The sequence below is a fragment of the Felis catus genome, chromosome A2, assembly GCF_018350175.1.
Source record: "Felis catus isolate Fca126 chromosome A2, F.catus_Fca126_mat1.0, whole genome shotgun sequence".
Taxonomy (NCBI): Eukaryota; Metazoa; Chordata; class Mammalia; order Carnivora; family Felidae; genus Felis; species Felis catus.
The window spans coordinates 15,199,062-15,688,549 of NC_058369.1; the positions used below are offsets into that span (position 1 = coordinate 15,199,062).

Genomic DNA, 489,488 nt, shown 5'->3' on the forward strand with positions numbered 1-489,488 from the left:
TCTTTTCTGGGGTCCCCCAAAGAGGCGGCAGTTTTTGCTCGAGCTCCGCTCAGCTGTGTCCTCTGGCTGCCGAGAGACTGGGGGAGGTGGGGGGAAGGTATATGTCACACGCTGTGGAGACTGTGACATTGTTCTGCGGGACTGCGACCGTGGATTGTTCTGCGGGAAGTGAGGACAGGGCCGAACGGCAGGGAGAAATATGCCGGGACTTGAATTCTGTGTGTCACTAAATATACAAATGGATATGAGTGGACCATAGGTAAAAATAGAGACCCTGACCCCCAACATGCAGCCAGTACTAATCCAGGAAACGAACCCACAGCCCCTGTGTAATCAGTATCTGCCAGCTTCCCTACGTGTGTCCCCCTTCCAATGGAGGACCAAGGACAGGAGGCCAAATACGCTCCCCTAACCAATCACCTGGGATGTCTCCGCTTCCGGTTAGCCTGCCTCCAGCTCCCCGGGGCCCACCTGGATCCTTCTCATTCTCCCTACAAAGCTTCCCGTTCTGCCGCCTGCCCGTGAGTCTGTGCCAAAGGCAGGTGGTAGTGGCCGACCCCCTTGCTACAGAAAACTCTGCATAAATAGCCTCTGCTTGTCCTCATTTGGGTGGTTGTCCGTTACTTCCACCCCTGGCTCCTGCTGAGACCTCATCCGAGCCATCTCGCCGGGGACACGGGGAAGAGGAAGGCAGACTCGGAACTTGAGCTCTCTGTATGGCTCAGTGTCTGGGCAGGAGGCGATGCTTCACCGGGGCTGAGGCCGGTGACATCTGCGAGTTAGTCCAACATCTTCCCGATGCAGCACGGGAGTGGGGCTGAGTAGGAGGAGGGCCGTCTGCTGGCAGCGATTCCTCGAGCAACAGCTGTTTAATGTTTATTTATTTTGTGTGTGTGAGAGAGAAAGAGAGATGCGAGTGGGGGAGGCGCAGAGAGAGAGGGAGACGCAGAATCTGAAGCAGGCTCCGGGCTCTGAACTGTCAGCACAGAGCCCGACGCGGGGCTTGAACTCACGGACTGCGAGATCATGACCTGAGCCGAAGTCGGCCGCTCAACCAACTGAGCCACCCAGGGGCCCCATTGAATGTTTATTTATTTTGTGAGAGAGAGAGAGAAAGAGAGAGAGAGAGAAATGCGAGTGGGGGAGGCACAGAGAGAGAGGGAGACACAGTATCCGAAGCAGGCTCCGGGCTCCGAGCTGTCAGCACAGAGCCTGACGCGGGGCTCGAACCCACGAACCGTGAGATCATGACCTGAGCTGAAGTCTGAGGCTTAACCGACCACACAGGTGTCCCGTGAAACAGCTGCTTAAATGTCCCCATGTGCATGTGCTTGTGCGTGTTCGCATGTTTTCCCAAAATCATTGATCTTTACGGGAAGAAAGCCCACAGTGGCTAACGTCAGTGTTAGTAACACGTCAGAGTTTGGGGTTGTACAAGTGACCGGTATGGTGGGTTCTCCTTCCCAGAGAATATGTACAGAGTATGTGCACAGTTTTCTGGAACGCGGTCTGAATCCTGGCTTTATCACTCTCCCTCCTCGTGACCTTGGGCAAGTCACTCGGCCCCACTTTCAGGGTCGGAAAGTCCCTCCTGTGTTTAGTGCGTGGACATGTCCAAGCTATCCGATTCGTCTCAGCACCGCCCACACCCTCCCTACATCTGAGTACCCTGGGGTATTTGTTAAGCATACAGATTTCCGGGCCTCACCCCAGACCTGATGAATCAGAGTCTCGGGCAATGGGCGTGGTCTGCAGGTGACCTCTGTGCTGTTGAATTTGGGAACCTCAAGGTCACTGCCTCTCCGGTACTGGGGAGGTTACAGTGACCATCAAGGCCCGGTATTCTTCCTCACGGAGGGCTGGTGTGCAGATACATCCAAGGTGATGTAAATTGCGATAACCAGAGAAGCCGAGGAGCCAAGAGCTGTGGGAACAGAAAATGAACTCCAACCTGAGAAATCGGGGGGGCGAGGGGGAGCGGTTTGTAGGAAAGAAGTGCCTTGAGGGACAGGTAGAATTTCTTTCTTTTTTTTTTTTCTCTTTAATGTTTATTCATTTGTTTTTTTTTTTTTCAACGTTTATTTATTTTTGGGACAGAGAGAGACAGAGCATGAACAGGGGAGGGGCAGAGAGAGAGGGAGACACAGAATCGGAAACAGGCTCCAGGCTCCGAGCCATCAGCCCAGAGCCTGACGCGGGGCTCGAACTCCCGGACCGCGAGATCGTGACCTGGCTGAAGTCGGACGCTTAACCGACTGCGCCACCCAGGCGCCCCTATTCATTTGTTTTGAGAGAGCTAGAGAGCACGAGCAGGGGAGGGGCAGAGAGAGGGGGGAGAGAGAGAATCCCAGGCAGGCTTCGCCCTGTCAGTGGAGAGCCCGATGTGGGGCCCGAGCTCACGCCCTGTGAGATCATGACCAGAGCCGAAATCAAGAGTCGGACGCTCAGTCGACTGAGCCACCCAGGCGCCCCTGGAGAGGCAGAATTTCTTCATGCAGCCATGGCGAAAGGCACGGAGGTGACCAGCACGAGCAAAGACACTGTGTCCGTGGCTGCATAAAAAACCCACCCCAACGCTTAGGAGCTTCAAACACCAACGTTTATTATGGTGTCTGAATCCTCTGATCGGCCGGACGGTCGTAAGCATCTGGACCAGGGGTGGCCGATCTCGGCCCGGCTTGCTCGTGCCAGCGGACTGCAGACCTCTGGCAGGTGCTCTGGGGAGTGGCTGGTCTAGGATGGCCTCACTCCTGGCCCTGGCGTTGGCTGGCGGGGCTGGGGTGATGCGGGTGACAGAACCTTGCACGATGTCACCCCCGCCCCAGACTAGCTTGGGCTTTGGGCGGCACCGGGGCCCTGCGAGGGAGAGTGGAAGCTTGCCGGGACTCTCGACGCCTAGTGGGAGCTTGCACACCATCACATCCCGCTGCGTTCTATTGGCCAAAGCAAGTCCCGCCCCAGCCCAGATTGAAGAAGGAATTAATGACTCCGTGACTTGATGGGCCAGGCTGCAAAAGTTGAAAATCTACCACAGATCCCAAGGCAGGAAAATGCTACGGATTTTCCCAGAACACCAGAGAGCAGGTGTCTGTCGGGGGGCAACGAGAGACCCGAGGGGCCGTGATTGTGAGTGTCCAAAGCCTCCCTGTAACCAGGTCCCTCCCTTAACTGTTGAACACCCACAGTGGCCGGCTGCCAGCAGAGGCCTGCCACAGGGGAGGGGCGGTGGGAGCGTTTCCCCCACCTGAGAGGGGAGGAGTCTTTTATCACCGATGTTTCTTGGAATAATTGGCACAGGGTGATTTTTAAAAACAGACCGACTGCAGTCGGTCTTCGCGTTCTTTGAAAATTCTCTCTTTTTAAAACATGTTCACTTATTTTTGAGAAAGGGAGAGTGAGGGGGAGGAGGGGCAAAGAGAGGGGGTGGGGAACAGAGGATCCCAAGCAGGCTCTATGCTGACAGCAGAGAGCCCGATGTGGGGTTTGAACTCAGAGACGGTGAGATCATGACGTGAGTGGAAGTCGGACACTTAACCGACTGCACCACCCAGGCGCCCCTGTGTGTTTGTTTTTTAATTCTCTACAGATAATGCACTCCCTTATTGCGTGCTCCCAGGGCAGACCTCTCCCCCTGTCCCTCCCTTGATGGACTCCTCCCATAGACCCAGCGTCCACAGGGCAGAGCCCCACCTGAGGAGCCGGTGGTGAGGGAGGGGAAGACCTTTGCCCTCCACTGGAGAGAGGCAGAGAATCCACATGGTCCACGGGCCACTTATTATAGAGGCACAGGCCCATTCTAAAGCCCAGTGAGATGCCACTTGCCTAAGGGATGCATAGTACTGTCCCTGTTTCACGGGTGAGCGACCAGAGGGCCGCAGAAACCCAGAGATTTGCCCCAAGACACACAGCTGGGAAGGACACCGGAGGCTTTGACTCTGGACGTAGTAGATCTGTAGAAGGAAGGGGGTTTCTGTGGAGCATTTCGGGGCAGGGCAGCCCCCACTGATCTGGATTTTTGGAGAAGAGCCGTGGTGCCAGGGAAACCTGGCCTCAAGGCAGAGTGTGTTTAGCCACCAGCTCTGGGGAGAGGAGCCCTGGGTCATAGGGCTTGCCGAATGCTCTGGGATAATCACTCCCATCATGGCCAAGCTATGGACACGCTGTCCTGAGTGGAGTCTCGGGGAAGAGACGGTCTCGGGCGCCAGCAGAAGAGGCTCCCTCACACCGTGGCTGAGGGCGTGAATGAAGGAGAAGTGGGGGCCGGACTTCATCGCGGGAGTCAAGTGACACTGTGGACTGGTCCGTGGGTCTCCGGCTGATTCCGAATGCCCCGTGCTGTCTTGGATGGGCTGTGGCATCCTTGTGGCTTCTTGGTCATGCCTTGTCCAAAGCATCTGAGCTTCAGAAATCCGCAGCGAAGGATCCCCGGCTGTGGGTGGTGGGGGGTGGGGGGGGGGGGGTTGAACACTAGCTCTTCTGTGCTCAAGGAGGGAAAGTGTTCAAGACCTTCCCGAGAGCGGGGATTGCAAAACAACTCGTCTCAATGGTCGAAGAGGCTCTGTGGGCCCAGTGGATGAGCGAGAGGACGATGAGGGCTTCCTGACCTCGAGGACACCAGAGGAGAGGAGCTGGGGAGGCAGTGAGAAATGAAGGGACCCCCCCTCCATCACCCCAACTAAGCCTGGCTTCATGGTGGGGAGGCGAAGCCGAAGGAAGGGGGAAAATTTATTATTGACAAACCTATGCAGAACAATGACAACCAGATAAATGAGACGTTACTGTAATTTCAACATCCGTTGACATTTTGTGCTTTGTGATTTTTTTTCATGTTTATTTATTTTTGAGACAGAGAGAGACAGAGCATGAATGAAGGAGGGGCAGAGAGAGAGGGAGACACAGAATCGGAAACAGGCTCCAGGCTCTGAGCCATCAGCCCAGAGCCCGACGCGGGGCTCGAACTCACGAACCGTGAGATCGTGACCTGAGCTGAAGTCGGACGCTCAACCGACTGAGCCACCCAGGCGCCCCTGTGCTTTGTGATTTTTATTTGGAGTTACTTATAGGGAGGAGGCATGGCAGGCACGCCCAGGGCATTAAAGGGATTTATCCAGTCCCCCCCTCCCACCTCCTGAGCCGAGTCTGCCTCCTCCAGCTATGCAATCATTCACACCCAGCACCCGATTGAATCTCACATTTGTAGTTGGGGTGGGGGGGGGGTGGTGTGTGTGCTGTGACTTCCCTCTGGATCAGAAGCCCAGCTGTCCCTCTCTGAGGGCATCTCAGTAACAAGAGGCCAAGTTGAGGCAGAACACACATCATGAGGGCCCACACATGCCATCTGTGCAGAGAACGCCCACCAGCAAAGGGCGGGAACCAGAGAGAGACCAACCTGATCGTGGAAGACCTTCCGCGTTCCTGATTGTCTTCCCTGCTCCAGGACCCAAGGGCCCAGGGGAAGTTACTCGATATCGTTATTCCTATTCTCCAGTGGCATCTTATGGACCTCAGGACTAGGACGATGCCCGGCATGCGGCATCCACTCAGGCGTCTTATGGTCGGGTGGGCACCTAAGCAGGTGGGTACTTTTTGTGATGCGCTCTGTGGAGGACAGACTGGGCCAGACCTTCAGCGGGAAGGGAGGCCAGGAGAATGTGGCAGCAAAACAAAGAGCAAGATGTAATGATGGGGGGGGGAGGCGCCTTCCCCCCGTGCCCTTCCTCCCGGAAACTTATAGCCCCATCTGCGCACAAGGAGACAACATCCAACAATCCCAAGCCAAGGGACTTTCTTCAAGACTCCTGACCAGGGGCGCTTCGGTGGCTCCGTCGGTTAAGCGTCCGATTTCGGCTCAAGTCGTGATCTCACGGTTCGAGGGTTTGAGTTCCACATCGGGCTCTCTGCTGTCAACAAGGAGCCTGCTTGGGCTTCTGGGTCCCCCTCTCTCTCTCTGCACCTCCCCCACTCATACTGTCTCTCTCCCTCGCTCTCTCTCTCACTCTCAAAAAAGCCCCCAAACCAAAAAGACAATTACTGAATTGACCAAACTGTCGAGATCATCAAAAACAAGGAACTGATTTTGAGGAACTGTCGTTTATCAGAGGAGCCTAAGACAACTGAATGTAATATGGCACCCGGGAGGGGGTCCTGAGACAGAAAAAGGACATTCAAGAAAAACTAATGAAAGCTGAATGAGGACTGACGTTTACTGTACCCATGTTGGCTTCTTAGTGTTGACAAATGTACCATGGCAACATAAGATGTCAACGTAGGGGACCCCGGGTGTGGCATGTTATGGGAGCTCTCATCTACCGTCTTTGAACTTCCCTATGAATCTAAAATGGTTCTAGAATGAGAAGGCTATTTAAGGGGCGCCTGGGTGGCTGAGGTGGCGAAGCATCCGATTTCAGCTCGGGTCACGATCTCCCGGTTTGAGTTCGAGCCCCGCATTGGGCTCTGTGCTGACAGCTCGGAGCCTGGAGGCTGCTTCGGATGTTGTGTCTCCCTCTCTCTTGGCTCCTCCCCCGCTTGCTCTCTGTCTCTCTCAAAAATAAAGATTAAAAATGTATAAAAAAGAAGGCTATTTGCAAGGGAGTGAGGAGAAGAGACATTGTTTCCCAGTGGGGCGCTCAGGGACAGCTTTGTGGACAAGGTGTCATCTGCGCTGTTGAAGGGCATGCAGGTTTCGGTGGGACTGGGTTTGCAGTGGGTGGGGGAGCCCCAGCAGGGACTCAAGAGACGGAGGAGGGGACCTCGTTGTCACTGGGGCGCTGTGGACAAATAGCACAATGATCTCAGCCAGTGTTGTTTGCTTTCGACTCAAGGATTCTCTGAATCGGGAGGCGATTCGGCAGCCCCAGGGCTAATGAGAGCACCACCAGATTTCGTCTGCAGGGAGGGTGGTTCAGGGGGCTGTAATGCCCAGGAGCTCTGGGCCTGGGGCCAGGGCTGGGAGAGAGGGACTCCGTCTCCCCGCTCTAGGGAAAAAAGAGTATGTTGGTCCCCCACAAAAACCTGCACACAGATGTTTACAGCAGCTCTATTCATAACTGCTAAAAGTTGAAAGCCCCCGGGATGTCCTTCGGGAGGTGAATGGATGAGTAAACTGTGGTCCGTCCAGACCGTGGAAGGTCAGTGCTAACAGGACGTGAGCTATCAAGCTATGAAAAGACACCGGGGAAACTTACATGCATTTTACTCAAAGAAGCTGATCTGAAAAGCTGACACACCGTATGAGTCCAACTACATGACATTCAGGAAAAGACAAAGCCGTGGGGACAGTAAGATCCGTGGTCGCCAGGAGCTGGGGGGAGGAGGGACGAGCACGGGGGATTTTTAGGGCAGCGAGACTACTCTGGGCGATGCTGTGATGATGGACACGTGTCATCGTACATTTGTCCAAACCCGCAGTAAGCAGAACAGCAAGGGCGAGCCCTGATGTGAACCGTGGCCCGCGGGGGACTGCGACGTGTCACTCTCGGGTCATCGGTTACGGCCACAAGTGTCGCATTCTGGTGGGGGATGTTGATAAGGAGGCTGTGCGTGTACGGGGGGACGGGGGCAAGTGGGGGAACCCCTGTACTTGCCTCTTGAGTTTACTGTGAACCCGGAGCTGCCCTGGAAACAGAGGGTGGCCTCCAAGCCAACCTTCACAGAAAACGAAATCCGAGTCTGTTGAGGGGGGAGCAGGGGTCCGGACGAACCGTCTCCACTGCGGCCTCGGCCGCGGAGCCCCCCTTTGAAGACGCCCAGCCCCGGGCCGTCTGGGAGGCTCTGCCTTTACTGGAGTCGTTCCAGGGCCCGGGGGGGGGGGGGGGGGGAGGACAGCAGACGTTGGGCATTTACGGGACTGCTTCCTGGAGGAGGCTCCGCGTGAGTGGGCATTTCATCGACTTCACCCTGCGGCCTAAGCCCCACCCTGGCCCTCCCCACTTTCTCAAAGGTCCTCCCTAACGGGAACATTTTGTTAACTGTCACGTCCACACACGCAGTGCTCCCTGTTCGTGGAAGATTCTTATTCTTCTCATTCCATCCTGATTCCCAGATAATTGACCCGGAGGCAAAGACGAAAGCCCCAGACTACAGGACAGTCTGCCTTTTGAAAGGGGCCAAGCAATCGCTGGAGGACTGTGTGGCTGTTCCCCAGAGCGGACGACCGTGTGTCCTACGGGGAAGCCCGGTCCGGATTGTCCCCGGTGCAGATGGCAGCTGGCAGGACAGGACCCTAATTGGGAGAGGATCCTGCGACCTCCTCACCAATTAAATGTTTTCTCGGCAGCCGGGGACAGCTGCGTGAGGAACGCACTTGTAATCGCTCTGGGCAGCCGGTGAACGTTTTTCCGCCACCAGAAGTGGCCCTAGCGATCGTAGGAGGTATCGACTGTGCCTGCTGTACAGGCCTGGAAAATTGGACTCCGAAGCCAGAAGAGCGACATTAGCAACCTGGCTTTTTCAACAGAAGCTCTAACGAGGCAGAGCCGGGCCCTTGGGGAATAATTACTTCCAACCATCAGGAAAGTCGCCTGGGCCAGAAATAGGTGCTTGCTGACTCACAACTTTCAGAGGGGCAGAGAGTCTGGGGGTGAGGGTTTGGAACCTCTATCCCCAATCAGGCCCCTGGAACTGCATTCAAAATTGTCTCTCGAGACTGTTTCCTGGGGAGAGAGGTGTTTTTTTTTTTTTTTTTTAATGTTTATTTTTATTTAATTTTTTATTTTAAAAAAAAATTTTTTTTTCAACGTTTATTTATTTTTTGGGACAGAGAGAGACAGAGCATGAACGGGGGAGGGGCAGAGAGAGAGGGAGACACAGAATCGGAAACAGGCTCCAGGCTCCGAGCCATCAGCTCAGAGCCTGACGCGGGGCTCGAACTCACGGACCGCGAGATCGTGACCTGGCTGAAGTCGGACGCTTAACCGACTGTGCCACCCAGGCGCCCCTTTATTTAATTTTTTAAATGTTTTATGTATTTATTTATTTTTTTTTTAAATTTTTTAACGTTTATTTATTTTTGAGACAGAGAGAGACAAAGCATGAACGGGGGAGGGTCAGGGAGAGGGAGACACAGAATCTGAAGCAGGCTCCAGGCTCTGAGCTGTCAACACAGAGCCCGACGCGGGGCTTGAACTCACAGACCGCGAGATCATGACCTGAGCCAAAGTCGGCCGCTTAACCGACTGAGCCACCCAGGCGCCCCTTTTATGTATTTATTTTTGAGAGAGAGAGAGAGAGAGGCTCCCAAGCCTCTCCATGCAGGCTCCAGTCTGTCAACACACAGCCTGATGTGGAGCTCTATCCCATGACCTTGGGATCATAACCTAGGCTGAAATCAAGAGTCAGATGCTCAACTGACTGAGCCACCAAGGCGCCCCAGGGATAGAGCTTTCTATATCTTTCTTTTTTATTAAATTTTTTAAATGTTTATTTACTTTTGAGAGAGAGAGAGAGAGACAGCGTGAGGGAGGGAGGAGCAGAGAGAGAGAGAGAGAGAGAGGGAGACACAGAATCTGAAGCGGGCTCCAGGCTCTGAGTTGTCAGCGCAGACCCGGATGCAGAACTCGAACTCACGATCCGTGAGACCATAACTTGAGCTGAAGCTGGATGCTTAACCAACTGAGCCGCCCAGGCGCCCTAGAGCTTTCTATTTCTTGATTGTGATTGATGGTCACAGGATTATAGGCATCTGTCAAAACGGTCATAAAGCTGTCAACTTCAAAGGGTCAATTCTACGATATGTAAATTATTCCCGAATTGAAGCACACACAAAACACATCTGCCCCGTGTCCCTTGAGTCTGCTCCCCTCATCCAGACCTGGGTGGGCCTCTGCATGGTCCGATGCTAACAGCATGTCCTGCCTACAAATCCCAAGGTTCCTTGTATGGTTCTTCAAAGGAGGGGAAATGCCAGTACAGGATTTTTGAAAACTTGGAAATCTCTAAAGCAGTGGCCTCCCATAGTGGTCCCCCTCAGAACTCCCTGGGACCTCTGACACCCCAGACCCAGGCCCCACCTGGCCAGCGGTGACAGAATCTCTAGGGTTGGGACCCAGCCTCAGGACTTTTGAAGCCCTACCCTTGACCCCCCATAACCCCTCCCCCCGACCCCATGATAGTTCTGTGGTAACAGATTAGACCTACAGCTCTCAAGTCATGAGGAATGGATCGTGTTTTCAATCTGTCACTATTACATCTTTGGAGATAGTGTCAGAAGACTGCTTTTGAGGTCCTGTGCTCTCCCACTCCACACGCACCCCACGGGTGCTTGGAGCCCTCAGATTTCCATCTTGCTACTTACGGTGGGGCCTCCACAGTCTCCTCCCTCCACCAGCCAAGGCTCAACTGGGAACGTTGACCCCTGGGTTCCCACTGCCTTCCCCACCACCTGCCGCTCCCACCTCTGCCCCTGGAGGCAAACCGTTGCCCAGAGGAAGGAGCCTGGATCCTGGAACTGAACTCTGGTTCCAAGTCCCTGCCGATGGTGAGATTCCCCCAGAGCCCCTCCCCCGGGTCGGGGCAAACCACCCTCCCCGGATTTCAGGGTTCCCATCAACAAGATGAGGGAAAGGGGTATATAAGGACCCATTTGGGAAACTCAAGCGTTCAAAGCCTAGCTATTTTTTTTTTTTTTTTTTTTGAGACAGCGTGAGTGAGGGGAGGGGCAGAGAGAGGGAGACAGGATCCGAACAGGATTCTCCCCTGACAGCAGGGAGCCTGACGTGGGGCCTGAACTCACGAACTGTGAGATCATGACCTGAGCTGAAGTGGGAGGCTCAACCCACCGACCGAGACACCCAGGCGCCCTTCAAAGCCCAGCTATTTCTCACCTACGGTTCCCTGGAGGGCAGGACCCCGCGTCCTTTGTCTCTAGGTTCCCAGCAGGTGTCACTGCAGCGGGATACCAAATTCATTATTTGCCAGATCCGTGATTGCTAAACCTTGTGTCTCACGGGGAAGAGGACCAAGCTATTTTCAGGCTGGTGGGTGCAGGTCTCTGAAACAGCTGCCGGCTCCCGTGGGGAGGCTTCTGACGTGACCCAGATTTCTAAGTGCGCCTGTGCTCGCAGACAGGCTGTCGCCGTGGCCATGCCCACCCGCCCGACCAGGAGGAGGGCCCTGGGCTCTGCCCTTTCACGTGTTCTGTCCCTTTCCTGGGCAGCCCTGACCGGGCATGAGGCTGTCCCCTCTGGAGGGGAGAAGGGCGGGGAGGGGGGCACTGTGCGGAGTGGTGTGGCGTTTTGAATTCTCCAGAATTTTTTTTAAAGGGTCCTTCGTTGAATGTCGGCCAAGTGGCCGGACTGCCAAAAAAGCGATGACCTAGGCAGCGGCCCTCAGCCCTCATTCCCCCCCCCCCCCCCGAGCCCTAGGGAGGCCGCGCATCCCACCCGAGGGCACCAGTTTCCCATTCAGAGGGTGTGTGCTGTACTTGGCAGAGTAGGGGGAGGGAGGCTGGATGCCCAAAATCAAGGTGTCCCATACTCCCTCTGATGGTCCCAGGGAAGAATCCTCCCTTGCCTCTTCAGAGCTTCTGGTGAGACACCAGATCACTGTAATCGCTGTCCCTATCATCACAGGGACTTCTTCCCTTCTTCACATAAGGAAGGACATTAGTCACTGGATTTAGGGCCCACCCTAATCCCGTGTGACCTCATTTTAACTAATTGTATCCATAAAGACCCTATTTCCGAGTAAGGTCTAAGTTGACCTGAATTTTCGGGGGATGCTATATAAGCCAGTGTGGTATCCCTGCGGCTGGCCCACTCCAGGGCCAGGAGCCCCCTCCCCTGCCACTCTGCCCTGTGCCGTCACCCCAATACCTGTCCCGGGGCCGCCATAGTCCTGAGAGGGCATTTGTGCAGAGCCTGCGTGAACTCCGTTGGGAGGGCTTTTCGGGCAAAGTCTGGGCAAGGTGAGCTCAGCCTGAATCCGAAGACTTAAGTCAACTTCCAGCAGACCTTGGGAAGTCACTAGTCCCAGAGCCTGAAGCTCCCTGCAGTCCCACAGGCTAACAGGGTGACGTTCTAAGAGTGTGCACATAAAGATCAACTCCTTCCCCTCTCTGCAGGAAATTCCCACCCAGGATGATAAAGTTACAAACAGTTTTATTATTTGCCTCCTGGCAATAATTTTGATTATTCTGAAGATGCCTGCCTCTGAACTTTTATTTATCTGGCTACTAGCCTTCGCTAGGGTCAGGATTCCCTCCCTCCAAGCAGTAATTGCTCAGTGGGGCTTATCACACAGCTGTTTACTCTTAAACTCCATTCAAAACCTTCCTTGCTCTGTATCCCCCGATCCTCAAGTATTACATCAAAAACTCGGGGCGCCTGGGTGGCTCAGTCGGTTGAGTGTCCGACTTCGTCTCAGGTCATGATCTTGTGGTTGACGAGTTCGAGCCCCGCATCAGGCTCTGTGCTGACAGCTCGGAGCCTGGAGCCTGCTTTGGATTCTGTGTCTCCCTCTCTCTCCGCCCCTCCCTCGCTCATGCTCTGTCTCAAAAATAAACATTAAAAAAAAAAAAAAAAAAAAAAAAAACTCAGCTCAATCTCAATCTGTTCCTCACAGTTGAAGACCTACCTTAAACCGGACCCCCCAGATCCCATGTACATGGCACCCTTGGCCTTGATGCTCTGGGACAGGGGTCTCCCTTGAAGCAGATAGCAGCAAGTTGAGCCTCGAGGGCTCTGAGGGCTCTGTAGGTGGTATTTTACCAGGAGTCTCAGTCTCCTATATTTTATATTTATAGTTTATAAATATGTAAGTGCATGTTATTATGTATAAATACATATTTGCATATTTTACATTATATATTTGTATGTCTATATATATGTTTTAGAGGGATGTTTCTTTTAAAAAAATTTTTTTTAACATTTTATTTATTTTTGAGACAGGGAGAGACAGAGCATGAACGGGGGAGGGTCAGAGAGAGGGAGACACAGAATCCGAAACAGGCTCCAGGCTCCCAGCCTTCAGCACAGAGCCTGACGCGGGGCTCGAACTCACGGACCGCGAGATCATGACCTGAGCCGAAGTCGGCTGCTCAACTGACTGAGCTGCTCAGGCGCCCCGGGATGTTTCCTTTTTTAAAAAGTGCATTTATTTATTTTGAGAAAGAGTGTGTGAGCAAAGGGAGGGGCAGACAGAGAGGAGAGAGAGAATCTCAAGCAGGCGCCTCACTTTCTGTGCAGGGCCCGACACGGGGCTCGATCCCACGAACTGTGACATCATGACCTGAGCCAAAATCAAGAGTCAGACGCTTAACTGACTGAGCCACCCAGGCGCCCCCTGTATACTTCTATTTTATAAAGTCTGTAAAATGGGGTAACAATTCCCTACTTCACCCACCATATAGACTTGTGGGTTCCCCACTCACCCCCACTCCTGCACCAAAGAGGAAAATGGAGACCAGCAAAAATTCTCGTCAGCAGAACATACTCCAGGATTGAAGGGAACGGCTACCCACTTGGAAGATTTGGGGTTTTTTAACGGTGATATGTCTGCAAAAGAATCCTGTAAATTGTTGGCTGCTGTATAAACTTCAGGGACAATTATTAACAGATATTTTTGTCCCTTTGCCTTTACCTGGAAGCTTTTGAACCAAATAACAAAATCTACTAAGGCGAAACTGGCCATTTGTTGAGAAATTCTGGGCTCTTGACCAAGAGAGTCTTAACCTTTTATTATTTAGAAACCCCCACCTCCCTGGGGGCTCAGGATGGACCTGGGTGATGTCGGGTGCCAGGGAGCGGGGGATGGTTCTGGGCGTCTGTTTGGTCCCCCTCCAGGCCATCTTCAGCATTTACCTTGTCCCCATTGGATGGGAGCCACAGGAGAAATTACTGCGCAGTCAAAGCCAAGAACCTACCGTTTCATAAGTGGTACCTACTGAAAGTTTAGTTATCAGAACTGACTTCAGATAGTTTGCTTTATTTTTCATACATTAAAAAAAATTATTTATTTTGAGAGAGAGCGAGAAAGACAGAGAGCAAGAGTGGGGGAGGGGGAGAGAGAGAATCTCAAGCAGGCTCTGCACTGACAGTGCAGAGCCCGACACGGGGCTCCATGCCACGAACCTCGAGATCATGACCTGACCTGGAATCCAGAGTCAGATGCTTAACCGACTGAGCCCTCCGGGCCCCCCAGATAGTTTTTGGATAGGTATTTCATGTAAAATGGAGAAGAATGTGCTATTTCGGAGTTGTGCAGAATTCCTCTTAGGTTTAGGAGCATGCCGTGATGGCTTCCGGGAGCATCCGATGGGATTCTCGGGGCGGCGCTCTTGCAGATCCCGCAGTGGCCAACCCGGCAGCACGTCTGTGGTTTGGCCAAGGGAAAATCAAAACACAAACTCCTATATCACTTCCCCCAAGTGCTCCTACCACGTCTCGTAGACCTCGTTCTGAGTCAGCACCCAGTCAATTTGAGCATGGCATTCGGTCGCTATGCCTGTTTAGTTTTTGATGATGTAGAATGGTTCCCCTAGTTTTTTGGTCTCTGAGTATATTGATTTTTGGAGACGATTGGGCCTAGAATGTTCCACCTTCTGGAATTTGTCACATTGTTTCTTCGGGATGTCATTTTACTCGTTTCTCTCTCTTTTCTGCCAAGCGGGAGTTGGGGCTCAAGTCTCGATTAGATTCATTTTAGGCAAGAACACTTCACGCGTGTTTTTCAAATAATTTTTTTTTCGGATGATAAAACCGATTCGACATCATTGTAGAGAAAAAACGTTTTTAAAGAAGTACAGGGGCACCTGGGTGGCGCAGTCGGTTAAGCATCTTGACTCTTGGTTTCGGCTCAGGTCATGATCTCGAGGTTCGTGAGCTCGAGCCTCGCGTCGGGCTCCATGCTAACAGCACGGAGCCTGCTTGGGATTCTGCCTCCCTCTCTCTCTGCCCCTCCCCTGCTCGCTCTCTCTCAAAAATAAACATGAAAAAAATTAAAACAAATAAAAAGAAATAGAGATAGCCCATAATGCTACCATCCCCCAAATAAATGTTTTGGTACATATCTTGCCATTCTTCTGTTCTCTGGATATACAGAAAGAGGGAACAAGAGTGAAAAGACGTACGTATTATATTTAAAAACAAAATTAAGCTCACAGTCACTCTGTGTGGTGATGTGTGTACGTGTGTGTATGTGTGTGTGTATGTGTGTGTGGGTGTATGTGGGGGGGGTGGGGAGGGAGGTGGGTATGTGTGTGGGGGTGAAAGAGAGAGAGAGATTCATTATTTTATCAGTTTTCTTGTTGGGCATTTGGGGACTTTCCAACTTGCATCCTCTACGTATGGGATAAACATCCTCGTTCACAAATCCTCTTGTGTCCTCCTCCGAAACGGAATTTACTAGACCAGTATTATCACAAGATTTTTGACACACATCGACAGGGTGCCGCAGTTGAATAGGTTTTACATCTGCCAGTCAGGTACGAGCCTGCCCATTTTGCCAAAGCGGCACCAAACCAGAATTTTCTTTAAAAGATATTTTGAGAGGGGAAAACACAAGGGTAACTCATTTTAGGTTTCATACCTGATTATTTCAGGAAGCCGAGCGTACGTCCTCGTGCTCATTAGCCCGTTGGGTTTCTCTTTAGTAGAATTTTACCCGTCACTTCTTGTCTGAAGGGTTTTAAAAAAATCTATCTTAAGAAGACTAAGCTTGTGTCATGTCTGTTGTTCTCATCTGGTTGTAAAATGAAAAGCCATCTCAGGGCTCACTCTCAGCTGCTCTCTCCGTGGGACGGAGCCCACGACCTGCTGGGCAGAGCAGGGTCTGTGGTGCGGACACAGAGCCTGACACAGTGCCTGGCACCCAGGAGGCCCGCAGCAAAGGCTGGGTGCGTGTTGTCTTGGCAGATGTACACCCCCCAGGTGATCCCCGTAAGCCCTCAGGAGGCGTCGCCTTCCTAGGACCACAGGGGACCCTGTACGAAGCCACGAGGATGACGCTCAGCGCTCCTCCTGACCTTGCTTCCCCGCCTCCCACTTCGTCCCTCTCTCTCCATCTGCTCCTGGTGAGTCCAGACCTGTTTGGATTTGCCTTTCGATTTTTCCCTTGGCCGAACTACAGACGCGCTCCCCAGTTTGCTGCGGCCTGATCTGCAAAAGCCCCACCCCCAGAATCACCGTCAGTCAGTCCCGGATGCCTGGCTTAGAGGGTCGCGTCTCTGAAAGCTGCTGAGGGTGGGAGGTGCGATGCGTGCAGAGGCAGAGGCAGGCCTCCGAAGAAGGCTCAGTCCAGGCTGATCTGGGGCGTGAGGACACCCTGGGCAGACCAAGAACTTGGTGTCCTATCAGGTTGATTTTTTTTTTAAGATTTTATTTTATTTTAATTTATTTTATTTTAATTTATTTTATTTTAATTTATTTTATTTTATTTTATTTTATTTTGTTTTCTGCTTATTTATTTATTTTGAGAGAGAGAGAGAGAAAGTAAATGGGGGGGGGGCAGAGAGAGAGAGAGAAAGAGAGAGAATCCCATGCAGGGCTGGATCTCATGAACTGTGAGATCATGACCTAAGCCAAAACCAAGAGTCGGACACTTAACCGGCTGAGTCACCCAGGTGCCCCAAGCTTTTATTTATTATTTTTTTTTGAAGGTTTTTTATTTATTTTTGGGACAGAGAGAGACAGAGCATGAACGGGGGAGGGGCAGAGAGAGAGGGAGACACAGAATCGGAAACAGGCTCCAGGCTCCGAGCCATCAGCCCAGAGCCTGACGCGGGGCTCGAACTCACGGACCGCGAGATCGTGACCTGGCTGAAGTCGGACGCTTAACCGACTGCGCCACCCAGGTGCCCCAAGCTTTTTTTTTTTTTTTTTTTTTTAATTTTTTTCAACGTTTATTTATTTTTGGGACAGAGAGAGACAGAGCATGAACGGGGGAGGGGCAGAGAGAGAGGGAGACACAGAATCGGAAGCAGGCTCCAGGCTCTGAGCCATCAGCCCAGAGCCTGACGCGGGGCTCGAACTCACGGACCACGAGATCGTGACCTGGCTGAAGTCGGACGCTTAACCGACTGCGCCACCCAGGCGCCCCCCAAGCTTTTATTTTTAAGCAATCTCTACACGCAATGTGGGGCTCAAACTCACAGCCCTGAGATCAACAGTCGCACACTTTACCGACTGACCCAGCCAGGCTCCCCCCGGTGGATATTTTTAAAAAACTTCTTTAATGGGAAGGAAAGAGAAGGTAATTTTCTGTTTTAAAACATAGCGTGCAGAGAGAGCTCTTTTCCTCTATGTTCCCGGAGTGGCTTCTCTACACCTTGGTCCTGAGTTTTCTGTGTTGCGATCACCAGCGACTTGTCTCTTGCCTTCAGCGGGACTGTGAATACCGGGGAGGTGCGGGCTTGCCCCATTTGTCTGGGGTCCCCGGCACCTGCGGCCGTGTCTGCCCCATAGAAGGTACTGGAATGAATTGCTGACTCTCTTTCTATAAAAGGCTGTGGCAGACGCATGGGCTCAAAGGGAGGGGCAAGAAACCCACACATTGCTGGTCTCGGGACCCTTTGGATACCGAGGCCCAGCCCTCGATGGCTCGGAGCCACTATGGCTGGGCTGTGGGGGGAGGCTCAGAGGGGTATCCCTTGCCCCCCCCCCCCCAGCTGTTCCGGGATTTTCCCGTCTCTGCATCCCAGCTCACATTCAGCTCACCTTGTCCTGGATTAACTTTAAAACGCAGCAGTTCGGCTTGGGAGAAGAGAGGCGGGCAAGCTGGAGGGGATCTGAATGAGGCCTAGGGGCTGGGAGGGTCACCGCCCTTCGTGAACCCGAACAGCAGAGGCAGGAATTTTGATTAGAAACAGAGCAGCCCGAGGCAGAAGGGGCTCCAGAGGCCACCTTGAACGATTTACTGTTACTGTTCTTTCCCACTCACCTGCACGCTTTAAATCACTTAAGCTCTCTCTAAACATTTTTAAGAGAAAACAGCTCTGTTAGAAACCTGCTGTGGACAAAGCGAAAAAGAGGGAACACGGTCGTTTATTCTCCAGTTTTCTCCCTCCTGGTCCCAAAGTGGCACACACACACCCTTCCTGGTCCCAGGCTAAGAGACCATCCCTCTAGGGTCCCTACACCCTGCCCTCACCTTTGCAAATAGCATCTGTACTGAACTCTCCACCAAGGATCTTATTTGCTTTTGCTGCCTTTTATTGTCTGGAACCCTGACTGATACTGTTTTGTTTGGAACTTTTCCAAGTGCTGGTCACCATCTGGGAAAACCATGTCACCAACAGCAATGTCATCGGTGGCATTTGAGTTGCCCATTCAACTCCTCTTGCTCAGTCTGCATTTCAGAACAGCCGCATTCACTTCTGGGTCAATGGTGTTTTCTAGAATAATCACGCTCAAGCAGTTACGCGTTGAAATGAACGCCCTCTGTTTCTTCTTTTCCTTCTCCTTCCCTTCCTCCTCCTCCTCCTCCTCCTCGTGCTTCTTTTGCAATTGGGGCATTGTGTTTATTAAAAAAAAAAAATCATGTGTCTGGGTAGATTACTAAATTCAGGAGAGCCTCCTAAAATACCTGTTACAAATGGAAGTCACTGGGGCTGAAAGGCTGGGGAACCACTGCTGTAATCCTCTTCCCAGCGATTTCTGCTGTTTCTCCCATGCCAGAAGCCCGGACTCACACCACTATGCTGACCACAACCACAACAGGCACGTACAAATACAGCCAGTGCCGTTTGTCCGCGTCTTCTGTGAACTCTCTGCTTCACATACGCTTTCTCCTTTTAGCTTTGTCCTGCTTCTGAGTTGCTACTTGATATATAATACCTGTCCTCACTTCCCTTTGCGGCTGTGATAAAAAAAAAAAACCAACAGGACAATAAAAAGCACTAAACTTGTAGTGAAAAAACCACTATGGACATGATATTAACAGCCCCTCTTGGAACAGGGCGCGGCTGTACTCGCTTCCGGGTTGTCACCGATGGGTTGGCCACGAAGGAGAAGTCACTGGATTCTGGCATCACATGGACGAGCCTTTCCCACTCCCTCGTCCCACCCCTGTTCGTCAGAAGCAGTCCTGTCTCTTCAACGGCTCGTCTCCCCACGGCTGTCCCATCGGGACTCAACACTTACTTTTGCATTCGTGTGTTATTTGCGTAATGTTCCCCCAGTTAAAGATACAGTTTGGTGAGTCTGAGTGAGTGTATACGATCGTGTAATCACCGTCACGAGCCAGACCAGAACCACCCTTCACCCTAAGAAATCCCTGTGCCCCTGTGCACGCGCTCCCACCCCGCCACCAGCATCGAGTCACTGCTGGGCTGCTCTCTGTCACAGTTTCGCCGTTGCTAGAATTTCACGTAAATACTCTCACCTACAGTCTTCTGTGTTCGACTTTGGTTTCCCTTTCGCATGGTGGAGGGTGTTTTTGGTTTGTTTTTTAAGTTTATTTACTTATGTTGAGGGAGAGAGAGAGAAAGCATGAGTGGAGGAGGGCCAGAGAGAGGGGGGGAGAGAGAGAGAATCCCGAGCAGGCTCCCCACACTGTCAATGCAGAGCCTGATGCGGGGCTTGAGCTCACAAACCGTGAAATTGTGCCCTGAGCTGAAGTCAGCCGCGTAACCAACTGAGCCACCCAGGTGCCCTCCCCCCGCATAGTGTTTTTGAGATCCACCTGTGTTGTTCCATGTGTTGCTATCTTGTTCCTTTTCATTGCTGACCAGCATTCCATCATACGCACCCTCTACAGTTCATTCCTCCAGTCACCAGCTGATGAACACTTGGCTGCTTCCCGTTTGGGGTGGTGATGAATAAAGCCGTTGTACGCGTTCAGGCACACATCTCTGTGCGGACATGTATTTTTTCTTTCCCAGGTAGATATCTAGGAGCGGGATGGCTGGGTCATAAGGTCAATTTATGTTTACCTTAAAAAGACGCAGCCATGGGGCGCCTGGGTGGCTCAGTGGGTTAAGCGTCCGACTTCGGCTCAGGTCACGATCTCGCGATCCGTGGGTTCGAGCCCCGCGTCGGGCTCTGTGCTGACAGCTCAGAGCCTGGAGCCTGTTTCGGATTCTAGGTCTCCCTCTTCCTCTGACCCTCCTCTGTTCATGCTCTCTCTCTCTCTGTCTCAAAAATAAATAAATGTTAAAAAAAAAAAAAAAAAGATGCAGCCATATAGTTTTCCAGAGCGGCCATGCTGGTCTGCGTTCCCGCCAGCAACGTGCAGGGGTTCGTTGCTCCACATCCTTGTCAGCACTTGGCGCTCTCAGTGTTTGTTGTTGTTTGCTTTACCCATTCTAACAGCCATGTTGCCGTGTGTGGTTGTGGTTCTGCTTTGCGTTTTCCTGATGACTAATGACGAGTATCTTGTCATGTGCTTATTGGCCATTTGCTTATATATCTTCACTGGTGAAAAGTCTGTCCAAATCTTTTGCCTATTCTTGTACTGGATTGTGTGCTTTTTTTTTTTTTTTTTTTATCATTGAGTTGTACAACGTTATTTTTAATAGGTCAATTTTCTCTATGGCCCGGTCTGTGGAACGAAAGTCTGATTTCTGTCTCAGTGGCTGTATCTCATTCAGACAGATTGAATAATAGTGGAATTCAGAACCTGTCTCCATCCAAGTCATGCTGACCATCACAAAGTTCCTTTCATCCATTGTGCATTTTATTTTATTTTATTTTTTTAACGTCTATTTATTTTTGAGAGAGAGGCAGAGGGAGACACAGAACTCGAAGCAGGCTCCAGGCTCTGAGCTGTCAGCACAGAGCCTGATGCGGGGCTCGAACCCAGGAACCATGGGATCATTACCCGAGGCAAAGTCAAGGACTTAACTGACTGAGCCTCCCAGGCCCCCCTCCCCCCCCAATCCTTTGTGCCTTTTTAAAAAAATTTTTTAATGTTTTTATTTTATTTTTGAGACACAGAGAGACAGAGCATGAACAGGGGAGGGTCAGAGAGAGGGAGACACAGAATCTGAAACAGGCTCCAGGCTCTGAGCTGTCAGCACGGAGCCCGATGCGGGGCTCGAACCCACGGACCGTGAGATCATGACCTGAGCTGAAGTCGGACGCTTAACCGACTGAGCCACCCAGGCGCCCCTCCTTTGTGCCTTTTAAAACTAAAAACGTATTTGGAATCTGAACCCTAAACATGGTTGACGTGACTTTTACTTCTCTTTCTCAGGAATATAAACAGGCAACAGTACTCGTGTAAGTCAACACCCACACATAAGCTGACACTTGCCTTTTCTTTTTCTGTGTCAACTGAAGTTCGGTAATCACAAACAGGACTTGTAGAAATTGCTCTAGAGATATATTCCTTAGCTTCTTGATTCTCTGATGGGTCATTGCTCTGAGTCAGAAAACCCTTACATCAGGAAATTTACACTTTGGCTCAAATCCCTGGAGTTTCTGATTTTTCATAAGATGCCAAACATGCCAGGGACCCTTACACACAGTTCATCCCCGCTTCTGTGTTTCACCCGATTCCCTACCACGACGGACACAGAATGAAACTAATAATTTAGATAATTTAATAATTTACCATCTGTAGACTGCTCGCTGTGTGCCTGGCCCTAGGGACTTTGAATCCATTGTCTGACTTAATCCTCACATAAACCCTGAGAAATGGTGACTGTCATTATCCCCACTTACAGATGTGGAAGCCAAGGGTTACAGCGGAGGGGTAATTAACCAGCCCAAGGCCTCCGCACCAGCAGGGGCACGGCCAGGTTCAAGCCTGTTCCATTCTGTTCCAGCCAGAGCCCCGTGGCGCGTGCACAGAGGCCCATGTTGGCCACTTAGGTGGGCCCCCTTCTACGCCCTTCACTCTATTTGGAGAAGTTGGAGGCTAACTCTGTTTCCTAGACTCCTGGGCTAGAGGTCTGAATGCAAACGAGGTTCTGCTAACGGGCTGCCCCCACGCACGCTTGGGGGGCTTTACAGGTCACGTGGTGCTCCTGCAAAAGACGCTGAAGGCCTAACCTCCAGCACCCGGCGAACGTGCCATTATTGGGGAATAGGGTCTTTGCAGATGTAATCGGGTGAAGATGACGTCACTAGGGTGGGCCCCGATCCAACGTGACAGGTGTCCTTGCCAGGAGAGGAAAATGCCGTGTGAAGACAAAGACACACGGGGAGACTCCGTGAGACAACAGAGGCAGAGATTGGAGCCATGCAGCTGGGAGCCAAGAAACACCAAGGGTCCGCAGCCACCACGGGGAGCTAGGGAGAGGCGGAGAGCCTCAGAGGGAGCAGGGCCCCACCAACATCCTGATTTCAGACTTGAAGCCTCCATCACTGGGGGAGAATGAACGTCTGTTTTTAGGCCACTAGCTTGAGGCGCTTTGTTAGGGGAGCACAGGCAAACTGACACAGCGAGGTGGACACAGGGCAGAGGCCGCTGGCGGCTGACCCCGCGCTCACGGTGGCGGCATCTTCGTGGCTGCGGGCAGTCCCAGCAGTGTCCTGACTCCGGGTCTCAGCCGGGAGGCTGGACTTGAAGCCTATGGTTCAGGGGCGGCCCCGGGTCCCCACTTCCCCAGCCCTTCTTCGCTTTGTAGGCGCTCAGTTTCCGGTCTGACATCCTCTTCTGCCCTATTTCCTGTAACTGCCTTAAAAGAGGGGAAGGTTCTCATGAGGCGATCAGGGCAGGCTCCGCTAGACTGATGGAGGGGCGCAGGGCTTCCAACCCGCCTTGGCCTCCTGCTTTTCTCCCCCTGACCTCCAGATCGGGCGTTTTCTGGTCCTCCATCAGCCCGCATCTCTTTTGCAGAGCCCACATCCTACGGGTCACCCCCGCAACCTGGGCCGGATTGTGACAACTCGCTGACTCTGAGAACTACATTTCCCTGCCCCCCCCTTCCCCGTAGGGTTCTGAGTTTGATTGGGGCCAGAACTGAGGCTCTGCCAGACCCGAAGGCAGACGTGAAAGCCACGGCTCAGAAGGAAGGTTGTCTATTAGAGGCGCGGAGCGGGGGCAGGGCCGCGGACGCTCGAGCGTGTCCACACCTTCCTTGCTCGAAATTCTCCCTCCTCCACCGGGGATCACTGCCAGATGCTTCACCGTGACCCCGCAGAGCGGTGAGCCACCGCACCCTGGTTAGCACTTAGGATGGCCCATCCCTTCTCTGAACGTGCCGTTTCCCTGTTTCCCTCGTCCCAGGACCAGGGGTGTCGTGTTTCAGGGCTCTCTGTTCCTGTCCTCTGGGGATTATGGTGCGAGCGATCGGGGAGATTTAGTTCCAAGTCTTCCTCTCTCTCCTGTTTGCTTCCCTGATTGACGTAACTTTGACGCTCATTCTATCTGGAGGTCGGGTGCTGGGTCAGGACGAGCAGGGACTTAAGGATCGTCGCTGGCAGTGGGATCCACTGGGGACTGTTAGGGGCTAACTGATGCCTGCTGTACATTTCAAAACGCCAAACACCAAGGCGGATTGGAGGCTTGAGAAAACCCCCACCGAGAAATATCAAGCCTCTCATTCTGTCTTGATAGCTTCCCTTTTTCTTAGGGGATGAGGGTTGTGACGGTGATGGACTGTGGGCAGGGAGCCCACAGCTACTCAAGAAGCCGGGAACAGCCAGGGCAGATGACCCAGCGGCTGGGAATGGAAATGTTTTCTTGGTCATTTTTCCATCCGCTTATTTGGGCTTTAGAATGTGTACATCTTTTTTTTTTTTTTTTAAGTTTTTAAATTTATTTCGAGAGAGAGTGTGTGTGTTTGGGGGAGGGGGAGGGAGAGAGGGGGAGAGAGAGAGAATCCCAAGCAGACTTGTCACTGTCAGCACGGAACCCGACTCGGGGCTCCAGCTCGTGGACCGTGAGATCATGACCTGACCCAAAGTCGGACGCTCAACCGACGGAGCCACCCAGGCGCCCCGCGAATTTGCACACTTTGGAGTGAAGTGCGTGGCAACGCTCCGGAACCAGTCACAACTCTTTGATGGGTACAAACTGCTTTTGCTTACCAAAAGGACGCAGAACCTGGCTGGAAGAACCACTTGTCACACTTGAATGATCTGGCCCTAAGGACATTCCTGGACCCTAGGGATCCTTGTCACGTACCCCAGGTGACACTGCCTTTGCCCACAGACTGGAGAGTCCTAGGGAAACCCTCTCAGGAGCCATCCCAACCCTTCCGTCTCCACCTGAGGTCTCTGGGCCACACAGACCTTCCCTCACCTTTGGCTTCCGTGGCGCGGGGACGCAATCACATCTCTACAAGCCCCGGGAAGACTCAGGCTTGCTTCGCACACGCTGCTCTTGACTGCTGGCATTATCCTTGCAGACGGAGGCTGTAATTATACCAATCACTTTGCCGGATAGACCTGGAGTATCCCCGGTGATTAATGGAAGAGATTCACTCAAAACACAAGATGTTTCATTTTCTAGTTGGGTGTACAAGCACAATGCTGGGGAAATGTAGCCTGAGCGACACCAGATGAAATGTCTCCCCAGGTTCCTTTGAGTCCCGGGCAATTGGAAACAGCAGGGGTGTCTCCTTGTTTCTTTGGAATCCAAAATCATATGCGGGGGGTGGGGGGGTGGGGGGAGGTGTTAGAGGTCCCAGGTGATTTTAAAGCAAGTTTTTAGAATATCTAATTTCAAAAGCAATTCTCTGTAAGGTCACTATAAAAAAAAAGTTGGAAAAGGGGCGCCTGGGTGGCTCAGTCGGTTAAGCACCCACCTTTGGCTCAGGTCATGATCTCAGGGTTTGTGAGCATTGGGCTCTGTGCTGACAGTACGGGGCCTGCTTGGGATTCTCTCTCTCTCCCTCTCTCTCTGTTCTTCCCCCACTTGTGCTCGTGCTCTCTCTCTCTCTCTCTCTCTCTCTCAAAATAAATAAATAGGGGCACCTGGGTGGCTCAGTCGGTTAAGCGTCCGACTTCAGCTCAGGTCACGATCTCGCGGTTCGTGAGTTCGAGCCCCGCGTCGGGCTCTGTGCTGACAGCTCGGAGCCTGGAGCCCACCTCGGATTCTGTGTCTCCTTCTCTCTGACCCTCCCCCACTCGTGCTCTGTCTCCCTCTCTTGCAAGAATTAGAGTAAATACACATTTAAAAGTAAGTAAATAAACTTTTAAAAAGTTGAACATTATAGGAAAAAAATGTGAAAGAAACCAAAAGGCATCCATAATCCCACCAGCCACAGGGAACCCTTCATGGCATTTTAAAACATCTACTTCCATCCTTTTTCAGGGCATTCATATGATAATAGCTCTTATGCAATATTCTTTTTTTTTTTTTTTAACTTTTTTTCTGCAGCATACCCAGATTATTAACTATCCCCAGTCAACACATATGGAGCACCAGCTCTGTACCGGGATGGTTTGGTCACTCTATTGGTATTATCTCATTTAATTCTCTCAAGTACCAGAAGGAAAGATAGTTTGATCTCTCCCATGTTACAGATGAGGAAATCGAGGCACAGAAGCGTTAAAACACTCGCCACCCCAGGGCGCGCCTGGGTGGCTCAGTTGCTTAAACGTCTGACTTAGACTCAGGTCATGGTCTCATGGTCTCACGGTTGGTGGGTTCGAGCCCCGCGTCGGGCTCTGTGCTGACAGCTCGGAGCCTGGAGCCTGCTTCGGATTCTGTGTCTCCCTCTTTCTCTGCCCCTCCCCCACTCATGTTCTCTCTCTCTCTCTCTCTCTCTCTCTCTCTCAAAAATAAATAAATAAAAAAACAAGAACACCAACAACACTTGCTCCGGGCCACGCAGCCGAGGCAGGATGCAAACCCGCTAGCCTGGCCCCGCGCACCTGCTTGGCTGCTCCCACCCTGAGCCCTGGCCTCCCGCGCGAGCGCCCCCCACCAGCGAGCTGTCCACCTGCGGGAAGTGCCTGGCACGAGGCGTGCTGTGCAAACCCTTCCTGAGCACCTGTTACGTGTAAGGTGCTGTGGCTACGGCGTTGACAAACACAGGGTCCTGTCCTCAAGGACCAAAAGCGTGGCAGGGCCGGAGGGGACTCGGGGAAGGGCCCCCGGGGGGCCTCCGGCAGGCCACAGTGAGGGCGAGGACCCGCGGTTGGGGTGGCGCGGGTCCGCAGACCAGCTTGATCACCTGTAAGGGGGACGGGGCTTGCTCTGTGGATCCTGGTGAGGCCGACCCGGCCAGGGCAGTGCTCCCAGTCGGGTGGTGGGAGAGCCCTGGCCGCGGGAGGCGCCTTTGTTGCCACGGTGCTGATAGCAGGAGGGGACCTGTGAGAGAGTAGCCTCGGTGCAGGTGCCTTCTGCCGCTCAGCAGGGAGACGTTCTCGGTGGAAGGATAAGCCCAGGCAGGAAGCGGAGCCAGGACCAGCCCCAGGGGGCCGGGAGGACATCCCCGCCCACGGCCAGCTCTCACACTGCTGGGCTCTGGGAAGGCTGCGTTCGTCGCGGCGGGGAGGCTCAGGTCCGCCAATGCCACGCTGCCGGCCTTGGCCACTCATCCTCGGAGCCTACAACCGAGGGACACCGGGGGCAGGCTGGGCTGCCACTCCTGCGTCCCTCCCTCCCTCGTCTGTCCTCCGGTGCCGAGGACAGGAAAGCGGAGGTGTGGAAACACTTTGAACAGCCCGAAGCAGCCAGCCGTGAGGTCTAGAAGGGGTGCTTTCGCTTGCCAAAAAAGTAGGTTATCGTCATTAAAGCACATCTCTTGAAAATGGAGCCTGTCCCCTCTGGATTGGTGACTGGGCTGTGCCCCTCTGCTGTTAGAGACGGTGTCAGCGTCTGGGAAGCATGCCCTGGCGACCTTCCCCCCCCCCCCCCATAATAGCCACGACCACGGCCCCAGGCATTTCTTCCCGGAGGTGCTGGGCCCAGAGTTCCTGATGGGCTCTTTCAGCAAATGCACAGCATCAGGCAGGTTCGAGGATTTCCCTCTTGCTGAACAGATAAGGACATGACCTTTGGAGAGGCCAAGGCCATGCCCAGACGCAGCCACTGAGAGGCAGAGTCCAATTTTAAGCCCAGAGTCACGTAATCACACATGGCCCGCTCAGCCACGTGGTGACTGCGTCCCTTTGTGACACTTGGAGTTCCCATCGGCCTGGGAGCCATACATTTAAGTCCTCTAGGCTCATTGAGAGTAATTTAAAAAAATCTTTTAAATGTTTATTTAATTTTGAGAGAGAGACAGAGACAGAGCATGAGCAGGGGAGGGGCAGAGAGGAAGACAGAATCCAAAAGGCTCTGAGCTGTCAGCACAGAGCTCCAGGTGGGGCTCGAACCCATGAGCTGTGGGATCATGACCTGAGCCAAAGTCAAAGGCTCAACCTCAACCAACTGAGCCATCCAGGAGCCCGTAGGGTCATTTGGTTCAAGCAAAGCCTTCCTTGGCGGGGGGGGGGGGGGGGGGGGGGGGGGGGGGAGGGGGAGCAGCCACCAGAGAGGCTCGTGGGCTGTTCTGTCTTTTATCACCACCTACTCCAGGTGCCTGGGTTCTGTCCCTGCTCCATCCCCAACGGGCGCTCCAAGGACAGCTCCAGGAGTGGGGGGGAGGGTTGGGCGGCACCTGCCAGCACCCAGCGCTGCACCCTGAGCCTGAGGGAGGCGGGGAGGCTCAGGACACTGAGGCTGGAGGCAGAACTCCTGAGCCAGATGTCCCGCTCCCGCTTCTCCAGCCGGCTTCCCCCCTCCCCCCGCCACCTGCTATTCTGATGGACATCATCTACACCCCACCCAGTCCTGCCTCTTGCTTTTGCTCCTGACACCCTTCTTTCCGGGGACACACTACCCCCAGGTGCAAGGCCCAGCCCGCCTTCCTCCCTCCCGCACAAAACACCCCACTAGCCAGTGCTCCCTCCTCTCCACTCCTGGCCCACGTGTCTCACCGGTGAACGTCGGGGGGGGACCCTCCAGAGAGTACCCCTCCTGCTCTGCTGCCCACCCCTCTCCTGTTCCCGCTTGCCCTTTCGTGGTCACCTTTTCTTTTTGGTAAGGGACGGTTGCATCAAAGCTATCATATTGTCACAGGAGGCAGGAAACGATAAAGATGTAACATTTGTGGAAGGACGCTTGTAGAATAATATTAGCATTAGGCCTATTTCAGCTTTTTTTTTTTTTTTTTTTTTTTTTTTTGCTTATAAGACTATGCATAGCTTTTAAATTTTTTTTTTAAAAATTTTTTTTTTCAACGTTTATTTATTTTTTGGGACAGAGAGAGACAGAGCATGAACGGGGGAGGGGCAGAGAGAGAGGGAGACACAGAATCGGAGACAGGCTCCAGGCTCTGAGCCATCAGCCCAGAGCCTGACACGGGGCTTGGAACTCACGGACCGCGAGATCGTGACCTGGCTGAAGTCGGACGCTTAACCGACTGCGCCACCCAGGCGCCCCTTTTAAATTTTTTTTAATGTTTATTTTTGAGAGACAGAGAGAGACAGAGCATGAGCGGGGGAGGAGCGGGGAGAGAGAGGGAGACAAAGAATCCGAAGCAGGCTCCAGGCTCTGAGCTCTCAGCACAGAACCCAACATGGGGCTCGAACCCATAAGCCGTGAGAGCATGACCTGAGCCGAAGTCGGACGCCCACCTGACGGAGCCACCCAGGTGCCCCGACTATGCATAGTTTTAAATGCCCATTGAATGCCCGCATTGGCCGGTGGTCCTCACCACCACTGTCCCCACTTTCATTAAGAGCTCCGGCTCCTGCCACAGGGGTTTGTTCAGAGGACACACTGCCTTGTAGGGATCCGAACACAGGAACCCACCCCAGGCCCCCAAGAGTGGAGGTGCAGTGGTCGTGAGGGAAGGCCTCGCTGCAAAGGTGACCTTGGAGCAGCGGGCTGAAGGGGTGGATGGAACCAGTGGTGGGGCTCCAGGTAGAGGCATCAGCGAGAGCAAAGGCCCTGAGGGGGCCTGCCTGGCGCAGCAGAGGTGCTAGAGGGCAGCATGAGTGGCCCGTGCGAGTGGATGGGGGGAGAGTCAGAGCCGAGGTCAGGGGCGGCACTGATCACTGAGGCCTCGTGGAAGGCTTTAAAGGGCTCTGGGTTTTGCCCGGGTGGGCTGGAGAGCCTTCGGAGGGTATTGACCTGTTTTGGACTCACGATTGGAAGCATTTCTCTGGCTGCTGGGTAGAGAACAGACTTGGGGGACAGGACAAAAGCGGATGCAGGGAAACCAGTGTGGAGGAGGTGGGTGGGTCTAGTGGCCGGATTCTAGGTACCTTCTGAAGGACAGGCTGGTGGGATTTCCTGACGTCTTGGATGTGGGATACCAGTGGGAGAAGAAGAGATCAATGATGCCACAGCTGATTCTATAGAGAAACAATTTCCAAAGTGCTCTTGTGCATAGTATTCGAGTCTCCGCTGGCCCCTGGGAGGTGGGCAGGACTTCTCTTTATAGATGGGGCCTCTTGAGGTCCGGAAGGAGAAGAAGCTGTCACTGATCACAGGACCGTTTCTCAGGCCCACGTCACTGCTGCTCATGAGGCATTTTATCTCATTTTTTGTTTTATGTTATGAGAAAGCCCCAGAAGGGGAGCTGTGAAGGGCAGGAGGGGGGCAGCTGGGCTGAGGTCTGAGGGGGTTGCTGCACCAAGGCCAGCGTGACAGGAGTGAGGGCACCGGAGGCAGGGCAGGGGGGCTGTGGTCAGAGTCTGTCCCTGCGGCCCCCACCCTGCACTGTGAATGTCCTTCACCATCAACAGAACGACCATGTAATTCAGCCAGATGATGCCAGGCTGCATCATCTACCCTGTCAGCTCCCCTCTGGCGCTGGACCGCAGACTAGACTATTCATTCTCCCGCTCCGGCACTTTCTCGTGGTGGGCACGGCATGATTTGTCCTTGACACCAGAAGCCCCACTGGCCTCAGAACAACTGGGAACCCAGATCCTTTGAGGTAATCTCGGGAGGAAATGGTAGAAATGCGATACCTGATCAAGTGCTCACTCCTCTGAGCAGCTGTGAGCTCTAAAGAGGCATAAAATACCTTGTCACCCAGTTCATCAGGCAGGGTCCTGGCTGGAACAGAATCCAGCCCTTGTGGTGCCAGAGACTTCAGTGATGGGGCTATTATGGAGTTCGCGCAGGTGAAGAAAACATGGAGAACAGCCACAAAGGGGGGCTGTTGCTCCCTCTGGACCTGAAGGGGTGAGAAGGAAGCTGTGGTCATGGGGCCATGGGCTTGGCCAAGGCAAAAGCAGGGGCCATCAGAGAAGACCTTCTCTGCCTCTCCTCCCCCCAATGGACATCTCTACCAGTGCCTTGCATTGGCCAACCCAACCAGAATTTGGAAGGTGAGGGAAACTCTGGTGACATAGTCCTCAGGACCTGCCTCGTGGTGCACAGGGCAGGGCAGAGAACAGACGAGGGGAGAGGCAAAGAGAATAACCAACACACCCAGAGATGCCTTAACCCTGGGGGAGATGTGCGCTTAAACACCACGTCGATTGTTCATTACTGCTCTCCATAGACCGGGGCTTAAGTTGCAACTGGAGAAAATCAAGTTCTTGGGAAAGAACATCCCGGTAGGAATAGTGATGAGGTACTAAAAACCAGAGACTGAAATCCTGGCTCTTGAGGGTGTTCCAAAACAGACTGAAACAATCACTGACTTCAGATGTCAGAGATCTTCCAGAAGGCAGAGGGATAGACACAAGACCCTGGAAGTCATTCCTAGCTCTAGTATTAATCTATTTTCCAAAATGGCGTAGGTAACTTTGATATAATGGAAACAGAAGTCATTTGCAGGCTAACTATATACTAGCATCTAAACTCAGACTACTATTATGTAACCCTTTTCAGGGCAGACACATCATGGTAATTGGAATGGTGTAGATGGTTCTTAAAGTCCTCATAAATTCTAAATAATTAGAATACTTTGGAACCGAAAGGAATTCGTTGTAAACGATGACTAAACACGTTGCCTTCTTTTTTTTTTTTTTTTAATTTTTTTTTCAACATTTATTTATTTTGGGGACAGAGAGAGACAGAGCATGAACGGGGGAGGGGCAGAGAGAGAGGTTGACACAGAATCGGAAACAGGCTCCAGGCTCCGAGCCATCAGCCCAGAGCCTGACGCGGGGCTCGAACTCCCGGACCGCGAGATCGTGACCTGGCTGAAGTCGGACGCTTAACCGACTGCGCCACCCAGGCGCCCCTCACGTTGCCTTCTTAATGTGAAATATTTTTTTAAGAATGACTGCTTTTTTACATTTCTCTTTTCCTCCAACAAAAATCTAAGTTTCCACGGGAGAGCAGCTGGCCTTTTTGAATTGAGCAGAACTTGCCACTAATTATAAAGCCAAAGATCAATGCCTATCAAAAATCAAGTCAGCCTGGGAATCTATTTATTTTCCTGAGCTGTGTAGGCGGCTTTTTCTGATAACCTACACGCACTGTGGTGTCTGCATTTTGGAGACATTCTGTGTCTGAAAAGCACCCTACAATCCACCTTGCTTCCCAACACCCAGGTGAAGTCGATGGCATTTTCCTATCAGTCCTCTCTAGTTGCCCCGCGGGACAAAGGCTGGGCCACAAAGCCCTGGGTTCATTACATCTATCCAGACATGGGAGCCTACACCTGCAGTGGGGCCTGAAGGCTTTGCTGGGTGGTGCCATCTTTAGCCCCCGTGTCTTCCCCTGTGACTCTATGGCCGCCTCATGGTGTCTTTTGCCCATTTTGTTTCCCTTTCTCCTCTGGTGGGGATTTTTTTTAAGAGAGGACTTCAACTCAGAAGGGGTTGCATTCCGCTCCTTCTAAGGGAGGGGGTATTTGGGGCTGCTGGGCCAGCACCCTTCGTTTTGTAGAATCCAGGAAACGGGTAAAGAAGAGAGACTAACAATGAGATTTGGATGAATAGATATTAAAAACTAAGGCAGTCGGAGCGGCAGATTGATCTATATACGAGAGTCTGAGAGGAGAGGGAGGGAGGAAAGAAGAGAAGGTTGGGAAGAGAGATGGAGGAAAGACGAAGGAACGAGAACGAGACCAGCTCCCAATGGTGTCTGTCTCAAAGAGGTCTGGGGATCTGAGAGGGAGGCATTGAAAGGTCTGGGGAAAGATCTGAAGGAATTTAGCAGGATGTTTTTCAATTATTTTCAACTGTTGGCTTGTTGTTTATTGGAATGCAACCCCACCCATGCCAGGGTCACGTGTGGCTCTTCTGGGTTTATTCGGGTTTGTTTCTTTTCTGTGGGTGGAGGTGGAAGTCGTCCAGCCTTGCAGACTCTTCTCCTCCCCACTTCCTCCAACACTTGGCTCTGTCAGCCTCCCGTGGCTACCCTTCTGTCTCCCACTCCATTGACCCCTTCCCTTCTGCCCATAAACAAGCTCAGATCTCCGCGCTCGGAGACGGCTTCCTGCCCAGTCTTCTGCCCTACAACCTTCTTCCCTCTTCCTGGTTTCCTCTTCCTCCCACCCTAAATTAGGCTGCAGCGTCGGCTCTCAGGATCCCTTCCCACCACGGCCACGCGCATCAGGACCTTAGGAACGATGGCAGCTGGCCTCTGACCTGCTCCTCGCCCCCACACTTCCGCTTCCGGGGCAACGCCTCCCTCTGCCCTGCCTAACCCCTCAGCCTTTCCGGTTCCGGTTGGTACCCGCTCGTGGCCCCTCCTTCTACTGGGTCCTCCCACACCCCCCCAAACAGGTTACAGTCAAACCGCTGGGGCCCAGCCCGGCCTTCCTCCTCTGCCCCCCACTTCGGGCACAGCTGCTCCTAAACCTCGTCCGGGTCGCCCAGCCTCCGCCGTCAGCCTGTCCGCCTTTCTCAGTCCTCCTCTGGGTCCTCCTCAACCCTTTCCACCCCACTTGCTGCCATTCCCTTCTCCCCGGCGTCCTCGATTCCGCGTCTCTGCGGTCTCCAGCTGCGTTTCTCTCCCCGGAAGCCCCTCTTATAGTCCTTTCCCCCTGATTATAAATACGTCCCGAGTCTCAGCAACCGTCTCTCCGTTCTCGCTCCACATCGCCACCCAGTAGGGTCCCCTTTCTAGGGCTCCCGTGAAGGTTAAATAAGGGTGTGGGGAACAGCCTTAGCACGCGACTAGTCCTTAAAAACTGGAGTGATTCTTCTGCAGACGAGGAGGCAGTGTCCCCTGATGGTGGATTCGTGCCTCCCGCTGATGGGTGGCGCCTCCTTCGGTCACTCTCAGGCCCCTGGAAACTTCAAAGGAAAAAGCCATTGGGTAGTTGCCTACAGTCGAGCGGCTGTGGTTTCCACCGTTTTCCCTCCTTTCCTTTTATCGTGCCTTTTCTTTTAGTTCTGACGGCAAGAAAAAGGACGCGAAAGGAATTCCAACCGTATGAAAAGGCTTGTGCTGATGAATGAAACCAAAGCCTGTCATTCATGCGTTCAGTAATGTGAACAAGGTGGGGCGCCTGGGTGGCTCAGTCGCCCGGGTGGCACACTCCTGATTTCAGGTCACCATCTCAGGGTTTGTGGGATGGGGGACGGAGCGCCGTTTCCCAGGGCTCTGTGCTGATGGCTCAGAGCCTCCTCGGGATTCTCTCTCTCCCTCTCTGCCCCTCCCCCACCTGTGCACTCGCACGTGTTGGCCCTCTGTCAAAAAGACATAAATCAACTTAAAAAGAACATTAACAAGGGACACCCCTTGACTATTTCCTCTGTGCCAAACTGTGCTAAGAAGTTAAGATAGGGATTATCTCATTCAATTACTATGCAATTCCTATAAAATTACTCCGTGGGATAACCGCTAATATATGGTCACTCTTCCGCAAGTAGGACTTTTCTTCAGGAAATATTTGTTGTTCCAGGGCCCACGCTAAATGAGGAGGGACGGGAAAAAATTAATATATTGTCCTGGAATCAATAGGCAGAGGGCTGTGGAGGCAGAGACAGATGCATAAACAGAAACATGCAGTAAAATATTAGGCGAACGACCAAAAGCAACTGTTTAGGGTCCAGATGGGCACACAGGAGGGAATGGCCCCTTCTGGGTGTCATTCAGCTGGACAGAAGTCCTGGGGATTTCCAAAGGTTGGGAGAAAAATGGACCTAGGACCACCATCTCAACCAACACATGTTGTTGTTGCTGTTGTTGTTGTTGTTGTTGTTGCTGGTGTTGTCGCTAAACCAAGGCTCTCAGCTACCCTCCTTTCTCCCAGTCACCTCCCCTTGCAGGTTCCTCCCTGCACCCTCATTACCACGTTATCCCCCCAGGTTCTTGGGTGTGCTCACTCCCACCTTAGAAAGAAAAGCCCAGGCCAGTTGTAAGTCATAGACCCTTTCTTCGCATCGCCAGCACATGCTCACGCACGCTTACTTGAGAGAAGGCTACCACACTAACACCTTGACATCTTGGGGGGGGGGACCCAAAAGGCTGACCTTTGTGTGGGGGTGAGTGCCCAGTGGCATAGAGCCAGGGACCTAGGTGCAGAGGCAGATCCCAATTTCACGGTACCTGAAATTTCTACAGCTTGCGGGGGGGGGAGGGGGGGAGATCCCCTTAAAGAAAAAGACTATAAAAATATCAAACTGTTGACAATTTTGCCTAAGCACATGACCATGTGAACGCTGTGCTAGGGTCTCCCACGGCTGAGTGGCTCTGGAGTTTAAACTTCATCAGCTTCCTTATAAATCTCTCTCTGGGCAGATGTGGCCATGGGAAGACCAGACCCCACTTGAAAATCCGCGAGATCTTGGAGAGGGCGTGGGGTTCCACAGACCATGCAACAGGAGGGTCTGATCCGAATCTCAGGGGCTGGCCAGAGAGACTGACAGCTGGGTTATAATCTCGAGGGAGGAGAGGCCAGGGCGGCGGAGGTGCTAAAGGCAGCTGAGTTGATTCTGGAAAGGCCCGTCTGAGAACTCATGTTTATGGAGGGGTTGGGGAGGAGGGCCCCGGGCCTGCAGGGTGATATGAGCCGGCTCTTTAAAAGCTCTTAAAGCCTTAATTAGAAAATTACGATAGCGAGATCCCCTGCCCTCGCCTCCCACCCAGGGCACATGGTAAGATCTTTCCTCCACTCTGATTAGCCTCATTTTGGAGCTGGGAAAGAAGGTAATCAGAGGGCTGACATTGTACGAGCCACTTCAAGTGCGATTCAGAATTCAGCATGATGAAGGGAGTCGTCGGGTGCGTGATTATAAAGAAGTGCTCCAGGGTAATTAAGGCACTGAAGGTACAGGGCTCTCTGTTCAGGGGAGGGTGGACAGGGGCGGTCGGAGGGAATGCGCACAGCTCGGCACCACCCTGGACAGCTCCCACCTCTGCACAGGAACCAACTTCCCGCATTCCCTCACATCAGGCAGCTTCTCTTAAAATCCTTACAACAACCCTTTGAGTTAGGTGGGTTAGTTTCGCTCAGCTGCTGTAGCCGATCACCACAAATTTAATAGCTTAAAACAGCACCCATTTTCATTTCCTTGAAGTTTTGGATGTCAGAAGTTCGAAAGGGGTCTCGCTGGGCTAGAACCGGAGCGTCTGCCAGGCTAGGCTGTGTTCTTTTCTGAAGGCTTTGCGGGGAATTAGTTTTCTTGCCGGTTCCGGCTTCCAGGGGCTGCCTTTGTCCCACGGCTGGTGGCCTCTTCCATCTTCAAAGCCACCAATGCCAGGCAAGTCCTTCTCACGGTGACATTGACTTTCCTGCCTCCCTCTTCCACATTTAAGGGCCCTTGTGATTACATTGGGCCCCTCTGGGTAATCCAGAATATTCTCTTTATTTTAAAGGCAGCTGATTACTTCCCCTTTGTAATATAATGTGACACATTCACAGATTCTAGGAATTAGGGGATTAGGATGTGAACACTTCGGGGGTCACTATTCTACCTACCATGGCCGGTAATATATTTTTTTAAATGTTTATTTATTTATTTTGAGAGAGAGAGAGCAAGAGCGAATGGGGGGAGGGGCAGAGAAGGAGAGAGAGAGAATCCCAGGCAGGCTCCACCCTGTCACTGCAAAACCAGATGCGGGACTCGATCCCATGACCCATGAGATCATGACCTAAGCCAAAATCAAGAGTTGGACATGTAACCAACTGAGCCACCCAGCTGTCCCCCATGGTAGGTAATATTATTATCTCCTATTTTCCAGGTGAGGGAAATGAGGCACAGAGAGGTTATCTGACCTGCCCAAAGCCACACAGCTCATGAGCAGTAGAGTTGGGATTTACCCAGGGCATCTGATGACAGACTCTCTATTCTTTTTTTTTTTTAACTTTTTAAAAAAAATGTTTATTCATTTTTAAGGGAGAGAGGGGGAGAGAGAGACAGCACGAGTGGGGAGGGGCAGAGAGAGAGGGAGCCGCAGAATCTGAAGCAGCCTCCAGGCTCTGAGCGGTCAGCGCAGAGCCCCACGTGGGGCTTAAACTCTAAACCCGGAGATCATGACCCGAGTGGAAGTCGGAGGCTTAACCGACTGAGCCGCCCAGGCGCCCCGTGGACCCTTTATTCTTCACCTTTAAACTGTACTCCTTCCATTTGTCCCTCGTTCTTTCATTCAGTACTTTAGGAAAGGCTAATGTGTTGACGGAAAGAGAAGGATTTAAGGCAAGATGAAGGGAGCAAAAGGCCGACAGGAGAAAAAAAGAATGAGGGGCGGGGCAGGGATGGCTGGTGGCACGCATGCGCAGGGAGAGGCGCGCTGTGTACCCCAGGGCAGAGCCTTCTAGGTGCCAGTCTCCCTGCGTTAGGTCACAAGGCACCTGGATTCAAATCCCAGCTCCGCACCGATAGCTGTGTGCCTTCCAGCCAGTGCCTTGGCTTCTGAGTTTCCGCATCTGCAAACTCATAGGAGCGGAACCCACCTTGTGGGTTTGGCGTGTTAACGAACACCTACGTGAATCTCCCTGCCGTGCCTGGAGCCCTGACTGTGCCCCCTAAGGGCTGCGGTTACTCCCCCTCTCTCCTGGCCCCGGCTCCCCAAGGCGACCGAACTTTCTCACATGGGAGTATTCACAGAGGAGGTGGGGGCTGAGATTTGTGGCTCTGAGGAGGCAGATCTGAGGGCAGGGGTGGCTCCGGGTATCCGTTCACCAGGCTAGATGGGGAATCTATTCAACCCCCTTGGTTGCTTTTCAGGAGGCAGAACCTGGTGGCCAGCGATGGGTTACAGGCTGGAGGAAGCTGAAAGAAACAAGGAGCCCTGTTTCCTCTGTCTTGGGTAAGCCACATTCGATTTAATCAGGGGGAAGTGCCTCTGTGGCCGAAACGAATCTTAAAAACACGAACATCATCCTGTCTTTTCTTTCATTTCCCTCCTCCCTTCCTCGCATTTTTGTTTTTAGAAGAGGTTGCGAAAGAGGGACATGAAGAAGACATGAAGTGCCCATGACAGTTAGAATCCCTTGATTGCAAGCAACAGAATCCAGAATCTGGCTAACTTAAATGGAAGTCGCATTGGGTGGAATGATGTGGGGTGACACAGAATTGAAGACGAAGCTGAACTTCTGGGTCTCAGGAAGACAGGAGCAGGGCAGTTGTGGGGATCTGGACAGGAGAGAGGCATGGAGGGTCTCTTCGGGGCAGTGATGCCCTAAGGGGGCCCTTCCCACCGACCCCGGGCTGGCACCGGGCCCACTCTTCGTCTTTCCGGTAAGCAGTGTTGCTGGCCTCTCCCAGGACACTTGCTGGCCCTTTATCCCTCCAGAGCATCTGCAGAGGGGCAAGAGGGAGCTCTCCAAAAGAACCGGGCAGTGGAGAAGGAAGGAACGATGCCAGGAGGCGGACAGGTCGACCCACGAGGCACCTCCTACTGCGTCTGTCAATGTATCTTTCATCCCCAGCCCCTCCCTTCCAGAACATTCTTTCACATCTTCCTTCATTCCATTTATCCCGCAAAGTATTCTTTTAGTGGCCCACTGCCCCCCCTCCCCCCCCCCCCCACACACAGAGGAACAAGAAAAGTGTCATGCTTCTTGGTGCATGGGGAGAGAAAAATGCTTTCTCTGTGTTTCGTGATGGGGCCAACCGAGTTTGGTCGATACAGGACCCGGAGCCTAGTGATCTCTTGCTGTGTCAGCATCAGTCTGAAGAATATGGACCAGCGTGTCCAGTGTGGCACGGCCTCGTGTGTTACAGTCAGCCACAGGCTCAGCAACTTGCTCAAGGTCACAGGACAATTTAGGGACAGACTGGCTCACTACTGGCTCCTTCCATGAAACAACCCAGGCTTTTGGGGGGCCGTTAAGAAGAACCCCTCTTATCTGTCAGGCACAGCATTGCCCCATCCTGGGTGAGGATGTCAGTGACACCCCCTGAAAGGGCTGGAACCCAGCAATGGGGGGGGCACATGATGGCTGTTCTTGGGTTGTGCTTCTGGGAGAGGTGGCGCCAGGCTGGGAGTTCTGAGCAGACACAACTCTCTCAACAGTCGGTGCCCCTGGGGCTTCAAAAGGGAAAACAAAGAGGAAAAAAGAGAGAGACTCCTTCGATCTCTGATCTTCCAGAACAAGGCAAACTTCTCATTTTGAAAGAATCAAAACCCCAATCTGTCTCACCGAGAGACCAAAGGAAGACACAAAGTTCAATGGATTATTTTTTTCTTCAACTGTGGGATCCCACTTGAAAGCAAACGGGTTTCTTTCTTTGACAGAGAGGGACCAGTGCAACGGGAGTGACCCCAGCTTGGGGAATCCAGAAACGTGGTGTGTCCAAATGCACCCAGAACCTGAGGGAGGGTAGGCTGTTTCAGGGTGTGCTTGGCAGGTCATTTGAGCAGGGGAGGGGGTGCCATACTGGAAGAGGAGTTCGGTTTCCAGAAGAACTGGGGAGGGGAGGGGGTCTCCTGCTGTCTAGTGACTTCCAAATCACACCCTTTTGTTTCAAGGAAGGCAGAGCTGAGCGAGCAACTCTAAGCAAGGTTGGCCCTGCAGTGGCCCCTGGGCCTAAGCGTCCTACTCTCGAGTCAGAGGAATCTAAACCCACACACCTCATTTTGCCTTTATTATGTGTCATTTCTAGGCTGTCCCCACACCCAGGCTTTTCTTCATGAACAGGCCACTTGAGTCAAAACCACAACAAAACAGGGGGCGTCTGGGTGGCTCAGTCTGTTACGCGTCTGACTCTTGATTTTGGTTCAGGTCATGATCTCACAGTTCCTGAGTTCGAGCCCCACGCCGGGCTCTGCACTGAGAGCCTGGAGCCTGCTTGGGAATCTCTCTCTCCCCCTCTCTCTGCCCCTTTCCCGTTCATTCTCTCTCTCTCTCTCTCTCTCCCCCCCTCAAAAATGAATAAAACAAAACAAGACACAATAACGTGAGACCAACCAACAACATGAAGCAAAACCAGGAAGGTATTTTGCCAGGATAAGATATCTTAAGCCCAGATGCACATTGCTTTGGTATCAGGTAGAGCTCATTCTATCTTTCGGATACCTTTAGCCATCAGCTGGTGGGAGGTTTTCAGAGTCATGCGCACACATCACCTCCTCTGAGAGGCTGGCCATCCTATTCCGAAGAAAACAGGGCTGAGCACGAGAGAAGCGCCCCCACCCCGGCCTATATTAGGTGTTCCATAAATATTTGTTGACTAAATAAATGGCAAATGCGTTCGCGGGGGATGCACCCAGAGGCAGTCATTCCACAGCATTTCTCGGGTGTCCCCCCCCCGAGGTGGGTACAGTAGGCACAGTGTGGGAAGAGCTAAAGGGAATAAGTACCTCATGTTGTTTCCCTGGAGGAAACTGCAGCTTCCCGAACTGTAGTTTTTGGGACGGAAAAGAATGTACTTGGAAGTTATAGGAGTTCATGAACTTGTAGTAGAAACAGAGCAACAAGGGGACACGTCTGCAAGGGATTGGATTCATCCGCCAGAAATGCTCTGAGTGCTCAGCCTCACCCCTGCCCTCCCAGAGCCCCGAGTCTGGAGGGGGGAGGGAGGGGGGAGGGGAATGCCCAGAGACAGAAGGCAATTTAGGTTTCAGACTTTATTTATTTATTTAATTTTTTTAAGTTTATTATTTTGGGGGGGGGGAGAGAGAGCATGAGTGTGAGTGGGGGAGGGGCAGAGAGAGAGAGAGAGAGAGAGAGAGAGAGAGAGGGAGGGAGAGGATCCCAAGCGGCTCTGTGCTGTCAGCACGGAGCCCAGCGTGGGGCTCGAACTCACAAACTGTGAGATCATGACCTGAGCGGAAATCAAGAGTCGGATGCTTAACCAAGTGAGCCACCCAGGAGCCCCTAGGTTTCAGACTTTAAAAGAAACTGATTTAATGTGGTTTAATTGCCTTAAAATCAAGGTAGAAATTTGACCTCTAAGACTCAAAAAAATAAATTTTAAGTTAACGAAATTTATTTTATGGAATCGACTTTTGAAGCTGAGGCAGAGAGGTTGGAGATCATCCAGCCCCCCCCCCCCTACATCTACATTATTATCAGATGTAGAAACCGAGGCGCAGATTAGCCAACGAATAACTTTCCAGGTAAGAAAGAGGCTCATGTCCCTGGGTGGGGAAGTCTCAATCTCTATAAGGTCGTGTATGGTGGGAAAAGCATCCAACATGATAGCTACTTTGTGATGCCAACCTTAAAACTTCCAGTTATTTTGGGGCACCTGGGTGGCTCATTCGGTTAAGCCTCCGACTTCGCTTCAGGTCATAATCACACTGTTTGTGGGTTCTAGCCGCGCATTGGGTTCTGTGCTGACAGCTCGGAGCCTGGAGCCTGCTTCGGATTCTGTGTCTCCCTCTCTCTCTGCCCCTCCCCTGCTCGCACTCTGTCTCTCTCTGTCTCTCAAAAATGAATAAGCATTAAATAATTTTTTTAAAGGCTGAATTTAAGGGGCGCCTGGGTGGTTCAGTTGGTTAAGCGTCCAACTTCAGTTTAGGTCATGATCTCACAGTTCGTGAGTTCAAGCCCCACATTGGGCTCTGTGCTGACAGCTCGGAGCCTGGAGCCTGCTTCGGATTCTGTGTCTCCCTCTCTCTCTGCCCCTCCGCCATTCATGCTCTGCCTCCCTCTGTCTCAAAAATCAATCAACATTAAATAAATAAATAAATAGATAAATTTCGTACAGCATTGAAGCACAATGTGAGAGTGGATGTTGATCGAAGTGAGAGTGCACACTTGACCCGGTTCTCTTCACAAGTAACATGACCACGAACGATACGGAAAGACCGAGAGACTGCACGGGTCAGAAATTAAGGAGACGCTTGTGACGAAATGTGCCGTAACAGACGTCTCCCGGTTATGTAAGATGTTGACAACGGAAGGACCCAGACGGCGGGCATACGAAAATTTTTTGTACTACCTTAGCGACTCTTACACAATTCTAAAACTATTTGAAAACATTTTTTTTTTTTTTTTTTAAAGAGAAAGCATGGCGTGGTGGACTGTGTTCCTAAAAACGGTTCCAACAACAGTTTGGTTCCATGTGCTGGTCTAAAAGTTTGCCGCTTCCTCAACGAGAGGTGGAGTCTGTGTCTTTCCTTTGAATGGGGAGAGATTACTTAACTTCTCTGTGCCTCACTCAGTCGCCTCTGTAAGACAGGAGAAACACTAACGTTGTTTCAGTGTGACGTGACACGGGCCAGACACTCAGACAGTGCTTGGAAATGTCGGATGCCATTGTTGTTGCAGGGCACAAGTTAGGAACCCTGTCATCACAGTGGGACGCAAGGTCAGAGCTCAACTGGCAACCAGAGTAACTTGATATTGGATCTCTGGAGTTCCTTCAACTCCTGCTTCTGGGGACAATCCTTCCTGGGGGGTAGAGCTAAGTCTGGAGGTGGGTTGTGGTGGGGAGGGGGTAGAGAAGACAAGTGCAGATTCCAGGAGTGGACAGTAATGGGTCGTGCATTTGTTCAAGGAAGGAGGAACTCCTTTATGGGGGCGGTGTCAGGAGGGGGTGAGCTTGCACCTTGAAGGTCGGTTGAAGGTGCACTTGTGCAGACAGGCAGGGACGGGTGGCAGAGGTGGCACCAGGGCGTCATCAGGCGTGTTCTCATGATCTGCCTGAAAACAGACGGGGGGATGTGCTGATGAGCTCCAGGAGAGACGGTCAGAAAAGGAAGTTGGGGCCAGACCTTGAATGACATGATCAGGACTTGGGACCAAGACTCTCCTTTGCTTAGAAGGACCAGGCAAAGAATTAGTCACCAGATCATCTGGCCCCCACTCAGCTTCCTTGTCAATTCCCACCCCCATCTGGTCTCCCTATTTCTGTTCTCTTTTCTCCCAACCAGCCCACCCATGGTCAGACCTAACTTCCCGAAACGTGGCTTCCACTTAAGGTGTTCCACGGAACAGAGTCTGTACTGACGACCGTGTAAGCCTTTAGCTGCCAAAGGTCGTAACTGCTGAGTAGAGCGAGGGAGAGAGCTTGCTTGAGAAAGGAGCTGACACAGAGCTGGCAATGAAAGGGTTGAGAGAAAGATCCAGCCCTCCCCAAAGATACCATTCCATCCCCTTGATGGAGCGGGCTCAAATCTCCCCTTCAACTTTTCCGTTCATAGAAGTCAATACATTCCTTAAAAAAAAAAAAAGTCTTTAAAAAATATTTATTTATTTGGGGCGGGGGGATAGGAGAAGCAGAGAGAGAGGTGGGAGAGAGAGAATCCCAGGCAGGCGTGAAGCTGTCAGCACAGAGCCCGGCCCGGGGCTCGAACCCACAAACCATGAGGTCATGACCTGAGCCAGAGCCAGAAGCTCAAGCGACCTAGCCACCCAGGCGCCCTGGAGGGTAACTCGTTTTAAATCCAGGCTCGTTCTAAGTCATCTGGCGCCGTGTCCCTGACCAATGATTGGCTCAGGAGCGGTCATGTGACCACGTTCCTCCAATGAGATGTGAGAGGGGAGGTCTCTGGGAGGAGCCTTTGGGAATGAGGCTGCAGGAGAGGTAGGCCGTGTCTCTCTTGCCCCTGAGATGGCTTGGGCTGTGACACCTGAAATGGCTGCGTGGTCACAAGGTGCCACTACGCAGTGTGGCCAGCAGAGAAGAAACCTGGGCCTCTGACGACACCGAACGCGGACTGTCTCTTGCTTGAGGGTCACCCTCTTTTGCCTCTTGGTCCCTGAAGGAACAAATGACAAACGGGTTTCAGTTGGGGTTTTCAGCTACTTGCAACCTTGATCTTGCAGAGACTGCAGGAGGCCAACCCACCGCCATCTTATTTTACTGAGGGAAGAAAGAAGGCCCAGAGGGACAGCCATGTGTCCAGGTTTCAAAGCTAAGTCATGGCAGTGTGACTCAGGAGACCGGCCATCACTTCTAACACAGCCCTCCTCCTGTCATACCGCAGCTTCTAGAATCTTCAGCCTTGCCCTGCCCCGGCCAGCCCAGAGCCTTCTCTGTAGTCAGATGTGTCTATGGAAGCTCACCTGGTTGGAATCCAACAGGCAACATTCCATCTAATTAAGCAACTGTAAGCGGGAAGGCTGTATCTCCGGAGCCTATCTGTGTTTTGTGATGAGTCTTTATAAACCCTCGCTGGCTGTTGTGACGGGTGCCGGGGAGGTTGCTGAGACCTCGGTAAACAGGGTCCTGCTGGGCCACAGTGGGGGCTGTGGCAGTGTCTGTTTATAGAATCCAAAGTCTGCATTTGGATAATTACCTCCATGTAATTGTCAGATTAATGTCACCTGGGCCAGAAGGTCTGCGTTTTGATACTTAAGGAAAGAAAAAACAAAACCCTTTGGAGATGCCCAACGGCTGTGAACTTGAAACAGCCTGACTCCTAAAAATTGGGGAACCAGCGGCTGGGTGAGGCCAGAGCACAGCCAGCAGGGTGCTGAACAAGCAGGCTTGTGAATGAGGCAGAGGGGAGGCCGACAGAGAACATGTTGATTTTCCTGCTTTCCCCACCCACCCCCACAGCCCCAAACACATGCACAAAAGTGTGCAAGTCCTCTGAGAAGCCGGCAGCAGTGGGCTTCTGATCTGGCCCCCTCTGTCATGGGCAAAGTGCACGCTGGAAAATTCAGGAAGAAGAAAGCTGGGAAAAAGCTGCGTCTGAAAAGAAAGCGATTTCCTTCTCGAACACCCGAGCCGTCGCTCTTGTTACCCAAGGACTGTAATTCTGCCGCACGGAGGTAAATATCCTTCCCTCGAAGGGCTCCCCCAAAAAACCAAGGCTGGCAAGAGAGGTGCTGACTGCCCCTTACCCACCGCCCAGCCAGACAGAGAGTGATGCTGATCTGTGCGTGGGGGGCTCCCCCAGCAGGTGCTCCAGGGCGGCATCTCCGTCCAGGTGTCAAGGTCGTTTGGAGGGGGTGAGGTCCTCAGGCAGATGCTCTGCGGACAGGTGTGGGGGGGGGGGGGCTGTGTATCTTTATGGCCGCTGAGAGGCTGTGAGGGGTGAGTGGTGAGTGTTTGTGGGGAGGAGACAGAGAGTGGATCAGTCCTGTCCACAAGAGGGATTGTGTGTGTGTGTGTGTGTGTGTGTGTGTGTGTGCATGGGCATGAGCACATGCGTTCTCGAACACAAGACTCTGCAGGGATTTATGGGTCCCTGATTTATGGGTCCCTGGTGCTGCGGGAGGGAGCACTAGACCAGGAGTCTAGAGTCATGCTCCTAGAAATATAATGTGAGCTAAACACCTAGCTTATAATTTCCTCGTGGCCACTTTAGAAAAGAATGAAATTAATTTCAAGAATATATTTTATTTAACTCCGCCTGTCCCAAATATTATCATTTCAACATACGGTCAATGTAAAAATACATAAACAAGGGACGCCTGGGTGGCTCAGTCAGTTAAGTATCCGACTTCGGCTCAGGTCATGATCTCACAGTTCGTGGGTTCAAGCCCTGCCTCGGGCTCCGTGCTGACAGCTCGGAGCCTGGAGCCAGCTTCAGATTCTGTGTCTCCCTCTCTCTTTCTCTGCCCCTCCCCACTCATGGTCTATCTCTCAAAAATAAATAAACGTTAACAAAAAATTTTTAAAAATGTGTATATATATGTGTGTGTGTATATACATATGTATACATGTGTTGTGTATATATATATGTGTGTGTATATATATATGTGTGTGTGTGTGTATATATATATAAATGCGATCCTTTACATATATATGTGTATATATATATGTGTGTGTATATATATATATATATGTATATATATATATACAAATGCGATCCTTTACATTCTTTCTTTTAACAAAGTCTTCGAAACCTGGTGTGTGTTTTACGCTCTCAGCGGCATCTCAGCTTGGGCCAGTCACACATCTAGTGTTCAATAGTCACATGTGGCTCGTGGTTACCATACTGACCGGTGTGGGTTTAGAGACTCGAACTTGATTCCCTGCTTGCTTTCGTTCCAGCTCTGTAGCCCCGAGAAAATTACCTGTGTGGAGCCTCAGTGTTGTCATTGGTATAATGATATTAACAATAGTCCATCTCATGGCAGTTGCTTGGTTAGTGTCTTGTGTGTTGCTGGGGACCCAAGGGGCCAAGTCAGTGCTGCTGGACTGGCTGGTACAGTGGGGTGTTGGAGCCAGCTCATTCTGGTTTCCGAGAGTGCCTTGTTAAATACTCAGGAATTTCATAAATACTCAGGAGTTTCTCGAAATCAGCCAGGCTAAAAAAACATTTACACCATGGAAATGGGTGAATGCTTCCACATCAGTCCCTGCCCCTCCAGGGTGGATTGTTAAATGTGTGCACCCGCTGAACTTGGGTATATTTGCATGTGATTGAAGCGGTGAGTGTGGACCAGAGGCCGCTTCCCGGGCTGTTTTCCCCTTGCCGAGTCCTCATCGATCTCCACTGAGGTGCCCCCGGCTGTGTGAGCCCTTTTCCCACTGCGAGAGGCAGCACCGAGCTGCAGCTGAGTCGGCGGAGTCTGGAGTGAACCCTGGGTCCACTCTTCGCTCATCTTGTAACTGTGGGCAGGGTATTTAGCCTTTCTGTGTGTGCCTAAGTTTCCTCATCTGTAAAAATAATACAAGCTGAATTTCATAATGCGTGTGATTGCCGAATCCCTAGGTAGCACACCTGAAACGAATTTAATAGTATATGTCAACTACAATTAAAAAAGAAAAATAATAGCATCCGAGAAATAGGTTGCTCCTGTTGAGGGGTAAATACCATCCATGGAAAGTGAGAGAAAAGCGCCTGGTACATAGTAAGTGCTCTAAGACGGTGCCAATGAGTATCGGCGGATTCTAACTCTTGGTCGCTTCCGGCATTCCGGAAGGGGCGGGGCTTATGGCAGGTGGCGGCATCCGGAGGACGCGCTGGTGAGATGGTGGGGCCAGTTTGGGCCTGGGGCGGTCTTTCCTTCCCTCCCATCCTCTCTCTTTCTCATCCTGCCGCAAGAATTGACCACCTACTGTGTGTGTGTTCAATGGCGAGGGGATGAGCCCACAAAGCTGAGCAAAGGCTGATCCCTGGCCCTGTCCTCTTGGAGCTTACAAAAGCTCTTCGGGGGCTTCAATGATTTTTAACAGTGTAAGGGGGTCCCGAGAACAAGAAGTTTGAGAACTGCCGCGCTAGGGTATAATGGACAGGCCATTAACGTGGAGGCCAGAGGGCTTGACCCAGGTTCTAGCTCTGTGACATATTATTGGGTTTCTAATCCGTGGCCTCGCTTCTTTCTCTGTACAACAGGAGCGATAATGTGGATCACTGTCCCGGCCACCTCCAGGGCTATACAGCCTTTGTGATGCACATGGAATTTCATTCTTGCTCTTCTCACCAAAAGTGACATATTTTCCGTATTGATTAATGGTTCTTATATATATTTTTAATGTTCATTTATTTTTGAGAGAGAGAAAGAGAGAGAAAATGAGTGGGGAAGGGGCAGAGAGAGAGGGAGACATAGAATCCGAAGCAGGCTCCAGGCTCTCAGCTGTCAGCACAGAGCCTGATGCAGGGCTCGAACTCACGAACGGCGAGGTCATGACCTGAGCAGAAGTCGGACGCTTAACCTACTGAGCCCCCCCCCCCCCGGGACGCCCCTAGTTCTTATCATTTTTAATGGCTGCTTGTTAGTTCTCCAAGTAGATGAAAATAAGCACATTTTGAAGATAGCGAATTTCTATACATTGTGGTACTTGCAAAATAGTGACAAGCCAGCCCACCAAGGTGACCTGTGAAGTGTCACTTTATACCTTCGTGGCTTGGAAGAAGGGGCCACTTAACTCAAGTGGGTAGTGGGGAGGGTGTTGCTCTCTTTACCAAACACTTCCACTCCTATTTCAAGTACTTTTGGAAAACATGGGTGATTGGAAGTCAGGTGAAAAAAAAAACCCCTACTGACTTCAGGGTTCTTATTCAAAATCTATTCCTTTTCTTCCTCCCCGGTGGCAATATTTTTAGGATTGCTGGGGAACTCTGGATAAAGATGGGTTTAGGACTCCATTTGTCTCTTCACACTGATTCACTCAACAAATATTTATTGAGCAACTGCTACATGTCAGGTATGGCAGAAGGCTATTGGGATCCAGAGAAAAAAGGAACATCTTTGTTCTCAGGGCATCGAGGTGATGCAGGTGTATGAACAACCAAATATCATCAGTGCTGTGGTGGTAAGCGTGGGACATAGGAAGGAAAGTGGAGGTCTGACATTCACTCATTCACTGATTGTATTAGCTATCTATTGCTGGGTAACAAATTGCCCCAATAGTTGACTATCTAAAACAACAATGATTATTATTACAAAGTTTTGGTAGGTCAGGAAATCAGAAGCAGTTTGGCTAGGTGGTTTTGGCTTGAGGTCTCTCAGGATGTTGATGTCAGGATGTCAGCCAGAACTTAGTCACCTGAAGCCTTGACTGGAACTCAAGGATCTGTTTCCAAAATGGCCCTCCTCACATGGCTGTTGGCAAGAGGTGTCCGTTTCTCACTATTGAACCTGGACTGCTCCAGTGTCCATGACTTTGGCAGCTGGCTGCCCCAGAGCAAGTGATCCTAGAAAAGGAGGTTGAGGCCACAATATCTTTTATGATCGAACCCTAGAAATCATAGACCATCTCTTCCACCATATTATATTGGTACCAAAGCATAGGAGGGGACTACCTGAGGGGTAAATAACAGGAAGGGAGATCATTGGGAGCCACCTTGGAGGCTAGCTGCCACATTGGTTCATTGAATCCTGCAACTGCCATTTATTAAACACCTTCCAGGAGTGATACTCTGCTCGGGACTGGGGATACCAACATGGTTTCAATTATATTCAGGGACTGAGTCTGCTCAGTTTTGTATCTCTGGTGCCTGGAACACAGAACGTCTCATTAAAGGCTCATTTGTTCGTCAGAAGGAAGCAAAATGTAGGAGTTGGACCTCCAGAGCCCATCTGTTTAGGTTCAAATCTAGCCTCTTCCTTCCAGCTCTGATTCTTTTCTGATAAATCTTGTTTAGCCGGAGTTGGTTTCTGTTGCCTGCAGCTAAGAATCCTAACTGATACACTTGGTTTTTCTGCTAATCGCCTTTGACTAGCTCAGAATCCAATCCAGAATCCCCATGTTGCATTTAGTTTTTGTTTCCTTAACCTCCTTTAATCTGGGAGAGGTTCTCAGTCTTGCCTTGTCTTTTATGACCTTGGCACTTCTGAAGAGTACTGGTCAAGCATTTTTGTAGAATGTCCCTCAATTTGCGTTTGTCTGAGGTTTTCTTGTGATTAGGTTGAGGTGATGCCTTTTGGACAAGAATACCAGAAGTGACATTGTGAATGCTATCAGGGATGCGTGATATCAACATGTCATTACTGGTATTGTTGACGTTGATCCCTTGGTTAAGGTGATGGGTGTCTGCTTGATTTCTATTTTCCCCTTTGTATTGAATAATTATCTTGAGTCTATGGAAATATCCATTTCTCATTCATTGGCCCACAGATTTTAGCAGCCATTGATGATACTTTCGGACAACAGTTATTGCTGTGCTGTTTGCCTCTTGGTTTCCCGTTTCTGTCATTCCTTCTACATTTATTAATTGAAATTCTGCTCTGAAGTAGAACTGTCCCTTCCTATTTATTTATTCAGATATTTACTTAATCAGTGTGGACTTGTGGATGTTTTCTTTTTTCCTATGGGTTATAATCCATTACTATGATTATTCGTTGCTCAAATTATCTCAGATTTGGCCATTGGGAACTCTTTGTTTTAAAAAAAATTTTTTTAATGTTTATTTATTTTTGAGAGAGAGAGCAAGAGAGACAGAATGCAATTAGGGGAGGGGCAGACAGAGAGGGAGACACAGAATCCAAAGCATATTCCAGGCTCTGAGCTGTCAGCACAGAGCCCAACACGGGGCTCGAACTCACAAACCGGGAGATTATGACCTGAGCCGAAATCAGATGCTCAACTGACTGAGCCACCCAGGTGCCCCAGGAATTATTTGTTTTTTAGAAGTTTATTTATTTGTTTTGAGAGAGAGAGAGAAAAAGGGAGAGAGAGCATGAGCAGGGGAGGGGCAATGAGAGAGGGAGAGACAGAATCCCAAATTGGCTCCTTGCTGACAGCACAGAGCCCAATGCAGGGCTTGATCTCGCAAACCATGAGATCATGATCTGGGCTGAAATCAAGAGTTGGATGTTCAATTGACTGAGCCACCCATGACGCTCTGGCCATTGGGAGCTCTTAAGTTGGTTCTTATATATATGGGATAATTTTTAAAAATCTCTATTTTTTATTATAAAAGTAATACATGCCTGGGTGGAGGGCACATGGGACCTTTCTGTACTATTTTTGCAATGCCCTATAAATCTATAATTATTTCAAAAAGAAAGTTAAAAATAGTAATATATGCTCATTGTAAAAAAAAAAGTTCAGGAAGTACAGAAAAATATAAAAATCGTTATCTCATCCCTTAGACATAATCTCTGTCTGTATTCTCTTTTTTTTCTCTCCAGACTTTTTCCTTATCATTTTAAATGGTATCATAACACAATTATGGCAACTCTGAGACCAACATGTTCGTTTTGTAATGGAGAAAATACAGGCCAGGAAGCGGGAATTAATAAAACAGTAACACTACCAGCCCTGACTTCTGTGTCTGCCACCTGCTCCCAGGCCCTCCTGGTGCTCTGCCTCATCTAATTGCTGCCCCTGGGTGGGGTAGGGTGAGCAATACTGATCAGACAGGGTATCAGAGGGTCTCGATCTATGAAATCAGGGAGAAAAAGGTATCAATACTGGTTCGTAGAAACAGAAGGAGGTAAAGCCAATAAATTCAGGAGAGTGCACACAGGTCAGGCCGACTCTGCAGAGAGAGGAGGGGGGAGAGAGAGAGAGAGAGAGAGAGAGAGACAGAAAGAGAGGTGGGGGAGAGACAGAGATTATTACAGGGAGAGAAAAAAAGGAGAAAAACAGAAAACGTCGAATTTTTACATTCTTGCTACTAGGAGACCAGGCAGCCAAGAACTCAGTGGGTGTTTAACCAAACAGACTTAAGGTTTAGGTCAAGGATGGACTTCCCACCTCCACTCCGGGTTGCCCTGACAACCTCCTCCTTCTGGTATTGACATTATTGCGAGAAAGAAGGAAAAAATAGGCAGATGAAGTCATTAGAGGCGGAACCAACTGTGATCTGGCTTGCTTCATCATGCAGGCAGGTCCAGGGGGAGCCCAGGAGAGGCACAGGGCTCTTGGGCTGGGGCTGCAGACAGGGGCATGGCAATGGTGGACTTGAGCCTGTGGGCTGGACACTGAGGCTTCTCTGAAATTCTGGTGAAGCTGGTCAGTGTAAATTAAATCCCAGTGGTTGTGTATCCTCATTGTCTCTCCTGCTCTTGGAACTAGTCAAGGATGCTTAGAAGAAAACCTATGACCCCAACTTGGGAAATGGCCACCATTCCCTCTTCCAGATGGCCTCAGTTACCACATCCACCTGGACCTTAGAGCCCTCTCTTTGTTTCCAGCGCCCAAGAAGGTTGGGACCATCAGAGGGATGGTCCTAACCAGTAGTTACTACTCTCTTCTCTTTCCAGAGAGGGAACCCGAGGCTGAGACAGTCACTTGCCGAAAATCACCAAGCTAAGAAGTGTTCAGGAATTCAAACCCAGATCTGATCAAGTCAAGGTATGTGCTTGGTAATTACCTCACCCTGTGGTACAGAGCAGTGGTTCTCACACTGGAGCTTGTGGAAGGAATCCCCGACAGGGCTTGTTAAAGCACAGGGTGCTGGGCCCCCACCCCCGTTTCTGATTTGGTAGATGTGGGGTATGGCTGGACAATTTGCAGTTCTCATAAATTTCCAGATGGTGTTGATGCTCGTGATCTGGGGACCGCATTTTGAGACGTGCTTACATAAAGCAAACCATTTAGCCCTTGAACCTCAAATACAGTCTTTATAGAATAAAGAGGACTAGATTTGCAGTCTTTGATTGTGTTCTCAGGTCTCTGTGTGTTTCCAGAGGTGCTTTAGCCAGGGGGCAGGGGTAAGAGGATTGAGGGAGTTTATTATTTATTTATTTATTTATTTATTTATTTATTTATTTATTATTTTACATTTTATTTATTTTTGAAAGGGGGCGGGAGAGAGAGAGAGAGAGAGAGAGAGAGAGAGAGAGAGAGAGAGAGAGAGAGAGAGAGAGAGAGAATGAGTGGGGGAGGGGCAGAGAGAGAGGGAGACACAGAATCAGAAGGAAGCTCCAGGCTCGGAGCTGTCAGCACAGAGCCTGACCCGGGGCTCGAACTCATGAACAGCGAGATCGTGACCTGAGCTAAAGTCCGATGCTTAACCGACTGAGCCACCCAGGTGCACCAAGGGAGTTTAAATCATGGAGAGTTCGGGACCCCCATCCTTCCTTCAAGTAGCTCCCTCATACCTCTTCACATATTAGGGTTCTGTGTGAAATTTTATTAGAAAAGGGGTTCCTGTGATGAAACGCAAAGAGTTTATCAGCTTCTGAACTAAAAAAGATGTCAAAATGCCATTTGTTCCTATTATCTATTGCTGTGGTTTAAAACAACAATTTTTTTAATATATGATTCTGTGGGTGAGGAATCTGGGCAGACCTATTCCTCGGGGTGCCCACGAGGGTTACTCAGTGCCATACATCTGGTGTCCCGGCTGATCTGGAGGGCCCAAGATGGCGTCATTCACATGTCTGGAGCCTCATTGGGGGTGGCTGGAAGGCTGGGCTCAGTAGTCACTACAGACTGGAACATCTATCTATCTGTGGCTGCTCTAGCATTGGGGTCTCACTCAGGGGTGTTGGACTTCACAATGGCTTAGGGCCCAGAGCGAGTGTTCCAAGAGGCAGAAAGCAGAAAGCACCAGTCTCTTTAAGGCCCAGGCCTAGCAGCCACCATGGCATTGTTTTGCCATCTTCTGTTTACCAACAAGGTCAACGGAGCTCCCCAGCCCCAGATTCCCAGGGAGGGGACATCCACCCCACTTCCCCATGGGTGGAATGTTTTGTCGCTATCTTTGAACTGGACCTGACAAGCCTCATCCACACTTGAACGTTATTTGGCTGATGAGACCCTGGTCCTTGCGCCAGGTGTGGTAAAGGGATGTGAGTTGCAGGGGTGAAGGTATTTTGCATGGGGAAAAAATGATAATTGGAGGGTGGAGTTTAACATGTCCTAGAACGCCTGCTTTCGAAGTCAGTCATCTTGCTGGAGGGAGAAGATGGGCTTCCAGCCTCACGGAGAAGCCCGTGGAGAGAGAAACCCGGTCCCCCATCTCCACCCCAACAGCCCAGCCGAGCTCCCAGCCCACAGCCAGCACTGACTCGCCGATGTGTGAATGAGTCATCTAGGAAGGTTTGGTTCCTCCAGCCCCAGGCGAGCTCCTTAGCCGACACCATATGGAGTGACACGACACCAAATCGGGCACTGTGTTGGTTAATGTTATGTGTCAACTTGGTTGGGTCATGGTGCCCAGGTATTTGGTCAGACGTTATTCTGGATGTTTCTGTGAAAGTGCTTTATGGTTGAAATCAACAATTAAATCAATGGACTTTCACTAAAGCAGATTCACCTCCGTGATGTGGGTGGGTCTCATCCAATCAGTTGAAGGCCTTTATAGAACAAAGACTGACCTCCCTGAGTGAGAAGGACTTCTGCCAACAGACAGCCTTTGGACTCAAACTGCATCTCAGCTCCATGGAACACCAGTGTTTGATGAATATTAATAAGTCCTCCGCAATTAAAATAATGGTTCCATGGTCAATAAGTTTTGGGGAAACCCTTTGCCAAATGATGCTGTAAGGTCTCTGCATCGTAGAACTTCTCATAATTTGGCATGGATCTTTCTCTGTATAGCACCTCTGTAGCCTGGGGGGAGGCTGATGTGGGCTTGTTGTGAGCTTTCTGACAGCAAATCTTTATTCTGTTTTGAAAGTGGGTCACCCTGGTCAGTTTCCCCTTCTTTCAGAGGGTCTCATTTATGGGAGAAAAAGGGGGTCTTCTCGGGTGAAGGGAAAGCGATGTGTTGCTTTGTTCTCTTCCATCAGAGTGGCACTGTGGGCCCATGAGGGAAGACTTCCCAGTGTGAGAGCTGCTGCCCCAGTTCAGCCCTCCCCCAGCTCCTTAGGCCTGCCCCTTCTGCAAAGGAGTTTGGACCACTCCGTTAGATATTCTAGAGCAGAACCAATGAATTATTTACTGTTGTCAAAGGATGCTAATGAGATGCTAATGAATACATTTGTGTAATTTCAAGGCAATTCCTGGAGACTTCTTTCCACTCAGGGCTACTGGCTCTGCCCCCTACTGGCCTTGGGAGGTAGGAGTTGGCAAAAGAGTCCAGGAACTGAAGACTTCCCAGGCAGCTAGCTGTTCCTGACCATGGAGGCCAGAGGACTTCAGAAATTGCTTTTCTTGCCCTGCATCTTCCTAGATGTAGTTTTGAGGATGTGAAGAATGGACATCCAGAAGATTGTTTTACAACCACACAAGCAGGACAAGCACTCAAATCACTTCCTCCAGGATGTCTTCCCTGATCTATCTCTATTTCCTGTACTCTCCTTCCTCTCCAGGCTGAAGGATATGTCCATCCTCTATGTGTTCCATACTCCCTATTCTTTTTTTTTAAGATTTTATTTTTAAGTAATCTCTATACCCAACATGGGGCTTGAACTCACAACTCCGAGATCAAGAATTGCACGCTCCATCGACTGAGCCAGCCAGGCACCCCCTTAGTCCCCATTCTTACTGCCATCACAGATTAAGGGGAAGGGGGAGGGTTCAATAGTCTGTCTCCACCATTACCCCTGAGCTCTTGAGAATGTGCATTTAGTGTCTTTAAAAATTTTTTTTTAATGTTTATTTTTGAGAGAGAGAGAGACAGAGAGAGCACGAGCAGGGGAGGCGCAGAGAGAGAGGGAGACACAGAATCTGAAGCAGGGTCCAGGCTCTGAGCTGTCAGCACAGAGCCCAACGTGGGGCTCATACCCACGAACCATGAGCTCATGACCTGAGCTGAAGTTGGACACTTAACTGACAGAGCCACCCAGGCTCCCAGTGTCTTTTTCTCTCCTTATCTGCAGGACAGAAGATGGTGCTTGGTATGTACAAGCTGTTCAGGCATTGATGGGTTGAATTGAATTGTTCATGTGTGGTTAGTTCGATTCAGAAGGAAACTTGGTTATTTTGAGAGGGATTTGTCTTTGCCTTCGGATCTGCTAAGCAAATTTAACATGTAAGCAAGACTCAGGTGGAGAGCTGTTAAACATTCTTTAAAAAATCTTTCCCAAGCACTTTGGCAACCTCCGTTTGATGAACAGCTGGCTAATTTCATGTAATTTAAATGTATTTATAAGTAAGTCCAATAGGACCAATTTCTATCTGGCAAAATCTATTAGCTTGTCTCTTACGGTATGGCCTTAGAAGCCATTTGTTTTCATTTCATTTCATTTCACTTCTTTCCTCCCTCCCTCCCCTCTCCCTTCCTTTCTTCTTCTTAAGGTATTATTATGCAAGCTTCCCACTCTTTCAGGTGGACTTTTGCTCCCAAATTTGACAGAATAAGCAAGTATTGGGAAGCGTATCAGTGGCCATGTTTCCTGTCTTTACTTCTGTATCGCTCTGATGTTATAACTGACTGTGTTACACCAGAGATATCAGTTAGCTCTTGGTACTCACAGGGCAGGCCATGGGCTGACAGCATCAGCATCTCCCGGGAGCCTGCTAGAAATGCAACATCTCAGGCCCACCCCAAACTTTCTGATCCCTGGGTGATCCATACGCACATACATGTTTGACAAGCAGAGGTTCAACTAACCCTATCTCATACCTTCTGGATGATGTGCGGACTGAGCCAGGGGGAAAGTATTGAAAATATACTTCTTTGCGATTTGTCAGCACTAAGCAGCCTACACCTTTACTGGATCTACACACTGGCCACGTTGCCTTGCCTGCCCCGCCCTGAGCTCCTGGGAGGGGCAGCCTCACATACAGTACTAAGGGCTGCCATTACATTGTGCCAACGGCTTTCCGTGCATTCCCTCGTTCAGTCCTTACAACAGATCTGTGAGGAAGGTGCCACACACCTGTCCCCCTTGACAGATGAAAAAGCTGGAGATTAGAGAGGTGAAATGGTTTGCTTTTGGCCACCCAGCTTGGTGCAGTACCAGGCCAGTAACAAGGATCCTGTAATTGAGAGCTCTTAGCATCCTCCTCCTCTTTCTGGGGCCAGGGTGGTCAAGATTTAAACAGCTACAGAACGGTCCAGTTGGCTGATAAACCACATCTTGGTGGTCATCCTGTCTTTTCAACCCTTTGTGCCCAAGAGAACGGCATTTCCCTACCTGAGGCTGAGGGCCAGGGATAATAAATATCTCGTTGCCTGTCGCATCCCAAGACCACTCACTCTTCCTCTTCCACATTCTTCTCCTTCTCATCCTTCTCCTCAGTCTTCTCCTCCTCTTCCTCCTTCTGGTCTTCTCTGCTTCTCCTCTTCCTTCTGTGCCTCTTGTCAAGCACTTGAACATGGCTGAGCTTCTCTTTCTTTCCCCCTGCCCTCCTTTCACCCTGGGCTCCAGGTAGAGAATTCAGATGCTGTTGCTGCTGCTGGTGATGGCGATGGTGATGCTCATTGACGATGATCATGGTGATGGTGTGGTGATGGGTGGCCGATGGTGATGTTGATGCTGATGGTAATGGTGATGCTGATGGGCGATGGATGATGGTGCCGATGGTGCTGCTTATGGTGGTGGTGATTTTGTTGTTGTTGTTTTGCCAAACGGGATTTTCAGTCCCTCATCTCCCTTTATCATTCTTATCTTCCACCCTGCTAGGAGAGAGGTCGTTCAGTAGAAGAACATGAAACTCTGCCACAAAAGGCAGTCAGTCTTAGGGAGAGAAAGGGTGGTTTGTCGTGTAGATTTAGAAACTCTGTGGGTGGGTGGAGGGTCACGAAGGGTAAAAAAAGTCTACACGGAATGAGGAGGGAGGAGAGAGGGTGCTCGAAAGGAGGGACTCTAGGTGCTTCTCAGACACATATTCTGCTTGGTCTAGAAGGTGACTAGTAGAAAAAGGATAGATATGTTTGCCACCCTCTCTACTTGGGGTGTGTTTGTCAGCAGCCATTGGGAAGCCACTTTCAGATGAAGGACCTGTCAACGAATCCTGCTAGCCACTACGGGACATTGAGGGGCAACTGCATTGTTGTTACCATTAATATCAGCCCACCAGTTCCCGGGCTCCCTGCGTGTGCGCGACACTTAATTCTTTACGTACAAGATCTCTACACCCCGTAAATTGGGCAGAGTGGGAAACTGAGGCCTATGCTGTCTCTTATTTGTCTGCTGTGTAACTCGGGCTGTAAAACACTAAGCTGGACCTTAGGGAGGAACACACAACTTGTGTTCTCTGTATATAAAACTATACTGCTGATCAACGATCAGAGGAGTATGATTGTTGGCTCAGTTAATTTATTGTCTACTTGGGAGGGAAAGACATAGGCACATAAATTCAAGGGCTAGTTAATTGTACAAGAATGCAAGAGATGCCAAAAGATGGTATGACTAAAGGCCAAATTGAAGCCAGAGGTGTAGGTGCTATAAGAGCTTATTAACATTTATTGATTAAAATTGCAGAAACCACCAGAAAATGGGCAAGATACATTTCATGCATTTGCAAATAAATCCATGTCCCCTATAGCCCACTCTTAGATCAGAAATAACAAATTCGAGTATATTCCAGGCAAATTAAATTCAATACAGATCTTCCTGGACTTACCATGGGGTTATATCTCAAGAAACCCATCACATGTTGAAAATGTTGTAAGTCGACAAATGCATTTATTTATTTTTTAAAATATTTTTCAATGTTTATTTTTTTTAATTTTTTTTAATGTTTATTTATTTTTGAGACAGAGAGAGACAGAGCATGAACGGGGGAGGGGCAGAGAGAGAGGGAGACACAGAATCGGAAACAGGCTCCAGGCTCTGAGCCATCAGCCCAGAGCCTGATGCGGGGCTCGAACTCACGAACCGTGAGATTGTGACCTGAGCTGAAGTCGGACGCTCAACCGACTGAGCCACCCAAGCGCCCCGAATGTTTATTTATTTTTGAGAGAGCGCACAAAAGCACAAGTAGAGGAGGGGCAGGGAGAGAGAGACACACAGAATGTGAAGCAGGCTCCAGGCTCTGCACGGGGCTCCAACTCACGATCCGTGAGATCATGACCTGAGCCGAAGTCGGACGCTTGACCAACTGAGCCACCCGGGCGCCCCAAGTCAGAAATGCACGTAGTACACCTAACCCACTGAACATCACAGCTTAGGCTGGCCGAGTTTAAACATGCTCAGAACACTTACATGAGCCTACAGCCTACTTGATAATATAGTGCTAAATAGCTCATGTGATTTATTGAATACTGTCCCGAAAGTGAAAAACGGGAAGGTTGTAGGGGTGCAGGATGGTTGTCAGTGTGGTGGTTGTTCACCCTCATGACCTCGGGGCTGACTGGGAGCTGTGGTCACTGCACCTGCCCGGCATCCTGTGAGAGGACCAGACTGCATAGCACTAGCCCGGGAAAATATCAACATTCAAAATTCAAAGTACACTTTCTACTGAATGCATGTCGCTTTCTCACCATTGTCAAGTCAAAAAATCCTAAGTAGAACCATCGTATGTCAGGGACCATCTGTACTGTTTTATACATTCAGTATTTCTTCAAATAGGATTATCTTTTTCTAGAAGCAATCACAAGGCCTAAGAAGATTTGCAGCCACGGAAAGGATTCTTTGTCTCCCCTGTAATGAACAGATTAAAAACTTAATCCCAAGGTCCGCTTCTGTGTCCAAGTATAATTGTGGCGTGAGTCACTCCAAATGGGTTTTCTCATGAACACACAAGCACTATTATAAATGGCACTTTTTTGATGGGGGGAAACCCCACATTTAAAATTTTTTTTTTCAACGTTTATTTATTTTTGGGACAGAGAGAGACAGAGCATGAACGGGGGAGGGGCAGAGAGAGAGGGAGACACAGAATCGGAAACAGGCTCCAGGCTCCGGGCCATCAGCCCAGAGCCCGACGCAGGGCTCGAACTCCCGGACCGCGAGATCGTGACCTGGCTGAAGTCGGCCGCTTAACCGACTGCGCCACCCAGGCGCCCCATGGGAAACCCCACATTTAAAAAGTCAACAAAAGAGGTCACTTTCAGCAGACTCTGTACCCTGGAAGGGATGACCAAAATGGGTGCTTTTTAATATCAAGCACCTAGGAAAATGTTGATTTTACTCCAGGCTCCTCAAGGTCAAGACTGCTTTGTGGCAACCTTCAGAAAGACATCGGATCTTAGTTTCCTAGTTTCTCAGTTTCTTAGTTCCTGACCTCTCTGACGCTGGTTCTGGAAAGGTTATCATGAGTTCTTTGGCCCCTCAATGCTGCGTTTGACTTTCATTCAGCTCAGCAAGAACTGTTAAAGAATTATCCATGACACTTGTTAAAATGATGAGGGGGGCTTTGGTGAGAGATGTAGGGACCGCTGCAATGGGGTTTTGCAGTACAGATGGGGGACTAGGCTCAGCTGTGACTATAACAAGGAAAAGTGGGAATTTAGAGCCAAGGACGAGGGTGTGAGGGGTCAGTGGATGAGCTGAGATATAATCAAGGAAGCCGGCTGGCCTCAGCAGGGCCAAGAAACTAAAACATTTACCCAAAGCCCCATGTGCCAGGCACCAAGGGAGGCATTTTACGTGGGTTGTTGTACTTAATAGTGACACCATCTGGGCAAAGCCAATGCCATTTTTGTTGAAGGCGGGAAAAGCAAGGGTAGGGGATCTGTCCAAGGTCGCACAGCCAGCGAGTGACTACACTACGACTCTACCCGGGATCTGCCTCCTTCCTGAGCTTATTCCTTTGGCAAGGTGTCACTGAGGGTGTGCGCAAGCTTCAGTTCCGGTCCCGGGGTGCCTGGGTGCCTCAGTCGGATAAGCTCCTGACGTCGGTTCAGGTCGCGATCTCACAGTTCACAAGTTCGAGCCCCGCCTTGGGCTCTGTGCTGACAGCTCGGAGCCTGGAGCCTGCTTCGGATTCCGTGTCTCCCTCTCTGCTCCTCCTCCAGTCCTACTCTGTCTCTCTCTCTCTCCAATAAATAAAACAAAAACAATTTTTGTTTTTTTTTAAAGATTCAGTTCCGGTCCTCAAGGAGCTTGCTCTCTGGTGGCAATATCACCGATGCACACGCATCCCATGCCATTTCCTCCTCGCCTGAAGGGGGCCCGTGATAGACAGGAGATCTATTTCTTTCCTGTACCATCTTGGCACTTAGCAGTGTGCATAGACCAACTCCTTACAGTCAATAAAAGTAACAAATGCCACTTGTTGATTGTATATTCTGTCTGGAACTTGGCAAAGCACGTTACATAATAATCTCATTAAAAGATTTTTCATCCTCCGAGCAACCTAACAGGTGGGCACAATAATCCTCATTTTACTGACTGAGCAGCTGAGGCTCAGGGGGGCTGAGGAGCTCGCCCACAATCCTTCATCTTGAAAGCAGCGCAGAGCTGAGCCTCAAAGCCGGGCTGTCTCCGCCCCTGGCACGTGCTCTTGACCACTCACTATGACGTCACAAAGGCCGGGCCGCTCCCATTTGCTCTCCATCTACCGTGGACTCATGTCGTTCACGGCAATTTTGTTCTAAGAAGTCACCCGAGCGCTGTATGGGCCAAGACTGAAGTTTTGCTCCTAAGGAAAATACAGGGTTAGGTTCCTGAAAGCCTCTGGTCCTCGAGTTTTTGTCAGCTGATCAATTTCTCGTGGGTGGGTTTCTGCTTAGTGACACCTTGTTTCATATACGTTGTTGATTCGTTGGCGCTGAACTCACGGCCCACAGCCCTGTAATTCGGGCCGAAGGAAAGCTGCCTCACACACGTACTTTGTCCATGAGACACACATCCCAGCTTTATTGTGCTCGGGGCCACTAGCCAGCACTTTAGCACTTACTGTCCAGAGCCATTGGAGACAGTGAACTCACCAGCGAAGAGCACAAAAATGCAAAAATCATGGCACGTAACATCCTGGGAAAAGGGCCCTCTTTTTTTTTTTTTTTTTTAATTTTTTTTTACATTTATTTATTTTTAAGAAACAGAGTGAGACAAAGCGTGAGTGGGGGAGGGGCAGAGAGCGGACACACAGAATCTGAAGCAGGCTCTGAGCAAGCGGTCAGCACAGAGCCTGATGCGGGGCTCGAACCCACAGACTGTGAGATCATGACCTGAGCCGAAGTCGGACGCTCAACCGACTGAGCCACCCAGGTGCCCCGAAAAGGGCCCTCTTTATAGGACAAGAGCTGAAGCAGGGAGGTAGATTGTCACCTTGTTCCACCCCAGCTGGGAACGTGCATGGGATTGGGAGGGGGCACTCAAATTTTTCACCCCTCTGAGTATGTCTGTGAATAACACAAAAGCACCGTGAGTACTGATTTTGGGGGTTACACATAGATTTTAGGGAGATTTTGTTATTTTTTTCAAGTTTATTTATTTTTGAGAGAGAGAGAGCTAGAGCAGAGAGAGAGAGAGAGAGAGAGAGAGAGAGAGAGAGAGAGAGAATCCCAAGCAGGCTCCACACTGTCAGCACAGAGCCCCATGTGGGGCTCGAACTCACGAACCATGAGATAATGACCTGAGCTGAAGTTGGACGTTCAACCGACTGAGCCACCCAGGCGCCCCTGTACTTGCCAATTAAAAAAAAAAAATTCTTAATGTTTTTATTTATTTTCGAGACAGAGAGAGACGGAGCATGAGCAGGGGAGGGGCAGAGAGAAGGAGACACAGAATCTGAAGCGGGATCCAGGCTCTGAGCTGTCAGCACAGAACCCGACGTGGGGCTGGAACTCACGGGGGTGTGAGATCGTGACCTGAGCTGCAGTCAGATGCTCAACCGAATGAGCCACCCAGGCACCCCATGTACTTGCTAATTTTAAAAGATTGCATTTAAGGAGTGCCTGAGTGGCTCAGTCGGTTGAGTGTCTCACTCTTGATTTGGGCTCAGGTTATGATCTCATGATTTGTGTGATTGAGCCCCATGTCAGGCTCTGCACTGACGGTGTGGAGCCTCCTTGGGATTCTCTCTCTCCCTCTCTCTCTGCCCCTCCTATGCTTGCATGCTCACCCTCTCTCTCTCTCTCTTTCAAAGTAAGTAAATATTTTTTTTTAGAAATTTAAAAAAGATTGCATTGAAAAGACATGTACTGAATACCCACTGTGTGCTGTCCACAGTGGCAGATAGATAAATAGGACATGGTAAAGAGACTATTGCAACGGTCCAGGTGAAAGGGGAGGGGAGCCTCCGCTGGGGGGTTGTGGCGGGCAAAAGCGGAGGGCTGGGGAAATCTACCTGAGGGCAAAGGTAACAAAACCTGGAGACCGATTCCATGTGGAGGGAAGGAGAATGGGCCATGTCCTTGTCAGCTGGGTAGGTGGGTATCGCAGGATACTTTCTGTTACGATAAATAGAAAACCCCAGTTGAATGGGCATGAACAACGAAGGGCCTCCCAGGCTCCTGTGCATGGGAAGTTGAAAGGTGAGCGAGCCTCGGGCAGGGCTGGATCCGGCAGATCCTTCTGTGGCAACAGGACCCGTTACCTCTCCTGCCTCCAGTCTTAGCAGGCTCTCCTTGTGTGCTTCTGGAACGGTTGAGGCAACTCCTAAGGTTTTTATTCCCACACAGCAAGAAAGAGAATCCAGGTTCTAGTGTTCCCAGCAGAAGGCTTCTGTGCTGCCCTCTGAGAACTCTGGCTTAGGTCAAGTGCGCGCCTGAACTGTCTCCATGGTCAGGGGATGGAATGAACAGATTGGATTAAGCCAGACCTCAGACCTGAGGGATGAGAGGTCAAGCCCACAAGACTAAATGGCTCAGAATTGGGGCAAGGGATGGTCTTCTTGAGGGACGTCCAGGAGCCACGATCAGCAAAGAGGGAGGAACAGATGCCGCGGGGAAGTGTAGGTGAGAAGCCTATCTATCTACACCGTAAGTGATTTAATTATCAGGGCTGGAGGATTTTTTTTTTCTTTACCAAAAAACAATCCCTATAGTAGCAAGAATCTTGGGGTTTGCTTTAATCTCCATAATGGATGACTGAAAGCCATTCCCAGAAGACCTGAATCAATGTCTGCCACGTGACAGCTCAGGGAAGAATTTACACGGCTGTCCCAGCGATTTATTTTTGGAAAGGTCACAAAAGCGTGGAAATAAATGTCAAGCCGGAATTATTTATGACTCCTGCACTTCTAGGTCATTTCTAGTAAATTTGCCTTACCTCGTGAGGTAAGATAGAGGAATAGTCTTGTTTTTACACCAGGGGGAAGAAATGGTCAGAGAAATGGAGACTCCCCTTCCTGGAAATTCCTGACACGCAAGCTTTTGTATTAGACAAAGAGAAGGCAGAACAAGGTGGGGAGGGGGGGGGAGCAAGGAAATGAACAGAGGGTACAGAAGGGAGGCTGCGCTGATGGAGCTCAAATCTCTTTATTTAACAAAAGATCTTGATTTTTTTCTGCGTACGAAGTCATAGAAGCTGAACTACGAAGCTCCCTCTGGCTGCTGTAACTGATCACCACAAACTTGGTGGCTTGAACATCAGTTTCACTGGGTCAAAGTCAAGTTGTCAGCAGGGAAGCACTCCCTCTGGAGGTTCTGGGAGAGGATCTGTTTTCATTTTCTTTTTCGTTCTGGTAAAATATTCATAAAACGTACCATTGGAAGCATTTTTAAGTGTCCGGATCCGTGGCATTCAGTTAATTCATGTTGTTATGTAACTATTTACCACCATCCATCCTTCTGGGACTTTTTCATCTTCCCAAACTGAAACTTTGTACCCATTAAATAGAAACTCTGCATTTCCCTACCCTCAGCAGCTGGCAACCGCTACTTTCTGTCTCTATGAATCTTACTACTCTAGGTACCTCATACGGTATCATATCATATATGGAATCATGTAACACTTGTCCTTCTGTGATTTATTTCTTATGTGTCCTTAAGTGGCTTGCTTCATTTAGCGTAATGTCTTCAAAGTTCACACATATTGTAGCAGGTGTCAGAATCTGCTTCCTTTTCCAGGCTGAATAATATTCCACTGTATGTATATATCATATTTTATTTCGTCCATTCGTCACTCGAAAACACTTGGGTTGCTTCCACCTTTTGGCTACTGTGACGAATGCCTCTATGACCATGGATGTACAATGATCTCTTTAAGACCCTGCTTTCAATTCTTTGGGGGTATCTGCCCAGAAACACAGTTGCTGAATCCTATGGGAGAATCTATATTCTATGTTTCAGTGCTCACATCTCCTCTTCTGTCACAAACTTCCCTCTGCCTCTCTCTTATAAGCACACCTGTGATGGCATTTAGGGCTCCCCAGGATAATCCACGATAATCTTTTCATCTCAAGACTCTTAATTTAATCACATCTGCAAAGTCTCTTTGCCATATAAGGTGACATTCCTAGGTTCCGGGGATTAGGACCTAGATATCTTTGGGAGTCATTATTCAGCCTCCCACACAAGCAAATAGAAAATGCAAAAGGAACACAGAAATCTGTCATAAGAAGGAAGGCCCATAGAACCGCCCTGTCCCTAGAGATCATCACAGGAAATAGTTTACGACATATTTTTCTAGATTTCTTTCCATGCGTATACTAACAAATGTATTTCTTTTATTTCCTTTCCTCTTTAAAAAATAAAAAGTGGGGTAACTTTCTACACAGCCCAGCAAGTTGTCTCTTTCATTTAATAATGTATCTTTGCAGCAAGCTCTTTAAGAGCAAAAGGGATTTACTTTCATGTTACTGTCTTCTTTGATGTAAAAATAGCAACTTTCCAGTAAAGCAAATGACTTTTAGAAAAATTCTATTTGAAATAATCTCCTAGAAATGTCAATGTTAACTTTAATTCATAAGAGGAAAGAGAGATTTTGAACCAACATAAGGGTGGAGGCTACTTAGAATTTAGCATTTTGGGTAAATTAGAGAAAGGACACTCTGGTTATATATGGATACAACATGACATACCTGAAGGCTAAATTGCTTTAAGTGTGGCATGTTAATGTGAGAGTCAACGCTTCCATGGTATCCGTTTAAATTAAGTATCTAGTATCAGGGGTAGAGAGATCAGGAGATTTGGATTGGAATCCTGGCTCTGTCGTCAACTGGCTGTGTGGCTTTAGGCAGGCAAGCTGTATCCAATCCCTGGGCCTCAGTGTCCTAATCTTTGGACTGGAAGCTGTCCCAACTCCTAACGACCTTCCATTCTGCAACTTGGGAAGGGCACTATTCTAGCAGGCTAGAGATCCAGGGGTGAATAGCAAACCTTCTACTAACTTGCTTATGACCTTGAGCTAGACTGTCAGTTCTGCAGGGTCTCAGTGGATTCATCTGTAAGATGAGCAGGCTGGTCTAGAGAGTTCTCCAGATCCTTTCTAACTCTCACATTCTAAGGCAGTGAGTCTCAACCTTCAATGTGCCTAAAAATCCCCTGGGGGATCTTGTTAAAATGCAGCAGATTTGGGTGCCACCTGAGATTTGACATTTCTGGCAAGTTCTAAGGCGGGGCTGATGCTAGTCTGGAGACCACACTTTGAATAGCAAAGTATTTGGATTTTGAACTGTCCGGAAACGTTGCTAAAGACTTGGAAATGGGCAGAAGAGATTCCTGTGAATCCCTTGGCTGGAGTGCTGGTCTGGGGGGTGTATATAGGAGTATGTACCTTTGCTGGTCCTCTGTTGCTCACCTCTGTAAGGGAAGTTAAAATGTAGAATTACTATCCATTATGGATAGTAATGGGCTGAATCTTGTTTGAAAGAGGTGCACTTGATTTCAGCCCTGTAGAAAAAGATGGTTCTCAAAACATTACTTTTTTTTTTTTTTTTTGTCCTGTGGGATAACCACCAGTTTTGCGCGATTACCAAACTCATTTCAGTATTCCTGATTGCCCACATCTATACGGTTTTCAAAAATCTCCTTTATGTGGGTTTTACCCTTTTAAAAATCATATTTTAACACCACTGGTCCTTTACAGTTCATTCATGGATTCATCTTTGTAGCAAGAAACACTTGCGGGTGGGGGGTGGGGGAGAGGTTGGGTTGGGGGGTACAGAAAACTCTTCAAGGAAAGTGGTTGGTCAGGAATCCTGCCTTCCTGACTCCCAGCTCACCTATGCCCTAATCACGGTCAGATAATTCCCTTCCCAGGGCTATAAAGTCACGGAATATGGTGGGGAAAAGCTCTTTAACCACCATTTAAGGATCAAGAGGTCAAACGACCTACCCAAGCCCAGCGGGCAATTTTAGCTAAGCTGGGATTCGAACCCTGGCATCAGAACTCTCTCAGTGCTCTTTACACCACCTGCCATCCAGTTTATTCTGGGGCCACTAAGCTGATGTCCCTCACTCCTCTGCAGCAACTGGGGTAATCTGAGCCCCCGGTATCTGGTTTTGGTGACGCCAGAGACGGAGTGCACTACTGAGCCGGAGGGCGGGGCTTGGAGTCAGGAGGCGGTGCCCGGGAACGGGGGGGGCGGAGCCCGAGGCCGCCGGCGCCGGCGCCGGCGCCTCCGCCCCACGGGCTGCCGGGAGTTCGGCCTCGGCCCCGCTCCGCTTCCCCCGGCTCCGCCCCCGCCTGTCTGTGTCTGCGCCGGCCGCTACCGATAAAGTTGTTGTTCTGCCAACATGGCGGCGCCCATGGTGACTGGCCGGCCCGTGTTCGCTTAAAGGTGGGAACTGAGGCGTGAGGAGCCGCAGGCCAGAGCCTGTGAGCAGGTAAAGTCCAGACCCGGGCTCAGCGGGACGAGACACCTCGGGCGAAGAGGTCTCTGCCCTCGGATCTGGAGGTTCCGACTTGCTAGGGGCAGGAAGGGAAGGTGTGGGCTGGGTTAGGTGGTTCTGGAGCCGTGCAATTTCTGATCTGGGTAAGTCTCCGAGATCCCGGCCTTCAGACTCTTTGAGCCATGGACCCTGATGATAGCTCTGGACCCTATCCCATTCCCAGATGAATACACATGTACACGTAGATTTGTACTCAAGTTCCCTTGCTACTGCTCCCCTGCCCCGATTCATCTCTGGATCTTTGCTTCCTGGCCTGGGGATTTGGACTCAGCTAAAAGCCATCCGGCACATCTCCGTGGCCCAGAGGTTATTGTCCCTGCATGTTGAGGCTCGGAGGTTCTCAGAGATCTTGTGGGTCTACCTCCTTATCTTAGAAGATGAGATTCCCGACAGGAGATAATTTGCCCGAGGCCCCACAGGGAATGGGTCCTTGCAGAAGCCACAATCGGTATTTTTGGTCACAAAATTTGTTTTCGTTAAGATGCACTTTCCCTAGTGTATTCTTGCACATTTTGAAGTGGGGGGGGGGGGGTGCACACAAATGCCCTCCTGCCCTTCTTCCATGTGTTCTGCTGTTCTTTGCTTGTACTGCTCTTCCCTTAGGTTTCTCTGTCCATATGTGATTGTCGTTTTGGGTCCAGTTCTTAGGCTTTTTCTCTGACCATCTGTTGGTGCCTCCATCATTCTCAGAAAACAACCGTAAATGCCCCAAGTGAGGATGAGGTCAGGACCGACTCTAAAGAGGCGCAGAGGAGTGGGGATTGTTATTTTGGAAGGATGTGGAAGAAAAGACAGGATTCCAAGCATGGAGGCAAGGAACTGGATGAAACAGAGCTAAGGAAGAAAAGGCCAAGCTGATTGAAAACACAAGGCGTGAGCCACACCTTTCACATTGACGGAATGAGCATAGTCCTCTAATGAAATGGCCACACCTTGTCAGGAAGAGGCAGTGCCCTTTTTAGGACTTTGGTGGTGGAGCGGCGGAGAGCAGGGCCTGCTGAGCTCGGGGAAGTTCTGTAGTATATTGTCAAGGCAAATTGAACCAACGTTTTAGAATTTCTGAAAGAAAGGAAGTGAGTTTTATTCAAGGCCAAGTTAGGACAGCTGCTGGCACACACAGTCTTCACAAAGAGAGTGCTCCTGTGAAGGAACAGTTGGTGTAGGGTTATATAAGCTCTAGCAAGGAACATTTGGTATTGGGTTATATACTTTTTTCTTTTTTTTTTACATAAAAAGTTACAAATCCTTAGACAAAGAACATGTTAGAAAGTTGCAGAACTTATCTTACGCCTCTAGTAAATGCAGGGCTGTATAACTTTAATCTTATGGGAACCAGGGAAGTTCTCCTTATGTTTGGAATGCCCCTTTTTGGTTATTTCTTAAATAAAGCAGACGTGCGATGTGTGCTCAGGCAGAAATAGAGCCCATACTTTGAAGTTTCGCGGAATCACTTTGACCTTGGTATATGTTAGAGTATAGCTTTCCCCGGGAGCCCAGGAGCAGAGCCCACAAACATTAAAAGTAGAAAATTTCCTTTATTTTATCCATATCATAGCCCTGAGTATACTGTATGCTATGTCCCCCTGAGTCTAGGGGATTCCCCTAACTTTGGGCGTGAACTTTTCTTGAAGAGTCTTACTGCGTTATTACCGCGCGTGCTCCCCAGAGAGGTGGGATCGGTTTACATTTTCAGCAGCAGTGTATAGAAATGCCCATTTTTCATTTAGCAGGTTTTTGCCAGTCTGTTAAGCAAAAATATTTTCTTGCTGTTTTCATTTGCATTTTATGATTCGTTCTAAAGTTGAACTTTCTCATATGTTTATTAGACATTTACATCTCTTTCTGTTTTTCCTTTGCCCATTTTTTTAAATTAGGTTTTGAATGTTTCTCTTTTCATACGTAAACTCTTCATAGAGTAGGATAACCATTTGTTACTGCTGTTTTGGCAAAGATTTTGCGTCAGCTCATTTTTAGAGTCAGATTTATTAACGTTTTTGTGAGTTCTTCCATTGCTTTCGTCCTCAGGACAGAACATCCTGCACCTTGTAAAGATGTGTTAGATACTCATCTATATTTTTGTCTTGTTTTATGATACTTAAAAAAGTTCTTTAATCTTTATGGGATTTACACTGGTTTGTGGTTTTGAGATGGGGCTCCAAGTTCTAATCGACTTGTGCTTTTTTCCTTATGAACTTTAAGTTCTTTAAATGCCCAGATCACTTTCAGGATTCTCTAGTCTATACCACTGATTTATGTATAGAAGAGGTTGTCAGTGAGCCATGTGTTATGTAAACATATTTAAATTTTTTTATGTTTATTTATTCTTGAGAGAGAGAAAGAGAGTGTGAAGGGGCAGAGAGCGAGGGAGACACAGAATCTGAAGCAGGCTCCAGGCTCTGAGGTGTCAGCACAGAGCCTGACGTGGGGCTCGAACTCACGAACCATGAGATCATGACCTGAGCTGAAGTCGAACGCTTAACTGACGGAGCCACCCAGGCGCCCCTGTAAACATATTTAGAAAGCTTATTCTCATTGGGTAGACAGGGAGTGTTGTATGTGTTGTTTATGATTGGTGTATGATGAGTAAGTTACAGAGACAGGATTAGAATTTTCGGTGAAAGAATGACCTCCCTTTGTATGGCTCATATGGGTGATCTGTCTTCTCTCTTTGGGATTTCATTTCTCACGATGGCTAACAAGCATTGAAACCAAAAACTTGTGAGACTGCGGTTCTGGTTAATTTGTATTTTTGTAGTGTTTATTTATTTATTTTGGGAGTGGGAGGGTCAGGGAGAGGGAGAGAGAGAATCCTGAGCAGGCTCGTGCTGTGATCATGGAGCTGGACACGGGGCTCGATCCCATGAAAACCGTGAGATCATGACCTGAGTCAAAATCAAGAGTCAGACCCTTAACCGACTGAGCCACCCAGCCGCTCCAGATTCATTTGTATTTTTATAGTTTTGTTGTTTCCCCTTGTTTCTGTTGGGGAGAATAGTCCAGAGCCCTTTCGTTATGAGTTGTTAGGGAATGCAGTCCAGGAGAGAAATGGCAGGCGTCTATCTATGCCTTCTGCTGATTGGGAAATCTTTGGCTTGTTAAAGATAGGGAAATGATACCTTAGCAAGGGAGCCGTAAAATCCATGACTCCTGTGGATACTTCTAATTATGTAGAAACCCAACCCCTAAAAATAAATGCAGTTACCCTAACTGTACAAAGCGTCTCTATATTAGGTTGATCATATGGAGTTGCTGATACTCAACCATGTTCATACAGTTCACCCTAATATCTCTAGTCACATCTACATATTTTAGAATAGCCAAGCCCAGTGGATAGGTTTTGTTTTGTTTTTGTTGTCTTTCTGCTTCGACCCCCAGGGAAGCAAGAGGTATTAAATACAGTGAGACTTGGTCTGTCAAGAACTTTGGCAGACCATCTTGTAAAATGCCGACACTGGGATGCCATTTTACGGGAATGTGAAACCCACTTGTGTAAGCCTATGATAGACTCTCTTGGCAACATCCGTGACCCAGTACCTGTGTGAAAACAGGCCAGACGCTCGTAAGTGTGGAAAAAATGTTGAGAGAATCAAAGAACTAACACCAGCTTCAAGGTTCTTCCTTTCTTTCTCTCTTGGTTTTACTTTTGTGTCTTCACTCTGGTGCTTTTTTTTTGCATGGTTATGTAAGAAGGCAGGCAGGTGAGGCTGTTGAGTCATAAATCTTAAATATTTGACGAACCGTCACCTCAACCTCTTAGACGGGGATAAGACGTGAAAGTGCTTCCATGAAGTCATTTTTGGAATTCACCTCCTTGGAGGAGACCAATGAAGCATTCTGGCTGAATTTTGAATTGCAGCCAGATGTCCTGGTGGGCCCCAGCCTGTGGGTTGTATTCCAGAAACACCATGGCACTCACCGCTATCTTCCATGTATATTTACTTGTTTTTCTCTTATCTGCTGTTCTTTACTAGTTATGTAAGTGCCATGGAAGAAGAGAGTTGGGTTTTGTTCACTGTTGTATCCCCCGTGCCTAGAACAGTGTGTGGACCTAGTGGCACTCGATAAGTATTTAGTAAATGAATGAAGAACTAACTGAATAAGCACTCTTAGAAATAATAGTTATTTCTTGGCTCAGCTTACGGGTGTATATAACTTACAATACATGTGAAAAATGTTAATAACAGCTGCGAGTCTCTGGACTCTGGAGCTAGAAGGTGGGTGTTCAGATCCCTTCTGACATTTGAGCCTAAGCCCAAGCCAAGATGTGCTCGGAGCTCTTCTGAAGCCTGGGTGATGGGACGGGAAGCCTGCTGGACAGACCCTGGGCTGGGCCTAAAGGAAAGGATGGGGGGGGGGGGGCTCCTCGGCCTCCCGTGCACCCTGTGAGGCTGTGGCAGGAGCTGGCCCAGGAGGTAGTCTCCATTCGTTCCTGTGGGAGTTTTGTATGTTTGGTGTTTGGGAACGTTGACCATGTTATATTTTCCATTTAAAAGTTTGTGTTTAGCTCAGTCGACGCTCTTTTCTTTTCTTTTCTTTTTTTAATATTTAATTTTTTTTGAGGGAGACAGCGTGAGTGGGAGAGGGACAGAGAGAAGGAGGGACAGAGGATCCGAAGCGGGCTCTGTGCTGGTAGCAGCGAGCCCAGTGTGGGGCTCAAACCCACGAACCGTGAGATCATGACCTAAGCCAAAGTCAGACGCTCAACTGACTGAGCCACCCAGGCAGCCCAACTCAGTTGGAGTTCTAATGTGACATTTTCAGGGAAGGAAACCGTCAAGAGCCTAAGTTGAAAGCATGTGAATGTGCAGGGAATGCTGGGCTGTGCTGAACGGGAGAGTTCTGGGCAGTTCCTAAAAGAGCTTTCTGCCCTCTTTCTCAGGGCCTTCCCACCTTCTGGAGAATGGCTTCTGCTTGGCGGAGACTGGGTTTCTATGTCTGTTTCCTGAAAAGCAAGCTAAATGGTGGGCCAGATATCATCAGCAGAGGAAGGAGAGTAATCCCGGGATGTGCCAGAGGTATTTACAGTGCCACGGGGACGTGGACGAAAGAGTACACGTTGCAGACGAGGAAGGATGTCGAGAATTGGTGGCATAAACGAATAAAAGAAGAAACCTCCAAGATATCAGAAGCCGATGTGAGTATTCTGAGGGATTTTGAGGGGGTAGAGAAGAGGAGCCAAGAACTTGGATTCTGAAGTCAGATCGCCCGAGTTCAAATAAGGTATTAAGTGTGTGACCTTGAACCAACTGAATCTGTGCTTCAGGGTTCTTCTCAACCAGGGACAGTGCGAATAGCAGTGTCCTCCTGCTTCCCAGGATGGTTGTGAGGGCCGAGTGAGATCGGACGAGGATAGCGCTTAGAAGGCGTTCTGTGTGGTGCTTACACACAAGGTGCATGCAGGCAGCACCACACTGGGCATTCTGGAGCAGCATTTGGGGGGGGGGGACCCATCGAGAGTGAGGCCCTAGCAGGTGTTAGGTTCTTCATGGTCCATTGCGGGCCAGCGCACCTGGTGACCCAGCAGGGTCAGATGTGAGGTTCCAGGAGTACCCCTGGACCCCTCGCCTGTAGAACTTGTTTAAAACATTTATTATTATTGTTAGTTTTTTAAATATGAGAAGCATTCTTTAAAAAAAATTTTTTTTAAATGTTTATGTGTTTTGAGAGAGAGAGGGAGAGAGAGAGAAACAGAGAGAACACAAGCAGTGGAGGGGCAGAGAGAGAGGGAGACACAGAATCCGAAGCAGGCTCCAGGCTCTGAGCTGTCGGCACAGAGCCCGATGTGGTGCTCGAACTCACCGACCGTGCAATCATGACCTGAGCCCAAGTTGGATGCTTAACCGACTGAGCCCCCCAGGCGCCCCTCACCTGTGGAAGTTTAATCTGCATATTCTGGGAAGTACCTTCCTCTCCCTTGGCATGATGTTGGCCTCCAGCCATCATGGGTTGGGAGGTACCAGCCCTTCCCTGGTGTGATCTGGGGGGCTGGGACCCAGGCTTGCAGTGACAGATGTGTGAGGTAGTGAATCCTTGGCTTCCGCCCAGGATGTATCAGCGCAGCACCGTACTTGAGTAATTGGGTCTAGTGTTTGGTTGTAGCCGGTTTCCAGGGGGCGCCGTGTTGGAGGCTGGCTCCTTGTCTAGGAGTCCAGCCTCTGGGGGATTCCTCTTGGACGTGGTAACCCTCACCTCTTGCTGCTGGTCAAAATAACAAATGGGAGATGTCATTTGTTACATGAAATGGTGAATCTGATCAGAGCCAAGTGCCGTAAGGTCATTTACTCTTAAATTGTGACCATCCCTTTGTAATAGTTACCGAATAATACAAACCTTCTACATGTAGTTAAAGAGATGGGGCCAAAGGCAAGCAGGTGAGTAAATATAACTGCGCCAAAGTGCTCTTGACTACACTTGGCTGTTTCCCATCTCCTGATCCTCACTCTTTTTAGACTCATTCCTTCCGTGAGCGTGATCACTATGAAACATGCCGGGGGGTAGTTATTTGTGTTAAAGCGAACGATGGTTTCGGGCATTGGTTAGAGAGAGATGCGGTGGATAACAAGTGGAACGATAAAAAAGAAGGTTTGAGTATAACGCGTGATTGTACCGTGAAAGCCCGACTTCCGCCTGGTCAGGACGCGAAGAACCTTCACATCAACACGACCAGACTCACGTGCCTAAATGTATTTTGGAAACGAACTAGGGAGCAGTTCGCTTCTGAATGAGGAGAGTAAAATTCGCTTTTCTTTTTGGTTTGGATTATCCTTTAGTGGCTTCCACACATTTTAAAGTTGGAGCTTACTGATTTTGTGGCGCCTCCTTCTTCTTAAGTACTGTGTGGTTTAAAAAAAAAAAAAATTAGGTGGATCACAAGAAACTGTGTATCCCTAATTGCAGAAGTAGCTGAAGGGATATCGTGGGTGATCCCCTGGTGGCACCCTTTCAGGGTTTGGATGGGGAGTGGGCAGGTGGAGAAGGTGCTGTATGATGGATCTGGAACCCGGGCTCTGGAACCTGGGCAGTGTTACGGGCTCGGCCTCGAGACCTCAGCGTGCTCGCGGCCTTGTCACGTAACCTCTTCGATCCTCAGATTCTTTGCATTGTTTATCTCACAGAATTGTTTTGAAAATCAGATGAGCGGGGCGCCTGGGTGGCGCAGTCGGTTAAGCGGCCGACTTCAGCCAGGTCACGATCTCGCGGTCTGTGAGTTCGAGCCCCGCGTCGGGCTCTGGGCTGATGGCTCGGAGCCTGGAGCCTGTTTCCGATTCTGTGTCTCCCTCTCTCTCCGCCCCTCCCCCGTTCATGCTCTGTCTCTCTCTGTCCCAAAAATAAATAAACGTTGAAAAAAAAAAAAATCAGATGAGCAGATGTGGCCGAACACATTTTACAAGCGGAAATGTTACATAAATAAAAGGTACAAGAAGATAAAAATGTGTGGTGTCTTTGTCGGGAACAAAGAATACAGCCGGATGTTGGTGGATTTAAGTTTATTTATTTATTTTGAGAGAGACAGAGACAGAGTGAGGGAGGGAGGGGCAGAGAGTGAGGGAGAGAGAGAGAGAGAGAGAGAGAGAGAGAGAGAGACTCTCAAGCAGGCTCTGCACTGCCAGTGCAGAGCCCGATGTGGGGCTCGAATTCACGAAACTGTGAGATCATGACCTGAGCTGAAAGCAAGAGTCAGGCACCTGACCGACTGAGCCACTAGGCGCCCCTGGATGTCAGTGGACTTTGAAGCTTAATTGTCCTCACTCTGGTCTTAGATATATTTGAGGGACACCTGGGTGGCTCAGTCAGTTAAACGCCCGACTCTTGGTTTCGGTTCAGGTCATGATCTCACAGTTTGTGGGTTTGAGCCCCGTGTCAGGCCCGGGTGCTGACAACTTGGAGCTTGCTTGAGATTCTCTCTCTCCCTCTCTCTCTGCCCCTCCCCTGCACACGTGAGCACACGCGCACTCTCTCTCTCTCTCTCTGTATCTCTCAAAAATAAATAAACTTTTAAAAAAAGATCAAAAAAGATATGTTTGAAATACCCCCAGGTGAGTGTCTAGGAGACGAATGTCTTGCCATTATCGTCGGGATCTTCAGTATTAAAAGAAGTTCCACTTAATAAGGATTTTACTCCATGTCAGGCACTATCTGTCCATTCATTACCTCATTTAATCCTGAAACAACCCTGGGGATTTTTTGGAGGGTAAGAAAACAGGCTCAGAGGGAGGTTTGGTAATTTATTGAGATACATGCCTGGGACCTTCTGTTGCCTCACCTTTGATGCACAGAGTGCGAACTGAGCCCAGAGAGGCAGAGGAATTTGCCCAAGGTCTCACAGCTAGTAGAGAGGCCAGGGCCAGAACGAGGGCTCCCGGGTCCTTCTATCCGCCCCCTCTGGGCTCAGCAACAGCTCTGGAACTTAATCTATAAAGAGGCAGAAGTTTTCTTTCTCCTGACGTCAGAAGCTGACAAAAATAATAGGTCCCACTTATAAAAACCATCCTCTTCCCATTGCTTGCGATCTTAATTTCTTTTAAAGGCCTACATTCTTACACTTTTATATAATTACGGACATTTCCCTTTCAATCATATTCCTGCTTAGTTATACCATACGCTCCCATAATTCCTTCTTGCCATCCCCAGAGGAGAGAGAGCTCGTTTCATTATCACGGAGGAAAATGACTTAATTCACACAGAACAGCGAAAGGCAGGGTCACTGAATAAGCTGGATACCTTTTCTGCGATAAACAAAAACAGTCATAAATATCAAAGACTTTTGCTAGCACTGCTTTTCTATATACCTTCCGTAAGCTCAGTTTTGGGGTTTGGCTTCGTTGGTATGGAATGAATCGCTCAATTCTGCTATAAATGAAGTCTTTGTGGGACAGACCTCCAGAAAGGAGACGCTCAGGAAGAAGCTGTATGTGGAAAATGTTTGGGGCAAGATCGAGGGTTAAATAAACATAATATAAAAATGAATAAATATCACTAAAATGAAGACAAGGTGGTTATAATAGAAGAAAAATAGGCTTAATGTAAAAACTTAAAAGGAAAAATGAGAAATGGTTTATATCAAGGATTTTATTGATTTTTCAGATCCTCAAGAACTCTGTAATAGCTGTTTTCCCACGTCCCTAAATATTCCCAAAGAAAAGGCAATAAACCTAATCCATTGTGAGAAGCAGTGTGATTTGAATGGAGTGGACAGTTTGCTTACTTCTGTTTCTGCACCCAGTGACGGAGTAAGGCCTGGCGCCTCCTTTGAGGGACTGGTTTACACTGAGAGGATTACCTGTCGCTTTCCTTCTTCTTCTTCTTTTTTTTTTTTTTTAATGTATTTATTTTTGAGAGAGAGAGAGAGGGAGACAGAGCGCAAGCAGGGGAGGAGGAGAGAGAGAGGGAGACACAGAATCCGAAGCAGGCTCCAGGCTCTGAGCTGTCAGCACAGAGCCCGATGCGGGGCTCGAACTCACGAACTACAAGATCATGATCTGAGCCGAAGTCAGACGCCTCACCTCCTGAGCCACCCAGGCACCGCATGTCACTTTCCTTCTTAAAGACGGTCCAAACCGCAGGGCCTGTCTCCTGAGGTGTTCCTGAGGGTTACGGATCTGCAGTTTCCAGTTCAAGTCTGATCAGTGTGCAGCTTTCTGGAAATCAATTTCTGGAAAGCAGATTTATGGAAATCAATTGTGGTTGCCACTTGAGCATTCCATGATTTTCTGGTTTGGGTATTATCCAGACTCCTATGGATTCTCTTTTCCCTTTTCTTCCATCAGGCTGCTTGACTCACCACTCACTGGTAGTTTTTGGAGGATGGGCCTTAGAGAGAAAATTCTAGTTTATTTTGCCACACGTGAGAGGCCCTGTCAAAGGTTGATTGAGCTTCTTTGCCGAAGGAACTTTAAAGCAATGGGTCAAGTGAGATTTGGAAATACCCTGATTTCTTGTTTCCTCTGCTCCCCCAATTATAGCTGGCCGTGTCCATGATCAGCCATGCAAATACGTAGCAACAAATATACCACGACCACCTCTGTACACAAAGGAATGGTCGCGAATATTCTGGTTTGCGTTTGTTTTCATTACTTTTGTAGAAGCAAAGCCTTGAAGAACTCTAGCAGGGCTGGAGGAAGGGAGGAAGGATGGAAGGAGAAAAACAGAAGGTAGAAAGAAATAAAAGAGTGGCAATATCAGAAGGTCCCCGCCCTCAGAGACCAAACAGAAGCAGGTACCTCTTCTGCCTTGCTTCTGAGAGCCCTGCCAGGAGGGGATGTAGCCTGGGTAGGGGGAATGCTCCCGTCGCCTGGACAGGATTTGTTTAGCTGGGAAAAAATGCCCTTTAACGTATTCTGTGGAGGCCAGATATTAAGCTCCTGCTGAGAGTGGAGGCGGGGGGTGGGGGAGATAGAATGGGGGGGGGGGGTGTAGGGAGAGGGAGATGACTGAAACCCAGCCCGTGCCCTTGAAACACGGACCCCTAACTAGGAACCGGTTAAGTGACTGGTGTTCACTCCGTTTAGATGCACGTAGGCTCTTTCTGTTTCTCTCGACGAAGCCGTGTCTTCAGCAGCTAGAAGGTTCTCTCACCCTGGCGTGAGGCTGGCTGTAGCTCGCCCCTGGGAAGACAGAAACTGCCTTGCCTTGTTGTCTATGGTTTTCGCATCACTTTCTCACTTCAACTTTGTCTGTTGAAAGACGAGTTCACAGTACAGCAGAGAAACCCAGGACCCAAACTGGTGCCTCAGGAGTCCTGCTCTAACTGCTGACTCTGAGTCTGAATGCAACGATAGGGAATTTAGGAAGGGCTCCATTTTTTTTTTTTTTTTTTTTGAGATGTCACATCTGTGTGATTTAACTACCGTGTCCTTGAATTACATGGAAATGTGTCTTAGAGCTTCATTTGGAAAAACATAAGTTCTTTAAGACCTAGATAGAAACTGTCTTAAAAGAGAAGCTTTTAAAAGAGAGGGAAAAAAGGATTGAAAATATATATGGGTAATTAGCACTTTGGGGTTGTTTGGCATTATTTTGGACATTGTTTAGCTTAAACTTGGGCTTTGGGGGTGCCTGGGTGGCTCAGTCGGTTGAGGATCCAACTTCAGCCCGGGTCACGATCTCGCGGTCCGTGAGTTCGAGCCCCACATCAGGCTCTGGGCTGATGGCTCAGAGCCTGGAGCCTGCTTCCGATTCTGTGTCTCCCTCTCTCTCTGCCCCTCCCCCGTTCATGCTCTGTCTCTCTCTGTCCCCAAAAAAATAAATAAACGTTGAAAAAAAAAGAAAAGAATTATTAAACTTGGGCTTTGGATTTTGTTTTTTGACATGTTTGTCAGTTTATGGGAATATTAAAAAAATTTTTTTAATGTTTATTTTTGAGAGAGAGAGAGAGAGAGAGTGCGGGCACGTGCACGAGCTGGGGAGGGGCACAGAGAGAGGGAGACACACAACCCGAAGCAGGCTCCAGGCTCTGAGCTGTCAGCACAGAGCCCGATGCGGGGCTGGAACTCACAAACCGCCAGATCATGCCCTGAGCCGAAGTCGGACACTTAACTGACTGAGCCACCCAGGTGCCCCAGTTTTTGTTTTTGTTTTTGTTTTTGTTTTTTTTAAGGAAACTTTAAAAAATGTTAAGTTATTTACCTTGAGTACAATGCCAAAATACTGTGTGCATGCAGGGTCTCAGTAAATGCTTAAGATATACTCACTGTCATTCTTTGTCATTCTTTCCCAGAAATCAAAGCCCAAGTTTTACGTGCTTTCCATGTTCCCTTACCCTTCCGGAAAGTTGCACATGGGCCACGTGCGCGTATACACCATCAGCGACACCATTGCACGGTTCCAGAAGATGAGAGGGATGCAGGTAAGGAAAGATGCCTGCTGCAAGGCAGCCCTCCCCCGTCCGCCCCACCGAGGACGGCAAGAACGTTGTCAGTGTGTTCGAGGCAAACGAAGAAAACCGATTTTGGTTAAGATTACGACAGCTTTGAAGATAACCACAGAAGCTTAGCGTTTCCTTTTCTGCGTCAGAAGACATGATGAAGCATCTGGGTTAATGGGGCCGGTGGGGGGGGGTGGGGGCAGCCACGTGTCTGGTGTTGTGCAGGGATGAGGACGGAGGGGGGTGGGGGTGGGGCTAAATGTAGCTGCAAATGTTGGTAACACGGGACATCTTCTCAGAAGTTCACCGTCCCGTGAGAGTGAAACACATAATAGATAGTCACCGTGTAGGGGGCCGAATCCCCTAGAACAAATATGGATCAAATGCTGTGGGGAGGAAGTAGGGCCACAAGAGATTTTCCGCTTTCTATTTGATATTTGCTGTTCCCTTTGATATTCTTTAATGAGCATGGTTATCTTACAAGGGAAAACTTAAAATTTTTGCAAGGAAAAGCTATCTGGGGAGTCGTGCCTCTGGGACAGTTGGGAAAGGCTCCATTAAAGAGGAAACGTCTGGCATGGGTTTTGAAGGACAAGGTTAAATTTACCGGAAGAGGAAGAGAAAGGCCCTTCCTTGGCTGCTGCGAGTCAGTCCCTTTTACCCCATTGCCCGTTACCCCCAAAGCTTACTCTTTACTCTTTAGCAACGTGTCATCTGTAGAACGAGGTGGGGATGATCGCGATACCTTCTTTTAACCACTTACAGAGCGGTAGGGTTAAAGAGGGGTCGACAACATGGACCACTGAGCCAGATGGCCAGGATTCGAATGCCAGCTCTTAACGCTTGCCAGCTGTGTGCCCTTTGACTAGCTACTCAGCCTCTCTAAGACCTAGTTTTCTCTCATCTGTAAAATGAGAATAAAACAGTGCCTGCCCATTGGCCCGTTACAAGGATTCAAAGAGGATAGCTGTGAAGCACTTAGCACATGCTTGGCACATAGTACGTAACCCATAAATATTGGCGATTGCGAGCGGCTGGCTGGACCCTGTTCACAACATCTCCTGAGAGCCCACTGTGCCCATCTCTGCCCAACTCTGTGTTTACTGGTCACCTCAGTAGCTTGAAATCCAGCCACGGTGGGAGTATTCATACCCTGGAAATCAGCAAGTGCTCCAAATCTGGGCTTGTTCCTCCAGAGAGGCAGTTGTTAAACATTCACTGGCACTCCCAGTGGCTGCTGCTGTGATTAACCTGCTGGGGCCCATACCTGCCACCTCCCAGTTCTTTGTCACGATTTCAGAGAGGTACGCGCGTCAGTTGTCACAATTGGTTTGAAAATTGATGCTGAACTGACTTTGGCAAGAAGTATTCCTAAAAAGGAAGTCAAGTTATGATGGCTGTTTGTCAGTTGAAGAGTTCATAACTTTATAGTGTCAGATGCAGAGATCAGTGTTCCACTTTAATAGTCAAAAGTATTCGTCTTCCCGGTTTCTGTCGGGTGTTATTTTCCCCAGACGTTGCTTTCCATCATCGCTGCTGTGTTTATTAGAAAGGGACGGTGCAGAGTGAGCTGGCTGTTTGCCTAAAGTATCATTCTCGCTGAATGATTCTTGCTGTGGCTCTTTAACTAGATTTATCTGACGGATTTTTTGCACGCCAACTTTTTTTGAACAATTAGCGAGTGCATGTAAATTGCCGAAGGTGTAAGCTTTTGTGGCAAAATTGTACATTTATGATAGGGTACAGGTGGTTGAGGGGGTGTAGGTGGGATTCTGATTCCCTTGGATGGGATGAGATGTTCCAGAGGAAGCCCAAGGCAGAGCTCCAGGCCCAGAGCTCCTCAGACCCAAGAGACAAAACAGAGACCCCTATAGTAACTGGAGGCCAAGTCAGGCTGGATCCAGGAGCTGGACAACCTGCATTTGAACCGCATTCCGCCGCCTTCTTGCTGAGTGACCTTGCACAAGTCATTTCATGGCTCTGAATCCTACTTTCCTCATTTTTAAAGTAGGGATAACAGCAATCCTTGCCTCATGGGGTTGTTGTGTGGGTTAGATGAGATGGTACATGCGTGTGACATGACAGTAATCCCTTCATAAGTGTTAGCTGTGATTATTATTTTATTTTATTAAAAAATTTTTTTTGGGGGGGCGTCTGGGTGGCTCCGCCGGTTAAGCATCCGACTTCAGTTCAGGTCATGATCTCACAGTCCGTGAGTTCGAGCCCTGCGTCGGGCTCTGTGCTGACGGCTCAGAGCCTGGAGCCTGCTTCGGATTCTGTGTCTCCCTCTCTCTCTCTGCCCCTCCCTTGCTCATGCTCTGTCTCTCTCTGTCTCAAAAATAAATAAAAACATTAAAAAAATTAAAAAAAAAATTAAAAGAAAATTTTGTTTTTGCTTATTGTTGAGAGTGAGACAGAGTGTGAGCGGGGGAGGAGCAGAGAGAGAGGGAGACACAGAATTGGAAGGAGGCTCCAGGCTGTGAGCTGTCAGCTGAGGTGTGAGATCATGACCTGAGCCAAAGTCAGACGCTTAACTGACTGAGCCACCCAGGCGTCCCATGTGGTTATTATTTACATTGATTTGATTTACTCTGGGAGGTCAGTCACTGCCATGTAATAAGTGAACCCTACTCTCTTTGGCCTGGAGCACACCGCACCCAGTTACATCTTCAGAGGCAGCTTAACTGCAAAAATTGCTTGCAGTTTGTATTGTATGATTTGATGGCTGCCTAATGCCACTTTTTAATTTTAAACTTAAAGTCTTTTCTTTTTATGTTTATTTTTACTTTTGAGAGAGAGAGAGAGAGAGAAAGTGGGGACAGAGGATCCCAAGCAGGCTCTGCACCGACAGCAGAGAGCCCGACACAGGGCGCGATCTCATGAACTGTGAGATCAAGACCCGACCCAAAGTGGACACTTAGCCGACAGAACCACCCAGGTCGCCCCTAAGACCACCCTTTGCTTTTTGGTTTACGGTGCATCTAGGGCTCGCTTTGTTTCTGACTTTCAGTTGTTCTGTTTAAGATGATGAGCTTTTTGGGGCATCGTCCAGGTTCTGCTGAAATTAACTCCTTGTTAATTTTCATAAGCCATATTTAAGTCAGATCATCCTGTCTAGCACTCCAAACTTGGTGAAAACGTGTCCAGCCGGTTTTTAAGTGATACGGCAAAAGAGAAACAAATCTCGCTGTAATTGTCGACAGCATGAAAACCTGTTGAGCTTCCTGTTGTTTTAAAATCCATTCCCAGTGTCAGGACTAGTTCCAGAGATGGAGCAGCGGAGGATTCAGGTCAAGTTCAATGGACCTCACTCTAGGGAGGGAAGGAATATCTAATGTGGAATAACAACAGGGTCTGACATATGTATTCATTCATTTATTCACTATATAGTCATTGAGTGCCAGCTTTATTCTTTTTTTTTTTAATTCTTTTTTTTAATGTTTATTTATTTTTGAGAAAGAGAGAGACACACACAGAGCATGAGCAAGGGAGGGGCGGGGAGAGAGGGAGACACAGAACCCGAAGCAGGCTCCGGGCTCCGAGCTGTCAGCACAGAGCCCGACGCGGGGCTCGAACCCATGAACCGTGAGATCGTGACCTGAGCCGGAGTCAGATGCTTAACTGACTGAGCCACCCAGGTGCCCTGCCAGCTTTATTCTAAACCCTGGGATTTCTATCGTATTAAATAGACCTATCAGAGTCTTAGATTCAGCCTCAGTCAGTGGGCCTAAGGAAAGCCCAGTAAGCTCTGCCTTTTTCTGGAACTTGTTAACATGTTGATTATTTTGCTTTGTTCTTGAGTGGAAGTATGTGAAATAATTCTAAGGTACACGAAGAACAGTGTGGGAAGTAAAAGGCGGAGGGACCCGGGCAGCAGTTCTGCTCTCTACAAGGCCAGCAGGGACCTCCACAGAAATGCCTCTGTCCTCAACTTTCTCCACCTCAGCCACATGCAATGCAGTAGAGCATTTCTCCTTCTGTAACACACTCTACTCCCGGCGCAAGACCCCACATTCCAGACTCTCCTCCTGCATTTTGGCCTCCCCCTTCAGTGTATTCCACAAATTTTCCTGCTCCACTCCGTCTTTTGCATACTCGTTATCAGGTCGAGAAAGTTCCCCTTTACTCCTAGTGTGCTGAGAATTTTTATCGTAACTGGGTGTTGGTTTTTGTGAAATGCCTTTTCTGTGTATATTGAGATGGAATATAGTTTTTCTCTTTTATTCTGTTAATGTGATATGTCGATTGATTTTTTTCTAATCTTTTTTTTTTATTTAAAAAAAAAATTTTTTTTTTCAACGCTTATTTATTTTTGGGACAGAGAGAGACAGAGCATGAACGGGGGAGGGGCAGAGAGAGAGGGAGACACAGAATCGGAAACAGGCTCCAGGCTCTGAGCCATCAGCCTAGAGCCCGACGCGGGGCTCGAACTCACGGACCGCGAGATCGTGACCTGGCTGAAGTCGGACGCTCAACCGACTGCGCCACCCAGGCGCCCCGATTTTTTTCTAATCTTAAACCAACCTTGTCTTCCTTGTGTTCCTGTGTTCGTTTGGTCATAATGTTATTATTTTTTTAATGCATGTATTGCTGTACATAATTGGTTAATCTCCCTATGTTCATGAGAGTACTGCTCTGTAATTTTCTTCTTCTTAAAAATTTTTTAATGTTTATTTATTTTTGAGAGAGAGAGTGAGAGAGTGTGAGCGCCACACGAGCGGGGGAGGGGCAGAGAGAGAAAGGTAGGGGGGACACAGAATCCGAAGCAGGCTCTAGGCTCTGAGCTATCAGCACAGAGCCCGACGCCCGGCTCAAACCCAAGGACCGTGAGATCATGACCTGAACTGAAGTCTGGCTGTCAACCAACCGAACCACCCAGACGCCTCTGTAATTTTCTTCTCTAATGTCTTCATCTGGTTTTGCTATCGGGGTTATGCTGGCTCGTAAAACAAACTGGATGTTCCCTTCTTCCTGTTTTCTGAAAGCGTTGTGTATTATTGGTATTCTTTCTTTCTTACTGTTTAATACTGTTTAATAGTTCGACGCGGGGCTTGAACTCATGAACCACGACCTGCGCGGAAGTTGGAAGTCTAACCAACTGAGTCCGCCAGGCGCCCCGCCTCACTCCATCTTTCTACATGACTTTCCCAACTGTTGAGGCCAGCAATGAATGCCGTTTTAGCCTGTGCTAATTTGTCATATGGGAAACGGCATCTAATTTTGTTTTTAATTTACATTTTCCAGAGTACTGTCCTAGTGAGGCGGGGATATTTTCATATGTTTGTTGTATTTAATTTTCTTCTTCTCCGAGTGGCTTGCTTGCGTTATTTGCCAAGTTCCTCTTGGGTTGTTGGTCTTTTTCCTGTTCCTCTGCAGAATGCTTTATACAGCCTGCATTATTGATTCTTTGTTGGTTAAACGCACTGCAGATGTCTTCTCCCAGTCTGTGGTTTGTCCTTGATTTTGTGAGCCTGGCCAGACCACAAGTTGTAATTTGGGGGTGAGAATGGGTGAGAATGATGATTTGGAAAGTTCAAAATAGCTTTTTCTTTGGTTTCCTCTTATAGTAGCAAGTAAGTCGTGCATAGAGGGAAGAAATGAGACAGGAGGTGAGACAGGTGGGTCGGTGTGACCCCCCCATGCTCTCCCTCCTTCATGGAGACGGGCCTAAAAGCCACGGCCATCACCTTTCTCTTGGGGAAAGCTAACGCCACAAAGAGGTAACCAGGCACGGACACTCCCAGGTTAGACGCGGACTTTGTAAATGGAGAGACGGGTGGTTTGGAGGTGAGGAATCGATCTGGAATGAGGGCTTTAGTCAATGCGGTGATGACACCCGCCCGTCCCACCTCACAGATTTGTGGCAGGGTTCCCGTGAGGTGATCGTGAGAAAAACGGTCGCGCAGTTTCCTCGTGTGACCCAATTAATGGTAGCGAGAATAAGTTAGTCCTGACGTTTGGATGTTTTAGCAGGGGCTTCTTGAAGCCAGAGATCAGTTCTTTTCTTCCAAAAATCAGAAAAGACTGCCCTGCCAATTGGCTTCTTCTTAAACTCGTATAACGTCTGATGACACATTGAAAGCTTAGCACAGACGGCGATTTTGTCGCGTTTTCATATGTTGTATGCACAGAGGATTGGGAAAGAAAACGACCCAGCTCCCACCCCGGCTGGTCTCCTGGCACCCTCTGGGACAGAGGCAGAGTGATGAGGGCATCAGGATGCCCAGTCTCCCCCACAGGCCTGGGCTTGGACCCCTATGTCTCGGGCCAGAGGCCTCCGGGTGCTGCCCGCGTCGGGTTTCCTGCTTGGGCTTCTTTGCTGTTTGCTGTAGAGGAGGAGGAGGAGGAAGATGGAGGCTCTGGGCCTGACAGCTGCCTGGTCCTAATGTGATGACCGGCAAATGCGAGGAGGCGAGGGGAGTTGTGAGCAAGGGCACAATTACACGTGTGTCATTGGTTTTCCGTCTGCCGGCCGGGCCGCGGGTGTTCACGAAGCGCCCCGAGGGGCATCGCGTGGCCTTCAGTTTTCAAATTTTCGAATCTCTGTAGCTTCTAAAGAAGTAGAGAGCGGATTTCCAGGGCTTGTCCCCTCCCAGGTAATTTGAAGGGAAGAATGAGCGCTGGTCCAGTATCTTGATTAGAAAGTGGCCGATTCATCCGCCTTCCCGGGGCAGGTCTGCCCTGGGCCTCAGTACCGGTACCGTCGTTTGGATTTTTTTTACTCTGGAGCATTCACTTGGTTTTGCTCCACAGGTGTGTAAAAATGGGGGGTTATTAACACCTGCTGAACAACATTAAATGGTATGTGTCTTCATTTCTTGGAAATAAAGTGTTGAATCTAGTCCAGGGAAACTATGACACTCTGAAAATAGCAATTTTTTGAGCAGCGGTAACCATGGTTGCTCTCAGTTAGAAGCTCGGTTGGTTTCAAATATGAAGTTTTGTTTCATGATGAAAAGGCCAGAAAGCTGGTCCTTCCGAGGGGATTGGCCGACCCTTTTGTAGTAACAACTGTGTTAATTCTCTTGCCGTCCGGAAGGCAGGCGGCCAGCTGCCCCAGCTTCCTTCTGTTCCACCTTAAAAAGTTTCCTTACCTCGGTTGGATCTTACTTCCTGTGTCGGAGGAAGAACCGTTCCTTTGCCTGTTCTTGGTTTTTTTTTTTTCCTTCTTAAAAAATGTATTTTTAACTTGTACATACAATTCCATATTTCCACCCCCTTGAAAAAGAAGAAATACAGGGACGCCTGGGTGGCTCAGTCGGTTGAGTGTCCGACTTCAGCTCAGGTCGTGATCTCACAGCTCGTGGGTTTGAGTCCCATGTTGGGCTCTGTGCTGGCAGCTTAGAGCCCAGAGCCTGCTTTGGATTCTGTGTCTCCCTCTCTCTCTCTGTCCCTCCCCGACTCACACTCTGTCTCTATCTCTGTCTCTCTCTCTCTCTCAAAAATAAATAAACATTAAAAAGAGAAGAAATCTAGCATAGATGGGGTTGTGGGCCCCTTTGACCACCCGCTCCTGACCAGGCCCTTTTGGGCCGTGATCTCTGGCATGTTCCAGGCTAAGTCCCTTGAGAGCCTTATGTTGTCGCATGTAACTGTGCCCTCCCCTGTATGCCTTTCTGCCAGTCCTCTTGCCATCCATCCGGCCTGCCAACCCTGAGACGCCCACGGCTCCGTTCAGAGGGAGGCGGAAGGCCCTGTCACGGTGAGCCATGGGCATGTGGCCCCGGCCACACCAGAGGCTGGCCTAGCCCCGGCTCCCAGGCCCTGCCTTCTGGCCAGCTCTGGTCTGAGTTGCCAGGTCTCTGACCCCTGTGTTTTCTCCCCGTCAGTAGCTGTCCCTGACTCCCCTTTGATACCCCAAGTCATGGTAGGTTTGTGGCCTTGCTGGAGTTCCTGGGCGGCCCGTGGCCAGTTCGCTGTCAGCTCCAGCCCCTGCTTTGCTTTTCGTAGCACGGTGACCCCTGCAGACCACGTCCCCCAAGCCCTGGTGTCAGCTGGCCTCCAGCTGGTTGGGGACGAAAAGAAACTGGCAAGACTGGCACGCAGGAGGAAAGGAGAAGCCGGAGAATTTCTAGCGTCTTCTTCACCGATCTGGTTCCATCTGGGCAGACCCACCTGTTTCGGTTTCTGTACCTGATCTCAGCCTTTCAGCTGTCACCTCCCCTTTCCGCCTTTGTTCCTTTGGTCTGGAGGTGGTGGTGGTGTCCTGCCCTTCCAAGTTTTGGGGATGTCGTGCTGTGCCTCTTGGCTTCAATTAAAAGTGAGAAGAGTTTAGAGTGTTTGTTAGAAGAACGGCAGGAAATGATGGGTTTTTTTCACACACTGGAAGTTTATTTTCTAGATTTCCAAGTTAGAGCTGCTAGGGCTTTGTCTCTATTCTTTTTTTTTGCAGAAACAACTCCGTCCAGGGGCGCCTGGGAGGCTCAGTCGGTGAAGCATCCGACTTCGGCTCAGGTCATGATCTCTCGGCTTGTGGGTTTGAGCCCCGTGCTGGGTTCTGTGCTGACAGCTCAGAGCCTGGAGCCTGCTTCGGATTCTGTGTCTCTCTGTCTCTCTCTCTGACCCTCCCCGGCTCACACTCTGTCTCAAAAATAAATAAACATTAGAAACAAAATTAAGAAAAAAGAAAAGAAAGCACTCCTATCCAAGAAGAATTAACTCCCAGGGAACTGAGAGAGCCCAGGTGACCCTAACATATAAATCCAGATGTTGGCTTTGTTTTTTAGGCCAAATTGCCTAGTTGGCATGGGTGAGCTGTAGGTATAGTTACTTATTGGAACTGTGGGAGGATTAAACCAAGTTATGGGGCGCCTGGGTTGCTCAGTCAGTGAAGCATCCGGCTTTTGATTTTGGCTTAGGTCATGATCTCACGGTTTGAGTTGGAGCCCTGCATTGGGCTCTGTGCTGACAGCTCTCATTGGAATTCTCTCTCTCCCTCTGTCTCTCTCTCTCTCTGCCCCTTCTGCTCGCACTCTATCTCAAAAATAAATAAACATTTACAAAAATTTTTTAAAAAATAAATAAACCAAGTTACGGTGATAGAAAGGAATAGGAATTTCAGAACCAAAAAGGAGAGTTTAGAGTTCTCCCGGTGAACGTTGTAGATAGTCTCGGCCATAGGAAACCACAGGCGAGAAAGCGGGCATCCCGTACCTGGAATGGAGGTATTTGATGTGGTGTCCAAGAGACCAAGAGGTGAACGAGGCTCGCATAGAAATCACCTGACACGTGTCTTTTTATTTATTTATTTATTTAAAAAAAATTTTTTTTTAACATTTATTTATTTTTGAGACAGAGAGAGACAGAGCATGAACGGGGGGAGGGCCAGAGAGAGAGGGAGACACAGAATCTGAAGCAGGCTCCAGGCCCTGAGCTGTCAGCACAGAGCCCGATGCGGGGCTCGAACTCACGGACCGTGAGATCGTGACCTGAGCGAAGTCGGACGCTCAACTGACTGAGCCACCCAGGCGCCCCCTGACACGTGTCTTTTACATAGATGGGCTGTAACAATTTGACCAGCACATAGAATCTGCTGCCTGGAAGGAGGGGACAGGCTCTGTTATTTCATGATCTTGTTCGAGGTCTCCCCTTGGTTCCCTCTTGACGGTAGTGAATCCTCTCTAGCACAAGAGTGAGCTCTGCACTTGGCCCCTGGGTCTCTGGAAACCCAGGTACCGGAGCGATGGGACCCTTTCCTCTTCCATAGAGAGTTGGCTCACGGAACCTTTATTCCAGTGACTGGCCCGTGGCGGAAGCAACTGTTCTGACTTCAAGATGCGGAAAGGCCCTCCCGCGGGCTGTATTCTAGGGCAGGCGTTTGCTTTTTGTCAGGCTTTGGTAAGAATGAAATATTAAGAAGCTTTAAGATTTTCTAACTTGATTTTCATAGACAGCTTGGGTAACATGTGGGCTAAGACTCTTTTCATGCTAATTTCATCTGAAAACAAAAATAGAAAAATATTACGTAAATCCAGACTGGTTTTTGTGACTGTCTCTGTATTGACTTTATTTAAAAATACGGACAGCATCTAACAGAATGTTAATGGGCAGGAGCATTGAACCAGTGCCATTTGGCAGTTCCAACAAAGAAACCAAGTGGTAATTAAGTTTTCCCCTTTCTCGTGGAACAGTTACACAACAGTTCCATTTTTCTGCCAGTGAAGCAGCCTCGGGAGAATTGAAGCACAGCTGGAAGGTGCACTCCTGTGTCGTCCGTGGAAGCATTGCAGAACTTTCTAGTAATCCAGCATAAAGCCCCAAAATGGGACTTCTTCCTTCCTTTCCTCCCTCCCTCCCTCCCTCCCTCCCTCCCTCTCCCTCCCTCCTTTTCCTTCCTTCCTTCCTTCCTCCCTCCCTCCCTCCCTCCCCCCTCTCTCCCTCCCTCCCTCCCTCCTTTCCTCCCTCCCTCCCTTCCTTCCCCTTCCTTCCTTCCTTCCTTCCTTCCTTCCTTCCTTCCTTCCTCCCTCTCTCCCTCCCCCCTCCCTCCCTCCCTCCCTCCCTCCTTTCCTCCCTCCCTCCCTCCCTTCCTTCCCCTTCCTTCCTTCCTTCCTTCCTTCCTTCCTTCCTTCCTCCCTCCCTCCCTCCCTCCCTCCCTCCCTCCCTCCCTCCTTTCCTCCCTCCCTCCCTTCCTTCCCCTTCCTTCCTTCCTTCCTTCCTTCCTTCCTTCCTTCCTTCCCCTCTCTCTGTCTCTCTCTTCTTTCTTTTTAAAAATTAAAGGAAAAGAGAGGAAAGGCTGTGATGCTTAACAGTTGTTACAAGGGAATGTTTTTCGTCTATGGATTAAGCAGTGCTAAAGAGAAAGCTATATCCTTGCGAGTGTTTGTTTTACTTAGGATTCTTGGCCACCATGGACTGCAACCCGGGTCAGACCGGCTTAGCCAAAAACGGGGGGTGGGAGGGGGTGGGTGTGTTTTTACAGATCCTGATGTGTCTCACAGAATCAAAGGGAAATGTTGCAGGAAGAGGCCCACGGGGATGGGGACCAGGTCCTTGAAGGCTGCCTGTGTCACCAGTCTCAGTGTGCACACCAGCTGTGCTTTCTCAGACATCTCCTCCAGGCGGAAGGTGGGCTCGCCAGGAGCCCTGGGCTCGTATCCTTGTTCCTCCTGGCCAAGGAGAAAGGAGTCAAGAGTGTGCTGTTGCCCTCCCCGTCTTTATTGCCCCCACGCCCTACAGACCACAGACAAGCCCCGAGAAGGGTTCAGACACGGGTAACCGGAGGGACGGATTTTGTGACTGGCAGCCCCCAGCAGGACTGTGTGAAGTTAGAGGAGGAGCAGTTTCCAGAAGGGGAGGCCACTGTGGGGGAGGATGAGGCATTTTGGGCCTGCCACATTTAGCAAGAGGAAGGGAGACCTCGGGTCTGGAAGATCAACGAGATTGGGTTGTGTCTGGCCGGGTTCCTAAAACTTAAAGAACAGATACTCCTGGGGGAATGTCAGGATGTTTTCAAAAGCCATACACACATGCTTACACGCACACACACACATACTTACATATTTTGTACATGATATGTTAAACGAAAAAAAACCGCAGGTCATAAAATAGCGTATATCAGGTTCTATTTCTGAAAAACATAACCTATCTGGCTCCCATATACGTGTGCACATATTTGTATATCTATGCTTGAGTGAGAACGACGTGGAAAGATTCAGAGGCTGGTGGTGGTCTCAGGTAAGTCAAAGAGTTGAGAATGGGGGTCGGGGCCACAGGGAGAGAGGGTCAGCTTTGCTTTTGATGTATCACGTGTTGTATCGTTGCGTTTGTTAAAAAAATTTTTTTTTTTTTTACATTTCTTTATTTTTGAGACACGGAGAGAGCACAAGTGGGGAGGGGCGGAGAGAGAAGGAGACAGAATCCAAAGCAGGCTCCAGGCTCCGAGCTGTCAGCACAGAGCCTGACGCGGGGCTCGAACTCACAAACCGTGAGATCATGACCCGAGCTGAAGTCGGACGCTTAACCGACTGAGCCCCCCGGGCGCCCCGATTGTTTCATTTGTCAAAATGAGCTCGTATTACGGTTGTACCTTGGGAAACATCCCGTTAAGGAGGAAGAAAGGACCCGGTTCAGACTGAGCTCGGGACGGGTGTGGACGGAGGCACCGAAGGTGGCCGTGGGGTCACCTCAGGCCGGGAACCCAGGGCTTCCCAGCGGGATGCTGCAAGAGCAGCCTCTCCCACAGCGATAGGAAGCTGAGGTGCCCGCAGGGCTACGTGTTCCCCGAGCCTGAATCTCTTCCAGAAAGCACATGTGAGTGGATCAGACTCACCACCCCCCCCAGGGAGGCCAGGTCCACAAGGCGATGTGACCCTGCCGGGCACAGCCAGAGGCAGGGCCCGGGTGGCTGCTTCCTCGTGGGCTACCCGGCGACTCCCCCGGCTTCGGCCCGCGTGGCAGGAACGCTTGGGCTTGAAGCACCTGATACGAGCCATTGATTTTGCAGGAATGACTTTTCCTTTTATGGAAAAGCAGGCCAAATAGATGACTGGCCCTCTGAACCTCACGGTCTGTTCGGTTCGGTTAAGAACTTCTAGTGCCCGACACCAGCATGCTGCAGACGGTTGTCACAAGCAACCCACGCTCAGGAAGGCACAGGGCTGAGGACGTGGGTGAGGTCAAGGCGTCTCCCCGCCTGCTCTCATAGCCATCCAGATAAATGTGGCCAAAGAGGCCGGCTGAGGTCTTGACGGGGGAGCCAGTGGTGGGCAGTGTTGTGGGTGCTGAAGACCAGGTGGCAGGTGGCCGATGGCCAGCGCTGCCACGTACGGGGTGCCCGTACTGGGCACCGTGCTGCGTGTGCCCCTGACACGGCACGTCACGTCCACGATGCGAGGTGGCCGCTCTCAGTCACGAGTGGAGTAAGTAAGGTGCCTCGGGTCCCACTGCCGGTGAACGGCAGGCTTGGGTTTGGGGCTGTCCCCCGCCGGCCACACAGTCTCCTGAAGAGCGAGCCTCTCCAGGCATTTCCCACTCACTAGCCAGAGGGGTTTGAGCGGCTCTGATTTGGGTTAGGTGCATGGTCTTTGTCTTTAGATGGAATGATTCCAGCAGACTCCTCAAACCCATTTAAAAAGTAATGTGCCCAGCAGAATGGGGACTCTAAGACAAGTGGCTCTACTCCCTGGAAGGGGCCTGCCTGTTTTCTTCCTGTTTCCTGTTAAGTGGGGCTAGGGGGAGAACAGACCTGGCGGCTGGGAGGGGAGACGAGTCCAGTTTGGGACACTTCAAGTCATGGGTGCCTAAGGACCCGAGGCAGAGATGGTCATGGGCGATACTCATGTGCACTTCAGAGAGTTCTCGTGCCAGACGGAAAGATGGAAGAAAGCTCCAGGTGCATGGTGGGAAAGAAATAAGAGCTAAAACAAACAAACAAACAAACAAAAAACCCATACGTAAATAATATGATCCCGATCTCTAAAAATTGGATATAAATTTGCCAAATTTAACTCGTTATGTATGGCTGTATGGGAGAGTTACAAGTGAGTTTTGTTTTCTCCTGAATATTTTTCTCTGCGTACCCAGTTATTTATGGTGAAAATGCATTACTCCAAATATCAGAGGGATACTTTTTTTTAACAAAAGAAAACCAGACCTGTTTCTCTCGTGGAAAATGTCCTGTTTTGATGCTCACGCGTGATGAGGTAGTGGCAGTAAATGCCTCCGAGTATCGGTCACTGTCCCGAGGAACTGTGTGTGAACAAAAGCTCAGGTCGTCTGTATGATTACAAGCGAGACTGTCCCTTGGTACCACAGTACGTGTGTCAAGCCATGGCTCCTGTTCACAGCATGTAAGTCAGGTTGACGGAACTCGGTGTGGAAGCTGCGAGCTGAGCTACGTAACGGGTTGCCCATTTGCCGAAATGGGTAGTCACGAAAAATAGTCCACTCAGAGAAAATTGCTGTTGGTACCACAGTGTATATAACCTTCTAAATTCTCTCCTCTGCATACGTCATAGTAGCCAACTGGCTTTCAAAAGCATCGTTTGGAATCATCCAGAAAGGGTATGTTAGTAGGAGAGAATGCCTATTTATTGCCCAGAAGACAATGCTGCTAGAGGTTTTATTTATTTATTTATTTATTTATTTATTTATTTATTTATTTATTTATTTTTATTTATTTATTTTTTGATAGAGGTTTTAGCAATCTGCCATGACCGATGTTTCTCTTCTGGGTGCTAGGTCATCAACCCCATGGGATGGGATGCGTTTGGACTGCCTGCCGAAAATGCAGCAATCGAGCGGAATCTACATCCAGACAGTTGGACGCAAAGGTATGTATTTAGAGGCGTATTCAAACACACACAGAAACCTTAAACATGTGTACTAATCTGGGTATGAGAAACAGAGAGCCAAGCAGACCAAACATTGCAGTCTGCCAGGCGATAAACAGCGTCGTGTATATTGGCGTTTGGCTTTTAGCCTGCTGTATTCTTTGCTGAGAAAGGACAAAGAAGGTTTTGGGTATTCATTGATGTGTTCCGTCTGATGCTTTGTTGTTTGCAAAGTTATTCTTCCCCTGAGGATTTGCATTTGGAAGGCAAAAGAAGGAGACGGTTGCGTTTGTTCAATGTCTACAATGCTTCTCCTCTTCTTGACCATAGTGTGAGCTGTATCTGAGTCCCACATTGTAATTTTCTCTGAAAATTCTGTTAATTTTTGCCTTCGCTATGCTAGAGCAAGAGGAACTTAGGCATTCAATGTAGAAATATATGGCCAATATATTTTGGGTATGGCTTTCTCCAAGGGGGGGGACACACTCCCAATTCCACCTGTGCCTCAGGCTTCCACATATATGCGTATCAGCAGTGCCCATCCCTCGTACCAGAACGCAGTGGAATGTTCTGGGCTCACTCCAACAGCCTCTTTCACAAAGATCGGCGGCCCTTCCATACCCCATGCCTCTAGAGATGTAGAAGGGCAGTTCCAGGGCCTGTGTCCACGTCTTTCACCTCCCTTCGCTTTATCTTGCCCAACGCTACATTGCAAAAGCGTCCACTATACCTTTTTTTTTCCTCTTTTTTCTCCTAACCCCCAGCTCCCACTTTTTCCGTTATGGTTAATTCCAGATTAAATGGGAATGATGAAAGAAGGAAGAAAAGGTAGTCAAATAAAGTGGATCAAATATGGCACCAAGTTGACGTAAACGAGACCAATGATCGTGGAGTTATGATCCATGGGCCACATTTGGCCCTGCCTGATTTTATAAATAAAGCTTTATCGGAACACAGCCATACCCATTTGCTTACATATTGGCCGTGGCTGCTTTCATGATACAGGGGCAGAGTTGAGTAGTTGTGACAGACCATATGGCTCACAAAGCTGAAAACATTTCCCATCTGCCCCTTTACAGAAGAAGTTTACCAGCCCCTCCACTAGAAAATAGCAGTTAAGAAGGTGGGGGCGCCTGGGTGGCTCAGCTGGTTAAGCATCCGACTCTTGATCTTGGCTCAGGTCATGATCTCTCAGTTCATGGGATTAAGCCCCACGTTGGGCTGTGTGCCGACAGCACAGGGCCTGCTTGGGATTCTCTCTCCCTCTCTCTCTGCCCCTCCCCCATGCATATTCTCTCCCTTTCTCTCTCTCTCTCTCTCTCCCTCTCTCCCTCTCCCTCTCCTTCTCTCTCTCAATAAATAAACTTGAAACAAAGAAAAGAAGATGGGCGCTGAATCAGGCCACCTCAGTGCAAATCCTATCTTTCCTTGTTAGCCAATCATCTTGAGGAAATTACTTAGCGTCTTTGTGCCTCAGTTTCTCTCTCTGTAAAAGAGCAATAGCCATAGCCCCTACCTCATCTGAATGGGTGAAGATTAAGTGCTCTCTTAGTCAGTTGGCTGCTTTAACAAAAATCCCATGGTCTGGGTGGCTTATACACAGCAGACGTTTATTTCTTGTAGTTGTGGAGGCTGGGAAGTCCAAGACCAAGGTGCCCGCAGATTTGGTGTCTGTGAGGACCCCCCTCCTGGTTCATAGATGGCTATCTTCTCTCTGTGTCCCCACACGACGGAAGGGGCAAAGAAGCTCTCTGGGGTCTCTTTCGTAAGGCACTGAGCCCACTCAGGGGGGCTCTGCCCACAAGACCCAGTCACCGGCCAAAGGCCTCATCTCTAAATACCATCACCTTGGAGGTTAGGTTTCAACCTATGAACTTCGGGGGGACACCAACGTTGTCCGTAGCAAGCACTTTCCTGCAAAATGTCTAGAACAAAATAAAATAAGCTATTGCTGGCTAAGCAGAGATCACCTAGAGAAAAGAAAGACATATTACCTTATTTCCTATTATATGCAAGTTGATTAGTTCACTTCTTTCCTTCTATCTGAATTATTGGACAGTTTTTGATTTTAGCTTTTGACTGATAAGCACTAAACCAGGTTTCTTTCGGATTCCCACAATTTGTACATTAGGGGGTTTTCTCTTCAGTCGATTTTAAACTAATTTAAAGATTTTTTTAAATGTTTATTTACTTGGGGGGGATGCAAGGAGAGAGGGGGACAGAGGGTCTAAAGCGAGCTCTGTGCTGAGAGCAGAGAGGCCGACGCGGGGCTCGAACTCACAGACCGTGAAATCGTGACCTGAGTCGAAGTCGGATGCTTGACCGACTGAGCCACCCAGGTGCCCCCTGGAAACCTTTCGAATAACCTAGACTTCTGCTGCTTCCTTTCACATTCCCAAAGTGCAGTTTGTTTGTGGCTTTCCCCCTTCTGAAAACCTAACCCTCTTCCCTTTGTTTCACAGCAATATTAAACACATGAGGAAGCAGCTTGATCGGCTGGGCCTCTGCTTCAGCTGGGATAGGGTAAGTCCACCCTTTCTCCTGGAAGTTTTTGTTTTATTTTTATTTTTATTTTTTTTTCAACATTTATTTATTTTTTGGGGACAGAGACAGAGCATGAACGGGGGAGGGGCAGAGAGAGGGAGACACAGAATCGGAAACAGGCTCCAGGCTCTGAGCCATCAGCCCAGAGCCCGACACGGGGCTCGAACTCACGGACCGCGAGATGGTGACCTGGCTGAAGTCGGACGCTTAACCGACTGCGCCACCCAGGCGCCCCGGAAGTTTTTGTTTTAACGGAGGTCGTGGTTGCACAGGGGACGATGCACACTTACTTCATGTTCCTCCTCTTTGGGTTGGGAGAGGGCAAGGGAGGGAGGGAAGATTAGCACCCCACAAGTAAAAAATGGTAGTCCCAGAGGATAATCTGCCTGCAAACAAGTAATTTTCTGTGGGATTAAACTAAGAGAGTTAACTTCTTATTTAAGGCCACAGCCGGCTGGAATTTATGTGTGTCAAAAGCTTTACTCAAGGATTTCTCCTCTTCTCTGCAATAATTGAAAAAGACTATTGGAATCTATGTAAACATGATGAACTATCAACCCACTCGGGTTTTTTGAGGTGATTAGGTGTTAAGTTGATTAACCATTTATTTACCTTTGTTCCAAGTTTGAAATTGAGTCTCATAAGAAGCCATAACAATCTGTCACAAACAGCATTTTGGTGTAAAATACTTTCAAACTGTATATGAAACCGATGGAGAATTCTAGATGTGGGAGGAGTTCATGAAGACCACCTGGATGTTAGGGACACCAGCTCTTAGTTAGGAACACCCAGGTCACTGGGAACTGAGGCCTTCAACCCTTTGGCCAAACGCCCACCCCTTAGACACGGATGGTCTGTTAGGTAAGAGAGATTCCTGCCTGCCCCTTCCAATGTCACCGTCCCTTCACTACGGACCCTTCCAATGTCACCGTCCCTCTTAGCGTCTATTTGCTCCACAAAATGACTGAGGTTTGCATTGCTGGGCCTGTCAAGTTCAAGTTCACACCCTCCTCTTCATGAGAAGTGCCTGGAACAAACCTGAATGCGATCTTTCCCTTCTCCTTCAACAATTTCTTAAATAATTGAGATTCAGTGAGTACAGTGAAAAAAAGCAAAAGTCGAACACATTTGAACCAGTCCTTTTTAAATTTTTTATTTAATTTTTTATTTTTGTTAGCTTTAGATAAAGTGATGAGCCAAATCAAGTTCTAATGATTCCTGCCCAGAGCTCTCCAGAGATGAGATTCTAGATTCCTTGAGGGCAGAGATGTTAATCCTCTAGTCCTGTACAGGGACATCAGCCGTAAAGGGTTCAGGATAGTAGTGGATTGTTTTCCTGATTATCGTGGAAGATTAGAAAATACAGAAAAGTAAAAAAAAGAAAAAAAAGGAAAAAAGAAAATACAGAAAAGTCTAAAGAAGAACATAAGAGTCAGTGCGGCTGATTTAACATCCTGGTATGGTTCCTGCATCTTTTATTCTAGAATTATAAACATCTATGTCATTTACTTTTGCAAAGTGGAATTCATGATGCATATTTTTATCTTGCCTTTTTTTTTAACCTACTATTCATGAACATCTTCCCATTTTATGAAATATTCTTCGAAAAAGTGACTTTTTATAAGTGGTATGGTTTCCCGTCTCACAGCTATATAACTTATGCCACCTGTCCCTTATTATCATAACATTTAGATAGATTTAAAAAAAATTTTTTTTTTCAACGTTTATTTATTTTTGGGACAGAGAGAGACAGAGCATGAACGGGGGAGGGGCAGAGAGAGAGGGAGACACAGAGTCGGAAACAGGCTCCAGGCTCCGAGCCATCAGCCCAGAGCCTGACGCGGGGCTCGAACTCACGGGCCGCGAGATCGTGACCTGGCTGAAGTCGGACGCTTAACCGACTGCGCCACCCAGGCGCCCCGAGATTTTAATGTTTTTCTATCAGAAATATGGGTTCTCAATCCCTTTTGTCACATCTGAAGTCCAGAAAGCTCTAAAAACTGAAAAATTTTTAACTCATTTGATTGCAAAACGTGACCCGAACTGGTGTTTATCTCACTTAGAATGGATATCCCTATGTTTTCCTGTAGAAATAGCAATATAGTTGATTACCAGGTATTCTTCTAGACCTTTTTTTTTTTTTGATATCCCAAAAAGCCTTAATTCTGAGACATGTTTGACTGTGAGCATTTCAGGTGAGGGATTTTGAACCGATCGTTCAGTGTTACAGATAAATACACCCCACCACTACCACTGTCTGATGGGCACCTTCCATGGGCCAGGCACCCATAATTATCTCTTTGGGTGCCTAAAAAAGCTCTAAAATGCAGATACTTTTATTGACATCATTTTGTTCTGGCCACTCAAGTGGCAGGGCTTGGCCAGTCCACTGACCCAATTTGACTGTTGTGTTCACCCCCTACTCCTGGGGCAGAAATCTTGGTACACACATTTTCTTATTTCTTTAATGTGAATTCTCAAAAAAAAAAAAAAAAAAAAAAAAAAAGAAAAGCATGGATAAGTTTTAAGACATATAGGTATTTAAACGGAAGCTTAAAAAGTATAATTTGGCTTGTGGTATTTGAAGGTTTGAAGACCATACAAATTTATACTCTCAAGTTACTACATAGATGTTTTCATCTGTATTTCTTTCATTATTAATGATAGGGAGTTATGGTTTTTTGGGTTTTTTTTTTTTCCATGTGTTTAATGGATGTTTGAATTTGGGTGTGTGCGTGTGCGTGTGCGTGTGTGTGTGTGTGTGTGTGTGTGTGTGTGTGTGAGTGAATGATCTAATCGTGTCTTTTGCCCACACAGGTAAGGAGTGTTTGTTCTTTTCATAATGATTTTTATTTTGTTACAGATATTTTTCCTCATTTGCCATTTGCCTTGCATTTTGTTTATAGTGAGATCATTATTAGCATACAGATAGGTCCTTGGAAATAACTTCTTTGAGAATTTTCTTCTTAGTCATTTATGGTTTAAGTTTTACATTGAACTCAACTGTAATTATGTTAGTATAGGATATAAGATAAGGAATGAATATTTTTTTCTAAATAACCAACAATTGCTTCTATTTTATTTCTAAACAGTCCTTTTCTCATTAATTTAAAAGGCTACCTTTAGGGGCTCCTGGGTGGCTCAGTTGGTGAAGCATCCGACTTCGGCTCAGGTCGGGATCTCACAGTTTGTGGCTTTAAGCCCTGTGTCAGGCTCTGTGCTGACAGCTCCGAGGCCAGAGCCTGCTTCAGAGTCTGTGTCTCCCTCTCTCTGCCCCTCCCCTGCTCATACTCTGTCTCTCTGTCTCTCTCTCAAAAATAAATAAATAAAAAAATTAAAAGACATTAAAAAAAATAAAAAGCTACCTTTAGGGGCACCTGGGCGACTCAGTAGGTTGTGCCTCCGACTCTTGATTTCAGCTCAGGTCATGATCCCAGGGTTGTGGGATCGAGCCCTGCCTCAGGCTCTGTCCTGAGCTTAGAGCCTGCTTGAGACTCCCTCTTTCCCTCTCCTCGGCTCGTATTGTCTTTCCCTCTCTCAAACAAAGGCTACCGTTATTATAACTTAGTTCTTTATTTTTTATTATTTTTTTTAACGTTTATTTCTTTTTGAGGGAAAGAGACAACACGAGCAAGAGAGGGCCAGAGAGAGAGGGAGACAGAATCAAAATCAGAGCCTGACGCGGGGCTTGAACTCACGAGTGGTGGGATCATGACCTGAGCTGGAGTCGGATTCCCAACCGACTAAGTCACCCAGAAACCCCTCCTATAACTTAGTTCTTTTATACTGTCATAATACTTAAGTCTGTTTCTGTTCTTTTGACTCATTTATGATATTTATTACTCAACTGTTTATTTATTTATTTTTAAAAACATTTTTTTTTTCAACGTTTATTTATTTTTGGGACAGAGAGAGACAGAGCATGAACGGGGGAGGGGCAGAGAGAGAGGGAGACACAGAATCCGAAACAGCCTCCAGGCTCTGAGCCATCAGCCCAGAGCCTGACGTGGGGCTTGAACTCACGGACCGTGAGATCGTGACCTGGCTGAAGTCGGACGCTTAACCGACTGCGCCACTCAGGCGCCCCACTCAACTGTTTTTAAGTACAGTTGCTTTATGATTGGTTTTAATACTTGGTGGCAGAGGTTTCCTCTTATTGTCTGATGTAACAGTGCCATCTATACTGTCTTGTGTTTGTTTCTTTGATATGTTTTTTTCCTTTAGTATTTTATTTTTTTTACTTTTAGCCCTTATTTGTCGAATTCTTTTGGTACATCCCCTTGTAGATGCCGTTCAAACATAGTTTTAAGTGTCTTTTTTTTTTTTTTTATGTGTCCTACAGTCTGGATTTTGTTTCCTTTTTTTCCTCTAGAGATTTTTTAAAAATATGAATTTTTTTTTTTTATTCTGCCAGAAGGTAGCTTTAAGTTTTTATTATTTTATTTTTTAGAGAGAGTGAGCACGTGGGCACACTAGCAGAGAGGGAGAGGGAGAGAGAATCTTAAGCAGACTCCATGGTCATTGCAGAGCCCAATGTTGGGCTTGATCCTAGGACCCTGGGATCATAGCCTGAGCCCAAATCAAGGGTCAGACGCCATTTTTTCTTTTTTTAAGTTTTTAAAGTTTACTTTTGAGAGAGAGTTCGAGCAGGGGAGGGGGCAGAGAGAGAGGGAGACAGAGGATCTGAAGCTGGCCCTGTGCTGACAGCAGAGAACCCAACCCAGAGCTTGCTGTCACAAACCGTGAGATCGTGACCTGAGCCGAAATCAAGAGTCAGGTGCTTAACAGACTGAACTAAGAGGCCCCTAAGTTGTTTTTGATTTTGTTTTTTTTATGTTTAGTATCAACATAAAAAATAAAACGCTAAGGAACTTAGCAGGCAGTGACACTTCCTACTTTCTAAAACCTATTTTTCAGAGGGTTTTTTTTTTTTTGATATGAGATTTTAGGCCTAATTTATTCTTATATATTTTGTGATCATATATTATTATTATTATTTTTTTTTAGTTTATTTATTTTGAGAGAGAGAGAGTAGGACAAGGGCAGAGATAGAGGGAGAGAGAGAGAATCCCAAGCAGGCTCTGCACTGTCAGCACAGAGCCTGATGTGGGGCTCGAACTCACAAACCTCAAGATCGTGACCTGAGCCCAAGTCAGACGCTTCACTGACCGAGCCACCCCGGCACCCCGATCGTGGATTATTTCTTAAACTTTATGTTTGATATTTGCTTCTAATTTCAAGATCACATTTATAATCATTATTCAAATTGAATTATTCAAATTTAACGGGTTTTAGTCCCTATCAGTAGCCCTTTCAGAGCATGTCTGCCCATTTGTAAAATTTGGATTTGGAAATTGTGGAAAATTCTGACTGGTGCTTTTTCTGACCTCATACATTGTCTTCATAACTTGAGGATGACTTTTCTTTCCTTTCATCTGGGAACAGCAATTTATTGGGGTATGGAATTTTTTTTTCTTTCAAATTTCTGTAGTAGACCTTGATGCCGGATGTACTGTCTTTTTTTTTTTTTTTTAATGATTATACACTTACAGGAAGTTCCCGTGATAGTACAAAGAGAGCCTACGTACCGTTCACCCAGCTTCCCCCTGTGATAACATTTGGTAGGACTACGATATAATATTAAAACCAGGGAACTGAAACTGGCATGACACTTGTAACCAGAGTACGAGTCGTACTCAGATTTCGCCAGGTTTCCTTGCAGTCCCTGGGGTGGGTGCAGTAGGAGCCGTTCTGTGCCGCTTGGTCCCGCGTGGAACTGAGGTCACCGCGACCACCTGACCCGCCGGCCTTTGGCGGGGAAGCCCGAGACCAGTCCGCACGGTGTGTTGGTACTTGTCGTCATCGTGGTGCCCTCATTTGATGCCTGTTGGATTCCTCCCGTCTCCGCCCCTGCTGTTTCCAGTTTCCACCAGAGTGTACCCCAGTTTTAGTCTTTTCACTTGAATTTGGTCCGGTGCTTAGTGAGCCCTTTCGATCCGCAGCCGGGGGTCTTTCCCAGCGGCGGTCTTGTGGCCTCCGGTTCCCGAGAAGCTCAGCCGTCGCCGAGTGCTCTGCTCACTGTCCTCTCTCGGTCGCCTCGTTTCCCTCATTTCCTTGGTCTCTTTGTCCTTCTCTGCCTTTTGGAAGAATTCTCGTGTTTGCTTTCCGCATCGCCGATTTCGGTCTCTATCGAACCGGTGCCGCTTTGTGTGGTTTCTAATGCACATACCGATTTTGCTGTTGTGTTTTCGGATTCAGTCTTATTTTGTCTTATCTCCTTCCGTTCCCCCATTCCCTTTCTGACGCCTCTTCTTCCTTGATTTATTTTCTTCTTCTTTTGCCATCTTATCTCCACAGACCACGTATGTTCAGAAATTTTGAGAATATAAGGAAGTGCTCTTAAAAAATTATGATGTGTGCTTCCTGTGCTGAATCTTTTTAACAAGTAGGAATGCTGTGTTTTCCTTGTCTATTTCCGAGTCTCTTCATAGACACCTCACGGATTTTCTCCTGTATTTCCTGAGTGACCTGGACTGATACATCAAGTGAGGGATCCACCAGCCTGAGGTGAGGGGGAGCGGAAGCTCTTTCCTAGTCCCTGCATCATCCATTTCTTTCCGGGCCTGGGGAGTCCACCCTTCCTGGTGCGTCTTTGCCTTCGGTCTGATCTTTACCACACTTGGGAGGAGTAAAACACATCCCAGATACCCCTGACCCTGACTTCTTTAAAAAAAAAAATTTTTTTTTTTTAATGTTTATTTATGTTTGACAGAGAGAGAGACACAGAGCATGAGCGGGGGAGGGGCAGAGAGAGAGAGAGGGAGATACAGAATCCAAAGCAGGTTCCAGGCTCCGAGCTGTCAGCACAGAGTCTGACATGGGGCTCGAACTCACAGATTGCGAGATCATGACCTGAGCTGAAGTCGGATGCTCAACTGACTGAGCCACCCTGGTGCCTGCCCTGACCCTGACTTCTTGAAGTGCTGCTGAGCCACCACAACCAGAGGGGTCCACTCTGTGGGCTTTCTGCTTGCCCCATGGCCGATTGTCCCCTCAGGACCTTGCCCTTTCTTTTTTCTTTTTTTTAAAAATTTTTAAATGTTTATTTATTTATTTTTTGAGGGAGAGAGAGACAGAGTGCGAGCAGGGGAGGGGCCGAGAGAGAGGGAGACACAGAATCCGAAACAGGCTCAAGGCTCCGAGCTGTCAGCACAGGACATGACGCGGGGCTCGAACTCACAAACGGTGAGATCACGACCAGAGCCCAAGTCGGATGCTTAACCGACTGAGCCACCCAGGCGCCCCAGGACCTTGCCCTTTCAAGTAAGACGTGGCAGAGCCCTGCTTCTCAAGAACCCGGTCGGTTCTGAAGGATGGAGGGCGCTTGAAGGATGGAGGGTTTGGCTTCTGGTGCCTTTCTTCAGTTTGGTTCCTTCTGCCAAAAGTCCTTAACATTTTTGGCACAAGTCCGTGGCACCTTCTGTTGTCTCCAGTACTGATGCAGTCATCTTGTCCCCCATCTTTATATTCTGTTGGCCATTTTAATGGGAGTAATGGAAACACATTTAGATGCCTGTGTTCTTGATGCCCTCTTGCCCAGAAGCCCACCAGTGCTTTTTTTTTTTTTTTAAGTGTATTTATTTATTTAGAGAGAGAGAGCACGAGAGAGCACACGAGCAGGGGAGGGGCAGAGAGAGAGGGAGACAGACACTCCCGGGGCTTGATCTCAGGAACCCCGACTTGAGCCCAACTCAAGAGTTGGATGCTTAACCGACTGAGCCACCCAGGCGGCCCCACTGGTTTTTGATTAAATGTTACAATCTGTTTGGTTATATGGAGCAAAGTCAGGAAGGAGAGGAAGCGTGTATTTAATTGACTAGGCAAACCCGTGCCCTTTACGAGTAACATTCCCAAAGTCTCATAAAAACTGGATAATTCAGCAGATTACCAGGACGTTTAACGGGACAAGTAAACAGGATATTTTAAAGATGAGATTGCTGGGAAATGTCACCTTCCACCGCCAGGTGGAGAAAGCCAACTTGAACTAGGGGCATGGTCTCCCTGGTGAGATGTCCTGGAGGAATGATCCTGAGCTGCATCCTCAGAATTCTTACATAAGACGCTTAATTCTCAGGATTAAAAAAACAAAACAAAACATACATTTCTGGAATCAAGGCATGTCTGGTGAGCCAGAATGAGAATCAGGCTTTGCTGTTAACGTAGCACTGGGTTTCGCTTTTTCAGACGTTATTCCCGAAACAGCTTGGATCATCTTGAGAAAAAGGAAACTAAGAAACCGAAAGCCGAATTTGAATGGCTGAACAGCTACTTAGGGGAAGACTAGAGAGGAAATAAATTCCAAACTGTGCAAAGGAAGGCAGGGATGTGCTTCTTTGTGGGGCGTGCTTTGTGGCCTGACTGGCAGCCATCTTGTGGAGAAGGTGTGGGCTGCATTCTCCTCTCGGGGGTTCAGGGGATGGCCTCGGTGGTCATGAACTGGTCCTAGGGGACGGCCCCGTGAGTTCCTTGTGACAGATAACCCAGTTAGAGGCGAGTGTGTCTCTGACTTCTGTGCCCTCCCTTCTCATGAGTGCCCTGAGGCCCCAGCTGGTTCTAGAGCAGTCCTTGGCCATACATCTTGATCGCAGTAGACTCTGGGGCCCGAGTTTGATCTGGAATCACCTGGATAATTGTTTTAGGGGCAGTCCCTAGGATTTGCTTTCAAACTCAAGACGAGTATAAGAAGGAAAAAGTTCAAGCCAGATGGGAATCAAAGTAATTCCAAAGTCAGGAATCTGCCAGAGGAGGGCTTTATTATTTGACTGTGGTGCTTGCTGAGCAATCCCCAAACACACTCCAACGTGAAATCAAAGCCAAACAAGACAAAACGGAAACGTATTCTAGGACTTGGCATAAATGGTGTTTGGATTAACTTTTCTTATTCTCCTTTACTGGAGTAATCAAGAGTTGATTCTTGCTGAGTTTCTTTACTGTGGAGATCTAGGAATTGTTGTTTTTGTTTTTAAATGTTTTATTAATTTTTGAGAGAGAGACACAGAGACAGCGCACAAACGGGAGTGAGAGAGAGGGAGACAGAATCTGAAGCAGGCTCCAGGCTGTCAGCACAGAGCCCGACCCAGGCTCAAACCCACAAACCGTGAGATCATGACCTGAGCTGAAGTCGGTCGCTTAACCAACTGAGCCACCGAGGCGCCCCTAGGAGGTTTTATTTACATTCATCTTCATTGGATTTTAAATTCCTTTGTCTGATTTCCTTCTTGTATTTCTGGGTTCAGTCTTCTGTAAATGTTTGTGCCCAGTAATAAGACTGACAGCTGTGGCCATCAGTCCCAGCCAGGCCAGGCCAACTCGGGAATTACTGACCCCTAAGAAAGCCCTCCATTGAGGGACACCTGGGTGGCTCAGTTGGTTAAGTGTCCTACACACGGTTTCAGCTCAGGTCATGATCTCACAGTTCGTGGGTTCGAGCCCACATCGGGCTCTCTAGCTGGCGGCAGGGAGCCTGCTTGGGATTCTCTCTCTCTCCCTCTCTCTGCCCCTCCCCCACTCACACTGTCTCTGTCTCTCTCAAAAATAAATAAACTTAAAAAAACAAAAAAGTCATCCATTGAAACAAATGTAAATGTGCTTCCCCAGCTTCCGGAAGGCAGGCTGAGTCTCCCGGCTGGTACAGGAGGCGCCAACAAATTGCCCTCTATCAGAATTTTTACCAGGACAGGCTTTTGGTGCCTTCAAGCTTTTGCATGTTTTATCTGTCAGCGCTGCACAGCCTCCATAAAGTAGGGGGGCTGCTGGGGTTTCCATGGCATTTCCACCCCGCGCACTGGTCTCTCCATCTTTCTCCACTTTCACTGTCCTTTTTCCACTCCCTTGTTGGCTCTCACCTCTTTCTTTGACTTCCCTGCTTTCCTTTCCAATGCTGTCCTCCTCTCTTCTCTCTCTCCTCTTTCTCTCTCTCTCTCTTTTTTTAATATATTTTTTATTATGGAAAAATTCCAGCTTGCGCTCAGAGTGTCATAGAGAACCCCGAGGCGGTCATCACTCAGCCTCAACAGTAGCTGTTTTGTGACCAGTCTTATTTCATCCTTACCCTCCGCTCTGAATTACTTTGCAGCCAGCAAGAGGTCAGATAACTTTGTCTGTAAAGAATTCAGTATCTAGGGGCGCTTGGGCGGCTCAGTCAGTTGAGTGTCTGACTTCCACTGAGGTCATGATCTCACAGTTCATGAGTTCGAGCCCCGCGTCGGGCTCTGCGCTGACAGCTCAGAGCCTGGAGCCCGCTTCGGATTCTGTGCCTCTCTCTCTCTCTCTCTCTCTCTCTCTCTCTCTCTCTGCCCCTCCCCCGCTCATGCTCTGTCTCTCAAAAATGAATAAACATTAGGGGCGCCTGGGTGGCACAGTCGGTTAAGCGTCCGACTTCAGCCAGGTCACGATCTCGCGGTCCGTGAGTTCGAGCCCCGCGTCAGGCTCTGGGCTGATGGCTCAGAGCCTGGAGCCTGTTTCCGATTCTGTGTCTCCCTCTCTCTCTGCCCCTCCCCCTTTCATGCTCTGTCTCTCTCTGTCCCAAAAATAAATAAACGTTGAAAAAAAAAATTAAAAAAAAAAAATGAATAAACATTAAAAAAAAAAAAGAATTCAGAATTCAGTATCTATTGCTAGAAGATGAAGGGGCTCGCTCTTTCCTCCTTTCTTCCCTCCTTTCTTTCTTTCTTTCTTTCTTCCTTCACATTTCTGTTGTCACGCCTGAAACAATGAAGGACAACCCCCTCACGTCATGAGTTTCCAGCCATTTGGCCCGTTGCCTGGTTGCCTTGTAAATTCTTGTTTCCACCGGCGGCGTTCGTCTGCCTGCACTCCTCTTGCTGGTGCTTGTTCGGCTGTGTTTCTGCCCCACCCCCACGTGGTTATCGCGGCACCCTCTTTTCTGTGCAAGACACACCAGCCCTTTGGCCCATCCCGGCAGGAGTGTCCTTCCAAAGGCAGCGTGATTGGTATGATCACAAAGTGAAAATTATGTCTCCTTGCGGGCCCTTGACCATGGCATTTTGTTTACGTAGAGGACCCGGACATCTGATAGGGAGGAGTAAACTCCAGGAAATAATGAAATTTTAGAAGAGTTGAACGAATAGCTTAAAACAAAAAGAACTTGGGGGCAAGTGAGCGTCTTGAAACCCTGGCTGGGAAGAGTCCCGTTGCGAGAGCGGGAGCCTGGGAGCCGTGGTTGCCTTGGCAACGTGTCGCAGGCGCGCAAAGTGGCTCTCCCGATCTTTCCAGTCCTTCCGGAGGTGAAGCCGCTTGTCTGGCAGAGGGGGCAAATTCACCTTTTTCCAGGGGTTTTCCTCCGGGTGGGAGGGCAAAGGGGCTGGCTGCCTCTGCTTTAGCTCTCGCGGGTTGGCATTTCCCCTTACAGTGCCTACTGTTTTACAGGGACGTTGGTGCTGGGGCCTGAGGGTTAGTGCTCAGGACTGCGGTCACCTCGAGGTTGGGAACCACATCTCTGTGTGACTACGGGGCACACGAGCCTCTGACCTCCTGCAGAGCCACGCTAGTCCGGGACTTACAAGTCTGTGTTCCTTGTGCGTCTTTGGACTCTCCAGCCCTGACTATAGATGGAGGTCTCCTGGGCCCCTCTGTCAATTTAGTTATTCAAGGAAGTCGCTTGTTTTATCGAGTCCCCACGGGTGGTCACGAGCCCAGGCAGGCCATCCCTGTCAGGGACGCACACCCTGGCCAATGGCAGTAGAATTGCCCACTGGTTTCAGAGGCCTGGATTTTGGTGACGGGTCTTGCCTTTCACATATGGTGGGCATGATCTCTTGCCCCTCTGAGCCCCACCTTCTCTCCAAAGGAATGTTTCTTAAGGTTATTGAAGGGATGACCCTTCGATCACTCTCTAAATGCCTTAGAAAACAAGAGTGCAAAAGCTTTCTCTCCACAGGGGCGCCTGGGTAACTCAGTCGGTTAAGCATCCAGCTCTTGGTTTCAGCCCAGGTCATGATCTCGACAGCTTGTGAGATCCGAGCCGAGCCCCAAGCCCCTCGTTGGGCTATGCCCTCGCAGGGCAGAGCCCGCTTGGGGTTCACTCTCTCTCGCTCTCTCTGCCCCTCCTCTGCTCATGCAGGCAAGCTCTCTCTCTCTCTCAAAATAAATAAATAAACAAACAAAAAAACCGCCACAAAAAACCTTTCTCTCCACATCTGAATCAGGTCTCCCGATCAGTCTTGCACACCAGCCAGGTACAACCTTTGATAGAATGAGTGCCTGTAGTTGTATGGACACACTGGACTTTTAAGCGTGTTGGGAAGCAATATCTAGAAGATCTTAAAGGTGAAATTGTTACTCCATGAAATAACAAGGATTATTTATATGTGTACTTATCCAGTGGTTGTTAAACTCTGTGAGCCTCAGAATCACCAAGAGAGCTTGTTAAGCCCAGATTTCTGGGCCCCACTGCCAGGGTTTCTTATGTAGTAGATCTGTGATTTTGTTTTTCTGTTCAGAAAAAAGGATCTTAGGCATGACCGTGCTCCCAAACCTTATTAGTTAGGAATCAAAATACAGGCCTACCTTCAATTATTTCTGGCATAAAGTAGAGCGTAAGTGAATAATAAAAACAAACTATGAGAAAGCTGGCAATGTTTTTGCAAATACAGGAAGTATTTTTACAACTTCTTTAATCGTGCGATATTATACATGTATAGACTAGAGCATAAAACATGTTTGTAGAGCGACCACCTAGGTTACAGACTAAAAGTCTGCCAACACCCAGTTCTCTGTGTGCCCTTTTCTTTTAAAAAAATTTTTTTAAGTGTTTTATTCATTTTTTGAGAGAGAGAGAGAGCTGGGGGAGGGGCAGCGAGAGAGAGAGAGAGAGAGAGAGAGAGAGAGGAAGACACAGAGTCTGAAGCAGGCTCCACGTTGGCAGCACAGAGCTCCATGTGGGGCTTGAATTCATGAGCTGTGAGATCACGACCTGAGCCGTAGTCAGACGTTTAATTGACTGAGCCACCCAGGTGCCCCTGTGTGCCCTTTTCTGTTCACACCTTTGTCTCTCCTGCTGCAGGAACCACTGTTCTGACATCTGTGACCGTCACTGCCTGGATTGCAGTGTAGTTTTACCACCTACACAGGTGTTTTATACTCTTTTTTTAAAAAAAAATTTTTTTTTTCAACGTTTATTTATTTTTGGGACAGAGAGAGACAGAGCATGAACGGGGGAGGGGCAGAGAGAGAGGGGGACACAGAATCGGAAACAGGCTCCAGGCTCTGAGCCATCAGCCCAGAGCCCGACGTGGGGCTCGAACTCACGGACTGCGAGATCGTGACCTGGCTGAAGTCAGACGCTTAACCGACTGCGCCACCCAGGCGCCCCTACACAGGTGTTTTATTTTTTTATTTATTTATTTTTTTAATTTTTTTTTTCAACGTTTATTTATTTTTTTGGGACAGAGAGAGACAGAGCATGAACGGGGGAGGGGCAGAGAGAGAGGGAGACACAGAATCAGAACCAGCCTCCAGGCTCTGAGCCATCAGCCCAGAGCCTGACGCGGGGCTCGAACTCCCGGACCGCGAGATCGTGACCTGGCTGAAGTCGGACGCTTAACCGACTGCGCCACCCAGGCGCCCCTACACAGGTGTTTTATTTTTTTATTTATTTATTTTTTTAATTTTTTTTTTCAACGTTTATTTATTTTTTTGGGACAGAGAGAGACAGAGCATGAACGGGGGAGGGGCAGAGAGAGAGGGAGACACAGAATCAGAACCAGCCTCCAGGCTCTGAGCCATCAGCCCAGAGCCTGACGCGGGGCTCGAACTCACGGACCGCGAGATCGTGACCTGGCTGAAGTCGGACGCTTAACCGACTGCGCCACCCAGGCGCCCCTACACAGGTGTTTTAAATAGTTACGTAAATGAACTCATGTAGTAGGGGTTTTTTTTTTAATTTATTTTTTATTTTTATTTTTTTAAGTTTCTTTAGAGAGAGAGACAGAGACAGAGACAGAGACAGTGTGTGAGCAAGGGAGGGGCAGAGAGAGAGGGAGAGAGAGAATCCCAAGCAGGCTCCGTGCTGCCAGTGCAGAGCCCGACACGGGGCTCGAATCCCGTGAACCACGAGATCGTGACCTGAGGTGAAATCAAGAGCCGGGTGCCCAACTGACTGAGCCACGCAGGTGCCCCCATTGCAATTTTTATCCCAGACAGTTCCCCTGTATTGGTTTTCTATTGCTACCATGAAAATGACCACAAACTTAGCATCTTAAAACAACACGAATGTATTATCTCACAGTTTCAGTGAGGCCAGCAGCGAGGAGTCTGCAGACCTGTGTTCCTTGTCAGACCTGCGTACCTCATTCGGGGTGTTGACTGAATCCACTTCCTTGGTGGTCGTAGGACCAGGTATTCATGCGTTTGCTGGTGCTCAGCGGGGGACCGGGGTTTTCTTCTTTGAGGTTGCCCACACTCCTCCTGTTCCCTCCATGTGGCTCCCCCCGCAACGTGATTGGGTCCCTCTCATGCTTCCAGTCCCTCTGACTTCCCTTTTTGCTGTGTCTCTGACTGCAGCCAAAGAAAGATCTCTGCCTTTACCAGCCCATGTGATTCCATCGGGCTCACCTGCATAATTTAGGATACTCTTCCCATTTCAACTGCACCTGCAGAATTCTTTCAGCTACTAAGCTAACATGTTCACATGTCCAAGGGGTTAGGGAGTGGACATTCTACTGACCACATTACAAGTCTCAGTGGATTTTAAAACATAGATATCATGCGAGGTGTTTTCTCCGGCCACAAGAGGAAATTAAACGACACATTCTTGAACGAGCAGTGAGTCAAAGAAACCACAGAGACATTAGAAAATACTTCAAAACAAATGCACAAGGGAACACAACCTACCGATACTTCTGGGATGCGCCAAAAGCAGCGCCCAGGGGGACATTTATAGCTACACGTGCTTACATTGAAACATGAAAAAGATGGGGCGCCTGGGTGGCGCAGTCGGTTAAGCGTCCGACTTCAGCCAGGTCACGATCTCGCGGTCCGTGAGTTCGAGCCCCGCGTCGGGCTCTGGGCTGATGGCTCAGAGCCTGGAGCCTGTTTCCGATTCTGTGTCTCCCTCTCTCTCTGCCCCTCCCCCGTTCATGCTCTGTCTCTCTCTCTGTCTCAAAAATAAATAAACGTTGAAAAAAAAAGGAAAAAAAAAAAGAAACATCAAAAAGATGGCAGATCAGCAGTCGAACTTACAACTGAAGGAAGTAGACAAAGGAGAACAAACTAAATCCAAAGCTAGCGCAAGGAGGGAAATAATACAGTTCAGAGCAGAGATCAATGAAATAGAGAATAGAAAAGCAGGAGAGAAAACCAACAAAACCGGAAGTTGGGTCTTCCAAAAGGTTGACAAAATTGACAAACCTTTGGTAAGAATTTGTTAAGAAAGAAAAAGAAAGACTCTGATTACTAAAATTGGATAATGCAGATGAAATGGATGAAGTCCTAGAAACAAAACCTATCAAAACTGAACACACACAAAAAATAGGAAATCTCAACAGACCTCTGACTCTGAAGGAGATTGAATCAGTCATCAAAAGTCTCCAAACTAAGAAAAGTCTGGATGGCTTCATCGCTGAATTCTGCCAGTGTGGGAGCAGAAGGGTCCAAGCCACAGGAGTTTCTGTCCTGATAGAACTGGAATGGGCCAGTCTTTTGGCATGTTTATCATCGCAGAAGCTCATGGGACCTCCTTGTTCAAGAGTTTTTATGGAGCTTAATCTCCAGCTCCCCCCATCCCTTCTCCTTTCCAGAGGTTGGTTGTGTGGCTGAAAGTCCTAGCCCTCTATCTTCCCCATCCTGAGGCTATCTAGGGTCCCCTCCCCCTCCCAGTCACCTCATTAGCATAAGCTCCCTTAGGCTACAAATGACAAAACAAAACAACTATCAGGAAATTCTAAGGATTTTCAGAGCTTTGTCCCAACAATGGGGACAGATATTTTACAAATATATTTTTTTTTCAAAAAAAAAAATTTTTTTTTTAACGTTTATTTATTTTTGAGACAGAGAGACACAGAGCATGAACGGGGGAGGGTCAGAGAGAGAGGAAGACACAGAATCTGAAACAGGCTCCAGGCTCCGCGAGATCGTGACCTGAGCCGAAGTCGGACGCTTAACCGACTGAGCCACCCAGGCGCCCCACAAATATATTTCTTATTATATCACAGATTTCAATTCTAGAGGTTTGTTTTAGGGCCCAGAATATGATCTGTCTTAGCATCTGTTTTGATAATAATGTGGATTTGGCTATTGTTGGATAAAGTGTTCTGCAAATATCAATTAGGTTCTGTTGGATGATAATGAGTTCTTCCAGTTCCTGTTGAATTCTATCATTTGTTTTGAGAGGAGCATTGAAGTCTTCACCTATAATTGTGGATTTTTCCATTCTCCTCTCAGTTTTGGCAGTTCTTCACATATTTTACAGTTCTGCTGTTTGGTGCATATACATTTAGGATTGCTATGTCTTCTTGGTGATTTGCCCTTTTATCATTGTGTGATGCCCGTCTCTGTCACTGGTAATTTTCTTTGCTCTGAATTCCACTTTACATTTTACTTTGAAGTACGTGAAATATACTGAAAATATAGTAACTCTTCTCTCTCTCTCTCTCTCTCTCTCTCTCTCTCTCTCTCTCTCTCTCTCTCTTTTTAGAGAGAAAGAGTGTGTGAGTGGGGGAAGGGCAGAGACAGAGAATCTTAAGCAGGCTCCATGGTCAGCACAGAGCCCAGTGTGGGGCTTGATCCCATGACCCTGGGATCATGACCTTGAGCCGAAATCAAGAGTCAGACACTCAACTGACTGAGCCACCCATTTGCCCCTCGCCACTCTTCGTAGTCTATTTTATCTTACATTAATAAAGCCTTTCTTCCTTTCTTTTGATTAATTTCTTTTGATATACATGGTATATCTTTTTCAATCCTTTGATTTTCATTGTACTTTTTAACAGAATACAGTTGTTTTGTTTTTAAAAACCAGTTCTGCCAAACTCTTTTAATTGGTATATTTGCGCCATTTATACTTAATGTAATTATTGGTACGTTGTGACTCAATTCTGACAGTTTATTTTCTGGTTTCTTCTATTTTTTTGTTTCTCTGTTTTCTTTTTCTGCCTTTCTATGAATTACTTGAGTGTTTTTTAGATTTCCACTTAGATTTATCTATAGTTTTTTGTTTGTCTTTAGTGTAGCGTGTATAGCTTTTTTAGTTGTTGCTCTAGGTGTTATATAACATGTATAATGTATCACAGTTCACTGGTATGATCATTTTACCAGTTTGAATGAAATGTGGAAACCTTACTTTCCTTTACTCTTCCCCATTTGTAATATATTCAGAAAACTCAAGAGAAAGTCTATTGTATTTACCCATCTTTTTGCTTTTTTCTTTGTTCTTCATTCCTGATGTTTCAAGATTCCCTTTTTTATCATTTTCTTTCTACACAAAGAACTTCCTTCAACCATTCTTTAAGTGTAGTTTTGCTCGTAACAAATTCTCTTAATTTTTCTTAATGTGAGAATGTCTTGATTTCCCCTTCGTTCTTCAAGGATAATTTCACTGGATATCCAACTCTAGGTTGACCGTTCTTTTCTTTCAGCACTTGAAAAATGTGCCATTTCTTTTTGGCCTCTATGGTTTCAGATGAGAAATCTGCTGTCTTGTGTATTGTTTTCTCCATATAGGTAATGCAGTATTTCTGTCAGGCTGCTTTCAAGGTTTTCTTCCTTATCTTTAGTTCTCAGACATTTGATTATGATTTGTTTTGGAGTGGATTTCTTTGAATTTGTCTTGTTTGGAGTTTCATTCAGTTTCTTGAATATGGAGGTTTAAGTTGTTTTTCTAAATTTGAGAAGATCTCAACCATTATTTCCTAAAATACTTTTTCAGTTCCATTTTCTTTCTTCTCTATTTGTGAGATGCCAATGACTTGAATATTAGATCTTTTGTTATCCTCCCACATGTCCCTCAGGCCCTGTTCATTCTGGGGCTTGGGGAAGGGAGGCTCTGTTTATTTTTCTCCAGTCTGTTATTTCTCTTTTGTTCAGATTAGATAAGTTCTGTCTTCAAGTTCATTGATTCTTTCCTATGTCCCCTCCATTCTGATGGTGAGCCCATCCTTTGAGCTTTTTATTTCAGTTCTTTTATTTTCTAGTCCTAAAATTTCCATTTGGTAAATTATTTTTTTAATGTAATTTGTTTTTTTAAATTTACATTCAAGTTAGTTACCATATAGTGCAACAATGATTTCAGGAGTAGATTCCTTAATACCCCTTACCCATTTAGCCCATCCTCCCTCCCGTAACCCCTCCAGCAACCCTCTGTTTGTTCTCCATATTTAAGAGTCTCTTATGTTTTGTCCCTCTCCCTGTTTTTATATTATTTTTGCTTCCCTTATGTTCATATGTTCTGTCTTAAAGTCCTCATATGAGTGAAGTCATTTGATATTTGTCTTTCTCTGACTAATTTCACTTAGCATAATACCCTCTAGTTCCATCCACGTAGTTGCAATTGGCAAGATTTCATTCTTTTTGATTGCCGAGTAATACTCCGCTGTGTGTGTGTGTGTGTGTGTGTGTGTGTGTATACCACATCTTCTTTACCCATTCATCCATTGATGGATATTTGGGGTCTCTTTCCATATTTTGGCTATTGTCAATAGCACTGCTATAAACATTGGGGTGCACGTGTCCCTTCGAAACAGCATACCTGTATCCCTTGGGTAAATACCTAGTAGTGCAATTGCTGGGTTGTAGGGTAGTTCTATTCTTAGTTTTTTGAGGAACCTCCATACGGTTTTCCAGAGTGGCTGCACCAGTTTGCATTTCCACCAGCAGTGCAAAAGAGATCCTCTTTCTCCGCATCCTCGCCAACATCTGTTGTTGCCTGAGTTGCTAATGTTAGCCATTCTGACAGGCGTGAGGTGGTATCTCATTGTGGTTTTGATTTGTGTTTCCCTGGTGATGAGTGATGTTGTGCATTTTTCCATGTGTCTGTTTGCCATCTGGATATCTTCTTTGGAGAAGTGTCTGTTCATGTCTGTGCTGACAGCAGAGACCCTGATGTGGGGCTTGAAACCATGGACTGTGAGATCATGACCTGAGCCAAAGTCAGATGCTTAACCAACTGAGCCACCCAGGTGCCCCTGAAGAATTCCTTTAAGAGCCTGGATCTTATTTACCTTGTATATTAACAAGGATATTCTCTGGTACTGCTCCCGTGGGGAAAGGTGGGGCACTGCCTCTCTACTTCTAGCTAGATGTGGAAGTCTAGGATCTCCAGGTGGCCATCACTGACACTCTGGAGAAGGAGGACCTCCTCGTTCCAGCTAGGCAGGGTTAGGAGTATAGACTCCCCACTAGATCCCTGCTGATACCGCTCTGACTGGGAAAGGGGACATTGTTACTGTCCCATATGGACTCCATTGGCATCATGGAGGGGTGGCCTTGACACCACTGAGCGGGGATGGACTTCCTGACTCTCTAGGAGTCTTCCTGACTCCTCTGACACTCTGCCCTCAGGGAGAGGGAGGGATACTTCATTACTGCTGATTGGGGTAGAAGTCCAGACACCCTCTGTGGTCTCCACTGTCACCGCCAAGGAGGAACGTTCGTTAATGTCCAGTAGGGGTAGAAGTCTCGGCTCTCTACTAACTTCCTCTGACACCACCCTGCCACAGAGTTTGGGGTGCCTTGCTGTAGCCCCCCAACATTGTAAGTCCAGGCTCCCCACTAAGCCTCTGCTGGTGCAGGTGGGGCTGCCATTTTTTTCTGTGGTGTTGGCTAGAGTAGGGCAGTTGTTGTCTACATTTTCTTTCTTGCTGGGTGGTCTCTTCCTGGTATTCCAGCTAGGGAGAGCAGGCTTTTGTTTTTCCTCCGTTTCTTTTTTTAATTTTTAATTTTTTAAACTTTTGCTTGGCACTCCCCGACAGCTCTGGGTTACTGGTTTAGTCAGCTGCAATTCTGGGACTTACGAGGCATGAAGACGATCCACGGAGCTCCTGGCCGCGCCATTCCTCGGGTGCTAAGGTCTTTAACTGCTCTGCCTTCTCTTTTTCGGTTTTCAGAGTCTTATGTTTGTTTTATAGATGTAACGAGCAGGGTGTTGTACCTCGTGAAAAGAAGAGGGGAAAAAGTACATCCGTGCCGTCTTCCTACAAGAGGTGGCATATAGAGTGTTAAAAATCTCCCCACCTCCTGTGAGACTCTGATCTGTGCTTCCCTGCCCCTTACCCTTCCCTTAAAAACCATCGGACTAAAAGGTATTCAAGATAATTTGCTACACTGGTTTTTTCTAAGTTTACGGCTTTATTTCTCGGCCCGTGCCACATGTGACAGGTGTCAAGCTGTGACAGGCTTCTATTGCTCATTGTTTCTGGAGCTGGTGGGCGGCGGAGCAGCTCATCTTGCACACTGCCGTCACCGTGCTGCATCCGTGGAATTGATGAACTGATATTTCCTCCTTCTCTGGACCCATGCCCGTGTCTAACAAATAGCCTTCCTACTATTCAGGAAACCTGGAGAAGCCACGTCTCAAAATACCTTTCAGGTGAACTCTGTCCTGTGAATCCTGAAATTTTCAAAACCGTTGCAGATAAAATTAATGTTCTTTCGTCCCGGGGAAAATGGAACAGTTGCTGGGAGCTGGTTTGGCTCGGATGGTTGAAATCCTGGCAGCTGACCAAGCAGACGGATAACAAATTGCAATTCAAACCCATTAGTCTCATCTGCAGTTTAATGGAGGGCTTTCTGTTCCCAACTGGCTAGTTAGAAAAGCTGTCTGGATTGTTAGACCGCCACCACGGAACCCTTGTCGGCTGGCAAAGAACAATTACCCAGAAGTTAAGCAAATTGTTGCTTCTTGTCCGCCCGACTATGGGTAGTTGTCAGGACCTTGTGTGGTTTGTGTCGGGAGAGAGCATTTAGGTTCCCCATGAAAATGATAGTGCTCAGAAAATAATGGTCAAGAAAATAGCTAGAAGAGGAGCTCACTGAGCGAGCTGATTTCGGTTCGGAAAGACAGTGCGAGTTGTCTTTAACACCGCAAAGACCATGATTTTGCTTCCGTTAATACTCATTCCCTAAATTGGCCTCAAGAGCACGAAGAACGTGAGCCTTCCAGATTACGTGAGACTTTAGCCGCAGCCCTAGATTTGAAAAACACGACCTTTCCAAGTAAAACGCGTGTTCTAGAAAAGCACAGGGCCTACCTAGCATTTGCCATCTCCGGTTCTCATGTAGTGCTCATTTCCAGTGTAAAGTGGGCCCTGCGATGAAGGAGCATAATTACCCGAAAAATGAGCTCTTAGGCAAATGGTAGGTTCGTGATTAATTAATTACCCGGATATTAACACCTGTTCCCTCCACTCTGCACCAGAGAGGAGAACAGGGAAGGCAAGGGAGGCCAGGGGTGGAGGCTGGGCAAGGGTGGAATTGAACAGATGGTCGAAGGAAGAGGAACGAGAGGGAGTGGCCAGCGGGCGTCTGGGGGAATAACAGTCTGGCAAGGAGGAAGGGGCGGCCCTGCAGCCGAGGAGGGGGAGCCACCGGCCAGGCCTGTACACGACCCCCGGCCTTTCCCTGGTGATGGGAAACGGGCGAAGGAATGGAAATCAAGCAGAACCTGCTGGAAGGGACGATGCGCCGGGAGTGAGGGTGGGTGGCGGACTGCCTCCCTTTCCCCCCACGCGAATGGGAATGAGCGGGGATGACGTATGAGAGACACTTTGTGTCAAGGGAGGACAGGCCACGAGGAGGCCCGCTGTAGGGGGCCCCAGTCTTCTGAGCGACGGAGGAGAGGGCTCCGTGCCGCCAACCCAGTGCGGGTGGGTAGCCGGTGCCCGGTAAACGTCTGTGGAATAATTCAGTGAGTGAACGAACAAATGGGACCTCCGTGGGGTGGAAGACCCATCCCTTCTGTTCTCTGTGCCACCATTTTCTCTCTGTCGCCCTGGCCGATTACCGAGTCCCTTAGGACAAGGGTCGGAGACCCTTAGCGAATGGGTTTTCACGGGTGGATCAAATGAGAAAAAAACACAGAATTCAGAGCCAGCCTTATATACCAGGGAGCTGAGAAACCAATCTCAACGGATTTTTTTGTTTTTAAATCGTCATTTGTTTGACATTGTGGATGTTGCTAATGGACATAAACATGGTGTGTGTGTTTGTTTTGCCTTGGAAGTTGGAAGGTTCTGCATACAGGTATCTTATTAGAGCACTTCGTGTGGTGGGAATTGGGGCATTTCTCATGTGAACCCATACTTAGCAAAATTTAGTATGAATAAACCAGACTGCTTCTAAGAATAAATATGCTACTCTTTTAGAAAGCCTATTATGTTTAAGAAAATTAGCAAGGGCTCTGTCTCAAGGCTTTCTTTCTTTCTTTTTTTTTTAATATAGTGACACTTGACCACCTGAATTTTGTTATATTTGTTGCTTTAATGAAGATTTTTTTTTTAAGTTTATTTATTTATTTTGAGAGCGTGAGAGAGCGCACACATGTGTGCGTGGGTGGGAGAGGGGCACAGAGAGAGAGAGAGAGAGAGAGAGAGAGAGAGAGAGAGAGAGAGAATAGCTCAAGCAGGCCCCGAGCTGTCAGCACAGCCCAACATGGGGCTCTAACTCACGAACTGTGAGATCCTGACCTGAGCGGAGATCAAGAGTCAGATGCTTAACCACTTAACTGGTTGAGTCACCCAGGCGCCCTGCTGTAATGAAGGTTTACAGAGTACCTGCTGGGCACCCATCCTGAGCCAGACAGTACTGGCAAGGCAAGCTGACCCTTTTCAGATAACCTTGATCCTCACAACAGTTTCCAGATGAGGAAAGTGAGACCCAGGGGGACGAGCCATTTGTCCAGGGTCACCAGCGAGTCCACAGCAGACCCATGGACAGAGTCCGGGGCTCAGACTGCGGGCTTCAGCCTGCCAACCCCATGCTCCTGCTGGATAGCACCTTCCATCTGCCATCAGGAGCTGACAGCCTGTCTGGGAAAGTGAACAAAACTCGAGGACCAAACTCATAGGGGCAAAAAATCCGTTGGGTCCTAAAAGAGGGACGGATATATACTTGGCATTTCAGAGTCAGGTAGAATACAGGGCACTAAGCCTCCCTGGCATACCCCGTGGCCTGGGAAGCCCACCAATTGTCCCCCCACACTGTGGGGAGGGGGACTCAGTGATTCTTGGATGCACTCGGGGACCCACGTTCTCATCTTCGTGCTGGGCGTCTGCCTGGTGTGTCACCTGTGTTTTCTGATTTAGTCCTCACGTCCATCCCAGGATTTGGTCCGGTTATTGACCCCTTCTACCAACGTATTAGTTAGCTATTGCCGCATAACAAACCGTCCCCAAATATAGCAACTTAACACAGTAAGTATTAGTTACTTCACATTTCCTGCGGGATAGGAATCCAGGTGTGGCTTAACTGGGTCCTCTGGCACAGGTTTCCTTGTAAGGCTGTCACCAAAGTGGAGGTCTCCTCAAGAACTGTAAAATTGTAAGCTAGGGGCGCCTGGGTGGCTCAGTCGGTTGAGTGTCTGACTCCGGCTCAGGTCATGATTTCGCAGTTCGTTGGTTCAAGCCCCGTGTTGGGCTCTGTGCTGACAGCTCAGAGGCTGGAGCCTTCTTTGGATTTTGTATTTCCCTCGCTCTCTGCCCTTCCCCCGTTCGTGCTCTCTCTCTCAAAAATAAATAAAGATTAAAAAACATTTTTTTAAACCTGTAGGCTAATTCTAAGTAATACACAGTCACTGTATGAAATCAGTGAAGTTAAGAAAAAATTATTTTAATATTTATTTTTGAGAGAGGGAGAGAAACAGAGCACAAGCAGGGGAGGGGCAGAGAGAGAGGGAGACACAGAATCTGAAGCAGGCTCCAGGCTCTGAGCTGTCAGCACAGAGCCCGATGTGGAGCTTGAACTCACAAGCTGGGAGATCATGACCTGAGCCGAAGTTGGATGCTTAACTGACTGAGCCACCCAGGCGCCCCTGAAATTGGTGAAGTTTAGAAAACTGTTTATAGTTTTGAGAAAATCACCCATGGTCAGTGTCATCCTGAGACAACCCCATGTCTGTTTATGTTGGCGTTTTTTTCCCCTGGTATTCTTTTTATTTTTTTCATTATATAATTGGAGCCATAAAATACACTCAATTTTGTATCAAGTATCATATTCTCATGTCATTAAACGTTACATCGAGTTTATGTAAGGATATAATATTTAAGCCATTTCATTTGTTCTAGCTTTAGTGAACCTTGTACAGATATTCAGATAGAAAGACATCTTATGTAAGCATTTATAACACAAGTTTAAATATATGTGGCACATGTTTGGTTCATATAGCTCTCCCTGCTTTGAAAACACTCGTCACGAATGTCTTGTTAAAAAAGTCAAGGTGACATTGAGGGGTGCCTGGGTGGCTCAGTTGGTTGAGTGTCTGACTTCGGCTCGGTTGTGATCTCACGGTTTGTGAGTTCGAACCCCATATCGGGCTCTGTCCCGACAGCTTAGGGCCTGGAGCCTCCTTCAGATTCTGTCTCCCTCTCTCTCTCTGCCTGTTCCCCATTCGCGCTCTGTCTCCCTCTCTCTCAATAATAAATACACATGAAATAAAAAGTCAAGGTGACATTGAGAGGAAGAAAGCTTTTGAAGCAGTGCAGATACTGAGTCACGTAGACCCGTGTTTGGATCGTCATTTTGCCTCCTTGTAGCCACGCCACCTTAAACGGGTTACTGTGGGTCTCCATTCTCTGGTCTGTAAGATGATTATTTTACTCACTCGACAGCCACTTACTAAATATCCACTGCCCCAGGTAGTGTTCTAGGCACTTGGAATACATCAGTGGGAGGAAAAAAGACAACACTCTTTGTTCCACAGAGGAACCTTGAAACCAGTGGACTGGGGGTCAGGGGAGGAAGGGAGACAAAATGGGTGATAAACATAATAAATAAGTAATGAAGTATGATAGAAGGTCTTAAGTGGGGGCTCCAGGGTGGCTCAATCAGTTAATCATCCGACTCAGCTCAGGTTGTGATCTCCCAGTTCACGGGATCAAGCCCCACGTCGGACTCTGTGCTGATGGTGTGGAGCCTGCTTGGGATTCTCTGTCTCCACCCCCCTCTGCCCCTCCCCCTGCTTGTGCACTTGCTCTCTCTCTCTCTCTCTCAAAATAAATCAATAAACATTAAAAAAAAAAAAAGGCCATAAGCGCTATGAAAAGAAAAAAGGTAGAACAGGGTAAGGGCAGGCAGGAGGACCAGGAGCGAACTGCAGTTTGAAATAGGGGGCTCAGGCCCCTGCTGCGATTACCAGAGAGACTGACTCCTGGCATCGTAATAAGAACCGAACGACGGGCTCCTGAACGGCCCAGACCGAGTCCCAGTACTCCGTCAGGGCCAGGGAAATGCTTGCCCGCTGTTGTTACTCCTGAAAGGACAGTCACCCCGATTCCTTGATGTGATTCCTTCCGTATTCCCTCATTCCGCTCCCTTTTACCCAGACCTCCTGGGAGCGCGTGTTCGAGTCCGTCCAGGCACAGCCAGGCAGGCCAGGGTGTACTTTTCAAGGTGCCGTTTCACTCCCTGATGTCCCTCTGAGTCGAGAGGCCTGGGTTTCGGTTTCCCTTCTGCACGCCCCCCACCAAGTTGGGCAGTCCCCCCCCCGCCCCCGCCCCGGCCCCCTGCCCTGGCCGAGTGTGTAAACTAGCGTGCACAGCGCCCGCCTCAGAGAGCTGCCGTGGGGAGTGAGATGAGAGGGGGGGAAAGACCAGTGTGGGGAGCGCAGAGCTGTGCACAGACGTGTCCTGTCACGTGCTAAGACCCCACCCCCCCGGCCGGGGCTGTGCTGTGCCATCTGAATCCGCTTTCTCTGCCCCGCTCCTGCCTGAGGTCCCTGTTAGAAGCATCTAAGCGAGGCCTTAGGCACCTTCCTTGTCACTCTCTTCCCCTTGTTGGCTTGGCACAGCCTTTCTTCCTAGAAGCGTTTCTCCTCCGGGCAGAGAAGTGAGCTGTCAGAAAGTCCGACATGTTTTTAACATTTCTTTTTTTTTTAATTTCTTTTTTAACGTTTATTTATTATTGAGAGACAGAGAGAGACAGAGCATGAGCATGGGAGAGGCAGAGAGAGAGGGAGACACAGAATCCAAAGCAGGCTCCAGGCTCCGAGCTGTCAGCACAGAGCTGGACGCGGGGCTTGAACTCACGAACCACGAGATCATGACCTGAGCTGAAGTCAGACGCTTAACCGACTAAGCCACCGAGGCACCCTGAGTCCGACGTGTTTTTAAGCAGCCGACCATTGAGCACAGCTAGTTACCCAATCTGGTTGCCGTACCTGTTGTCACAAAGGCGGGTTTCAGGTGGTCACTTCTTATTGTGTCCCGACTGTGTCTGTCTTGGGAAGGCAGAGAGGGCAAGGACTGACTGAGAACGGAGGGTATCTGCTGTGGGCAGGACGGGCATCCAGGCAGGCGGGTGGAGAGATCCCTCTTAGAAAAGGACACTGGAGACCTTGCTAGAAATCACCTATCCAGGGGCACCTGGGTGTGTCAGCAGTCAGTTAAGCATCCGACTTCAGCTCAGGTCATGATCTCATAGTTTGTGGGTTCGAGCCCCACGTCGGGCTCTGTGCTGACAGCTTGGGGCCTGCTTGGGATTCCTTGTCTCCCTCTCTCACTCTGCCCCTCCTCTGCTCCCACTCTCTCTCTCTCTCTCTCTCTCAAAAATAAATAGTAAACATAAAAAAAAAAAAAAGAAATCTCCTATTGACTCGATTGTGCCCTTGGCTCCCGTCAAAGCTTGATTAAATTCTGTGAAGACAGGAAGGCAGGACTAGATCCTGTCTCTCATGCAGCATTTTGGAGGGAGATGTGTTGGGGGTGGGGGGAACCTCTTTGCGGGGATTCTCAACTCCGGCTGCACGTGAAGTTTCCGGGGCAGGGGTGGGACCCAGGCACCAGGAGCTGCTACTGCTCCTTCCCACGGTGCCGCCAAGTTCAAGAACCAGTGCTAAGTTTGGTGGACTTAATACAGGGGTGGCTGTTAATGTCCCACTCGGGCAGATTTCCCCCCTCTTCCTTTTGCCAGCACGGCAGGTGCACGGAACTGTGGACTGGAGCCTTGAACCAGCACCAGTGAGGAACATCTAATACAGCCTGGATTTTTTTTTTTTTTTTGTCTTAAGCTGCACAATGTGAATCCTGAGGCTGGCTTCTCTGGCCTTTGAGCTATGCTATACTTTCAGAACCCCTTCCCTCTAGAACTGGAGAAACAGAGAAGGAATAAAAAAGACGAGGTCATTACCATACATTTCCCTTGGCTCCGTTGCAATAAGGACCAGAGGTCAAAAATGCCTGGTAGGAAAGATCAGTCTTTCAAAAGGGCCGTGGGCCCCTCTCTCCTCCATTTCCAGCCTTCATTGTTTGGAAGGCAGGAGGCCCACAGACCGGGGAGAGGTGGCAAATGCCTTGTCGCTGGAAAGCGTGACACGTGGTGGTTGCTTGCCTTTCTTACCAGCGTACGTGGCCGCCAAACGTCGGACGAACATGCCGCCTTAGGTTTTTGTGTCATTGGTTGGATCCTGATAGCTACCCTGAATAAGGTGAGGTTGCAAGGCAGACGATGCATGATGGCTTTGCGTGATGTCAGCTGTTCTGTGATCTGGGACCGATGCCTGTCAGGGACGCCAAGGGACCAAGGAACAGAGACCCAAGTACACCCTGCTGGAGCAGAGGGGCGTTGGGGAGGTGACCTATCTGGCTCTCCCTGCCTGGGGTGGGTGTGCCCGAGAGGTGACGGAACGGCCGCGTGCAGAGTACTCCATCTGGTCATGTGTTGGCCCTTCCCCTCTTAAAGGCCACCTCTTTTTAGTCACAAGGCCGATATTTGGGAAGGGATAGCGATGGTGAGTGACAGTGACTTAGGTCCTCCGCTCTCCCTTTCGCCTTGTCCCAGCGGCCCCCGCCTCTGAGTGTGTGATAACGAGGCCAGTCTCACTGCTCCACGACACGCCCTGGGCCAAGCCAAGGGACGTGGCATCGGCCACCTCACCCACGTGGCCAGCACGCGCTCCGCAAACATTACTGCGTTTGTCCTCTCAGGTGGGATCCGTTACCCCAGTGTTCTCGACGGGGACACCTGGCTAGAGTCACAAAGCTAATGTCGATATGAGGACTCGAACCCGAGTCGGTTGGCTTCCAAGTGGTACGTCTTTCCCGTAGATCAGGCTCTCTCAGACTCTACTTGTGAGCAGCATAAGCCTGAGGAGACCTTCCGTGAGGTACATGGAAGGTGACTGACTGCCCGGATTCTTCCTTTACAGACCAAAAGCTGGTGTATGTCACGAACAGACAGGAAAGTAGGCCCAGTCTTCTTAGGCTTCGTCATGGCTAAATCACTGTGTAACAGGAGCTCCTGGCAAGGCCGATTTTGTTATTAACTCGTGTGCCTTGTGAGCTATGGGAGGCAGGCCTCAAAGGATGATGTTTGCTTTTTTTTTTTTTTATTTTTTTTCATGTTTACTTATTTATTTATTTTTTTTTCGAGAGAGAGAGAGAGAGAGAGAAAGAGAGACCGAGTGCGAGCAGGGGAGGGGCAGAGAGAGAGGGAGACACAGAATCCGAAGCAGGCTCCAGGCTCCGAGCTGTCAGCATAGCGCCCGACGCGGGCCTTGAACTCAGGAACCGTGAGATCTTGACCTGAGCTGAAGTCAGACACTTAACCGACTGAGCCACCCAGGCGCCCCAAAGGATGATGTTCGGAGCCTCACCTGTGTTCTGAGGGAGCACACCTCCTGCACTGGGCTCTCTGTTTTGCCGTGAGTGTGCAAAATACTTTAATGCTAAAAACCCGGTATCGTAAAATGGAAAATTGCAGCATGGAGGAATGAGTCCAGTTGAGATCCTCGATTCATAAATTTAGTCTCCTGACAGCTAGATTGTGCTTTCTGGAGTTCGGGGGGAAATAAAAGTCAACACCTTTATGTAGATCTACGTGGAGTACGGTTGAATTGCAGCTGTTTTTGGAGCTATAACTTTGAATTACTTGGTTTTGTTATAAAAACGAGTTTACAGCAACATGGGTGTTGGCTTGTTTGGAAAACAGGGCAGAGGAAAGCAGGGGAACGAAAAGGGGCTTGGAACACGGTGAACATCCTTCGCTTGACCTCTCAGGTGGTCTCACGTCGGGGGGGGGGGGAGTTTTTTACCAGGTTGGCACCGCCCCCCCCAGCTTGCGGGCATCTATGGTTGACAGGCCCACGGACACAGGGCTCCCCCTTGGGGTCACTGGCAACGCTGGGCCTGGAGGGGGGCCAGATTCCAACAGACGTTTATTTAAACTCTTATCTATTCAGCAACTGTCTCGTGGGAGGGGGTAAACTGATGTTGTATCAAGAAAAACTGTCTGCCTCTCCAATTTCAAAAGAGGAAATTTATTACGTGAAGTCATTACGTGAGATTTGCCAAGTCAGAAAACTACTTGGAGGCATACCATGTGATTTCAAATTTAGATCGCAGAATCAATCACTCGTTTCTCGGTGAGTAGCACTTTGCATACAGAGCGGGGTTGCAGACTTGATAGGTCTCTCTGCCTGTTGGTCTTGGAGTTGGTAGAAGGGTGGGGAGTTGGGTCCCACCACATAATTCCGGTGTACCTGAGAGACGTACTTCACAGAGATGCGCTCCCACCAGCTGGAGAGGGCAAGCCAAGTTAATTTACTTTGTTTCCACTTTTAGGGCTCTTTCTGGAATGCCCAGTAGAGAGTTGCTTTTGTTCACTGTCTCTTCATCTGCCTGCACAGGGTTTCTCCCCTTGGTACCGGTGACCTTCTGAGCTAAATAAGTTTTTGTTCTGGGGACCGTCTTGTGCATTGTAGGGTCCTGCCACCACACTAGAGTAGTGCCAGAGATGTTTCCAGGCATTATCAGATGTCCCTGGGGAGAGGATGGTCTGTGTTGACAACTCTTTTCTTGGGAGAAGGAAGGAAGCAAGGGCTGTTAACAACTGCAATCCAGCCGAACCCCACATAGATCTACGTAAAGGTGTCGACTTTTATATCCCCTTGAACTCCGACCCCTCCCCCCAAAGACCTTTGTCTGCAGGAGTGGGATTTAAGTAAATAGTTCCCCAAACATGAAATTTCTAGCCAGTTGGCCAAAGTTTTTAAAGCGGTTTAATTCCATCAAGATGTCTTTGATGATTTTCACTGAGATGAGGCATCAGACACCCAGAAATAGTTATTGGGATTTGGGGGGGAGGGGGTCTTTTAAATTAGCAAATCAAGAAAGGTTCCAGAAGGGTTCTGTGACTTTTTTGGGAAATGCATTTCTCTTCTTGTTTTTTTTTTTTTTTTCCTTCTTATATTTAGTTTTGAGAGAGAGACAGAGCACGAGTGAGGGAGGGGCAGAGAGAGAGGGAGACACAGAATCCCAAGCAGGCTCCAGGCTCTGAGCTGTGAACACAGAGCCCGACGTGGGCCTCGAACTCATGAACCGCGAGATCTTGACCTGAGCCGAAGTCGGACGCTTCACGGGCTGAGCCACCCCGGCGCCCCTCAGGAAATGTGTTTCTGAGCCGGGTTCAGCATGTTTGTGGTTCTCACGGGCCTGGCTTCTGGGGAAGCCTGGTGAGTGCTAGTTCGGGCGTCTCTTCATGAGCAGAGTGCATGCTATTGAAGGTGCCGGCTGGGCCCTGTGGGCAGCAGATGGGAGTAAACGGGCAGGAGGGCATATCCTGTCCTCAGGATCTCCTCTGGGCAGGCGACGCGGGGGGACAGTGGGAACGAGGTGAACACGTGTTGAAATCCAACTGTCGGGAGTGGATTATGGTCCTTGGAGCAGTGGTTTTCAAGCTGTACTCTTAGCAGCTGACGTTACTTGTTTTTCAAACAATATGCGCAGAAACCCAATATAAATACAATGGATCAGAGCCAAGTTTGAGGCCAAGGGCGCAAGAAGGGGGCCCAGAGTCCCTTATCCCTCGCCTCACCTCGCCTCACCTTCCCTCATTTCTGAGAACGCGCCTTGCGTTACTCGTCTGACTGAAAGGCTAGTGCTTGGTTGGATAGTGATCTTTTTTTTTTTTTTTCCCCGACTGGATCTATTGTCTTTTTTTCTAGTAAAAGTAATTTTCAAAACCATAAATCAAGATGAAGATAATAATGATGTTCCATTGCTGTTTAATTTTTCTCTCAACATGGAGGCAGATTCAGGGGCTGAGAACATAACACATGTACATACACATGTATATGTATATATATTCGTTTGAAGTATTTTGATATTCTATTATGAAAAACTTAAATGTATAGAAAAATAGAGGGGTGTCTGGGTAGTTTAGGCAGTTGAGTGTCCGACTTCGGCTCAGGTCATGATCTCACGGTTCATGAGTTTGATCCCCACATCCGGCTCACTGCTGTCAGCCCAGAGCCAGGTTCGGATCTTCTGTCCCCCTCTTTCAGCCCCTCCCCTGCTTCCACTCTCCCCTAATTAATTAACTAATTAATTAATAGAGAAAAGAGAACTGTCTTTCCCTCAGTGTAACAGTTGTCATTATCTTGGTCACATTTGCTTTATGTCTTTCCTTAAACTAATGGATAAGAATTTTAAAAGACGTTCACAGTAACAAGGTCTGGGAGTATTTGTACCCAGTTCCCCCACCCCCCACCCGCCCCCTGCCCCAGTTCATCTTGTGGACCATTGTGATTTGAATTTAATTTGTGAAACCTACATGAGGGATACAAATTTGATTCAGCACGCAAGCGTTCTTGGCGTCTGTGTAGTTTATTTTTCATTCAACAGTGCTTTGGGGATGCCTCAACCTGAGCAAAATGAAACGTACTAGAACATTGCTCCTGCCCTGGGTTTTGTTAGAAAATGGGAGTTCTTAGGTGGCTTATCTGGAAAATGGGTGGTGTGTGCCACGCCTGCAAGGTCTGGGGTGGGCAGGTGGCGGGGTGGACAAACGATAATAAAATATCAGATGAATTTGGAGGTTTGGGGGAACAAGCCCTCCCATAGTGTGCTGGTCCCATTCTGGAGTTGGCAGAGTGCTTTGTGCATGATGTCCCTGCAGACCTGATGTCCTAGGGCCTCGGGACTGTATTGTGTGGGTCACAGCCTTGGCATGGCATGGGGCCAGCCCACCAGGGGACAGCTCTAGTGTGAGCAAAGCCGTTACACCAGTGGGTTATTCACTACCTGCCTTGCAACTGGGAGTGGAGGAGTGATCAGAGTTGAATTCCTTGTTTTCTCAGAGTTTACTGTGCTATTTTAGCACATAAAAGGACCCAGGAATCTTACATGAGAAAAAATAGCCCATTGGGGGTTCCAGGAGATTAGCTGACACCTTGCCGGGTTCCTGTCACACTGGCCCTCCCATCCTGAGTTTTCAACTCTCTCTTCATTCATTCATTCATTCATTCAAAGAAAGATGGAGTTATATGCACTTTTGATAGAAGTATGCCTTGTATCAGTAGTCCATCCCAAATGGAACGATTTGGCCCTACCCTGCATTCATTTCTATGTTAGCTATTTTCTTGAAGTTCAAGAGCACTAGAAAAGAAACAATGTGGTATAGTGTAAGGGTTTTACGCTTACTTGAATTTATCAACATAGAGCTTGGTTAATCAGTAACTTATTTTTAAAGATTCTATAGCAAATGTGTTCTCAGGGCAGAAAACAGATTTTTGGAACCTCGGATTTAGGCTTGGAAATACAAGCCAGGTGATTTCTCACTAAGTTTAATTTCTAATAATGATTTTAATGGGTCTTCCTAAACCAGGCAACAGCCTGAGTCACGGAATATAAATGAGTCTGAAGGAGCTTCCAGGTCCCAGTTATACGTAGAAACACAAGATTTGTTTTCAAATGAGCGTCCTACTGAAGCAGGCAGATATTCGTCTTGAATTCTGTGATTGCTTTTAAAATGAACTATGTTCACGAATTAGCATCACGATTCCCAAAATACGTGCTGACAAAAATGGTGATACCCAATTTCATACAGTGTAATTCATCTGTTACTTGCATGGATGGGGGGAGAGGTGTGCAGAAACTGTCAGTTTCTTTTCATTAAACTGACCCTGGGAAAGGTAGGGGTGGCGTTTCAGCAACTCCTTTCTTTCCAGAATGAATTGCGTCTTCCCTCACTTTACGAATTGGTAGAAAATATGTAAGTTGGTAAATATTTTTGCGGTGTGATCGCTTTTCAAAATTGAATCGCGAGGCCAACGCATCTGTTGATACTGATGTGAGGGGGAAGGTTTACAATGGCCTGTGACTGATTTTTCCTCCTCTTTGGCAGGAAATAACTACATGTTTGCCAGATTACTACAAGTGGACTCAGTACCTCTTTATTAAACTCTATGAGGCTGGACTGGCCTATCAAAAGGAGGTAAGTTAAAGATAGCTGCATTTTATTTTATTTTATTTTATTTTATTTTATTTTATTTTATTTTATTTTATTTTATTTTAATTAATTGTAATTTTATTATTTATTTACTGTGAGAAAGAGAGCATAAGTGAGTAAGGAGGGGCAGAGAGAGAGAATCCCAGGAGGGACAGAGAGAAAGAGAGAGAAACAGGGCTTGCGTTTTACCCAAAGTGGGGCTTGTGCTCTACCCGACGTGGGACTCGAACTCATGAATTATGAGATCGTGACCTGAGCCGAAGTCAGTGCTTAACGACTGAGCCACCCAGGCACCCAAAGTTACCTGCATTAAAGAATTTTTTTATCTCCTCAGTCTTACTAGAGCACATCGTTGCTAATTAGCATACAGACCCTGTTTGCATAGGAGCAATGAAAATGAGCACTACCTCAAGTTCATGAAATCATTTTTAGCAGACCCAGAGAGTAACTACTGTCTGGCTTAGCACGGTGCCTCCAGAACGGGGCTGGGGCTTCTTAATTCTACCACAGAGTATCTGGTGCCGATAATAACATCATGGAGGGAGCATCGGCAGAGCGGAAGTTTCTCTACTCTTAGCTCAGCTAGGAGTGCCGGCTGGGCGACCTCACTCCAGGAATTGTGGTTTGTCATCTGCTAAAAGGGTGATAGCATCTCCCTTGCATGGCCTTGGGAAGATCAGAGGTGCTGTTGATTTTTTTTTTTTATTTTTTAAAAATTTTTTTACGTTTATTTATTTTTGAGACAGAGACAGAGCATGAACGGGGGAGGGGCAGAGAGAGAGGGAGACACAGAATCGGAAGCAGGCTCCAGGCTCTGAGCCGTCAGCCCAGGGCCCGACGCGGGGCTCGAACTCACAGACCGCGAGATCGTGACCTGAGCCGAAGTCGGACGCCTAACCGACTGAGCCACCCAGGCGCCCCCAGAGGTTCTGTTTAAAGAACAGCTATCATAGTGCCTGCACATCGTGGTCTCCCAAGAAACGGAGGGGCTTTTACTGCAGGGGCTCAGTAATGGTGGATAAGCCTCAGATGCTGAGAGAGAGGGAAACACTGCCATAGTGTGGCCGGGTGCTGTACTCTCCAGTATAGTAGTCGCTAGCAGCGTGTGGTTGTTGATATTTAAAGTAATTCAGATGGAATAATATTAATAACGGTCCTCAGTCACCAGCCACGTTCATGCGCTAGTAAGCTAGTATTGAATAGCACAGACACGGAACATTTCCATCGAAACAGAATGACCTACCAGCTGCACTGGTCTAGCCAATTCAGAAGTAACAAGTAGAAAATCCATTGTCCCTTTACGTTTGAGTCCTTCTCCTCTGACCAGAGGGATTTCATGACATAGAATCACATTTGCTTTTCTGCGGTCACATCACACAGCTGGGTCTTGCGGTGCACAGAACTTACGTAAGTGTTCTGTTTGAAGTTGAACAGTTTTTAGGGTGGTAGGGAGACCAACGCAGAAGCCTCGTGGTGAAGTTCAGAATAAAACCAAAATGCCGTAAACCTTGACGTCAACATCGTATGGCTGACCAAAATCAGGAGGTGAAACTGGGGAAGAGAAGTAGAAGCCAGCGTGAGGTGGTCCCTTTATGGTTCATAACAAGGAGGCATAGATCAGGAACTAGAGCTGTACGTCCGTTTTCTCATAGTTAGAAAGGTAGCTATGAAAGGTCAAGGTAGCAAAGACCCAAGAATGAGAAGAGGGGTTGGGGGTGGGAAGAGGGCTGAATGACCATGCGGAGTATCTCGTTTCATGGGTCAGTAGAACTGTCTAAAGATAATCTGTCAAAACTGAAGTGTAGTTTTATTAAAGTTACGATGGTAAACACCAGAAGAACTAACTGCGTGGAGGCTGCTCAAAGTGGGGGAATATTTTAATACCCATTTAAGATCGTTATGAGTGTTCTTTTTTGATACTCCGCCCAAACTCAACAAGCATTGGTTTCTTAGAGGTGAGTTGTGGTGTTAAATCTGAAACATCAGTGAACTTTTGTACTCTTCCATTATGATGCATCCGTCTGTCCTGCACGCTGGGTGGATTTTATTTTTTTTACCCACACATACTCCTGTAACATCACACATTGGTCACTTGGAAAACACCGGTAGGTGTAGTGAGTGACGTAGATCTTCCAAATGTTGACATGTTTCACCCCAGGAATATCATCAGAAGAGTTTTTAAGTGGTAGGAAGCTGTGAAGTTCATGGTGGCCGGATACGAGTTTTCTAAAATTCTGATTTTCACTTCATAGTTCAGATTTTATCATTGGCAGCAGAAACCATCCGTGGTTTTCCTTGGAGCAACAGGCTTGCTTTGTTTAATTTTGAGAAAACGTTTGTCAGACTCCTACGTGTCAATAACCATAGTTTATCGTTAGTCATTCTTTCACATGGAAACACAAGCTATTGAAAAAACTGGCTACTCCTTCCTGTTCACCACTCAGACAGTTGTGGCTGTGCTTTTTCCCCGAGACAACTGTCACTTTGTGTGGCCGCACTTCTTATGCCTGCGTCCCATTGCGTCGCAGAAAATACCAAGAGGACGTGTGTTCAAGTGTTAAAATGTAAGAATGTGAATACAGGGGGGCACCTGGGTGGCTCAGGCGGTGGGGCGTCCGACCTCGGCTCAGGTCATGATCTCACAGTTCATGAGTTTGAGCCCCGCGTCGGGCTCTGTGCTGACAGCTCAGCGCCGGGAGCCTGCTTCGGATTCTGCGTCTCCCTCTCTCTCTGCCGCTCCCCTGCTCATGCTCTGTCTCCATCTCAAAAATAAATAAACATTTAAAAATTAAAAACAAAAAGAATGTGAATACGTTTTATGGCTTTGTCAAGCACAGTATTAGTGAAACCGACTTTCCCCCCTTTCTGCTGAGTGCACAGTAGGGAAGGATCCAGTGACTGCTGGCAGAGTCTGGTGCCACCACCTTGATTCATGCTGAGGGCCGAAGGTCTCAGCCACCATGACGCTTGCACCATTGTTGCAGATGGGAACACAAGGAGAAAGGCAAACAGGGTGTTACTATTGTAACGAAAAGAGTTTTGATCTGCAGATCCCTGGCAAAGGGCCACGGGGACCCCCAGAGGTCACATTTGGAGAACGATTGTACAAAGTAAGCAGCCCCTACCCCGGCTCCCATCTTTAAGTTAAGAATATTAAAATGTTGATTATTTTAAAATACTATGTTGTTGAATAGATTGTAGTTTTTCGGAGAAAGTGTTGAGTCCCCATTAACATTTGGGATGAATTGACTGAGAATTTTGTGCAACTGGTCCATCCTGATGTTCAACCACTGTGGACTCTCCTGGGTCCATTTGATTTCTTTTAAAGTAAAGACTTAAGAAAAGTTGTTTAATGTTTATTTATTTTAGAAAGATAGTGTTTTTGTTGCTCGTTGTGGACTGAAAGGCTTTCGGTGTATTGATTTTTTTGTGTCCACTAAATTGTCATGATCTTAAGAAAAAATCATAAATAGAATACAAAAAACGCACACTTGCTGTATTGTTTGAAGATCAGTGTTAGCCCCAATCCGAGGTATTATTCCATGGGTCTCCTTTTATTGGAAAGCTATCTTCAAATTGGCTTTAACACCTAAAACATCTTGGTGTCCGTTGGCGTTCCATTCCTAGGGTTTATTTCAAAATATAAGCTTTTGAAATTAACATCAGAAAGCTAATTGACTTTAGAAAGCCTGCACATAGCATACTCTGTGAAGCGTATTTAGCCAAAAACAACCCGCATATTAATACCTTTCCTCTAATGGCATTGTTGTAACTTTTTTTGAAATAGGAAATAGCCTTAACCCTTAAAGACAGTTCTGCTTAGAAGCTGCACAAATGAACTTAGATTTAGGGAAAGCGTTTCAGCAGAGCATTACTAAACATAACTGTGGAGTGTTGCAGTCTTTTGTTCTTGACTCACCCCAGCCATCAAAATGCTCATTTCCTTTGCAAAAGGAATCTCTTCTTGCTCTTGCCAAACAAAAATATTTCCAGCCAAAAATATGAATATAAAGACCTCCGCTTGGCAGAATGTGAGTTTCACCTCTCTGGTTTAAAAGAAAAAAAATGTGGTGGATGCAGTTAGCGGGGAGGGTGCTGTATTATGCTTGGGCATTCTGGGGAATTATGGAGGCCACCTAATGTGTGGGTTTGTCTTTGGCCTCCTCCGTGATTTCGGAGGCGGCTGGTGACAGTGCTGATGGCACCCACCTGCGCTGGGTTTGCTGTGTGGCCTCGCGTTGGGGGAGCTACTGAGGGAAACACTGTACCAACAGGCGGCCTGTCCCGCTCTGCCCCCTCGTGGCTTTGGAAGGTGGTGACGGTAAATAACCGGTAGCCTTAGAAACCGTCCTCTCCGGATTCTGTCCAAGCCCAGGCCCCTCCTGGACGGAATGGAGCGAGATGGATTTTGAGAGTTCAGCCTTTTCATGCGATCTAGGTGGCGTTCCTTAATTACACATCGTTTTGTCAGGAAAAAAGCTAATGGACCTTAGAAAATCAATACCCTGAAACATCCTTCTGGAGCCTGAAGCTGCCTGAGAGCACACTCAGGAAAGGTTTTTGGGTAGTGTAAAAGCAGAGCCCGAGGAGAACGAAGCAAGGGAAATGGTGGAGAGTAGCCAAGCGCCCGAGGAGTGATGTGTGGGTCAGGAGACAAGGGTGCTAATGGAGGATGTGATCTAGAAGGGACTGGCACCCTGTGTGAAGGGTAAGACCCAGGAGGGGCAGAGGGAAGGAGCATCCTAGTAAAGGGAAGGAGGAGATTAGAAAGCAGGAGGTTTGGAACAGGAGGCACATCGGGGCGGCAGGTGTCACGCAGCTGCCGTGCCACAGAGAGGAGAAGTGATACGTGAGAATTGGAGGAGAAATTACCCCAAGAGTCTCCAACGGAGCCCGTGGTTGCCCACACCTCTGAGAACCCACGGGCCAAGAAGGGGAGGTGGGAGGAGGCAAAAATGATGGGACACCCCCCGTTATTGCAGAGAATCGATCCTTGTGAACATGGCCGATTGATGTTTATGATTGGGTCACGGGATGCGTTTTAAAGAGATTGTCTTTAAGTTTGTTTATTTTGAGAGAGACAGAGACAGCACAGGTTGGGGAGGAGCAGAGAGAGGGAGAGAGAGAGAGAGAGAGAGAGAGAGAGAGAGAGAGAATCCCAAGCAGGCTCCACACTGCCAACGCAGAGCCCGACGCGGGGCTCAAACTCACGAAACCTCCAGATCATGACCTGAGCCACCCAGGTGCCCCACGTTGTGCATTTCTACAAGACATTCTGAAAGCTTCCCACAGATCACTCAAACAAACAAACGAGCAAAAAAATAGGAATTCTGGTATTTAACCCTTGATCAACTGGGGAAATTCTCTGATCTGGGACGGTTCCTTCTGTGACATTGCGAGATAATTTAAGTGAGGGAAGCAGCGAGCAAGATCTGTTAGAGTTCAGCATGTTTGCAGATGTGTTAAGGATTTCACGTATCGATTTAATTACTTATTGATTTAAGGTTGATTTCAAAGTACAAGTACAGGCTGTATTTTACAAATAAGGCCAGTTAACTATAAAGGAACACAGAGTTGACTTTTAGGGCGATAGCAAGCAGAAGGGCCAACCGGAAAAGGGAAGGAAATGACGATAGTCAAGGAGGTTGTCCAGAAACAATAGTAATTGTCGCCAGACTGTGCTTGCTTACAAACCCGGATGTCCATCAAGTAAATGTTCAAGATGTGAAAATCAGGAATGCCGGGTAAGAGAAGACCCTGGTTTCAAGGGAAGCTGTATGATAGAGACAGTTTATAAGAGTGGAGACCCAAGGGGCATCCGGGTGGCTCAGTCAGCTAAGTGTCTTAACTTCGGCCCAGGTCACGATCTCACGGTTCATGATTCCGAGCCCCGCGTCGGGCTCTGTGCTGACAGCACGGAGCCTGGAGCCCACTTGGAGTTCTGTGTCTCTCCCTCTCTCTCTCTGCCTGTCCCCCGCCTCTGCTCACACTCTGTCTCTCTCCTTCTCTCAAAAATAAATAAACACTAGGGCCCCTGGGTGGCTCAGTGGTTGACGCCTCCGACCTCAGCTCAGGCCGTGATCTCGCGGTTTGTGGGTTCGAGCCCCGCATCAGGCTCTGTGCTGACAGCTCAGAGTCTGGAGCCTGCTTTGGATTTTGTGTCTCCCTTTTTCTCTGTTCCTCCCCTGCTTGCACTCTCTCTCTCAAAAATAAATAAAGATTTTTAAAAATTAAAAAAATAATAATAAACATTAAAAAAAAAAAAAGAATGGAGACCCGATAAAAGGGATTTGGGAAGTAGTTCCTGGGGGCTTCACAAGGCTGCACGTTCTGTGCATCCAGGACCCCGGCGGCCCTGCATGTGGCCCACCCCTGGGTCGACCACCTGTGGAAAGGCCGAGCCTGAGCCCTGCAGGTCTGTGGGTGGGCTGGCTTGTGGTCCTGGGAAGAAATGCGAATGGGTTCTCCCAGCTGATGCCTCTTCGATTTCAGATCTTATTTCCTTTGGTGCTTCTGCTCTCCCCCCAAGACTTTCACTGGGGGGAAAATTGGTTTTGCGTTTTGCCTGTATTTGTCTTTCATTCAACACCGGGGTTTTACGATAATGCGTAAGCCTCTTAGGAGCACATCTCCCTCGTTGCATTTTGTAACCTAGAGCCTGAGAGATGCCAGGCCATGTGGGAAATGTTGATAAGAAAATAAAGTCCTGTTTGTTTTTGCAGTCTGTGGTACTGTTTGCTTCTCCTGTCTCCTTGGAGGTTTGCTGGGGGCCGGAGGCAGAAGTGCTGCATGAAGGGCTTTTTTTCTTCTTTCTATTTTTTAAGTAAAAAAAAAAAAATTAAGTTTATTTATTTTGAGAGAGAGAGAGAGTGAGAGGGAGCAGGGGAGGGGCAGAGAGAGAGGGAGAGAGAGAATACCCAGCAGGCTCTGCACTGTCAGCACAGAGCCCGATGCGGGGCTTGAACTCATGAACCATGAGATCATGACCTGAACAGAAACCTAGAGTCAGATGCTTAACTGACTGAGCCACCCAGGTGCCCCGGGCTTTTTTCCTTTGTTCTCTATACAGTTTTAGCTGTGCCTCTTTTGCGGGTTGGGGGCGGTTCATGAAAGACTTGTCTATGTTCCTAAACAATACTTGGTCTTTTCCTTCCTTACTTTATCAGCCTAAAGTTTTTAGGTCTAAGGCACTTTTGCCCTCTATTTTGTCTTTCTATATTTATGGATTCAAGATTTTTCCGGACCCTGAAATGAGAGGGACAAATCATTCCGTACAGATCTTTCCCATCCCGCCTCCACGCTTTGCAGGCTTATTAAGCTTTTCAACTGGACGCCCTACGTTTCAGTTGTCAAAGCACAGCCCACAGATGGGTCAGTCTGTCCTCCACTCCTAATTTTTAGACATATCTCTGGATCAGTCACGGTCGTGGTGGGAAATAGGGAATACACCGGAAAGCAGTTATTGAAGAAGATGTAATAAAAAGACTGTTTTTGTGTAGAGTTTAGGGAAACCAGCAAGGGGTGATCAAACACCTGACATTGGCACCAGAGGGAAGCCTTTGCCACCCCAGGCTGACGGGGCCGATACTAGGACTGGAAGAACAGTAGCAGAGGCCTCTGTGATAGAGGGTGTGGCCTTTGGTACCGGGAGAGGAGGCCTGACTGCGAAGTCGCCCGGGGGCACCTCCCACTGGTTGAGCACAGCTGGAGGGCAAGGGTCCAAGTTAATGCCGCCGCAGAGGTCAACTTTCTGGGGTGCAGACCACGGCGGAAAGAGGATTTGGGGGGGGGAAACGGACAATGCTCAGCATCATCTCGTCTTAGAATTGCTTAGTAAAATTTTATTTCTTTCAGAAATTTTTGAGGGCCCCTCCCACGGGTGGCCCAGTCGGTTAAGCAGCCGACTTTGGCTCAGGTCATGATCTCACGGTTCCTGAGTTCGAGCCCTGCATCCAGCTCTGTGCTGACAGCTCAGAGCCTGGAGTCTGCTTTGGATTCTGTGTCTCCTTCTCTCTCTGCCCCTCCCCCACTCATTCTCCCTCTCTCTCTCTCTCTCTCTCTCTCTCTCTCTCTCTCTCAAAGATAAGTAAACATTAAAAAAATTAAAAATAAAAAGTTTTTTGAAAACAATGTGTCTCAAGTCAGGGTATTTCAGTGCCCAGACACATCTCCCCGTATTCATTGCCTTCTTTGTATTACGGTTTACCTTAATGTCATAAAGGAGTGAACTTTGACGGCAGAGGGATTTATTGTAAATGACGATAGGAACTAATTAGAAGTCTGGAGAGAAGCCTCATAGTGGCTAAGACTGCAGGTTCAGAGTGAGCCAGACATGTGTATGGGCATAGATCTTGGAATATTGTTACCTTTCGGGGGCAGATACTGACTTGGGAGAAGGCACCACGGAATTTTCTGGGATGCTGGGAATGTTCTTTATCTTGATAATGAGTGGTGGTAACAACTTGTTGAGTTGTACACTTCAGATTTGTCCACACTGCTCTCTGTATGTTCTACTTGAACGTAAACAGGAGTTTTTAAAAGTTGCAAAAAAGTTTTACAGTTTTGAGAGACCTGAGTTCCTGCCCTTTCTCTGTCACTGACTGCGTGACCTCAGGCACGTTATTTAATCTCTCTGTTCCTCAATTTCCTCCTCTGCAATCTGGGGGGGAATAATATTCTTACCTTCACTGGCTGGTCTATGAACTCACAAGTGTAGATAGTGTGCTGCATGAGGGGCAGGTTTTTTACTAACACCACAAAGGTCTCTCGCCCAGTGAGTGGCATTTGATAGTAATTCTTGCTGCAAGTAAAAATAATAAAGATAATATTCTTACCCCCAAATGTGGTTGTGCAGGATTGGAAGAGCCAACCTTACTTTGGCCCTTAAGCACAGCATCTAGCATACGGCAATCAGTCAGCAAATGTTAGCTATTTCTATTCAAATAAATATATTTGTTTCCCCTAAGACAACCTGATTCTGCGAAGTTCCAGGTACCATGTTTTTTTCTTTTCCTGTGTTTATTAAAATTTCCAATCACATAGGTTCATCTTTTGGCACAAGAAGATACCAAACTTGATTAGACAGATGCTCACAGGCTTCCTCCCAAACCTGTTTGTTTTTTTTTTTTTTTTAAAAAGATATATTTTGGGGGGCACCCGGGTGGCTCAGTCGGTTAAGCGTCTGACTTTGGCTGAGGTCATGATCTCATGGTTCGTGGGTTCGAGCCCCACATTAGGTCCTGTGCTGACAGCTCCGAGCCTGGAGTCTGCTTCGGATTCTGTGTCTCCCTCTCTCTCTGCCCCTCCCCCACTCACAGTCTCTTTCTCTCTCAAGAATAAACATTAAAAAATAATAAAATGATAAAAAGGATACTGGTTTTAAATTTCAATTTTAGTTAACATACAGTGCAGTAATGGTTTCAGGAGTAGAATTTAGTGATTCATCACTTACATACAACACCCAGTGCCCATCACAAGTACCCTCCTTAATACCCATCACCCATCTAGCCCGTCTCCCACCCACCTTCCTCCATCAACCCTCAGTTTGTTCTCTGTTGTTAAGAGTCTCTTGTGGTTTGTTAACCTCTTTCCTCTTCCTTTTCCCTTCCCATATATTCATCTGTTTTGTTTCTTAAATTCTGCACGAGTGAAGTCATACCGTATTTGTATTTCTGTGACTGACTTATTTCACTTAGCGTAATACATTCTAGCTTCATCTGCATCATTGCAGGTGGCAGAATTTCATTCTTTTTTGATAGCTGGATAATATTCCATTATATACCACATCTTCTTGATCCATTCATCAGTTGATGGACATTTGGGCTCTCTCCATAGTTTGGCTATTGTTGACAATGCTGCTATAAATATTGGGGTGCATGTACCCTTTTGTATCTGTATTTTTGTATCCTTTGGGTAAACACCTAATAGTGCAACTGCTGGGTCATAGGGTAGTTCTATTTTCAATTTCTTGAGGAACCTCCATACTGTTCCCCAGAGTGGCTGCACCAGTTTGCATTCCCACCAATAGTGCAGGAAGGTTCCCTTTTCTCCTCATCCTCACCAACACCTGTTGTTTCTTGTGTTGTTAATTTTGGCTATTCTGATCAATGTGAGGTGGCATCTCACTGTGGTTTCGATTTGTAGTTCCCTGATGGTGAGTGATGTTGAGCATCTTTTCATGTGTCTGTTGGCCATCTGGATGTCTTCTTTGGCAAAGTGTCTATTCATGTCTTCTGCCCCCTTCTTAAACTGGGTTATTTGTTTTTTGCGTGTTGAGTTTGATAAGTTCTTCATAGATTTTGGATACTCACCCTGTGTCATGCTGTTCGCAAATATCTTCTCCCCTCCCGTAGGCTGCCTTTTAGTTCTGTTGATTGTTTCCTTTGCTGTGCAGAAGTTTTTTATCTTAATGAAGTCCCAATAGTTCATGTTTGCTTTTGTTTCCATTGCCTTCAGCAACGTGTCTAGTAAGAAGTTGCTGTGGCTGAGGTCAAAGAGGTTTTTGCCTGCTTTTTCCTCTAGGATTTTGATGGTTTCCTGTCTCACATTTAAGTCTGTCATCCATTTTGAGTTTATTTTTGTGTATGGTATAAGAAAGTGGCCCAGTTTCATTCTTCTGTATGTCGCTGTCCAGTTTTTCCAACACCATTTGTTGAAGAGACTGTCTTTTTTTCCATTGGATAGTCTTTCCTGCTTTGTCAGAGATTAGTTGGCCATATAGTTGTGGGTCCGTTTCTGGGTTTTCTCTTCTGTCCCATTGATCTATGTGTCTGTTTTTACGCCAGTACCATACTGTCTTTATGACTGCAACTTTGTAATATAGCTTGGAATCCGGAATCATGATGCCTCCAGTTTTGTTTTTCTTGTTCAGGATTGCTTTGGCTATTCAGGGTCTTTTGTGCTTCCATACAAATTTTAGGATTGTTTGTTCTAGCTCTGTGAAAAAGTCTGGTGGTGTTTTGATAGGGATTGCATTAAATACGTAGATTGCTGGGGCGCCTGGGTGGCGCAGTTGGTTAAGCGTCCGACTTCAGCCAGGTCACGATCTCGCGGTCCGTGAGTTCGAGCCCCGCGTCGGGCTCTGGGCTGATGGCTCAGAGCCTGGAGCCTGTTTCCGATTCTGTGTCTCCCTCTCTCTCTGCCCCTCCCCCGTTCATGCTCTGTCTCTCTCTGTTCCAAAAATAAATAAAAAAACGTTGAAAAAAAATATTAAAAAAAATACATAGATTGCTTTGGGCGATAATAATTTTGACAATGCTTGTTCTTCTAATCCATGAGCATGGAATGCTTTTCCATTTCTTTGTATCCTCTTTAATTTCTTGCATAAGGGTTCTATAGTTTTCAGAGTACATATCTTTTACTTCTTCGGTTAGGTTTATTCCTAGGTATCTTACCGTTTTTGGTGCAATTGCAAATGGGATTGATTCCTTGATTTCTGTTTCTGCTGCTTCGTTATTGGTATATAGAAATGCAACCGATTTCTGCACATTGATTTTATATCCTGCAACTTTGCTGAATTCGTGTATTAGTTCTAGCAGTGTTTTGGTGGAGTCCTCTGGGTTTTCTACACAGAGTATCATGTTGTCTGCAAACAGTGAGAGTTTGACTTCTTCTTTTCCGATTTGGATGCCTTTTATTTCTTTTTGTTGTCTGATTGCTGAGGTTAAGATTTTCAGTACTATGTTAAATAGTAATGGTGACAGTGGACATCCCTGGTCCCGGTCCTAACTGTAGGGGAAAGGCTCTCTCAGTTTTTCCCCATTGAGGATGATATTAGCTATGGGTCTTTCTTATATGGCCATTATCATGTTGAGGTGTGTTCCATCTATCCCTATTTTGTTGAGGTTTTAATCGAGAATGGATGTTGTATGGGGCACCTGGGTGGCTCAGTTGGTTAAGCATCTGACTTTGGCTCAGGTTATGATCTCATAGTTCGTGGGTTCAAGCCCCACGTCGGACTCTGTGCTGACAGCTCAGAGCCTAGAGCCCACTTTGGATTCTGTGTCTCCCAATCTCTCTGCCCCACCCTCCCACTCATGCTCTATCTCTGTCTCTCAAAAATAAGTAAACATTAAAAAAATAAAAAAAAAAAAAGAAAGAATGGATGCTGTATTTTGTCAAATGCTCTTTCTGCATCTATTGACGGGATCGTATGGTTCTTGTCTTTTGTTTTATTAATGTGGTGTATCATGTTGATTGATTTGTGAATATTGAATAAGCCCTACAGCCCAGGAATAAATCCCACTTGATCATGGTGAATAATTCCTTTAATGTACTGTTGAATTCGATTTGCTAGTATTTTATTGAGAATTTTTACAACCATATTCCTCAGGGATATTGACCTGTAATTCTCCTTTTTTGTGGGGTCTTTGGTTTTGGAATCGAGGCTTTGTAGAATGAGTTTGGTAGTTTTCCTTCTATTTGAGAAAAATAGGTATTAACTCTTCTTTAAATGTCTGGTAGAATTCCCCTGGGAAGCCATCTGGCCCAGGTCTCTTGTTTGTTGGGAGATTTGTGATTACTGATTCAGTTTCCTTGATGGTTATGGGTCTGTTCAAATTTTTTATTTCTTCCTGTTTCAGTTATGGTAGTTTGTGACTTTCTAGTAATTTGTCTATTTCTTCTAGATTGCCCAGTTTGTTGGCATATAATTTTTCATAGTATTCTCTTATAGTTGTTTGTATTTCTGTGGTGTTGGTTGTGATGTCTCCTCTTTCATTCATGATTTTATCTATTTGGGTCCTTTCTCTTTTCGAGAAGTCTGACTAGAGGTTCATCAGTTTGTTAATTCAAAGAACCAGCTCTTAGTTTCATTGATCTGTTCTGTTTTTTGTTGTTGTTGTTTCAGTATCATTTGTTTCTGCTCTAATCTTTATTATTTCCCTTCTTCTGCTGGCTTTAGGCTTTATTTGCTTTATTTGTTCCTTTTCTAGCTCCTTTAGGTATAAGGTTAGGTTATTTGGGACCTTTATTTCTTCTTGAGATGTACCTGAGTTGCGATATACTTCCCTCTTAGGACTGCCTTTGCTGCATCCCAAAGGGTTTGGACTGTCGTGTTTTCATTTTCATTTGCTTCCATGTATTTTTTTATTTCTTCTTTAATTTCTTGGTTAACCCATTTATTCTTTAGTAGGATGTTCTTTAACTTCCATGTATTTGAGAACTTTTCAAATTTTTTCTTGTGGTTGACTTCAAGTTTCATAGCAATATGATCTGAAAACATGCATGGTATAATCTTGATCTTTTTTGTACCTGTTGAGGGTTAATTTGTGACCCAGTATGTGGTCTATTCTGGAGAATGTTCCATGTGTGCTCAAAAAGAATGTGTTTTCACGGGGTGCCTGGGTGGCTCAGTCAGTTGAGTGCCCAACTCTTGATTTTGGCTCAGGTCATGATCTTACCGTCTATGGGATCGAGCCCTGCATTGAGCTCTGTGGCTGACAGTGCGGAGCCTGCTTGGGATTCTCTTCCTCTCTCTCTTTCTGCCCCTCCCCCCTCAAAATAAATAAATAAATAAGCATTTAGAAAAAAAGAATGTTTATTCTGCTGCTTCAGGATGAAATGTTCTGAATATATCTAAGTCCATTTGGTTCAGTGTGTCATTCAAAGCCATTGTTTCCTTATTGATTTTCCACTTAGATGATCTGTCCGTGCTGTAAGTGGGATGTTAAATCCCTCTGCTATTATTATCAATTCTTTATGTTTGTTATTTTTTTTAATGTTTATTTTTGAGAGAGCGAGAGAGAGCAGGGGAGGGGCAGAGAGAGAGAGGGAAACAGAGGATGTAAGCAGGCTCTGTGCTGTCAGCGCAGAGCCCGATGTGGGGCTCTGTGCCTCTGAGAGAGGCTCTCACCACGCTTTTGCCAGCTTGTGTGAGGAAAGCGGCCGCAGGACCGCGCAGCAGTTCAGTTTACGTCAAAACAGCAGAAAGCCAGAACCCCTGCTCACTACCCTAAACAGCCTCAGTTCCCCACTCCTGTGCCTAGAAGCAGCATGGCATGTTGGTGCCACCCATCCCTCTTGTGACCAGGGGACCCTCAGACCTTGCTGTCACTCCTAGCATTCCTCCCGCTTTGCCACCCGAGCGCCTTTAAGCCAGGCACTTCCCCCACTGTAACGGACTTCTGAAAGTTAGAATTTTGTGTTCTGCTGCTTAAAATACTTTGCAGTAGCCTCCGTAACCAGGCTTCCTCCCTGCTGCCACACTTGTAGCTTTGTCTCCCCCAGATCAACTCTCCATAACGCCGTACCTTCCACAAGGTGGTCGCTTTTTTACCTGCAGACTGGCAGTTTTTGTTCTCTCAGACCTCTGATTGACTCTCGGGTGGTCAGAACGATTCGCTAACCATCTAGCTGCCTCCGAGGGACGAGACACGCTTAGGCTCTCCCTGCTCTTCTGCCGTCTCAACTCCCAGGCTCCGGAGCCTGTTCCAAGATGAAAGCATAGAGGTGCTCTTCCTTGTTACAGGTTGCTAGGGGTTTCCTTGCCGAGCAGTACTCCAAGGAGATGCCCTCAAGCCTCAGAGCAGAGATACAGAGATTCCGCACTTACGGATCTTCTCACATGTAAGAAGCTGAAAATGACCCTCTTCAGGATGCTCACCAGATTTTCCCATTTTGTTTTATGGGTTATAACAGGCCTTGGTCAACTGGGACCCAGTGGATCAAACGGTGCTTGCCAACGAGCAGGTGGATGAGCATGGCTGTTCGTGGCGTTCTGGAGCAAAGGTGGAACAGAAGTACCTCAGACAGTGGTTTATTAAGACAACTGCTTATGCCAAGGTGAGTGTCAGCCTGGAGGTGCCCCAGTTAGTGCCGCATGCGTTGGGAGGCAATGCCAAGGTCTTCTGGGTATCACAGAGACTCGCTGTTGAGGATGAACTCTGGCAAGGGCTCTTAGAGCCACAGGTGTGGCACATGAGACTCAGGACCGCTCATTTAGAGGGTGATGGATTTGGGTGTTTTAGGGGTACTTCCAGAATGGCCCCTGGAGGTCATCGTTGGCTGTTATTTGCTGACCTTTCAGCACTCAATCATTGTGTTGCCATACAGGCCAAAAAACATATGACTTTATTTGCAATTGTAAAGCGAGAAAGGAAAAAAAAAAAAGGCACCTTCGTTGGTATAGTACTAGTAAAACCTCCGGATAGAATGACATTTCAGAGGGTCCAGAGAAGACAGTCTAAAAGGCATGAAGAGATGGTCTCCAGGAAGCAAAGCCAGAGTGAAAATTAACTAAGCCGGGAGCCAAAGCTCTGATTTTAACTCTTGTGTCCCTGATTAACAGTATAAACTGGTGTGAGTCGGGAGGCTCCGTTTTCTCATCATTAGAAGGAGACGGTGGGACCAAGTGGTCTCTAAAGTGCCTTTTGGCTTTTCATGCGGTCGGGGATTCAAGGCAAAGCCAGCCATTGAAAGAGGGAGACTGCTTATTAAATCAACACTAGGCTGAGCAGAAGAACCCGTTCTGGGTATGCCAGAACCACTCCGTGCAAGATCCCCTCCAAGGTTACCAAGTTTCAGGATATGGGATTGAGGGATCGCTCCCGGAAACTCCAGAGACAAGTGACTAGAGCATATCAGGGATGTGTCCCGTGGCAGTTAGATCATCTCCATATTTTTCAGCTTAAGACTGGACGTAAACAGGATTTAAAAAGTTAAAGACATCACGAGACGGATAGTTCTATCCATCCGTAGCAGCCCGTGAGGTGCTCTGTCGGAGACAGAGTAGTGGACTGAAATGGACTTTGGGTCAGATCCAATACTGTACTTCCTTTTTTTTTTTTTTTTAAGTTTATTTATTTTGAGGAGGGGAGGGGCAGACAGAGAGAGGGAGAGAGAGAATCCCAAGCGGGCTCCGTGCTGTCAGTACAGAGCCTGACGCGGAGCTCAGTCCCACGAACCGAGATCGTGACCTGAGCTGAAATCAAGCGTCGGATGCTTAACCGACTGAACCATCCAGGCGCTCCCCCCCCCCCAATACTGTACTTCTTATATGCAAAGAAAGCACAAAGTTAAAAATAACCCCCGATCACTGCAAAACTTGGCTGAATTAGAACTTCAGCACACCAACTCACAATACCAGTGCCATATGGATATGTGACCTCCAGTTTTCTCACTCAAAAGACATGTCTCAAATGAGGCAGTTTTCCCATTATAATTAATCCGGAAGGTAGCAGAGAATAGCATATGGATTTGGAAAACTACCCATTAGAACTTGTTAACACAGTGCCTTGCTCCTTTTAAGCACACAGGAATATTGAGAGACAGAAAAACAAAGCTGAGGACCTTGCTTTGTATAACATCCCAGGCCGTGGGAGCCCCTGTCTACTCCACTGTGTTACTGGGAGGGAAGCCAGGTCACCCCAAGCTGACGCTGTACTAGGCATTGTGGGAAGGCCATCTAATTAGCTCTTTTTTTTTTTTTTTTTTTTTGACCATTGCCTCCAGTTGAAAATGTTATAATCTCACTGAGGGACATTATTCTTGAACTCATCAGCTGTGAGTTTTCAACTGTTCAGCGGAAATTGTTAGTTACCATGGTGATTCACCTGGTTCTCGCCGCACTCCTGCACAGGTTTATTGAAAAAGCTGCCTTTGGAGGTCAGCACTTCGTTTTCCCTGAAAATCGGGAGACCAGGGTGTGGTGTGAGAGTGGTGCGGGGGAGCAGAAACCTATGTTCACCGCAGGGCCTCTGCTGAGGGCTGCGTGTGCACAAAGCAGGACTCTATAAGGCCTAATAGAAAATGGTTATAACCAGATTGAGAGCAGACCAGAGACACGAGCAGACTGCACGGTGCTCAGAGATCTTGGGGTTGTGGCCCAGCCAGCAGTATGGAGTTGAGAGCCCCAAAAGGCCATATGTGAGAGGTAGGGATGACCCCCTAGAACCAAAGACAAAATCAGAATAGACTCGACTTAGTAAAAAACAAAAGTAAGCCTGACAGTTTCAAAAGGAACTCTCAGAACAAAACTCAACACCTTTAGAGGAGACCATATGATCTCGACTCCCTACATGGTTGGTTTTTTACTTGTGTGTCCAACATGTAATAATAATTTAAAAAAAAAAAAAAAGTACTAGCCTTGCAAAGAATCAGGAAACTGTGGCTCATGATCAAGAAAGAAAAAGGGGAGGGGAGAGGGGGCAGCCCAGTAGAAATAGATTCAGAGATGGCCCAGATGTGGGAATCACGAGAGAAAGCCAGAGACATCTGTTACATAAATGGTCTGGGACTTAAAGGAAAAGGTGGTCATAATGAGGGAACAGATGGTGAATCTCAGAAGAGAAATGGAAACTATTTAAAAAAAAAAAAAAGAGAACTGGAAATCTAGAACAGAAAAGCATAATATCTGAAACAGAAAGTCACTGTTTGGGCTCCAGAGGGATGAGGAAGGGTTAAAGCAAAGCCATAAAGCTGGAGGGGAGCTCTTTCAAAGGGAACATCATGCGTGGTGGCCCCAAAGTAGAAATGTATCTGATGACGTTGAGAAGCTGGAAGAACGACAGTATTACCGGAACAGAGAGCCAGGAGGAAAGACTAACTAGGGCTGGAGAAGCTGGAGAGGGTTAGGGGCCAGATCAGGCGTGTCCTTTTAGGTCTTAAGGAGTTTGGACTTTATCATGGAGGCCATGGGAGACCGTGGAAGGACTCTAAGAAAGGGAATGACACGGTCAAATGTGTGGTTTTTATAAATTCACTGTGGAAAGGGCAGTGTGGATGCAGGGAGGTCTGCTAAGAGGCTATGACAATAGTCCAGGTGTGTATGACTTAGGCTGTGGGTGGGAGTAGTGGGGGGAGATGGGTAGGTTAGAAAAATACTCAGATGGTGAAGTTTGCAGCACTTCCTCACCTATTGGACGACAGTGTGTAGGAGATGGTGTCATTAGGAAGGACCCTGACCTGGACACAAAGCAGATGACTGAGCTACTGACTGCGGTAGGGAGTCTGGAAGAGACGTAGTCCTGACCCTTTGAATCGGAGTGGCCCTGAGACTGTTGAGTGGAGATGTACAAGTAATAATAGGTGCTCGGATAAGTGGGTTTGAAACTTCAAAGATGAGGGGCACCTGGGTGGCTCAGTCAGTTAAGCATCCGACTCTTGATTTTGGCTCAGGTCATGATCTCACGGTTCGTGGGTTCGAGTCCTGCATCAGTCTCTGCACTAACAGTGTGCTCTCTCTCTCAAAAATAAACTTAAAAAAAAAAAAAAAAAAAAAGAAAGAAACTTTAAGGATCAAATGATAAGACATCTACCTTAAAACCTGGTATGATAGAAATAGCGTTGAATCAGTAAGGAGATCATGCTCTATAGATTAAGGATGAGGTCTCAGATCAACTGGTAATGCTTTTAGCTGCAAGTAACTGAAAACCTGAGCTATGGGTGTCTTAAACAGATGGGAGTTGATTTTTCCCATATAAAAAGGCCCAAGGTGCTGGGACTGAACCAGGATAGGGCTCTGAGTTGGCATCTTAGGGGTTCTCTCAGCCTTTTCCTTCCTGCCTTATCACCTCTTGGTGGCAAGATGGCTGCTGCAGCTCCAGATATCACATTTCCATGCAAGACAGAGAGAAGCAGAAGGGGGGCAGTGTGACTGTTTCTGTTACCTGGAAAGCAAGAACTTTCCCACAACTCCCCCAACAAAATCCCACTGAGGTTCTTTTAGCCCCAGTTATGTCATGTGGCTCCTCCCCAGCTTCAGCGGAAGCTAAGGAAAGCAGGTTCAGTCTTTTTAGCTTCTTTGGTCAAGCTGCCTGAGGGAAGGGGATGGCCAGCGGGTGCTGGGACGGTCAGTGAGCTGTGCCTGACATTGTCTTCTTTAGAATTTTGTATGTGTGACTGGTTTTGCTGTGCTGGGGGCTGCCTCTGTGCCCAACGGCTGGCGGTCTGCATGGGAGCGTGGCTGTGAAGGGGCCCTCCTTTCATTCATGTAACTTCCGGATTGGAAAACGATGCCTGATGCGCAAATCACTGGGAACCCCGAAATGCCGAAGTCCTTTATTAAGGCTGTTCTGTGATGTTATTGGATTTTTCTCCCCTCCTCCCCTTGCCCCTACCCGGTCTTGCTAGGACTGTTTGCTTCGTGAAATGTTGAGAAAACTGGCAGAAGGAGTATCCAAGGCACATGAATTAGTCTGGGCAGAGCTGTGTGGGCGGCATCTCGTGGGCAGCACCGCGAGGGGAGAACAGGGGGAGGAGGGAGGATTGCAGGCCTCCGCGCAGAAGGCAAAAGGGATTCGGGGTCTGATGGAGCGATCGCCTCAGTTCCTGCCAGCAGGGTGACAATTGGGAGGCGAGACAAATCGAGAGCCGGCTTCCCACTGGAACTTGTCTAATAGATTCGTGGTTTTGATTTCTGCGGCTGCCTCCTGTAGCCCCCAGACGCTGCCTCCCGCAGGCCCGCGGCCGCTGGGGCGCTGTTCATAGGTTCCTCTTTGGACATAATCGTGCCCTGATGGTGCTTGGTCAACCACCACATCACATTGGTGGGTATATTTGCCACATTTCCAGGCGATACCTGGCAGCTGCTAGAATATGAAGCAAGTCTGTGTGCCCCCTCCCTATTCCTACCTGCTTTTGCCCCCGATCTGATCGGTGCTCAGGCTTTTACCTTCCCCATCTTACTTATCCTTCACATTGTTCCTTTAAGCGTCGGTGTGCCTGTTATCCCCATTTTACTGACGTAGAAACTGAGGCTCTCACTGGTAATAAGTAATGGCCCTGGGATTCAAAATCGGGTGCTTGAGCTCTTAACCGGCAGTCTGTTCCACTTCTCAGGGAGCGTGAATTCATTTGTTCTTTCCCCCGATGTTACTGAGCCCCTGGCCAGACCTGGGCTGGGTGCTAGCAGGGGGTGTGGAGGCCAGTGTGGGAGACAGTCTGAGACTGAGCCGGCACGGCTCCCTGGGATCACCGTGCCGACGCAGGAGAGCACATCGGGGCCAGGAGGAGGAGCCCCAGGTTGGCCCTGTGTGGTGAGGGAGGGCGGGAAGTGCAAAATGTCTATTGGGGAACGTTTGATCGCCTTCCCGACGGGCAGGAAACTTCACGTCTCCCAAGTGTTTCCAAGTAGAATTTCTGCTGGTGAGAAGTGGCTGAGCAACGATGAGCCTTCACGAAATCAGGGGAAGTGGGAGGGACTGGCCCCACCTCCCTGCCCCCTTGTGCCCCTCCTCCCCCGATTTCACCTGTGAGTTTGCGGGTAAAGGTGGAGGTGCCTTTGCCAGAACGCACTGTTTGCGTTTGAGCCTGCAGAGAGTAAAAATATGGGGTCGGAGAGGCAAGGGGGTGAAGGAAGGGGGGGTGGGTTTTACAACAGGAACTTTGCGGGGAGCGGGGAGCAGACCCGAGCTGAAAGACCGCCCCAGAGAGGAGCCAAGGTGCAAAGCTCCAGTCTCCAGCACGTGCCCCTGGGTGCTTAAGGGTCCCCTGCCCTCTGGAATGGGGACCCCTGGGCACCCTTGTTCCAGTCCTGAGGCCTTGAGATGCTTGTGAAAGCACTTGGCTGTCTTCCGGAAACCGGGCCTGGTGCCTGGCTTTCTGCCCTCAGATCCGCCGTCAGCCCCAGAACAGAGGCTGGCTCACAGGTGACGCCAGAAGATGCGTCTCCGTGACACCAGCCAAGTCACCCCCGTGCTGCTGTGCCCCGGGAGCTCTGTCTGCAAAGGGGCTGGTCGGTGCGGTTTGGCACCTGGGCCACACCCCGCTCCCTGCCCCCGAGAGGGACCCTCGGCACCAGGGCCGCCTCCTGTATGTGCGGCCTGGGCCTTCACGGCAGGGGTGTAGACGCAGATTAGAGGCTGGCTGCAGAGGCGAAGTTTCCAAGAACCGGGAGGAACGAGTGAGAAAGATCTAATGAGCCGTCAGCTTCTCTGCAAGGCCATTGGGATAAAAAGCTGAGAGGACACCAGCCGGGGCCACACTGAACGATGATGCTGGGGTTTATATACCGCCAGGGTTTTCTCTGAAGAGCCCCGTGGCTTTCAAGCTATTATTGGGTCATCCCACCGTGCTCCTCTGTGGTCAGCCAGGCCTGAGCGTGGCCTTATGCGTCCACCTCAGAAAAATGTTTTATCAGCTGCTAAGTGGTGGGTAGGAGTGTCTGAGCCGTGCAGGCTCTGGGCCCCGGAGCCTGGACAGCAGCACCCAGGACACCCTGAGCGCCAGCTTCCTGCTGGAGTCCTCCCCCAGACCCCGGTTGTCTCTTCTGGAAACCGCAGGCTCGGCTCTCGTCCCCAGGATCTGGCTTTGACACCCTGTCTCACAAAACCAATTCGTTGTTAAATCTGCTCCTTCTTACGTAACATCTCTTACTTCTCTCTGTTCTCTGTATTCCACGCCTCTCCAGGATCTTGCCTCTCCTAAGCTGTAAGGTGAACTCAAGTCCCCACCTTCCATGCTGTCCCGTCCGCACTCCGATCGTCGGCCTTCTCACAGGGAAAGCCACCCCCTGCGTCCCTCAGAAGTACTTCTGGGGATGGTGGTGGGCAGGGCTCGGGGGAGGTGGGGGAACAGAGGCATAAGGAAGGCAGACGACTAGAGGCTGACAGTTCCCCAGCGGTCCCCGGGCAAGCCTCATGCTGTCTGGAGTGGATCAGGAGACTTGTGTCCCCACCACAGCCACAGCCAGGGGTGACAGTGAGACCTCCGGGGGGCGGGGTGGCTGGTTGGTTCTGTGCAGGCCTTGGAGGGAACTTGGGCTTGGAAGGGTTCACCAGAGTCGGTGCAGCGCAGGGCCCCGGCTCAGATTCGCGAAGCCACAGTGGTTCTGGATCGTGCCGGGATGACACTGGCAATTAGACTTCCTCCTAAACCCGGGGCCTTCGTGTTCACCCCGAGAAGGCCCCCCGCCAGCGGCCGGTCACATCTGTATGTGCTCTCCATTAGCCCAGTACCCTGTGAGTTCCCATTTCCCCTGGCCCTGGGGCCTCGCGCCCACCCTGGGTCCCTCCCGTCTGGGACTTGGGGACACCCCTGCCTGCACAGCGTCTCCAAAGCCCTTGTGAAGCAGACACACAGGCTTCCGGTTGGTACGCACGGTCAGCAAGCCAGAAGCTTCTGTGTTTGTGTTGTTTTTTTTGGTTTTGTTTCTAAGCTAGAAGGAATGACTGCAAAGGGAGAAGGAGAGAAATGATACCGTTGACCCTCGGACAAGGTGGCTCGAGGGTCAGCGCCCCCGACCCCTCCCCCATGCAGTTGAAAATTCACAGGTGACTTCGGAGTCCCTAAAAGCTTTACTAATAGTCTACTGTTGACTGGAGGCCTAACAGATAACATAGTCAGTTGATGAACACATATTTTGTATGGTGTCTGTGTTACATACAGTAGTCTTACAATAAAGTAAGCCAGGGAAGAGAGAATGTTAAGGAAGAAAGGAAAATCACAGGGAAGAGAAAATACGTTTTATGGTGCTGGGCTGTATGGACCAGTGCAGTTCAAACCCGTGTTCAGGGGTCAGCTGTAATATACTTCTTAGTATATTGACAATGAAAGAAATTGTAAATCTGATTTGGAAACAATGAAGGCAGAATGAACATGATGTATTGCCCTTAAACCCTGAGTGGGGTTTCTGTGCTCCTGGCCAGGTGCTTTTGGGGGGGTAAAGACCTCCTACCTTCTTGAAGTACTAGCCAGGACCCCGTGGGACTAAGGAGATTTATTAGCGCCTCGTTGTGGGGGGGTCCCTGGGTGTGCCAGGGCGGGCTGGGGAGTTCACTGATCAACTCAGGGAGACATTTGGATTTTAAAGCTAGAAGAAACTTGAGCAAACAGTGCACAGGTCCCCCACATTTAGCCCACGGTCTCCCATGCTTTTTAAATCCCTGCCCTAATGTGAAAAACAAAAATGCCAGCAAAAAACCCTCATGCTTTTGAAATTACAAAATCAATATGATACCTAGAGACAAATGAAAGGGATCAGGCGTTGCTTTCTCTTAAGCATTGTGCATCCCGTCCTCCTCCCGCTCCCCCAGGGGACTCGTGGCCAGCTCGAGGTGTCCCGGAAAATTACAGACCCGGCCCATTCCTCATTTTATAACTGAGGCCCCCAAACCCAAGAAAGCCAGGGCCCAACTTGAGCCTCCCGTGACCCGGGTCTCCCTGCTCTCCACCAGCTCTTAAGCGAGGCGTTTCCAAGCACCCCGTACAGAAGGAGGGCATGTGTTGTGGGAAAGCCGGCCATGAGCACAGTAGGAACTGTAATGGGGACAGGGAGAGGGCACAGATGGCCAGGCGACGGAAAGCGCCGTGGTCGGCGGTTTTCTGGTTTGTTCTTGCTGGCATTGGCTTGCTGGCCTCTGAGCTGAAGCTGTGTCTTTTTTGTCACCATCTCTGTCCGCCCCAACGTCCTGTCCGTCCCCTGGACCTTCTGAGCCCAGCTGCTGGGAGAGCAGGGACACTGATCCGTGACTGCCGCGCTCTGAAGGAGGCAGGCGTTGGCAGCCACATCTGTGGTCATAACGGTATTGTTGTGTTAGTCAAAAGAAGGGTCCCTCTTATAGAAGGAGGCGGTTTTCCACAGTATCCTTCCGTTTCTCTCTGTATCTTGTTTACTATTCCAGGGTGGCTAATTTTGAGTGTCAGCTTGGCTCGAAATGAAGATTTAATCCTGTCGACAGCTGTAAGAAGTTGCGAACTCTGATAAATTGCAAACTCTCCTAGTTCAAAAAGAGTTTACTAATGGCATGATCTTAACTGTGTGAAACGTATACAGGAGCACCCACACCCGCACTACGTTTTTTCAGCCGTCACGGCATTGGCACTAACATTTTATGTGCCGCTAACAAAAATGGTGTCAGAGGCACCTCTGGTTGTAAGATATGTCCCCACTGCAGAGTTTGTGGGGGAAAATGAGCTTCTTTGAATTAGTGGACGATAGGGTATAAGTGGATTGAAAAGATATGGAATAAAATATTAATAGTGACCCTCCCTGGGTGTTTATATTGATTGTGGGAAACTGATACTTTTCTTCATCCGTCTCCATATTTTCCATAATGACTTATCATTTTGGTAGTCAGAAAACAGAACAGCCTGAGAGCAGGGTTATGTCAGCATTTATTTACATATCTTCTGTAGACCTGAGTGCCTTGGAAGGGATGGTCTTATCTTCCTGCAAGTTTTTAGTTTATAGGCAGGCTTCCAACTTGAAGGTAATTTAATGGAATATTCCCTGGGACCGCTGTCCCCATTTTCCCCCCCCTTATTAGACCAGTTAAAAGCTTTCAGTCTCGCTCCCAAGACTCTGCCTTCCCGGAACAAAACCGCCTTTTCAGGCAAGGGTATCCCAGGGCCGCAGATTGGGCCGAGTACACTGCGATGTCTCCCTGCTTGCTCCCCCTCCCGTGGGGTACAAGGCAGCCTCTCTTTTGGCCCCTCGACCCAGGGGCAGTGAGGTCACCTGAGTGGCTCTGGGAATCAGAAGCAGCCTCGTCCAGACAGGTGACTGTCATTGGGGGAGTTTGTCCTCCGTCGTCTGCATTCTTAGGGGCGTGGTGGTGACATTTCAGAACCCGTAGTTACCAACCCTTGAAATTTCGTGGGATTAGAACTGCTTCGCTGTCAGAAAAGTGCATTGCTTGGGCCTGAAGGGGGGGGGGGGGGGAGACGGCTAGGTGTGGCCTGAGTTAATGTGACGATACCTGGATAAGAAGAGACTACCCAAATTGGTGGCTGCCACACCAGCTGATTTCCTTCCCCGCGTCCTTTCCCACGTGGCCGTCTCTGGTGATTGTACCCGGAAGGCGCTTCCTTCTTTCCAGCCACTCGGAGGCTGTTTGATAGCACTTGGGGTGTCCCTCTTTCACTTGGCTCTGAGATGCACACGCGACGTATGCGTGGGCTGCTTGGGGCCTCTTTTCCTTCGACCCCTGCGGTCCCAGGTATGCACACCTTGTTGGCAAGTCGCTTACCATCAGCAGGATGTCTTGCTCAGAAATGATCGTTTCCCTTCTGGGTTAGCAACACCTTCGCTGGAATTGAGATTCCTGGATAGCAACACTGTTTTACCACGACAAGTGGATCTTGCTAGAAATACAGATCACATTTCAGAAGAGAGGTTATAAAGTACAGCTATCAGAGGGAGGTGAACAAGGTAAATATTATGCCAAATGAGCTTTTTATATATTTATTTTTTAAATGTTGATTTTTTTTTTCAACGTTTATTTATTTTTGGGACAGCGAGAGACAGAGCATGAACGGGGGAGGGGCAGAGAGAGAGGGAGACACAGAATCGGAAACAGGCTCCAGGCTCTGAGCCATTAGCCCAGAGCCTGACGCGGGGCTCGAACTCACGGACCGCGAGATCGTGACCTGGCTGAAGTTGGACGCTTAACCGACTGCGCCACCCAGGCGCCCCTTTAAATGTTGATTTATTTGAGAGAAAGAGTGTGAGCAGGGGACGGGGAGAGGGACGCCCACGTGGCTTGATCCCACAAAAGGCTTGATCCCATGACCTACGCTAAAGTCAAGAGTCAAACGTAACCAGTGGAGCCCCCAAGGCACCCCCAAATGAACTTTCAATGTAGAAATCCTCGTGTGCGACCTCATGCCAGAGTCAAAGCAGGAGAGGGGGGCTAGGCTGTGGGACCGTTTATTCCTCTAGAATATTCTAGAGGGGACATCTAGATTTTTTATGAACACCCTACTGCCTTCAGAATCTGTTTTCCTTGATTACAACTCATATATGCTGTGTCTTTGGAGGGACTACTTTGAAATGATTTCAGAAAAAGAATAAGGAAATCTTGGCAACAAGATTAAGTTTTAGAAAAAAATAAATACAAATTATAATTCAAACATAATTGCTATTCAGGTCACACTGATTTAGAAGTAGGCTGTGTTAAGACTATTAAAAAGTGTCTGTTTTAATTAAATCTTATTATTAAATCTTTCTCTTTCTTTCTCCCTCAAATCTGTGTCCAGCTCTCAGGGCTCTGGTTTCTGAACTCCCTCTTAGTAGCTAATAAATGCACTTTATTTCTCATTCTGCCTAAACTTTTTTTTTTTTTTTACAAAGGTTTTATAAAGTATCATGTTTTTATTTAAAAAAATTTTTTTTATTATTACGTGTATTTGTTTTGAGAGAGAGAGAGACAGAGCATGAGCAGGGAAGGAGCAGAGAGAGAGGGAGACACAGAATCCGAAGCAGGCTCCAGGCTCCGAGCTGTCAGCGCAGATTCTGACGCGGGGCTCGAACTCAGGAACTGAAATCATGACCTGAGCCGAAGTCAGACGCTCAACTGACTGAGCCACCCAGGCGCCCCTAGTGTATCATGTTTTTATAACAGTTTCTTCTGGAATTCTTATTTCTGGTCCTGTCGCACCTTGTGCTTAATGCTTTGGCTCGTGTACTGTCCTCTCTTGGGAAGTGTGGGTTTATTCCCAGCATTATTTCTGCTGCTTTGCAGAAGGAGTCCGATCAGACATGTCATGTTTAATTCTCTTATCATCCCCAGCCCTTTCAGTTTAAGCTTTGTCTTTCTTATTTCCGATGGTGCTTTGTATCCTCGAAGCTTTTTTGATTGGATGTGCAGGTCAGCCCATCTCTTGTTGGTCACGTTCTTAAACTCTGGATCCTATTCAGATTCACTAATGCAGTCGTGTTTCAGCTTCTCAAAGCATCTTCATTCCAATGGTGTACCTACGGGGCAACGGTGGCTGTACATTCAGACCATCCTGGTGGAAATGATCATAAGGACCCTTTGCAAATAACAGTGCTTATATGTATGCTACGTAATAACCACAGGGAAATGTTACCATGTGACTTCAGGTGAGTATTAGTACAGTCATTGTTGATAAAAACTGAATGAGAAGCTCCTTCATGTGGTTAATTCCTAGGTTTTGCAGCTGGAAGAAGCTGCCTTTTGTTTAATGAAATAAAGATACCTGAGGTGTGCCTGGGTAGCTCAGTAGGTTAAGCGGCCGACTCCAGCTCAGGTCATGATCTCACGGTTTGTGGGTTCAAGCCCTGCGTCGGGCTCTGTGCTGACAGCTCGGAGCCTGGAGCCTGCTTCGGATTCTGGCTCTGCCCCTGCTCCGTGCGTGCTCTTTCTCTCAAAAATAAAAATAAACATTAAAAAAATAAAAATAAAGTAAAGATACCTGAAAACAGTATAGGGGCCCAGAACGATATCTGGATAATTCATGATTTTGGGTCTGCCATTGACTTAGTCGAATGAGCCATTTTTGTTTTCATTTATTAATGGGAGTTGAATAAGTGAATGGTTGCCAAACTGTGCCAAAGCCTTGGTATTGATGGAGAGGGCTCGGAGGAGAGAGCAGGGCATCTCCTGGAATGGTTCAGCATTCGGCTCTTACATATATATCAGGTTTCCTCTGATTTCATTGGAAAGATGATATTGGGGCACCTGGGTGGCTCAGTCAGTTAAGCATCTGACTTTTGGTTTGAGCTCAGGTCATGATCTCACAGTTTGTAGGTTCGAGCCCTGTGTCAGACTCCACACTGGCAGTGCAGAGCCTGCATGGGCTTCTCTCCCTGCCCCTCCCTCACTCACTCCATCTCTCTCTCAAAATAAATAAACTTAAAAAAAAGTGATTTCACAGCACTTTTAAGAAGAGTCTCAAAACCTGCTAGTTCCCTAGGTTTGGGATTCTGTGAACCTGTAAGATTTCTACAAATTGGAGTTGGCCAAGGTGGGGGAGGGAGGCACTGCCAGCTGTTTGCCAGATGTAAGGACAGGACACGAGATAAGATGAAGTCCAGCTACTGCCACCGTAATTGCCCCCAAAAGAAGGAAGGGTACATGAACTCAACAAAAGACCCCAGAGAAACAAAAATAGCCCTTTGGATTGAACAGCTGCATAGTATAAAACACTCCCCACATTGTCCCTGATCTGGTGGAGATGAGGGCGGGGGGCAGGATGAAGGAGAAGTCCTTGGGGGTCGTTGGGCTGCGTTCTCTAAATCCCCGTTCATCAAAAATCAGTGACGTGTAACACGCTTGTTTTCCAACGGGAACCAAACGGGGTTTGCTGGGTTGTTCTCAAGATGTTGATTTCATTTGGTTTATTTTTAAAATTTCTTCTGGTTTTAAAAAATATTCATAGATCTGGTAAGGTTTTAAGCAGGCGCCCCCCCCCCCATAATTAGCATATCAAAACCTTCATATTTCATTCTATTCAAACCTTTTGTCCTCACTGAGATTCGAATATTTCAAGCAAAGCACCTCTTCCAAAAGTATCTCAGCCTTGACAATTCAATCTAGAAGAAAAACACGATGAAAGGACTGACATCCTAGTGACTCAGTAATGCAGAGGAAGGCTGAGTGTCACGTGCAGTCACCACTGGAACCTGTCAACTCAGAATTTTCCGTGGCAGGAAGGAATAGAATGGGATACGGAGACGATCTTCACATCATGTAACGCAGGTTTTTACCACATGGAAAGACACCAGCTCCCATGAGACCACATGTGGGTTTGCTTGGAAGTTAAATGGAACTTATTGATTATTGGAGAGCAAAAGCCGTGGGTCGTTTTCAGAGTTTATCATGCACTGGTTATGTGCTTGCAGGCATTTAAGAACCCCCCTCAATTGTTCCATAAATTAGAAAGCTTTCTAGAACATGCAGTTTCCCCAGAAGATTGATTACTAGTTTATTAATATATTGTTTTATGATATGTGATTACTATATTCAAGGTTTTATACTTTTGTTACGGTGATGTGTCAAGACAGTACAGTATCAGCTAGTAGAGATAGCTATGGAGATGTTGAAACTTTTTAAATCCACTGGTATCAGTTAGGAAACACAGTTGCAAACAACCTAAAGTTACTCGGGTTAATTTCAGCCACAAAGGAATTGATCAGAAGAGGATCAGGTTACTCACCTTTGGGTGGGAAGGCTGGAGACCCCGGCTTTGGCAGGAATCAGGGAGAAAAAGGGCAGGGCTGAGATTGTGCCCAGGAAAAGGTCCGACCCCTGTCAGTCCCAGAATCTCCGGTCTCTCCCTTCTAGTGCCCCTGTGCCTCTGGGTCCCCCCACAGTGTTCCGAGACTGTGATAGGTTACAATCAGTGTTTAGCTTGCACAGAGGGGGAGAGTGGGACTGGAAAAGCTTCCACAGTTGGTGGCGCTCACCATCTCGGATTGTCCCCAAGAAAGAAGAGCCTGTGGGTGCTGGGCAGCTAATGCAATAGAAATTCACCGTGCCACTGGGGAGAACAGTTGAGGAAGAGGCTTCGCAGTTAAATGAGGGCCGAGTAATGTACTAAGGACCAGAATTTTTGCCCTGGCTGCAGTTAGCTAAGTGAGGATGGGCGGATTGCTAAGCCTCTGGAGGCCTCTGTGTCCTCATCTGTACAGAGAGGGAATTTTAGTCACATCCTCGGCCCTATGACCCTATAACCAGAGACTTCTTTCCAGCAGTAAAATTTAAAAAATAAATGAGATAATAAAAGCAGGCAGAGTCGTAATAGGCATCTCTTCAAAGTTAGAGGATGGTAAGTGGACACTATGTGAAACCCGGACACGGGAGAGCTGCATTTAAGTACGTTGATGGCCAGGTGATCATTCCACAGCAGGTGTGGGAAGGCACGGACTTGCGGGGTGACCCAGGGAAGATCCTGGGGACTTGTATCCTCATCTGCGAGGTGGAGATACTACCACTGGACCTGCGCTGTTGTGAAGAGGGAATTCGGCATCGATCGTAGAAATGCCTGGCCCGTGGGAGGCTACTTGGAGGTTACTCCCCCCTGCCTGGTGGCCGGGGGCCTGGCCCTGCAGTGCCGCTTGCCCGCCTCTCCCTCCAGTGGAGGGAGTGACGTGGGAATTTAATGAGCACCTGTCCAGCACAAGGCACAGTCCTGGGCTCTGGGCCCGGCCATGCGGGGGTTGTAAAGAAAGCCCAGGGAGTCTGAAGTTGAGTCACGGGGCTTACAGGCCGGCGTTCCCCTGTGCCCTGCCCTCCGGGAGCCTCCTGGGGGTTACAGCTGCCACTTCTGCAGTGCCAGACTTAGTAACTTGTTCTGCTGTTGCGTTTTCATTGCAACACGAAACGCAGATCACCATATAAAACAAGTATATAGCTTATCCATTTATTTTATTTATTTATTTATTTATTTTTAATTTTTTTTTTCAACGTTTATTTATTTTTTGGGACAGAGAGAGACAGAGCATGAACGGGGGAGGGGCAGAGAGAGAGGGAGACACAGAATCGGAAACAGGCTCCAGGCTCTGAGCCATCAGCCCAGAGCCCGACGCGGGGCTTGAACTCACGGACCGCGAGATCGTGACCTGGCTGAAGTCGGACGCTTAACCGACTGCGCCACCCAGGCGCCCCAATTATCCATTTATTTTAAAGCAGCCTCCTTTGGAGGTCAAGATGCTGAATTTTGCCAGCACCCCAAAGACCTCCCCATACGCCCCTTCCCAATAATAAATGTCCTTCTCTGCCTCCCAAGTAGCCACTGCCCTGACTTTTAGGATAGGCACTTCCTCGCCGTTTTCCCTAGTTGTGTCATCCACGTGTGCCTCCCTGTACTCCCTCCCTTTAAAAAAAATGTGTTCAAATAAAAAAAAATTCTTACCCTCCCTTTAAAAAAAATGTGTTCAAATAAAAAACATGGTTTTCAGTTTATTTATTTATTTTGAGAGAGACAGAGACAGCACGAGGGGAGATGGGGGAAGAGAGAGGGAGAAAGAGAATCCCAAGCAGGCTCTGAGCTGTCAGCACAGAGCCTGATGTGGGGCTCCATCCCATGAGCCATGAGATCATGACTTGAGTCGAAACCAAGAGTCAGATGCTTAATGACTGAGCCACCCAGATGCCCCTCTCCCTTTTCTTTTCTTTAATTTTTTTTTTTAATTTTTAAGCGTGTATTCATTTTTGAGAGACAGTGGGGGAGGGGCAGAGCGGGAGGGAGACCCAGAATCCGAAGCAGGCTCCAGGCTCCAAGCTGTCAACACAGAGCCCCATGCGGGGCTTGAACTCACAGACCGTGAGATCGTGACCTGGCTGAAGTCGGACGCTTAACCGACTGCGCCACCCAGGCGCCCCAATTATCCATTTATTTTAAAGCAGCCTCCTTTGGAGGTCAAGATGCTGAATTTTGCCAGCACCCCAAAGACCTCCCCATATGCCCCTTCCCAATAATAAATGTCCTTCTCTGCCTCCCAAGTAGCCACTGCCCTGACTTTTAGGATAGGCACTTCCTCGCCATTTTCCCTAGTTGTGTCATCCACATGTGCCTCCCTGTACTCTGTGGTTTATTCTTACCCTCCCTTTAAAAAAAATGTGTTCAAATAAAAAACATGGTTTTCAGTTTATTTATTTATTTTGAGAGAGACAGAGACAGCACGAGGGGGAGATGGGTGAAGAGAGAGGGAGAAAGAGAATCCCAAGCAGGCTCTGAGCTGTCAGCACAGAGCCTGATGTGGGGCTCCATCCCATGAGCCATGAGATCATGACTTGAGCCGAAACCAAGAGTCAGATGCTTAATGACTGAGACACCCAGATGCCCCTCTCCCTTTTCTTTTCTTTTTTTTTTTTTTGATGCCTTTTTTTTTAAAATTTTTAAGTGTGTATTCATTTTTGAGAGACAGTGGGGGAGGGGCAGAGCGGGAGGGAGACCCAGAATCCGAAGCAGGCTCCAGGCTCCGAGCTGTCAACACAGAGCCCCATGCGGGGCTTGAACTCACAGACCATGAGCCAAAGTCAGACCTGACGTGAGCCAAAGTCAGAAGCTTAACTGACTGAGCCACTCGGATGCCCCTGATGATGCCTTTTAAGTGTATTAATCTACAGGTTTGCCTCTTTATCCCTTTCTCTTTCTTATAATTTACCAGTTGAATAGCCAGGCTGTGTGGCCCATAGAGTTTCCTGGGTTTTGCTGATTGGACACTCATGGGGCAGTGTGACATGTCCCTGTGTCCTCTGGAGCCCCTGGCTCCTTTTATTACACCAAACACAATGTCTTCCATAGAGGAAGGAGCTCGGTGACCATTTTGTAATTGAAGTTGATGGGTACGTGGAATCTTTGGTACATGATTCATTCATAATTGAGATACCACATTCCATTTCCTAATTTCCAGAGCCGCTGGTTACTTTGAAACAACTGACTTCTGGGGCGCCTGGGTGGCTCAGTCGGTTAAGCATCCGACTTCGGCTCAGGTCACGATGTCATGGTCCGTGAGTTCGAGCCCCGCATCGGGCTCTGTGCTGACAGCTCAGAGCCTGGAGCCTGCTTCGGATTCTGTGTCTCCCTCTCTCTCTGCCCCTCCCCCGTTCATGCTCTGTCTCTCTCTGTCTCAAAAATAAGTAAACGTTAAAAAAAAAATTAAAAAAAAAAAAAAGAAAAAGGAAAAACTGACTTCTAGGAAAGCCTCATTTTTTTTTTCTTTAAAAATTTTTTTTTAAGTTTATTTATCTTTGAGGGAGAGAAAGAATGAGCATGAGCAGGGGAGGGGCAAGAGAGAGGGGGGGAGAGAGAGAGAGAGAATCCCAAGCAGGCTCAGCACGGAGCCCGGGGCAGGGCTCGAACTCACGAGCCATGAGATCATGACCTGAGCTGAAATCAAGAGTCGGACGCTTAACCGACTTGGCCACCCAGGCGCCCCAGAGAACCTTGCTTTTAGATGGAGTATACACTGCAGTTCTAACCCACTTACTCGTTTTTCTCTCTCATGCATCTTTAGGACTGTAGATCCAAGACCGAATCCTGGAATTCACCTTACTCTCTGGGTTATTCTAAAACTAGTCGTTTCGTGTCTCAAGCCTGTGTTGGCAGTAACAGAAACTCTTACGGGTTTCTAATACTTGCTTTTGAGCTTTCTCAAACCACGTGCACATACGTAGCTGTGCAAATTCGTGTTCCGTTTATGTCAGTCAGGAAAGGGAGAGGTGGGGAAACCGTTGTTTATCTGAAAGAGTCAGGAAACAGGCCCTTTCCATCGGGTCAGTATTCCAGCCAGTGGAGCGTTCATCTGTGCCCGTGATGTGCATGGTTAATCAGTTCCTGAAGCATCCTTATCCAACTAGATAGATGCACACTACACGTGGCCTATAATTGAACTTTGCTTTGATGAGTCAAGATCTTATACTTCCTCAAGCCATCACCATCAGTGATTTTTAGACACCCCAGAAGTCACATTTAAAGATGAATCTGGTATCAGGGGCACCTGGGTGGCTCAGTCGGTTAAGCATCCAACTTCGGCTCGGGTCATGACCTGCCTCATGGTTCGTGAGTTTGAGCCCCGCGTCGGGCTCTGCTGACAGCTCCGGGCCTGGAGCCTGCTTCGGATTCTGTGTCTCCCTCTCTCTCTCTCCCCCTCCCCCACTCACACTCTGTCCCTCTCTCACTCTGTCTCTCAAAAATAAACATTAAAAAAATTTTTTTAAAGATACATCTTATATCAATTTTTTTTTTTTTTTGGCGGTCTTTTGTAACTTTCTCTTCGATTAGAACGCTTGCTGCGTTACAGTCACGGGATTGAGGCCTCTTGAGATCCCTAAGAGAGGAAAAGGAAGTGACACCAATGAAGTTGAAAGGCCGCCGAAGGGCCCCTTGAAGAGCCAGGCTCATGGTGCCAAGCCCCTGGGAGGATAAGGCCACGTGTGCATTATCGGCCGCATGGCCACTGGGACGGGTCTCCTGAAAGCAGAGAGCCTTGGCTATTCCAGATTGTTAGAGACGGGCTTCCTCTTTACTCTCGGGGGGAGGGGGAACAGAGGAAAGGGGGCTGGTCTCTATATCACCTTGACAGGAGGCCCATATCTCAGTTAATGCATATTTTTCATGGATTCAAAGGGTCCACTACCCACCAGGAGCTGTGGGTGCTGCGTACCCGGTGGTGAACCCAAACGAGCCCGGTCCTTGCTCTCTGGGAGCTTACAATCCAGAGGAATAAGCAAGCAGACCAAAGAAGAGATGGGCGATGAGGGAAGTGGAATAAGGAGAAATGAAGGGGTGCTTTAGACAGGGCGGCTGGGCCAGGCCGGAGCATTGCCCATACCCAGGCCGTAGGGCAGGCTGGGTGGTTTTTGAGAAACTGAAAGCATGTCCCTTTTTTTTTTTTTTTTAAGTTTATTTATTTTGAGAGAGATAGAGAGAGTGGGGAAGGGGCAGAGACAGAGAGGGAGAGAGAGAGAATCACAAGCAGGCTCCACGCTGTCCGTGCAGAGCCTGATGCAGAGGTCAGACTCACGAAACTGTGAGACCACGAACCTGAGCCCAAACCGAGAGTCGGATGCTCACGCGACTGATCCACCCAGGTGCCCCTGAAAGCACGTCCCTTTAGTTGAAACATAATGAACAGTCGGAGCCGGAGTTCTGCCACCTTCTCAAATGTTCGCTCTTTATGCGTAACTTGATGCGGAACCATTAAGTATTTTAGATTTCCCCTGGAAACCACCCCCCCCCCACCCCCGGCTATGATCACAAGAAGTTGGAATGTATGTATGCCATTTGAACATGGCTGATTTGCTCCTGATTCTACTTAAAACAAGCAGCTCTAGGTGCCCTTGATCGTGTCCCGGGATATTGGGCACGTGTTCCTAGTACAAGAGAGTGTCATCAGCATCCTGTAGTGTCCCAAGCACAGATCACCGGGAACTCTCAAGTTCTAAAACTTACCTTATTACACTTTTTCTGTATCTTCTTTATCAGCTATTTGGTTTTCACGGATCTCCTTTCCACATTACCAGGTGGGCGTTAAAATACACACAGTTTCTGCTTGATTACATTTCATTATTAAAAGGTATTTTTTTTCATCTTTCACGAGGAACAGTCCAGAAACGGGAGAAGCCTAGGAGCGGTCGTTGGAAACGACCTCCAAACACCAGCAGGGTGGCTGGGTCTCGGCGTTGAGGATCGTGCTGAGTGTCCCATCATCACTAGGTTCATTGGTGGCAGAAAGGAAGGGGGCCTGCCTCTATTAAGCCTTTGCGCGCTTGTCGTGTTCGAAGGACAGCTTGAACTCACCGAGGCTTTCCGGTGCTCTCCCCCTTCCGTGTGGCACGCACATGTCTGACTTCGGTTTTCATGTCAGTGTAGCCCTCTATTCCTCTTTCGCCTTCTTGTCACTCGAGACTGATGGCCCTGCCGCAGGAAGGCTCACCATGTCGCTGAGCAGCCAGTAAGCCCTGTTCCAGAACAGCACTCGCTGTTCCTTGCGCCCTGCTGCGGGCACACACCCTGTCGCCCCACACGCGGTAGGATTTGCTCGTCGCCAGCTTTCGTTCCTTCACCTGCTCCATTTTCCATTACCTGTCTGCTTTCAGATTCCCCTTCACTCTCCCTGTCTGTCCTTTTTGGAGCCTTTCTTTCCTCACTCACTCCTGTGACGTTCCTTCTGCTCAGGGGGTTCATCCACCCACCTCTTCCCGTATCTCTCCCTGTTTCTCACTCCGCTCCTTCTCTTCCCGTCCTTCCCACAATTTTTCTGCTTCCTTGCCTCATCTCCAGGACCCATGTCTCACCTTCCGTGATGCTAATTGCATCTGGCATTGAACTTTGATCAGTTACCCGACTACCAGCAGCAGGCTGCGTGCGTGCATTGTTTAGGCTTCACGGTAGAGACCCAGGCACGTTCTGCTTTGCATGTGCGCGGGCCCCCAGCGCCTAGCTGGGGTCCCGGTGTAGAGGGGTGGGTGGCTAATACATTGTGGTGGAGTAGAGAAACGAACGAAAGCATGGCTGGCCAGCTCGATGGGGTCCATTACATACAGTTTCTGGCTCAGAAGAAATGTCTGGATCTTGAAGCCTCCAGACTCTATCACATAGATGACACAGGATGGGTAGCCAGATGACGGGTATAGGAAATGCCCTGTGTTGTTTATCGCATGACTGAGTGCGAATCTCTGTGCTGGAGGGGAAAGAATGTTAGTAAGTGTGGGTTGTAGTTCTGGCTCGTTTGCTCCTACAGCCTCTCGTCAGAAAGTATAAGCTCTCTGAGCGTAAGTTCGTTGATTTGAAAGTGAGCTACCCTACCCCCGAGTATGTGGGAAGAGATGTGTAGAGGCACCGTATGAATCACAAAACACTGGACAAGTAAAGCATTGTTGTGTTGCCTTTATTAATCGTAATACAATTAAGAATTTAAACTTGGACTCTTTGCGGCACTTGTGTGTTTCAGCCGATTAGACGTCTGTTGATTTCAGCTCAGGTCATGTTTTCACAGTTTGTGAGTTCGAGCCCTGTGCCAGGCTCTGCACTGATGGTGTGGAGCCTGCTTGGGATTCTCTCTGCCTCTCTCTCTCTCTCTCTCTCTCTCTCTCTCTCTGTCTCTCTTCCTCTCAAAAATAAATACACATTTAAAAATAAAATAAAGGGGCGCCTGGGTGGCTCAGTCGGTTAAGCGGCTGACTTCGGCTCAGGTCATGATCTCGTGGTCTGTGAGTTCTAGCCCCACATCGGGCTCTGTGCTGGCAGCTAGGAGCCTGGAGCCTGCTTCGGATTCTGTGTCTCCCTCTCTCTGACCCTCCCCGTTCATGCTCTGTCTCTCCCGATCTCAAAAATAAATAAACGTTAAGAAAAAAAAAATTAAAAATAAAATAAAAATAAAATAAAGTTAGACTCTTCACAATGTAAGTATGTGATTTGCTTTTAAACCCATCTGTTGAAGGAATGTGTCTCATCATCAAACGCTGAGGGACAGCATGTAGTTGAAGCCATAGAGAGTAACTTATAGAAAAGCCTCCCTTTTATAGGCATTTAGGAGTAAAAGTAGACAGAACAAATAACAGTGAAAATAGATACGCACTTCTTTAAAAAAAATTTTTTTTAATGTTTATTTTTGAGAGAGAGACAGAGTGTGAGCTGGGGGGGAGGGGGGCGGCAGAGAGAGAGGGAGACACAGAATCCGAAGCAGGCTCCAGGCTCTGAGCTGTCAGCACAGAACCCACTGCAGGGCTCGAACCCATGAATCATGAGATCATGACCTGAGCCAAAGTTGGATGATTGACTGAGCCACCCAGGCGCCCCTATTTATTTATTTTTAATGTTTAGATTTGAGAGAGAGAGGGAGAGAGAGAGAGAGAGAGAGAGAGCCAGCAGGGGAGAGGCAGAGAGAGAGGGAGACACAGAATCGGAAGCAGGCTCCAGGCTCCCAGCTGTCAGCACAGAGCCCGACGCGGGGTTCGAACTCACGGACTGCGAGATCATGACCTGAGCCGAAGTTGGACGCTCAGCCGACTGAGCCACCCAGACGCCCCTAGATACACACTTCTAATAGCAAATATTTACACAAATCAGTGTGATGGTTTCCTTTATGCTGATACTTTTAATGCAGAGATGTAATATATAGTGTTCTATTTCTGATACAGGTGAGTTGTAGAATGCCCATCCCCATGAGCTGCTTATCTTAGAGTTTCAGAATTCACAAACTTGAACTTGTTTTGCGTACTTCCCAGACGGTGGGAGAGAAAAACGCACTCACTACATTCATCAAAGATGTTAGTTAAGGTCTTTCTTCCTTAATTCCCTTCCTTCCTTGAAACCTTGGTCCCCTCCGAATAGAGAAAGCGGTCAAACCCATCTCACCGCATTGAGTCGTGCTGAGTGCGTCTGTTTCCGACCCTCGCCGACCTCCTCGAGCTCCTCGGATTGGCAGGTGGGCAAGAAGGGCCCTGCATCCGGGGCCTCTGTTGGTGTCGCGCTTTTCCTGCCTCAGCCAGACCCCCCCATCGTGTGCTGTCTCTGAAGTAATCCTGCCTTCCTCCTGTCGCCCCTACAGGCCATGCAGGACGCGCTGGCAGACCTTCCAGAATGGTACGGAATAAAAGGCATGCAGGCCCACTGGATCGGGGACTGTGTGGGCTGCCATCTGGACTTCACATTGAAGGTGATCAGGCAATAGCGTCCCCATCCATCAAAGCTCCCAGATGCCCTTCTGCGGTCTCAGAAGCCGCTGAGCCCATCAGCGGCTCGGGACAGCGCCACGGCCCTGTCGCGTGGAGAAACACTGCCGGGCGTACGCGGAATCCCAGGCTTCGTGGTGGCCGCATTTTTAAAGCGCAAAGAAACAGAAACGGACTCTGATCACATGCTTCTACTTGACCCACTGTGTGCCGAAAATTCTCACTTTAGGATGCGACCAGTAACACGTGTCTTGAGGGATTAAGTTTGCATTCTGGTTTTGGTCCAAAGTCTTTGAGATCTGTGCTCTCACACTTTCAGTAATACTGGCCACTTCCCAGGTGCCCCGTGGCCTCATACTGCTAGTGGCCACCCTCCTGGACAGCGCAGATATACAGAGCTTTCTGCGGGTCCACGAGCTCCCGGAAATGACGCGTGCCATGTCGTGTGGGCATTTTCCCGAGCAGCGGGCCCAGGGCTCCAAGGGGTTCATGTCACAAAGCAGGTTAAAAGCCGACAGAGCCAAGGTTACCGCCATCTCGGAACTGGGCACCCTCGAAGCTGGTAAGGACTGGGGCTTACCCAGGGTTCCAGAGAGCTGGCCTGTGCGGAAATGCTGCTCAAAGGTCACTACTCAGGGCCCACATACTCTGGAAGGTGTCCCTCAAACCTCTTCCTCGTGGTCCCTACAGACTAGATAGTTGTCATGTTGTCGTGTCTCACCTGGTGCGTTCTGTGTTTGTTTTTCAATTCTGATGTCTCTTTCCTGCTCAAGGCTTTTGTGCTCTTTCCTTTAGCTCCAAACTCATCCCTCACCTTAGGCCAGATCTGGAGGAGGGGACAGCAGCCAAGACGCAAAATTGACCTGCCTTTCTAGAGTCTTCCTACCGGCAGCCATAGTGGTGTCCCCGGGGTGGAGCTCACGCTGCCCTGTGCCATCTCCCCCACGGAAGTGGTCCTCCTCCCCCCAGTGGCAGACATGAGAAGCCCCCTGTAAGAGAGCCAGGACTTGGAAAAACAAATCCTGAAACGACCAAATCCTCTTAGCACTCTTCAGAGAAGGTGGTCAGATTTCTGAATTTCAGTCCAGCTGCCACTTTTGTTCCAGCTCTCAGGGCCATCTCATTTGAGGGTCCCGTGCATTCGACTGGGTCTGGTCCCCGTGTCGAAGGCCTTTGCTCCTCAGCCAGGGTGAAGGCCGTGGGCCTCTGAGCCGTTCGGCCGCCTTACGTGGGACGTCTTCCGTATTCTCTCCCTTTCCCAGCATTTTTTTATGAAAATGTTTCTGTCTCCATTCCTGGGCCCACCTAAAAATGAGATGTCTCAGGGGAGGGGACAGGCCTGGCTCCATAGGTGACACCTGACTGGCACTCAGGCCATAGTGTCGACTTGCATGTCATGGGCGTGCAGTGAGCACATTTGAAGGATCGTGTAAAGGGGGGGGGGGCATCTGTCCCCTCTAGGTCATACAATTTGCATTCAGTTGATGCCTAATGTATGCCTCTTCCTTAAAAGGCATTTAAGCAGCCCTGGGAGCACTCAGTCATGAGCTCAGCTGTCCTTTCTTTCCTTCTTCAAAATGGTATTAGCCTCAGTGACTGTTTTTTTTGAGTAGAAAAGTAGATGCCTCGGGGCGCCTGGGTGGCTCAGTCGGTTAAGCAGGTGACTTCGCCTCACGTCATGATCTCACGGTTCGTGGGTTCGAGCCCCGTGTCGGGCTCTGTGCTGACAGCTCAGGGCCTGAAGCCGCTTCAGATTCTGTGTGTGTGTCACTCTCTCTGCCCCTCCCCTACTTGTGCTTTCCCTCTCTCTCTCAAAAATAAGCAAACATTAAATAAATAAATAAATAAATAAATAAATAAATAAATAAATAAATACCCCAACTAATCAGATCATAAAATGGGCATAGGACTTAAATAGATTAGGAAAAAAAAAAAAGATGCCTTTAATTTTTTTCTTTTACCTTAAGTCCTGGAGGAAAGTATAGCCCCTTTGTCAGGACAGAAACAACATAGTGTTGATAGTTATTTTTGATTCGTGAGCAAAGGAGCCAGGGAACGGGGAGGGCCTCTTTCCCAGCATGCTTTGACCACCTGCGCTTGGGGGCCGCCGAGCATGCCTGGCAGGGGGCATCAGGGAGGGCTTCTCCAAGAGGAACTCGATCCTCTCCTCTCCTGCCCGTCTCTGCCCCTGCCAGGGGCCGTCACAGGGCCCCACGTGCCTGGGACTGTAGCCAAAAATTGGCCCCAGTGCTCAGAAGGGACAAGAGGGGAGGGAGAAGGGGATGTGGCCGGGGAGCACGGCAGCCCGGAAGGAGCACTGAGGAATGGAATGACTCTGTTTTCACTTGCCAGGTGGACGGGCGCGTCACGGGAGAAAAGCTGACGGCCTACACGGCGACCCCCGAGGCCATTTACGGCACCTCCCACGTCGCCATCTCTCCCAGCCACAGACTCCTGCACGGGCACAGCTCTCTGAAGGAAACCTTTCGGAAGGCACTCGTCCCTGGCCAAGGTGAGCTGGCAAGTTCAGGCCACCGCCGGGATTACACCTTAGGGACAGCGCTTCCCAGGTTCACGGTCCTTTCACATAGGTCGTCCTGTGTGATTTGTCCTTCACCTGGGCCTGACTTGGTACTATTTTATTTTATTTTAATGTAAAAAATTTTTATTTTTTTTAGGTTTATTTATTTTGAGAGAGAGAAGGGTAGGGGCCGAGAGACGGATCCCCCGTGGCAGGCTCCACACCATTAGCAGAGAACCCGATGTGGGGCTTGAACCCATGAACCACAAGACCATAACTTGAGCTGAAATCAAGTTTGGACGCTTCATTGAGCCACCCAGGTGTCCCTAAAAATTTTTTTTTAATGTTTATTTATTTTTGAGAGAGAGAGGGTACACGTGAGCAAGGGAGGGGCAGGAAGGGCGAGGGGAGGGAGATTGGGAGGGTCTCAAACAGGCTCCATACTCCACGCGTAGCCCGATGCAGGGCTCCATCCCACCACCCTGGGATCATGACCTGAGCTGAAACTAAGAGTCGGACACTCAACCAACTGAGCCACCCGGGCCACCCCTGCTTCTTGAGTTTCTGACCAAAAGCTCAATTCTCTTTAAATATAATCTAGATTTAAAACCCTTTTCTGATAGGAATCGAATCTCCCCTTAATGTATAATTCCATCCTCAAATACAACTCTCCTGATGACGGCGACAGGGAGGAAGCCAGTGAGAATCAGAGGAACCATTTTCAACAAGTTCATTTTAATATTCTAAAGAATTCCCACCGTTATCTGGGCAGATGAGCAGAGCAGTCCTCAGTACACGCCTTCAGTCCGTGGGTCAGGCTGACCTGGAATCGGCCCAGAAGGTGCTATCGGTCAGTGTGGATTTGGGGAGTTTCTGTGCGTTAGTCCAGATTCTGTGGTTGCACGCAACACAGTCCATCCCTGGTCAACCCAGAGGACAGAGGGAACATGCTGGAGGCTGTGGGAAGCTTGCTGACCGGCAGGAACGAGTCGGGAAGAAGACTTGGCCCAGGGCAGCCGTGGGGTTTGGCAGCTGGAGCTGACAGTCTGCCGAGCGTCACTGACTGAATGAATCGGCTCCCACCTCGCCCTCAGTGCTGGGGCACTTGGTCCAAGATTCCTGTTGCGGGGAAAGGTGTCTGAGTGGTGTAAGTGAGGCCCTTGGCCTTTTTCTCGGGCAAGGGAAGGGCGGACACATTCCTTGTTAGACCACCAAGACTATAACCAGTGAGGAGGGGTAGCTCCCCCTCAACAAACTCGGAGGCTCTTACCAGAGGAAGGCGGTACGGGCCCTGGGCAGGCGAAAGGAAGTCCCCCATCCGTTAGAAGTAGGTCTCCAGAGAAATGTAAATATTTCTGTAAAAATCTCATCCTTGTTCTCTTTTCATAGACTAAATTTCAACCCAGAGCACACAGTCTGAATTATCAGGGTCTGAATTATTTGACTACAGAAACGATAGTCATGGTGATGTCAAGTTTCTGTTTGTTCGTTTGTGTGTTTGTTTTCATTGCTATTCTTAAAATAACCAGAATGAAAAATTTCCAGGCTGGAAAGATAGACAATGTCATCCCAACCTCCCTTCGCTTGAGATATAATTGCTGGGGCACCTGGCTGGCTCAGTCAGTAGAGCACACAACTCTTAATCTCAGGGCCATGAGTTTAAGCTCCATGCTGGGCATGGGGCCTACTTAAAAAATAAAAATGAATAGAGACTTAACTGGTTACTTCCAGTATAAAGCCAGGTTCAAATCAGTGAGCACTCAGGAAGAGCCTGCTCCGCGCTAAGCACTCAGGGACGCGCAGAGGACCGCAGGTCCGCCTTCTTCCGCGGGGTCACGACAGGAGGGCCAGATGCACGTGCGATTCACTCTGGCACAAGACGGATCTCATCTGCTGTCATCTCTTGTTACATCAAAATGGAAAACAAGACTTGTGTTAAAATTTCGGTCCAGTGTAGCCCTCTCTGGTTTACTTTCTACCTACTCACAAGAAATACTGGGTTCTTTTCAACTGTTCGTTTAAAGGGAAAACTCCGAGTTTTTAACTCTCAGGAGCAATTTGAGATTCTTTGTGGGCTGTGACGGTTGAATGATATCTAAAATCAAAAGACAAAAAAAAGGTAAAAAATCTAGCTCTTGGGTTTTGTTTTCTTATGGTGAATCTAGTGACACAAATGAAAATGAGGTCATGTTAACAGGGGCTTAATGAGATCATATATTCTAAAAGATGGAGGGGTGCCTGGGTGGCGCAGTCGGTTGAACGTCCGACTTCAGCCAGGTCAGGATCTCGCGGTCCGTGAGTTCGAGCCCCGCGTCAGGCTCTGGGCTGATGGCTCGGAGCCTGGCGCCTGTTTCCGATTCTGTGTCTCCCTCTCTCTCTGCCCCTCCCCCGTTCATGCTCTGTCTCTCTCTGTCCCAAAAATAAATAAACGTTGAAAAAAAAAAATTAAAAGATGGAGACCCCTCCTGGGTGGCTCAGTCCACTAAGTGTCTGACTCTTGGTATCGGCTCAGGTCATGATCTCAGAGTCATGAGATCGAGTCCTGGGTTGGGCACTGAGCATGGACCCCCCCCTTAAGATTCTGTCTCCCTCTCTCTCTCTCTCTCTGTTTCCCTTTGTTCCTATCCCTGCTCATGCGTGCATGCTCTCTAAAATAAAAATTTTTGAAAAAATGTATATATAGGAGATGGCGTTCCTGACATGAGAGGCACTGTATCAATTCCAGACATTTTAATGTGTAAGAAATTAAGAACTTATTTTAGCAGGTGCAGAGAGTGATGTTTTCGTGATCATCGTTTCATGATCGTCGTTGTATTTTAACCGCGCATGGTTCACTAGCTTCCTTCTCACCTCTTCTTAATAATCTCTGAAATAATTCCATATGGAACATTCCGCCCAGCGCTCAATGTTCCAGTTCTAATTTCCAGCGTGGAAATAGCCTCTTTGCAGATATCAGCGTATTCAAAGTCTCCAGGTTATTTTGCGCGTCAAGCCTCCGGATTTTGACGCGTGGCGTTCACTAGTGATGTCAGGCCAGCGCGGTGCCTTGGGTATGAGGGTTTTTCCAAAACTCACACTTAAAGTCACCACACGAATATGGCTCTGTGCCTTCTTTGGCCTCTGAGGTTACATTCTAAACCCAAACATCACATCGCTGTTGTCATTTGCCGTTGCCGGCCGGCTCAAATCAGGCGAGCGGCTTGTTTTTTCCATCCAGCGTCCGTCCGGTTTTGAGGGTGACTAGTGACCACTGAAAGTCAGGGCAGCACTCAGTTGTGACGCACTGGATCCCCTGCAGGAGTTGATGTTCTCATACACGAGTCCCTGCAGCCGCTAAGGGGGTCTCTGTCTGTCAGCTCCTGCATTGGCACAGGATGGCCAAGGTTCTGGTCCCAGAGCCGTCCTGTGACTCAAGGAGGGACACTCGACCGTTGTGAGTTTGGCTTTCCCAGCGGAGCGGGCAGGGCGGTTGCGGAGGCCCTGCGGGTACAGAAGGAGCCCCGAGGGGCTCGGAGGAGGAGGGCGACACACGTGGATGGGGTGATGCTTGGGTGACAGAGGAGTGGCATGCCATGAGTTTAGGTAAGAGACGGTGAGGACAGGAGAAGAGCAGTGGTCAGAACGGAGGGGCCGGAGCAGCTCCCAGAAGCGTCTGGAGGGCAGCGAGGGCAGAGGCTTGGGGACGCCGCCCTGATTCCTGGCCGGGCCGACTGGGTTGCTGATGTCATTGGTGAAAAGTACCGTGTTCCACTCAGCCTCCTATAATTTGGCATAGATTCCTTTAAGAGAGCAAAAAGTCAGGTGCTTCCCTCCAGAGTTCTTGAAATGGAGTTTATTTTCATCATTGACGTTGCCGCCTCCCCTCAGCTGACCGCCTCTGACTTAAGTCGTGTTATGTAAGCTCTGACTTGATGGAAGCCACAAACCATAAAAAGCATCAATAGGGAAACATCACCAGAGTTCTAGAAGCTGTTCTGTCTTTTCCTGGCGTCTTTTCTTACATTTCTAATATTAAAATATTCAAACCCTGAGGCTTTGGAACCAAACATTTCAGTGCTGAGTCACCAGTGGTCTACGTGATGCGTGTTTTTGCCCAAAGGGTAAATGAGGTCTCCCCAAAGGGTTCCTCAGAACGCTGTTGTTGTCAACAGCATCAGAGAGCAAGAGCCCCCCCTCCCCGGGAGCCCCGGAGCGTTCAATAATTGCTGTCGTCGTCCCCTCTTCCTGCTTAGTATCTGTGTGGGGACAGAACCTTTGCTCTACACCGTGACTGCCTAAGAGAGGAGAGCAGATGGCGTGTTTCACACTTACATGACCACACAGCCCTGTTTTCCGCAGAGTATCCCTGCACGGAGCCCGCTTTGCTGAACACCGAAGGGAATCCATCTGCCTGCTTTTTCCCAGAGGGCACGAAAGACCTGCTGGCTTTAGCGGCGGGCCCCGGGGAGCAGTGGGCACCTTTTCTGCCCGGGACATTTCCTTTGCACTGATGCGTTTGGGAGTTAGGGAGCCACTGCAGGAAATGCTTCGGTGACTTGGGGTTTCTCCGTGGCTTCCTTGTCTTCCTGCTTTGCGTTGCCAGCGCCTGACCAAGGAGAAGGACGGAGAGCTCTAGACCTGGTCGGGAGCTTCAGATTTGATTTTGATTTTGTTGTTTCTAAGAAATAGGTTTGGACCAGGGACAGCATGCAAGTTGCTGGTCTGTAATCATTACGGGTCTGCCAGGTCTTAAGTTCACAGACTGATTTGTTTTTCCTCGTTGAGATATAATTCACATACCATGAAATTCACCCTGAATTTAATTTTTTTCGTGTTTATTTTTGAGACAGAGTGTGAGCGGGGCAGGGGCAGAGAGAGAGAGAGAGGGAGACACAGGACCAAGCAGGCTCCAGGCCCTGAGCTGTCAGCACAGAGCCCTATGTGGTGCTCGAACTCACACACTGTGAGATCATGACCTGAGCCGAAGTCGGACGCTTAACCGACAGAGCCACCCAGGTGCCCCTCCCTCCTTTTTTCCTTGTTTCACCCTTCAAGTGCACAATCCCGTGGTTGTTGGTCTATCCACAGAATTGTACAACCGTCCGTCAGTGTTAGAACATTTTCATCACCCCAGAGAGATCCCACAGCTCTTAGCAGCTGCCCCTAATCCTACAGTTTCCCCCAGCCCTGGGCAGCCACTAGTCTACTCGCTTCATAGATTTGCCGATTCCGGACATTTTGTATAAATGGAATCGTGCGGTCTTTGTCCTTTTGTGACTGGTTTCTTTTCACTTAGTGTAATGTTTTCAAGCTCATCCATGTTGTAGCCTGTGTCCGTTCGCCATTCCTTTTTCATTTCAGGATAATGTTATGCATTGTACTCATCCGTTCATCGGTTGATGGACATGTCGGTTCCACTTTCTAGCTGCCGTGAATGATGCCGCTGTGCACATAAGTACAGATTTCTGCGTGGACGTATGTTTTCATTTCCTCATATATGTATCCAGGAGTAGAATTACTGGGTCATATGGTAGTTCTGTGTTTCACTAGTCGAGGAAGTGTCAGACTTTCCCGCAACAGCTGCACTGTTTTACGTTCCGACCAGCAGCGTCCGAGGGCTCCGATTGCCCCACGGCTTTGCCAGCACTTGTTACTGTCCTTCTTTTTGAGTATGATCATCCTAGTGGGTAGGAGTGGTGTCTCACTGTGGTTTTGATTTGCATCTACCCAGTGGCTGACGGTGCTGAGCATCTTTGCATGTGTTTATTGGCCATTTGCATACCCTCTTTTTTAATGTGGTTTTTTTTTTTTTTTTGAGAGAGAGAGAGAGAGTGTGTGTGTGTGCATGCACACACGCACGTGGGCACGCAAGTTGGGGAGGGGCAGAGAGAGAGAGAGCGAGAATCCCAAGCAGGCTCCACGCTCAGCTTGGAGCCCGATGCGGGGCTGGAACCCATGACCCTGGGATCAAGACCTGAGCCAAAATCAAGAGTCAGATGTTCAACCAGCCGAGCCACCCGGGCGCCCCCATTTGTGTATCTTCTTTGGAGAAATGTCTATTCAGATCCTCTGCCCGTTTTTTAATTGAGTTGTCTTTCTGTCGTTGAACTTTAACAGTTCTTTACATGTTTTAGGTACAAGTCCCTTATCAGATATATGATTTACAAAGATGCTCTCCAGTTCTGGGGGTTGTCTTTTCACTTCCTATCTTCCATGTCGGTCTTTAGTCCGTTTTTGAGCTAATTTGCATATATGGCAAAAGTAAGGATCCACCTTCATTCTTTTGCATGTGGTCACGTTTTTTTAATATATGTATTTTTAACATTTATTCATTTTTGAGAGACAGAGAGCAAGCAGGGGTGGGGCAGAGAGAGAGGGAGACACAGAATCCAAAGCGAGCTCCAGGCTCTGAGCTGTCAGCACAGAGCCCGACGCAGGGCTCGAACTCACAAACTGTGAGATCATGACCTGAGCCAAAATCAAGAGTCGGATGCTTCACCGGCTAAGCCACCCCGGTGCCCCTCCATCTTTCTTTTTAAAAATTAATTAGTGTTTTGTAAGATCCAATTAATATATGTATATCACATGAAAGTCAAAGTCAAAGAGTATTAGCAACAGCAGGAGCTTCCTTCCCCATCCCCGTGGAATCCTTTTAGGTGTGTTACTTAGGCTAGGAGTTTGGTGGCTATGACAGAGTCCTGACAACACGGTGACTTAAAAAGACATAAGTTTGTTTCTTGCCCGCATGAATCTCAGAGCGAGTATAACAAGTCTGCTTTATGAGTCAGTCACGGCCAAGGCTCTTTCGGCCGTCCCACTGTGCCCTTCAAGGCTCTTGGCCTTCCCTGTGTGCTCTGAGACGTTCAGCACATCGTCTGCATTGCGTTAAGTAACCAGCAGAGAATGAAGGGCGTGCTCCTTCCCTCTGAGAGCATGACCTAGAAGTCGCTTCTGCACGTACCCCGTGGCCACACCGGCGGAACAGAGGCGGAGCAGTGCTGTCGTGAGCTGTGCAGCCGAGCGTCCAGCTAAGTGTTTTGTTGCTGAGTCGGAGGGAGAGGCAGGTCCGGGGTCAGCCTGTGCCCCACGTGTTTCTCTGGTACAGCCCTCCCTGTGTCTGGGTAATGGGCCTCCCCTGCTTCCCCTCAGCTCACCAGTTCTCGACATTACCTTGCGACTTTTACTGTCACACCTCGTCTCCCGTCCTCCTCCTCGCGTTTTCTCGTGACCGCAGACTTCACGTGTGTGCACGTCTTCTTTGAGGAGGGGCCGTACGGAATCGGAAACCCCGGGTCTCCCCTTTGGGAAATGGCAGCACTTAGGCGGCTCGGGCAGCAGGTGCCTCCCAGCTGTGGTACCGTGGGTGCTGAACCTCTGCCCTGGAGACCCGTTTGGGTTGCGTGTCACTCTGTCCCCACCCTAGCCCACCCTTTGCTTCCTCACCCCCCCCCCTCCTGCCGCCAAGGTGAAAGGTGAGAAGAGCCGGTTTAGGTGCCTACAGAGCCTATCTTTCCCTCTTTGAAATGAATAAATCTAGGGGCGCCCGGGCGGCTCAGTCAGTGAAGCGTTCACCTCTTCATTTCGGCCCAGGTCATGACCTCACGGTTTGTGAGTTCGAGCCCTGCATCGGGCTGTCTGCTGTCAGCACAGAGCCCACTTCAGATCCGCTGTCCACGCCCCACCCCCCCGCCCTTCCCTAGCTCGCACACATACACGCACTCTCTCTCCCTAAGATACAATAAACATCAAAAAATAAATAAATAAATCTGACTTCCTGGGCATATTCTAACTTTGGGGTTTGTAAAACATATTTCAGATAAATTATAGAAAGTCTTAAAACACGGCAAATGCAGGTAGTAAGAGTTCACAAATTATAACTGCGGTCAGTTGCTCATGTTGCTGTAAGCGCAAGTGAGCTCGCCGATTGTTTACCACTCCTCATCCCTTCTTCCTTTGGGACTGCGTTTGCGTCTTCATGCTTCCATTCCTGCACATCGTTAGTGAAGATTCATCTATTAATGGCTCGTCTCCCTGCTGTGGTAGTTGTAACAAGCTTCATTTAAGATGGCACACTGTTTGGATAATTCCAAATTAAGCGTTTTGTTACGACCACATAAATACCATTCACAACTGAGCCAAGGACACTATGGTTACTTTTTCCTTTTGGTAGTACTTTCTGTTTTGCCTGAAGTTAATGATGTCTTCTTTTTTTTTTCATCTGCTTTGTGTTCTTTGAATTTCTAAGTCTTCCCACACCCTCCTAGAGGCTCTTTGAAACTCCTCTCAATACAAGTTTTCTACACACTCCAACCTGTCAGATCAAATGTATTGATCCCTCTTTTCCCCCCCGGAAGATGCTTCTTGGGCCCTCTATCCTGCTCAGACCTGACCTGGTCACTCTCTAGGCCTCTGCTGCCCATCTGCTGCCTAGGGCTTCCCTCTTTCTTTGTTCTGAGAGTGTCCCGACCCTCTTTCCTTTGTTGGATCCTGTTTCCTAGATCCCGTTTCTGTCTCTTTCTTAATTTACCCCTTCGTTTTGCTGGAACACATCCTCTGCTCTCTCCTGAGAAAGAGTAAGTGGGAAGAACTGTTCTGTCTTTGTATGTCCGGATCTCTCCTGCTCTCTGCTTAGTTATTCTCTACTCTCTTATCCACTTCCGTTTTCAGGTGTTAGGATTTGGAATTCCAGACATCTCCTAATCATCGTAGATTTTTGTGTTGCTTGTTCTTCTGTATATTTGAGGTATTTTTTTTTTAATGTTTATTTATTTTTGAGAGAGAGAGAGAGAGCACATGAGCAGTGGAGGAGCAGAGAGAGAGGGAAAGAGGGGCTCAAACCCACAAACCAAAAATGCAAGATCATGACCTGAGCCAAAAATCAAGAGTTGGCCACTTAACCGACTGAGCCACCCAGGGGCCCCCTGAGGTACTTTTCAAAAGGAGAAAGGGGTGGCGGGAACGTCTTTTACCATCTGGAAAGTAAACACGCCATTTCACTTCTTTGGTTGTGAGCACAGCTGAACATTTTTGTGTATTTGCTTCACCTTTTGACTTTCTACTGCTGTGAATTATCCATTGATAACTTCGGAGAACAGATTTTTTTTAAACCGTTAGCACAAGACACAGAAGTCCCAGTGCTTATTTTTCTCCCTTATCTCCTCTGAGACTCAGATGGTGTGAGTACCCCAGCTGTCACTTGCTCTTGTTTTCAGACTGCCTCACGCCCGTGACGGCCGTGAACATGCTCACCCAGCGGGAGGCCCCTGTCGTTATCTTGGCCAAAGCTGACTTTGAGGGCTCTCTGGATTCCAAAATAGGTGAGTAGCTATTAAAATATAATCAGGATAATATACTTAGCAGGCTTCCGATCAAAACCCCAGGCTGTCGCGGTCAACTGCAATTGCTCCCTGCTGACTCCATGGTCTGTTTTGCCTCTGGAAAAAAATGATATGCCCGTCATTTAAACACCCCTTATTTAATAACTACGTTTTGAAAATATACCCAGGAGTCCACACCTTGCTAGTTGCTATTGGGAGTAATAAAAAGTATCCGGCCAGCAGAGCTAGTTGGTGAGACGCATACGTATGGTACGGGGAATAATACAACTCAGATGAAATCTGATTTCGGAGCTCCTAGAACCAACAGCAACTGTGGAGATGGGGGTTCTGAGCACGCATGATGGATTGGGCTGGGTTTTGGCAGAGGTCTGTGGGGGAGGTGAACTTGAGCCCTCCAGGGAAGGGACCGTGACACACCAGTAGGGTTAGAGGTGCATTTAGAACTGTGCGTTGGATGTCCCCTGCGGCCTCGCTCATCCCTCGCTCATCCTCAGGTGTCGTCACCTTGCGGGGCTCGGGGATGAACCAAAGGCTGAAAACTAATGACAGCGCGTGCAAAATCCGCCCTTTGGATGGGCCCGAGCACCCCTCTTCTCCAGTATTCCGGCTGCAGATCCCAGCCACTCTCAAAGTGCCAAGAATCTGCAGAGAAAGTTCCTTCCACTCTCAGTTTCGTGGCACCCAGAAGAAATAGCATTTTTTTTTTCAACGTTTATTTATTTTTAGGACAGAGAGAGACAGAGCATGAACGGGGGAGGGGCAGAGAGAGAGGGAGACACAGAATCGGAAGCAGGCTCCAGGCTCCGAGCCATCAGCCCAGAGCCCGACGCGGGGCTCGAACTCCCGGACCGCGAGATCATGACCTGGCTGAAGTCGGACGCTTAACCGACTGCGCCACCCAGGCGCCCCAGAAATAGCATTTTTTTTTATCAACATCACGTTTTCCCTCCCAATTCCCAGATCGGTTTTTGGCAAAGTGATTTGAAGAACCAGCCAAACAGAAAATGGACATTAAGGCATTCGGGCCATTCCCTTCTGACCATTGGAACCTGGAAAATGTGTTGCTTGAGGGACATAATTCCTTCTATTTACTCTTACGTATTTTATAACTAGTAAGATTCATTAATACAATCAGCCAAGATAAACAAGAAAAGGACCTCTTGTTGATGTGGCTTTTTGCTTTTACAGGGGGTGAGGGGAGGGGTGGAGTTGGAGTCAAATTACTGGCACAGTATTGAAAATTCTGAAAGAAAAAAAAAAAAGTCTGATTTTTTTTTTTTTTTTTTAGGATGTGCCTGGAAATAATTTTTCCTGTTGTCTTGAATTCCCACAGTTACATTATTAACATTTGCTAAGTTACTGCTTCTTGCCTTCCAAGAAGAGCAATAGAAATAAAAAAGAGATAAAGTGGTGTTTTTGCCATTTCAACTGCATTTTACAAAGTAGTTCGTGTCCGGGGCACCTGGGTGGCTCAGTCGGTTAAGCGCCCGGCTTTGGCTCAGGTCATGATCTCACAGCTCATGAGTTCGAGCCCCGCGTCAGGCTGTGTGCTGACAGCTCAGAGCCCGGAGCCTGTTTCAGATTCCGTGTCTCCCTCTCTCTCTGCCTCTCCCCTGTTCTCACTCTGTCTCTCTCTCTCTCAAAAATAAAGATTAAAAATAAAATAGTTCACATCCTACTGAGCCCCACATAACCCACACTGTGGTCCAGGGCATTCTTTATGTGGTCAAATGAATTTTTTGGCCACAGTGTCTCCTTTCGAACATTTCTCCTCATTACCCCAAACCATACGCTTTGGGAGGGTAGCAAATGGACACTTTCCAGTAATATTTATTGCTTGCCATTTGTCCTCACCCTTCCTTCAAGTCCACTCTGAACATTTGTCTGCCTCGTTAGGTGCTTTTTGTCAGTAATCTCAGCCGGAACACCACAGAACTTTCCATCACACCGCGGAGCGTTCCGTCTCGCCAGGGAGCTTTAGGACATGTCTCCCAAACATTAAATCACCCTCGTAGGGCGGTGTTCCAAGGAGGTCGCCCGTGGAAATGTGACCGAAAGCACTGTATGTGTTGCCCTTAGTTTTCTCTCCCGGTGGCCACGTGTCGCGTTGTGTCTGCAGGGACGTTAGCAGGTGTCACGGCTGACCCTCCAGCAGGAGCTCTCAACCAGGGGCGATTTGGCCACCAGAGGACGTTTGGCAATTCTGCCGCCATTTTTCTGTCATACTCGGGGAATGCTACTGGCTGAGACCAGGGACGCTCCCCAACATCCTACAGTCCTCGGCACAGCCTCACAGCTAAGTCCAGGAGGCCAGCAGTGCCAGGATTGAGAACCCACCACGGGCAAGCTTGTGTGTATGAATAGCTGAAGCCGACAGTAGGCCTTGGCCCTCTGCATGAGTGATTTACTTATGCTCACCTCCGTCTCCAGGGCATATGTGGGTTGAAGAATAAATTTCTGTTCGGAATGAAGGTACCTTTGCCTTTGGGAACAGAGCCCAGCGTGCAGAAACACAGTTGTCAGCTTTCCACTTCCGGACCGAGTGGATTTTTCCGGGGTGCCCGGAAATGCCGGGGTGCCCTGCGTCTTGCGAGAATGCCACGGTCCTTGGTCACTGAGGGAATTCAGACAAGAGGCTTCTCCAGATGCTTGTGCTTCCCTGTCTCGGTGACACAAAGCACCCCGAGTCGTGTGTTTCAGAATTACAGCTCTTCTTGAAGCACAGAATGAAGACTTTAAGAAATAGGGGGGTGGGTTTCTCCAAGACGGTGCTCCTTTTTCCCGAGGAATGCGCCGTGGTTTTGTAACTTCTGTAGCTAATAGAGGGTCTCCCTCGGGAAGCTAAAGCCGAGGGTGTTAGTGCTGTCGATATCTCCGTGACTTGAGCATTTGCAAAGGAGGTGTTCTATGCTTCTTCCCCTTCTGAATAGGAATTCCCAGCACCAGCCCAGAGGACGCCAGCTTAGCCCAAACCCTGGGCCTCCCCTACTCCGAAGTCATCGAGACTTTGCCGGATGGCACAGAGAGACTCCGCAGCTCTGCTGAGGTGGGTTCCCCGTGGCGCGGGCCTGACAGCTTCTCAGATCATGACCTTGGCCTGGGATCTGATGAGCTGTTTTCCTTCAGGTGCAGATTACAACCTGCCATTTCACTCATCCCTACACCTAATGGTCTTGCAGCCTCGTTTCTTAATCTTTGAAAACAAAACAACATTCTTGTCTTCAAGATCTAGAAATTTGTCACCTCTAAATCAAGCCTAATCCTAGGTTCGTGGTTATCGTAGTCATTCTATTTTGGGAATCTCCTGCTGGAAAAAAAAAAAAAAATCTCCCCTTCTGGGAAAACTGATTCCCTGGGAGAGTGACTGAAATTGGCTGTTCTCCCCAGATTATTGACTTGTTTCTACCTCAAGTTGAACTCGCCTGTGGAAATGAACACTGAAGTTGAATCGCGTTTATTCATTTGGTCCAGGTGGTAGGTCTGGCAGGATTTGACCTCAGCCTTGCAGTTGCCCCAGGCCAGGGAGTATGATGGAGGAGGTAGGGTGAGGGCTAAGTGGGAAAGAGCAGAGCTGGTGCTTCTCGAACTTGAGCGCACCCCAGAGTCGACGGGCGCCTCGTTCGGACCCAGAGTGCCTGGCAGCTTCTGACTCAGCGGTCCCAGGTAGAACCCAAGAATTTGCACTTCTAGTAAGTTTCAGGTGCTTCTGTTGCTACTACTGATCCAGGATCCTTATTTTGAGGATCCCTGGCCCAGAACCTTGCTATTCAAAGTGTGGTCCCCGGACCGGCCGCACAGGCATCACTTGCTAGGTGTGGAGACTCTCAGAGCCCCCTGAGTCTAATAAGATCCCCCATGAGATCTGTGTGCTTATTGAGGTTTGACTCTTCTGGTTTAGAGCGCTGTTTCTTAAACTTGGCCGCCCTTCAGAAATACCTGGAAAGTGTTTTAAACTACTGATGCTTGAGTCCCACCCCAGAAATTCTGATCTGACGGTTACGGGGTGGGAGGCATGGATTGAACATCAAGCGTGTTCAGAGCTCCCCGCGTGATTCTCTTGTGCAGCTGAGTCTGGGAACTGCCGGTGTCACCTAGTGAGTGCCTCCCTGGCCGTGTCTCTGAATCGCCCAGGAGATGCTTACTGGCCCCAGGCTGGGTGATCCTGATTCAGTTAGACCTGGAATTCTGGGATTTTCAGGTTTGGGAGTCCCTGGCTATGGGCTATTTTGTAGATATGTATACAGGTAGACATATACAAAGAATAAGAGTGTGGCCAACTTTTTTTCCTTATGCGAGTGACGTTTTCTGACTTTGTGTTTGTGCCTTCACTTTGTAAACGGTATCTCCAGATGTGAGTCATGCTCTCAGATACGGAACCTTAAACCTTCTCTTCGACCGTGTTGGGGCAGGCTCCCTGGAGGAAGTGCAGAGCCAAAACCAAGGTGCCTGTAGCGGAGCCCTCGATGTCTCAGCAGGGCAAGAAAGGAGGCACTCGTGGCCAAAATTAGGCTTCTGAAGTGCCCAGAGAGATACTCCCTCTTTAGTATGGGACTGACGTGAATGAATGCTCCCTGGCTTGTTCGGATAGGTTCAGGTGGTCCATTGAACCCTCTCCAGGCTCTAGACTGAATATCTAGGACAACAAATGCTTTTTGGCAGGTGGAGGGAGAACAGGTGGTGAGAGGCTCCTGTCATCCGTGAGCCTCTGGGATGTAAAGACAGTGATACGTGGAGGAGGTAGACTTCCAAGAGAGCTTGTGATCGTTTGCCCCGTCATCGTGTGATGGCGGGGGTGTGGAGTGTGGAGTGCGGGCCTTGCCGCGGTCGCGAGCACTGCGTGTTCTTCGGGAGACCCTGCAGACCCCAAGGACGGGGCTGCTGTTGATCAACAGCTGCACGTATTTCTGCATATGCCTCATGCTCGTGAGCTCCTTGTGGGTGGGGGGCAGAGCATAATTATCTTCATGCCCCCAGTGCCCGGCAGAAGCCTGGCACATAGTAGGTATGCGGGCCGTCTTCAGTGAACCAATTCCGGGGTCCCCTGAGCCCCCCATTGGCATTCTATGCCGGTTCCATTCTTACCATTAGTTTGGTTCTGAGAAGGGCATCAGATGAAAAGAGAAATTCTATTTTCAACTTAGAAAGAAATTTTTTTTTCTTTTTTTTAATTTTTAACGTTTATTTATGAGACAGAGAGAGACAGAGCGTGAACAGGGGAGGGGCAGAGAGAGAGGGAGACACAGAATCTGAAACAGGCTCCAGGCTCTGAGCAGTCAGCACAGAGCCCGATGTGGGGCTCGAACTCACGGACCATGAGATCATGACCTGAGCCGAAGTTGGACGCTTAACCGACCGAGCCACCCAGGTGCCCCAGAAAAAATTTTTTTTAATATTTAATTTTGAGAGAGGGAGAGATAGAACATGAGTTGGGGGGGGGGGCAGAGAGAGAGAGAGACAGACAGACAGACAGACAGACAGACAGAATCCCAAGCAGGCTCCAGGCTCCGAGCCATCAGCCCAGAGCCCGATGCGGGGCTCGGACCCACAAACTGGGAGATCCTGAGCCGAGCCGAAGTCGGATGCTTAACCGACTGCGCCCCCCAGGCGCCCCTCTCTTTTCTACTTGTGTTTCACTCCGCTGTCTCTAAATCGAGAGCATTTAAACAGAGAAGAAGTGGTTCTGGTCCTTCCAGCTGTGGCTCCAGTTCGTTCCCCTGCTTTGCCTGAAATGCCTTCGGCTTCAGGATATTGAACCTTTTCTCTTCCAGATTATGTTTCCCCCAACAGGGGACTGGTCATTAGAAATGCATATCATGCAGTTCTTTGTTGGCAGCTCAAAGCATTTGATGTCTGCAGTATCTCGGGGCTCAGGTGATGAGGAGAGCCGCGGAACTGGAGCCGGTTTGCCCGTTAGACACAGTGGACACGGGGCGTGGGGCTGACGGTGCTTTTAGGGGCTCCTCAACAAGGTTTTCACTTCTTTTAAAACCAGAGGGAAAAAAGCGAACTTGTAGGATTTCAAAATTTCATTCGTTTTCATTCCACACACTCCTAAAATACAATTGTAACAAACGTTTTTCAAGTTTGTTTATTTTGAGGGACCGAGCACAAGCAGGGGAGGGGCCGAGAGAAAGAGAGACAGACTCCCAAGCAGGCTCCACACCATCAGTGCAGAGCCCAGCGTGGGGCTTGAACTCACAAACCGTGAGATCGTGACCTGAGCCGAGATCAAGAGTCAGACGCCTAACCCGATGTGCCACCCAGGTGCCCCATAAAATACAGTCTTTGGTATTATCCTAGGGAGGAAGGGGCCACAAAGATAGAGGCACCCGGGGCTCGTGAAGACACAACATGGCCCTGCACAGACCACACACGAAAATCGCACTCTGGTGGCATGGGGGTGGTGACACCTTGTCCCTGGGGAGGGAAGACTAGGATTTCTCTCTTTCCCCTTGCAGTTCACAGGCATGAACCGGCAGGATGCGTTTCTAGCCTTGACCCAGAAAGCCCGGAGGAAGAGAGTCGGTGGAGACGTGACGAGTGACAAACTGAAGGACTGGCTGGTCTCGCGACAGCGGTACTGGGGCACGCCCATCCCCATGGTCCACTGCCCGGCCTGTGGCCCCGTGCCGGTGCCTCTGCAGGATTTGCCCGTGACCTTGCCCCACATCACAGCTTTTACCGGCAAGGGAGGCTCCCCTCTGGCCACGGCTTCGGACTGGGTGAACTGCGCCTGCCCGAGGTAAGGGGTCCCCAGCACCCTGCTGGAGTCTCAGACTCTCGGCTCCCTTGACCTGGCACTTCGACCGGACTGGAAAGAATATGCTAGGTCTCTCGGGACGTTGGAGAGAAGGGACTGGAATCTGAGGCCTGGCCACCGGGATGAGCACCCTCTCCTCTCCTCTCTGAGCCAGAAGCAGCAGCGGGTGTCCATTCACATCCTTGCCAGAAACACCTGGTCCCATTGATGGAAAGCCGCACGTGTTCAGCATAGCTTTGTAAAAGGCCACTTCCTCCCATTTCGTATTCCAGAGAGCTTCTTGGAAGCAGAGAAAATGGTGTCTCCTCTCTGCCTTGGTTTTCCCACCTAGAGGCTTGGTAACAATGGAGATTTTCTCATAAGTAGCAGCGTGGGAGCTACGAGGGTGTGTATGCTGAGGGGTTTCGCTCTTTAATATACTGAAACACCTGCTCGTTTTGGAAGTAGGATTGTTGCACCGTCCGTTCCCCGGCGTATCTCAGATGTGATTCTTGTGATACCAGACCGGCTGATTAAACAACTAAGTAACGAGTACCGGCTGTGTATCTTCCTGCTTCCTTCTGTGGAGAAGCCATTTTTTTCTGGGCCTTACAGATCGCGATGAGGGTGTTAAAATGTAGTCCTCTGCCAGTACAGAGCTGAATTACGAGGTTGGTAATCAGGGAACCATAGTGCAGTTGCAGGGCCCAAGCTGGGGAGTCGGACAGTAACGGGTCCAAGGCCTGGCCCTGCCTCCTAACTAGCCATGCGGCCTTGGGAAAGTCACTTAACTTCTCTGAGCTTCGGTTTTCTTACCAGAAACTAAACCCCCTCGAAGGGCCGCTCGGGAGGCTAGAATTGAGACATGTAATCCTGCACAGTGACCCTTACCAGTCAGTGAATGGAAGTGTTACCACTGTCCTCCTGGGTCCTCACCCAGCTGGTTTTAAGATAAGGCTTGTGGGCAGGAACATAGGGAGCTCTGGGTCTTTTGGGGGTAGAAACGTGGGCTCCAGGAGAAGCCAGCACACCCTCCGTATTGATAAGCGGTGACAAAAGGGTCTCTCTGCCGGAGACACTGGTGGCCTTCGGCGCACCAGCTGCAGCAGCCCAGGGCCCTTGCGGTGGGGAGAAGGTTTCCTCCCCTGGTTGTGGATTCCTGGAGGTCAGAGCGCAGGTCTTTGGTATTGGTCCAGGCTCCCTGGACGATTCTAGTGAGCATCTAGGGCTGACAGTCACGGAACCAGCGTGTCCAGTGGTAAGGACCGCAGGTGCCCGAGTCCAACAGGTGTGGAGTCCTTACTCTTGAGCTCCAAGACCTTGGGCAGATTGCTTAACCTGTCTGGGCTTCGGTTACTCGGTTACTGCAGAATGGGGACACGAGTAGTACCTACCTCGTAATCCCCGGCGTTCCCGGGATTAAATGAGAGAATGCCTGGGAAGCATTGGGCTCATTGCCTGCCACCCACCCCCGCCCTCGTTAGTACCGTTGGCGCTCCTAATGACAATACCATTGTCACTGTCACCAGCACCTGTCTCTCCCACTTACCAAGTAGCCTGGCCACATCACCAGCTTTTTGTGTCGGTCGTAAAATATGTTGGTGTCCTCAAGTCCAATGTGACCACTAAAAAGAAAATCAACCTGGCAAGCTGTAGGCGGACATTCCTCCTTTGATCAGTTGAGCCCTGAATTTTCTTCCTGACTTGTACACCTGCACTAATAGTGTGGGAGAATAAGGAACTTTTGTGTTGTAATTATTTCCCCAAATAGTGTCTACGTTCTGGTTGATTGCTTTCCAACTAAAAAGATCTGGCTTTAATTTAGAGATGTGCTGTTGCGCTCGGCGGCTTCTAGTAGCCCCGGGCGGTAGGAAACAGGATTCCCTCGGGCTCCCTCCCCTAAACATCTGCCCCCAGGGCCCACCGCTGTCCCCAGAGGGAGGCCCCTGTGAGTCCCAGAGCCCCGCCAGATCCGGGGCTTCTGTCTCTCTGCTCAGCTTCTATTTAATAAGCAGGAGCTTGGGGGGTGGGGGGGGGGTGGTGGTGATGGCTGTCTCCTTCAGTACTATCTGTAAAGGCAGTATGAACTGCTTCACAGATGCAAGCTCTAAATGCAAGCCTTCTTTTATTTTTAAATTAAAAGCAGACTCATGCCCTTGCATGCAAAATGAGCAGAAGATTCATCAGACCCTCTTGAGGTTCCTCACGAGCCTCCTCAAAATCTCCAAGAACCCCCAAGGACTCCGACTGCCAAAAAGGCAGCTATTTTAGAAGGGTGGTTGGTCCTACATCTGTGTCTCAAAAGGCAGAGCCTGGAGTCAGAACTGTGTTCTCCAGCAGTCCTTCTCCCTGCCACAAAGGGCCCCTGTTCGCAGCTGGTGATAAATGGCGCGACCCATCACTGCTGATCCAAGCCTGGAGGAGTCTTCGGGCGTGGGGGCAGGGAGGCTGAGCCCTTCCTAGGCTAGGCCGGACTAAGGGCGCCCTCTCTTGGGTTCCTGCAAGTTATAGGATTTTTGCACCCGGTTTGTGTGGTTCCGTGGGCCCATCACACTGGGCACGTGCTTCGGGACTGGTTCAGCCGTTGGGCCCTTGTGGAACCTTAGTCCTCCCCAGGCATCCCCATCTCGAGGATTGCTTTTTCTTTTCAGCCCTTCACACTCCAAGGATCTCACTTCATTTGCTTTCTTGAATGGTAGGGCTATCTTTACCCTTCTGTATCCCATCCTTCAGCAGGGGGTGTGTTGGAGGGGAGCTTCTGATTTGTGGCGTTTGCCAATTTCTATAGTGTACGTACTTCTGCAAGGGCTAGGTTCGGGCTACTGTCTCGACATGACTTGTCACCGAGCCGGGAAGACGTGTGAACAGTTGATTCTCACAAGCCGGTGTGAGAGGTGGCCCCAGCACGCCACTGCCTTTGGACCTCCAAGGTGACCTCTCTTCCCAAGGTTTCGAATTCTGCACCCCTGGCCCTAGTAGAGATAGGGAAAACCCAAGTTTATTCTTTAGCACATCTACATTTGGTTTTCAACTTCTCTTTATAAGTCGATTTCCTTCACAAGTATCATAAACTAGGCATTGGCTGAAGGCAATCTTGACACGCCTAAAATAGAAGTTAACGTGCAAAAGAGACCCTCCGGGCTTATCCTCTTAGGTTGTTAGATTTTCTACCAGGTAAAATTCAGACAAGTGGAGGATAACGCTTTTACTTGGCGAAGGTTTAAATTTTTATTTGTAAATTTCTTCAAAACATCATGTACCGAACAATACAAAAGGAGAGTATCCTCTGAATTACCAATCCATGATGAAGCATTGTTCTTGGGACATTCTAAATTGATATTCAGCTGTCATCGCTTTCCCAAAAGCTGGTGGAAAAACTGCATTAAAATTTAAACATTTTAAAAGAAACTGATGAACTTCCTTTATTTTTTAGGTGCAAGGGAGCCGCCAAGAGAGAGACAGACACAATGGATACCTTTGTTGATTCTGCTTGGTACTACTTTAGATATACCGACCCGCAGAATGCTCACAGGTAAAGCCTTGCTGAATCCTTTGAGCATGTGTCAGTTTGGGTCCTCCAAGAAGCAGACACCAAGATAGAGTCATAGGTCCAAGAGATTTAGTGAGGGCAGCGCCTGAAAGGTTGGGGGGGAAAGGGAGCAGGAGCCGGTGGGGAGAGCCCTTATAGACCACAGTGCGGGTCCCATGCCGAGAGGGGAGTGGGAGGAAGGAAGGAGGGTTGCGTCGGAAGAGTCTCAGACCACAGTGCAGCTCTGAGAATGTCTTAGCCAGGCTGCCAGGAAGCCCCGAGCAAAGGTTATCCAGTAGAAAGTCCCAAGTCCGTCAGTGAGAAATAAGCCCACTGACCCAATCAAAGGAGGCACTCGGAGACTTGGAGCACCATGAAGCGAGGCTTTAATCAACATTCAGCGTTTTTGCAAGAGCAGGTGTCTGATAGAAAGGCATGCTAGGGGGCGGTCACAGCAGATAATTTATCTCCTAGCCTGCAAGTCCCTCCCCTGGTTCCTCATTGGCTGAGTACTACAGAAGTACCCCCCTTACTGGGGGTGGGGCGTATGCCCATGTAAGGCAAAAAGTAGTTCTGATTGGAACAAACTTACTTTCTCTGAAGTGGCACAGAGACTTTTAGTCCCTTCTTTGTTCTTTGGAGCATGCTCATTGCAAAGCCCGCAAAAATAAGCCTGAGAAACAGAGAGGGGAAGAAGAACCCGGAAGTGAAGTGTCCCAAGGGTTTGGACTCCATTATGGGGTGGGGGTGGGGGGCTGATATATACTTGCAGTAGGTTGTAAACCTACTGTTAGCTAAACAGCACAGCTTTTATTTGGTATTGAATCCTCTCCCTTACTTCTTACATCCCCTCCCTCTGGGAGAGCAGGGGCTGTAGGGATACTGAATGGTCCCAAAGGCACAACGCCTGGAAGCCGCTGGTCAACTGCTCACCTTGACGCCGGCTCTCATAAGCGAGTGTGTCAGATTATTAAATTAGATTCGTCGCAGCCAAGCAAGCCCCAAGTACAAGAAAAATTAAAAAACAGACGAAGGAAGAAAATTCTGTCACAATACCCTTCTTGGCCCTGTGGTGAACTGCGTTGTAGGGTTATTAAGATGTAATGTTTTACTTAACCGGAAGTAATGATGGGAGGGAAGGAAGTAGGGAGTGTGAGAGAGCTAGGGAGCATTGCCTCTGGTCACATACACTCGGTAATTTCTAAAATCGATAAATCAATAAAGGGTGGAATTGCCGGAAGAAACGGCTACAAGAATTCCAAGTGGCTAAGCGGGAGGCGGGGTGGTGCTCACGAAGGCAGGGGGCCGGAGACCAGTGTTGAAATCGCAGACCTCTCGGTACTGCCTGAGTTTTCAGCCCTGTGCGTGTTTCTTAGGCAAAGAGAAATAAATGAATAAGGGAAAGAGCTGTAGGGAGAGAGGGTAAAGAGAATGAGCGAAAGAAGGCTGTCGCAGAGCACTTAAGATCGCACCCACCATGCATCAAAGACCTCGGCAGCCTGCTGTCATCCTCCAGAGAACCATTGCTCTCCAGCCCCATAGTCTGCATATCAGAACGCACCCCCCCCCCACTCCTTTTCCTTCATCATTGCAAAAGAATACATTTCCAGTGAGGTGGGTGCTCTGGCCCTCCCCATGCCAGAGTCCCGCCCTGCGAGATGGCCAGTCTGTAATTTGAGTTCAGGCCATCCAGGAATGAGTGGACCCTGAGTAAACCATAGCCGGCTAAGCCACGATACCCGGGGACTGCCGCGGCCGGGAAGAGGGCCCCTTTTCTGGCTCTTCCTTCTAGAAGGAGCTGTTGGCACCATCCGTCCGGTAGCAGCTGCTCAGAATGCCAGGGCCGTCAGGCTCTACCTGTCAGAATGCTTCAAGGAAAACCTTCTTACAGAGGATGAAAGCTCTACATCAGCGCGGACCCTTGACTGGCGAGAGACGCCTCTGGGGCCTTCACAGCCCCCCCCTCCCCCCCCCCCCGATCTGGGAACACCCTTTAGCACATCATAAGAATGCAGCTGCTAGTTTTAGCACGGCTTGAGTGCTTACCGCCTGGCTTCCAGGGTAAATCCTGGGGCAATGGCTACTTTCCATGTCTTAATGCACCCCACACTCGTGTTCCCGAGGAGTCTCACCCTTGACCTCCCTTTCTCTTCTGGCACATGGATCGGCAGGTGGATTTTTCTGAGGAACCGTTATTCACAAAGAACAAAAGTTGTTTGAGTTTTACCAGAATTCTGGCATGGTGACTGGAGAAAACCCGGCTGCATGAAGGTGCAAATGCGGGCGGTTGGCCAGGTTTACCTGCTGAGCGGCAGGCTCCGTCTTGCGGCCGGAGCCGAGTCCGTGCTGGGGGAAAAAAATTGCTTTGAGGTGTAGGGAAGAGAATTCACCCATATTTGAAACCACGGAGTACAGATCCTCCGAAGGCAGAGCCTTACTTCATTGGATGAGCTCAAGGAAGCACATTATCTTGGGGTTAAAGGTCCTCAGCCAGGGGTGCCTGGGTGGCTCCGGTCAGTTTAGCGTCCGACCTCAGCTCAGGTCATGATCTCGTGGTTCGTGGGTCCGAGCCCTGTGTCTCGCTCTGTGCTGACAGCTCAGAGCCTGGAGCCTGCTTCGGATTCTGCGTCTCCCTTGCTCTCTGCCCCTTGCACTCTGTGTGTGTCTCTCTCTCAAAGATAAATAAACATTCAAAAAAGGTAAAGGTCCTCAGCCAGCTCTGCTCCCCTCCCCACGACACACGCACATGCACACCCGCACACACCTCTGCATACTCACAGACTCCCCCCTTCAGGGTCCCAGCCAGAAAATAGAGGGAAGTAGTACTTTCTTTACTCCCCAGGGAGTATGAGGAGGCCTTTCGTGTAGGATCTTTGTCACTGATAGCATCCGTTAGGTGAGAGAGAGATGTTGGCCCGATTTTGTGATGGTTACCCTAACTATGCTCCTTGCACGCAGGAGACCGTATACAGGCTCTCGCTGACTATCTGTGTTTTAACGCTGCTTTTAAAAATAAGATTGAATTCCTGTTTTAAAATGTACATGTAGTGTCTACCTGTTAATCTCCTCGTAAATGCCATATTGCCCCCTGTTGGTAAGAACTCACACATCCCAATTGCCTTATCGGAATAAAAACTACAACATAAAGCCACGTATTCAAATATGCATTTTACAGAAATACCTCTTTCCCAGAAATACCTTTTTTTGCTGCTATGTTTTCCTCTTGTCTCCATTTTATATGGAAATCGGCATTTGTTAAATTGTCAGCAGCAACTTCTGAAACAGTTTTCATAAATTTCTGAATTTAACACGGACCTGACTTTCCTTTAGTAGATAAGTTTTTCTCCTACAATATTTTTGAAAAGAAAACAAGTGTTTCTCTGACATAATCTGTTTCAGGGCGTATGCAGATTACAGTGGGTCTGTCTGATTTATGTAATTGAGGCAAAGTGGGTTTTTAAAAAACGACCGTTTCTCTTTCTTCCAGCCCTTTTAGCGCCGCCTTGGCAGATTACTGGATGCCTGTGGATTTGTACATCGGAGGGAAGGAACACGCTGTCATGCACTTGTTCTACGCGAGATTCTTCAGTCATTTTTGCCATGATCAAAACATGGTCAAGCACAGGTGAGCATTTATCCCCCTTTGCCAAAGAACTTGGTTCCGTGAACGACAACCGAAAGCAGGTGCCAGTTCTTCCGGGGACCAAGGTAAATGGAGGTCGTGGCAGACTTCCGGTTTTCAAGTGTACTTGGGAGGTCACTGTCAGCCTTCGCCGCGTGAAGTGCCATTTCTGTTGCTTCGTTTCACTTCTAGCCTGTGAGATTGCCCGTTCGCACAGAATCTTGCCCTCAGCTCTTGTCTGTTTAGCGGAGTTAAGTAACTGAGCTGTTTACTTGTGAGGCAGAGACAAGCGCTCATAATGTTGCATGGCTTTTTACAGTGTCTCGTTTCAGGTGGTGTTTGTCATCTGGCCACACTCGATGTAAGCTCTTTTTCTAAGCCTGACTGAATCGTGCCTGGATAGATGACGCTGAGAAAAGCAGATAATGGATTAAAGCTGGGGAATCCCATTGTAAATCCATTGATAAATTTTCTTCCTATTGGCCTATAACCTATTCCCCATTATGGTCAGCAAGGTATATGTGCGCTTTTTCCCCCCATGAAATACGTCATATATATATGTATGTATATGCGTATACATATATATGTATATACATATATACGCATATACATATATATAATATTGCATGTACATGTGATAAATATATATGTATATATTGTATATATGTATATGTACATATGTATATACATATACATATGTATATATGTATATGCATATAATATGTATATTGTATATATGTATATGTGTATACATATATATGTATATACATATATACGCGTATACATATATATAATATTGCATGTACATATGATAAATATATATGTATATATTGTATAATGTCTTATACAATTCAAAGAATAAAGTGAACATCGCTGCACCCTCCTTCTCAGTTTGAGAAAGAGTATTCCAGTCCCTTAGAACACCCAGGGTCCCCTACCCTGTCTTACTCTGTCCCTACTCACCGCCCCTCCCCTGGCCAATCCCTATCCTGCATTACTCACTTTCTTCTCTTTATAAATTTATCACCTCTGTATGTAGTTTTGAAACAGTGTGTGTTTTTTGGTTTTCTTGTGTGTGAGCTTTATATGTGGAGAATCATATTTCGTGTATTCCCTCTCGCTTTCCTCGCTCAGCATTTTTGGGGGCTCATCCACACTGGTGCACAGAGTTACGTTGCGTTTCTGTTTCCCCGCTGTGTGGTAGTCGCTCACGTGGCGTGGAATTTCCAGCGCAGAACACAGTTTATGTGTCCATCCGCCCCTCGTGGCTGGTGGAGTGTTTTGTGCAGCGATGAGCCAAGCCAGACGGTGAGTGTTCCGGTACGTATTTGCTGACATACAGTGTTAGCATGTGTCTGGCATGTGTCCCTAAGAGCCGAGCTCCTGAACCGCGCGGGGTATGCACGTGCCCGACCTCACTCAGGAACACCCCGCTTGTTTTCAGACTGCTCACATAAACCTGTGCTCATGCGAGCAGAGATGAGGTCCCCGTCACCGCACGGCTCCTTCACGTCCACGTTGGTTACCTGATGGATCCGTTTGTGGGTCACGGTTGAAATGAGAGACATTGAGCACTCAGTGAAGCTTAGCAGTTATCAACGTGTCTAGGGGACCGGTGTGTTTTCCCTTCCGGTAAATCCCTGTGTCCTTTGTGCGTTGCTGGGTTGTCTTCTATTGACTGTAGGAACTTTGAAAATATTCTGGATGCTAATCCTTTTCCAGCTATATGTATTGCAAGTATTTTTTCCCGGGTCTCAATTTCTCTAATTTTTATGGTGTCTTTTGACGAGTAGAAACTCTGAAGTTAATGCAGTAAATTTTAATGATTTTTTTCCTTTCGGGCTGTTTGTTGCTTTTAGTGTCTCAGTGCCCTCAGTGGGCCAGTCCACGCATTGCCTTGCTGATCTTTAGTTGCCTCTCCATCAATGTCATGTTTCTGCGTATATATACAAGGGCCTGTTTATAGGATCTTTATTCTGTCTGTTGGTTCGTTTGCTTTTTGCTGTGCTTGTTATTTATTGGCTTTATTTTAATTTTACAAGCCTTACTGTTTGGTAAGGGTAGTCCTTCTACTTTGTTCTTTTTCTTTAGGAACAGCTTGGCTGTGATCAAATCTTTTGCCCTTCCATATGAATTTTAGATTCACTCTGTCACATTCCACAAAAATATCTATTGGGAGTTTAATGAAATTGCACTGAGTCTGGATACTCACTGATAGCTTTTCTCACTCTTCCTTTTTTTCTTTTAAATTTTTTAAATGTTTATTTTTGAGCAAGAGAGAGAGAGAGAGAGAGAGAGAGAGAGAGACAGAGCATGAGCAGGGGAGGGACAGAGAGAGAGGGAGACACAGAATCTGCATCAGGCTCCAGGCTCTGAGCCGTCAGCCCAGAGCCTGACGCGGGACTCGAACTCACGAACTGTGAGATCGTGACTTGAGCTGAAGTCGGACGCTCAACCGACTGAGCCACCCAAGTGCCCCCTCACTCTTCCTTTTTATGTCTCTGACCTTAACATCTGAAATCATTTCCTTTATCTGAAATATATATTTTAGAATATCTTTCATCCTCTTTAGTGAAGGTCCATCTATTAGCTTTTATTTGATATTTCAACCTCATTTCTTAGTTTACCAGCTCAGTGACACCTTTAAAACAATTCTTTTTTTATAACTTGTCTGGCTTTTTCACTTATTTATCAGCAGGACAATAATTTAGGTTATTTTGTCTGCCATACCATCAGGAGCATAATTCCTGGGTTTTTTTTCAATTACGGTTGTATTTTGTTTTTTGTATCTTTAATTCAGCATCTGTTACACTATTTGTTTTTAATGTTTATTTATTTGTTTTGAGAGAGAGAGAGCACACTCATGCATGGGAGGGGCAGGGACAGAGGGAATCCTATGCGGGCTCCACGCTTACTCAGTGCAGAGGCCAACCTGGGGCTCGAACTCACAACCTGTGAGATCATAGCTTGAGCTGAAATCAAGAGCCAGACGCCTAACTGACTAAGCCACCCAGGCACCCCTTAGACTATTTTTTAATTGCAGAGAAAAAAAGGGAAAAAAAAATCTGATGATCTCTTTGTCCAGATAACCCATGTTAACAACTTAAAAATGCAAAATAATAAAGTAATGCATGTCTAAGGTTAAGAGTTTTTTTCTTAACTGCACAGAAACTGAACATTGAAGTCTCACTCCCTCCAGGCCAACCTCCACCCCTCCCCCCTCAACCTGTTAATGGCTTCTTTTGGTCTCTTCCAGAAAAACATTTTGCATTACCTCCATGTTTCTGTTGATAGACTTATTTTTAAAACGTGACATATATTACACACGTGCCTTTTTGCTTTTTTGATTTAATAATATATCCTAGTGATCCTTCTACATCAGCATGTGCCGACCCCCCATCCTTTGTAATTTACGCACAGTACCCCATCATAATGGATCTCCCGTGATTTATGTAAGCAATCACCTATTTTTCCAATTGCTATTACAAAAAAAAAAAAAAGAGTCAGGTGACTCTCACTGTCTGTGTTCTCAGCTGGTATTTGGGTTTATATCTGTAAGTCCAAGTCCCGACATGAAAATGCTGGGTCAAAGGATATGTGTTTTTAAAATTTTGATATATAAAAAATATATTACTTTAAAAATCTCAGGGGCTCCTGGGTGGCTCAGTTAAGCGTCCAACTTTGACTCACGTCATGATCTCGTGGTTCGTGAGTTCAAGCCCCGCGTCCAGCTCTGTCCTGCTTCAGATTTTGTGTCTCCCCCTCTCTCCGCCCCTCCCCCGCTCATGCTCTGTCTCTCTCTCAAAAATAAATAAACACGAAAAGAAATTTTTTTAATCAAAAAATAAATAAAGAAAAAAGAGAAAGGAAAGAAATGTCTGAATAGACTCTAAGGGGAAAAAAAGACCAACTTATTTAAAATCTGTTAATAGAACTTTGTGCGTCGCCGCAAACCTTCTGTAGAGCGTGGCAATCGCCTTGTACAAATATCTGACCTACATCATATATCTTCTATCTTGCTAGTCAAGAGCATGGCTATATATAGATGTATGTGTGCGTGTGTATTTGAATGTATAAAGGATATTTGACTTAAGCATATCTGTTTGTAGAGTGCCTGGGTGGGTCAGTCGGTTGAGTGTCCAACTTCGGTTCAGGTCATGATCTCATGGTTCGTGGGTTCGAGCCCCGCACTGGGCTCTGGGCTGACAGCTCGGAGCCTGCAGCCTGCTTCATATTCTGTGTGTGTCTCTCTCTGTGCCCCTCCCCTGCTCATGCTCTGTCTCTCTCTCTCAAAAACAAGTAAACATGAAAAATAAATAAATATCTCTAGTAACGCAGACTACAGTCTAGTTTCTGCAAAATGAAGCATTATGAAAGCCCCCTCCCTTCACCCCCCCTCAGACCTGCTCCCTCTCTCTGTGCACACACACGCAGATTACGAGTCTGTGGTACAGAAAACGCATTTAGTTTATACATCAAATTAAATGCTGAAAATAATTTTCTTCTCATTAGTCCCAGAGCCCTTCATGTGTCAAAATAAACTGATTGCATCAGAAGGACAGTGAATACATTAACAGCATTAACCCTCAGTCGGAATGTTTGTGCCTTGAAACTTTTCCCATTCTGCCTTGAATTTCTTCTCTGTGGAAACTTCTTTACCTCATCAGATAAAACTTCCCCGTGAGGATGGGAATTGTGTCCTGTTGCTGTGACAGTATCGTGGAGACTGTACATTCTCAGTGGATATTTGTTTAAATTGAGTTTAAGCCCTTGATATAAACAGATAAAAGTTTATGCTTTTCGGGGCTCCTGGCTGGCTCACTCGGTCGAGCGTGCGACTCTTGATCTCTGGGTCATGAGTTCAAGCCCCATGTTGGGCGTGGAGCCTACTTAAAAGAAAAAAATGAAACGAAAGAAGTTTATGTTTCCACAAGGAAGTGTCCTCCTTGGGCTAGAGAGAAAATTCACCATGAGAAACGTTTCCTTCTGATGCAGGTCTAGAAACGAAGACCATAAATGATTTCTGGCCCCAAGGCCCATTTGTGCTTCTGAAGTTATTTGCAGGAGCAGTGAACAAACCAATAAATGAGTCAATGGCTAACTATTTTAAACTATAAGACAAGGCCTGGCTACTTTTATGACTCCTGTACAGTGGTTTGAGAACTATATTCGAGGAGAAAAAAATGTTTGCGGCGTTCGGATGTAATTGTCAAGTCCCGTTTGGGGTAGGACTTGGTGTCTGTTGAAATGAATTTCTAACCCACAGAGCCTCCAGACCCCTGGAACTTGCTTTTCCATCAGCCTTAAGGGACAGCTGTCCGGTGTACTTCGAAATATACCTGTGCAGTATTTTGTGTGCGTTTTTATAAGTTCTTTACGAGATAGTAAGATTCTATTCCGTGCCCTCCCCCCCCCCAAAAAAAAGGAGACATTTATTTTAAGTACTCAAAATCTGACCTTGAAGAAGTTGCAGGAATTCCCCTTATCTCCGTGTCTCAACGCAGTTGTTAGGGTCACTCTCCTGCGAAATCACATCAGGGCCAGGACAGCCTCTGACCATGGCCTTTTCATCAGGGGTGTCTCCACAAACCAGTCGGCCTCAAACGAAATGAGTCACCCGCCTTCTGTGGTAAAATTCAGGATTCTCCAGTCAGAACGTTTGAAGACCTTCAAACAACTTTTTCCAGCTGGCCTAGGAGGAAAAACTGAGACCTGTCAACCACGGGTGTATTTGTGTCTCTTTATTTATTAGCTGTTTTTGCTGACACGTATCTAAATCAGAACTTTATTTTTTCGTTCTTTCTTTTTTTTAAAAATTTACTTATTGTTTATTTACATCCAAGTGAGTTAGCAGATAGTGCAACACTGATTTCAGGAGGAGATTCCTTAGTGCCCCTTCCCCATTCAGCCCATCCCCCCCTCCCACACCCCCTCCAGGAACACTCTGTTTGTTCTCCATATTTAAGAGTCTCTTCTGTTTTGACCCCTCCCTGTTTTTATATTCTTTTTGCTTCCCTTCGCTTATAGTCATCTGTTTAGTATCTTAAATTCCTCATATGAGTGAAGTCATATGATATTTGTCTTTCTCTAATTCCGCTTAGCATAATACCCTCCAGTTCCATCCACGTAGTTGCAAATGGCAAGATTTCATTCTTTTTGATTGCCGAGTAATACTCCATTGTATATGTATCCCACATCTTCTTTATCCATTCATCCATCAATGGACATGTGGGCTCTTTCCATACTTTGGCTATTGTTGATGGTGCTGCTATAAACCTGGGGGTGCGTGTGTCCCTTTGAAACAGCACACCTGTATCCCGTGGATAAATGCCTAGTAGTGCCATTGCTGGGTCGTCGGGTAGTTCTATTTTTAGTTTTTTGAGGAACCTCCATACTGTTTTCCAGAGTGGCTGCACCAGCTTGCATTCCCACCAGCGGTGCAAAAGAGATCCCCTTTCTCCGCATCCTCACCAACATCTGTTGTTGCCTGAGTTGTTAATATTAGCTATTCTGACACGTGTGAGGTGGTATCTCACTGTGGTTTTGATTTGAATTTCCCTGATGATGGGTGTTGTGGAGGATTTTTTCATGTGTCGGTTGGACATCTGGATGTCTTCTTTGGAGAAGTGTCTATTCATACCTTTTGCCCATTTCTTCACTGGATTATTTGTTTTTTTGCGTGTTGGGTTTGATAAGTTCTTTACAGATTTCGGATAGTAACCCTTTATCTGATACATCGTGTGCAAATACCTTCTCCCATTCCATCAGTTGGCTTTTAGTTTTGCTGATTGTTCCCTTTGCTGTGCAGAAGCTTTTTATCTTGATGAGGTCCCAATAGTTCATGTTTGCTTTTGTTTCCCTTGCCTCTGGAGACGGTTTGAGTAAGAAGTTGCTGCGGCCAAGGTCAAAGAGGTTTTTGCCTGCTCTCTCCTCGAGGATTTTAATGGCTTTCTGTCTTACATTGAGGTCTTTCATCCATTTTGAGTTTATTTTTGTGTCTGGTGTAAGAAAGTGGTCCAGGTTCATTCTTCTGCATGTCGCTGTCCAGTTTTCCCAGCACCACTTGCCGAAGAGACTGTCTTTATTCCATTGGCTATTCTTTCCTGCTTTGTCAGAGATGAGTTGGCCATACGTTTGTGGGTCCATTTCTAGGTTCTCTATTCTGTTCCATTGATCTGAGTGTCTGTTTCTGTGCCGGTACCGAATACTGTCTTGATTACAGCTTTGTAATACGTCTTGAAGTCCAGAATTGTCATGCCTCCAGCTTTGGGTTTTTTTTTCAGGATTGCTTTGGCTATTCGGGGCCTTTTCTGGTTCCATACACATTGTAGGATTGTTTGTTCTAGCTCTGGGAAGAATGCTGGTGTTTTTTTGACAGCGATTGCTACGTCTATTTCTGTATTACTCTTGGTTAACGTTTGGTTAGCCCTGTCCTTCCGGGAGGGATTTGAGGCTACTGCCACTCCCTGTTGTTTTCATTTCTCACCCCCCTGGCCACCATCTAAGATAGTTATCTCTAGGAGCACCTGGCTGGCTCCATTGGTGGAGCGTGTGACTCTTGATCTTAGGGTCGCGAGTTTGAGCCCCGTGGTGGGTGTAAAGATTACTTTAAAAATAAACAAACAAGCAAATGAATGTAGTAATGATAGCCTGGGAGCCCGAGGCCTCTGTCCCATGTCCGTGTGGGCCACTACCTCGCGTGTGGACGAGTAACCTGTTTGGTTCTCAGGGGCCTCACGTGCGAGGAATTCTGTCGACTCTAAGCACTGGATTTGCTCTGTAATTCTGGCTAAGTTTCATCAACTTACCACAAAGTCTTAGGTAGTTCTAATACTCTTTCCTGCTTTCTAAGTGAGTTCTGGCCCTCTTTCACACTTGCACATTTAGGTCTGTGCTCTGAGGTTTTCATGGATCTCTTTACCCTCCACCAGAAGCTGGCCTCCGGTCTGGGTGTGCCCCCACATGGGACAGCACGTGTGCTGTTGTGCATCAGAAATACCAGGTTACTGGGGCGTCTGGGTGGCTCAGTGGGTTAAATGGCCGACTTCGGCTCAGGTCATGATCTCACAGCTCATGAGTTCGAGCCCCGCGTCGGGCTCTGTGCTGACAGCTTGGAGCCTGGAGCCTGCTTCAGATTCTGTGTCTCCCTCTCTCCCTGCCCCTCCTCTACTCATGCTCTGTCTCTCTCTGTCTCAAAAATAAATAAACATTAAAAAAAGAAAAAAAGAAAGAAAGAAATACCAGGTTACTGATCAAGCCAGAATTAACGTCCCCGGGAGATTTGCCAAAGAAGATACGCAAATGATGAAGAGGCCTACTCTAAAATGCTTCCCTCTCTGGTAGTCAAAGAAATACAGTGAAACAGAAGTGAGGCACCATTTTCCGTATAGCAGAGAGGCTGGGATGAACAGCGTCCCCTGTGCTGCGGGAAGGCCGTTTGGAACAACCTTTACGAAAAGCAGTTTGATGATATACGGCGAGAGCCTTAGAAACATTCACACTTTTGGACACACTAATTGTACTTCTAGAAACCTAGCCCAAGGGAATAATCAGAAATGCAAACTTATGCACCCAACTGTACACGTGTTATTTCAAGTAGCTACACGTTTAGATATGCCCTGTCGCCCCCACATTCTGAGAAAGAGTGAATAAAGGCTAGCCCCTGTACAACTCTTTAAAATTATATTACGTGGAATGTTTAGTAACACGGAGAAATGCATCTGAAGTACCTAGAACTGAAAAAAAAAAAAAAAAAACATGATACAGAATCATAGATGCAATTTGGCAATATCTCTGTATTTAAATGTACACACGCATATATACACATACGCAGAGCAAGAGAAAAGACTAGAAAAAACTATGCCAACATGTTAACACTAGTTTTCTCTGGAAGGTGAACTTATTGGTGGTTTTCTTACTTTTTAAGGCACTCCTGCTTTTTTTCCAGAGTTTTTACAGTGATTGTATAACCTTATAATAGGAAAAAAGAATAAAAAAAAAAAAAAAAAAAGCAATCATTTACAGCCTAGATTCAGAAGCAGGGAAGTACCCGGGAGGAAGTACCCAGGGGAGGGCTTTGGCTGTGGCTGGACATCCCCGGGACGGAAGCCGCAGGGGCGCGCTGCAGAGAGGAACGTACCCAGCTCATCCCTGAACTGCAGTAAGGAAGCCTGTCTCTCCCTCTGTAAGGGACAGTGGTGAGGGACGGCGGTAGGCCCAGGAATCCTGTCAGGTTTTGTTGCTCTTAACTGCAACTCTGGGGAGACACGACATTCCCCGAAGTGACATTCTCCCTGTGGTTTGTTGTCAACCAAGAACAGTGGCCTGCTGATCACTGAGAACGCCACGGGCTCCAGTCCCCCAAGCTTTTTTTTTTTTTTTTTTTTTAATTTTTTTTTAACGTTTATTTATTTTTGAGACAGAGAGAGACAGAGCATGAACGGGGGAGGGTCAGAGAGAGAGAGAGAGAGACACAGAATCCAAAACAGGCTCCAGGCTCTGAGCTGTCAGCACAGAGCCCGACGCGGGGCTCGAACTCACGGACCGCGAGATCATGACCTGAGCTGAAGTCAGCCGCTTAACCGACTGAGCCACCCAGGTGCCCCGAGTCCCCCAAGCTTTTATGTGTCTCTCTGATCACACCAGAAATGAGCCTTGGGGGCAAAGGAAGGGAAGAGAAACTTACCTTGGGTCTCACCATATCAGTAAGGGCTCCTTCCATGCTGCTAGCTGGTTGCTAAGAAATAGAAATGTAGTATTTTTTTAATGTTTATTTTTGAGAGAGAGAGAGAAAGAAAGACAGAGAGTACAGGCGGGGGGGGGGCGCGCAGAGCGAGCGGGACAGAGGATCTGAAGCGGACTCCATGCTGATAGCAGAGGGCCGGATGCGGGGGGAGATCATGTGTGACCTGAGCCCAAATCAGACGCTTCACCGACCAAGCCACCCAGGCGCCCCTAGAAATGGTAGTATTTTAAGAATGAGCTATTGCTTAATGCTCAGACCTGGGCTAATTATGTGATTCTGACGGCCCTCAGCACAGGGCAAGGAAGAGGAAGTTTGCAAAATCAGTCTGAAAAGTTGTTAGAGATTGTTTTCAGAAATCCAGGGCTTTCTGTTTTCTTCTTTCCAGATCTATACAGGGGCCGGCTGACCAGGCCAGGGAGTGGGCAGCGGGCTGTCCAGGGCCTCCTGAGTACGTGAAATGTCATCTGCAGTGGCTAGTTGGGGCTCTGAAGAATCCTGGGATTCTGTTAGCCACATCCCAGTTAATACATTCCTTTGTATACAGTCTTTATATATATATATATATATATATATATATATATATATATATATAGGCACTTAAAATAGCCTATCAATCCATGTTCTGAAATTCCTTATTTATCCTAATAATTACTGGCCCTCCCCACCCTGCCCTTCCACCTGCCCCCCCCTTCCCACCTTGGTGGCACAAAGGTGGCTTTCCATGACCAGCCATCAAGGAAGTACTGAAGAGAACATCACTCCCCATGATTCTGCTCGCACATACCCGTGCTGCAGCAAACGCGGGGTGGTATTTTTTTTTAATTCTTTTTTTTTTTTTACTATATTATTTATTTAGAGAGAGAGAGAGAGAGAATGCAAGCAGGGGAGAGGGGGCAGAGGGGGAGACAGAGAATCTTAAGCAGGCTCCACGCTTAGCACGGAGCCTGACATGGGGCTCAATCTACGACCCTGGGGTCATGATCTGAGCCCAAATCGAGAGTCGGATGCTCAACCGACTGAGCCACCCAGGCGCCCCTCTAGGGGTGGTATTAAGGGCGCAGCAGGAGAGTGGGGACAGAGCAAAGAGCGCAGCGTTGCCTCCATGGCAGTGAAACCAGCCGGGCCCCCGCAGGCAGAGACCCTGCGTGACGCCCACCTTTGATGCTTCTACGCCAGAGGGGTTTGGGGGTGGTTTCAGATCTTCCACTTCCTTATAAAGCCCTCGGCTGTACACGCTCACTGTGATGCATGAGTAACTCAGTTGCTTCTGCAAGTTTGTCCCCGGTGCCATTTGTCGAGTGAATGAATGAGCACGTAGGGAATACGTTACACCGGCTGTGAATCTGAGTAATGAGCTTGGCGATGGTGTGACCGCTGCTCCCGCGGGACCGGGTTCCGAGCTCAGCGGGGGCCCTTGACGTCCTTGTCCCTCATTCCCATGCACCTCGCGCCTCCATATCACACTAGAGCGTCCTCCTTATGGCGTTGATGGTTATTTCTGAGCGTGTCTTGGCCCACCGTTTTACTGTAAGCCTTCTAACCGCAGAGTGCTGTGTACCCGTTTGTGGCTCAAATACACGTTGAATGAATACACAAGTGTGGTTCCTCATTCCGAGCTACACTACTTGTGGGTGGATGTGACCGGCTTCAGCCACGAGAATGGGATTCCCAAGGTCCGGTGGATCATTCCCTGGAGCCCTGAAGAGTGGGGGATGGGGGGACCACCGGGGAATGAGCGGGGAAGTGCCCCTTCCACTGTGAAATCCAGTGTTAACGCTCTTGGGCTCTTGGGACCCTACCCCCCCCCCCGACTCGTCCCCTTGCTCCCACCCACCTTCCTGCGAGCTTAAGTGGATGGAGTCTGAAACCGCTCACCGCGCCTCTCCCTGCAGAAAAGTCACGGCCCCGCCTGGGAGCCATAGTGTCCCGTGCCTGCCCTTTATCGGCCTTTCTCCCTCCACCTCGTGTCCCTCTCCACGTTGTCCCCGCCTCTGCTGCTGGCAGCTTTATTTCTCCTCTCGTGGAAACGGCGTTCATTTAGCTCAAACCAGTGAACGATATCGAGCACCCACCATGAACTCAGCACCGGAAGGAGGCTCGCGGGAGGAGGGCAGAGGAGCAGCCTCCTTGAATACATAATAAAATTTAGTATCTGCCGGGCCCGGCTGCCAGGACCACACCGGACACACCGCCAACGGCCAGCTCTGGGGACAGCCTCCAGTGTGTACAGGCCCCTGGGATCCCTCACCCTCACCTGGAAAGGGTTAGAAGTGGTTTTGAGACAGGCAGAACTAATCGATGGTGTCAGCAGCCAGGCTGGTGGTGACCGCGGTGGGGAGGTGGGGCCTTTGGGAGGTTGGTGACGCTCTGTGGCCATCACAGGTGTGCTTATGTTGTGAAAATTCATCAGGTGTTACTCCCAGGATCCGTGTACTTTTCGATATGTGCGCGGCACTTGATTTCGAAGTTTACTTAAAAAAACAAGACGAAGAAGAATGGGAACCCATGGGGCCCCGAAGAGCCTCTGGAAGTAGGGCCACGTGCTGGCAGGTGCAGTGCCGTCCGTTCCCAGAAGGTGGCAGCATCGAGCCACCTGATAACCTGCAGAGGCCAGAACAGGATTCCTGGGTTCTCACCCCCCACACCCCCCCCCCCCCCGGTCCCCTCTGGAGGCTGAAAGCTCTGCGGATTTTCACCATACTGCTCATCTTTGTCTTTGGGATCCAGATTCTTCCCTCCCTCCTTCCACCCTGATTTTTAATTTCCCCTAAGAGCTACCAAAGCCGTCGCACTCAGAGTGGGAAAGGAAAGGAAAAACCTCAAAAACTCGTGCAGACAGTAACAGAAATTCATCCCACTGGCACCAGGCACAGAGGAGAGAAAGCAACGGTCTGTTTGTTGTTGTTTTGTTTCTGTTTCCTGTGAGGCTGCAGCATGAAAAATTAATCCGAGGAAGGTTCCAGCCTAAGAGGTGACCCGGTGCACCCTGAGTGCAGGCGCAGATCGGCCCCGTTGACCCCACCGATGCTCCGCGAAGCTTGGCGGGGGCAGCCCTTCCTTGGGAAATACTGGCTCCGTGTGCCTGGTGCTTTCGAATGTGTTTGTGTCCAGTCTGTTTCTTGACCTGCCCGATAAAAAGTGGCCATATGACTTGATTTTGTTTTAAAACTGTTGCCGCAGAGCGAATGGGATGGGGTTAAAATCCTGGAATCGGATGGAAGGCAAAGATGCCTTCAAGAGCCAGCAACAGCAGCCACCCGCGTCTTCCACCTGTGTCCCACCGTCCTTTTGTCTGAATGTGCATATTTATGCGTTCGTGCACCCGTCCACGTTTTCACCACGTCTCCTTTTGTTGTTGTTGTTGTTTTTTTGAGCTTGCCTGTTGGGCACAGCACTCAGTGCCGGGGACAGAAGGAAGACCAAGGGAGTAAAAGTCCTTACCGTGATGGGCATAGGGCCGGATGTGGACTGGTCTTTACGTTGTAATCACGGCACAGCCCGGACACGCTTCTCACGTGGTGTGTCCCAGATGCCGCGGGATACAAACGAGGGCCTGGGGACGTGTGCAGGGGACAGAAGCGGCCACCCAGAAAACGGAATGCCTGAGTTCAGAGGTGCAGGGCGAGTCCCGGTTTCCCCGGGAACGCAGGCTGAGACCGCATTCCTGCCGGGGGGCACCTGATCCTGGGGAGCGTGACCCGTTCTGGGGACAGCCAAGTGTGCGCGTGACCTCTGCGAGGAACAAGCAAGTGGGTTTAAAGTGTCAGAGACACCAGGCAGGTAAACAGGGCTGATGGCAGAGGAAACCCCGCGCTCAGTCTGTGGGGTGCGGTTCTCTGAGCTTCCTGAGGAGAATGCAGACAGGGGTCCTTGGGCATCAGAACCCCAGCCTGCTCTGGATAAAGCCTGCGTAGCCCGAGGACACAGGTCCCTGTGGCGTTTGTGCAGGTGTTCCGGGAAGCCGCAGACACAACTGCTCTCCCTTCAAGGCGCTTAGTTATTCAAATGCGGTGTAAGATCCAAGGGCATTTGATTGTTAAGTAATTTGTCCTGTTTTTCTGTACAAAAGACTCCTATTTCCTAGGAGTCTTGATGGGACGTGAACTGTGGCACCAAAGGATGCCATTCTGCCAATGTGACTTTGCCGGTGGCATGTCATGAGCGTGGTGGGAGGAAGGCAGCTTTCTGACTCGAATGGGTCTATTATGAAGATGGGTTTTAGAGGCTGGACAATGATATGATGACTTCTGTGCACATGTGGGGTTTGTTCCAAATTCACATGGGAGCGTGCCGGATGGCCCCTGTGACGCTCAATAATAACACTGAATAATTTGCACAATTGTGTAACATTCGACTTGAATGTTATGCATAGTGGGTCTTTTCCACCGTGGAAAAAACCTCAGGGAGCCTGGGTGGCTCGGTTGGTTGAGCGTCCGGCTGTTGATTCCGGGTCCAATCTCACCATTGTGCAACCGAAGCCCGCGTTGGGCAAAAAAAAAGGATAAGAAAATCCCTCTCCACCACCCTCGCCCTCGCGTATGCCTGCGTGTATACACAATATACACTCCCAAGATTTTAAAATATGAAGGCTGAGAATCCCTTCTTCCGAACTGGCCCTCATCTCTTTTCCGGTCGGTCTATCCCATGCTACCCCCTGAGTCCCCGGCACGTTTCCCCTAAACGGCACCTGTCCGCACAGCCGTTGGACAAGGGCCACACAGATACAAACCAGGGGCCCGCCCAGCAGCCTTACTCAGTATCACGGGTCACCGAAATCCCACGGTCTTGTGTGAGAAACAAGGGTCCTGTTAACTTGACCGAGCCAGCTCCTGCCTACGACGCCAGAACAACACTTGTAGTCTGCTGGGCCTCTGAGGTCGTGTGGTTTTTTTGAACTTCTAAATAGCAGCCGCCTCGCGTCCGTGACCTTGAAGCAGCAACGGGTTTGTCTGTTGAAAGGTGCGTCGTGCTGCCGGCGATGCTTGGGAAGAACGTGGCTCCCGCCAAACGTTCCTACCTCTCAACAGACACGAAACGCGCACGCGTTACCAGCACTTGTCTCCGCAAATCATTCTTGGAGTTTGGAATAGCTCTCGCTCTCGTGCTTTACAACGGAATCAGGTGGATTCTTCAGAATAAATAAACCGTTTCAAATCGGAAATCACGTCATTTCCCCGTCATTTCAGTGTGAGGGTCAGCCTCTCCTTGTCCCCTTCGGAGAAAAAGTTTATATTGCAGGATTCATCCAGGAAAAGTGACTGAAACCATTTTTTAGAAAACGGGCACTATAAACAAATTATAACCCATGGGCACCGCAGACTACTAGAGAGCCGTTTAAAACCGAGATAGGTCTGGGGGCGCCTGCGTGGCTCAGTCGGTTGAGTGCCTGACTTCGGCCCAAGTCATGATCTCACGGTTTGGGAGTTCGAGCCCTGCATCGGGCTCTCTGCCATCAGCGTGGAGCCTGCTTCGGATCCTCTGTCGCTCTCTCTCTCTCTGCCCCTCCCCTGCTCGCTCACACATGCCTCTTTCTCTCTCTCTCTCTCTCTCTCTCTCTCTCTCAAAAATAAACATTAAAAAAACTGAGCCTTGGGGCGCCTGGGTGGCGCAGTCGGTTAAGCGTCCGACTTCAGCCAGGTCACGATCTCGCGGTCCATGAGTGCAAGCCCCGTGAGCCCCGTGTCAGGCTCTGGGCTGATGGCTCAGAGCCTGGAGCCTGTTTCCGATTCTGTGTCTCCCTCTCTCTCTGCCCCTCCCCCGTTCATGCTCTGTCTCTCTCTGTCCCAAAAATAAATAAACGTTGAAAAAAAAACTGAGCCTCTTTCCGTAATTTGACTATTGATGAAAGCTCTGCTATAAACATTGGGGTACATGTGCCCTAATGAATCTGCACTCCTGCATCCTTTGAATAAATTCCTAGTAGCGCTACTGCTGGGTCGTAGCAGGTTCTATTTTTAATTTGTTGAGGAACCTCCAGACGTTTTCCAGGGCGTTGATGGGGGTGGGGGGCGGTGAGATAGGTGATGGGCATCGAGGAGGGCACTTGTTGGGATGAGTGCTGGGTGTTGTATGTAAGCGATGAATCATGGGAATCTACCCCCCCAAAACCTAGAGCATGCTGTATATACACTGTATGTTAGCCAACTTGACAATAAATTATATAAATAATAATAATAATAATAATAAAACAAAAAAAAGTGAAAACAATTACAAAAGGAAAAAAAAACTGAGATAGGTCTATATGGACTGTTGTGGAAAATCCATTCATATAGTTGAATGAAATACCAGAGTCATATATGTGAATTATGATCTATTTAAATCTGCCAAAATTATACAAAACTATATGTATGTATATACACACATAGGCATTCAGAAAAGTTTCCAGACGTTTCCAGGTGTATTTACCATGCTATTAATAACAACCACCTCCTCAGAGGGGGTAGGCCTAAAAAGAGGAGGTTCATGTTTGAGTTTGAACAGAAGGTCTATATGCGTGGTTAATCTGTAGGAGTCAGTGTTTTTTTTTTTTTTTTTCAACGTTTTTTATTTATTTTTGGGACAGAGAGAGACAGAGCATGAACGGGGGAGGGGCAGAGAGAGAGGGAGACACAGAATCGGAAACAGGCTCCAGGCTCCGAGCCATCAGCCCAGAGCCTGACGCGGGGCTCAAACTCACGGACCGAGAGATCGTGACCTGGCTGAAGTCGGACGCTTAACCGACTGCGCCACCCAGGCGCCCCAGTGTTTGGGTTTTTTTTTAAGAATGTAAGCGGTCACTGTGCACAAGGTTCATGGAAAAGCAGCCTGCTTGAGCAGAGCCCCGACTTAAACCTCCCTGTGTCCTCTCGAGCCCCTCCTGACGCTGGACTCAGCCTGTAGCTGACATCAGTGTGGTTCTTTAAAATTTCCAAGTATCGGGGTACCTGGGTGGCTCAGTCAGTTAAGTGTCGGTCTTCGGCTCAGGTCATGATCTCACGGTTCGTGAGTTCGAGCTCCGTGTCAGGCCCCTCTGCTCTCAGCACGGAACCTGCTCTGGATCTTCTGTTCTCGTCTCTCTCTGCCCCTCCCCTGCTTGCGTACTCTCTCTGTCTCTCTCAGAATAAATAAATAAACTTAAAAAAAAAAAAAAAAGCCGGGGGAGGGGGTGGGGCCCCTGGGTGGCTCCCTCAGTTGAGCGTGTGACTTCAGCTCAGGTCACGATCTCACAGCTCATGGGTTCGAGCCTCGTGTCGGGCTGTGTGCTGACAGCTCAGAGCCTTTTGGATTCTGTCTTCCTCTCTCTCTCTGCCCCTCCCCTGCTTGTGCTCTCTCTTTCTCTTTCTCTCTCTCAAATACAAATAAACATTAAAAAATTTTTTTAAAAAGAACTGCGGCAAATTTAAAAATAAAATAAAATTTACAAGTATTTTCATGCAATCATTTACTGTAATCTTACCAACAAGACTTTGACAGATTTTTAGTGTTTCCACTTTTCAGATAAGCAAACTGATGTTAAGAACAAGTAAGGGACTTGCCTTGGCTCATAGAATTCATTGAGGAGGAAAGAGATTCAAATCCAGGCCTTCCGAATCTGAAGCCTAGTGTTCTTTCCACTTCGACAAGTAGAAAGTAGCTAACACCTGCCGATCTGACTTCATGTTCTCAGTCACTTCTTTATAAGGAGCTGTTTGCTCCAGTTGGATTTCCAAGTGGCATGGGCCAGACTACCTGCTTTTATGAAGAGCAGTTGTCTCTATCCATCAGCCGGAAAGGCTTCTATTGCTGTCTTCTGGATGCTTCAAATCCCTACCAATCGATTTCTTTTCCCTTTATCTTTTCTCAGAGAGCCTTTTCATAAGCTGCTGGCCCAAGGCCTTATCAAGGGGCAGACATTCCGCCTGCCGTCTGGACAATATCTACAGAGAGAGGAAGTAGATCTCACAGGTGAGAATGGCCCATCGGTCCCTTCTAAGTACTCGGGGAGAACGAGGCCAGGCCTGAGAGCCATTGACAAAGCAGGTGCTCGCCCGGGCCTCGGTGGGGTGGGAAATCCCGGAGAGGGCCCCGTGGGTCTCAGGTCTCCAGGCCTGCTGTGCCTGGTGGCCAGTGCCCTCTGAAGGCTGGGGCTGGGATGGCCACCTGCTCCTCAGCCCCAGCCCCATCCACAGTCCGTTCGCTTCTGGAAGGGTTTTCATTTGTACACAACAGAGTCAGCCCGGGCATCACCTCATGCCCTTGCTTGTGTTTGATAGCCCGTCTCAGGGACAGAGTCCCCAGGTCCAAGAGACACTCTTCTAAGCCTGGGGCACTCCCAGCGTTTCTCTCTAGGTGGTCTCTAGGCACGTGTCGGAACCCCGGAGCGGCCCCACCCAGCACTTCCCTGTGGAGCACCTCTCCCCGATCGCTGGACCTCCCTCTTCTTCCAGTGCTCCCGAGGCTTTCCGCTGCCATCCGTGTTTTCACTCTTCCTCAGGGGTAGTTCCTCTTGCCAGATCTTTAGGTGGCACGGTGAGGATGTCGTGTGCACCCAGCATACCCTTGAAATCGATGACATGTTAGAAAATGGAGGGGGGGGTGGGGAGACAGAGAGGCAACTGTGAGAAAACCCCAGAACTCTGGCCATTACGTTTAGAAAACCCAGTGCACAATGGATGAGATCATGTAAACCCAACAACCCCCTAATGGTAGGCAGCCTTCCAAACCAAACACTAGAGAGAAGGTTTAGGTGGAAGCCATCAACGGAATTACCTAATTATGCAGTAATTTATCAGGGTTTGGAATGGTCCGTGGGACGGAAGAAAGCTTGAAAAGAAACTGACAATATTTCTCCAACAAGAAGCCAAATCCAGGGGGCATATAAATTTCAGTTGTTAGTGAAGTGCTCTCTGTGTTCTGGGCAGGGCTGCCGTTGTACGGCTGTGCAGTTTGTGCACTGCTCAAAGGCACCCAGCCTAAGGGGTGAGCAGGGCCCGAGATCCAGCCTCTTGCCAAACCATATACCTCAGGGCCACATTTGCCAAGAGAGGGCACCTTTTTCTAACTTCTCAACTGTTCTGCCCGGATAGATGCCTCTTTCGTAAGTTGCACAGTAGTGCTGGAAAGAGTAGCTAAGCCCGGAGGAGGCGTGCAGGGTAAACGGAGCAGTGGTTCCCTGAGCCTCACCGCAGCCTGGATACAGCAACTTCAGTCTCCCTCTGCTCTGATGTCATGGGGCCAGGCAGCGTTGTGAGCTCCTCTTCCCTTCCCACGTGGACTTGCCCCCTCGAAAAAACACTTGGGTCAGCGAGGCCAGCCTTCCCTCTCCTTAATGGACGTGCTTCTGCGGAGTTAGCTTTTGGGTACACACATCGGTCCCTTGGGACTTTGGTTGCGGTCAGAGTCTGGGTGTGCTTGTCTAGAAGGAACAGAAACACGCCCAAAGGCAGGTGGACGCAGGACGTAGGGATATCACCCGAAGCCAGCTGTAGGGGCTCCAGCCGGGCCTCGCCGCGTGCAGGCAGTCCCCAGGCGCCACCCAGATGCCGGGCCTAGAACTTTCTCTTCTCTCCTTCCCTGCCCCTGTTTGCTCTTCCTCCTCCTCTCTGTTCTTCTGCCCTGTTCTCCCTCCTCCTCCAGGCTGGGCTTCTGTTCCCCCTGACTTCAGGTTACAAGGTGACCTCGGGGACCCGTGATGCCACGTCCTGCCCCATCTCCTTAGGACTTTATGGTTCCAGCGCCCAACAACATTGAAACGGGAGCTTCTGTCTCTTAGTTGCGGTTCCTGGGAGAGCCCTTAGCCTTCCCAGATGTCCTTCCTTGTCCCAGCCCCCGGGGCTCGGCCACACGCTCACCTCATCCAAACCTAGCCATGTAAGGCCTTGTCTGGCCCGGTGGTGTGTGGGTGGGGAGGAGACACTCCCGGACAGCAGGCCGTGGTGGGCGGGCACCACAGGGCACACCGCATTCAACAAGAGCCCGGTGAGGTGAGCCCGCGGGTCCCGATGGTGCGAGAGCATGTTTTCGGTGACTGACGTGACCTCTTGGAGCGCTTTGCTGCTCTTGAGACCCTGACCGGTCAGCTGCCGGCTTCCAGGGGAGACCCCGAATCCCTGAAGGAGACAGCAGAATGTGCAGGCCTCTGTTTCCCTTCCCTTCCCTTCCCTTCCCTTCCCTTCCCTTCCCTTCCCTTCCCTTCCCCTTCCCCTTCCCCTTCCCCTTCCCCTTCCCCTTCCCTCCCCTTCCCTTCCCCTTCCCCTTCCCTCCCCTTCCCTTCCCTTCCCTTCCCTTCCCTTCCCTTCCCTTCCCTTCCCTTCCCTTCCCCTTCCCCTTCTCCTTCCCCTTCCCCTTCCCTCCCCTTCCCTCCCCTTCCCTTCCCCTTCCCTTCCCTTCCCCTTCCCTTCCCCTTCCCCTTCCCTTCCCTTCCCTTTTTCTATGATGTGTCGCAGAGGGAGAGAAAGAGGAGAAAGAGGCGTGTCGAGTGAATGAGTGGGATTCTTCAAGCGGACGCTTTTAATGGCTCTTAGTGGACGTGCTGTTGCGGAACCCGTTCCGAGCCGCACGTGCCGTCTCCGTGTGTGATTTTGGTGTCCAGGGTCTGTTCCTGTTCACGCAAACACGAAGGAGACGGTGGAGGTGACGTGGGAGAAGATGAGCAAGTCCAAACACAACGGGGTGGACCCCCAGGAGGTCGTAGGGCGTTACGGCATCGACACCATCCGGCTGTACATCCTCTTCGCCGCCCCTCCCGAGAAGGATATCTTGTGGGATGTGAAGTGTAAGTCCCCTGCCCCTTCCCGGCCCGCCTCCCGTGTCCTCGCCCTCGGTCGCCCAAGGAGTTTCGAGGAAGGAAACGTCTTGGCCGAAGACAGCAGCGAGGGTTCTAGGAATCCGCCCCGTGAAGCGAGGAGCGGTCTGTCCGACATCCTGCACCGTCCTCAGACCAGCGTCCCCGGAGGTGACGGGCCTCACAGTCACTGGAGGAGCTCGCAGCAAGTGCGGCTTCCCAGTCCTCGCCCCAGACCCGCTGGCGGCGTCGGTGGTGGTGGGGGGGGGGGGGGGGAGGGTTGCCCAGGAACCCGCCTCCGCCAAGTCTGTGGCGTTCTGACTCAGGTTCCTCCAGGACCCCTCCTGAGAACGCTGCCTGGGAGCCACGCTGGCTTCCAGGCAACCCCGAGGCCCTCTGTGGCCCACGGAGGCCAGTCCCCTCTCGATCCGCCCTGAAAGGTTTGTTCTGGCGGATGAGTCCAGAAAACCCTGCCCGGGGCCTGCTCCTGGGGTTACCTGGGACTTCCTCCACCGCCCACAGCCGCCGCCCCGTCCCCCTCAGGGGAGATTTGTCTCTCCAGAGCTGTTTAGATCTGAAAAGGCATGAGGTAGAATCTTCTAGGGTATCTGGCTATCCCAGAATCAACGGTCCAGGGGTCACTCAGTTTTCTTCCTGTGGTCTGCCCCACGCGCTCTGGAAAGGAGAAATCAGAGGCGCTGCATCACTGTCTTTTTAAAATACATAGATATTTTTTTGGTGGGGGGAGAGAGAGAGAACGAGAGAACGAGTGGGGGAGGGGCAGAGAGAGAGGGAGACACAGAATCCAAAGCAGGCTCCAGCCTCAGGGCTGTCAGCACAGAGCCCGATGCGGGGCTCAAACCCATGAACCTCAAGATCATGACCTGAGCCGAAGTCAGACGCTTAACCGACTGAGCCACCCAGGCGCCCCCATCACCGCCTTGCTCAGCGCGCCGTTTCCAGTGATACGTGTGGTCTGGAGCAGTAGTCACAGGTGCCGGTCCCGGAACTGGGTGCGTTGGAATCACCAGGGACCTACGAAGTGCAGGTGCCGAGGCTTAGGTTCTGTGGGGACACCTTTGTGACCGCAGGCCTTCCGAAGCGGGGCAGCTGGGCCCCGAGGCACAGCCTGGCCCAGGTTTCTGAGCTTGTCGTGGGCCGGGGGCCGTCGGCGGCCACTCTGAGGGGCCCTGCCGTCCGGTGCTCTGAACGCCTGGGGCTCTGGGATGTGGTGGAGTCGGTGCCGGTCTGAGTTCCCGGACTCCGCAAGCCAGGGTGGCCCCTGCAACCTGCCCTCGGGTCACTCCGTCGGGGCGCCGCGAAGTGTGTGTTCAACGCACAAGTGCGTCTCTGGGCTGGGGCACAACTAGATCGGTCACTCGTGCGTGTGTCTTTCCCGTTCTCGCTTCCCGGCTCGAAACAGCTGACGCCCTCCCCGGGGTGCTAAGATGGCAACAGCGTCTGTGGGCCTTGGTGACCCGCTTCATCGAGGCCAGGGCTTCTGGGACACTTCCCCGGCCCCAAGTGCTGAGTAAGGAGGAGAGAGCCGAGGGCAGGAAGCTCTGGGAGCACAAGAACTCGGTCATCTCTGAGGTGAGGAACTTTCCGGGGATGCTGGTTCGTTCTGGGCAGGAGCGCTGATGATGCACTACACGCGAGGCGAACGGAAACAGAGGTTCAAGGTTGAAGGGGCCCGAAGAGACCGTTCTTCGGCCTCCTCACTCCACAGATGGAGGCAGAGCTGAGGCCCAGAGACCGGGCTCCTCCAGGCTAGACGCCCGGCAGAGGGGGGACTTGGGCGCCCAGGCACTTTGTCACACGGCATCTGTGGGAGCTCTTGTGGCTTCACTTTTGCACACACGCGATTTGTTCGTGTTACCTTCTTAGAGAATAATATTTTATTGTCCAAGCCACCGTCATTTTATTTTTCCTTTTCTAGAGATTTTATTTGTAAGAAATCTCCACACCCAGCGTGGGGCTTGAACTCCCGACCCCGGGATCAAGAGCTGCGTGCTTTACTGACCGAGCCAGCCAGGCGCCCCTGAATTCATTTTAAAAGATGCTTCACTGATAACAAATCCCTTTAAATGTTTTATCTAGGAGTTTGCTACAACACCGTGGCATTTGCCTTTTTAAGAACTTTGTGGAAAGAAATGTCACATGTCTTTGAAAGAAGGCGTTTAGGAGATCCAAAGGCATTTTTTAGTGGGTATGAGACACCCCAAATACTCCTTAGGCTGAAGTTTTTCTTTTCTTTTCTTTTCTTTTCTTTTCTTTTCTTTTCTTTTCTTTTTTCTTTTCTTTTCTTTTCTTTTCTTTTCTTCCCTTCCCTTCCCTTCCCTTCCCTTCCCTTCCCTTTCCTTTCCTTTCCTCCCTCTCTCCCTTCCTCCCCTTCCTTCCTTCCTTCCTTCCTTCCTTCCTTCCTCTTCCTCCCTCTTCCTCCCTCCCTCTTCTTTTTTTCTTTCTTTCTTTCTCTCTCTCCCTTTCTTTTCCCTCTTTATCTCTTTCTTTCTCCCTTTCTAGAATTGCTGATTTGAACTTATAAAGTCAGCCAAGGTCACTTTTCCGGACTCTGGTAACTGATGACATTGAAGGCACAGGGTTTTCATGAGGCTCTGGGCCCAGCATGGTCTCATCCGGTGACACTTCTTCAACTTTTTTCCCGTCCCCTCTTCTCTAGTGCAGAGAAACAGAGCTCACGGAATTGAATTCCACGATGTGAGTGGTGCCTGAATGATTGTTTTCATACCACAGATGTCCTCTCTGGATCTGTCACATTCTTCGGTTCTGTCAGATCATAGAACTGGGTCACCTAAACAAGTTGGAAACTCTTAACATCCTTAGACGTGTTGTTTTTCTATATTCTTGGCCATGGTCAAAATTGAAAAACGCACCAACAGGAAGAAGCTGACAAGTCCTATTAGTGTTTTTATGTTGAGTCCACATTTGAAAATGCACAACTCACCTTCCCCTGGCCCCTAATAACCTTTATTGTGAATGAAAGTCACGGGGCCACAGAGGAGCGACATCCTTTACCCCATCTCCGGTCTGCTGTTGTTTTGAGGCCTCCTCGTCAGCGGGTCCTGCCTCCTGCTCGGCTCGTTAGCAGCGTTTAAAGTCCCCACTGCGAGGACCAGCACGGCCCAGATGTGGGGGAGCGGGACGTGCTGAGTAGTGGAAACGGCAGTGACCCCGATTTAAAAAATCTTTGTGCCGATGAAACATTATCGTGATTATTCGAGACAGTGAATCCATTTGTAAATACCTTTGCAAGCTTCATGCAGGTCACATTTTTGGCGTCGTCCGTTTGTTTTGTCGTCGTCATGTTGTGCTGGTTTTTGGTGGCAAGCTTAAAGAGATGTTGAAGAAAGTGTGTAATTCAACTTTTACCGATAGGTGACTGCCCATTTCACAGAGGACTTCTCACTGAACTCGGCAATCTCTCAGCTGATGGGATTCAGCAATGCCCTCCTGGTAAGTGGCCCTCTTGTCCTCATCTGCTGATAGCACAGGAGGGCAGGTGGCTTCCCGCCACATGCTGAGGTGGCCTGCAGGGTGCCGGGTTGCGGACAGAGAGCACCATGGTATCATCCCCTCGGTGTGGCTCTCTTATCTTAAAGAAGCATTTTTTTTCCCCATAGTCACAACCTAGTTTTAGAGCTGGAAGGTTCTTTTTTTTTTTTAATTTTTTTTTTTAATGTTTATTTTTGAGACAGAGACAGAGCATGAACAGGGGAGGGGCAGAGAGAGAGGGAGACACAGAATCTGAAACAGGCTCCAGGCTCTGAGCTGTCAGCACAGAGCCTGACGTGGGGCTCGAACTCATGGACCGTGAGATCATGACCTGAGCCGAAGTCAGACGCTCAACCAACCAAGCCACCCAGGCGCCCCTAGAGCTGGAAGGTTCTTAAAGATGGGCTCAAAATAACTTTAAAAAAAGGGAGGGGGACACCTGGGTGGCCCAGTCGGTTAAGCGGCTGACTTCGGCTCACATCATGATCTCACGGTTTGTGGGTTCAAACCCTCTTGCATCAGGCTCAGGGCTGATGGTGCAGAGCCAGCTTGGGATCCTCTCTCTTCCTTTCCCTCTCTGCCCCTTCCCCCACTTGCGTGCTCTCTCTCTCTCTCTCTCTCTCTCTCTCTCAAAATAAATAAACTTAAAAAAAAAAAATTCTCTCGCCCAGCGACTCCCCTCCCTCCTGCCCCCCCCCACCATGGTTTGCCTACGAGGACCTGACGCCCAGGGGGGTTAGATGACGTGTCTGGTCGTTTAGTGACAAATCCATGACTGCATAAAACTTACCATTTTTAGTGTGTTAAAACATGCCACGTTCAAAGGTAGATAAAAACTGGGGAAAACATTTTATAACAAAAATATCGGACATAAGGCTTAAGATTCTCAATATATAAAGAGCTCTTCACATACGAATATGAAATACCTAACCTAAAAGTGGTCAAAGGATGTGAAAGGAGGTAATTCACAGAAGGTAAGATAGAAATAATCCGTAAACTTGGCAGAAAAAAGTATTTGCCTCACTAATTATCGTGAAATGCAAATTAAAAACGCGGTGCTATTTTTTTTTTTTTTTTTTTTTTTGCCTATCAAATTTGCGGAGACTTTTTAACATAAAGTCTGTGCTATTACAAAGGCACTGAGACCGTGTTACATATCAGCAGTGGCCATGGTTGATGTAACTTCTCCAGGAAGCGCTTTGACTTTGAGGTCAGTAGTCGTGCAGTTGTTTATGTCCTTTGATTCAGGGGTGCCCACTGGCCGGTGACTCGCAGTCACGGAGACATAGAACCCCAGCTGTCCTCAGAAGGGAAAATCGGGAAATGACTCCGGTCGTATCAGTGAGAAGGAAATACACCACCGCCACTCACACTGTGCTTTCCAGGAATACTTAGTTTCAGAAACTGTTCGCGATACAACAGCAAGGAAGAACACACGATACAACAGTGTCTATGTGATAAAAACTCCAGTCAAGCCAAAGGGTATATGGGCAGATGTGGAAAGTCCCGTATTTTTGCATTTTTGGAGACCGGGATAAAATACATCAGTTTTCTTCTGGGTTGGACAACGCATGAGTGATTTCGCGTTTCCGAAATTTTCTTTGCCGAGCGTGTGTGATTTTTTTAATTGGGAAAAAATGGCAAATATTATAGAAAAAAGAAATTAAAAATGAAATGTCTACTCGCTGACCGTTCCATCTACAGCCCTTCTGGTTGACTCTCTGTACCCTCACCCCTGGAATTAGATTCCAATCTCTTAGGCTGTTTTGCAAAGATCATAGAGGCATTTTTTTTTTAATGTATAGGGGTGCCTGGGTGGCTCATTCGGTTGAGCATCCAACTCTCGATTTCAGCTCAGGTCATGATCTCGCGGTTTGTGGGATCGAGCACCGCATCGGGCTCTGTGCTGGCAGCATGGAGCCTGCTTAGGATTCTCTCTCTCCCTCTCTGCCCCTCCCCGGCACAAGCCCCCCCCCCCCCATATAAATATAGAAACATTTTTTTAAATGTACAGTATTTTGTGAGGGGCATCTGGGTAGCTCAGTCAGTTAAGCATCCAACTTAGGCTCAGGTCATGATCTCTCGTCTCGTGGGTTCAGGCCCCACATCGGGCTCTGTGCTGACAGCTCAGAGCCTGGAGCCTGTTTCGGATTCTGTGTCTCCCTCTCTCTCTCTCTGTCCCTCCCCCATTCGTGCGCTCTCTCTCTCTCTCTCTCTCTCTCAAAAATAAAATTAAAATTTTTTTTTAAATGTATAGTATTTTTGGCCTCTCTCTACCTAGCAAGATGTATATCATGGGGGCTTCCTACTTTTACTTTTAGCAAACCTCATAAAATTAAACCAAAATTGTTTTTGTCACACTTGTTTTGTGAACATAGACTGGAGTGCCACCATCTCGCCAGGCTGGTTTTTATCGGGACGCGCCCAGCGTGCCTTGACAACCTCCAGCCTCTGGGAAACTCAGTGATGTCCTTCCCACAGCCACGTCGGGATGGCCTCTCTCCTTCCCCGCCGTCCTTGGACCACACTCGCCGGTTCACACCCTGCTTTGCTCACCACCGTCCCTCCCCTGCACCCTGTGACACCCTTAAGTCCTCTGTCCCTTGTCTCCCCAGTTGATAGTAAACCCCTTGAGGGCAGAGACTGTACCTTTCTGGACGTTTTATCCCCAAAGTCCAGCATAGGGTAGGTACCCCGTAAAATTAGATGGGCGCGTGGCTGGGTCACCTGGCTAGCTGCACTGCAGGAAGAAACTGGGTGTTTACAGTAAGTGGCAAAGCTGTTTAATAGAAGGAGGACCCCTGAGACCCCCGAGGGGGCAGAGGGACCCCTGTGCTAGACATTTGCACGTTGCGAAACCCGTGAGCAAGCCCGTGTGCGTGTCTCACGGGCTCCGAAGCACCCGGGAAACCCAGCAGAGCAGCTAGGAGTTGCACTCTGATTTCAGACAAAGCTGGATGCTCTTGGGAGCTGCGTTGCTTGGTTAACCACCTACCTGGGGGCAGGTTACTCACCCTCCGTGACCCTTGGCTGCTTCATCCGCCAGGTGGGGGAAAGAACACTGCCCCCCAGCGGTAGCTGTAGGAATCAGATGAGTCAGCCTCAGACTGAGGGCGTAGTACGTGCTCAGTTAAGAGTGGTGTCTTTGCTGTTGCTGCTGCTGCCCTCCTTGTCATACTAGGGTTAGATGGGGGACATTCTTCGTCCAGAGCAAACGGATGGCCAGGAGGGTTGCTGCTTGCCTGCCTGTGTCTCTGGACTTCAGATACATGGATGGCCTTCCTTCCCCAGGCTTATTCTGTGTGCCTCGGTGTTCTCACATTGTTCTTTTCTCTTCCCCAGCAAGCCTCGCAGAGAGTCGTTCTCCACAGCCCCGAGTTCGAGGACGCTGTCTGTGCCCTGACCGTGATGGCTGCCCCGATGGCCCCTCACATCACCTCGGAGCTCTGGGCAGGTAGGTGGGCGTGTCCTCATCTGACCCGTTACTGCTAACCAGGACGTGCTCCAGCCTCTTCTTGAACACGACCCGGGGCTCAGATGTCCTCAGGCGTGGGGTCCGACATTTGGCATCCGTACCTGGGACCCCTCTGTCTTGTAGTGGGAGTGGTGGGACTTCTGCGTGGTCACCCCCGCCAAAGGGGAGGACACTTCTCCGCTTCGGCACTCTGTGCCCAGACGAATGGGAATATTGGCGTCACCACGGAACACTCTCTCACAACTCAGTATCCCGCTCTCCCTATACCATGACCCCATGTTATCTTTTTAAGGTGGAAACTCGGGTTTAGTCCCACTTTATGGATGGAGAGCAGGGCACCTAGAATTATGGTTGTGGGTCTAAACCTTAGTCGCTCAGACGGGGATTCAGTCTCTCCAGCAGCCCATTATTGCTGAACTGGGCACCGAGCCATGTCCCCCTGCCCGAGGCTCAGGTGAACCGGCTGCGGAAGCCTCTGCCCCTCCCGCCCTCCTTGGAGGTCCTAGTTCTGGAGCCTTGGGGAGTGACTGGAGGGCCTGTTTTTAACCACCTGCTCGGTGATTCTGATGTGCGGGCAAGCGGGGGGGACTGTGGCCCTCTGCTGTTAAGACCTGGCCCTCACATGAAGGCCTAAGGCAGGACCTCATGCACTTTTCCTCTCGTAAGGCAGCCCCATGAGAACGCTTTTCAGGGCCCATTGGTCATTCTCCAAGGCTATCGCTAGAAACACTTATGTCCTCTCCTTTTAAGAAATAATTTAGGGGCGCCTGGGTGGCTCAGTCGGTTAAACGGCCGACTTCCGCTCAGGTCATGATCTTGCGGTCTGTGAGTTCGAGCGCCGCGTCGGGGCTCTGTGCTGACAGCTCAGAGCCCGGAGCCTGTTTCAGATTCTGGGTCTCCCTCTCTCTGACCTTCCCCCGTTCATGCTCTGTCTCCCTGTCTCAAAAAAAAAAAAAAAAAAAAAAAAAAAAACGTTAAAAAGGAAATAATTTAAACATTCTTCACACTAAGCTGCCTTCAGTAGTTATTTCTTTCTTTTCCTTGTACTCATCTCTATTTTTTGTTAATTTTGATACGGGATTACCTCTTCAGGTGGTATATGAGGTTCATCGTGGGTTCCCATTTTCGATTTTTGGACACTCAGACCACTTATAATTATACAATATCGCTTTAAAAGTTGAACAGCTATGTTTGTGTCCACATGCAAAATCATTTCCTTACAACACATATCTAGACATAATGCTTGCTCCGAAGGGACATAAAATACCCCTTGAGAGAACGCAAGCGGGAGGGGGGCAGGGGATCGGAAGCGGGCCCTGTGCTGACAGCCGCGAGCCCGACGTGGGGCTCGAACCCATAAACCGTGAGATGGTGACCTGAGCCGGAGCCGGATGCTCCACCGACTGAGCCACCCGGGCGCCCCAAACTACTAAGGCTTTTGAGACGCATTTTCAGATCAGCTTCCAAAAATTCTCTGGAGCGCTGGCAAAGCTGCTCGGACGAGAGCATCCGTCACGATTCCCGGTGTTTTGCAAGGACTTTGCAGCGCCTCTGTGGTAAACTCATCCCGCATGCTGGAACAGCCCCGCCTGGGCCCACTCCGTCCCCCGGAAATCCTGAGTGACACCCTCGCTGAGCCTTGGCTGCCGCGAGGGTGAGCATCGGGGCCGCACGCCTTCCGTGGCCAGTGTGGGTGGTTAAGTCTTAGAGGGGCTCGGGCCCCCGGGCCTCGGCCTCAGCGTCAGAGGCCTAGTGTGGCCTGCGGGGACGGACTCAAGAGAGAGTGTGCGGCACAGGTCGGCCACCCTCTACACGGGCTTCCTCCGATGAGGTTTCCCCGGGTTAGCAAAAAATTCACTTCCGAGTAGTTCCAGTTTGAAAACGAGACACATCTGTCAACATTTTGATTTTTTTTTTTTTTAACCCGTAAACGTTTTTCATGACTGCATTAATTGTCCACAGGCATGACTTTGGTAACTGTTCCAGTCACGCGTCTAACACTCCTTCCATCGTCCACTGTGGACAATTCTGTGCGTAAATCTTTGTTCCCGCTTCAGAGGATGTCCTTGAAGCGGGAAGGTTAGGAATGTTTTTAAGACTCTTGATGTATGTCGCCAGATTATTTTCCTGAAAAGTTATCCCCGTTTCCACTCCACGCCTGTTTTTCAAGCATATGTTCTGTTTCACTGATTTAATTATTGGATTTTTCCATACGGTTTTAACATCTGGTGGGCTAGCCTCCCTTCATTCCTTTTTCATAATTTTTTTTAGCTCCTCTCACCTGTTTTTTCTTCTCAGTAGAACTCTGGTATAATTTTTTTTTAATGTTTACTCATTAAACATTTTTAATTCATTAAACTATTTGAGTTTATTCATTAAACTCTTAATGTTTATTCATTAAAGTCTTTATTTGAGAAAGAGAGAGACAGAGCACTAGTGGGGTAGGGACAGAGAGAGGGAGACACAGAACCCGAGGCGGGCTCCAGGCTCTGACCTGTCAGCACGGAGCCCGACACAGGGCTCAAACCCACAAACCATGAGATCATGACCTGAGCTGAAGTTGGACGCTTAACTGACTGAGCCACCCAGGTGCCCCTGATTTTATTATTAAAATGCTTGGATCTTGATTGAAATTTGGCTAAACCTAGAATTAATTTGGGAAGGTCTCCCATTTTTACCCCTTCCAGACTTCCATCTGGTCTGTCCCTCCCCTCCCCCGTTTTCTTTAACTTTTATTTTTAAGTAATGTCTCCACCCAACATGGGGCTCAAGCTCACAACCCTGAGATCAAGAGTCACATGCTCTACCGACTGAGCCAGCCAGGCACCCCTGCCCTTGTCTGGCCCTTTATTCTAGATTTCCTTTGTGCTGAGTCAAGTTTTGTAGTTTTTTTCATGTAACTCCTATGCATTTTTTTTTTAATGTTCATTTTTGAGAGAGCAGGAGAGGGGCAGAGAGAGGGTGGGGGGCGGGGTGGGGGGGAGGACAGAGGATCTGAAGTGAGCTATGCGCTGACAGCAGAGAGCCTGATGTAGGGGATGTGGGGCTTGAACTCACCAACCATGAGATCATCACCTGAGCTGAAGTCAGACGTTTAACCAACTGAGCCACCCAGGTGCCCAGTCCCATGCATTTCTTAAGATTATTCTCAAGTGGGTTTTTTGTTGTCGTCGTTCTCGTATTTTGTCTACGCTCTCGTGACTGGAATATTTTTTCTTTTACAATTTTTGACTGGTAATGGCTGGCATGTAATTTTTTAACATTTATTTGCGTACTTATTCTCTGACCCAGATTCCCTTCCAATTTCTCATACGTTGTGTAAGGGCTAAAATCCTCTTAGATTTTTTAGGATGCTGTGATCAGCAAATAAGGATAAGCATTGTCTTCCTTTCTAACGGTTAGAAAGGTCTCCGTGTGTGTGTACGTACTGCTTAGAAAACCCTCCAGGTCGTTCAAGAATGCTGGTGCCAGACAGCCCTGTCTCACTTCCAGAAGGAAAGGGAACTAATGCGGGGCGCCTGGGTGGCTCAATCAGCTAAACATCCGACTTCGACTCAGGTCATGATCTCACGGTCTGTGAGTTTGAGCCCCGCATCGGGTTCTGTGCCGACAGCTCAGAGCCTGGAGCCTGCTTGTGATGCTGTGCCTCCCTCTCCCTCTCTGCCCCTAACCCACTCGCATTCTGTCTCTGTCTCTCAAAAATAAATAAACATTAAAAAAAAAAATTTTTTTTTTTTTTAAGCAAGGAAACTCACGCTTCCCTGTTGGGCTTGATGTTGGCTGTGGGTTGAGGCTAGATATTCCCTATAATGTTAAGGAAACAGCTTTCCATCCTTGTTTTCCAGAACTGATATTAGGAGTGGGAGCTGTATTTTACTTAACATCCATTCTTCCAGCGTTAAGGTGTTTGTATCATTTGCTTTTAACTTCCCCCCTCTGCCCCGTTGATATGACTTAGGTCCAGTTAATCGATTGCCTAATATTAAACTCTCCTGGGATGGATTTCTCTTGACCGTGGTGTTGCGGACTTGTAATGTACCGTTAAATGCTATCTGCTAGAGTTTCATTTAGAAATTGGCCGTTATTCTCCTGAGGAAGACCAGCCTTTCTCAGTAGGCGTGGTCAGGTTTAGAAATGAGGGTTTCACCGACTTCACCCGATGAATTGTGTTGGTTTCCTTCTGTGTTTTGCCTTGTCTTAGACTATAAAGGATGAGTCGTTTGCCCGTTCTTTGCGGAATAGACAGAGTGCCCCAAAGGGAGTTTGGTACAGGCCCTGCTACGCTGTTGCCGTATTATGCAGCCTTTTCTTATCTCCTGGGGAAGGAAACCTGGCTCTTTCATTTAGCATTGGCGGCCACATTACGTTTTTTAAATGGCGTGCTGTTCACTCTTTCCTAGTCTTCCTTTGCTCTAAAGCAAACCAGTCTAACTTGCAATAAACTCCCTCTTATCCTGGAATATACATGTCTCTTTTATCTTCTTTGTCCCGCATTCTCTGTTTTCCTCCCTCATTTCATTTCTCCCACAAAAGAGTAAAGTCAGTGGGATTTGCTGAAACCCCCTCCTTGGCTGCCCCTTCAGTTGCATTGCAGGGTGGTGGGGGAGGGGGCAGGCCGGATCTACTCTCCCCAGGGCCCCCTCCCTACCCGGCAGGTCTTAGGATATGAGTTTGCACTGTGGGCGTGGCCCTGCCAGTCTGTCCTTCAGCTATGCGACAGGATCCTCAGCAGACCTATGCTAAAGTATTAGGATAGAAAGGCCTGTTCTAGACCTTGCTCCATGATTCTCCCTACACAGCACACATGGCTTTTGTGAGCTGTGTTGCTTTTGTGAGCTGTGTTACAAGTACGTATAGCTTGAATCTTAGTTTTGCTACAGTGTTTCATTCGGTCGGTTTATAGAGCATGTATTATGCGCCAAGCTCTGTTCTGGGCCATCTGTGGGAGAGCTGGCGAGGGCCTTCTAGTTAAGGTCTTCCCTCAAGCTTTACAAATTCATGGCAACTAATTGTGTTTTTGTTTTTGTTTTTAATGTCTGTTAATTTATTTCGAGGGAGAGAGCGTGTGTGTGCACACAAGAGCAGGAGAAAGAGAGAGAGAGAGACTCCCAACTGGGCCCCGTGCTGTCAGCACAGAGCTCCGCGCGGGGCTCAAACCCACGAACCGTGAGATCATGACCGGAGCCGAAATCAAGAGTCAGACTCAACCGACTAAGCCACCCAGGTGCCCCCTAATTTTGTTTTTTTTTTTTAATTCAAAGAAGTAATGGGAAGCCTTTGTCTCCGGGCTCTCCCCCTGTGTGTGTGTGGCCCCCTCTGAATGAGCAGCAGGGGCCATAACGTAGTCAAGTGAGGAGTCCCCACACCTGGTGTGGCAGTCTGGTCATTGACTCACAGGCAAGGGTCAGGTGCCCTCAGGAGAGAATGGAGATGTGACCCCTCCCCGGCCCTCCCAGAACTTAAGAGGGCCAGCGTCTCCAGGTGTGGGAAGTCCTTTGCAGACAGAAGCCCTGTGTCGCGAGGAGCTTCATTATTTTTTTTTTTTAATTTTTTTCAACGTTTTTATTTATTTTTGGGACAGAGAGAGACAGAGCATGAACGGGGGAGGGGCAGAGAGAGAGGGAGATACAGAATCGGAAGCAGGCTCCGAGCCATCAGCCCAGAGCCTGACGCGGGGCTCGAACTCACAGACCACGAGATCGTGACCTGGCTGAAGTCGGACGCTTAACCGACTGCGCCACCCAGGCGCCCCAGCGAGGAGCTTCATTATTGTCATCTCACACCGCCGGTCATTCTTGAGCCAAGGCTTTGCACGGTTTTCACACACACACGTGCCTGTTCTAGAAAACTCAGCTTTCACGTTGGCTTCAGGTTTCATTCCCGCATCTTTGGAAGGTAACTCAGAATGGCTATAAAAGGGAACGCGGCGAGGGGCGGGATGGTCAGAAATGGCCATTTCCCAGAGTTCCCGAGAGAAGCAGATTTTCACAGGACAGGTTCTCTCCCAGAGAGCAGCAGAATTGAGGCCGGCGCCCTAGGGGACGTCCGGAGCCCTGTGGGCTAAATGGCCGCCATCGCTGTGGATAAAAAGGAAACATTTCAGAGGAGCTTGAATAGTCCCCTACCAGTCCCTTCGAGAGCCAGTGAAGACCTTCAGTAGGAAACAGAACCAATGTCTTGGCAGTGGGCGAAAGCTGTAACAGGATGAGGAAATCTTTTTTCCTTCCTGAAGTTTTGGATCTAAGAAGCTCAAGACACCACGTCTGAATTTACACAGTTCTCTTTTGTGCACCATAATAGGGTATGGTCCTAATCCAGAGAAGGGGTGGTGGCTGCTCGCTTAGGGCAATTTTGTGTATTTGGAGTCACTGATACTGTTTCCAGACGAAGGACACAAGGTTTCCTTTGGTGGTGGACAGTAAAAAGGCAGAAAGTCACCCACCAGGGAGCTTCTTGGTGGTACTGCGGTTGGAGATCTAATTTCATCATCCTGAAAAATGACTTTTCTAACCGCCAACAGCGTGGATGGATCCCAAGGGGATTATGCTGGGTGAAAAAAGTCAGTCTCAAAAGGTTATATATACTCTGAGTCCATTTATACATAACGTTCTCAAAATAACTAATTTATAGAGAGAGAAAACACAGTAGTGGTTGCCAGGGGGTTTAGGGACTGGGCAGAGGGGGTGGTGGCCATGAAAAGGGGAACACAAGGGGGCACCTGGGTGGCTCAGTCGGTTGAGGTCAGGTCGCGATCTCACGGTTCATGAGTTCAAGCCCCACATGGGCTCTTTGCTGACAGTGCAGAGCCCGCTTGGGATTCTCTCTCTCTCTCTCTCTCTCTCTCTCTCTCTCTCTCTTTCTTGGCCCCTCCTCCACTCATGCTCTCTCTCAAAATAAATCAATAAGCTTCAAAAAAAAAAAAAGAATTTAATCTGACACTAGAACTCCATGCATGTAGTCCGTGAAATGTGTATCTGTTTCTATGCAGATGTTGGCATTCTGTATCGACACTTACGGGCGGGCGTACCCGTTCTGTTGTTTACCAGCCACATTGTGTCCCGCCCTACGAAGGCTCTGTAAGTCATCTGGGTGGTTTTTCTTTTGCTATTTTTTTGTGCTGCTTTGGGGTCAGCCCCCTGTCCAAACTACGAGTTATTTAAAATGTGGCGGTAAGCTCTCTCTCTCTGTTCTTCTGGCCACTTTTGTGGTTGCACAGGGAGGTTTCTGTCTGGACTCCTGCCTCAGGCTTTACCTTGTGGGGGCTTCAGGTCTTTCATCAGCACCTTAATTGTGAGGTCACAGCAAGGTGACCCTGTGCCCCCCGCTTAGGCGTTCCGAAGTGACTCGCAACCCTCAAAGCCCCAGGCTGCCGCCACGGATCCATTTTTCCTCGTAAAAGTGGCTGTAAAATAGTGTAGTGTAGCATTTTGCCACACGTGTGTGTTATGTTCCTCAATTTCAACAAAATTACAAACGTACAAATCGTGTGTGTGTGTGTGTCCATTGTAAAGGAGAGTAAGTTCTCACTGATGGTCTGAGGGCATTTTACGTACGAATACGCATGTGCGTGTCAGCGTCGTTATTTCAAAAGAAAGTCATCAGGACCCCTTCTGTGGGCAAAAGCCAAAATCTAGCGGCATCACATCCTGTCCATTTCCTTGGAATCGCCAGGGCTGGATGAGGCTCGGGGGGGGGGGGGGGATCAGAGGCCATGGAGTCCCCAAGCCCACCCTTACGTGTGTGTGAGAGCGCGGGGCCGGGGTGGCAGCCGGCCTGGTGACGGCCAGCAAGAGAGGCCGCCGGCCACAGACACCCTGACCGCCCCAGCACTCGCTCCCGGCTGCCACGGCGGCGTGGCCACCTTGCCAGTGCTCCGCGCACGAGAGGAGGCTCAGTTCAGCTGTTTCGGCACCTTGCCTAGAAGGTCAGTGACAACAGCTCTCCTAGAGGAGGGGTCGGAAGGGGGTGGGCCATAGGCAACAGCCGCCCCCGCATGGTAGCCTTGTGTTCCACGGCCTTGACACTTCCCAAAGTGTTCAGACTTTGTCCAGGTGCTAAACCCAGAGGCCAGCTCTCGACCCGGACTGTGTCATGTAAAGAAACCATTGTTTTTGCTATGCAAATGTTGGGTATTTTTACCTCCCTAAAGAGTAGAGAGGCAAAAACAGGGCCTAGAACCAGCCGGGAGTTTCTGTTCCTCCCCGCTGAGCAGGATGGCCCCACCCCTGTCTATAGGGAAACCCTGGCAGGGACCCAGGCTGCTATAAATAAGCATCCTGATCGCTCCAGGAAGGCCGGGCTTCCTCATTTTTTTTTTTTATTGTGGAATTTGTAACAGCTTCTGCCCAGAACATTTGTGTCCGAGGCCCTTTCATCTCCCAGGCATCCTGTACAATTACCATGCGGAGGGTCTGGAATCCGTCCCGCTGCAGCTGGGTCACAGGACAAGGCAGACTGGGCCAGCCTGCTAAAATAAAGACGTGATTATCTCCCTCCTGTGACCTCTGTCTTGTATTTAGATAGGAGTCATAATAGCACCCCTTCTGAGGAACAAGCAGGAAGCTCCTTTCGGCTTCGGCCAAAACGCACATCTGTCAGGAATGGAGTAGGTCCATTGGCAAGTGCTGGAACCCCGGGGCACAGGGGCCAGCCGGGCCCCAGGAATACATCTTTGATGCCGCTCGATTCTCAGACTCTGGCAGGCGTTCACTTCCCTCAGACCGACTGGCCGCACGGGGTTACAGCGAGAGTGCCAGAGAGTAAAACATACAATAAGCAACACATAAGTGCGCGATACCAGCACAAGAATCACGACAGAGGTGCCCGGAGTAGAATGGGTTAGCGCCGCTCCAGAGTGCGCCGTGGACCCGGGGCCGGTCTGGGAACCGGCTGTGACAACCCACGAGGAGATAAGCAGCCTGAGCTTACAAGGTGGATCACCTCTGCCTCTACGCACACGTCGGGGGGTAGGCCGACCAGTTTCTTTGAGGAGCACGACCCTCTCGAGGAAGCCGCACGTTGGTCCACGCTCTGGCCGAGCTCTACCGAATCGCGGACGGCCACTTTGAGGAGCTACTTGTAAGAGCGATGGAGAATCCAGAAACCATCCCGACTACAGGGTATTGGAAAAGAAAAATCACAAACCGATAGGGAAGGGGAGGTTGACTCTGCCAACCAGGTTTGGAAACTTGACCGTGTAATGTTCTTTCACGTCACCCACAAAAGGCACAGCTGATTCAACGGGGAACACAGAGAAACCCTACAAAGAAACCAGAAGAGGGGCACCTGGGGGGTTCAGCCAGTTAAGCGTCTGACTCCTGGTTTTGGCTCGGGTCACGGTCTCACAATTTCGCGAGTTCGAGCCCCGCGTCCGGCTCTGTGCTGGCAGTGCTGTGACTGCTTGGGATCCTCTCTCTCTCTGCCCCTCCCCCACTTGTGCTGTCTGTGTCTCTCTCAAATAAGTAATAAATTTTAAAAGGTAAAAAAATAAAAAGACAGGGGCGCCTGGGTGGCGCAGTTGGTTAAGCGTCCGACTTCAGCCAGGTCACGATCTCGCGGTCCGTGAGTTCGAGCCCCGCGTCGGGCTCTGGGCTGATGGCTCAGAGCCTGGAGCCTGTTTCCGATTCTGTGTCTCCCTCTCTCTCTGCCCCTCCCCCGTTCATGCTCTGTCTCTCTCGGTCCCAAAAATAAATAAACGTTGAAAAAAAAAATTAAAAAAAAAAAATAAAAAGACAAAAAAAATTAGAAAAAAACAGAAGAAAAATCTTGAACTGATCTCACAGTGTGGGAAACCTTGATTTCAAAATACCCTTTCAAATTACTGAAGTATTCAATGTTTTTGGTAGAGAATCTGTTAACACATTAAAAGAAAGAGGGCCCCTGGGGATCTCAGTCGGTTAAGCATCCGACTTCCGCTCAGGTCATGATCCCGTGGTTCCTGAGTTCGAGCCCCGCATCAGGCTCTGTGCTGACATTTCGGAGCCTGGAGCCTGCTTCGGTTTCTGTGTCTCCCTCTCTCTCTCTCTCTGCCCCTCCCCCACTCACGCTCTGTCTCTGTCTCTCAAAAAATAAACAAATGTTAAGGAAAAATTTTTCAAGAAAGAAAGATCACCTGTGCTCCCACCTCCCAGATACAGTCACTGCTGGTATTGTGTTCCATTCCCTGTGACCTTTTGTCCGTTCATATAAACATTTACTAAAACTGGAGTCGTGTTATGTGTGCTATTGTATACCATCCTTTCCCATGAAATTAATCACTTTTATTTATTCTTTAAATGTTTATTTACTTTTGAGAGCGAGAGAGAAGGAGCACACACATGTGCAGGGAGGGGCAGAGACAGAGGGAGGGCAGGAGATCTTAAGGGGGCTCTGAGCTGTCAGCACAGAGCCCGACGCAGGCCTCAAACTCACAAGCCGTGAGACCATGACCTGAGCTGAAGTCGGACGCTTAACGGACTGAGCCACCTAGGCTCTCTAATTAATTATGATTTTATTTTTTTTATTTAAAAAAAAAAATTTTTTTTAACGTTTATTTATTTTTGAGAGAGAGAAAGACAGAGCATGAACAGGGGAGGATCAGAGAAAGAGGGAGACACGGAATCCGAAACAGGCCCCAGGCTCCGAGCTGTCAGCACAGAGCCCGACGCGGGGCTCGAACTCACGGACCACGAGATCGTGACCTGAGCCGAAGTCGGCCGCTTAACCGACTGAGCCACCCAGGCGCCCCTCTAATTAATTATGATTTTAAAGGAGTGAAGCAAAAGGAATACAGAACTCCATATACAGCATGATCCTGACAGTAGTGGGTTGTTTTGGTGGGGTTGGTTTATATATATCCTAGCCATTAAATACATTACTGTCTTCCCAAACAAGAAGCTTAAAAAATGCTGTCCAGATGAACATGATTTTCTTCTTTATAGTCTGACCTTTTCTGCCAGGAGCGGGCATTACTTGTGCCATCGGGGAAAATAAAACGTCGTCGGTCCCAACACAGCGTCCCTGGCGCACTGGTGTTGGTGGGATTCATTCCCTCTGCGTCGGAGCTGGCTTCAGACCATTCGCTGAGGCATGGGCTCCTCCCTCAAACGCATCTTCTGGGCTCAAGGCTAATGACGAGGAGGAGGTGTGCAAGGGCCACCCCCCGGAAAAGCCAATCACAGCGTGAGGAATGCCGCCACGTTCACGGCCATCCCCCGTCCAGGGCCCGCCTCCAGGAGGACGAGGAGGCTGTCAGGGTGCGGCCGCACTGGTAGTGCCCAGGGATCTGCTGTCTGACGCGTGTCTTTCCTGCACGTTTGGGGGCCTCTCTTGTGCTCATGAGATCGGCAGCGACTTTGCAGGCCAAGCCTTTCCTGCTCAGAAGCCCCCGGCTGAAGTCCCCGGGCAGCCCTGCAGGTGTGGAGCCCGCCTGTGCCTGCTTTGGGGCCGCAGCACGACGCGCTCTGGGACGCAGACTTGTGGGCTTTGATTCCTCACCGCCTCCTCGGGTTCCACCCACCCGAGCCAAGGCCAGCTCTTTCCAGTTCAGCCCTTGGCAGGAGCCCCTCTCGAGAAGAGGTCGAGTGTGAAGGCTGAGATCCCTCTGAGAAGGTCGAGAAGGAACGCCGTGCTGTTCTCAGCATGTGGGCTCCAGTGATGATGAGTAAAAGGACCCGGCGGGAGGTCCTCGCGGACCACAAGTAATCACAGGCGGAAAAGGAAGCGAGCACAGCTCATTATTTTGGGATCCGCTCTCAGGAGCACAAAGGCATCCCTTCATCAACAGAACCGCAGAGACCAGATCAGTGGCCTTGTTGTTCCCAAAATGCACACTTTAGAACCACGTGTCCACCCATCTTTACAGCTCTGGGCGCTGTTGAAAATAGTTGGGGGGGCTACCCATAAACCCAGGCCAGAGTAAGTGGGGGGGCACCTGGCAGGCTGTGAAAAAGCCATAGTGCGGCCTCAGGCAGCTCCACGCCGGGCTGTGCCGGGGCGAAAGCGACTCCCCCTGCCCCCCCCATGAGCCCTGCGTGTTCAGTGACCCTCTGTGCCTTGGCATTGCAGGCCTGCAACAGGTCCCCGGGAAGCTGTGTGCCCACTATGCCTGGGACACCGGCGTGCTGCTTCAGGCGTGGCCGACCGTGGACCCGCAGTTCCTTCAGCAGCCCGACGTCGTGGAGATGGCCGTCCTGGTGAGTCTGTCCCGCAGCCCCAGAGTCTGGGAGTCTCCCGGCCCCGCGCGAGACCCACAGCCACTGCCTGGGCCTTTCCAGCCTACCCCGCCCTCAGCCTGACCGTCCCACCCGTCTTTGCTTTGCACACTTCAGTTTTGAGGTCACCGCATACCAAAAGCTTGTGAGCATAAGATACTCAGGGCCCTCCAGGGATTAGAAAGTGGAAAATAGAACCCTGTCCTGCGTTACAGGTTCTGATCGTCTTGTTCTCCAGCCGTGTTCCAGTCTCCCCTTCCGTCTGTTTCGTTCAGCTGCTCTTGGTTCATTTAGGGAGGAGGGTGAGAGTGAGGAGGTGGGCAGAACAGGAGCACCTCACTGAAAAATCTCTTTCAGAAAGGCTACATCAAATTTCTTTTGCGGGGGGGACACCTCGGTGACTCAGTCAGTGGAGCTTCCAACTCTGGATCTCAGGGTCGCGGGTTTGAGCCCCGCATTGGGCTCCGTGCTGGGCATAGAGCCTACTTAAAAAAAAAAAAAAAAAAAAAAAGAATTTTTTTTTGGTAAATTGCATCATTGTAGGTACATAAAAGACATTTTTTATTTCAACCTTTTATAGAGCAGGTAACTCTAATAGTTTATCTTTTATATGATTGTTACATATGTAAGCTGATGTGGCTGAACTGGGGGACCTCTTAGCACACACGTCTCTGAACCACGTATGGGGCCAGGTCATTCACATCCAAAATCAAAGTAAACTCTTCTCACTCAGTGAAGTAGGTGTTTCCATTCTCAGTGCTTGCAGTGGAGAAATCAGAGAAGTTGGTCGCCTTGTCCGGGTTTATTGATTCATCAGTAGTTCTCAAGTTACCATCAGGCACAGTGCTAGGCTCTGGGGATACAAATCAAACAGGACACACAGGGTCCCTAATACCTACAGAGCTGTAAGCCGAGTGGGAGAGACAGGAAAGAGAGAGAAAAAGGAAAGAAAAATATTACTGCAAATTGTGAAAAAGGCCATGAAGACATCACCCAGGGGCTGAGGGAGAGCACAGCCTCCCAGGGCCCCGGTCTGCCAGGCAGGTGCAAACCCTGCCCTTCTGTGTCTGTGCAAACCCTGGGCCCAGCAGGGGGGTGGACGTGTGGAGAAACGGCTTCATGCGGGAGGCTCAGCCCCTCAGAAGCCACTCTGTCTCCACGCCACCTCCCCTGATGCTTGGTTCCACGCTGACCCCGCTTTGCCTCCCCCACGGAGAGGAGGACATGGGCATGGCCTGGAGGGCTTCTTCCAAAACTCTCAAAGTCAAAAACAGCTCTGTGGCACAGAGAAGCCGTTTCTTCTTTACTTTAAGTAATGTCTGTAAGAAAGATCTCAGGGCGCCTGGGTGGCTCAGTCAGTTAAGCGTCCAACTTCGGCTCAGGTCATGATCTCGCGGTCGCGTCGGGCTCTGTGCTGACAGATCAGGGCCTGGAGCCTGCTTCGGATTCTGTGTCTCCCCCTCTCTCTGCCCCTCCCCCACTTATGCTCTCTCTTTCTCTCTCGAAAATAAATAAACATTAAAAAAAATTTTTTTTAAATAAGAAAGATCTCGTGGGCCCCTGAGAACACGTCCTCCGCACATGGAGAAATGCCAGCTTGAGGAACTGGAGGTTTAGCCTATGCAGTATCATTCCACTTTGATCGCTGCAGAAAAGAAATTTCATTTTGGTAATTGGCGAAATGGTTTCAGATTGTCGTTGAAATGAAAACTCAGAGTTTAAAATGTTTACAAACAGGACTCCCTGCGGGTCTACCCAACTTGAGCACCTCGGGCTCGGGGCACCGGGCCGTGTGACAGACCTCCTGTGGAGGCCTGCATTCTGTGTCCATGTGATCTTTTTTTTTTTTTTTAATTTTTTTTTTCAACGTTTATTTATTTTTGGGACAGAGAGAGACAGAGCATGAACGGGGGAGGGGCAGAGAGAGAGGGAGACACAGAATTGGAAACAGGCTCCAGGCTCTGAGCCATCAGCCCAGAGCCTGACGCGGGGCTCGAACTCACGGACCGCAAGATCGTGACCTGGCTGAAGTCGGACGCTTAACCGACTGCGCCACCCAGGCGCCCCTGTGTCCGTGTGATCTTGACTGGCGCCCCGGCCAGAAATGGGAGCTGAGCACCATGCAGTGTAATTCAGCGTGATTCGGTCCGGCTCGAGTTCTCGGTGCCCACGGCATGCAGGGCCGTGCCCAACACTAGGGATACTGAGCCCAGGGGCACCGCCTTCTCTCCATGCAGCGTGGCGCCCACGAGGGACGGTCTAGGGGGCACACAAATGCCACACACAGACACACACACACACACACACACACACACACACAGGGAGTTTCTGGAGACTCAAGGTTAACACGTGGAGCTTGGGAGCGAGACTCTCCTGCCCGTAAGTCTCCGTCTTACAAGATACTTCCATAAGCCTCAGTTTCCTCAACGGCGAAGTGGGGGCCACACAGTGGCTGCTCTGTCTAGTTGTTGAAAGAATTAGATCGGATGACGCCAGGAGACGCTTAGCTTGCTTCTGGACACACTAGTGACAAAACCCACTAACAAGCAGTGAGCACCGACTACGGGCCAGGCACTGCCCGAAGAACTTTCGAGATCCTGACTCATTTACCCCCACACAGCTGCCCTGGAGCGGGCCCCGTTTTACCCATGTCACATACATGACTAAATGACAGGCTCCTGCCGGTCCTGCTTGCTAGGTGCTCGTGTCGGGATCACCGCTTCGCACAGTCAGGGCATTGACGGAAGGGGACGTGGGACCTTGGCCGTAAAGAGGAGCAGCATTACCCTAGTGCAGAAGACGATGCCTGCTCGGCAGAAGCAAAGGGGGGAGCGCCCTCGGGGACATTGGGACGGTGAGCCACAGAGGGGGGCTAGAGCACAGGCACAAGCAGGGCATCAGGGCTGGGGGCTGGCAGGGGGCTGACGGGGGGGAGAGAAGATCCATGGGGTCATCCCGACTCCACTTGTGGGGCGGGGCCTCAGGCAGGTGGCTTCCCCTCTTGTGCCTCGGCTTTCCCATCCATACAATGGGCACGCAGTGGTCCTGCATGTACCTTACGAGGCTGCAGGAGGATAAGCAGGTTTGCTCGGGTGGATTGCGTAGCCCAGCACCTGGCACAGAGCGAGAGCTCGGTCGGTGGGGGCTTTCCTTGTTTTTCGCTGTGGCGGGGCTGCCTCCGTGTCGGTGAGCAGCCGCGGGTGGGGCGAGGGCAGTGCTCATGGTTTCCAGCTTTTCAGTTGGAAAAGTCCAAGAGAACAATGCCGAGGCCCCGGCCCAAGGCTGTGGGTAATGGGGGTGGGGGGGGGCAGTGGCAAAGATGGAAGGGCAGAAGCTTGTGAAGCCACCAGAGACCAAAAGATTCTTCTAAAGTCAAAGAGAGCTTCTTCCCCTTTGGGCCCCTGAAGGCCAAGTCCGGGGGCATCTGTTGTCCATTTAACTGGTGCCTCATGCCAGGAGGTGGAGCATGATAGAGACCCACCCACCGCGAAGGGACTGCCCTTGCTAGGGCGACTCAGGGGAGTCCCAGGGCTCCAGAAGCCATGAGAGGGTGCCTGGGGCCGTGTGGGAAGGCCTGCTGGGTTCAGGGGAACGATTCAGCTCCCCGGACAGGCCTCACCAGAGGGGCCAGCCCCCAGGTCCCCAGGGAAGCCCTGGGTCTGGAAGTAGGGTCGTTGTGCCGAGCACATCCCACACCGGCCCCTTCCATCGTGGCCGGGAGTAAGGAGGTGTAAGGCTTAGTGAGCTGGTCCCTTCGGACAGGTGATCTTCCTCAACAGTCCGGAAGATTCCATCCTTAAAGAAGAGAAAACTGAAGGTCCCACGGCTTGTGAGTCCAGGCCTGAGAATCAAGCCTGAGTCTGTCTGCGCAAAAGCACTCACTCTCTCGCTTGCCCCGGGCCCCTCTTCCCTGGGTAAGATCCGGAAGCAGAAGCTGGAGCTGTGTGACTCATTACCAAGTTCTGAGAAGGCCGTGTCCGGGGCCCCCAGGACTTCACGGGGGGCACGGCTTTGGTGTGACAGGGTGGGAGGTCTCAGTCAAAGCAAGCACAGGGTGGTGGAAGAAGGTAGCTCCCGATGGCTTAGAAACAAGAAGGCGGGTGGTGGGGGGCACAGTCCTTTGAGCAGCAGCCCTAGCTCTGCCGTTTTAGGACACCAAAACCCTGCGTCCAGGAGACTCACGCTTTTTCATTTTACTTTTATTTTTTAAGTTTATTTGTTTTGAGAGAAAGAGAGCGAGCGGGGGAGGGGCAGAGAGAGAGAGAATTCCAAGCAGGTGCCACACTGTCGGCACGGAGCCCGACGTAGAGCTCCAGCTCTTCGAAACACGAGATCACGACCGGAGCTGAAATCCAGAGGCGGACGCTTAACCCGGCTGAGCCACCCCCAACCCCGAGACTCACACTTTTTAGTTGTTCTTTTTTAATGTTTATTTATTTTTGAGATGCTGAGAGACAGAGCATGAGTGGGGGAGGGGCAGAGAGAGAGAGGGAGACACGGAATCCGAAGCAGGTTCCAGGCTCTGAGCTGTCAGCACAGAGCCCAATGGGGGGCTCGATCCCACGGACCGCGAGATCATGACCTGAGCCGAAGTCGGACGCTCAACCGACTGAGCCACCCAGGCGCCCCTAGACTCACACTTTTTTAAAAGAGCCACGTTTTTTTAATTAATTATTTGTTCGTTTATTTATTTATTTTTAAGTTTATTTCTTTTGAGAGAGACAGAGACACTGCGAGTGGCGGGGGGAAGGGCGGCGAGAGAATCCCAAGCAGGCTCCGTGCTGCGTGCAGGGCCCAATGCTGGCCTCGAACTCACAAACCTCGAGGTTATGACCTGAGCCGAAACCAAGAGTTGGACGCTCAACCGACTGAGCCACTGGATGGAACCAATCCCAGGCACCCCCCCAAAAAAGAACCATATTTTAGAACATTTCAGGACGTACTATTTTACCATATTTGGCTCCCGCGCAGTGATACAGGGTGATGCAACCAAGAAAAATGCCACCAAGTTCTACATAAATCTGAAAAAAATGAGGCAGGTGATTAGGGACACCTGATAGGCTTTGGTCGAAACTTCAGAGACTATTCCTGGTAACTTTTCATAATACAGTGACTGCATTTTCCTGGTAAAAAAAAAAACCAGGAGCATCAGTGAAAGAAGTGTTGAGTGTTCTTACGGGACCAGTGGGCTTGGGGATTTGAAGCATGGCTGTTGAGAAGCCACCAGGGCCGTGAGAGCACTTTCCCCCGTGCCCACATCAGTTCATACTTGCTGTGAAGTTTGTCCGTATTGAAAAATCCTCAGTGAATACCCACCGACGTCTGCAACTGTACTGGCCCCTTCTCGGCAAGGAGAGTTAAAGTGATGTGGGCCCAGGTTCCCGGTCGCCGTGCCCGGGCGCCCCCTTTGCACAGGAGCCAGGCCCGTGACAGGGAGGTTGCCTGCCTTCCGCACGAGCCGGCCCACCCGCGGCCTGGGTAGAATCCTGGGTGACACAGCCCTTCCCCTCCCCCGGGGAGCAGCTGAGGGTGTGTGACCTAACTTCCTGCGCAGCTGGGACGGGGCCACGCTCGGGAAGCACAGGTGCACTGGCCGCAGGTGCCGGGGGCCCCCCAGCCTCTCCCTGCCCGTCTGGGTGTGTTGGGAGGCTGGGCACGGATGCCACCCCTCCGCGGGGAAGGTGCCTGCCACTCTCAGGACTTTTCCTCATCGCTTGTCTCGGCTTCTCTCCTCAGATCAACAACAAAGCCTGCGGCACAATCCCCGTGCCCCAGCGAGTCTCGCGGGACCAGGACAAAGTCCACGAACTCGTCCTCCAAAGCGAGCTGGGTGTCAGGCTCTTGCAGGGGCGAAGCATCAAGAAAGCGTTCCTCTCCCCCAGAACGGCCCTCATCAACTTCCTGGTGCAGGACTGACGGCAGGGAGGAGGAAGGGGGAGGGGTAGGGGGGCGCTGGCCCAGGGTGGGGAAACGACGGATGTCTTGAACGCTCACCCTCGTCCTCTGACGGACGGGTATGGGTGGTGAGCCTCTGTGGCGGGGCCTGGTGCAGGGGTGGGGACGGGTGTGGGCAGAGCAGAAGGACTCTCGAAGGCGGAGGGGTGGGGCAGCCCCTGCAGGTGGAGGAAGCCATCTGACCCCGCACGAAGCCACCAGAGGTACGGCCGGGTGTTTGCAGGAAGGCGAGAAGAGAAGTGAGAATGCACGTGTGCCTCTCGAGCAGCCTGGGAGCTTCTGACCCCCAGAAACTGCACGGCCTTCGACACACCCCGGGAACGGGAGGGCGAACTGAGGACCCACGCACGGCATTTGGGTCGTGTCCAAATGCCCAGATTGTGGCATGGACGCTGCGGTCTTCAGAAGCCGCTAGGAACCAGAAGGCAAGCGGGGCGGGTCCCTCTACAGGTGTCCCCGCCTCCTGGGGTGAAGCACCACTTCCTACCCTCTCTCGGGGTGTGACATTTGCTGTGCAGTGAGGCAGGACCACGCCGGGTGGGACCTCAGATGGAAGCAATCGCAGGGCCGACCGCAGCCCCGCGCGGTGTCTGCTCATGTGGGCCCCAGATGCCGCCACCGCCGTCGATGTGGCCCCTGGAGCCCATCGTGAGAAGCGCGAGCTCGCCGCGGAGGAGTGGCCCAGAGCCACCGGGTGTTGCCTTCTTGTTCAGGCCGCCACCGTCTGGCAGCCGGGGAGGCGGCTGGGGACGGACCCCTATCGTTGGTGTCATTCGGATAACCGGGTCCTATGTGATGTCAGCAATTGGGTGCTCTGAGCAGAAGCGGCCAAAGCCACTGATTAACATTTAATGGGGAAGTGGAGGAGAATCTCGCCATTTTGTGATGCTGAAAATCTGTATTTGTTTTCTGATGCCATTTTTCTGAGGTAACCTCAGATGAGGTAGCCTGCAGTTGAACAGCTAACAGATGACTTTTTTTTTAACGTAATAAAATGTTTGTCATGTGCGACTTTGGGACATATGTGTGATCTTGGAATAGCCACCACATTCCAGTTCTAGGAGTTAATCAGGAACAGACTGAGGTATTCTATCATCGTCGGAAGCCTTGGCCGTATGCCTGACTCCACATGGAAAGTTCTAAAGTGAGGTACGTGTAGGACTTACAGACATGGGAGACAACACTGATTCAGAGATACGAGTAACAGCCGTTTAGTTACTGATTCTTGAATGTGGCTCAACTGAATACCGTTTCTGGTCCCCGTTAAATCAGAAATTCTGATTTAAGTGGTCTAAGGTGCACTTGGGCATCAGGGAATCTTAGAAGCTGCACGGGTGATTCTTTTTTATTTTATTTTTTTAGTGTTTATTTATTTTTGAGACAGAGAGAGAGAGCAGGGGAGGGACAGAAAGAGAGGGAGACACAGAATCAGGCTCCAGGCTCTGAGATATCAGCAGAGAGCCCGATGCGGGGCTCGAACTCATGAACCACGAGATCATGACCTGAACCGAAGTCGGAGGCTTAACAGACTGAGCCACCCAGGTGCTTCTGCACGGGTGATTCTAATGGACAGCAAAGCCTGGGAACCGCTGGATTAAGTCGGTGGATTTGAACCGTAATATTTAACTAGTTCCTCCTCTCCCTATCTTCAGCTTCGCTGGGATGAGTTTGGTGTAGGACCAAAACATCTGGAGGAGGACAGCTGGGAAAGAAGGGGAAGCAGGGGCCAGAACTCTCCAGCAGGTACTTGAGATGTTCCCGGAGCTGACTTGGGTAGACACAGCCCCATTCCACAGACTAGCACCTGTGGGTTAAATATAAGCGAGTGGATGAAGATATTTATTTGATCCAGGGAGGGAGGGAGGAGTGAGTGGTTTTGGTTGGTTGTCCTCTTTGGCCCCAAAGTGAGCTGAGTGGCCTTGAACGACAAGATACGGGTAGTGGGGGAAGGTCCTTTATCTGCACATAATCTGGCCAGAGCAATGGGCCATTAAAGCCTCAGGGCTGCTGCACTAACCACTGTGGCTTTGGAGAACTTTTTCTCCAAGAGGATAAATCTTTTGAAAACAAGAGCTCCGTTGGTACTCCTTGAGATGGTTGGTATAGAGGAAGAAAGGAACGAAAGGCCAATCCCTGGGGGTAGGGAGGAGGGGTGGGGAAGCCTCTCAGGGCTCTCTTAACTGCCTCGATGCAGGGACAGGTAGTGGCTGACTGTCCGAGAGCACGGTGTGGGGTCCACGGGGCTGGAGGCAGAAGTTGTTGCCAAGCCAGTGGGAGATCCAGGCTCACGGGGCGATGGCAGGGTTTTATCTGTCAGGGGGCGGAGTGAAGAGAGTTTGCCCACAAGGAAAGCGGTGCCGGGAAGCCCCACGGCAGGTGCCACTACGGTAGGCGCCTAGGTTTGCCAAGGAAAACGAAATTGATCTCGGAGACCCTAAAGCAACAGATGAGCCGAGAAACGACTTAGACATGCTTCGTCCCAACCTAAGTACACCCCCCCACCCGGAGCTGGTTAAGGAAAATTGGGTGCAGCCGGAGACAAAGCATGGTTTATAAAAGGACGTAAGGCCAAGGATGTTTCTAAAAAACATGTACGATGAAATTTTTCTCACGAATAAATCAGTATACTTCCGCGGTGTGATCCTGACCGTGATGTTTTTAAATTCCCACCCTTACGGGGCGCCTGGGTGGCACAGTCGGTTAAGCGTCCGACTTCAGCCAGGTCACGATCTCGCGGTCTGTGAGTTCAAGCCCCGCGTCAGGCTCTGGGCTGATGGCTCAGAGCCTGGAGCCTGTTTCCGATTCTGTGTCTCCCTCTCTCTCTGCCCCTCCCCCGTTCATGCTCTGTCTCTCTCTGTCCCCAAAATAAACGTTGAAAAAAAAAAATTAAAAAAAAAAAAAATTCCCACCCTTACAAAGACCGAAGGAAATTTGCCCACAAATCACTGGCTGAAGAGTCCTACACGTAATTTTTTTCCTTGTTTCCTTTTTTTTTTTTTTTTTTTTTGCATTTTCTAACTTGTATTGGCTGTGGGGTTTTTCATTAATGGGGGGGGGGGATATCAAAATGGACAATTTTTGAAGATCCGGATGAGCTAAAGGCCTACCCCCCACCCCTTGATTTTTCTTTCTTTTCTTTCCTCCTCTCACAGTATCTAGTTGCCACTGGGGAGCACCCCAGTTAGGAAGACATTGGCCCTTTGTCGTGTGATGTGGAATCCAAAGCAAAAAGCAGCCCCCGTAAGGTTGCTGTTTGTAGTCAGTCACTCCGCGTGGGCAGGTGTGGGAAGCTCCTTCTCGTCTCGCAGACTGAGGACAAAAGAACAGAAGGTAACCTTCCCTTCACGGAACTCTCCTGTTCTCGGCGGATGAACTGCTGTGGCAGCCGAGGGCGTGGGCTCCGGAGCCAGCCAGACCAAGGTTCTGGGACTGTGTGTCCCAGCGACCAGGTCACCTGCCACCTCAGTGATCTAGGCAAGCCATGGGAATGTCTCTGAGCCTTTGTTTCTTCAACTATAAAACAGGGGTAAAAATAATGCCTTGGGGTATGAGGACAAAGGGAGATTGTGTAAAGCACGCGGCACATAATAAGCTCTCAATAAATGAGAGCGGCTTGTTATGAGTAATCTTGCCCGACTAAGAATAGGCTCATGGTCTAGAATGGGATTATCTTTGGTCAGAAAAAAAGGGAACATTTAGAAAAAATAGGCAAGCCAGGCCTGTTGAGGAAAAAGGTTGAAGCAGTAAACTTGGAGGAATTTTAATCCTGTTGGCAGAATCAGCCTTTTATATGGTATTTTCACCTCGTGTCCGGAAACCTTAGTGTTACCTGCTTCCCTGATCCCATGCATGCTGGTTAGTTTCTTGGAGCTCCACCTGGGTGACAGTGATACCTCTTTGGGGCTGGACACCCCCTTTTCCTTAAGAGGTAGCTCAGGCCACAGTCTGATGAGGGTCCGGGAAGCTCCCAACCTTCTTCGGGCCCCACTGTGGCCATCCGCTTCTGTCCCAAGGCACACAGTGACATGGCAAGGAACGGAGCAAGGGACAAAAAGCCAAGAGCTGGAGACCGTACACGGGAGCCTCGCTTCAGCCCTTAGATCAAGTCTGATTTGGGCGGCGCGGCAGGTTACGAGCGGCCTCTGCAACTTTTCCTCGATAGTAGTTATTGGAAGGGGAGCCTGTGACTTGCTAGGGGCGACCTCTTGACTCACTGGAGCAGCCGTCTTTCTTACTGAGTCAGCTTCCTTGGTTTGGGGTTTACTGATCGGTGGCCTGAGGCTGCCGGGAGCAATGGCCCAGTGGTGTCAGATGGAGGAGGTCTGGGGCCACGTGGAGAAGTCCACCAGAGACCGTGGCAGGCCTTCCGTGGCCTAGGGGGCCTCTTGGCAGGCCAGCACTCAGACGAGATGGCCTCCAGACCAAAAGCTGGGCATCAGAAGTTTTCATTTACAGGCGGTTTGGCTCCTGAACTGAGTCGCAGAGGAGTTATGAGGCCACCAGGGCCCACAGACAGGCCACAGCGCGCAGCTGGCCTCCAACACTCCTGCTGGGCCAGCGTTGGCCACCACGGACCAAGGCCGAGTTAGGGCATGGCTCCCGCACCGGCTGTCCCCCTCAGCCTATCTCCTCCTGGGAGCGAAGGCAAGGGGCAGCCACGGCTACAGGGCTGTGCCCCAAACACCACTCCGGGGGCTTTGCGGGTGCTCTGGAATTCGGAATTCCCACCTGGGAGCCACGGTGTGGACATAATAACCCACATCCTATAAATAAGAAGCCTAGAAAGGCACAGTGAACTACCTAAGTCGTACCCACTAGGGACTGTTAGAGCCGGAGTCAGCCCCACATCTGCCTTTCTGTTCCCAGCTCACGCTCTCTCCACAGACCAACCTGCCTGCCTGGGAGGCAGGAAGGGGGATGTCTTGGGAGGAGGTACAGCTCGTTCCTGCTCTGTCTATCCGGAGAATTCTGAACCGGAGCTCTTGCTCCCGCAGACTTGTCCTTCCTTGCACAAGGGGCTGGGCTTTTGTGCCTGAATCTGTCCGTCACTGGCTGCGGGTCACTTCTGGGGGCTGTGTGTTGGTGGGAGGGGGATGCTAAATAACTTCCTGGGCACGTGGGGGGGGGGGGGGCTCCCGTCAGCTCAGGGAAATCTCTGGAGAAGGGCACAGCTGAGCAGCCCGCCAGCCTGGAAGAGGACTCACCAGGGTGGAGCACCCAAGGGGACCACCACGAGGAGAGGGGGCAACCGTCCAGGCCTGAGAAGCAGCGAGTCTGTGGGTGAGGACAGGCTCTAGACAGCAGCCGGCCTCACACAAGAGGAGTGGAATGCGGGCTGGAGTCTGAACAAGCCCAGCGGCCTCTGACCCGCCTGGTGCCAGCGTGCCAAGCGGCTCGGGGCAGTGCTGCCGGCCTCAAGGCCGAGGAGAAGACCAACCGGAAGGCGTTATCGTCCCCCTTCCGCTGATGACAAAACTGTGGCTCCAACAGGCCGGGACTTGTTTGAGGCCGTGACCGTGAGCAGTGAAGACTCCGATCTGTGCCCATTCCGCTCAGAGCGCCCGCCCCTCCCTCGTAGGACTAGCCTGACGCTTCTGGCAGCCAGTCCAGCGCAGGACGTAAATCGTCCCCATGGACGAGCCCCACCGCGCCCTAGAAGGTCAAGGGACGGCGCAGGGTAGACAAAATGGGAAGGGTTTGCTCTCCCCTTTCTCCCTGCGAGACAAAGGAGCGGGAAGAAGGAGCAGAAAACATCTGTTTCGTGGGCTGGGTCCCTGCCCGACCCTCCGAGGGTGGGCGGCCAAAGGCTCTCATCCAAGCCAGTGAGTCTGGAGATTGGAATCTGGGATGACCGGCAGTGAGCAAGCGGGGAGCCCCCCGAGGGTGGGTGGGTGGGCAGTGCTGGTGCCGGCGGGAAGGGGAAAGGCCAGTCCTGGGGGGCAGAGGCCCCAGATCCAAGGGTGGGGCCAAAGTCGTCCGGGAGGATCGACCCGGTCTCCTCCGTCTCTGGACCGGCCCGCAGGAGGGAGGGGCGCAGGGATGGTGAGGCCCTGGGCGGGAGGTGGTGGCCGGGCCTGCTGAAGTCACCCAGCTGGCCTGCGACCCAACACTGATGACTCACCTCCCCCAGCCTCAAGCCCTGAGCTTGAATTTCAGTTCTTGTTCGGCCTCCGGAAGAGCATCGCCTATGCCAGACGCCCCGTGCGTGGGACCCACGGCCTGTGATCCCTCGATTTCAGCACCAATAATGTTTACCTTGTACTGGGAACTAATCACGTGCCAGGCGCTGTTCTAAGTGCTTCACCACAGAAGGGGCCTTGCTCGGTCTACGCAGAGCACATGGCAGAGCTGTGGTTCTGACCCTTTTCCACCAAATCGCTTCCCAACGGCCCACGCACTTCCTGGATTTTCCATGACGGTCCGGGTTTCTGTTTTCTCTCCAGTTGTCCCCCAAGCACCCTAGAACCTACCAAACCCGCACGTCCTGATCTGTGGCTGGGAAGGTCAGTTCGCTGCGGGTGCACACCTGGGTGAGGTCTGGGCTCTCTCTGAGCCTGGGACTGACCAGTCCCAGAGGGCCATCACTTCTGGGAGACAGACAGAGCCAGCTTGGCTCAACGCCACATACTGCTGGGAAAATCTCACGGACGGAGATGAGGAGACTTGGCCTGGGCAGCCCTCATGGCAGCCGAGGACAGTGCCTTCCCCTGGTCATCCTTTCCACGCACGACAGAAGAACCTCATCTGGGAGTACTGAGCTTGGCCGGCCTGGCCCCACGCAGAGGAGAACTCACCCACCTCACCCCTGCAGCTGCACTCTCACGAGCTGCCTGCAAAACCCAGAGAGAACGGCGTCCTGGGGAGGGATTCCCCTTCCTCGGACTGGAAGCCGAGGGGAAGTCTGGAGAGGGTATAATGGACACTGTGCGGACATCTTCGTGAATATGGTATATCTCTCAGTTCCCCTCTTGGAGAATGTACTAGACCACTTAGCTACCAGTTACTTCATTATTATCTGCAACACCTTCATGGTGTGCAAGTACCTTGACCGGCCGTTAGTATCTCAATTGTCTTGCCATTCATCTTTAGCAATGAAACATTTTAGTTGTCAGCTAACTGATAATGTAACTGTGACACCTAACCCCTAAACCCCCGTGGTCTCCCAGCAAACCGCCTTATTCCTCATTCCCATAAATCTAATCCTCCGGAGAAGGAGCAGGGGAGGAAGTTCTGTTCCATTCTGTTCCGTTCCGTTCCATTCCGGCTTGACAGAGGGACCCAGGTCGATGCGGGCTCCGTCCTGTTCAACTCCTGGCTTTCAAGTTTGCTCTGGACGTTGACATCCAGCCTGCAGATGAGGAGAGAGAGGTTTGGCGTTTCACAGGAAGGGTTTTTGTTGTGGTTTACGTTTATTTATTTATTTTGAGAGAGAGAGAGAGAGAGAGACAGAGTGTGGGGGGGGGGGGCAGAGGGAGAGGCATAGAGAGAATCCCAAGCAGGCTCTGCACTGTCAGCACAGAGACCGACTCGGGGCTCGAAGTCACGAACCGGGAGATCAGGACCCAAATCAAGAGTCAGGTGAGCCAAAGTCAGGTGCTTAACCGACTGAGCCACCCAGGCGCACCCCTCCCAAGGAGATTTTTACGTGCCAGGTCTGGAAGGGGCATACATCTCTTCTGGCCTCTCTCTCCTGGCCAGAATGCGGTCACCTGGCCTCAGGGGATCTTGGAAGCATGGTCCCAGCTGCAGCCCCTTCCTGGCCATAACTCTGCACGAGGGAAGGGGAACCTGTGTGTGGAGGCAGCCAGCTGCCTCCGCCACCGTCTTCACGTCCAAACTCTCGGTCAAGTGTGCATCTTCGAGATCTTCCCCGTCTGCTACCCCGTGCAGTCACAAGCATCTCCTGAGTGACCACTGTTTACCTTCTAAATCCGTGAGAGCTGCTAGCCGTGGCTCCAAAACTGCTTGTAGTCACAGACCCGCTCCTCCCCTGCCCAGCCGATGCCCGCTCTGCCCTCTGTCGGGGCCTCGCCCCACGGAAATGCATGAAATTGCAACCTGCCTGTGCCATCTCGTAAGTGACTGTAAAGGTTGGTTGATTGGTCCCCAAGTCTCCCCTGTGAGTGTTTGGAGGATGCGGGACATTTTTAATTTTTGTTTTTTTAATGTTTATTTATATTTGAGAGAGAGAGAGAGAGAGAGAGAGAGAGAGAGAGAGAGAGAGAGAACAAGTGGGGGAGGGGCAGAGAGAGAGGGAGACACAGAATCCGAAGCAGGCTCCAGGCTCCGAGCTGTCAGTGCAGAGAACCACGCAGGGCTCGAACTCACGAACTATGAGATAGTGACCTGAGCCGAAGTCAGCTGCTTAACCCACTGAGCCACGCAGGTGCCCCGAAGGATGTGGGACATTTTGAAAGGCAGAGAAAAGCAGGCGTTCCAGATGCCCTGCAGGAAACCCGGGAAATTCTTCAGATTCCTGCTTCTGAAGGGTCACATTTGTTCATTCAGAGTGGAAATGTGGCACATCCCTGAATGTGTCGCTGTGTTGTGGTCCTGGAGATTTGCACTTCACCCCCCCCGCCTCGCCCCACCTACACACACACACACACACACACACACACACACCGCATACATATAGCACACACACGAAACACATAAGGCCATCTATCTTTGCCTGACAGAGGGCAGACTTCACAGCCACGTGACGAGGGGGCTGTGGGGAGGGCAGTTCAGTCTTGACAGTGGATCAGAGTCACAGCTTTCGGTCAAGGAGGTGCCTGAGGCGGCTGCCACAGTGGACCATTACGCATGAAGGACCCCCATCCGCACCAGTGTTCAGGTGGGACCCCGTCACCCGAGACATCGAATGGCACAGGCTTCCCTCCTCCGACAGCACCCACCTAGGGTGGGAGGCGTCCGTGTTGGTAATAAGAGGACGGTAACCGTAATCAGGACACCATTCCTAGTGGCCGCTGCAGATTGACCCATTGCCTTCGTTCCAGGCGCGGAGCTCGACAAACGGGCTGGCAGGTGAGACAAGGCCCCTTGGTCAGAGTCCCAGCTCTGCCATTTCCTGACCCTGAGAACTTGGCAGGTTACTTAACCTTCCCGAGGCTCCGTTTCCTCGCCTGTGCCAATGCGGTGACAGTTCCAACCTTGGCATCGTCGTGAAGATTCTGGTGTGTATAAAAAGGCTCGGAGCCTAGCCAAGTACCCTTACAGTGATACGCTTGATCCCGTTTAATCCTCACACTGTGGGGGGCTTAACAAGCAGGACCCCACTTCACAGACGAGCAGACTGAGGCTGGGAGGTGTCAGGTAACCCGAGATCACCAGCTAGTAAGTGGCCGTAGGTGGGTGCTGTTGAGTTCTGTTTCATGATCTGGGTGCTGACTGCAGACTTTATGTGAGTTATTTGTGTTGTGCGCTCAGTACGTGTGCCTTTTCTGAATCTGTTTCCTCAGATGTTTCCTTTTTTGAAAACGTATAACACCAGAGACAAAACCAAAACAAGCCAGTCGTGACCCACCCAGCGTGGCATCGGGTACCATCTACCTCCTCACAATTTTTCCCTTTCCACAGGGTACCACCAGGCTGAGGCAGGGAATGAATGGGCTCTGGTATACAGTAAGTGCTTAGCACACACTAGCTCCCTTCCTCCCCGCTCCCCACGTTCCTGGCAACATGTCCGTTCCACCGGGGTATGATTGCTAAAGTGGTTCGCAAGAGTGTCTCAGCCTGCACGGCCCATGGAGAGGCTTCTGAGGGCATTTTGGTAATGTCCTAACAATCCGTGCATTTGGGGGGCGGCATGCTCCTATAGACAAGCCACAAAGGTGCCTGCTTCCCTCCCCCCCACCCCAGGAGAGTGGAAAGAGTTTAAAATGCCTAGGCTGCCTCTTCTGTAAGGTTACAGGTATGGTTGTATAGGTTGCACACTGCACAAAGATACCTAGTCGGGGGGAACAAGCCTTGTGCCCGCAGGACTATAACTGCCCAGAGCAGGCAGTTTTTCTCATTCATATAAATATGTTACAGAGGGGATCAGTGGATTTGCCCCTCAGCCCCTAAGCAAATTCTTTCCTACCAATGCCTCTCGGCTTCGGTGTCCTCAGCATCAGGTCAGAATGAGCTCAAACACTGACCTTCAACATTGGTCCAAAGCGCTGATGTGATTCCAAGGGCGGAGAAGTGGTTTACAGACTTCTGGGTGAGGCTTGGGGGTGCAGTACAACGCTGCGTTCTGACTCAGGCCCTCCGCGGGCTCTTTGACCTTGAGCACGCTGGCTACAACACGGCCAAGACGTTTGTGTCCTTAATTACCAAACTGACCCGGCGACGCCAGCTGGTAGGTGAGATGGGCGCCCTGGGAGGGAAAACTGTTGAAAATAGCCTGGGGATGTCTTGTGAACTGAAAACTCACGTGCGGCCCTCGATGACAGCCTGGGGATTTCTTGGCAGCCTAACAAGTGGATCTCCTGCAGCGTCTCCGCTGAGGCTTTGGTTCTGGCTCCTTGTGCCTGGGCCGCCACAGGATGGGTTTGGGGGGTCAGTCCCACGGCATTGGTGGGGCACAGCGGCCCCTATGTTGCAAATATAGTTGGTGTGTGTTTCAAGTCTTGATAGGCAAGCACCAGGCTGATCCCAAGGGCTGGAAGCCTGCGGGGGAGGCAGCTTCAAGGCAAAAGGCCACGTGGAGAAAGCCGCCAGAGGAAGCACTATGGGTTTATTTTAAGTCTAGAAAGAAGGAAGGCTGAGGGAGCGTCATACGGTGCAGAAATCAGGGCCCAGAAGTCCCTGGCCTTTGCTTGGATATCACCCCTGAGGCAGGAATGAAAAGGAACTAAGTGTTCTACTTACCCTAATGCTGGGGCCAGAACCCAAGAGAGTCAGGAAGGGGAGAGGGTTGGGGACAACCGTCTTGGCTCAAATACGACCCATTGGCTATGTCGGCGGTTCCAGACCCTAGCTGTGGATCAGAACGATCCTCTGTGGGCCAGAACTAAAGACCACTGGATGGTGGAATAATGCAGAGATTGCCCAACTGTGGCCCATTGGCCAAATCTGGCCCACCACCTGTTTTTATAGATAAAGTTTTATTGGAACACTGCCATGCTTAATCGTCTATATGTTTATCAGTGGCTGCTTTTGCACAGAGTTGAGAAGCTGTGGCAGAAACTCTGTGGCTCACGGAACCTAAAATATTTATTATCTGGCACTGTACAGAGAAAGTTTCTTGACTCTTGGAACGATGGAAGAGGCTCGGAGGGTCTAAAAACTTGGGTTTAGTTTTGGGGCACCTTTCTCCTACCTGGTGACCTTGGGCAAAGCGTTAGACTCTCCAAGCCTGAGTATCTTTATCTTCCTTAAGTTGGATGGTAATGGTCTGCCCAGAATGGTTTACCCAGTTATCATGAGCATCCAATAGGTTATACATCTATTATATTTCTTTGTATTTTTTTTTTAATTTTTTTCAACGTTTTTTATTTATTTTTGGGACAGAGAGAGACAGAGCATGAACGGGGGAGGGGCAGAGAGAGAGGGAGACACAGAATCGGAAACAGGCTCCAGGTTCTGAGCCATCAGCCCAGAGCCTGACGCGGGGCTCGAACCCACGGACCGCGAGATCGTGACCTGGCTGAAGTCGGACGCTTAACCGACTGCGCCACCCAGGTGCCTTTATATTTCTTTGTATTTTTTAATGGTTATTTTAATGTTTATTTACTTTTGAGAGAGAGAGAGAGAGAGGGAGAGTACGAGCGGGGGAGGAACAGAGAGAGAGAGAAAGACACAGAATCCGAAGCAGGCTCCAGGCTCTAAACTGTCAACACAGAGCCTGACGCGGGGCTCAAACCCACAGACCATGAGATCATGACCTGAGCCGAAGTCGGACACTTCACCGACTGAGCCACCCAGGCACCCCAAAGAATATTTTTTTCTAAGAAAAAATTGTCTTTTATTTTTACCCAAACACATACCAATTCTGGTGTTCTTGATTCTTCCTGCAGATCTGACCTTTCATCTGAGATAATTTCCCTTTAGCCTTAAAGCATTTTCTTTAGTGTTTCTTATCGTGGTTCTACTGGCAGTAAATTCTCAAGTTTTCTCAGCTTTTGTGTGAAGAAAATGTTTTCCCTGTACTTTTCACTAGAGACTTCTGGGTTGACACGTTTTTCCTTCAGCATTTTAGGCGCCATATTCCGTTGACTTCTGGTTCTTTGTTTCTGAGGAAAATCAGTCACCTTTGTTGTCCCACTGAAGATGCCCTTTGGCCTTTGGCTATTTTTTTAGATTTTCTCTTTAACCCTGGGGCCCCTGGGTGGCTCAGTCCGTTAAGCGTCTGACTCTTGGTTTCAGCTTAGGACATGATCCCACGGTTCTTGAGTTCGAGCCCCGCGTCGAGCTCCACACATTCAGTACAGAACCTGCCAGGGAGTCTGTCTCTCTCTCTCCCTCTCTCTCTGCCCCTGCCCCCACACACACTTGCTCTCTCTCTCTCTCTCAGAGTAAATAAATAAACTTAAAAACAAGATTTTCTCTTTAACCCTGTATTTCAGTGGTTTGAGCTGGACCTGCTTAGATGTGGTTTTCTTTGTATCTGCCCCGCTTGGGGTTCATGAAGAGTCACGGGTCGTCGCTGGGATGACCTGGGCTTTGCGTCGTCCTGCCCCTCCCCTGCCCTCCCCTCACCACCCCTTCCTGCCCCTTCCGCCTTCCTCCCGGGCTCCCGCTGTCCGGACGAGGAAGAGACACCCACAGACACAAGAGCAACGGGTGTCTGAGACCCAGGGCAGCCCTGAGAGAGAGACGACCCCACAGAGGGTTTTTCCCTAAACACCTCCCCGGAGTCAGGCCCTCCGGGGTGTGTGGGCATCCACGCAGAGCCGCCGTGCCCCCCTCAGCGCCGACGTCTTGGGTTCGGATGCCTGCCCCCCCTGCTTTCCTTCCTTTTCCTCTCAATTTGGAATCCAGATGCGAGCCTGCTTTTCAGTACAGGCTTAGTGTGAGGTCTGTACGTACACGGGGGCGGGGGGGAGGGCACATTTTCAGCCCAAGTGACCCACTGCTCCCCGGGGGACGACAGTGCCTCACCAGGGCCTTATCCAGGCCCTTCCGCCTCCCCATTTATTTATTTATTCATTTATTTATGTTTATGTATTTATTTTGAGAGAGAGAGAGGTGAGGGCGAGGGGCACAAAGAGAGGAAGAGAGAGAATCCCAACCTGACTCCACGCTAGCAGCGCTGACCCCGACGAGGGACTTGATCCCACGAACGGTGAGATCAGGACCTGAGTCGAAATCAGGATTCAGATGGATGCTTAACCAATGAACCACCCTGGCGCCCTGTGTCTCCCCATTTTTCAATCCATCTGTGAGAGGGGCGCCTGGCTGGCTCTGTCAGTAAAACATGTGGCTCTTTTTTTTTTTTAATATGTTAATATTTATTTATTTCTGAGACAGAGAGAGAGACAGAGTGCAAGTGGGGGAGGGGCACACAGAGAGGGAGACACAGATTCCCAAGCAGGCTCCAGGCTCTGAGCCGTCAGCACGGAGCCCGACGCGGGGCCTGAACTCAGGGACCGCGAGATCATGACCTGAGCTGAAACCAAGAGTCGGACGCTCAGTGGGACTGAGTCACCCGGGCGCCCCCAAAACATGCCACTCTTGATCTCAGGGATGTAAGCTGGGGTCCTGTGTTGGGTGCAGTAATTACTTAAAAATAAAATAAAATAAAATAAAATAAAATAAAATAAAATAAAATAAAATAAAATAAAATAAAATAAAATAAAATAAAATAAAATAAAATAATAAAATAAAATAATAAAATAAAATAAAATAAAATAATAAAATAAAATAATAAAATAAAATAAAATAAATAAAATAAAATAAAATAAAATAAAATAAAATAAAATAAAATAAAATAAATAAAATAAAATCCATTCGTGAGAATAACCAGCCGGGATGAAGGTTTAACTGGTGGGGGTTCCTCCCTGAATCTGGAATAAGTCCAGAACCCCTGACCAGCCCTGGGGGGCTGCCTCCTGCACCCTCGGTCCTGCCCCAGCGGCCACACGCCCCTTCAGTTCCTGCGGGGGGCGGGGGCACCTCCGTGCCCTTGCACCACAGCACCCTCCTGGGTTACTTTTTATTTTTTAAGCGTATTTATTTATTTTGAGAGAGAGAGGGCACAGCGGGGGAGGGACAGAGAGAGAGAGGGAGACAGAGCCTTGTCCCTCCTGCCCTACAGCGCTCGCCCTCCAGCTGGCACTTGTACCACCGGGAACCCTCAATCCCCTCGCGTGACCGTCCGTGTGCCCCCGCCGCCCGTGAGGCCGAGTGCCACACGGGCGGCGGCGGGCCCGGCCGCCTTGTTTCCCCGGGGCAGCCCCAGCGCTTGGCGCGGGGCCTGGCACCGAGTCGGCGCTCCGTAACTGTTGGTCGAGCGAATGAGCGGAATGCCATCGCGCCTTCTCCAGATCTGCGTCACCGTCACCGTCACCGTCACCGGGGGATTCTGACCACTCCTGGGGGCGCTGGTTGGAGGGGAGCCACGCGGGCCGCCCGGGGCCGGGAAAGTACCGCAACCCAGCAGTGGCAGCCACGGAAGCTTCTTCTGTCACCATTCTGGAGACCAGAGGTCCCACCTCGAGGTGTGGGCGGGGGCCCTGCTCCCTCCTGGAGGCTCCCGGGGCGGGGGAGGGGGAGGGGCGGGGGGGAGGGGGAGGGGGGCCCTTCCTTGCCTCTGCAGCCCCTGGGGACTCCGCGTTCTTCCTTCTTCTTGGCTTTTGCACCTGCCTTACACAGACCTCCGCCCAGCGTCACGCGGCCTTCTCCTCCCGCGTCTCTGTGTCTCTTTGCATCAAGACGCGGGTCCTGCGGGACCCTGGAGCCGCCCTACTCCCACGCGACCTCACCTTCACTAGTTACGGGCCGCAGACACCGCCGTTTCCAAAGGAGGCCACCCTGTGCGGCTCCAGGAAGGGCGTGACTTTTGGGGGGAACACTGCCACCCGGCACGGGCCTCCCACCCTTCTTTCCCGGCTGCTCTCTCTAACCTCCTGCCCGGTTTCCACTTCTGCGGCCCCCACGCCTCTCTTTGAGGAGGGGTCTGGCAGACCCCCCGCCCCCGATTGATAGGGACTTCACAACCCCTTGAGAAAAGGCAGCACCAGTTTCTCGGTAAATGGTAAAAATGACCCCGCTGCCCCCCACCCCTGCACCCTCCTTCCTCTCCCCCTTCCCTGCCCTCTGACCTCATGGCACCCAGAGTCCCTGGTTAGGGTCGGCAGGGCCAAGAGCAGGAACCGCCCGCTGCGCCCCAATGCTCTCGGTTTCTCCTTGTGAGGTATCGTTGTCGCCTCGCACTTGAACATGGGAACGGCCAGCCCGCCGAGGTACCCATAACGGGGACACACAGTCGCCCGGGGGGACGGGACTGAGACAGGCTGGGGCTTGCCATGCACCTCTCGGGAGGGCGTCCGTGTCTCTTCAGAAGGGGACAGAGTGACGACCCCAGTTACAGCCGGGCACTGGCATGAGACTAGAAGACTGACCTCACCCTCCAGGCAGTGAACGCCCAGGCTGTTTGCTGCGCTCCCATCGATTTCTAGACGCTTCGGGTGTGTTCTTTTGGATTCTCGGAGACGCGAATACTGAGATGGGATGTGCGAGGGGCTTATGGGGGGAAATAGGAGGGAGATGAAGGAAGGCGGGAGAACCCCCAGACTGAGCCTTGCTGGAGACTGCCTTCCAGAGGGGTCCTCACGTCAAAGCACCTGTTGCAGGGGGAGGGTGGATCTTGCAGGAAAGGGCCTGGGAGCAGCGGGGACGGGTGGCCTCGGTGCACCTGCGTCCAGAGGGTGGCATCTGGGCACCAGGCTATCGCGCCCCCCACAGCAGGAGTGGGGAGGGCTCGCCAGAGGCTCCAGACGCCCAGTCCTCTCTTCACCCTGCTGTCAGCTTGCCGCCTATCCTGGGGCCTGCCGGGCACCCCGGGGTTCCCACCTAGACCAGTTCCCAAGTGGTTGGTGGGTGCAGGGGGGAGGCAGCCGTCCCCACCCGGGCCTGCAGGGCTGCCTAGGGTGGAGGTCACCCGAGGACAGCCAGCCCATGGCAGTGGGAGTTTCGATGAGGTGCTTTAACGTCAACGAGGGTCAGCTGTTCTCAGAGGAAACCAAACCATGAAATCTTTTTCAACACAAAAGGCCCATTTATTTTGACAAGGAAAAAAAAAAAAATAGTGGCTCCAAGCAGCCCTCAGATGTGGCGAGCGCCCCGTGGACGCCCGCTATGCCTTGTGGTCCGTCCACAGCTCTCGGACGGCATGGAGCAAAGCTTTTTCCATGTTTTTGGGTGGTTGTTTGAAGTCTCTTTATTTTTGAGAGGGGTGGGGGGAGAAGGGCAGAGAGAGAGGGAAACACAGAATCCGAAGCAGGCTCCAGGCTCTGGGCTGTCGGCACAGAGCCCGACGCGGGGCCCGACCCCGTGAACTGTGGGATCATGACCTGAGCCGAAGTCGGATGCTTAACCGACGGAGTCACCCAGGCGCCCCTGAATTTTTTTTTTTTTAACAGGCTTTGAGAATAGTGAGCATTTTGAATTTCCCAGTATTTCCCATGTTGAGTTCCGCATAGATTGCTTGTGCCAGATTGACCGAGCATGACACAGGGCTTTGGCCTTGAGGCTGCATTTTTGGCTGAAGCTTAAAGGAGGGGGCCGAGTGGGCATGAAGTCTGTGTGAAGTGACGCAGGTGAAAATAAGCAGGTCATTCTTCCCTCCTGCGTCCAGGGCTCACATTCTCCGAGCGGCCGTCACCTCTCGCAGGTCCTCGGTCCAGTCCCCCGGCAGCATCGAGGGGCCTCCCCGGGCCGCCCTCCAGCTGGGAGGTGCCTTGCACCCGACCACGCCGATGAATGAAGATGTCCCAGGCCCTTTTACCTTTTTTTTTTTTTTAAGTTTATTTTTGAGAGAGGGAGCGAAAGCACGAATGGGGGAGGGGCAGAGAGAAAGAGAAAGAGAGAGAATCCCAAGCAGGCTCCACACTGTCAGCAGAAAGCCTGATGCAGGGCTTGAACCCACGAACCGGGAGATCATGACCTGAGCCGAAGTTGGACGCTGATGTGACGGAACCACCCAGGCGCCCCAGCACTTTTTCCTTTTGGATGTAGTGCAAATGTCCCCACGTCCTCTGCCCGTCTGGAGTTTCCCACTCCTTTATTACCCACGTAAAAGAGGTGCAGACCCGAGCCAGGAGCCTGAAGCTGGCCCTGCCAATGACCTCCACGTGGCAAGGCCCGCGGACCCGAGGCAGACCCGATCTCCACCCTCACAGAGTTTGCAGTCCAGTCCGGCCTCTTTGTGGGCACACGGTGGTGTTGGAAACAGAAGGCGTGGTTCCCATCCGGACGTGGTGGGCGGCAGCCTCAGCTTCCCCTCCAGCACAAAGGGGTGGATAACGGAGCCTCTCCGATGAGCTGTCACAGCCGTAGACGGAGAGGGTGGCGCTGAGCGGGCACAGAGGAGGCGCCGTGGCACGTGAGCGATCGCGGTTCTTGTCGTGGCTCGTGCGCGGCTCCCACGCCGGCCCCAGCGTGGTGGCAACCGGGGGGGAGAGTGAGGCGGACCTCCCGGGATGTCAGCGAAGAAAGGGATCCGGGGCAACCAGTCGTTTCCAGCAGCCCGGTGGAGTGTTCGAGAACGTGCCTGCCTCGTGGGTTTACCCCGCGGAGATGCTTGCAGGGGTGGGAGATGGCTTGTGAGTCAGCCGTTGCTACGGTGTGTGTAACAGCAAACGTGTGAAAGCTGCCTGGAGGCCTGTGAATAAGGGATGGGTTAAAAAACCCGTGACCTCCCCAGAGAGTGAAATATCAGCCCTCGAAAGGAACAAGCAGCTGCGAGTGAAATGACGGGAAAAGATCTCCCAGAGGATCGTTAAGTGCCAAAACGCGGGGGGCAGCGCGGTTTTGCGTCGTGTGTTACCAAAAAGGCAAGCAAAAAAGAAATGGACATGCCCGTGTACTTCGGTGACGTGACGGTGGCTGTCTCCGGAGGGGGCCCCGGCCGGCTAGTGCTCCGTGGGGGGAGGGCGCACACTTTTCACTCCGCGCTCATGGACACCTTTTGCATCTGAAGCGACGGGCGTGTGTCGCTTATTAAAAGATACGAAAGAGCAAGCAGAAATCGGAGCGGATTCGTAGAGAAGCGCTTCGGTCCACTGTGTCCCGCTGAACACCTTCTGGGGCTCTCAGAGCGGATGGCGCGGGGCGGGTTGGGCCGGGGCCAGCGGGCAGCCCCCCTCCCCTGTGGGTGTGTGGGAGCCACGTGGGGCCCTGTGGCCAGGCACATGCCTGCAGCTGGGCCTTCCTGTGTGGCGCAAGGCCCTGGGCGCGGGGCTGAGGCCAGTGGAGAGTGGGTTCCAGGAGCCTGGCGGAGGCCGCGCACGCACGGCAAGGTCACGGTCCTGATATCTGGGTCTGGCCTGGGCCGCTTTCCAGGGCAGACGGTCACGACACAAAGCACCAGGAGAAGGCCTCCGTCACATCTGTTTGTCTCCATCCACGGGCCAGTTCCACAGTGCAACTCAAGGCTGGAGCCGCCAGGGTTCCGGGAAGCGGACTGGGAGGGGCCAAGGTTTCCTGGCCTGTTCTGGGCCCCGGTGGGATGGAGAGAGCCCAGAGGAACCTGGGCTCTTAAGTCTTCATCCATCTGCTCAGCTGAAATATAAAGATTCTTTTCAGCGTTCTCCCTGAAGTGGCCCTCCAGCTTTGGGACACACACGGCATTGTGTGCAGGGACATTCCCTGTGGCCAAGCAAAAGCGACAGAAAGGCCCTTTCAGTTAACTGCGAAATAAGCAGGGCTCTGTCTAAAGAACAGGGGCCCTTTGCCTCATGGGCCCCTTGGTAATTCACAGGCTGGCCGGGCACCGTTTACAGCCTGCTGCAGTCTCCTGGATTCGGGTGTTTTGAATGCCTTTTTGTCAACAATTCTGTATGCACACCTACATAAGAAATATGCATGCATGCATGCAAACACGTATTCTTTTTTAAATTTTTTTAAATTTATTTTTGAGAGACAGAGAGAGAGAGAGAGAGAGAGAGAGAGAGCATGAGCAGGGGAGGGGCAGAGAGAGAGGGAGACACAGAATCCAAAGCAGGCTCCAGGCTCCCAGCTGTCAGCATAGAGCCCGACGCGGGGCTCGAACCCACGGACCGTGAGATCACGACTTGAACAGAAGTTGGACGCTCAACCGACTGAGCCACCCAGGCACTCTGCAAACAGATACTCTTTTTAATTTTTTTTAACGTTTATTTATTATTGAGGACAGAGAAAGACAGAGCATGAGCAGGGGAGGGGCAGAGACACAGAATCCGAAGCAGGCTCCAGGCTCTGAGCTGTCAGCACAGAGCCGGATGTGGGGCTCGAACCCACAAACCGTGAGACCGTGACCTGAGCCAAAGTCGGACACCCGAGTCGGCGTCCTCGCAAATAGATATTATTAAATCAAATATCCTTTACACATTCAAATACACATGCACACATACATCTGTATCTAGCCATACTCTTGACTAGCAAGATAGAGGATATATGATGTTGATCAAATATTTGTACAAGGTGATCACCAAGCTCTACAGAAGGTTTGTAGTGACACACAAAGTCCCAAGAGTAATAACGTGGCCTCCTTTCTTTGTCTCTCCAAATCTAGGTCACGGTTAAGTCCAATCATTTGTTTCCACCTGTAGATGATAATGCCTGTACTCCCTTTTCTAATGTGACCCCTTCATTTATTTACCAAGCATTTTGAAGGGGTGCTACCATGTGCCAGGTGCTGTTCTAGGCTCCCGGGACATAACAATGAACAGAAGGGCCAATGACCCATAGCCTGGGGAGGTTTGCATCCCAGTGAGGAGACAGACAGTCCCTGCCACATCAGGTGGGGACAGGGATGGAGAAGAGTTGAGAAGGACTTCCTGGAGAAGGGACCGCTGGGTGCAGACCTGAGGGTTGTAAGCCAGGGAATCACACGGATATGGGACCTCGGGGGAGGGGGGCAGGGTCTAGGGCAACTGTGTTGCCCACTCTGGTTCCATTGCACTCACTTGGCAGACCCAGCGCTGGTTGGATCCAACTCTCCACCTACTCCATACCCACATGTGTGCAACTGAACTTGGCCAGAGAAAAGCATGCCACCGTGCTGGCTGGCCTCATTGAAATCCATGCCCCAGATCTCAGGGTGGGGGTTGGGAGCGAAGGGGAAGCCTCCGTGCTTCCATCAATTCGGTGCTTCTCCGGGCCCTTCGCTCTCCCAGTCCCCCAGATGGCCAGTTCCCCACAGCAGCTCCCCTGGCCTCACTCTCAGCTAACTCTTCTTACTTCCTGTTTCACTGAGAAAACTAATCAGAAGAGCCTCCTACCACCCCAAGATTCCAGCCCCTTACATACCTCCCTACCTGACTCTTGCCCACATCCTCCCTGTTTCCATGGATGAAATCTTCAGTGGAGCTTGGCCCTCTCTGCTACTCAGGTGTGCCACTCCAAAAATCCCCTTCTCTCTCTCCTACAAGAGCGATTCTCCTGCCCCAACCCCCACCTCAGGGGGCCATTCCCATCAGCACAGACACGTGTACCATTTCCCATATTAAAAAAAGAAAAAAAAAAGTCTAGGGATGCATGGGTGGCTCAGGCGGGTGAGCCTCTGACTCTTGATTTTAGCTCAGGTCATGATTCCAGGGTCATGGGATTGAGCCCTTGCCTGGCTCCATGCTGAGCATGGAGGCTTTTTGAGATTCTCTCTCTCTCGCCCTCAGCCCCTCTCCCTAGCTCACACTTTCTAGCTCTGTGAAAGAAAGAAAGAAAGAAAGAAAGAAAGAAAGAAAGAAAGAAAGAAGAGAAGGAGAGAGGAAGGAAGGAAAGGGAAAGAGAAAGAGAAAGAAAGAAGAGAGAAGGAGAGAGGAAAGAAAGAAAGAAAGAAAGAAAGAAAGAAAGAAAGAAAGAAAGAGAAAAAGAAAGAAGAGACAAGGAGAGAGGAAGGAAGGAAAAAAAGAAAGAAAGAAAGAAAGAAAGAAAGAAAGAAAGAAAGAAAGAAAGAAAGAAAGAAAAAGAGAAAGAAAGAAGAGAGAAGGAGAGAGGAAGGAAGGAAAAAGAAAGAAAGAAAGAAAGAAAGAAAGAAAGAAAGAAAGAAAGAAAGAAAGAAAAGAAAGAAAGAAGATAGAAGGAGAGAGGAAGGAAGGAAGAGAAAGAGAGAAGGAGAGAGGAAAGAAAGAAAGAAAGAAAGAAAGAAAGAAAGAAAGAAAGAAAGAAAGAAAGAAAGAAAGAAAGAAAGAAAGAAAGAAAGAAAAAGAAAATCTCAAAAAAAGCCTCTCTTGATGGTATTTCCCCCTCTATTCCACTTTGTACCCTACAAAGCTCCTGAGAAGGGCTGTTTAGAGGTCTGTCTCCAACATGGTTCCTTCCATTCGCTCTTCCTCAAGTCTGTGTTCAGTGAGGCCATCACTGGTGGTTGTATTCAAAATGGCGCCCCATCCTCTTCCTTATTTCATCTTTCACATTAGCTCCCCTCACTTTCTAATGTCCTCCACAAGGCATGTATCTGTTTTCTCTACTGACCACCCTGTCGCACTGGGATGGAGATCCAAACAGACAGCCACGTCTGCTTTGTTCACTGTCCTATCCTCAGCACCTGGAAAAGGGCCCAAGGCCTCCTAGGGGGGTTGGAGGGAAATTAGGAGGTAGAGGTGGCCAGAGGCCGGGTCACATCGGGTCAAGGGGAGGGTCTTACTCTCTTCGTGGTTCAGGATGCTGCTCGAGGGTTTGGAGCTGGGCTGAAGGTATATGATCTGATAGACGTTACTGAGATTCTGGGCAGGTCAAGTTGAAAATTCCGCATTTCACCAACGTGTTCACGGGCACGCACTTTTTCTACCCACGTGTTCATGCAAATAAGCTTCAAGACTCAGGGAAAGCTGTGTGTTGATTATGGCTTCTGTTATACAGGCAGGGCCGTGGGGGACGGTCGCTGCCGTGGAGTGGCTTTATTGGTAAAATAGAACGTGGGACATTTCTCATTCAACAAAATATCATCAGCAAACACTTAAACAAAACCATCCATGCTCTGCCTGCTTAGTGGTAAAAACATTTAGGTCTTTCGTATTTTGCTTTTTAAGCAACTGATGTGCAAGTCTGAACACAATTTTTGAGATTCTAATCAACGGATGTTTCCGAGCACACAGAACAGACAAAACCGGCCTACGTTAAATAATCACGGCTCGGATTCTCAATGTTGGGCAGAGACTTGGAAAGCATCTCTGCCTCTGGAGTGTTAAACGGCAGCAGTAAAATACCCAGTGGCCTCCTGGCCGTGCCCGTCACTTCCGAGTACCCCTTCCCAGTGGTTTATGGCCCCTGGGATGCCATCTTTAAGAGCTGTTTTGTAAAGGTTTAAGGTACTCCACTGACCGGGAGGGGACAAGCCAGTCTGGTGAGGACATACGTAGATGGTGGGTTCAGGTGTGTGTCTTTAGATGCTGGAGATGGCGTAGCAGTTTCTAGAACCGCAGGGGGGACGGGGAGTAAGACCCGTGACTTCTGAGCACTCCGGGCAAGGCAAAGCGGGGTGGGGGGAGCGGGTAGGGACCAAGGATTATGGGCTCAGGTGCTGCCAACTTAGCATGAAAAGAGAAAACTGATTTACAAGAGGCCCTGGCTGGTGTCTGTGGCTCTAGTGTGAGGCTTCCCGGTACTTTGTCAGCTACGTTCCTGGTACTCAGGGGTCAGGTATGCTGGGCCGCGGCTTTCTACTCTGATAGATGCCCTCACCTCTCTGTATACCAACGGCCACTGCCACAGTGCCCAGAGCAGAAGCCTGGGACTTGGGACTCTAGTGGTTCTCAAGTGTGGTCCCTGAACCTCCATCAGCATCACCTGGGAACTAGAGATGCAGCTTGTTAGGCCGCACTCTAGAACCGTCGAATCAGAAACTGGTGGTCCCAGCAACCAGTGTTTAATAAGCTCCCTAAGGAATTCCGATGGGTGTTCACGTTTGGGAACCACAGGTCTAGACGGGTTCCAGGTGCAGCTGCTGCTGCTGGGCCCAGGGCCATAGTTGGAGAATCACTGTTCTAAAAAGTTCACAAGCATATCACTCCCCTTATGAGTAAACCCAGTGATCAATTAACAAGTCTTACTGAATACAAAAGGATTGTTTAACAATTCTCTCTGGTCCAGGGGATCATGGGCAACTTTTTAAAAGTTGACGCGTCTTGGGGCGCCTGGGTGGCGCAGTCGGTTGAGCGTCCGACTTCAGCCAGGTCACGATCTCGCGGTCCGTGAGTTCGAGCCCCGCGTCGGGCTCTGGGCTGATGGCTCAGAGCCTGGAGCCTGCTTCCGATTCTGTGTCTCCCTCTCTCTCTGCCCCTCCCCTGTTCATGCTCTGTCTCTCTCTGTCCGAAAAATAAACGTTGAAAAAAAAAATTTAAAAGTTGACGCGTCTTTGTATTGTTCGAAGTTGTTACCATAAACATGTATTACTTTTGTAGATAAAAAAAAGAAAGTTGAAAGACTTTGTAAAGGTAAAAATACCTCATTCTGTGTAATTCTTCACAGCAGGGCTTCTCAAACTATTGTGCAAACAGAGCACTCAGGAGTCTTGTTAAAATGAAGATTTTAGGTTGGATGGTTGGATGGGGGGGCGGGGTCGTGAATTTCTACATTTTCAACAAGCTTCCTGGTGATTACAGCATACTGACTCACATGCAGTATACTGACTCGGGTAAACCACACTTTGGGTTTACAGAATACAGCGCACTTTTTACCTAGATTATCTTGTTTGTTCCCTGTCAGTTTTGGCAGACGGATTCGCTAATTCACATGTTCAACCATTAGATACTACTATGTACTACTATGTACTATGCACGGGGTATACAGATAAGGTCTCAATGAGGTGGAAAACCCACCGACCATGACCAAAAAAAAGAAAAAAAAAAAAAAAAAAGCATGTAAACAGATACATAAATAGTGATCAGATCTGATGAGAAAAGAGGGTGCTGAAAAAGAAGGCCTCTAGGAGGGGGTGATTTCAGCAAAGATGGGAAGGACGAGCCACGGAAGTTCAAGGTCAGGCTCTGGGCGGACACCAGGAAGCTCCTGCCTCGGGAACACAGTGGCAGAGGGGCCCCCCAGTCAAGTGGGGGGGGGGGGGCGGCAGGGTCCGCCAGGGCCGAGGGCCCTGATAGGGAGCGGATTTCAATCCAGGCTCCGGGGTTAAGCACTGCGAGTTTAAGCAGGGAAGTGACTGGTCTGGTGTTCGCCTTAGGATCACTCTGGCTGTGCAAATGAATGACACCCAGGCAGGGTCGCCTCGGAGTTGGTGCCCGGAGCGCTGGGCCAGGCGGGGGCGCCCAGGAGTCAGGGCCGCTGCCCCTGCAGTCGTGCGGACCCGGGGGTGTGTGTGGAGGGGGTGGGGGTGGGGGTGGAGGGTTGGAGGTGGGGGAGGGTCAGGAATCCCCTTAGGAATAAGGAGGCACCGGGGCACGTGTTTTTATTGCTGCACTGAGCCCCTTAAACGCGCGCGCTCCGGGGAACAACGTGACTTTTTTCTTTTCCTCCTTTCAGAGGATCCGGGCTCCCACGTTGGCGTCTGGGACACTTCCCCCTGAGTGCCCGAGTCTGCCCACCTGTTAAAGAGAACTTCGGACCAGCCCCGGGGGGGGGGACATCCCGGGCTTCCGGTCGCGCACCCCGGGCAAGCCTGGAGGCCGGCCCGGCCCGGACGGAGGCGGTCTCGGGCGGCACATGGGGTCGACTGCCCACCCGGGAGACTGAGGCACGGTGGGGCGAGGAGCGCGGGCCCTCGGGACTCCCGCAGACTCCGAGGCGCACGTCGCGGGCCCCCGCGGGCTGCCCAGGCCGCCCACCAGCGGTCTCGGCGCGGAGGCCCCCGCCCAGCGCGCCCAGGGGCGGGGCCGGCCCGGAGCCCGGGAGCGGCGCGCGGATCGCGGGGTGGGGGGAGCGCGGCGGCGGCGGCCGGGGCAGCCCCCGCGCGGTGCCCGCTCCCGAGCCGGGACACAGCCCCGCGTCCCCCCACAACGCCCGGCCGGGGAGCGGGCGGCGGGGCCTCGCTGCGCGGCGCAGGCCTGCCCCGGGGCGCCCGCCGCCGCCGACCCCGCCCCTCGGCCGCCTCCCCCGCCTCCCCCGCCTCCGCCTCCTCGCGGCCCGGGACGCGCCCGGCCGGCCACCGAGCGGCGGGGACTGCGTCCGGCGCGCTCACTTCCGCGTCCCGCCGCCCTCCGGCCCGCGCGCGCCCGGTCGCCGCCGCCATCGGACAATAGGCCGCCCGCCGCGGCCTCCGTGGACTTCCTGCCCGGCCCGGGCCGGCCGGTGCGCCGCTCCCCGCGCCCCTCCCCGCGCCCCTCTCCGCGCCGGTCGGGGAGCCGCGAGCGCCCGGCGCCCGGGACGTGCCTGCGCCTCCGGCCGCCGCGCCTCTGCCGCGGCCGGTCCGGCGGCCTCCACCCTCTCCCGCCGAGCCGGCTTCACTCCGGCTCCCTCCAGAGGCTGCGCTCGTCGTCCCGTTTCGGACTTTGATTGCTTACGGAGGGGATTTGTCTTCTTCTATTTCTTTTTCCTTTTACGATTTGAAAAGGAGAAAAGAACGCACGGCAAGCTGGGACGGTGAAGCGCCACCAGCTGCCCCCACGTGGACACCTCCGAGGCGAAAGGGAGTTGGACGCACACTTGGGCCGGCCGGCCTTGAGGCCTCCACTTCGGCCGGACTCCCAGGCCTGGGGTCATGACTCTCAGGCCCGGCAGGTGGAAGGCGTTGACTGTCCTGGGCTGGACCTGAGCCCCGGCCCCCGCTGCAACAACCCGCACCCCCGCCCCGCGCTCACCGACACACCGGCCACCTGGGCTAGGCTCTGACTCGCGCCTGCGACATGGATAAGTACGGCGACCTGGGCCTGGAGGCCAGCAAATTCATTGAGGACCTGAACATGTACGAGGCCTCCAAGGATGGACTCTTCCGAGTGGACAAGGGGGCAGGCAACAACCCTGAGTTTGAGGAAACGCGCAGGGTGTTTGCCACCAAGATGGCCAAGATCCACCGCCAGCAGCAGCAACAGCTTCTGCAGGAGGAGACCTTGCCCAGGGGGGGCAGAGGTCCGGTCAACGGCGGGGGACCCCCAGGCCCACAGGTCCGACGGGATGCCGCTGTGGGCCACAAGCTGACCCCGGATGGTGCTACCAAGCCCCCTCTCGCTGCCTCGACAGCGGGTCCTGGGACGGCCACCGCCGTCGCCTCTGGGCAGCCCTTGTATCCACCCCAGGACCAGAGGGCCAGGCCGTATGTCCGCAGCGGAAGCCACGGCAGCCAGGACTGTGGCTCCAGGGAGAGCCTGGCACGCTGGGAGGTGTCTGCTTTCCGCCAGCCCGGCCCCTGCGAGGATCCTTCCTGCCTCACCCACGGAGACTATTATGACAACCTCTCTTTGGCGAGCCCAAAGTGGGCTGATGAACCGGGAGTGTCCCCCAGCATCAGGGTGGGCGTCGGGAGTGGGTGGCCTGGCACCCCAGGGACTACTGAAGCACCACTGTCCAAACCCTCTGGGGACCATCCCCTGTACCAGCCTCAGCTGGCCCCAAGCTCCAGCCAGTCGTCAGAGATCGGCCAGGATGGCGGTGTTGGTGGCCGCGGCTGTGAGAAGCCAGCCGGGCTTTGGACTACCGCCTCTTCCCAGCGGGTGAGCCCCGGCCTTTCTTCCCCTGGCCCGGAGAACGGGGCCCTCAGGGGGCCCACTCAGCCCAGGACCCCTTCTTTCTTGGCACCCTTGGCCCAGAGCTGCCCCAGCCAAGGAGCTCTTCCCAGAACAAACTTGGGCGTGGGGAGCGAGGTATCGGGCACCACGCCCAAACCCACTGTGGACCCTCAAGCCTGGTTCCAAGATGGACCCAAGTCTTACCTTTCTAGTTCCGCCCCAACAACCTCACTAGCCAGCGCGGACGGTTTGCCGTCGGGTGCGGCCCCTGGACTGGGTCCCAAGCCTGTCTGCACAGACCCTGGCATTGGTCCCAAGCTCAGCCCCACCAGCCTTGTCCATCCGGTGATGTCCACCCCGCCTGAGTTATCTTGTAAAGAAGGCCCCTCCGGCTGGTCATCTGATGGCAGCCTGGGGCCTGGGCTCCGGGAGAGCCCCAGTCCCCCCAGGGTGAAGCTGCCCTGCCAGACCCTCATCCCGGGCCCCGAGCTTGGGCCCTCAGCCGCCGAACTGAAATTAGAAGCCCTCACTCAGCGTCTGGAGCGTGAGATGGATGGTCACCCGAAGGCCGATTACTTTGGTGAGTGAGAGATCGGTGGCATTGCCCACCGTGGGTGATAAGGTCCCTGCGTTTGGGGGAGGGGCTCCCTGTCGGGGATGCCGTCGCTCTCCTTGAGTGGCACTCTTTTTTGGGGGGGGGGTGGCTTCCTCTCTCAGCTGCATCTCCTGATTCAGAAACTTGAAAGCATCCCTGAACAGAAAGCGGATCTTGCAGCTGAGGCATTACGCACGTGCAAAAGGCGAAGCGGGGTGGGGTTGCCCACGACCGCTCTCAAAAAAGGGAAATGCCGGGACGTCGGATTTCAGGGGTTCTGGGTGCGCCCTCAGAGCCTCTTGGCAGTGACTGGCTCATGCAGGACTTGAATGGACAAGCGTCTGGGGGCCGGTGCTTCTGGGCCAGGCTGGTCTGGCTATTTGAAGACCAGTGGTTGGGCAGGGGCTCTCTCTGGCCGTGTGTGTGTGTGTGTGTGCACGCACACAGTTGCACTACTAACACAGAAGACTGTTCTCGAGCCGTGGTTCTCAAAGTGTAGTCCCCGGACCAGCCGGACCCCTTCACTTGGGGACTGGTTAGAAATGCAAACGATACAGGGCCCCACCCCACACCTGCTGAAACTTGGAGGGGGGACGGGGCGTGGGGGAGAAGGGGCCGGACACCTGTGCGCTAGGTGTCTCCTAACTCAGCCCCCACCCGAGGTTCCAGCCCCGCAGCCAGGCGACATCCACAGCCACGGCGCCCAGTGGGGTGGAAGACGCTCCTTACCGGTTTTTACTCACAGTTTCTGGTTTTGTTTTATTCTCTTTTTGGAATCTCAAACTCTCGGAGACTGCGGGCTTCAGCCTTTTCTTTTTCTCTGTGCAGGGCTTGGAGGCAGCCGTCTTGCCCTGTGGGGTAACGACGTCGTGGTCTCATGGGAGAACTAACTAGAAAGCCTGTTTTTAGAAGAGTCCGAGGGTTGTTTTTGTCTTTTTTTTTTCTTCCGTTTTTGAGCTCTGAATAATTGGGGTCTTGATTTCCCCACCTGAGGGCTGAGAGCCTTGGGAAGCTGAGTCCCGTGAGGGTGGCCGCTGTGCCCCACGGAGGAGGGCAGGGCACTGGGAAAGGCCTACCTGTTTTTAGCCTGCCCTGTTCTCCGTGAATGACCGGCTCTGGCCTAGGGTGCCTGGAGGGACGGGGTCCCAGGGGCCCATGGGTGCACTGTGCTCCTTATCCTCCTGAAGGCTCATGGGACCAGCTCTCATGACACAGTGGGCGCTCGGAAACTGGGGTGACTTCTTTGGTTTATGTTTCAGAGCGCATGGCACTGTCTTACTGCTCTGTCTTTTCCTTTGCAGATTCCCCCCTTGGGGAATAATACTTAGCCGGAAACACTGGGTTTTAAATGTAAACTTATGCTTAATTAAAAAAAAAATTGTTTTTAATCTTTATTTTTGGGAGAGGGAGAGAGACAGAGCGGGAGAGAGAGAGGGAGACACAGAATCCGAAGCAGGCTCCGGGCTCTGAGCTGTCAGCACAGAGCCCGACGTGGGGCTCGAACTCACCAATGCAAGATCATGACCTGAGCTGAAGTCGGATGCTCAACCGACTGAGCCATCCAGGCACCTCGCTTAGGTTTAATTTTTATTTTCAAGGTCGTTAGACAACAAAACAGCAGTTTTATTTTGTCAGGGAGGCAGGCTTACACACCGGATCGGGATCAAGGTATTCGCTAACACCAGTCATTCAACATGTATTTACTGATCACCTGCCTTGGGACGTGCTCTGTTCGAGGCCTTGGCCTGCATAGTGAACAGGACAGACGGTGCAGTGGAAGGAGACAGGAGATGGACCAAATAAGTAATCAAGCCCTGGGGAGAGACAGGGGTGGAGGAGGAGATGGAACCCCGGGGCGGGTGTTGGCAGGGCGGTTTCCGGTTTTAACTCAGGGGGTCAAGGAACGCCCCATCAGGAAGGTGGCATTTGAGGAAAGGCCTGAAGGAGCAGCATTTGTCCCAGGAAAGGGCGTTCTCGGTGGGCAGATGGCAGGGGCAAAGGCCCTGGGGCCAGTCTGTGCTGCGCCCTGTGCTGGACGCTTACCTTCTACCATTTTATTTACTGGTTGAAAGCACCCAGGGAAGCAGGTTCTGTCATTATGCCTCTCGCCAACTAGGACGGTAAAGCCCAGGGAAGTTAGATTACTTAACCGAGGCCTCCCGGGTGACGCCGGGTGGGGCTGGCAGTTGAGCCCTGCGGTTCGGCCGTGATGCCCATGCCTCTAACCAGCGTGGCCAAGCTGCCTCCCAAGCACAGATGCGGAAAACTGTTTTATGTCAGTACTTATTTACTCGTCTGCCCTTGTTTCTGTTTTTGTTTTTAAATTGCGGCAAATGTCACCGTAAAATTAACCATTTTAAAGTACACGGTTCAGGGGCGCCTGGGTGGCTTAGTCGGTTAAGTGTCCGACTTCAGCTCAGGTCACGATCTCGCGATCTCGCGGTCCGTGAGTTCGAGCCCCGCGTCGGGCTCTGGGCTGATGGCTCAGAGCCTGGAGCCTGCTTCCGATTCTGTGTCTCCCTCTCTCTCTGCCCCTCCCCCGTTCATGCTCTGTCTCTCTCTCTGTCTCAAAAATAAATAAACGTTAAAAAAATTTTTTTAAAAAATAAAGTACACGGTTCAGCAGCATTTGGTACATTCACGGCGTTTTCCAAACACCAACTCAGTTTTCAAAACCTTTTTGTCACCCCGAAAGGACACCCCATCCCCCCACGAAGCAATTAATTGCTCCTCACTCTCTGCCCCTCCCAGCCCCCGGCAACCGCCAATATGCGTCCTGTGTCTATGGGTTTACCTATCCTGGATCATTCACATAAGCGGGATCGTAGTTTCCTTTTGGACGAAGCGTCACATTTGTGTGTAGGAAATTCAAAAGGCACAAAAACACGCACAGTGAAAAATTTGTATGCTTCCTACCTGGGCTTCTGGTTGAGCGTCCTGGGTGTAATGAGTGTGTGTGTGTGTGTGTGTGTGTGTGTGTGTGTGTGTGTGTGAGCCATGGTGCTCCGTGCTGTCCGTCTGCTCTCTGTCTTTGCCACTGAAATCGTGCATCTTGGCAGCTGTCATACATCGGCACGTGTGGAGTTGGCTCAGCATCACCACTGTAGAGACGTGCCCCGGGTCACGTAAACGGTCCCCTCTGGTGGCGTGTGAGACGGGCCCGTGTGTAGGACGCAGGCCCAGCTTTGGGATAAACTCCCCGGGGGGTGGGGTTGCAGGGCTGGGGCCTTGGGCCCTTTCTGTGTTGCCTCGCTGCTGTCTGCAGAGATTGCGCGGGGACCACAGTGTCCCCCACCCGGGGGGAGGGGCCCCGCACTTGCTTTGACAACTGGGGTGCCACTCGCTCTTCCGTGACCAGCCGTGTGGCCGAGGAGGAAGTCTCTCACCGGAGCCTCTGGCGGTCAGTTCTTGGTCCAGCCCTGCCACGTGACCTTGAACAAACCCGGTTCCCTCCCAGGCCTCACCGCTTCATCCGTGGCGCGAAGTGTGTGGACCAGCTGAGGGGCTCACCACACGGATGCCTCCCCTTCCTTAGATCTGGCGTTATTTGGAAGATTGTGTCTGCCCCACATGCGGCATTTCTTACATTACGATGCACTTTTTTTTTTTTTTTAATTTTTTTTTCAACGTTTATTTATTTTTCGGACAGAGAGAGACAGAGCATGAACAGGGGAGGGGCAGAGAGAGAGGGAGACACAGAATCGGAAACAGGCTCCAGGCTCCGAGCCATCAGCCCAGAGCCCGACGCGGGGCTCGAACTCCCGGACCGCGAGATCGTGACCTGGCTGAAGTTGGACGCGTAACCGACTGCGCCACCCAGGCGCCCCGATTACGATGCACTTTTATTTGCAAATAGAAGAATATCTTTCGAGACAGGGCTCTCGCCAGAGACTCAGGGTAATGTAACCATTACCATCAGAGTGGATGTGGTTCCAGCCGGAAGCCAAGCAAAGTAGATGTTTGGGTTGGTTACTTAGGCCGTTTCCTGGGTCTCACAAAGGCGTCCCTTTGGGCGTTTACACTGTGGGAAGGGCTCGTGAATCCCTGCTGTTGCCTTTGAGAACACGTAGGTCTGAAGACACCTCAGTTTCCAGCAATTGGTCAACTCCTCTCCAAGGACGCTTCTGGCACTTTCCTTGGCCGTCTTTGTGGGCTGGGTACGACGTGGTCGTAGCCACCGCTTCACCCTGCTCTTTCTTCTGTGTTCCCCGGTGGCCCCTTTGTGTCTTTCCGTCCGTGCGGAGAGAGGCAAGGACGGACGGACTCTCGACGCTGCTTGGAGAGTGTTAGTGGTTCGCCCGGTGCAGTGTGGCTCCTGTTTAACACCACTGTTTATACGGCAGAGGAAGAGAAGAGGTCACCGTCCCTTTTGTTGGCTCTTCCTGGCCTCTTCCTCCATGGTATCCACTGTCTTCCTCACACTGGTTCCCTCCCCACTTCCCAAGGAAAAAGGGTACAGATAAGCCACCTGTCACAGCCTGGGTTTCCCAGGAAGCTGACTCAGACAGTTTAGAGGACAGGGGGCTCCCCAGGGGGTGCCCTTGGAAGGAGGGGAAGGACGCAGGCGTGGGTAGAGGGGGGCTTCAGCTGCAGTGCGGGCCTGACAGGCCTGGGCCCACCCCGCAGGGAGCTCGGGAGCTGGAGAAGCCCTTCAGAGCTGTCCCGAGTTGGGGCAAGATCGCCAGGCCTTCACGCTCCCCCGTAGATCAGTCATCCATGGTGGGCCGCCCTGGGAAGCACTTGACCTTGGGCGAGGCGGCCCCTTGTGGCTGGGACAGAGCCCGAGGGGAGGACAGGCGAGGCCTCCCTCCGGCTGCACCCCCGGCAGCCAGGCCACAGCCCCTTCGGTGAAGGGGGATCTGGGCAGCCCATCAAAGGGGCCACCGCAGCCCCCGGCATCAGGCAGACCAGACCCCTTTTACAGTGACCTTTGGGCCCCGTGGGTCTAATCCTACTGACCGTCCGTCGAGTGCCTGTGACGCGGCTGGCGTTGGGTATGCGCTCTGTGTTGACTTTCACAGACGCCGGTAGTCTCTGTTCGCAGTTGGGAAACTGAGGCTCGGGACTTGCTCAGGACCACACAGGCGTCAGTGGTGGTGCTTCCACCCCATTTGGGCTCTGACGGCTCCTCTGGTGGGACCGGGCCGTCTCTTAGCTCTGTGTTCGTCGGCCCCTCCAGATTCACTCCCCACCCAGCTGCTGCGGGAGCATCAGTAGCACCCCCCACCCCTGCCGCCATGCTTTCCCTCCCGGTGGTGGGTCTGGGGGTCAGAGAGAAGCCCATTGAAGCCCTGCAGGGGAAGGGGCTCTGCCAGACTCGGTCAGGCACCAGGGGCTGCAGAGGCAAGAAGAGGATCGTGGTAGGGTCTCCAACACCCAGTGAATGGATGGAGCCCCCCTGCCCTGCCCCGCATGGACACAGAGAAGAGGCCGGCTCTGCCCTGAGTTTTCCAGTCTCCCCTGGACCCTCCTTTTCTTTTTTTATTGTTTTTTTTTTTAACGTTTATTTATTTTTGAGAGACAGAGAGCAGGAGCGGGGGAAGGAGACACGGAATCCGAAGCAGGCTCCAGGCTCCGAGCTGTCAGCACAGAGCCCAACGCGGGTCTTGAACTCATGAGCTGTGAGATCATGACCTGAGCCGAAGTCGGCCGCTCAACCGACTGAGCCACCCAGGCGTCCCATCCCGTGGGCCTTCCTGACACAGAGGCCGACCCGCCTTTGCCCAGGAGCCTATAACCAGCCTACAACCTCCTCCCGAGAATGGCCCTGCCTGCGTGCCTGGTCTTTAGTAGACCAGGTAGCCTCCTCAAAATCAGGAAGGCACGTGTATTTTGAAAAAAATGTTTACTTATTTATTTTGAGGGAGAGAGAGAGAGCATGAGCAAGGTAGGGGCAGAGAGAGAGAGAGAGAGAGAAAGAGAGAGAGAGGATCCTTAGCAGGCTCCGACGTGGGGCTCGAACCCACGAACCTTGAGATCACGACCTGAGCCGAAATCAGGAGTCGGATACTTAACGGACTGAGCCTCCCAGGCGCCCCAGGAAGGCATATGTTTTGTAGCTTTTTATGAACGTGTAGTATACACATAGGGTAGGTGCCCACAAAGTGAACGCACCCGCGTGAGCACCCGCGTGACAAGATCGAGGCAAGAACGTGAGTGGCGGTGACAGCACACGGCTTGCACTGTAGCCATTGGGCCCACACTCAGGCCCTCCCCTGCCGTACTGTGCTCACCAGCCCCATCACACCGGCCTCGCTGCTGGTCCCCAAGCTCCTGGAACTCCTCCGTCACAGGGTCCCTGTCCTCAGGGACTTCCCCAGCCGGCGCCCTTGTGGCACACAGAGCCGCCTGCCCCTGTGACCCTACTCAGGGAGGGGGTCTCCAGCTGAGCCCTGATGAACCCTGACGAGCCCTGACCTCGGTTTCCCACAGCGTGTGCCGTGACCCTCTGCGGTCCTCCCTCTTTGGGATAGTATGTTTCTCCTCTATTCCTCTGTGGCCAGGAAGGAATGTCTTGTTTTTTCCATTAATAGTTGACAGCATGGGAGCACTTGGGTGGCTCAGTCGGTTGAGCGTCCAACTTCGGCTCAGGTCGTGATCTCGCGGTCCGTGAGTTCGAGCCCCGCGTCGGGCTCTGTGCTGACAACTGGGAGCCCGGAGCCCGCTTCGGATTCTGTGTCTCCCTCTCTCTCTCTGCCCCCTCCCTGGCTCTCTCTCTCTCTCTCTTTCAAAAATAAACATTAAAAAAAAAAAAAAACTTAAAAAAAAAAACGAATCCACAGCATGAAATGGACCTTACGATGTGGCACTTCTTGCCGGAGTGTTTTGGTTTTTTTTTAAAGTTACATTTCTTTATGTTTTTTGGCTTATGACTCCCACCCCAGGACGCAGAACTGGGCAAGAAAGGCCCAATTTGGGGAGTGAGGAAAGCGGGCGTCCCGCGCCTGATTTACCAGTGGCCCCGGGTGGGACACCGGACACGCCGCTCTCCCTCAGCGCGGAGACAAAGCTGACCTCGGAGGGCTCGTCCCGGCCCGAAGGGCTGTGGCTGTGGCTTTGGGGACCCTCGGGTGCCTGGATTTTAGCGGACCGAGTAACCGGGCACAGCACTGTCAGCGGTGGTGGGAGCCCGGCCAGCCTGGCGTGCCGCGCCCCGTCCGGGCCTCTGGGGAAGCAGAGCGCTTCCGTGTCTTAAGTTACGCTTGCGTTTGCTACGGCGAATGGTAATCGTTTTCGTTTTAGGGGATCTGGAAAATACATCCAGTGGAAACGGGAACCATAAATCCCTGCCATGCCGGCCACCCTTGGAATAATCGGCGTTACAATTTTCTGCAGAGGTTCCGGTGCACGGTCGTGGCTAGAGCCCGCTGCGATTCGGGGCGCGTCACGTGCTGTCATTCTCGGCTCCTGGGCCGGACGCAGAAGCCTTCGCTCGGCTGGAGGTCCCTTTGCTCCGCAGAGTGCGTCTGAGGAGAGTGAGATTCGGAAGGAAAGGTCTCTAGGAGGGCGAGCCACTGGTGTCACACCGGTCGCCCCCCCTGAGGCCTTTTGAGGCTCTCACTCTAATTAAACTCGGGGTCCTCAACTTAGGGGGACAGTAAGTAGCACTGGCTGCGGGGTTCGCTGACCTTGTTTTTGCTGGCGTGGCCCAGGCCTCCTCCCTGGACTCCTGTGATGTCCTTGGTGGTGCTGGGTCATCGGACACTGGAGAGTGGCCTCAGGGCCCGGCACTGTCAGGGCCCCACAAAGTGGGTGCTCGGTGGCCGTCTGCTGGAGGAGTGGAGGGCCTTCCGCTGCGGTGTGAAGGGAGCAGGGAAGGGATTTGTAGCTGGGGTTACGGCCCTGAGATGGTTTTGCTAAAGCGTATTGCCCTGTGCCAGGCACTTTTCCGTCATCTTACGTGCGTCGGCTTGTTCGACCCTTCCGATAACTGTATTTCACTAGCCCCGTTTTGTAGGTGGGCACACTGAGGTCAGGTACCCTGGTGAATACATTTGTTGAGGAGCGTGGCTGACGGAGGGCTGGTTCACCTGCTTCAGGTGAGCTCGAGCCCCACTTTGGGTGAGCCCTGCTTCCCTCTCTCTCTGTCTCTCTCTCTGTGCCTCTTTCTCTCTCCCTCTGCCTCTCCTGGGATTCTGTCTCTCTTTGCCCCTTGCTCACTTGCACCCCCCCTCAAAAAAAAAAAATAAAGAAAGAAGGATCAGTGTCAACCCCAGACTGTGTGTGATGCTTAGAAGCAAACGTTGGACGAAATGATGCTTCGGGCCCATCGGGCAAACTGAACAGAAACCTTTCCCGAAAACAAAGCAGGCCTCCAAAATTCCCAAGGCCCATCAATGGCGGGGGTAGTACTTGCCAGCAAATATTTATATCTGCTTCAGGTTTTGTTTTTCACTTGTTGCCTCCCAGGGAAGCCAGTTGGACACGGAATGTCAGGGTCACGTTGGAAGGCTGGAGACTTTCTGCTCGAGTGTTTCAAAGGGAATACTTTAGGGTCCACAGCCGGGCTATTTTTAAGTTTTGAGAGCCATGAGTTTAGACTTGGCCAAGTTCCCTCCTCATCTTTCTTGGTCTGTGACTCAACTCTGCGCGTCCCAGGAGAGCGAGGACTGGTTACTCCCGGTTACTGGAAGTCTGTTGGGAGCATATCAGGGACCTTCATCTTTTCTCCCCCACGCACGTATCCGCAGCATATAAAAGGTTCTGGAAGCCTGCCCTGCCGCTGTCACTGGAGAGGAGGGGCCTCGAGTTCAGCGTGCGTCTGCCCTTCAGCCAACCCTGGGAAATGTAAAGACCCAGGTAATTTGAGGACGGGTGGCTGAGGCAGCCCGCTAATAATGCAGGCCCTGAGTCTGGGGGCGCACACACATCCCAGCGGGCTTTGGCCCGGACAGCATGTGACGGTCATTTCGGCATGCACACGGTAGCACGCTTGCTTGCCTTTTGCTGACCAAAGTCCCTCTGACCATAAGAGCAGCCTCCCTGTTCTCTCGAGCCCCCCTTCCGGCAGGGTGGGACCAAGTTGTGGCCGTGTTTGCTCACACGATGGTCAGGGCTCGCCCGGGGCATCCGGGTGGAGCTCTCGCGTCTGCTGAAACATCGCCTGGCCCGTTCTCTCTCCCCCCTCTGTGGCTTGCATCGCTTCCTGATGAGGCAGGGAGGTGGCGAATTTGGAAAGATGGGCTCAGGGGGCAGCCCCGCCGACCGCTGGCCACGGTGGACTCCAGGGCGTCTGCTGACAGAGTCCCCATCACCGTCAATGTGCTGGCGGCCGGCCTGCCTGTGCCACTCACCGACGGTGCCAGTTTGGGCATCTGGCTTCTCGTTTTTTGCCCTCGGTTTCCTCACCTCATGGGGACTGGATGTCCTGTGCTCTATCATTCTGTTCCCCTCCCGGTGCCGCGAGCCAGTGATGGGTTCAGGGCTCTCGGCAGAGAAGCCCGGGATGGAGAGCGCGTGAAAAAAACGTGTGTGTGAGCGCACACTCCCTGGGCAGGCAACTCTTAGATTTGGCCCTGCCGGGTCCCTCCTTCAGGTCACTGTCCCCAACCAGGGGGACCCTGAAATGCCCTTCTCCCACTAATAATGCTCTTAACTGACTTCACTCGTGAGATCAAAACCACATTCTTGGGGGAAAAACACTTAAGCTCATGTAAAGTGGCACTTGAGAATAATAAGGAAGATGAGGAAGTAAAATCCAACACCGAATTAATGGTAAGATTCGAAGTACAAAACACAGGGCCTGGTGTGTAGAAGAATAAAAAGTTAAGATGTCTCGGGGGTGCCTGGGTGGCTCAGCCGGTGAAGCGTCCGACTTCGGCTCAGGTCATGATCTCGAGGTCTTGGGTGCGAGCCCTGCGTCGGGCTCTGTGCTGACAGCTCGGATCCTGGAGCCTGCTTCGGATTCTGTGTCTCCCTCTCTCTGCCCCTCGCTCACTCGCTCTCTCGCATGTTTTCTCAGTCTCTCTCTCTCTCTCAAAAATAAATAAAAACTTAGAGACGTTAAGATGTTTCAGTCACAAATCCACCGTTGGCTCAGCAGCAGTGGACTGGGAAACCGTGGAGGCCACAAGGCCATTGCTCTGTCCCCTTGTGCCCGGCGGCGGTTGTGACTCTCTGACAGCCGATCAGGGCAGAAGGCTGAGCTGCTCGGGCCGGGACTTGGGTGCGCCACGCGGCTGAACCTTGGAGGTGCTGAACCCCCGGTGTCTTCTAAACTTGGGAGACGCTCTGGACCTTGGGGTGGACTTGACACTTGGCCACGTTTTGAGGAGAAGGGAATTTCAGCCAGAGAGCACGAAACCGGGGTGAGTCTCTGGACCGCTCTTGCCTTAGCTTGGCCGGGTGGGGCTCTGGAGTCCTGAGGCTAGGGTTGTGGGCGTGACCCCCCAGCGACCGGGTCACTGGCTCTCCTGCTGGGTCCCCGGGGCTCTCGGGGCTGCCCCTCCCCCACCTCTGTCCGTCACCACATCCAGTTCCAGGCCCAGATGACATACTCCCTCCACGGTCATTAGGGAACACCGACTGTATACAGGAGGCGGAATTAGGATTTGCGGGGCTTGCTTTGTGCCCAGACCTGTTGCTTAGCTCCGCTTGCTGGGATGTGGGCTCCATGAGCGGGGGCGAGGGGCGTCCCTTCTGTTCGCCCTTGTGTGCCGGGACCCAGGGCAGTGGCTGGCACCCGGCAGGCGTGCGGCAAAGACTTGCTGAAATCAATGAATGAACACCGTGGCCAGCAGAGGGATGAGGAGAGTCCCCGACTCCCTCCCGAGTGCCGGCCCTTTGAGTGGGGACGTTCCTGCTGTGGTGCACGCACACCCCGGGGCCCCTCCACGCCCCACGTGCACATGCCGGGGCGCGCGTGGGAGGCAGGCACACCTCACCCTGACCCGGAGGCACCCGGACGAGGTGCCGCCCGGGTGGAAGATGCTCCGGGTAGCCCAGGACCGGAGTGGCCGGAAGAGGCTGGGATGCCGTGGTCCGGGTGGCAGAACTGCGGGGCCCAGAGTCCCGGGGAAGTTTGGACAGGAGCAGGGGGAGGTGCCGGCAGGCAGACGTGTGTGTTCTTATCTGAGAGGGCGTTCATCTTCTCCTGAAATCAGAATTTGCGGAACTGCTTGTGGCTCTCGATCGGCCCCGGGCCGACTCTTCGACGGCCTTTTGTGCCTCAGTTTCCCTGTCAGGAAAACGCGGGCATGGCTGGTGGGAAGACTAAATTAATTAACGTAGATCTGCACTGTCCAGCAGCTGGGAAGGACTTCAGAGTGTGCCGGTCCCCGTGAGATGTGCTCTAAGGGTGATATCTCCTCTGGGCCAGACTTGATATGGTGAAAAAAATGTCAAACAGCTCATCAATATTTTTACATTAGTTCTGTGTTTAGTGTTTGTTACTTTGTTTGTTTATATTTGAGAGTGCAAGTGGGGACAGGCAGAGGGAGAGGGGGGACAGAGGATCCCAAGCAGGCTCTGCACTGACAGGAGAGAGCCCGATGCGGGGCTCCGACTCACGAACCGCGTGATCATGACCCGAGCCAAAGTCAGATGCTCAACCCACTGAACCACCCAGGCGCCCCAAGCCCACAGGTGCTTAAGATGTAGTCTGTCCGGTCGCCACCGCCCCGTAACGAGCGCACTGAGGCTGTGTGCCCGCCGCAGGAGGAGACGAGACGGCCCTCACAGCCCCTTGAAGCGTGTCTGTTCTGATGGAGGAAGAAGGTACTCTGCGATCTGAGCAGGTGGTCCTCGTAGCTGAGCCAACGTTCCAGGACCTTAAAAACACACTCAGTTTCGCGAGGACAGGAGGGACATCCAGGGGGACTGCACGTCCCCTCGCTGTCCTTCGAGAAAGGAAAGATGGTGTTTGTAGTAAGGGAGGTGGCAGAAGGCCCCCCGGGACTGGGCTCCTCTGGGCCCCGGCCAACAGGGGCCCGCACCCCGCGCCTCTGGCTGGGCTGTGGAGGCCTCGCCTGGGTGGTGTAGGGAGGGGAGCCGAGATGGGTGGCCTTCCCAAGGAGCCTCCGAAGGCCCGATTGTCTGCGGCCCGTTCCGGCGTGGCCGATGCCTTCCTCTCTGGCGGCGGGGCTTAGACGGAGGCCCTTTGGGGGCTGGCCTCGGAGGTCAGTGCAGTGTTAGAGCCAGCCCTCCCTCCTCGGCCCGTGGCCCCCGGCCGCCACCCCTCGGTGTGGGTGTGGGGCGAGGCAGCCCTGCCCTGGTTTAGAGCCAGAGAGCAAAGGAAGGGAAGGGGGAGGGCAGCAGGAAGAAAGGCTCCGATGCTGAGGAAGCCAGCGGGGCCTCAGCCCAGCTGTGTGCTTTGTTTGTGGGGTTTCAGTCTCCGCACTGGGTATTGGAGGGCAGGCCCGGGGCCTTTCTGCCGCGTGGCCTTTTCTGACCCGGCCGTGGTAGTGGCTTTGTGTCACTTCTGCTGCACACCGTTGGCGAGAGCAGTCACCTGTGCCTGAATGGGGGAGGGGTGGCAGACTCCCCACCTGTGGATGGAAGGAGCGTCGAGGAATTTGTGGCTGTGTTTTTATTTTATTTTATTTTATTTTATTTTATTTTATTTTATTTTATTTTAATTTTATATTTTTTTTTAATTCTTTTTTTCAACGTTTATTTATTTTTGGGACAGAGAGAGACAGAGCATGAACGGGGGAGGGGCAGAGAGAGAGGGAGACACAGAATCGGAAACAGGCTCCAGGCTCCGAGCCGTCAGCCCAGAGCCCGACGCGGGGCTCGAACTCCCGGACCGCGAGATCGTGACCTGGCTGAAGTCGGACGCTTAACCGACTGCGCCACCCAGGCGCCCCTTAATTTTATATTTTAAAGTCCACTTATTTATTTTTGAGAGAGAGAGAGCATGAGCCTGAGTTGGGGAGGGGCAGAGGGAGAGGATCCCAAGCAGGCTCCGTACTGTCGGTGTGGAGCCCAACGTGGGGCTCGAACTTAAGAACCGCGAGGTCATGACCTGAGCCGAAACCAAGAGCCGGACGCTTAACCGGCTGAGCCACCCACGCGCCCCGGGTGGCTGTGATTTTAAAAAGTTACATGTAAGCACAGCCTGGAATGTGTCGTTGGGTGAGTTGTAACAGATGCTGGCGCCCGTGTAGCCCGCCCTCCTGTCAAGGTATAGTAGAGTTGCAGCCCCAGGAAGTTCCCTCCTGCCTCTTCCAGTCCGCGCCCACCCCCAGCCGAGCACTTTTCTGATTTTTTTCATCGTTTATTAGTTTCGCCTGCCCTAAAACACAGCATAAATGGACTCGTGCGGTGTTCGTACTCAGCCAATATCCTCACTATTCACGGATTCTGTATTTGCGAGTTTGCCCAATTGCTAAGATTTATTTGTCACCCCAGAATCGACTCGTAGCGCTTTGGCGGTCATTTGGGGACACGTGCGGAGGGGTGAAAAATGTGAGTGGCCCCCCACACACATTCCCGGCTGAGGGTGAGCGGGGTGTTGCTCTGCCTGCTTGTTTTAGCTCTCACACTGTAAACAAGTATCTTTTTTGTGGTCGTTTTAGTGCCATGGTCTTTGCATTTTTATGCTCTTGGTGGTTTTTCTGTATAAAATGTTCCTCAGGGACAGTGCTGAAGTGCTGGGTGGTATTGGTAAACTCGAGAAGGCTGTGATGTGCTTTAACAGAGAAAATACCTGTGTTTGATAAGTTTCGCTCAGGCATATGTCCTGATGCTGTTGGCCGTGAGTTCGGTGTTAATGAAGTCAACAATATATGTTAAATAAGTCATCTTTAGGGGCGCCTGGGTGGCTCAGTCAGTTGAGTGTCCGACTTTGGCTCAGGTCATGATCTCGTAGTTTGTGGGTTCGAGCCCCTCATCGGGCTCTGTGCTGACAGCTCAGAGCCTGGAGCCTGCTTCGGATTCTGTGTCTCCCTCTCTCTGTGCCCCTCCCCTGCTTGTTCGTGCATTGTCTCTCTCCTTCTCTTCCTCTTTCTCACTCTCTCTCAAAAATAAACATTAAACAATTTTAAATAAGGTGTCTTTAAACAGAAACACAGATAAAGCGAGGTTATGTACTGACTGGTTGACGCCAGTGTTACGACCAGAGGCTGGCGGGAACCTAACCCTGTATTTCCTCCGGGGGGGGGGGGGCCGATGTTCACTATTCGATAATTCGGCATTTGCGGTGACTTCACGGAACATTATGCCGCGAATATCGAGCAGCGACTGTAGTCCTCTTTGGTCTGGCACCGGTCACGCAGAGAATGTCTGTGAAATTCATCTCTGTTGCTTCTGTGTGTCAGGTGTTTGTCTTTTTTTTCCTTTTGTTTTCTTCTTAACCAAGTAGCATTCCATTCGGTGAGTACTCCACACTTTATTTTTCCATTTCCCTGTTGAGGAATGTTTGTCTTTCCTTCTGGGGCTGAAGGAGAAGTCGGCTATGGTCATTTGTGTCGAGATAGGCTTTCACTTCTGCTGGCTAAATACCTAGGAGGGGAGTGGCTGGCTCATAGAGTAGGAGTGTGTTTAACTTTTTCAGCAGCTGCCAAAAAGTTTTCTGAAGGGACTGGGCCATTTAGCCTTCCCCCAAACAGTACGTGAGAGCCCCCGCCCCCTTTCCTTCTCGATGCGCTGTTTCGGGGGGTTTCTTTGGGCTCCGCTGGCTGCTTTCTAAACTGGCTCCTCCGTGAGGAGGGCACTTGGCTGACACCCTTCTAATTCCTTCTGTTAAAATAACTGTCTTCACAGCCGATTTTTCAACCCTTTTTTGGTAGTTACTATGGTCTCAGCAGGGGGTTGATTTTTTTTTTTTTTTTCCCACCAGCTTTCACTAACGCGGAACACTTGCATGGTTTTGCCATGTCCAAAAACTCACGCGCAACTAACCGTGGGAAAGTCGGAAACTCTGTGCCGACAAAAACGATGTGTACAAGGGACCGATCGTTCCACTTGGGGGCAATCACTGTTAAGAGGGACTTTTGTTCTGACACACAGCTTTTTAATTTTTAGGCATCTGAGGGAAGGAGAGTGAACTTTGTTGGAGCGGTGAGTCCCTGGTGAGAATTATCCTGGTGAAGGGCCCCAGGGGGGGGACACACAGCTAGAACTCAGAAGCCAGCGAATGAAGCCTTTTCCTCTTGAGTTGCTTGTTTCTGGTTCTTGCCGGGAGACCTCGTGTCACCCTGGTGGCTTGATTTTTTTGAAGGCCGGCCAGAGTTTAATTTTTTGCAGGTGAACATAGGATCAGAATGGAGAGCTGGGGGCCCCTCCTCCCCCTGGGCCTCGGGAAGCTCTTCTCCCGACCCTCCGAACAACCCCTCTTCGTTCCTCTGGGGAACCAGCAGTGGGAGGGGGAGGGGGCTCTCTCTCAGGGGCAGCCAGAGTGGGAGATCGCTTCTGGTGGTTAGAGAGTCTTTCCTTCCGGGGGCACCTGAGCGGCTCCGTCGGCTCAGGTCATGAGCTCACGGTTCATGAGTTCAAGCCTCGCATCGTGCTCTGTGCTGACAGCGTGGAGCCTGCTTGGGGTTCTCTCGCTCCCTCTTTCTCTGCTTCTCCCCTGCTTGCTCTCCCTCTCTCCCTCTCTTTTTCTCAAAATAAATAAAAAACCTAAAAGAAAAAAAGAAAAAGAATTTTCTTCTGTCTGGCCAGCAAGCAGTCTAATTTAGGATCTGATCCCGTCAGCAGCTGGGACGATCCCGTGAAAACAAAACCAGGTCCTGTCACTCCTGAGCCCAGAAGGAATCCTCATGCCCTTCTTCCCGTTCCTCACTCAGCAAAATCACGTCTGTGTCTGTACTGCAGATGGCTGGCCTACTCTACAGATTCTAAACGACATATTCTCAGAAGCAATGCTTGTGTCTTTGATCAGAAAGGGGAATTGACGATGTGCCCCCTCTTAGCCTCTCGGTCAAGCAGCAGACAGGTGCGAAGGCCCCTGGTTTGTGGCGGGGACTCGGACCCAGTCCCCCCACGTTGTTCCCACTCAAGGCGTGGGGCCGGTTACGGAAGGAGGGCTGTGCCCGGCGCTTTACCAGCACCATCTCACGTTTCCGGCGGCCCGCAGAGCGCCTAGTATCGTTTCCTGATTCGAAGATGGGGACAGAGCAAGGAGGTCACTCATCCAAGGCCGTGCATGGGGTTAGCTGCAGAATCAAGAGAAGCGTGCTTCCAGACTCTGTGTTTGTCCCAGGGGCAAAGTGTGGGTGGTGGTACCTCCCAGCTGGCACGGGAGGGGGAGACCCTCCCCAGCCCGCGGTCTCCTGCTCCTGACTCCCTGGGGCAGCGGGCGGAAGAGAAGGAGCCAGGGCTCTGGAAATTGGAGAGCACCGACATCCCTCCCAGCTTGAAGTTTCCAGCACCTTCATGTTCTTTTCCTTCTCTGTGACACCCTTTTTCCTTCTTTGGTGAATGCGTATTTAAAGCATCTCTAAATCAGCCTTGTGTTCGTCTAAAATCTTTTTTTTTAAGTGTTTATTTATTTATTTTAAACATTTTTAATGTTTATTTATTTTTGAGAGAGGGTGAGTGGGGGAGGGGCAGAGAGAGAGGGAGACACAGAATCCAAAGCAGGGTCCAGGCTCTGAGCTGTCGGCACAGAGCCCGACGCGGGGCTCGAACTCACGAACCGTGAGATCATGACCTGAGCCGAAGTCGGACACTCATCAAATGAGCCACCCAGGCGCCCCCAGCCTTGTGCTACAATGAAAAAAGTTTAGGATTTTATTTTTCCTTAAAAAAAAAAAAAAAAAAAAAAAAAAAAAAGGCTTTTCTTTCTGGTTCCACTTGGATAGCTGTGGCTGTGGCATTGGGCTGTTGTCTGAGGTGGGGGTGTCTCGCTCTGGAGTGAACTTACGTCAAAGCCTCTCTGTGCCTCAGTATCCCTTCTGAACCCAGTGTGCATCCTGCACTCAGCCTTGCTCTGTCGTCTGTGGTTGGGGTGTGGGATGGGATCCTGGTCCAGATAAAAGGACATTAGTGGGACAGTTGGTAAAATTTGTAAGATTTGAATAAGGTCTGTAGATTAATGCATATATGCATATCCGTATATGTGTATATGCACACATACATGTATAGGCAGGTATGGGTTTTGTCAGTGTTAATTTTCTGAATTTTGGTGATTGGAATCATATAAATACTAACATTTGGGAAATCTGGATAAAGGGTATATAGGAAGCTTTTGCAGTACTTAAAAAAATTTTTTTTGTAAGTCTGAAATCACATGAGAAGACCCTGGAAGGTGAACAGTCTTGGGGGTGGCGGGGTGGGTGTGGGGTCAGCAACTCCATGCATAGGCTGGCTGTGAGGCCACAGGGTGCTCTGAGGACTTGGAACTCTTCCCGTAGGTGTCAGAGACTGAGCATTTTTGAGCAGGAATATGATGTGGTGAATACACATTAAATTTAAAACATTCTTTAAGTCTTAAAAAAAAAATCCCACCACTATTTCTGAATATGAAGGTAACATATCTTCATTGTAGAATGTTTTAAAAAATGCGTAAGAGCTTAGGAAAAAGGGGTGCGTGGTGGCTCAGTCGGTTAAGCATCCGACTCTTGATTTAGGCTCAGGTCATGATCTCACGGTTCGGGAGTTCGAGCCCCGCATCGGGCTCTGTGCCGACAGCTCAGAGCCTGGAGCCTGCTTCGGATTCTGTGTCTCCCTCTCTCTCTGCCCCTTCCCTGCTCATGCTCTGTCTCTCTCTGTCTCTCAAAATAAAACGTTTAAAAAAAATTAAAAAAATAAAATAAAATAAAAACCACTCATAACCGCTCTTCATAGCGTATCTGCATGTGTAAATATATTAAAGAAAAAGAAAAGAAAGCAACCTACTACGTACTGGGTGGTGGTCTCCCCTCCCTTTGTTTCATTTAACATTGTATGACGAACATTTTTCACGTCTTAAGATGAATTGGGCAGGACTGTGTTGTCCGCCACATGGGGCTATTTAAAATTAAGTTTAAGTTCATCAAGATTAAATGTAAATTAATTAAAATGAAATGAAATTACAGATTCAGTTACATGTGTCCTAGCCACATTGCTCAGTAGCTGCCAGAGCTGACATCGTGGGCAGTGCGGAGAGAACATTCTCCTCACCGCAGAAAAGGCCCTATTGGACGGTGCTGCTCTCGAATAGTTAAAACTTCTAGAATACGTAAAAGTTGCCCAGCGTTTCTTTAGCTCTACCTCTGCATTTGGGGTTTTATATTCTTTTCTGGTTGGCACACTTCGGCGTCTTAATAACATTTTCGTGAGCTTGCTTGTTTCTTTCCTAACAGCTTCGTGGAGATGTAATTCACATCCCATAACCCACCCTTTGAAAGTCGACAACTTAGCGGTTTTTAGGATGGTCAGAGTTGAGCGGCCGTCCCCAGTATCTGATTTTAGAACACCTTTATCGCCCCCAAAAGCAAGTCCCCACCATTAGCAGATGTCTCCCTGCTCCCACTCCCCCCCCCCCCCCCCCATGCCAGGCAGCTGCTAAGCTACTCACCGCCCCTGTGCACGCCCATCTTTGGCCGCATGTTGTTTTTTTTTTTTTTTTTTTTGCTTAGGAAAAATCGTCTTAAATTGCTGGGTCAAGTGGTGTGAAGGTTTTTTAAGGCTTTGGGTACGTTGTGCCGCCCTGCCCTCCGGAAGGTGTTGCCCACATGCAGGCTTGCCCCAGCAGCGAACAGAGATGCCCTTTTCCCGGCATGCTGGGCGACGCTGTTGTTCTCATTGCTTTTCCTCTTTGCCGGTGGCCCAGTGCACGTGGCTCCTGACGTGGTAGAACACGGTTTCCTGTGCTGAGTGGCCGTTACGCGTCAGATCAGATTTGGGAAAGGTTGCTGGGGGGGGTGTGCCTTGAACCCTGTGTACCCCTGGGGAGCGGAGGGCAGGGAAGGTTGGAGGCCAGAGAGCGGGGGTGCCCTGGGGCAGGCGCGAACCTGCAGGCAGTCTGGCAAGGCTCGCTCTAGTCTGCAGTGATGGGGAAACTGATGGAAACTTCCTTCCCCACCGCGATGCAGCGAAGCCATCGCTGGTTTTGAGCAGCTTTCGGAGTGAAGAAAGCGGACTGGCGCAATGACCCCGTAGCCCAGAGTGGCCTTAAATACTTCCTTTGTGGCTTGGGGGGAGTTCCCTCCGCCTGACCCTGGAGCTTCGGGGTGCATGGGAGAGAAGGCAGAGGCAGGGGAGGCCCGGGAGCCTGGTGGAATGCAGTTGGTTGTGTTACCTGCATCCATGGCTCTTGACCTTGGCTGTTCCCTTAGACTCATCTGAGGTGCTTTGGCCACGCCCCCAGACTGGCACCAGAGTCTCAGAGGTCATGGTGGGCATCTGCACTGAGCGGCATAGCCAGACTAGAGAAGTGACCGTCTGCATGGGCCAGAGGACCCAGCACCCACTGCCTCTGGGGGTTTTTGTGAGCTTACGTGGGGCCAGGAGGAAGACTGTTGCCGGGGTCATTGGTCCAGCTCTGCCCCAAAAGCTTGGCCCCTCTTCCAGAACCTGTTGACTCCCAGAGCCACCCAGGTCCGCAGGCTGCAACCTTCGGCTGAAGACAAGACCTTGCTCGACTTGTGTCCAGAGTAACTTGTTCAGATGTGCCCCCAGGGAGACCTGCCCCCTCCCTGCCAACCCCCAAGCTTTGATCGGATGCCGTGACCCTTGCCTGGATCCCTTTCCAGCACAGTAGGTGGTTCGTGGCTGTGCGATCCCACATGACACGCAGCATCCGGGTGGAGTAGAGAGGATGTCCTGTGATGGCCACAGCGGGGTCGGGCGGCTCCCAGACGCGTCCCTTCCTAACTGAGAGAGGGGTACTCACCGGGATGGGATGAGGCCCAGGTGTGAGCTGGGGGGTGCCTTCCCCATGGGCTAGCCCGGTGGAGCCTTCTTATTTCAAACCTTATCATAACAACAAAAGGTGCCAACCTGGTCATCACCCGGGTTGGCTGTGCGTTCAGGTAAGGGAAGGCTGCGGGGTCCTCTGTCTGGCTGTCCGTAGGAAGGAGGCAGGAATCCTGTGGCCAAACCTCGCGCTAAGGCTGCTTTGCTGGCCTCCTTGTTTGTAAATCCAGCCTCTGCAAGGAGTGGGGAAGGTGCCGTGGCCCTAAACCTGGTTTGTCTTTGGCTGTGGGTGCGCGAGAGATCAGTCAGTACCAGTTTGGAATAACCCACTTCGCGTGGAGCATTGCCCAGGCTGGGTGGTGTCTGTATTCGGTCAGTTATCCTGTGTAATTGGTTCTCAAATAGCCTTCCTGGAACTTGTGGACAGGGGCTGGAATGTTCCAGGAGGCAGAGGGAGAGTAGGCTCTGTCCCACCCAGACCAGAGTGGTTTTCCTAGTGTCTGTTATATGTAGTTGAGTTTCCACTGTGTTTTTTTGTTTTTTTGTTTGTTTCTTTTTTTTGAGAAAAGTTTCTCCTGCTTTAAGCATTTTGAGAACCACTGCTGTGCACACAGAGAGGCCAGCCTGAATTGTGTTTCTCCAGTGCCGGTAACCTGCAGCCAAAACCACGGCAGTGGTGGTAATGGTAATAATAAAATGTCAAATTGCTGTAGTAGTAAAACTTGTTTGTTTCCTTCTGGAGAGTTGGAAAGCTCTTAGGAAGGCCTGTTTTATTGCTTTGGCTTCTTAAGGACATTACGATCCGTCATAGCGTTAGTAGGGGTTGTCGCTGGTGCCCGGTTTTTCCGCTAATCACCTGGAAGACTGGAGAGAAAGCTCTGGACGAGGGCTCAGTCGGTGAAGCATCTGATTCTCGGTTTCGGCTCAGGTCACCATCTCGTGGTTCGTGAGTTCAAGCCCCACGTCGGGCTCTGTGCTGGCAGCACGGAGCCTGCTGGGGATTCTCTCTTTCCCCTTCTCTCTCTGCCCCTCCCCCCCCAAATAAATAAATAAACTTAAAAAACTAAAAAAAAAAAAAAAAAAAAAAAGAGAAAGCTCTGGAAAACCGCCCAAGGCCCTGGCCCGCCCACTATGGCCTCCCGGATGACAGCCGGGCTAGCCTGGGAGGGGCAGATCCTGTGTCGAGGTAGGGGCCCTGTCTTCCAGGAGGTTCTGGCGGGGGAGTGGCCCAGGACGTCTGAGCCACATGGGTCCGTGACCGTCTTGGAGCCTCCATGGAGGAAACCTTGGCCCCTTGCAGCCCCTGGTGAATCCTGCCTCCTACCTTCGGTGTGCAGAGTATCCTCCTTCTCCAACACCACACACACCTCCTGGGTCAGAACTTCACTTCCTGTCACTTCCCGTGCTCCAGGGGGCCCTCCCGGGAGTTTCCCTGCGTCCTGTCCCCGCCTCCGGGCCCTGCTGGCTCCTTGCCGGCCCATTAATCATCCCACAGTTGTGCGCGTGCCTCTGGCTTTCCTGTCTCTGCGCCTTCTCTTACCTTTTCCTGAACCTGGCTCACCCTCCCCTCCCCTCCCTTCCCCTCCCCTGCCTCTGCCGTTTGAATGCATTCAGCGTTTATCTGGCACCTGCCGTGTATGGGGCACTCTGCTGTCCTTGTGTTTGTGGGGATGCTAAAGTAGAAAGCCAGGCCTCTGCCCTCAGCAGGCTTATTCTCCAATAGGTAAGCCCTACCTGGGCCACAGGCCGCAACAGACGGGCGGATGAAGTGCTTGAATAATCCTCGGTGGCTCTTTGCCTCCCGTTGTACATCATTTAAAACAGGAAACTGTCCCTAGTCCTTGCCCTTTCCTGTGGGAATATTATGATCTTTAAAAGAATCCCATACAGCCACTTTGGAAGACAGTTGGATGGGTGTTTCGTGTTTTTTTCTTTAACCAAACTAAACATACTCTTACCATACAACCCAACAGTCTTGCTCCGTGGTATTTCTCCAAATGAACTGAAACTTACGTCCACGCCAGCATCCGCTACGTGAATATTAATAGCAGCTGTATTCGTAATTGGCCAAGCTTGAAGGCGACCCAGATGTCCTTCAGGGGGTGAACGGAAGGTCCATCCTTGGCCCTTGGAAGGATGGAGGGCCCTGGAACTGTGGTCCATCCAGACAATGGAATCTTATTCGGCGCTGAACAAAAATGAGCTATCAAACCGTGGGAAAACATGGAGGCACCGTAAATGCGTATTACCGAGCAAGAGATACCGATCTGAAGAGGCTACATACTGTACGATTCCACTCCCACGACGTTCTGGAAAAGTAAAACTATGGGGGCAGTGAGAAGATCGGTGGCTGCCAGGGGTTGGGGGAGGGAGGGAGCACTAGGTGGAACACGGAAGATGTTTAGGGCAGTGAGACTCTCCTGTATGATGCTGTAATGGTGGTTACGTGTCATTCTCCTTTTGTCCAAACCCACTGGATGGTCAACACCTCCTGTAAACTACGGACTTTGGGTGATGATGTGTCAGCGTAGGTCCATCAGTTGGAACCAATGTAGCGCTGTGGTGGGGGGATGGTGATAGTGGGGGAGGCCGAGCATGTGCATGGGACAAGAAAATACGGAGACTCTCTCTACCTTCTGCTCAATTTTATTTTTATTTTTATTTAAAAAAAAAGTTTTAATGTTTACTTATGTTTGAGAGAGAGAGACAGACAGAGCGTGAGCAGGGGAGGGGCAGAGAGGGAGACACAGAATCCAAAGCAGGCTCCAGGCCCTGAGCTGTCAGCACAGAGCCCAATGCAGGGTTCGAACCCACGAATCGGGAGATCATGACCTGAGCCGAAGTCGGACGCTTAACCAACTGAGCCTCCCAGGCGCACCCCCTTCTGCTCAATTTTAATGTGAACCTAAAACTGGTCTCACAAATAAATTCTATTAACAAAAGTGCCAGAAGCAAATAAGCCAAACTGACAAATGTCATGTTAAAAAAAAAAAATCACCCCGATCTATTGGTTTTTTTTTTTTAAGATTTGTTTTAGGTTTATTTATTTTGAGAGAGGGCAAGCATGAGTGGGGGAGGGGCAGAGAGAGAGAGAGAGAGAGAGAGAGAGAGAGAGAGAATCCCAAGCAGGCTCCATACTGCCAGCACAGAGCTGACTCTGGGCTTGAACCCACGAACTGTGAGACCATGACCTGAGATGAAACCAAGAGTCAGACACTTAACCGACTGAGCCCCCCGGGCGTCCCCAGGGTGGTGATTCTTGAGAGACGGGAAGGAAATGAGGTGAGCTCTCTGGCTGTTGCAGTGTGCTGGCTTGAGAGAGTGTCCACACTGCACACAGGGAGGGAGAAGTTGAGGCAGAGCCCGGTGAGCTCCGTGTGTTGAAATGCAGCTGACAGTCTGAGGAGACAAAGGCAGCGACAGTTCATAGGACTCTAGCAAAATCTTTACCAGGCGTGTGTCTGATAAAGGGCTCATAGCCCCATTATAAAGGGAATCCTCACAGCTCAACAAAAAGAAGAAAAATGGGCCAAAGATTGGGACAGAGCCTTCACCAGAGAAGGTGCAGGATGGTAAGTCAACACACCGGGGAGGTGCTCAGGTACGACACCGTTAGTCAGTAGGAAAAAGAAAATGAAACCACAAGGAGACAGCACTAGGGACCTCTTCGAATGGATGAAATTAAAAAGACTGTCATTCCAAGTGTTGGCAAGGATGCAGAGAAATCAGAACTCTAACAAGCTGCTGGTGGGGCTCTAAGATGTTAGAATTTCTCTGGAAAAACAGTCTGGCGTCTTCTTAAGAGGTTAAACATACGCTTATCGTAAGACCCAGCCATTCCACTCCTAGGTCTTCCTTTACCCGAGAAAAAAAGGAAATGCATTTCTATACAGACACTTGTATACAAGCAGCTTTTTCTGTAACAGCCCCCAACTGGAGACGCCACAGGCCTCTGTCATCAGGGGAGCGGATAAACAGGCCGTGGTATATCCAGGCCATGGAATACTACTCAGCGCCGAGAAAGAATGAACTCTTCGTGTGACGACACGGGTGAATCTCAGAATAATTATGCCGAGTGAAGGAAACTGGATAAGAAAAGAGGACATATTCTAGAGTCCACTTGTAGAACCTCTAGAAAACACAAACTGAGGGGCGCCCGGGTGGCTCAGTCGGTTAAGCGTCCGACTTCGGCTCAGGTCACGATCTCGCGGTCCGTGAGTTTGAGCCCCGCGTCGGGCTCTGTGCTGGCAGCTCGGAGCCTGGAGCCCGCTTCGGACTCTGTGTCTCCCTCTCTCTCTGCCCCCTCCCCACCTCCCACTCACACTCAGTCTCTCTCTGTCTCTCAAAAATAAACATTAAAAAAATTTTTTTTAAATCTTATCAACTTGTACACTTCAGATGTGTGACATTTATTATATGTAACCGCCACCTCCTGAAAGCTGTTTTCAAAGAGGTCCCTCCGGCCATGGTTTGGGGCACGGGTTTCAGGCAGTAAAGTCTAACTGCAGGGGGAGAAATGCATATTCCTTCCTCTTGTCTAAACATTTGGTTCCTTCTTTCCCTCCCTTTCTTCCTGGTTGACGCGCTCCGATGATGATAGTGACACGTGATGACATTTTCTTTTGTTGTTGTTGTTGTTGTTGGACGTTTCTCTAAAATCCTATAGCTGAGGGGCCACGTGAAAGCAGAGGGGTCTGGTGGCCTTTCCTCTTGCTGAGCCCTGCTTTGTAAGAACTCACTTGCGTTTCTTCCCTGTACCTGCTGCCACTCATACTCGTGACGCTGGGACATCAGGTCTGGGGGCCCTTCCCACCCCGACCCGCTGGCCGTCCCAAGATTCCGTTCAATTCTGACACCATCTACCTGTCGGTAATAAATCCGAGTCCCCACGGCCCCCTCCTCAGGTTTGATCATTCGCTAGCACAGCTCACAGAACTCAGGGAAGCATGCCTGCCAGTTTATTTTGTAATAACGTGCATGATAAAGGACACGGATGAACAGTGGGGTGAAGGGATACATAAGGCGGGGCCCGGGAGGGGCCCGAGCCCAGGAGCCCCTGCCCTGTGGAGTCAGCCCAGAAGCTCTCTGAACCCCGTGCTTTGGGGATTTTTATGGTAGCTTCATGTAGGCAGGATGGATCGTTAACTCGTTTCCCAGCCCCTCTCTCGTCTCTGAAGGATGGGGCTGGGGCAGAAAGTTCCGAGCTTCTTATCACGGCTCGGTCTTTCCAGTGACCAGCCCCCATCCAGGAGCCCACCGAGAGTTGCCTGGTTAGAACAAAAGACGTTCCCGCCGCCTAAGAAACTCCAAGGCATTTGGGAGCTCTGTGTCAGGAACTGGGGTCATAGACCCAATGTTAGAAGGAACGGGGACAGAGGCCAGTATATATATGTATATACGTGTGTGTGTGTGTGTGTGTATATATACACACACACACACACACACGTATATACATATATATATCGTATATATATGTATATATATATGATATATACATGTATATATACATATATCTGATTTCATGAGCTGGAGCCTGTCCCCAGCCCTGGGCACTTAGTGAACTCACAGTGCAGGACCGTAGGTGGGATTGGTCAGCTCAGCTATCAGAGGTGGCAGATTCTGGTTGCCCGCATCCCTGGGTGACGGCTCCCTGAGGACTGTCACCTTGCTCACTGTCATCTTGCCGGCATCTAGCGGGAGCCTGGTTCTGAGTGAGTGACAGAGAAGTATCTGTGGGCTGAATGCTTCGGTGGCAGTGTCCCTCCAGGAGGGCAGGAGGAGCTAAGTGAGGGTCTGCATGGCAAAGGGAGGCGGCTTGGGGTGGGGGTGGGGGGGCTGTGGCTGGGGTCCCAGGCGGGAAGACAGCCTGTGCGCTTGGGGATAGGGCAGAATGAGTGGTGGGCCAGGGTGGTCAGTGGGAGCTCCGGGGCCGGGCTGGGCTTGGGGCCGCATCCCTGAGCATGTGGTTTGTTGAGGGTGAGGAAGGAGCCCTCTTTTTTTCTGAGTGTGGCAGGAACCCCCCCAGCCTCCAACGCGGCAGGGATAATGGGACCTTTGAGTTAGAACGTGGGCTCATGTCACATCTCCCAGACCGTGTGCTCTTCTGCAAGTTACAGCACTTTTCTAGAACTTGGCTTTGAGAAAGGGATGAAAACTCCCAGTGCAGGGTCTGGTAGGTACATTATTCCCTAGAATATGAAATTTACTTTTTTGCCCCTCGCGAAGGAAGACTAGATCTATTTCCTGCCCATGAAGTACTTTTTTATTTTCTTTTTTTTTCCCCCCTCTCTTTCTTTTCACATTTTCTTTATTTTTGAGAGAGAGCGAGCAGGGAGAGGAACAGAGGGAGGGGGCAGAGGATCCAAAGCAGGCTCTGTGCTGACAGCAGTGAGCCCCATGTGGGGCTCCAACTCACCAACCGGGAGATCATGAGCTGAGCCGAGGTCGGTGCTCACCCAGCTGAGCCACCCAGGCGCCCCCGTGAAGTACTTTTCTGTGCATTTACCACAAGGCACAAGGATGAAATGCTTTCCCACCTACCTGGCTTCTTATGGGCTCTTCCTCGCTCTGTGACCGACGGCTTGGAGCATCAACGCCTTCCTTCCTTGCTTTGTGTCGGTGCTGGATGATCCGAGTGGCGGGAAAGGAGGTCAGCAGCCCGGAGGACGCGGGCTGCTGGAGTAAGAGAAAGTTCCCGGGAAGCAGAAGTCAGTAGGTCAGAGCCCTCGGGCGAAGAGGAAACCAAAGGAGAGCGTTGCCGTGCCGGCTACGGGGAGCGAGAAAGACCTGAGCCGCCGTGATAAAGTAGCAGGAAACCCCCGGGTGGCCCGTGCACCTGTTCTTGTCCACTCGATGACGCTGTCCTCCTGCCATTGGCTTTACGAGCGGGGGTGGGAGAGGGCATCTGATCCCATTCCCCAGATCCAAACAAGATGAGCACACGTCCTCGATGGGAGGCTGGCCTCTTCCCACGTCCGCCCCGTGCACAGGTAGAAGGCCTGCCCACACCTCTGCGTCTCACCCTCCTCCGCTGTCTGCATCACTACGTTGGCTTAAGCCACGAGGTCACCGTGGTTAACGGGGAAGAAGTGATGCTGCCTCGGCCATGGTTTTGTTCCGTGTTTGTGAACAGAGTTATAGTCCCGGGGCTTTGACCCTTCCATCCGGTCCGTGGATGGTCTGCTTTGACTGTGCTTTCGCGGCTGCCTGACGCGCCAGCCTTTGTTGCTTGTCATAGCGAGCTCCGGTCAGGTCGGTCAGCGGGCTTGGGACACTTGTCTGGAAGTGGATCGCGGGATCACCGAGTAGTATAGTTAATACCATCCCGTGGCCTGATATTTGATGGGTGTTTTTTTAGAGAGCGTTTCTTCTTCAGGATCACATTTGCTGAAGATGGACGGGAAGGGCACTGGGGAGTTTGCGAGGGTGTTGGAAATATTCTGTATCTTGGCCGGGGCTTGCCTGATGTAGGTCATTTGTCAAAACTCATCGGATGGTAGACTTTCCGTTTGTGCATTTCACCGTTTGTGAATTTTCTCTTGAAAAAAAAACAAAAAACAACTGTCAGCAAATAATGAAGTCTTCTTAATGGTTTGCAGGCTGACATGTTTGGGGCTGAGGCAGACTGCTCTCTGCACCTTACTTCGAAATGCATCAAAAATAAGAAGGGTTGTTGGGCTGACCGACGGCAGAATGATCACACCCGGAGAACTGGGGTGGCGGGCGTATGGGTGTTTCCCCCACGATTCTTTCAGCTTTTCTGCGTGATTGAAAATTTCAGGGGCGCCTGGGTGGCTCAGTCGGTTAAGCGTCCGACTTCAGCCCGGGTCACGATCTCGCGGTCTGTGAGTTCGAGCCCCGCGTCGGGCTCTGGGCTGACGGCTCAGAGCCTGGAGCCTGCTTCTGATTCTGTGTCTCCCTCTGTCTCTGTCCCTCCCCCGTTCATGCTCTGTCTCTCTGTCTCAAAAATAAATAAACGTTAAAAAAAAAATTTCCATAAACAACTTCCCGCCAACAGCTACTTTTCCTGGCCGTTCCTACAAACGGCCTCGCCTGCTTCTTGAAGGCAGTGTTGGTGAAGTGAGTTGAGGGCCCTGGGCTTGGTGAGCCCTCTGTGAACCTGGTGCTTTCACAAACCACGTGTTAGCTTTGAGGTCGACACAGTTCGTCAACTTGAATCGATAGGGCTCTGAAACACAGGGCTTCCATCCTGTAGGCGGAAGGCTGGGCATTTGCAGCCTGAGAACTGCCCGGCACCAGCATTAGGAAAGGGTGCTTGTGGGGCGCCTGGGTGGCGCAGTCGGTTAAGTGTCTAACTTCAGCCAGGTCACGATCTCGCGGTCTCTGAGTTGGAGCCCCGCGTCAGGCTCTAGGCTGATGGCTCAGAGCCTGGAGCCTGTTTCCGATTCTGTGTCTCCCTTTCTCTCTGCCCCTCCCCCGTTCATGCTCTGTCTCTCTCTGTCCCAAAAATAAATAAACATTGAAAAAAAAATTTAAAAAAAAAAAAAAAAGAAAAAGAAAAAAAAGGAAAGGGTGCTTGAGCCCCCGCCGACCGAGAACACAGGCTAGTTACCAGCTGGACTCTGGGGGAGCTCTGCGTGTGTATGTGTTCAAAATTTTAAGGTTATGCCATATATTTAAACATAGGCAGACGGCTTTGACACTAGACCTTTTCTAGCCTAGAGAGAGCACTTGCTCTTGTAAGACTTTTTTTAATGTTTATATTTGAGACAGAGAGAGAGAGAGAGACAGAGTGCAAGTGAGGGAGGGGCAGAGAGAGAGGGAGACAGAATCCGAAGCAGGCTCCAGGCTCTGAGCTGTCAGCACAGAGCCCGACACGGGGCTCGAACTCACAAACCGTGAGATCATGACCAGAGGCGAAGTTGGCCGCTCAACCGACCGAGCCGCCCAGGCGCCCCAAGCAACCCCTCTTTGTATTTTGGCATATTTACTCCCTGAATTTTTTGTTTTAATTTCATGCATCATTTACATAACTGTGATGTTTTTCATTTGACTGCAATGAAGTTCTTTGAAAAGGAAGCCCCAGCGACTCCTTTATGCGGACTGGCCCAGAGCCTGGGCTACAGCCGCAGAGATTCTGGGTTGGTCTAGACAGAGAGACTTCCCGCTTACTCACAGAGTACGATCCTGGGACGACTGGAACTTCTTAAAGAGCCCGTTTGACATGGAAGCAACTTTTTGCTGAACACAGTAGCGTTATTGCATCCTTATGTGTGTGCCTGGCCATTGAACGTCTGCCAAGTGGAGGGTGCTGTACCAGGTACTCTTGGCGTGTCCTCTCCCCGTAAACCTGCCAGGGGCTGCCATCATCCCACCCTACGGGTGAAACCCCAGACGGCGGGGAGTTCAAATGATCTGCCCTAGTCACATAGTGCATGGATTGTGGGGAGCGGGCTCCATAGACAGCTTTGTCGCTGAGGCAGGACCAACTCCAGTGAACTTGGTGGTTTGCAGAGCGGCCTTTACGGCCGTCGGCCACTCCTGGGAACACGCAGGTGTTCCTAATTGAGAAGTGATGCTCCCAGAAGTTTCCAGGTTAACTCACGCCGCGTGGGAATCGAGTGGGCGGGGAGGCTAAAGGTTAGAGGCTAATTTCTGTTTCATCACGTTGCTGTCAGAGCCGGACAGGGGAGAGGGAGGGAGGCCTGGGGACTTGAAGGGGCAAAGGGTGGGTGTAGGGTGCCCGGCAGGGGAGCCTGTGAGCAAAGGCTGAGAGCTGGGACCCTGGAGGGAGCTTGTTTGGAGGGTGAGGGGCAGGGAAGGGCCATGGCCTTGCGGCCTGCCAGACGTGGGGCTGGTGGCCTGATACGTCTGCAAAAAGTGAGGCTCATCAGGGCACCTGGGTGGCTCAGTAGTGTCTGACTCATGATTTCAGCTCAGGTCACGATCTCACAGTTTGTAAGTTCGAGCCCCACGCCGGGCTCTGTGCCGGCAGAGCCTGCTTGGGATTCTCTGTCTCTTTCTCAAAATACATGAATATACTTAAAAAAAAAAAAAAAAAAGTGAGGATTGTCAACCCTAGTTGGTTCCCATTGAGAACTGAAGGAAAGGATTTTGTTGAAATCGCCCGACCCGCATGCTTGGCAGGTTATGATCATGGTGCGGTGTTTTTGGATGCATCTGATAAACAGTGGGGGCCTTTGAAAGCTTTGGGCTGGGGCGTAGATCGGCAAAGCAGAGATTTTTCTGAATATCAGCACGCCATTATGGAGGTCGGCATGGGGCTCGGGAGTGGGGTTCTGAAGGCCAGCTCCTGGAGTTGAAAAGCGGATGGAGAGAGAGAGAGAGAGAGAGAGCACGATCTCAAGGGAGTAATCCACTCGATTTGGTGATGGTCTGGTTATGGGGAGGGACAGGCATCTCACTTTGTTCATTGGCTTTTCTATGACTCAGTTTACTCTGTCTCTCGCCCTGACTCACTGGCGTGTTCTTACTTTGCAGGAGCCTGTGTGAAATGCAGCAAAGGGGTGTTCGGGGCCGGCCAGGCCTGCCAGGCCATGGGGAACCTCTACCACGATGCGTGCTTCACCTGTGCGGCCTGCAGTAAGTGTGGGGCACGTGGGGGGACAGGGACCACGGGGACCAAGAAAGGGAGGACAGGGGAGAGCATCCATCCTCGAGACACTTGACCCAGGCCTTCCACAGTGCCACAGAAAGGCAGGTCGGGGGCCTCGGGAGCCCCCAGCCCAGGGCCCATCGGAGGGAGGAGACGTGCCAACGATTGCCCGGGGCCGGCCTTGGTGAAGCGATGAGTGGGTTCCAAGCAATCTGTGATAACGTCAGGTTTGTAACGCCTATCAGAGGTCTCAGAAGGGTTGAGGGGGAAAGCGTTGGAATCTTCCATCATCTGCCCCATTGTCCGTCACCTCCCCCACCGTGGGACCAGCCCATCGAAAGTCCGTCAGTTACTCCAGTGGGAGGCGGGGCCCTTTTATAATTCTGGGACCCCACTCTTTGATTTGGAGGCTCCTCTGTGGGTGTGAAGTGTGAGCGTGTGCATGAATGCCCGTGTGTGCACCAAGGCGTCGGTGCCTGTGAGCGCACACGCCTAAAGGCCTCTCCACTCCGTACACGCAAATTAGGAGACCAGGCCTGTGCTCAGCCCCGCGGACTGCTCATTGGGTTGATGGCAAGCGCAGTGGAAGATTCTAGCCCATTCGGGATGTTTGCCAAGTCTGACCAGATCAGGAATTGTGCTTGTTTTATGGTCTCTACCGAAGGTTAATTTTGAGGAGGATTTTTTAGAAAACGCCCCGCTGATGTTCTCTGGTCCTGTGCTGAGGCTAGCAGCTATCAATGACAAGGAAACAGTACGATAAAGCCAGAGCGTCTGGGACAAAGGGGTCTTGTTATCTGGCCCAGCGGTTCTCAATCCTGGCTCTTCACTAGAATCCCCTAGGAGATTTTCTTTCTTTTTCTTTTTTTTAAAGTTTATTTATTTATTTTTGAGAGAGAGAGAAAAAGTGATAGCAAGCACACAGGGGAGGGGCAGGGAGAAAGGAGAGAGAATCCCAAAAAGGCTTCGTGATGCCAGCCCAGCGCCTGATGGGGGGCTCAAACTCATGAACCATGAGATCATGACCTGACCTGAGATCAAGAGTTGGACTGAGCCACCCAGGTGCCCCTCCCCTAGGGGCTTAAAAATTTTTTTTTTTAATGTTTATTTGTTTTTGAGAGAAAGAGAGAAAGAGAATGAGCCAGGGAGGGGCAGAGAGAGGGGGAGACACAGAATCCAAAACAGGCTCCAGGCTCTGAGCTGTCAGCCCAGAGCCTGACGTGGGGCCCGAACCCATGAACTGTGAGACCATGTCCTGAGCCGAGATCAAGAATCCGACACTTCGCCGCCTGAGGCACCCAAGCGCCCCTCCCCAGGGGATTTTAAAAGCCAGTGATGCACCAGTCCCATGCTGACCAGCAAAATCAGGAGCGCTGGGGGTGGAGTTTCTAGAATGGGCCAGAGTGCTCTTCCTGTCTCCTCAGGCGACTCCAGGGTGTGGTCAGGCCTGAGTGTCTGGATTAGTGCCAGCCCATCGGAGAAAGGAGGGGGAGGGATTTGCTCTTGGCTGGTTTGTGGCACCCTGAGAGCCTCCTGCTTCCCAGTCTAAAGTCAGCCAGCTGGGTACGGACCCGGCTCCCAGCCTGCCAAGCTGTGATGATGGCTAGGCCTACGCCCGGGTTCGAAACCTCATACGTGCGTCCTCACTGCGATTTCCCATAAGACGCGTGCCGGAGAGGCCACGGTTCGTGCGTTGATGAGTATTCCCCTTTGCGGGGAAAACGCGAAAGCCTTGGAGGTGAGTCGGAATTCTGCTGAGCATCCGCAGTGGAAATGTGGGCGTCGTCCGGGGATCGGTTTCCCTGGGCCCCTGGCTTTTCCTTGTCTTTGAGCCACACCGCACCGTGTAAGTTGTAGGATCCTGGTGGCGACCACGCTTCTTGTCCCCAACGATGCAGACTGTGTCTGGTGGGGGGTGCAATTGCCGGTCGCCCTGTGGAGGTTGGCTTCCCTTCTGCTGGAGCAAGTGTATTTCAGGACTTCTGCTGGCCACGTAGCCCGAGCTCTCTGCGCTATCCCAGATGTAACGTCTTCCTGCTGCCCGCGCTAACCGATCAGTTAAATTCAATCTTTGGCCATGTGTTTGGGTCTTATCTGTACAAGAGTTGGGATCCTGCCTCTTGCTAAAAAAATTATCTTTGGGACGCCTGAGTGACTCAGTCGGTTGAGCATCCGACTTCGGCTCGGGTCATGGTCTCGCGGTTCATGGGTTCGAGCCCCGCGTCGGGCTCTGTGCTGACAGCTCGGAGCCTGGAGCCTGCTTCGGATTTTGTGCCTCCCTCTCTCTCTTTGCCAGTCCCCTGCTTGTGCACTCACTCACTCTCTCTCTCTCTCTCTCAAAAATAAATAAACATGGGGCGCCTGGGTGGCGCAGTCGGTTAAGCATCCGACTTCAGCCAGGTCACGGTCTCGCGGTCCGTGAGTTCGGGCTCTGCGTCAGGCTCTGGGCTGGTGGCTCGGAGCCTGGAGCCTGTTTCCGATTCTATGTCTCCCTCTCTCTCTGCCCCTCCCCCGTTCATGCTCTGTCTTTCTCTGTCCCAAAAATAAAATAAAAAACGTTGAAAAATAAATAAATAAATAAATAAATAAATAAATAAATAAACAAACAAACAAACAAACATAAAAAAAAATTATCTTTGCCTTTTGGCTCCTACAACTGGTTCTCAATATTTGCTGTTTTCCGGGGAAAAAAGAAAATATTAAGTGGAAGCCGTCTTTCGTCTCAAGCAATGGCCATTTGAACAAAGAAAGGTTCTCGGGGGTCAGGGGTGGGCACCGAAAAGTCAGTGGGTGCCACTTGTGGCTGCCTGACCACCTGTCGGTTCCATGACGGGTTGAATTTATCGTCAAACGATGGCAGGTGCAAACACAGCTGGTTGGGGATTTTCTTGGTGTAGCCTCTAAGGCCCTTGTGGTCTGCTCTCTGGCTTAATGCTTCCCGTAATTTATCACAAACTGAACTCTTTTCTACTTCCTTCTCCCTGATCACACTGCCCCCTAGGTCTGCTCTCCCCACTCACTTCATACATGTAAGTTCTGTCCAGCCGTTAGAGCACCCAGCTCAAAGGCTGCCTCTTCCAGGAAGTCTTCCCCGTTCCCCTAGCAGGAAGAAACCGTCCTCCCCCCACCCCCCTTGAACTTGAACTTGGCATGCCCTGCTTTCTGACTGGTGCTGTCCTGTAGACTGTGAGGTCACTCTCTGTGACTTTGGAGCCGGCAGGCCAGGCCCTGGAACAGAGTCGTTGAAGAGGTGAGGACAGGACTCCTTCAGAAAGCGAGTGCCACACATTCCTGTTGGCCAAGGGCCTGCACGCTCCTGTGGTGCGTGAACAGACAGCTTCCCCCGCGCCCGCCGGGAGCGGTTGGAGACCCAGGCACGCGTCTGAGCGGCGTCTCTTGGGCACTAGAGGTGATGTGCCCTTGTGCGGTTGACTTATTGCTGCCCTGTCACTATTTTCAGCAGCAGGAGGCACCTGGGTGTCCTGGCCCTGCCGGTCCTCAGGTGCATCTCTGGGAACACCGGCCCCGCGCAGATGGCTCGGCCGGGGCCGGCCCGGTCCCCCCCCCCCCCCGTCGCTGGTAGAAGAGCACATGGGGGCCCAGAGAGGGGAAGAGAATTTCTCAAGATTGAAGACCTACCAACAGAGCTGGCACCGGAAGCCAGGGCTCCTGGATCTAATTAGCTTTGCATATCCCACTTTCTCTGGTCGGTTAGTGTGTATGTTAGTGAGTATACAGGTGTGTGTTTTCTGTCTTCCCATTCCATTATGAAGATGATCTAGCTTGGGGTGCCTGCGTGGCTCATTTGGGTAAGCATCCCACTCTTTTTTTTTTTTTAATTTTGAGAGAGACAGACATTGTGAGTGGGGGAGGGGCAGAGAGCGAGAGCGAGAGAGCGAGCGAGCGAGAGAGGGAAAATGCCAAGCAGGCTCCATACGGTCAGCACAGAGCCCGACGCGGGGCTTGAACTCACGAAACCGTAAGATCATGATCTGAAACTGAGTCGGACGCTTAACTGACTGAGCCACCCAGGCACTCGCCCCGCCACCACCCCCCCCCCCCCCGAGAATTTCAAGGGCAGAGACCTGGGTGTGTGATTCTAGCACAGGTGTTTTTACTCGTATGTTTTCCCTTCCAGGTTTTGCCCAGAGGTATACCCGGCTTGTAGACCTGTGATCATAGCATATAAGTCATGTTCTGTCCTTTGTGGTCGAACGTGCCGTGGACCCATCCGCGTCTCTGCAGTCTGGGTCATGATGATTTTAACAGTCGCAGAGCAATCGGCTGCGTTGTGCCGGAGGTCTATGGCACTCAGCTCGTGTGGGGTTCGCCGGTTGTTCCGCAGAGCCCGCCCCCTGCCTGCACCCCCTTTTTCCTCTGCTGAATTGTTTCCTTGGTGTCCTGCCCAGAAGCAAGCATTCAGGGTGCGTCGTGTGGACCTTTGTGTGGTCTGCTCAAATCCCTCCTTTCTCAACTGCTCCTCCGGGGGCGGGGGGCCAGTGTGTGTGGTTGCCATGGCGATGTGGGGCGTCTCCCTTCTCCCCGCCTCGGGTCCTGCTCTCCAGTGGCTGTGCCCTCAGCGGGATGCCCCGAGAAAGCCATTGGCACAGTGTGGAGCAGGAGGAGGGTCAGCGCAGGGGGCAGGCATGGCCTTGGCCAGCGGCCACGCTGTGTCTGACGCCGGGTGTCGAGTGGCCCGAGGAGAAGCTGGCGCCCGGCTGTGGCCTGAGAGAGGTAGAATGAGGCGGAAGGAAAGGTGTGGGTCTGGACGTGTGGGTCAAGAGGGGCTCTCCAGAGTGGGGCTCTGGCACCTTCCAGAACAGACGGTGAGGGAGAAGGAAGGCAAGGCTCTGTGTCCTTGCTGCAGGCGGTTTTAGATCTAAAACGTCAGCTTTTGTTGTTCCAAGACTAGACAGCCCCCATCCTGGAGTCCAGGTGAAGCCTGTTGGCCATGTGCAAGTTCGTGGTTGCTCTGATGTTTCCTCTGTACCAGCTGGAAATGAGCGATCAGATAGGAGATTCCATGCGTGTTCTCTCCCTCCCTGAGGCCCAGAGAACACGAGGGCCCGGGCCTGGGCGTGGGATGGGGGGCAGGTCCAGGTGGACGGAAACTGTTGCCCACATAGGCCTGGGCTCAGAGAAGGACCACTGCGAGTCAACGGCGTCCACTCAGGGGACAGTGTTGGGATGTGCAAGTCACGGCCAGAACAGGTGGCTCTCAGTGCCGTACCTAGTGCTTCTACCCGGGGGGGGGGGGGGGGGGGGCGTGCACGGTGACCTACCCATCATGCCTCGGGGAAAGCACACCGTAAAGTGAGGACCGTATGCTGTTGCCCGTCCCACCTTCCAAAAACCAAACACTGGTGGAGGTGAAAGATTGCGAGTGAATTTCATAGTGAACTCTTACCTCTTTAGACCCAGTCATGGGAGTCTGAGTTACGAAAAATCTGTATCTAGAAGTCTAAAAAAAGCTCTTCGTCATTACTGCAGGTAAGGAAAACAGCCAGAATTAAGCCCAGCGTCGTGGAACAGGGGTTCTTGAGTAAGCCAGTGGTTGGTGATTGGTGGTCCATCATCCAGTAGGTTCTAGAATTGGGAGGGTGCTCGTCAGCTATTTAGTTTTCTTAGGAAGTTTAAATGCTGCCTCTGAGATCATGGGTACTTTCTTTTTTTGATGTTTGCATATTTATTTTTGGGAGAGAGAGAGAGCCCGAGTGGCAGCGGGCAGACAGCAGAGAGGAAGACAGAGGATCCAAAACGGGCTCTGTGCTATCAGCACAGAGCCCGACGTGGGGCTCGAACTCACGCTGTGAGATCATGACCTGAGCCAAAGTCGGACGCTCAACCGACTGAGCCATCCAGGCGCCCCGTGTTTCCTTTTTTTGTTGACTTTGTATGCAACCTCATCCACCCAGCGTTTGAAAACGCTCACAGATTCTGAAATAGCGGAGCCAGCACTAGGGAGGTCTTGCTTTAATTCACAGCTGGACTGCTTCCTTAAACCAGTAATCACAATATTTATAAGTAGCTTGTAGATGAGCTGCCCAGCTTGCTGTTGACCTGCCCCCACACCAAGCCTTCCACCCACGGGAGCTCGCTAAATCTGGAACAGTCCAGTGAGTTCAGCATTATTATCGGCCTCCTTTCACAGGCAGGCAGACAGGGGCTTGGGAGTGTAGTTTGCTTGTGGCTGGTGACCTTGCTATTAAGTAGCGTGCTCCGCGCCCGAGCCCAGGACCGTGTGGGCCCACAGCCTTTGCTCCCGCCACCGCGTTAGTGTCAGATTACCCCTTGCTCGGAGAGAACGCGTGTCAGAGACAGGACGCTGGCTGCGCATTGCACTCTTGTGTTGGGGCTGTGCGGTGGCAAAAGCTGGGTTTTCAGAGATTCTCTGGTTGTGAACGCAGGAGAACAGCCTGAGGCGTGGAAGAGGGGAGATACGAGAGACCTGGATTAAAGGCTTTGATGCCTGAATTTCTGAGCCGTTGACTCACACCAGTGTTTCTTGCCACATTCAGCAGTTGTGAGTAAGCCGCATGAGTCAGCTGGATCCAAGGAAAACGGCGGGGATCAAGAATGTGAGAAAGGAAGAGTAGGCACGGGCTCAAGGAAGCCAGTGGGCGAGGAAGAAATCAGGAAGCAGCCAAAATAGACGAGCCGGGCAAAGGGCTGTGTGGGTCGGCAGAGGGCAGAGGGGCAACATCGACTTGGTGCGTTGTTACAAGGGTCTCTTGTGTTCGTCTCTAGCAAAGCCCGTTCTGCCGAGGCCCCTGACTCGGGGCCAGACTTGGTTTCCCAGATCAGACTTTGTGGGTCCAGAGGCCGTGAGGTCCCTGACAGTGGGAAACATCGGATTCTTCGTGCCTGTGACATTAGCAGGGTCTGGGGTATCGGAGCCCTGTACTGTAGGGGTGACTCCCGCGTAACCCACGCCTACTTGCGACACGTATGTTCCAGGTGCGTGACAGCACACACACACGGTTTGGGTGGGTGTTCCGGTACGTGGGGGGGCACCGCGCCCTAATTAGCATGAAGACATTGTACCTGGTGCCTCATCTCTGAGCCAGAATTCTGGGTTTGGGGAATAAGGTCTTTTTTGGAGGTCTGAACTTTACTCTGGCACCATAGACGCTACTTGGGTCTCTGGCTCTCTTGCCAAGAGTGTCTGTTCTTTGCTTTCTTAAATGTTCTGTCTCTCAAATATTCTCTTAAATTTCTGTCCCCAACCCTGGCCCCGTGGTGGTGAATTCAGTGTGTCGGCTGGAATGGGCCACAGGTGCCCGGGCGTTTGGTCAAACATTATTCTGAGTATGTCTGTGAGGATGTTTCGGGAGGAGAGTAACAATTGGTAGGCCGAGTGAGTGAAGCAGATTTTTTTTTTTTCCCCCCTGACACGGGTGGTCCTTGCCCAATCAGTTGAAGGCCCGCACGGAACCAGAAAAGCTGACCTTCCCACAAGTAAGGGATTTCTTCGTGCCTGACTGCCTTGAGTAGGGACATCCATTCTCCCTGCTTTCAGACTGGAATGACACTATCAGCTCTTCCAGGGCCTGTGGCTTGCCTACGGCTGATCTTGGTGCCCTTGTCAGCCTCCATAATCATGTGACCCAGTTCCTTTTTTTTTTTTTTTTTTTAATTTTTTAAATGTGTATTTATATTTGAGAGAGAGAGAGAGAGAGAGAGAGAGAGAGAGACCAAAACAGAGCATGAGCAGGAAAGGGGCAGAGAGAGAGAGGGAGACACAGAATCCGAGGCAGGCTCCAGGCTCTGAGCTGTCAGCACAGAGCCCGATGTGGGGATCAAACTCACGAACCACGAGATCATGACCTGAGCCGAAGTCGGACGCTTAACCGACCGAGCCACCCAGACACCCCTGAACCAATTCCTTTTAATAAATCTCTCTGTTTCTGTCTGTACATATACACATGGGCACGTGCATACACGTGCATGCACACACATATGCACATACCCTCCAGGTTCCATGCCTCTGCAGACCCCTGGCTAATAAGGACCCTTTCGTATTTCCTCTGCATTGTCTTCCCTTCCCTCCCTACCTTCTTCCTCCTTTGTGTCCCCTCACTGACGATTTCTTTGCACCCACAGCCTCCATCATGGAATCCATGGGGCTTCTGTGCTCCTGTACGATGCAGACCCCTGACTGCACCTGCACGGATCCTGCTTCCGAGGCTTGTGTGCATGTGCATGATGGACATCCTGGGGGATCTGCCACAGTCACCTGGGAATGTGTCTGTGTTTGCCTCACCACCCACCCCCCCTTTACCTTCCTTTGGCCTGTAGCTCCCTATTTCCTGAACTCTAGATTCGAAGCATCCACTGTGGCAGCCAATGGCCACACGTGACTTTTGAGCACTTGAAATGTGGCCAGTGTGACTGAGGAATCGAATATCGTATTTTATTTTGTTTTCTCTTGAGAAAAATTTTTAATGTTTATTTATTTTTGAGAGAGAGGGAGAGGCCGAGTGCAAGGGGGGGAGGGGCAGAGAGAGAGAGGGAGACACAGAATCTGAAGCAGGCTTCACCAGCGCGGGGCTTGAACTCCCGGAGCCTGAGATCATGACCTGAGCTGAAGTCGGACGCTTAACCCACTGAGCCACCCAGGCGCCCCTACATCATATTTTGTTTTAATTGAAGTTTTAAATTTAAATAGCCACATGTGGCCAGTGGCTGCCATATCGCACAGTGCAGGTAAAGTCTCTGATTCCTAAACCTTATTAACTCCCTTATGGATATGAGATGATCGGTGAAGCTTATTATGTTTCGTACTTTATACATCGCAAAGGTAACCCTCACCACGTGGCTGCCAGACTCAGTTCCGAGAAGGCACCAAGGCTGGGTGGCGATCCCGTGGCCCGGTTTTCGAGGACCGGATGCACCTCCAGGGCACCGACCGGCCTGGGAATCCGGCAGGTGCGGTGCTGGAGCAGAGAGTGCAGGCTTCCCTGTGATCAGGGCAGTGGGGACAGCTGTGCCCAAGCAGAGCAGCACAGCCACCATTGTTGGGTTGAACGATGCCAGCAGGGTCCCGGGAGGCCCCATTTGGGGAAGACCCTTCTGGTTCTTATGTGGATCCCTGCTGATCCCTCCCGACTGTCTTGGGTCCTGTTCGCTGGCCTGCCATCTCCATCCACACAGCCGGCCTCTGAGCACAGCTTTGTGGGGACCAGTCCCCGGCTCAGAGGCCTCTGCCACTTCTTGCCTTAACAGCACAGTCCAGTTCCTTCGCTTAGCATTGAACCCATTCCTTAAGCCAGCTCGGACTCCTTGCCTGTCTTCTGTCTCGCCGCTGCCTCCTCTACCCGCCATCCCGCAGAGCCTCCTGGCCCCACGGAACATGCCCGCCCTTCCTGGTGCCCGTCACCCTCACCTTTCATCCCCACCTTGGTGAATGCCGCTCTCCAAGGTGCTGTCCTCCTGTGTTTAATTTTTTGAGGAATTGTTTCGCCAAGTGGCTGCAGCATTTTCCATTCCTACCAGCAGTGTGTGAGGATTTCGGTATCCCCACATCCTTGCCAACACTTGTGATTATCTGACCCTTTGATTCTTAACCATCCTAATGTGAAGTTGAATCTCAGTGCGGTTTGGTTTGCGTTTCCCTGACTAATGATGTTGAGTACCTTTCTTTAAACATTTATGTTTTGGGAGAGTGCAGGTAGAGGAGGGGCAGAGAGGGGGAGACAGAGGATCTGAAGCAGGCTCTGTGCTGACAGCAGCGAGCTGGTGCGGGGCTCGAACTCACAAACCGTGAGATCATGACCTGAGCCCAAGTCAGACGCTCAACTGAGCCACCCAGGTGCCCTGATGTTGAGTATCTTTTCACGGACTGATTTGCATGTCTTATTTGGAGAAATGTCTGTTCAGATCCTTTACCCATTTTTTCATTGGGTTTTTAATCTCTTTATTTTTGAGTTTTGATAGATTTTATATGTGTTGCATATGAGTCTCTAATATATGATTTATAAATATTTTCTCTCCTATGCACTGTCATTTCCCTTTCTTGATGTTCTTATTTGCAGCACAAAAGTTTTAAATTTTGATGCAGTCTAATTTATCTATTTTTTTTCTTTTGTTTCTTGTGTTTTTGGTGCTTTGTATAAGAAAACAGTGCCCAACCCAAGGTCATGAAGACTCATGCCCATATTTTCTTCTGAATGTTATAGTCTTAGCTCTTAAGTTGAAGTCTTTAATCTATTTTGAGTTGGTTTTTATATGGTTTGAGGTAGGGGTTCCACTTCATTCTTTTGCACATGGATATGAAGTGTTCCCAGCATTGTTTGTTGAAGAGACCACTATTGGGACATCGGGGTGACTCAGTCAGTTAAGCATCTGATTCTTGGTTTCAGCTTATGTCATGATCTTACAGTTCCATGAGATCAGTGCACAGCCTGCGTGGGGTTCTCTCTCTCCTCTGTCTCTCTGCCCCTCCCCACTTGTGTGCCCACCCTCGCACTCTCTCTCTCTCAAAATAAATAAACACGAAAAAACAAAGAAAAAGAAAAGACTACTCTTTCTCCATTGGATTGTCTTGGCAAATGTGTCCAAAATGAATTGACCCTAAAAGTAAGGGTTAGTTTCTGGTCCCTCAATTGTTTTTTTTTTTCTATTGCTCTAGTCAATTATCTTTGAAAGAGATTTAACTAATAAGAAAAAAATCTCATTTATCCATGCAGTTGTTGCTATTTCTGGTCTTTTTCATTTCTTGTTTAGATCCAGATTTTCATCTGGTACCATTTTCCTTCTTAAAGGCCTTCAACTTTTTTTTTTTTTTAATAGTGCAGATCTGCTGGTAATGAATCCTTTCAGCTTTTGTATGTCTGAATTCATCTTTATTTCGTTTTTGAGTTTCAAGAACATTTTTTCTGGGGCTAGAGAATTCTAGGTTGATAATTTTTTCTTCTACTTTAAAGATATTGTTCCAGGGGTGCCTGGGTGGCTCAGTCGGTTAAGCAGCCGACTTTGGCTCAGGTCATGATCTCACGGTCCGTGAGTTCGAGCCCCGCGTCGGGCTCTGTGATGGCAGCTCGCAGCCTGGAGCCTGCTTCGGGTTCTGTGTCTCCCTCTCTTTCTGCCCCTCCCCTGCTCATGCTCTGTCTCTGTCTCTGTCTCTCTCTCAAAAATAAATAAACGTTAAAAAAATTTTTTTTTAATTTCTAAAGATATTGTTCCATGAGGCACCTAGGTGCTCAGTTGGTTAAGCGGCCGACTTCAGCTCAGGTCATGATCTCATGGTTCATGAGTTTGAGCCTCACATCGGGCTCTGTGCTGACAGCTCGGAGCCTGGAGCCTACTTCAGATTCTGTGTCTCCCTCTCTCTCTGTTCCTCCCCCGCTCACACTCTGTCTCTCTCTCAAAGGTAAATAAACATTGAAAAAAAAATAAAATAAAGATATTGTTTCATTGTTTTCATCAGAAATCCGATGTCCACTTTATCTGTTTCTCTATAGGTAACATATCTTCTTTCTCTGTCTGCTTTTAAGTTTTCTGTCATTGATCTTGAGAAATTTGATCATGATGTCTCTTGGTGTCTTTTGTATGTTTCCCATGCTTGGGGTTTGTTGAGCTTTTTGGATGTGTGAGTTTATAGTCTTTGCAAATCCGGAACATTTCTGGTCGCTGCTTCTTCACGTTTTTCTGCCGCGCCTTCCCCCTGCCCTCTCCTCTCCTTCAGGGACTATGTTACCCCTTTTGACGACTCTTTGTTAAATTCAATAAATTGGCCTGTAAATTAAATCTTAATTAAGGTTGTCTCACAGCTCCCTTATGTTCTTCTTATTCTTAAAATTCTTTTACATTTTGAGGAAGAATGTTTCATTCTCAAACGAATGTTTCATTTTGGCCATTGAGCAGCCAGTTTTTATTATTATTAAGCCTTTAGATCCACTTATCTTTTCCCTTGTAGTGTGCAGTGTCCTAATCCCATCCAGAGTGTTTTTCATCTCCAATACTTTAGTTTTCATCTTTGGCCACTCATTTTGGGCATTTTTAAAGATTTTCCATGTCGCTATTTAACTTTTTGGACATATGAAATACGGTAACAATAACTTGTGTCTCTTTTTCTAGTGACTCTAAGATTTGTGTCTGATCTGCCTGGATTTCTGTAGACTGACTCTTTTCTTAATTATGGGTTGTCTGTCTTGCCTTTCAGTGTGCCTGGTAATCTTTGACTGGATGCCAGACATTGTCAATTTCACCTTGTTGAGTCCTGGGTATTTTTGTATTCCTTTGAATCTTCTTGAGCTTTTCAAGGATGTAGGTAAGTTATTTGGAGACAACGATGTTTCTGGAGCAGAGGGCTCCAGGGCAAAACCTTCTTGAGCATTTCACTCAATACCCAGTACTCACGGATTACAAGTTTTCCCACTCTGGCTGGTGGGAATAGGCACTGTTTTCGGCCCTTGTCAGTGACTTTCTCCCCCGGGCTTGGTTAGTTTCTTCACAGGCATGTGCTGATCCAAGACCTGCCGAATACTCAAAGGAGACCCTCTGCAGGTCTCCAGGATTTTTTCTCTGTACAGCGTTCTCTGATCCAGATGATCATTGTCTGGAGTAGTAGGAATGGAAAACAAAAGAGAGATGGATTTGTAAAACTGTAAGGAAAAAAAAAAAAAGACTTGGGAGCAGCCAGTGAGAAGAGAATTGGGTTGGGGAGCAGGTCTACTCGTAGCGTGGTCTCCGACAGTGTGGTCAGTAAGGCGAGAAGCGCAGAAATTGTGACCATTTAGAAACGTTTGCAACAATTTGACGGAGTAGATTGGAGCTTGGCTTTGATGTTTCGTTGTCCCACACTGTTGTATTTTCCAAGAAAAGAAGTCTGACAGATGGAAATGAAAAACAAAACAAAAACCTGGCCCTTTACCGCAGGTAAACTGAGAAAGAAGGGGCGACCGGAAGGTTTGGGCAGAGAGAGATGGGGGCGGATGAGATTTTTAGCTCATGTAGGTTTCCGGTGAGGAAACTGAAGGTCTTGATGGGATCCTGGCAACAGTGACTTCCGCTAAACACTTAGTATGAGCAAGCACTGCATTGGGCTCCCTACTGCGAACCCCCTGCTTTCTCCCTCTCCACAGCACTCTCTACCAAGGAACCCCCAGGGCCGGGTGACCGGCCGACCTCTGGTTTCTGGGAAAGTGGCAAAGCCAAGGACCCTCCCCTGTGTGCTTTTCTGTTTTCCACCTTCTTCCCGGTTCCTCGGCCCCCTGAGGCTGCGCGAGCCTAGGAAATCCAGGTTGATCGGTTCATTTGCACGGAACCAATTTGATTGGCTTTTCACTTGGTTGGTATTAGGAGTTCATTAAGGGTTAACCTGTTCTGGACGAAGCTGTTTGAAGAGGCAGATCGGGGAGAATTTTGTTCGATAAAGCAAAAATGTTCCCTAGCTGCCCTGGTCACAAGTGGCCACTGGCTACTTGAAATGTTCTCGTTCAAGTCCTTGAACTGAATGTTCAGTGGTATTTTATTTTTAATTAACTTAGATTTACATAGGAATGGCTACCTAGGGCTGGGGACCAAGGCAACCAAGCTGGTAGAAGTGACCGTCTTGGGACAGCACAATAAAAATAAAATCTAAACAGTTGCTAATTTTTACAATAAAAACGGAATCTAAACAGTTGCTAATGTGTACTTCCTTTCTGCAGGGAACTCCTCTCATTGTCCGGAAAACCTTGCATTTTTATTTTTCTTCGGGAAGATATTCTGGACACTGAAATTTGTGATGAAGTCTTCCAGCCAAGGGCCAATTACTTTTCCAGAGTAGACGAGCCGTTTCTATTTCTAGAAGGAAAGGAGAACGTTAGGTTTTATTTGTCAGGTCAGACGGCCGCCCTCTCTTTGCGACACCTGTAACTGTTGTCACAGCTACGCTGGCTTCATCCACATTTTTCTCTTTTCAGCTGAAGGGGGCCCTGAAGGCAAATATAAAATAGCCACTTGCTGTCCGTAGGAGGTGGCTTTTTGACGAGTTTGTACGCTTATTTGTCAATATTTTGTAAACTGTTGTTGTGATGGAAAAATAAATAGCAACTATGACTCTTCCAGAGCTCTGGGAAAACTGTTTATTTGGTATGGTTTTGGTGTGCACGTGACTAGGTGTTTGACCAGGAGGAATCACGTTAAACGGGAATGCTGGTTCAGAGAGCAGCCCGGGGCAGCCCCTATCGGAGCGGTTCTCAAAGTGTGGTCCGCGGACCAGCGCCTGCAGCGTCACGTGGGAAGGGGCACGTTCTCAGGCCCCTCCCAGACCTGCTACGTCAGAGTCTCCGGGGATGGGGCTCGGCAGGTGGTTCTGAAGCATGGAACTAAGCCCCTCGACCCTTCCATTTTGTCCTCTGTACGAGCACTGACACAGCCACGGCTGGCTCCCTGGTGTCGCGCCTCTAGGCGGGTGCCGCTGTAGGAAGTGAGTGAGGACCGCGGAGCTCATCCCCATGCAGGGCAGTGGAGTGAGGAGGAGGTTTGATCGGGAAGGCCAGGAGATCCGCCTTTCCCCTGCCTAGTTGACAGATACTCCTTTGGGTTTGTTTGTTTGATTGATTTAATTTAAAAAAATTTCATTTATTTTTGAGAGAGAGAGAGAGAGAGAGAGAGAGAGAGAGAGAGAATGAGTGGGGCTGGGGGTGGGGGGGCAGACAGCGAGGGAAACACAGAATCCAAAGCAGGTTCCAGGCTCTGACCTATCAGCACGGAGCCTGACGCGGGGCTTGAACCCACAAACTATGAGATCATGATCTGAGCCACGCAGGTGCCCCACTTTTTAAATTTTTTTTAAACATTTACTTATTTTTGAGAGAGAGAGAGCACGCGCACATAGGGGAGGGGCAGAGAGCGGGAGAAGGAGGATCCCAGGCAGGCTCTGCAGTGTGACCACGGCACTCGTTGTGGGGCTCGAACTCACGAACCGTAAGATCATGACCTGAGCCTAAATCAAGACTCACCCAGGCGCCCCGAGAGATACTCCTTTGGGGACAAAGAGGGTCTAGTGTGGTGGGAAGTGTGCTTGCTGACTTTGCTCCAGAGAGCCGCGTTCAAGTCCCATCTCTCCTACCTCCTTGTAGCCACAGTAGGTGTTTGCCTGACTGACTTGGCTGTTGCATGAACAGGGTAGGTGGCGTTAAACTGCGTCAAGTACAGGTCAGTCAAGTACAGGTCACGTTGTTGCAGATGAGTGTGCGACAACGACCCGAGCGAGCCAGCTGGCTGCCTCCACCAGCCAGCCTGGAGTCCGTGCGCTGTGCGGTCCCACCTGTGCTGGTGCTGGCTGTGGTTTGGTGCCACCTAGTGGTGGTTGGCTGCTCCCAGCGTGTACGACCGTGGGTTCCGGATCCGGCACCTCAATGGAATTTTGAGGACGGTGAGGGATTCCAGGAATTCCCAGGTTAGTTGGTGTCTGTGTCATTGGCCAGATCTGGAGTGAATCAGCCTCAAGAATACTTTCCCTGCCTGGCCCCACCTTCCCCTCGTTGTGCCTGCACTGGAAGATGGGAGCCAGTCACCAAACACATTACAGCCTCAGGAGGGCCGTCACAAGGGACTTTTATAGAATTGTCAAGCCAGTGAAGTGAGATACAATGTAAAGTGCCCAGTACATAGAAAGTGCTTTAATATAAGGGGTTTTTTTAATGCTTATTTTTGAGACAGAGAGAGAGAGAGAGAGAGAAAGAGAACATGAGTGGGGGAAGGACAGAGAGAGAGGGAGACACAGAATCCGAAGCAGGCTCCAGGCTCTGAGCTGTCAGCACAGAGCCCAACCCGGGGCTTGAACTCATGAACTGAAGTTGGACGCTTAACTGACTACGCCACCCAGGTGGTCCTGTATCACATTTTTATGAAGAGAAAAGGAGGGGCGCCTGGGTGGCTTAGTCAGTTAAGCGTCCGACTCTTGGTTTCGGCTCAGGTCACGATCTCACAGTTCGTGAGTTCAAGCCCCACATTGGGCTCCGTGCTGTTAGCTTGGAGCCTGCTTGGGATTCTCTCTCCTCCTCTCTCTCTGCCCCTCCCCTGCTTGTGCGTGTGCGCATGCGTGCTCTCTCTCTCTCTCTCTCTCTCTCTCTCTCTCTCAAAATAAATTAATAAACGTTAAAAAGAAAAGGAAACCCAGAAAGTTGGGAGTGGTCCTGGGGTGTCATTTCCAGCGATTCCCAAGGATAATTAATTCCTGTGTATGTGCCCTGCTCCATGATACTGACGCGGGAGTGTTATTTTTGCCTCATTCTGCGCAAATGGCTTCCATGCTTGCTGCAGCCTGCAGGGGGCGGTCGTGCACCTCTCCATAGAAGGCACATGGTAGGACAAGGGCAGAAAGGGGGGTGATGATGCCGTGACATGTGGCAATGTTAACGTTTCTTAAACTTGTTAATATAGGAAAGTTCTAAATACGGCACTTGAAACCCAGAAGGCGATCAACAGATGTTAGGTTTGTTTGTGTTTTCTCCTACTGATAAAATACTACCAAATGTGGTGTGGGACCCAGTTTCTGAACTTAGATGGTCTTTTAAGACTGAGCTAAAAAGTGGAGTTTGAGTCCTTCAGAGCACGCCCACCGTTTTCCCGTGGGGAGCCCTCAGTTATTTTAAGATTTTGTTTTTAAAGTTGATTTTGAGAGAGAGAGAAAGAGAGAGAGAGAGAATCCCAAGCAGGCTCTGTGCTGTCAGCACAGAGCCGGACGAGGGGCTCAAGCTCTCCCAAACCGTGAGACCGTGACCAGAGAAGAAATCAAGAGTCAGACACTTGGATGCTTAACTGACTGAGCCACCCAGGTGCCCCCTCTATAATAATAATATAAATTATATATTATTAATAACATAATTGATATATAATTATTATTATATTACCATATATTATATAATATATGTTAATATATAATTGATATATATTAATGTTAGTGTATATTAATAATATAATACATTACATATTAACAATATAATATATATTATATATGTATATATTGTAATGTATTGTATTATAATATATATTTTATTATATATTATTATTATTATTATTATTATTATTATTCCTACTACTACTATTATTTTGGAATAAAGGAAAAGCAAATGTAGCCTTTAAGCCCTTCCTTTGGCCCCTGGGGTCTAGACACAGGACTTCTCAGCTCTGGGGATTGGCAGCCACAGTATTTGTCTAGCCAGCTGGGCAGTTTTGTAAAGGATGATTGAAGTCCTACCTGCTCATTCTTAAAAGTTTGGGGAAGCACAGGACAGTCTAAAGAAGCAAACAATTAGCAAATACCTTCCTCCTCCCCGCAACCATGCAGTTACCCTGTATGTCCACCAGAGGCACTATTGGTCTTGGGCAGATTTTTTTTTTTTCCAGTCTTTTTTTTTTTTTCTTTGAATTTCTTCTTTACGTAGTTGAAATACACAGTTTTTAGATCTTGCTTTCTTACTTTTCATGTTATTACTTCAGGGGTTTCTTTCAACAATTACAGTATTGTTTTTCAAATTGCTGAATACAGAATTCCAGAGAAACATGCTATAAGAGCGTATAAAAGCAAACAGTGAAATTCTAATACCATCTCCTGGTGTCCCTGGTACTAGAAAAAACTTTTCAAATGTTGAAACGTCTAAAGCAGTAAGAGAAATTCCCCTTAATGCAACATACCAGTGCTGCATTTACTAGACACTTTTAAATAATTATCCTCTTGAAAGCACACGCGGGGGCGCCTGGGTGGCTCAGTCCACTGAACCACCAACTCTTGGTTTCGGCTCAGGTCATGATCCCACAGTTTGTGGGTTTGAGCCCCACATCTGGCCCTGTGCTGGCAGCACAGAGCCTGCTTGGGATTCTCTGTCTCTCTGCCCCTCCCCTGCTTGTGCTGTCTCTGTCTGGTATTTTGAGTAACCTTGTATAGTGAAAGCATTTGCAGCATCACTATAGCAGTTATTTGAACGGTATTTTATTTTATTTTATTTATTTATTAAAAAAAATTTTTTTTTAACGTTTATTTATTTTTGAGACAGGGAGAGACAGAGCATGAACGGGGGAGGGTCAGAGAGAGGGAGACACAGAATCTGAAACAGGCTCCAGGCTCTGAGCTGTCAGCACAGAGCCCGACGCGGGGCTCAAACTCACGGACCGCGAGATCATGACCTGAGCTGAAGTCGGCCGCTCAACCGACTGAGCCACCCAGGCGCCCCATTGAACGGTATTTTAAATGAGACATAATATTGCATCATTTAGAGGTGCTGTTTTATATAATCATTTTTCCTCAGGTTTCCAATTTGGACCTAAGTAAATATTTATCCACATTTCTGATCCTTTCCTGAAGCGAAGTCCCAGACAGCCACAGTGAGTCAGAGAGAAACATTTTAGAGTTGCCTCCCCCCGGGGGGCAGTTTATCATTTTACATGCTCATTAAGTAGCTTACAGAAATACGCAGGGACAGCAGTCATAAACGACTGCGGTCATCTGAAAAAATCTTTGTTGATGTTATAAGTGAAAAAACTCTCGTTTGAATTGCGTTTCTTAGACCACTAGAGCGCTCAGTGCTCTGGCGTGTTTAATAATCTTCCTCTATGATTTTGGAACAGAGGTAACATGCCCTCTATTAACACACAAAAAAGTTAATTCCCAGCTCAGGCTCCTTAGAACTTCCTGGACCCTGTTCCTGGAATCAGAGCTCAGTGTTCTCAGCATTGGACCAGAGGCCTCATCTCTGTCTAGGAAGTCGTGTGCTGTTTCCAGATGGCCCACTGCTCTCTTCAGTGGCCGCGTTGGAAGCTGCAGCTTCGGCTCTTTTCCTCTCAGAACCCAGGGGCAGCAAAACAAGGGAGTCCCGCTCACCGGGCTGGACTTGGACTTTACTTGTGGTCAGACAGTGTGGGCATCGTCTTCCTTCGTGGTGGGCTCTTTGTGTCCTTGTCGCCTTGGTTGCCAGGGAGGGACTGGAGGCTCTCACCCAGGTGCCTAGTGGGGACAAAGAGTGGAGAGGGGATGCTCTAGTTGGTTATCATTTTCCTTTGTAAAACTTTGAATTCTCTAGAATGTTCCCATAGAGGGGAAAGTTATAAGTAAGTAAAATGATTAAAATGAACTTCCGTGGCTGTAAAGGGGGTTCTGTTAGTGAACCCTGAAATCACTTAGCTGTAAGTGCTCATTCTTATTACCCTAGTTTCGCAGAGTCAGGAAACACTTGGGAAGGTTCTAGAACCTTCTAGAAGTGAGGGTAACTAGCTTGAGGGAAGGACAGGAGAAAAGGTTTGGAGAACCAGAGACTTGCATTGTGGCCTTCTAGCGTATGTCCCATTGTGCGGTATTTTTAACCTTTGCCAGTCTGACAGACAAAGCATTGTATATTCTTTTTTTCTTTAAAAAAATTTTTTTAACGTTTATTTATTTTTGAGAGAGAGAGAAACAGAGCATGGGCAGGGGAGGGGCAGAGAGAAAGGGAGACACAGAATCCGAAACCGGCTCCAGATTCTGAGCTGTCCGCACAGAGCCTGATGCAGGGCTTGAACTCATGGACCAAGAGGTCATGACCTGAGCCGAAGTCAGATGCTCAACCGACTGAGCCACCCAGGGGCCCCATGGAGTGAGTTGTTTTGTGTCCGACTATGCAGACGTTTTCTCTGGGTTGTCATTTGCCTTTTGGTTTATAGTATTTCACCTAAAGAAGGGGTGTGTGTGTGTGTGTGTGTGTGTGTGTGTGTGTGTGTGTTTGTATACAGTTTCAAAACTACAGTAGGAAATAACTTATATTTACCTACCATCCAGAATGCACGGACATTTCTGTGTTGTCGTCTTGGCTTATTTCTTATGAAGGAAGTAGGATGTTACAGATGAATTGGAATCATCCTGACTCCCCTTCCTGTATTCCATTTCCCCCTCCCCCAGGGCAGCTGCTGTCAAGAATGGAACGTGTGGATCCTTCCGGTTCCAGTTTGTCTTCTGTTATCACACCTATCAATATCATAAAGGGTCCACAGTACTAGTTTGTGGGTGCAAATGTGTGTTCGTGCTTTAACTTGTTTGTATATCATGTTAATGCGTCGTTGAGCAATCTGCCTTATTTGCACAGCGGTGTGTTTAGTTCGATGCATACTGACGTATACAAATCTAGTTCATTCATTTTGACTGCTGTGTAGTGTTGCATCCATTGACTATAACTTCCACAGTGTATTTTTTTTTTTTAATGTTTACTTATTTTTGAAAGAGAGGAAGACAGAGCAGGTCATGGGCAGAGAGAGAGGGAGACACAGAATCCGAAGCAGGCTCCAGGCTCCGAGCTGTCAGCACAGACCCTGACATGGGGCTCGAACCCATGAACCGTGAGATCCCAACCTGAGCCAAAGTCGGACGCTTAACCGACCGAGCCACTCACGTGCCTCTCTTCCTCAATGTGTTTTATCAGTTTTTCTATACGGGTGGATGGGGACGTGGATGGATGCTGCTGGCTGTCTAGGTTTTCACTGCAGTGCTGTAGTGAACAACTGTACATGTCCCTTGGGACATCTTCTCAAGGGGCGTCCTTAGGAGTATGTGGCGGGTAATGTGGATTTTCAGCGATATGGGCTCTTCCCAAATTTTTGCCAAAGGGCTCATGCCAATTGGCACTCCCACCAGCAGCATGAAAGGCTTTCTGTTGTCCCCACACCTTCATCAAGACTCTGTACTGTCAGGGGGCGCCTGGGTCAGTTAAGAGTCCGACTCTTGATCTCCGCTCAGGTCATGATCTTGTGGTTTGTGGGTTCGAACCCTGCATCCGGCTCTGCGCTGACGGTGCAGAGCCTGCTTAGGATTCTCTCTGTCTGTCTGTCTCTCTCTCTGCCCCTCCCCCACTCGTATGCACGTGTGTGCTCTCTCTCAAAATAAATAAACATTTAAAAAAAAAAAGACTCAGGGGGCGGCGCCTGGGTGGCTCAGTCAGTTGAGCGTCAGACTTCGGCTCAGGTCATGATCTTGCGGCTCGTGAGATTGAGCCCCGCGTCAGGCTCTGTGCTGACAGCTCGGAGCCCGGAGCCTGCTTCGGATTCTGTGTCTCCCTCTCTCTCTGCCCCTCCCCTGCTCATGCTCTGTCTCTCTCTCCTTCAAAAATAAATAAACATTAAAAAAAAAAAAAAAAGACTCAGTACTGTCAGGCTTAGTGATTTTAGCCCATCTGGGAATGAGATAGCATCTCATGGTTTTAATTTGCATATCCTGATTGCTGGTGGGCTTGAACATCTTTTAAAATAGTTACTGCCTAGAGTTTAACAGATTTTCTCTTCTCTGCACCTTCGTTGCTTCTCCTCCATTCATTTTTTCCTTTGGGTTGTCTTGGTGGGTTGGTGTTCTTTATGTTTTAGATGCTAGTGCCTTGTTACATGTATTGTAGCCATCTTCTGGCTTCCAGCCGGGCTTTCTTTTTATCTCTTCAACGAAAGCATTCATTGCCTTCCATTAGACCAGTTGGTAAACCCTCCTCATATGAGGCTCAGTTGAAACTACATTATATCCCCAAGAAGTGCAGCATTAAAATTCAGAGCATTAAAAAGTTCTTTAAAAAAATTTTTTTTTTCAATGTTCATTTGTATTTGAGAGACAGAGACAGGACATAAGCGGGGGAGAGGCAGAGCGAGGGAGACACAGAATCCGAAGCAGGCTCCAGGCTTTGAGCTGTCAGCACAGAGCCCGACGCGGGGCTCGAACCCACGGACTGTGAGATCATGACTTGAGCCGAAGTTGGACACTTAACCAACTGAGCCACCCGGGCACCGCGCGTTTTCTTACGATACTTTTCCTTTTTTACGCTGAGGTCTGGAATCCATATGGAGGTTTTTTTGCTTTTGTAGTTAAATGCATTTCCTTTTTTGTGACTTTGCCTCTGCACTGATAACTCCCCAAGTCGTCTATAAGCTCCAGCAGGTCGACATCACCAGGCTTTTCTCTGTCACCTGGTGCTCTTTGCTTGCTCTGGGAGTCCCAGGTGAGGCACTCAGTAGTTTATCAAGGTCACGTCTCTGTCCCAAGCACTGTCAGTGTTTGTGACGTTGATGACTTTGCTTTCACGTTGTGGACCCTGGCTCCAAGGGGCGTCATTTCACCAGTGTAGACTTCATTCAGTTTTTGGAACTTCCACGTGTTTCAATGCCACTGGCCCTGGCAGTATTCTCAGATCTGAGAATGCTGCTTGCTGGGTCACAGCCCCAGGGTCTCCCGTAAAGACGCTCCTGCTTCACCTTGAACCTGTGACCCTGTATTTTTTCATTAGGGGTCAATGGAATTGATAAAGTATGCTGTTCTTGTCAGCGTCCTAGCTTTACGGAAACTATAAAGCGACATCCAAGGAGCCCAGGGTGCTTTGTATTTTTCCCACTCCTTTTTTGCCCCATTTGGATCAGGAGGAAACAGGAAAAGTCATTATCCGTCCAACAATGTGTATTTTCCGTGGTTGAAAAGATTTGAAAAGATACACAAAAGTAAGGAGAATAAAGTTGAGCTGTTGGGGCGCCTGGGCGGCTCCGTCGGTGAAACATCCAACTTCAGCTCCAGTCATGATCTCGTGGTTCGTGAGTTCGAGGCCCGCGTCGGGCTCTCTGCCCCTCCCCTGCTCGCACGTTCTTTCTCTCAAAAATATGTAAGCGTTAAAAAAAAAAAAAAAAAAAAAAAAAAAGGTGACCAATTTACAGGACTTTCCTGATAGGTTGTCACCAATGTCCCCTGGAGAACCCGTCAAAGATAACGTCCCAAATACCTGCGGGAAACGGCTCCCCAACGGACTATAGGCCGTACCCCCACTGAGTGCACCTCTGTCGTCCTGTCGCCAAATGTCTCAGTGGTTTCCTTCTCAGCAGAGTGGAAGTGGGGGAAGAGGGTGTGGGATGAGTCCCAAGGCAGTGCTGGGGTCCCCTGCCACACGGCACCCGCCAGGGGCCTGGTCTCCCGGCCTCAGCCTGCCCATCGCCACGGCCCCGGCCACTGGCAGCTTTCAGCAATCACGGACCGTTATCGACAGTTGACATTTGTTTTGCACGTTTGTTTCTGCTTAAAAGCATTTCACCTTTGTTCCTCCTTTTTTCACCTCGCATCAACATTTTCTTCTTACGCCGCCTTTGCGTTTTCTCCTCAGGCCGGAAGCTGAGAGGAAAAGCCTTTTATTTTGTCAACGGCAAAGTGTTTTGCGAGGAGGACTTCCTGGTGAGTTCGGCCCCGGACTTGCCCTGCCCTGAGTCGGGACCGGAGTCAGGGGGAGACTGTGGGGAGGCCCAGGCCGGGTACAACAGTGTGGTTTCTCTCCGGGGGTTCCCGTGCTGGTGGAGAGCGGGGCGCTGCCGGAGAAAGGGGGTCCTGACTTTCCTTCTGAGGATGCCCGGGGTGGTGCTTGTCCCCGAAGCAGAGGACAGACCCCAGAGCTTTGTGCTTGGGAGGGACTCGGGCTCACTTGGCCTGTCCTCCTGTGCTCTACTCATTTTCGCCTCCCCCACCTCTCTCTCTTAAACCTGTGCCCTGGGGTTCGGGCCTGCGTTACCTTGAACCCTGTCTGCTCTCTGCGGGCATCCGGCCTCTGTCACGCTTCAGAAGTCCACCCACGGGCCAGGGACTCCCAGACCCGAGCTCCAGCCCTGCCAGCACCTGCCGGCCAGCTGCTGACACCTCAGTGGCCCGGACGGTCCCCCAGCCTTTCCATATCCACTTGTCTGAAGCAGAAACACCAGGTTGCCTTGGGTCCTCATCCCTGAGATCTGTGTCCTAGGTTCGTCCTCGGCCCCTCCTCCTTCCCACCTCTCCCACAACGTGGCCAAGCATTGACCCTTGTGCCACCGCGGCCTCCCTGGGCCCCGCTTAGCTTCCCAAAGCCAGTGTGGCTCAGCCACGCTACCTGTATGTCAAGCCAGCCCGCCCAGGCCCCACGTCTCCAGGGCTCGAAGCCTGTGCAGAAGCTGTCTGTGGTCCAGAGCCTACCTGGTGTCTCTCCCGTTCCACTGTTTGTAGTTGTGTGTGCCTGTGTGTTTTGGTAAAGTAAGGTAGAGAGTCTTTACCGAGTTTCTTTGAAACTGAAGGCGTTGGCTAACCAGAGCCAGACTTGAATTTGAATCGTATCCTTACCCCTAATAGGCTGTGTGACCTTGTGCAGGTCGCTTACCCTCTCTGAGCTTCCCTTGTTTCCATCTGAGAAATGGTACGGTACATACCTTGTTTTAAGAATTGTCTTAAGGGGCGCCTGGGTGGCTCAGCCAGTTAAGTGTTCGACTTCGGCTCAGGTCACGATCTCGCGGCTCGTGAGTTCGAGCCCCGCGTCGGGCCCTGTGCTGACAGCTCGGAGCCGGGAGCCCGCTTCGGATTCTGTGTCTCCCTCTCTCTGCCCCTCCTCCGCTCACATTCAGTCTCTGTCTCTCTGTCCTTCTCAAAAATAAATAAAACATTAAAAACATAAAAAATGGGTTTAAGGACTAGAGTGCTGGTGTCAGGGTGAAGCCTGCGTCAGAGTCCCCTGCAAGGCTTTGTGAACACGCGGATCACCGGGTCCCACCCCAGAGTTTCCCAGTCAGTAGGTCCGGGATGGAGCCCAAATGTGCATTTCTCACAAGTTCCCAGGTGATTCCGGGGGACCCCTCTTTGAAAACCACTGGCCTAGAGACAGAGCCTGGCATGTCGTGGGTGCCCAGACGCAGCTGTTGTCAGGGCGAGTGGCATCAGTGTTAGCAATGGCTCTGTGGCATGGGATATTTCGTGATTCATCCCACAACCCACATCCCACAACCTGTGTTCTGAGAAATGACAGATTCCGGCCTAGAGGGACACATCTCTCTGTGAAGGTGTCGTCCTCGTGACTGGCGGGCAAGTGGCCGGGCCATCTGTGCCCTGACGGGCTTACCTTTGCTTTCTTTCTCCTCCGCAGTACTCCGGGTTCCAGCAATCTGCCGACAGGTGTTTCCTTTGTGGACATCTGATCATGGATATGGTGAGTCAGTCGGGTCACCAAGCGAGATTATGGCAGCAGGGGGAGGGGGGAGGCGGTCACAGGAAAGAAGAAATCGGTAGTTGAGAACTGTGTTTCCTACCCTTGTTTGTGGTCGCATCTGGTTTTATTAAGAAAAGACCCCGTGTGACACAGGTCCGCTTGTCCTAGGAGAAACCCCGTTGTTGGCTTTGAGCGGCCTCAGCATCCTTAGCCGTGTAGTCCCCACAATGCTGTGTTTCTGATGATGTTCTCTCCTCTGGGCTGTTGGGATCACACCGGCCTCCCTCTCGTTTTCTGTGGTCCTCGTGGTGTCCCGGGTGAGACGCCAGATGCCAGACGTCATCTGCCTCGGAGTTGGGTACAGAAAGTCGGGTAAACACGATTCTTGGTCCCCCACGTTCTGCCTGGCCCCGTCTGTTCCTAAGATGAGTTTGGGGGACGGGGGCGGCTGTCTTTAGTTCTGAGACAGCAGAGCAAGAAACAGCTGGCTCTCTGAGCTTGTCTTGGGCCTCGGTGCGTTCATCTCTCCAGCGGGGACGGTTTTTCTTTCCTGGTCTCCTTATTGGGTAAGGTTGTGAGGTTAACAAACACAGAATACTTAGTCTGTCTGAGGGATCAAATTGTCCAGCACTGGAGATCAGCCCTTAAGAATGTCTTTAACGCACTGGTCGAAGAAAATCATTGTACGATACTCTTTTTAAAGTTTCTTTGATTTGAAACATTTTTTTTTTTATTTGAGCAAGAGAGAGAGAATCTTAAGCAGGCTCCGTGGAGCCCGATGCTGGGCTCGATCCCAAGACCCTGGTATCATGATCTGAGCCGGAATCAAGAGTTGAGCCACCCAGGCACCCCTATAATCTTCTTTTAGTTGGAAAGAATTCAATCCCTCACTAAGCTGACCCATTCATCCCATTCTGGAGAAGGGAATTGCTCATCATTGTTGTTTTTTCCTTTTACCTTTTTGTTGAGAAACAGCTCACAGAATAAAGGGTGTATGTTTTAAGCGTACAGGTGAATGAAGTTTTACATGGGCATATACCTGTGTAACCACCACCCAGGTCAAAATACGGATGTTTTGGGGCGCCTGGGTGGCGCAGTCGGTTAAGCGTCCGACTTCAGCCAGGTCACGATCTTGCGGTCCGTGAGTTCGAGCCCCGCGTCGGGCTCTGGGCTGATGGCTCGGAGCCTGGAGCCTGTTTCCGATTCTGTGTCTCCCTCTCTCTCTGGCCCTCCCCCCGTTCATACTCTGTCTCTCTCTGTCCCAAAAATAAATAAACGTTGAAAAAAAAAATTAAAAAAAAAATACGGATGTTTCCCACATCCCACACCCCAGAAAGTTCCTTCTTGTCTTCCTCCCAGTCCAGACCCCCTCCTCCAAAGGTCCCCTCTCTCGCTCCAGATTCATTTTGCTGGTCCTGGAACTTCATATAAATGGAATCATACAGTACCGAGTCCTTTGGGTCTGCCTTTTCTCCCTTAGAAAATGCTTTTGAGCGTGGAGAGGGGGGCAGGAGCCTGGGTGGCTCAGTCGGTTGAGCATCTGACTCTCGATTTCAGCTCAGGTCGCGATCTCATGGTTTGTGAGTTTGAGCCCCGCATTGGGCTCTGCACTGACAGTGTGGAGCCTGCTTGGGATTCTCTCTCTCTCTCTCTCTCTCTCTCTCTCTCTCTCTCGCACGCGTGCGCGCGCGCTCTCGCTCTCTCTCTGCCCCTCCCTCACTTGTGCACACATACCTGCGCTCTCACTCTCTCACAATAAATAAATACACTTAAAAAAAAAAAGAAAATGTTTTTGAGGTTCACGCATGTTGTTGCCCGTGTCCGTAGTTCATTTATTTTCATTGCTAGATAGACTCCCATTGTATGGATACAGCAGTTTGGGGGCCTATTATCCAGCCGATGGGGATTTGGATGGTTTCCAGTTTGAAGGCTATTTATGAATAAAGCTTCTGTGAACACTCTTGGGCGTATTGTTGGACACAGGCGCCCATTTCTGCCGGCTCTGTGCTAACATGTATAACACAGAGGTGAACTGAGCCCTCCCTGTTCACGAGGAGAAGCCTACCGTTGTCCCGGGTCTGACACACGACAGTGGAGCTCAGCCCCTATGAGAGCTGGGTCCTCGTTAGTAGCCAAGACCTCCCTGGGGAGCATGGCTCTCCACCCACTTCCCCAGGGGAGGCAGGCGGGAGCCCACACCCTCACTCCTACCTTCCACGGATGCCAGCCAGTCTCCATAGGGATCTATTTCGTTAGGAGAATTTGTCCTTGATTTTCGAGTCCTTCTAACAAACCCTCCACATACGAGGTCAACAGTGTCCAAAGTTATGAATGCGATTATACCCTATTCTTACTTCTGGGTATCCTAAGCCTTCTTTGGGCCTCAGAGCACCTCATTTACCTATTGCTGCATAGTAAACCACCCCATGATGCGGTGGTTTCAAACAACAGTCATTTGGGGCGCCTGGGTGGCTCAGTTGGTTAAGTGTTGACTTCAGCTCAGGTCATGATCTCATGGTTTATGGGTTTGAGCCCCGCAGGGGGCTCTGTGCTGACAGCTCAGAGCCTGGAGCCTGCTTCGGATTCTGTGTCTCCCTCTCTCTCTGCCTCTCCCCCGCTCCCACGCACGCTCTCTCTCAAAAATAAACATTAAAAAATTTTTTTAAACTCCAGTGATTTATTTATCGTGATTCACGGAATTAAGTCAGGGCTCAGCGGGATGATTCTTCTGCTCCGTGTGGCGTCGGCTGGGGTCACTCACTCAGCTGCGTTCAGCTGGTGTCACAGTTGAGTGCCATAGATGGCCTCTCCCCTCCAGGCCTTTCTCTCCGAGGCTGCTGACCTCATTCAGTAGTCTAGCCTGGACAACTTCCCTTCTAGAGGAAGGGAAGCTGTCAGACTTCTTAAGTCCTCAGCTCAGAAATTTCTGAACATCATTTCTTCCTCATTCTGTTAATCAAAGAACATCACAAGGCCAGTCTCAATTCACGAGATGGGAAGATCTCCTCCACTTTTTTTTCTTTTTAAGTTTATTTATTTATTTCAAGAGAAGGGGAGGGGCAGAGAGAGAGGAGAGAGAGAGAATCCCAAGCAGGCCGTCAGCACAGACAATGTGGGAGCTTGAACCCACGAACCTCGAGATCATGACCTGAGCAGAAACCAAGAGTCAGACACTTCACCGACTGAGCCTCCCAGGTACCCCTCTTCAAAAATTTTTTAACATTTATTTTATTTTTGAGAGAGAGACAGAGCGTGAGCAGGGGAGGGGCAGAGAGAGAGAAAGAGAGACAGAATCTGAAATAGGTTCCAGGCTCCAAGCTGTCAGCACAGAGCCTGACGTGGGGCTCAAAGTCGGGAACGGTGAGATCATGGCCTGAGTTGAAGTCGGATGCCTCACCGACTGAGCCACCCAGGCGCCTCTCTCCTCTTCCACTTCTTGAAGTGAGGGCCAGCCTTGCATACAGGAAGGGAAAGAACGAAGCTTTGGAACCATCTCTACCCCACGAGGATAATGCGAAGTTGGACCTGGGCCCTTGCCGGTCTTCTCTAGGACTTGGAAACTTTTGGCAAATGCCTGCCCGGTAGTGACCCCCTCTTTTAAAACCAGAACCCTTCAGGCGTGCCTGGGTGGCTCAGTCAGTTGAGCGTCCGACTTCGGCTCAGGTCACGATCTCGCAGTTCGTGACTTCGAGCCCTGCATCGGGCTCTGTGCTGATGGCTCAGAGCCTGGAGCCTGCTTCTGATTCGGTGTCTCCCTCCCTCTCTGCCCCTCCCTGCTCATGCTCTGTCTCTCTCTCTCTCAAAAATATATAAACAGTTAAAAAAAATTAAACCAGAACCCTTCACTGTTGCCAAGAGTTTTTACAATGCAGAGAAAGATCCCTTCAAAACCATTCTTGGTTCTCCAGGAGAACCAATGAGTTGTCCAATTCTTTGTATAAACCATCTGTGTCCCTCACCTGCCCCCTTAGTAGAGTGGAATACTCCTAGCCTGCAGGCTGAAACTGGGCATTTTCCCACAGTAAAACGAAAGATCACAGTGAGTCAGAGTGCACTTTAGGCACGTTGTGGGTTAAGTTAATTTCAGGGTCCCTTCTGCCAAGACAGCATTAGCCTGGGAGCAGAATGCATTCCAAGGTCCGGATTGCCAAGTGGACTTTGGAAGCCCGGCTGGTGGTTCTTCCCACTTTGGCAGCTTCCTGCAGATTGAAAGGGGCCCCGAAGGTTAGTGCCACACCGGAGGGAATGAGGAAGCTGGAAAGCTGAGCCTTCAGAGCACACGAAGCCCCCGGCTCGCCCCCTTGGCTGCGGCGTGCGAGGTGTGGCGTTGGCCTTGGTGGGGGAAACATTGGGCTCTGGAGCACACCTTTCCTGCAGGTGTCACATGCACCAACAAGGTTTTCCTCAGTCGTAAGCCCCCTTCCTGCTGCCTAGTTGAAAGCATTCTGTGTGGCCCGCCTCCGGGGCGCTGCTAACTGTCCGTGCGTTCCTCGCACCCGGGCATTTTAGCGACATCCTTGCGGGTGTTGACCCCGTAGTTCAGCTGTTCGTGCTACGTTTCGTGGCACGGGTGGTCACAGAAGTGAATCTCCTATTGAGTCGGTGAAAATGCTTTCAGCGGCAAATTATAGAAAAACCCAGACTTGTTGGAACGCAGACCAGTGGCTCTCAGACTTTCGCACGCATTGGAATCATGGTACGAAAACACTACGTGTCAGGGTTTACCCTAGAACTTCTGATTCTGGAGAGCCGGGCTGGGGCCTGGGAATGGACATTTTTTAACACGTTCCCGGAGGGTGTGGCTACTGCGGGTCCAGGGACCGCGCTGTGAGATGCGCTGACTTGATAGGAAAGCTGTATTACGTCACCCAGCAACGGGCTTGGAGGCAGGCAGTTCCGCCGGGAGGTAATTTGCTCACCGGCTGACCTCACCAAGGGTGTTCTTCACATCTCTTCTCTCTCCTACCTTCTCTCGGCTCTGTCCTGGTTCCAGGACTGCCTCTTACCTCTCCAGGCATCACAACCAGATCAAATGGCACTAAGGCTTGTGGAGCCTTCTCTCCGTGTCGGGTTTAAAAACAACAGCAACCCAAGAGGCTTTGCTCAGGCTTGGATTTGAAGTAATCCGTGGTCGAGTCACAGTTCGTGGATTATCCCGCTGTGGAGTGAAAGCCGCTTAGAAGGGGCACCTGGGAGGCAGACGCGAAGGGGCTTGGGATGGAGACCTCCGTGGCCCTGCTTTGCATCCTTTCCTGCAGAGAACCCCCTGAATTCTCCCCTGGAGGGTTACGCACAGGAGAAGGATCCTGTCTGACTTCCTCCTGTGGATGCACTTACCTAGATTTGCCTTCCCCGCCCTGCCATCTCTTGACCTTGATCCAAGTGACTCTGGGATGGGCGTGTGCCGTGCAGCGTGATTGCGCCTGCGGTCCCTCGGCCCGACGCGTTCCTCTCCTTCCCGCCGTGCACGCCTTCTCCAAAATCCCCGCCGAGCCCTGGCCTCTCTCGCCTTCTGCCCCCCAGATCCTGCAGGCCCTCGGGAAGTCCTACCACCCCGGCTGCTTCCGCTGCGTCATCTGCAACGAGTGCCTGGACGGGGTGCCCTTCACCGTGGACTCCGAGAACAAGATCTACTGTGTCCGAGATTACCACAAGTGAGGAGGGGTGGGGCGGAGAGGGGCCGCGCGTGCGGGCCACGCTGATCTCACGGAGTGAGGGACGGACACCCGCCAGGGCGTCTCCGCAGGCCTGTACCTTAGTCCACAGTCGGGAGGTCGGCTGATGCCGGTGCAGACGGGAGGTGGTTACAGAACCACGTTTACTGGAAAACACAGAGCCCCAAAGCCCTGTGATCAGATCCCCTCGAGGCTCGGGAGGCATCTGTCAGGCCCAGTGGCTCCAGCTTTAACTTCCAAAGGCAGCGATTCGGCGCTGGGCACCGCCACCCTCGATCTGCCTGGGCCTGTGCCGGGCACCCGGCGGGAAGCAAACAGGGCCGTCTCCATCCCTAGTAGGTTGTGGGGAGAGGGTCCGGGTATGCTTGTTGCCGCCGGAGAGCGATCCCGCGGCACGACTGAAACACCTCCCAGAGAATGAGCCGGGCTGCCTGGATGCGAGGGCTGGAGGGGTTCGCTTGACGAGCGATGGGTGGGAGGCCGGCCCTGAGGAAGGCTCCGGGGTCTTGCCTCCCAGAGACAGCACAACACTCCCTTTACTGCTTCTGCGCTTCTCTCGGCAGGGTGCTGGCCCCCAAGTGTGCAGCCTGTGGGCTTCCCATCCTTCCACCCGAGGTAAGGCGCTCTCTCACACCTGCTCCTGGCGGCTCCCTGACATGAATACGTCCCTCGGGTCGCTTACAAAGATCTGTGTCCTGTCCTTCTACCTTCTAGAAAGTCCTCCTGGGGCGCCCGGGTGGCTCAGTCAGTTCAGCTCGGTCGTGACCTCACAACCCCGGCTCAGGTTGTGATCTCCCAGTTCACGAGTTCGAGCCCCGCGTCGGGCTCTGTGCTGACAGCTCGGAGCCGGGAGCCCGCTTCGGATTCCGTGTCTCCCTCTCTCTCTCTCACCCTCTCAGAAATAAATAAATAGGGGCACCTGGGTGGCTCGGTCGGTTGAGCATCCGACTCTTGACGTCGTCTCAGGTCACGATCCCAGGATCACGGGATCGAGCCCCAGGTCGGGTTTCGCACGGAGCGTGGAGCCTGCTTGCAATTCTCTCTCTCCCTCTGCTCCTCCCTCTCTCTCTCTCTCTCTTTCGCTCTCTTTCGCTCTCTTTCTCCAAAGTAAATGAATAAATAAAGTATTTAAATAAATAAATAAGTAAACATTAAAAAAAAAATCAGAAAATCCTTCTGCAATCTCACCTCTGACCCTAATAGTGTCCTCACCAAGAAGGCCCTTTCGTATTAACTGGCTTCCCCAGCCCAGTGCCCTTCTTGTGGCCCATTCGTCCCTACAGTCGTCCAACTGCCTGACTTGATAGTGACTCGTAGATTAGAAGGTGAGCAGAAAGCCTGCCTTTCATTCATTTTCTCTTTTAAAACCTCACTCTCCACGTAGGTGGTTTTCTCAGGGTTGACCCTGACGTTGCAGAAGGTGTGGCTGCTGTCCCTCCGACTTCCTCTCTCATCGGTTCAAGGTGTCCTTTTTCCAGCCGGTGTGGGACTTCACTACAGAGCTGTGCTCTTCCGAGGCCACCTACTTGTCGCCTTGGGAATCTCACGGGTCCCCCAACCGGCCTCTTGTTCTTGCTTTCCTTCCGTCCAGGGCTCAGATGAGACCATCCGCGTCGTGTCCATGGACAGAGACTTCCATGTGGAGTGCTACCACTGCGAGGTAGGCGCCTCCCTGCCCGGACTCCCCAGGCCCGTTTCAACAGTACAAGAGGAAGGCATCCTGGGTTGACTGGGGCCTGAGGTGGTCAGCAGGGTGTGGTCGAGGGCTGCCCTCCAGAGCTGCCCTCCAGGTCAAGGGGTGCAGCCTGATTTGTTCACTGCCAGCCCTGGGGACATTTGCTCATCGTCCTCTCCACACGTCCAGTGCCATGCTGTCCCGTAGGAACCCGAGAGCCCCAAATTCAAATCGTGTGGGTACTTCCGTTTTCTAGTAGCCGCCTTAAAAAAGTAAAAAGGGGGCGCCTGGGTGGCTCAGTCGGTTGAGCGTCTGACTCTTGATTTGGGGTCAGGCCCTGATCCCGGGGTCGTGGGATCGAGCCCCGCATCAGGCTCCGTGCTGAGCGTGTGGAGCCTGCTTGAGATTCTCTCCCTCTCCCTCTGCCCTACTCCCCCACTTTCTCTCTCTCAAATTAAAAAAGAAGAAAAAAGAAACAGGTGGGATTCATTCTTGCAATATTGTATTCAACCAGCGTATCCAAAACGTTATTTCAATGTGTAATCGATACAAGGGTTTTTCATGAACTGCCTTACATTCATGTCCTGCCCTAAGTCTTGGGAGTGCGGGGTATGCATTTGCAGACGCCCTTCTTGGTTCTGACCTGACCGCCCCGTTTCAAGTGCTCCATAGCGACCTGCCGCACCTCCCCTCGGCTGGACCGCACGACCACGCAGCGCCCTCTGCTGGTTCCCCGGGGCCGCTGGCCTTGGGGTCGGTCTTGCAATCCTTTTGTTCTGTTCTGCTACCCCCTGGACATTTTTGCCTCCCCCCCCCCATCCCCCCAGGACTGCGGCCTGGAACTCAACGACGAAGACGGCCACCGCTGCTACCCCCTGGAAGACCACCTGTTCTGTCACTCCTGCCACGTCAAGAGACTGGAGAAGAGCCCCTCCCCTGCAGCTCTCCACCAGCACCGCTTCTAGCCGGAGCCTCTTCCAGACCTCGCGTTGGCGACCAGAAGCCAGCGTCGCAAAGCCAGACATCTGCCTGCTAATTCCAGTGGCCCCACGGGGTGGTCACGGGGGTGGGGGGGTGGGGAGGGGGGCCAGGCAGGTAAGTTTCTGTATACGCGTGGGGCGCCGCTCCTTCAACCTCCCTGTCTGGTAGGTGTTACTTTCCAAGTGCCTTTCTCCACTGCCCCGCCCTCATCGGATTACTCAGGAAGATACTCTAGCAGGTGCATGGCGTGTGACACCCCAAGGAGCCCTCTGGGCCCCTCTGGGAACAGCTCGTGCTTTAGAGGGAAAAGTTTGCGCTGAGCCTACTTCTCGGTGTCCTCTGAGGAGGGCTCAGCTGCCGATACCTTCAGCCCTTCCCTGTCCCTTTAGGAAAGCACCCGCACCAGACATTACCCCCGGTGCCGCACCCCCCCCCCCCCACGCACACGACATGATTTGAGACTGCACCCTCGACACGCACATGCAGCGTTATGGGAGACGTCTCTCCGCCCCAGGGACTCCGCTCTTCTGTCGGATGGCTGCAGATTTTAACCGCATTGTGGCAAGAGAGGAGCTGTGCCCGTGCTCTGTGTCCGAGGAAGAACGGCTTGGTAAACCGGAGCCGAGCTGTGGACTGAGCGAGCCGGGGTTTCCTCCTCATATGCTGACAACGTCTTGCCTGCTCCTGCAAATCTTCACGCCCCGACAGGCAGCTGGGAGCCCGGGCGGAGGTTTGCCCCGTTCGATAGCGAGGCGTGTTTGGGACGAGAACTTGGGTGCGGGTACCAGGCGTCCTTTGCCCTCCTGTTTGCACCGTCCTCCTCTGAAGCTCTCGAGAGTCTGGGACTTTGGAGTCGCTCCCACAGAGGCAAGTCTCAGGATCCCGTGTGGGGACATCTCTGGGCCTGTCGTAGCTTATCTAACCACGGGCTTTGGGGAAGCCTTGCCCGTGTGCTGAGAGCTGGCGTATACACGAGGAGACTGTGTGTGTGTGTGTGTGTGTGTGTGTGTGTGTGTGTGTGAGACAGTGACATCTCCAGCCAGCACGAGACGGAGAGCCTCAGGAAAAATCACCATGTTCGTTTTCCACCGCGTCTCGTCTGTCTCTGGCCCAGTGCTTGGCTCGGGCGTGGCCTGCGAAGAAACCCGCAGAAGGTACACTGCTTTGGTCTGTTTCTTGTTTTTCGTTGTTTTCCTCTGCTTGCGGTCTTCCACGCGCACAAAAATACCTCACAGGTCAGGGCTTCACCAAATCGCACGTCGGGAGGAACTCGGCCGTCACGCTGAACTCAGAGATGCCTCCGTGGGTGCGTGAGGGGTCTCGGCCTCCGCGCGGGCCAGACTCCCGCGGGTCAGGGCGCTGTGATCTCAGCTGAAGGTCAGCTGAGAGTGGATCCAGTTGAATGTGGGTGCTGTTGCCCGACGCGTTTCATCCTGTCGGTTCCCCGGGGTGGCGAGGGGCTAAGGGAGGGCCGCACCCGGGCAGGATTTCGGGGCCACCTGTGCACTGACGTGTCACACTCCTGAGGCCAGACGTCAGTACGCCCGGTATTTCGATGAAGAGGCGGTGTAAAAAACTTAAAAAAGGAGGTTGCCTGCCGTTCGCCCTCTCGGCCCGTGGGGAGGGCGCCCTGGCCTCGGTGTTGTTGCCGGAGGTCGGGGGTCACGTCACTGCTGCCAGCTGGTCTGGGAGTATCACCCTGGCACGCGCTCACCACCGCCTCCCCGCCTCGCACCCAGGGCAGCAGGGGCCACGGAGGGCGGTCACCAGAGCCCGAGGCCCACGGGACTCGCAGACTTTACAGTGGGCCCGGCTCCAGTTCTGCGCCGCGTTTTGACCCGTTTCGGGGGCGGTTGCTACAGGAGGCACAGAATGGGCACCGTGAGTTGCCTCCTATGTTTATTCAGTTCGTTCTGCTAGAATCCTTTGGTCAGATGTCCCTTCAGCCCAGGCTGCGTGCTCTCATCGATCCCATCCCACAGGCCGAGCCTCCAGAAGCCTGGCGCCGCGTGGGGCCGGGGGCCTCTCTTCCCAGCTGGGCCCAGGAAGCCAGCCGATGTGTCTCGTCTTTGCCAACCGAGGAACGTCTCTGGCCTTGCTGACACCCCTTTGCTCTGATTGCAAGTCGGGCAGAAAGTGAAGAAAACTGCCTGAGAGCGACTGTCAAAAGCAGGGATGTGTGTGCAAAGTGGGTAACTAGGTTAGTTTTTTAAAAAAGTCTCGGGATTAAATTTTCTAATTGGGATGTTTTAAGTGGCCTTGATGGACGTGATTGGGACATCTGCCAAAACGGGGTTTTATATTGTTAAGGAAGGACAGTAAGAGAATTTCCAGGTACCCTAGAAGTCCGAGCAGCAAGTTCTCTTGTGGTCCGGGGCCCCGGGGGGTGGGGGGGCGCGGGTAGGAATCTCGCACCAGTTCCACTTCTCGGGCTCTTGCGCGAGAGCCGTGAAGAGATGGTCGCCTAGGCGGTTATCTCTACGTGGTTCTGTAAGCTGTTAGCCAAACAGAGTTGTAATGGGGTTGTATTTATAGGCACCTAGAAAGAAGACACAAGCACCTGGTAAACCAGGATGAATCCATTTGTTTGAACAGGTAGAGCGCGTAGCCCTTCCTGAGTTCCCTAGATAGCTCTTGGGCTTCAGATAAACCAGGAGAATTAAGGTTTGATCCCGGACCCCAAAGCCAGCCTCCGGCCTCCTCCCCTGCCTCATTTTGCCATTAGTTTTTTTTCTTCCCCACCCCCTGCCCCTTCCCCAGCGAGGGCCATTCAGAAACCGCCAGGGTGGTCCGAGAAAAGCCAAGAACGTAGTTTGGCCTGCTGTTCCCCCTCGCGGTTACTCTCCCACCTGTCGGTGGGTAAAGAGTGCTTTGTTCATCCCTCATCGCGGAAGCGTGTCTCATCCCGTCTGGGTAACCGCCTGTACGTGGCAGCGGGGTGTCCCCCTTTCTCCGAGGGCAGTGTTCCGGTGCAAACCTCGCTCAGCCGAATCCACCGAGGTTGTGCTGTTGAGTCCTGGGCGGCGAATGCAGTAAGGAGTTCTGATCGCCGTCACCCGCCGCCATCACCCTGTGGCCGTGGGCTGCAGTCACGCTCACACGAGGAAAAATGTCAGGACCTGAGAGAATGACTTGGAACCCCCCCATGCTTGGCAGGCTGGTTTGTGCGGGCCATTTCCCGTGCGTGGGGAAGTGTGGCAGCCGTGATGCCTGCCGGTTCCCTCGAAACCACGTGTGCAAGACTTGACCCCAAATCCGCCTTGTTGCTGGATGCACCTGTCACGGCTCTGTCCGCCTTTGTGCCAGGAATACGTTCTAACTTCCAGGTGATTTGAAGTCAGTCTTAAAAGTAATAGGCTAAAATGAGTAAAATACAGTAGCTCTTTGTTCTGAGCCGGAGCTGGACAGGTGTGGGAAATTTCCGTATAGTGTATGAAAATTTCACCATGCGGGGAAATGATTTTCCACTGTATCTCGTCTTCTACGATAAAAAAAAAAAATTCTTCAAAATTGTACTGTTGCTGTAAGATGATTCAAAATATCATGACAATAAACTGCGTCAATTTGTAGCCTATTAAAGTGCCCTCCAACATGATGGTGGTTAACGGGTTTTCTTTTGTGTGTGTGGAGTGTGCAGACAGTGCTTTTCGCTAACTGGGTTTGGTCTTCTTTTGGAGCTCTGGCTCCTTAAAGGAACGTATGGGTCAAAACTATGAAAGGTCCAAGAGCTAATAAGGTAGCATGCGGTGATGTCATGGATCCTGCTGGAAGTTACGAGACTCCTAGGTCAGAGACAAAGGACAGGTTAATGCAGCACCAGCAGGAAGCGTTTTCTGTTTGTTTTTTTGTTTGTTTGTTTTTTTTGAGAGAGAGAGTGTAAGTGAACAGGGAAAAGGGTCAGAGAGAGAATCTTTTTTCATTAATTTATTTATTTAGAGAGAGAGCATGAGCAGGGGAGGGACAGAGAGAGAGGGAGAGAGACTCTTCAGCAGGCTCCGCGCCTTCAGCACAGGGCCCAACGCGGGGCTTGAACTCATGAACTGTGAGATCATGACCTGAGCCGAAACCAAGAGTCAGATGTTTAACCAACTGAGCCACCCCAGGTGCCCCGAGAGAAAGAGAGAGAAAGAAAGAGAGAGAGAGAGAATCTTAAGCAGGCTCTACGCTCGGTGTGGAGCCCAACACAGGGCTGCATCCCAAGACCCTGGGATCATGACCTGAGCCGAAATCAAGAGTGAGACGCTTAACCGACTGAGCCACCCAGGTGCCCCAGTGGCATTTTACTTTATCGGCATTTACGCGGACTCCCTGGGCCCTCGTACCTCTAGGGCCCCATGAAGAGGGCCAGGTGGTCCCTGCACGGGCAGCAGGCTGCATTGCAAGAGGAAACCCAGGCTCAGGAAACCTGAGTCTTACGATGACTGGTAAGCCTGCCTGACTTTGGCTCCAAAGAGAGACACTGTGTCTACCACCCAAGACCATTTACCACACCAGCATCCTTGAAAAGACATCTGGAATTGAGGGCGTGCCTAGCTCACAGGACGTACTGGAATCCAAGCGACCCTTGGAGAATGAAGAATTGGCAGTTTCTTTACCTGGGTCCTTAGTCTTGAGATTGGATGTCGTGGTGCAGTGGTGGTGACTTTGTCTCCTGTGAATGTTTCTTTCTGGGGAGGTACTGATCAAAGCATCCCAGAGGTGAGTGGCCCTCTGGGTGTGAGGCAAGCTTGCACAGGAAGCACAGGAAGGCAGAGTGAAGGGCTGCGTGTGCGCCTGTAGGCCTTGGGGTGGGAGAGACGGCCCCGGACTTGCCTTTCATGGCTCAGTTCCCGGGCTGCTTCAGGCTTCGGGTGAGTTCTCGTGGCCACCAGGTCTGATGTGCCGGGGACACGGGGAGGCCGAGAACGAGTTGCTGACCGTCATGGTGTCTTACCGGGAAATAAAACCCCTTTTTACGTGACGAGAGAGCACGTATACTGGTTTTACAAACACGGGCTGCCATTTTCTTATGACCCTGATGCTACAAGGGATGAAACTACCATCAGGGAACAAGGTGGTTTGGGCCAAGGTGTGCCGGTGCCCCAGGCGTGGGGATTTGTGGTGTTTGATTTGTGGTGGTTGCTGGTTTCTGTGCTGTCCATACTCCCGTCACGGCCAAGTTCAGGCTGTCAACATGACATCCCTGCCTCTGGAGCTGGGAGGCGATGGCAAGGTCATGAACAAATGACTCCGGCCTCCTGGGCCACGTGGGGCTGAAGCGCTGGGGGAATCTGGCTCGGTTTTCGGTTCTGTGATCGAAGCAGTAACAACAGGAACAGCTGACATTTATCGTGTGCTCGCCATGTACTAGGTGCTGTTCCAAGGACCGTATTCTTCATAACCTTCCGTTTTATGGACAAGGCAATGGAGTCACGGAAGGGTGAAGTAACTCTCCAGACGTGAAGTACCCAGAAAACTGAGGCAAGACTTCACCCCAGGCCGAGTCTCACCCAGCGGGAGCTGTTGCATCGCTGCGGCCGCTGGGAGCAAGAACTTGCCTTTCAGTGGCTTTGTTCAGGAGAGCCACTTGGCCGGAAGCACTCATTGCAAGGGGCAGGAGGGGCCTGCCGCTGCTCTCTGTTGGAGTCTGTATGGGTTTCTTATTGTTCTGGAATAACCAAACGTAGTGGCCTAAAACCACACAAATCTGGGGGCGTCTGGGTGGCTCAGTCGGTTAAGCGTCTGACTCTTGATCTCGGCTCGGGTCACAATCTCACGGTTGGTGAGGTCGAGCCCCGCATTGGGCTCTGCACTGACAGGGAGGAACCTGCTTGGGATTCTCTCTCTCTCTCTCTCTCTGCCCCTCTCCTGCTTGTGCGCACACACGCTCTTTCTCTCCCTTGAATGTAAGAAAACACACACACACACACACACACACACACACACACACACACAAATCCGTCATTCTACGGTTCAGGAGAAATGGGCTTTATGGAGCTCAAATCAGGGTGTCAGCAGAGCCGAGTTCCTTCCAGAGGCGCTAGGGGAGAATCCATCCCTTGCCCTTCAGCTTCTAGAGGCCGCCCACACTCCTTGGCTTGTGGCTCCGTTCTCTGAAGTCTGTTGTCACACCTCCTCTCTCCCCACCCCTCCCTGCTTCTTTCTTGTTCGGCCCCGTGTAGGGTTACATTGGGCACGCCCGTGGGGTGTAGGATAATCCCCTCGTCTGGAGACCCTTCACCACATCTGCAAAGCTTCTTCTGCTTATAGGATAAACTATTCATAGGTTCTGGGGATTAGGCCATGGACGTCTTGGTGGGGGAGCGCTACTCAGCTTACTACAGAGTCCAACAAACTTTTCAGATGGAATGACAATATCAGGGGATCATTAGGTGCAGTTTCTTCAAGCATTGCTAAAAGTGGGCTTTGCATTTCCCCTGGATTGAAAACGGAAGTGCTTCATATATGAAAGCGACGTGGCCAGGGCGCCTGGGTGGCTCAGTCAGTTGAGCACCTGACTGCGGCTTAGGTCACGATCTCGCGGTTTGTGAGTTCGAGCCCCGCGTCGGGCTCTGTGCTGACAGCTCGGAGCCTGGAGCCTGCTTCGGATTCCGGGTCTCCCTCTCTCTGCCCCTTCCCCACTCATGCTCTGTCTCTGTCTCTGAAAAATGAATAAACATTTAAAAAAATTAAAAAAAAAAAAAAGTGACGTGGCCCACGGATCCTGGGTGTAGAAACACACCAGAATTGGTCGTACTCTGTGGGAGAGAAGTAAGTCAGTGGTCTGGGCCAGGAGAAGTCCCAGGTCTGTGACACTTGTAGGAGAGGCCCTGGTTACCTGGATGGTCCCGGCAGCCTGAGGCACTTCCATCACTTGGTTATATTCATGCCCTTCCAACTGATCCCGGCCCTCGAGGACAGGCGGCTGTGGGCCCCGAGTTGCCCACGGGACCTTTGCATTTACACATATAATCTCACTACAGGGAAAACATAGCTGAAGACGTCAGTTTATATTATTTATGCTTGCCTGATTTCTTACTCTGAACATGGTTCTCCCTACAATCTGATTTTGGCTGGTTAGGCATTTAAAACCCCCAGAAGAAAGTGTTTCTGCCTGGATTCGTTTCCATTTTCCATCCTCGCCGAGTGTTCATAAAGGCCTTGGCTTGTCTTATACAACTGGCAAAGAAAGGCCGACCTTTGTGTCTGTGTTCTGTGGTGAACAGAACTTCCAACGATGACGTGTTTAGGGTCCAGGGAGGAGCTCTCTGCAGGGCGATGGCTGTTCCGTCTTTTCGTGGAGCCTTAAGAGGTAGGCTGCCGATAGGCTCACAGCTGGCGAGAGGAAGCGTCACCAGGATTAGAGACGAGATCTGATTGCTAACTAGCAAGGGAGAAAGGCTGGGGTGCATACGTGATCGCCATTTCATGCCCAGATAGGGAATGACCCTGAGTCCACGCATGTGGTAGTCCTCTGGTGCATAGTAAGCACAAGGCCAGGATGGCTTTGGGGTCAAGAGCCCAGACTCAAGTTCTAACTCAGGCTCCACCACTTAATTGCTCAATGACCTTAAGCAAAGTTTGTTCCCGCACACGTAAAAATGGGGATCACGACTGAACTTGCCTTATAGGGCTGTTGCAGGATTGATCGAATTAGTCCAAGTAAAGAGTTTAGAGCTCTTAGTTGCTAATAAGGGTGAGAGGCTTGAGGACTTAGTTGATCTTTCCATTGGGAAGAGCAAAAAATAAATTACAAATGGATTAAATGGAAAAAACAATACAAACATAAAAGAAGTTGAAAAGACCACGTATGTAATAAAAAAAACCATAAAGTAAAATATTGGTAAATTGGAATATACAGTAGTGGATTTACAGTACTTTAGGTTCAAAAACAGTATAAGGAAAAGGTAAATGATAAACTGGAAGTTTGCAATGTGTTTGAGAGCTAAAGAGTATCCTTCATATATTAAAAAATCTAAAAAAACTGAATGCATACATCAAGAGAAAATAGATATATCAAGTAATACATGTAAAAGGAAGTTCTGTTTTTCTCTTACAAAGATTGCAAAGAAATCATAGTGAAATCTGTAATATTTAGTGTTGGTTAGCAAGCAAGAAAATGTGCTGTTAATGGAAGTGTGTTGGTTTAATTTTTTTGGAGGCAATTTGAAAATATGTTCCAAGTATCATTCCACATCCAGAAACTTAGAAGACATATGAGAAGTAACACAGCACTATCTCTAAGAAGCGCTAAGGTGATAACCCAAATTCCCAACCAGAGGGTAATGCTTAAAATTATCTAGTTCTTGGATGGGATAGCTTCCAAGTGTATTTAATGACCTTAAACCTCAGAAAGCTAAGGGGCCCAAACGGGAACACAAAGACATACCTAGTACACGCTCAAATTTGGAAAAATACACGGGTAGGTATATCCATATTAAAAAGCATGGAAAAAAAAAAAAAACATCTAAAAGGAAAAAATCATATTAACAGTAATGATCTCGGGATGGGAATTATTTTTATTCCAAAATAGTTTTCTGTATTTCACAAATTTTCTGTAACTTCTTCAAAAGGGAGAAAAAAAGTGATATTGGAGAGCTTTCATTGACCGATGTCCTAGTCTTGGCCAGTCCACTGGTTCGGGTCCCCTTTCCTCCACAGAGATTTCCAGACCTCAGGTCTTCGAGGCAGGCATAATAATGCACTCTGCTAGGTCACCTGGGGTCATCTCACTGTAAAAACACGCCTGCCTCGGGGCTTCCCGGGGGACTCTGACGGCAGGTGGCCTGTGCACGCGGACCGCTGCGTGGTCAGCGCGCTGCGGCCCGCGCGCAGCCGCACTACAAGCGTCCCGTCCCCGCGGCGTGTGAGCGCCGGAGCCCAAGCGGGCCCGTTTCCCACGTCACTTCGGGGCTCTCCGCCCCGGGGAGAGAGGCCAGAACCGTGCCTCGAATGCGCTTTGGTGTCATCAGGTGGCTAACCTCCGGCCACAGCGCGTCCCCCACTCCAAGCTGCCAACTTTCCAGGTGCATCTTCCTTTATGTACCCCTTTTCCAGGGGCTCCTGCATCATCAATGGGAAGCCGTGCACTTTACAAACCACCTCGACTCCTGGTTCCCAACACAGCTGAAAAGATGACGTTTCGGGCAAAGTGGCGGTAAAAGTCAAGATATTTAACCCTCACACTCTAGCCAGGGACCTTTCTAGGGACACCCTGTAACTTGATCAAGCCCAGAAGGGGCAAAAAGAGCACCTCGAGCCAGCCAGGAGTCGAACCTAGAATCTTCTGATCCGTAGTCAGACGCGTTATCCATTGCGCCACTGGCCCTGTAGCAGCCCAACCCTCCCTGTGATGTAGATCACCCCTTGCGCAGCTTCCACAGGTTCCCCAGCACTGGCGCAGCATTTCCGCCCCCGGGGACGCGGCGCCCGCCCACGTCTCTCACCGCCCCTCCTTTCCCCAGCAAGCGCCCTCCGCCAATCCACAGCCGCAACGTCACGGCGTTCTCCGGCGCGCTCCAATCCGCGCGCCGTGCAGCTTCTCTAGCGGGCGCGGGCGTGCGCACAAGTTTGTCCGCGGCCGCCTCCCGTCCGCTCGGGTCGAATGGGGCGGGGAAAGGGGTGGGGCGAGCCGGGCGCTGCGGCCGCGGAGCTGGGTGAACGGTAGCGCCGTGGAAGAGGCGGCGGCGCGGGGCGGAGCGGGCGGAAAGAGGAAGAAGGAGCTAGTGGTGCACGATGGCGGCGACGACCTACGAGCGGCTGAAGCTGTGAGTCCCGCGGACCGAAGGGGCCTGAGGGGTGGCGGGCGGGGCGGCAGGTGCGGGCCGCCGCCTCGGGCAGGGCTCCGGAGTCCCGGGGCTGCGGGCCGGGTGCGGGAGCCCCTGGCACCCCTCGCCTTCCCTGCCCGGCGCGGCCCGTCCTGGAGCTTGTAGCTTGCGGCCGCCCGAAGGCCCCGCTGGAGTCGCCACAGGCCCGGGAGCCCGAGGATGACAGTCTCGCCGGCCTTTCTTCGCCCCGCTCGGCCTCAGCGCCCACGGCGGGAGGGCGAAGCTGCAGCCCGGCTTCCAGCGAGCCCGGGTCGGCGTTGTGATGCGACAAGCTCGGGGCGTGCTGCACCCCACCCACTTTGTTTGTTGGAGAGGTGGCGGCTAAATTTATCTTTATCGCTTAGTAGAGGAAGAGAGAAGTTTTTTGTGTTGTTGTTGTTGTTTGTTTTTTTCTTCTTGTTTAATGGACCCATGACAGCACGTTAGAGTCCACACGCAAATGGACAAACCTTTAACTGGGCATCAAAGCCCGCCTGACCAGCCTTCAGGATGCAGGAAAAAAAGAACCGTCAAATACTCTTGAGATCCTAAAGGGTTTACCTGGTTTCAGCTATTATGCAACTCAAGCACGAAGCAGGTTAAGTTCGTGTTGACAGCCAAAGGCTGTTCTTGAGAATTTTGGCAGTGCAGGTGGACTTTTCCGTAAAGCCAAGTTCTTGAGGCTTTGAGAAATAGGCTCTGGTTGTTAAGGTTGTAAACTAAGTGTTTGTAGGTCCTTTTGGCTTGTCCTGGATAAATAAAAACACATTTCCCTTAGCATTACCGTGAGCTCTTTGGTTCTCTTGCGTCTGAATAACTTTCTTCTACTTTGTGCTTCATGCTTTCCCTCTAGATTGAAAGTCCACTTACCCTAGTGGGAGAATGTCCTTGGCCTCAGAAGCTAATGCCATTTGGGGGAAGCTTACCTATCCCTAAATGAGTTAAAATACCTTGGGACTTCGGCAGAGGTATCACATTTCCTTTGTAGGGATAGGAAGACATCCAAATGTGGTTTGGGCACTTCCTCTGCTCCCTGGAACCTCAAACTCACATAACTTTCTGGAAGGTTCAATTTAAAGTTAGGGATACAAAAGTGGGAGTGAGGTCATCTACTCGACGTGAGGTATTTTGCAGAAAAGGTGATTCCTTTCTCCTCAGCCCACTCCCTTTGCCCCTTTTGTGTGCTGTAATTCTCTTTGAAAACCTCGGCTGCATTTCCCTCCGCATTCTCCTTGCCAGGTTGCCTTATTCTCTCCCAGTTGCCCCTTTGCAAGGTGATCACCTTGCTGGTGAATGAATCCAGCGAAATGTCCGACATGTCTTTGACTCCGGTACCGGCTGGGCGGGTGTCACGTGTTCTCGGCTGGCTAACTGGGCTATTGTTGACTATCTGAAAGTCACCAAAGGGTTTAAGACGATCCTACGGCAGGTCTCAGATGTGTTCAAGCAGTAGGGAGCCTTGGCTTGTTGCAGCTCAGGGTTAGGTCAGGGAATGCAGTTGAGTTTGTGGCAAAGATTGAATGGGACGGAGAACTGGAGAACTCTGATGATTGCCTATGTGTTGTCAAGGAGGCACTAAAGTCACCAGTACGATCTTTAAAAAAAAAAAAAAAAAGGCTCTATATCCATAAAAGAGAAAGGAAATTTGGCCCTTAAGTGGTGGGGATGGTGCTTTTGTATTGATTTTTATAGAAGTGGAAACTATGAATTTGAGTGAGAAAGTAAATCTGGGGTTATGTGAAAGTCACTCCTTGATTTGTTGGACCTCAACGTTATACCTCCCTCCCCCCCAACAAAAGTTTTGAGCGCTTGTGTCAGTGTGAGGCCACCATTTTTTGTGTGTGTGATTTTTGCATTTCTTACCAAGAAGTTCGTGAGTTGGAGTCTTTGCTCTTAATCCTTCTTTTTGGCCCTTTCTGCTCCAAGGCATGCTGTTCAGGGTTTTTAAATGTGGCCTCTGACCTAAGGGATGGTTTTTTTTAGATGCATTTGGGAGTGGCAGTAGTTTCTGACCCATGTAAGAATTAGTAGAACATAATAGCCATTTTTATTTAAAAATTATTTTAATTTTTTTAATGTTTGTTTATTAAAAAAATTTTTTTTAAATGTTTATTTATTTTCAAGACAGAGAGAGACGGAGCGTGAACGGGGGAGGGTCAGAGAGAGAGGGAGACACAGAATCCGAAGCAGGCTCCAGGCTCTGAGCTGTCAGCACAGAGCCCCACGCGGGGCTCGAACTCACGGACCGTGAGATCATGACCTGAGCTGAAGTCGGACACTTAACCGACAGAGCCACCCAGGCGCCCCTAATGTTTACTTATTTTTGAGAGAGAGAGAGAACACAAGCAGGGGAGGGGACAGAAAGAGGGAGGCACAGAATCCGAGGCAGGCTCCAGGCTCCAAGCTGTCAGCACAGAGCTGGACGCAGGGCTTGAACCCATGAACAGTGAGATCATGACCTGAGCCGAAGTCGCAGGCTTAACCGTCTGAGCCACCCAGGCATCCCAGACATAATAGCCATTTTTAAAAACATACCTATAGATGTTTCAAGAAAGATCCATACAAGAGGTGGTTTGATCATTTATTACAAAACTGCTGTTACTGCTCAGTCTGTTACAGTATTGAAGTGCTGGGGATTTTAAATAATAATTTGTTCTGCAAGTATCTCACCCGTTTGCAGTCTGTCTCTGTCCTGCTATGACGTTCACCTTGCCCTGATTTTATCCTCTGCTCCCCTGCTTACAGTCTCCAGTTCCATCTTGCCTATAGGGCTGAGCCCACATTTCCTAGTCATCCGGGTCTGGTCTCTTCCCAAGCTGTCCCTTAACCTTATGTCCCCTAATTGCCCAATGCATTTTTCCCCCTTCCACCACACTTGGCCACCCTCGTTTAGCCTCAGGGTTGGGCTTATTTATTTTTTTTTTTTTAATTTTTTTTTTAACGTTTATTTATTTTTGAGACAGAGAGAGACAGAGCATGAACAGGGGAGGGGCAGAGAGAGAGGGAGACACAGAATCTGGAACGGGCTCCACGCTCTGAGCTGTCAGCACAGAGCCCGACGCGAGGCTCGAACTCACGGATCGTGAGATCGTGACCTGAGCCGAAGTCGGCCGCTTAACCGACTGAGCCACCCAGGTGCCCCTGGGCTTATTTATTTTGATCCTTCTACCCAAATGCCTTCTTCCTCTCTCCCCTCTTTCCGTGCTGATCACATCCATGGGCCCGTGGTAGGGCTGAGAGATGGCAGACGGTGTTAGTCAGAAGAGACTGAGAATCAAATGCGGACCTTGTTCACATGCTCTGTGTTATGGCCACGTTACTTAATCTCTGGATCAGTTTTTCATCTGTGAAATGAGCACAGAACTACCTCACAGGATTATCATAAAGACTGAAAGAGTGTAAATGTAATTAACAGAGACTCACTTTCTCTAAGAAGGCTTTCCCCGCGTCTTCCCCTTCACGGAGCTCCCATGACAGTCTGCTGTCATGGAGACCGGACGCCGAATGTGCATCTGGTTTGCACCTTCTACCTGTTAGGATTGACAAGCGGTATATTATTATCTCACGGACGGGAGGGCTGAAAGTAGCCTAAGTCTGTCGCGCTGTTTGAACCTCTCACTGCCACCTGGAAATGATGAAATCACTATAGTGCATATTCTTTGTTGCAAATAGGTAGAACATATTAGAAATGCCCTAACGTTGATTCTTGGCTAGTCCTCGGTACCAAGCATAAAGCCTCGTGCAGAGAGACCCTCCCTGAATCACCTGGGTACATGAACTTGGCAGTGTAGAGTGTAGAGGTAAGAGTAGACGTACGATGTAAGAGGGAGACGTCACCAGCATTCAAAAAGAACCCAGCCTGGGGTAATTTGGGATGTGTTCTGTTGAAGTAGCAGCAGCTGAGGTCATTCCATGTATATGATTGTCTTTCCAGTGCCTCTGAAGTCATAGGTTGATGTATATCCTCTGTCATCGTTGGAGATGGAGATCATTGCCCTTGGCGAGCCATGCCACGGCAGAACTGGCCTTGGAACACAGCAGGCCCAGAGTCCAGAGATCTTTCCATTACACTGCATTATTCAAATTACCTTTTTTTCTTATCAGATTGCTTTCACTTTAGTCCCTGGATGGTGCCTGGTACAGAAGCGAGTCGCTTAGGTTTGAAAACAGCTGACGTGTCCATTTGGATTTTTAATATAGAAAACAGAATGTTGATATATTCAGAATTTAAAATTCTTTTTTTAAATATTATTTAAAACAAATTTTTTTCATGTTTATTTTTGAGAGAGAGAGAGAGAGAGAGAGAGAGCAAGCGGGGAAGGGACAAAGAGAGAGAGGGAGGTACAGAATTCAAAGCAGGCTCCAAGTTCTGAACTGTCAGCATAGAGCCCAACGCGGGGCTCAAACCCACAAACTGTGAGATCATGACCTGAGCCAAATTCGGGTACCCTTGACCTGAGCCAGATTAGGACCCTTAACCGACTGAGCCATCCAGGCACCCCTAAAATTCTTTTTAAACATCCAGGCCATTCTAAATAATCTACCTTGTGACTCCTTTTTCTTTTCAAGTTACTGGTGTGAGCATGAGTAACGTCAAACAATGAAAAATGTGAAATTACGACATGATTACAACAGAAATCCACTCTTGGAAACATTTAAGGCACTCCCTGCCCCCCCCCCCCCCCCCCAGCCCTTTAAGAGGTCAACTGAAACAGGTGTAAGACAGGAAATCCTTTAGAAAGTGAATTCGGCTGCCGCTTGCCTCTGGAGAAACACTGTTGCCTTGGTTAGCAGGTCCCCTTTCTTCTGAAGAGTTGGCCAGGGTTGTGAGGTCAGTGGGGCAGATGTGATGCAACCCTGAACAGATACGAACTAAGCTGCCCGGCGACGAAGACACAGGCGGTCTGCGCAATACAAGGAACCATCAGCATATTCACACATCTTTTTGTAAGGAGGGATGGAGGGAAGGGAAGGTTATAAATTTGGGCACGGGTAAGCGGAGTTTGTATCCAAGGTATTAGTTGGGTTGGGGTTCAGGCTAGAGTGTCTAAGTTAGTGCTAGGCTGCGTCATATCACTTGCTGCTTGTTTTAACTGCGTATTCCAGAGCCTCACATCAAGCCTACTGAGTGAAAACTCTCTGAATGTGGGGTCTGGGAATCTGCGTGTTTAACTGGCTGTCCCAGTGGTTCTTACGCACACTACAGGGTATTTTGGGGCCGTGTGAAGCAGAGAGAACTAAAGCATACCGGTTGGTGAGTAGAACAGCATTCTTTGGGAGGCTTGGGGCCCTGGAAGATTTTGCTGTAGATCAGAGCTTTGCAGTGGATGAGAGCTTCAGATTAGGCGGCAGTTAGACCTGGGCCTGTGAAGGAGTCCAGTTTGGGGAGATAATGGGTTTTAGGATGTGCAGAAAATAGGAGGGCCCTCAAGGTTCTGAGGAAGAAGATGGAACTAAAATGAATTAGCTTCCTGGAAATATCAACTCTTTGGGATCGTGTTGGGCTCCTGGGTTGTCTGGGATGAACCTGGGTTCTAAGAGAGGTCCTGAGCAGTGGCTCAGTGAGGAGGAAACCCCGGGGCCCAAAGGGCAGATGGATGAGGGGTGATGGGAACACCTTCTGGGTGTATGTGTAGTGGGCTCAGAGGACCGACCCTCTTTACTGTCTGAGTTCTTACTTCTTGCCAGCCAGATCTAGTAAAATGTTACTCCTGTATGTTTGGAACGAGAGATGGGGTAATTTTGATTATGAGGATTTTGATTTCTTTATATAAGATTGTTGAGAATATGTTTTTTTTGCTACAGTTTTGTGACATGCCAGTTGACATGCTTCTGCGGAAATAGTAACGTTATTTTAAATTGTGCTAAAACATACGTAGGATTTATCGTCTTGACCATTTGTAGGTGTACACGGGTCAGTGGCATTCACGTCGTTCAACCATTCCAGCCACCCATCTCCAGAACTCTTCATCTTGCAAACCTAAAACTCTGCACTCATTAAACAGCTCTCCATTCCTCCTCCCCTGGGCTCTGGCAGCCACCATTCTACTTTGTATGTGTGTGAGTTTGGCCCCTGTAAGTACGGTGGAATCGTCCAGTGTTTGTCCCTTTGTGACTGGCTTATTTCCACTTGGCGTAACGTACTCAGCGTTCCTCCATGTTATATTGTGTGTCAGAATTTCCTTTCTGAGGCTCAACAATACTCCATTTTATGTATCTACTCCGTTTTGCTTCCCACTCATCCGTGGATGGACGCTGGGGTTGCTTCCACCTTTTGGGCTGTTACGAATACTACTACTGGGAGCATGGGTGTATAAATATCTCTGCGAGACCTTGCTTTCAGTCCCTTTGACTGCATACCCAGCAGTGGAATTGCCGGGTCATAAGATACTTCTCTTTTTAATCTTTCTGAGATCGCCGTGCTGTTTTCCCACAGTGGCCACACCGCTTCATGTCCCCACCAGCAGCGCACACTGTTCCAGTTTCTCTACATCCTCACCAACGCTTGTTTTGTTTCTCGTACTAGCTGTTGTAATGGGTGTGAGGTCAGCAAATGGTAATATTTTGGAAGTGGGTTAATTTTGCCCTCTGGTTGTGACAGGATTTTGAAAAGGTTAGTCGTTGCCTGGAAATGTCACTGTTACGGGGGGAAAGGGGGATGTTTTCAGACACGAGAAAATCATATTGCCAACTCTGAAAAAAAAAATATTTTGTGTTTCTATTATAATTAAATCTGTTGCTTTTAAAATTTGACAAGGGTAGTTTTTAAAAAGCACTCTTAAGAGCTCGTGAATCCCAGTTGGCTATAAGATTAAATGCATTTCTATTAAGTATAATAGAATTGCCTTCGTGGAGTTCAGCTTGTAGTCCTCTGAATTTTCTTTTTTATCTCATATGTGGGCAGCAATCTATGAAAGCAAAACGGTCAGCCAAATGAAAGTAGTCAAAAGAGGAAGTAATTATTATTTATAAAGTATTCTGCTTTTTCGATGTATCTTCCAGAATACGTATCCTCTTACTAGAGAGCAGAACTCAGGGTGGAAAGAACCGAGGTAGTTGCCTTGTTCAGTTAGAGTTTTTGGTTCATGCCTGTGGGATCCGGACCACCTCACCAGACAGCGTATATCGGACCAGAGCAATTTTGAGTGTATGATATTACTGTGAACTTCAGACATCTCATACCATCAGCATAGTTAATGACCAGATAACCTTCTTGGATGGAGTCTTCTTGCCTTGACTTGCAAAATCTAGTTCGTAGAAAAAGTAACGTGAGAGAGTTTAATGAACTGAGAGACTTCACAGCAATTGAGGGCCATTCTTTTGGCTGTAGAGAGAGGACCGTCTCCCAGATTTTCGGTTATCATGGCGTCTTCTGTCTCGGCGTCCATATATTTATTAGCTTGAGAACTCAGTGTAGCCTGTCGACTGGTTAATTTTGAAAAGCTCCGGGCGAGATGGTCAGCGGCGACGCTTTGTGGACTTTCTGATCCGAGAGCCACCGCTTTTGCTCCCTCTTTGTCTTCCCGTTAGTGATACTGTGCCCTCCAATCCAGTTAACATTTGACCTGTCAAGATCTTTCCTTAGCTAGGAGAAAGGAAAACAGTTTTTTAAATACTTTTTACTTTCCCCCCGAGCCAAAGAAGACATGAGTTAAGCACCATAGAAAAAACCCCAACCATGGGGCGCCTGGGTGGCGCAGTCGGTTAAGCGTCCGACTTCAGCCAGGTCACGATCTCGCGGTCCGTGAGTTCCAGCCCCGCGTCAGGCTCTGGGCTGATGGCTCAGAGCCTGGAGCGTGTTTCCGATTCTGTGTCTCCCTCTCTCTCTGCCCCTCCCCCGTTCATGCTCTGTCTCTCTCTGTCCCAAAAATAAACAAACGTTGAAAAAACAAAAAAACCCCAACCTGATGTAGGTATTTGCTGACTAATTATGTTATATTCTCTAAGAATACCGAGGGAGCTTCTGCTGTCTTCTTGTGCGAAATACCACGGGGAATGGACAAGCAGAGTCCTTGTCTGCAGAGACTTGGTGGTCTGTTTGGTGGAACTCTAAAAGGAAAAATGATAATGAAGCCGCGCACGTCAGCAAAAATTGCCCACCGGATGCTTTACTCCAGTGTTTCTGGTGGTTAATGCTGGAGAGCCGCAGTTAATTTCACCAGCTTTTGAAATGAAATCCCTGGAGCATAAAACTTACCAAGTACAAGTTACTGGGTAAAGCTCAGATACTTCGGGTCAGTGTCAAGGCCAGTGAGAGAAGGGTGGGAAGAGGCAAAGAAGAGGAAGACAGCAGAGGAACGTGTAGATGTCTCTGAGTTGAGACGACACCTGCTGGGATCCTCGGTGGGGTTCTGAGTCCCCACGCATCCTTACTCTTGGAAATGCCCACCAGCTGGCGGTCACTGTGCATACCTTCATCGCTGCAGTTCGTAAGCCGTTCTCAAGAACGTTGTCCGAGCAGGCTGGTGGCAGCACCGGCGGCTTGGATGCTAGCCGCATCCTCCGAGAGGCAAGATCCAGCAACGGTCCGAGCACCATTGGGCCAGAACTCTCTGTCTTGATCCACATAACTCTTATTTTTGTTTTTGCTATTTTAACACATTTTTAAACTTAAATTTTTATTTTAATATAATACCTGTCTATGGCTCAAAAGTAAACAGTACGCAGAGCTTATAATAAAAAAGAGAGCACCCTTCTGCACTTCTAATTCCCTCTGTCCCAGAGACCTCGACTTTCAACGTTTTAATCTCTCTCTTTTGGTATTTTACTCCACATTTTTTTTTTCAAGATTTTATTTTGGGGATGGGGAGAGGCAGAGGGCAAGAGAGAACCTCAGGCAGGTTCCGTGTCCAGTGGGGAGCCTGGTGTGGGGCTCGATCTCCAAACCCCAAGATCATGACCTGAGCCAATCCAGAGTCAGACACTTAACCGACGGAGCCACCCAGGCGTCCCACATGACTTTTTTTTTTTTTTTTTTTTTTTAAATGTGCCTGTTGCCAATTAATCTTCACTCCCTGTGACAGCAATAAGATACCTCTCAAACACGCTGGGTAACTATGAACTCAGTTTCTTCTCTGAGATTTACCTCCGGGAGCCCAGTACCCTCTGCTCTAATCTGTGGACTAGTTTTTCTTTAGGCCGGTTGCATGGCTGTTGTTCTGGACAATACCTTTGTTCAGAGAACTTCTTCTACTTCTTTCCTGTTTTGGATTCTCAGTCTAACTCATTCCATTTTGGTGAAACAGACTTTCCCTTCTTTCTAAGAGTGAATGGAAGGAATCTTTTGAGATGTTGCACGTCAAAATGTTCTCATTCTGTCCTCATGCTTATTCGACAGCGTGGGTGAGTATAGAATTCGCAGTCAGAAATCATTACCCTGTAGAATTTTATTTTATTTTTTTAATGTTTATTTATTTATGAGAGAGAGACAAAGTTGTGCGCAGGGGAGGGGCAGAGAGAGGAAGACACGGAATCCAAAGCAGGCTCCAGGCGCCGAGCCGTCAGCACAGAGTCCGACGCGGGGCTCGAACCCACGGAGTGTGAGATCATGACCTGAGCCGAAGTCGGACGTTTAACCGACTGAGCCACCCAGGCGCCCCCTTTTTTTTTTTTAATTTTTTTTTTTAATGTTTATTTATTTATGAGAGAGAGACAAAGTGTGAGCAGGGGAGGGCCAGAGAGAGAGGACAGAATCTGAAGCAGGCTCCAGGCTCTGAGCCGTCAGCACAGAGCCCATATCCTGTAGAATTTTAAAGACCTGCTGTTGACTAGTCCAGTGAGTGTGCTGTCGCTGGTTAATCCAGTATTGTGGCTGTTGAATATTTCCATGCTTCTTTCTCTTAATTTTTTTTTTTTTTTCTGGTAACTTTTGGATTGTCTCTATGGTGTTTAGAAGTTTGATGCTTACTGTGCCTTTGTGTGTGTGTGTGTGTGTTTCCGTTTGGGGTTTATTATTTATTTTTTTTTCTTTGAAATATTTTCTTGCTTCTTTTTCTTGTGTGCTCTTTTGGAATTCCTGCTGTGAATGTAGGTTGGATATCCTGGATCAGGCTCCTCTTTCTCTCTTTCCCCTTCCCTCCCCCCCACCTTCCTCCCCCTTCCTCCCTCACCCCCTTCTTCCTTCCTGTGCTTTCCTGTTTTATAGCTCTTATCTTTTTATTCTGTTCTCATGGAGAGTTCTTCAGTTTTATCTTCCAGCCTTTCTGCTGAATACTCAAATTATTATTTCTGCTCTCAGTCCAAGAATATGTTCTTGCTTTTTTTATTTTTGAATAACAATTTATTTGGGCTTTTCTTTCTTTTTTTTTTTTTTTTTTTTAATGTTTATTTATTTATTTTGAGAGAAAGAGCATGAACAGGGGAGGGGCAGAGAGAGGGAGAGAGAGCTCCAAACTGTCGGTGCAGAACCCGACGCAGGGCTCCAACTCATGAACTGTGCGTTCATGAACTGAGCCCAAATCAAGAGTCGGATGCTTAACTGACTGAGCCACCCGGGTGCCCCTGCTCTCCCTTTCTGAACGTCCTTTTTTTTGGTCCCTCTGTCGTGAATGCGATGTCTTCTTTCTGAGGCTCTCGCCTATAAACGTGTTTTGAAGTTACAGTCTGTTCCCGGCATAGTTTGTTTATCCAGTATTACTTTTCTGTTTGTTTTGGACTCTGTCTTATGTGATGGAAGCTTTTCCTAGTATCTGACGATCCTTGGTTGTCATTTCATGTTGAAGAAGGAAATTGATCGGAGGGTCTGCTTGTGGGTCAGGACATTTCAACTGGTGGCCTTCGCTGTAGAGTGATCGCACAGGAACTCAGCTCTTTGATGAAGCCACAGGTCGCAGCTGCTGGTCTGTGCTTTCGGGACAAGTTGATTTAGAGGTGGTGGCAAAGCTCCTGTGGGGGCTCAGGGAGAGGGGTGATGCGAACTGGTCCACCGGCTCTCTGGGAGTCTGACAGAGGAAGAGGGTTGGATGACGTTCCCAGGCTGTGGGTGGACCCTGTCCACGTCTCCTGGTTTCATCTGGCTGTCTCACCCTGGTCCTCAGCTGTGCCTGATGTGTGGAGGCCAGAGAGCATCTTCCGTTAACGGTTCTTAAGCATTCAGTCCCAGGGTCGGGGAGGGCAGGCGCCTGCTGTAGGTTTGGGTGGGGGTCTGAGTGCTTCTTACACCCCCCAGGAACCACCTCACCCCCACCCTAGTCCTCACCGCCTTTTCCTTCCGGCGCTTGAGGCTTTTCAGCATTCTGCTGCTGGAGTCCGCCTGCTTTGTTGGCTCTCGGCCCGTAGGTGATTGGACTCTGCCGATTGGTGAGTCAGGCCATTTCCAAGCACTGTCCGTCTTCCAGACCTGCATTTGAAGGGCTAGTGTCTGCCCCACGGCCTGCACCCACCTGTTGGTACCCCTTAGACTCTGTGTTCTCCAAGAATATCTGGGCTTTTTTTTTTCTTTTTTAATTTTTTTTTTTAACATTTATTTATTTTTGAGACAGAGAGAGACAGCGTGAATGGGGGAGGGGCAGAGAGAGAGGGAGACACAGAATCGGAAGCAGGCTCCAGGCTCTGAGCCATCAGCCCAGAGCCCGACGCGGGGCTCGAACTCACGGACCGCGAGATCATGACCTGAGCCGAAGTTGGACGCTTAACCGACTGAGCCACCCAGGCGCCCCATGGGCTTTTTTTAATGGAAGGTTTTCACTCTTGGAAATTCATTTCACTGTACTTCAGTTAAAGTTTTAATTTGTTGATCTCATTTCAGATGTGTCTGTCTAGACTGGAAATGTTATATATGATATTTTTCATATTCTTATAAAAATTGTCAAGTAGCAAGGTGTAACCAGCACTTCATGCTATCTTAAAGCCAACGTTGTCTTTTGTACTAAGAGCTTTTTTCTTGTTATAGACTCATATCTACAAATAAGAAAGACATTCATAATTTTTATTTTCATTCTGTATTCTGAATATTTGATAAATCAGAGGTCTGTTTTATGTGGTCTTCATATTTGGGGGTATATATTTAGTAGGACGTGCTTTGGTTCCAGCACCTACCTATCAAAGCTAAATTGTTCAGATGGGGTACATGTGGCAAAGATACCAGTACCTTCCGTTGTATTATGTCTTTACAGTGTGAATTGAATACCTTTTCTGGGCCTGTGTCACCGTCCTGTCAAGAAAGTTTGCAACTTTTCTCCCTTCCCTCTTAAACGATGTTTTTGTTAATAGTAAAAAGTTGTCCCTTTTATTCTTTGCAAAGGTACTTCGCAAATGCCCGCTTAATTCTCGCTGTTCTGTGAGGTCGTGAGGGTCAGCGTTGGCGTCCCCAGGCTGGATGAAGGGTTGATGTCGCGGGGCGGCGATGGGTGGGGGCAGGGGGCTGGCGGCATTCACCCCAGGCGGAACAGTGACGATGGGAGTTACTGAGACCCACGTGGGCAGGACAGCAGAGGAGAGGCCGTCTGCCAGGAGGCGGTGAGGGGCCATAGTTACAGGGCGACTTGGGGGCGTACGGGGATGTGTGGAATTTTCCCTTTTTCCGTGGCCTTAGGCACTGTGCCTGGTTGTAAGTAGCCCATCGGTTACTGAGGGCCTACGGCTCTTTCCAGGTGGGTGGCTTCATAAACCTGTTTGCACCACCCGTCCGTCTTCCGCTGCTGGCCTCTGTGGGCCCTTTTGCCCTGTCAGGTGCCCCTTGCTCAAGCCTGTGGCCTGAAAGCAGCCCGGCCCGGACGGAGATGTCCTGTTGACAGAGATCCCTTGTCTTTGTTCACAGCCGCCAGGAGCGTTTTCACGTTTCATTTAATCCTCAGGAGGATTGATCATCTGCCCCGCATCCCCACCTTGGCCGAGTCACCCTAGATTTATTAATTTATTTTTTATAGCGGTTCCCTCTCAAATCACCGAATTACTTCCTTGCGCACTGATTGTCTCCCATTAGAACGTAGGCTCTGTGAGTCAGGGACTCTGGACTGGTACCCAGAACAAGGGCTGGCAGGAGGTGGACACTCGGAACTTGGCCAGCATTACGTCGCTGGTAGCGGGCAGGGTCAGGGGCAGAACCGCTGTACTTTTGACTGCAGACCTTGAGGCCTTTTCAGTGCGATGCTCCTAACACAGTGCTCTTCTAAAGTGTTGAAGGTAGCGTTTCGATCAGAGGCTTACGGTCAGTTATGTGAGTGCTGGTTTTTGATTGCCCATCCCGACGAGGCCTCCATGTGTGTGTTGACTGGCCGTGCTTCTGGGGGGTTGCTTTGCCACTACTGGGACGAGAACAAGTCACAGGTAGTTCACTTGATGGGGAGGCAGCATTGGCAACAGACTGCTCCTTATCGGTGCTGGAATCATTGTTTTAAAAGTTAAGACCACAGAGGAGAGATTCTTTGTTGTTCCTCAGATACTGGAGGTGGGACAGGAGGTCTCAGGATAGCGACAGCAATTGTATGAAAGTATTTCACGGGGCTCTCTCAGGTCCTAAGCCTGTTTAAGCCTCAAAGAATGCGGTAGAACACCCGTGCTGCACGGGCAGTCACAGGGTTTAGTGGGTGGAGATTGGGGACTCTTAAGAGTGAGGCTCCGCAGAAAGGCATCTGCTTTGGAGACAGAACTTTCTTTGAAAGCTTTTTTTCTTCTTTTTCTAATGTTTATTTATTTTTGAGAGAGAGAGAGAGAGAGAGAGAGAGCGAGCGAGCAGGGGAGGGACAGAGAGAGGGAGGAGACACAGAATCTGAAGCAGGCTCCAGGCTCTGAGCTGTCAGCACAGAGCCCAATGCGGATTTCGAACTCGCGAACCGTGAGATCATGACCTGAGCCGAAGTCGGACGCTTAACCACCTGAGCCATCCAGTCGCCCCTCTTTGAAAGCTTTTATAAAGAAGTCTTGCTTTTGAGGTCTGTTTTTTTATTAATTTTTTCCCTATTTATTATTTTTACTCTGTTACCCACATCCTAGTCACTCGTGCTTGTGTAATACTTACCACATGGTTAGGTCTTCAGTAAAGTTCTTGAATTACTCTTAGAGGGTGACTTACATTTGCACAAAACATCTGCAGGTAACGACTGGGGTGTTGGTTTTGTTTGGTTTAGTTTCGATGATTTAAGACTAGCTGACTACCCTGTGAGTAGATTGTCCGGCACTTTGTCATAGTCCTGTTGGTTGGTTTCAGGACTCTCACTTTTTTTTTGTTGTTTTGTTTTTAATAGCTTTATTGGAAGTACCAAGTTTCCTGACATATAGAGTAAATTCCATATATTTCAGGAGTACAGTTTGATCCGTTTGGACGTATTTTTACACCCACAAAACCATCCCCAGTCTGAAGATAACGGACACCTCCCTCACCCTGGAAAGTTTTCCTCGTGCCGGCTCCGCCTTCCTTTCCCCCTCCGTACGAGTCAAACCCACAACTCCCCTGAGACCCAGCCACATTCCACCTCTAGGCGGTCACCCAGGAGAAACAGAGGGGAGGACACGTCTGCCTTAGACTTGTAGTAGGATGTTCATGGAACCTTTGTTAATATCCCAAACTGGAAGCAGCTCAGATGTCCACCGGCAAGTGAATGGGTCAAGAAGCTGTGATGTGTCCACCCACTGGAACGCTCTTCAGCATCAGGCCAAGGAAGGAACGGCTGTATTTCGTTTGAGTTGAAGACTGCCGTTTTTAAGGCAGATTTGTCTTCTTTGTTGCATTTTGCTTAATTTGTATTGAAATTGATTGATTTCCATTCCCTTAGCAACTCCCCCCCCCCCCCCCATCCAGTGGAGGAAACTAGCCTAATATTAAAAAGTTGGTTATAGATGAAGTATAAAAGGATGTAAGTTGTGTTTGGCTACTTAAAGGTTGAGAACTTGTAGTCAGTAATGGTCAGTACAGTTTCTGTAATCCCACATAGCTTTTTTTTTATATATATAAATTTTTTTTTTAATGTTTATTATTGAAAGTCAGAGAGAGTCAGAGCTGTGAGCAGGGGAGGGGCAGGGAGGGAGGGAGACACAGACTCCGAAGCAGGTTCCAGGCTCCAGGCTCCGAGCTGTCAGCACAGAGCCCGATGCAAGGCTCGAACTCACAAACCCCGAGATCATGACCTGAGCCGAAGTTGGATGCTTAACCGACTGAGCCACCCAGGCACCCCATTTAATGTTTATTTATTTTGAGAGAGGGAGCATGCGAACAGGGGAGATGCAGGGAGAGCGAGAGAGAGAATCACAGTCCAGTGCGGGGCGCAAACCCACAACCGCGAGATCATGACCTGAGTTGCTATCAAGAGTTAGATGCTTTACCAACTGAACCACTGATGTCAGTGATGGTTACATGGATTTGTATAAGATTTTTCACGGGCAGGGCAAGTGGAATAGAGGAAGTAGAATTTAAAAGGAAAGGAAAAGGGGTGCCTGGGTGGCTCAGTCGGTTAGGCATCCGGCTTTGGCTCAGGTCGGGATCTCACGGTTCACGGGTTCGAGCACAGAGCCCAATGTCGGGCTCTGTGCTGACGGCTTGGAGCCTGCTTCGGATTCTGTGTCCCCCTCTCTCTCTGCCCCTCCCCTACTCATGCTGTGTCTCTCTCTCTCTGCCAAAAATAAACATTAAAAAAATTTTTTTAATGTGTTTCTTAGTATTTTTAGCTAATACGTCTTGCTTGCTAGGTGTCAGATGTAATTCTAAGTGCCTCTCACAGAAGCTCATTTTATCCTCACCCCAGTGTTGTTTGCTGTCTGATAGGATCCCTATTTTATGAATAAGGGAACCGAAGAACAGAGGGTGAGTAACTTGCCTGAGGTCACACAGCACACGGTCCGGTTCTGTAGACTGGTCCTGACTACCGTGCTACATTCTGCATCGTGATGGATATAATAAATTAGAATTTATTATGATTTTCTTGTGGGAGTCAAGCGGGGGTTCCCCCCCCCCCCCAACAAACCTCCTGAGCGTAATACACAAGGGAAAAGAGTTACACCTTATGTGTGAGGACAGCAGAACTGTTCTTCGGTAGCCGGGAAATCAGTGTGATGTCGGATGTAAGCACTGCTGAAATTCTTACAATAAGTAGCTTTTTAAAAAGTATTCCTATTTTTAGAAGTCTCCATTTTGTCTGGTTTAGGTATTTATGGCTTTACATTTCTTTTTAGGCACATCACACCTGAAAAATTTTATGTGGAAGCTTGTGATGACGGAGCGGATGACGTACTTGTCATCGATCGCGTGTCCACAGAAGTCACCCTGTCAGGTATTTCACAGCCAGGGGCAGAGGCGGCCGGCAGGACTTTGTACCCAAGTTGCCCGTGTGGTCATTAAAGTAAACGCCACAGGGGTGTGGCTCCTGGAGCTGCAGCGGCGTCTCACATTTTAACCCCTGCCACCTCGTTTGATTTTTATGCATTCATCTCGGGCTTCCTCCATTTCATGAAAAAGGAGGAATGGGCTTGAAAATTTTCCCGTCTGTAAGGCGTTAAAAACATAATTATCTCTTGACCCGTTCCCTCATCTGTGCTCTAACAGGATTGGTTTTGTTGATGTCTTACTTCCTTTCTAGCTGTAAGATTTAGGGTATTTGAGTGTAAGAAAGTTGTTTGAACATTAAGTGTGTGGAATTTTAACAGCTGCTTTTGATTTTGACAATATTCATGACTATGAGGATAATTCAGTAAGTGGAAAATTGTATATATATACGTACATATATATATGTCTAGATATGTGTCACTGACTAAAACTCACATTTTAGGCAAGTAGTGTTCCTAAGCTGTATCTGTCTACATCTTGTCTCTCTCTCCAGTTATATTTTGGTTTTGGTTCTCCGGGGTGTTGAAAACAATTTTTTTTCCCGATTGTATGGAACACTGATTTCTGATCACATGCGAAATAATTTTGGTGACTAATGTACCAGGTGGTATCACATTCAGAATGTCATATTTCAGTTGTTTAAATATTCACCTCTAGACAGAGTCCTCTGTATGTTTTTTAAGTGTGATATTTGAGTAACCAAAGAGTAAGCGTTCAGTAAACAGTATATATCCTTTGAGTGGAGAAAGTGAAATATGAAAATACAGAGGATAGTAAAGTTTAAGAAGGAGATGGCCATAAATTTCTATTTCCTTGGTTACCTGGTTATTTTGATAAGTACCATCCATAGTTTTTCTTTGACCAGATGGAATTAGAGGTCTGTTTTCACTTGATAATTTGGCGTTACCTATGTCTATTAGCTGGTAGCTGCTTTCTTGAGAGAGTGTGAGCAGGGGAGAGAGGCAGAGGGGGAGAGGGAGGGAGGGAGGGAGGGAGGGAGGGAGAGAGAGAGAGAGAGAGAGAGAGAGAGAGAGAGAGAGAGAGAATCTTAAGCAGGCTCCACAGTCAGCATGGAGCCCGATGTGGGGCTCGATCCCATGACCCTGGCATCATGACCTGAGCTAAAACCAGGAGTGAGATACACAACTGACTGAGCCAGCCAGTCTCCCTTCAATTATTTTTGACCTTTCAGTGACATTTCTTTGTAGGTAGAGACCACAGACCCATTTGAGGGGTCAAAGCTGAAGGTCATGAATAGCTTGGACGTAGGAAGGACACCAAGGGGTCATCAGTAGACATGAGGAGATACTTGGACCGGAAGCCAGTGGTGATGAGGAGCTGACTCACTCACGCTCGCTCTGCTAGTTGTTTCCTGTTGTTTTGTTTTCTTTTTTTTTTAACTTTTGGGAATCCAGACCATTGCCATGAAAAGAGGGGTTTGTTTGTTTTTTCCCTCCATGAAAAACTAACGTGTATTCTTGGGAATTACCTGTTTTATTGCTTTTGTACTCCAGTTAATGTAACTTAGAGCTCCATCAATCAATAGTACCTTAAGTTTATCAGATGATCTCTGTATATTCAGGATTTTCTCTAAGCTTTTCGGTGCGCTGCCCCATTTGTCATGTTTGGTTGTTGTGGCACTGCTGAGTAAATTGAATCACAGAGAAACAGAGGTGAATCTCAGACTTTATTCAGAATTACTTTGTTCAGGATAACAGGACGCTGATTGGCAGCGGCGTCTCAGAATGAGTTAGTTCTAGGATGGTAATGAAACTAGGACTGGAGGAGACATTGGGCAGCCCCCCCATGGCCGGCCCTGAAGGAAGCTGGGAACAGCTGTGTTTCCCTGTAGGCCTCGCCTCCTTTGTTCGCCCCTGAAGTGTGAGTCTGGCAGAGGGAAGAGAGGTGGATGTGGCAAAGGCAGTCCTTTGATGGGACCGGAGGCCCGGCCTTCCCCGCTTCGGGGGCATTGTTCCCTAGACTTCTACAGGTGTGTTTTGTGAAACACCCAGGCTGAAAGTTGAATAATCATGAAATGAGCCCTATCATCGAAGATGCTCTTTTACTAATAAGGGCGTTATTGGTAAAGTCACGGTTAATGGTGGTGCCTCCCTGCGCACCTGTGTTTCCTTCCTCCCTTGTCCCCTTGTCCCTTGGGTCTCATCCACATTTGTAGAGGCGGACGGGCAGGCCTGTGCCTCCCATTAGTTTCATGTTGAGATTAAATTCATGCCCCCCCCCCCCATTAACTTTCTAACTCTCTTAAATAGACAGGGACTTAAGTTTCTGGCAAGAAGTTGAATAAATTTGGTCGAAAAATGACCATAGAAGTATCCCACGATTTACCTGTTGGGGATCCTGAAGCATGTTACTTTGGGCACCTGACTCTAGACAGCAGAGGCCTTTACATGTCACATGGACATATGATTTCATATTTTGCCAACATGGAGGTCTAACACCGATGAAGGACTCCTGCTTCCTTAGCACAAATCATTGTGCTTAGGAATCCTTAGCACAATATTGATTGTGAAGTAACTTCTGAAATCAGATTAAATTTCCTTTTCTATCAGTGAGCTTTTTCTTTGTGATTTTTCTTTTCTTTTCTTTTTTTTTTCTTTTAAAGTCAAGAAAGATATTCCTCCTTCAGCTGTCACAAGACCAATATTCGGTATCCTGGGCACAATCCATCTGGTGGCAGGTAAGAACATCAGCTAAGACGGGCGGAGAAGGTAATTAAACTGACACGGTAGAAGACGAAGGCACGCTCCCGTTGTGCTCTAGGCAATAATGTAGGTCAGGTATTTGTCATTAATTTCGAGAAGTGACATATTCCAAATGACAGGTGGTTACATTTATCAGCCAGAGGTTCTGCTAAACAGAACAAAACAAAACAAAACAACCCACCGGTTTTGTTTTTGCTTTTATTTCAACTAGAGTTGAAATCCTTAGTCATCTAGACCTTTCCTCGTAAATTCTAAGAGTACTTAAATAAGCATTTTCATGTGCTGATGGACCAGAGTATTCTATACCATCAGTCCCATATCGAGGTTGAACATGACATAGTGCATGATGTTGGAGAATATTACTTGGTTCTGAGTTACTAAGGAAAGTGATTTTGTTTACCTAAATGCCGTTTCATTGAATTTAAAAAAAAAAAAACTCCTATACTGTCAGGCAGCGTGCTAGAGGTTGAGTTAGAGAAGATGCTGGGCCCTTTTGTCCTGCAGTTTACAGTCTAGTGAGAGATGCATGTAAGTTGGGAATTAGCACAGTACAGCGTGACTGGTTGTGGGAGAGAGTTGTACAAGGAAGACTTCAGGAAGGGCACTTGTGGGTAGAGCCTTGAACAGGGCTTCAAAATTAATTTCATGGTAAAAGCTTAGTTTGTTTTATTTGCGGGAGGAGGAGGTGGCCGGGATCACGGCTGGGGTTCACGGTGCTGCGATGGCTTCTTAATTCTGGACAGTTCACCTTTGTGATGTTGCAGTGACTGATTATATTGCTCCAGTACGTTTCTCTGCCATTTATAATGACTTCAAGGAGATAGGGGTGGTATAGACGGGACGTTATCTATCCTGCTGTGGTCAGATCTCATGACCCATGGTGTTTAGCTACGGACCGGGAAATACATTAACAGAAGCCTCTGTGCCTTGGGGATGGCGAGAGAGAGAAAGAAGTCTTTTACTCTCCATCTGTTAAGATCACTGCCTTTGCTTTTATTTTTTTGAGAAACAGTTTGACCTTTCAGTAGGAACTTTTCTAAATAATGTGCTGTTCTTTCTAGTCACAAATCATAAGATCCCTTTTAAAAAAGTATGGGCTTTTTTATCTGTATGGCACAGTGAGGTCTCGCCCTGCCAGCCTTTAGAGTTTAAACAGTAAGGAGTAAGGCTACTTTTGGCTTTAGAGTTGCCTATTTTATACTTCTGTGTGTTTGGCTCTGCTTTTTGCAGGTAATTATCTAATTGTCATTACCAAAAAGACAAAAATAGGTGAATTTTTCAATCATGTAATCTGGAAAGCAACAGATTTTGACGTCCTTTCTTATAAGAAGACAATGTTGCACTTAACTGATATTCAGGTAAGAACTGGACTCACTTACTAATTGCAGAACCGGAAGCAGTACCATGGGGGGGGAGGGGAGGGGAGGGGAGGGGAGGGGAGGGCAGAACAAAGGATTTTGATGGATTTCTGGTAAGCCTAATTATTTAAGCAGCGCAGAGAGCGAGGTTCCCCTACATAGCTTTATACCTAGCCATAAAATGTACTTTTTAAAAGTCCTTTGTATGTTTTATTGGTCTTTTTTTTTTTTAACTGACTCAAGCTCTTAAATTATGACCTTTCATATGTATAGAAAAGGACAAACAGAAAACGAATCTCTGTCCAACAGCCAGATTTAACTTCATATCCTTTCTGCCAAGAAATAAAATATGAGATGCCTTTGAAGTTCCGCTCACTCCATTTCATTCCCTCTTTGTCCGGAGAAAGCTTTCTTTGCTTTTAACACACATGAATAGAAGTGTGTGTGTATATGCCCAAACAGCCCCCCTTTGCGCGATTCCCGTATGCCCGGATTGCAGTTACTGTGGCGTAGGAATACAGCCCCCCAACAGCGCGGTATACATTTCAGTTACCTTGGTATATGAACGAACAGATTCTTCCGGCAAAGATGGGAGTGCAAAGAAACAAAAAGCGGCGACTCTAGAGGTGAATTTCGGGTTGAACATAAGAGGGGTGGAGAGGCTGTGGCTGACCCTGGGAACGCCGGCCCTTGAGGAGGCTCTCGGCGCACGGCCAGAAGTCTTAGTGAACGTGAACTTCTCCATGTTCACGGGGAAGCTGTTGTGAAGAAAAGGTTGAGGATGACCCAGAGGAAGCGATGCCGGCGAGAAACTTCACCCGGAAGGAACTCTCCGGGTGTCCCGTGACGTTGGGAGCGCAGGGATGAGGCGTGGGGAGCGGGCTCAGACTTGGAAAGGTGTAGGACGATTGACCAGGGGTAGAGGAGAGACTCTGCGTCATAGGTTTATGCGAAGAAGGTAAGCACCCTTCAAGCGACTCTTGATCAATGGTTTACAAGAAGGAAAACGTTTTTAATTTGCAGCGTTTCTAATGTTTTAAGTTACAGGGTAACTAACTCACCGTGTCGTGTCCCTGGAATTACTGCAACATTGTGTGTCCACTCTACTGGAAGTAGAACTTAAAAAATTAAAAATAAACAAATTACAGTGTACTAAATATTAGCTTCAATACTTTTTCATTTCCCTGTACATTTATAACTTAGAGAGTTTTTAATGTTTTGGTAAAAAACTTTTAAAGCTCACATCACAATTACAATTTTTCCCATTGATTATTACGATGGTTAAGGTGATCAACTTTAAGATCCCATGGTCATTCACAGTCCCACCCTCTCATGCAAAATCAAGATCGCCTGTATTCATATTCAAACAGTATTTTTGCTTGAAGTCTTTTTTAAAAATTACATGGGTGGTATCACCCTGTTCTAGTTCTTGAAAATTACTTTTTTAAGTCAGTCCTATGTTTAGAGATTGACACTGAGTGTTTGTCTTCTAACTATGATTTTATTTACAGTGTTTACTTTTTCAAAATTTTAACTTGTATTTTTAGTCCCAAGATTACAAAAATATTGGCTTCCAAAAGAAAACGTAGGATCCTAAAACATGTAACACGTAACTCTCCCATAGTAGACATTTCTAAAAATGAGCCCCAGCACTTGCTGCCTTGTTGACCACATCAGACTGTAGGACATGCTCCTATACTACAAACTTAAAATTTCTTTTTTACTAAATATGTTAATATATATTGACATATTCATTTCCTGTAAGGCATGGTATTTAAGGCAATAACAATGATTGTATTTATTTAATAGCCCAATACCATTGACTTGAACAATTTTTTCTTGTTGTTGTACTTGGTTGTCAGGCTGTGCAACTAATTTTCACATTGTTCACTGCATATAATTGGCTTATAACTTTTGTTCTTAAAAAAAAAAAAAAAAAAGGTGTGAGCCCAAATGAAAAATTCCGTAGCATGTAGGTTTGTAACATGCACATTAACGTGTTAATCGTTTGATCGTCCTCAAACATTACCGAACATCAGTTGTTTTGTGAAACAAGGATAAAAATAAACGTCAATCTGGATATTCATTGGGAAAGCCGGCTAAAATACTTATCAGAAAGTAAAGATCAGTCTTATTTTTACTGGACATTTCTTTTTCAAATCTTTGCATTAAAAAAAAAAGAATTTCATTCCCTTCCAGCCCAGTGAAGTTTCATAGGAACGAGGACGGTATTATTCCCTTGTTATTTACTCGCTGTGTTATCTGGCCTCGTGAGTTTATGTTTTTCATTTGTCAAATGAGGGTAATAACACTAGCCCAGCAGGGGTGTTACGAAGAGGGAAGAATCTGTCTCCAAAAAGTCTGGCAGGAGGTCATAACCTGAGGCGGTGGTGTTGTGTTAAAATAACTTGTGCCCTTTAGAGTAAAGACTGAAGGATACCGAGGGCAGGAGTTCGACCCAGTCATCTAAGGTAACAACACCCTATGCTGTTTATCGAACTTCCTCCGTGTCAGGAAGTGGCCTCAGTCCTGGGGGACGGTGAGCATCGTCCTCCCTGCCAGTCCTTATGCCGGCGACGGTTAACAGGGCCGCACTTAATGTTTCTGGCAGATTCCTTTTCAAGTATGAGACAGACTGATCTAGTTCTCCCTTTTGTTTATAGTTACAAGATAATAAAACTTTCCTAGCGATGTTAAACCATGTCCTGAATGTGGATGGGTTTTACTTCTCAACGACATATGATTTGACCCACACCTTGCAGCGGCTGTCCAACACGAGCCCAGAATTCCAAGAGATGAGTCTTTTGGAAAGGGTAAGCTTTGTCTTCAGTTATTTTTACTTATTTTAGGGTTCTTAAAAATGTGTGTATTTTTATTTTTTGCGTTCTTCTCTTTTTTAAAAAATGTTTGAGAGAGAGAAAGTGAGTACAAGTGGGGGAGGGGCAGAGAGAGAGAGAGAAACTTCCAGCTAACAGTGCAGAGCCCCACAGAGGGCTAGGTTCCATGATCCTGGGATCGTGGCCTGAGCTGAAATCAAGAGCCACATGCTCAACCAGCTGAGTCACTCAGGTGCCCCTTGGGGTGTTTTTTTTTTTAAGGGGCATATCTCTATTTCATCCATAAAAATGTTTATCGATTTTTCTCAATCCTGGCTGTGTCAGGATCCTGTGTGGGGTTGAAAACATAGCACGTTCTCGGTATCCATCACAATAGCAAAGTCGGGCTCCCAGAATCTGAACGTGTTACGCAGACAGGATTGAGAACCACCGGTGTAAAGTATTCAGAAATCCAGTCTAAACAGACATGTTGGTAGTTTCCTGGCTCTCAGTGTTGGGTAGTAGAACGGTTGTTCATGTTAACAACATAATTATATTACAAAGTTAATGTTCCAGCAGGCAGTGTTCTTTCTGCAGTGGTGTCATTTGCAGTTTTTGCAACTAAAAAAGTAAGAACTTACTGATTTAAGAGCTTGAAAAATACCTTTTTAAGGTGTTTTTTTGTTGTTTTGCCTTTTTAAAAAAAATTCTTTTTTAATGTTTGTTTTGAGAGTGCATACATGGGGGGGACAGAGAGAGAGAGAGAGAGAGAGAGAGAGAGAATGAATCCCAGGCAGGCTCTGTGCTTTCCACATAGAGCCTGACGTGGGGCTTGATCCCACGAATCATGAGATCATGACCTGAGCCAGAATCGAGAGTCGGACACTTAACCGACTGAGCCACCCAGGCGCGCCCTGCCTTTAATTTTTTAACCTGAGTGTATCTTTAAAAGTAGGTCTCAAATGATATCAACCTAAAATTCCTGCTCTTCAGGAACCTGGATAATTGCTGCCTTGATTTTTTTTTTTTTTTTATTAATGAACCTTAGATGTGTTTAGGGAGCAGACAGAATTTAAAAGGTTGCTGTCTTACCTGTTAGGTTAGACCATATGGAATTGCCAGTAATTGATCATTTTTGACCAATAAAAACGATAATTTCATATAGTTCAGCCTAAATCAGTATTTTAGTTGGCTCTTCTAAGATATTATATTCTGATCTAGTAAAATCGTATGTGGGCTTGGATGCAAATTTAGATGTAAGCTAAGCAATCGTGAAATTTGGCTTGTAACCACAGAGGCTGTTGCTTTTAGAAGGAGTTGCTCTGTCACATTCTCCATCTGTTTATCAAATGTCTTGGGATGCCTGCTGTGTACCAGGCACTGTACCAGCCAGTGGGGACACAGAGGGAAAGGGACGGCCCCTCGTGGGAGCCTGCAGTCTCCTGGGGAAGCACAAGTCCGGGCAGTCACAGAACAAGGAACCATAGCTGTCATGGAGCCACGTACCAAAATGGGGTGGCTTCCGAGGGAAACGTGGGTCTCCCTGGGTCTGGGGGAGTTGGGGAGGACTGCAGAGGAAGGTACTCTTGAGCGGATGCTGAATTGCTGAATAGGCCTTGTTGGTCAGGGGACAGCGGGAGAGGGAGGCTTCCAGGCGGGGATGGTGGCGGTACTGTTGCGAAACTGAGAGGGAAGCCATCTCACGTGTTGGGAAGTGAACTTGTCAGCTACTCAGACTCCGTTAAAGTCAACGCAGGAAATCGTGAAAGTGACAAATGAGCCATATAGACCTTAAACATTGTATCTAACTTAAAACGTAAAATTTTACCCTGGTCGATTTTTTGATATAGGACTATAAGCTTTTCTTCATTTGGGCTTCCTCGATTCCCGCGTAAAGTACATCCTTAACACTTTCCAGTTTGAGTCTGTAAAGATTCGGACACCCGCAGAGTGATCTGTTGGCAGAATCCTGTAGATTCTGTTTCTCTACCTGCCGCTCCTCTGGATCCAACAGCAGCATTATTTTAGCAGCTTGCCTTTTACCACTTTCAATTCCATATCGTTCAGCCGTACATATGTAAAAAGTAGTTTGTTCTTAAGCCCTATTTCCTTGATGTGTAAGACATTTAGTTAATTTTGTAACGATGAATAACAGGTACAGCGGGCACACGGCGATTGGGGCACACGCCTGAACCTGGGAGGTGTGTGCTGAGCGAGGCTGAGGGCGGCTGACTGCCAGAGCCCCCCCCCCCACCCCCACCCCCTACCTCCCGGGGACTCGGTTGTAGAGGGGCAGGGACAGTGCCAGTGCTGTGTTGTGTAAAGAGAATGGAGAGAATCGGTTAATCCACTGTGTTGCTGAGGGGACCTCTTCTGCATTTATCGTTTGAAAGAGTGGCCAGAGATGCCCTCAGGGAGTTGACGGAGGGGCTGGCGGAGGTTTGTTCTTCAGGGGACAGCGAGCCACTGAAGGATTCCCAGCAGCCAGGAGACGGGTCCCATTGGAGAGCTCCTGCCCGGCAGCATGCGGAGGGAAGGGTGGGGAGGGCAAGGCTGAGGCTGGAGGTGGGGTGGGGGAGGCTGTTGTGGTAGTTAGATTGGAGTCAAGTGTTGGCCAGGGCAGTGGGAGCAGAGATGCAGGAGATAGGGTGGATTTGGAAGATTTAGGAGGACTTGGCAGTTGACTACAGGTAAGAGAAGGACAGATTCCAGAGGACGCGTGGGTTTTTCTCTGGGCCCGCATCACTGGCCTGAGCTGGGGAGACCTGAGATACCCCGAGGAGGGGCGGATTTGAGGGGAGGTTCTGCTTGGCCAGTCAACGAGACCTGCGTGTAGCCACCAGGTGGAGACATAGATCGTTTCATAGTTTTCTCTCCATAGAAACTCAGGTTGGCAGGAGACATTTTATTAATTTTAAATCTTCTCTCTCAGGCAGATCAGCGGTTTGTATGGAATGGTCATCTTCTAAGAGAACTTTCTGCGCAGCCAGAGGTGAGGTCTGCTAGATAAAACCTGCTTGTCGTAGTCCAAGTTTTAATTGAATACGTATTACAAAATGGCGGCCTAATCACCAGGGATTTTGGTAAACACTTCTCATTGAACTCACTTTATAACTTACAACCTTTGACAGGTCTACCCCCTCCCATTTTCTGGTTTGAAGAAGCCCAGTTAATTTACTCTGATCTCCTACAGAAGCCTTAAAAGAGAAAAAATACTTGCATAAAAATGCATTGCTTTCTATGAGTAAGGAGAGAGAGAGAGAGAATGGGCCTCGGTGGGTGAGTGATGGGAAGTGAGGGGCCCCAGGAGGTCCCTGGGAAAGTGAGAGCTCTGCGTTGGCCTTCAGTCATCCAGGAGAGACACGCACAGATGTCACCTTCCTCTGTCCTTCGTTCGTGCACATGCGGCGTGAACAGGGAAGCCCAGCCAGGAAGCGTAGCATATTGAATCTGGGTACATGGGTTTGCCCAGTGTCTTTACTTCTTGGCATTTGCTGTGCTTTTTTGGAAGAGGCGTATGAGCTTCCAGCAGTTAGCAGGGGTGTCTCTTTTCCCTGGAGCAGTCGAGTCGTCCTCAGCAAAGAGGACGGGAAGGGGGATAAACCTCCTGCAGCTTCACGTAGCTTTTAGCGTTCCAGAATCTGAACACTTAGGCCCAAATGATCGTATCACGTTCTTAAACGTTTTTAATTGAAAAGACAAGGGGACATCAGAGACATTTTTTTTTTCTTTAAATAGAAAGTTATCCATAAGCTTCATACCTGGTTGTATTTGCATGTTACCTCCGTGACGTGCAAATATTTTTGTATAGTATGAAAATATTTTACGTAGCACCTTTTTGTTTATTTTGAAAGCATATTTATTCCCAAATGTAACGTGTCCCTTCGTTTCAGGTCCACCGGTTTGCTCTTCCCGTGTTACATGGCTGTATCCTTACATAGCGTCGCTCCTCGGTTATCTGGCAGTCTTTATGTCGGTATTTTTCATGGGGCAGATTTAGGAACAATCCCAGTTGTATGAGGAAAGCATTTTAGAATTAATCGAAATTGCTTTTGATAACAAAATCAAACCGCCATTAACATAAAAAAATCTTAGAATAGTGGTTATACATGGGTCCCTTTCCTTTTTTTTTTTTTTTTTAATGAGCTCTTTAGACTGAATTATTCTCTCTGTTCAAGAATTCTGGGGCTGGCGGTTTAAAGAAGGAGTACGCACACTTTGTTTTGTCTTCATTCGATTTTGTCCCAATAAACGAAGTAGTTCAAAGAGTAGTTTGAGCCTGGCTATTAAAAGGAAGACTTTCCCTTCCCCTTAAAAAAGTTAGATTGAGGAACTAGGGTGACAAGCGATGTGGAGAGGAGAACGAACATGAAAAATTATATTGGTTATGCGAAATAACGAATCTGTGAGAGTAGATGCTACACAAAGAATAATGCTCACTGGGGAAGGTCTGCGCACATGCAGAATTAATCATGAGTATCCAATTGTAAGTTCATTTTATATTTTTTTAATATTTACTTATTTTGAGAGAGAGCGAGTGTGTGCTCGTGGGGCAAGGGCAGAGAGAGAGAGAGGAGCCCAAGCAGGCCCCGCACTGTCAGCGCAGAGCCCGATGTAGGGTTCAGTAGCAGGAAGAGCAAAATCATGCCCTGAGCCAAGATCAAGAGTCGGCTTAACTCTTAACTGACTGTGCCACCCGGACACCCTGTTGGTTCACTTTAAAAACTTACCAGCGACATCAGGATTAAAATAGGGAAGCAGAGTGAGCTGCCGTTAAGGGAGAAGTCTGCCACTGAGTGCCCATAGTCAGCACTGTGATTTCCCTGCAGAAACGGAGGTGATCTTTGTATCAGGTACCCCCAAGAAGTTTACTAAGGAAACAGTCTGTGATTTATATGCTCATTACGTTAACATGATGTCTTTAAATTATTCTTGTTATACTTAAGGCAGAAAAAGTTTGGAGGAAACACTTTTCACAGTTGTGGGAGAATAAAAATGAGAAACTCTGGGGATAAAAGCTCTTGTTTACTCGGTGTCTGTGCCCCCTCCCCTTCCCCGGAATATTTCTAAGTTCTCCTAAAACTAAAATAAACAACATATCTAGGTAGTGCTTTTAGGGGTTTGGGACAGTTGTGTGTGTGTGTGTGTGTGTTTCTAAAATGACATTGTGAATGGACAGATGGACAGCAATATCAGATGAGATTACTTTTTCTGGGTGATTTTAGAAACAGCCTATCCGTTTGTTTAGCTTTAAATCTAAAGCCTTAAATTCGCCTTTGTTTAACGCAGTTTCAGTGTTTGACATGCATGGAGAGAGGCGGGAACAGAGACCTGGAGGCAGGAAAAGGGGAGGTGGGAGCCACTCGTGGGAGGAGCCGAGTCCAGGTTATGCCCGGCCTTGTGGGCTTTGTCTGCACTGTAACCGTGACAAGAAACTTGGGATTCGCCGAGAGGACTGGCATGGTGAGACGGTCACTGTGACGGAGACAGAGAACAGGCCAAAGGCGGCCATGGGAGGATACAGGGGATAATTGGGAGACAGTTGCAGTAATCCAGGTGTGAGAGGTCGTGGTACCCGGGACCAGGACGGTAGCAGTGACACTGGTGGAGGTGGCCAGGTTCTAGAAGCTTCTGACAGATTGTACGTGGGGAATGCAAGAAGGGGGTTTAGCATGAATCCGAGGTCCATGGCCAGAGTAAGTGGAAGGGAGCCCTCCTCTGGAGGGTGGAAGAGCCTGGAGGCGGGACGGAGGCCAGAGGGTCCGGAGTCCCATTGGGACGCGCTGAGCTTGAGGTCTGTGTGGCTTCTAAGTAGGGGTGTCATGGAAGCGGATGGATTCAGGGACTGGCCTCTGCGAGGGAAGTTCACGTTGGAGATGTAAATTTGACAGTCCTCTGGGCACAGACGGCATTTAAAAAGCCGCAAAGCTGATGAGCTCATCGAAGGAATACGCGTAGAGAAGAGAAAAGGTCTTGGAGAAACAGAGAAGGTGGCCTGGAAGGAGTTCTAGAGAGCGAGGAAATGCTAGAGCCACGGACTGTAGGCCTCAGTGAGGACAAAGGGCCTGTGGAGTGGGGGCGTCGGTGTGAGGGAGCGTGAAGGGTGGGAGAAATGAAAATGAAGCAGCCAAGGCCAGTGAGGAAGAGGGGACCACGCAAGTGAGCGCGAGGTCCCCGAAGCAAGTGAGAAGACCGTCTGCAGGCGCGGGGGTCGTCGGGTGCTGGTTGGTCAAATACGGGCATTCGAGAGGGACCTTACGTACCTGCTTCCCCCACCCTCCTCCCCAGATGGGAGATGTTACCAGATGCCGACGAGAAGGATTTGGAGAAGGGGAAAACGGAAGGTGAGAGCACAGTCACACGCTGCAGTGATGTCTGTGAGCGTGTGACAGGTGGAGGCTAGTGCCCGGGCCCTCTGCCATTGTGGATGGGAAGCAGACGTGTGTACGCGGATGCTAGTTGGCAGACAGGTGTGGTGGGAGCACGCGGGCCTGGCTCTCATTCCCCCAGAGGAACAGGAAACAGTGGTGTGAGCGGAACGAGAGAGGATTGTTGCAGGCTGAGAACGTGTGGCATGGGCACCCAAGTGGCAGTGGATGGCCCTGGGCGGAACTCACTGGTAAAGACCGGAAGGAAGTAAATGTACTCACGTGGTAGAAGTTACATCATGGGGATGAGATGCTGTATGATTTTTACTTTCTCGTTTCTTCCGTGCTCTCTGGATTTTCTAAAGTGTATGTAGATTTGTCTTGTAATCAGAGGAAATGATTCGTAAAGCAGTCAGTCATATTCTATGCTACGCTTAGTTCTCTAAGGGCAGGCTCCTGTCTGACTCATCTTTGTGCCCTGGCCCGAAATAGGGAATGGGTGAATGAGGGAAAGAATAAATACTGCCTCGGATTCTTCTTCGGTGCTGTGGGTTCTAAGGAAAAGTGAATTGGGAGCTCAGGATGAGTCAATGTTACGTCTGATGGTGTCAGGTCAAAGAGAGGGATGAATCATTAGGAATTCATACCGCTCGTGTCCCTCAGTACCATCATTTTGAAAGTGACTTGGCATTCTCTTGTGAACTTACCAGAACTTCCCCTGTGCCTACCCAGTAGGTTTATACCAGGAGGTGTTTACGGGAGTGTTCACAGCACCACTTACTAACCTAACGTGAGTTCCGTCAAAGAAGAGTTAGGGCTTTCGCAGTGTGGTCCTTACAGATGGCGCAGGGCACTGAGGAGGAGGGGACTACTGGCTCACGCTGTCCCAGCATGAATCTCGGGAACCTACTGGTGGAAATAAGGGCTGAAGTTTATCAAGAATGTGGTGCTTTTTTATAAAACTCAAATATAAGCAGGCCACGTGTTCTTAAGTCACAGTCGCGGGTGGTGAAATTAAAAAGGCAGGATGAAGGGGTGCCTGGGTGTCTCAGGTTAAGTGTCCAACTCTTGATTTCGGCTCAGGTCGTGAGCTCGTGGTTCGTGAGATCGAGCCCCACGTCAGGCTCGACATGTCTCATGTCTGTGCTGACAGCGCGGAGCCTGCTTACTTCTGGGCAAGAAAATACTTGGATGCGTTGGAGAAGGAACAGATAATTAGACTCAGGGTTTCGGTACTGTTCTGAAGTTGGACAGTAAGTTCGTAGATAATTTGAGTCAAGTTACATGTTAAGAAAGTGTTACCTATAAAAAAGAAGCATGGGGCAAACCCAAATAAATGAGGAAGGAAGGAAGATAAGGCCGTTGAGACGATGAAAGAAGCCTTTCTGTTACACGTACAGACAGATGAAGCAGTGGTAGAGACCAAGAGTCAGAGTCGTCCTTTAGAGAACTTGGCACTTCCTGATACAATCAGATGACAAGTATAGCCCGTGGCCTGGCAGTGCCGTCCCCATGTCCGGGTGCAGGGACGTTTGCCGCCCCACCGATGCCAGCTAGAACCGGAAGCAGCCTGGACAGTAGGACGGACAAGCCAGTGCGGCCAGTAGGCACGCGGTGGATAGAACACGGCCGTAGCAGCAAGCGAGCCGCACGCGTGTCGTGGAACAGATACGGCGAGCCCGGAGAGCATACGCAGGAGAGTTCCTTTTATGTGAGAAGGGTTAAAAACGATCCGCCTCAACCACAGATTGCTCGGTGCAGAGCTAGAAAGACCAGCGAGGGAGTGATGGGGCTGAGTGGGTGGTGGCCCTCACTTGGAGGGCGGGACGCAGGGGAGCTAGATGCAGGGGGGTGACTGACCACTCTGGGTGCGTGGGGGTGCTGGGGGCACACGCGTGGGTGGGCGTGTGCGTGTATGTGATGGTTTTTGTGACGCTCAGACATCCTTCACCGCGATCGGCCGTGTTGGCCAATTCTAAGCGTACAGTTCAGTAAGTGGCATTTCATTCATAATGAGGCACGAAGAGCATCAGACCGTCTCCTTCAGCCCAACCGCAAGTCCTCTGTCCCTGAAGCAGTAGCTCCCCAGACGTGGCTGTTTTTGTAAATACTTCGATACACTGTGTAGTTTTTTTCTCTTTATTGTATCTCCTAATAACACCGTTTTAACGGAAGAGGTCCGCCCTCTCCAGAAGCTCCTTCACCCTGGCCAGGAGGTGGAGAGGCCCGTGCCCTGGGAGTTTGCAGGGGTGGAGGCCTCTGCACGGCCGAGCGGGAGCGGGCAAGTGTCCAGCACGTGCCATTGCCGGGTCTGTTGGGGACACAGTTTTTATGTTAGGAAAAGCTTTTGAGGGAGCTGCTCTTTTTCCATCTTCAGTTTCACTTTTCCTGTTTCAAGGAAAAAGTAGAGTCAAAGTGTGTTGGTGGATAATCCTTAATTCACAGTTTGATCTGTAAATCTTCACAGGCTTACCGTTGTGGGTACTTTATATTCGTAATTAACGAATATGACGTATTTTTGTTTTTCTTTCAAATTGCAGTAGCCAGGTCCCCCCTCCCCCCCCCCTTTTTTTTCCCCATTTCTTACTTGAAGGCAAAACTATTTTAAAGTTACGTTTTTCATTCAGGGTAGGTTTTTTGGTGATGTGGGTAATACTTTACTTTTAGAAAGCGGCTGAGGCTAGCAGGGAAAGGAAATCATATTATTTAAATAGAAACAGTGTAATGAACCACTTAAACATACTGTCTGTATGTCCTTGTATACAGGCTTGCTGACTTGACCAAACTTCACAATTGAATAGCACAGTGCTAAAGGCTCGTGAATATTCACGAAGAACGCCAAAAGAATGCATATTTTTCACCCTTTTTTCTTCCTAAAGATGGAGTCGTTCTGGCTGGGGTAAATGGACTCAAATGTCACCTGGAAATAATGCATACGATTTCTATGAATGTTATATTTTTCTTAATGGAGCTAAGTTATTACTATGCACTCGTGTTCTATTAACGGAAAATACTTTGATTGGATTCTCATCTCGAGGAGGAGTTGTTTCAGAGCTGGTGTGCGCTATTATGTAAGAGGTGAGGTTAACTTTGTCAGCGTGATTCAGTACCGGGTGGTCTCTATCCCTCATCCATGTTTTGTCCTACGGTGACTCGAATGTAACCTTTCGTATTCTGTTTCCATTATCATTTGATAGCCTCACTAAATACTTATCTCCTGCTTCATTATAATAATTAGGTAGGTCTTCTGTGCTTTAACCCAGCTACTGCAGTTACAGCGGAGGTGTTAATGAGACCCTGTAGGCTGCTGCTTACCGCTTTGAGAGGAATTGTTCGTGTTATTTGCCGGATGTCTGAAAGCCAGCTGGACTCTGAGTAGTTCTCAGTAACCTAAACTCCTGTCAGAAAGTATTTTCTCTTAATTGCTTTTGGCTCCTTTGCATGCATAAAGCTAGACCTTTGACCGTATGCCTGCAACTTTAAAGATTTACGTTTTGAGCATTTAGCCCCTAGGGTTTGTACTAGCAACATGCTAATTTGCTTAAACCCAGCTTTTAAAAGCTGCCTTGAAAATTAGGGACATTATGAAAAGGAGTTTCTCTGACTCGTCTTATTTATTTATTTTTTTTTTATAGGCCAGGCTATATCGGAATGAAATCCTATGGACCGTTAGATAAATTGTAGAAGTTTTAGGCCAGGAAGTTGTCAAGGTTATTCCCTTATTACGGGTGAAATAGCAGAAGAAAGGCACTTAGTAAGTGACCTGGCCAAGATCGCAGAACCAGAATTGGAGTTAGCGACTCCTTCCTGAGTAGATTGTTTTGGATGGAGACATATGTTGAATTAAAAATTTTGAGTAAGTAATGTATTCACATAGTTCAGGTATCAAAAAGTATACGCATATGTGCAGCAAAAAACATTTCTCGTTTTTTGAGCCCATCCACTCGATATTCCTCCACTACCAGCCAATCAGTTGTTAGTTCCTGTTTATCCTTCCAGATCATTTTTACGCTGTTTCGGTTGTATGTTCTCCTTCTCCTCTTATAGACATTGATTTGTATGCTCTGCCCATTTTCTTGCACCTTGTTTTTTTCTGTTTTTTAAATCCATATATCTTGGAAATCTTTTCATAAAGGTCTGCCTCCCTTCCTCTCTCCCTCCCTCCCTGCACCCTACCCCCTCCATGCACACCGACCTCACTCTCATTTCTAAAAGTATTCCTTAATGGGAATTACGGAAAGAACCAAGTATACGATGCTTCTGACAAGTAATTTTAGCAGGTATTGAGTTCTTAAAAAAAAAAAAAAAAAATTAAAAAGCCGGGAGGCACGCCTGGCTGGCTCATCGGTGGAGCAAGCGACTCTTAATCTTGGGGTCATGAGTTCGAGCCCTGTGTTGGGTGTAGAGATTACTGAAAAATAAAATCTTAAGAAAAAGAAAAAGTGTTGAGAAAGCATTTCACTGCTAATTTGATTCAGTAATTTTGTCCCCATCAATATTAACAAAAACAGCTACCAACCCTCAAAATGTTGTTTGATAAATAGATCAAATAGAAAGGACATTAAGAAATATGAGGTGGTTAAAAATCTATTGATTTAAAAAAAATTTTTTTTAATGTTTATTCATTATTGAGAGATAGAAACTGAGCATGAGCAGGGGAGGGGCAGAGAGAGGGGGAGACACAGAATCTGAAGCAGGCTCCAGGCTCTGAGCTGTCAGCACAGAGCCCAACGCGGGGCTCGAACTCACCAACCGTGAGATCATGACCTGAGCCGACGTCGGACGCTCAACTGACTGAGCCACCCAGGGGCCCCAGAGAATTTGTTTTTTCTTGAAAATATTTCTCAAGTTTGAAGGACGCTGTTTTAGAGGAATTGTGCGTGTACAAACAACTGACACATTAGTGACCCACTTCACCTGTTTATCGATCGGTCGTTAATACCCCCCTTAAGCCTGTTCAGAGGAGTGAGCCGCTGGTAGCTTTCTGATCATGGACCACGTGTATGTCTGAAATTTATTTTTACAAGTACTTTCTCACTAACTACAGTCGACTTAATTCCTTCTTAGTTAAACTGGATGTGTTTCTTACGTCATAAATACCGTTAACTTTAACTTTTTTCCAATTCAGGAATTGATTCTGAAGGCCATGCAGCCAACTTTGTAGAAACAGAGCAAATTGTGCACTACAATGGGAGCAGGGCTTCTTTTGTGCAGGCAAGTGGCAAGTGGATGTGTCTGTGAGGCAGCCCGCCAGCTGCTGCTTTTGCTTGGATCGTAACCTTCTGCGCTGTTGTTGAAGTTGCCCTCCTCCTTGCTGCTTTTTAAAGCGGCACCGTCTACAATGTGGAAAAAGTTCACTCAGTGCAAGCTACTCCGTTAACCTGGCACTCACCTGCCCGTGAATTGAATCCCGAAGGAGAGGGGAGGGGAGGAGATTCAAAGGTTACGGAAGGGGAGCCGCCTGTCTGCCCCACCCTCCAGACTTCAAGGCGCTGGTGATGGGGCCCCTGCCCGTGTGATGGCTTTTCCCACCCTGCACTTCTTCGTGGGACAGCCTGTCTCTTGCTGTCTCCTTGTGGGGTCATGGGTCATTTGCTGCTCCAGAGGAACAGCAGTGGCTCAGGCTATTCACAGGTTCATGAACTACTCATTCGGGAATGAATAAAGCAGTTTTCTGGTTTTATCATAATACCATATTCTGTAAGACATAACTTACTAAGTTTTACTTGTAGATAAATTGACTTATTTTAGAGTTTAGGGGAAACAGAACTGTTTGTTGCCCAGGGACCAGGTACATAAGACCAAGGAGAAAAAGTCCTTTCCGAATACATTCCTACAAAATAGGAACTTGGGGAGTAGGCAAGTTCACGGACTCTTTCATGGTTGTAGGTTGTATTTAATTTTTTTTCCTTTGTAGTCAGTGACACACACGCGCCCCTGACAGTAAGTTAGCTGAGACAGTAAGTTAGCTGAGACAGGTGTGTGTGTGTATTTTCATATTTTCACATTTCTCTCTCTTTTCTTTTAGACTCGAGGGTCAATACCACTTTTCTGGTCTCAAAGACCAAATCTCAAGTACAAACCGCTGCCGCTGATCAACAAAGTAGCAAATCATGTGAGTATCTTCTGTGCTTTTTTCATTGGCTAAAAATAGGAGCTGAGTGGCATCATAGTTTGCATGTGGAGCACATACTTATTTCTTGCACGTCAGAATCCAGCATCTCTGCCGCCTCTTTCCTGGGTTCTGGCGCCCAGTGAACCTCTGACCCACGGGCTGTAGGGACGGCCTGTTGGAAATGCAGAGAACAAGCTGATCGAACGGGATGGCAAATTTGGGTTTTTGAGCTCTCGTAACATTTGCCGCTTCGTGCCGTTCCGAGTACCTAGTGTATTCTGTTCGACGTTGTGCGCAGAACGAAAGTATAGTATTGCAGCTCAAAATTGAATGGCTTGGAGTTAGTTTATCACACGGTATTTAGAGGACCTGGTCTCAATCTTAGTGCCAGTCTCTTGAATATACAAATAGGACGTTTAAAGAGATCCTTGAAAAATTGTATAAATGTTCTTATAGTATAATCTGGTAAAGTGTGTAACCCTTTTTTCTTTCTAGATGGATGGTTTCCAAAGGCATTTTGATTCACAAGTCATTATTTATGGAAAACAAGTAATAATCAATCTGGTATGTGTCTTACATGTTTCTTGGGGGGAACAAAACAAAAAAGTCTTAAAATATGTAACATCTTTCATTATAACTGTTTTTAAGTGTGCAGTTCAGTGGTATAATGTGTTTTACAGTGTTGTGCAACCATCACAATTGACCGTTGCCAGAAGTTTTCATCATACCAAGCAGAAACTCAGTATCCATTAAACAGTAACTCCTCTCCCGTCAGCCCCTGGTAACTGTTCTACTAGCTCTCTCTATATTTTCCTATTCTAGGTACCCCACGTAGGTGGATCATAGAATATTTATTCCTTTGGCTCTTGTTTCTTTTACCGACTTAATGTTTTTAAGGTCTGTCTGTCCATGTTACAGCACGTATCAAAATTTCATTCCTTTTCAAGACTGAGTGACACTCCATTGTATGTACCATATTTCGTTTACCCATTTGTCTGTGGATGGACATGGGGTTGTTTCTGCATTTTAGCTGTTGTGAATAATGCTGCTCTGAACCCTGACGTGCAAGTATGTAGTTGAGTTCCTGCTTTCAGTCCTTTTAGGGCTACACCTAGAAGTGGAATTGCCGGATTGTATGATAGTTCTAGGTTTAACGTTTTAAGGAACCGCCGTCCTGTTCTTGACCGTGGCTGCACGTTTTACATTCCCAACGGCAGTGCACCCGCATTCCAGCTTCTCCACATCCTTGCCAACAGTTGGATTTTTCAGGATTTGTTTTGTTTTTTGATTATAACCATCTTTATGGGGGTGGAATGCTATGTCATAGTGGTTTTGATTGGCATTTCTCTGGTGACTAATGACATTGAGCACCTTTTCATGTGCATTTTGGACATTTGTAGGTCTTAGGAGAAGCATCTTCTCGAGTACTTTGCTCACTTTTTTTTTTTTTAATTTTTTTTTTTCAACGTTTATTTATTTTTGGGACAGAGAGAGACAGAGCATGAACGGGGGAGGGGCAGAGAGAGAGGGAGACACAGAATCGGAAACAGGCTCCAGGCTCTGAGCCATCAGCCCAGAGCCCGACGCGGGGCTCGAACTCACGGACCGCGAGATCGTGACTTGGCTGAAGTCGGACGCTTAACCGACTGCGCCACCCAGGCGCCCCTGCTCACTTTTAATCAGGTTGTTGTTTTTGTTGTTTTGTTGAGTTACGGTAGTTCTTTATATATTCTGGAACGAATCCCTTCGTAGAGATGCTTTGCAGATATTTTCTCCCATTCTTTGGGTTGTTTTTGAGAACTGCTAGTTGTAGGTCTATTCAGATTTTGTTTTTTCAAGATTAATGTTTTGGTAGATTGTTTCTAGAAATGTGTCCATTTCATGTAGTTGTCCAGTTCATTGACATACAAATGCTCATAGAATTCTCTTATGAACCTTTTTTATTTCTTCAGAATTGGTAGTAATGTACTAGAATCATTCCTGATTTTAGTAAGTTGAGTCTCTCTTTTTTGTCTTGGTCATTATAGCTAAAAGTTTGTCAATGTTGTTGATCTTTTCAAAGAACCAAATTTTGGTTTCAATGGTGTCTCTCTGGTTTTCTGTACTTTATTGTATTTATCTCTGCTCTAATCTTTATTTGCTTCCCTTTGCTAGCTTTGAGTTTCATTTGCTCATCTCTTTCTGGTTCTTTAAAGTGTAAGGTGAAGTCCTTGATTTAAGGTCTTATTTTTTTAATGTGTATGTTTATAGTTGTAAATTTCCTTTGGTGTACTGCTTTTGCTGTATTTCATAAGTTTTGGTATATTTTTAGTTGTCTCCAGTTATTTTTTAGTTTCTCTTGTGATTTCTTCCTTAACGTAGTGTTTAAGAGTGTGCTGTTTAATTTCCACGTATTTATGAAATTTCTGGTTTTCCTTGTTATGAGGGTTAGCTTCATTCCACCGTGATCAGAAAACATACTTTGTGTGACAGTTATTTTAAACATAGTTAAGACTTGTTTTGTGGCCTAAACATAATCTATCTTGGAAACTGTTCATGCATGCACACTTGAGAAAAATGTATCTTCGGTGGTGTTTTGGGTGGAGTGTGTGTTTGCTGGGTCTGATTCGTCTGTGGTGTTTAGCTTCTCTGTTTTCTTGTCAATCTTCCGTCTGGTTGTGCTCTCCATTGTTGAAAGGGAGCTGTTGAAATCTCTAAGTGTTATTGTAGACATGTTTATTTCTCTCTTCAGTTCTTTCAGTGTTCCTTCATGTTTTTGGGCTCTGATGTTTGGTGCATATATATCTCGCGTGTTTGAGCTTTTTGGTGAATTGACTCTTTTATCACTATATAGTGTTCTTCTTTGTCCTCATAACAGGTTTTGACTTAAAGTCTATTTAATCTGATGTTGATAGAGCCACCCCTGCCCTGTTTTGATTACTATTTGCACGGACTATCTTTCCATCCTCTCCTTTTCAACTAATTTGTGTCTTTTGATCTAAAGTGAGTGTCTTGTACAGCATATGGTTGGATCAGATTTTTTAATTCATTCTGTCTGTGCCTTTTGATTAGAGAGTTAACCCATTTATATTTAAAGTAATTACTTATTTGTAAAGACTTATTTCTGCCATTTTGCTCTGTTTTCTGTATGTCTTTTTTTATCCCTTGTCTCCCTCCATTACTGTCTTCTTTTGTGTTGAAATGTTTTGTACTTCTGTATTTTGATTACCTTCTCGTTTTCTTTTGTGTATATTCTACAGATACTTCCTCTTTGGTTACCGTGAGGATTACATATAATGTCATGAAGTTATAATATTTAATTTGAATTAAAGGTTCAGGTTGATACCAACCTGACTTCAGTTTGCTTACAAAACTCTACTCCTGTAAAGCTTTGTCCCTCCGCTTTATGTTATTAATGTCTCACATTACATCTGTTTCCTTTTTGTTCCCAGTAACATAGATTTATAAATTTCTTTTAACGCATTTGACTTCTGAGTTCTGTAGAATATAAAAAACAAAACAAAACCAGACATACAGACCATTAAGGCTGCCTTTTATATTTGTCTTTGTCTTTACCTTTGTGGGAAATCTAAATACCTTCCCGTGGCTTCCGGCCGCTCTGTACGTTTTTTTTTTTCATTTCAACCTGTAGGGGACGCCTTTAGCATTTCTTGAAAGACGTTTTGCCACATAGAGAATTTTTGGTCTCCGGGTCTCTTCTTCCAGTACTTTATAAAAGTTTATTTATCTATTTTGAGAGCGAGTACGTGAGCACAAGTGGTGGGGGAGGGGCAGAGAGAAAGGGAGAGAGAGAATCCCAAGCAGGCTCCACTCTGTCAGCGTGCTGTCAGTGTGGAGTCCTAGGAGGAGCTCAGACTCCCGGACCATGAGCTCGAGACCTGAGCGGAGATCAAGAGTCGGACACTTAACCAACTGAGCCACTGGGAGCCCGTCTTTCAGTACATTAAACATATCAATCCCCCTGCCTTGTGGTCCCCAGGGTTTCTGAAGAGAGACTGACCTGTAATCGTATTGAGAATCCCATGTCTGGGATGCGTCTCTTCCCTCTTGTTGCTTTCCAGGTCTCGCTCTGTGTTTCAGTAGTTTGATTATAACGTGCTTAGCGTGGGTTTCTTTGGGCTTAGCATACTTGGAATTGGGTGATCTTCTTGGATTTGAAGATTTATGTCTTTCATCAAATTTGGGAGATGTGGGGCCATTTTTTCTCTTTAAAAAAGATCTTTACTCCTTTCTCTCTGTCTTTTCCTTCTGGGACCCCCATAATGGGTGTGTTATCCCTGGCGGTCCCCAGACATCTCCTGGGCACTGTTCACTTTTCCCCATTCATTTCTCTGTCTGCAGCTCAGACTCGGTTATTCCAGCCACGTCTCGTCTTCCACTGTGCGATTTGATTTTCCTCCCGTGCAAATGTGCTCTTGAACTCCTCTCGTGAATGTTTGGTCTCCGTTTTGTACTTTTCAGCCTCTAGACTTACTGTTTAGCTCCTTCAAAATTTTTGTACTTCACTGGTTATCTTATTTTATTCATACACTGTTTTCCTGGTTTCCTTTCATTCCCTGTTTTCCTTGAATTCTGAGCATATTTAAGACACTTGTTTTAACCTTTTTTCTGATAAGTCTTCTGCAGGCGTGATTTCTGTCATTTTACCCTTTTCCACTGACTAAGCCTTGTTTTTCTTTTTTTGTGTGTGCCTGGATATTTTTGTTGTTGGAAGTTGGGCCCCGGGTGGGTTGTCATGTGGTAACTCTGGAAGTCAGGTTCTCCTCTCCCAGGGTTTTACGGTGTTTTTGTTTTCGTTTTCCTTTCAGTTGTTGAAGGCTGTAGCAATCCATTTGTTTTGAGACCTGTCCAAACCATTTTTGAAAAGACTATCCCCTTGTTGTGTGCGCTCACTGAAGCCTCTGTTCTTTTAGCTCGTGTTCAGCTAGTGTTTTGACAGAGATTGCTTTGAATGCCGGGAACTGAAACAAAGAATAAAACAAAAAAGAGAGAACAGCCCGTCTCCCGGACTGTGCAGACTGGTTCTGTGCTGGAACAGTTTTCCGCTGGCTGCCCAGGCTTGCTCGAGCGCAGGGGGGTCGGTCTGAGGGGAGGGCCGTCCCTAGGTCTTCTCGGGCCTTTGTGAGTGTGCATCTCACCTGGGTGTACACGTGGCTCTCTAAAATCCTCCCCCTACCTGGCTGCTTTGGAAGGTCCTAATTTCTCAAAAAGCGTCACCCCAGCTTCTTTCTCAGGCTGTAGACGGTCTCTTATGTTTCCCAAAACTCCCTGCTCGAGGCATCTGATGGCCCGTGGCGCTCTTGTAGCCTCCGCCTCCCTCCTGCTTGTGTTCCTGGTTACGTGAGACAGAGACAAACAGGCCAGTCCTTCAGGTGAGAACAAAACGCACAGGGCGATTTGCAAACAAAGGCTGGTCCTCTCTCCAGTTGGAGGAGGGGAGCTGAGAACCTGGTTGCCGTTTTTTTGAAGTTTATTTATTTTTATTTATCTTGAAAGAGGCAGAGACAGTGCAGCAGGGGAGGGGCAGAGACAGGGAGAGAGAGAATCCCAAGCAGGCTTCACACCGTCAGTGCAGAGCCCGACGCAGGACTCGAACTCATGAACTGCGAGATCATGAGCAGAGTGGAAACCAAGAGCTGGACGCTTAGCTGACTGAGCTGCCGAGGTGTCCCCTGGTTGCTATTTCTTAACACTTAAGACCGAGACCCTCACTGCCCCAGGGATGGGGTGGGGTGAGGGCAAGGAGAAATGGCACAAAACCGTCCCACAGTTTTGAAGAGAGCTTCTTTCTGATTGGGCATTTGCTCAGTTGCCTCCTAAACGTTTGGTTTTCCAGAGCTCCTACAAAGTTGGCTCAGACGGCTTCTGTTGTGTCAGCGTTTCTGTGAGAGTACGGAAGCTTGGAGCTTCCCGGTCCTCCATTTTGCCGATCTCACTCTCCCCTTTTAAAGGAACTTAAAAGAACGCTGTGGTGTTTTTGTTTTTTTACAGGTTAACCAGAAGGGCTCAGAGAAACCGCTGGAACAGGCATTTGCAACAATGGTGTCTTCCTTGGCGAGCGGAATGATCAGGTACCTCCCTAGAAATCTGTGCAGGTCTTTTCAGATCAGATGTGCACGTACATGGCCTGCAGCGCCCCCCCCCCCCCCCAGTGGATGCCTGAACCCGCACACGGCACCGAAGCCCGTGGGTACTTTCATATGCATACCTGTGATAAAGTTGGATACGTAACATAGCACGGTAGGAGATTAACTAAGAGCAGAAGATGCCAGTAACTAGTAATAGATCGTTAAAACAATATGCTGTCATAAAAGCTGCGTGAACGTGGCCTCTCTCAGAACATCTGGCTGTGCTGTGGTCGTGCTCCTTGTGACGCCGTGAGATGCCAGGTGCCCACGTGATGAAGGGCGCTGAAGGTTGTGCCGACCTGACCAAGTGTCAGAAGGAGGGCCATCGGCTTTCGGGCCGAAGTTGGTTGCAGGGGACTAAACGCGTGGAAAGTGAAACCGTGGATGAGGGGAGACTGCTGTATCCACGAGTTCGTAGCTCTCACTGGACACACGGGTGTCCCCCGCCCCCCAGAAGTTTCTTTACACCATCTCGCTTTTACAAGAGCCCTGTTAGTACCTGTGCTCGCCAACAGAAAGAAATCCCAAGATGAGTTTTCCCTTTTACAAGGAAGTCACGACCGTACTGATGAAAGTCTTCCGTAAAACAGCATGGCCTGGGGCATAAGGCGAACTTCTGGAAAGCAGGGGCTGCCCTTTGCTACTTTAGGCTCCTTCATAGGAAGCCTTCTTCTGGATGGCAGGGGAAACCTGTATTCCATATTTCTGCCTTTTTTTTTTTTCCGATGCTGGATCAAAGCATGATTACGTTGGCTTGAAATTTTCTCTGGCATAATTGATATTGCAGAGTAACTTCTTAACGGTCAGATTTTAAAGTACTTCTGTGCAAGTTTAGTCCCTGATCACAATCCCCTCCTTGAGGCTTTGTGTTGCCTGGCCACGAGGTCGCGAATTTCAGTTCCTCGTGATTGCTTGGTGTGGTGTCTGTGGTCCTGAGCGCCACCCGAGTTGAAGAAACGTCCACTTGCATGGTGGCCTCGTCCGGAGCAGTGGCTTTGCCTCTGCAGGTCACCAGGCAGCGTTTGCAGACTCTGTGCAGCCTTGTGCAAAGAGGGGGGTCCTGAAACATCAGCAGTTGCCCTGTGGGAAGGTGCAAGGTGGTGAGCCCATTTGGAGCTTTTCTGCAGCAAGAAACTGGGCTGGAGGGGGGCGTGTACTGTGGTAGCAGATGGTCACAGGCATGGGGTTGGGGGGGAGACTTTCCAAAGAAATGGAATTGGGTTATTTGGGGAGAAATGTCTTTAGCCTAAGAGAAATATTTTCCTAATTTTCATCAATGTTTGTTTATTTTTTTTGAGGGAGAGAGCATGTGTGCACGAGTGGGGAAGGGGGTGGGGGGGCGGCGGTGAGACACAGAATCCGAAGCAGCTCCAGGCTCCGAGGGCCGGATGTGGGGCTCAAACTCACAAACTGCGAGATCATGACCTGAGCCAAAGTTGGATGCTTAACCGATTGAGCCACCCAGGCGCCCCTAACCTATGAGCAGTTTTAAACATGCACAAAAATAGAATGATACAGTGAACCTTTGGGGAAGATTTTCAGTGTATTTTGTCCAGCTCAAAAGCTCTGGCAAATTCATCAGACCTCCCTCCCCCCACCACACACACACTCCACGTACACTTCTGCCTTCTCACAGTAGAACTTTCTTACACCCCCTTCAAAGGACTCCGAGGAGGGTTCCTAAGCAGGGTGTGCCTCAGAGCCCTCAGAGGAACTTACTCAAACATACCTTAGACCTGGACAATTATAGTCTCTGGGTTTGGAGTCCAACATGCATATTCTGGGAAAAGTTTGACTTCTGGCCCCTGGGCATACCCCTTGTTCGGGCCCTCTGCCCCAGAGGGCTTCCACAGGCCTGCTTGCCTCCGTGAGTTCGTAGCAGCGGCTAACTTGGAGAACTTGAGGCATAAGTCAGAGTCTTAGGTTATGCCCTTGGTGTTCTGGGGAACTTGGAGGGCACCTACTGCCCGCACCTGAAGAGGGAACACCCAGAGCTATTGTCTTTTCCCTCCCGTGAGCTCTAAACACCACCAGACAGAGGAACATGTTAAAAAGTATATAATTTAGGAAACATATAATTTTATAATATTTATGTATACACACAGACGCACACACATACATATATATATGTACACATACGTGCGTATATACACATATACACACATACATATGTATATTATAGATTCGTGGGTTCGAGTCCCACATTGGGTTCTGTGCTGACAGCTCAGAGCCTGGAGCCTGCTTCGGATTCTGTGTCTCCCTCTCTCTCTACCCCTTGCCTGCTCACATTCTCCCTCTCTCTCTCTCTCTCTGTCTCTCTCTCTCTCTCTCTCTCAAAAATAAACATTAAAGATTAAAAACTATATATGTATAGTTTTTATTTAGTAGGTAAGTATTCTGGCAGGGAGAGAAGAGCAGTCTGTTTGTTACAAAGTGAAATTAAATGGCGGACTTTCTGTCCCCTCTCACTTGTCTGTTGGACTTACTCACTTTTGAGTTGTTTAATGATTGTTGCTTCGAGTAAATTAAGTAAATTAAGTTGGTGGGCTTGTGAGTGGCCCAAGGAGAAAGGTCATACAGTTGCCCTGCTGAGGAATGGTGGGCCTCGTTAGCAGTGGGAAGTTTCTCTTTCGGGAACTGGGTGGGAAAAAATGAGCCGTGCGAGGTGATGTGTCTCTAAGGGTTTCTTCCTAGAACTTTGAAAGAGGTAGAACCGCTGGACTGTCGGGGTCAGAAGCAAAACGATGTATTTATTTATTTATTTATTTTTATTTTTTATTGTATTTATTTATTTATTTTTTAATTTTTTTAATGTTTATTTATTTTTGAGACAGAGACAGAGCATGAACAGGGGAGGGTCAGAGAGAGAAGGAGGCACAGAATCTGAAACAGGCTCCAGGCTCTGAGCTGTCAGCACAGAGCCCGACGCGGGGCTTGAATTCACGGAGTGTGAGATCATGACCTGAGCCGAAGTCGGCCGCTTAACCGACTGAGCCACCCAGGCGCCCCCTATTTTTTTTTTTTATTTAAAAAAAAAAATTTTTTTTTTAACATTTATTTATTTTTGAGACAGAGAGAGACAGAGAATGAACAGGGGCGGGGCAGAGAGAGAGGGAGACACAGAATCGGAAACAGGCTCCAGGCTCTGAGCTGTCAGCACAGAGCCCGACGCGGGGCTCGAACTCATGGACCGTGAGATCATGACCTGAGCTGAAGTCGGACGCTTAACCAACCAAGCCACCCAGGCGCCCCAAAATGATGTATTTAAAACCGTTCACTGTCCAACTACAACTGTGCGGCTCATTCTTAGAAGATATAAATGTGATTTTAGAAGGATAGAAGCTTAAGAATCCAAATGCATTGAGGTGCTGGCGAGCTGCTTCAGTCCTGGAAGCCGGTCCAGGGCCGTCGCTTGTGGGAGCAAGCACTGGGTGGGAGCACTCCAAAGGTGACTGTCACACTGCCGCTCTTGTGAGAGCTGCCTTCGGAAACACTCACCACCCCCCCCCCCCAGTCTTCTCAGAGTGTGGCCTCTTGGCTTGCTAGCCCCTGTTACTGTACTGATTCCTAAGGATGCCGTTCTCCGCTCGGTGGGAGAACCACTGAAGCAGTAAGAAACCACACCGCCCCGGGGTGGGAGCCTCCCTGGATGTGTGGACAAGCCCACGCTCCGCCGACGCTCCTTTGGTCTGTTGGGACTTAGCGGGGGTCACATGAGAGCAGATATGCCTCGTCTGAATTTCACTCTCTGGACCAGAACATCATGCCCTTCCAGGCCTCTTGCTTTATGGCTTGACTTGATTCCTGGCTCCCTTGACTTTCAGGAACTAGTCCGTGATTTTTTGCCCCCTCTCAGTTGGCAACATTTTCCAGCTCGTGGTAGGACACCTCCACCGTCAGAGTGTTCTGACTTTAAGAATTGTGCCTATTAAATATCAGAGAACCGAAAACGACCCGTGACGCATTGACAGAAGGTTCTCTCTGCCACATCTGTGCGAGATGTATAGATACTGATAAAGGATGTGAATGGTTTGATTTGTTAAAGCGATGAACAGAAACTAACCAGCCTGGGGACCATGCTGCCTGTGTTCCTCTCACAACCCCTAGGGCAAGTCCGACACTCCGTCTGATCCTCCTTGGACGGAATTGAGCTGGACCATTTTGAACATTTTAATCTGTTTGAAAAATGATAAAAAAAAGGACCCTATTCTTTGTCAATCGGGGTAGAGAATAAATAAACACTGGGTACTCCATACTCATTTGGACAAGGCTCCCTTATATACCCGATGCTGTGCCTGAGCTCACTTCTGCATTTGCACGACTTCTATACTCCTGTCGGAGGGCCCCTAGAAGAACATGTGAAGATACGTGTGTGTGTGTGTGTGTGTGTGTGTGTGTGTGTGTGTGTGTGTGTGAGAGAGAGAGAGAGAGAGAGAGAGAGAGAAGGAGGAGCACTCTGCTCGGACAGAGAGAGGAAAGTCAGCTTATGAGCATAGTAACGGCAGAAGGAAAAATGACTCCTCTTTGCTCATTACCTGCGGATCTTTTCTTTCGGCAGATACGTTGCCTTCGACTTCCATAAAGAATGTAAAAATATGAGATGGGACCGACTGAGTATTCTGATGGACCAGGTAGCAGAAATGCAGGATGAGCTAAGGTAAGCTGTATCTTTTCCTGTGGAGGTCGAGGGAGGAGGTCCGCGTGTAGATGGAGCACAGTTATCACACATTGTCTAGTGGGCCTACGAACACAGCGTGCCGGGTTGACCGCGCTGGTTTGGACTCTTAGTTTTTAGTCCCTTTTTTATTGGAAAGATGAGACTTAGTGGCTTAAAAATATTTTTAGGTTCTTAAAAACAACCCAAGGCCAGGTATTTTCACATTTTTATGAATCCGCTTCCACATTTACAAAGTTTCCCTAATTGGAGCTAGCGTACTACTATTTTATATTCCGTTGTTTTGACTAAACATTCCATCACGGATACTTTGATATTTCGTCGTTACCCTACCTGGTCTTCGTAATGATGGTGTTTAACGGCTTTTCTGTACTCCCCCGTGTCACCCTACAGGCTCAGCTAAGTGTTCCTTTTCATCCTAGGCATCCTGGCTTGTTTCCTTGTCTCTTCCCCCCACAAAACATGTGCTGCAGCGAATCACCCTGGGCGTGTCTATTCTCACTTCTGTTCGGTGATTCCCTAAAATAAAGTCTTGAGAGCAGGGCTAATAGTTCAAAGGGTCCGAATAACTTCATGGTACTTTCCGAACGTGTTTGGCAAGTTGTTTGACGCGTTGGCCTACGGGTTTACTGTCCTCTAAGCATGGGTCAATCTTTACTGATTCTAAAGACAGAAGAAGGGATCTCTAAGTCGCTCTGTCATTTTTTTCCACCTGGGCATATTTCTGACCCCGGCAACCCCCGTGCGTTTTTTCGTGTCAGTTCCACAGTAACACAGTAAAACCTGTCGTGTAGGCATTTCTCAGTTTTTAAAAATGTTTCTTATGCGTATTAAGTAGTCGGCGACGATTAGTTAAATCTGCTCTTTTTCTATGCGGTTTTGTCATGAGCAGCTAGTGAAGGGCAGTTGACGTGCACCATTATTGGGCTGCAGTGACACTGACCGGACCTGGGACGCTATCGGAGGAGGTGGCTCCTGGGGGAGTAATTACAACGAGATTACTTCGTGGTGTTCATCGTTTGCTCGGTCCCACACGCTCCGTTCAGCGCTGCGTGTGTTACGCGTTCCCGTGGGGACCGGGAGCGGCTAGACGGGGTGCCGTCCCCTCCACCCTGTGGGTGAGAACTTTGGTTCTGAGAGATCAGGGCAATGACTTGAAGTTACCCAGCCAGTGAGTGGCCTAAGCGGAGCTGGCTGCTCACTGCCAGAGTCCACGCTCTTCCCCGCTACGCTGCACGTTGTCCAGAGTTTGAGTTCAGAGCATTATCTGAGGAAATTGTTAAAAATGAATGAGACCCAGGAACTGAGAACCGTGATTGGCTCCGGGGTGGACATGTGGGTGGTGAAGGGGAGAAAGGGAACCTCATTTTTCAGGTAACACCGTATTGAACTTTATAAACTCCGTGCTTTTGCATATTTAACCCAGGATTCTTAACGCACAGTTTCCAGCCTTTGCTTGAGAGATGCTGACTAGAGTTCATCTCGAGGCCAAGTGCGTTCGGTTTTAAAAAAAAAAAAGCTCAGGGAATTCCGATACAGACGGTGTAGGGACCGTGCTTCGAGAAGTCTGATCTACAGGACGTAGATGAACAGCTGTGTCGGAGGGGGCCTGCTCTGGTCTCGGGGACGCCCCTCGGCCCTGCCGGTTCGTGTCTCGGGGGTGCCGCGGTGCGTGTTTGGACAGGGGCTGTCTCGCCTCGGCTTTTCAGACGTGTTTTTGTTTTTTTTTTTTTTTTGCTCTGTACTAATCAAATACCCCCCGGGCCACACGTTGCCCTTCCGAACTTCTCATTTGCCGGTTGTCCACCATGTTGCAGACCATCGGCAGCAGGGCGCTCGTGCGTCGGACTGCCTTTGCTATGAGGGTGTTTATACAAATATGTTGTAGTTATTTTCTAGTGGACTCCGCCGGCATGGTGGTGGCAAGCCAGGAGGGCGTGTTCCGCAGCAACTGCATGGACTGTCTGGACAGGACCAACGTGATCCAGAGCCTGCTGGCCCGCCGCTCGCTCCAGGCCCAGCTCCAGGTGCAAACGCTTTTTTCCTTCCGTCAAGTCAACAGTGCAGCCCCGAAGTAGCGAAGCTACATTGACGAAATCGTTACCAGCCAAAACAAACAACAGAAAACATTTCACCTTGCTCCCCACCCTAAACCACCTGTTTTCGGTTTTGTGTCTTTCCACCTGCGGTCGGTATGTGTGTACGTGGTGTCGTTTGTGCGTTCAGATTTTATTTTTAAGTCAGCTCTACACCCGACATGGGGCTCGAACCCACAACGCGGAGGTCAAGAGTCGCAGGCTCCACCTGCTGAGCCAGCCAGGCGCCCCGTACAGTTTCTGATATTTCCTTTTCCTCCAGCGTTATACACAGCCATCATTTTTAAGAGTTGCACTTACTAGGTTGTTGCATTTTCGGCTTACAAGTAACACTGCAGAGAATATATCTTGGTGTGTTATTTTTATTTTTATTTTTATTTTTATTTATTTTTTTTAAATTTTTTTTTTTCAACTTTTATTTATTTTTGGGACAGAGAGAGACAGAGCATGAACGGGGGAGGGGCAGAGAGAGAGGGAGACACAGAATCGGAAACAGGCTCCAGGCTCTGAGCCATCAGCCCAGAGCCGGACGCGGGGCTCGAACCCACGGACCGCGAGATCGTGACCTGGCTGAAGTCGGACGCTTAACCGACTGCGCCACCCAGGCGCCCCAATGGTGTGTTATTTTTAGCTGGAATGCTTCCCTTGGGGTTCATTCCTAGAAGTAGAATTTGCTGCGTCAAAGAGAACACGCTCTCTGAGAGGGTCATGGCACTTTACACTGGTAAATTGCTCAGCATGGTTGGTGAATCGGGTTCATGGAACTCTTGCCGGCCTTACGTGTTCTTATTTAAAACTTTGTTTTCTGTTTTAATAGAGTGGTGCCTCAAGGTTAAGTTTTCGTTTGCATCTCTTTTATTACTGAAGCCCAGAGTTCAGATAACATTGGCATTTATTATGAGGGGGCAAACAGAATGCATGCCAAATGGCTTCCTGCCCCCGATGGTTAGCTTTGTTTATGACAGTCCAACTTCGTTTATGGTAATTTTACGATACCAGGAATTGTGGAAGCAAAACACCTCCTTTAAAACGAATTGTCCTTGACTCCTGGTAGGTAACACAGGCCAGAGGAGCGGTTTCCCTGTTGGAGCATGCTCTAGTTTGTGTTGTACCTTGTCCTCGTTCATCTGATGGATTTATTTCAGAGTGTATTTCTTGATGGAAACAATGGTAGCAAGGAAAGAAAAAGAAACAATAGTAACGGCGGTGGTTTCCAAGTCCGATAAACAAAAATCTATTTAGTAGGTTCTATAATCGGTACTTAACTATTTCACACGCTAAATGCAGTACTAAACAACCTAAGCCACATTTCCAAGACTCTACGCATCAGTTCGGCTCTGGTGGGGACTCCAGGCATACCTCCCCCCGACCCGCCCCCGCCCCCACCAGCTAAAGGTCATGGAGGGCAGGTGGAAAGGCCATTCTGGGGTAGAAATGTGGGAGGTGTGGTCTCAGGTGAACGGTGAAGATGGGGGTTCTGAGAGGGCTGAGGTCCAAGACAAAGACCAGGGCAGGGGGTGCTGATCTGTGGTCAGTGACCCCTGAAGGGGGGTCCGCGGCAGGATTCGGGATGCCAGGGAATCCTCTGAGATCCTCTGAGTCTGTGGGGAGGAAAGGGAAGGCTGGAGGTGACGGGAACAGCAGGGAGGCTAGAGGGTGCAGGCGGTGGGAGGTGGGGGTTGGCAGGGAAGGACGAGGTGATGGCTGGGGTGCTGCCGCTGCCTTCCCTTTCCCTCCCCCTTTCCCTCTGCCCCTCTTCCTGCAAGGCCGGGGGAGTGCTGGGGCCCGGGGTGAGTGGGGGCCGCGGGACAAGGAGCCCTCAGAGGCTCCGTGGCCTGGCCAGGGGCACGGGTGGGGGGACGTGGGGAACTGGAGCGCCCCCTGTGTGCAAGGACAGCATCTCTGCCTGTAGCCGGGAGCCGCGTGCTACCAGCCGGGACTGTCTGCTCTTCCCGAGCTGTGTGTGCGAAACCCGTTACGCTTGAGCACGGTGTGCTTCTTATTCCAGAGACTGGGAGTGTTGCACGTGGGACAGAAGCTTGAAGAACAACACGATTTTGAGAAGATTTACAAAAACGGTAGGTAACTTCTTTAATAGGGGCCGGGTTACTCACGTTGTGAAAGAGATTCATAATTTGGATTTAGAGACTCTGGCTCTCACGTTCGTCATCGTCAGTTGACTTTTCCTTGTTCTCACAGCCTGGGCCGACAACGCAAATGCGTGTGCCAAGCAGTACGCGGGCACTGGCGCCTTGAAGACGGACTTCACCAGGCAAGCCGTGCTTTTCAGCTAGCACTTGAGACCCGCGGCTCTCGCGTCTGGTGCACACGTTAGGATCACCCGGCAGCTTTGGGACGGTGGCCAAAGCCCAGCGCCCGGGGCCTCGGTTCACAGCAGTCAAGTCGGGCTCGGTGGGGGGGTGAGGCCCAGGCGCCGGTGGCTTCCCGGCCTGCCAGTGGTTCTGCTGCGTGGAGAGCGAACGGCGGCCCCTCGGCCCTTCCCGAGCCCTGCGGAGCCCCTGGGTCAGTGGGGTCTGACTCGGCAGGGGCGGGGCGGGGCCTGAGGTTCTGTGCCTCAGGGAAGCGGCCGGGGATGCCGATGCCACGTTCAAGGGCCACGCTGCCAGTGAGAGGTTAAGACCTGGTGAGTTTGGTTTTCTGCCAGACGGATTCTCTGGGAACAAGTGAAGATTCCTAGACTCTGCTGTTCTAACCACCTCACCTGGGCCTCTCATCTCATTTTTTTCCTTCTTTTTTTTTTTTCTTCTTTAATGTTTGTTTATGTTGAAAGAGAGCATGAGCGGGGGAGGGGCAGAGAGACAGGGAGACACAGAACCCCAAGCAGGCTCTGCGCTGTCAGCACGGAGCCCGACACGGGACTCCGTCTCCCGAACCCTGAGATCATGACCTGAGCTGAAGTCAGGAGTCGGACACTTGACGCATTGAGCCACCAGGGATGATTTGTTTTTCTTTAATGTTTTCATTTTTGAAGGAGAGAGAGACAGAGCATGAGAGGGGGAGGAGCAGAGAGAGAGGGAGACATAGAATTTTGAAGCAGGCTCCAGGCTCTGAGCTGTCAGCACAGAGCCCGACGCGGGGCTCGAACCCACAGACCGCAAGATCATGACCTGAGCCGAGGTCGGACGCTTAACCGGCTGAACCACCCAGGCGCCCCGGGATGATTTTTAAAATGTCTGTAATTCACTTTACGCCCGTACCACATACTTTCCAGCCATAAAACTGGGGAGGAACGTAATACACAAATCTGTAATTTGAGATTCACCTCTTTTGACCAGAACCGGGAAGAGAACGCAGCTGGGACTGGTCATGGACGGCTGGAACTCGCTAATACGCTATTACAAGAACAACTTCTCCGATGGCTTCAGGCAGGTAAGTCTGTACTTGCTGCTCGTCTTTGCTCATTCGGCCGCTGCGTCTTTGTACTGTCCCTGAGTAATGTAACTACATCCAAGTGGGGAGTTCTTAATCTCCTGTTTTCTGTTCTAGGATTCCATAGACTTATTTCTTGGGAACTACTCAGTGGACGAATTAGAATCTCATAGTCCTTTAAGTGTTCCACGGGACTTGAAATTCCTGGCTGTAAGAAACCTTTCTGTTTTTCAAGTTTGCAAAAGCACTGTGTCTGATTTGATTTGAAACCTAATGTGTGGTCCTAAAGGGACTGTAGATACTTGGTTTCCCTGAGGAGAAGACGAGGGAGAGGCGTAAAATAACTTTGGTGTCTGTGTTCCTGCACACTCGACTGCCTTCCTGAGAGCACACGAGCCCGAGGGAGGGTGGAGGGTCTCTAGTTCCAGGAAGATTCTACTCCCATTTACGCTGGGGGGTTGCGGGAGGCACACCTGACATGTGGAAGGCAGGGTATGTTTTTGACACTTGTCCCCTTTGTGACTCCTCTGTTCACCAGACTTAGCTGGGGCTTCTCTGGGGTCTCCTCCAGCGGGCAGAGGGTCCCGGAATGGAGGGGGCTGGCACCTCCCTCACCTGTCAGGGCCATCGCCTCGCTTCTTCAGCTCTTGTGACCTGACAGTTTGGCGACTTGGGCAGTTGGGGTCCCACCGCCTAAGTAATGATGTTTTGCTAGAGAAAGATACTTTGTGTGTTAGATTGCAGAAGAGTCTTACTTACCCTTTTTCAAGCGAAGACCCCCGCCGGTCGAGCAGAATTCTCGCCTGATGGTCTCTCTCTCTCTCCGTTTGCCTTTCCAGTTGCCTATTATCATGGTTGTTGCCTTCTCGATGTGCATTATCTGTTTGCTGATGGCTGGTGAGTCTGCCCTTATTTCACATTCTTGCATTAACTTCTGAGAACGTGGGGCTTCCTTGTACGGCATCTTGAGATTGTGAGTCTGCTCAGCCCTTGATGTCCCCTGCTGGGTTCAGTGAGCCGAGCGAGCAGCTGTGACTGGTCCTTACATGTGAGGAAAAACACATACTCACTTTTACTGATAATTGGTGTTGATTTATTTAAGATTTTAAAATATTTTTCTTTTTTTTTTTTTTAAGTTTATTTTGAGAGAGAGAGTGAGCAAGTGCACACATGTGTACGTGCGAGCGGGGGAGGGGCAGAGAGAGGGAGAGAGAATCCGAAGCAGGCTCCAGGCTCTGAGCGTCAGCACAGAGCCGGATGCAGGGCTCGAACTCACAAACTGTGAGATCATGACCTGAGCTCAAGTTGGACGCTTGATTGACTGATCCACCCGGGTGCCCCTGATGTTTTAATCTTCATAACTGTGTGTGATTTTTTTTCACAAGTGAAATATTATACATTTTTTGTAACCTTTTTTTTTTTTTCACTGAGCAATGTAAACATTTCCCTGCATTCTTTATTTTTTTGTTGTTTTTTTATTTAAAAAAAATTTTTTTTTTAATGTTTGTTTATTTTTGAGACAGAGACAGAGCATGAACGGGGGAGGAGCAGAGAGAGAGGGAGACACAGAATCGGAAGCAGGCTCCAGGCTCCGAGTCATCAGCCCAGAGCCCGACACGGGGCTCGAACTCACGGACTGCGAGATCGTGACCTGAGCTGAAGTCGGACGCTTAACCGACTGAGCCACCCAGGCGCCCCCTGCATTCTTTATTTTTAATGGCTGCATTAAAATCCATTTATGAGGGCGCCCTGGCGGCTCAGCCGGTTGAGTGTCTGACTCTTGATTTTGGCTCAGGTCGTAATCCCAGCGTCGTGGGATTGAGCCCCACGTTGGGCTCAGCACGGGGCGTGGAGCCTGTGTAAGATTCTCTCCCTGCTCGCACTCTGTCTCTGCCTAAAATTAAAAGGGAGGGAGGAAGGAAGGAAAAGAAACCCATTTGTGGGTATGTAGTTTATTTAAACAACCACCTATTAGTAGACAAATAAATGTTAATAATTAATACACTATCACTAAATTTTATCACATGGTGAGCAGAATTCCCCAAGAACTTGGGCTTAGGCATCTTTGCTGTTTTTCTCTTCTCTCATTATTTTCCTGTGTCACTGAAGCTGATGAGCACTTGGGACTAAAGTGTCTCCGTCGAGGGTGGTGCGGTGCTGTGGCAGTTGGAGGCCGGGACTCGGTTGCACTGGGCTCTCGGCGGCTCTGGAGGCGGGCCTCCTCCGGCCTTCCCCCTCCGTCCGGGTCTGCGGGCCGGCTTGCCGGGACGCCGCCTGGACGTCCCCTCCTCACCGCCGTCTCAGATCACGGCAGAAGTCTGTGAGCTGAGGACCCTTACCCGCCAGCCCCCTTACACGCACGCGCACACCTTCTTGCTGGCGTGGTCCCTGTAATCCCCTCGGTGTTCGGCACCGTGGATGGTCCCGACGTGGGGGAGGGAGCCCCTCTTGTTACTCTAGGGCAGGGGTTAGCGAGCGTATTCTGTAAGAGCGAGATAGCGAATAGTTTAGACTTCCCAAACTACATGGGGTCTCTTTAAAAATGTAAAAACCGTTCTCGTTCACGGCACGAAACGGGCTGCGGGCTCCAGGGCACAGGGAGTGCCGTGCGGCATAACTGGGCTCCCGTGTCCGGTTCAGGGGCAGGAAGGACGAGGCCGGGGTCGGCCAGCAAGTGCGTCCCACGAGTCCTCAGATGCCCACACTCTTCACTCCCTACGTGCTGGCTTTAAAGCACCGCCTCGCGGATGCCCCTTTCCGGGAGCCAGTCAGTCCGCTGTTGAATTCGTTTTGTTGCTTTGATCTGTTCTGTGTCTTCTTGCCTCTACACCCGCGTGTCCCCGTAGAACCTCAGGGAGCTCGGCCTGCACAGACGGACAGGTCCTTTGGGGAATGTCCCGAGGCGGGCTCGGGAGGACCTGCCTTTCTTCTTTGTCCAAGAAGAATGTTCAAACTCAGGGGGGTGAAAATTAGCAAGTGTATCAGTTTGCGCCTGTTTTTGAGTAAAAAGAGACTGCCGCTACGGTCGGCAACGACTCCAGGCAGTTCATCGCTATAAAATCGTGGGTTGGTGCACCTGGGTGGCTCGGTCGGTTAAGCGTCCGACTTCGGCTCGGGTCATGATCTCGCGGTCCGTGGGTTCGAGCCCCGTGTCGGGCTTTGTGCTGACAGCTCAGAGCCTGGAGCCTGTTTCGGATTCTGTGTCTCCCTCTCTCTGACCCTCTCCCGTTTATGCTCTGTCTCTCTCTGTCTCAAAAATAAATAAACGTTAAAAAAAAAAAAATTTAAGTCGTGGGCATTGTGTCTAGGTGGGACGGCGTCTGGTTTCTAGCCCATGAATGGGAAGTAAGTGAGCAGGACCCCTGACCGCTCACTAGGGGCCTGCGTTTCTTCCCTGGCGCCCTCTCCCTGTCCCTCGGCCTGCGCCCGCGCCTCCCCGCCCGCAGGTGCCGACGGTCCTATTGCAGGGAAGAAACGGCACCAGGTTCAGGTCCTCAAGTTGGAGAACACACAGTAGGTCTTTTCCCACTGCTGCCAACCTTCGTGAACTCTATGCGTTGTACCAGGAGAGTTGTGTGAAATACGTCCTTAACGTGATACTGCGGAGTTTTGCTTTATACGCTTTGACACGCAACTTTTCTGAAGCATGTATGTGTTTGTGAGGTTACTTTTCGTGCAGGTGTTTTGATTGTAGCGAATGTATTAGTAATGGCCTCTTGTGATATAAAGTATATAATCTAAAAGGGATAATTATTTGCGTGATGTAACACGGAATAGTTTAGCCAGGTGCTTCTTCTCAAGGTGTGGCTCCTGGACCAGCGGCATCGGTGTTATCTGGGAGCTTGTTAGAAATGCAGATTCTTGGGCCCTGGCCCAGACCTGCTGAGTCGGAATCGCGGTTGGGCCCAGCAGCTGATGCCTTACGGGGCCCCGGCCGGGACTCTGATGCCAGCCAGAGTTCGAGAACCGCCGGTTCAAACCTTAGTTGAGAGGCTCTTGTATTTTTCCCGTAGATGTGCTCATAAACTTTAATGTTGTCGAGACTGAACTTTTAATGTTTAAGCATCAGACTTAAATGTTGCTAAACAGCTGAAACTAGATGTGCGATCAGTAACATGGCTTTTATTTATCAACTCTGTTTGTATCAACAGGTGACACTTGGACAGAAACACTGGCCTATGTGCTCTTCTGGGGAGTCGCAAGCATTGGAACATTTTTTATTATTCTTTATAATGGCAAAGATTTTGTCGATGCTCCCAGATTGGTCCAGAAAGAAAAGATGGACTGAATTTGTGTCTGTGGAAAGCGGCTCGGCTTAGAAGATTCCGTCATGCAGAACTGGAGTCTTTACTGACCCGCTTTCCACATCAGCCCGAGGTCCTTTTAAAGCCTCTCTCCAGAAGCACAGCTGTGCTCCGTGTGGGGGGAGGGGGGGTGACCTAGAATCAGCCTGACGTTCCTGCCTCGGCGACCTCTTCACTACTGGGATGGCTCTGTTTATAATTTGAAGCTCTTCTGTAATTAAAGGGTGACCCGCATTCAGCTCCTGGAATGGAAGGAATCTATTCCTTGTCGATTCGATCAACTTTTGCAGGATAAGTAATATATTTAAGAAATCTAGCTTCTTTCGTTATTTAAAATGGTAAAATTATTTTTCTAGCTCAGTTTCCTTATGGTCGTTGTAGAGGCCGTTGCTGTTAGCAAGCGGACTTCGCCACACCTCTTTGGACTTTCTTCAGAGTTTGAGCATCCGCTAGCTCGACTGTTGGTGCAGAGCACGTCTTTCGCAGCCGTCGCGCAGTTTGACGGAACAGCCTGAGACTTCAAGGAGTCGGGTCTGGCGTTCTTCTGAAGTTTCAGTTGGGCTGTCCTCTGAGTTCAGCTTGCACTTGCGTATGAAGAAGAAGTCCAGATAGTACTTTATCTTTTGTTAAAGGTGTAAATGAAATCAAAGAATGTAAAGCCTGTGTCTTACGCTAAAGGTCCAAAGCCGCCTCTGTTTTCAGGATTTGCCTCCGTGTGGAGGATACCCCTCGACTGGCCAGCGGTCCCTCCCGGGCGTGCTGGTTTCTTTGGGGGTCGTTCGTCGAGACACGCAGGCCTCCGAGAGGCGCTCGTGCTGGACTTGGGGTTGCCCTTGGAGGCCGCAGCTGCTTCCCACGCATGGCACCACCCGCGCTCTCCTCTCCGTCAAGGTTTTGTTAGCTCCCGATCAATAAGTGTGTCTGCAGTGTTGCGCTTCTGGTAGTTACGTTAGCGTTCTCCAAATCAAGGACCAACTTCAGTGTTAATTTTTGTGCAAAAACGAACCTGAAAAATCTGCTTTAGAAGCTGTGCATAGTTCTAATTATAAGTTGGACTGTGTATTCAAACTGTAATTATGAGGTTTAAATATTAGAAAAGTACGTAGGGTAGTATAATCGCCACTATTTTAAGGCAGTTCAATTAAATACGGCTACGGTATTTGTGTTGTGCTTGAAAATATATACAGTTTATTTCAATTTCAATAGTAATACCTTATGTTGTCCTTAAATATCTCTCAAAGCGCCTTGATTTCAACATGAATTTTTTCCCCCCGTTATCTTTTATAAACGTTAATAAGAGACGTTGCTTCTAGAAACTCTGAAAGAGATAATAGCTGGACACCCTCTGTAGCTTAAAACTCAGTCACTAAAATTCACAGTAGGGCAAGTCATTCTTAGAACTACCTATTCCTGACACGTACATAAGCGTAATCTGTTCCAAAGACGGAATGTGTGAAACTTGGTTCGTGTCTACTGTGCTCCATGACTCGAGTGCTACCGGGCATTTCACGGGAAGGACTTCCTCCCACGACCACAGCAGAGACCACCTGAGAGCCGCCGGTGCCCACGGACTGATGCTGGTGCGTCCGATCTGAAGGCGTCCGTGTTCCAGAAGCCTGCGGCGATTGCATTTCTGAATCCGTGTACTGTGCACCCGTACGTGAAAATAAACGTCCTGTTCTTTTCTACCACCGTTGCTGTCGTTCCCACACTTGGTCTCGAGAGGGGTGTTCTTTTTTACCGGAGAATTTTTTTTTTTTTAATATATTTTTGTTTAACGTTTATTTATTTTTGAGACAGAGAGAGAGAGAGAGAGAGAGAGACAGAACATGAACGGGGGAGGGGCAGAGAGAGAGGGAGACACAGAATCGGAAACAGGCTCCAGGCTCCGAGCCATCAGCCCAGAGCCCGACGCGGGGCTCGAACCCACGGACCGCGAGATCGTGACCTGAGCTGAAGTCGGACGCCCAGCCGACTGAGCCACCCAGGCGCCCCTACCGGAGAATTTTTAAATCATGCCAGGCAGCATGTGCTTGGGCTTCATAGAAAATCGGGACAGTGCAAGTGAGCAAGAAAATTAATGGCTTCTGAAATCTGGCTTTTCAGTGATCGCTTGAGAAATTGTGCTCCTCCTTTATTTTTTAGTTACAGATAAAAACAGGGAAACATTGGGGCACCTGGGTGGTTCAGTCAGTCGAGCGTCTGATCTGGGCTCAGGTTATGAACCCGTGGCTGGTGAGTTCGAGCCCCACGTCGGGCTCTGTGCCGACAGCTCGGCGCCTGGAGCCTGCGTGGGATTCTGTGTCTCCCTCTCTCTCTGCCCCTCCCCCGCGTGTGCTCTCTCAAAAATGAATAAATGTTTAAAAAAAAAACAAAGAGGGAAATAATTTAGTAACGTATGATGTCCGTAAAAAGGTGTTCCCTGCCCGCCCCCCCCACCTCTTGAGTTGTGGTCTGTTTTTCAAAATGATATCAGGTCTCAGCTGGGAAGTAGGACTGTGTTGCTTATTAGAAAGTGGTCTCTGGGGCTGGGGATGTGTCTGAATGAGGCGGGAAACGCCTCGGCGCCTAGGAGGCCCTTGCGCACGGGAGCGAGGCAGGAGTCCCTGGAGATGGTGTGTGGGTACGCCGTCCCCCTCTGAACCGAGCAGAGCTGCCTCAGGCTGCGCCAGGCCGTCCCTGGGGTCGGCTCTCTGCGTGGGCTACCGCGGCCCCTGCCCCGCACATACGGGTGAAGACAGCTGTCCCTGTGGCTTCCTGCAAAGGGGCTTTCGAGAATCTCTCCCACCCGTTCCCCGTGACCTTGTGTCCTTCCCGGAGAGCCCAGCCGGTGTTTCGTGCCTGGTAATCTCTAGCTCCTTCCTTCCGGGGGGCGAAGAAAAAGGGTATGCTTCTGATTGTACTTCAGTACGAGAGAGATCTCGTAGTGTGTGACCCAAGGAATCTGTGCTCTGTCTTATTTGTAGCTACAGAATGACAAGCGTTGTCCCATTCGGGATTCAGGGACCACGGGTGGGGGTGGGGAGAGGCAGGGAAGATCCCCAAAGTTATGTGATGCAGACTCCTCAGTCCTGATGGAATGGGATTTACTTTTGGTATCAAGATTGGAATTGGAGGTGTGCCCAACCCAGAGCCTGGATAAGAGGGCAAGAAGAATGTAGGGGTGTGTGTACAGAGGGGTGGCTTAACAGCCTTTTAAAAAAATGTTTATTTTTGAGAGAGAGAGAGACACAGAATCCAAAGCAGGCTCCAGGCTCTGAGCTGTCAGCACAGAGCCTGACGCGGGCCTCGAACCCACGAACCAGGAGATCATGACCCAAGCCGAAGTCAGGCTCAACGGACGGAGCCACCCAGGCGGCCTGGGGAAGCGACTTAAACAAATTAGCGTCTTGGGGTTTTATCATCCAAGGGTCCTGATGTCAGAAGAAAGCATCCTAATACAGATAAGTTATGGTAGGTGTTTAAAATCTGCTCCTTGGGAGGCTCTCCCGACATGGCAGCCTGGCCCATCAAAGCCAGCAAGACCGAAGTGCCAGGCTTCCGTGACCTAACCTCGGACGTCCTGTCTGCCGGATTCTCTGCAGCAGTTCTGGCGAGCTCATTCTGCAGAGCAGACCAGCGCCCTGAGTGGCACAGCACCCGGGTGACATGGGCTTTGCTCACAAGACCCTGCGGTTCGGGCAGGGCCTCGTAGGCATCCCTCATCTCTGCTGGGTAGCCCCTGGGGCCCGCAGTCGGCTCTCACCTGGGAGGAGGGGAGGGGAGAGAGGAGCTAGGAGGTGGAGGGAGGAGGGTGCAAAGATGTCCCCGTCGTCCCTGCTCCCCGTAGCTCCCGTCCGCCTTCCCTCGGTCAGTAGGAGAATCACGAGCCATGAAGGTACAAGGTAACACGGAATTGTTCTCTAAACTGGCTGTGCCATTTCGAGGCCTAGTGGCTCCCGTGGCTACCAGTGCTCGGGAAGCCCGACTTCCTGACTTTTTAATCCACCGGGTATACAACGGCATCCCATTCTGGCATCTCTCCGATCACCGGTGAGACAGGAGCATCTTTTCATAATTCTTTGTTGGGTCGTTGCTGTTCCTGTTCTGCGCCTTGTTGGGGTCTCTTGCCGGCTGCTGTTAGGTTGTTTGTCCTTACTGATTTGTGGACGTTCTTTATATTCTAGAGAGTAGTTCTTTGTTGGTTTTGCGTGCTACACACTTACGTCTTCTCCCGGCAGCTCATGCAGGGAGGGCCCCCGTGTTCACCCCTCAGTGGGGTTCTGGTTGCTCTTTGAAAACCATCTAAGCTCCTTGCCTGGCCCACAAGGTCTTTCTGACCAGACCCTGCTCACTCCCACCCCCGATCACTCTCCCCATCACAACCACAGGCCTCCTTCCTGCCCTTTCCCACCTCCGGGCCTTTGCACACGCCGTTGCCTCCTCCCGGACAGACATTCGGTCCGCAAAGCTCCTCAACCACCGGACTGATGCACTGTCCCTGCCACACCGCCACTTGACCCATGTATTGGCTTCTTAGAAACGGTCACCATCTGTAGTCCTCTCGTTTGTTACCTTCACTGTGACTCTCCCCACCCCCACCCCCCAGAATGTAAGTGCCATAAAGTCCAGGGACTGTGTCTGTCCTGTTCAGCACTGTCCCCAGCACCTGCCTCCGGACTGACTTGTACGATCTCAATAAAGGCTGATCCTGTCCACGTGGGCAATAGAAGAGAAGTGATTCCCATGTCAGAGGCCGGTCGAGACATTCTGGTTAAGAATTTCCTATTTGTCGGGGCACCTGGGCAGCGCAGTCAGTTAGCATTCAACTCTTGATTTCGGCTCAGGCCATGATCTCACGGTCCACAGGCTTGAGGCCCACGAGGGGCTCTGAGCCGACAGTGCGGAGCCTGCGTGGGATTCTCTCTCTCCCTCTCTCCGCCCCTCCCCACTCACGAGCTTTCTCTCAAACTTTAAAAAAAAAAAAAAAAAGAATTTCCCATTCGTCAATGATGTTTTTTTTTCTGCAGCAATTTAGAAGGGCTCATACCCTGTTTTAAACCCATCGAATTAGACCTTTATAATTTTTCTCTTTTTTTTCTTAATTTTTTTTATAGTTTATTTTTTGAGGGGGGCGGGGGGTTGGGGAGAGAGAGAATCCCAAGCAGGCTCTACACTGTCAGCGAAGAGCCCAGTGTGGGGCTTGAACTCAGGAACCGTGAGGTCATGACCTGAGCCGAAACCAAGAGTCAGGCGGCGCTTAACTGACTGAGCCACCCAGGCGCCCTTTTCTGATTTTTCTTACGGACTCTAACCATCGCCTCCCGTGAGGGTCACACTGCGTCAGTGTGGCTTCTCTGGCTGCCTGAGGAGGGAAACGTGGGGAAGGTGACAGAAACGAGAGACTGGGTAGATTCTCTTTTATTTGCCATGTTTTCAAAATTAACTCATCTATTTACATAATGTGGGCATATCTCGTGTTACGAGAGGGGGCTCAAAACTGCAGCCAGTACGTGACAAAAACCTACAGAGACACTTGTCAAAGGTTTTATCTATGACAACAATTGCTGAGCACCCAACCATCTCCCTCCCTGATTTCTTAGAGCTAAGTCAAGGACCGTTAATGTCTGCAGCATAAATAGAAAACTCTCTGGAGTCCGTGATCTGGCCACGACGTCGTGGTGACTGTTACGTGGATGAGGGTGGCACATCCCTTTCTCTCTCCAGCCTAATGGGGGAAGGTGGACAGGTGTCAGATGACCACTTTGGTGCAGCACCAACAAAGAATTTTTTTGAGACACGACTCATTCCTGGTTCAAGAGGACTATTGAAGAGTGCTCTGTTCTTCATGAAGTTCACAGAAACCAGAATAAAACCGAATGGGAGACCTGAGGCATTCTCACCTGGAGCACATTATTCTAGAACACCGTGACCTCATCCGTCCGACTTCCGTGAGCAAGCATTATTCTGTAGAAGTGGCTTTTCCATGCCATTGGAAGTGCACGAAAATGCTTTCAAACGTTTAAAGGTCACTTAAAAAAAATTTTGTTAACATTTACTGTTGAGAGAGAAAGAGTGTGAGTGGGGGAGGGGCGGAAAGAGAGGGAGACACAGAATCCGAAGCAGGCTCCACGCTCCGAGCCGTCAGCGCACGGAGCCTGACGCGGGGCTTGAACTCACGAACCGTGAGATCGTGACCTGAGGTGAAGTCAGACGCTTAACCGACTGAGCCACGCAGGCGCCCCTAAAGGTCACTTTGGACGCAAATGTTCCTACGTGTGTGACACATTACGGAGCCCTGGTCCTCCGGGTGTGGCCCGGGTGGGGCGTTGGGAGGTTTACATGCTCACAGGCTGTTCGAATGGGAGGCGAGGTGTGGAACCACAGAATAAAGGAATGATTTAGGACAACATTCGTCTCCAGGGTCCTGAGGATACTTGGCATTTGGGGCTGAGACACCCTGCTGATGACGGACCCCAGGAGGGGCGGCCCGTGTTGTAAGACCGTGACCATGACTGGGGCCCGAGGGGGACCCGCTCCGCAAGGATTCAGGAACGGAGGGCTGTGTGTTTGCCACTGAGTGTACCTACTCTTCAAGCCTTGACATCTACAGTTTTTCAACGCTAGACCCTCTGCTGAGAAGTCCGAAGGCTGAGTACTTGTGCTTGATAAATGCTGGTGCATTTTGAAGGCTAGTGATGACCTCCTCGTAAGTGGCCATCAGGTGCAACGGGGAAGCAGTGACAAGACGGCTTGTAAAAGGAGAAGACCTTTCTGGTGCCTATTTTTGTTATCTGGGCATTTATAAATACACGAAAAAGAAGTCGAAACAAAACAAAACACTCCAGCCAACGTCCCAGGGGAGTGTTTCAGTGTCTTCGAAGATGTCTGTACAAATCTTACCCAAAGAAACTCGTGAATTCTGTATGTCGGTGAAGCACAGAAGGTTTGGGGGGGGCCCCTCCCCCCTCAGGAATAACCTTGACCTGCCGATTGCCGTGAAAAAAGACAGGAGACCCTAGCCTGGTAGACTAATGCTGAATCATAAATACAGTGCCTTCGGTTACAAGATGCTCTGTTTGAGTTACATATACGCTTTAGAAAACTTCCGTACAGGGGCGCCTGGGTGGCTCAGTCGGTTAAGCATCTGACTCTTGGTTGTGGCTCAGGTCATAATCCCATGGTTCCGAGGGTTCGGGCCCCACATCGGTCTCTGCGCTGACAGTGTGCAGCCTGCTTGGGATTCTTTCTCTCCCTCTCTCTCTGCCCCTCCCCTGCTCATGTTCTCTCTCTCTCTTTCTCTCTCTCTCAAAATAGATGGATAAACTTTAAGAAATGTACAAATATTTTAAAATCGATTGTAAGTGATGCTCGTGGTCTTTGCTATAAAGAGTTGGCCACCGTGTCCAGGTATGACGTCATCTGTGGGAACGTTAGATTTACTTTCACCCTCAAAGCGGCTCTGGCACCTTTCCTAACGCGTAAGGCACTGGGGCAGGGGCCGGCTGCACGGACTGCTCACGGGACCACGCCCGGGGCTTTGGGGTCGCATCCTGTGGTTGGGGTGACGGGTCGTCGACCCGCTGTGAGAGACCTCAGATCACAGGAGCGACCCCAAACAAAGGCCTCCCTTCTTCGTGGCCAGCCAGTCCTCTTAGTGAGAAACACAGTCCTGGCGTATTCAGTATGACTGAAAACAGAGAACTGATTTTGCACCAGTGACATTCAGATGGCTCATCTCAGGGCGCTTAAAAAACCTCTCTTCACACTGATCTAAAAGCACCTGCCCTCTGTTATGTTGGGATTTCTTCAGGGGGAAAAAAATTGCTTAAATTTTATCCCATAAAAATTATAGTCGAATTTCAGCCCACGGTGTGCCCGGATTCTGGGGCTTCCCTAGAATCGAGAAAGCAATGGTCTTCAAGACTGGCCTTGAAAAGCCCGTGTCTTTGGCGGAAAGGAGCCAGCTCGGTGCGACCTTGGGGGCAGGCAGAGGGGAACAGGGGCCGCTCCGTGGATGGGCATGGGTCCTCCCGAGGGAGCCTTCTTCCTCCACACCCTCCTAATTCTTCTTGATGGGCTCAGGAAGATGACGGGTTGAGTATTTCTGGAGTAAATATGCTTAAAGGCAGCCAAGGAGATTCCGCCTACAAATACAGCCGCAGAACAGTGAGCGGCCGACCAGAGTCTCTGGGAAGCCGAGTCCTCAGGCCACAGGAGGCGTGTCTCCCCTCTTGAGGCAGCGCACGATGAAGGTCCCCAGGGCCACCAGGGGGATACACATGGTGGAAGAGGCCACGAGCAGGCCGATGATGGCCAGTGCGTAGAGGGGGTAATCCTTGGTCACAAGCTGACCCTGAAAGGAGAAACCAAGAGTCAGCGGGAAGAGCCACCACAGGCAGAGCCCCGCTTGGCGGAGAGCATCTGGGGCTGGGCATCCTTACATCTGGGGCCACCTAAATGGAGGGGGCTTAACCTCAGCCCCGTGCTGCCCAACAGGACCTCGTATGATGTTAGAAAGCTCCATCTGGGTGCTGTCCGACATGGTAGCTAACAGACACAGGTGGCTACTGAGCCCTTGAAATGTGGCCAGTGGGCGTGAAGCACGGAACTTTACATTGTGCTGAATATTCACGAATTGAAATATTAATCACCGCATGTGGTGGTTGGCCGCCATCTTGAACGGCACAGCCCTAGTCTTGGGAGGAGGCTTGGCGGACGTCTGGATTGAGTTGGGGGATGCTTCCCTGAATGCAGATGCATTAAAGCTGATGAGAAAGGAGGCCAAAAAGCCAATAAATGCCACCTTTCCACGAGGGGGCCGCAGAACAGCTACGGCCGAGGGATCACAGGCCAACCGCGCGTGGCTTGTCAACCAAAACGCGCTCGGAGTGTGGTGTGGGAACCAGCCCACAGACTTCCTGTTACTCGTCCTATGACTTGTTGTAGCTGTTGTTGTTCTGTACTGACCGGTACAGAAACCGGGGGAAGCCTTTAGAAGCTGTTTTAGCAATGTGACAGCTTCGTCTCGTATCTGTTGATACAAGAAATAATGGAGGCTTGTAGTCCCTACGTGGTTTTCTGTGTACCTTCTGCCTTTTCAAGGGATTCACTGCTACTGCTTTTGACAAAAGCGTCAGTCTGCTCTGGGTTGGAGAAGACACCCCGGTCCTTCTCCTGCCGGGAGGCAGGTGCGGGGGCACCTCGCAGCCGCCATCAGTCACCTGCTCACTTGGAGCAGCGTCCTTCACGGCCACCATGCACGCTGAGTGCTAAGGGACAGCGTCTTCTACCCATAGGAAAGCAAATGCCAACTGGCCTGCAGGATTACTTTCCTCCCAGCGTAAATGTTCACTGTGAGAGTCTGCCTACACGTAAGGGCAGCCAAGGCTGGCCCTCAGGCCAAGTGCATTGACAAGGCCGCCCTGGTTGTCAAAATGCTGACACACGGCGCTTCTGGTCGGTGAACGGCAGTTGCCTGTGGCCTGAGTGAGCCTGTTGCGTCCCAGCCACACACACACCCAGAGCCAGACCCTCCCGGGATGCGGTGATTTGAGTGCTAAGACGGGTCCTCTCGGGCACCTGCCGGGGCTCAGGGACCATGCCCCGGAGGCTGGCTCTGCCTTTCCCCAGGAGGCTAAGTGGACAGAGGTCGGAGGGCCTGAGGCTGAGGAGGAGGGTGGAGGGCGCAGCCCCGGGGGCAGGAACCAGCGCCTCTGCAGGGGGCTTTCTCCCAACCCCCGGGAAAGGCCCCCTGGGAAGTTCTAGAAGGAATCTTACTCTTTAAGGAGCGCACGTCGCAAAACTCAAAGCCCAGGTCTGCTCTCCTGGGCTGTTTTTAAATACCCGGGTGGTGTTTCCATGCCGCGACAAATAACCTGCCCACACCGCGGAAGCGGATCTTTGGTTTCAGGAAACTTAAAGCCGCTTCTGGAGAGTGAGCCCGGGGGCCCCGAGACAGGGGGTACCTGGGAAGCGTCCCAGGCTTGGTATTGCAGCGTCCCCGTGAGGATGTAGTCACTCAGGTAGAAAACAAAGAGGCTGATGATGAGGAGTGGGCTCACGCCGGCCCACATGGCCTTCCAGTACCAGTTCAGGGTGCGGCCAGTCATGGCCTTGAGGTCACTTTCAAATCTATTTGGGAAACGGGGAGAAAGTCTGGATTACGCACGCCGTCGGGGCCGGGGGCGGGGGGGGGGGGGGGGGACGGGGCTCCAGCGTCCACATCCCTGTTTGTTTAGGAAGATTCTGTTCTGAGCGCCACTGAGCCTTGGGCACGACCCCTCCGGGGTGTCTGACCCCTCCTGGGCAGAGGGGGTGTGGGGTGGGGCAGGGGGAGGAGCCGAGGCCACCACAGAGCAGGGGAGCAGAGCAGTCCCCCCAGAGTCAGGTGCACGTCAGGAGATAATCTTCCCGGGGCCACCTCCAGATGAAGGCTGCCGGTGTGGACCAGAGGGCAGTTCCCGGAGATAGCAGAAGCCAACAGCCTGGAGGGTCACTTATCAAGCCAGACCTCCACGCTCGGGGACCCCGAGGGGCAGCTCTGCCCCCACCCCTCCCATCCTGGTATCAGCGACTCTACTGCCCAGGAAAACGCTCCCAAGAGAGGAATCTCTTTTGTACTCTGGAGCCACAGCAGGTTCTGGGACAGAGGGAGAGCCAAACCTGGGAATGTGGCACTCTGGCCAAGACCCGCCGGAGCGGGCGTAGAGAGAAGCCAGAGCAGTGCCCCCCAAAGGTGGCTGCTCTGGGATTTCGTAGTCTGCACACTACGTCTCCCCCCCCCCCTTTTAAAGAGCTAATCACGTTTCCTAACACAGACTCAAGTATGGAAAGTGTCTTCACTTTGGGAAATACTGACCCAGCCATCGTCACCCCCATTTAACGGCAGCAGGCACCGAGGCCCTGGCCGTGAGGTCACTTGCCCCAGGGCACCCGGGTAGCGGCAGACCCAGGCCCAGACCCGGCTTGGCCTGCTGTCTCCCGTGCAGGGCCTTGAAACCGCACCCAAAGCAGAAGTGGCCCTGAAGAGGGGCGGGGGTGGGGTGGGGTGAGACGGTCACCAGCTGCAACCACAGCCACCTGCCGCACTGGGGCCTGGGGCTTGTCCTGAGCTCCCACCTGACATGGCGCTGTTGCTAGATGTTCACTAGATGGCGCTGTCTCCCTCCCCGGTCACTCCCGGATCCTGCCACTTCCACACTCTATGGGAGACGCCTTTTTGGTTCTCCCTCCCTCCAGCCTCACCACTTAGCACCACCCCTTTGCATGGACTTGTGCCCTTTCTCCAGCACCTCCAGTGGGCCCTGGGTTCTGTTCCTCTTTCCTCCGCCTTCTCCGTTCCTGGGAAACACCTACCCTCTTAGGTGACCCATCTGTTTCTCCCTCTAGACTGGCATTTCCCGGGGGACCAACTTGTCCCAGTGTTCCCAGGACTTCCCCAGTGTTAGCACTGGACAGCCCGCACCCTGGGAAAGCCCTCGGTCCTGGGAAAGTAGAGTGGGTCACTCTAGCTCGAATGTCCCCAGTAGGTAGCAAATGGGAGGTAGGCTGAAAAAAGGCTTCCTTGACCAAAACGGTTTTGGCAAGGCTACCATTTATACCCCGTCTTTGAGATTCCCAATCGTCTTCATGGCTCCAGGAAGTCCTAGAGGAAAGAAATTCTGACTCTGTTTAACTTATGTCTTGCAAGTTATTTGATCATGGACATCCTTCAGCATGGCACGGGACCCCAGTGCTTCTGGGGACACAGTGGGAAACGTGGCTCAAAGGGGTCTGGTTTCTAGAATGTCATGGCTGGTGCTGCTCCCTACCCCCACCCCCCTCCAAACCAACGTGGAGGGTGGGAAAAGACTGAGGGTGGGGGGGCACAACTTGGCTCACCTGTCTGATCGGCTCATATCTGAGCAGTGCTTCCCAAATGCTCATGTGGACCCCTCCCGTGTGAACGTGTAGGATCTGACTCACCGGGCCTGGGAGGGCCCGAGGTCCCGCATGTACGATGAGGCTCCCCCCTGGGCCCACGCGGAGGAGCAAGTCTCTCTAAACCAGTGGCCTCAGCCCGGTGGCACAGCCCGTCACCCAGGGGGGGGATCTACAACATTCCAGTGCCCGGCCGTGCTCCGGGATCGAGAGCCTGACATCCTGAATCGGCCACGTTTTTTTTGGTTTTAAGTTATCAACTGGACTTTGGTCAGCGTGCCCGAAAAATACTGATGTTCACCGAGGGTCAGAGTATGTGGTGCCTGGAGGTAAGGGATCCCTGCCCCCCTAAGCCGCTGGGGCCCGGCACGATCAGCAGGCGAACGTCCTATAATAAAAAGTAAAACCACGGGAAATGGGGAGAGGAGGTGTGGGCGGGAGCGAGGCCGAGGATGAGCTGAGAGATGAGGGCAGAGGGAAAAGCCATGCCAAGTGGAAAGGGGAAGGCCAAGTGCACGTGGGAAGGGGCTGCTTTCCCGGTGGGGCGTGGCCTTCGGGGCATCCCCACCCCCTGCAGGCGTTGGGGGCGGGGCCTCCTCACCGCCTCAGCCCGAACACGTAACACACGGCGACGATCTCCACCAGGACTATGAGCAGCAGGGGCAGCGTGGCAGCGTAGTCGTTGAATATGTCGAACCAGTAGTTGCCGGCCTCCATGGTGAACACCAAGCCGATGACGCAGTTGACGAGGCACACCAGACCTGGGGCCACGAGACCGCACGCTCACCTGCCTGCCACGCCCCGCCCCCCCATCCAGTTTCCTGGGTGGCCGCAGAGCCGCCGACCCCGAGGGGACTCTGCCGGGGACCGGCCTCTCTGCGTGTCTGCCACGGGCGTGTGTGTTCCGGGAGGGGTGGGGGACAGCAAAGGTGTCCCGGGGAATGTGTGTCAGATGTCACTGATGTTAATTCTCGGCGCTGTCCTGCAGGGGGGCCCTCAAACTCGAGGGGGAAAGAAAGTTGTGGGCACGGCTATCTGCGGGGGGGGGGGGGGGGGGGCACCCAGCCTGTGGGTCTGGTGATTCTGTTTATCCCAACTCAGCCCCTGAGCTCCCGGGAGGTGAGTCGGGGCAGAGGGTTTGCCCTGCAGGGCATCCCGAGGACTCCCGTGTGGCGGGAAGAGGGAGGAGGGAGAGGAGGGGCAGATGGGAATGTTTACCCAGCTCCCACTACGTGCACCCCAGGCACCTGTCAGGCATTGGATCCAAAAGCCTCAGGAGCCCCCTTGACAGATGGGGAAGCCAAGGGCTCAGAGATACGGAGTAAATTTCCCAACATCCCACGGCAGGTCAGCGACGGAGTCTGGGCTCAGACACTGGCCCTTCTGCCTCCAGAACCCGGGACTTTGTCCCGGTCTCCTTTGGCTGACTCCCTCGGGCACTCCACAGAGTATCTGACTCGCAAGTTCCCACCTCCCACCTGCCCGTCCCGCCATCATACCAAGTGCCGTCACTCACCAAGCCCCAGTGCCATCTTGAGGGGACACACAAGGCCAAGGGGCTACGTGCTGGCCGGGAGCTAACGGCACACAGGATGCTGCTACAGAGACCAGGTGCAAGGGGAGATGCTAAGTGCTAGAAGGTTCCGACGAAGGGTGGGCAGCTCCGCCCAGGCGGTCAGGGCTTTAAGGCGATGGGGTGGGAGCTGGATTGGATTTGGGCTGGGAGAGGGGATGTCCCGGATGCGGTGGGATGGCGCCATCGGGGGTAGGGTGGGGGCCTAGGCGGTAGGGGGGAGGGGGGGCGGCCACGTACTGACGGGAAGGGGTGGGCAGGGGCTCTCGGGGCAGGGGCGGGGGCTGGAAATGCTCTGTGTCTCGACCTAGGCGGTGGTTACTTGAGCGGGAACGTGTGAAAATGATTGAGTTTGTGTTTAAGAAATGTACACGTTTGTTAACACGGCAGTGGGAACAGCGCCAGGTCGGTGAGTCCGGCCTTTCCCGGCACTGGGGCGGCCACTGCGCTGCCTGGTGAGGGAGAACCAGATGCGTGGGTGAGACGCACACGTGCCAGGTCCCCACTGCCCGAGAGGCGGCGAGAGCCACGGCAGGACCGCTAGGAGGTCGCCACCCCCACCAGCACATGGCCCCGCGGCAGCTTGTCCGTCTGCTCGCGCCCCACGCCCCGCCCTCCCCGACCCCCATGTCCTCCTCGGATTGGCCCACTCACCGGAGATGGCCTCCTTGGGCAGGTGGCTGGAGATGACCTTGCTGTCGGTCAGGGGCGTGAGGATGGCCGCCGTGTTCCCCAGCATGCTCCCGATGCCCAGCATCAACAACATGAAGAAATAGAGGACCGACCACAGCTGGGATGCCGCCATGTTCTTAATGGCCTCGGTGTAGACGATGAAGGACAGGCCAGTGCCCTGGACCGCCTGCCCGTGTGAGAAGACACCAGTTAGACACCCCAGCGGACTTACGGCTCCTTGAGCCCGCCCAGTGCTAAGCATCCTGGGGGGCCCTGGGGACTGGTCACGAGAAGCCACATGCCGAGGCTGGGTTTTCCGTCTGCAGACCAGCCCCTCGGGCTTAGCTGGGCTGGATAGAAACGTGAGTCGTCGGGAGTCCGTATTTGCAAAGCGCGAGGAGCACTGGGTTCCCGCACGTCTGTTCGGGATGAAATACAACAAAGATCATTTCTGCTCCCGGTATCATGACTGACTAGGTGCTCCGAGGCCTCGGTGGCTCGGAGCTGAGGTGGGAGGGGGGAGCCAGAGCAAGAGGAGCCCGTAAGGTGGGGAGCTGGCCTGGCCAGCAGGCAACCCGGAGGGCAGTTGTCCCGTGGCCAGATCCCCGCCGCGACAACACCGTGGTGGGGATACTGAACCGCGGAGACAGAACCTAGAGCTCCCTGCTTAAAGACAAACCTCAGAAGGGGTCGAAAGAGGTCATGCATGAGCTGGGGGTGCCCCCTGGCTACCGGCAGCAGAAGCAAACCCTCTCTGGGGGACAGCTCCCCCGATTTAGACCCGCAGGACCACCAGAGATGATCAAGCGGCGAGCTTGCAGACGGATTTGTAAACCCACGAGAAGACAAGCCACCATAAGCAAAGAGTCAGCGGGACTAAGGTCTAGAACACTCTTCCCCAAGAATGGCAGACGCTGGGGCAGCAGATTCAGAACATAGGTCAGCTCCATGGCAAACCAGTGAGCACAGTGGGATTCGCCAGCGCTGGGTGCAGACGAGAGGGGGTGATCGCTCGTAGGGAATTTACAAACAGTAACGAAATTACTCAGGTTGGCTTTTTATCATTACTATGAGCCAACACATTCGCAACAGTGATCAAACATTCCTCCCTTGAGGACAGACTGCCTTCCACTCTCCTGTCCAAGGCCACCAGTGGATCAGCTATGTATGACGTGTTTTTCTCGGCGAGAGACAGAGAAAGAGCAGGGAGTGAGAGAGAATCCCCAGCAGGCTCCACGCTGTTCGTGCGGGGCCCGCCCTAGGGCCCCGTCCCACAAATCTTGAGATCGTGACCTGAGCCGAAATCAAGAGTTGGGCGCTCAACTGACTGACCCACCCGGGCACCCCTATGCATGACATTTTTAAGAAACAAGATAAAATGACCAAGATAAATGTATGACAAGAAACCATTGGAATGAAAAGCAAATTTGAGAGTAAATAGCGTCTAAAAACATACTGGATGAAAAGACCACTGACAGCTCAGGACTGCTTGCACCTGAAAATTAGTGGACTTGGAAATATATCCCAGGGAGGAATCCATAATGAAGGAAAAAAAAAAAAAGATAAGAAGGTGGGAAACCATCAAAGAGTGGCCTTGCAGGGTGGGATGAGAAGGTCCAGCTGGAATTCGGAACGGGGAAGACAGGCGGAAGTCAAGGCGATGATTACGAGGACATAGGTATGAATGTTCCAGAACTGGTAAGATACACGGGTCCGTGGATCCAGGAAGCCCAAGGTCACCCAAGCCCACCCACGCTGGATAAATAAAAATGCATCCACGCTTGGATTGCGGACGCCAGAGTCCCAGAGAAGATGACAGGGAAATTGGAGGGAAGCCGGGTCCTTTGAAGAAGGACTTTCGAAGAGCAATGGCGGAAGCCAGAACCACAAGGCAAAGATCTCCAATGTGTCAAGGGAAAAGAGCTGTACACCTGGAACTAATATGACACTGTATGTTAATTAGACTGAGATTAAAATTAAAAGCAAAAAAAAAAAGTTTATTTATGTATTTTGACAGCGAGACAGAGAGAGTGAGCATGAGCGGGGAGGGGCAGAGAGGGAGGGAGACGCCAAATCCCAAGCAGGCTCCAGGCTCTGAACTGTCAGCACAGAGCCCAACATGGGGCTCGAACCCACGAATGGCGAGATCAGGACCTGAGCCAAAGTCAGATGCTTAACGACTGAGCCACCCAGGTGCCCCTAAAGGAAGGCATTTTAAGGGGCTGCTTGGAATTCTCTCTCTCCCTCTCTCCCTCTGCCCCTCCCCTGCTTGCTCTCTGTCTCTCAAACACGCATTTAAAAAAGTGTATTTTATTTATAAACAAATAAAATTAGGTGGACAAGGTGAAAGCGTTCTAAAAATCCTTGTTCTTTCTGTTTGGGTGGGAAGTCACGATATTGTTGAATTTCAGATTTTGTTAAGTTAAATACGCACAGGAAAAATTCGGAAGGAGAAATACACTGTGTCCCTTTCCAAACAGTAGAGAATAAAGTGGAACGAGGGGGAGAGACGAACAAGAACAAACACAATCGGGGGAGAAAAAGCCCCAGGTTGAATAAAGGAATAACCACGTAATTCTTGGACGCTGAGCCAAGCTTAAAAGTAAGTCAGGAAAACCCCCAAGTGTCCAAAACAAAAAGGAAATTTGAAACGAGTTCACGGAACAGGAACCGAAGCCCACGGAACCGATCAAGGCCTTGAGGGCTGTGGCTTGAGGGCTGGGGCTGTGACACCCGCCCAGGAGGGGGTCAGGCCACAGGCCGGTGTGAGCAGGGACCCGGGAAAGACGAAGCGTGGCCCCACCCGTGAAATGACCTGATAAGCGAACGTGATGCCACCAAATGCAGGTGCGGTGGGGATTGGCCTTTGAAGCTCCTGAGCCGTGGAAAAGTAGCTCTGGGGGCCTCATGACGAGCTGTTTAAGCTCTTTAGCTACATCTTTGGTTGAGGAACCAGACATCGTGAGCCACGTCTTAAGAGAAGAATGCACATGATCCCGGCGTGAAGGCGATAGAAACCACTCTAGGCCCGGGATCCTCAAACAGGGCCCCCGTGGATGGACTTGGGGGGGGGGAGGAAAGTTAGTAACAAAGGCCTCTCGCTGGGTCAGAACCAGTAGGTCCTCGCCCCCACCCCGCCCCCCCGGGGGCAGTGGCTGCCGAATCGAACAGGCGGCATCTGGGAGGCAACGCACAGGTCTGACACCAAAGGCTGACCGGAGAATCTTCCTTGGCTTCTCTTGGAGGAGAGAATCGGGCCGAGATCCTGCCTTACCGTGGCCAGCTCTGATTCCAAGCTGCAGTTCCTAATTTGTGGGAGCACCTCGCTGTATTTGCCGGGGAAGGCCGAGGCTAGGTAGCCCTTCACCTGCTCCAGGTTGCTGGCTGTCAGAAAGCCATCTTCAAGGTCAAAGGAGTTGGTCAGCAGCAGAATCACCCTGCAGAGCGGAATGCCGGGTTGACCTTCACTGAGTAGAAAGGCCGCGGTCGCCAACCCCTCTCTCGGAAGCCGGGGTGCTGGGGTTCCCTCCCCTCGGATTGGGCAAGGTCTCTCCAACAAAGGGAATCTGTTGATGGGTGACCTTTTTTTTCTTTTTTAAAATTTTTTTGATGTTTTTAAAAAGTTTATTTAAAAAATTTTTTTTCAACGTTTATTTATTTTTGGGACAGAGAGAGACAGAGCATGAACGGGGGGGGGGGGGGGCAGAAAGAGAGGGAGACACAGAATCGGAAACAGGCTCCAGGCTCCGAGCCATCAGCCCAGAGCCCGACGCGGGGCTCGAACTCCCGGACCGCGAGATCGTGACCTGGCTGAAGTCGGACGCTTAACCGACTGCGCCACCCAGGCGCCCCTAAAAAGTTTATTTAGTTTTGAGAAGAAGAGAGCAAGCAAGCAGGGGAGGGGCAGAGAGGGAGAGAGAGAGAGAGACAGAGAATCCCAAGCAGGCTCGCGCTGTCAGCATAGAGCCTGACGCTGGGCTCCATCCACAAACCGCGAGCCGAAATCAAGAGTCGGACCCCTGACCATGTCACCCAGACACCCCGGTTGGTGACCTTTTAAAGCCCGGGGTGACCTTGAATGGCTTTGAGGGAGCCTGAAAGAGGGCCAGAGATGAGAAACCAACCCACACAGCTAGGCCGCTTAAACCTCTGGGCCCGCATGGTCCGACAGAAATTTTGCAACGATGGGACCGTTCCGCGTCTGTGCCGTCCCACGTGGCGGCTGAAGCCTTGAAGGCGGTCGGTGTGACGGAGAGACCGACTTAAATTCATTCACATTTCAGTGGAAACCGGTTTCGACAAAAGTGCAATGAACTATTGGATGTAACTAACATTAATTAAACCAGTCCACATTTAAATCTGTCGTCGGTGGCCCCTTGGGGCTAGTGACTGCCGTATGGGACAGCCTAGTCTGGATGATGTTTATTATACGTTGGATAAGGCGGGCGGGCGGGGGGGGGGGGCAGACAGGAGATTCTGTAATGGCCCTGGCTCACCCAGAGGGCTCTGGGTTACTTCCAAGGTCAGGGAGACGGGGCAGAAGACACCGAGGTTTGGCTGTTCAGGGCCTCCCTGTGCTAAGAGCTTTGGACGTACGAAGCTGCCCTCAGCCCTCAGGCGGGGTGCCCGGGGTTGGGCCCCGGTGGAGAGCCGCAAAGCCGGTGTCCTCTGTCCCACGCCCCTTGACTTCCCCGTGCCACCTCTTCCCAGGCGGCTCTCAGAGCTTGGGGGACAGCGGGACGCACCCCCAACCCGAGGCCCCGGGGCTCACGGGGCGGCTTACTTGTTCAAGCAGCTCTCGTAGTTGAAGGTGGCCTTGAAACCGTAGATGGAGAAGGTCACGACGCTGGCAAAGATGGAGGTCGAGCTGTTGATGAGGGACACGATGATGGCGTGCTTCTGGCAATCGGTGGAGGGCTGGTTGTAGCTGGCAAAGGCGATCAGGCTGCCGAAGCCCAGGCCGAGGGAGAAGAAGATCTGGGTGGCCGCGTTGATCCAGGCCTTGGGGTTGGCCAGCTGCTCCAACTGCAAAGCCGGCAGGGACGGGGCTGGGGGACCCGGCCGGGTGGCGCTCCCCCGCCCCGGAACCCACCGACCGGCAGAGGGCGGGAGGCCCGGGGAGGGGGAGTGATATGTAAAAGGAGCCCCTGATCCATGACCAGGCACCGTGCGGGCCCGCGCCCCCACGAGATGGAGGCGGTGTGGGCTGGGGCTGGAGCTCTAGGTCTGGGATGACGGTGGGGGGTCATTTGGAATGTGGGGGGCATTTGCGGGGGCGGGGGGGGGGCCACCACAGCCATCTTGTTTCCAGGCGCCAGATTTGCCAAATGAACTTGTCCCAAAGGCGATAGTGCCCCCCCCACCCTCTGGTGACTGATGAGCGTTGGCTGTGGGGCGTCGGGGAGCGGGGGGGGGGGCTAGGGAGGGATCACAGAAAACCCTGCGGGGTGTGGATTCACCTCTGTAAGGGAAGGGGTGCGGGCAGGTGTGCGGGAGGGAGAGAGGTGGCTGGGTGCTAAATCCGTAGACTGCCAGGAGGGTGTGGGGTGCAAGTGGGGGCCGGGAGGCCAGATGCGGGGCTGGGGTAGCAGTCACTCGGGGTGGGGGCGGGGGCGCTGAGGAGGAGGAGGGTGGGCGGACCAAAGACTCAGTGTCCCAGAATGAACAGGGCTTGGGGTCGGCCTGGCTGAGGAGGTGACCCAGTGCCCGTAGGTAATCCACACCGCCCCCACCCACCTCCCTGGGTCTTCCCCCTTTCCACCCATCCTGGAAGATCGAAGGTCCCCTTCCCCCCAGCCCGTACCTTGGGCGTGAACATGTACGCCAGGCCGTTGGTGGCTCCGTGGAGCGTGAGGCCCCTGACCAGGTAGATGATGAGCACACAGTAGGGCAGCAGCGCGGTAAAATACACCACCTGCGGGCACCAGAGGGCAGAGTCACGTCCTGGAGACACGGTGCCGACAGTGCCCCTCTTGTCCCTGCGACAGACCTGAAGGCCTCACGAAGCACCACACTATCACACGTCCAGCTGGCAAGGCATCAGTGCAGGGGGGCTGGGTTTGAGTTTGGGCCGGCGGAGAAAGTGGGGAGGTGGGATGCATTTGCCCACCTCCGTAACCGCCGGGCAATCTGCTTCAGGAGAAACAGGAGACCTCTGCCTGCCACTCTCCCTTCAACTGGACCTTATTCCAGAAAGGATTTGAGGCCGGGGCGCCTGGGTGGTTCGGTCAGTTAAGCGTCCGACTTCAGCTCAGGTCATGGTCTCACTGTTCGTGAGTTCGGGCCCCCCGTCGGGCTCTGGGCTGACAGCTCGGAGCCTGGAGCCTGCTTCGGATTCTGTGTCTCCCTCTCTCTCTGCTCCTCCCCCACTCATTCTCTCTCTCTCTCCAAATAAACATAAAAAGTTAAAACAGGAAAGAAAGGATTTGAGGCAGCCCACGAAAATATACCTAGCACATTAACATTAAAACAATGTTATTTTTTTTAAGTTTATTTCTTTATTTTGAGAGAGAGCGAGGGGAGGGGCAGAGAGAGAGACAGAGAGACAGAGAGAGAGTCCCAAGCAGGCTCCACAGTCAGCACAGAGCTCTCCCCGGGGCTCGAACTCACGAACGGGGAGATCATGACCTAAGCCGACCTAAGTCAGACGCTTAACCGACTGAGGCGCCCTGCTTTACATGGTCTTTAAAAGAAAAAACAAAACCAAGAGAAACCCCCAAAAAACCCGGGGGCTGGGAGCAAGGCACGTCTCTCCAGAACGGAGCCCCGAGAGAAACTTGGCCCTGAGCGGAGCTTGTAAGGGAAACGTGATGACGTGGGCGTGGGGAGCGTGTCCCCATCAGGAATATGACACAAACTCGATGAGCTGATATTTTATGAGCGGCTTCGCTGTCGCGGGGTTGAACGCTGGACGTGAATGGCATTTCTGGTCGACCAAATCGTGTTCCTGCGGACACGACACGTATCACGAGTCCGGTGGTGTTCGTGGTGGTTTGGGCGACCGCCTCACGCTCTGGTCCTGCTGACTCTTACACGGCTTCGAACACGGATCTGCCGGTGCCCGGATGCCCGTCCGGGAACTGGCGCTTTTCCTCCCTATCGACTGCGTATGCCCCCCAGAGCCCCTTTACTTGAAGCCCAGAAGTACTTCGCGAAAAGAATCTTGCGAAGGCGGTGTTTGCTTAAGGGGTGGGTCCTCCGGTGAGAAATGTGCCTGGGGGCCCATGTCCAGATGGGCCCGGAGCGCACTGGGCCCTCCCCTCCCGCTGAGGCATTGGCACCACCTTCCCGGCCACTCCCGAGGCCACCAGAGGAACAGTGTGTGCCCCCTCACCCCAGGGGACGGCAAGCAGAGGTGGGGCGTGTCTTTTATCACTGATCCCTGAGGTCATCGTGACTTGAGAAGTCATCCACCCAGCTGGGATGACGGGTATGGGGCGGAGACAGATGAGAGCGAGGGCATCGGCCAGCGTGCTGAAGGACATCAAGGGCAAGAGAGGAGGGGTGACCGATGTCCACAGCCAGGGGACACTTTGAGGACACGGAAGGCAGGTCCCTGGAACTTCCCTCCTTCCCCTCAGGTAAACAAGTGTCCTGGGGGGGGGGGGGAGGGGCTCTCCGGGCTCCCTCCTCCCTCATCAGGGAAGCTGGGCATGTGGCCCAGCCTACACCACCGGGAGAAACCATTTCTGACCAGTCTGCAACAATTCATTGGAGGGGAAAAAAAGGAGATTCCAAGAGAAGAGGCCAGGAAATACTAGCCAAGCTTCGAGATGGGACAGAGTGAGTAGCTGCGGGCTCTAAGTTCTTCCAGAGAAGGCTCACTAGTCTTTTAGCTTGGCCGTGGGACGGGGCGCTGTTGGGGCTACGATGCTGGCCGTCACGGAGTCTTGGAGACCAACAGAAGACGCCAGGCACAGTACTGGGCTCGTCGCAGGGTGCCTAAGATGCTATGGGTCATTCTGGTCCTGCTGCCTCAAGAGAAACACGGTGGGGCTGGAGGAGGCGACGCAGGCGGTCAAGACGGTGAGGGCAGGTGGCCTCTTAGGAACTTCTGAAGGGAAAAGTTGGGATGGATCAAGTCACCAAAGGTACGGAGAGAGCAAACAGGAGGCGATTCACCGGACAAGAGGGTGGGGAGTCTTAGGGACAAAGCTGGGTGTGTCCCAGTTCTGCCCTCACTGGTTGGTGCCCCGGGGCAGGCTCCTTTGCCCCTCCGCACCTCGGGTGAGTGGGAGAATGAAATCCACTCGGAAGGGCTTTTGCAAGACTGAGGCAAGGCGCACGCCCAGCCCGCAGGGGACCGGCTAGGAGTGAACGGGTATGAGGCGGGTGTCACCGGGGGTCCAGGGCGCCTGCCACAGCTTGAGAAAGATGGCAGGTGCTGGAAACACTGCAGGAAAAACTTTCCACCTGGGGCAGATTAGAGTTCAAGAGCATCTCAGCCCCCTCCCGCGCCCCCGGAAGGAGTATAAAGCTGGGGGTGCACCAAGGAGAGAAGGTTTGGAAATCAAGCCTGACCAGCAGCTCAGAGCAAAGGTTCTCAGACTCAGCTGCAGATTAGAACCCTCCCGGGGGAAGCTGTTAACATCCCGAGGCTCAAGTCCCTCCCTGCCCTGATCACTCCAGGGCCTCTTGGGGGAGGACCTGAGATATCAGAGTTCTAGAAGCTCTCCACGTGACCCGGATGTGCCGTGCAGTTTGAGAGCCAGCGGGCCAGGGTGTCTGGGGGACGTGCGCAGTCACTTAAGGCTTTTAAAGAAGGGAAGACTCACTGTCCAGGTGCTCGGTGCCGCTCGGGTGGTGTGGCTTTGGGGACAGCTGCCTGGCACAGACATGCTCATCCGTGTAGGGACCGGGAACGCCCCCACTTCGAGACCGCAACTTCAAGCACCTCCGGCCACGTTCACGGTTGCCTCGCAGGGGATTCGTGCCGGTGACGTCGCCGCTGCCCTCCCCCTCCCCCCCCAGCACAGCTTCTGCGCCCTCACGAGCACGGCCCAGGTCCCGGGCGGGGGGCGCTGTGCGGACCCACCTTGCCGGTGGACTCGGTGCCCCGCAGGATGCAGAGGTACACCACGAGCCAGGCCAGGAGGAGGCAGAGCCCCTGCTCCCACTGCACGCCCCCGCTGTCCTGGATGGACGGCGAGATGTTGAGGGTCTTCCGGTACCAGAAGTACTGCGTCGAGGACGCCTTCTCGCACTCCTCGTCGTAGCCTGTGCGGTTGCTGTTCAGCGGGCACACGGACCACGGCAGGGGATCCTTGGGGATCAGAACAAGCACACGGCCAGGTGAGGGCTGGGGCCGAAGGGCAGAGCGGGGAAGGACGGGAGTGGGCCTGACGGGAAGGGTGCCTGGTCCCCAAAGGACAGGAGCATCCGAAGGCAGACAGGGACCAGGAGGGCCGGTCAGGGGCACAGACGGGCTTAGGGGGAGGAGAGAGGCGGGGAGAGGGCTTTGCGCACCTTCCAACCCCACGGGAGTTTGTTGAGGATCACCTGGCTCTGTCGTGGGTCCGAGACACTGGACCAGACAGACGACGGCCAGACCGTCTACGAGAATAGAACCCACAACCTCTGCAGCAATGAGCCCACGGACTCCAGCCACAGCATCTTGCAGGGAGTGGCCTGGAGTGGGGTGGGCAGGACCTGGGCAGTGACAGCCAGTGTCCCTAACTCACGTGCTCCCCGACCCCAGACCAAGCGGAGAAAGCCCAATCAGCTCCCCTCACCGCACAGACAGCCCCCCCTACCCCAGTCCGGGCACACCGGAAGCCGTGCCTTTTTTCCCACTGACACACCTTCCCCATTCCTCTCCCTGCCCTGGGGTCTCTGCCGAAGGCAACGATCGCAAGCTCTGGATAAATTGCTTCGGTCTGTTCTCATTTGGGTGGACTTGGCTTATTTTCACACATTCCTAGCAAGTCCTGGCTTGAATGAGACTCGGGTCCTTCCCTCACTAACAGGCGGTGGGGACTGGCTTCTCCCAGGACAGACGCTGGGTTTAGAAGTCAGGCAGGGGTGAGGTTCAGCCTCCCTGCAGCCACCTTGTGTGCCTAAGACAGAGAGAATCCAGCACTGCTGACTTCAGTGGAGCCTGAGTCAAGCTATACCTGAAGCAGTTCCCCTCCTGGATTTTGTAGATAGAGTCAGTAAGAGCCTCTTCTGCTTCAGCTAGTTTGAACTGGGTTGTCTGTCACTTGGGAACAAAAGAGCCTAGAGATGTGTGCACAATGAACAGGATAGAAGTGGGAGCTGAGGAAGGGGGGGCGGTGGATTTAATTCTGGCTCTGGGGGCAGGGGGCAGGGGTTAGGAGTCCCACTTCTGCTCTGCCAAGCCCCACATCAATCACTATTGCTTGTTTCTGGGTCCCGTAAGCTCAGATGTCATTAGACAAAAGTTCTCCACTGACAGAAGCAAGTCCTGGCCCACTGGGTTCCATCTGTGTGTTTCAGGGGAAACAGACGTCACCTCATGGGCCAGGGCCACTCTACCGATGAGCAGCTGGAGCCCAGCTTTGTCCACCTGGAAAATGCTCGGGACCTGTGCAGGGGTCGGGGGTGGACCCCCGGCCTGTTGAAATTCGAGTCCGTTTCTAGCTTTGACCAGAATAGTTCTGAAGATGGTCCCCAGCAGTTCCTTCCATGGAAAGGCGGCATTTACGGCCCCTCCCTGTGAATCTGGGCTGGCCTGTGACAGAATGCAGTGACGTGACGCAGTGCCCCTTCCCATCCCGGGCTTCCTGGGGCCTCGTAGCCCTCATGGTCACGCTCCTGGAAACCAGCTGATGTGTAAAGACCTTTGGCCATACCGCTGGGCAACAGAGACTCATGGAGAGAATGGCCACGTAGAGCCAACTGGGATGCTCGGCGGCAAACCAGCGCCATGCCCCAGGCAGGTGGGAGGGTCCCTCGTGGGCTTGGAGTCTGGTGGAGCTACCCAGCCCACAGCCCCTTGGGCCACTGGTCCGTCCACTGGACCGTTGCTGAGCCAGCCTGGGCTGGCCTGGTTCCCAGCCTCGGCTACGTGACTGAATCCCGGGGAGAAGGGAGGCTTTAAAAAAAAATACGGTGCCCAGGCTGCACCCCCAGTGACTCTGACTGCATCGGTCTGGGTGGGGCCCGGGCCTCGGAGGTTTGAAAGCTCCCCCAGGGGGGAGGAATTTAAGCGAGTGCAAGGACTTACGAAACTGACCATTTCCCAGCAGCCAGCCTCCCCTCCTCGGAATCAGTGGGTCAGGCTCGCATTTTGTATCTGTTTTTCTAACAGCCCCCGGTGCTCCTTGTGGGCAAGGTCCTAGGCAGGAGGCTGGGAGGCCTGGTAGGGGGATGGACAGGCTTCAGCCCCTGCGGCCAGGCTGCTGGCGTCCAGTCTCACAGCTACTCAGTTCCCCTCCGCTGATGCGGGGCACCCCACATCGCAGGGCTGTGGTGACGGTTCCTGGGTGATTACCTCTAAAGGGCTTGCGACTGTGCAGGGCCCTGAGCTGGCTTTGAGGGAGCGACCGCTGCTTCGGGTACTATCATTACGTGACCACGGAGGAGGGCTCCAGAGTGGGGGAACTAAAGGAGAAGTCCCCGGGGCCTGGGAAGGACAGACCGAATGGATAGTCGAGTGACTTTCAGGAGTTGCTGGGCCTTGCACTTCTGAGACTTAGGAAAACGTGTCTCATTTCTTGAGACAACCTTATTTTCACCTTGGGAAGATGGTCAAATATTCCTGATTTTGTTAGAACACGACATGTTGCTTCTACCTTTGGAAAACTGTTTCTATAAGTATACAGAGGCATAATGCTGGCGATGCATATGGCAACTCTTCAGTTGGAGTTCCATTGTGCAGTGCACCACCCGCCCAACTGTACATGATAGCTCTGCACAGAGGAGGAGGAGTGGCCACCAGGGGGGAGAGTCAGAGGAGCTGCTGTTTCCACCCAGAAGGTAGAGGAGAGGCAGGGCTGTGGCCAGTCTTCATGGAGTCAGGGAGAAGATGGGGGCTGCAATTAAGCTCAGAGCAGAGAGCCCTTCCTGTCAGGGATGCACACGAGGCATTTCCCCATGGGGCGACCCGGGTAGGGTTGACCGGGTGGCCAGAGTGGGGCGTGGATGTAGCATCTTCCGAGTGTAGATGCCACGTTCTGACCACTGAAGTCATTCACCCGGGCATTCCTCGGGGCGCCAAAGGCTCCCGGCTGTGCCCAAGTGCTCCAGAGCGTGGCCCCACAAGTTGGGGTTAATCCACAGTCGCTGGTCGGCCCTGCCTTGCTTTTGGACCCTGGGGACAGTGTCTGTCCTGCAAAGGCCGGGTTCAGTGGCAAAGGGCGTGGCGTCTGCCCGGGGAGCTTCTGTCCGAGAGGGAGGAGGCTGCTGGAAGGCAAGCCGGGGGAGCGGGGAGGGGGTCCCCGAGAGTGAAAGGCAGGTGCCGAGGAAGAGCCGTGAGCACGGGCGGCAGAGGGGAAGACTCCTCTCGGCTTGGACACAAAGAGCACCTCTCAGGGAGGAGTTAGGGTTCTCGCTTCTCTACGATGTTCGGCCCCATCCCATGTTCTGCCACGAGCGTCAGCTATGGCCGTAAAACAGAAATACAGGTTGAAAGTGTTCATCTTTGGGAGTAGCCCCTGCTGTGTTACAGGGGTGCCGACGGTCGTTCTAGAAGAACTTTGGTCTGCAGGGAAATAAATGTGGGGGCTCCGGCTGGAGCCAGGAGGCTGGGAGGACAAGCGACCAGAGCTGGAAGGGGGAGGAGGAGGGGAAGGGGGCATGAGTGGGGGTGAGGGGCGTGGCAGGGCAAGTCCTCCCGCTCTTACTGGGTTGGTGGCTCTCTCCATCCACACATCCTCCCCTGGAGCATCTGGTGGTGCTTCATACTTTGGGGGGGGGGTCGTCACATCGTCACATCTTTCAGAATGTGACGCAAGCCAGAAACCCGCTCCCCAGAAACGCGCACACACGCGCGCACACACACACACACACAATGGCAGGGTCCCGTGGATGCCTGGCTCGGGAGCCCTCCGCTCGCGTGGGGTGCTCAGCCTCCCCCAGCCCCTGAGGCCGCCGCCCCCCCATCCTCACCCCTGTCCCCCCCCCACCCCACCCCACCCCCCGCCTCGGGGCGTGGCCTTGCTCTCTCCTCTCCCTGCCCCGCTCCCCGCGCCCGCTCGGGCACGGGCTCGCTCACCTGGAAGGAGTGGAAGAGGTACCAGAAGGCCCAGGCGTTGATGATATTGTAGTACGTGGAGAGAAAGAAGGACACCACCACGCTGGCGAGGCCTGGGAGGGGGCAGACGCGCGCTGAGGACTCCCGCGTCCGCCTCTCTCTCTGCCCCTCCCCGGCTCACCCTCTGTCTCTGTTTCTCTCTCTCTCTCTCTCTCTCTCTCTCTCTCTCTCAAAAATACATAATAAAAAGGCATTAAAAAAGCAAACTTAGCATGAGAGGCAGGCTGTCATTGACAAGTGCCACCCTGATGCTTGACGTCACAGGTGCTCCCCCCTTGGCTTCCCTGACGCTGAGTCACTTGTGCCAAACCCTGCCTCGCAGTGGCCGGGGACGGGGGTACGTGGAGGGGTGTCTGGAGTGGAGGGGCCTGGAGCCCACACCGGGCCGCCCCCCCCCCCCCCCCCGTCAACCCAGAGCCACCGTGCGCATCTCCGCCCACCCCCACCCTCGGGGACATCTCGTTGGCCGTCTGAAATTGGCCGGGGCGGAAGTGTTTACACCACGGGTATCAGGGGATGCCGCAAACAGGCCTCCCCTCCCCCACCCACCCCGAGAGCTGGCCGTTAAACATTCACCAGCGCCCCTGCTTGGCACACACGTCCGGTATCTTTCCTATTAGGCAGCAAATGCCACCTCTGAGAAGCCCTCTGTGATTGATTACTCGGGCGGATCGTAAAACCACACACCTCCTTGTTAAAAAGTAACAGCCCTTCGCGATGAGGAGGCAGTTCGGGTTCAGAGATGATGCCCGAGGCCACGGACACACTTCTTCTGCCTCCGAGACTACATGCCATGCCAAGCATACACCCTCCTTGCTCCTGAAACACCGCTCTGCTTCCCTGCCTACCTGGCTGGAGGCGGGAGGGCTGAGCAGAAGAGACTGTGGCCAAGGGCTGGCCAAAGTTCCTCCCGCCCACAGGCAGCCCTGGAACGTGAGGGTTGTGCAGGGCGGGTTAACTAGCCATCGCCGAGAGGCGCCGGGGACGCACCAGGGGACCCGGGAGGCACAGCGCACCCAGCGCGCCACCCATGTCCCCCTCTGCTTCCCCGCACTGGAGACATTAACGGGCCACCCCACGGGCCCTCGGTGGTGCAACAAAGATAACACGAGCTCGTGTGCAGGTATCATACAGGCTGGCACCCGGCACGTAGTAGGTGCTCACGAGAAGGAGCCATTAATCATTAGCAAGGAGCAGTTAGAGCTCCCAGAGCGGTAGCTGCTGGGAGACTGAGTTGCAGCTCCTTGGCTGGGCAGCTATTTCCTTTTACAGAAGAGCCAGCTGAGGCTCACGGAAGAGAAGCAGTGTGGTATCGGCCCCCCAGAGGGTGTGCCTCCCCCCCTTCGTCACCAACCTGCGGGTAAGGGATCCAGCCCCCGTTGGCTGACATCCCGCGGCACCCCCCCCCGCCCCCCGCGCTCTCTCTTGGGCCTTGCGCTCGCCCCTTGCTCCGGCTGCCCTGCCAGCCAACGGGCTCCCACCCACACCCCCTGCTGTCCAGGATCCAGGAGAGTGCCCACTTACCAACACCACCAAGGTAGGGGCTGATGGTCCTCCAGGCACCGATGCTGCCCTGCCGCATGCGCTGGCCCACTGCCAGCTCCAGGTACAGGAGGGGCATGCCCTCTACAACAAGCATGATGATGTAGGGCACCAGGAAACTACCTGCGGGTGTCCAGAGCCAACACCAGGCCATCACCGATGAGTTTAACTCCGGAGCCCACCTGACCTCCATGCACATCCACCCTCCCTCCGTTCCTTCCGTCTTTCCACTTGTCCATTCATCTTTCTACCTTTCCACCCACTCATCCTCCCACATCTCCACTCATCCTCCATCCTTCTGCCCTCACTCTCTCCCACCTTTTCCACAGCCCACTGTTCTTTCATTCCCCTCGCTCGTACATCACCTATCCATTTTCTTCTATTCATCCATCCACCCATCCAAGCATCCATCCATTCAGCCACCCATCCAAGCATCCATCCATCCACCCACCCATCCACCCACCATCCAACCATCCATCCATCCAGCCACCCAGCCACCCATCCATCCAGCCAACCAACCATCCATTCATCCACCCACCCACGCACCCATTCAACCACCCACCCACCATCCAACCATCCATCCATCCACCCAGTCACTCATCCATCCAACCAACCATCCATCCATCCATCCACCCACCCATTCAACCACCCACCCACCATCCATCCATCCATCATCCACCCAGCCACCCATCCATCCAACCAACCATCCATCCATCCATCCATCCACCCACCCATCCAACCATCCACCTATCCAAGCATCCATCTACCCACCCACCCACCCACCCACTCATGCATCCACCCATTCACCCATCCATCCTCCCACCCACCCACCCACCCATCCATCTATCCACCTACCCATGCACCCATTCAACCACCCACCCACCATCCAACCATCCATCCAGCTATCCAAGTATCCATCCACCCATCCACTTACCCACCCATCTATCTACCCATTTACCCATCCACCCACCCACCCACCCATCCATCCACCCATTCACCCATCCATCCAACCAACCATCCATCCATCCATCCATCTACCCACCCATCCATCCATCCATCCATCCACCCATCCAAGCATCCATCCACCACCCAACCATCCATCCACCCACCCACCCACCCACCCATTCAACCATCCACCCACCATCCAACCATCCATCCATCCATTCACCATCCAACCATCCATCCATCCATCTACCCATCCATCCACCCACCCATCCATCCATCCATCCATCCTTCTATCCTTTCTATCTTTCTCTTTCTCCATCCAGCCATTCATCCATCTGTGATAACATGCAGACTTGCTAGTTAAAAACTTTAAATACTTCCATCCTGAGTAGTAAACTGCCATTGTCCCAAGCCCCTTGAGTGCCTCCCTCAATGCCTCAGCTGCCCCAGCCCCTCTGCCAGAAACCCTATTCCATCTTCTGTGGTAGCAACCAATGGCAGAGGCAGGGGCTTGGTGTCTACGCATGGGGAGACAAGCGGTCCTCAACAGACAGAGCCTAGGCCACCATCTCCTTTTACAGAGCACCTCCACTGTATGTGTATCTGTTTTACACAGTGGCCCTCAGCTTAACGTTTTGTTTTAATAAAGAGTACTATGGCTAACGCAAACCCACCGGTTCCTCGGGGCCGTCTGCAGATAAGAGCCTGTGGTGATAGTACGGAGCCAGGGGGTGTGGATGGACTATGGAAGCCCTCCCCACTGCTGGCACCTGGACAGAGGCGGGCAGCCTGCTGGGGGCTCCCCACACCCCTGCCCTGCACAGCCCTGTCCAAAGCTTCTCCTGTGAGCCCCGCCCCTCCTTCCCTGAAGTCCTGCTCATCCCTCCCCCCTGCTCCCAGCAACTTGGCAGAGAACCCGGGAAAAGGTCCCAGAGGAGAAGAGGGCAGGACTCCTGATTAAAATAAAACCCTGACATTACAGCTGCAGGGATTAAGGGCAGGTTACAGAAGGAACTGGTTCCAAAAGTGTTCAGGTAAAGAATGAAATACGTATGCTTCCGTGAACATCGAATATTTACGAAAATGCCTCCGTCGTGCTTACGTGTTGCCCCAGAGCCTGCTTTCCTCCCCCGACCACAACACGACCATTTGTGTCACCCTCGTGTAGCTGTACGTCATCCCACTTGGAAAACACACCCAGATTCATTTCATTGGTCCTCGGACACTGGGCTGTAGCTAGGTCCCTGCTATCATGTAAAAAAAAATTTTTTTTAATGTTTTTATTTATTTTTGAAGGAGAGAGAGACAGAGCCTGAGCGGGGAAAGACCAGAGAGAGAGGGAGACACAGAATCCGAAGCAGGCTCCAGGCTCCGAGCTGTCAGCACAGAGCCCGACGCGGGGCTTGAACTCCTGAACCGTGAGATCATGACCTGAGCTGAAATCGGTCGCTTAACCGACTGAGCCACCCAGGTGCCCCGGGTCCCTGCCATCCTCAACAGAGCAGTGGGACCAAGCTTGGTCCACGTGTTCGGTTCTCTCCTCGGGACAGAGATCCCAGAAGGAGAGTGGCTGGCACCAGGGCCACGCAGAGATCAGGCAGAGTCAGCTCCCACCGTGGAGAGAAAGCCACGGCCGTGCGCATGGGACCACCGGGCCTCACATTCCCAGCCTCGTCCTCCCTGCTCACACGGGGGCCTACGACAAGCGCTACCCTCTCACTTCTGGACTCTGTTCTGATGACTGCCAGGCCCCGCCCCCTACCTGCCCCAGGGAAACGTGTTTGGACGTCTTACCAGGTGCCTCTCAGCAGCAGAGAGTCCAAGAGGCCGGCTGCTCTTGGACTGGAAGGGGGCTGCCACCTACAAACCCAGCAACATTCAAACCCTCAGTGGTTCTAAGAAAAAGCTCATTTTCCCCCAAGGCGTTAAACAGTAACCACAGGAGGCCTGGCAAGGTCTTTGACAGGGCCGGGCTGATGGCCCAGTGCCCACGGGAAGCTGGAAATCCAAGGCCCGTGCCCAGGTGGTAGCATGGGGGCTCTTGAGGCCTGCCCATCAGTCATTTCCATTATCCATCCTCCAAGTATCCAAACGCACGATCCCAGCGAATTTGCTCAGCCACTATTTTCTTTTTTTTTTTTAATGTTTATTTATTTTTGGGACAGAGAGACAGAGCATGAACTGGAGAGGGGCAGAGAGAGAGGGAGACACAGAATCGGAAGCAGGCTCCAGGCTCTGAGCCATCAGCCCAGAGCCCGACGCGGGGCTCGAACTCACGGACCGCGAGATCGTGACCCGAGCGGAAGTCGGACGCTTAACCGACTGAGCCACCCAGGCGCCCCAGCAACTATTTTCTTAACGGGTGATGTCAGAACAACTGAACACCCACACGCAGAAAAAAAAACGAATCTCCACCCCCATCTCCCATTTTATACCTCCTCCCCCAAATCTCAAAATGGATCACAGACCTACGTGCACAGCTCAAAACTATAAAGCTTCTAGAAGATAGCCCAGGAGAACATCCCTCTGACCGTAAGGCGAGGCAAAGATCTCTTGGATACCACGTCGAAAGCACTGTCTATGAAAGAAAAGTATTGATGAGTTAGATCTCATTTGAAAACTGTGTTCCGTGAAAGGCACGGTTAAGAAAGTGAAAAAGGCAAGCTAAGAGGCTGGGGGGGGCCTTCTGCAAAACACGTGTCTGGAAAAGACTTGGTGCCTAGAATTTATAAAGGACTCTCAAAACTCGACAATGATGAAAAAGAAAAAAAGAAACCCGTTCAAAAAAGGTACAAAAGGGGCGCCTGGGTGGCCCAGTCGGTTAAGCGTCCGACTTCAGCCAGGTCACGATCTCGTGGTCCGTGAGTTCGAGCCCCGCGTCAAGCTCTGGGCTGATGGCTTGGAGCCTGGAGCCTGTTTCCGATTCTGTGTCTCCCTCTCTCTCTGCCCCTCCCCCGTTCATGCTCTGTCTCTCTCTGTCCCAAAAATAAATAAAAAACGTTGAAAAAAAAATTAAAAAAAAAAAAGTACAAAAAAAATACACGCATGGCAAATTAGCCCACGAAAAGATGCTCAACACCAGCTTGTATCCTGAAAACGAGCAAATGTCAACCAAATGAGACGCCACCACATACCTCTTGGGATGAACCGGCTAAAGTAAGAAAGGCTGAAAGCACAAAGTGCTGGCGAGGCCCCGGGGCGAACCCACCCGCGCGTCGCTAGTGGAATGCAAAATGGTGTAGACACTCTGGGAAGCGGTTTGGCAGTTTCTTGTGAGGCTAAGCACTCACCGACCCTACAGCTCAGCGAGTTGACTCCAGCGTGTTTATTCTAGAAAAATGACAACGTACACTCACACAAAAAACCTGTATGGGAATGTTTACAGCAGCTCCCTTCAGAGTCGTCGGAAACCGGAAACAACTTAATTGGCATCCAGCGGGCCAGCGGATAAGTAAATTCTGGGACAGACTACTAATTCCCGCAACAACATCGGAGACTCTGAGAAGCATGATGCCGTGTTAAAGATGCCAGATTCAAAAGGCTACAGACTGGGGCGCCTGGGTGGCTCAGTCGGTTAAGCGGCCGACCTCGGCTCAGGTCATGATCTCGCGGTCCGTGAGTTCGAGCCCCGTGTTGGGCTCTGTGCTGACAGCTCGGAGCCTGGAGCCTGTTTCGGATTCTGTGTCTCCCTCTCTCTGACCTTCCCCTGTTCATGCTCTGTCTCTGTCTCAAAAATAAATAAATGTTAAAAAAAGAAAAAAAGGCTACAGGCTGTATGACTCCATTTATGTGACATTCTGGAAAAGGCAAGCCTGGGGGGACAGAAAACAGACCTGTGGCCGCGGGCCCTTGGGAATGGGAGGGCTGACAGTAAGGGGTGTTACTGGGTGGTGGGAATACAACCATACATTCATCAAAATTCATAAAACTACACCAACAAAAGTATTTTTCCGCACGTAAATATATCTCGCTAAGAGAAAAATCAGTTTTGTGATCAGTTGGAAAACGAGCCCACTAACCAACCCTCTTCCCACTGGAGTGCTCCCCATGCTCCTTTGATGTAAGACCTCTGAGGGGCACCTGGGTGGCTCAGTCGGTTAAGCGTCCGACTCTTGATCTCAGGGTTGTGAGTTCAAGCCCTGTGTTGGGCTCTGCACTGGGTGTGAAGCTTACTACATTAAATTAAATTAAATTAAATTAAATTAAATTAAATTTTATGAAATAAAACCTCTGACACTGCCTTAGCATGAGGAGACCCTATCATCAGGGAAAGGCCTTCACTCCCGTGTGTCTGGATGGGGCACGTTGTGAGAGATTCAATATGCCCGCACATTCCCTGAAGCTGCTCCTGTGAACGGATTCCTGTCTCCCCCGCCCGTGAATCTGGGCTGCTCTTGGGACCAGCTCTGTCCAACAGGATGTGGGGGAAAGGACGCCGTGATGGTTCCAGAGCCTGGGCCTCAGGACGCCCTACAGCCTCACCACCACCTCTTGGAGTGCGTGCCCTGAGGCTGACACGTTTGGAAGCCGGTCCAGGGGACCCGGGGATGAAAAGCCCCACTGGAGGAGAACCGAGGGCCCATCCAACTCAGCACCAAGCGCACACGTGTGAGGGCTTTCCAGCCGCCAGTGGATGCCACCATGAGAGCCAGGCCCGATGAAGCCGGCAGAGAACTTCCCAGGCACCCACAGAACTGTGAGAAAGAATTCACTGTTTCAGCCTCTACTCCCCCCCACCCCTATTGGAATTTGACCAACGACCCCACCCCTGCCCTCCCTCCGGTCTCGCCATCACGCATGGCACCTAAGGTCACATCTCGTCTGTCAGCTTCGACGGGACGGCCTCCCAGGCTTTGTGTCTCATGACCTTGACTTGTTGGACGCTACTAGCCAGTTATTCTGTGGAACGTCCCTCGCTTTGGGTCTTGGCAGGAACCCTGAAGCGATCTGGGTCTTTGTCCAGAGGCACGTGATGCTGCTTCGCCCCTTTCCCGGCCAGGTTTACTTTGCTCACTTGGCCAAGGTGGGGTCTGCCACGTATCTCTGGGGAAAGTTCCTGTGTGCCCCTTAGAAACGATTCCGTGTCTTGCCGGGAGATATTCTGAGATGAGGTAGCCATCCTATTGCCCACCAGACCTGTGCCCTCTAGATTTAGCTGGAATCTTGCCGGGAACAACAGTCTCCATGTTGGTTGCCGCTCGGCGACTTTCTAATTCCATCCTTCCTTCTAAGTCCTTAAGTTCTAGGGTGGCCTGTTGAGCCGAGATGGGTCACAACAAGCGGGTGGCCCGGCCCCGTGTGCGTCTGCATCACTCTGGGTGAGGTGGATGTTTACAGTCACTGAGGACACATATTCCGAGGATATAAAGACAGTTCTGAGCCTGGAGAACTCTTGCTCGCGGCCAACTCCCCAGCACCCGCCATGATGTCTCGGCCGCGGTCCTCTTGGTGGTTTTCTCGCGTCCGCTCTACAGCTGCCCGCGACAGCTTATTGTCAGAGAAGCCCCCTGCCCTCCCACTTGGGCAAACCGTCTTTGGCTTCTCCTCACACCTAGAATAACACCTGCACTGGCCTCTGCGGCACGGGGCTGGTGGCCTCCCTCACGCCGCTGCAGCCACGGGGCCACGGGGCCCTTCCTGTGGGGCCGGCCTCTGCACGCTCGCCCTGGCTGTTCCCTCAGCCTTCCTCAGAGGGGCCTTCCTGGTCTGCCTCAGGGACAACAGTCCCCACGCCACAGTGAGCCTTCAACCCCTCACCCCGCTGGACCTTCCTTCTGAGCAGTTACCCACGTGAAATTCTGCTGTGACTTTGACTAGTTGGTGTCTGTCTCCCCTTAGCACGGATGTTCTTGCTCCCTGGTCTGTGCAGAACAGAGCGGCACTGGGCAGAGAGCAGAGCCCCGGGAATATTTGTTGGAGGCAGGACAGAATCCTTCAGGCCTCACCAGACCTTCCACGCACATCACTTCCTCCGGAAACCTTTGCAGGTCACCCAAAGGTAAGTGGGGTGCCCCCCTCACAGTCCCTGCTCCCTGTCTACCGCTCTCTCCACCCCTACTTCCCTAAACAGCTTCCCAGAACAGAGACGGGGTCTGCCTGGCTCACAGTTGGATCTCCAGCCCCTAACAGGGCCAGATATGGAGTAGGGGGTCAGTAAGTGTTTGCTGAGTGACTGCTTGATGGTAAGTGGCTCTCTGATGGTGGTTCTACTTGGGTGGGCAATATGGGAAGCTATTACCAGAGAGAGTTGACAGGCCTGGTACAGTTCATCATGTTGCTAAAATTTCATCCAAGATTCCTCTGAACTCTCGCTTTATTTTGTGGCTGTATTAATATAGACCTTGGGCAAGTCTATATTGGCCTGCACCTCCCTCAGAAAGGCTGAGCCCTCAGAAGGAAGCCTTTGCACCTACGATAATACACCGTAGATCAAAATACAAGGGCCACTCTAAGGCATCAGAGCAACTGTCTTCCTCTGAAATTGATTTGCCATGAGAAACAGAAGCAATGTGTTAGCAAATTTCTAGTACCTTCTCTTAGGAGAGCCAAGAGGACCCCGTGTTTATGGAACAGCATTGGACGACGATGAAGGATAATCTAAGAAGAAGAAATGTCTGAAGATGAAAAACATACGGCAGGTGAATTTGAAGCCAATGGAGGCAATAAGCAGAAACCAACAAAAAACAAGCAAAAACAAAACAAAAAAACCCAACAAACAACAACAACAGAAACCCCCACAACCTTTAGAAATTACCCTGTAGCTCAAGGAGAAAGGAGAAAGTGGAAAGGACGGGCGATGAGGCACGGATGGCGGGCCCAAGCACTTCCTGTGTCTCTAGGGAGAACCAAGCAGGACAGAAGGCTGCCAAGACAGATCCGGAACAGCAACAAATTCTACCGGACGCTTCCCTGGCTGCGTTCCTGAAAGGCCCCACTAGTCCCAGGTTAAAAAAAAAAAAAAAAATTAAGTTTTGTGAGCTCTCGTGTCCTATGCACCAGGGGGCAAAAACGGTGGGCTGTCTGGAGGTCTGGAGACACAGGTCTGAGTGTTCCAGCCTGGAAGATTCGCCCCACGGAACACGACGGTCGTTCAGCCCCACGTGCAGCTGAGAAGTTAGACCTGACAGAGTGGCCAACTGCGGGAAGTTTATGCCCATCTCCCAGAATCCGAGGGAAAATCGGGCAGGGGGAGGAGAGAGGCACCCCGGGGGACACAGCAGCCCTTTCTAGCAGGGTGGACGCCTGTCCCTCTCGCCAGGGAAGCCCACCCCCCTGAGGTGGGGGTTTCACCGCGTCGGGCAGCCCCAGCGGCCATTCACAAGGACAAGTTGGCTGATATCTACAAAAAGTACTTACTTCCCAGAGAGACCTCTGGTGCACCCTCCGGGGGGGGTCAAGAGCAGGCTCAAGACATTTGTAACCAGCAGAGGACATGGGGGAGGGTCTCTAGCTGGCCCTCTCCCCCTTCGTGCTAGGAGCCATACGGTCCCGAGGCACCACTGATGCAAATGTATTTCCCACCTAGACATACAGCTTGCAAGTCGTGCGAGATGAAGTTCCACACTGGAGAATGGGTACATAAGCTGTTCCGTATGTCCACGGACCCGCACGGAGCCGTTTTAAGTTCATAGCTTCAAAGAGTATCGAACGGTTTTGGAAATGATGGTCAGAGGTGAGGTAAGAAATAGCAAGACACTAAATTACATACAAAACATGCTCTTAATTTTTTTTAAGCCCCCCCCCCCCAAAAAAAAAGTGTAACGGCATGACCTTGGGTACTGGAATTGGGGACGGTTTTGTATTTTCTTTCTTTGTATATTTCTCTAATTTTCCAAATGTTCTACCATGAGCACGTATCACATTGGGGACCCCCCCCCAACACACACACGCGCGCGTATGTCCTTCTAGAACACGTTGCTGCTTATTTTTCTAGTTATCACAGCCAGCGCCGTATCTATTTGCTGCTCCCAAGAGGCTCACGACAAAGAGAACATCCTCTCTCTGAATGACGTTTGTGTCCGCGAATCTCGCTCTGGCCTTTGAGACCAACAAAGACCCAAACAATGAGATGCAGCCACTTTCAGGGGAAGGTTTGCTCGGACGCATGCCCTCTTCCTACTTACACACCTTGGTCTCTACCAAACCACACGAGGACTTTTCAACCTGATTTTTTTTTTTTTCTTCTTGGGGTGTGTACGTGTTCAGTTTAAGGGGCACGGATCACACATCCCCAGGGGAGGCTGAAGCTGCTGGCGTGGGGACCACATTTTGAGGAGCGCTGTCCTATCCTCTGCGCCCCTCCACCCCAAGGCCTTCTCCTCCTCCTCATTGACCCCTTCCATCTTGGCTTTCCCCCAAAAGTTTGTTATTTGGAGTCGACACCAGTCAACTTTCGGGAAACGGAGAAGGAAGACACAAGTAAGAAAAATACCCACCCCCCACCCCCCACCCCCCGCCCCCCGCCCTTACCCTGCCTGACGCCTTGGTCTAAAGCTTGCTCGTCTGCCCCCACCCCTCCTTGCCCACCCCCTGTGCCAGCATGGCCCCGGCCCCTGGCCCCGTCTCTGTAAACTATGGCTCTGAAGGTACCGCTCCCCACCTGAGATCCTGGTTCTGCTCCCCAAGGGAAGTTCTAACTTCCCAGCGAAGCTATTGAGGGTTCTTTGGTTTGGGTTCATGCTGGAACCTTCCTCGCCTTCCTCCTCTCCCCTCCCGCCTTTGCCCCGGCACCCACCCCATACGTCCGGGCCACGTAGAGTTTCCAGCCATTCCCCTCGGATGCATACCCTTCTGTGTCTTTGGCACACGGGGGTTTCTTCTGCCTGGAAGGTTTTTGTCCCTAAATCTACCTGATGAGCTCGGACTCCTCTGTCAAGGCCTAGATGAAATGCCACCACGGCCGGGAGCCTTCCTGGGTTCTCTCGGGCAGTGAGTCCTTCCTCGAGTCATTTCAGTGAAGCCTCCCAAAGAACCGTCCGTGGAAGCTCTTGCTGCCCCCCGTGTGGAAGGGCCATTTCCACGGTGCCGCCCCCTTAAGGGCGATGACCACCTTTGTCCCTGGCCTGCAGCAGATGCTCAATACTTGTTGAAGGACTGAAATTAATTCCTAGGACGTTTATATCGCTGAGCGTGTACTTCTCTATTCTCCTTCCTGTTTGGAACAGGATAGACGACGGCGGTTCTCATCCCTGTGCACAGTAGGATCCCCTGGGGAGCTTTAAAACTAATGTTCAGGCCACACATGAGACCGGCTCAATCAGGATCTGGGGAGGGACAGACGTCGGCGTGTTTCACAGCTCCCGGGTCATGCTAACGTGTAGACGGGTTTGAGGCTTCTCCACGGGCAGGTGGGCACTGTATCTTGGCTGTTCCTCCCCACCGTGGGGGATGGGGGTGAGCCGTGTCTGAGCCCACGGTGCTGTGCACGGTAAGACATGGCTTTAGAGTCCCTTTTAACTGAGGGAGGAGGAGGTCTCCTGGAGAGGATGAGGAGTACAGGGTACGCCCAGCAGAGGGAGGGCAGCAGACATTTGGGGGGAGGGCAGAGGCGCAGAGGGGGTTGGCCTGACAGCCACCTATGGCCCCTAGGGCTTCCCCTGGGGACACTGCAGACAGCAGGTGCTGGGCCAGGCCCCCTCCGTGGTTGAGCGTCACAGCAGACCGTGCGGGAAAGTAAAGTGCCCTGAGTCACGGCGAGTCCGGGCCTGGGACTCCCATCTACCACAGTCACTCCTGGCCTGCTCGGATCAGAAGATGAGACCCCGACGTGGGGGGCCTAGAGAGAGCCCTGGCTCGGACGCAGGAGTGGCCTGAGCCCCAGCTACACCTCCAGGAGCCCCCTTTTCTTGTCTGGACTTGTCCCCCACCTCTAAGTGGGGGTGACAGCACCGACCGCCGGAAACGCTTTGCACGCTGCTGTCTCCCGGGGCACCGAGTCCCGAAACCCCAGCCCGGGCACCAGACGTGGCTCCTCAAGGGACTCGCTGACCACACTGCCTCACGGCCGGAACCCAGCCTCGGGAGCCGACCTTGGAACCTTCATGTGTTTGACAGACGACAAAGCCCTGAAACTCAGCTTCCCGCCCCACGCGGGCACCCACATGCGTGCACATACGTGTGGCTCGGTCCCAGACCAGGCGCTGGCCTGGAGGGCTGCGGCTGCAGGGGCGCGTGGGGCCGCTGGGGCCAGCTCACGCACGAGAGCCAGCTGCCCACATCTCTGCCACCGCCACCTGCTGGGACCTTACGTGGGGACATCACAGTGTGAAATCGGCCCTGGAGGGAGCGTTTGCACTGCGATTATCATCAAATGCTACACTTGAGGTCTTACTTCCTCCCCTCCTCTCCCCCCCACCCCGTCCCCGGCAGCTGATCAACATTTCCCAGCACCCCACTACCTGGCTCCCAGCAGCTGGTGGCCCTGGGGGGCACAGGAGCAACCCTGACCTTCGTCCAAGTTGTGCTCCGTGGCCCCGCAGCATCCGTACCCCTTAGGCGCTGGTTAGAAAGGCAGATCCCGTCCCTGCCTCACCGCAGGTCTGAGTCAGGGTCTCAGGGGGCAGGGGCCACAGACCTGCAGTTTATGGGGCTCCCCAGGGAGGCTACAGTTGGAGACGCACAGCTCTAAGGACCAGAGAGGAGGGAAGGGAGGTGCAGGGGGGGCTTCGGGGGGACGTGGGACATCCAGTCTGGGTGTCATCCAACCACAACACAGGCAGGTGTCCTCCAATTTCTTCCTCTTCACGGTTCAAATATAAGAGAGAGAAGACTTAGGGGAAAAACGTCCACATTGCCACCAGCCACACCACTGTTCTCAGGCGTCCCCGTTTCTTCCGCGACTCGAGCGCCTTTACGTACAAATCAGGCGCTGGGGTATCTAGTTTCCCCACGGGTGTGCGCAGCGCATTCCGTTCTGGAACCACACGGTCTCCCACCCTGACACGGTCGCCGAGGCCAGGGGACTCGCTCAAGGTGGGGTTTTGTGCTGTCTTTTACGTCTGCCAAGCGCCTGGGCGCTGAACGGCGGGGGGTTGGTACCCGGAATGTAATCTTCCGAATTAACATTCCTCGTGCTGGGCCTGGCTCGGAAGGGCAGGACGGGAACAAGCCTCCGGGTCACAGGCACAGCCCCGTGGAAGGGCGCACGGACCCCTAATCCGTTTTATTCTGGGAAGTATTTCGGCACGGCCTGGCTCTGTAGTTTATAAACAAGCTCTTTGTTGGCGGGAGGTGGTGGGTCATTTAGAAGGTTAAACGCTCCTCTGGAGGCTCTCATGAGGTGCTTGGCTTCCCTTTTAGCTTTAGGGAAGACAGTGGGTCTGCAAACGGCCTGGATTTGGGGCCACATATGTCACCTATCAGCAGGTGACACTGCCGGGCAGGGCAAGGCTTGGGGAAAACCACCGGCAACCCCACCTCGCGTCTCCTGCACTTTTCCCAACAGAGCTTGCTCATCCGTCCAACAAATACTCACCGGCGCCTCTTCTGACCCGGCTGCTTCACAGCGTGGGGCTGGGGGGAGACCGAGGAAGGGGGCTCCAGGCTAACGGCGGCTTCCCAGGGGGAGGAAATAACCTCGTGCAAAGTGTAGAGGCAGGGAATGCCCATTCTCTGGACAGAGAAGTGGTCCAGAATAGTTGGCGGGACTAGAAGAGGAACGGGTAGCAGACGATGGGGTGGAAACAGGGGCCGGTGTCAGGTGACGAAGTCCTAACTGTGCCCGGATAAGCTGTTTCGTCTTTTATTCTGTAGACACTTATGCTAAAGGGGGTGCCACCGGCCCAGCCTGTACCTGCCCACCTCGGACGCCTCCAGCCGGCCACCCACCCGTCCTCTCCTCCGTGCCCGCCCATCCATCAGCCAGCATTTATCCATCCACCCATCCAGCCCAAGTATACACTATGTACCAGACCCAGGATTTATTTCTTCTTCCCTTTTTTTTTTAAAATTTATTCATTTATTTTGAAAGAAAGAGAGGGCGAGCGAGAGAGGGGCAGAGAGGGAGAGGGACACGCAGAGAATCCCAAGTAGGCTCTGCTCTGCACTGTCAGCACAGAGCCCGACACGGGGCTCGAACCCATGAACCGTGAGATCATGACCTGAGCCGAAATCAAGAGTCAGAGGCTCAACCGACTGAGCCACCCAGGCGCCCCCAGGGTTTCTTCTTCTCTCCTTTTCTGGGTCCCGGAGGGCTTGAGGTGTCCCCAGCAACTCCCTCCATATATTCTGTTCCAGAACTACTCCAGCCTACCTGTGTCACCTGCAGACGATTCAGGGGACGGTGTTGTTATTAACAAGGAATTAAACAGTCATGTGACAGCAAGGCTCACCTGGGCCGATGGCTGGAAAACACACAGCCAGGAAAGAGGTCTCATGGCTGGGTGTGCCGAGCACAGCAGGACGAGGAAACCTCATGCTGACAATTCTTTGAAAAGTCAGTTATGAAGCTGTTACAACACATGGCAACACAGGCCCTTCGAAGAATTATAATGTATTTATGTCCTTCAAATGAATAAAGGAATCAGAGAAGGGCACCTGGGTGGCTCAGTCATTTGAGCGGCCGACTTCGGCTCAGGTCACGATCTCGCGGTCTGTGAGTTCGAGCCCCCGCGTCGGGCTCTGTGCTGACGGCTCAGAGCCTGGAGCCTGCTTCGGATTCTGTGTCTCCCTCTCTCTCTGACCCTCCCCTGTTCACGCTCTGTCTCTCTCAAAAATAAAAAGTAAATGTTAAAAATGTTTTAAAAGTTGTTTTAATTAAAAATAAATAAATAAGTAAACATTAAAAAATTTTAAAAAAGGAATCAGAGAGTTAAGATTCGCTATGTAAAAAAGAAAAAAAAAAACCAAACAACTCCATGGATTGACTTTTTGTCAAGTTTTGGGTTTTTGTTTTGTTTTGTTTTTGAGCTGGTGGGGAAAGGGGAGGGGGAGCAGTGTTTTACGTCTTGGTCCTTCTTACACGGGTTACGTTTTGTGAATCCTTTGGTCTAACATCTCTTATTGTCCTTCATGGTGAAAAACACTTCCGATTATAGAAGGCATCACACACACACACACACACACACACACACACTCACATGCACACACACAGTACAAAGCAGAGAAAAAGCACTCTGAGATAACTATTATTAATATTTTGGAGTGTTTTTTTCCTCGTCTCTTTTCTTGGCATATTTTTCAACATAATTGAGATCATCCCTTTTACACAGTTTTGATTCTGACTTCCCCTCCCTCCACTGAATATGACAGGAGAAAACTTACACGAAAGTTCTGAAAACTCCTTCTTAGTGGCTGCAAAGAACACCATTACATGGATGTTCCGTAATTTACTGAACCAACCCCTTTAGTTGACAGCTCAGGAAGTTTCTTTTCTTCTTCTTCTTCTTTAAGTTTATTTATTTTTGAGTGAGAGAGAGAGAGAGAGAGAGAGAGAGAGAGAGAGAATCCCAAGCAGGCTCTGAGCTGTCAGCACAGAGCCCGATGCGGGGCTCAAACCCACAAACCGTGAGATCCTGACCTGAGCTGAAGTCGGCCGCTTAACCGACTGAGCCACCCAGGTGCCCCACGGGCTTAGGAAGTTTCCAACATTTTACTTTTATTAAAAGATGGAGACCAGGGGCACGTGGGTGGCTCAGTCAGTTAAGCAACTGACCTCGGCTCAGGTCACGACCTTGTGATTCATGGGTTCGGGCCCAGCATCGGGCTCTGTGCTGACAGCTTGGAGCCTGGAGCTTGCTTCGGATTCTGTGTCTTCCTCTCTCTCTGCCCCTCCCCCACTTGTGCTCTGTCTCTGTCTCTCTGTCTCTCTCTCTCTCAAAAATAAATAAAATGTAAAAAAAAAAAAAAAAAAAAAGATCGAGACCATCCTTCTTCCACCCTCGGTCAGAACTCTGATCATTTCCTTCAGGTAGAATTCTAGAAATGGAACCGAGGAGGAAAAACTGTTCAATGCTGAGGCTTGAACCCCTCTTGCCACACTGCTTTCCAAAGCGACAACCGCATGCATAGAGGCTCTGTGGCATGTCACGAGGGTGTCCCCGGCGCTCTGTAACGTTAAGGGAAAATGAGGTGCGTGTGTTGGTCTAGCTGGTGAGCGTGCATGATGCGTCAGAGGAAGCACTTGTAAAATCAAACCAAACCCGAAACAACAGAACTGCAATGACTTGCCTGTCCTGTCACCTGCGGTTCCAAACCCAAACCAATGCTTTAACAAAAAGATTTAAACAGCTGGCCCAAGACCCTTTGACCCGGAGTTTCAAATCGCGCTGGTGGGAATACGCTTCTGATTTGAAAACTGGTGTCAGGAGTTTCTGTCGAGCAAGCCAATTTCCTGCTCACTGTTCCCAGGTAAAGGGAAGGCTTGCTCAGAAGTCAGACTACTGCCCCAGGGAGAAAACGCTCCCCGACCCTCCTAGGGCTCTCAGCAAGGGTGTGAGGCGCTGGGCCGCCCCTGGGATGGGATCTGGGGGTTGCAGAGAGCATCCCCCCCGCCACGAGGGCGGCTCTGGGGGAAGAGCTGGGCAGCGGCGCGCCTCAGTTTACCGGCCGGGAGCACGGGCCCAGCGCCGGCTGGCGCGCACCCCCTCCGGCGCACTCACCTCCGCCGTACATCTGGCACAGGTAGGGGAAGCGCCACACGTTGCCCAGGCCCACGGCGTACGAGATGCAGGCAAAGACGAACTGCAACGGGTTGGCCCACAGCGGCCGCGCCTTCTCCATGGCCGCGGGCTCGGCGCGGGGCTGCTTCGGAGCGCGGCTGCCGCGCGCGTCCCGCCCGCTCGGCCCTGTGGTGGCCCCGCCGCCGCCGCCGCCGCCGCCGCCGCCGCCACAGGCTCGCTCGCTTTTTAATTGCTAATCTCATTAACGCGCGCCCGCCGAGGGGCGAGGCTGGTAAATGGATGACGGCGGGCCCCACCCCGCCCGGGGCCGCCGCGGCCGGGAAGGTGCCCGGGATTGCGCGGCACGGGGGCGGCGCCCGGGGTGTGTTGCTGCGCGGCGGCTCTTGGGAGCCGTCGGGTTCTCCCAGCCCACCTACCCGTCGTTTCCTGGGTGCCTGCCGGGTGCTGGGCTTGGGCTGCGGATGAGGCTGTGAACAACAGACATCCCCGACCCTCCCTCCGGGACCGGGTGTTCGGGCATTCCCCGCAGGGAAAGGCTTACATTCATTGGACAGGATAAAAATGTCCCATTTTCAACTACCGTTGGAATTGAAAGGACAATTGAAAGGACAAGAAAAAGGGTGAGCAGTACTGGGGTGGTCAGGGAGGTCTTCCCAGAGTAGGAGATGTAACATTGCCCAGAAACTGGGAGGAAGGGAGCGAGGGAGGGAGGCACTTTCCACCCTCCTCCACCGTCCAAAGACACACACTTTTTGGAGGAAGAGCCACCCAGGCGGCCAGGTTTCCCTCCATCTGCAGACAGGCCCTACTTGCCTACTGTGTGTAGGGTTGGGAGTCCGGCTCTGTGATGCTGGGTGGGGCCAGGAATCCGGTTTTGAACAACCTCTGTGATTCTGATTCATGACACTGGCATTGAGGCCTAAGAGACCAGTCTGGAAAAGTTATTTGGTTCAGGGTGGTCACTAGATGTGTCTAAGCATGATGCTTTGGAGAAATGCTTCTGTCACTGACTTAGCTGTGTGACCTTGGACAAGTCACTTAACCTCTCTGAACCACTGTTGCCTCATTGAAACAATTGAAACAAACCTCTCCCCCTCCCAAGGGCCCATGTGAGAATTAACTGATAGCTTACTAAGTGGCATTATAGTAAGTGCTCGATACAGGGGCCACTGTTATAAGTCCCCAGGGGTCTGGATGAATGAATGTGTAACACGCTAAATCAGTTCATTAATATTATACTTTGAACAGTGCCTGGTACACAGTGAGCGCTATGAAAATTCTTGATATATGATTAAAATTAAAAAGAGATGAAAGGTGGAGTCGCCAGTGGAAATCTTCCTTGAAGCCAAAATGAAATCATTACTCTGGTGTCCCCAGCGCTCCTGCCCGGCCGGTGGCTGACAAAGGGCAGTGTGGTCAGGAAGGTAGGGGCTTCTCGGACGTGCTACCGGTCCTTGAAGTTTCTGTCTCCAAAAGGCAGAGCAGGAAAAGTCCACAGTGCAGCAAGGGGCGGGGGACCATTTTGGTTTTTAAACTTTGGATTCTGGTGAGTGTTTTTTCTACAACTGGCCTCCTCCCCAGAGGGACCCACCAGCCCAGGCTAGTTTCCGCTGCTTTTGCACGTGAACTACATCACACACGTGGACTCGTGCGGCATGCGCTCTATGGTGCCTGGCTTCCTTGTGGGATTCAGTCCGCGGCAGCGTGTGGTTCTAAGGCTGTTCTTTCTCACGGCTACATAGTATTCTATGCAGTGAACATACCCTAGTCAATGACCGCAGGACGTTTGGGGCTGCTGTGAATAAAGCAGTGAGGAACATTCTAGTACTTGCCCTCGGGCAGGCGAATACACGCAACGCTGGGAACTTCCAGGCCGGATGGCAAGTGTGTGCGCGGCCTTGGCAGGTGTTGCCAAACTCTTTTCTAGAGAGGTGGTACCGGTTTATACTCCCACGAGAGTTTCGGTTGTCCTGAGTCCTCACCAACGTCTGTCATTCTGTTCTCAAAGTGCTACCCGGCTTTGTGGGCGTGTGGTGATAGTTCACCGTGACTTTTAATTGTCACTTCCCGGATACTAATGAGGCTGCATACCTTTCCCTAGGCGAACTGGGTCATCTGGAGAACCTCTTTCGCGAAGCGCACGTGCCTTTGCTGCTCTGCAATTCACTTGTCTGTCTTTTCCTTCTGACCCAGGGTTCCCTGCACATTCTGGATACGAGCCCCCTGTCAGTTTTATGCGGGACAGATTTCTTCCCTCCGTCTGCGAGCTGCCTTTTTCTTCCATCGGTGCTGTCTTCTGATGAACAGACGTCCTTGAATTTAACAAAGTGCAATTGGCCAATCCTCCCCTTTCGGGGTTCTCTGTTAGTTTTTTGGTTTTGGTTTTCTTTTGTTTTGTTTTAAACAAATGTCCTGTTTGAGACACGTCTCCCTTAGCAACTCCAAGGTCACGAAGGTATTCCTGAGAATTTAAATCTGTGGCAAGAGGAGTCTCGGCGGTCTGTAGACGGGGCCGCCTTTTTAGTGTTCCTGACTGGTTTAGACAGAAGGCACGTTGCCGCCTCCAGCTGTCTGCTTGGCGCGGTCTCGTCCTTGGAAAGGAGTTTTCCCTGGAGGGTGCCCGGCCGCACGGTGGCATTCAGGAACCGGGCACCCTGGAGGGACGCCCAGCACGGTCGCCTGCCACCTAGAATGTGAGGCTGTGCTGTTTGCGGGTTGTTGGCTCGACCAGGCAAAGCCCCTCTGCCATTTCCCGCTTCCAGGGCTCGGGCACTCACGCTGCCAGACGCCCCGGGAGGCCGTCCGGGGTGTGAGGTCCTGGGTGGGGTTTGTGGGAAGCAAGGGGAGATGCCCCACAGCAGGACTGAGTGACTCTTCAGGGGCGGACGCTCAGGACTCCCGCCAGGGTCCCCACACCTTCCTGACACCCACCTGTGAGCTAATCTGCCAAGAGTAGTTGTGTTGCTAGAAGGGTGAAGAACAGGCCTGAGGGGGGCGGGGTGTGCTTTCATGGGAGCCAGCGAAGGGGGGGGTGGAGGTTAGTGATGTAGCGATGGCAAATGCTTCACACCCAGCTCTCTGCGAACCCTGGCTTGCGGCCCTCGCCGATCTCGCTGTTGTCAATACTCCCACCGGGGCCGATTCCAGGCTTCCCACGGGGGGGCCGCTGAACGTGGCGCTTCGCGGGGACGTGCAGGAGCACACTGTTGGAGGGCTCTCCAATTCTCCACACGCGGTGCACATGGCCTCAACGGCATGATGGAGGGGCAGTAGATCATTAGGAAGCGGGGGGGGGGGTTGAGTATTTGTTATTTCTCTTTTAGATCCATTTAACTGTAGTTTATATAACTTAAGTTTTAATAATGGCTCTGTGCTTTTTTTTTTTTTTTTAATTTTTTTTTTCAACGTTTATTTTTGGGACAGAGAGAGACAGAGCATGAACAGGGGAGGGGCAGAGAGAGAGGGAGACACAGAATTGGAAACAGGCTCCAGGCTCTGAGCCATCAGCCCAGAGCCTGACGCGGGGCTCGAACTCACGGACCGCGAGATCGTGACCTGGCTGAAGTCGGACACTTAACCGACTGCGCCACCCAGGCGCCCCTGTGCTTTTTTTTTAATGTTTATTTATTTATTTGGAGAAAGAGACAGAGAGAGAGGCCCAGGCAGGCTCCCTGGCTTCAGTGCAGAGCCCGACGTGGGGCTCGAACCCACAAACCGTGAGATCATGACCTGAGCCAAGATCAAGAGTCAGATGCTTAACCAACTGAGCCACCCGGGCACCCCGACAAGGGTTCTGTTTGGCAATCAGCTCACGGTCTCGCAGTCCGTGGGTTCGAGCCCCGGGTCGGGCTCTGTGCTGACAGCTCCGGGCCTGGAGCCTGCTTCGGATTCTGTGTCTCCCTCTCTCTCTCTCTGCCCCTCCCCTGCTCGCACTCTGTCTCTGTCCCTGTCTCAAAAATAAGTAAACTTAAAAAAAAAAAAATCAGCTCACAAAATTCTGGAAAAGGTACCAGCTGGCACTCGCAAGCCCGTGGGACCTGGCTCCAGCACCCCATAGGGCCTTGGGGCTGGGGGGGCAACCTCTGTGTCACGGAGAGCGAGTTCAAGTGCCCCAGGGCAACAAGGTTCTAGGCTTGGTGAAGCCCTGCCCTGAGTGCTCCCCAGTGCTCCCTGCCAGATTGGAAGAAATCTTCCCCTCTGACCAGAGGACCTGTCCCGTCTTAGCCTGCCACGTGTCAATGAGGACGCGGCTTCAGAAGGCTAGAAGGCCAGCCTACCAGAATTATCTGGCTCAGGGAAGAGGGTGGAGAAGGAAGGGGCGGTCCTGACTCAGTTGCATAGGTGTGGTCACAGATTTCCAGGATTCCAGATTCTTACCCCACCGATCGCAGCCAGGCCACTTTCAACCATGTGCTCACCCCAGCGATAATGCTGTTACTTACCCCCCACCAGTCCCCGGTTCCCCACGAGATAAAGTCCAAACTCCTCAGCCTGTTCTGTAAGGCCCTGAGGAATTTATTTTTTAATGGGGCCAAGAGGAATTTGATCCTTGCTCACCTAGGTTCCAGAGAAACTAGACTTTTCACCTTCTGGAATATAATGTGCTTTTTTATACCCGTGGGCAGTTCCCTCGACCAGGAACACCTTCTCTCTTCTTGACCTGGGAGAAGCCTCCCCCTGCTTCCTGACCCAGATGGAACACTACCGTTTCTGGGAAGCCCAGCACCCCAGCCCTGGCCAGACTCTGTTGCTCTCTCTTTCCTGCTCCCAGCCTGGGGCGCACATCTGGTTTCTAATGCTCTCCGCGTGGCCCTGTCACGAAGAACGCAAGATACGTGTCCCCTCTGCTCCGTGGCTGGGTCACGTCTTACCCACCGTTTTCTCCCCAGCCCAGGTGCGTGCTTGAGTCTCAGTAAAGGTTCGCTGATACGTGAAAAGGCTGCCACAGAATCTGGGCACTTCGGTGTCAGTCCATAATCGACAGCCCGGGCGCCCACATTTCAGGAAGTTTCTTCAGACATTCGAGCTTTTATGGCTCGCTTATGGCGTGCCAGGAGCCCGCTCGGCTTGGGGACTGGAGGCACGGCTCTGGATGGGACGGCGCCCCCTCCCTGCTGCCCAAGGTACCTGCTCGTTGTCCCTGGGGCGGCACAGAGACACGCACCTCGAGATCTGGGGGAGCCCCTGCCTCTGGGCTGAGCGTGTGCATGCATGTGTATGTGTGTGCACATGCCTCTATGTGGGGGGGGGGGGGAGTGCGTGTGTGTGCTTGTGTGTGTGCGAGTAGTGTTGAAGAGGCAGGAATTCCCATGAGACCTGAGCCTTTCCTGGCTGCAAAGGGAGCTCCTGGGCTCGACCCCTGGACTCTCAGCGCAGCCAGCCCCTGGGGCTACTGGGGTGCCTGGGTGGCTCAGTCGGTTGAGCGTCCCGACTTCGGCTCAGGTCACGATCTCGCGGTCCGTGAGTTCGAGCCCCGCGTCGGGCTCTGTGCTGACAGCTCAGAGCCTGGAGCCTATTTCCGATTCTGTGTCTCCCTCTCTCTGACCCTTCCCCATTCATGCTCTGTCTCTTTCTGTCTCAAAAATAAATAAACATTAAAAAAGAAAAAAGAGCTACTGATGAACGATATTCCTTTTTTCCCTCTTTTCACAGCGAAATATAATACCCATTCAGACAACTGCACGCGAAGATACGCGGCTCAGAAATGACCGTCTCACCCAGGTCAAGAAAGGGATGGCCAGCGCCCCAGCGGTCCCTTCACCGACCCTGCGCGTCGCACCCGCGCCCTCCCTGCAGAAGTGACCCCGTGCTGACACTGTCTTGCTTTCCTGTACGGTTTTACGCCCCGGGCGTGAATCCGACTCCAGTTCTGTTTTGTCTGGGTTTAAACTTTGTATCAGGAAAAAATATAGTGGCTATTCTTCGGTGTTTGATTTCTTTTCACATCACATTATTATTTTCAGTTTCCTCCAAGTTGGTATGTGTAGCTGTGCTTAATTCCTTTTTTTTTTTTCCTGGCCACTCAGTTGTATTTTCTGTATGATTGTAACTGCAGATCACTCATCCACATTTGGATTATTTTTGGATTTGGCTCTTACAAAGAAGGCTGTTGGGCATTCAGGTATGTGTGTCCTACGGGTGTGTGGACAAGTGTTTCTGTGGGTGGATTTGCTGAAACAGAAGCGTATTTTTTTTTTAATTTTTTTTCAACGTTTATTTATTTTTTTGGGGGGACAGAGAGAGACAGAGCATGAACGGGGGAGGGGCAGAGAGAGAGAGAGGGAGACACAGAATTGGAAGCAGGCTCCAGGCTCCGAGCCATCAGCCCAGAGCCCGACGCGGGGCTCGAACTCACGGACCGCGAGATCGTGACCTGGCTCAAGTCGGACGCTTAACCGACTGCGCCACCCAGGCGCCCCATGGGCGTGTGTATTTTTAACTTGGGTAGATGAATCTTAGAATGGTTGCTGCCGATTCGTGTGTATGTGTCAAAACTCTACAGCAGCCTGGACTTCTGGTTGCTTTATATTCTCGCGTGGTCTGGTGAAAGTAAAAAACAAACGAACCAACAAACAAAAACAAAACAAAACAACGGGGGAGGGGGAGCGTTAGTACCAATTCAGAACAAATGGCAAGCAAGAAGTAAAATGGGGAAAGAAGTCCAAATGCGTCCGTAATTATCGTAAATATAAATGGAGTAAATGGACCGGGTGAAAGACAGGAGTAAAAAGTTCATTTATAAGACACACACTACACATAACAGAGAAACTTACAGTAAATGGGTGAAGGGGAGATACCGGGAACACATTATTCAAAAGAAAGTCACGGAGAGCTGGGTTGCATCAGACAAAACAGACTCGAAACCAAAAAGTGTTATGAGTGACAGAAAGGACATCTATCACTGGCAACATGTGACATTTTCAAAGTTGAATACAGTGAATCAACTAGCTTCAAAAAACGGGAAGCAAAACTTGGTAGGGCCACAGGGAGAAACTGACAGGTCTACCGTCAGGAGAGAGATTTCGGCCCTTGTCTGTCCATGATGGATTGTCAAAGCGGAAAATAGAAAGTGAGCAGAGAATGGAAAATGATACAGATCATTGGAATAAAAACCAAGTGGAACTTCTGAAACGAAAAATGCCATTAAAATGAGACGCCGGAAACCCGGTGGATGGGTTTAAAAGTGGGTGAGAATCCCCAAAGGCAAGGGAATTAAAAGCAAAAACGAATTACTGGGACCTTATGAAGATAAAAAGCTTCTGCACAGCAAAGGAAACAATCAAGTAAACTAAAAGGCAACTGACAGAATGGGAAAAGATATTTGCAAATGACCTATCGGACAAAGGGCTAGTATCCAAAATCTATAAAGAGCTCACCAAACTCCACACCCGAAAAACAAATAACCCAGTGAAGAAATGGGCAGAAAACATGAATAGACACTTCTCTAAAGAAGACATCCGGATGGCCAACAGGCACATGAAAAGATGTGTTCAGCGTCGCTCCTTATCAGGGAAATACAAATCAAAACCACACTCAGATATCACCTCGCCCCAGAGTGGCCAAAATGAACAAATCAGGAGACTATAGATGCTGGAGAGGATGTGGAGAAACGGGAACCCTCTTGCACTGTTGGTGGGAATGCAAATTGGTGCAGCCGCTCTGGAAAGCAGTGTGGAGGCTCCTCAGAAAATTAAAAATAGACCTACCCTATGACCCAGCAATAGCACTGCTAGGAATTTACCTAAGGGATACAGGAGTACTGATGCATAGGGGCACTTGGACCCCAATGTTTATAGCAGCACTCTCAACAATAGCAAATTATGGAAAGAGCCTAAATGTCCATCAACTGATGAATGGATAAAGAAATTGTGGTTTATATACACAATGGAGTACTACGTGGCAATGAGAAAGAATGAAATATGGCCCTTTGTAGCAACACGGATGGAATTGGAGAGTGTGATGCTAAGTGAAATAAGCCATACAGAGAAAGACAGATACCATATGGTTTCACTCTTATGTGGATCTTGAGAAACTTAACAGAAACCCATGGGGGAGGGGAAGGAAAAAAAAAAAAAGAGGTTAGAGTGGGAGAGAGCCAAAGCATAAGAGACTCTTAAAAACTGAGAACAAACTGAGGGTTGATGGGGGGTGGGAGGGAGGGGAGGGTGGGCGATGGGTATTGAGGAGGGCACCTTTTGGGATGAGCACTGGGTGTTGTATGGAAACCCATTTGACAATAAATTTCATATACTAAAAAAAAAAAAAGCGGGTGAGACGCAATCAGGGAGACATGCGCTGAACTCGAAGGTATGTCAGAAAGAATTTTCTGGAACCCTGCTCAGAGAGACAAAGAGGTTAAAAGACTACGAGAAAGGTTAAGATATGTAGAACAATGAAGTAGTAACCTATGCCTCCTTAGTATTCTAGAAGAAGGAGAGGGAGAAATTGAGGCAGAGCAGTATTTAAAGTACTAAGAGCTCAGCATTTCCCACTACAGACAGATTCACGCAGCCTAACGAATCCTGTGTAGGGGTTAAAAGAAAGAAAAATGTGTGTCAAGATGCATCACGATGCCAGGACATCATGGCGAGCCCTGAATCCACGCCAAAGATCTCACTGCCGAGGAATGTTTACTGCATGGGATTTTGAAAAAGTAAAAAGGTAAAAGTTAAATCCTGGGCCGGCAACTTGGCGTGACAAGAGTTGAAATGTGCTGAGGAGGTAACTTCAGACTGGGTCGAAGCATGCGAAGTGACAATTTCAGGGAGTTGACCCCAAATGCCATTTTTTTTTCGCCACCCAGGAGCTGGACAGGGTTCAGACATCGCGTTTAGTTGTTAACGCATACAGCTGCTTTTAGGACGGCCTCCCCACCTTTTTATTTTCACGACACAGACTTTCCGGAGAGACCGGGCCAATCGTTTTAATTGCAGAACGGCCTGCGCTCAGGATTTGTCACATTGTTTCACTGGGGGTCATTCAAGACTGTTTTTCTCTCCCCCTCCCCGCCTAGCCGTGACGCAGGGAAATGCCGACGTGAACGGTGTGAATTCGTACACTTTAGAGTGTATACTGTTGAAAACGCAGAGCCTGGAGGGACGCGGAGCAAGGTTAGAGGAAACAAGGAATTTAGCACCCGGGGGTCCCTTTGTCCGTATGACCACTTCCAAAGGACAGGGCCTTCAACAGAGTAACCCGGAGGGATCGTCTGTAAATTAATTGCTGACTTTCCGTGTCTAGAGTAGCTAATTTGCGTGAACACCACCAAGTGGGCGTCCTTTAGGAAAGGCCTGAGTGGAACCGACGGGATTTTTCAGGCCAGAGAAAACAGATGCAGAAACGAGTTTATGGGAACACGTGGCGGCCTCTCCCCACGACGACTCGGCTGGTCACCCGTTGGGAGAGGCAGCCGCGTGCTCTGTAAACACCGGGCCCCGGGGAGCGGTGGAGAGGCCCCTCCGTCCTTTCTGTTGGTGTTGGCCAAGGTTATGTCTTCGCCCCACATATTTGTGCCGGGAACAAACAGCCGAGACCAGCAAGAAGGCGTGATCTGCTGAGGAAGAACAGACGGGGCATTGTGAAAATATTTTCCAGGGCCAGAACAGACCTGGGGCCGCACTGTCCCGATCCGTGACCCCTTGAGGACCTGTCCTGTGTCCCGCTGTGTTGTTTTGTGCTTGTGCTTTCCTTTCATAGCAGGAGGTGGCCCTACGAATCGCACTCTGCCAGGAAACACACATGCTTCATTTCACAAGCTCAATAGTTCAGATTATATTGGATTTCTTTGGTCTGTTGATACTCAGAACGTGGTCTGTGGACGAGCAGGGGCACCCCCGGGGAGCCTGTGAGAAAGGCAGACCCGTGGGTCCCTCTCCAGGCCTCTTAAGTCAAAACCCACATGCTCTCGTGGGACCCCTGGGGCGGGGGACGTGGGCACGTTAAAGTCTCCAGAGCACATTGGTTCTTAAACCTAGCTGCTCATCAGGATCATTTGTGGAGCTTTTTTTTTTTTAATTAAAAAAATATATTTTTTAGAGAGAGAGTGTGTGAGCAAGTGGGGGTCGGGGGGGGGCAGTGGAGAGAGAGAGAGAGAGAGAGAATGAATCTCAAGCAGCCTCCATGCTAAATGCAGAGCCCGACTCGGGACTCGATTCCAGGACCCTGGGATCATGACCTGCGCCGAATTCAAGAGTCAGATGCTCAGCTGACTGAGCCACCCCAGTGCTCCATCTGTGGAGCTTTAAAGCACAGATACCCCCTGGGGCGCCTGGGTGGCTCCACTGGTTGAGCATCTGACCTTGGCCCAGGTCATGATCTCATGATTCATGAGTTCGAGCCCCACGTCGGGCTCTGCGTCGAACAGCTCAGAGCCCGGAGCCTGCCTCCGATTCTGTGTCTCCCTCCCTCTCTGCTCCTCCCCCGCTCACACTCGGTCTCTCTCTCTCAAAAATGAATAAATGTTTTTTAAAAAGTTGTTTTAAACACAGATTCCCCCTCTGTTTTCCTTTTCCCTCCGTTCCGGGCGCTCCTCTGTGAATGAGCCCCTTCTGCCCGCTTTTTCCCACCTTTTCAACTTTCGCTAAAATACATTCAGAGTCGACAAAACGATGTCGGGCGTGCGCTCTGCTGGGGAGAAGACCAACCACACCGGGCCCTCACACAGTCCCTTTGCTTGTTACCGCTTCCCCCTCCGGCTTCTGCCCTGTTTGTTCTTGTTTTTATATTACCTCCTCGACAGCAAGACTCCTCAAGAGGCATCGATACTCCAGGTTTCTCTCCTCCCCGGACGCACCGCACTGTCACCTGCACCGGGCCTACCTCCCCCAGTCTAACGGAACTGTCTTCTCCAGGTCACCCGTGACCCCTTGTGGCTCAGGCCAAGGTCGGCTCTCAGCATCCCCTTCTTGCCCTCTCTGCCGTGTCTGCCTGGGGTGATGACTGCTTCCTGGGGCGCATCTCCCCGGAGGCCTCCTGGACGGCCCCGGCGTGGGCTCCTGGGTCCCTGCCGTGGCTGCTGGTCTCCTCTGCTGAGTCTTTCTGTTCTCTGTGATCTGACAATCTCGCAGTGCCCCGGCTTCTCACCCACGCTCGCCTCTTCCGCGCAGCGATCTCGTGGCTTCAAGCCATCTACACACTTGTGACTCCCGCGCTGTCTCTCCGGCCCCCGTCGGGCCTCAGACGTCTGTCTAGACGGACGTCTGCCGTCTCCCCATTGTCCTCATCGGGATGTCTGCGAGGCACAGACAGGCTTCCTGCACTTCACCTCCCTGGCACCTGCCAGGTGGTGAGTGAGCCGTGGAAGGTTCACGTGAGCAAACACCAGCTGGGGTGACAAGGACCGTCCACGCTCCAGGTGTGTGGGTGGCGCACGCACGGTATACATGCGGTGACTCCGTGTACGTGACGTTCAAGAGCAGCCACGGGAACCTTGGGTGCTGGAAGTCAGGAGAGTGGCGGCCTCTGGGCAGAGATGGGGCCACGGCGGAGGCGGGGGCACGGGAGGACTCTCGGGGCAGAGAATGGGTGAGCCTTCATCTGGGTGCCGGTTAAACCAAGCGTTTCCCCCACGAACGCACCCTGAGCCGGACACTAGGATCCGTGCACCTTTGCTCCAAGTTTGCCTTCGATTCAAAACACCCAGACTCAACCGCTCTTCCCGGGTCCACTGCTCCTCTCTCGATCGAAGCCCCAGGCTCTCACCTGGATGACTCCTAAGCTGTCCCCTGCTCCCAGTCTTGACCGAGGATGTCCGCTCTCAACACAGCCACAGGCCGGTCAGGTTTTCTCCTTCCAAGGCTCACCTGTGCCACGTTTCCTTCCGAGGAAAGTCTCAGCTCTTCCCTGTCGCCCACAAGGCCGGCATGACCCAGCCCCGTGGCTCCTTGCCGCCCTTCCACAGGTCGGACCCCTCCTGTCCCAGGCCCTTGTCCGCTCTTCCCTCGGCCTGGGGGTGCTCGTCGGCCAGGACCGACCCCTCGAGGAGGGAGCCGGCCTACTGAGCTTGCGCTCGACATCCCCAGCTCTCTTTTTCTTCCTTATTCGACTCTACTGTCGTTCCTTTACCCTAGCACCTTCTTTTCCAACACACCGCATGGTCTGAATGGCCGTCCCCCCCTCTCCCGCCCCAAAATGTCCACCCAGAACCCAGGGCTGTGACCTCCCTTGGCAAAGAGCCTTTGCAGGTGTAACTAGGTGTTTGGAGAGGAGAGCATCCTGGTTAGGGAGGACGCTAACCCCGATGACAAGTGTCCAAGGGGATGTGAAGACAGGGGCAGAGATAGAGGTGATGGGTCTACCAGCAAGAGTTGCAGAGCAGAAGGAGCCAGATATAAGAGAGAGCATATGGTACGATACCATCTGAGCCATCACGAGAGAGAGCAGATCCGTGGGGGGCCCAGAGCCCAGGGCCCAGGAGGGTCCCCGTACGGGAAGCCGAGCAACTTTTGGGGGTCGATGAGAATGGCCTATGTCTTGACTGTGGTGGTGCATACACGGGGTCTCCGCGTTTGTCCAGACGCGTCGAGCCGCGCCCTTAATACGGGGGCATGTTCTTGTATGTAAATTCTATCTCCAAAAGGGGGCAGAAGGAGGTGGTTGCTCTGTCTAGAAAAGACGTAATAATTATCTAAAGTGCCAATACCCACCGTGGACCCTGAGGCAGGTCTAAAGATGTGATTTTAGAATCTCAAAACATGTGGCAAGAATGTACAATGCCAGGAGGCAGAAAATATAAAACCGAAGGGACTGAGAAACAGACGGCGCTGGCTGTTTGGAGCCCGACCCAGGACACGCCTGCGAGACGGCACCCCCGGCAGAGCCCACGTTTCAGACCCCGCGCCCCCAGCCTCGCACCTGCCGCTTCAAGCCTCTGGACCGTGTCAGCAGCCGCAGCCAGGCCGGAAGACCTTTACTGAGTGAGCAGGGCAGCTGTCCTGGGGGACCCTGGGGGGGGAGGGGGGCCTTATCAACCCCGCCCACTTCTCTCTATCTGTTCTCTCCTTGGGGGGCGGGGCCCAACTCCGATAACAGATCACTGATTTTAGTTACAAAGCGAGATAAGCGCAGGTCAAAGGGTTCAAAGGTTTTGTTGAATACAACAGCTGTTTTACAAGGAAGGAAAATCCCACACCCGTCTCTGATGGGAATAGGGATGCACACCCCCCAAATAAGATGTCGACTAATAGGAACCAGTAAGATATGAAAGGATAGTGCCTTGTGACCGCTGCGGGCCGGGCCCCTCGGGAAGCAGACTGAGACAGAGGTCGGTGTGCAGGACCCCAGTTGGGGAGGGTCCCGGGCAGGCCCGGTGGAAAGGCTCTTGACCCAGGGAGGGGTGTTCTGAAGGGGGCGGGAGGGCCGGGCCTTTATGCTTTTGCACTGACCACTGTCGGATGCTGTCGCCCTGTCGGGCGTGTAAACCCAGGCCACGTGGTTCCCTTTAGTTGGGCAATTTGCAAAGGGCGGACAGCTGAGGACCAGTGACATTGTCAGCAGCTGGGGTCATGGTCCTTTCTTTATCCTGAAGGGGATTACAAAGCACGCAGCAGCAGCCAAGGTGGGGCTGAGTCAGAGAGTGAAGATACAATTTAGATTCAGGCAGTGTAGACAGTGAAAGGAAGAGGGCAACGCAAAGGTGCCGGCTCCCTGGGTCCTTCTCCCTCGGGTCTGAAGGGGCAGGATGGCCGCCACACGAGCTGGGGGACGCCGCGTTGCTAGACTGAGTTCATCTTGTGGGTCTATCGTGAGCTCATCCGAACCCTCCCAGGGGAGGTGGGCAGGCGAGGGGGAGGTGGCTTTAGAGTAGTTCCTCACTAGCCTCGCACCCCCTCTCCCCTCATCAACTGGGAGAATCGAAAGACGTCCTGCTAGGACTCAGATGAGCTGTGGTTCAAACTTGCCCGAGGGGCTGCTGTGCCAGTGTGCCTACCGCACCCATCACAGTGACCAGGTGACATGGTTGCAGGACTCTGAGGACAGCTGAACACCAGAAAATTAAGTGCTGTACTTTGCAGTATTAACAGAAGAGAGAGAGAGGGAGAGGGAGAGAGAGAGAGAAAGTCCATCACCTCAATAGATGCAGAAAAGACATCTGGCCAACTTCAATACCCATTTGTAATTTGTATCAATGCTCTTAGCAAACTGGGAATAGAAAAGAATGTCTCTAATCTAGTACGGAATATTGCAAACGTTCTTATTCATGAAGTTATTTAGAGTGTTGCCCCGGAGGCGGGGAACGAGGCAAGCATGGCCTCTGTTGCCTTCTATTCAACATTGTACTAGAGGTCCCGGCCAGTGCAATAAGGCAAGAGAAATAAATAAAAGACATAATTTCCTACTTATCCAGGCCTAACAAGGACGGGAATTATGCTCTGTATGAAAGATTTTTCTCGTGGCTGAGTTTTCAACAAGTTTGGTCACCGGTATGGGGGAAGTTTTGGTATTAGAAAACTTATAGGTAACATCTAATATCTTGAACAGTCTACCCAAGGGTTTCCATGGCTTAAGCAATGCTTGTGCAGAAAGTGGAGGTTCAGTCTCACAAACATTGGGATTGAGCTCGTATAAGGGGCCCTCACGCTTGAGTCCCAATGGGGAGGTCTGGTCTGGTGCTCAGTCTGGGGATATCCTTTCTCTCAAGAGCTGTTACTATTTAAAGGCAGCTGTGGCCCGGCCACGTGAGCGCACTGGGCTGAAGAGGCCGAGCAGGGTGTGAGTTTGCCCTCTGATAAGGAAGGACTGACAGCATAGAACATCCATGGCGTCTACCCTTCGGTCTCCTCAGTTCATCGTGGAACCACATGCTGTCAATGCCCCACACACATCCACTTCTCCTCGCCAGGAGGTGACTGGCGGAAGGTTCTTCGTGTCTCTTCACCTGGAGGCCTTTCTTGGACACCGGAGCCTGCTCAACCCAGGCACGAGAAGTGCCGGGAGTCGATGCCCCGGGAACAAGGCGCAGCCCGAGAAGCAGGGAGCTGGTGGGTGACGCCCTGACCCCCCACTCCGGAGAGGGATGGGGCTTGGCGGAGCACCGTGGCACCCTGCACGTGAGCACGCCCTTTCCCGCCTCGTGCCCCCGCGCCCTCACCGTGCTTCCTGGGGTCCCCTCCCAAGTGAGTTGCCTGAACCAAAACTCTTGTCTTAGGGAAAGCCAACTACTGGACCTGGATGCCAGCCGGAGGACAACGGGATCCCAGGGCTGACGTTGAGTGCGGTGGTAAGACTCCAGCACGCTGCTGGGCCAGTCACCTAACTCCAACCGGGGCAGGACTAGGGTGAGGAACACAGCAGCAGGCTCTGGTCGACCAACTGCCACCACTGGAGGTGCCGTGACAATGAGGATGCCCTATGGCACATGCAGAAGAACAGGCCGAGAGTCAGGCCAAGGTGGGATCCCGGGTGGCATGATCCGGAAGTGGACCATATTCAGAGGCCTGGAAAGTCCCCTTGGCTCGAGCCACGCCCTGATTAGGAAGGAAGGGGACTCTGGATGGGACATGGGCCCGTCTGGGCGGATGCCCTCAGGAGCCTTGACACCCCAGGCCCCCCTGAATGCTTGGGTCTTAGCAAGTGGCTCATGGCCGTCGTAGAGGGCAGCTCCCTGACCTGGAAATCGTTTGGAGGCCTCTCTCGAAGAGAAGAGCGGCCATTTAACCTCTGTCCCCCCAAGATCTGCTGTCACTTGCACTCAGTGCTCCTCGATCAGACCACAGGGGCGAGTATCAGCATGGCCTGTGGAGAGAATTACTGTCCTGCTTGGAAAGAAAGTGAATCATTCCCCCAAAGCGCTGAAGCAGCTGGCTAGTGCGGACTGCCAGGGGCCGGAAGGGCATGTACGGGCACGGAACTCGAGGATGCGGGCCCAGTGGGCGATGGAACAGAAGCCGGCTAAGGAGAGCTATTGACAGAGGGCTTCTCCTCTGGGACTCGGTGTTCGGCACCTGGGCAAGGACCCGTGAATCTAGTCCTAAGGCACTGCTGAGTGGTTCCTGGGAGGCTGGAGACCGTGGCGCACTGAAGTGGGACACGAAGGCTTGGAGGGAAGGCCTCTCCCTCCTGGTACGGATAGCAGGTGGGCGAGCCCCCCTCCTGGAACAGCGAGGGCGGCAACATTAGTCCTGGCGAGGAGCTGGGCGGGCCGCTGTCCTCTGCTGGCCAGAGCACGCAGGGGACACTGCTTACACCGGCTTCCCAGGACTTCTGATTCACACACAGCCTGACGTGGGGCTCGAACCCATGAACCGCAAGATCAAGACCTGAGCCGAAGTCGGACGCTTAACCGACTGAGCCACCTGGGCACCCTCTTATCGTCTTTTACTTTTTTTTTTTTAAATATAATTTATTGTCAAATTGGTTTCCATACAACACCCAGCTATTGTCTTTTACTTTCAAAAGACTTGCTTACATGAGAGGAATTAGGCCTTGAACTTCTGATGGAAAAGCTTTAGAATATAAGCATTTCTACATCAGCGAAAGAATCATTAGTGTCCAATGTGTGCATGCCATTTAAAAATGTAAGCATCTCTACGGATTGTTTCAGTTCATAAGAATAGACATAACGAATAGCAAAGTTTTTTTATCAAATAGCATTACTCACTCTAGACTCAGAATGTACTGCATACTGAGAAAAAACAAGCCCTTAAATGTTGAACAGCAGAAATTAGTAACAAAACCCCTTTATGCTTCTTCTGTCATCAAAAGGTCTGAGCCATAATTGAGCAGGAGCCTTGAATTTTTAGGCTGAGCCAAAGCTGCGTCCTGACAGCCAGGAATGCACCATCTAGACAGCTCAGCACAATCGAAAGTTCAGTCAAGGCTCGAGCCAACATTCTTAGGAACCCAGAGTATATAGACCAAAGAGGCTTGCTTTCTTGGTCAAATGAGGGAAATCTCAAAACTAGGTAAATGCGCGAAAAATAAACGTTTAACACTTCATTTTGCTAAAGGCCGGAGTTAAACAGACATGCGAAAACAGACATGTGGAAGGGTCGTCATGTTGGTTTATGTCAAAGAATGTCGTATTTATCTATCTGCACGTGGGACAGTTAGGTTTTAAGGTGTCAAGGTTTCGGCAATGTTTTTGACTTTATTATTGATCTGGAACACACTACACAGAATATTTCAAAGTCGCTACCGAAAACCAAGTTGAAGTCTTACTTAGCGATACAGGATTCTCAACACCTCTTCCTTCCCTGTGGGCATCAAATTAAGGAAGATGCAGGGAGAACATGATTAAATGCCTTCTGACCAATAGACTAGCGAGTTCTGTTTCCAAATATCCCGGTTCTTAAGTAACGGAATAGATTTTCGGAAAGAGTATCAATTCTGGGCTAAAGAAATATGTGGGGACACTGGAATCCTCACGGAAAGCTCTAGAAGGAACAGAGATTGAGTGACATCCATGGTGAGAGGTAGGTGCGGAAGGAATGCTCTATGGAGGCTGGCCTGTCGGATTTGTCCCTCCCTTCTCTCACTCGTTTTTGTTTTTTTGTTTTTTTTTTTGTTTTTTTTTTTTTTTTACATTTACTTCTTTTTGAGAGACAGAGAGACAGAGCATGAGCAGCGGAGGGGCAGAGAGAGAGGGAGACACAGAATCCGAAGCAGGCTCCAGGCCCCGAGCTGTCAGCACAGAGCCCGATGTGGGGCTCAAACTCACGAACTATGAGATCATGACTTGAGCTGATGTTGGATGCTCAACTGACTGAGCCCCCCAGGCGCCCCAGTGAGCCCAGATACTTTAACTGGGCGGCACAGGATGGATCTGACTGCTCCGTCAGTAACCCAGTAATCCAATGGTAAATTGGGTTGCAAAAAATGTCTGCCCTCCTCTGATAAACACAGCGTTTAGCTAGAGAGACGGAAGTTAATCGAATCCTCATGTTTGCTGTTCATTTTCCTTTTAACTGGTAAAAATACTGCCTATAAAAGTTGATGGTCACATTTTCAGGGCATTTGTATCTTTTTCTTTTATGATGAAACAGAGAAAATGAATTAGATTTTGAAAAATAAGGTTTATTTGTAGTAACTATCTTTAATAACTGTTTTTATTTTTAACATTTACTGAAATGGTATATGCTTTGTGCTAGTGCGGAAGGAGAAGACTCTTCTTCCCGCTCTAAAATCTCTTCTTTACCACAAAGAGTTCTCACTGCATCGGAACGGAGGCCCTGGAATGCTCGCAGAGGGGTCTGGGCCGGCCGGCTGGGATCAGGCAGCAGGCTCCCCTCTGCTCAATCAGGTAGCTGCGATAGGGAGTCTAGTTCTAAATAGTAGAAGCAAAGTCTATATATTAGAAAAATAAAGAGAGGGAATATAACAAAGTGCTTCAAAATACGTGTCTGAGGTGAGAAACAGCTTGTACTTTTATGCTGTGGCAGCTTCCAGAAGAAATCTTCTTTGGGTTTTAATCTTCGGGTTCGTATCTGGAAAGAGATAAGAAAATTCAGGGAAGACCATAACGTCATGATACTTTTTGTCGTTGTCGTTACCAAATGAGTTTACGCGAAACGTCTCTGGTGACCAAACCAGCAACGTTGCGTTTTTCACTCGAAGTCACTGCCCCGGTGGGAGCCGGGCCCGGTCAAGGCAGTGTGACGGTGACGCGGAGGCGGCTCTGGCAGCAGGTGGGAGAAAGGGGCAACCGAGCGTGAAGACGCTTCTGGACTCTAAGTCTCTACAGCTGGCGCTTAGACCCACGGCAGCTTAGCACAGCAGAAACTCAGTAACCACCCGAACCGTCAGATGGACGCAGGGTGCTGATGCGACCACGCGAGAAGGTTAACCAACCCCCTTCTCTAAAGAACTAGATCTTGGATTTACTTCCCAGCTCTGTCCCCCTGGAATCCAGGTAACATGTCAGCTGAGTTTCCGGGTGAACCCGCTGAGGACAGAGATGAGCCTGAAGAGCAGACCACGTCCGGACCGGGACGGCTGTGGGTGCGCCGTGACCGCGTGGCGGGGGCCACGGCTGCAGGCGTCCCCCCACGTGGTGAGCTCCCGGAACCGGACACGGCCCTCCCTGGGTGTCGCGCGGAACATGAACTCCTAGGCCACGCCGGCTACGGCGCCCATCTGCAGGGACCGCGTTCTCTGGCACCTCAACTGTCACGGAGGGCACAGCGTGGCCGGGTCTTAGGCTCCTGTGAGAACACTCCTGAGGAGAAACGCCAAGGCCGCCCGTAAGCTGGCTGGGTTTCCTTTCTGATATCCTGCTTAAATGACCGTTGCCAAGAGCGGCCTATCGCAGCCGTGTGTCTGAAGTTCCAGCCCTGGCGGGCAGTACGGACAACGCTTTCCTCAGACTCAGGCTTCTGGACTAAATGATAGAGCAGCTAACTACCCACTGGCCTGACCTCTCCGGACACGGGCGGAGATTTCACGGAGAACAAACACCAACCCGGCAGTGATGCAAACCCGAGAGCCGCGCGGGATCAGCAAGGCTTACTTGGCCAGTCTTCTCCTCAGGTCTTTGATTTGGTCATTCTTCCTGGTGAGAATCTCTTTCATGTTTCGATAAGCTGCTGTCTGTTGGAATTTCTTGTCTAATTCCTGTGCGGTGAAAAAGGTCAGCCCGTTACTGAGAACCGGCGAAGGAGAGAAAGAACCACCTGATAAAAACGTATATTTTGGCTTTATTTTTACTAATATTCTGCTTATGTTATTTTCTAATTTCTTTTTAAAATTTCCTTACGTAACATTAAGATTGTTCGAACTTAAAAATACATTCCGTCAAATGAGAAGTCAAAGAGCAACACTGTCAACCCGTAACCGTGTACAATGTTAGCGCAGGACTGAAGCGCACTGTGCCCTAGACGTGGGACGTCTGTTTGAGACAGTAAACTCATTCTCAGGTGAAATAAGCATGAGCTTTTCCCCAAACCCCCAAGTAGTGTCAGTATCCTGGGAGGAAGATTTTTCACTCAGTTACATTTTAGCCCCTGTATGCTTAAGAGTCTCATCCCTAAACTGAAGAACACAGTTTTCTACGCATTTCATATAAGTTAAGAGCAAGGCATAGTATCCTTTAAAGTTTGTTTGTTTGTTTGTTTTTGGAGAGAGAGGGAGAGAGAGAGAGAGAGAGAGACAGAGCGAGCAAGGGAGGGGCAGAGAGGAGAGAGAGAATCCCAAGCAGGCTCTGCACTGTCAGCACGGAGCCTGATGCGGGGCTCGAACTCACAAACCGTGAGATCGTGACCTGAGCCGAATCCGAGAGTCAGACGCTTCACCAACTGAGCCCCCAGGTGCCCCGAGGCATAGAATCCTTTAAAGAGAAGTCACCTATCCCTCTGCCAGGCAACGCGGGGATGGGCATCGCAGGGCACAGGGCAGCACACGTAAGCCGTCCGTGCAGGAGTATTTTACCAAACCAGAGGAAGGAGTGGAGATTTTTTTATTTCCACAGATAGTTTAGTGCCAAAGACAGAAGGCTCTCTCAATGCCCAGAAATGATTGATCTCTAACACGCACTGGCTGACACCTTGAGAAAAAACAAGGTAAATCCGCAGCTGTCCTCCAGCATCTCCCTCAGCTCCCCCTCCTCCCCACGTGGGCAGACACACGCGGACAAGTCTGACCTTTTCAGCCATGCTCAGCTGCTCCTGGACCCTGAGTAGGTCGTGCTTGGCTGTTGCGAGATTCTCCTCCAGGGACTTTTGGTTTTCTGTCTTGTCGTTAAGTGTCTTCTGAAACTCACTCTTTAAAGCAGCAACTGTGTTTTCCAGGTCGTTCAAGTCTTGGGCCTTTATAAAATCCTACGGAAAACACATGCACTGACATAATTTCACGCTGACATCCGAACCGGCAACTGTTCTACGACAGTCATTCAACCTCGTGACATGAGAGCAAATGTTTTGGGCATGCACGTCGGCCTCCCCGGCCGGCCTGGGTAAGCTCCAGATCCCTGAGGGTCGCCGGCGCGCCCAGTCACCCTCGGCCCTAGAGCACGCTGTCCTGCACACGGCAGACGCTCAGTGGCCGCCGATCTCCAAATGCGCGAATTGTCATGTATGCGTTGCTGGAACTCCACAGAGGGACAGGAGAGAGGTGAGATCTCAAATCTGACAAGGTTGTGTGCGCCCCGGGGTAGGGAGGGCGGACGGGTTTCCGTTTTGAACAGTCAACTTAGAAAACATCCTGAAGAAATGTTGAGTAACACAGATGGTAAAATAATCAACTTAATACGAAAACTTTCTATCAAAAATTTAATAGACGTAGGTCTTAGTCATTATTTACATTAAAATATCATGAGAGCTTAATTAATGCTTACTGGTTATATGGTTTGCTAAATTTAGAAGATCTTAAGTTTTTGTTTTTTAAAGCAATATGGATCTTGTTTTTGACTGGATAAACTTATAACGGAAAAAGCTGTATTACTAGGCCAGGAAAATGGTCGATAATTGCTAAATACGAAGACGGAACAGAACTACCAACGACAAACTCCTCACTCACGTTTGAAGTCTGGTCCTTACGAAGGTTTTATTTCTGCACAGCTAGTGAAAGCGTGCACATATTTTCTTTTGCCCAGATCTTAAAAGTAATTTTAAGAGAAATTCTTCATCCAAAAATGTTTGCAATTGTTTTGAGAAATTATGAAGCTGCTCTGGAGTGTTTAGCTCTGTTTTCTAAATCTACAGTCCTTGATACAGGATTGAAAATCATAGATCTCTCCTTTGTTATTTTTGTAGCCATCTAAGAATTATCCTATTTTATTTTTACTTATTATTTTTTTTATCATTTTGTAAGTGTTTATTTTTGAGAGAGACAGAGCACGAGGGGCGGGGAGGGGCAGAGACACAGAATCCGAAGCAGGCTCCAGGCTCCGAGCTGTCAGCACACAGCCCCACCAGGGGCTCGAACTCATGAATCATGAGATCTTGACCTGAGCCGAAATCGGATGCTTAACCGACTGCCACCCAGGTGCCCCAGAATTATCCTATTTTAAAGACGTCTCCAGATGAAATGACGTCATGGCTGAGATTTGCCTCAAAGAAACGTGAAGGGAGGGGCGACGGGGAGGAAGCGGGAAGGCAGCCTGGCCAACCCCAGGGGACCGGGAAGCCGAGTGACGGGCACCGGGGTGCATGACACCGTACCCTCTACTTCTGTATGAGTTCGAAGTTTTCCATAAGGAAACCATAGAAGTGCAATGAAGCAAGTCGGGGACTGTTTGGCGGACATCAGCAATGACGGTACAACCACTGGAAAAGCCGGGGCTACGCTGAAAACTCCCTCCAGCGGCCCCGCTGACCGGAAGTCTGTGGCAGCGTCTAGCGTCCACGGCAAGGCCACCTGTGCACGCGAGAACCTCCCGCGGGCAGAGCCATCCTCGGTCACGCCCCTCGGACGGGCCTGGAGAGCCACCACCGGATTTGGGTGCGTTACACGAGTGCCACCAGACGGAGGCGGGTTTGAAGACGCAGACCGAGTAAATTCACCCTATTCTGTCACACTCGCCAAAGGCCGACTTAATCAGAAGTTCTATATAATAACGCCAAATACCAATCCAGTGAACTAAAAACCCCTCCTTTTGTCATTTCCTTTCCCCCCATTGTAGTTGGAAGGTCAAGGTAAAAGGGAGAAGAGCTAAAAAAAACCCCAAAAACTTGAGAATATCTTGTATGCTGGCGGGCTCTGGGGACTGTGAGCCGGGTGAGCGGCGGGCCTGTCCCTTCGGCCCTCTCCCGGCCTTCCCTGGACAGGGATGTCCCCCTGCAGGACCGTGGTGGCATCCCTCTCAGGGAGTGGCAGAGGAGGGGAGAACGAACAGTAACTAAGGCTTCGCGTTAAGGTTGTACTTTTAGTCTATTTATTCTACTAGAAAACCACGACAAAGATAGCTAAACTTATTCCGCCTCTTCAAAAAATGGAAGGGTAACTGACGTGTAATATCCTATCAGCCTCAGGCAGACATCGTATTGATCCGAGATTTCTGTACCGCTCAAAGTGATCCTCGTGATAAGCGTGGTTACCAACTGTCACAAGATCATTACGGTGTCATCGACTGCGTTTCAAACGTCTTTCACCTTTTGATTTCCTTGGTCAAGCTGTAAGTCCTGCAGTGCTTTTTCCAGTTTTGACTTCTCATCTAATGCCTGTGTTGCCTGTAATCAGATTTAAACAAAACACCCTCAGTATTTATTCTGTAAGCAGCTCTTTCAAGAATTTTGGTGAAGTATTTCTCGGTTACCTGTATTTCAATGGTCTTCAGCCTCGACTTCAATTTCTCATTCTCTTCTTGAAGTCGTTCAATTTCCTTTGTGAGTAAATTCAAGGTTTATTATTTTAGCTACGGTCTTTTCAATACTTGAAGTTGTTTCGCTTCAAAGTTCAATTTCAAAACTAAATTTAATTATTTGTCAGCTCAAACATCTGCGTGCCCTGGTTCCTGGTGACATCCAGTCCCACCCAACCCATTGGCCTCCACAGCTGTGTGTCACTTGCGGTCTCTAAGCCTCTTTCACAGTCTCTCAGGCTCCCTTCAGGCCTCCGTTCTCAGCCTTCTTCCAAAGTCTCCCTCTCCTGCCATCTCTCACCTAGCTGATCCTGCAACTCTTGGGGCTTTTCACGGCCAACACCTGCACTTATCCTAGAAACACAGCCTTTTTTTTTTCTTTTAAAGTTTTAAAATTTTATTTATTTTGAGAGAGAGAGGGAGGGGAGGAGCAGAGAGAGAGGGAGAGAGAATCCCAAGCAGGCTCCACACTGTCAGCAGAGAGCCTGATGCGGGGTCAATCTCACAAACGGTAAGATCATGACCTGAGCCGAAATCAAGAGTCGGACGCTTAACCGACTGAGCCCCCCCCCCCCAGACACCCCCTAAAAACACAGTCTTTATCAGTGCAACGCTCTACACCCAAGCCGCTAGGCGCTTCTGACTGAACTTGGCCAGAGGCCTTGGCTCCAAGCAGCTCCACCCGAGGGTCGGCAGGGAGGCCAGTCCCTACGCTCAACACACGCATCGGGCCCGAGAGCACCGCACTCCGTGCCTAATCACGCCGGCTCCCCTTCCGGCCCTCACTGCTGCCCACGCCCCCTTTTCTTCCTACAGACAATTTAATCTGCCTTTAACCTTCAGCCCAGCTCAGGAACCACCTTCCCCCAAATCTGTCCTCAACCACTTGGATCCGGAACTGCCTTCTCTGCCACCCTGAGGCACAGACGTTAGCATGCTCCTATCTGTTTCTAGACTGTTAATTCTCCCTTCTCAATGAGACCACAAGGTTTTGGAGGGAGACTAGGGACTACACTGCTTTTTATCTAACAGCATCCAGCATAATGTTGGGAACACAGGAGCCATGAAAATTGTTCGTAGATTAGTAATTAATTTTTATTAACCTTCCTAATAAAAAAATCCCACCGTTGTTATTGCAGACTGTAAACTTCAAATGTCTGTCAATAAACACTGTCCAAAACGCCATGCCCTTCGCTTCGCCATCAAAAGACACAATTAAGAGCTGCTTCAGACTTTCTGGAAGGTGAGTGCCCTCTCCTGGCCCACTGGAACCACAAAATAAAGTGACTACAGCGGACTGATTATCCTCCATGGACCCGAGCCCCAGTCAAACCCCCCTCCCTCAGGGTCTCCCCCTTACAGTTGTGCAGGCACCGAATGAGAGGGTTTGCCTTTCTCCAAGCGAGGGCAGCGTTACCTTGTTCAGGAGTTCTGTTCCGCCCTCATTTAGTGGAGCAAGCTTTGGCTTCAGGGTGTCTAGGATGGGCTGACACAAAAGAAAGAAACCAAACCAAAATCACCACAGAAGAAATCACATGTAATCACTCAACATTTGCACTTTCTTTCTTTTTAAAAAAATTTTTAAGTTTATTTATTTATTTTTGAGAGAGAGAGTGGGAGGGGCAGAGAGAGAGAGAGAGAGAGAGAGAGAGAGAGAGGGAGAGGATCCCAAGCAGGCTCCACAGCATCAACACCGAGCCTGAGGTGGGGCTCAAACTCATGTACCACGAGACCATGACCTGAGCCAAAGTCGGACGCTCAACTGACTGAGCCACCCAGGTGCCCCTCGACATTTGCACTTTCTAAGTGGAAAACACCGTGTAAACGTATCCACTGGATGTCGGCTCCACGGGGTGGGTGGGGGTTGCTGTTGGTTTGGTTCTCTGCTACATCCCGAGACTACGACAGTGCCTGGCCCACAGCGCCCAAACATCAGAAATGCACATGAAACCCACCCTCCCCAAATCCTTTAAAGAGCTACAGACGGAAGGGAAAGGCGGGAAGAAAGGAAGAAGGGAAGGTGCTCGAAGCCAGAGCGGATAGAGGTCCCAGCCTCTGCGGACAGGAATTTTCACCTGTTTCAGGGAGTTGAAACAGATGTGCGCAGGAGCCCGGGTCTGGGAAAAGTGCACGAGTGCAGCTACCCCACAGGCGAAGGAGAACTTGGCCCAAGTTCCCTGGCAGTTTGGCGATGCGCATTAACAAGTGAATCCATGCCTTCTGACCTGGAAATGCGCTCCAGGGGAGTAAGTGGCAAATTGTTTTGTAAGGAAGGGTATGGCGTATGTCCGTGGATTCAGCTCGGCAGTATCCTTCTATCAGGCGCCAGGGAGCGTTCGGGGTGCGGCTGGTTAAGGGCTCGTGGCAAATACCGAGAATGAGTGAAAAGAGAAGTAGGTCACTGGTCACTACTAGGGTCGTCTCCACTGGACAGAGGAGCACAACAGGGCCCGGCTGCCTCAGGCCACCCGCTCAAGGTCACTCGGCGAGAGAGCCAGAGCCGGGACGCATGCCCGTGCTCTGCACCATCTGGGCGAAGAGCTTATATGGCAGGGAGCGGGTGGACGGCAGGGATTCCACGTGTGAGTGTGTGAATGTGTGTGTGTGAGTGTGTGTGTGGGGGGGGGAGACAGAAGCAAGTGCTCACAGTTACTTTTTCCAAAGCTCTCCTTCTTTTGCCTGAAAACAGGAATGTTTGAATTCTGCTCTTGAATTAAACGCGTTCCCTTGAGGGTTTGCACTTGCACCTCTGAACCGCTCTGAGTACCTCGAGGATACTAAACGCCGGCCACTAGGGCGTGGGCTTAGGACGACGCCAAATTACCTTTTTATTCGAAGACGTAAATTCTGCTTTTTCGAATTCTGCAACTTGTTCTAATAATTCTCTGGAAGATACAAACGTGAAAAAAAATCCATTTAGAATAGATTTGCATCCCAGACACAGAAGAACAAAGTCACTGGCACCGATCTCCCACAACACGCCGGAGAGAACAGAGCACCCTGTCGAAAATGATTCCTAGTTACCCATGGCCCAGAGCCCAACCCAGGGACCGGATTTGAATATTCCACGGCACCTAGGATCGTGCGCCTACTGAGCATATGCTCTAATCGCCAGAACGAAACTACAGTGTTAGTTCAAATCTGGCACAACTTGTCCTCAATTCCGTATTTCTGAGGTGTTAGAGGGAGACTGCTCTCAGACATGATTTACATCGATCGTTAGCTAGTGAATGTTCAAGAAACGCAGACTGGCTCTCAGAGAGTAAGTAGCCTCGGAGACATGGGATTAGTTCGTGATACCTACTGAAAAAAAGAGTATCACCCCTACTGGGAAGGAATATGCTGTACCTCTGAGGAAGAAAGCTGGTTCGGGGATGAACCAACCACCTGACTGCTCCCTTTCCCTGCCCCGGTGTGGTCCCAGTCTGGATCCCGGGGGTGGCCCACGCGGGCGCCTGGGAGGGGACGTGGTAACCACTCTCCCAAGCTTACTGTGGCACTTTCTCCAAGTTTTCTCGGCAGCTCTCCCTGGCAGCCAGTGGACTGAACCGGTTTTCCTCCCCGGTTCAGGAAGGCCATCCCAGGGTGGTTCACCAATCTCTGCCGCCGTGCCTGGGGGCGGTCAGTCTTTCCTCATTTCTGGCCCGGCTTCTCTTAGACTAAGTTTGAATTTCATTTTACTTTTTTTTTTTTTTCTAGTTTTGAATTTTTTTTCACGTTTATTCATTTTTGAGAGACAGAGACAGAGCAAGAGAGGAAGGGGCAGAAAGAGAGGGAGACACAGAATCCGAAGCAGGCTCCAGGCTCCGAGCTGTCAGCACAGCGCCCGACGCGGGCTTGAACCCACGAACCATGAGATCATGACCTGAGCAGAAGTCGGATGCTTAACCGACTGAGCCACCCAGGCACCCCTGCTTTATTTGTTGTTGTTCATGTTTATTTATTTTAAGAGAGAAAGAGAATGAGGGTGTACATGTGCGAGTGGGGAGGTGGGTAGGAGCAGAGAGGGAGAGAGAGACACACGACAGAGAGAGAGAGAGAGAGAGAGAGAGAGAGAGACAAAGAGACAGAGAGAGACAGAGAATCCCAAGCAGATTCTTGTCAGTGCAGAGCCTGACGTGGGGCTCGAACCCATGAACTGTGAGATCATGACTGAGCTGAAAACAAGAGTCGGATGCTTGACCGACTGAGCCACCCAGGCACCCCTCATTTTACCTTGTTTAAATGAATGAGCTCTTTGATACCTTCGAGATTACAAAACAGTTTTGTTTTTTGTTCACATTTCCTATTTTAAAGTAAGTGTATAACTTAAAACGTAATTATAGAAAAAAACTGCAATCCTCCCGGACTGAACTGACGGTATTCGAATGCATCTTTCAGTTGTTTCATAATCTTCATCCCCTCATCGACCTATTATGTCTAAAGACTCATTATAATACAATGCGACCAACAAAGAAATGGGCAGGGATCGTTAGGAACGGCCCGAAAAGCCATTCCATGAATCTCAAACGCCTCTAGAACACCCGGGATTCGGAGAAACAGAATCCTGAAGGGGACACCGAGCGGCACCTAAGAGATCACTCGGTGGGTACCCAGAGGCCGTCCTGCTGCCCACCCCACGCTCCCTCAGGCCCCGGCCCTGAGAGCAGAAGCGGCGCAGACGTTCGCTAACTTCTGAGACCGTGCTGGGGCCTCTACCGCCCTAGCCGCAGGGCCGAACGTGTCACCTGTTTTCAAGTTCCGAGATGTCCGTCTGCAGTTTGAGGTACCACTTCTCGGCTTGGGAGAAGAGCTGCCGCAGGAGTAACACGTTGGTGTGCGCCGTGTTGATGAGCTCAGACTCCACCTCGCTGTAGACCACGGCCTGCAGCCCGCTCAGGACCTCGGACACCTCGTCCACGGTGAAGGTCTCCTCCACTAGCCTGCGGAACAACCACAGTCCCAGACTTCCGGATGAACGACCCAAACCGTTTACAAAACAAAACAAGACTAAGAGACCCATGTTCGGGTCAACCGAGGGGGTGACGGGGTTATTGGGAAAATCTCTTCGGGAACGATCTTCTTTTTTTTTTTAATTTTTTTTTTTTTTTAACATTTATTTATTTTTGAGACAGAGAGAGACAGAGCATGAATGGGGGAGGGGCAGAGAGAGAAGGAGACACAGAATCCGAAGCAGGCTCCAGGCTCTGAGCCATCAGCCCAGAGCCTGACGCGGGGCTCGAACTCACAGACCGCGAGATCGTGACCTGGCTGAAGTCGGACGCTTAACCGACTGCGCCACCCAGGCGCCCCAGGGAACGATCTTCTTTATGAATAAACCGTACTGAAGGTACCCGAAGCTCAGTTCACTTTTGGTGTCCGTCCGAACGACCCAATTGCGGGTGTACGTGCCCTCTAATACAAAGTAGGTGCTCAGAAACATTCCCCCAAACGTTTACTTTTTTCTTTACGTTCTCGGTTGAAACATTTTTTTATTTTAATCTCCGCTAAAATCAGTCTTCTCACAGTTAGCAGTTTCAAGAGTCCCCTAGAAGGTAGTGTTTTTCCTTTCCTTTCCTTTCGTCTAGCATTTCAATAATTGTATGAACTACTCCAATGGTAGCAAATGATTATAAGAAAATAGTTATGTGCTGCTTCGCTTGGCATTCCTTTTTTTTTTAAGTTTATTTATTTATTTTGTGAGAGGCGGGGACAGTGTGAGCAGGGGAGGGGCAGAGAGAGAGGCAGAGAGAATCCCAAGCAGGCTCCGCACTGTCAACGCAGCCTCCGACACAGGGCTTCAACTCACGAGACCTCGAGATCGTGACCTGAGCCGAAGCCGAGAGTTGGACGCTTAGCTGACTGAGCCACCCAGGCACCCCTTTCTCTTGGCATTCTTGAGTCCCAAATGAAAAAAACTACAAAAAACAACTAACTTATCTTAGGTGCAGCTCCTCTGAGCACTGACCATTCCCTAAAAAGGAAGTCATCATCAACAACAGAATTAAAACCCACTCTCCCACGGGGAAGGTTTGGGTTGGGAGGGACCTCAGAGCCATTTTCTTCAACCCCCTGGCGTTCCAGATGGGGGCGGGGGATGCAGGCTCAGAGGGCAGGGGTGACACGGCCCTGGTCCCACGGTGGGGGTGACTCAAGCCCGCAATCATTTCCGGGAGTCTCAGCAACATGCCCAACAGCCGAATCCCGAAAAAGCTCCTAATTTAAAGGACAGTTTGACAGTAAGACCGTCTCTCCCCTCCTGGCCCCAACCCTCAGCCGCTCAGGGGACAGGAGTGATGGCCCCATCACTCCTCACTTCCAAAAGGACAAAATTAAGGAGCCCACCAGTTTGACCAGAGTTATACTCAAGTTAGTAGTATTTGTTACCATTCTTCAATGTTTCATTTAGCCAGAATGAGCCAGTCTAAAAAAACCACAACTTCAACTATTTTTGGGGAACACCCTTATTCAATACATCAACCATCTTCCTCTATTCTTTAGTAGAACAAACCAAATCTGCTTCCACTTTTTTTTGGCAACCCAAGTTCATGGTTATGAACAGCAATTAAGGCACTCGCTGTATAAAGTGAGTGATGAAGTATCTTCCGTGGCTCACAGCCGGGCCAGTGCAATTGTTGCTTTCATCTGCTGGGGGTCAGGAGACCAGCTGACCAGGTTACATCGGTGGGTCGAACACGTAACGGTCTACAGCTGGTGGCGTCCCCTATCGTGTGCCGCGCGTGGCTTTGCGACACGTGTCGCTGACGCGGAGGCCTTTCTCATTTCCACCTCATCTGACATTTAACCGTGCCAAAGTCTGATCCCCGAGTAATCTGGGGTCTCTTTACTACTTAGTCCTTTCCTTTCATTGGTTTCCCTATGTTTCTCCAGATCAAACATGAATTTTCCACGGACTTTAATTACATCCCACGACAGGCTCAACCAAACGAATGATCATCTCTTGCCGTATACCCACGAACAGTGTCGGTACCAGCGCAAGCTTTCTGTGGTTTCCTGCTGTTTTCCCCCCTCCCAGTTCTTCAGTATCAACGGGGTAGGTGTCTTCTTGCTAACTGCCACGCCTTATGGCTCGAATCCTTTCATTAATAGCTCAGGTAATCCAAGTTCTGGGATCTTTAATACAGCAAGGCAATCATTAACCTACAAGCACTTCGCCATTTCCTGACGGCCCTTTCGAACCTTTGCAATCTCATCATTATCCTATGTGTACGTTTGGTAACAGATTGCTCCCACCACAACCCGGTTTCCCGAATTTCACCTATGCACGGGGCTTGGTGGAGTCACTCTCAGGGGGGACCCGATCATGATAACCCGGCAAAGGTTCGTATGGCCTCCGCAGCCATATCCCCACACCGGCTACCGGAGAGGATCCGGGTTTCCCCTGGGGTTCCCTTTGAGTCCTCTGATACCTGCTCTCCTTGAGGTCTTGGAAGCAGGAATCGACAGTTTTGAGTCTCAAGCCTCTTCTGGAACGAGCAAAACGCATGTAGTTAATAACTTCGTTTTGATGGTGTTCATTTAGGCCCAACTCTGCCTAAAAGAGAGAAAAGCAGATGTTAGTCTTGGCGGTGTGAGGAAGGAACCAACGATGAAGATACAGAAGGGACCGGTACATGTCCACCAAATTCCATTCTTCCCTTCCTCCCGGGGAAATGGCTGCCCAACTGGAGGACGCTTCCCAGCCCTTCCTGCAGCCACTCGATTGCTGCTCAGTACTGGATGTGAGCGGAAGAGGTGAAGCCTACTCCAGAGCATGGGCCTTCCGACAGGGTCGGGTCTTTGCCGCACCTATTTCCCTGAGACCTGGAGCGGTGGGGGGGGGGGGGGGGGTGGCTCAGCTGAACCTCACAGACATTGCTCTGGGGGTTGGGTGGACAGCGCGATGAAAGGGACCCTTATCCCGACCCGATGTTGTGGAGCAGCACTGACCTACAGACCTAGATGAGCAGGTAAACGGCTGCTAAGTGAGAAACACACTTAGGTATTCTTGAAGCCACTGTTTTTTTGTTTGTTTGTTTGTTTTGATATATATGACAGCAACTTAACCTTACCCTGGCTAATGCAGCTTTAAGAAATGTACTGGGTTTTTGAAATAGTCATGAAGTGGTCTTTATTTTAAACCAGCTGAGAGCTGGACAACTATGAGCTAGAAATTAGTGAAGTTTTTTGTTTTTGTTTTTGCTTTTTCAGTTTATAGCCACGCTGAAAAGAAAAGGATACTACACAATTGAATATCTAATGTAGGGACTCTATGAGTCAGGAACGATCTTTATTTTAAGAACAATCATCTACCATGGCCTTCCTGTGGGAGACTAAGGTCTAACCTCCGAGCCTCTGTCTCAGACTTGTCACCCTCTCCACAGTGTTGGAAGCAAACACCAAGGCCATCGGGCATGATCTCCTTCAGCCCCCAGTCCCTCACGGTGGCTTTTCTGCATCCACACGGCTCCCCTCTGCAGTCTCAACTTTCTTAGGACGAGGGTCTCTGAAGGTCAGGACCTTGCCCACCTGGTTCCCTAAGGTACCGCCATCCCCGGTACTAAGCACGGGGCCTCACAAGCAACAGACAGGCGGCAACAAATGAACTTAAAGAGCTTTCCTCCTTTTTTTTTTTTTTTTTAATTTTTTTTTCAACGTTTATTTATTTTTGGGACAGAGAGAGACAGAGCATGAACGGGGGAGGGACAGAAAGAGAGGGAGACACAGAATCGGAAACAGGCTCCAGGCTCCGAGCCATCAGCCCAGAGCCTGACGCGGGGCTCGAACTCCCGGACCGCGAGATCGTGACCTGGCTGAAGTCGGACGCTTAACCGACTGCGCCACCCAGGCGCCCCAAGAGCTTTCCTCCTTTTGAAGGTCACTTCTTCATCGGGCCTTAATCGGTTCTTTCAAACTCCTGGAGGACTTTATTTAACCAATTATTCCCCCGTCTCAACATTCCATGGGTTTCTTCCCCCCTTCAGACTACAGGGAAGACTATACATAGAAACCTTATTCAAAACCACACAAAACCCCTCAACCCTGAGATTCCCTTTAACTACCCTTGCAACCCCCACCCCTTCTACCCTTGCTATGCCATCACCTAGCCCTTAAACCCATACCTACTCAAATTGCTTTTGTAAAGCTCACCAGCAACTTTTCTTTTCTTTTCCCCTTTTTCTTTCTTCTTTCTTTCTTTCTTTCTTTCTTTCTTTCTTTCTTTCTTTCTTTCTTTCTTTCTTTCTTTCTTTCCTTCCTTCCTTCCTTCCTTCCTTTCTTCTTCTTTTTTTTTTAGAATTACCGGGGACTTTTATTTATTTATTTAGAAAACTTTTTAAATTTGGGGCGCCTACGTGGCTCAGTCGGTCAAGCATCTGACATCGCCCCACGGTGGGCTCTGTGCTGACAGCTCGGGGCCTGGAGCCTCCTTCAGATTCTGTATCTCCCTCCCTCCCTGCCCCTCCCCCAAGAGAGACTCTCTCAAAAATAAATAAAACATTAAAAAAAATTTTTTTTTTAATTTGAGTACAGCTGACACACAATGTTACACTCGTTTCACTGCCGAGGTATTTCAGTGGCCCATGGCAATGGTGCCCCCCAACTCTGGCATCATGCTTTCTTCCGAACCTAACTTTAGGACTGTGCATTGTTCTAAGTACGGCTGCCATGCCATATCCTCTGGAAAGAGGAATGGATCTGTTTCTGCATACAGGCCTGGCCTCTTCGGAACAAGTCAAAACAAAAAGAAGTTACACCACCCCAGTTCCTTCGGCTGTACAATGGAGGGCTTGGACTCTTAAAGTCGCTCTCGCATCCGAAAGCTGGATTCCATCACGCTCTCGCTCCTCAACTCGTTAAAGTACACAACTGCTCCTGCCGTCAAAGGGGTGTGCGTGTGAAAACTTGGGACTTTTAGGACCGGAGCGAGAATCCCGCCCTGCGCCGTGGGCTGGCAGCCGTTCCCCGCAGCTCCCCCGACCTTGGGGATGTGACTGGGCCGGGCCCGCCCAGGTAGGGGTGAGGCCTGACCCGACGCGGGGGAGAGAGGCGGCCAGTACGCCGAAGGGGCTTGGGCCTTGGTTAACAGAGCCTCGGCGGCCAGGAGGCCCAGGGGCCGGACTGGGCCCGGCGGCAGCCACGCCCTCCCTCGGCCCCGGCTCGGCGTCTCCTCCGCGCGGGGCGGCGGCGCCCGGCCGGCTACTCACCATGGCGGCGGCGGGGGTCGCAGCCCGGAGGAGCGGGAGAGGCCAGGCGGAGCCCCGTCAGGCGCGGGGATCGCCGAGGGTGGCTGGGCCGCAGAAGATGCGGAGGGCGGGCAGCTTGTTTGGAAGCCTCCGGTTGCTAATGGGAACGGAGACACGTGACCCCAAGTGATGCACTTTTATTGGTCCTCGAGATCACGCGACAGGAAGTGCCGCCTGACCCGCCGACTGCCGCATGCGCATTGGCTTCCAGAGCCCGGAAGTTCCACCTCCTCGCGCCACGCCGACTCTGGCGGCCTGTGCCGTTGCCAATGGTAACGGGAGCGGAGAGGTCGTCGGGACCCCCAAGGTCTGGCGCGCACCCCTCCGGTCCTCCCAGACCCCCGGCCACGGAGCCTCGGGTTGCAGGGAAGGGCTGGCGCGCTCTTCCCGGGCTTGGTGATGCCGAGGGCGGTGGCTTGGACGTCTGACTCCCCACCTTTCAGTGGTCTCAGGGGGCCTGGCGTGGGCGCCCAGGACTGACTTCTTGTCTCTCCAGGGGAGCCTGCGTGGCTGGGATAGGCCGGCAGCCCCAGCGCTGCCAGGTGCCAGGATAGAGCTTTGAACGGCCGTCTCCCCGCCACGCTCATCCCCCCACCCCCCCCCCCCCCGAGTCCTGGTGAAACTAATAGCACCTTTATCGTTAACAAATAAGCGCAAAAAGATTGATGACAGAGCAGCAAATTTCAAACTGTTATGCCTAGAATCACCAGGGAAGCTTGCTGAACAAATGCTTCCCAGGTCTCACCGCCAGAAAGTGGGAGTCCGGAAGTCTAGCCTGGGGGGGCTTGGAATCTGCAGTTTTTATCACAGAGGAGTGGTCGGGCACCACGCTTTAAGAAACGCTGTCCTAAATCATCAAGGAAATGCAAATCAAAACCGCAGGGAGGTAACACCTCACATCTGTCCGAGTGGCTAGTCCGGTGACAAATGCCAAGCGTTGGCCAGGATGTGGAGAAAAAGAAACCCTCGTGCACTGTTGGTGGGAGCGTAAATTGGTACGCGGTGCCCTGTGAAAAACAGTATGGGGGTTACTCAGAAATTAAAGACAAATATCCTATGAGCCAGTGATTCCACCGTTGGGTATTACCCAGAGAAAGCCAAAACATAAATTCCAAAAGATATATGGACTCCTGTTTTTATTGCAGCATTATTTACAATAGCCAAGATATAGAAGCAACCCAGTGTCCGCCAACAGATGCATGGCTAAAGATAATATGGTACACACATACATATGCGCACTGGAATATTATGCAACCATAAAAAATGACAAGATTTTGCCGTTTGGGACAACATGGATGGACCGACAGGGTATTAGGTATGCTAAGTGAAATAAACCACAAGAGAAAGACATAATGCATAGTATTACTTACATGGAGAATTGGGGAGAAAAAGTCAAACTCCTAGAAGCAGAGGAGAAAAGTGCTTGGCGGGGGCTGGGAGGTGGGGGAAAATAAGGAGATGCTGGCAAAAGGGTACAAACTTTCATTTATAAAACGAGTCGGTTCCGAGGATCTAATGGATAACACGTTAACATGGGGACTATAGTTGATAACACTGCATTGGATCATTGGAATTTGCTAGAGTGGAGCTTCAGTGTTCTCACCAAGAAGAAAGAGAAGAAGAGAAAGAGGAAGAAGAAGAAAAGAAAGAAAAATAAAGTAAATGTGTGAGGTGACGAGGGGGTGGCCTTGTTGGTTAATTCAAAGAAGGGAATCCTTTTCAATGCATATGCATAACAAATTATCAAGTTGCACACTAAATATATTAGAATTTTCTTTGTCAATTTTACCTTAGAAAAGCTGAAAGGAAGAGAAAGAAAGGGAGAAAGGAAGAGAAAGAAAGGAAAGAAAGAGAGAAGGAAGGGAGGGAGGGAGGGAGGGAAGAAATCTTAGGAGAGGCAAAGTTGCAAGGTGAAACAGATTATTACAGATACCAGGCGCTCGGGGCTGGGTGGGTGAAAGCGGTTGAGTGGGCACAGGCCACCGAGTGGGCGTTTCAGCAGGCTCAGAAGACAGAAGCGTGACCCAGATACACTAAGGAGGGAACGAACAAGCTAAAAAGCCAGCTTAGCCTGGTAGACCCTGAAGAAGAAGGAGAACAGAGTGGGGACCTTCCTGAGAATCTGGGAGACTTAAAACAGAGGAGAGTCCAGAAAGGATTTGACACTCCTGCTTCTATCTGCTTAATCTATGGATACAGAGATGGAGAGCAAAGGCCACGCGTCCAAGTCCTCAGAGGGCTGGGTGGAGGCGTCTGAAGTGGGAGTCTGTGATAAAGCTAATACAAATATGTTTTCAGGAGAAAAACCAGAGGGCAGGTGTGAACTATTCTGGCCCGGGAGGTGTTAAATCATAGTCTGGTTTTGAGAATCTCATTTTGCGTTTCATCTCTTGCCGCCTTCATTTAATTCAAAATACAGCATGTACCACATTATGCACGAGGCTTGGTTGTCCCGAGGAGGGAGCTCAGTGCTTTTAAAACTAAACTTGAAACTTCCATCGCTAGAACAGAGTGGTGGCGGATAGATTCTGTAGAATTTACAAAGGGATGTGAGCTTGAGAAAGAGAGGCAGGGCCATGAACACACATTTATCAAGTTAAATGGCCAATACGGCGAAGTGGCAATGACCTGAGTGGGTGAGTTTCAAGTCAGGCAAAACAAGAGTTAGGAGGAAACAGCATTTTCAAATTTTTTTTTCAACGTTTATTTATTTTTGGGACAGAGAGAGACAGAGCATGAACGGGGGAGGGGCAGAGAGAGAGGGAGACACAGAATCGGAAACAGGCTCCAGGCTCTGAGCCATCAGCCCAGAGCCCGACGCGGGGCTCGAACTCCCGGACCGCGAGATCGTGACCTGAGCTGAAGTCGGACGCTTAACCGACTGCGCCACCCAGGCGCCCCGGAAACAGCATTTTCAGATGAGGAAAGACAGCTCAGAGAAGTAAAGGGTTTTGCCCAGGAGCAGAGGCAGCAGAGCTGGGACTGGAATCCAAATCTCATGAGCAGAGTGGTGAGAGTTTCTCAACCACTTTGACCCACCCAAATATAGGCGCCAGGGCTTTCTCTCGCAACTTTATCCCCACGCCTGTGACTGGAAGTTTCCTCACCCTCTATTTAGGGGAGCTTCTGAGTGTCCCATGGCTGTTGAAGAGCAGTGGAAGAAGGTGTGGTTTTCCAGTTTGGAGGAGCCTTGGCAAAGCCTTGGTGAGCAGCCAGGAGCCCTTCATGCATATGGTCAAGGGATGATATGCATGCAGTTGACCACGGAAGGACCGTGAACCTGAGGGACAAGAAGAACAGCTGGCAGGGCGCCCCTGTGTATAACCCGGAGCACTCCCAGGCACGGTGGAATGTTCTGGAGGCACCAGCTTGGCTGCCCCGCCTCACCATGGCCTCCTAGGGGCATCTGGACATGGACACGATCTCAGTCTCCCTGCAAGGCCCATAAGGGCAGGTTCTCAACACCCACCCACTGCAGCGTGACCCCCTCCAAACTCAGTTCAACGTCCCCTGTATCAGGCCATCTCTCCCATTCCCGTTGAGTGAGTGTTTGCTGAATTTGACAATGGTGTCCATTTTTTAGTGCCAACTACGGGCTAGGCGTACTCCGGTCCAATAGTTCATCCTCACCATCTGGCTCTTTCTTGCTATGGTAGACATTCATGAGTTCACATACGGGGAAGGTCACTTTGCTGGGTGCTGTGGAGGCGAGATAAAGAATGGATTTCACAACCACTTTTATGACATTTAAGTAAAGGTGTTCAGCACTGTGCCTATCTAAGGAAACTGAAGTGTGTTTTCATGCGATCTCCTGTGTTCGCTAAATGCTCGTTAACGCTGGGGGACAGAAAGAGTGGGTAGGTAATGCACACGTGTCACTTGTGAGTATGTTTGTGGCTTGGGGATTTTTCGAGTTGTTCTGCGAGGCTGCATCAGGGAGTCGTTTTAATTGAAAATTCCATCTGAATCTAAAATCTTCGGCACGGAGGATGTTACAACGATCACGGTTAGCCCCTCTACCCAGCTGGGTTGATTGTTGTTACATAAGCTGTCCAAATAGTGTCAGCAAATGTGAACATGCGTTTTTGGCCCTAACGTGATGAATTTGGCTCACGAAGAGGCTGAGCCTGTTGTTTACAAGCTTGGGTTGATTACCAGAGCAAACAATTCGAGCTGCGGGGGAGAACTCCGCCCTACTTTGATAGCGAACTTCTTAGCCTCACCCTATTTTTTTTTTCATTGCTGTGACCATTTAAAAAGTGTGTGTGTGTGTGTGTGTGTGTGTGTGTGTGAATCTGGAAGGAGTAGATAGGAGGCATCCAAACGAGGTCATTATATACTTTTCAGCAGAGTTCAACATAAATAAAATGAAGATCAGCTCTGTCTTTTTGGATTCTTAAAAAATGAGACCCTTTGTGAGTTCGCAGGTTACCAACCCAACACGCTGGCACCACCAATTTCGGGGCATTTGCAACCCACACTAGGAAAAGGAGGGCTGGGAAGATAATGGTGGGCTTCTTAGCGGTGTTGACAGATTCACTCATTCTGCCACTATTTACAGAGCTCCCTGCCCTCGTGGGTGCAAGATTCTGAGGTTGTGATGGTGAGGATGGGAGGGGAGAAATGGGGGATTCAGGAGGCCCCGGCTTTCCCTCCTCTATAGATTTTTGCTGAAGCTCGGGATGGGGAGGGCGAGACCAAATAGTAGACAAAAGGACTTAGTGAAACATGATACAGGTGGGACACAGAAAAGGCAAAAATCTTAAGGTGATGCGGGGAAGGGGAAAGTCGGAGAGACACCAACCTTGTAGTGGGTGAGGAGTGGTTAGGGGAAAATCGTTGTGGGGGATTCTCTTGAATAAGGCAGAGTCTTTGGAAGAGGGCTTCTTGTACGTAACCGGTCCTCCCCAGTTTCCCCAACGTGACCCAGTTACGGCTGAGAAAGTACCCAAGACTTTGAAGAAGGGAAGAAGCCAGGATTGAAAGAGACTTTACGGGACTGATGGCCTCTGCGTGGGTCTCTTGCGGGCGAGAGATTATTTTTCAGTTCTTCCGCTTGTTTACTCCCTCGGTGGGTTGGTTTCAGAATGCTCTAGCGACTGGCCGAGGAGCGGAGGACACTGACAAATTCGACCGGTGAAATCACTATCACATGCATTAAAAGAGGTCAGGCAAGGAAGTGGTTCACCATAAAATACTACAACTCGCTTTAAGATTATGTAGATGACAGCAATTTCTTAGCCCAAAGGATAGATTTCTTTCAGCGATTATCTCCATGTACTGAAACACCCCACAGGAAACGAACACCCAAACCATCAAACAAGGAAAGCCTACCCAAAGAAAATGTTAGGAATTGGTTGTGGAGAATGCCTTCTCGGGAAGTCCAAGAGACATTGGTTGTAAACCTGGGGGCATGCCCCTAACCCTTATTCCACAGCCCCTCATGCACATATCCGTTTGCGTTAGATCTCCAGGCTCACCTCAAAGCAATTGAGGTCACTTAAGGTCATTTAAGTACAGGTGGTGGTCACCTCTGTTCGTGGAAGACCGTGACATGCATTGTGGAGAAGGCAACAGTAAGCCAGACGGAGTTTGTCCCTTTCAGGTCTGGGTGGGCGGGGGAATGCGGTAGGGGCCGTTTATAAAATCCTCTACAAACCAACCTGTGTGGGGGGGGGGGGGCAGGGCGGATGACTTTGAACATGGAACACAGGGAATGGATGCCCTTATGGTTAGATGGGAGATAAATGGTCTGGAATCGCCCTTAGCTGATAAAATTTGGCCTTTTCTTCACAACAGTGAGACGTGCGCGTAAACCGAACAACAGCACAAACTTTAGTATCTGTCTGCACAGTATAGAAACACGTGTGCATTTTAAGAAATTTAAAGTATGAATTTCTACGTGTGATTTGGTGCGACACACTGGGGAGATCACGGAGTTCGTTTTTTACTAGGGTCTCTGCTTGTATCCAATAAGCAGGTTCTGTCTGTGTGTTGAGAGACTGTCCATATGCTCAATGTGTCTTGTAAAGACTCAGAACTTATAATATTGTGAATATTTGCTTCTTTAAAATGGATATATATTTAAACCCTCTGCGAAGGGAATCATAGCTGTCATTTGTTGCACACTTACTGTGTCCCAGTAACAAGCGCCTCCTATCTAAAATGCAGTATTTTTTTAGGTTTATTTCTTTATTTGGAGAGAGACAGAGAGAGCACGAGCGGGCGAGGGGCAGAGAGAGAGAATCCCAAGCAGGCTCTGAGCGCAGTCAGTGCACAGAGCCTGACGCGGGGCTCGAACCCACAAAATTGTGAGATCGTGACCTGAGCCAGAATCAAGAGTTGGATGCTCAACTGACTGAGCCACCCAGACACCCCTTAAATGCAGTATTTAATGGAATCCTCAAAAGAACTCCATGAGATAGATACCATGATTCCTCTCCTTCTCGAAGGGACAAAATCGAGGCTGAGTGAGCATAGGTAACTTTTGCGGGGTCGAGCGGCTAGTTGACGGCGAGGCTGGGACCTGGATGGATCTGTGGAGGACAGCAGCCAGGAGCACGGTCTCCCAGCCCCTCCAGAACGTGTCACTGTCACACCTCCCGACGGCACGGCCACAGCGGGGCACCAGGACACCTTCGCCCGGAAGCGCCACGTGGACTATTCCTTCCTTCCATCCCTTTTCTGATGCTCTGATTCCCAAACCCCTTGATCCACGTTTGATCCACAGTCAAGCATTTCAGGGCCCCTAACTTGCTTGCTATCTATCCTCATCAACACTTGCCTTCCCCAGCAGGCTCTGTGCCTTCTGGAATACGCTTTCCGTTTCTTGGTGCCCCAAGAGCCCCAGCTTTTTCCTCAGATGCTCCTCGTCCAAGACGGGGGGGGGCTTCCTTCTTCCCACGGCTCCTCCCCTCAAGTCACATCAGGGCAGGACAGGTGGTCTGTGCCTCCTTGTGGTCACTTACAGGCCCTCGAACTGAGCTTCCCTCAACCGGCCTTTGTCACCAGGGACCCCACTGCCACCTGTCTTCCATCCACCGCCTTCCACCACCCCCCGGATCGTTCATTGGCTCGCACACACTCCTGGTGGCCTGTGACATCTGGCCCCAGCCTGTCCTGCCGTCCCTGGTACTGCCTCTTCCGGGCTCTGCGAGCTGCAGCCCTGCGTCACGTTAGCACCCGCTCTGCTCCCGCACCCCCTCGGCACCGGCAGCTGTCCCAGCGCGGCGCTCAAGGCTTGAACTCAGACACGTCCCTCTGGGGTCCTCAGCGGCCATCTGAGCGCTGCTCCGTTCTGTCACTGCCCTCCAGCCCTCCTCCCCCGCCCGGTCGTTTCAACCTTCGTTTTTCTTCTTCTCTGTCCTCCTTTCTCCTTGACTCGCTTCTCTGGGTCCCGGCTCGGAGGGGCTATGTCATGACCCGAGCACAAGAAGTTTCTGTTTCTCACCAGATGAGTCACTGTTAACAACCCCAACCTGAGCAATTCCAGCTTTAAATTCGTGTCGGCCCATAACCCACTGTATTGGCTTCATAAATGCTTTTTGACCTCCCCCCTCCCTGTCCCCAGTGTTCTGTGGGCCTTTCAGCTGCTTAAGACATTTTGGGTCAGCTCCCGTCCCCGCTTCACCCACGGGGCTGTCTCTTAAAGTTTTCCTGGTCCTCAAATATCCTTCTGTCTCTCCCTCTTCACTCCCAAGGGACGATTCCCCTTCTGCGTTTCTGGAAGGGTAAGCTTCCTTGATGAACCTGCATTTCCATTCAAAGTGAGTTCCCTCATCAACAAGGGTGGAAATACTTCCGGATCATGAAGGCTCAGTATGGCCTGGGGCATGAGGAAAAAAAAAAAAAAAAAAGAAAACCAAACAAACATTGAAAAAAAAAATTGACAGGAGGATAAACTAATATGGCTTCCTTTGGGGGGGGTGGGGGGCAAACTGGAACTTTGTATCAAAACTGAAAACGCACACGCCCTTTGACCCAGAGATTTGCCTTCACGTCTAAGCGCTTAAGAAAAAACAAGCGTGCAGAGATGTGTGTACGGAGATGTTTACTGTGGTTTTGATGTGGTTACGATCTTGAGGGGGTGTGAGTGCTTCTCTTTTGGGGGGATGCCTAAAGCATGCTGCAGACAAGTGGAATCTTCCGCCGCTGTCACAAAAGTATGAAGAAGAGTCCATGTGAGCTGCTGGGGAAAGGTGTCTGTAATACACAACAAGACGAAAACTGTCACGCTGGGGACCGGTGGTCACGGGGAGGTCTCGCTTACTTGGTTATTCATGCGCACACGCATTCGGAGAGGTAAAGCCAAAAAGTAACTACGCTCCAATCTGGGCTGGCTGATGGATTGGGGACAGGCGTGGGGGGGCGGGGGGATGGCTGGCCTCTGCTGTATTTGAATCGTGTTATTACGTGGGCATTCCTTATGTCATTCGATGACGTAAAGAGAAAATAAAATCGCAAGCCGGTGCAAAAACACCCTTTGTCACAGCCGCCATTGTGTTCATGCGCTCACCACGGTCAAGGCGCCTTCCTAGGGGCCAGGCCTCATTTCTGTTCCCTTTAAAGAAGCAACTTCAGGTCAGAGATTCCAGGGTAGAGACCACCCAAAGAACCACGTCCTTTTTTTTTTTTTTTTTTTTTTTAAATTCTTCACTCCAAATGCTATTGCTAATGTTTTAGATGTTTTCGCTTTGGTTGGAGCCCTCTGCTGTCTGCTTTTTTCCTTTTTCTCCAGATGGCCTCGCAGACCCAGGCCTGGTGGGGGGGGGTCGGAGGGGGAGAGCCAACGGGAGGGCTCCACCTGCCCTGGACTCTTTCATAACCTTGTTCACGGCCTCTCTGAGGAGGAACGTCAAATTTCTGTCCGATTTGAATTGGGTTCACTGGGCGCTTCCCATTCAGATATCTTATAGCAAAATCAGAATCAAACAGGAAGCTGGCATACGTCTTTGGATACAAAGCTGTACCTTATGTGAACAGTGCAAGCATTAGGGTCATTTTCTTTACTGCCTTCTGGGGAATGTCTTTGATGGGAAAGGTGTATTTCAATTTTGGTGTGACTTACTTTGAGAACAATGATTACCAATCATGATTTATTATTGTCAGTCTTTTTTTAAAAGTTTATTTATTCATTTATTTATTTATTAGTGTTTATTTTTGAGAAAGAGAGAGAGAGAGAGAGAGAGAGAGAGAGACAGTGCATGAGTGGGGGAGGGGGCAGAGAGAGAGGGAGACAGAATCCAAAGCAGGCTCCAGGCTTTGAGCTGTCAGCACAGAGCCTGACGTGGGGCTCAAACCCACAAACCGTGAGATCATGACCTGAGCTGAAGTCGGACACTTAACTGACTGAGCCACCCAGGCGCCCCTATTTATTTATTCTTTGAGAGAGAGAGAAAGAGAGAGAGAGAGAGAGAGAGAGAGAGAGAGAGAGAACACAAGTGGGGAAGGGGTAGAGAGAGAGAGAGGGAGAGACAAAATCCCAAGCAGGCTCCGCACTGTCAGCACAGAGCAGACGTGGGGCTCGAATTCACAAACCATGAGATTGTGACCTGAGCCGAAGTCAGACTCTTAACCGAGTGAGCCACCCAGGTGCCCCGTTATTGTCAGTCTTTTCCCAGAAATAGAAGACACAATTATTCGATGTCTGGCAAGTATCACAGGGGCTACCCAGAGAATCCAGGCTCTCATCCAGTCTTCTAGAACACCCATGTACTTCTCCTTGCCTCACTGGTTCTCAGAGGGACTCCCGTCCAGGGCTGTGATCCACTTCTGGCCCCTTTCAAGCCCTTCTGCTTCTGCAGGGACTCAACTCCACCAACTATCCTTAAAGATTTTTTTTGCGTGAAAGTTCCTATGCTGTCATTTCCTTACTCTCTGACTCCTCCTCAGTTTATTTATTTATTTTTTCAACGTTTTATTTATTTTTGGGACAGAGAGAGACAGAGCATGAACGGGGGAGGGGCAGAGAGAGAGGGAGACACAGAATCGGAAACAGGCTCCAGGCTCCGAGCCATCAGCCCAGAGCCCGACGCGGGGCTTGAACTCCCGGACCGCGAGATCGTGACCTGGCTGAAGTCGGACGCTCAACCGACTGTGCCACCCAGGCGCCCCTCCTCCTCAGTTTAAAATCAGGCTCATATTCTCCTGCACAATAAAAATGGTCCGAAACAGGGGTGCCTGGCTCAGTTGGTTAAGACTCTGACTCTTGGTTTCGGCTCAGGTCGTGATCGCATGGTTCGTGGGTTCGAGGCCCGCATCGGGCTCCGTGCTGACAACATGGAGCCTGCTTGGGATCCTCCCTCTACCTCTCCCTCGCTCTCTCTCTCTCTCTCTTTCCCTCTCAAAGTAAATAAATAAACTTTAAAAAAAATGAACCAAAACAGCGACAAACATTAACCCCAAACCCACCCTCCCTGTGTTCAAACGTTTCCTATCACTGGCTGCCCTCGCCTGTTCCTTCTGTTTATTGCTGAACCCCCGAGAGGAGCTCCCCGGTGGCTGTTCACACCTCACCTGTCAGTCACCCGCAGCCTGGCTTTCCCCCTCGCCTCCCCCTGACACAGATTTCTCCCAAGCACCCCCCCGCCGCCCGAGTGATCATGTGATCATTGAATGACCTCCTCGTTGCTGAATCTGATGTCTGGTGCCTCCACAGCCTTTCCGAGTTGAACCACCTCCTTCTTTACACTTCCCTTGGCTTCCACGGCTCTCTCCTTTCTGTCCCTCCTCACCCTCAGGGTTGGGTCCCCCTCTGCTCACCTCTCACAACGGGGTCCCTTGGAAGTCTGTCCTCAGCGGCTCTGTGTGCCCACGGTGCCCTCCTGGTCCGTGTCACTCCACTTACGCTCAGGGTTCCGTGTGTCATATAGGGGCTTCTGTCCCCCGGAGCGTGATCTGTGAACGACGTGATACACCTGCTTTGACACTTTTACCTCGGGTCACGGAGGTAACCAATTTCTATCCCTAATTATCGTTTCTATCCTTTGTTAAAGCGGCAATCCCATGGCGTATTTCGTTTCTGTTGTCGTTGTGGCTTACTAAAGTTTATCTTTTTATTTATTTTCGAGAGAGAGCGCGTGAGCAGGGGAGGGGCAGAGAGAGAGAGAGAGGGGGAGAGAATCCCAAGCAGGCTCTCTGAGCACAGAGCCTGACGCCGGGCTCGAACCCACAAACCGTGAGATCTTGACCTGAGCCAAAATCAAGAGGCAGAGGCTCAAGTGACTGAGCCACCCAGGCGCCTCTCACACCTCATATTTTGTAAACTCAACATGTCTGCTGTATAGGCTATAGAAACACACACACACACACACACACACACACACAAGCCGCCTCAACTGAAAAGAAATAGAAACCTTGAGAGAATGAGGAGGTGTAGATGCTACTTCTCTGCAAGGGCCTTCGTTCAGATCCAGAGGAAAAGGGAATTGTGTTCAATTTGGATTCCTCTTTTGCCTCATCATCAAAAGGTTGAGTCAGTCTCTACTAAAGGAGCGAAGACTTTTCTCGTAATGCTATCATTAAAAAAATAATTCTAAGAATTGTTGATCTGCACCTTGAGGTTGCATTTTTTAAATGGGACGTTGACTTCAGAGATCGGTGCTTCCTCACTTCACGTTATCAATTGTGGTTCTCAGAGAGGGTTGATTCGCTTTATCATCGCTGAGATGAGCCCACCGACTATAGACAATGAGCCTCCGGGAAGCTCTCTGAGAAGTAGGGACAGAGGTGGAAATTTTGTTCCCCGTAAAAATTATTCCCAGGTGAAAACAAACAGGGCTCTGACAGTCGAATTGAAAAACAAGATGCAGGAAAAACCCCCAACAAACCCAAAACGCAGGATCTTGCTTCATTGGACAGTAGAAGTTGACAATTCAGCCTACAGGTCAGAAATGGGAACTGATCTCTTCCTGTATTTTATTTTCTATTTTTTTCTGGTTTTATTTAAATTTCAGTTAGTTAACATACAGTGTGATCTTAGTTTCGGGTGTGTGCCTGTATTTTAGAAGAGTTTGCTGTGCAGAAGTAATCGTGCATCTTGTGATTAACCTGCACGCCGGGTCGAATTGTTTTACTCTGCTCACGCCATACCTATCAGAAGGACCTGTGACCTGGGTCCCCGGTTTATGCGGACACTTGTATCTTTCACTGACAAAAGACACCACTGGACTAAGTTTTCATTTTCAAGTGGGAGAAGTTAATAAATGAAGGAATGTGGATCTTTCGCAGAACCTTACATGAAATACTCACTAAAAAGTGTAAAGGATTGAAATAAAGTTTCCTTCTTTCTTGATAAGTAAGGAAAGAACGAAATCTTGCCATTTACAACGATGTGGATGCAGCTAGAGAGTATTTTGCGGAGCAAAGTCAGTCAGCCCGGGAAAGATAAATACCATATGATTTCAATCATGTGTGGAATTTAAGAATCAAAGCAAATGAATGTAGTTGGGGGTGAGGAAGAGAGGCAAACCAGGAAACAGACTCTTAATGGCAGAGAACAAACTAAGGGTTACTGGAGGGGGGGGGGATGGGCCAAATGGGTGATGGGCATTAAGGAGGACACTTGCTGTGATGAGCCCTGGGTGTCGTATGTAAGTGGTGAATCACTAAATTCTAGTCCTGAAACTAATATATTACACAGTATGTTAACTAACTGGAACTTATTTTTTTATTTTTTAAAAGTTTTATGTACTTATTTTGAGAGAAAGAGAGAGAGCATGAGCAGGGGAAGGGCAGAGAGAGAGAGAGAGAGAGCAGGGGAGGGGCAGAGAGAGGGAGAGAGAGAGAATCCCAAGCAGCCAGACATACCGTCAGCGTGGAGCCGGACTCGGGGCTTGAACTCACGAACCGCGAGATCATGACCTGAGCCGAAGTCGGACGCTTAACCGACTGCGCCACCCAGGCGCCCCAGACACTGTTGTTTTAGAGGGAGAAAATGAACATTAACGTGGACTTAAAACCTTGCACCTATGGGTAGTACTTTATTCAAGAAATTATACCAGAAGAACGAAAGAAGAGTGTGTGTCCCTGAGTGTGCGTGCGTGCACGCATGTGTGTGTACGTGTTGTGTGGGCGCGTCTAAGTGTGTGTGAGGGTGTCCACGCATGTGTGTGCGCGCTGTGTGTGGATGTGTGTGGGGTGTGTTGTGTGGGGGTGTGCGCGTGTGTGTTGCATACAGGCGTGTGTGTTACGGGCGCTTGTGTGAATGTGTGTGTATGCGTGTGCACGAGTGTATGGGGGTGTGTGTACGTGTGTGTCAGCGGGGAAGAGCAGAAAAGAAGAGGAAAGGACCCCGGGGCCCTAAAATAAACCAGACGGGGGATGAGCATTTATCACAAACTTACGTTAATACGCGCTTTTTGCGGGGCGTGAGCGTAAGCGCATCAGCAACTGTGATGAATCTACTTATCTGGTGATAGAGTCATGGGGTTCTTCTCTCTGGCAGGCGAAGCCTTTCTTTGCCTGAAATTAACCTTTTATAGTTTTAGATGTTGGCAGTGTAGCCAGGCCAGGCTCATATTCTTCTGTAAAAAAACCACCCTGCGCCTTTCTAAGCACGGGGAGCACACGAGCCATGTGAGAAGGGGCTCCTGGGGCCGGGGTGGGGGGAGTGGGGCCCAGGGAAGGCTGGTCTCATCAGGGGCCTCGGCTCACGGGGTTTACACACTAAATATGGAGCAGGGGGGCCGGTTAGCAACACGCGAACCGGGTTCGTCTTTTCCCACCTTCCTGTTAAACGGCTTCAACCTCTCCTCTGATTTCTGGACCAATCCATTGCCAACCGTTGTTGTTTTGGTTTTGGTTTCTTGCTCATCTTTCCTTTGGGCATGTTTCTTCTGGGTCTGTTTTTAAAGTGTTTATTTTTGAGGGAGAGAGACAGAGCACAAGCAGGGGAGGAGAAGAGACAGAGCCGAAGCCCGACGCGGGGCTCGAACTCACGAACCGTGCGATCATGACCTGAGCCAAAGTGGGACGCTTAACTGACGGAGCCACCCAGGCGCCCCTCTTCTGGGTCTTTTATTGGGGATTATCTTTGGACCCTATTGAGCACAGGGTCCAAGCACGCTGGCCTTGCAGGAGTGCGCTGGGGCTGGAGAGGCAGACATCATTTCTGGGAAACCAGAGAGAGGGCCCAAGAGGAGTATTTCTTACAAACCGCTTAATCTCGGTACAGACACCACTTGTGGGTATTACAGTTATTTTGAAAGAATGCAGAGGAGCAGAAAGAAAAAAAAAAACACCCTCCAGAGATCAAACCTACAGAGGGCAAAAGTTCAAGGCGGGGTGGGGGGGGGAGATTTATTTTTAATGTTAAAAGGGAAGATGGATGGTGAGTGAATTCGAGAACACTGATAAAAATGTGAAAGCTCAGAAAAGCCCCAAAGTGCTGTTGGGTTTGCTAAGTGTTTGTTTTTTCTGAGCCAGAAGCTAGCCCAACATATCTGGCTGATTCCTAAAAGGTTTTTTTCTTTTTTTTTTCTTTTAATTTTTTTTAACGTTTATTTATTTTTGAGACAGAGAGAGACAGAGCATGAACGGGGGAGGGGCAGAGAGAGAGGGAGACACAGAATCGGAAACAGGCTCCAGGCTCTGAGCCATCAGCCCAGAGCCCGACGCCGGGCTCGAACTCACGGACCGCGAGATCGTGACCTGGCTGAAGTCGGACGCTTAACCGACTGCGCCACCCAGGCGCCCCTAAAAGATTTTTTTCTAAGTGGCTGCTAGCCTCAGATGAAAACCATTTACTGAACAGCTTCAACCTGTACAGAAGTGTGTGTGTGTGTGTGTGTGTGTGTGTGTGTGTGATGCCTGTTTATTTGTCGACACAGGAACAGAATCACAGATGAGTAAGATCCTGGGCAAGACCACAAGCCTTATATGCTTTAACACAAGCTAAAGCATATAACCGAGTTGAGGTCCATCACTTTCTTAGGCTTCCCCAGTCACCCCTCTCGGTGTAACGGACTGGAAGCCTTTCCTCACCCCTTCCTAAGCGAGACCTCTCCTTCCAGAAGCTGGAAGCCATGAGGCACATACGTGTCATTTATTACGCACCTGTCTTGGGGGACGGCGGAGGGCTGAGACAGCCCCACGACTTGCCTAAGGGGCCCCGTCACGGCCAGACGGTTTATTCCCCCCTCGGTGGTTTTTACGATCATCACTGTTTTCTGGAGCTCATTTGTCGTGAGAAGGCAAAAATGACACATGGCCGGCTGTGGGCTTTTGGACGCCAGGTTCATCGAGGTGTTCATCAAGTGTGTACTGAAACCCAGCATGTATGTCGGGCGCACCTTAGGTTGTGGGGTCGCAACAGTAAGGAAAACAGACGCGCTCTCTGCTCTTGGGGGGCATAGCGGGTCTTAACGCCGTGTCGCACGAGGCGGGGAGGCTGGGATGCACGGCTTCTCTTCGCCAGGTGGATCTGCTCCCCAGGGAGGGGGCTGGCGGTGACCCAGGACAAAATGAAAAGGCAGACCGGCGAGGTCATGCTGGCTGTCGAGGAGACAGGGTTCCACGATACCCCCTCCTTGGCGGTTCTTGCGACAAAAACCACGACGTCGCGCCCCCTCCTTGTTTCTTCCACAAACCCTGGTGGGGAGACCGGGACGTGGTGAGGATGGGCTCTGAACCTATTGTTTCTACCATCTGTTACATGAGAAAGAAAAGAGCCTAGCCTGGGTGCAGGTGGAGAAAACATTAGTGGCTCCTGTGGCTCGGAAGCACCTTAAAGTACGGCTCAGTCGATCGTCTCGAATAGGAGGGTGTCTGAGCTACACTGGTCACAGCTCACGCCTAGGTCGCCGACCGTCAGGAACGTGACACAAGTGTGCAGCCTCCCTTCAGGCGCGCATTTGGATTGTCCCGCATCTTGGAGAGGAGGCGAGAACGTAAATACGAGTGAAAATGATAACGATAACGTATTAGGTTATCTCGCCACTGGTCTCTTAGAAAGTAGCGCTTCCTCTTTCCAGAATGTGTGAAGGTTATATTTGGACCCACGCTTGTTTTGAAACTTTGTCTTAAATTGAACTTAGTTTAGGCTGGGCTGGGTTCTGATGAGAATAGTCTTATCCTGGTGGCCAAGAATAGCTCAACAAAAACACGCCCAGTGAATACACGAAAATTCGCGAATCCATAGTGATCCTCGAGAGAAAGCCAAAAGAAATCATCTGAGGCAGCCGGCACCGACTCCTTATTTGGAAACTACGTAACTAAGGGGAAGCACGTTTCACGTCTTTCCAGCAGGAGCTATATGTCAGGGTAACCAACCAGCTCCAGGTGACAAGATGCAACTATTTTATGGGCGAACGCCAGCCAACTGTGGAAGGATGCTAGACTTAGAAAATCATCATCTTGCAATCCCACTGAGAGTGTAGATCCTAGAAAGGACCATCAGCTTGTGTGAAGGACATTAGGTGGATAGCTGATGGCATCCGGGCATTTACACGGATCCAAAGTAACACCACAGCGACGAGGTTTGGATCATCAGGAGAGAAACACAATTGTACAACGTGTGGCTCAGACTGCCATCACCCTAACTAATGGCTGATCTTAGCATCAGAAATGGTGGCACAATCATATACTACACGTTCTCCTGGTGTCATGTAGCTGAGGTCCCAGAATCACCTGGGATGCGGTCTAGCCAAAGATATTTACCTGGGGTCTAATCACCCTGTCAATGTAACTTCTGGGAAGTACAGAGAAGAGAGGAAGAAGTTAAACGATACTACAGGTTAAGCAAGCAGGTATGTGTGTATGGGGGGGGGGGGTCTCTAATCTGGTCCACCGGCAGCAGTAGGAAGATTCCATAATGAAAGAGACTAGTGCCTCAGTTAAATGACAGTGAGGGGAGCGCCTGCATGGCTCAGTCGGTCAAGCGTCCGGCTCTCGATTTCGGCTCAGATCATGACCTCACGGTTTCGTGGGACCGATCCCCGTGTCGGGCTCTGCGCTGACAGCATGGAGCCTGCTTGGGATTCTCTCTCTCCCTCTCTCTGTCCCTCCCCTGCTCGTCTTCTGTCTTTCTCGAAATAAATAAATAAACATTAAAAAAAAAAAAAGGACAACAAGAGCACGTAACAACCAGATGCAATATGTAGTTTGAGACTGGTTTCTGGTATGAACCAAAAGGCTATGAAGGATCCTTGGAGGGACATTTGGGCAATTTGAAGATATATTGGCTATTAGGTGATATAAGAGTATGCTTGCTAATTTTAGGTGTATTGCTTTTTTGTGACATGGGCAAGCATTACTAATTTATTAGAAATGCATTTTGCGGGACGCCTGGGTGGCGCAGTCGGTTAAGCGTCCGACTTCAGCCAGGTCACGATCTCGCGGTCCGTGAGTTCGAGCCCCGCGTC

At 50.4% G+C, this 489,488-nt stretch overlaps 5 protein-coding genes, 2 long non-coding RNA genes and 1 other non-coding gene across 26 annotated transcripts; 4 read left to right on the forward strand and 4 right to left on the reverse strand.

Annotated features, from left to right (window-relative positions):
* Positions 1–42,689: 42,689 nt before the first annotated feature.
* On the forward strand, positions 42,690–238,270 carry LARS2 (leucyl-tRNA synthetase 2, mitochondrial). 12 transcript variants are annotated; one of them, XM_045049135.1, is made up of 24 exons: positions 42,690–43,849; positions 50,684–50,774; positions 70,862–71,116; positions 77,699–77,827; positions 92,024–92,115; positions 94,578–94,638; positions 128,005–128,094; positions 142,747–142,890; positions 165,788–165,895; positions 168,264–168,423; positions 177,624–177,728; positions 180,680–180,795; positions 184,208–184,491; positions 187,922–188,020; positions 191,505–191,642; positions 209,207–209,307; positions 211,934–212,116; positions 213,549–213,718; positions 215,522–215,599; positions 218,981–219,092; positions 220,569–220,767; positions 231,159–231,286; positions 234,003–234,158; positions 237,041–238,270. In XM_045049135.1, the coding sequence occupies exons 3-24, from the start codon at positions 70,883–70,885 to the stop codon at positions 237,247–237,249; spliced, it is 3,096 nt and encodes a 1,031-aa protein (XP_044905070.1). In that variant the 5' UTR covers positions 42,690–43,849; positions 50,684–50,774; positions 70,862–70,882; the 3' UTR covers positions 237,250–238,270. The 12 variants fall into 12 exon arrangements, 8 of the variants coding, with proteins under 8 accessions (XP_044905070.1, XP_044905069.1, XP_044905072.1 ...); XM_045049134.1 differs by lacking the exons at positions 42,690–43,849; positions 50,684–50,774 and adding an exon at positions 65,759–65,916; XM_045049137.1 differs by lacking the exons at positions 42,690–43,849; positions 50,684–50,774; positions 234,003–234,158 and adding an exon at positions 65,759–65,916.
* Positions 238,271–240,444: 2,174 nt separating this feature from the next.
* LIMD1 (LIM domain containing 1) lies at positions 240,445–331,793 on the forward strand. Of its 5 annotated transcripts, XR_006592010.1 has the most exons (9): positions 262,764–264,586; positions 294,845–294,946; positions 318,035–318,102; positions 319,805–319,867; positions 325,391–325,521; positions 326,106–326,157; positions 327,134–327,202; positions 328,045–330,398; positions 331,161–331,793. XR_006592010.1 is itself a non-coding variant. In XM_045049183.1 (8 exons), the coding sequence occupies exons 2-8, from the start codon at positions 294,901–294,903 to the stop codon at positions 328,180–328,182; spliced, it is 567 nt and encodes a 188-aa protein (XP_044905118.1). In that variant the 5' UTR covers positions 240,445–240,589; positions 294,845–294,900; the 3' UTR covers positions 328,183–331,793. The 5 variants fall into 5 exon arrangements, 4 of the variants coding, with proteins under 4 accessions (XP_044905118.1, XP_044905104.1, XP_003982225.1 ...); XM_045049183.1 differs by lacking the exon at positions 262,764–264,586 and adding an exon at positions 240,445–240,589 and having other exon boundaries at positions 328,045–331,793; XM_003982176.5 differs by having other exon boundaries at positions 328,045–331,793.
* Positions 331,794–337,432: 5,639 nt separating this feature from the next.
* On the reverse strand, positions 337,433–337,505 carry TRNAR-ACG. Its single transcript has one exon. It is a non-coding gene; the product is annotated as a tRNA-Arg (tRNA).
* A 282-nt stretch (positions 337,506–337,787) lies between these two features.
* SACM1L (SAC1 like phosphatidylinositide phosphatase) lies at positions 337,788–395,902 on the forward strand. 2 transcript variants are annotated; one of them, XM_003982140.5, is made up of 20 exons: positions 337,788–337,944; positions 354,088–354,185; positions 356,862–356,936; positions 358,192–358,319; positions 360,983–361,132; positions 364,068–364,127; positions 365,029–365,062; positions 370,480–370,581; positions 372,632–372,717; positions 373,532–373,618; positions 374,114–374,182; positions 379,610–379,689; positions 384,305–384,403; positions 386,310–386,448; positions 388,526–388,595; positions 388,717–388,789; positions 389,814–389,907; positions 390,025–390,117; positions 390,747–390,804; positions 394,059–395,902. In XM_003982140.5, exons 1-20 carry the CDS (start codon positions 337,913–337,915, stop codon positions 394,193–394,195), a joined length of 1,764 nt encoding a protein of 587 aa, XP_003982189.1. In that variant the 5' UTR covers positions 337,788–337,912; the 3' UTR covers positions 394,196–395,902. The 2 variants fall into 2 exon arrangements, with proteins under 2 accessions (XP_003982189.1, XP_044905126.1); XM_045049191.1 differs by lacking the exons at positions 337,788–337,944; positions 358,192–358,319 and having other exon boundaries at positions 354,096–354,185.
* Positions 395,903–401,964: 6,062 nt separating this feature from the next.
* SLC6A20 (solute carrier family 6 member 20) lies at positions 401,965–438,899 on the reverse strand. The gene is made up of 11 exons (XM_023248037.2): positions 438,655–438,899; positions 423,095–423,235; positions 421,532–421,623; positions 417,392–417,619; positions 414,161–414,271; positions 413,141–413,382; positions 411,632–411,794; positions 408,340–408,544; positions 406,714–406,873; positions 404,159–404,324; positions 401,965–402,546 (listed from the first exon to the last, which is right to left on the reverse strand). The coding sequence occupies exons 1-11, from the start codon at positions 438,773–438,775 to the stop codon at positions 402,397–402,399; spliced, it is 1,779 nt and encodes a 592-aa protein (XP_023103805.2). The 5' UTR covers positions 438,776–438,899; the 3' UTR covers positions 401,965–402,396.
* On the reverse strand, positions 416,047–417,353 carry LOC109495147. The gene is made up of 2 exons (XR_002150394.3): positions 417,132–417,353; positions 416,047–416,410 (listed from the first exon to the last, which is right to left on the reverse strand). It is a non-coding gene; the product is annotated as an uncharacterized LOC109495147 (long non-coding RNA).
* A 4,076-nt stretch (positions 438,900–442,975) lies between the features above and the next one.
* Positions 442,976–444,608, forward strand: LOC109495144. The gene is made up of 2 exons (XR_006592023.1): positions 442,976–443,798; positions 444,328–444,608. It is a non-coding gene; the product is annotated as an uncharacterized LOC109495144 (long non-coding RNA).
* A 12,058-nt stretch (positions 444,609–456,666) lies between these two features.
* LZTFL1 (leucine zipper transcription factor like 1) lies at positions 456,667–472,245 on the reverse strand. 3 transcript variants are annotated; one of them, XM_006928676.4, is made up of 11 exons: positions 472,090–472,245; positions 469,315–469,439; positions 466,633–466,827; positions 464,730–464,790; positions 463,323–463,391; positions 461,861–461,926; positions 461,697–461,774; positions 459,249–459,425; positions 458,120–458,223; positions 457,037–457,097; positions 456,667–456,937 (listed from the first exon to the last, which is right to left on the reverse strand). In XM_006928676.4, the coding sequence occupies exons 1-10, from the start codon at positions 472,090–472,092 to the stop codon at positions 457,079–457,081; spliced, it is 897 nt and encodes a 298-aa protein (XP_006928738.1). In that variant the 5' UTR covers positions 472,093–472,245; the 3' UTR covers positions 456,667–456,937; positions 457,037–457,078. The 3 variants fall into 3 exon arrangements, with proteins under 3 accessions (XP_006928738.1, XP_011289403.1, XP_011289400.1); XM_011291101.4 differs by having other exon boundaries at positions 456,667–456,957; XM_011291098.4 differs by having other exon boundaries at positions 456,667–457,097.
* Between the last annotated feature and the right edge of the window lie 17,243 nt (positions 472,246–489,488).

What these genes read in the sequence shown, in the direction of transcription:
- LARS2 (XM_045049135.1), top strand. Translation starts at nt 70,883, where the DNA reads ATGGCTTCTGCTTGGCGGAGACTGGGTTTCTATGTCTGTTTCCTGAAA. An exon ending in TCTGCTTCAGCTGGGATAGG is followed by an intron (nt 94,639 to 128,004) that starts GTAAGTCCACCC and finishes CCTCTTTGGCAG; the next exon opens with GAAATAACTACATGTTTGCC. An exon ending in AGAGGAAGTAGATCTCACAG is followed by an intron (nt 209,308 to 211,933) that starts GTGAGAATGGCC and finishes TTTGGTGTCCAG; the next exon opens with GGTCTGTTCCTGTTCACGCA.
- LIMD1 (XM_003982176.5), top strand. Translation starts at nt 263,188, where the DNA reads ATGGATAAGTACGGCGACCTGGGCCTGGAGGCCAGCAAATTCATTGAG. An exon ending in CCCGAAGGCCGATTACTTTG is followed by an intron (nt 264,587 to 294,844) that starts GTGAGTGAGAGA and finishes CTTACTTTGCAG; the next exon opens with GAGCCTGTGTGAAATGCAGC. An exon ending in TTTGCGAGGAGGACTTCCTG is followed by an intron (nt 318,103 to 319,804) that starts GTGAGTTCGGCC and finishes TCTCCTCCGCAG; the next exon opens with TACTCCGGGTTCCAGCAATC.
- SACM1L (XM_003982140.5), top strand. Translation starts at nt 337,913, where the DNA reads ATGGCGGCGACGACCTACGAGCGGCTGAAGCT. An exon ending in AACAAGTAATAATCAATCTG is followed by an intron (nt 374,183 to 379,609) that starts GTATGTGTCTTA and finishes GTTTTTTTACAG; the next exon opens with GTTAACCAGAAGGGCTCAGA. An exon ending in TTGGCGAGCGGAATGATCAG is followed by an intron (nt 379,690 to 384,304) that starts GTACCTCCCTAG and finishes TTCTTTCGGCAG; the next exon opens with ATACGTTGCCTTCGACTTCC.
- SLC6A20 (XM_023248037.2), bottom strand. Translation starts at nt 438,775, where the DNA reads ATGGAGAAGGCGCGGCCGCTGTGGGCCAACCCGTTGCAGTTCGTCTTT. An exon ending in GCACCGAGTCCACCGGCAAG is followed by an intron (nt 414,272 to 417,391) that starts GTGGGTCCGCAC and finishes TGGTGCCCGCAG; the next exon opens with GTGGTGTATTTTACCGCGCT. An exon ending in TGGAATCAGAGCTGGCCACG is followed by an intron (nt 408,545 to 411,631) that starts GTAAGGCAGGAT and finishes TCACACGGGCAG; the next exon opens with GCGGTCCAGGGCACTGGCCT.
- LZTFL1 (XM_006928676.4), bottom strand. An exon ending in ATCTCGGAACTTGAAAACAG is followed by an intron (nt 464,791 to 466,632) that starts GTGACACGTTCG and finishes TGTATCTTCCAG; the next exon opens with AGAATTATTAGAACAAGTTG. An exon ending in AGCTGAGCATGGCTGAAAAG is followed by an intron (nt 458,224 to 459,248) that starts GTCAGACTTGTC and finishes TTCACCGCACAG; the next exon opens with GAATTAGACAAGAAATTCCA.